The sequence below is a fragment of the Carcharhinus amblyrhynchos genome, chromosome 6 (genome assembly GCF_965287045.1).
Source record: "Carcharhinus amblyrhynchos chromosome 6, sCarAmb.v2.hapA, whole genome shotgun sequence".
NCBI lineage: Eukaryota > Metazoa > Chordata > Chondrichthyes > Carcharhiniformes > Carcharhinidae > Carcharhinus > Carcharhinus amblyrhynchos.
In genome coordinates this window covers 25,961,745-26,538,460 of record NC_137329.1, presented here as the reverse complement: position 1 = coordinate 26,538,460, position 576,716 = coordinate 25,961,745, and the positions used below count along the sequence as shown (strand labels likewise).

The following is a 576,716-nucleotide window of genomic DNA, read 5'->3' as shown; positions in this document are numbered from 1 at the left end:
AGACAGAAGGCCACATTTGTAGGGTGATTAAAGATAGGCTTATGGGATACTCGCTTTTCTCAATCGCATAGATTACAAAAGCAGGGAAGTGGAGTTTTATAGAACTTGAGAGGCCACAGCTAGAGTACTGTGTGCAGTTTTGGTCGCCACATTATAGGAAGGATGTGATTGCACTGGAGAGGGTGCAGAGGAGGCGATGGACTAATGCCAGAATTTTAATCCAGAAACTCAGCTAATGTTCCACGAAGCTGGGTTCAAATCCCGGTTACTAATGTCCTTTAGGGAAGGAAATCTGTCGTCCTGTACATAAAAAGCAAGACAAATCCAACCTGGCCAATTACCACCCAATCAGCCTACTCTCGATCATCAGTAAAGTGATGGGAGTGGAATCGACAGTGTTATCAAACATCACCTGCTCAGCAATAACCTGCTTAGTGACGCCCAGTTTGGGTTTCGCCAGGGTCACTCAGCTCCTGACCTCATTACAGCCTTGGTTAAATATAAACAAAAGAGCTGAATTTCAGAGGTGAGGTGAGAGTGACAGCCCTTAACATCAGGGCCACATTCGACTGAGTGTGGCATCAAGGAGCCCTAGCAAATCTGGAATCAATGGGTATCAGGGGACAAACTCTCCGCTTGTTGGAGTCATACCTGGTACATAGGAAGATAGCTGTGGTTGTAGAGGTTCAGTCATCTCAGCTCCAGGACATCCCTGCAGGAGTCCCTCAGGTTAGTGTCCTAAGCCCAACAATCTTCAGCTGCTTCATCAATGACCTTCCCTCTGTCATAAGATCAGAAGTGGGGATGTTCGCCGATGATTGCACAATGTTCAGCACCATTTGCGATTCCTCAGATACTGAAGCAGTCCATGTTCAAATACAAACAAGATCTGGACAATATCCAGGTTTGGGCTGACAAGTGGCAAGTAACATTCGTGCCACACAAATACCAGGCAATGACCATCAACAATAAGAGACACTCAAACCACTGCCCATTGACATTCAATGGTGTAATCATCATTGAATCCCCCACTGTCAACATCCATGGGGTTACCATTGACCAGAAACTCAGTTGGACTCACCACATAAACTCAGTGACTACAAGAGCAGGTCAGAAGTTAGGAATGCTGTGGCGAGTAACTCACCTCCTGATTCCCCAAAGTCTATCCACCATCTACAAGGCACAAGTCAGGAGAGTGATGGAATACTCCCTACTTGCCTGGATGGGTACAGTTCCAAGAACACTCAAGAAGCTTGACACCATCCAAGACAAAGCAGCCCACTTGACTGGCACCACATCTACAAACATTCAATTCCTCCACCACTGTTGCTCAGTAGCAGCAGTGTGTACTATCTACAAGATGCACTGCAGCAATTCACCAGAGATTCTTAGACAGTACCTTCCAAACCCACAACCATTTCCATCTAGAAGGATATGGGCAGCAGATAAATGGGAACACCATCACCTGCAATTTCCCCTCCAAGCCACTCCCCATACTGAATTGGAAATATATTGCCGTTCTTTCGCAGTCACTGGGTCAAAATGGAATTCTGTCCCTAATGCCATTGTGAATCAACCCACAAAACATGGACTGCAGCGATTCAAGAAGGCAATTAGGGATGGGCAAACCAGTGATGCCCATGTCCCATGAATGAATTTAAAAAATTTTGAATTCAATAAAAACAATCTGGAATTAATTATCCACTGATGTCCATGAAACGGTTGTCGATTGTTGGAAAATCCCATCTGGTTCACAAATGACCTTTAGGGAAGGAAATCTGCCATCCTTACCTGGCCTGGTCTACATATACACCAAAACCACAGCAATGTGGTTGACTCTCAACTGCCCCCACAAGTGTGACTAGGATTGGGCAATAAATGTTGGCCAGCCAGCGATGCCCATGTCCCATGAATGAATAAGAAAAAGAAAAGATTCATCAGGATGCTGCCTGAGATAGAACATAGAACATAGAACATTACAGCGCAGAACAGGCCCTTCGGCCCACGATGTTGCGCCGACCAGTTAAAAAACAATGACCCTCTAATCTAAACCAATCCCTTTTCGTCCATAAACCTATCCACGGATCTCTTAAACGCCCCCAAACTAGGCGCATTTACAACTGCAGCAGGCAGGGCATTCCAATGGAGTGCCGATATATTTGATGGAACACTTAAGTTATGAAGAGAGGTTGGGTAGGCTTGGGTTGTTTTTGTTGGGGCAGAGAAGATTGAGGAGTGACCTGATCGAGGTGTACAAGATTATGAGAGACATGGGCAGAGTAGATGAGGAGCAGCTGTTCCCCTTAGCTGAAGGGTCTGTCACGAAGGGACACAAGGTCACAGTGAGTGGCAGGAGGTTTAGGTAGGAAGGAAAAATGTTTTTATCCAGAGGGTGGTGACGGTCTGGAATGTGCTGCCTGGGAAAGAATATTGTGCAAAAATGTATCAAATTGCAGCCAGGAATTGACTTTACAAACCAGTCCTGTTTAAAATTCAGCACCTTTGCGTTTGATAACAAACTGGATGAATTCTACAGCCAATATGGAGGCGTTGAGCACAACCTGAGAGGGACAGAATGATCTAAAAAATTCTAACACTCTCAATAGCCTTTCATACTTCAAACTGAATACAAATGTAATCTATCAAAAGCCTCTTGGCTCTCTAAGGCCCATCACTGCCTCTGGCTGTCTTTTACCTTAAGGTTTAGTTGCTGTGTGCTGTCCATTCTCTGAAGTGATGCCATGAATGCCTCAGTTTGGACAGTCAGTTGATCGACCTTGAAGAACAACAGCACAAAAGATATCAGTCACCTGGGAACATGACCACACAACTTTTTCATTGAGAGTTGTCTGGGTCCAGAACACTCTACCTGCAAAGGTAATGGAAGCTGATTTCATAAATGACTTTAAAAGGGAACTAGACAGATATTTGAGGAACAGGAACTTGCTGGTTATGGATAAAACATATGAATGTGGGACTTTAAGGTACAGGCAGTGTAGTCAGTTATAGTCATAGAGGTTTACAGCATGGAAACAGGCGCTTTGGTCTAATTTGTCCACGCTGCCCTTTTTTTTAAACCACTAAGCTAGTCCCAATTGCCCGCTTTTGGCCCATATCCCTCTATACCCATCTTACCCATGTAACTGTCTAAACGCTTTTTAAAAGACTAAATTGTACCCGTCTCTACTATTATCTCTGGCAGTTTGTTGCAGATACTCACCACCCTCTCAGTGAAAAAATTGCCCCTCTAGGTCCTTTTGTATCTCTCGCCTCTCATCCTAAACCTACACCCTCTAGTTTTAGACTCCCCGACCTTTGGGAAAAAATGTTGACTATCTAATTGATCTATGCTCCCCTCTAACTGATTTCTGCATTTCTCATCTAGTCATGATGTGGAGACCTGTTGGACTTTAACCTGGTGTTGTGAGACTTCTTACTGTGTTTCTCGTCCAGTGACATAGAACTTGAGTTCAAACTGCACCAGGACAGTGTGAGAAATCAAATTCCTTTGCAGAAAGAAATCTGTATAATAATCTGTATAATAATATGCTTCACTGGGTCACAATCTCACTTCCAGGTCAGAAGGTTGTGGACTCATTCCACATCTTTTGAGATTTGAGTGCAAGATCTGGACCAATGCTTCTGGTACAGTACAGTAGTGTGAGAGGGCTAGTACTACTGTGTCAGAGGGGCAGTTTGAGGGGGCACTGAGTTGTCAGAGGACCAGCACATTTTAAAAATTAATTTTGCAGGATGTGGGTAACGCTGGCTAGACCAGCGTTTATTGCCCATCCCTAATTGCTCTTTAGAAGATAGTAGTCAGCTACCTTCTTGAACCGCTGCAGTCTCTGAAGTGGAGGCACACCCACAATGCTGTTAGGAAGGGGATTCAAGGATTTTGGTCCAGTCACCAGTGAAGGAGTGGCGATATATTTTACAGTCATTAAGGTGAGTGACATGGAGTGGAAGGTCTAAGTGGTGGCGTTTCCAGGTATCTGCTATTCTTGTCCTTCTAGGTGGTAGTGGTCGTGGCTTAGGATGGTGCTGCCTGAGCAGCTTTGGTGAGTTCCTGGAGTGCATTTGTAGATGATACACACAGCTGCAACTGTTCATCAGTGGTGAAGAGATTTAATGTTAGTGGAATGGATCGCGATCGGTCAGGCTGCTTTGTCTTGGATGATGTCAAGTTTATTGAGTGTTGTTGAAGTTGCATCCATCCAGGCAAGTGGAGATATTCCAGTACACTCTTGACTTGTGCCTTGTAGGTATGGACAGTCTTTGGGAAGTCAGGAGGTGAGTTACTCGCCACAGGATTTCTAAACTTTGACTGCTCCTGTGGACACAATATTAATAGGGTTAGTCCCATTCAGTTTTTGGTCAATGGTAAGCCCAAGATGTTGATAGTGGGAGATTCGGAGATGGTAAAGTCACTGAATGTCAAGTGGCAATGCTTAGATCCTCTCTTGTTGAAGATGGCCATTGCCTGGTACTTGTGTGGCGTGAATGTTACTTCCCACTTGTCAGCCCAAGCCTGTGTAGATCTTGTTGCATTTGGACATGGATGCTTTGGTATCTGAGAAATCAAGAGTGATACTAATGTTGTGCAGTCATCTGCCAACATCCCTAGTTCTGACCTTATGATGGAACGAAGGTTGTTGATGAAGCAGCTGAAGATGGTTGGGCCTAGGACATTTCCCTGAGGGACTCCTGCAGTGATGTCCTGGAGCTGAGATGATTGACCCTCCACAACCACAACCATCTTTCTCTGTGCCAGGTATGACTCCAACCTGCAGAGAGTCTCCCCCCCCAGTTCCTATTGACTGCGGTTTTGCTCGGGTTCCTTGTTGTCACACTGAGTCAAAAGCTGCCTTGATATCAAGGGTTAGAAACTCTCATCTTACCCTCGGTACTGAGAGAGTGCTGCCCTGTCAGAGGAACAGTGCTGTGACATTGCTGCACTGTCAGGGAGAGTACTGAGGGAACACTGCACTGTCGGAGAAGTACTATGAGATCACTGCACTGTCGGGGACAGTACTGTAATATCACTGCACTGTCGGGGACAGTACTGTAATATCGCTGCACTGTCAGGGAGAGTACTGAGGGAACACTGCACTGTCGGGGGAAGTACTGTGATATCACTGCACTGTCGGGGACAGTACTGTAATATCGCTGCACTGTCGGGGACAGTACTGTAATATCGCTGCACTGTCAGGGACAGTACTGTAATATCGCTGCACTGTCAGCGAGAGTACTGAGGGAACACTGCACTGTCGGGGGGAGTACTGTGAGATCACTGCACTGACGGGGACAGTACTGAGGAAGCATTGCACTGAAGGAGTGCTGCACTGGCATTGTACCACTTTGTCTGCACTAGCTCTCCAGGTGAGCATCATGACTTAGTGCCATTCCCCTGCCTTTTTCCAGTACCCCTGCACATTGTTTCAATCCAAGTAATCATCTAATGCCCTCTCGAATGCGTCGATTGAGCCTGCCTCCATCAAACTTCCAGGCGTTGCATTCCAGATCCGAACTGCTTATTAAGTGAAAACTATTTTTTTCACATCACGTTCGCTTCTTTTACAAATCATTTTAAATCTGTACCCTCTCATTCTTGATCTTCTTATGTACAGGAACAGTTTCTCGTTATCTACTCTGTCCAGCCCCCTTGTGATTTTGAACATCTCTCCCAAGTTTCCTCTTAGCCTTCTTCTCTCCCAAGGAGAACAGTCCCAATCTCTCCAATGTATCCTCAGAATTCATCCATGGAACCATACTCGTAAATCTCTTCTGCACTTTCTCCAATGCATTCACATCCTTCCTGTAGTGTGGCGTCCAGAACCATACACAATACTCTAGCTGAGGTCTAACTAGTATCGTTTGTAAGTTCAATGTAATCTCTTTGTTCGTGTGCTCTCTGTCCCTGTTAATGAAGCCCAGACGCCTACATGTTCTGTTTTAGGTCGAGTGAGGGATAAATATTAGCCCAGGACACCAGGGGAGCACTCAGTTCTTCAAAACAGTAATGTGGTAAAGTTATGCCACTTAGCAAGGACAGCCAGAACCTCAGAGAGTGTCTCAACTGAAAGAGTAAACTTCTAAATCCTCAACTCTTGCTTTCGAAAAGGGCATGTTTCAAGTTCAAATATGTATTTTTTCTACTAACACCTTTAGCACGTTGTTAAATGTCATAGATTGAATATATCTTTTCTTTCCTGTACCTTACTTCCTGGACTCTCAATTTTTGGGCAATCTTCTTTGGTCAACTGTTTCCATTCTGACTTGCTATATCAACAACAAAAACAAAAAATGCTGGAAAATCTCAGCAGGCCTGGCAGCATCTGTAGAGAGAGAATACAGCCTACGTTTTGTGTCTGTATGACCCTTCATCAGAGCTAAGAGCAAAGAAGAGATTATTATCATGAGGGTAGGGGTTGGGGAATTGTAATTGGACAAAGGGAATGTAAATGGTGATGGTAAAGGCTGAGAAAGATGCTAACAGCGTCCATTAAGAGATTCAAATGTGTGAGTGGCAGAACAAAGGTACAGGTTGTCAGAGGACACACTGAGGAATGCCCTGAAAGGGGGGAGTGGGGTGGAGGTGTGTTAGGGGCAAGATGGAGGGCGAGAAAGGAGAAGTGGAAAAATGGAAGTGAGAATGATGGATGATAAAAGTGGATGAATTAGATGAATGGGACTGAATTGCTCTATGTCAAATGTCACAGTGTAGTTGCAGGCCTTGGCCATAGTGGGGGTTGTCTAGAGCAATTTGCTTATATCTCTCTCCCCTAATTCTGCTATCATACACACATACACATGTAAAATCTATAAAAATAAGCTTGTATCTGCCTTGTGCCTTACCATTTCATCTACGGTGCTCTGGAGCAATACGCTATGCTTCTTGGCCTTTATCTGACTGAATATTTCCTGGAAAAGATCCCCCTGGTCCTTGTGGGGCATCAGTCCACACACTGGATCAGGCAGTCCCTCTGTCTCCTCCATCTGTTGGAATATCAGGTAATGGCAATCTCATTCAGCAAGGTCAGAGGAATAGAAGCTGGTCTTCAATACATCCACGTACATTCCGTCTTTCTACTAGATAGTGACTAATCTGTAGCTCAACTCTAGTCACAATCCATTACTGTAACTACCTGACAGCTCTGAAACCTGGTTTTTCTTCCTATTCTCCCTCTGACATCAATGAACGTGGGAAGAGGAGAGGGAGGTTCAGTCCTACATCCAGCTGGATCATAGTTGATGTCTATTTTAACTCCCTCTCCAAGCCTTGGTTTTGTAACCCTTAATAAATAAATACAACAAAAATTGATCAATCACAGTTGTGATTGAGTTTTTTAATTGACTCTGAGCCTCAACAGCTTTTTGGGGCTGGAAATTCCAGATTGTATGATGAAATGCATTCCTGTATCATCCTTAAACGGCACTGAGAACTGAGTTAGATCAGCGCCGGGCACTGAGTTAGACCAGCTTTGGGCACTGAGTTAGATCAGTAATGGGCAAGGGATTAGATCAGTAATGGGACTGGATTAGGTGGCATGGTGGCAGTGGTTAGCACTATTGCCTCACAGCTCCAGGGAACCAAGTTCAATTCCAACCTTGGGTGGGTGAAGTTTGCACATTCTCACTGTGTCTGCATGGGTTTCCTCTGGGTGCTCCAGTTTCCTCCCACAGTCCAAAGATGTGCGTGTTAGGTTGAATGGCCATTCTAAATTGTCCATTTGTGTCAGGGAGATAAGCAGGGTAAATATGAGGGGTTACGGGTATAGAGCCTGGGTGGAATTGTTGTTGGTGCAGGCTTGATGGGTCTCCTCCTGCACTGTAGGGATTCTATGATTCTGTTCTAGGCCAGCACCAGGTGCTGAGCCAGACTCACATCAGGCTATGAGCTATACAGACACCAGGTGATGTATTTTATCCTCTCAAGTACTTCCATGATGTTACTTTTAAGTCAACTGGAATCATAAATATTTGCTGAAAGTTACAATTGTAAATCAGTACTTCTGGATTGGTTTCGCCCCTTACATAAGGACATTAAGGAGGATTAAGCATAAATTCCACACAGCAAAAGTCTGTCAAGGCCAGATCACAAAGCAGTGAAAGATTTACCTTCTGACTGTCTTGTATTTCCACCTGAAGTGAGGTTTGAGACTGGAGGGTGCAGACCAGGGGAAGCGCCGAAGAGGATTTTACAAGACCGATTTTACCACTGTTCCCAAAAACAAAGACAAACAGAAGCATCATTATGTCTCTAAATGAAATCTAATGTGCGTAAGGCAAATGGAAGTAATGTGGATAGATTTTTCTTTTCATTCATTCTCTGGATGTCAGAGTTGCTGGCAATGCTGGGATTTGTCATCCCACCCTGGTAACCCTTACAAAGTGATGGTGGGACCTTCACAATAAAGGAACTTGCTGAGACACTTCAGAGAGCCCATAAGATTCAAGCGCAAGTGTGATACTGGAGTCTGATAAAGGCCAAACCTGGTAAAGACTGAATAGCATTGAAGGCATTGACGATAATTCTACCTATGCAAAGAATAAAGAACAAAAAAACTACAGCACAGGAACAGGCCCTTCGGCCCTCCAAGCCTGTGCTGATCATGATGCCCTAACTTCTGCTCTTACTCGATCCGTATCCCTCTATTCCCTCCTTATTCATGTACCCATCTAGATGCCTCTTAAATATTGTCAATGTGTCTGCTTCCGCCACCTCCCCTGGCAGCGTGTCCCGGGCACCCACCACATTCTGCGTGAAAAACTTCCCCCGCACATCTCCCTTAAACTTTCCCCCTCTTACCTTGAACCTGTGCCCCCTTGTAATTGACACTTCCACCCTGGGAAAAAGCCTCTGACTATCCACCCTGTCCATGCCTCTTATAATTTTGTAGACCTCTATTGGGTCTCCCCTAAGGCTCCGTCTTTCCAGTGAAAATAATCCTAGTTTATTCAACTTATCCTCATAATATCCAGGTGAACCTTCTTTGCACTCTCTCCAAAGCTTCCATGTCCTTCTGGTTGTGTGGTGACCAGAACTGCACATAATACTCCAAATGCAGCCGAGCCAAGGTTTTATATAGTTGCAACACGGAGGAAGTTTAGCAATTAAGTTCTACTGGAGACCTTAAGACACCAAACCTGGGAAGGTGATATTATTGCCCCTGTGGTTTAGTCGCCCAAGGCCACAGTCAAACTCTGGTCCAAAGCGCTATGAGATTCAGTGATGGAGCTTGGCACACCGGGTTAGCTCAATAAAAAAAATCAGCCAGCATAAATCAGTTTCCTACAGAAACAAGCTTGCCCTGCATTTCTATAGCGCCTTTCACCTCAGAATGTCCCAAAGTGCTTAAAAGCCAGTGAAGCAATTTTGAAGTGAGGTCATTGTTGTAATTTAGGAAACATAGCAGTCAATCTGTGCACAGAAAGATCCCACAAATGGTAACGTGATATGACATAGTGTTTAGCGATGTTGCCTCACAGCACCTGGTGCTAGGTTCGATTGTGGCCTTGGGTGACTGTCTGTGCGGAGCTTGCATGTTCTCCCTGTGTCTGCATGGGTTTCTTCTGGGTGCTCTGGTTTTCTACCGCAGTCCAAAGAAAGAACCACAGAAAAGTTACAGCACAGAAGGAGGCCAATTAGCCTGTCTTGTCCATGCCAGCCTGAGGACACAGTAAGAAGTCTCACAACACCAGGTTAAAGCCCAGCAGGTTTATTTGTAACAAACACCACTAGCTTTTGGAACCAGCTGTTCCTTTGTCAAGTGGGTGGGAGTTCTGATCACAAACAGGACATACAAAGACACAAACTCCATTTACATGAATAATAATTGGAATGTGAGTCTTTACAGCTAATTAAGTCTTAAATGTACAGACAGTGTGAGTGGAGAGAGCATTAAGTACAGGTTAAAAAGATGTGTATTGTTTCCAGACAGGTATCCTGAGGATGCCCAGGTATTCTTTCTAATCCCACCTTCTGCACATGGCCCTATAGCTTAAAACACTTAAGGTGGAGATCCAGGTACTTTTGAAAGAGATTAGGTCTCTGCCTCCGCCACCAACTGAGGCAGCGACTTCCAGAAACCCATTGCCCTCTGCATAAAAAGTTCTTCCTCATGTCCCCTCTACACCTTCTGCCACTTATCTTAAACCTATGTCTCTTTGTTCTAGAATTCTTCGCCAAGGAAAACAATTTTATCCTGTCCACTCTATCTCTTACCCTCATAATTTTGTACACCTCAAACAAGTCATCCCTTGGCCTTTTTTGTTCCAAGGAAAATTATCCCAACCTAACCAACCGCTCCTCATTGCTACACTCTTCTAGCCCTGGCAACATTCTTGTAAACCTCCTCTGCACTCTCTCCAGAGCAATTATGTCCTTCCTGTAATGTGGTGACCAGAAATGCACACAATACACCAGTTGTGGCTTCACCAGTGCTTCGTACAATTCCAACATTATATCCTTATTTTCATATCCCATACCTCTGCCAATGAAGGACAGCATTCCATATGCCTTCTTCACAATGTTATCTACATGAACTGCTGCCTTTAGGGTCCTGTGTACTTGTACACCAAAATCTCTCACTTCATCGACACATCTCAGTATATTCCCATTTATTGTGCATTCCCTATAAGTGCTTGACCTCCCTAAATACATGACCTCACATCTCTCTGCGTTAAAATCCATCTGGCACTTCACTACCCATTCCACCAACCCATCGATGTCAGTTTGGAACTTATAATTATCTTCTACACTATGCATTACTCCACCAATCTTTAGGTTATCTGCATATTTCCCAATCATACCCCCATGTTCACGTCCCATTATGTAACTGTGTAGGTTAGGTGGTTAAATTGCCCTTAATGTCCAAAGCTGTGTAGGTTAGGTAGATTAGCCATGGTAAATGCATGAGGGTACAGGGATAGGACAGGGGGTGCGCCTGAGTAAGATGTTCTTTAGGAGAGTAATGAAGACCTGATGGGCCAAATGACCTCCTTTTGCACTGTAGGGACTCTATGGTGATCTTGAGCATGTCATTTGTTTCACTGATGTCCGTTGAGGGATAAATATTGGCTGCAGGACACTGGGGGAGAAGACAGAATCATAGAATGCTTAGTCATCTGCTGTTTCTCAAAATAGTGCTCATGGGAACTTTTACATCTAACTGAGAGAGCAGTTACAGCCTTGTTTTACTGCCTCATCCAGAAGACAGCATCTTTGGCAATGAGGCACTTAATTAGCACTGCCCCCTGACGGTACAACATTCCCTCAGTATTGCCCCTCTGACAGTGCAGTGCTCCCTCAATACTGACACCATGGCAGTGCAGCACTCCCCCAGCACTGACCCTCTCTCAGCACAGTGCTCCCTCAGTACTGCCCCTCTGACAGTGCAGCGCTCCCTCAGTACTGACCCTCTGACAGTGCAGCACTCCCTCAGTACTGTCCCTCTGACAGTGCAGCACTCCCTCAGTTACTGTCCCTCTGACAGTGCAGCACTCCCTCAGTACTGACTGTCCGACAATGCAGCACTCCCTCAGTACTGTCCCTCTGACAGTGTGGCACTCCCTCAGTACTGTCCCTCTGACAGTGCAGCGCTCCCTCAGTACTGTCCCCCTGACAGTGCAGCACTGCCTCAGTACTGACTGTCTGACAATGCAGCACTCCCTCAGTACTGACCCTCTGACAGAGCAGCACTCCCTCAGTACTGATCCTCTCACAGTGCAGCACTCCGTCAGTACTGTCCCTCTGACAGTGCAGCGCTCCCTCAGTACTGACCCTCTGACAATGTAGCACTCCCTCAGTGCTGCTCCTCCTGCTTCTCTGACAGTGCAGTGCTCCCTCAGTAATCCTGCAATCCCAGGACTTTCAATCCAATCTTTGTTTCACAGTTTGTATTCTTTTAAAGATTTCATCAGATTTGAGCATCATTGAAAGGTCACCATTGGTTGCCCATCCCTAACTGCACTCAGGAAGATGATGATGAGACCCCTGGAGCCTCGGCAGTCCATGTAGTGTAGGTAGATCCACAGCACTGCTATGGAGAGATGTCCAGGATTGTTTCCAGCAACAGGGAAGGAATGGTGGTATATGGTCCTCACAATAAGTGGCTGTGGCAGAAGATTAAATCTAGACTGGGCTTTGGGTTCAAAGTGTATTCTTTCAGACACTTCCTCAGTGCTACTAGCTACCAAGAAGCTCTCCACCCAAAATGTTCCCGCTACCTCTATTTATAGGACAATCAATGTCACATTTTCAACTGGCAAACTAGCAATCCCCTTTACAAGATAAATGCCACGCACTAGAACATTAACAATTTGGTTGCAGTTCAGGATAATTTATTATTTGTAGATAGTATTGCTGTCACTGTATGCCAGTGGTGAGGGGAGCAAAAGTTTAAGGTGATAAATGGGGTGCAGACCAAGCGGATTGCCTTGGTCTGGTTTCTTCAATGTTTTTATAATCTATGAAAAACATGTTGTAGAATGCTGTTGTTTTGGACTCTCAGCTTCTCAAAGAAGAGTAGGGGACTCATCACTGGAATCCTGGTCATTATTTATCCCTCAAACAAAATCACAAGGACAGATCATCCATTTGGTGTCACATTGCTATTGGTGGGAGCTTGCTACGCCTACAAATTGGCTGCCATGTTTCCTACGTTGCAGTTGTGTCTCCATTTTGGGCAGCACAGTGGCATAGTGGGTTAGCATTGCTGCCTCACAGCATCAGGGACCTGGGTTCGATTCTAGCCTCGGGTCACTGTCTGTGTGGAGTTTTCACATTCTCCCCATGTCTGCGTGGGTTTCCTCCAGGTGCTCCAGTTTCCTCCCACAGTCCAAAGATGTGCTGGTTCGGTTGGTTGGCCATGCTGAAGTGACCCTAGTGTCAGAGGGATTAGCAGGGTAAATATATAGGGTTAGTGCAGACTCAATGGGCCGAATGGCCTCCTTCTGCAATGTAGGGATTCTATGATCATAGAATTATCAATCATATCATAGAACCCTACAGTGCAGAAAGAGGCCCTTCGGCCCACTGAGTCTGCACTGACCACAATCCACCCAGGCCCTATCCCCACTGAGTCTGCACTGACCACAATCCACCCAGGCCCTATCCCCATATCCCTACATATTTTACCCGCTAATCCCTCTAACCTATTATCTCAGGACACTAAGGGGCAATTTTAGGGGAAATGATGATGCTATTCTATTCTATGATGATTTCAAATGTACTTCGTTGGTTGTAAAGCACTTCTGTACCTGAGGCTATGGAAGTGCCGCATAAATATAAGTCTTTCTTTTCCACAATCATGCCAAACTCTGTGGCCATCAAAATGCTTATCTCCTGCAATCACACTCACCCAAAGAAATCTTGGCAAATCTTCTCCTGTGAGGCTTTTAATTCAGCACGCATTCCCTGAGGAAGAAAATAGCTTTTAAATGCGTCACTATTTACCCGGAGGATTTTTGCAGGCTGATAATGTCCAACAATGGAGATGTATCAATAAAGCATTGGGCCTTAATGAGTGAGAAAGCCTGTGAAATATCCCAATTGTGACAGGCTCATTCCAGTCACACTCACAAATTAAACTCTCCTGTCCTGAGTGTGTATTCTGGAAGGGAAGAGAAATAAACCTGTAAATTTTAAAATTCTCAGTTTTGTGTTCAAATATCCTCCTGACCTCATCTTCTCCTTTCCTCTGTAACCACCTTCAGTGCTGCAACCCTCTGAGGTCGCTACATTCCTCCAATTCTGACTTTCTGAACACCCCCAATTTTAATCACTTAATCATTTCACTTTAGGGGCGGCATAGCAGCACAGTGGTTAGCACTGCTGCCTCACAGCTCCAGAAACTTGGGTTCGATTCCCGGCTTGGGTCATCACAGTCTGCGTGGAGTTTGCACGTTCTCCCCGTATCTGCATGGGTTTCCTCTAGGTGCTCCGGTTCCCTCCCACAGTCCATAGATGTGCAGGTTAGGTGCATTGACCATGCTGAATTGCCCCTTCATGTCCCAGGACGTGTAGGTTAGAGGGATTAGCAGGGTGGATATATGGGGAAAGGGCCTCGGTGGGATTGTTGTCAGTGCAGACTTGATGGGCCTAATGGCCTCCTTCTGCACTGTAGGGATCCTATGATTCTATTCTATGATCAGTGGTGGCTGTATCTTCAGCTGCCTGGGCCCTAAATTCTGGAATTCCGTCCCTAAACGTCTCCACCTCTATTTCCTCCTTTTGACATTCCTTCAACCCTACCTCTTTAACCAAGCATTTGGTCCCCTGCCTTAATATCGGCTTATGTGGCTCAGTGCAACATTTCGTCTAATAATACTCTTGTGAAGCACCTTGCAATGTTTTATTACATTCAAGGTGCTATATAAATCCAAGGCGTTGTTGCTATAATGCCACCTGAGATCTATTAATTTCCCATAGATGCTCTAACGCTGAGTCGCCCTAATCTTGTCAAACCTCCCAGCTCTTAATGACGACAAATCCCACAGTCAAATATCTGGAGCGATGCTCCTGTCACGTGTGGCTCAATTAATCCCTCGGTGAGCAGGATAAACTAAATGGCAGAGACAGAAGCTATAAGGTCAAATTTATTGCTGCGCAATGAGCGGGATTTTATGGCCGCACTCATCCCGAAATCCTAAAATCCTGCCCGAGGTCAACAGACCTTTCCATACTCTATCCCTCACCCACTCCGATTCCCATGGTAGGTGGGACAGCAAAATTCCAATCAAATTGTTTCTGGATAATTGCTTCTTTATCAGATTAAGGTGAATGCCATAAGAAGCAGAGGGAAATGATAAGAAATGCAATGAATGGTCATGATCTGGAAGGCACTGCCTGAAAGGTTGACAGAAACGATTCATTTTTAAAGGAAATTGGATTTTTAAAATATTTGCCAGTGGGTCATCGCTGGCTAGGCCAACATTTATTGCCCATCTCTATTGGCACCTGACTAGGTGGTGGTGAACTAGCTTCTTGAACCACTGCAGTGTACCCAGTGTTGGTACATCCACACTGCAGAGGGGAAGTTGCAGGATTTTGACCCAGTGATGAAGAAGGAATGGTGATATAGTTTGAACTCAGGATACCACATGTTTTGAAGGGGAACTTGGTGATGATGGTGTTTCTGTGCATCTTCCGCCCTTGTCCTTCATTCTGGAGGTTTGCAAGTTGCTGTCGAAGGAGCCTTGGTGGGTTGCTACTGTGTATTTGGTTTGTTGTGTAGAGGAGTAAAGTTTAAGTTGGTGAATGGGATCAAGCAGGTTGCTTTAACCTGGATGCTTTGGAGCTTGTTGAATGTTGTTGGAGCTGCGCCCATCCTGGTGAGAGATATGCCACCACATTAACTTGTGCCTTGTAGATTGTGCACAGTCTTTGGGGAGTCAGGAGGTGAGTTACTTGCTGCAGAATTCTCAGCCTCCGACCTGCTCTTATGGGCACTATATCATATAGATAGTCCAGTTAATTTTCTGATCAGCGATTGATGATGTTTTGGCCCAGGACATTGCTCTGAAAAACTCTTGCAGCAAAAAACCCCATTGAGGCAAATGGTATGCTTCTGGGCTGTCGCTTTTATATAATCTTAGATGATAAGTTTTTCTTCACAGTCTCGGAACCTTCCACTCTGTTTAGGCTATCAAACACTGAAGCTTTTCATCAAATAACCCACCCCAGTCTAATCCCTTTCTCCAATTCACTCCCTGAGTCCTTTCTAACCCACCCATTCTAATCCCATTGTCCCCTTCCTAATTATCCCTCTTCTTTGTATAACTCTCTGCTGCTCTCCTTCTCTCTCACTCTATTTATTCTCACTTCTTATCTGTTTTTCTGTTTTTTCCCTTGGCTGTGTCTCTCTCTCTCTCTGTCACTCTCTTAATCACTGTCAGTGTATAAAGAAAGCCAAAGCGCTGAAATAATCGAAAGAAATTTGAAGATATAATTCCTGGTTATTTTCAAACAGTAAAATTCCATAAGGCTTGTTGGATGAAAGAATCCGCCAAATTCTTTCTTCCCTGGGTTTATAAGTTGATGCTGTAAATCACACTGAAACCTTGCAGCACCTCCTGTACGAGTGGTTTTCCCAGTAAAAACGGCCTGCAGAAGGTAGAATCTTCACCCCTCTCCCCTCAACCCCCAACCCCCACCCCCACAGACACAAAACCCATCGAGAAACCGCACAGCCTACCTCAATCATTTTCCAGTTCTCTTCATTGGCCATCTTCAGCTCTTCAATCAAAGCTGTTTCCTGGAATATTGTTAAAAGAGTAAACGCATCCATGGAGGGTTTGAATGATGAAGGCTACAAAACAAAAAATCTCCAAAGCATGGATAATACAGCAGAGGAGGAGGAGACCAGTCGGCCCATCACTGTCTGTGCTAGCCCTTCAACCATCCAGTCAAATCCCATTTCTCTGCTCTTTCCCTGAGGTCTTTTACATTCTCTCTTTTCAGGTCCTTATCCAACCCCTTTTAAATATTATTATTGTCTCTGTCTCAGGGGCGGCATGGTGGCACAGTGGTTAGCACTGCTGCCTCACAGTTCCAGGGACTCGGGTTTGATTCCTGGCTTGGGTCACTGTCTGTGTGGAGTTTGTACATTCTCCCTGTGTCTGCATGGGTTTCCTCCAGGTGCTCCGGTTTCCTCCCACAATCTGAAAGATGTGCTGGTTAGGTGGATTGGCCATGTTAAATTTTCCCTCAGTGTACCCAAACAGGCACCGGAGTGTGGCGACCAGGGTATATTTACAGTAACTTCATTGCAGTGTTAATGTAACCTACTTGTGACTAATAAATAAACTTTAATTTTTTTATAGCCCCCCCCCATGATAAAACATTCTGCAGTTGAATTTCCGCTGATTATATCAATGCAACCCAAATTGGGTAAAGCAGCGCAGATTTTAAGTTTAAGTGAGTTATATCCAAAACCACTCAAGTCAATACATTTTCTCAATATGATGTTTCTCAATGAATATGGATTCAGTTGACTCCAATCAGGCAAAGCTCCTAAAACTGCGCTGTCCCCCCATCCCCGCCTTGTAGGTCCGCAGTGCAAAATTCCACCAATTGCTTTGGTTTGACAAGGCTCTTAAAATTGCACTCCTTTTCCTAAAGGTACATTTTGAAAGCTTTCTCACATCAAAAAGCATTTCATTTCTGGAGAAACTGACCACCGAAACTATTAAATGGCTCAGTATAATTTTTTGAAAGTCATTATCGCTGAAGGAAAGGGATAGGTTGTGAAGCTTAAGCATTAGCTCTGAGCTTTGCAAGCATGGGTTGGTTGAGTATGGTCAGTACTCTGCTTAGCGTGGGCATTCGTGGTAGTTATTAGGGTGAGACCTACGTACCTGGCATCATATCAGCACTGACGTTCATGTACCACATTGCTCATTTGTGTGGTAGGCAGAGCTCTAGATGTGATTCTGCAATTGGGCAGCATTTACTGAATGATACTGAGTGTGCTAAATATTACATTATCAATCAATTTCAGATTGTCAGTTCAACTCACAATGTAGCTCACTTATTCTTGCTAGAAGCTAGATGTATTCATATGCAGGGACCTATCATTCACAGACCAAAAGAATCACTGGAATTGTACCGCCCCATCCACCATGCAATCGGAGTGGGCACGGGGCGGACAACAGAAATGTCAGTTGACCTCGGGCAGGAATTTCCGGTCTCACTCAAGCAACGCCATAAAATCCCAGCCTATATATCCAAATATCGCATCTATTTCATGTAAACAAATATGGGATAATACATGGTGAATTTGCTATGGTGATGTCTTGACCAGTCAGAACGTACTTGTCAACATCTTTTCTTATCCCTTTGAAATTTGGCATTCTTGCAACTGTTCTGATGAGTCTAAGACAAAAAGTTTCAACAATATGTCTTTTTTCAAGATTCAAGGTCAGTACAACCAAGCAACTAAAATCATAGTGATCAAGGCATTTTCAGCTGCATTCATAGAACTGCATTAGGCTACTGATCTTACTATACATTAAGGGAATGTTTAAATGGAAAAAGGAATAATTGCACTCTGGATCTTTTGCACCCTCCTCCCTTACAGGATAAGGTTAAGTTTAAGTTTATTTTATTTGTGTCACAAGTAGGCTTACATTAACACTGCAATGAAGTTACTGTGAAAATCCCCTAGTCGCCACACTTCGATGTTTGGTCGAGTGCACGGAGGGAGAATTTAGCATGGCCAATGAACCTAATAAGCGCGTCTTTCGGAGTGTGGGAGGAAACCGGAGCACCCGGAGGAAATCCACGCAGACACGGGGAGAACGTGCAGACTTCGTACAGACAGTCAAATCAAACCAAATCAAATCAAATACAGTGACCCAAACCGGGAATTGAACCGTGGTCCCTGGCACCGTTAGGTAGTAGTGTTAACCATTGTGTGTGTGAATATCCTCCTCAATGCCTTTGCTTAGAATGTTATACTTCAAATTGAGCTGGAACCTCCCTATCTTAACCCCATTGATACATGATGATACAAAGATATGTAGAGGAACAGGTAGTGTTGAGGAAGTGGGGAGGCTGCAGAATGACTTGGACAGGCTAGGAGAGTGGGCAAAGAAGTGGCAGATGAAGTACAATGTGGGAAAGTGTGAGGTTATGCACTTTGGTAGGAAGGGGCGTGGACTATTTTCAAAGTGGGGAAAGATTTCGTAAGTATAGAGGGACTTGGGAGTCCTGGTTCAGGACTCAATGGGCCAAATAGCCTAATTTTGCTCCTATATCTTATGGTCTTATGCTTTTTTCCTGTTTTCCCACTGTCTGTCTTCCTCACTAACAGGTATATATCCTCTTGTGTTGCCCTCATATTTTGCCGCATCTCCTTACTTAGCATGAGCTAAATGCATGTACAGGTCACATGTTGCCAGCCACAATGGAATACAACTCACATCCATTCTCTTGGCATTATTGAATGTTAAAGAGAATTTATTCCATTTCTGATTCGCTGATTTAAGAACATAAGAACATAAGAAATAGGAGCAGGAGTAGGCCATCTGGCCCTTCAAGCCTGCCCCGCCATTCAATAAGATCATGGCTGATCTGTCGTGGCTCAGTTCCACTTTCCTGTCCTCTCCCCATAACCCTTAATCCCCTTGCTTATCAAAAACCCATCAACCCGTGTCTTAAAAATATTTAGCGAGGCAGCCACCACCACTTCAACGGGCAGAGAATTCCAGAGATTCACCACCCTTTGAGTGAAGAAGTTCCTCCTCAACTCCGTTCTAAACCTCCCCCCCTTTATCTTGAGGCTGTGCCCCCTAGTCCTACTGTCCTTTCTGAGCGGGAAGAGTCTCTCCACCTCTATCCTATCCATCCCATTCATCATCTTATATGTCTCAATGAGATCGCCCCTCATTCTTCTAAACTCTAACGAGTACAAGCCTAGTTTATTCAGCCTCTCCTCATAGCTCAACCCCCTCAACTCCGGCATCAGCCTAGTAAACCTCCTCTGCACTCCCTCCAAGGCCAAAATATCCTTGCGTAAGTGCAGCGCCCAAAACTGCACACAGTACTCCAGCTGCGGCCTCACCAATGCCCTATACAGCTGCAGCAAGACCTCCCTACTTTTATATTCAATCCCCCTCGCTATGAAGGCCAGCATCCCATTAGCCTTCCTGACCACCTGCTGCACCTGCAGGCTGGGTTTTTGCGACTCATGCACAAGGACCCCGAGGTCCCTCTGCACCGTCGCCTGCTGCAGTTTTTCGCCACGTAAGTAACAGTCCTTCCTACCATTATTCCTACCAAAGTGGACCACCTCGCACTTGCCAACATTAAATTCCATTTGCCAGTTCCTGGCCCATTCGCCCAGCCTATCTAGATCCTTCTGCAGACTCTCCACACCCTCGCGCAATTTGCTGTTCCACCAATCTTGGTGTCATCAGCAAATTTCGACACCATACACTCGGTTTGCAATGAACTCTAAAAAAAACAAACCATTGAGTTCATACCTCAAAAATTAAAGCATCTTTAGAAATCAGCTGGTTTTGAGCCTCGTGAATCTGCTTCTGAAAAATTAAAACACACAAATCCAACAGTTGTGTTAATTGCACAAAATATTTAGGTTACACAGAGCAGTTTAATTATTCCTGGGTAGAATGGAGATAACTGGGTAGTTGTACTGTCAGTGACTTCCTGGAAATGCATGGCTGTAAGTGACTGGGATTGATTTCATGGAATCTCTACAGTGCAGAAGGAGGCCATTCAGCCCATCAAGTCTGCACTGACCATGATTCCACCCAGGCCCTAAGCCCATAATCCTACGCATTTACCCTCTAATTCCTTGATACTAAGGGAGAGTTTAGCATGGCCAATCCACCAAACCTGCACATATTTGGACTGTGGGAGGAAACTGGAGTACCCGAAGGAAACCCACGCAAACACAGGGAGAATGTGCGATCACCCAAGGGCAGAATTGAACCCAGGTCTCTGGTGCTGTGAGGCAGCAGTGCTAACCACTGTGTCACCACGTCACAGAGAATTTGTGCTATTCAACCATCCTTGACTCTCTACATTTTGAAATAATCCTGCTTTTATTGGGAAACTTCACTGCAGTTTTGAATGTGAGTTCTGTGTGTTTTAATGCAAATAAACACAATTTAAATAGAGTCTATGGACTGTTAGCTGAAAATCATACCCCTGTTCCCAGCTGTCAGCCTTAAATAAATAAAAAGATTTATGTTCACCTTACCTGATGAAGGAGCAGTGCTCCGAAAGCTAGTGGCTTTTGCTACTAAATAAACCTGTTGGACTTTAACCCAGTGTTGTGAGACTTCCTACTGTGTTTACCCCAGTCTAACGCTGGCACCTCCACATCCTGGATATTATACAGCCAGAGATTCGTACAAAACCAGTTAATGCACTACAATTCCACCCCCCTCCCCACCACCCTCCCTGTCTTCCCACCGCCCCCGCACCACCCCCTCCCCCCCACCACCACCCCCCAGTCTCCCCAGTTCTCTAAGGGGGTCATTAAGAGTTTATTTTAAACCTAATAACATGTTCACAAAAATAGCCACTTGAGCAACTTAAGGTGAAGATGCTAATTGTCGGTTTGTGGTTACACAGAGGTAAGTTTGGGGTTTGTGTTTTATTTCCAAAATCCAGTTTTTCCTTTATTTTTCAGAGCTTGAAGGACATACGAAGCAGATGCCTTCTCCAACATAAATATCTGTAAAAACTCCCAAGCCAATAATTTTCAGACGCCAGAAGCTGCCGGCGCTGAGAGAGCTTTGTAAACACAACGTGTGAGTGAGATTGTCCTGGTCTTCCTCTTGGGTTTCTGACACTTCATTCAAACAAGGTGGAGATAAAAGGAAAAAATATAAACACTGAAATGAAAAGCTGACAAGACAGATATTCACGCCAGCCAGGTCAACAGTTGAAACAGAGGCCTGACTTTTATTCTCCCCTTCAGTTAGGGTGGGGGAATTGCACGGACAGTATGCTCTCCAGGATCCACCCTGCCCCAGATGGGATGTGATTTTACAGTCAAAACAGGCAGGGCCGTGGAGGGGGTAGCACGGAGCCCACCCTTGTCTCTATTAAGGCCACTTAAGAAACATAAGAAATAGGAGCAGGAGTAGGCCATCCAGCCCCTCGAGCCTGCCCCGCCATTCAATAAGATCATGGCTGATTTAATAGTGGGTTCAGTTCCACTTACCCACCCACTCCCCATAACCCTTAATTCTCTTATTGGTTAAAAATCTATCTATCTGTGACTTAAACACATTTAATGAGGGAGCCTCTACAGCTTCATTGAGCAGAGAATTCCAAAGATTCACTATCCTCTGGGAGAAGTAGTTCCTCCTGAACTCTGTTCTAAATTGACTCCCCCCATATTTTGAGGCTATGCCCCCTTCCCCACTTAAGGACTTTTCCTCACTCAACTCCATTTTCAGGCTGGTGGGTGCAAAATGAGGGTGGCAAATAGAGAAAGTTCTCATCCGTGATCTGGGGTGAGAAGAGGTGGGACATCACCATTGGAAGCCACCCTCTGACTGGGGGTGTCCTCCCCACATGAGATCTCCAGACTCACCCTGCCCTCTCCTACCCCTCCAAACCCCGCCACAGCCCTTGACCTATCCCGTGACACTGATATTGCCCCACCTCTCAACCACCTAGGGATTCCCCTATTGTACTCTCTTTGGGACCCCTGCCACTCACCTTGACCCCAGCTGTCTGCATTTTGTCCCAGGTATGGGACTGCAGTACCTCTTCTGGCCACACAGTGCTGTGTCTGGATGGCCTGGAGAGCTGTCAGCCAATCTGATTGGCTGGCAGGTCTCCAAACCAGGACTTCCTTCCAGGTGATGATGGCCAATCAACACTCATTGGAGCGTAAAATTGCAGCAGGCCTGTGGGAGTAGGTGGTGATGTTCTCCCCACGGACTCTGGCCCCTGGCACCCTGAAAATTCAGGCCTGAAGGATTTTAGCCAGTCAGTGGGTATCCCCCTGTCTGAGTCAAAAGCTTGTGGGTTTGAGTCCTATCTGCTGAATTTTAAGCACATGATGCAATCCAACACACCCAGTGCAACACAGGGACAAAAATCATTTTTTTCAAAGTCTCTGCTTGAGATTTCCAAGTGCAACATTTCAGGTTTTGGGGTGGTTTATAGTATTCAGAACCATAGAATCCCTACCTTGCAAAAAGAGGCCATTCAACCCATCAAGTCAGCACTATTCTCCAAACAGCTACTTACCCAGGCCCTCGCCCCACCGTATCCCCATAACCCCATGCATCGCGCATGGCTAGTCTACTTAACCTTCTTTGAAGTGTGGGAGGAAACCGGAGCATCCAGAGGAAAACCACACAGACAGAATGAGAATGTGCAAACTCCCCACAGAAAATGACCCAAGGCCGTAATTATACATTGAGAATTTATTAACTTGTTCAGTCTCACAGGTCTCCTCCCACATACCCATTACCCCAGCCATCCTCTATTTGTATAGGCTCAAAGATAATACCCGTTACCTGTTTCCCTTAACCTGAACAATGTGATTGATATGACATTAACAGTATATTTATATATGGGGTGCTGGGATTCCACATTGGGATTCTCAGCCTGTATGTTCTGCTCAGTTCTCTGGAATGAGGTTGGGCTCTGTGAGATTCTGACTCAGAGCTACAGCTAACTCTGTAAATATTGTTAGTACATCCACTTGGTTTGATTTTGTTAAGTTGGCCCACTCATTGCAAGCAGTCAAACACAGATCAGGAAGAATAAATCGTCATATGGCATTGATTCTAAATGCTGCGGATCCAAATGCTGCACGTCAAACGGCTAATGTCTCGTCGCAGTTAATCGGTGCATCAAAATTAATATTCACTTACAATCAGGTCAGCGTTTTCAGTTAATAATTCATCTATTTGATATTTCAGCTGCCGTTTGTCCTTCTCAATCTTTTCATTCTGCAGAGCAAACAAAATGCTGTTTAAAACATTGAAGATTCGCTCTCCAATTAAGTTTCCCACCAGTGAGAACTGGCGGGGAACTAAATCCAGTTTTATTGGAGTATATAAATGGCGTAAAGCTGGGGAGTTTCACCTCCCCCACAACTCTGAGCTCAATAGATGCTACTCTTTCCATCTTGGGGACCTCACACAACTTCACTCACATCGAGTGCCCTCATCTGGTTTCGTCAGACCTGGGATCAGAAGATGCGCCAAGACTGGACACGGGAGGCAGGCTAAGTGGGCTACAGGTGGGAAGAGCATCTGATGAAGAGTTAAAGAGCAATGTCTCCATTTATAGTCATTTAAGAAGAGGAGGAATATCCGTCTCTGATCCTCGGGGGTGTCCTTCACTTTGAATGTACCATGTCTAGATGGAAGCCAGACAAAGGGCTTGGTACTGCCCTGCTGGCTTTGCGGTGGAGAGAAACATGTAAAGGATATGCTCACAAAATCTATCACCTCAATTCATCCACAGATCCACTGAGGCACCAATAACCATAAACCTATCGAGTCCCTGTAGTGCAGAAAAAGGTCATTCGGCCCATCGAGTCTACTCTGAAAGAGCATCCCATCCCAGGCCTCCCCGTGCATTTACCATGGCTAATCCCCCTACCCTAGTTTGGACACAAAGGGGAAATTTCACATGGCTAATCCACCTAACCTGCACATCGTTGGACAGCGGGAGAAAACCAGAGCACCGGAAGGGAACCACTCTCAACTGCTCTCGGGCAACTCGGAAAGGGCAATAAATGCTGGCTAACCAGTGACACCCATGTCCCACGAATGAACAAAATAAACATAGAAAGGATGTTTCCACCCCTGAGAATCATATGTAGGCCAGACCAGGTAAGGATGGCAGATTTCCTTCCCTAAAGGACATTAGTGGACCAGATCGATTTTTCGCACAATCGACAATGGTTTCACGGCCATCAGTAGATTCTTAATTCCAGATACTTTTTTTTAAAAATCAAATTCAAATTCCACCATCTGCCGTGGCAGGATTCGAACCCAGGTCCCCAGGACATTAACTGAGTTTCTGAATTAATAGTCTAGCAATAATACCACTAGATCATCATCTGCCCAATCCAAACACTTCCATAAATTTAAAGACCTCTATCTGGACCCCCTTTTTGTCTTGTCTTTTCCAGAGAAAAGAGCATAGCCTGTACAATCTTTCCTGCTAGTTGTAACCATTATTCTGGTATAATTCTTGTAAATTTTTGTCTCACACCTCCTCCAGAACCTCTACATCCTTTTGGTCTGAGAGCAGTTCACAGTACTCTAAGTGTGGCCTAGCCAAGATACCACACAAGTTTAACATAACTTCCCTGCTTTTCAATTCTATCCTCAAAAAGAATCAAGGAGAAAGTTCCAGTGAGTCTGAAATAAAAAGCAGCCTTTGCATAACTACACCAACTTGAGTGTTTACAGGATCAATTCTCAATAGTTTTCACCGTAGATGATATGAGTCATGCCACCATAGCAAAGAGATTCGCTAGCGTCTCCAGCAATGACTGGATAGGTCTGACAAAACCAGGTGAGGGCACGTTCATACAGATGACCAAGGAAGAAGAAATGTTGGAGAAAGATGGTGTCAGTGACTAACACAAAGACTGCAGACAGGTCAAGAAGATAAGGGAGGAAATTGGATAATTACATTCAATTCATGTATGGGTACAATTTGTGACTTTGGTTGGAGGTGTTCCTGTTCTGTGGCAAGATAGATGCTTCTTCCCTGAATGATTCCAATTCACTGGCGACTATCACAATGTTCAGTTGCACCTATAACATCCTCCAGCCTGACAAACCCCTGTGATTTCAGCTCTCCCCCAATTCTAACCATTTCCACAACCCCAATTTGAATTGCCCTATCATAGGTGGCCATGCCTTCAGCTGTCTGAGCCCTAACCGAAGTAAATTCCTCCCCAAACTTTTCCATGTCTCTATCTCTCTCCTCTATTTTAATATGCTCCTTAAAACTTACCTTTTAACAAAATCCTTCTTAATCAACTGTCTTAATATCTCATGAGACTCTGTGTCAAATTTTGTTTGACGATTGTTTCTGTGAAGGGTCTTAGGATTTTTTTATTACATTAAAGACGATATATAGATGCAAACTGTTGTTGTTGTATAGCCGTGTGGCCACCAGCCAAATGTTCACAAAGCATGATGGGAATAGTTGCCAATCTTACACAAGCAAGGACTGTGAGACCAGCTGTAATTGCAAAATCAGCCTATTGAGTAAGCAGTGCGTGACAAGATGTACCCGACATAAGAGTTGTTGTGGCTGTGTAGATTGCCTGACAAGATACCAGATTTGTCCAGATTTTGCAACCAGTGCTTGGAAATCTTGTGACACCCCAGGTCACGAGAGGCAGCACAGTGGTCAGCATTGCTGCCTCACAGTGCCAGGGACCCAGGTTTGATTCCTGTCTTGGGTCACTGTCTGTGTGGAGTCTACTCGTTTGACCCATGTCTGCGTGGGTTTCCTCTGGGTTCTCCCATTTCCTCCCACAGTCTGAAAGACGTGGCTGGTTAGGTGCAATGGCCATGCCAAACTTTCCCTCAGTGCATCTAAACAGGCGCTGGAGTGTGGTGACTAGGGGATTTTCACAGTAACTTCATTGTAATGTTAATGTAAGACTACTTGTGACTAATAAACTTTTAACTTTGGATATAGGTGGCTAAGAACATTCTCGATGCTAAAGGAAACTGGATAGAAAGGGAGAAGTTAGGAGCGACAGCAACAAAACTTGCAGTTCCAATCATCGCAATGACTGCACTGAGTCTGGAACTCAGAGAAGAAGAGCCATCAAAGAGAGACTGACCTCATCACCTTGCAGTGAGCAATATGAGCAGTTCAGTATTTATAATCAGTACTCTAACAAGCGAAATAAAGAGCATTTCAGTGTGTACAGTGTTTATCTAATGTTTTAAATATTAATAAAGAATAAGCTGTAGAAATAGCTCATGCAAGTGTCTCTTGTGCGCTACGTCAGTTGGCTACCTAGATTGAGGGTCAACAATTGTAACTTGGAGCTCCACAAACGTATCTGCTTGGAGTGATGACAGAAAATAAGGATGAAAGAGGCAATTCTCCAATCCCGCTGTGCTGATTTTTAGCGCAGTGGGCCGGGAGATCTAAGCAGTGCCCGATTAGCACAATCCCCGCCCGGCGTTCCACCCCAATAACGTCTCCCGGCATCAGACTTCTGGTGCTGTCAACTCCATGCCGGAAATAGGTGCGGAGCTAAATAATTTATGCAGCAGTTAACTTTAATGTGATTTCAATGTATTATGTGTGCCTGAGACTGAAGTCTCTGGGCCTGCTAGCATCTACTACCCCCACCCCACCCCAGCCAGGAGTGGTTCAGTCCAGCGGGGATTCTATAACTCCCCATTTTCGGGGAGTTGGTGGCCTGACCCCACTAGAGTGAAGGCGGGGGGGAGGGGGCAGTCAGGGCCCCCCAGAGAGTTGGGCCCCGGGGTGGTGCCCCCTGGGCATTGGCATGTTGGCAGTCCCAGCCTGTGCCCCCTGGCACTGCCCAAGGGGCAAAGTGCCAATGCCCAGGGGGGCACCTTTGCACTGCCCATCAAGCATGGGGCAGTGCCAAGGGAGCAGGGCCTGAAGGGTGGGGCCTGATGGGGAATGATCAGTCAGGGTGGGGGTGGGGGGGGGGTCCCATTGCATTTGGGCTGAGTGACAGAAAGTGAGGGGCCAGCGATGGGGGCAAGCCATGGGTGTGGGGGGAGGGGGGCAGCCAGTTGGGCGGATCGGGGTTACAGGGAGTGGGTCAGCATTGCGGGGGGGGGGGGGGTGGTCGAGGTTGGCCCGGACATGTCCGGGAGACCAGCGATCGGACCTTGGGGGTGGGGGGGGCACATGGCCAGTGATGCGGGGGTTGCGGGGCTGGCCAGCGATCGGGAGGCCAGCAGGCATGCGTCGATCTCAGTGCTGACAGATCGGTGCACATGCAGTGCCCACTCAGCACAGTGCTGCGGCCTCTCCAGTGGGAATAGGGCCTGCCTATTTCACCATGATTCACGTTGAGGCACTCTGCAGTGCACAGAGTGTAGGAGAATTTTTTTTAAACTCCCACTGAAAGAAGCTGATTTATTCCAATTTTTATGCGAATTGTTTTGGGAGACTAATCTGTCTCTGATTCTCCCCCACAGAGCTGACTGCTCCCCAATCCCATGCACTGAGGCACAGACTGCTGTGCTGCACAATACTAGCACGTTGGCCAAATGTTTAACAGTGCCTGCCCTACTTCCCCCAGCATCCCCCAGACCCTTAGTCACACACCACCCCTGTCATGCAGCCACACCTCCCCAGGCCTGTAGACTCGAACCCATTGCCCCACACGCTTGTGTTGCCAACCCTTATCGCTACGTAAGCCGAAGTGGAATTGCGCATCCAGGGAACAGGTTGAATATTTTTTGATAATCCGAACACCAGTTGATGGTGAATTATTGTGATAACATTGGACTGCTTTTATAGCCCCCCGTCGCCACACAGAAACCGCACCTACCTTTTCAAATAGTGCCCACAGCTGTGTGACAAGTGCTTCGTTCTCCTTCTTCTGCACAAAAACAGATCAAGTTTCGGTTACAGTACAAAGCAAATCAACTTTTAATAATCCTCAGATAGTGAAGCAGTCCATGTTCACACGCAACAAGACCTGGACTGGGCTGATAAAGTGACAGGTAACGTACATGCCACACTTATACCAGGTAATTCCAACTAATATGTAACGGGATTACCGTCACCAAATCACCCAAATCCTGACGTTATCATTGACCAGGAATTTAACTGGACCAGCCATATAAATACTGTAGCTACAGTAGTAGGTCAGAGGCTGCCCAGAATAGGTTGGACCATGTTCTTATTTCCCCATTGTACTGGTGTTCCATTTTAAACTATACAAGAACAGTTCATACCAGTATTCTTATTTCCCCGTTTTCTTAGAAGTTTATTAGCCACAAGTAAGGCTTACATTAACACTGCAATGAAGTTACTGTGAAAATCCCCATTCGCCACACATTTGGGAGGAAACCCAAACAGACACAGGGAGAACGTGCAAACTCCTCAGTGACTCAAGCTGGGGATCGAACCTGTGTTCCTGGCGCCGTGAGGCAGCAATGCTAACTGATTTTCCATTTTAAAGCGTCCAAGAGCATACTAGTATTCTTATTTCTCCATTTTAGTGTTTTTTTCCCCCTGGGTGGGAATTCTGTGGTGATCCTTCCCAGAGCCTGTCCACCATCAACAAGGCACAAGTTGGGAGTGTGGTGGAATATTCCCCACTTGTCTGGGTAAGTGTTGCTATAACATCATTCTGAATGATATAGCTGTTTGATCGGAACTCCATCCCCCACATTAAACACTCAATCCCTCCACGACAGACACACAGAACTGTGTACCCGTACAAAGATGCGCTCAGCAACTCACCAAGCCTCTTTCAACAGCACTTTGCACACTCGTCAACTCTCCACTGAGAAGTCAAGGACAGCAAATGCATTGGAACACCACTGCCTGCAAGTTTCCTTCCAAGCTGCATACCATCCTGACTCAGAACTGCAATCGGCATTCTTTCACTGTCGCTATGTTAAAATCCTGGAACTCTCGTCTGAACACACTGTGAGTGTACCTACGCCACATGAGCTGCATCAGTTCGCAGAAGGTGGCTCACCACCACATTTTCCAGGGCAATTAGGAATGTGCAACAAATGTTGCCCTTGGAATGCCCACCTCCCGAAAATTAAATAAAATCATCATACAATACATTAAGCCAATAAAATAATTTTCTCCAGTACCCAAAGATGCTAGTCATATTCAAAATGTAAAGAGTATTCCCATCCACCTTTTAATTATTCAACCTACTTGTTGAAAATCAAACCTTTAAAAAGGATACAACTTTAGTTAACAGTGCGGGACAGATAAACCATTAGCTGATAAACCATAAACCATGTGCTGCACATTGGTTAACAAATGGAACGTAAGACCATAAAATATAGGAGCAGAATTAGGCCATTCGCCCCATCGAATCTGCTCTGCCATTCATTCATGGCTGATAAGTTTCTTCACCCCCATTCTCCCACCTTTTCCCCAAATCTCTGTCTAAAATGCACTCAATGTCCTAGCCTCCACAGCCTTCTGTGACAATGATTTCCATAGATTCACCACCCTCTGGCTGAGAAAATGCCTCCTCATCTCAGTTCTAATGGGTCATCCCTTTGCTCTGAGGCTGTGCTCTCAGACTCTAGTTTCTCCTACTAATGGAATCATCTTCCCCACATCCACTCTGTCCAGGCCTTTCAGTATTCTGTAAATTTCAATGAGATCCCCCTCCTCTTGCTTCTAAACTCCATCAAGTACAGGCGCAGACAGTACAGATAAAAGCAAATTACTGCAGATGCTGGAATCTGAAACCAAAAGAAAAAAGGTTGGAAAATCTCAGCAGAGAAAAGAGCTGACGTTTCGAGTCCAGATGACCCTTTGTCAAGGCCCCAGTACAGACTTAGTCATATAGTGAGCGATATGAAGATCTTCACTTATATGGAAACTGAAGGAGATGCAGGGGAGATTTAAAAGACATTCTCAAAATTATGTGGATTTTGATAGAATAAATAAGGATAAAAGGTGGATATATAAATCAGAAGACACAGATTTAGGATGGGAAATAAAATATAATGTATAAGCAGAAGAAAGCCATATGACCTTTCCAGACGGCTCCACTGTCCATTCCGACCATGACTGCTCTTTGATCACAGCTCTACTTTTCTTCCAATCCCATTTTCCTCAGTGCCCTAAAGTGTATTGATGTCCATCATGAATGATTGAGCATCCACAGATCTCTGTCTGCAGTCAAGAATTTCAAACAATCTCAACTCTCTGAATGAAGAATTGTTTTGCTGTGTTTGTCAAAAGGAAAGATGAGGAGATGGTTTTCACACAGTGGCTGTTACGAGACAGAATCTATTTAAATTGTGTTTATTTGCATTAAAACACGCGGAACTCACATTCAAAACTGCAGCAAAGTTTCCCAATAAAAGCAGGATTATTTCAAAATGTAGAGAGTCAAGGATGGTTGAATAATACAAATTCTCTGCAGCACGGTGGCACAGTGGTTAGCACTGCTGCCTCACAGTGCCAGGGACCCGGGTTCGATTCCTGGTTTGGATAACTGTCTGTATGGAGTTTGCACATTCTCCCTGTGTCTGTTTCAGTTCCCTCCGTGTGCTCTAGTTTCCTCGCTCATTCTGAAAAATGTGCTGGTTAGGGTGCTTTGACCCCCAACAGGTGCTGGAGTGTGGCAACTAGGAGAATTTCACAGTAACTTCATTGCAGTAAGCCTTACTTGTGACTGATAAATCAATATTACATCACATTGATTTTTTTTAAACTGGCAGTTTCTGTCGATTTATGATCAGTTTGTTATGCTGTGATCCAAAAGTTATATTTGTCTTTTGCCTACCAGTTCTTTGCAAAGTGTCTGCAGCTGACAAACTTTCTCCTGTGCATCCCTTCCTGCATTCCTTGCTTCATCCAAATCTTCCACCATGGTTTTTACACTGCGAAGTGTCCTTTGAGAACTGGGAGAACACAACACACAACTTGACTGTTACACTTCGAAAAGAAAACTGAAATAATTTCCTTTAGGTTTTGACACTGTACTTCCATCCCGCATTAAGATCAAAGGCTTCAAGTGTAATGTTGCAATAATTTCAATTTGCTATGAAGCCACAGCAACTTCAAATCAAAGCTGGGTGCATACATTGGGGCTGAGTGCACAGCCAGGCAGACTGGAAACAACCCACAGTGAAATTGACATCTCCTGTCTGTCAGAGGATTCAATGGGTTCTGCTCTCACCTGCAGCTTCTGACAGGGAGAAAGGAAAATGCTGCAATGATTTAAAATCCTGCCAGGTGACCAGGAGGACAAGGAGATTAGCATGACCAGGCCTCTTCAGAATTTCCATAACTAAGAGGCTGTGTTATGGCTGATGGTTCTTTGAGTTCATCCCATCTCTCATATGTGAGCCATGGATTAGATGGAGTACCAGAATATAGGTTTGTTCAGTTCTGTGCACCATACCTCAGGAAGGGTGTGTAATTCCTTGGAGTGGATGCAGCTCAAATTCACCACAGTGATGCCAGGAGTAAGAGACAACTTGGCTGTTACACTTCGAAAAAAAAACTCAAATAATTTCCTTTAGGTTTTGACACTGTACTTCCATCCCACGTTAAGATCAAAGGCTTCAAGTGTAATGTTGCAATAATTTCAATTTGCTATGAAGCCACAGCAACTTCAAATCAAAGCTAGGTGCATACATTGGGGCTGAGTGCACATCTATGCAGACTGGAAACAACCCACAGTGAAATTGACATCTCCTGTCTGTCAGAGGATTCAATGGGTTCTGCTCTCACCCGCAGAAGGTCTAATTGAGATGTCTAAAATGATCAAAGGACTTGATGGGGAAATTGGGGGGAAAAGAAACTATTATTTGGGTGGAAGAGTCCAGAATGAGGGGGCAAGACTTTAAAATTAGAGTTAGGTCAATCAGGGGTGATGCCAAGAAGCACTTCTTCACACAAATGGTAGTGGCTATCTGGAACTACCTCCCCCAAAAAGTTGTTGACACTGGTGGGAGTCAAGTGGAAATGTTGAAAGTGAGATTGATGAGATTTTATTGGGAATGGGGCAGGAGATTTGGGATGCGCATGCCCCGAGACCAGAAAATCTTGCCTGAAGTCAATGGACATTTAAATGATCTGCCAAAATTTCCGAGTCAAACCACATACTAGATTCTGTCTACGTTGTGGTTAGGATTAATGGGGTACTGGAGGTGCAGTTGACCATGAAGGAAAATCAAAGTAAACACAGGTTTACTTTGTGGCTGATAGAAATTCCTTGATGTAACAGCTAAATCTTTTACGAGGCTTGTTACAGATCAAAGGCTTCAAGAGCAATGGAGAAGATTGCAATGATTTCAGTTTGCTATGGAGCCACAACAATTTCAAGGTGGGTGTATACATTGGGGCTGAGTGCTCAGCTAGGCAGGCGACCCCCAGTGAAATTGACATCTCCTCTCTGTCAGGTGATTCAAAGGGGTCTGCTCTCACCTGCAGCTTCTGACAGGGAGAAAGGGAAATGCTGCAATGTTTTAAGATCCTGCCAGGTGACCAAGAGGGCATGGAGATTAAAGTGACCAGGCCGCTTCAGAATTTGCACAGCTAACAGATACGAACGCAGGGACTGATCACAGAGCTATCTGAAATCACCATGCCAGGGGTCATCTTCAGTTCTATCAGGGCTAGAAAGGGCAGTCCAGTCACAACAGCCCCATCCTGGTGGAGAGTGGTGAGGATAAACCTCGTGTCTGCATGGTGTGGGAGAGGAGAATGCTTTTTGCTGAAGGGTTGGCAGTGCTTCCTCAACCCTTAACACACCAGGGTCCTTGCTTGTGAGGACATGTACCAAAGGCTGCCCACTACAAATACAGTTGGGGAGGAGGGTGAACAGCCAGATCCATTTAATTCAAGTTTCAAGCCCACTAATTGTATTTAAATGTGTAAATTTGACTATTAATAGGCTTCCTGCCTGCTTGATCTGAGAGTCGTGCCAGTGTTGGCACTCGGCACAAAACCCACTTTCTCACTGGAATGTACATTTGCTGAGAAACCTCCTTAAATGAAGCCATTATATCACTATATCCCTTAACCCAGTTTCCAAATTCAGTTTAGTCAGCTCAGTCTTCATATCATTATAATTGCATTTATTTATGCTTGAAACACTAGTCTTTGACCCATTCTGTTCTCCCTCAAACTGCATGTGAAGTTCTATCACATTATGATCACTGCCTTTACAATGAGGTAAGTAATTGATGCTGTCTCATTGCAAATTACTAGGTCTAAAATAGCCTGCTCTCTGGTTGGCACTAGTATGTGCTGCTCTGAGAAACTGCCCTGAAAACGCTATGGTTGGAATGTTACCAAGGTTCATGCCACTGAGATTTTCCCATCCTGCTGCAGTGAACGGAGATTTGGCTGGGCGCCAAATTCTCTGACCTCGCTGCAGCAGGAGCATGGCATGAACAGCTGGCAATGTCGTGCCCGATTAACTCATCTTCCAAGTTACTTTTGCCAATCCAATTCACCTGACATCGTCCATGATGATCGCTCTACCTTTCTCACAAGCCCCCTTTATTTCTTTCTGTGTACAACATCCTACAATGCAGTTACTATCCAGGAACCTATGAAGTACACCCATAAGGGACTTCTCACCTATGTTCCTTCATATTAACAGGGCTACCACACTACCTCTTCCTCACTTCCCACACTTCCAAAGTGTCATGTTGCAGAGCCATTGCCATGTCTCTGCAGCCATCAATAGATCATTACCACATTGCTGTTTGTAGCAATTTGCTGTTTCCTACTTTGCAACAGTGACCACACTTCAAAGGTATTTAATTGGCTGTAAAGTGCTTTGAGACGCCCTGACATTGCAATATGGGCTATAGAAGTGCAAGATCTTCCTTTCTTAATTTCAAACAGATTCCTTTCAACTTCAGGATGGAAACACTTTCCTTGACGTACCTCGTCAATTGGTCTTTCAGCTTTGAGAGTTCCTTCGTCAGCTGCAAGTTTGTCTCGTCCGATATCTCCATGGCTTTCTGGAGGCTGGCATTTTGCTCCCGCAACTTCTGGTTTGCATATTTCAGATCTGCAACATCGCTGATCAGTTCATTGGTTTCTCTTCGGAAAATGTAGGGAAATATATGAAGAGTTAAAGCACAAGCAAATGATCTGAGATAGTATTCAAGGTTACTTAGAGGAAATTACTTCAATTCCAAAACACAGCAAGTTATCATGAAAGCAAATTCAATTGTAACGTTCAAAAAGCAATTCACTAAATGCATTTTAAAAAATGTCTACTGTGGTCAATCAAGGACTAGACAAATAGTGGAGTCATTCTGTCACTTCTCACGTGATCATAATAATATATCTAATGATCTCACATTCTCCAGCTCTCTGCAGTGGAGAATTCCATTGATTTAACGGCACTCTGAGTGAAGAAATTCTTCCTCATTTGCCTCTTAAATGCCTCTTATTCATAAACTTTGTCCACCTAGTTCTAGATTCCCCCACCAGTGGAAACCTCCCCTCAACATCTACCCTGTCAGTAAGATTGCTTCTCATTCTTCTAAAGTCCAATGAATACAAGTCCAACTTTCCCTCATAAGGCAAACCCTTCATCCCAGGAAGCAATCTAGTGACTTGTCTTCTTCCTTCCCAGAAAAGGGGTAATATATTTGTGGTTTTCCAATCAGTTGGGATCTTTCCAGGATCGAGGAAATTTGGAAGATTAGGACTAATGCATCCACGATCTAAGCAGCTACTTCTTTTAAGATTCTAGGATGCAGGCCGTTAGGCCAGGGGCCGGCCAACTTTGGTTCCATTATTTTTCCTAGTTTTTTTTTCCTCTAGTGATCATTATCATTTTAAGATACTCTTTCCCTTTTGCCACTTGATTTTCAGGTGCTTTTTATTAAGCATGGTGTCAACGGAGGTTAGCACTGCTGCCTTACAGGGTTCGATTCCCGGCTCAGGTCACCGTCCGTGCGGAGTCTGCATGTTCTCCCCATGTCTGCTTGGCTTTCATCCCACAGTCCAAAAGATGTGCTGGTTGGGTGCATTGATCATGCTAAATTCTCCTTCTCTGTACCCAAACAGGCATCGGAGTGGGGCGACTAGGGGATTTTCACAGTAACTTCATTGGAGTTTTAATGTAAGCCTACTTGTGACACCAATAAATAAACTTTAAACTTAAACTTATGTCTTTGGCACACTTTCTTTTTCAATTTGATGCCATCCTTATGTTCCTTAGTCTGTCAACAGTTAAAAATGAGTCGCCACATCCTCAGGACAAATAGAAAATAAATGCCAACATTGTCGTATATCCCAAGAGTGGAAAAATAAAATTTACAAAACGACCTTGTGTTGCGTTTGAACATTTTTCAACATGTGTTTTTTTTTTGCTTGCAATGCACATGAACCTAATTATAATCACAAAAACCACATTTTCATGCAAGAATTTGGATAGGTATGGGGGAAGCAATTTTTCTGATCATAGAATCCCTCCAGTACAGAAGAAGACCATTCAGCTCATTGAGTCTCCACCGACCACAATCCCACCCAGGATATACCCCACATTTTTACCCTGTTAATCCCGCCAACACTAGGGGCAATTTAGCATGGCCAATCAACCTAACCAACACATCTTTCAGTCTGTGGGAGGAAACCAGAGCACCGGGAGGAAACCCACGCAAAGGGAGAACGTGCAGACTCCACACAGACAGTGACCCGAGGCCGGAATTGAACCTGGGTCCCTGGCACTGTGAGGCAGCAGTGCTAACCATCGTGCGACAGTGCCGCCCTGATCTTGGGCCCAAATGGTCTGAACCATGGAGGTGCAATCAATAATAAAACAATCATGGGGATAGGGGTGTTATCTGGAAAGGAAATTATCCCCAAGATTCACAGCAATGCATGCAGACTAGGACAGACCCGCACCCAGACAAGGAAAAGCTTAACCAACAATTGTGTCTTTGCCACATTCAACTTTGCAGCCATGTGTCAGTGAGGTTAGAATGACGGCCACTCAACTTCCCCCAGTGTCACCGTTGCAAAGAATTATCAGGCTTGATAGGATGTGTGACTCAGTTATAGGCACTCAGTCTGTCCTCCAAAGACCTGAAAAAACACAGACCACCTCTCCCTAACCAAGTGTCTCTCAACTTTTCCAGCTGAGCACAGAATGCCTGAACAAAGGAATCTTCTCAACCATGAGAAGAGCCAAGGGTTTGGGAGAACTGGTGATTCACGTCTCTGCGAGCAGCATCCTACAATGCAAAGTCTGACCCAAAAATCTATTTTCTCACCTGCTGGAAAAGGATCCAGTTCTCTTGGTATAAGTCCGATCACTTTGAAAATATCTGCAAAAAACAGGACAAAGGATCACTTAGTAATCAAGGGAGAAACTGAAAAACGTACGTTCATTTCTCTAGTTCTGTAAAAGGATCATAGAATCATAGAATTCCTACAGTGCAGAAGGCTATTCGGCCCGTCGAATCCGCACTAACTCTCCAACAGATTATTTTATCCAAGCCCTATCCCCATAACCCCATGTATTTACCCCAATAACCTCCCCTAACCTACACATTTTAGAATGCTAGGGAGCAATTTAGCATGGCCAATCCACCTAACCTGCACATCTTTGGACAGTGGGAGAAACCCACGCAGACACGGGGAGAGTCAGATCGAAAACGTTAACTTTATGTCTCTTCACAGAGCCAAGTTGATCCAGCATTTTCTGTTTTTTATTTCGGATTTCCAGCCTCTACAGTATTGTACTATGTAAACCGAATTTGAGAACTATGAGATAACATTAGCAAAAGAGGCTGCGTCAATCTGGAGTAGGTTAGGGAGCTGTGAGTTAAGGGACAATTCAGAGGAATGTAAAATGGTACGGCACAGAAACTGGCACAACACTGACTTACAACACATCAATAACTTGTGCTTCCAGAGCGCCCAGAACACAGAAAAAATGTAGAACTAGGCACTTAACTTAAGGAGCAGAGATGGAAGAAGTGTTAGTAAAAAGCCTGCTCAAAGAGGTTGTTTTAAGGAGTGTCTGAAAGGACAGAGAGAGATGTAGAGAGATAGAGAGACAGGTAGTATTACCAAGTAGATGCCAATGTGAAAAATTGCCCAGTATGTCCTGTCCATATAAAGCAAGACAAATCCAACCCAGCAAATTATTGCCCCATCAGTCTAATTTCAATCATCAGTAAAGCGATGGAAAATTTTATCAATAGTTGCAAGTGGTGTTTACTCAGCAGTAACCCACTCACTGGTGTTCAGTTTGAGTTCTACCAGAGTCACTGAGCTCCTGATCTCATTACAGCCTTTGTTCAAACATGGACAAAAGAGCTGAATTCAAGAGGTGAGGAGAGAGCACCCTTGACATCAAGATAGTACCTGATCAAGTGTGATATCAAGGAATCCTAGCTAAACTGAAATCAGCTGAAGGATGGCACTGTGGCACAGTGGTTAGCATTACTGCCTCACAGCACCAGGGACCTGGGTTCAACTCTGGCCTTCGGTGACTGTCTTGCATTTACACATTCTCCCTGTGTCTGTGTGGGTTTCCTCCAGGTGCTCCGGTTTCTTCCCACAGTCCAAAGATGTGTGAGTTAGGTTGATTGGCCATGATAAATTGCCCCTTAGTGTCAGGGGGATTAGGGCTATAAATATGTGGGGCTACAAGGACCTGCGTGAGATTGTTATTGGTGCAGGCTTGATGGGCCGAATGGTCTCCTCCTGCACTGTAGATTCGATGATTCAATGGGAATCAGGGGGAAAATCTCCACTGGTTCAAGTCATGCCAGCTACAAAGGAAGATGTTTCTGGTTGTGGGAGGTCAATCATCTCAGTTCCGGGATATCGGTGCAGGAACTTTTCTGGGTAGTGTCCTACTCCCAACCAATCTCAGCTGTTTCATCAATGACCTCCCTCCATCACAAGATGAGAAGAGGGGATGTTCATGGATATTTGCACAATATTCAACACCACTTGTGACCCCTAAGATACTGAAGTTTTCCATGTCCAAATGCAGCAAGACCTGAATATTATCCAGGCTTGGATTGCCAAGTGTCAGGTACGATTCAGACCACATAAGTGCCAGGCAGCGACCATCTCCAACAAGAAAGAATCTAACCCCTTTAACATTCAATGACATCACCATCAATTAAACCACTTCTTTCAACATCCTGGGAGTTACCATTGACCATAAACTGAACTACACAAGCCACATAAATACAATTGCTACAAGGGCAGCTCAGAGGCTGAGGATTCTATGGAAAGTAACTCATCCCATGAATCCCCCAAAGTCTCTCCACCATCTACAAAGCACAAGAAAACAGCTCCAGAAACATTCAAGAACTGCAACACCACCCAGGGCTCAGCAACCTGCTTGATTGGCACCCTATCCAACTTCTTTGACATTCATTCCTTCCACCACTAATGCAGAGTGGCAGCAGTGTGTACCATCTGTAAGATGTACTGTAGCAATGTATCAATGCTCCTTCAATAGCACCTTCTAAACTTACAACCCCTACAACCTAGAAGGTCAAGGGCAGTAGATGTATAGGAACACCACCATCTACAAGTTCCCTCCAAGTCACTCACCGTCCTGACTTGGAACTGTAATTGCCAGTTGGCACAGTTGCTGCGTCAGTTGGCACTGTTGCTGCGTTCAGTCCTGAAACTTCCTACAACACAGGGACCGCTGAGGTTCAAGAAGTCAGCTCACCACCACTTTCTCAAACATTTCACTTGCACCTCCTTCAATTTGGTTGACTGTATTCGCTGCTCTCAATGCGGTCTCTTCTACTTTGGGGAGAATAAACACAGGCTGGGTGATCGCTTTGCAGACCACTTTCACTCAGTCTGCAAGCAGGACCCCAACCAACCTCCATGCCATTTGCCATTTCAACACACCATCTTGCTCTCATGACCACATGTCCATCCTTGGCCTGCAGCAACGTCCCAGTGAAGCACAGTGTAAACTGGAGGAAATAGCTCTTCATCTTCTGCCTAAAACCCATCTGTATTTTATGCTCCGATGGAGAGTCACTTGGACTCAAAACGTTAACTCTGTTTCTCTCTCCACAGACGCTGTCAGACCTGCCGGGTTTAATCCAAAATTTTCTGCTTTTATTCCTGCATCCACTGCATTTCGATTTCACAAAATACATCAAGACTAGTTCAGAATATCCGAGGTGTGGCCTGGGATATCCAGATCCGACAACTCCCAATCCAGCTCCGCCAGGATTATGAGGGGGGGACAAAAACAGAAAATGCTGGAGAAACTCTGACAAAGGATCATCCAGACCCAAAACATTAGCCCGATCCTCTCTTCTCAGACGCTGTTAGACCTGCAGAGATTTTCCAGCATTTTCTGCTTCTGTTTCAGATTTCAGCATCGGCAGTAATTTGCCTTTATTTTAACGAGAGGGATTCCAGCAGCTCAAGAAGAAATAAAACAGATCTTTTCCAATTTGCTGCAAGCACATGACTAAAACAACACATGACTAAAATAACATATGACTAAGATAACAGAGCATTCTTGACCGCTTCACACTCAAATACTGATATGTGGAGGCAGTTTATAGAAGTTTCTCCTGATTTTACTTTGAAAACCTGTTGGTGCTTACATTTTAGTGTTGCCTGTTTCTTCCTCTAGTGCCCCTGGCACCACAAGAGAAGTTTCCTCTCCTGTTAAGAAAGAAAAATTATAAGCATTCAAAGAAGACGTTGACCCATAAACTTCAAATTAGTTTAAACAGTTCCTGGAACTTGTCCCAAAAACATTTTAACATGACAGTTCATAAATCACTGAAATTATATCCTTCAAACAGAAACTGGCCGACCAGACTAAGTAAATGCTCCAATCTAAGACCTGGCAGCCCTGCTTCTTCCATGGGTTATCACAAATTAATTACCCTCAGTAAGTTTTATATTTTGCCTCCCCACAAATCTATGCTGGATCGTGAATTCATCCTTCATGGAAAACTTATTTTCACTGATGTAAACAAATCGTTAGAGGTGACAGGATGAGTTGATTTTTTTTTGCATATTATACACACATGCTTTTCCTTTGGGAAGGGTGGAGAATTGGTGGACGAATTCCCAAGCTGATAAGTAGCCCATTGAATCGCATTTTGAAAACTCCTTTAGTGGCCAACAGGTCCTGGTGTTGGACTCCATAGAACCATAGAAAATTACAGCTCAGAAACAGGGCTTTTGGCCCTTCTTGTCTGTGCTGAACCATTTTTTGCCTAGTCCCACTGACCTGCACTTGGACCATATCCCTCCACACCCCTCTCATCCATGAACCGTCCAAGTTTTTCTTAAATGTTAAAAGTGACCCCACGTTTACCACTTTATCCGGCAGCTCATTCCACACTCCCACCACTCTCTGTGTGAAGAATCCCCCCCTAATATTCCCTTTAAACTTTTCTCCTTTCACCCTTAACCCATTGCCTCTGGATTTTTTCTCCCCTAGCCTCAGTGGAAAAAGCCTGCTTGCATGCATTCTATCTATACCCACCAAAATCTTGTACACCTCTATCAAATCTCCCCTCATTCTTCTACGCTCCAGGGAATAAACTCCTAACCTATTCAATCTCTCTCCGTGACTCGGTTCCTCAAGTCCCAGCAACATCCTTGTACTCTTTCAACCTTATTTACATCCTTCCCGTAACTAGGTGACCAAAACTGTATACAATATTCTAAATTCGGCCTCACCAATGCCTTATACAACCTTACCATTACACTCCAACTTTTATACTCAATACTCCGACTTATAAAGGCCAATGTACCAAAAGCACTCTTTACGACCCTATCCACCTGTGATGTCACTTTTAGGGAATTCTGTACCTGCATTCCCAGATCCCTCTGTTCAACTGCACTCTTCAGAGTCCTACCATTTACCCTGTATGTTCTACTTTGGTTTGTCCTTCCAAAGTGCAATAGCTCACACTTGTCTGCGTTAAATTCCATTTGCCATTTTTCAGCCCATTTTTCTAGTTGGTCCAAATCCCTCTGCGAGTTTTGAAAACCTTCCTCACTGCCCACTACACTTCCAATCTTTGTATCATCAGCAAATTTGCTGATCCAATTTACCACATTATCATCCAGATCATTGATATAGATGACAAACGACAATAGACCCAACTCTGATCCCTGCAATACACCACTCGTCACAGGCCTCCACTCAGAGAAGCAATCCTCCACAACCACTCTCTGGTTTCTTCCACTGAGCCAGTGTCTAATCCAATTTACTACCTCCCCATGTGTACCTAGCGACTGAACCTTCCTAACTAACCTCCCATGAGGGACCTTATCAAAGGCCTTGCCGAAATCCAGGTAGACAACATCCACCACCTTCCCTTCATCCACTTTCCTCAAAAAACTCTAATAGATTGGTCAAACATGACCTACCACACACAAAGCCATGTTGACTCTCCATAATAAGTCCCCGTCTATCCAAATATTTGTAGATCCTACCCCTTATCGCACTTTCCAATAACTTGCCCACCACCGACATCAAACTTACCGGCCTATAATTTCCCGGATTTCTTACAACGGAATAACTTTTTAAACAACGGAACGACATGAGCCACCTTCCAATCATCCGGCACCACCCCCACGAATACTGACATTTAAATATGTCTGCCAGGGCCCCTGCAAGTTCAACACTAGCCTCACTCAACCCAAACCCAAAGTTTCTGGTCCAGAGGTAAGGACGCCACTGTGCCACAAAACCTTCCGATAAGGCATATAGAAAAAGATTCTCATCTTGGTTTTCAGTTCCCTCTGTGGCCTCGTCCTTCCCTATCTCTTCAATCTCCTCCAACTCTACAGCCCTCTGTGATCTCTGTACTCCTCCAATACCCCAATACTTGTTAGCATCAATGCTTTGCATTACTCCACCATTAGTGGCCATTCCTTCAGCTGCTTGGGTCTAAACTCTAGAATTTATTACAACAATCCCCGAATATTGACCCCCCCCCCCCCAACAACGTGGCATTCCATTGCTACTGCCCCTCCAACAATGCAGTGCTTCCTCAGTACCTCCCCTCAGACAGTACAACAATCCCTCAGTACCGACACCTACCCCCCCAACAACATGGCACTCCCTTGGTACTGCCCTTCCACCAGTGCAGTGTTCTTTGATGCTGACCTCTGACAATGCAACTCTCCCTCAGCACTGCACTGTGAAATATCATGATGTGGTTGTGCAGGCATTGGACTGGGGTAAACACAGTAAAAAGTCTGACAGCACCAGGTTTTAGTCCAACTGATTTATTTGACAGTAAACTCACAAGCTTTCGAGGGGACTCCCTCTTCGTCAGGTGAATGGAGAGTTCTGGCCTCGGACAGAGCATATAAAGCACAGACAGTTTAGAGATTACTGATTAGAGTGCTCCTTCCACACACATTGTCAGCCACTTTAGAACTTGAACAGCAGGTTAGGTGTAAAGATTCGCATTCTAATCAGTAATCTCTAAACTGTCTGTGCTTTATATGCTCTGTCCGAGGCCAGAACTCTCCATTCACCTGACGAAGAGGGAGTCCCCTCGAAAGCTTGTGAGTTTACTGTCAAAAAAATCGGTTGGACTAAAACCTAGTGTTGTCAGACTTTTTACTGTGAAATATCAGCCAGGGCTATACATTCACATTTTTGAAGCCAGGGCCTCTGACTCGGAGCTAACACTGGAAAAGGTGGGCTTAGTGGATCTAAGTGGTAAAGGATACAATTTAATGAACTGCCAGTTGAGGGGAAAGTTACCAGGTTTTAAAACCGGTGAGGAAAAGAAAAGTTCTACTGACTGCTCCATTTCAATTGGCCAGTGCTAATCGGTACCGGTGAGGAAAAGAAAAGTTCTACTGACTGTTCCATTTCAATTGGCCAGTGCTAATCGGTGCCCAAATGAATTGGTCTACCATATGAACTTACTCTTAGCATTTACCCTTCGAGATTTCAGATAAATCTTCTCTTTACCTTCTTTGAGGAGAGACCCACTTAATCCAAATATGGCGATATCGGAAAAGATTTACTTACGGTCCATCGATTGAATATAAGGATGTTCTCTCATATCCGCAAGTGTTTTGTCATCAGATGTCCTGCAAAACAAGCATCAAAGACTCTGAAAAACACAAAACACAGCCAAATTACATCAGATCGCTACTGATAAACCCAGTGGGAAATGTCCTGTCCCTGTGGTTAGAATGTGAAACTTGCTACTAAAGGGAGTGGTTGAAATGAATAGCAGAGATGCTTTTAAGACGAAGCTGGGTTAGCACAAGTGAGAGCGGAATAGGAGGATTTGCTGATCGCATAAGGGGTGGAAGGAGGCTTGTGTGAAGCATAAATACTGTTGTAGGGATGTTAGTCTGAATAGAACATAAACACAAAATGCTGGAGAAACTCAGCAGGTCTGACAGCATCCGTGGAGAGAGAAGAGTCAATGTTTTGAGCCTAGATGACAATTTGTCAGAGTTTTGTCTGAATGGGCCTGTTTCTCTGCTGTACTTGACTTGATTACCTGGAAAGACTCGCATTCCAACCATTATCTTATAATTGAGTCTGTGTCTATATATGCCGTGTTTGTGAACCCAACTCTCCACTCACTGATGAAGGAGCTGTACTCCGAAACTTGTGATTCCTGTTGGATTTTGTGAGACTTCTCACAGTGTCCACCCCTATCCAACACCAGCATCTCCACATTGTAACTACTTCGTAATAATAAAATCCATATTTACTTTGTCCCGGTTTTGTATCCCTGTGCCCCTTCCAGCCCTGGCCGAGGTGTTAAAAGGATGTGGTAGACAAGATATAGAGTAACCATCCCTCAGGTTGGAGAGGAAGTACAAAAACAAGGTAACATGACATTAGGCCATTCAGGGATGAAGGCAGGCCCCCCATCTTCACACAAAGGTAATGAAAACTTTGAACTCTCTCCCCCCAAAACACTGAGCATGGAGGGAATTTATTTGAGCTTTCATAAATGAGAGGGATGGATTTAAATTGGGTCACAGAAATGTGAAGAAGAATTTTTTTAGGCAGTGGTATTGTCACTGGGCCAGTAATCCAGAGTGCCAGGGCAATGCTGTGGGGACCCAGCTTCAAATCCCATCATGGCAGTTAGTGAAATTTGAATTGAATAAAAATCTGGAGTTAAAAGAGTAAGCCTGACTATGAAACCATTGTTGTAAAACCCCATCTGGTTCATTAATATCCTTTGGGGAAGGAAATCTGTCGTCCATACCAGCTCTGGCCTACATGTGATTCCTGAGCCACAGCAATGTGGTTGATTCTTAAATGCCATCAGGGATGGGTAATAAATGCTGGCTCAGCCAGTGATGCCCGCATCCCATGAATGAATAAAAATAAATGACCAGAAGCTTGCTGCTGATGTGGGTGGTGGAAGCAGACAACACCGAGGACACTTGAAGAAAACAAACTTGCAGAGACACAGGAATAGAATAGGGGAATGTGACAGCCTGGATTGCTTGACAGAGAGCTATCGTGAATTTGATTGGCTGATTGGCCTAATTTCTGCTGCTGTGACTCTATGGTTCTTATATAGGAAACATAGGAGACAAGTCGGGCGCAGCAAGCTCCCGCAAACAGTGGTTATGACTAAATAATCTGCAACTTAAGGAATGCTTGTTGAGGAATAAATATTGGCTAGGACGTTGAGGAGAAGTGTCTGCTCCTCTTCAAAATAGAGCCATTGGATCTTTTACATTCATCTGACAGAACAAATAGGTTCTCAGTTCAACATCTCATCCAAAAGACAGCACCTCCAACAGGACAGCACTTAAATTGTTTGTCTGGATGATGAGTTTTAGTCTATAGAGTGGAATTTGAACTCACAACCTCGTGAATCAGAGGTGACTGTGAGAAACTACTGTGCAGTTAACTAACAAAAAGCAAAGGGTAAGGGTGAATAGGAGTTTTTCTGCTTGCGATCAGTGACTAGTGGTAGGCCTCAGAGACCAATGTTGGGGCCGCAATTGTTTACAATTTACATTTGAAGCTGGGGACCAAGTGCAGTGTGTCAAAGTCCTCAGCTGACAATAAGATGAGCGGTAGAGCAAAGTGGGCAGAACAAAGAACAAAGAAAAGCACAGCACAGGAACAGGCCCTTCAGCCCTCCAAGCCTCTGCCAATCATGATGCCCTAACTAAATTAATAAAAGTATTTCTGCCCTTACTCTGTCCATATCCCTCTATTCCCTTCCTATTCACGTACCCATCCAGAAACCTCTTAAATGTTGCTAATGTGCCTGCCTCTGAGGACACAATGTCTGCAATGGGATATAGATAGCCTAAGTGAGTGGCAAGGGTCTGGCAGATGGAGTACAATGTTGGTAGGTGTGAGTCATCCATTTTGGTAGGAATAACAGCAAAATGGGCTAATATTTAAATGGTAAAAAATTGCAGCATGTTGCTGTGCAGAGGGACCTGGGTGTCCTTGTGCATAAATCACAAAAAAGTTGGTTTGTAGGTGCAGCAGGTATTCAAGAAGGCAAATGGAATTTTGTCCTTGATAGCTAGAGGGATGGAGTTTAAAAACAGTGTGGTTACATTGCAGCTGTATAAGGTGCTGATGAGGTCACACCTGGAATACTGTGTACAGTTTTGGTCTCCTTACTTGAGAAAGGATGTACTAACACTGGGGTGGGTGCAGAAGAGGTTCATTAGATTGATTCCGGAGATGAGATGGTTGGCTTATGAGGACAGAATGAGTAAACTAGTACTATACTCATTAGAATTTAGAAGAATGAGGGGGGAAATCTTACAGAAACATGTAAAATCATGAAGGGAATATAGAAGCAGAGAGGTTGTTTCCACTGGTGGGTGGAACTAGAACTAGGGGACATAGTCTCAAAATAGGCGGGGGGGGGGGGGGGGGGAGCAGATTTAGGACTGAGTTGAGGAGGAATTTTTCACACAAAGGGTTGTGAATTTATGGGATTCCCTGCCCAGTGAAGCAGTTGTGGCTACCTCATTGAATGTTTTTAAGTTAAAATGTTAGATGATTTCAAAACACTTTGAGATTTAAAGCACTAATAAATACTATTAGAATAGAGCGGATTAACTTAGGATAAGAATCACAGACTGCCTTATAGAGTCATAGAGGTTTACAGCATGGAAACAGGCCCTTCGGCCCAACTTGCCCATGCTGCCCTTTTTTTAAAACCCCAAAGCTAGTCCCAATTGCCCGCATTTGGCCCATATCCCTCCATATCCATCTTATTCATGTAACTGTCTAAGTGCTTTCTAAAAGATAAAATTGTACCCAGCTCTACTACTACCTCCGGCAGCTTGTTCCAGACACTCACCACACCCTGTGTGAAAAAATTGCCCCTCTGGACACTTTTGTATCTCTCCCCTCTCACCTTAAACCTATGCCTTCTAGTTTTAGACTCCCCTACTTTTGGGAAAAGATATTGACTATCGAGCTGATCTATGCCCCTCATTCTTTTATAGACCTCTGTAAGATCACCCCTCAGCCTTCTACACTCCAGAGAAAAAAGTCCCAGTCTATGAAGCTGGGCTAGCGCTTAATATAAAAAAGGATAGCAAGAGTTTTTATAAATATATAAAAAGGAAGAGGCTGGCTGGGGTGAATGTTGGTCCTTTAGAGGATGAGAAAGGGGACCTAGTGGTAGGGGATGGGGATATGGCTAAGGTATTGAATAACTTTTTTGTTTCTGTCTTCACGGAGGAGGACGTGAATAATTTGCCGGGTGTTAGCGATGGAAAGGTGGTAGGACTGGAGGGTCTTAATGACATTACTGTTACTAGAGAGGCGGTGCTCGACAGACTGGAGGGGCTGATTGTGGACAAGTCCCCAGGACCGGATGGAATGCATCCGAGGGTTCTGAAAGAAATGGCGGAGGTGATAGTGGATGCCTTGGTGGTTATTTTCTAGACGTCGCTGGATTCCGGGGAAGTGCCGGATGATTGGAAAACAGCTAATGTTACGCCGTTGTTTAAGAAGGGTGCCAGGCAAAAGGCGGGGAATTATAGGCTGGTTAGTTTAACGTCTGTGGTAGGTAAAACGTTAGAATCTGTCATTAAGGAGGAAATTGCGAGGCATCTTGAAGGGAATTGCTTGATAGAGCAGACGCAACACAGTTTCCTTAAAGGGAAGTCGTGTCTGACAAATTTACTGGAGTTCTATGAGGATGTGTCTAGGGCGGTGGATAGAGGAGAGCCAGTGGATGTGGTCTTTCTAGATTTTCAGAAGGCGTTTGACAAGGTACCTCACAAGAGGTTATTGCAAAAGGTCGAGGGACATGGAGTTGGGGGTAGGGTGTTAGCGTGGATAGAGGATTGGTTGTCAAATAGGAGGCAGAGAGTGGGGGTCAACGGGTGCTATTCGGATTGGCGGATGGTGACTAGTGGAGTGCCCCAGGGGTCGGTGCTGGGGCCTCAGCTTTTTACCATTTATATAGATGATCTGGAGGAGGGAACCGAGTGTAGGGTGTCGAAATTTGCTGATGACACCAAGATTGGGGGAACGGCAAATTGTGCGGAGGGTGTGGACAGTCTGCAGAAGGATCTAGATAGGCTGGGCGAATGGGCCAGGAAATGGCAAATGGAATTTAATGTTGGCAAGTGTGAGGTGGTCCACTTTGGTAGGAAGAATGGTAGGAAGGACTATTACTTACGGGGCGAAAAACTGCAGCAGGCGACGGTGCAGAGGGACCTCGGGGTCCTTGTGCATGAGTCGCAAAAACCCAGCTTGCAGGTGCAGCAGGTGGTCAGGAAGGCAAATGGGATGCTGGCCTTCATAGCGAGGGGGATTGAATATAAAAGTAGGGAGGTCTTGCTGCAGCTGTATAGGGCATTGGTGAGGCCGCAGCTGGAGTACTGTGTGCAGTTTTGGGCGCCGCACCTGCGCAAAGATATTTTGGCCTTGGAGGGAGTGCAGAGGAGGTTTACTAGGCTGATACCGGAGTTGAGGGGGTTGAGCTATGAGGAGAGGCTGAATAAACTGGGCTTGTACTCGTTAGAGTTTAGAAGAATGAGGGGAGATCTCATTGAGACGTATAAGATGATGAATGGGATGGATAGGATAGAGGTGGAGAGACTCTTCCCGCTCAAAAAAGACAGTAGGACTAGGGGGCACAGCCTCAAGATAAAAGGGGGGCGGTTTAGAACAGAGTTGAGGAAGAACTTCTTCACTCAAAGGGTGGTGAATCTCTGGAATTCTCTGCCCGTTGAAGTGGTGGAGGCTGCCTCGCTAAATATTTTTAAGACGCGGGTTGATGGGTTTTTGATAGGAGAGGGGATTAAGGGTTATAGGGAGAGGGCGGGAAAGTGGAACTGAGCAGCGACAGATCAGCCATGATCTTATTGAATGGCGGGGCAGGCTCGAAGGGCTGGATGGCCTACTCCTGCTCCTATTTCTTATGTTCTTATGTTCTTATCAATGTCTTGTACAACTTCAACAAGACATCCCAACTCCTGTATTCAATGTTCTGACCGTTGAAACCAAGCATGCTGAATGCCTTCTTCACCACTCTGTCCACTTGTAACTCCACTTTCAAGGAGTTACGAACATGTGCCCCCAGATCTCTTTGCTCTGTAACTCTCCCCAACGCTCTACCATTAACTGAGTAAGTCCTGCCCTGATTCAATCTACCAAAATGCATCACCTCGCATTTATCTGAATTAAACTCCATCTGCCATTCATCAGCCCACTGGCCCAATTGATCAAGTACCTCTTTATTTTATCAAGGTACTGCCTTACACAGAGGTAGTGTCTGCATAGAAACACATATAACCACAGTTAGAGAATTTAAACGTGTATTTTTGAAAGTATTATTAAACAGGCATGCATCTTGGCTAAAGGCACAGCATTATATGGCATCATGGGAAATAGGCCAGTGAAGTGAACCACATTCCTTATAGCAATAAACCCACAGAAGCATAGTTGTTATCAGCATGAATACCATACAGCTCAGTGAATGAGGCATTCCTTGATCAAGGGCAGGCTAGTAATTCCAGACAGCTAATGAATAGACCGAATATGGTAACAGATAAGAAGTTCAGACCAGGTGGCCATAGGAAAGTCAGGCGGAAACTATTAGAACATATTGTTCCCATGATGTCAGATAATATCTGTGATGTCAAGGAATATGACATTTGATAATGGTGACTGGCTTGTACCAATAATAATTGGTCAATTTCTGACTGGGATGAGCCAATGGATGAATAAAATGACTTTTGGAAATTGTATAATTATATTGCTAATGTGATGTAACTTCAGAGAAGAGGTGGAGTGCCTTGCCCTTCTCTCCCAACGTGCATTGATCAATAAAGAAACGTTTTTCACCAGGATATTGTGTCACGAGTCTTCGTATTAGTCAAAGTTAAGCTCAGTACTAAGCCTCTGAAAAAACCCCGGAACAAAGATGGATAGATTTTTGAACAGTAAAGGAATTAAGGGTTACAACGAGTGGGTGGGTAAGCGGAACTGAGTCCATGAAAAGCTCAGCTATGATCTTATTGAATGGTGGAGCAAACTCAAGGAGCCAGATGGCCTACTCTGCTCCTTGTTTTTAAGTTCTTATGGTCTTATGTTCTAAAGGATTCATTGTTTTATCAGATTACCCTTCCTGAGAGCAAGTTGAAATCCATCTTTTCATCGTGGAATGGAAACCTTCACGGTCAATAGCAACATCCCTTCTCTTTGGGTCGAGCATATTGTGCAGTGCATGCAGTCTGCCGTACTTGTAACTTTGTCCTGTCATTTCCTGCAGATATCGAACAATCACTGTTGCAGGAACCTTCCCTATTGGAAAAGATAAAAACCCCAGCCTTCAAGAACAACAATACCATAGGTTATCTTACTGCAGCTCAAAGAACATCAGAGTAACATTCAAGGCCCAGATTTACAAACATGTCTCATTCACTGGGAGTACCATTCGAGAATTTTTGGCAACTTATAAAGTGCAGAACAACTAGAATTATCTTGAAATAAACTCATAAGAATGAGAGAAGGCCTTTCAGCCCCTCGAACCTGTTCTGCCATTCAATTGGATTAAGTCACATCTGTCATAAAAGGATATCTGGCACAATATGAACAATTGTTTAAAAAAATGAAAAGAAGCAACTCTAATTTCTAACTTACCAGTATTTCAGTTCCAGGTAAGCATTGGCCATGGTAAATTCTCCCTCAGTGTACCCGAACAGGCGCCGGAGTGTGGTGACTAGGGGAGTTTCACAATAACTTTATTGCAGTGTTAATGTAAGCCTACTAAAACTTAATACGTTGTCTTACCCAGGCCATCAGAAATGGGGACATTTTTAATTTGGGAAGTTGTCAATATAAATACGGAGGGGTTGTTAGATGCTGAGCAGCTGATTCCCCTTGCTGGAGAGTCCAGGGGCGGGATTTTACAGCCTCACTCGGGCGAGGTTTGTAAAACCCACTCGAGGCCAGCAGAGAATGCTGTTCTGCGGAATTCCAGTAAAATTCCAGCCCAGGAGTCAGGGACAGCCATTTGACACTGAAACAGGGAGACATTTCTTCACTTAGAATTGACTCTGGAATTCTTTACCCTGAAGTGGTGTGGATGCTCAGTCAATGAGTATATTCAATAACAAATGGATCACATTCTGGGCATTAAGGGAATTTAGGAGTATGGGGATAAGATGGGAAGGTAGAGTTGACATACAAGTCCATGATTTTATTGAATGGCAGAGAAGGTTCACGGGCCATATCGCTACTCCTGCTCCTGATGCTTATCTTCTTATGGTCTGATTGGTTCTTTCTTCAACGTTATAGAACTTTTTCAAAATGCCAAGAGGCTTTGATAAGGAACAGGAGTTTGGCTGATAGAGAGAAAGAGACCCAGAGATGGGGGAGAGGTCAGAGGATTAGATGGAGAGGGAGACAGAAGGGAGGAGACATGGTGAGTGGAACATTTTACACAACTGGACCAAAAAAAGTTTTAATGCTTATCGATGATGTACCTGTGCCCTCCGTGTCGCAAACCTTGAAAGTGAAGTTCAGCACATCATCTACAGAACAGATGGCAGCCTCGTCGTAACTTTCTGCCCCTTCTTCTGAAGGTAGGGTTTCAATACTACCTGCTGGAAGTTTTTCACATGTTAAAAAATGAGCTCTACATCTGATTTACTACTTGCATTCAATTATAGCAGGAGGCTTCTTGTCCTACCTGAATACCTAGCAACGCTGTTCAAAATCATCCCATTCAATGAGAGACTTTAAAAAATAAAATAGAAACACAGAATCCTTACAATGCAGAAAGAGGCCATTTGGCCCATCGAGAGTGTACCAACTCTCCAACAGAGCATCTTACACAGGCTCACTACATTATTCCCGTAGCCCCTTGCATTTACCCCACTAATCCCCCCAACCTACTCATCTTATTTATTTATTTAATTAAAATGTTTATTTATTTATTATCACAAGTAGGCTTACATTAACACTGCAATGAAGTTACTGTGAAAATCCCCTAGTCGCCACACTCCAGCACCTGTTCAGGCACACGAAGGGAGAAATTAGCATGGCCAATGCACCTAACCTGCACATCTTTGGACTATGGGACGAAACTGGAGGACCCAGAGGAAACCCACGCAGACACAGGGAAAATGTACAGACTCCACACAGACAGTGACCCAAGCTGGGAATCGAATCCAGGTCCCTAGCGCTATGAGGCAGCAGTGCTAACCACTGTGCCACCATACATCTTAACACACTAAGGAGCAATTTCACATGGTCAATCCATCATGTCTACAATGAGGTCTGGGGAAGATTAGGGGAATGGTATTGTCATGGTTATATCACTGTACTAAAAATAATGGGTAAACACATGAAGGAAAAAGGAATAGAAATGAATAAAATGAGTAGAAAGAATAGGACTAGCAATACCATGCTCTTTTAGCAACAAACCTATCTTCTCTGATTTGTGAATAATAAGTCTCACAACACCAGGTTAAAATCCAACAGGTTTATTTGGAATCAGAAGCTTTCGGAGCACTGCTCCTTCATCAGGTGAGTGCTCGCGGGACAGCAGTCCAAAAGCTCATAATTCCAAATAAACCTATTTGGCTTTAACCTGATGTTGTGTCCACCCCAGTCCAACACCAGAATCTCCACATCTTGTGAATAAGGATATAGGAGCGCTGTAAGTTATATTCCTTGACTGATTATCCAGAGGATGCAAATTCAAATACGACTTTGGCAATTTTGAGAATTTGAATTCAATTTATAAATCTGGAAATTAAAAACCTGGGGCCAGTAAAAGTGACATGAACCATTTGGATTGTAAAAAAATTCCTAATGCTCATTACAGTCCTTTTAGTACTACTGAATAAAGAGATATGCTGTCAAAACTTTACATCTTGTACTCATCAGGACAGATGCAAGGATACCAAATTTCAAAGGGAGCAACAATTAATACTGTTTTAGAAAAGGTACTGCCGGTTAGCAAATCGACTCTGAATGACAGAGAATGCACCAGAGAACTATGGTCCTGCCTGCTTTTGTTTAGCTCAGAAAAGGTGCAATGTCTGGATATGTTCTTACTGCTTGCAGAGAACCAGGCCCCGCATATAAATATATGCAGCTTTGAGCAAGCGTAGATGACTTATGTTGCGAATCTGATAATCGTAAACTGGTTGTTCATGTAATTCTTAGCATGCTTGGGATTGTTCCCAGGATCTCCTTTGAACTAATTAAAGGAGACTCAGTCATTTCTGCAGCACTAAAGTCTCACCTCCCTTGAATCACTTCAGTCAATCTCCTCTGCACCCTCTGCATGGCTTTTCCAGACTGTTCCTGAAATGTGATGGTAAAAAGCTAGACTGAAAATTCTAATCAGTGGTTAGCACCAACAGTGAACTAGTGTTTAACCAGTGGTCAGTTCTAGTGGTTAGCACTGATGCCTCACAACACCAGGGACCTGGGTTCGATTCCCGGCTTGGGTCACTGTCTGTGTGGAGTTTACGTGCTCTCCCCGTATCTCCGTGGGTTTCTTCTGGGTGCTTTGGTTTCTTCCCACATCCAAAGATGTGCGGGTTAGGTGGATTGAAAACGCTAAATTGCCCCTTAGTGTCAGGTGGATTAGCTAAGGTAAATGCATGGAGTTATGGCCTGGGTGGCATTGGAGCTGTTGCAGACTCAATGGGCCGATTGGCTTAATTCGCATTATATGATTCTATTTATTGAAAGGTTTACCATTGCTCTTGTTCTGTATCACTCCATATATAAATCCTAAGATCCTAATATGCTTAATTTCCAATTTTGCCAGCTTATGATAAGAAAATATGGTCATAGAGCCTTGCAACCCTCCTTCTGCCATTCAATAGGAGCATGGCTTATTATCCATCTTAACCCCACTTCACTGCCTATTGGAGATAATCTCATTGTTTCCAGTCTGCTGAGGGTGTTCTAGTGATTCACAACCTTTACCGAAGAAACCCATTCGTCCTCCAAAGACTTCAGAAGCTGAACCCTCCGCAGGTTTATGCCAGCTTGCTGTAACCAAGACACGTTCAGTCATGTAAGTGTCATCATTCACATCCGCAGGTGAGCAAACTGTTCCAGCATCCAATCCAGAGCCTAAATGTGCGGCAGAATTAAAGACCTGGGTCTCCCCATGGTCATTATCAACTGCTTGGCTCCTCTGTAGAGAAGGCAAGTTGAAGTGACACGTTGAACAACAAAAATTGTCGGACTTGATGTTGGAAGTCATTTTATGATCAAGAAACCTGCAAAAAATGAATCAGAAACACAAACATGTCAGCCATAATATATTGAATAGCGGAGGTGATGGCCTCGTAGTATTATCACTAGACTATTAATCCAAAAACTCAGCTAACCTTTGGGGACCTGGGTTCAAATCCCACAATGGCAGATGGTGCAATGTGAATTCACTAAAAAATATCTGCAATTAAGAATCTACTGTTGACCTTGAAACCATTATCAACTGTTGGAAAAACCTATTTGGTTCACTAATGTCCTTTAGGGAAAGAAATCTGCTATCCTTACCTGGTCTGGTCTACACTGTGACTCCAAAGCCACAGCAATATGATTGACTCTTAACTGCCCTCTGAAATGGCCTACCAAGCCACTCAGTACAATGGCAACTCAAGATGGGCAATAATTGCTAGCCCAGCCAATGATGCACATATCCCACAAAAGAATTTTAAAAAGTAGAACAGGATCAAGGGGCCAAATGGCACCCTTCATATATTCAAATGTATATTTATATAACCCTCCAATTCTGTGAGCTTCAATTTTGTTTACTAGCCTTTAATTGGTAATTTGATAGAAATGTTCTAACAAAATATAGACAACATCCACTGATTTCTCCTCATTGACCTTTCCTGTTAATCAAAAACTTCAATTAGATTGGTCAAGCACAAATCAGTGCTGCTTCTCCTTAACTAATTCAATTCTCTCCAAGTGCCTATTGATAATATAACGATTATTGTTTCTGCATCTTAATCACCCACTTATATTAGATCGATTGGCCTCCAGTTACTGTTTGAGGAACATCCTTACACTCTTTCTTGAATGAGGGTATCACATTTGCTACTCTCCGATCCTCTGCCACCTCCTTCCCTTATATCTAGGGAAGATTGGGGTTTGTCCTTTCTCCCCCTGTCGACGTGGGTTTCCTTCGGGTGTGCCGGTTCCCTCCTACATTTCAAAGATTTGTGGATTAGGTCAATTAGCCATGCCAAAGTGTCTGTTGGTGTCAGGCAACTAAAGGGGGAAATATGTGTGGGGGTTGGCCATGGATGGGATTATTGATGATGCAGATTCGATGGGCTGAAAGGTCTCCTTCTGCACCGTAGGGATTCTATGATTCTATTTCAGCAAGCCCTTAGATTATCTCTGCTCCCACTTCCATTAGCAGCCTGTCCTGATCTGGTGACTTTTACGCTGTAAGCATAAAGCACATAAAAGCTAGGGGAAATCTGGATCTCTCACTCCCAAAAAGCTGTCGACTACGGGGACCAAATGAAATTTTAGAATTTGAGAATTTTGTCGTAAAGGAATTATGAAATCAAGGCTGGTAGATTGAGTTAAGATACAAATCAGCTATGATCTATGGAACTGGCTCAAGGGGCCGAATAGCCTCCACCTATTTCTATGGTCTGGATCTGAGAAAGACTGCATTCAATTATATGGTCTGATAATTGAAGATATTTGCCCAGTTTGGGCCACTTTTCACAAAGTAAGTAACATAGAATCTCTGGAATAGATTCAAAGGGTCTCGGTAAAGTTACGCTTAGCTCCTTAGTTACCACAATCAGCTAAGAAAATTGAGGCTTGTTTCTTTCAAAATAGAATCTCTGGAGACCTGGTTAAAGTAATGAAAGCAGGAGCCTCTGTGCGCGTACGGAAATACAAAATTGGCAGGCAGGTAAAGACCAGCGGGTCCATGGAGCCTGTTCCACATGATGATAGCTAGAGCATCCTATCTTGTAACTTAGTATTCTCCTGAGAGAGTAACTGTAAACAGGCAAAATCCCAATGCAAAACAGTGGAACAATACTCTGGAAAATTCCTCTCCAGCCTGGTCAGAGGACACAGTATCTACAAAGACACTGATCGGCCATGTGACAGAGTTCTATACGTTAGACAGAACGAGGGGATAGGCACTTGGCTAACGTAAACAGAGAGCTGTGTTGGATCATTCTGAAGTATTTACAGCAAACAGGCTGGGAGCGATAAAAAAACCCAGAACAGAGGGAACATAGAATCCCTACAGTGCAGAAGGATTCTATGATCACCTTGTGCTCATGATCTACACTGGTTAAGCCATGCTTCAATTTTCAAATATTCATCCTTTCAAATCCCTCTTTGGCCTCACCCTTCCTTCAGCTCCATAATCCTCCAAGGTCTCTATACTCCTCCAATTCTAGACTCCTGGTCATTATTGATTTTAATTGCCCCATCTTCAGCTGCCAAGGCCTAAGCTTCAGAATCCCCTCCCTAAATCTCTCTGCCTCTCTCTTTTCCTTTAACACATTCCTTACAACCTACCTCTTTGACTCAGTTTTTGGTCACCTGCCAAGTTCCAGTTTAAGTGGTTCATTCGCAAATCTTGTTTCATAATGTCCTGGTGAAGCATCTTGAATGTTTTATTATGTTAAAGATATTCTATTAATAAAATTTGTTGTTTGAACTATAGATAACATATCCACACATAAAAAATAAAGATGCACTAATATAGGGCGGTACATGAAACATATGTACTATATTATGTACTTGTATACACAATGCACCCTCACTAGTAATATGCATGTGTATATTTGGATGTGCAATATATCCCTAATGAAGGACCCACACTCCCCAACTTTAGCCTTGTCTTGTCTTTTTTTGGTTTCTATCAGGTATACACATTGGGCAGAATTTTTCTGTCCTGCTTGCCACGGGAATCGTAGCGGGCAGAACACGGAACATGCAAAGGTCCATTGACCTCGAGCAAGAATTTCCAGCCTTGGGGTGTGCGCAACCAGAAGATCCCACCCATTGTCTTTCCAACACCTTATGCTCTGTGTTTGTGTGAACAAAATATTCATTTAAACAAGATACCCACATCTACTGTCGGTCCAGACATATTATTTATACAGAACTTACCTTTTCATAAAGTACACAGGTGAGCAACCTTTTTGCATGAGCTAAATGGAGGAGGGATTGGACATATTTTGTCAACAAGCACCTATAAAACTGTTGAGATAAGCAAAAACATAACAAGAAATATTAAGAGACTTTTACCTTTTAAATACATTCAGGCCACAAGCATCACAGATCCCCTGTAAACAACACCTAACTCCAGCCTACGGAGGCAATATATTTGCTCAAGTCCAAATTATTGATGACATTAATGAAATAGTACACATTACAGTTTTAGCACAAGTCTTTCTTCTCCGGAATATGTAACAGATAGATATTATTAAAAGAAAATAGCTAGGATTGGAGATTGCACTGTGGTTGGCAATGAATGCTGGTGTCACATTGAATGAATCAAACCTCACTTCAAAACCATCTGACAATGACAGCTCCAATCCCTCCTATTTCAGTCAATCCATCTGCGTTAAGGCTATCAAAATAATGGCTTCAAAACGTGGGGATGGAAAGAACCCCCTTGAACCTCCTTTGCCATTCGATTAGAGCACAGCTTATCTGTTAACTTCTTCTACGTGTTTTCTGTCTGTAACCTTAATAGCAACAAAACAAAACCAATAACAGTTTTGTATTTATCAATTGACACCCAAGATCAACAGTTTCTTGGGGCAAAGAATTCCAGATTTCCACTGCTCTTTTGTGAAGAATGCTTAATATCACCCTTGAATAACTTAGCTCCAGTATTCATTGTATGCCCCCCTTGTTCTGAACTCACACCCTCTCTGCCCTGAGGGAAAGTTTTTCTCCCTGGGGGTGATTTTCCAACCTCGCCATGCCTGGCACAGATCACACAGGTCCTGGAAAACAGTGCGCAGGCATAAATATGGGTTCCGTGCCTGGCGCAGAAGGCTTGCAATCATCCCGTTCCCTTTCTACTGATGCAACCGCATCACACCTTTTCTGGATGTGAGGCTGATTTGCATGAGATTGACTGGATTTCAATCTCATTAGTGAGCTTGGAACACAATCGTCTGCCCTCCCAGAATGTTCTCACCTCTCCGGCAGAACGTCACACAGGTGCAAATCCTCACTGGCCGCTTGAAGTGTGATTCGGGCACATCAGTTGAGAGGCGAGCGAGGAGTTGAGTATTACTTTCAGGGTACAAGAGGGTGGGTCAACTGCTGCCGTGGTATGAGTTGGATGGGGGATCCTGTGGGTGTAGAGGTTTAGATGGGCTCAGGCCGGACTCAGGAGTTGCTAGTGAGTTGGGGCTCATGGGGCATACATTCTCCATGACTGCTGAAAGACCTCTGAGGGGTTTCATATGAGATTGAGTTCAAATCCCACTAATGTCGCCCTTGTTGCCCCACCATCTGTCTGCTGAAAAGGCTCTGTGGTTTATATCTGACATTCCATTCCAGGCCAGACCCTTCAGAGAATACCTGCCAAGGGCATCCATTCCCCTTGGCTGAGGAGTCAATCACAAAAGGACATGGTTTTAGGGCACGGGGCAGGAGTTTCAGAGGGGATTTGAGAAACAATTTTTCACTCAGAGGGTGATGGGAATCTGGAATGCGCTGCCCGGGACAGTAGTGGAGGCTGGAAACATTGTAGCCTTTTATAAGTATTTGGATGGGCATTTGAAATACTTAAACATTCAAGGATATGGCACAGTTGCTGGAAAATGGGATCAGTGTGACTTTAGTGGCAGTTAGTGCAGACTTGATGGGTGGAACGGCCTTTCCCGCACCTCTATAGGTATAGTGGGATACGAAACTCCCTGTAGAGATGGGTCACAGACACGAGTTGCGGCTATAGGGTATAATATCCTTGAATCATTATGATCAACTGTGCATATCACCCTATCCCTAGCTACAGTGTCTGCCCTTTTAGTGATTCTACAACTTCTAAATCTGGCACTACATCTGGGTGATCCCCCAGGATGCCCATCAGAGTTGGAGGCAGTCTGGTGAACCTTCTCTGCACCCCTCCAAAGCTAATATATCCTTTCTTAAATAAGGAGACCAAAATTGTACACAGTACTCCAGGTGCGGCCTCACCAGTACTTTGTACAGTTGCAGCAAGACTTCCCTGCTTTTATACTCCATCCCTCTCGCGATAAAGACCAACATTCCATTTGCCTTCTTGATCACCTGCTGCACCTGCAAACTGAGTTTTTGTGATTCATGCACAAGGACCCCCAGGTCCCTCTGTAGCATGTTGTAATTTTTCACCATTTAAATAATAGTCTATTTTACGCGCCCTGTGGCTTTGGATGCCCTTGGCAGGAATCCTCTGGAGGGCTGGGACCTGGGGGACCATGAGGATGAGAATTTTAAATTTGATGCATTGTTGGACTGGGAACTAATATCAGCCAGAGAACACAGGTGCAATAGGTAAATGGGATACTGTGAGTGCCCCAATCTCTCCCAGGAGCTACACAGACTTTGCAGTGAAAAAGCTAGTCATTTAGCCATCTATAAATCAAAAAGTAATGGCAACTTGTAAGAAAGGTATTGCAATAATCGTGGGTGATTTCAATCTTCATAGAGGTTGCACGAATCTAATTGGCAAAGACAGCCTTCAGGATAAATTCATGGATGCTGGAATTTTACCAGCCTGCCTGCCACGGGAACTGGAGTGGGCAAGGGGCAGACAATGGGAAGGTTCATTGACCTCGGGTGGGATTTTACGGTTTCAAGAACATACGACCATAAGAAATAGGAGCAGGAGTAGGCCATCTAGCCCCTTGAGCCTGCTCCACCATTCAATAAGATCATGGCTGCTCCAATAGTGGTTCAGTTCCACTTACCCGCCTGCTCCCCAAAACCCTTAATTCCCTTATTGGTCAAAAATCTACCTATCTGTGACTTAAATACATTCAATGAGGTAGCCTCGACTGCTTCAATGGGCAGTGAATTCCAAAGATTCACTACCCCCTGGGAGAAGAAGTTCCTCCTCAACTCTGTTCTAACTTGACTCCCCCATATTTTGAGGCTGTGCCCCCTAGTTCTTATTTCCATTCGAACTGGAAATAACCTTGCTGTTCCACCCTGTCTAGCCCCTTCATTATCTTATATGTCTCTATAAGATCCCCTCTAATCTCCAATGAATACAGGCCCAGTCTACTCAATCTCTCCTCATAAGCCAACCCCCTCATCTCCGAATCAACCTGGTGAACCTTCTCTGCACCCCTCCAAAGCTAATATATCCTTTCTTAAATAAGGAGACCAAAATTGTACACAGTACTCCAGGTGCGGCCTCACCAGTACTTTGTACAGTTGCAGCAAGACTTCCCTGCTTTTATACTCCATCCCTCTCGCGATAAAGACCAACATTCCATTTGCCTTCTTGATCACCTGCTGCACCTGCAAACTGAGTTTTTGTGATTCATGCACAAGGACCCCCAGGTCCCTCTGTAGCATGTTGTAATTTTTCACCATTTAAATAATAGTCTATTTTACTATTATTCCTTCCAAAGTGGATAATCTCACACTTATCAATGTTATACTCCATCTGCCAGATCATTGCCCACTTACTTAGCCTATCCAAATCTCTCTGCAGATTTTCTGCATTCCGCATTCTGCATCTTTGTGCCATCCGCAAACTTTGTTACCCTACACTCGGTCCCTTCCTCCAGATCGTCTATGTATATGGTAAACAGTTGAGGCCCCAGCACCGATTGCTGCGACACACCACTAGTCACCGACTGCCAACCGGAAAAGCACCCATTTATTCCGACTCTCTGCTTTCTGTTAGATAGCCAGTCCTCAATCCACACTAACACTTTACCCCCAACTCCGTGTACCTTTATCTTATGCGGCAACCTTTTGTGAGGCACCTTATCAAATTCCTTCTGGAAATCTAAATATACCACATCCACCAGTTCCCCTCTATCAACCACACAATGCCTTAAAATTCTACCCAGACTGTTTTTGGGACAGTTTCTTAGAACTATGCATTGTGGAACTACCCAGGAAATAGGCTATTTTAGATCTGGTAATCATAGAATCCGACAGTGCAGTAGGAAGCCATTCGGCCCATCGAGTCTGCACCAACCACCATCCCACCCAGGCCCGTTACCCATAACTCCAAGCATTTACGATAGCTAGTACCCCAAGCACCAAGGAGCAAGTTAACATGACCAATCCATCTTTGGAATGTGGGAGTAAACCGGAGCACCAGGAGGAAACCCATGCAGACACAGGGAGAAAGTGCAAACACCATACAGATAGTGACCCAAGCCGGGAATTGAACTTGGGGTCCCTGTCGCTGTGAGGCAGCAGTGCTAATCACTGTGCCACCATGCTATAATGTGAAATGAGACGGAATGAATTAATGATCCCATCGTAAAGGATCTTCTCAGGACAGGTGATCATAACATGATAGAAATGAGCAATCTTGGTCTAAAGCTAGAGTCTTAAATTTAAATAAGGGCAATTATAAAGACATGAACACAGAATTAGCCTTAAGAAGATTGAATGGTAAGTCAGTCAGGATAGAGATGAACAGCGACAGGCAATTAAGGAGATATTTCATAACTCTGAACAAAGTTATATTTCATTGAGGAAGGAAAGCTCACTGTGGGGAAAATAAATATTTGTGGCTAAGTGAGGAAGTTAAGTCAAATTGAGAGAAAAGATGTAGAATGGTGCAATAATTAGTTGTAGGCTAAAAGATTAGGAAAATTTTAGATTCCAACAAAAATGGGAAAAGAAATAAAGGGAAAAAATAGATTATGGGAGTAACCTAGCAAGAAATAAAATTTAAAATGTATTTAATTAGTGTCACAAATAAACTTACATTAACACTGCAATGAAGTTACTGTGAAAATCCACTAGACACCACACTCCGGCGCTTGTTCGGGTACATTGAGGGAGAGTTAAGCATGGTCAATGCACCTAACCAGCACATCTTTCAAACTGTGGGAGGAAACTGGAGCACCCAGAGGAAACGCACACATATACAGGGAGAACGTGCAAACTCCACACAGACAGTGACCCGAAACTGGAATTGAACCCTGGTCCCTGGCCCTGTGAGGCAGCAGGGCTAACCCACTGTGTCACCCTAATTGAAATTCTGCAGTAAAAAGGATGGAGGAACTTAAAATAATCACTCTCACAAGAGAAAAAGTACCAGACAAGTTAATTAGATTAAAGGCTGATAAAGCCCCTGGACCTGAGGCCAAAATTCTAGGGTCTTCAAGAAATGTCTGCAGAGAAAGGGAATACATTAATTGTAGCCTTCCAAAGATTTTCCGCAATCGACATTATAAAGAGAGGTTATCTTATGATAACCACATTGCAGTTTCTGTGAGTTTACTGTGCTGTGTTTCCTATATGACAACAGTGACTTCACTTCAACTATGCCATCATTAGCCATAAAGTGCTTTTGGAGATGTATGCACAAGCCTTTTTTGCTTTAAAATTCTCCAGTTTCTGGAAAGGTCCGAGCAAATTGATAAACTGCAACTGTAATGCTTCTATTCAAGAGAGGGAGATATAAAGCAGGAAACTATAAGCCAGTTGGCCTACATCTGCTGTTGGGAAAATACTCAAATCCATTATACTGAGGAAGCTCTAGGACATTTAGAAAATCATCCGAGTCTACAGTTTGCCTTTGTTATTGAAAATGGCCATTTCTTGCGTGCATAGTTCATGTTGTGCATTCTAAAGTAGCTGCAGAGAGCCCAATTGCCAACCTTTGTGACTTTCTCCCGTGTGGCAAATGGGATTGTTTTTCTAGTTTGTCTTTTGCCCCTAATTGCTGCCTGTATTTTTTGCTGTATGAAGGAAGCACACAACTACTTGAGATTGCTTCCCATGTAGCTCTTTCTTGTGCATTTGTTTCTCCGTCATTGTTGGATATGTCACATTTCCTGAGGTTTGCTTCAAGGAATCCAATTTAGTATGGCCAATACACCTAACCAGCACGTCTTTCGGATTGTGGGAGGAAACCGGAGCACCTGGATGAAATCCACGCTTAATCACAGCCAACCTACCCAGTGCAATACCAGGTACATTGGACATACATCCGAGAGTTCAGCTGATCGAATCAAACAGCATATTCCTTCATTTCAAAGTATAGACCATATTCAACCAGCCAAAACTTGCAGAGCCTGAAAAAAGTGACTGCTGTTCAATGTGACTTCACAATTGGGCAGCACTTGTTTACCAATCCTGAGTGCACTATTAGTTACACTAACAACCAATTTAAGATAATCAGTTGAATCCATAACATTGATGGAGGTGACATATATTCATACTTAGCGACAGGTTCTATGCAAATAAAAGGAATATATTCAAACCTTGCGTCTTTTTGGAATTAACTGGGAGCTTGGGGGGCCTATGGTTCCTCATTGCTTTCTCCATGGCTACCTTGGTCATTCAGAATCAACTGGCCAAAAATCAGCAGGTGTTTCTCCTGTGTGGCAAATTATTGTGATTGTTTGAAATTTGACATTCTTGCATTTGTTCTGTTGAGCGTAAGATGAAAAGCTTCAGCAACACCTTTCTCTTTTCAGCAATACTGAATTGCTTTGTTCATTCATGGGTTGTGGGCGTCACTGGCTAGACCTGCATTTATTGCCCATCTCTAATTGTCTTTGAGAAAGAGGTGGTGAACTCCCTTCCTGAACCACTGTAGTCCATGTGGTATAGGCAGAGTACTGTAGGAAGGGAATTCTGGGATATTGACCTAGCAATAGTGAACGAATAGCAATACATTTCCAAATGGCTTGGAGGGAAACTTGAATGTCGTGGTTTCCTTCTAGATGGTAGATGTTAGGAGTTTAGAAGTTGCTATCTAAGGAACCCTGATGAGGTCCTGTGGATAGTACACACTGTTATCTATGTGCGTCGGTGGTGAAGGGAGTGAATTTTTGTGGAAGGAATGTCAAGTGAGCTGCTTTGTTCTAGATGGTGTCAAACTTCTTGAGTGTTGTTGGAGCTGCACTCAAGCAGGCAAGGGAAGAGTATTCATCACACTCCTGGCATGTGCCTTGTAAATAGTAGATAGGCTTTGGGGAATCAGGAGGTGACTTACTCACCACATGATTTCTTGCCTCTGACTTGCTTTTGTAGCCATAGTATTTATGTTGCTAATACAGATCAGTTTCTGGTCAATGGTAACCCCAGTATACTGATAGTGGGGGATTCAGTGATGGTAATGCCATTGAATGGCAACGAGCAATGGTTAGATCTCCTTTTGTTGAAGATAATCATTGCCTGGCAATCGTGTGGCGCGAATGTTACTTTTCGCTCGTCAGCTCAAGTTTGGATATTGTCCAGGTCCTGCTGCATTTGGACTTCATAGAATCACAGAACCCTACAGTGCAGAAAGAGGCCCTTTGGCCCATCGAGTCTGCACCGAACACAATCCCACCCAGGCCCTATCCCCATATCCCTACATATTATACCCACTAATCCCTCTAACCTATGCATCCCTGGACACTAAGGGGCAATTTCTTAGCATGGCCAATCAACCTAACCCGCACATCTTTGGACTGTGGGAGGAAACCGGAGTACCCGGAGGAAACCCATGCAGACATGAGGAGAATGTGCACAGACAGCAACATGAGCCGGGAATCAAACCTAGGACCCTGGAGCTGTGAAGCAGCAATGCTAACTACTGTGCTACCATGCCGACTTGAATTGCTTAAGCATCTGAGGAGTCAGGAACTGTGATGAACATTGTGCAGTCGTCACTGACGTTTCTGGCTTTATGATGGAAGGAGGGTCATTGATGAAGCAGCTGAAGACGGTTGGGCCTAGGACACAACCCTGAAGAACTCCTGCAGTGATGGCCTGGAACTGAGATATTTGACCTCCAACAATCGTAGCCATCTTCCATTGTGCCAGTTATGGCTCCAACCAATGGAGATGTTTCCTGCTGATTACAAATGAACAGGTATATGTGTGAATTAGGAACAGGAGGAGCATGTCACTTAGCCCCTCGAGCCTGCACAGCCATTCAGTAAGATCGTGACTGATCAGATTGTAACTTCAACCCCACACTCCTGCCTAATCCCAATAACCTTTCATCCCCTTGTTAATCAAGAAGAATCTATATGGCTCTACTTTACAAATACTCAAAGACTCTTCTTTCACTGCCTTTTGAGGAACAAAGTTCTAGAGACTCACAAACGTTCAAGAGAAAACATTCTTCCTTAATTCTGTCTTAAGTGACCGACCCCTTTTTTTAAACAATGACTCCTGGAGCCAGATTCTCCAAAAAAAAGAATCATCCTCTCCACATCCACTCTGTCAATACCCCTCAGGATCTCAAATGTTTTGATCAATTTGTCTCTTCCACTTCTAAACCCAAATGGTTACAACCTAATCTCACCAACCTTTCTTCTTAAGACAACCTGTCCATTCCTGGTACTAGTCTGGTAAACCTTCTCTGAAATGATCCTAACGCATTTATATTTTTTCTTAAATAAGGAGATCAGTACTGTATACAATATACTAGATGTGATCTCACAAATTCCCTCATACTGTTGAAGCATAACCTCCTTACTTTTGCAATCAACTCGCCTCACAATAAATGATAATACTCAGATAGCTTTAAGAACATAAGAACATAAGAAATAGGAGCAGCAGTAGGCCATCTAGCCCTTCGAGCCTGCCCCGCCATTCAATAAGATCATGGCTGATCTGTCGTGGCTCAGTTCCACATTCCCGCCCTCTCCCCATAACCCTTAATCCCCTCGCTTATCAAAAACCTATCAACCCACGTCTTAAAAATATTTAGCGAGGCAGCCTCCACCACTTCAACGGGCAGAGAATTCCAGAGATTCACCACCCTTTGAGTGAAGAAGTTCCTCCTCAACTCCGTTCTAAACCACCCCCCTTTTATCTTGAGGCTGTGCCCCCTAGTCCTACTGTCCTTTCTGAGCGGGAAGCGTCTCTCCACCTCTATCCTATCCATCCCATTCATCATCTTATACGTCTCAATGAGATCTCCCCTCATTCTTCTAAACTCTAACGAGTACAAGCCTAGTTTATTCAGCCTCTCCTCATAGCTCAACCCCCTCAACTCCGGTATCAGCCTAGTAAACCTCCTCTGCACTCCCTCCAAGGCCAAAATATCCTTGCGTAAGTGCGACGACCAAAACTGAACACAGTACTCCAGCTGCAGCCTCACCAATGTCCTATACAGCTGCAGCAAGACCTCCCTACTTTTATATTCAATCCCCCTCGCTATGAAGGCCAGCATCCCATTCACCTTCCTGACCACCTGCTGCACCTGCAGGCTGGGTTTTTGCGACTCATGCACAAGGACCCCGAGGTCCCTCTGCAACGTCGCCTGCTGCAGTTTTTCGCCACGTAAGTAACAGACCTTCCTACCACTATTCCTACCAAAGTGGACCACCTCGCACTTGCCAACATTAAATTCCATTTGCCATTTCCTGGCCCATTCGCCCAGCCTATCTAGATCCTTCTGCAGACTCTCCACACCCTCCGCACAATTTGCCGTTCCCCCAATCTTGGTGTCATCAGCAAATTTCGACACCATACACTCGGTTCCCTCCTCCGGATCATCTATATAAATGGTAAATAGCTGAGGCCCCAGCACCGACCCCTGGGGCACTCCACTAGTCACCATCCGCCAATCCGAATAGCACCCATTAACCCCCACTCTCTGCCTCCTATTTGACAACCAATCCTCTATCCACGCTAACACCCTCCCCCCAACTCCATGCCCCCCTTACCTTCTGCAATAACCTCTTGTGAGGTACCTTGTCAAACGCCTTCTGAAAATCAAGAAAGACCACATCCACCGGCTCTCCTCTATCCACCGCCTTAGACACATCCTCATAGAACTCCAATAAATTTGTCAGACACGACTTCCCCTTAACGAAACGGTGCTGTGTCTGCTCTATCAAGCAATTCCCCTCAAGATGCCTCGCTATTTCCTCCTTGATGACGGATTCTAACATTTTACCTACAACAGACGTTAAACTAACCGGCCTATAATTCCCTGCCCTTTGCCTGGCACCCTTCTTAAACAACGGCGTAACATTAGCCATTTTCCAATCTTCCGGCACGTCCCCGGAATCCAGCAACGTTTGGAAAATAACCACCAAGGCATCCACTATCACCTCCACCATTTCTTTCAGAACCCTCGGATGCATTCCATCCGGTCCTGGGGACTTGTCCACAATCAGTCCCTCCAGTCTGTCGAGCATCGCCTCTCTGGTAACAGTAATGTCATTGAGACCCTCCAGTCCTACCACCTTTCCATCGCTAACACCCGGCAAATTATTCAGGTCCTCCTCCGTGAAGACCGAAACAAAAAAGTTATTCAAGACCTCAGCCATTTCCCCATCCCGTACCACTAAGTCCCCCCTCTCATCCTCTAAGGGTCCAACGTTCACCCTAGCCAGCCTCTTCCTTTTTATATATTTATAAAAACTCTTGCTATCCTTTTTTATATTAAGTTTCCTAAGTTCTTGCTATCCTGTATTCCAGCTTTTTATGATTCATGCACTGGAACACCCAGATCTCTCTGCACCTTAGAGCTCTGCAATCTCCCATTTAGAGAATAAGCTTATTTTTTCTTCTTCCAGCCAAAATGGACAATGTTACATTTGCCCATATTATACTCCTTTTGCCAGATTTTTAACCATTCATTTAACTTATCTATGTCCCTTTGTAGCCTTCTTATATCCTCTTCACAATTTACTTCATTGCTTTTGTGTTGTCAGCAAATTTAGCAACCATACCTTCAGTCCTTTCATCCAAGTCATTTGTATAAATTGTAAAAAGTTGAGGTCCCAGCACGGATCCTTGTGACTTATGCCACTTATTATATCCTGCCAACTAGATAATGACTCATATATGCCTACGCTGTTTCCTGTTAGCAAATCAATCTTCACTCCAAGCCAATATGTTACTCCCTACATTATGTGATTTTACTTTTCACAATTATCTTTGATGTGACACCTTATCAAATGCCTTCTGGAAATCTAAATACAGTATATCCACACACTCCCCTTTATCCACGGCACAATAATGCCTTCAAAAAACTCCAACAAATTGATTAAACATGATTTTCCTTTCAGTAAACCAGATTGACCGATGGGGGAATCTGAAACTATGGAGCATAATTTTAGAATGGTCGGGGGGCGGGGGGGGTTGCGGAACCAGGAGAATTCACCCATTTATGGAGGCATTGAGGAATTTTGTTCTTATCTCAGAGTTATGGAGGCAGAATCCTTGAATATATTTAAAACTTAAATAGAGAAGGTTTTGGAAATATTTGAGTGTCACGGGTTTGTGGGGTGCAGCCAAGAATGTGGCTTAAGATCAGATTTTATGGACTGCTAGAACAAGCTCTGGGGGTCGAACGGCCAACCCTGTGTGTGTATGTAACTGGGTTTCTGTTTATCTGTGTGTCTGTAACTGGTTACTGTGTGTGTGAGTGTTTTGTGTGTAACTGGGTTGCTCTCTTTCTGTCTGTGTGTGTAAGTAACTGGGTTTCTGTCTATCAGTGTATGTGTGTAACTGTATTGTGCTGTGTGTGTGTAACTGGGTTGCTCTCTGTTTCTCTGTGTTTAACTGGGTTACTCTGTGTGTGTGTGTGTGTGTGTATATCTGCATTGCTCTGTATGTGTGTGTATCTGGGTTGCTGTGTGTGTATCTAGGTTGCTCTGTATGTGTGCGTGTCTGGGTTGCTGTGTGTGTATCTAGGTTGCTGTGTGTGTGTGTGTGTGCCTGGATTCCTGAGAGTGTGTCTGGGTTGCTCTGTGTGTTTTCTGGGCTGCTGTGTGTGTGTGTGTGTATCTGGGTTGCTCTGTGTGTATCTGGGTTGCTCTGTGCGTATCTGGGTTGCTCTGTGCCTGGATTCCTGTGAGTGTGTCTAGGTTGCTGTGTGTGTGTGTGTATCTAGGTTGCTGTGTGTGTGTGTGCCTGGATTCCTGTCAGTGTGTCTGGGTTGCTCTGTGTGTGCGCGCCTGGATTCCTGTGTGTCTGGGTTGCTGTGTGTGTATCTAGGTTGCTCTGTGTCTGTGTGCCTGGATTCCTGTGTGTGTGTCTGGGTCTCTGTGTGTGTATCTGGGTTGCTCTGTGTGTGTGTGTGTGTATCTGGGTTGCTCTGTGTGTGTGTGTATCTGGGTTGCTCTGTGTGTGTGTGTGTGTGTATCTGGGTTGCTCTGTGTGTGTGTGTGTGTATCTGGGTTGCTCTGTGTGTGTGTGTGTGTATCTGGGTTGCTCTGTATGTGTGTATCTAGGTTGCTCTGTGTGTGTGTGCGTGGATTCCTGTGTGTGTCTGAGTTGCTCTGTGTGTTTTCTGGGCTGCTGTGTGTGTGTCTAGGTTGCTCTGTGTCTGTGGGCCTGGATTCCTGTCAGTGTGTCTGAGTTGCTGTGTGTGTGTGGGCCTGGATTCCTGTCAGTGTGTCTGAGTTGCTGTGTGTGTGTCTAGGTTGCTCTGAGTCTGTGGGCCTGGATTCCTGTCAGTGTGTCCGGGTTGCTCTCCCTCCTCCCCGGTTTCCGGTCCATCCCGTTGCCCCGGAAGTGCTCTCCGGGCCTGGCTCCGGGGTCAGCGGGGCCGCCATGTTGTCGCGCGGCTCCATCGAGATCCCGCTCCGGGACACGGATGAGGTGAGACCGGGGACGGGGGGTCCGGGACTGGGAGGCCGGGGAGAGTCTCCCCCTCCGGGGGGAGTGGGGTATCCGCCCGGGCTGGGGGCAGCGTGGCCGCGGGAGTCGGGGAAATAGCCGCGGCCTCCGGCTCGGGCTCAGATCCAGAGCGGCTGCTGGAGTCCTGGAACGGGAGAGGGAGCCCAGCAACCAGGCGCTGTCCGCTCACACTTCACCCGGAGCCCGGCTGTCCGGGGACGGGGAGTTCCCCCAACTTTATACCCCCGCCCTCAGTATGTTAGTTCTCCACCCCCTTTGCTCAGATACACAGAGCGGTGTACCCCCCGCACCCCCGTCGCCTTGGTGTGTGTGTGTCCACTCTTTCTCTCTTCCCCCCGCCCAATCCCCGACCTCGTCCCAATGTCCAGTGGCTACTCAAGTCTTCCTGGGGCTACTATATCCATAAATCTAGATTATGCAGTGGTCATACTGCTGCTTCTGGGATCTTGCTCTGTGCCAGTGGGGTTCTGTTGTGCACTGATTGACTCGGGAATCTGCAGTGTCAGACTGGTCATGGGAACTTGCGATGTGCTGATTGTCCATAGGACCTTGCTCCGTGCTGTTGGGTCTTGCGGTGTGCCGATTGGCGGCAGGGACGAGCGGTGTGCCGATTGGCGGCAGGGACGAGCGGTGTGCCGATTGGCGGCGGGGACGAGCGGTGTGCCGATTGGCGGCGGGGACGTGCGGTGTGCCGATTGGCGGCGGGGACGAGCGGTGTGCCGATTGGCGGCGGGGACGTGCGGTGTGCCGATTGGCGGCGGGGACGTGCGGTGTGCCGATTGGCGGCGGGGACGTGCGGTGTGCCGATTGGCGGCGGGGACGTGCGGTGTGCCGATTGGCGGCGGGGACGTGCGGTGTGCCGATTGGCGGCGGGGACGAGCGGTGTGCCGATTGGCGGCGGGGACGAGCGGTGTGCCGATTGGCGGCGGGGACGAGCGGTGTGCCGATTGGCGGCGGGGACGAGCGGTGTGCCGATTGGCGGCGGGGACGAGCGGTGTGCCGATTGGCGGCGGGGACGAGCGGTGTGCCGATTGGCGGCGGGGACGAGCGGTGTGCCGATTGGCGGCGGGGACGAGCGGTGTGCCGATTGGCGGCGGGGACGAGCGGTGTGCCGATTGGCGGCGGGGACGAGCGGTGTGCCGATTGGCGGCGGGGACGAGCGGTGTGCCGATTGGCGGCGGGGACGAGCGGTGTGCCGATTGGCGGCGGGGACGAGCGGTGTGCCGATTGGCGGCGGGGACGAGCGGTGTGCCGATTAGCGGCGGGGACGAGCGGTGTGCCAATTGGCGGGGACAAGTGGTGTGCCGATTGGCGGCAGCGATGTGTGGTGTGCCAGTTGGCAGCAGGGACATATGGTTTACCGATTGGCAGCAGGGACAAGTGGTATGTCGATGGGGATGTGCGGTGTTGTCGATGGGGATGTGCGGTGTTGCCGATTGGCGGCGGGGATGTGCGGTGTTGCCGATTGGCGGCGGGGATGTGCGGTGTTGCCGATTGGCGGCGGGGATGTGCGGTGTTGCCGATTGGCGGCGGGGATGTGCGGTGTTGCCGATTGGCGGCGGGGATGTGCGGTGTTGCCGATTGGCGGCGGGGATGTGCGGTGTTGCCGATTGGCGGCGGGGATGTGCGGTGTTGCCGATTGGCGGCGGGGATGTGCGGTGTTGCCGATTGGCGGCGGGGATGTGCGGTGTTGCCGATTGGCGGCGGGGATGTGCGGTGTTGCCGATTGGCGGCGACGGGGGCATGCGGTGTTGCCGATTGGCGGCGACAGGGCCGCGCGGTGTTGCTCACCTGGGTTCTGCATGCAGCCTGTGGAATATTTTGTTAACCGTTAACCATTGCTCAAATGCAGGGTTGCCAGGTTCTGCTGGTTTGTATCTGTATTTCGTTTATTTACCTGTATTACTAAAGTGATATACACGTAAAACAAGGGCATTGTGCGGTGTTCTGATTACACACAACATTGACTGTTAGAGCCATATACTCCTTTTGTGTCAGTTGAAGCATAAATATTTATTTCATTTTTGCCATTTGCAGTTGACAGTTCTATTAATATATGAATGATTAAGCATTTTCTGTAATTCGTTATGAATCATTTGACATGTATTAAATATATTCGAGCTTATTCATGGGGCCAAAGTTAGTACACAAGTCTGATTTCAATCTTGCATCCCATTGAGATGATAGAGGACTACCTGTGCAACCCATTCGCTAGCCGAGCGTGACTTAAACTGCTTCAGAAGTTGTTCATGGGCTGTGAAGCACTCTAAGATAGCCTCAGCTTGTGAAAGACGCTAGATAAATGCAAGTGTTTCTCTCTTTTGTTATCTCCACTCTCAATTATTTCATCGTCTTCCTTTCCATAAACCTTCTCTCCATAAACCTGAGGTATCCAAAACTACCACTTGTGTCCAAACACTTTTGCATTATTGTCAGCCTGACCATCTCATAAGACAAGAGAAAGCTACTAACAATGAGGAGATTTCTTGTGGAAAGCTGGAGTGTGCCACTTAGCCTTTTGTACAGCTCAGTAGCCTGGCCTCCTGAGGCTTAATTTTATTTATTTGCTTTAATCCCCGGGTGGGAGGTATAACAAGGATAGAGATTCTAGTTTTTGCTGGTGACAGAGAAAGAGAGAGACGGCAGGAGGGGGCACAACAGAATGCTTCAAGCGAGAAAAAAGTCCTGAGATTTGGGTCTTCTATTTTGAGACTGAGTGAGGCTTAATTTTAGTTAAGAATTGCATCTTTGTTGATAGCCTTGTATGAGTTGGCATGTGTTGACGTGTCACTCTTCTGCTCCCTGTCTGGCAACAGATCATCTCATCCTGGTTTTAAAATCCTTCCAGGGTCTCACTCTACTCCACTATTTGCGGTCAGGCCTTCAGCTAGCTGGGGCCCAAGCTCTGGAATTCCTTGACTACACCTTTCCAGCTATTTTTTTTTAACATGCCCAAACTTTCCTCTTTGGCCAATATTTTGGTCACCTATCCTAACAGCTCTTTATGCGGCTCAGTGTCAAATTTTGTTTACTAATCACTCCTTTGAAGCACCTTGGTAAATTTCACTCTGTTAAAGATGCTATGGAAATGCAGATTATTGTTTGCTGTCACTAATCTAATCTGGCTATTACCCAGTCTTTGAATTGTCAATTTTCTGCTTTGAGTTGCCTCTTTGACAAAGGTACTCTGCAAATGCAAATGGTTGTGAATAAACATACCCACCTGAAACTTTAGCCTTTCTTACAAATATCAGCATTGTAAAATTAGCTCCATTTTCTGTAAGTGTTTCAGATTTTCTCCCTTTTCCTCTATATTAATTAAATAGAGCAAAAACACACTTTTTCTGAAAATCTAGGAATGCAAAGATTGGCCAGTCATTTTATTTAATCAATACCTCTGCTGGCAGAGTTAAGTGATGCTGAGGCGATTTTTTTTAAAAAAAATTCATGGGATGTGGCTGTTGTTGGTAAGGTCAACATTTATTGCCTATCTCTAATTACCCTTAAGGTGGTGGTGAACTGTCTTGAACACAACTGAGTCACATGGTAGGCCATTTTAATGGACCTAGCAAGAGTCCACATTGCTGCTAGACTGGAGCCACATATAGGCCGTGGCGGGTAAGGATGGCAGATTTGTTTCACCTCCGTGAACTGAATGGGTTTTATGTCATCATTACTGGCAGTAAGTAGCCTTTCCTTCTGACATGGTGGGCTTTAAACTCATGCCTCCGGGTCACACAATCCACATCTCTGCATTATTGTTCCAGTAACATAAACAATGTGGCACTATTATCCAAATTGATGGTTTGCTAAAGAATGGAGGATAATCTCAGCTAATCTACATTTCACTGTTTTTTGTTTAGGTCATTGAACTTGACTTTGATCAACTACCAGAGGGAGATGAAGTCATCAGTATCCTCAAACAGGAACACACTCAACTTCACATATGGATGGCCTTGGCGGTTTGTATTCCACTATTTCTTACAGAGATGTAAAGCGGGATGATTATTATAAACACGCAGCAAACATCTGACATCAATTTTGATTTGATTTATTATTGTTACGTGTATTGGTATAAGTGAAAAGTACTGTTTCTTGCAAGCTATATAGACAAAGCATACTGTCCATTGAGTACATAGCAGAGAAGGACAAGAGAGGGTGTAGAATGTAATTGAGATTGAAATAGAACATTGTTAGAGTGCTTAAAAAAAGTTAACAGTTTTAAATACATAGAACAAGAAGGTATGCTGGGGTCAGCTTGCATTAGATAAAGTGGAGGTGCCTGAAAGGCTGGCAGCACTCAGAGTAGAAAAGTCACCTGATCCAGGTGGAATGCCTGTGAGGTGACCAGGGGAATTGCGGAAGCTCTGACCACAAACTTCTTTCGATATGTGATTGGTGCCAGAGGACTGGAAGATTATAAGTGTCTGATATGTGTTTAAAAATGATAAACCTGTTAGTTTTAGGCCAGTGAGCCTTGGTGGTGGGGAAATGTCTAGAAGAACAAATTCATTGTCACTTGGAAGAATATTTGTCAATAAATTACAGCCAAGGTGGATTTGTTAGAGCCAATTCATGTCAGGTTAACTTGATTGAATTCTCTGGTAAAGTAATGGGAGAGTATATGAGGGTTATGTGAATAATGTTGTATTTACTTTCGAAAGGCATTTACTGGAGCACAAAATAATAGATTTGTTTGCGATCAAATAGGCAATGGCAGCATGATTAACAAAATTGGCTAAAGCAGATATCAGAATAATGGTGAATGGTGGTTTTTCAAACTGAAGGGACATACACAATGGCGTTCTCTGAGACCGACTGATCTTTTTGGTTAAACTTTAACTATAAAACTTTATTCACCTGGACTTGGTTATACAGAGCGTAATTTCAAAGTTTGCAGATGACACAAAGCTTGGAAACCTTGTAATCTAAGAGGACATAGGTGAAATGGATCGATACATGACATACATGAAATTTAACATTGCGGAATGTGAAGTGAAGCATTTTAATGGCGAAAATGGGAAAGGCAATATGAACTAAATGGTCCAATTTAATGTGTGCAGGAATCAGGAGACTTGTGGATGTATTTTCACAAATCTTTGAAGATGGCAGGACAGCTGTTAAGAAAGCTTACAGCTTTCTTAGATTTATTATTTGATAAATAAGAGAACAAGGCAAGTTTTACCGTTAAGAAGTGAACCACCTTCTTGAACCATTGTAGTCCATGTGGTACATGTACATACACAGTGCTGTTTGGGAGGTTGTTCCTTTCCCTACACCTTAGCTATGACTGTAACGCTACATTCTGCACCCTTTGCTTTACTTCGCTAAGTATGGTATGCTTTGTCTGTATAGTGCACAAGAAACCATACTTTTCACTGTATACTAATACATGTGCCAATATTCAAAATCAAAGGTTCTAACCTAACGAAATTGATGGAATGATCGTATATTTCCTTGCTAGAATGGTGACTGGCTTGGAATGGAACTTGTAATTGGTGGTGTTCCCATGTGGCTGCTGCCCTTCTCCTTTTGGGTGATGGAGTTCATGGGTTTGAGAAGAATTGTCGGAGGAGCCTTGGCACATTCCTGCAATGCACCTCGCAGCTGCTACTGTGCACTGGTCTTAGAGGGAGTGAACTTTTGAGCTGGTGGATGGTGTGCCAATCAAGCAGACTTGAATGTGGCATCAGGGGGAGAGTGATGGAATGGACAAGTACCCTGTGTGAGAGTACTGGCATGGATTTGTAATGGGTATGTCATTCATGTATGAATAAATTGTTGGAGAAGATGGAAGTCCAAGATAGAGACTTCACCTTACAATTAGAGCTAGATTGTTCAAGAGAGAAGTTCAGATACAATTCTTCATGCAAAGGTTGGTAGAAATGTTGGTGCTAGTTCAATTATTAATTTTAAATCTGAGATCAGTCACTTTTTTCTGCTAGCCAAGGATATTAAGACTTAGGGAGTCAAGTCAGGTGGATGGAGTGAGGATTAGCCTGGACCTCAGTGAATGGCTAAGACTTGAGAAATTGAATGGCCTCTTCCTTTTTTTTAAATTACTACTATAAATCAACAATATTGTAGGAAAATATTCAACAGATATCTACATTATTTTAGTCATTGTCTTTTTAGCAAAGAAACCAAGGTCCAATTTCTTATTGTCCTTGATGTATTGTTTTGAGGCACCATTGGTCAATTTTGGACAACTTTATCTTATTTCGTCTGGTTTAAAACTTGCACTGTGTTTTTGCTGGATGTAATAGCTGTATGCAGATGCTGTTGTCCTGTGTTAGATCGGGGAATATCTATGGATGTTATCATTATGACCTTCCAAAACGCTAGAGATTATTGGTAACAGAAACCAAAACCAAGTTGAATTGGAGGTACTTATAACCCAGTTTCAGGATGCTGAAAATTAATTTTTATTCTCTCAAAATAAAACCTTTCATATCTTAAAGCTCGAATACTTCAAGCAAGGAAAGACAGAAGATTTCGTGAAGCTGCTGGAAGCCGCTCGTATCGATGGAAACCTGGATTACCGAGATCATGAGAAAGACCAGATGACATGTCTGGACACTCTTGCCGCTTACTATGTACAGCAGGCTCGGAAAGAGAAGAACAAAGATGCAAAGAAAGAGCTCATCACGCAGGCCACCTTGCTTTATACCATGGCCGACAAAATCATTATGTACGACCAGGTACGATTACAACAGATGTGAGGGGTGTTATGATGAAGTGCAGCATGCACTGAGATGCAGTATGATGGGATATGGCAAGGTACAGTGTGATATGGTGAGGTGCAATGCTGAGGTACAATATAGAATACAACAATGTCTAAAGACCCTGTGTCCTCTCTCTGAAAATGCCCTACCCCAATTTCCATCCCTTGTCCTTTCCCCATTTAGTCCTTAAATCCCAAGGCTAAAAAAAGCTTTAAAATTTTCAGCTAACCTCTACCCTGCACGTTTGACACTGCTTTAGATTAGTACAGTAACATACTGCCATTGGGCTGTCTATATAAACACTTCATGCTTCCCTTTCAATATCTTGATACCAGCAGTACCAGCTTATTGAAAGCAGTTAAATGTTAGTGTTTAAAATTTCACTGAATGTAAAATCTAAACTATGGTCTTAGCGTTGTGATACCAATCAACTCAATAGTCTTTGCGATGTCTGGTCAACCAAATCCTCCGGCTGACAAAATAGCTGAATATGTTCTGGTCTCAACAAATATCTCGTCTCTTGGACCAAACAGTAGAACCCACAGTTTTCTTCCTGGTCCAGTTTTACCAAAATCAATCTGAACAAAATTGAACCTGCTAGGGACTTTGGAATTACTTGATTAAAAGAAGAACAGGGTACATCTAGTTCACATTCTGCCATCCTTGTCCAATGATAATCAAACTCTAATCAATGAGTCTACAACAGACCCAGTGGTAGAGGGCTTTGGAAACCAGGCATGTTACATTCACCACACATCATGTCTCTAATTATTCGTAGACTGGATCCCAAAATACTTTGCATTTGAATGAGCCAACAATAACTGATTCTCCTCATTTCTCAACAACAATGTCGAGAAACATTTGCAATACTTATTCTGAAAGGCAAGTCCCAATATCTTGTTCAGATAGTCTTTAAAATTATGAAGAGATTCAGTGTAGAAGGTGCTTCCACTTATGGAGGAAACCAGAACCCGGGCCAACAACATAAGATCATGACTCGTAAAAAAAGATAAAGTGGCCATTGACCCAGATGACCGTAGGTAGCTTGTTCCTTTGAGGGGGGGAGCAGACTGCTGATGATTTTGACCTGAGGTTCACCACACCTCAGGTGAGGGGCAAGGTTGAGAAGACAGAGCCTTCATGAATAACCTCAGCCAGTACAGAATTGAACCCATGCTGTTGCCGTCACTTTCCATCACAAACCAGCTGTCCAGCCAATCGACCCTTCATCGCTCGTAAGTACAGTAGGCAGCTCAGGAGAAACTTCTTTACCCTGGGAGAGGTGAGAATGTGGAACTTGCCAGAGTTAGTAATGGTGAATAATATAGACTTGTATAAGGGGAAGCTAGATAAAAACATGAGGAAGAAAGCAATGGAAAGTTACACTGTTGGGATGGGATGAAGTGAAGCATGAACAGTGGTGTGGACATGTTGGGAAGCATAATCTGTCTCTGTGCTGTAAATTCAATGTAGTTAATTTTTTTTCTGCTTGAAAGATATTTTGCCCTGATTTGTTCTCATTGCTTGTCTTCAGAATCACTTGCTGGGAAGAGCCTGCTTTTGTCTGCTGGAGGGGGATAAAATGGACCAAGCTGAGGCACAGTTCAACTTTGTGCTGAATCAGTCACCGAATAACATCCCTGCACTCCTGGGTAAGAACTCCCTTAAAGTGAGGTTTGCAATGGGATCTTGGTTCTGGATGAGAGAAGAGGCAGGTCCTTCTCCCTCCAGAACAAAAAAAAAGTTGGTTATGAGCAGTTAGGTCAGGGGAGTGTCCAAGCTCTTTGTGAATTGCATAAATGGCGTTCGATTGAGCATTGAGGGGCCACCATGTCATGTCTCACTAATTTGCGGTTGTCAAGTGCAGTAATCTTTGCTCAAAGTAAGCTACAAGCAGCACTGAGCTAAATGACCAAGTAATCTGTTTTAGATGTTAAAGGGTTTATACTCATCAGGACATCCCTGCTGTTCTTCAGATAGCGTTGTTGATATTTTACGTTCACTTACAATTAGCTATAATTAGTAAGTGTATAGGTGGTGACCATTAACTGGGGATTCACTGGAGTATAACACATTTGAGAGGATGGATAGATAGGTCTTTGGTTCAGTGAGTAACCTGAAAGACAACACCTCTGACACTGCAGTGCTTATTTAGTGCTGTGTTTGGAATGTGGGCCTTTATTGTACACTCAAACTTTTGGGGTCAGTATCAAACCCACAGCTTTCTGACTCAAGATGAGAATATTATCAGTGGCTATATGTTGGTACTAAGAGATGTTGCAGTTTTGGTTTAGGATTTATCTTCCAATGTAGGAACATTGTTAAATGTGTTTTCTTAAAACTCCCCATGAAACAGAGCAAATTATAAATATTGGGATGTGGATTTTGACTGGCTGGACTGCTATGCTTCAGGTGACTCACAAGCTGCAATTTGAACACCCTCCAAGTTAACATATTGATCTGTTGAGTGACTCTTTCTTTTCCCTCCACAGGCAAAGCTTGTATCTCTTTCAACAAGAAAGATTACAGAGGTGCTTTGGCCTATTACAAGAAAGCCCTTCGGACCAATCCTGGATGCCCAGGTAGGGAGTGGCTCCATGCACCCAGCCGTGGGCTCTTTGAGGTAGACTTGATTAACAACAATGTATCCCCCAACTGGCCACTAAACATGCCAATGAATTTGTCTTTAACGATTGTGAGAGGGTTTAAACTGTGATGCATTAAACAGGTTTGTTTAAACATGAATTGCTTGCAAATAAAACTGTACGATCAAGACTAAATTGGCTTGAAACCACCTCACACCATAAGTAGCATCACACCTATCCCTGGTGACATTTGCTGGCTACCCATTGCTGAGTGCATCAACTTATAATCTGTCACTGACAAGCCCACACCTGTAGACAGGTATGGTGTGGCAATAGTTATGTCATTGGACTAACCTCCGTGAACATGAGTTTAATTCCCACTGTGGCAGTTTGTGAATTTGTATTCAGGGTTCAAATAATCTAAAGATTAGAAATTTTCCAGTGTCCCAAAAGCTGCTATCTCTTTCTTCGTGGTGTGGCTTTCTGGATTAATGTGAGGGAGTCTTCCTTTTGTAAAATAATGACAAATTGTACTTCTATCGTATTACAGCCGAGGCAACTAAAAGCACAGCCAGCAGTGGTGGAGCATTTATAACAGGGAATGCACAAGAGGCCAGAATTAGAGCAGCAAAGAAATCCACGGGATTGGGGTTTGTGTTGTAGGGCTAGAGGAGGTTACAGAGAAAGGGAGGGCGGGGAGCATGGGGTGGTTTAAAAACAAGATCAGAATTAAAAAATTATAATGTTGCTTGAAACAAAGCCATTGTTGGGGTGAGAGGAGAACGGCACTCATTGTGAGTCTGGATATGAGCAGCAGATTTTTGGATGGCCTCAAGTTTACAGGGTGTAGAATGTGGGAGCTCAACCAGATGTGCAATGGAATAACCGAGCTAGCAGATAATGGAAGTGTGGATGAGGGTTTTAGCAGCAGATCAGCTGAGACTGGGACAAAGTCGAATGAGATTCTGGTTATAGAAATAACCAGTCTTGGAGATGGCACAAATATTTGTTCAGAAGCTCATCTCAGGATCAAATGCGGCACCAAATTTGTTTAATCTCAGCCCGTTGCCAGGGAGAGGGAGGGCCTGGATAGTTAGGGAGCAGAGGTTGAAGCAGGAACCAAAAACAATGGCTTCAGTCTTTCCAATATTTATTTGGAGGAATTTCTGGTCATCTGGTACTGGATGTCAGCTAAGTGGTCTGATAATTTAGCAACAGTGGAGGAGTTGAAAGAGGTGGTGGTGAGGTAGAGCTGCATATTTTAGTGCACACGTGAAAACTAAGAATCATAGAAACCCTACAGCACAGAACGAGGCCATTTGACCCATCGAGTCTGCACCGACCACAACCCCGTCCAGGCCCTAACCCCATATCCCTACATATATACCTGCTAATCCTTCTAACCTATGCACCTCAGGACACTAAGGGGCAGTTTTAGCATGGCCAGTCAACCTAACCCGCACATCTTTGGATTGTGGGAGGAAACCGGAGCATCCGGTGGAAACCCATGCAGACACGAGGAGAATGTGCAGACTCCACACAAACAGTGACCTAAGCCAGGAATCAAATCCAGGTCCCTGGAGCTGTGAAGCAGCTGTGTTAACCACTGTGTTACCATGCTGCCCCAAATGCACTAATGTGTGCATTTGGGTGATGTCACCAAAGGGCAGCATGTAGATGAGAAGCAGGTGGAGCCAGGCATGGATAGATCCTTAGGAGCACCAGTTAATGGCATGGGAGCAGTAAAAGAAGCAAGTGATTCTCTGGCTAAGATTAGATAGTTAAATTGACAATCTAAATAACAATATTTAAAAACTATTTCCCCATTTAAGTTAGTTTGACCACACCAGAAGAGCTGCCTTCAGTTCTGGGTACCAAACCACAGGGAAGATATATTGGCCTGGAGGGGCTGCAGCACACAATACCAGAATAATTTTGAAGTTTAAAGAGTTAAATTACAGGGATAGAATGTCTCTTGCATATCTGTGATTGGGGGGTGAATGTAATTGGCACAAAAGTAAAATACTACTGGAAATCAGAATTAAAAGCAGAAAGTGCTGAAAATGAAAAAACAAAGATTTGGTGTAAAGCAAAAGGGATTAGGCAATTAGAGGAACTGAAAAGGGTCTTTAAGAGCTGGAATTGACAACATAACAGTATCTGCTGTCTAAAACAAAGGACCTGAAATTGTTCAATAATGATTGAGTGCATAAATTATAAAATATCTTATTGAAAATGAGGTCCATGATATAATTGAATTGCTGGATCAGGCTTCAGCAGCTAAATAGCCTTCTCTGTCCAGATAGGCGGGATGGTAAATAACCCTCTCAAGACTGTAAGCATTCTCTTTTTATGTGTCCACTTGGATCTGAAGAATAGTCGGTGTGTGTAACCCTTTTCCCAAAGTTTTATTCCTCGGTCTGAAGCAATATTCATTCTCCCTCTTCTTCACCCTGGTCTGCACCATATCTGCCATAGAGGCATGAGGTTTACAGCATGGAAGCAGGCCCTTTGGCCCAACTTGTCCATGCCACCCTTTTTTAAAAACCCCTAAGATAACCTCAATTGCAGCCCATATCACTCTATACCCATCATATCCATGTAACTATCTAAATGCTTTTCAAAGACAAAATTGTACCCACCTACTACCTCTGGCAGCTTGTTCCAGCCACTCACCACCCTCTATGTGAAACAATTGCTCCTCTGGACACTTTTATAACTTTCCCCTCTCACCTTAAACCTATGCCCTCTAGTTTTAGACTCCCCTACCTTAGGGAAAAGATTTTGACTACCTAGCTGATCTGTGCCCCTCATTATCATGCCAACTGAGTTAAGATCAGAAGACCGTATGCTAATACCGTAACAATAGCAACTTCCACCTTTTCCCTCTCCTTTTACAAGCTGTATTTTTACGAGGAGTTGCAACCTTTCTACCTCATGATGTGGCAATACTTGGCACACAAGTCCAGAATGGAGAGTAACTAACTCACAGGGGGAATCATAACCCTATCATGTTCTAAACCAGCACCATTTAATCCAGGGATGTAGTTATAGCTGGCAAGGCCAACATTTACTGCCCATTCCTAATTATCCCTTGGGAAAAGTGGTGGTGAGCCTTCTTGAACCACTGCAGTCCAAGTGGTGAAGATGTCCTATATTTTGTTAGGGTTGGGGGTTTCAGGAGTTTGACCCAGTGATGATGAAGGAACAGAGATAAAATTCCACGTCATGCTGATACGTACTTGGAGGTGGTGGTTTTCTCATACACCTGCTGCCCTTATGCATCTAAGATGGTGGAAGTTGTTGGTTGGAAGGTGCTGTTGAGAAAATCTTGAGTAGATACTGCAGTATTTTTGTGGATGCTGCCAGGTGGAGAAGGGACAAATGTGAAGACTGCAAATACATGCTTACAGCAGAGGCAGCTTGTTTAGTTATTGGGAGGTGGGAATGCATGCTGGCTTTCCACTTACTTCTGCCTCAATTACATGAATTGTCAATAAACACATTGAATCACTGTTTTTGCACACAGAAGGAGGCCATTTGGTCTGTCATGTCTGTGCCAATTCTCTGAAACAGCTTTATCTCTCTCCAGATCCTTCAAAATTTTTATTCTTCAACTGTTTATCCCCTTTTTAGCTGCTTCCAGTATTGTTTCTTCTTATGATGATGAATTTAAATTTATGTGCTCCAGATACCCACTCTAAGACCAGTGGAAATACTTTTTCTAATTTGCTGGATAAAATCCTTCAAATGCCCCACTTCCTACTGGAGAAACCACACAAGCGTTTGATGGATTAACTTTATCAGATTGTGACTCCTGTTCCTTGTCTCCGCAGCTGAGGTGCGACTGGGAATGGGCCACTGCTTTGTGAAGCTGAGTAAACTGGAGAAAGCTCGGCTTGCGTTTGGAAGGGCTCTGGATCTCAACCCTAAATGTGTTGGGGCATTGGTGGGGCTGGCTGTCCTGGAACTGAATAACAAGGAAGTGAGTTACCTGCCTGGGCTTGTAATCTGCTCTGGAGTCAGAACAGGGTTGATATCAAACAGATTCAGCAAATCTCCTGCCAAATGTAGTTGCTTTTAATCACTGAATTTAGAATGGGTGCATCAAGAATTTGCATTTATATAGTGCTTTTAACATAGTGAAATTTCTCAAGGGAGTTGTTATTAGACAAATTTGGAAAGACCAACAGTGTTTAAAGTGTTTCTCCTGGCAACGTAATGCAATTGAGCAGTGATATTCAAAGCTTTCTATGCAGGGCCATCCCAGCAAACGATCTCTCACAGTCCCATGAGAAACCCCAGTCATAACTTCAGAAAGATAGTTGTAGATTTTTCAAGACAAGTAATAATTTTTCATAGGATCATATAGCGCAGGAGGAGACCATTTGGTCAAAAACATCTTGAAAAAGCAATCCAATTACTCCAAAATATCCTTGATCTTTCCACATAATCCTGCAATTTTTTTTCTTTAAGTATTTATCCAATGCTCATTTGAAAGTTACTGAATCTGATTCAAACCACTTTTCAAGGAATATGTGCAGATCATTACTCATTGTGTTAAAGAATTTCTCCTGCTCTTCTCAATTTCTTCTGCCAATTACCTTCAGCTGTAATACTGTCAGTAATGCTGTTGTATGAGTCAGGAAGCTCTAGCTTCAAGTTCCACACCAGGGATTTAAACACTTGATCCAATCCACGTTCAGGATTGAGAGAGTGCTGCGCTCTTGGCTGGCTTCCAGACGATAAGTTAAACCCTAGGCACTGCTGTGGACTCAAAAACTTCCTAAAAACCAGTCGAAAAGGAGCAGGAGTATTCTCTCCAGTCTCCTGATGAATATTTATCCGTCCACTGACATTGCTAAATCAGGTGATATGGTCATTGTTTCAGTGCTGTTAGTGGGATTTTGCTGTACATAATTTGACTGCATTTGCTGCAGTGTAACAGTGACTGAATTTAAGAAGTATTTCATGGTCTGTAGTGATTTTGATTTGATTTATTATTGTCACATGCACTAGCATACTGTGAAAACTATTGTTTCTTACATGCTATACAGATAAAACATACCTTTCAAAAAGAAGGAAACGAGAGAATGCAGAATGTAGTGTTACAGTCATGGCTAGGGTGTAGAGAAAGATCAATTTAATGCAAGGTAAGTCCATTCGAAAGTCTGACAGCAGCAGGGAAGAAGTTGTTCTTGAATCGGTTGGTACATGACCTCAGATTTTTGTATTATTTTCCCAAAGGGAGAAAATGTCTGGGGTGTGTGGGGTCCTTAATTATGCTGGCTGCTTTGTTGAGGCAGTGGGAAGTGTAGACAGTCAGTGGATGAGAGGCTGGTTGCGTGATGATTGAGCTACATTCACAACCTTTTGTAGTTTCTTGTGATCTTGGGCAGAGCAGGAGCCATGCCAAGCTGTGATACAAGCAGAAAGAATGCTTTCTATGGTGCAACTATAAAAGTTGGTGAGAGTCATACCTGACATGCCAAACTTCCTTAGTCTTCTGAGAAAGTAGAGGGCACTGGTGGAATTTCTTAACTATAGTGTTGGCATGGCAGGACCAGGACAGGTTGTTGGTTATCAGGACACTGAAAAACTTGAAGCTCTTGACCCTTTCTACTTTGTCCCCATTGATGTAGACAGGGGAACATTTTCCTTTACACTTCCTGAAGTCGATGACAATCTCCTTCATTTTGTTGCATTGAGGCAAAGATTATTGTTGCTGCACCAGTTCACCAGATTCTCTAACTCATTTCTGTACTCTGTCTCATCATTGTTTGAGATCTGACTCACTACGTTAGTCATCGTCAGCAAATTTGAAAACCAAATTAGAGTGGAATTTGGCCACACAGTCATAGGCGGATAGGGAGTATAGTAGGGGGCTGAGAATGCAGCCTTGTGGGGCACCAATGTTGAGGATTATCGTGGAGGAGGTGTTGTTGCCTATCCTTCCTGATTATAGTCTGTGAGTTAGGAAGTTCAGGGTCCAGTCGCAGAGGGAAGTGCTGAGGCCCAGGTCACAGAGTTTGAAGATGAGTTTTGTGGGAATAATAGTGTTGAAGGCTGAGCTGTAGCCAATAAATAGAAGTCTGACATAGATGTCCTTGTTATCTAGATGTTTCACGGTTGAGTGCAGGGCCATGGAAATGGCACCTGCTGTGGACCTGTTGCGGCAGTAGGTACACTGGTGGATCCAGGTAGTCTGGTAGGCTGAAATTTATTTGTGCCAGGACTAACCTTTCGAAGCACTTTATAACGATGGGTGTCAGAACCACTGGCTGATAGTCATTAAGGCACGTTGCTTGGTTTTTCTTAGGTACTGGCATGACAGTTGTCTTCTTGAAGTAGATGGGGACCTCAGATTGTTGTGCTTTATGACATCCTGAGGTTGCGAAAGTTGCGTCATAAATGCAAGTTTCTTTTCTTTTCACCTTAGTTCCACGTCTGCGGGTTACCAACCCATCTATCAATAAAAACAGTTTCCCCTTTTTTACTGTATTGAAATCATTTGCGGTTTTGTTGTGGGAAAAATAATAGGAAACTGATGGTTCCAGCGACACTGAGGTGTGTTTCTAGAGAGAATGGATTGATAGAGATAAAAGCAAATTACTGCAGATTAAAAGAGAAAATGCTGGAAAATCCCAGCAGGTCTGGTAGCATCTGTAAGGAGAGAATAGAGCTGACGTTTCAAGTCCAGATGGCCCTTTATCAAAGCTCTTTTGGATTGATAGTGATGTTGATTAAATGGGAGGTGAGTTGGCTTACAGCAGCGGGAAAACAGGTTTGGTTTCATTTCCTCTTGCGGTTCCAGAAACTTCATATTCTCTTGTGTCCTTCAGTTGAATTTGCTGGATATCTTGAAAACATAGCTCTCTGTTGGACGGAAACAAGAGATGGCTAAGACTAGATACAGTGATTCATGATTTGTGCAAGTGACGTGGCTCAATTAACTGCATTTGCAATCATTGTGTACTGAATGTTGAATAAACTGAGTTGTAAACTCTTTTTTGTCTCCCAAGGCTGATTCCATCAAAAATGGCGTGCAACTACTCTCAAGAGCTTACACAATTGATCCCAGCAACCCTATGGTGCTAAATCACCTAGCCAATCACTTTTTCTTCAAAAAGGTACAAATACAGACATGGATACGGTGGTATTGTGGTGACATAAACGGATTATTAATCTAAATGCCTGGGTCAGTAATCCATTGAACACGAGTGCAAATCGCACCAATGCAGTTGCTGAGAATTTTAAATCTTTGACAGTGAAGCTATTGGATTATTGACTAACTAATTCAGCTTTGGCCCTTTACAGGAGGAAATCTGCTGTCGTTATCCAGTCTGGGCTTATATTTCTTTCTTGATGGATTTTGGCTACCTCAGTTTGTTGTGTGATAGAACCCTGGAAAATCAGAGCAACATTAGGCCATTCAGCTCTTCGAGCCTGTTCCACCATTCACTATGATTATGACTGACCATCCAACTCAGTAGCCTGATCCTACCTTCTTCAGCCCCCCAAAATGTCTCTTGACTGCTTTCACCCCAAGAGCTATATATCTAACTCCTTCTTGAAAACATATAATGTTTTGACCTCAACTGTTTTCTGTGGTAGCGAATTTCTCGGGCTTACCACTCTGTGAGTGAAGAGATTTCTCCTCATCTCAGTCCTAAAGGACTTACTCCATATCCTTAAACTATGACCCCTGGTTCTGGACGCCTCTACCATCAGTAACATCCTTCCCGTATCTGCCCTGTCTAGTCCTGTTAACATTTTATTAGTTTCTATATGAGATCCCCCTCATTAACTCATGTGAATATAACCCTAACTGATTCAATCTCTCCTCGTACATCAGTCCCGCCATCCAAGGAATCAGTCTGATGAATCTTCCTTGTACTCCCTCTTATGCCTTGGTGTTCTCTCTTTTGTTGAGCGGGACAAGGACTTTAGAGAATTCTTAAGAATTAAAGAGAGAATGCTAAAGATTTTATGCTGTTGGATATTTTGGAGGCATCATTTAAAATAAACTTTTTAAATAAAGATTTTACCTCCTGTTTTCCAGATTAACAGTTCATAGATTTTTTTGTAAATCATCTGTGTCAATAGGTAGGTTTGATCCTGTTTCCCTCTAGGGCTAGGAGTACCTGAGATTTTTGTCTCAAAATCACATGAGTATATTCCATGGAACTCTAGGAGCTACATGGAATCCACATTCCTTCTAATTTACCGATTTATCAAATTGCTGGTGCTAGCAGACCTTTGATTAAGGGCTTAAAGATTGTCTTTTCTAAACCTCCAGGCTCCCCCTTAAATCCAAACACGCAAACAGGAAGAAATAAAGACTAGTGTTTTTACAATTCATGCGTAACTGGATGTATGTAAATATTATAGTACCATAGAGTTCAGTTTTTAAGTTTTCTGATCCTTTTTTAGGATTACAGCAAAGTACAGCACCTGGCTCTTCATGCCTTCCATAACACTGAGGTGGAGGCTATGCAAGCAGAAAGCTGCTATCAACTGGCCAGGTCCTTCCATGTTCAGGTGAGTTAACATAGCCTTTCAATCCAGCTTGTTTTCTGTATCATACTAGTTTACCATAGAGAAATCACCTGCTTCAGACTGAGATATTAACGAACAGGAAAATAGCAACAGTAGCTATGCATCCTTTCAAGCATGTTCCATCACTCATTTAGATCTGTATCTTAACTCCATTTACCTTCCTTAGTTCTGCACCCCTTAATACTCGTTCCCAACAAATCTCTCTGATTGTTATCTCAGGATCAAGAAAAGTTGAAAGAAATTTGGCTTTTATTAACAGAGAAGTTTCAAGGCAGCTCCTTTATAATCTTCCAGTTTGTAAAGGCCATCAATCAAATTGATCAGGCAAATGCTTCACCATGATGCAAGGTTGAAAGATCGGAAGCACAAGTTTAAGAATGAGATAGCTGATGAACATTTTGCATATAAGAGTGCAGAATTTTAGTCAAGTATGCCTGAAGGCTAGTGGAGTTGGCATTATAAACAAGCTCAGTCGACAATTTGGTAACCCTTAGTCCAGAGAGAGAAGGCGAGTAGATTGGGTTAGATTAATAGAGAAATAGAAAACAGAGTAGTTGGACCTAATGGGCTTTTTGAGGTTTGAACAGGTCTTGTGACAATCATGAAAGAAGACTGGGAGGAAAATTGTGATTATTATGCTCTGGTTAAAGAATTAGGTTCAGTGTGTGAGCTGACTGGCTCCTTCTCATAACAGCCTGGATTCCATGAATCATTGGTCAGGTCTCTTCTCCCTTTTCTCTGAACTAAGATAAGGCTCATTTGTCCATACACCATACTTTATAACTAACATAGCAAATGTGGCTTAGTTTCTGTGCATAGATGCACATTCAAAGACTATTTTGCACTGGATTGCTTTGTACCTGGAACATGAGCTAAGCTTAGAATCTTGCCAATGATGGCAGCATAAATATACTTCATCATTTTGTCTCTTCAGGGTGATTATGACCAGGCTTTTCAATACTACTATCAAGCCACTCAGTTTGCTTCTACCACTTTCGTCCTGCCTTTCTTTGGACTTGGGCAGATGTACATTTATCGAGGGGACAAAGAGAATGCAGCACAGTGCTTCGAGAAAGTCCTCAAGGCCTACCCCAACAATTACGAAACTATGAAGATTCTAGGTTCACTCTATGCCACCTCAGATGAGCAGGAAAAGAGAGAAGTTGCAAAGGTACGCACCTTGCCATTGTTAACTTTCACAGCTTATTGTGAACTTGTTTGAGTCTGGAGATGTGTAGGTTAGAGGGATTAGTGGGTAAATATGTAGAGATATTGGGGTAGGGCCTGGGTTGGATTGTGGTCAGTGCAGACTCAATGGGTTGAATGGCCTCTTTCTGTATTGTAGGGTTTCTATGATTTCTGTGATATATTGGCTTACATTAACACTGACATGTTTATGTCACCCCAAAGCTTCAGGGAAAATTGGTGGAAAGGCAAATTGTGCGGAGGGTGGGGAGAGTCTTCAGAAGGATCTAGATAGGCTGGGCGAATGGGCCAGGAAATGGCAAATGGAATTTAATGTTGGCAAGTGCGAGGTGGTCCACTTTGGTAGGAATAATGGTAGGAAGGATTATTACTTAGGCGGAGAAAAACTGCAGCAGGCGACGGTGCAGAGGGACCTCGGGGTCCTTGTGCATGAGTCGCAAAAACCCAGCTTGCAGGTGCAGCAGGTGGTCAGGAAGGCGAATGGGATGCTGGCCTTCATAACAAGGGGGATTGAATATAAAAGTAGGGAGGTCTTGCTGCGGCTGTATAGGGCATTGGTGAGGCCGCAGCTGGAGTACTGTGTGCAGTTTTGGGCGCCGTACTTACGCAAGGATATTTTGGCCTTGGAGGGAGTGCAGAGAAGGTTTACTAGGCTGATGCCGGAGTTGAGGGGGTTGAGCTATGAGGAGAGGCTGAATAGATTAGGCTTGTACTCGTTAGAGTTTAGAAGAATGAGGGGAGATCTCACTGAGACGTATAAGATGATGAATGGGATGGATAGGATAGAGGTGGAGAGGCTCTTCCCGCTCAGAAAGGATAGTAGGACTAGGGGGCACAGCCTCAAGATAAAGGGGGGGTGGTTTAGAACGGAGTTGAGGAGGAACTTCTTCACTCAAAGGGTGGTGAATCTCTGGAATTCTCTGCCCGTTGAAATGGTGGAGGCTGCCTCGCTAAATATTTTTAAGACGCGGGTTGATGGGTTTTTGATGAGAGAAGGGATTAAGGGTTATGGGGAGAGGGCGGGAATGTGGAACTGAGCCACGACAGATCAGCCATGATCTTATTGAATGGCGGGGCAGGCTCGAAGGGCTAGTTGGCCTACTCCTGCTCCTATTTCTTATGTTCTTATGTTCTTAACAGTTGCAAAATTCACCAAATGTTTTTTTCTTCTTTTTAAGGGACACTTGAAGAAAGTAACTGAACAGTATCCAGATGACGTGGAAGCGTGGATTGAACTGGCTCAAATCCTTGAACAATCGGATATTCAGGTATGGAAGCAAAATACTGCGTGTGATTCGAATCTGAAATACCAGAAAACACAGAGACACTCAGCACAACGTGATCTGTGGAGAGAGAAATAAAATTGACGTTTGTCAGAAATGAAAAAAGTGAGAGCTGTAGCAGGTATTAAGGAAGTACAGAGGCTGGCAATGTTGGGGGAGGAAGAAAGAACAAACGGGAAATATTTATGACAAGGTGCAAGCAAGAGAATAAATGAATAATGGGGCAAGGCAAAAATGAGATGGTAATGGAACAAATTCAAAAACAGAAGAGATATCAGTTGGTGTGTAAGCGACAATGGTAGAATCATTACCAACAATTGCTAGTTTAAAAAAAAGTGCAAGCAGTTGTTAGGATCTGAAGTTTCTGGATCAGTGATCAATATCCAGATTCCAGTTATTTGTTTATGGGATGTGGAGCATCTGTGGCTAGACCAGCGTGTATTCGCCATCCTTAATTGCCCTTGAAAAGGTGGTGGTAAACTACCTTCTTGAACCAGTGCAACCCATGTGTAGTTACACCCACAGTGCTGTTACAAAGGGAGTTCAAGGTGGTGCGAGACTTGGAGATCGTTGTCTTCCCATGACATAGTATCAGTGAGATAGACATTATGGGGTGTCAAAGCTTGGTTGAATGGAGAATTGGGTATTAGCAGGATGGGATTTAATGGACTGAATGGCCTTTCCACATCCTAAGCTATCTTATCTTCCTGTATACCCTTGGGCCTTTTGTTGCCACGGCCACATTTAATGATGGGACCTTGTTGAATTCTGTTTACAGGGAGCACTATCAGCTTATGGAACAGCTACACGCATCCTTCAGGAGAAGGTGCAGGCTGATGTTCCTCCTGAAATTCTCAACAATGTTGGGGCACTTCACTTCCGATTGGGAAATTTGGGAGAAGCTAAGGTAATCTTTAGACATTTAACCAAGCAGTTTTCCAGTTTGCTACAGAGCATTTTGATAACTAATCATAATGTATTATATAATTCCACCTTCCTTGCCCCCCCCTTTCTGTGCCCTGCCCCTTTCTTCCTGTCCTCCAATCCCCCTCTACTTGCTCTCCTTTTTCTTCCCTTCCCCCTCTTCATCTCTCCTGTCTCTTCCCTTCTCCCACCACCCCATCTCCTTCTGTTTTTATAGTAGCTGCCATCCACTTCTTACTGTAGACCTTGGCCCCTTCGACCCATTTACCTCGATGCTTTCTATGTTGTAAATAAAATTAATTGCCCTTTTGTGGCAGAAATACTTCCTGGCATCACTCGAACGTGCCAAGGCTGAAGCAGAGCACGATGAGCATTACTACAACGCAATCTCAGTCACCACCTCCTATAACCTGGCCAGGCTCTACGAGGCCCTGTGTGAATACCATGAGGCAGAGATATTATACAAGAATGTTTTAAGAGAACATCCAAATTACGTAGACTGTAAGTAAAACTTGATTTTTCCTGGAATGGGGGGAGGGTAACCCTATGTATTTGGTCAAGGTTAGGGGGTGAATCTCTGGTTTTTAATCCTGGTTGATAGGTTTTGAATCATGTTCATGCAGTGGAGTCTTGTAGAAGATTAGTGTCTATTTAACTGGCATGTTGATTGTGCCCTTGAGATGATGATGAGTGGTTTGAGAAATAAAGGAAGAGAAGGATGACCTCAGGGTGTCCCCAAGTCCTTTACAACCAGTGAAGTCCCCTCGAACCTGTAGTCGCCATTTTAATGGAGCAAACCCAGCATCTAATTTACATCCAGCGAACTGCCACAAATACCAATCAGGTAAATAACCTGATAATCTATTTATAGTGACTTGATGGAGTGAACTCCTTTGCACTTCTTTGGATAGTGTCATGTGATTTCTGTCTTTTGAGTGCCGGAAGATTGGAAAACGGCTAATGTTACGCCGTTGTTTAAGAAGGGTGCCAGGCAAAAGGCGGGGAATTATAGGCCGGTTAGTTTAACGTCTGGTAGGTAAAATGTTAGAATCCGTCATTGAGGAAATTGCGAGGCATCTTGAAGGGAATTGCTTGATAGGGCGGACGCAACACGGTTTCATTAAAGGGAAGTCGTGTCTGACAAATTTACTGGAGTTCTATGAGGATGTGTCTAGGGCAGTGGATAGAGGAGAGCCGGTGGATGTGGTCTTTCTTGATTTTCAGAAGGCGTTTGACAAGGTACCTCACAAGAGGTTATTGCAGAAGGTCAGGGGACATGGAGTTGGGGGTAGGGTGTTAGCGTGGATAGAGGATTGGTTGTCAAATAGGAGGCAGAGAGTGGGGGTCAATGGGTGCTATTCGGATTGGCGGTTGGTGACTAGTGGGGTGCCCCAGGGGTCGGTGCTGGGGCCTCAGCTATTTACCATTTATATAGATGATCTGGAGGAGGGAACCGAGTGCAGGGTGTCGAAATTTGCTGATGACACCAAGATTGGGGGAAAGGCAAATTGTGCAGAGGGTGTGGAGAGTCTGCAGAAGGATCTAGATAGGCTGGGCGAATGGGCCAGGAAATGGCAAATGGAATTTAATGTTGGCAAGTGTGAGGTGGTCCACTTTGGTAGGAAGAATGGTAGGAAGGACTATTACTTATGTGGCGAAAAACTGCAGCAGGCGACGGTGCAGAGGGACCTCAGGGTCCTTGTGCATGAGTCGCAAAAACCCAGCTTGCAGGTGCAGCAGGTGGTCAGGAAGGCGAATGGGATGCTGGCCTTCATAGCGAGGGGGATTGAATATAAAAGTAGGGAGGTCTTGCTGCAGCTGTATAGGGCATTGGTGAGGCCGCAGCTGGAGTACTGTGTGCAGTTTTGGGCGCCGCACCTGCGCAAGGATATTTTGGCCCTGGAGGGAGTGCAGAGGAGGTTTACTAGGCTGATACCGGAGTTGAGGGGATTGAGCTATGAGGAGAGGCTGAATAAACTAGGCTTGTACTCGTTAGAGTTTAGAAGAATGAGGGGAGATCTCATTGAGACGTATAAGATGATGAATGGGATGGATAGGATAGAGGTGGAGAGACTCTTCCCGCTCAAAAAAGACAGTAGGACTAGGGGGCACAGCCTCAAGATAAAGGGGAGGCGGTTTAGAACGGAGTTGAGGAGGAACTTCTTCACTCAAAGGGTGGTGAATCTCTGGAATTCTCTGCCCGTTGAAGTGGTGGAGGCTGCCTCGCTAAATATTTTTAAGAAGCGGGTTGATGGGTTCTTGATAAGAGAGGGGATTAAGGGTTATGGGGAGAGGGCGGGAAAGTGGAACTGAGCCACAACAGATCAGCCATGATCTTATTGAATGGCGGGGCAGGCTCGAAGGGCTAGATGGCCTACTCCTGCTCCTATTTCTTATGTTCTTATGAACTAATAGTCCAGAGGACATGAAATCAGATTCCACCTTCATTTCGGGAATTTCCATTTAAATTTTTTGAAAGGATCCATGGAAGAGGCTGAATAAACTAGGCTTGTACTCGTTAAGAGTTTAGAAGAATGAGGGGAGATCTCATTGAGACATATAAGATGATGAATGGGATGGATAGGATAGAGGTGGAGAGACTCTTCCCGCTCAGAAAGGACAGTAGGACTAGGGGGCACAGCCTCAAGATAAGGGGGGGGGGCACGGTTTAGAACAGAGTTGAGGAAGAACTTCTTCACTCAAAGGGTGGTGAATCTCTGGAATTCTCTGCCCGTTGAAGTGGTGGAGGCTACCTCGCTAAATATTTTTAAGACGCGGGTTGATGGGTTTTTGATAAGAGAGGGGATTAAGGGTTATGGGGAGAGGACGGGAATGTGGAACTGAGCCACGACAGATCAGCCATGATCTTATTGAATGGTGGGGCAGGCTCGAAGGGCTAGATGGCCTACTCCTGCTTCTATTTCTTATGTTCTTAAGTGTCCAAAATCTCATGCTAATTCCCAGATGTGCTTCAGGAAAGGAAACCGCATCCTTACTCACTCTGGGCCTATCCCAGGGTTAATTCTTACCTGCCCCCTGAGTTGTATCCTCAGCAAAACACTCAATTATATCAAACTTGTTGTCAGCAGTTCAATAAGAATCAATTTCTAAAGGTGGCAAGGAATGAGCAATAAACACTGGCTTTGCCAACAACACTCTCATCCAAGAATGAACTTTAAACAGTTTGGTAGAAGCATTGGGTGGGATTTTTCATCCATCTGCCATGTGTTTCACAATGGCAGAGGTGTCTCCCCATTAGCCTGCCGTGGAATCACCTGGTCCTGTTGTTGTCAATGGGGTTTCCCACTAAATGCACCCCTTGCCACTGGGAAACCCACAGTGGCAGTGCACTGTCGGCAGGACTGGGAGATCCCGCTGATGTGAACAGCTGGAAGGTTCTGGCCATTGTTCATCTATGAAATAGAGTTAAGTGTTTAAGGGCTGGTTGAAATGCTCGTGCTTGCGGAAATGCATGTCCCTTGGCTTGCTTGGCATTGTGACTTCCCAAAATTTTAATGAGTTTCTTGGAATTAAGACTTATGTTCCTGAAATAAGAATGGAAACTTAATTTGCAAGTGTCTAGCACAAGTGTTATAAAATCTCTTAAATTCAGTTTAATGGGTTTAGAGAATAGTTTTGTTTTAAAGGGTTGTACAGTGTTGGGTACATATTAATATATACACCTATTGTGGCTGATTGTATTTAGAGTTAAAATGATTCTTCCAAATTCTAGCTTTTTAATATTTGGGCATGTAGGGGTAGCAAAGAGTAGGGATTCTCTTCCCCTTGTAGTTATTCCGCAAGGGTTCCTTTGCAAGTCCAGACTTTATTGGCACGTACATTAAATAGGAAATATTTTATGTCTTTTTCTGTCTCTGAATAAACTCTGCACAGGTTACCTACGGTTGGGCTGCATGGCAAGAGATAAGGGGAATTTTTATGAAGCCTCGGATTGGTTTAAAGAAGCTCTACAAATCAACCAGGTTGGTGCAGGTGAAATTCACAAAGGAATTTGTAGGCACCTCTGCAATTAAACCAAATCTTTTACAACAACAGCAATTTATCTAGCATCTTCAGTGCAAATGACTCGAGCTGCTTCACAAGAACATTACCAAACAAAATATGAGACCACAGCCACAAAAGGAGATATTAAGGCAGCTGACCGAAAGCTTGGTCAAAGAGAGAATTTTTAAGGAGAACCATAAAGAACGAGAGCAAAACAGAGAGGCTTAGGAAGGGAATTCCAGAGCCAGGGCCCAGGCAACTGACGGCATGTTTGCCTGTGGTGGAGCAGTGAAAATCAAGAATATACTAGAAGCCAGAATTGGAGAAGCACAGAGACCTGGAGAAGGTTACAGAGATAGGAATGAACAAGGACTGTGGAAACATTTGAAAACAAGGTCAAGAATTTTAAAACATATTTAATAACCTCACTAACACCACCTACTCCCACAAGTAAAAACACATGCTGGAAATATAGTGGCATCCATTTATCCACTTGACCAAGATTTGCTAGCTGTGGTTCACTTCCAATATTTCCTGTTTTCTTGGGATGTGGGCTGACACCGCTGAGGCAAGATTTATTGCTTATATTCTAAAGAATATTAGGAGTTCACCACATAATGTAATCCCTGAGGAGTATTATGGAACCATTTGGGGTTTTACAGCAACCCACCAAGCCACTTTCTCCCTCCCTAAATCTCTCTGCCTCTCTATCTGCCTTCAAAATCCTCAAAGACCAGATCTTTGACCAAATTCTTTGTCACCTTTTCCAGTTGCACGGGATTACGTAGATAGGATATACAACACAGAAAAGGCCATTTGAACCAATTAATCCATTGCCAGCCTTTATACTGCACTTGAACCTCCCCATCTATCCTCATTTAATTGTATCAGCATTGCCCTCTATCCCACTCACTCTTATGCTTATACAACAACAAAGAAGAACAACCCAGCACGGGAAACAAGCCCTTCGGCCCAACGAGCCCGTGCCACCGCATCACCCTACACCTATTCTACCCTGCATGTCTACGAATGGAACCCCTAACTTAGCCAGATTCAGGGGAGAATAGTGTCAATTTGGTAAAACCAATCAGCCTAAGAGCACATCTTTGGGGTGTGGGAGGAAACCGGAGCGCCCGGAGGAAACCCACGCAACCACAGGGAGAATGCGCAAACTCCCACAGACACAGGCCCAAATCCATGTATCTGCACAGCTAGCAGTGCTAGTCACCGAGCTGTTGTGGCGCCCGTCTACCGGTCCAGGATCAAGCACACACACCGACACGAAGTACTAGGCCTCTCCCGGAACTTCCAAGAGCAGCCCACGCACGACCCACCGTGTGCATGCCCCTCGTTTGACACGAGGTGGACCTCCACCTGCAGAATAAAAAGACAAAAACGTTAATCTTACAAGCCTGCTTTTCCGGTGTCTCCTGAGGTTCTAACCTTATTTAATAGCCCCTACCATAACCCTCCATCCTCGTTACACTCATGTGTCTATCTAACTGAACCTTAAACGAGTCCAACGTTCCTGCCTCCACCACCCTACTCGGTAGCGCGTTCCATACCCCCACAACTCTCTGCGTAAAGAACCTTCCTCTCACTTCCAAATTATACCTCTCCCCCCTCACCCTTAAATCATGACCTCTCGTGTTTGTACCCAGTCTAGGGAGCAGTCTCTCACTATTAACTCTATCTATTCCCTTCAGTATCTTATATACCTTATATATCTTATTTAGCTGTTAAACTGAATCTATATTATTCTCCATATGTCAGTGACTCCATATGGTAGTGATTTCTGTATTCTCATGGGTAGAGTTGCTTTCTTCTGCTTGGTGTCAACTTTTATTTGTTAACATTCCTGTCCTGGGATATTTTATTGGGTTAAAGTGGCAATGTAAATGCAAGCAGTTGCTGTTCTTGGTGCCAACCTATCATTTAATAGATGAATTGAATTCACTGGTGTAGTAGACTATTATAACATTAATCCTATATCAGGGCAGCTAGCCCTCAGCTACTGCACTCAATACTTTTTCTTCAGTTCCATGACTTTAATGGCTTCCTGACCTTGATTTATCCTGTTACTCCCTTACCATGAAGTTTGTACCTTACTAAGTTTATCATGCTGTATTTAAGCCTTGCTTTGAAACTACAGCACATAAGCAAACTGCTCAACCCAACAAGTTCCTACTGGCGTTTTTACATCGTAAGAGCCTCATCTCACCCCATTAGCATATCCTTCTTGCACTTTCTCTCTCTCTCTCATTTACCCAACTTCCCCTTAATTGCATCAATGCTACTCATCTCAACTACTTTGTGTGGTAATAAATCCACATTTCCACCCCTTGCTGTATAAAGAAATACTGAATTAGTTTATGGATTTATCAGTGATGATTTTATATTTATGGCACTTACTTTGGTCTTCCCCACCATAGCATATCTATGTCCATCTTATGAAACCCCTTTCTAAGTTTTTACAATTGTGATAGACAGGGGATGCTGGTAAATATTTCCTCGTACCCCGAGCCTTACCCAGCCCTATATGACTCACGTCAACTCTGGTTTTGTTTACATAAGAACTGGAAGAGGGACTAGACAATTTAGCCCCTTGAGCCTGCTCTGCCATTCAATATGATCATGGCTGATCTAATCTCAGCCTCAACTCCACTCTTCTACCCAGGCACCATAGCCCTTGAACCTTTACTCATTAAAAATCCGTCCACCTCTTCCTTAAATTTACTCAGTGTCCCAGTATCCACTATACTCTGCGGTAATGAAGTCCACAGACTCATGACCCTTTGAGAGAAGTAATTCCTCCTCATCTCTGTTTTAAATATGCCATCTCTTATCATAAAACTATGACCGCTTGTTCTAGATTGCCCTACAAGAGGAAACATCCTCTTCACATCTACTTTGTCAATTCTCCTTATCACCTTTTACATCTCAGTTGGATCTCTCTTCTAAACTGCAGTGAGTATACGTCTATACTGCCCAATCACTTTTTTTGTAAGACAAACCCCTCATCTTTGCAGTCAATCTAGTGAACCTCCCTTGAACCATTTCCAATGCAACTATATCTCTCCTCAAGTAAGGGACCAAAACTATACACAATATTCTATGTGTGGTCTCACTATGTACAGTAGCAGCAACTCTTCACCACCTTTATATTCTATTTCTTTATCAATTAATGTTAAATTTCCTTTCAGACTGATTCTGACAGTCTGACAGTCTTTCAACCAATATCATTCTGTTTTGTTCTAGAAAGCACTTAACCCAGTGCCACGAGTCAGATGTTTAGAAATGGAAGCCATTATTGACTGTACTGTATTGTGGGATACCTGCCATATACTCACCCTATGGTTGGGTCAGGGTTAAATGTTTTGGGCATTCTTCCTTCAGAATCTCCAATATCTGCATACAGTGACCATCTGGAAATTTGCTGCTGTTAAGCAAATGCTTGTTCCAGTTATTGCTTACTTAATTCACAGGCACCACATATAGTCTAGCACACGAACGCATGCATAAACATACCTGTGTACATGTGTGCATACGTGTTCCCACCTGTATACAAATGCTGGACATTGACATGGGTGTGCTCAGGCTAATGCATACTCAGATAGTTCCCAACCTAGGTGGAAGGATTGATCTACATAGTTTTCCATTTCACTGTGGTATGTCCAACAGTTTGAACTGAACTACCTCTATTTGTCTTTCTGACTTCTCCTTAAAGCTAAGACTCCACCCAAAACTCGAGCTGCAGCTATGAAAGGAAAATGTTTAGAGATGACCAGCCATAAACAACTCCCCCAAAATACTCATTTTTAAGGTAACTATTTTTCTTAATGTTGTCCTCAGGATCATCCAGACGCATGGTCGCTGATTGGGAACCTTCACTTGGCTAAGCAGGAATGGGGACCTGGACAAAAGAAGTTTGAACGAATCTTGAAGCAGCCGTCAACTCAGAATGACACCTATTCCATGTTGGCCTTGGGTAATGTTTGGCTTCAGACTTTGCACCAGCCAACCAGAGACAGAGAAAAGGTAAGAAATAATTTCCACTCAGATAGTACCTTTTACAACCTCAGGGTGTCACTATGCATTTTACAGCCAGTGAAATCCTCCTTAATTGAGGCATACAAGATGATCAAAGGATTGGATAGGGTGGACAGTGAGCGCCTTTTACCTCGGATGGTGATGGCTAACACAAGGGGACATAGCTTTAAATTAAGGGGTGGTAATTATAGGACGGATGTCAGAGTTAGGTTCTTTACTCAGAGGGTAGTAAGGTCGTGGAATGCCCTGCCTGCAGCAGTTGTGGACTCGCCAACTTTAAGGGCGTTCAAATGGTCTGTGGGCAGGCATATGGATAACATTGGAATAGTTTAGGTTAGAGGGTCATTGGATTGGTTCCACTGGTTGGCACAACATCGAGGGCCGAAGGGCCTGTACTGCGCTGTAATGTTCTATGTTAACTGTAGTCACTGGTGATGTAGGAATCATGATAGATAATTTTCACTATGACCCCAGAAACTGTACTCGAATGAATAGTTCAGTAAACTATTTTAGATTGCAGGATAAGCATTGACTCTGGAGAAATCTCCCCTACTGTTCTTTGAAATAGTGCCTTGGGATATTTTGCATCCACTTAAGAGGTCAGGTGTAGCCTCGTTTTAGCATTTCATCTGAAAGGTGGCAGCCCCTCCAAAAGCTCCTTCAGCACTAACACTGGAGGAATTGGCCTGGATGATGTGCTTTAGTTTTTGGACCCAGAGCCTCCTGAGCCACAAAGGAAATGGATAACATGGCTCCATCTCTCTGTGAGCATAGATTGTCTAATATATACTAAACAAACGGATATGAGCTTGCACTTTCAGTCTGTCACCCTTTAGATGTCATACACATTCCAAAACTTGTTGGAAATTTGGGGTCCGGGGGGTAGGGGGGGGTGCAGTTTGAAAATATGTGAAGAACAGAGGCTATCAATTGGAAAGAATAAAAAATCTTTAAAGAGCACCAGAGCATGATGTCTCAGGCTCCTAATTGACCTTTCCACATTCAAACCAGGGTTCTGATCTCAGGCATAAATTGCAATCTATCTATGAAGCAATTTGTTCAGTATTCACTTAATATTAGTTAGATTCTGGAGCACACCATTTTAGCAGCAGAATAAAGCATTTTGTGTTGGACAGCATATTGTTTCTGATGTTGTTTGAAAAAAAACTACCCAGCATTTGTTAGCCATTCCATTAAACAACAGGAAAGCTATTTTAAATATGTAAGAAAATTCATAGAACATAGAACCCTACAGTACAGAAAAGAGGCCCTTTGGCCTATCAAGTCTGCACCAAACACAATCCCACCCAGGCCCTACCCCCAAACATTACATACCGGTCAGAATATCTGCACCCTCAGTATTGATCTTATGTAAAAGATAGACAAAACGCACTATTTGATGAGAGTTGTCATGATTGTCAAAGCAATTTACTGGGGTGTGGCCACTTAGCTAGCAACTACTTGCAGCTAAGTTGACTGGTAAGAGCTGTGTGACAATGAGGAACAGAAATAATGAACTAATCTAAAGACTGTGGCAAGCCTGTCTGAAATATGCTACCCCTCTCTTGGACGATCGCTGATTGCTGTGTAGGCACGTGGATTTGGGCCAGTGTCTGTGGGAGTTTGCGCATTCTCCCCGTGCTTGCGTGGGTTTTCTCCGGGTGCTCCGGTTTCCTCCCACACCCCAAAGATGTGCTGTTGGGCTGATTGGCAGGAATAAATTGTCCCTAAATCAGTTTCCCTCAATCTGGATGGCCATAAAACATTAGACAGGGGTCGTGGGTAGAGAGGGGGACTGGTGGTGTTGAGATGGCGGCATGGGCTCGTTGGGCCGAAGGGCCTGTTTCCTGGGCTGATTTTTGTTCTTTTGTTCTTTGACTTCTTACATCCCAATGCTCCTATCAAGCTCCTTGGAATATTTTACCTTAGTAAAGGTACTGTACGCATCAGTCAATGCCTTGTGTTGTGAGGATGTGAGAGTGACTATACTTGACATCATGGCATCATTTGACTGTGTGTGTTACCAAAGAGTCCTGAAGTCAACAAGAATCAAGAGGGGAAATGCTTCATTGGTTAAAGTCATAAAGATGGTTATGATTGTTTCAGCCAGCTGTTTCAGTCTCAAGACATCTCCATAGGAGTTCCCCAGAGTCCTGGTGTTTGCCTTCAGCCGGTTCATCAATGACCTTCCTTCCATCATAAGGTCAGAACTGGGGACGTTTGCTGGTGATTGCGCAATTCAGTACCATTGGCAGCTCCTCAAAAACAAGCAGTCTGTGAATCAAAACCTGAACAGCACTCAGGCTTGGTCTGATAAGTAGCAAGTAACATTCATGCCACACAAGTATCAGGCAATGACTATCTCCAGCAAGACAGAATCTAATCATCCCCCCACCCCCGCCACCTCACTTGACATTCGGTGATGTTACCATCACTAAGTCCTCTATTATCAATATCTGTTGACCTGAAACGGAACTGGACCACCCATATAAATACTATGGCTGCAAAAACAAATCAGAGATGAGGAATTCTGAAGCAAATAACTCACCTCCTGACTTTCCAAAGCCTGTCCACCATCTGCAAAACACAAATCAGGAATACTCTTCACTTGCTTAGATGAGTACAGTTCCAACAACACTCGAAACTCAACAACTAGGACAAAGATTGTCCAGTTGAATCACATTCCACCACCAATTTAAATATTCAATCCCTCCAACACCGACGCACAGTGGCAACAGTGTGTATCACATACAAGATGCACTGCTGTAACACACCAAAGCTCCTTCAACAGGATCTTCCAAACTCTTGACCTTTACGACCTAGAAGGACATGGACAGCAGCAGCATGGGAGCACCACCACCTACAAGTTCCCTTCCAAGTCACCCACCTTCCTGACCTGAAACTTTATTGCTGTTCCTTTACTGTCGCAGGATCTAAATCTCAGAATTCCTTTCAGAACACAGCTGTGGGACGGCCGTAGTTATGGGGGATTTCAATCTGCATATTGATTGGTCGACCCATGTTGGACGCGGGGGGCTCGAGGAAGAGTTCTTGGAATGCTGCCGGGATAGTTTCCTCGAACAGTGTGTGTTGGAGCCGACGAGGGAGCGAGCTATCTTGGATCTGGTGCTATGTAATGAGGCGGGTAGAATTAGGGACCTTGTGGTGAAGGATCCTCTTGGGGAGAGTGATCATTGTATGGTGGAATTTCTGGTGCAGATGGAGGAGGAGAAAGTGGGTTCCCGGACACGCGTCCTCTGTTTGAATAGAGGGGAGTACGGTAGGATGAGAGAAGAATTGGCGAATGTGGACTGGGGGAGCGCGTTGGAGGGAGGGTGTGTTGAGGAGCAGTGGAGGATCTTTAAGGAGATCTTTCTTGGTGCTCAGCGGAAATTTATTCCGATGGTCAAAAAGGATAGTAGGAAGAGAGGTAATAAGCCGTGGATAACGAAGGAGGTGAAGGAAAGTGTTAAATTAAAAGCGGAGGAATTTAGAGTAGCTAAGAGTAGTGGGCGAGAAGAGGATTGGGAGAGGTTTAAATGTCAACAAAGATTGACAAAGAAGTTGATAAAGAAGGGTAGGAGAAACTATGAAGCTGGGCTAGCGCTTAATATAAAAAAGGATAGCAAGAGTTTTTATAAATATATAAAAAGGAAGAGGCTGGCTAGGGTGAATGTTGGTCCTTTAGAGGATGAGAAAGGGGACCTAGTGGTAGGGGATGAGGATATGGCTAAGGTATTGAATAACTTTTTTGTTTCTGTCTTCACGGAGGAGGACGTGAATAATTTGCCGGGTGTTAGCGATGGAAAGGTGATAGGACTGGAGGGTCTTAATGACATTACTGTTACTAGAGAGGCGGTGCTCGACAGACTGGAGGGGCTGATTGTGGACAAGTCCCCAGGACCGGATGGAATGCATCCGAGGGTTCTGAAAGAAATGGCGGAGGTGATAGTGGATGCCTTGGTGGTTATTTTCCAGACGTCGCTGGATTCTGGGGAAGTGCCGGATGATTGGAAAGCGGCTAATGTTACGCCATTGTTTAAGAAGGGTGCCAGGCAAAAGGCGGGGAATTATAGGCCGGTTAGTTTAACGTCTGTGGTAGATAAAATGTTAGAATCTGTCATTAAGGAGGAAATTGCGAGGCATCTTGAAGGGAATTGCTTGATAGAGCAGACGCAGCACGGTTTCATTAAAGGGAAGTTGTGTCTGACAAATTTACTGGAGTTCTATGAGGATGTGTCTAGGGCGGTGGATAGAGGAGAGCCGGTGGATGTGGTCTTTCTAGATTTTCAGAAGGCGTTTGACAAGGTACCTCACAAGAGGTTATTGCAGAAGGTCAGGGGACATGGAGTTGGGGGTAGGGTGTTAGCGTGGATAGAGGATTGGTTGTCAAATAGGAGGCAGAGAGTGGGGGTCAACGGGTGCTATTCGGATTGGCGGATGGTGACTAGTGGAGTGCCCCAGGGGTCGGTGCTGGGGCGTCAGCTTTTTACCATTTATATAGATGATCTGGAGGAGGGAACCGAGTGTAGGGTGTCGAAATTTGCTGATGACACCAAGATTGGTGGAACGGCAAATTGTGCGGAGGGTGTGGAGAGTCTGCAGAAGGATCTAGATAGGCTAGGCGAATGGGCCAGGAAATGGCAAATGGAATTTAATGTTGGCAAGTGTGAGGTGGTCCACTTTGGTAGGAAGAATGGTAGAAAGGACTATTACTTACGGGGCAAAAAACTGCAGCAGGCGACGGTGCAGAGGGACCTTGGGGTCCTTGTGCATGAGTCGCAAAAACCCAGCTTGCAGGTGCAGCAGGTGGTCAGGAAGGCGAATGGGATGCTGGCCTTCATAGCGAGGGGGATTGAATATAAAAGTAGGGAGGTCTTGCTGCAGCTGTATAGGGCATTGGTGAGGCCGCAGCTGGAGTACTGTGTGCAGTTTTGGGCGCCGCACCTGCGCAAAGATATTTTGGCCTTGGAGGGAGTGCAGAGGAGGTTTACTAGGCTGATACCGGAGTTGAGGGGGTTGAGCTATGAGGAGAGGCTGAATAAACTGGGCTTGTACTCGTTAGAGTTTAGAAGAATGAGGGGAGATCTCATTGAGACGTATAAGATGATGAATGGGATGGATAGGATAGAGGTGGAGAGACTCTTCCCGCTCAAAAAAGACAGTAGGACTAGGGGGCACAGCCTCAAGATAAAAGGGGGGCGGTTTAGAACGGAGTTGAGGAGGAACTTCTTCACTCAAAGGGTGGTGAACCTCTGGAATTCTCTGCCCGTTGAAGTGGTGGAGGCTGCCTCGCTAAATATTTTTAAGACGTGGGTTGATGGGTTTTTGATAAGAGAGGGGATTAAGGGTTATGGGGAGAAAGCGGGAAAGTGGAACTGAGCAGCGACAGATCAGCCATGATCTTATTGAATGGCGGGGCAGGCTCGAAGGGCTAGATGGCCTACTCCTGCTCCTATTTCTTATGTTCTTATATTGGCACCAGATGGGCTACAGTAGTTCAAGATAGTGGCTCACCACCTTCTCAGGATCACTTAAGGATGACTAACAAATGCTGGTCTTGCTCACATCCCTTGAAAGAATGAAAAAAAAACAAATGCAGCTGCTAAGTTAGCGGAAAAATAATATGTTGTGTGTGAACATGGCAACAGGTTTTTGTTCAAAACAGCATAATGTCTGATGTGCCATTAGACACACCATGGGGCATTGACTGGTGGGTATAATTTAAAATATTACGTTTAGCTTAAGTCCTTCCAAACATTGTGCAGGTGCAAAGGAACCTAATAGTCATTTTCTGTTGCATTCTTATGATCTGGGCTTAAGTACAACAAATCCCTACTTGACCAGTTGGAACCACGTTCTCGGTGAGATTATTCAGACCACTTCACCAGGGCGATAAGAAAGGCATCCCACTGAAGGATCCAGAATATCCAAAGTCCACGCTGTCTAAGCTGAGAGGCCAGATGAAATGTAGCAAGTGTCAAGTGATGCATGACGATGTCTATAAAGCTTTAAATTCACAGCAGGTCAATTAATTTACTGCCTTAGGGTTCTATATAAATGCAGTTGATGTTGAACTGGAGAGCGAATCTCTTATGCTCTACCAAGTGATATGAAGCATGATGTTTGTTCATACTTTGTCTATTTTTTCACTTAATAGGAGAAACGTCACCAGGACCGAGCACTTGCAATCTACAAACAAGTACTCAGGAATGATCCCAAGAATTTGTATGCTGCTAATGGCATAGGTAGATGCTGCTCATCATTTTAATGGAGCAACAGAGTGGGGAGGGTGGTAACTGTGTATTTCTGCATTCTAATTCGGGTCAATAAAAGGAATAGATGACAACATTATAGTTTAAGACATCTGCAATCTTCCAAAGTTTTCTTGATTCGGTAGCCATTCCCTCACATTGTACCTATCACTCTGCAACTTGAGAAAGGTGACAGAGGGAAACCAGGGAATTAGAGACCAGTTAGCCTAAATATCTCTTGTTGGCTGTTTGTGAGAGACTATAATTAAGGAGAGGGTGACTAAACACCATGAACATTTCAACTGATGAGAGCGAGCCATGATTTGCCAACGGTCACGCCTGACAAACTTGATTAAATTTTTTTGAAGAGGTGACTGAAGTAGTGATCTGGAAAGTGTCTGAATTTATTTATATGAACTTGCGGATAACATTTGATGAGGTTCCTCACTTTTTTACTCTCTCATGAGATATGAACATCGCTGGCCAGGCCAGCATCCCTAAATGCCTTCATAATAGACCATTGGCCAGGGTTGAAACTCATGGAATTGAAGACAAATTATTGACCTGATTAAGAAGTTGGCTGAATGGAAGGTGACAGTAGAGGTAATTTACATGTTTTTAATTAGGAATTGCAAGTGGTGTCCTCTAAGAATTTGTTGGAGCCTGAACTATCACCACATTTATTAATGATTTAGATGATGAGACAAAAAGCCACATATCCAAATTTGCTGATGAAGTAAAAGTAGTCATTTAAACAGTTTAGGTAGATACGTAAAATACAAAGATAATAGATCAAGTAAACGGCAGAAATGGAAAGTGTGTTTCAGTGTAGTCAAAGGGTTAAACAAGGTCCTTTCTAAATGGTGAAAAGGTAGAAACAGCGGAAGTGAAAGGCACTTGAGTGTCCAGGTATGTAGCTTATTCAAATATCCTGAGCAATTGCAAAAAATATTCAAAAAAGTCTAGTGAAAAGCTGACCTTTATATCTCAAGGAAAAGGATACTGGGAGTAAAAGTCACTTGTCATTTATACGAAGCCATGGTTAGGCCACACTTGGAGTATTGTGAACATTTTTGGGCACTACAACAAAAGTTTTTCTTTCTTTCATGGGAAGTGAGGTGTTGCTGGCAAGGCCAGCATTTCTTGCTCATTGTTAAATTGCCCTTGAGAAGGTGGTGGTGAACTGCTGCAGTCCATCTGATGTTGGGACACCCACAGTGATGTCAAAAGAATGTTGCAGGAATTTGATCCGGTGACCATGAAAGTAAGGTGATAGTTCCAAGTTAGAATGGTGTGTGGCTTGGAGGAGAAGCTGGTAGTGTTCCCATACATCTGTTCCTCTTGTTCCTGTAGGTAGTAAAGGGTCCAGGCTTGCATAGTGCTGGGTTGCTGCAGTGAATCTTGAACGGTTTTGCTTTCTTAGCCTTTATTTATAAAACCCCTGATCTCTACATTTTATCAATGGCTTTGTTAACCTGTGAACAGTGATGCAGTGATATGAAAGTGTTCTTAACATCTTGTTTCTTGTTAGGTGCTGTATTGGCGCACAAAGGATATGTCCGTGAAGCTCGTGATGTATTTGCCCAGGTGAGGGAGGCTACAGCAGAAATAAGTGATGTCTGGTTAAACCTGGCACATATCTATGTGGAGCAGAAACAGTACATAAGTGCTGTCCAGATGGTAAGTATCAAACATACATTTTATGTCAACTTTATAACCCTTTAGATATTTTCAGTAGCTATTCCTGTCTCAAGCTCCCTCTCTCTTTTTTATGACCCTCCTTAAAACCTACCTCTAACTAAGCATTTAGCCAAACCCTGCCAATATTTCTTGCTTTGTATCCATCTCAATTTTTGTTTGATTATGCTTCTGTGAAGCTCTTTTATCTATATTAAGGCATTGCAGCAAGTTGATCTTGAGTGACCTGATGGATTTGAGTCACTCCCTTTATACTTAGAATCTGTTAAAAGGCAAACTAAACCTGTCTGTTAAAGAAGTGTTTATAATATTCTGATATGGTTTAATTAAGTTTTCACGGTCATGTTCTGGTGTCAGCATTTACTTCATCCTGCATTAGATGTGCTAACTTCATGTACTAACTGCTGGGAAATGCAATGGGATACTGCACAAATTCACTTCCTATTGGACTCTTAAAGCAAACAGGGAAGGAGAGCATCTTTCAACCCATCAGCCTGTGTGGAATTTGACAGAAAGAAAGAACTCGCGTTCCTGTAGCACTTTTCGTGACACCAAGAAATCCCAAAACACTCACAACCATTGAAGCACTTTTGAAATGTGATGCCTATTGTACTGAGAGATTGGATCCAAGATTCCAGAACAGAAGTGGAGGAGGTTTGTGACAACTAACGCGTGCTTTTGTTTCCACTAGTATGAGAACTGCTTGAAGAAGTTTTACAAACACCAGAGCACAGAGGTACTGCTCTTCTTAGCAAGAGCTTACTTCAAGTGTGGAAAGCTTCAGGATTGCAAACAGACCTTGCTGAAGGTAACTTTTGTTTTAATTTAGAAAAATCTATTTAAAGGGCCAAGGCACTTGGTACATAATGCCCACCATAAAAGTCTACAGTAATGTGGTGGTTTTGGTTCTGTTGTAGACAACAGAGAAGGATATTCAAACACTTCAGTGCATCTGTAGAATTATGTTTTGTAAAGTTTATTTATTAGTCACAAGTAGGCTTGCATTAACACTGCAATGAAGTTGCTGTGAAAATTCCGTAGTCACCACACTCTGACGCCTGTTCAGGTGCACTGAGGGAGAATTTAGCATGGACAATGCATCTAACCAGCACGTCTTTTGGACTGTGGGAGGAAACCAGACCGCCCGGAGGAAACCCATGCAGACACGGGGAGAATGTGCAAACTCCACACAGACAGTGACCCAATCCAGGAATCGAACCTGGGTCCTTGGTGTTATGAGGCAGCAGTGCTAATATGTAATATTTATTGTAGAGAACAATTAGCACTGCAGCTAGTCTGTGCTAGAGTTTGTTTGCCACACAAGCCTCCTCCCACCCAGTCACATAATCGTCTTATTTCTTTCTCCTTCATGTGTTTATCCAACTTCTCCTTAAATGTACCTATACAATTTCTCTCAAGTATTCAATTTGATGGAAAATTCCATGTTCTAACTATTCTAAACTATATGGTCTCTCTAAACACCCTGACATTTTGTTAGCCCTAGCAATTCTGCTGTTTCAACCCAAATTTCATAAGCCTTAATTCACTTCTTAGATTTGTTTTTGAACATCTCTGTTGACGTACCATTTATAGCTTCCTGTGGCAGTGAATTACACTTTTTCACAAGCTTGAGCTCATATGTAGAGAAGGCTGAAGCGCAGGTCCTGACAAGCGCTTTTAGCTAGCCTACATGGCTGCAATGGTTCAAGAGGGCAGCTCACCATCACCCACACAAGGGCAAATGGGATGGTCAATTAATCTTGCTTTGCCATTGCCACTCACACCCCAGGAACAAATTAAAAAAGCCACTTTCATTTCAATCGTGAAGGACATTTCGGTGTATCACTTCCTGGCTCCAAGCCTACGAACCTAGAAACTTGGTAGTAGGTAGCCATTCAGCCCCATGAGCCTGCTCTGTCATCAAGCTCGATTGTGGCTGATCATCTCTCTCAGTGCCATTTTCATGCACTTCCCCATGTCTCTTGACATTATATAGAAATTTATCAATCTCTGTCTTGAACATACTCAATGATTGAACTTCCACAGCCCTACGTGGTAGAAGATTTCAGATATTCCCTACCCTCTGAGTGAAGCAACCCCCATTCTTGGTCCTAAATTGCTTACCCTTTGTTCTAGATCTCCTTGCCAAGAGAAGCATCCTTGCTATCACTTGTCTAGTCTCTTAAGTTTAAAAATTTCAATGAGATCCTTTGGATATCAACATTTCCCAATCTCTCATCATTTCTGTTCCTGCTACCAAAGTGGACAACCTCACACTTACCCATATTATGTTCCATCTTCCACATTTTTGACCACTCACTAATCCTAATCCCCTTGCGGCATCTTTTCATCATCCTCACAACACACCTTCTCACCTTGTTAAGTGTCCCCAGCAAATTTAGAAACATCATATTTGGTTGCCACATCCAAATTATTGATAGACTGTGAATAGCCTAAGTCCTGATCTTTGCAGTACCACAGTTGTCACAACCTGTCAACCTGCAAATGACCCATTTATTCCTAAGCCTTGTCTTCTATCCATTCATCAATGCTCGATTCTGCTATCCCCAAATCCCATTTATTCTAATTTTGTTTACTAACCTCTGTGAGACTTTATTGAAAGCTTTCTGAAAATCCAATTACATTGCATCCATTGTTTCCCCCTTATCGATTACATGCTTAAAAAATTCCCAACATGTTCATCAAACATGATTTCCCTGTCATAGATCCGTGTTGATTTTGCCCAGTCAGATTGTTATTTTCTAAGTGTCCAGTTACCACATTCTTTATGATAGATTCTAGTAATTTTCTTGATGCTGACATCAAACTAACAGGTCTGTCCCCTATTTTCTCTCTCCCTCCTCTCTTAAACAGTGGGTTACATTTGCAACCTTCCTGGAATGGTAGGGACCATTCCAGAATCTATAGAGTTTTTACGATGTCTACATCCACTATCTCCATAGCCATCTCTTTCAGCACTTTGAAATGTATGTCATTGGGTCCCAGGGATTTATCAACTTTCGGTCCCACTAATTTCTCCAGTTTTACGAATGCTAATTTCTTTCACTTCCTCATTTCCACTAATCTTTTGGTTCTCTTATTTCTGGGAGGATGTTTGTATCTTCCTCCATGAAAACAGACATCAAGTAATTATTTAGCTTTTCTGCATTTCCCTATTCTCCATTATAAATTCTCCTGCCTGCAATGGACCTTTATTTGCCTTTGTGATTTTTTTTCCCCTTTTTCATACCTATAGAATCTTTTACTGAGTTTTTATGTTTCTTGCTAATTTACATTCATATTCCATTTCCTTCTCTTTATCATGTCTTGGTCTTCCTTTGCTGAATTCAATGATGCTTCCAATCCTCAGACTTGCTACTTTTTTTCTACAACTTTAATAGCCTCTTCCTTTGATCTAATACAATATTTAACTTCCTTTGTTAGCCAAAGTTAACTAACTTTTCCTGTTGTGTTTTTGTGCCTTAAAGGAATGTATTGCAAACCACGTTATTAATTATTTAAATGCTAGCCATTGCCTGTCTCCCTTTTAATGTATTTCCTAGTCCACTACAGGCAACTTGCGCCTCTTACCTTCATAGTGTCCTTTGCTTCGATCTCAGACCCTAGTTCCAGATAGAACTACCCATCATTTTCAAACTTAATGGAAAATTCTGTCATATTATGGTCACTTTTCCCTAAAAGTTCTTCTACATCAAGACTATTTTACAACAGTTACTTGTCAATTGTGATGGTCAGTTGTAGCACCAATTATCCTACTCTAATCAAGAAGATTGGGATGTCTGTAATCTAAAACTACACCACAGCAATGCTCAATGTGTAATTATATCGAGTTGAAATGCAAGTCTGTGAGATTTGTCTTTATTTAAGGAAGCAGATTGAATCTCCATTTAAGAACAGAAGTTCAGTAAAGAAAGGAATGGTTTGTGTTCACAGGCCAGGCATGCAGCCCCTAATGACACCGTGCTTATGTTTAACATGGCCTTGGTGCTCCAGAGACTAGCCACCTCTGTCCTCCGAGATGAAAAGAGCAATCTGAAGGCAGTGTTGAATGCAGTCAAAGAACTGGAACTTGCCCATCGGTAAGATGCGGTGCTTGAAGTTGAGAGCATGAACTCCAGATGCAGTCCTGTCTTGAGCTATAATCCTGCATCTTCCATCTTTCAGGTATTTCAAGTATCTCAGTAATGCCGGGGATAAAATGAGATTCGATTTGGCTCAAGCTGCTGCAGAGGCCAGGTACGTGCCCAATGGCAGTAGCAACTTACATTGTATTGTTGTTCATTTAAGAACATAAGAAATAGGAGCAGGAGTAGGCCATCTAGCCCTTCGAGCCTGCCCCGCCATTCAGTAAGATCATGGCTGATCTGTCGTGGCTCAGTTCCACATTCCCACCCTCTCCCCATAACCCTTAATCCCCTCGCTTATCAAAAACCCATCAACCCGCATCTTAAAAATATTTAGCGAGGCAGCCTCCACCACCTCAACGGGCAGAGAATTCCGGAGATTCACCACCCTTTGAGTGAAGAAGTTCCTCCCATTTACAAGCTGTTGCCTGATGTTGACAAGGCTGGCATTTACTACCTAATTCTAATTGCCTGTCGGAGGAGCTGATACAAATGAATGAGTTGCTAGCCACTTCAGAGGGCAGTCTCATAGGACTGTAGTCACATATAGGCCTAGACAGGATAAAGGATAGTAAAATGCCTCAAGGCACTTCATTCACAGAGGGTAATAATGAAACTAATCCATGTAACGACATATTGAGCCAGAGGAGTGAAAGCTTTTATTAACTTTTCATTTCCACATGTTTTGTTAAACTGAATACAAAACAAAGCTAAACATTACATTATTAGCAAAGTTAGAAAGGGATTTGGATTTGCACTAGGTTATTAATCCAGACATCTGGATTATAAGTTCAACATCACGGAACTATCATACCCTTTATTTTATATAGCACTTTTAAGGTAATCAAAGGTCCGAAAGCATTTTACAGAAGTGTAATAAAGAGAAGAATTGACATGAAGCCAGATAAAATGTTAGGACAGATCACCATAAGACCAGTCAAATGGGTAGATTTTAAGGTGTGTCATAAAGGAGAAGGGAGAGCAGAGGTTTAGATAGCAAATTCCATAGTTTAAAACCAAGACAGCTGAAGGCAGGTGAAGATTCTGGGAGGTGTGTAAGGGGCCAGAATTGAAGGAGTACAGTGATCTCAGGCCAGAGAGGGCAACAGAGATTGGGAAGGACAAGACAGTAGAGGAACTTGGGGTGGGGGGGTGCAGTTGGAAATTTTAAAATCGAGGCATTGTGTGACTGGAAGCCAGTATAAGTCAGCAAGTACGGGGATGATGGGTAAGTGGAATTTGGTGCAAGTTTTGGATATGGGACGACAGTGGTTAGGGTGAGGTGAAGTTTGAGGAGGGTGTGAGATGGGAGGCCAGTCAAAAGAGCATTGGAGTAGCCAAGTCTGCTGGTGACAAAAGCATGGCTGGGGGTTTCAGCACTGTGCATTTTCTCATCAGCCCTGAGGGTATTTGTATGTGCATGTTTCAGGCAGTGCTCTGATCTGATGAGCCAAGCCCAGTATCACGTGGCCCGTGCACGCAAGCAGGATGAAGAGGATCGCGAGCTACGCTGCAAGCAGGAGCAGCATAAGGAAATGCTGCGGATGCAACTGGTTAAAGAGCAGGTCAGTGGCTTTGTTTGTTTACACGAGGATAGTCCTGGTTTGTGCCCATATGGGGCTGCATTTAAGATTGAAATTTTTTCCTGTTAATTCCTAGATGTCCTACATTGACAATGCTACCAAATTTCCATGTTTAACTTAGGTTTTATCCATTTTATTAGCTGACAGCCATAAGAGCAGTGCTTTCCAAATTTCCCATTTCCACAATATCATAGCTGTATGAGAATGATCCCTGATTTAAGGAACTGTAGTTACTTTGAATTGAATCCATTTAATCTTGGAGAAACAAATCAACCTAATAGAGATGGGTAAAATAATAGAAAGGATGGATATCATTCCAATTGATGGATTATTTCCATTTAACAAACCACGGAGGAGGAGGAAACATGTAAGAATAGAAATGTACTGAATTGGATATTGTTCCCAGATAGTGCAGTAATTCCTCACTTAAGTTGTAGTTGTATTCCTGAAAATCAAAAAATCATAAGTTCCTATAGGAATCAATATTAAAACCAGAGTTAGGTTCCTTCAGACATTTCTCACCCAGAAAATAACAAGGTACAAGGTGAACTCCTGTGCCATATTTGTGCTGCACTGGGCAAATCTAGCTTGTAAAATAAAATACATCACCAAATATAGATCAAGTACAACATATAACACAATAATTTAAGTTATTGTTAAAAAACACAGTATTCATCCCAGTTCAGTAAATTGACCATGTCCCAATGCAGAAGTTGGTTGGGTGCAGGTAGCAGCAAGTCCGAGGACTATCTGCACCAATCAAGTTCTGCCACTAGATGGCGAGTTCAGAAATGAAGCCAGCAGCAGAACCCTGAGGACTGAGTTAGGAAGAGGGCAGGAGTCATCAAGAGAGTGGGGGGAAGAGGGGCTGAGGGAGTGGGTGGAAGTGTTCCGGGAAAAGTTATGTTGGTAGACAAGCCACAGAAGAGAAGTCTGTAGTCAAAGCGAAACCCAAAAGTTAAATGTATATTGATGCTACTTTATTGGCGACATTTAAGTGAAACATAGTTAAGTGAGTTGATGTTAAGCAGGGTCTTGATGCATTGGGTCTCAGCAAAGTATGACCAGCTAGTGAGGTGGGTGCTGACTCTCTGAACACCTACAAGTGGGAGCTGGACTGGCTCTGAACTAAGGCAGAGATCATATCATTACGAAGTTTTAAAGCACAAAGACTGGCCTTTTATCCCACATAGTCCATGCCAGTTTCATGAAAGATAGAGGTTTACAAGATTATGGCAGGCTTGGATAGAATGGAGAGTCAGAATCTTTTTCCTGGGGTTGAAGGGTCAATTCCTCAGAAGCATAGGTGAGAATGAGAGGGGGGAAGTTTAAAAGAGACGTAAGGGGCAAGTTTTTTTACACAGAAGGTGGTGAATGCCTGGAATGCTCTGCCGGAGAAGATGGTGGAAGTAGATTCTATGACAATGTTCAAGAGACATCTGGATAAGTACGTGAATAGGCAGTTCAGTAGCTAAGTTCTTTGAGTGGTCCTTAGATCATGAACGGCACTGTATGGATCATTTCCCCTGGCTGGGGAATCTAGAACATGGGCACTCCGGATAAGAGTTTGTCTATTTCAGACTGAGGTGAAAAGAAATTTCTTCAATCATGAGATTGTGTATCTTTGGAATTCTTTACTCCAGAAGGTTATGGATGCTCATTTGTTGAGTATAGTCAAGACTGAGATCCATAGAATTTTGGTATGTTAGGAAATTAAGAGACGTGGGGAGCTGGCAAGATAGCAGAGTTGAGCTGAAAGATCAGCCATGATCATACTAAATAGTGGAATGACATGATGGGCTGAATGGCCTGTTTCTCCTATTTTTTTGTGTTCTTATGCTCAAAAGGAATCACAAGACTTTGACCAGAAGGGTCCTCTGCCTATGGGCAACCATTATTTCTCAAAGTTCTAGTTCTTCCTCTTTCACCATCAATAATCTACTGTCGACCATGACTCTAAACATGACATCCTTACATGGCCCTGGGACAATTTGCGAAAGGCAGGGACAACCCCCTCTGAGGTCTGAAATGACCCTGCTACCCTATTATAATGTCAAGTAAATCAAAAACAGGCCATTTGGCCCAACAATCCATGCCAGCAATATTGCTCCATCCATGTTTCCTGCCATCCTTCCTCACTCCCTGTCTATCTGTATGTGTTCCTATTCCTTTCTTCCTCACAAAATCACAGAATCATTAAAGCATAGATGGAGACCTTTGGCCCATCATGTCAGTGGTGGCCCTACGGAGGAGCAGTTGAACTGGTCCCCATAACATTATAAATCTTTCCTTTTCAAACAATGATCTAATTCTGTGATGAAAGCCTCAGTTGACCATCTCCACCCCACTGCCAGATCATGCATTCCAGACTAACCAGTCGCTGAATGAAAAAGGTTTTTCATCTGTTGCAGGGGCCTCTTTTGCTCTCTGGTTCTCGATTCTTCCACCAATAGGAGTGGTTTCTCCTTCTGTTCTCTGTAAGAGAATGCTTTGTGAATTTGAATACCCCGAACAAATCTGCAATCTATCCCTGGACTCAATCTTGTGCATCTTTTCCACGTTTTCGCTATTCCCTTCACATCCTTCCTAAAATGTAGTACCTTTAATTGCGTAGAACACTGCAGGTGAGACTGAACCAGTGTTTTATACAGACTTAACGTAACTTCCGTGTTTTTGTGCTCTTTGCCCCTATTAGTAAAGCCCAGGGTGCCATATACTTTATTAACTGCTCTTCTAACTTGTCCTGCTGCCTACAATGATTTATGCATATACACAGTAGGTCCCTCTGCTTTCGTACCCCCTTTAGAATTGTTACCTTTAGTTTATATAGCCTCTCTGCATTCTTCCTACCAAAGTCAATCACTTCACACTTCGCTGTGTTAAATTTAATCTGCTACCTGTCCATCCATTCCACCATCCATGTGCTTTTGAAGTTCTGTACCATTCTCCTCATGGTTCACAATACTGTCAAGTTTCTTATCATCCACAAGTTTTGAAATTGTACCAAGATCTAGGTCATTAATACACATCAAGAAGAGCAGGGAACTCTATTCTAAACCTTCTTTCAGCCTACAAAATTGTTCATCACTATTTGCTTCCAGTCACTCAACCAATTCCCTATCCATATTACTGCTGTCCCTTTTGTTCTGTGAACTTGAACTTTTTTCACAAGACAGTGTGTGGCACTTCATCAAATGAGCATGCACCATGTGCACCACATCAACAGCATTGCCCTATCAACTCTCTGTTACATCATCAGAATACTCAAGCTAGTTAGTTAATAAATCCATGAGGGCTTTCCTTAATTAACCCTTAGTTCTTATGTTACCCAAGTGACTATTGATTTTGTCCCAAACTATCATTTCTAAAAGCTTCCCCACCACCATGGTTAAATGGACTGACTTGTAGTTGATGGCATTATCTTTACACCATTTTTTTTTGAAGAAGGGTGTAACATTTTCAATTCTGCAATCCTCAGGCACCACTCCTGAGCCTAAAGAAAATTGGAAAATTATGGCCCATGCATTTGTAATTTTCACTCTTACTTCCTTCAGCATCCTTGGATGCATCTCAGCTGGTTCTGGTAAAAACAGAAAGCTTGGCCAATACCACCTCCTTTGCAATTTTAAGCCTTTTTCAACATTACCTGGGGAGGCAACATCACCTTCCTTGGTAAAGGCAGATTCAGTGAATTAATTTAACACATCGGCCATGCCCCCTCCCTCCCTGCTTAACTCCCCTTTTTTATCCCTAATTGGCCACACTCTGCTTTTTACCACCCTTTTACTACTTATGTACCCCGGTGGAATACATTCCATAGGATCCCTATGATGCAGAATAATCAACTCTCTGAAAGAGGGTAAAGACAGCAGATTTCCTTCCCTAAAGGACATTAGTGAACCACGTGGGTTTTTACAACAATTGACAATGGTTTTATGGTTGGATTTTTAATTCCAGATTTTTTTATTGAATTCAAATTTTACCATCTGCTGTGGTGAGATTTGAACCCAAGACCCCAAAGCATAACCTTGGAGCTCTAGATTACTAGCCTAGTGATGTTACCACTACATCACCGTCTCCTCCGTTGAGTTATGTAATTGTGCCATTTTTGTTCCTTAGCTCTAATCAAATAGATTGTGTCCTTGACCCCATCTGGGACATCCTCTCTTCAATATTATCCTGAATCAGTATTACGTCCCTGCTTTCCTTTCTTTCCGATCTGAACACCTGGTATTGAGGAATATTTAATATCCAGTCTTGTACTTCTTTGAACCAGGATTCTGTTATTGCCACAGCTTTGTATTCCAGGTAATTTGCATTTGCAACTCGCCAATCTTATTTACCATTCTCCAGCTTCCCCTTAAATGCATCTGATAGTTACCTCAGCCACTCCCAATGGTAGTGAGTTCCACATTCTCATCATTTTCAGGGTAGAGAGATTTCTTCTGATTTCCATATTTGATTTCTTGGTGACTACGTTGTATTGATGGTTTCTGGTTCCATTCTTCCTCACAAGTGGAAACACTATCTCTATGTTTATCAAACCTCCATCATTTTAAAAATCTCTATTATTAAAGATAACTTTAGGATGAGCATACATGACAGTAAATCGTTGATTTCTTTTTCTCAGTGTTTCTGACGCACATTTCACCGATTTCTTTTAGCTGACAAAGTGTGTGTGTGTTTCTCTCTCCCATTAGGAAGACAAAAAACAGAAGGAGTTAAATGAGCAGCGCAAGTTACTGGAGCAACGAAGTCAGTTTTTGGAGAAAACCAGGAATTTATTGGTGTTCAATGAAGAGCTGGAGACTTCGAAGGAGAAGAAGAAGGGAGGTGGAAAGGTGAGAGAAAGGTCTTAACTTTCTTCCACACACATTCATTACAGAAACTCTGCTCAGTCTGTCCGCCTTTACTTCACCTGAGAAATTAGTCCTAACTGGATCCACAAGCCTAGTGATTCCACCTTCCTCGCAGCGGGTTTCTGTGACCATTTCTCATAGTATCTTTGTGACCATAATGTCTTTATTGGCCTTTTTGTTGCCATATTTCTCCAATGCATGTTTGTTTTCTTGCTGGCAGCGTGGGAAGAAAGGAGAGTTTGAAGAGTTTGTTAACGATGATTCTGATGATGAATTGCCTCTGCCCAAGAAGAAGAAGAAGCAGAGAGCAAGTGGCAGTGAACCTGAGGACGGAGATGAAGACACCACTCAAAAGAAAAGGAAGACGAAGAGGAAGCGGTACGTAGGGGCACAAACCCAAGGGTTCACTTCGACAGAAGGCATCAACGCAGCTGGTGGAATTTAGATTCAGTCAGTAAATCTGGACTTATAGAGATATACAATGGAGACTATGAAACCATTGTCGATTGTCATATAATTCCATCTGGTTCACTCATGTCCTTTCAGAAAGGAAGTCAGCTATTCCTACCCGATCTGATCTACATGTGACTCCAGATCCACAGCAATCTGGTTGACCCTTAGTGCCTTCTGCAATGGCCAAGCAAGCTGCGCAGTTCAAGGGCAATTAGGGATGGATGACATGCCAGTGATGCCAATATCCTTGGAGGGAAAACAATGTACAGACTTTGTTTTTTCTGAACTATTTGTATACTCTTTCTCTTTGTGTATAGAGAAAGATCTGTGTAAGTGGCAAAAGGATTAACTGTGAATCGGCTTAGTGGAGGGCAGATATGGAAACATAGGAACAGGAGAAGGCCATTTACGCGCACAAGCCTGTTGCGTCATTCGGTGAGATGAGGGCAGATCTGTGATCTAACTCATTATGGGCCTTTGCTCCATATCCTTTAACACCTCTGGATATCAAAAATCTCTCAATCTCAGTGTCAAAATTTATATTTGATCTGACAGGAAATCTCTCACCTTCTGTGAGGAAATGTTTCCTCATTTCACTTCCAAAAGGTCTGACTCTAATTTTAAAACAATTTTGCCTACCCCTAGACTCCCAATTGGTAGGAATAGCTTCTCCCTACCAATCCTATCTGTTCCCCTTAATAGAATCATAGAGATTTACAGCATGGAAACAGGCCCTTCGGCCCAACTTTCCATGCTGCATTTTTTATTAAACCCCGAAGCTAGTCCCACTTGCAACATTTGGCCCACATCCCTCTATAGCCATCTTACCCATGTAATTAATATTTTGAAAACATTATTAGCTTTCTAAATTCCAGAGACTACAACACTGGTTTCTGCAATTTCTCCTTGGAATTTGAATCTTGGGATCCAGCTATCACTCTCATTGACCTGTGCTGCACTTCCTCCAAGGCAAATATATCTGTCCTGATGTGTGGTGCTCAGAATGGCTTCCTGTATCAGAGTTTTGTCTTGCTGATGTGTGACTTCTACCCCTAATTATTCTAAGCCTCTGTGTATAAAGACCAAAAATCCAACAGCCTATTTAATTGTTTTCTGTACCTGATGTTCTTGATATGAGCTTTTGTGGAAGCTGTGTCAAGATTTGCACAATACATCAGCACAGTGGTCCTGATGGTAATAATCCAGAGAAGACCATTTATGTGCATAAGCCTGTTCTGTCATTCAGTGAGATCAGGGCTGATCTGTGATCTAACTCAATATGGGCCTTTAATATCTTTGGATAACAATCTGGTAAAAGTAAAAAAAAATAGTTTATTAGTGTCACAAGTAGGCTTACATTAACACTGCAATGAAGTTACTGTGAAAATTTCCTAGTCGCCACACTGTGACGCCTGCTTAGGTACTCTGAGGGAGAATTTAGCATAGCCAGTCCACCTAACCAACACGTCTTTCAGACTGTGGGAGGAAACCAGAGGAAATCCACGCAGGCATGGAAAGAACGTGAAAACTCCACACAGTGACTCAGCCTGGGAATTGAACTCAGGTCCCTGGCAATGTGAGGCAGCAGTGCTAACCACTGTGCCGCCATGTCGCCCCATCTGTCAATCTCAGATTTAAAATTTATATTTAATCTGGCATACATTGCCTCAAAAGGATAAAAGTTCAAGTCCTAAATTCTCAATCCCAGTTTGAGAATTTAAATTCAGACCTTGAAATGAAAATCATTGGAAGTAAAAAGCTGATATGATTAAAAGTGATCATGAAGCTGTCGGATAGACGCCTGAAACTTACCTCCTTGAGGTTCTGAGTACATCTGACACAAAATGTTTCAGCATCCCTGAACTGTGGCAATATGATGTGTAAACTAGTCATTTAACGACTGTTTCTTCCCCTTCCTCACCCTGCCCACTCCTTCTGCCTACTTCTGTCCCTCCCTCTCTTGTTTCTCCCTTCCTCTGTTCCCTTTCTTTTTCCCCGCCCTCCTTCACCTACCAATCTCATTCTTCTCCTTCCCTCTCAATCTCCTCCCTTTTGCTGTCTCCTTTTCCCTCCCTCTTATTCTCATGCTTCCCTCTCAATGTCTTCCCTTCTGGTGTCTTGTTCTCCCTCCCTCTCGTTCTTCTCACCACTCTCTTGTCCTCCCTGCTCTCTTATTGTTCCTCCCCGCACCCTTTCTGCCTTTGGATTCCCCCCTTCCTTCTGAACAGACCCCAGAGAACTGCTGAGGATGGCAGTGATGATGAGGAACCTGGCTCAAGAGCTAAGAAACCACGCAGACCAAAAGCAGGAGAGCGCAAGAAGAAAGAGAAGGTTTGTGTCAATCACTTGGAAAGGGTTCATAGAATCATAGTTGTGCTGGTTGAATGAAGGCAGTTTTCAACTTCTGATCCATACTGTTTAATTATGTGTACTTTTTCTTCCTTTGCAGTTGAACATGACCCTGTATATTAGACAAATGTGTTCGGAATGTATCATTTGATGGAATTAAACATCTGCTTGTTCCTCAGATCAAACCCGAAAGGCTCCCACCTTCCATGAAGGGTAAAATCAAATCAAAAGCAATCATTTCATCCAGTGACGATTCCTCTGATGAGGGGGCTCTGAAGATAGCGGAAGGGTAGGTAGCTACGTGTGTGTGTGTGTGTGTGTGTGTGTGTGTGCGCGCACGCGCGCACACATGTGTCTAAGTCTGTTTGTCAGCATTGTTCTTTATGTTTAATGTCAGAACAAATCAAATGCAGTCAATGGAAAAAGGGGATGGAAGTTGGTTTCTCATTTAGAAGGCTGTTGATTTTGAAAATATCGTGAGAAGTTCCTCACAATCTCTCAGCTTTACGTACCATGATGGTGCCATGCCCTCCCCTCAGTGGCTCAGTGCGTTCGTCTGGTGAGCAAGATGCTGGCCTGATTCCTGCTCCCTGTTGCTGGGGATCTCAATGTCTCTGCGTAAGGAGAAAAACTGGAAGAAAGGAGGTCAAGTTTGACTGGTGAGAACGTGGAACTCGCGATCACAGGAAGCAGTTGATAATAGTACAGATGCACTTAGGGGGAAGCTAGATAAACACATGAGAAAATGCTGATAGGGTGAAGTGATGTAGACTAGGAAGAGACTTCTGTGGATCATAAAAACGCATTCATTCATCAGACCTGGTCATTGGTGATGAGATAAATTGCCCAGCCCTAATTGCCCTTGAGAAGGGAGTGATAGCGAGCCTTGGTGAGTTGCTGCACTTAATCTTTTTGGGCCAAATGGCCTGCTCTTGGGCTGTAAATTCTATATTCTCCAATATCCACACAGTCAACTAACAGACAAGACACAAAGAGGACCACATGCCAAGTAAGAGTGAAGAAACTTAGCAAGAAAAGGAAGGAAAAACATTGTTATGAGAACAGGAGAAGTTTAACAATTCAGACCTGAGTTTGCAGATTTATTTAAGAAGTTTTAGTGAATGTTGTACTTGAGATACAGGGTAGTAGCTTCAACAGCCCTGTATCAGCATGAGGCAGGCCAGTACACTAGTGAGAATTTTACTCAAGTTTTCTCATACTTTGAAATGTTATATAAGAGATTGTCTGCATGCTTGGTGCTTTCACTCCAATTCTTCATTCCCAGAGCTGTGGGGGAAAGAGCAGAGGGATGTGGAATTAATTCGATTACTTTTTCAAAGAGCCAGCAGCAAGTGATGGGCCAAATGCCTCATTTTGAGCTGTAAGATTCTACGATTCTAGCCGGTGGCTAACTGGGGTTATAAATATTTTTCTGTGGTCACCTATTTGCTGTGGGACTGGCATGTTGGCACACATCTTAAAGGGCCGTTGCTTGTGTCCAGCCTGGTTCCCTGTGCAGCAAATTGCCAATTGCTTCAATTCAAAACCCAACAATCAGAAGCACTCCAGGCCTCTGGACTTATCCAGACCCTGGAATCTATAGGAAATGAGGCAGAATAGGTTAGAAATAGGTATTCCTAGGTGTTCTGAGGGAGACGATGGCCTTGTGGTATTATAGCTAGACTATTAATCCAGAAACTCAGCAAATGTTCTGGGGACCTGGATTCGAACCCCGCCATGGCAGATGGTGGAATTTGAATTCAATACAAAAAATCTGGAATTAAGAATCTACTGGTGACCATTGTCAATTGTCGGGAAGAACCCTTTAGGGAAGGAAATCTGCTGTCCTTACCTGGTCTGGCCTGCATGTGACTCCAGAACCACAGCAACGTGGTTGACTCTCAGCTGCCCTCCAAGGGCAACCAGGGATGGGTAATAAATGCTGGCCAGCCAGTGACGCCCATGTCCCACAAATGAATGACTCAGTGAAACTAGTATTCCGTCCTTTCGAATGATAAGTGGGATATGAGCAGGCCTATACAAATGGTTAAGAGATAGACCAGTTAAATGATTGGGTGAGGACTTGGCAGATGCAGTATAATGTAGGGAAGTGTGTAATTATCCAGTCTGTAGAAATATTGGAAAAGCAGAATAGGCATAGTAAATGGAGGGATTCAGTGGAACTTTGAGGCCCTTGTACACAAACCACAGAAAGTTAATGTGGATACAGAAACCAATGAGGAAAGCAAATGGTTATTGCTCAAGTGGTTAAGGGGGTTGCAGTATAAGATTAAGGAAGAATTGCTGCAATTCAGAGACCACACCTGGATTCTGCAGACAGTTGTGGTTTTATTTCTCAAGGGAGAATACATTTTCCCAGAGGAAGTACAACATAGGTTTGCTAGACTGATTTCTGGGGTGAGAGGATTGTGCTGTGAGGAGAGTTTGAACACAATGGGCCTATATCCCTGGGTACAAAAGAATCATCTGATTGAAACATATGGAATTATTAGGAGGTTTTGCAGAAGCTGTTTCTCCCCTCCATTGAGTTTAACAAAGGTAGCATTGTGTCAGAATATTAGTCAGACATTTAGGACCGAGATGACTTAGTGGGATGTGATTCTTTGGAATTCTCCGCTCCAGAAAGTTGTGGCTACTCCGCCATTCAGTATATTCACCACTTAGTTCAACAATTGTTTTGGGAATTAAAGGATATTAGGATGGGGTCAGAAAGTGGAATTGTGGTAGGAGAACAGTTTTGATTTTATTAAATGGCAGAGCAAGCTTGAGGCACTGTATGGCATCGTTTCAGCTGCTATTTCATATGTTCTTATCAACCAAGGGGTTTTGGGGCACAGTACGTGTTGCGAGCCATTCACAGGGATCTGAGCATTACCATAACATGGGCCACTGTATAGCCACAGGGCATGGTGTTAACTATTAGCATAATCACTGTGTAACATAACATGGCTGTAGTGTAGCTGCATCATAACAAGAGCGTGGCCACAGCCTGACTGCCACTTCGTTCTTTCCAGAAACGCACAGGGCAGCGGTTCAGATGAGGAAGAATCAGCTGACAAGCACAGGAAGCGGATCGTGTCCGAGAGCGAGTCTGAGGATGGCCGGAACCAGAACAAGTCTGACAGCGAGGTGGGCAGCAGCCCAAGGTCGGGGGCTGCACGTTCAGTCGCTGGCTCGGACAGCGAGCAGTCGGCCAGTGAGCGGCCTCAGTCTGATCGCTCAGATAGGAGCAGGTCTGCTGGCTCATCGTCAGAGGATGAGTCTCGCCCTGCCTCGCGAGCCACGAACAATTCAGAACAGAGATCTTCTGATGGAGGTGGTTCAGGCCAGGCCTCAGCCGCTGAATCAGATCAAGAATCCAGTCATGGAGGTGCTCGTCAAGGATCCGTCTCTCCAGCACAATCGGATGATGATAGTGACTGATACTCACTCACTCCGTTTCCTTCATGCTCGGTTGGCCTCAAAATCCAGACTGAGTTTGGCTGATCTGAGAACTAAAGTCAGTGCTGAAGTTTAGAGAAGAAGTCATTTATTTTATTGGAAACTGTGAAACCTGGCTTTTCATATTTTGACAGAGGATTGTGATATCTACTTGTGAATTTATTTTTGACTCTATGTTTCGTACCAGAGATAGTCCAAGGTTTGATGGCAGTTGGGTGCTGTTAAAAGTGATAAAACGCTTTGGGAGAGTCAGTCAAACTGATGCAGGCTAGACCATGGTTCATGTTCATCAGAAAAGAGCCAATATTTTAGCAGACAGGCACTATAGACATTGATAAATGTGACCTCTGATTTCTTTTTCTGGAAGCTCTTGTAAACCAAGGGATGCTTACAAATATTTGTTAAATAAATGTTTCATTTAAAATGAAAGTTTCCTCTTGAATAATTGGTTTGCTTGTTTGTAGTAAAGAGTTGGTTGGCGTGTGTGGATTGAAGTGTGCGTGACAGGTTTAGGTTCTGTTGTTGAACTAACAATCCCCTCCCCAACTCACCCCGCCCTGCTCCCCCACCAAGTCAGAGGTTTTGGGGGCAATAAGTTGTTAACCCCTATTATATGCACTTGGCCATGAGGGATCAGAGTCATTACAAGTCTTGGTGAATGTACCTTGTATAGTTGAGCAGCTGACTGTCTCAATCAAGCAAAAGGAGACAGAATGACCCACAGAAAGACAGAACTGCAGGCTTTACAGGGTAGAGGATCTTGGGGACAAGATTAGATCATTCAATCTGCCAGCCTGGTCCACCATTCATATCTAATCAGTATATTTCTTAACTCCATGTATCCACCCAGGTACCCTAAATCTTAACATCATTGCCGAACATCTTAAGTTGCGATGCTTTCAGTTGACTCCAAGCCATCCAGAGGCTGTTTTCCCCATCAAATCTTTTTAATGATCTGTCGAGTCTACAACACGGCTCACAATCTCATGGTAAGGAACCAGTTGTTAGCATTGAAATGAGATAAGATTTCTTCACGCAGATGAACTCTCCAGCCCAGAGAGCTGTGGATTTTCTTTTATTTGTTCCTGGGATGTGGCGTCGCTGGCTGGACCAGCATTTATTGCCCGTCCCTGAGGGTATTTTAAGAATCAACCACGTTGCTGTGTGGCCCTGGAGTCACAGGTAGGCCAGACCAGGTAAGGATGGCAGATTTCCTTCCCTGAAGTGAACATTAGTGAACCCAATGGGTTTTTCCGACAATGGCTTCATGGTCATATAACAGATTACTTGGTCCTTATCGCATTGCAGGTTGTGGGAGCTTGCTGTGTGTGTAGTGATTGCATGTTTCCCTATATTATCACAGTGACTACGCTTCAGAAGTATTTCACTGGCTGTACATAAGACGCTTTGGGGATTTCCTGAGATTGCGAAACATGCTACAGAAGAGCAAGTTATTTCCTCTTCTCCATGTTGGTTCTGATGAGATGCTGTCACATCTTCCGAGTGCTTCCAGAATTTTCTGTTTTAATAACCTTTCAACTTGTTTGATGCCAGCTCTGTTTTGTGTATGGGGGAACCTTCCCTCTATCTAGTTGTTCCCCTTCATTCCTCTAAACATTTTGATCAGCCTAAGTTATCTCACCTCTGCTAAAGGTAAGTTCACTTGGGGTAGTCTGCTTATTCCATCGCTCTCTCTTCTAACTCATTAAGTAATGACCTGTCAGGATGGAACTTTATCCCAGGGCATCCTGTTCGTAATAAACAGCTTAAGTTTCAAGCTCATTCCTACTCGCATTTCAAATGACACATGAATCATGTATCAGGGCAGCTAGAGACAGCATCGCATTAGGTTAACCATTCCAGGTCCTTCAGGATGCAACTGGGTGCCTACAAGAATGTGAGACAATCGCCCAGTGCTGGCCTGGCTGTTTTGTCCACGGTGAGGAAGCCCACTCCTGATTTTGGCTCCCCCCAGAAGATGATCTCTGTGAGCAGTGCTACTTTGAACGGTGGATTCCTGCCTTACGCCACAGCCCGGAGAGCGCAGGATCAGTCAATAGCAGGAGACTTCCCAAACAGTTCAGTCTGCTCACAGTCGAGTCTAGTGCAGGGACAGGGGCTGAGAGGTGTCACGCGCCCTGTGAGTGCTCTGTCTCCAGGGGGAGCACTCTCCCGCTTCCGCCAACTGCAGGGGGATCTTGTGCGCAAAAGGAAGGTAAGTCTTTGCTCCCATCTGGGAGGTAAAGAATCCACGTTGGAACATTTCTGCTGGAAAACTGAGGGATCAAGTGTGTTTTTGATAGAACTGAGAATGTCGCAATGAGTTACACAAGTCTCCCAAGATTCTGATGGAATAGAGAACTCACTTCTCTGGTCAGTTAGAAATAGTAATAAGAATTAAATTGTTGCTTGAAAAAGAGGAATACTAAAGGATGCAGGGAATGAGCAGAAGAGCTGGGTGAAAATCTCTAGCATAAATTCAATGGGCCCAATGGCCTGCTTCAGTGCTGACGTATTCAATGATTCTAGACTTTTTCCTGAAACATTTTACAGCCAAAGAAGTTTTTAAAGTGTAGTTGTTGTTTTCATGTGGAAACTTCAGTTGCCAATTTGCACATAACAAGATCCCACAAACAGCAGCACGATCAATTACAAGGTCAGCTGTTTTAGAGGTAAATATTGGCCAAGGTGATTAGGAGAATCCCACTATTCATCTTCCAATATTTGCAATGGGATTTTGTGTATCCACATGATTGGGTAAACGTGAAAGACAGCTTCAACGATACAGTAGTACTTCCCCCAGTGCTGACCCTCTGACAGTGCTGCGCTCCCTCAGTACTGACCCTCTGACAGTGCAGCACTCCTCAGTACTGACCCTGTGACAGTGCAGCGCTCCCTCAGTACTGACCCTCTGACGGTGCAGCGCTCCCTCAGTACTGATCCTCTGACGGTGCAGCGCTCCCTCAGTACTGACCCTCTGACGGTGTAGCGCTCCCTCAGCATTGCTTCTGACAGTGTGGCATTCCCTTAGCACTGACCCTGTGACAGTGCTGCACTCCCTCAGTACTACTCTGGCTTGTCAGCCTAAATGATGTATTCAATTCTCTGGAGTGTTTCCCCAGCCTGGAACAAGATCCCATTTCATCTTTTGGCAGCTATGATTCCTAATCAAGAAAATATTGTACTTTTAAATCTAACAGTGGAGCCCAAATGTTCTCCTCCCAGACGTTTCATTGATCCGACTTGTGTAAATGATCTGAATGGGCAGATTTGTGTTTATTCAGGTGCAATTTGGGATGGAGGAAAATTGAATCCAGTTCAGGGAAACCATGTTCAGAGTTTGAGCCTGAATCCCCAGGGCTTCACAACCTGCTTTGCTCTGGCATTTCATGTGAGTCTGAGCTTAACCCGAAATCTGATTATTCAGAGGAATTTGGGAGTTCTTGTATACAAAGTTAACATGCAGGCGCAGCAAGCAATTAGGAATTGCTTTAGCCTTTATTGCAAAGGAGGTTGGTTAATGAGTAAAAACCTTGCTGAGAATTTATAGGTGAGACCACATTTGGAGTACTATGTACAGGTTTGGTTTCCTTACTTAAAGATGAATATTTTTGCCTTAAAGAGTGTGCAACAAAGACTAGATTGATCTTTGGGGTGTCCCATGATGAGATGTTGGGTAGAAACTCTCTGGAGTTTATTGGAATGAGTGAATATCTCATTGAAACATATGTGGGGTGGCACAGTGCTTAGCACTGCTGCCTCATAGTGTCAGGGACTCAGGTTCAAATCCCAGCTTGGGTCACTGTCTATGTGGTGTTTGCACGTTCTTCCTGTATCTGCGTGGGTTTCCTCCCACAGTCCAAAGATGTGCTGGTTAGGTGGACTGGCCATGCTAAATTGCCCCTTAGTGTCAGGGGGATTAGTAGGGTAAATGTGTGGGGATGGGGCCTGGGTGGGATTGTGGTCAGTGCAAACTTGAGGGGCCAAATGGCCTCCTTCTATACTGTAGGGATTCTATGATCTATGGAAATTTTGGAGGGAGCTTGGTAGGGTAGACACTAAGTTGTTTGCCCTGTCTGGGGAAGCTAAGACATGGGAACACAATTTCAGGATGCGGGGGGTGGGGAAGGGGGTGATCATTTTGGACTGAGATGAGGAGAAAGTTCTTTACTCAAAAGGGCTGTAAATTATTGCACTCCCTCCTTCCACCCAGTCACCGTTCTTCATTCCTCTCAACATCAGTTTACTCCCTTTACACCGCCAGCCCCCACCCCCGCAAAGGTAAGCTTACGCTGCCTGCTTCTCATTCCAATTCCCTCTCCTCTAATTTATTAAGCAGTGTACTGTCAGGATGGAATCTTATCCCAGGGCATCTTGTTGCTAATGAAAGGCTTAATTTTTGAGCTTTTTGCATCTCAAGTGACACATGAATCATGCATCAGGGTTGTTAGAATCAGTGCTTTGCATTGGGTTGAGTTAGTCATTTGTACAATTGCAGATGTCTGGGACAACAGAAATAGATTGTGTGAATTTGCCTGTGCTTGAGAGTCAGCATCAATTGCAGACCCCCTCTCCTCCAGAGAGGTCAGGGTCATTGGTAAGGTCAACATTTACTGCCCATCTCCAGTTACCCTTGGCAACAGTCAACCAAAGTTGGTGAGACGATGACCTGGTGGTATTATCACTAGACTATTAATTCAGAAACTCAGCTAACATTCTGGGGACTTGGGTTGGAATCCCACCAAAGCAGATGGTGGAATTTGAATTCAATAAAAAAAAAAATCAATTCTGGAATTAAAAATCTACTAATGACCATAAAACCATTGTCAATTGTCAGAAAAACCCATCCAGTTCACTAATGTCCTCTAGAGGAAGAAATCTGCTGTCCTTGCCAGATCTGGCTTACATATGATTCCAGAGCCACGGCAATGTGGTTGACTCTCAACTGCCCTCCAAGGGCAAGTAGGGATGGGCAATAAATGCTGGCCAGCCAGCAACAACCATGTCCCACAAAATAATAAAGAAAAAGTGAATTACCAACAGTTTATCTCCTTAACAAATTGTCACAACAATGAGTTTTATCCGATTATTATATATCGGGATGTATCTTTTAATTTTAAACTTTTATATTTCAGGACTATAGCTTCAAATTTAGGATAAATGAAGGGGTCATGTGACCTGTTCTGCAGTCTGCCTGATAGCAAAGTAAACTTGGGTGGTTTGATTGTTAGAGATCAAAGGGGAGGTTAGATTACTTAATTGGGAAGAAGGTACAAGATATTTACACTTGAAAGCAACAGCAGAGGCCTCTGATCATCCAATGAGCAAAATCTTGAGTCTCCTAAAGTTCCCCAAAGCTGGTGAAGCTATTGGATTGTAAACGGGTATGATGCAAACTTCCAAGATGAAAAAGAGTTGCGGTCAAGGGGAGCTAATTAGTATTTCTACCTAGATACACGGCTAATATGTTTCATGTTGCCATGGTGAAGAGGACAGAGGAAGACATTTTTGAGATCAGGCTACAGGATTCCCTATAAATCAATGAACATCAAGGACATCCGGCAGGGGTTATGTGTGGTCACCAGAGGAAAATGCCCCTTTGCTTTTCGAGATGCCACAGCTGAATCCAGCCAAATCCAGGAGGGAGATGATCTCTAATCAAAAAGGTGTATCCTGCGTCATCTACAGGTTCTGGGAGATTTTCTCTGGCATGGCAAAGGGGGAAAGGAGAATCATTGGAACCTGCTTTACTGTTGGTGGTGGATTTTAAAACCAAAACATGAGGCAAGTGCCTGGAGAGGGTCTCGCAACATTACTGCTCAGCAAGTGGGAATACTGGAACCCAGTGGAAGCTGATATCCACTCTGGATTTTCCGATCGTACTCACCCCAAGGCCGGAGTCGACGAATCTTTGGGTGGTCCACCCCCGCTCGCTACGATTCCCATGGGAAGCAGGATGGGAAAATTCCACCCAAGGACTGTAAATCCATGGAAAATTTGGTCACATTTGTTCTTTCCCTCTCCATATCACCCTCTCAAGACCTGATTTTTACGAATTCATCAGGCTGCACCGTGGTTAGCACTGTTGCCTCACAGCTCCAGGCACCTGGATTTGATTCCCGGCTTGGGTCACTGTCTGTGTGGAGTTTGCACGTTCTCCCTGTGTCTGCGTGGGTTTCCTCCGGGTGCTCCGGATTCCCCCCTCAGTCCGAAGATGTGCGGGTTAGGCGCATTGGCCATGCTAAGTTGATCTTCAGTATCCCAGGATGTGTAGGTTAGAGAGATTAGCAGGATAAATGTGTGGGATTGTGGGTTGGGGCCTGGGGTGGGATTGATGTCGGTGCAGATTCAATGGGCCAGATGGCCTCCTTCTGCACTGTAGGGATTCTATGATTTGTCCTCCATCATTCCCCTGGTCAGGATTTTCCAGTTCCTGTTGCAGATGGGCCACAACATTTGACAGACCAGCCGGTGGTCCTTTGACTTTGGGGAGGAATTCCCGGCCTCTCATTGGTTAAGGAGATAGGTTGTTGACCCTGTTGTTCACTGAGTTTCCAGATGTCCTCCTTGCCTCCACCACATGCCTATCTGCTCACATTCCCAGCAAGTTGCATTGTAAATTATAGCCAGGCTGATTGATGGGGGATATGGTTTAGCAGGGCACACAATGAGATGCTCCACGCCTGCCACATTTTGAACTTCGCCATTCATTTTCAGGCAATCCCTCCTCACCCTTTTTTTTGTTTATTCGCTCACAGAATGTGGGCATCATTGGCTGAACCAGCATTCATTGCCCATTCTAATTGCTCTTGAGTTGAGGACATTTAAGAGTCAGCCACATTGATATGGGTCTGGCCTCACATGTAGGCTCCTTTGCTTTTCGAGATGCCACAGCTGAATCCAGCCAAATCCACGAGGGAGATGATCTCTAATCAAAAAGGTGTATCTGGCCTCACATATAGGCCAGACCAGGTAAAGATGGTAGATTTCCTTCTCTAAAGGACATTAGTGAACCAGATGGGTTTTCCGACAATCAGCAGTGGTTTCATGGTTTTTCTAGATTTTCGTTGAATTCAAATTTCACCACCTGCCATGGTGGGACTCGAACCCAAGTCCCCAGACTTCCCTGGCTAGATTACTAGTTCAGTGATATTTCCATTTCATTGCTGTCTCCCCTAACCTTGTACCTTGTTGACTCCTTGTGAACAATGAAGGGCGAGCAATCATGGGTATGTGACTTGAGGGGTTAGTTAAAGGATGAAAATTAATTTCTTGTGGTTCTGCATTTTGAAAAATCTGGCGTTATTGTTGTTGAAGCAATTGTAATTTGTGCATGAACCCGAGAGACTGCAGAGATCCTAATTAAATTTTTGCAATGTGTTCATAAGTGACTGCTTTCTTTCCCAAGCCATGGTTGATGACTGAAAGCTTCTGTAGGAGAAAAACACCATCAGGTTAAACATTACCTGTGAAGGTAAGAAGGACTATTCCCCCAAAATAGAGTGGAAAATCACTTTGCACCTTTCACCGTCAGGAATGTGAGGAACTGAAAAAGACCAACAATTGGTTGACCAAGGAGCTACACGTGGAAAAGGTATTACTCCGATCCGAGAGTGAGCGGACCATGAGAAACCTGAGACTTTTAAATCAGGAGATGCGTGCTACCATCAAAGAGGTACGTAACTGCAGGGATGCCCCTTCCTCCAACCAAGCCTGCCCCATTCTGAGGAACCAAGCTGGGCGAATGGTGGGACAATCTTGAAGGTCTGAATGGCCTCCTATTCCTCCGACAAACTGAGTGAAGATTGCACCCAACTAAAGTTTGAAAGTTTATTTATTAGTGTCACAAGTAGGCTTACATTAACACTCCAATGAAGTTACTGTGAAAATCCCCTAGTCACCGCACTCCGGCACCTGTTCAGGTACACTGAGGGAGAATTTTTTTAAGCATGGCCAACACACCACATCTTTCAGGCTGTGAGAGGAAACCGGAGCACCCAGAGAACATAATAAGAACATTAGAAATAGGAGCAGGAGTAGGCCATCTAGCCCTTCGAGCCTGCCCCGCCATTCAATAAGATCATGGCTGATCTGTCGTGGCTCAGTTCCACATTCCCGCCCTCTCCCCATAACCCTTAATCCCCTCTCTTATCAAAAACCCATCAACCCGCGTCTTAAAAATATTTAGCGAGGCAGCCTCCACCACCTCAACGGGCAGAGAATTCCAGAGATTCACCACCCTTTGAGTGAAGAAGTTCCTCCTCAACTCCGTTCTAAACCGCCCCCCCTTTATCTTGAGGCTGTGCCCTCTAGTCCTACTATCCTTTCTGAGCGGGAAGAGTCTCTCCACCTCTATCCTATCCATCCCATTCATCATCTTATACGTCTCAATGAGATCTCCCCTCATTCTTCTAAACTCTAACGAGTACAAGCCTAATTTATTCAGCCTCTCCTCATAGCTCAACCCCCTCAACTCCGGCATCAGCCTAGTAAACCTCCTCTGCACTGCCTCCAAGGCCAAAATATCCTTGCGTAAGTACGGCGCTCAAAACTGCACACAGTACTCCAGCTGCGGCCTCACCAATGCCCTATACAGCCGCAGCAAGACCTCCCTACTTTTATATTCAACCCCCTCGCTATGAAGGCCAGCATCCCATTCGCCTTCCTGACCACCTGCTGTACCTGCATGCTGGGTTTCTGCGACTCATGCACAAGGACCCCGAGGTCCCTCTGCACCGTCGCCTGCTGCAGTTTTTCGCCACGTAAGTAATAATCCTTCCTACCATTATTCCTACCAAAGTGGACCACCTCACACTTGCCAACATTAAATTCCATTTGCCATTTCCTGGCCCATTCGCCCAGCCTATCTAGATCCTTCTGCAGACTCTCCACACCCTCCGCACAATTTGCCGTTCCACCAATCTTGGTGTCATCAGCAAATTTCGACACCCTGCACTCGGTTCCCTCCTCCAGATCATCTATATAAATGGTAAATAGCTGAGGCCCCAGCACCGACCCCTGGGGCACTCCACTAGTCACCATCCACCAATCCGAATAGCACCTATTGACCCCGGGAAACCCACGCAGACACGGGGACAATGCGCAGACTCCACACAAGTGAGACAGCAGTGCTAACTACTGTGCCACTGTACCAGGAGCATTTTCTAAAGCTCTCCATTATCCTACCACAGTTTAAAGGCAAGGCCAGTAATTTACCCAAACAATGGGTGGGATTTTGCTTGCCTTGCTCAGGTGCATCTCGTAAAATCCTGTCCGAGGTCAATGGAGAATCCTGTTCTGTGAACCCCATCCGCCCCAGTAAAATTCTGGCCAATGTGACTGTGTGGCTCTGTCCGGCACACTAACACCATCACCAGCGCTGTTACCAACTTCCTAAAACACAAAGCACACAAATTGTGTCTCCCCTCTCTGGTTAAAGGGTGGAGATGGTGGTGGGGGAGGAAGAGGATTAAACAAAGGCTGAGCAAGTCTCTGAAATACGTCCTGAAACCTTTCATGTCCCGTGAGGTTGTGTCACTGTTGACTAGGCAAACATGAAGGGCACTTCATGCACAGCAAGATTCCATACACAGTGGCAAGAATAAGTGTCCAATTTCTCTGCAGGTAGTGATGTTGGCTGAGGGTGAATATTGGGAGATCTCTCCTGCTCCTCTCCCGATAGCATCACTGCATCCTGTAGTGACCTCCTGGTGGGCAGACTGGGCTTTATTGTGACAGCTCATTAGGGCACAGTTACTGTTAGCATTGCTGGATGGAGTTAAAATACAGAAAAGCCATCGTCTAACTGAATGGTGGAACAGGTTTGAGGGGCTGAATGGCCTCCTTTCTATCCCTACAACAAATTTGTTATTTTGAGTGAAGGTTCCATTCCCAGTTTGGGTCAGTGTCTGTGTGGAGTTTGCATGCTCTCCCCGTGTCTGCATGGGTTTTCTCTGGGTGCTTCAGTTTCCTCCCACAGACATGCTGGTTAGGTGCAATGGCCATGCTAAATTCTCACTTAGTGTACCCAAACAGGCACCGGAGTGTGGCAGCTAGGGTATTTTCACAGTAACCTCATTACAGGGTTAATGTAAGCCTGCCTGTGACACTAAGAAATAAACCTTAAACTTTTAAATTTTATTTGTTCCATCAATCATGGATTAAATCTTTCTCCACCTTTCTCTCCCTCAATTCCTCTCCCCCTCTCCCCTTTCTCTTTCTTTTCTTCTTCTCCTCTCCTTCTTCTCCCCTTCCCCTCTCCCATTCTTCCCTCCCCTCACTCCTCCCCTTCCTCCCTCTCACCACTCCCGTCATTCCCATTTCTCCCCCTTCTCCTGCTCCATACAGCTGAGGCTGAAGATCTCGGAGGCGGAGGGCAGGGCAGCACTCTCGGAGCGACTGGAGAGGGAAGCTGCCACCAGCCTTGAGGAGGTGGACTGCGCTCGGAAACTGGCCGAATCCCAAGAGAAAGAGGTGAGAGAGGAGAGGAACAAACTGCAGTCTCTGAACATCAGGCTCCAGGAGGAGATTGGACATCTTCAGGATAAGGTAAAGAACAGACCTCAGCAGGGAAAGTGCTTTGGTGCTATTTTTTACTCTAAGTTCCATCCAGGAGTCAGGGCAGACTCTGCCGCCTTCTGCCCCATTCCCCGGTGGCACAGTGGTTAGCACTGCTGCCTCACAGCACCAGGGATCCAGGTTCGATTCCCGGCTTGGGTCACTGTCTGTGTGGAGTCTGCACATTCTCCCCGTGTCTGTATGAGTTTCCTCCAGTTTCCTCCCACAGTCCAAAAGACGTGCTGGTTAGGTGCATTGGCCATGCTAAATTCTCCCTCGGTGTATCTGAACAGGCACCGGAGTGTGGCGACTAGGGGATTTTCACAGTAACTTCATTGCAGGGTTAATGTAAGCTTACTTGTGACACTGATAAATAAATAAACTTAAAAATAATTGGCTAATTCCTTAGCTTTGGACATTTTAAAATTAAGTATGTTTTCTCACCCCCTAGCCCTAACCCTCTCCTTTAGTGCTCTCCCACCTATTCTTCTCCCCCCGCTCTCTGTCTCTGTCTCCTCCCCTTCTCATTTGCCATAGGAATTAGGAGCAGTTCAGCCCTTCGAGCTGATCTCTCCCTCATCTCAAATCCACCTCCCTACCTGTTCCCCATATCCCCTTAACCCTTTTTATCTGGAATATATCTATCTCCTTGAAACCATTCAATGATTCAGACTCCACTGCACTATGGGGCAGTGAGTTTATCAAAATCACCACCCTCAGTAGTTCCTCCTCATCGCAGTTTTAAATCTACCATTTCTCAATCTCTACCTGTGACCTCCTGTTTGAGATTTTCCCCCAAGGGGAAGCATTTGGTCTACATTTACTTTATCAATCCCTTTTAGCATTTTAGGTTCTCTCATCCCTTTTTCTCTCTGTTTCCCTTTCTGCCCCTTGTCTCCCATCTTTTTCTCTTCCCACCTCCCTGTCTCCCATCTCTTCCCTCCTTCTGCCCCTCTTCCTCCACCCCGCTCCTCCTTTCTCCCAACTCTCCAGTCACATTCTCTCTCTCCTCTCCTCTTTCCCTCCCTCTCTCACTCTGTCCTCTGGTTGGAGAGCCTGAAACAAGGATGATCAAGGTTTGCACTGGGAGATGTGGGGAGAGTTTGAAGAAATGAGTATTGTGACAGGAGGGAATGTTTTACCCATGAAAGAGTTCATCAAGCCATAGAGGTTTACAACAGGGAAACAGGCCCTTCAGCCCAATTTGTCCATGCCACCCAGTTTTTACCATTTAGCCAGTCCCAATTGCCTGCGTTTGGCCCATATCCCTCTACACCCATCTTACCCATGTAACTGTCTAAATGCTTTTTAAAAGACAAAATTGTACCTGCATCTACTACTGCCTCAGGTGTTCAAGACACTCACCACCCTCTGAGTGAAAAGATTGCCCCTCTGGACCCTTTTGTATCTCTCCTCTCTCACCTTAAACCTGTGCCCTCTAGTTTTAGACTCCCCTACCTTTGGAAAAAGATGTTGACTACCTACTTTATCTATGCCCCTTGTTATTTTATAGACCTCTATAAGATCATCCCTCAGCCTCCTATGCTCTAGGGAAAAAAGTTCCAGTCTAGCCAGCCTCTCCTTATAATGCAAACCATTAAGTCTGGGTAGTATCCTAGTAAATCTTTTTTGCACTCTTTCTACTTTAATAATATTCTTTCTATAATATGTTGACTAGAACTGTACACAGTGTTCCAAGTGTGGCCTTACTAATGTCTTGTACAACTTCAACTAAACGTCCCAACTCCTGTATTCAATGTTCTGATCATTGAAACACATCCATGCTGAATTCCTTCTTCACCACCCTGTCCACCTATGACTCCACTTTCAAGGAGTTATGAACCTGTACTCCTAGATCTCTTAGTTCTATAACTCTCCCCAATGCTCTACCATTAACTGAGTAGGTCCTGCCCTGATTCGATCAACCAAAATGCATCACCTCATATTTACCTCAATTAAACTCCATCTGCCATTTGTCAGCCCACTGGCCCAATTGATCAAGATCCTGTTACAATCCCAGATAACCTTCTTCACTGTCCACTAGGCCACCAATCTTGGTGTCATCTGCAAACTTACTAACCCACGTCTCCTAAATTGTCATCCAAATCATTAATATAAATGACAAATAACAGTGGACCCAGCATCAATCCCTGAGGCACAACACTGGTCACAGACCTCCAGTCTGAAAAACAGCTCTCTACAACTACCCTCTGTCTTCTGTCGTCAAACCAATTTTGTGTCCAATTGGCTACTTCTACCTTCAAACAGAGATTAGTTCATCTTTTTAGGGAAAATTGGATAGATATTTGAAGCGGAGAAAGATGCCAGCTATGGAGAGAAAGCAGAACAGGGGGAATAGTTTGAGATTGAATCAGGGTTATGGGAGGAAGTGAGGCAATGTGATTAGTTTGGATTTAGTACAGGGCTATGGGAGAGAATGGGAATAGTTTTGGATTGATCCAGGGATCTGGGAGAGAATGAGGCAATAGGATTAGTTTGGAATTGGTACAGGGCAATGGGAAAGAGTGGGAATAGTTTTGGATCGATCCAGGGATCTGGGAGAGAATGAGGCAATAGGATTAGTTTGGAATTGGTACAGGGCAATGGGAGAGAGTGGGAATAGTTTTGGTTCGATCCAGGGATATGGGAGAGAGTGAGGCAATGGGATTAGTTTGGAATTGGTACAGGGCAATGGGAGCAGAGTGGGGCAGTGGGATTAGATTGGAATTGATACAAACTGTGAGAGAGCAGAGCAGTAGGATTAGATTAGGATTGCTTTAGCAAAGGGCTGGCACAAATATAATGGGTCAAGTAGCCTCCTTCTGTGTTTTAAGCCTCTCTGGCTCTATGGCTCTAAGAAGATTAAATAATTTGGTCCGTCCACCCTGCCTGGTTACCATGGCAGCTGTATCTCTTTAATCCTAATCCTCTGCATTTGTTTCATATCCCTTAATCCTCTTCTCACACATCTCTGAGATCTCTGCTCTCCTTCAATTCCAGGCTCTTGAACATCACCAGTATTCATTGTTCAACGATTGATGGCCATGCTTTCAACCGTCTGGAATGTATAGGAATTCTCTCCTTTAATCCCTCCCGGTTCCAATTTCCTTTTCCTTTTTAAGACGCTCCTCAAAATCCATTTTGTTAACCAAGTGTTAATCTCCATCTTTACCTCCGTGTCAATGTTTGTCTGCTAACACTCCTCTGAAACACCATGGGATGTTTTGTTACATTAAAGGCGCTATACAAATTCAAGCTGTTGTTTCACCTCTGATTTTATGAGATTGCAAAGTTCCTCTTTGAATGAAGCGAATTGTTTTCCAAGATTTACATTTAGCTAGTTGAGCTGAAATCTGAGTATCATATTGTGTGTCAGCCGTGGTTCAGTGAGTAGCTTTTGAGTTGAACTCCTGGCTGATATGTGAGCAAGACATTATAGCTTAACACTTCAGTGCAACATGGTTAGCATGTTTGCAGATGACACTAAGATTGGTGGCATGGTGGACAGTGAGGATGGTTATCTCCAATTGCAGCGGGATTTTGATCAATTGGGCCAGTGGGCTGACAAATGGCAGATGGAATTTAATTTAGACAAATGTGAGGTAATGCATTTTGGTAGATTGAACCAGGGCAGGGCTGATTCAGTTAATGGTAGGGCGTTGGGGAGAGTTATAGAACAAAGGGATCTAGGGATACATGTTCATAACTCCTTGAAAGTGGAGTCACAGGTGAACAGAGTGGTGAAGAAGGCATTCAGCATGCTTGGTTTTGTCAGTCAGAACATTGAATACAGGAGTTGGGGTGTCTTGTTGAAGTTGTGCAAAACATTGGTAAGGCCACACTTGGAATACTGTGTGCAATTCTGGTCACCCTATAATAGAAAGGATATTATTAATCTAGAAAGAGCGCAGAAAAGATTTACTAGAATGCTACTGGGACTTGTTGGATTGAGTTGTAAGGAGAGGCTGAATAGACTGGGACTTTTTTCTCTGGAGCGTAGGAGGCTGAGGGGTGATCTCATAGAGGTCTATGAAATAATGAGAGGCATAGACAAGATAGATAGTCAATATCTTTTGCCAAAGGTAGGGGAGTCTAAAGCTAGAGGGCATAGGTTTAAGGTGAGAGGGGAGAGATAAAAAAGTGTCCAGAGGGGCAATTTTTTCACACAGAGAGTGGTGAGTGTCTGCAACAAGTAGAGGCAGGTACAATTTTATCTTTTAAAAAGCATTTAGATAGTTACATGGGTACAATGGGTATAGAGGGATATGGGCCAAATGCGGGCATTTGGGATTAGCTTAGAGGTTTGAAAAAAATAAGGGAGGCATGGACAAGTTAGGCCAAAGGCCCTGTTTCCATGCTGTAAACCTCTATGACTCTATGACACTGAAGGAGTACTGTGCCGTCAGAAATGGGATGAGATATTAAACCGCCTGCCTCTGAGGCAGACGTTAAAGATCCCACAGCCACTGTTTTAAAGCAGAGCAGGGGAGTTAGCCCTGCTGTCCTGGCCAAAATTTACCTCTCAGTCAGCATCACAAACACCGAGTTAGCTGGTCATTGTGGCATTGCTGTTTGTGGAACCTTGCTGTGCAAAAAATAGCTGTTGTGTTTACTACAACAGTGGCTGTAACTCAGAAATGACCCCTACCTCACAAATGTTGAGTGCCAATTCTCAGACACTTCCTCCGACCTCCCCCTGGTCTACAGCCCTACCAGCAAACATCAAGCCATTGTTTCCAGAACCTCACTGACTCATCACCTCTGGAGATCTTCCCTCCACAGTTTCCAACCTCTTAGGCCCCCAACTCCACAGCCCATGTTACCCCCTTCCCAAAATCCACAAACAGGACTGTCCTAGTAAACCCATCATCTCAACCTGTTCCTGCCCCACAAAACTAATCTCCTCCAATCTTGACTCCGTTCTTTCTTCCTTTGTACAGTCCCTGCCCACCTACATTCACAATTCCTCTGATGCGCTACAGTATCAACAATTTCCAGTTTTCTGGCCCTGACTGCCTCACTATGGACACCTTCTAGACCTCCATCCCCCATCAGTAGGGTCTGAGAGCTTTCCACTTCTTCCTAGAGCTGAAGCCTGACAATCTCCATCGGCCATCACTCTCCTACACCTAGCTGCACTTGTTCTGTAACTGAACAATTTCTCCTCTCCTGCAAATAAAAGGTTTGGCTGTGGGTATCTATATGGGCCCCAGTTTGCTTGTCTCTTTGTGGGATAATTGGAACATTTCTTCCAGTTCTAATCAGGCCCTCTTCCACAATTTCTTTCCTGATTTACATTTTTGCATGTATAATTTTAGACTGTAAGACCATTAGATATAGAAGCAGAATTAAGCCATTTGACCCATCGAATCTGCTCCACCATTCAATCACGGCTGACGTGATTCTTATCCCCATTCTCCTGCTTTTCCCAGTAACAGTGGCACAGTGGTTAGCACTGCTGCCTCACAGTGCCAGGGACCCAGGTTCAATTCCGGCCTCGAGTGACTGTCTGCGTGGAGTTTACACATTCTCCCCATGTCTGTGTGGGTTTCCTCTGGGTGTTCCAGTTTCCTCCCACAAAGATGTGCAGGTTAGTGGATTGGCCATGATAAATTGACCTTAACGTCAGGAAGATTTGTAGGGTAACTATGAGGGGTTACAGGAGTAGGGCCTGGGTGGGATTGTGTTTGATGCAGACTCAATGGGCTGAATGGCCTCCTTCTGCACTGTTGGGATTCTATGAACTCTGGATAAAAGCAAATTACTGCGGATGCTGGAACCTGAAACCAAAAGAGAAAACGCTGGAAAATCTCAGCAGGTCTGGCAGCATCTGTAAGGAGAGAAAAGAGCTGCCGTTTCGAGTCAAGATGACCCTCTGTCAAACCTTGCTGCCAGACCTGCTAAGATTTTCCAGCACTTTCTCTTTTGTGAACCCTTGATCTCATTATTGATCAAGAACGTATCTATCTCTGTCTTAAAGACACTCAATGACCTGGCCTCCACAGCCCTCCATGGCAGCGAGTTCCACAGATTCACCACCCTCTGGCTGAAGAAATTCCTCCTCATCTCCGTTTTAAAGGAACCTCCCTTCACTCTGAGGTTGAGCTCTCGAGTTCTAGTCTCTCCCACTAATGGAAGCATCGTCTCCACATCCACTCTATCACAGCTTCTCAATATTCTGTTTTGTTTGTTTTAAACGCCAATCTTTTAAAATATAAGTGGATCCCACATTTTGCCCCTTCAAGCCTGACAGCGAGTTCCTTCAAAACAGACTTCTAAATCCCACAGCCTTCTCTCCTAAGGTGTTTAAAAGTTTATTTATTTCTAAGTTTATTTATTAGTAACAAGTAGCTAACAAGAAGTTACTATGAAATTCGCCTAGCCACATTACGCTGCCTATTCGGGTCAATGCGCCTAACCCGCACATCTTTAGACTGTGGGAGGAAACCGGAGCACCCAGAGGAAACCCACACAGACACAGAGAGAACATGTAGACTCCACACAGGCAGTGACCCAAGCCAGGAATCGAACCCAGGTCTTTGCACTGTGAGGCAGCAGTGAGCTTGTTCTGATGAGTTCCTTTGGAGCTAAATGGAGGTATGTTTGATCCGTAGCTAACAGACGTACAACATCGATTAACACTGACAGAGAGAAATTATTTGGAAAGCGAATCATTGCTGGAACGGAGGACAAGGGAAAACCAGCTGAAGCTGGAAGAAATGAGGAACTTGGAATCTGAGAGAGAGAAAGAGGCACTGAGAAGGAAGGAGCTACTCGAAGAACTTTCACAACTGAAAGAGAGGTGTGGATTTTTCTGTTCCTTCCCATTGTGTGATAACCTGTCCCATCATTACTAGTGATTTCAGGAACCCTCCAGCCCACCCTCGTCTCCCTTCCCCTCTCCTCCCTCTGTACATTCAGTATCTAACATTGCTGCTCCTCCAGGGCCTCATCAGTTCTGAGAGTTGCTTCACTGTTAGTGCCACTTTCTCAACCCCAAAACCCCAACACAACATTTGTGCTCCCCCACCCCACAGGGGCTCCAAACTTCCAACAACGTTTGCTTTAACCCTGAACCCCAGCCAGGAATATACCTGGATCCAACTCTCCGACCTCTCCCGCTCCACATCTTCTCCCCCCACTCATCCTCTCTCTCCACCTTAATCCACTTCTATTCTCAATTCATCCCTTTCCAGACCCTCGAGCACGTAACCAGGGTTTACATTACAGAGCAGCATTAAAGGGGAGCTGCACTGTCAGAGGGTCAGTACTGAGGGAGTGCTGCACAGTCGGAGGGTCAGTACTGAGGGAGTGCTGCACAGTCGGAGGATCAGTACTGAGGGAGTGCTGCACAGTCGGAGGATCAGTACTGAGGGAGCACTGCACTGTCAGAGGGTCAGTACTGAGGGAGTGCTGCACTGTCAGAGGGTCAGTACTGAGGGAGTGCTGCACTGTCAGAGGGTCAGTACTGAGGGAGTGCTGCACTGTCAGAGGGTCAGTGCTGAGGGAACACCGCACTGTCCAGCGGGTCAGTACTGAGGGAGTGCTGCACTGTCAGAGGGTCAGTACTGAGGGAGCACTGCACTGTCAGAAGGTCACTAGTGAGGGAGCGTTGTGCTGTCAGAGGGTCAGTGCTGAGGGAGCACTGCACTGTCAGAGGGTCAGTACTGAGGGAGTACTGCACTGTCAGAGGTTCAGTGCTGAGGGAGCGCTGCACTGTCAGAGGGTCAGTACTGAGGGAGTGCTGCACTGTCAGAGGGTCAGTACTGAGGGAGTGCTGCACTGTCAGAGGTTCATTGTTGAGGGAGTGCTGCACTGTCAGAGGGTCAGTACTGAGGGAGTGCTGCACTGTCAGAGGGTCAGTACTGAGGGAGTGCTGCACTGTCAGAGGGTCAGTACTGAGGGAGTGCTGCACTGTCAGAGGTTCATTGCTGAGGGAGTGCTGCACTGTCAGAGGGTCAGTACTGAGGGAGTGCTGCACTGTCAGAGGGTCAGTACTGAGGGAGTGCTGCACTGTCAGAGGGTCAGTACTGAGGGAGTGCTGCACTGTCAGAGGGTCAGTACTGAGAGAGTGCTGCACTGTCAGAGGTTCATTGTTGAGGGAGTGCTGCACTGTCAGAGGGTCAGTACTGAGGGAGTGCTGCACTGTCAGAGGGTCAGTACTGAGGGAGTGCTGCACTGTCAGAGGGTCAGTATTGAGGGAGCGTTGCACTGTCAGAGGGTCAGTACTGAGGGAGCGCTGCACTGTCAGAGGGTCAGTACTGAGGGAGTACTGCACTGTCAGAGGGTCAGTACTGAGGGAGTGCTGCACTGTCAGAGGTTCATTGTTGAGGGAGTGCTGCACTGTCAGAGGGTCAATACTGAGGGAGTGCTGCACTGTCAGAGGTTCATTGTTGAGGAAGTGCTGCACTGTCAGAGGGTCAGTACCGAGGGAGTGCTGCACTGTCAGAGGGTCAGTACTGAGGGAGTGCTGCACTGTCAGAGGGTCAGTACTGAGGGAGTGCTGCACTGTCAGAGGTTTATTGCTGAGGGAGTGCTGCACTGTTGGAGGGTCAGTGCTGAGGGAGTGCTGCACTGTCAGAGGGTCAGTGCTGAGGGAGTGCTGCACTGTCAGAGGGTCAGTACTGAGGGAGTGCTGCACTGTCAGAGGTTCATTGCTGAGGGAGTGCTGCACTGTCAAAGGGACAGTTTCATCATGGGAAAGGGCAATACTGGGCAACGCTGCACTGTCAGAAGTTCAATATTTCAATCAGATGTTAAAACTCTCAATTGCCTGTCTGTGGAGGCAGGTGTAAATGATCCCATTGCACTACTTTCAAAATAGGGTTAGTGGGAAAGGGTGTGCGATGTGGTGACATTGTGAAAAGTGTTGTGTAAATCCTTTCTTTCTTTAATCTGTGTGCTCTGTCATTGTGCCGGCAGAGAGGCTGTCCTGAGACGAGCAGCCATTGCAGCTGAAGAGGCCTCTGATGAAGCCTCTCAGCTGCAGTGTGAGACGGAGAGATACAGGAGGATGGCCGAGCACCAGAGGGACGAGAAGAGCAGAGAATGCGAGCTGTGGCGTCAGAAGCACGACTTCCTGAGTGACATCCTGAGGAGTCAAGAGGAAGAGAAAGCAAAAAGGAAGAATAAAGCTGTAGGTTTTATCCTGCCCTCCGAGAACTTCTAACAGGGAAACAGGCCATTGGGCCCATCCACTCCATGTTGGTATTTACTCTCCACATCAGCAAATAATCCTAATTATCTTTACCCTGTTCCCAACACCCTCCAACTCCTTTTCCTTCATTCAGCTGTCCAACCTCATCCTGAAGGGGACCTTATTCAAGCATATAAGATCCTGAGGGGGCTTGACAGGGTAGTTGGTGAGATGTTCTCATAGTAGGAGAGTCTTGAACAAGGGGACATAGCTACAAGATAAAGGGCTGGTCATTCAATACTGAGGTGAGTGGAAATGTCTTCTGAATCTCTGCAATTCTCTGCCCCAAATGGTGATGGAGGTTGGATCATTAGAAATATTTAAAGTGGAGGTAGATAAATATTTAATAGATCGGGAATTAGAGGGCAATGGAGAAATGACACAGAAAAGGAGTTGAGGCTGGTACAGATCAGCCATGATTGTACTGAGTGGTGGGGCAGGTTTGAAGGGTCTGGTGACTACTCCTGCTTCTATTTCTTGTGTTGTGAATATTGATACTAGATTCTGCCTCAAACACTAACATTGGAAAGGAATTCCGTATCCTTACATTTCTAGCAGTGAAGGTGGTTCGCCTGACCTCAGTTCTAAATCGCCTCCGATAAGCTAAGAAGCCCCTCGCTCTTGACGTCTCCTGGAAACAGTATGTTTCAACCTTACCTGTTCCATAGAGACACAGACTGGCCCATTGTTCCTCTGTGAATGAGCTATGCAAGCCCTTTACCATCTCACACTCTCCCTTCAGAAAATAAAAATCGGGTCTCGGTAAATGTGATCATGAAGCTGGTGAATTGGTTAGAGAGCCGGTTGTTTCATTAATAATCCCTCAGGGAAGGAAACCTTTTGACCTTACCGGGTCCACACACACACACCCCCCCAAACTCTTGCTGGTTAACTCTTGCTGCCCTCTGAAGCACCCTGACAAGGCAATCTGTTGCGTCAAGTTGTCTGAGTGTTTTAAGGTGGTGGGCAGCTCACCACTACCTTCCCAGGACAATTAGGGATGGGCAATAAATGCTGACAGTGACTTGCACACTCATGAAAGAATCAAATACCATCTTCTCCTAGCGATTCGAGAATGCCGTCAACTGCCTCTTTCTCAGGGCAAGAGTTATAGAGCTTTACAGTCAACTTCTGCCCAATTTGTCCATGCTGCCCATTTTTTTAACCACTAACTAGTCCCAATTGCCTACATTTGGTCTATATCCCTCTATAGCCATCTTACCCATGTAACTGTCTAAATGCTTTTTAAAAGACAAAATTGTGGAGATGAAGAGATTTTATCTTCTGTTAGAAGGGATGTGAGACTTTGGAAAAGCCTGCCTCAGAAGACAGTGGGATCCCTTGTCTATCAAGAATCTATGGTCATCAGTGCTCGATGGGAATATAGAACTCAAAGCAGCCATGATCTTGTTGAATGGCGGAGCATTCAAGAGGCCAAATAGCCTACTCCTGCTCCTAATTTGTATGGTCATATGTTAATGGGCAGCATGGTGGCACAGTAATTAGCACAGCTGCCTCACGGTGCCAGGGATCCAGGTTTGATTTCCAATTTGGGTCACGGTCTGTGTGGAGTTTGCATGTTCTCCTCGTGTCTGCGTGGGTTTCCTCCAGGTGCTCCAGTTTCCTCCCACAGTCTGATAGAAATGCTGGTTAGGTGCATTGGCCATGCTAAATTCTCCCTCAGTGTACCCGAACAGGCGCCGCCGGAGTGTGGCAACTTGGGGATTTTCACAGTAACTTCATTGCAGTGTTAGTGTAAGCCCTACTTGTGGCACTAATAAAGAAACTTTAATTAAATGCCAACTATGCTGATGATGCCCACACCCTGGGAATGAACGGTAACATAAAAAAATGTATTTTTCCTGTCCCCAGTGTCAAGCCAAGTTCCAGACGTACTTCCTGTGCAGGACAGAATGTGACCAGCGACTCAGTGTTGCTAAAACAGACCGGATCCCAAAGAGTTTTGTGGTAAGTGGAAAATTAAATATTTGTAGATCTGTGCATCAAAATTTGGGGGTTTTTTTTGGTTCTCAGCTCAAAATTACATCTGGGGGGCCAGGTGTGGTGTTTGGACACTTCTGCGTTCGTAGAATCACAGAATAGCCCAACAAGAAGGGAGGCCAATCGGCCCATTGAGTCTGCATGGCCTCTTACAAAAAGCAATCCAGCTTGTGAGGAAGTAAAAAAATAGGAGCAGGAGCAGACCATTCAGCCCCTCAAGGTTGCTCTGTTTCAACATGATCATGGCTGACAATTTGCCTCTATTCCATAAGAGAAAATGCTGGAAAATCTCAGCAGGTCTGGCTGCATTTGTAAGGAGAGAAAAGAGCTGATGCCTCCAGTCCAGGTGACCCTTTGTCAAAGCTTTGGATTGTGGGAGGAAACCCAGAGTACCCGGGTCAGGTGGATTGGCAATACTAAATTACCCCTTATTTCAAGGGGACTAGCCAGGGTAAGTATATGGGGTTATAGGCATAGGGCCTGGGTAGGATTGTGGTGGGTGCAGACTCGATGGGCTGATTGGCCTCCTTCTGTATTGTCAGGATTCTATGATCTATGATCAACATTTAGAAGTTTCATCTCTTTTGAAACATGTTCTTCTTTTCTATTCTTACAACAGAAGTGAATAAGCTCAGACTTGCCCACATTACACTCTTATCTTCCATCTTGTTGCCCACTCATTTAACCTGTCTCTATTTCTTCACTGCCTCTTTGTCTCTTCAGAGCGTTCATTCCCACCTAACTTTGTAATCTCAGCAAACTTAGATGTGTCACTGTATGTGTCTTTGTCTAGTTGTTAATATAGCTTTGTAACTGGCTGAGGCCTTGATATTGCGCTTTGTGGTTACTCCACTAGTCACAGTCTGACAATCTGAAAATGCCCTGTTTATCCCTACTCTCTGCTTATAGGAATTAGGAGCAGGAGTAAGCAATTCAGCTCTTCGAGCCTGCTCCACCATTCAGTCAGATCATGGCTGATCACTTCCTGGTCTCAAATCCACCTCCCTACCTGTTCTCTATATCTCTTTAACCTAATTTCTTAAATCAGGAATATATCTATCTCCTTGAAACCATTCAGTGATTCAGACTCCATCGCGCTATGGGGCAGTGAGTTCCACAAATTCCCCACCCTCTGCAAGAAGTTCCTCCTCATCTCAATTTTAAATCTACACCCTCACAATCGATACCTGTGATCTCTTGTTCTAGATTGCCCCACAAGGGGAAATATTTGGTCTACATTTACTTTATCAATTCCTTTTAGTATTTTATATACCTCAATCAGATCCCTCTCAACCTTCTAAACTCCAGTGAGTATAAGCCCAAACTGTTTAATCTCACCCATTAACCAGTCCCCTAGACATGGGTGATATATTACCCACACAACATGACCCATTCTGTGTGGCACCATATCAAATACCTTCAGGAAATCCAGGGATATCACATCCCAATTTAACTATCCAACAGGTTGCATTCTCCAAAACCCAAATAAATTTGAAAACTTGTAAAACCCAGCTCTTTCCACAAAGCCCTAAGGTTTATTTCTCCTTCAGGTATTTATTCAATTCAGTTTGGATGGTTACTATTGAATCTGTATCCGCCACCCTGTCAAGGAGTTTCCCCCCAAACCCAGAACAATTATTGAGTAGAAACTTTTCTAAACTCCTGCCGCCCCCCCTCCCCCGCCCGCAACATGTAGCCCCTGGTTCTTTTATCAATCATCTTAAACTTGTGCCCTCCGCCAGAGGAAGCAGGTTCATGTTATTTATTCTCATAGAATCATAGAATCCCTACAGCGCAGAAGGAGGCGATTTAGCCCATCAGGTCTGCACCAACTCTCCGACAGAGCATCTTTCCCAGGCTCTATCCCTATAACTTCACATATTTACCCTGCATATTTTGGGACACTAAGGGGCAAATTAGCATGGCCAGTCTACCTAACCTGCACATCTTTGGTCTATGGGAGGAAATTGGAGCACCCAGAGGAAACCCCCGCAGACACGGGAGAACATGCAGACTCCACACAGTCATCCAAGTCCCTGGTGCTGTGAGGCAGCAGTGCTAACCACTGTGTCACCCACTGTCAATCTAAACTCTTCATGGTTTTCAACACACTTATTTTATCTCAACCTAGCCTTCTCTAGTGTAAGAACAAGCCCAGCCTCTCCACTGGAGATATGTGTTATGATAATTCCATATCCCCACCTGTTGCTTAAGGGATCAGGAAGGCGGAGACTCATGTGGAGGCCACTGATATTATTGGGTCATCTCATTCATTATATTAAGCAATTTGAGATGTAGCACTGCACTGAGTGCTGCATTTTGATATGATGTTGAATCGAGGCCCCGTCTGCTCCCTCAGGTGAACCACTTGGTGCTTGCTGCAACTCATTGTTACCAATATTTTGTGTGACTATGTTTGTGTTTACGAGTCAGTCAATGATACGGAGCAATGGTATACCTATAAGTTCCATCTGTGGATTATTGCAGGAAGACGAGGCAGCAGACTTTGCTGAAACTGATGACTGGCTTCATATAAATACTGAAAGGTAAGCTTCTGAAATAATGAGGCACTTTTCTTTTGTAATTGGTGCCCATGAGGGTGGGTCGATGGCACAGTGGTTAGCACTGCTGCCTCACAGCGCCAGGGTTCGATTCCGGCTGTAACAGTAAGTCGCAGTAAGTTCATTGCAGTATTAATGTAAACCTACTTGTGACGCTAATAAATAAACTAAATGGCGGACAGGAAGAAGCTGTGGGTTCTGTTGGTGAGTTGCTAATTTTAAAATCTCTGTATGGCACTTCACTGAGATTCCATACATCCATCTAAGTGACACTGCCTGTTGGATGGTGCTGGTGCCCTGTAATCCACTCTCTGTGCTTTTCCTTGTCTCAGAGATTTGATGTCACAAGCACTTCCCTTGTTGGCTTTTTAGCCTCCACTGTTCTCACTCTTAAGTTGATTCAGAACTTCAAGACTCAATTTGATTGACTCTAAACTGCCCTCTGAACAAAGGCAACTGAGGTGGGGCAATAAATGCTGGCCAGTCACCGATGCCTATGTCCCACAACTGAATAAAAAAATAATTTGCCCTTTGTCAAGTAAGTCACCTGCCCCTTTCCTCAGTGTGCGTCGATTCCAACATCTAAGTCTCTCCAAGGTCAGGCAAGTGGATGGGAGTTCTGGGATCGATCATCCATGATTTATGAATGGTGGAAAAGTCTCAAGGGGCTGAATGGCCTCCTTCTGTCCTTCCCCCATCTCCCCAACCCCCTTCACGCTGGCACTTGCATTGTGGTGCCTACACCTGCCAAGAATAATTGGGGAGCTTCCTCCAAACATCAGCAACTTTGGTGTTGGATGGAACTCCAGTGGATTTCAATCTCTGGTTTTATAAACTGAGCTTAAAGTCAATGTAAACATTTTTGTTGTGAACTCCTTTCCACCAGATGTTTCATGTCTCTTACAGAGGGGCGCAGTTTCCCCAAGATTTTAAAATGGCTTCCTTTGGCAGGTTGAGATGTTGCACAGCTTCACCCGGCCATGAGGGACAGGCACAGGTTTACTTCAATGACCTCCCACCCGTTAAGCGCAAGGAAATATTGTCTCCCAGTACAGGCAGGAAGGTTGTCAATTACTTCTGGCTTCCCGCAGACAATGGTGATTAAGGTAAAAAAAAAACTCGACAAGCATCAATTCTAGAGTCGGGACACCATTATTGAACATTGCTGCTGCTCTATGTTTGGGATTGACAGCCAGGCATGGTTTGGTATTCACCTTTCAACCACCATCACACAACAAAAATCTTGCTATTTACTACACTGCTGTTTGTGGAGGCTTAGTGTGCACAGGTTGGCTCTAATGCTAGAATCGTGGATTAATAAAGTGCTGAAGGAGACCATTCGACTCATTGTGCCTGTGCTGGCTCCTTGGAAGAGCCATTCAATTAGTTTCATTCCCCTAGTCATTTCCTACGGCTCGAAGCATTTTTGTAAGTTACTGTAAAATCTGTTTCAAGTTGCACATTCCAAATCACAACTCAATGCATAAAAACATGTTTCTTCATGTTGCGTCTGGTTCTTTTACCCATCACCTTTAATCAGTGTCCTGTGGTTACTGACCCTCCTGCCACCATTCATTGTTTAAAACCGTTCATGAATTTAAGCGCCAATATCAAATCATCCCATAGCCTCTCTGCTCTGAATTTCTCTAATTTCTCCACAATTGAAGCACCTTACTCCTGGAACAATTCTAGTAAATTTCTTCTGCATCTTCCCCAAAGACTTGGCATCCTTCCTAATAAAGTACATCTCCAGAACTGAGCACAAATTTGAGGCCTGGCCAATGTTTTAAAAAATTTAGCATAACTTTGTTGTTTTTGCATTCCATGGGCTGGATTTTCCCTTCCGAAGCAGGTACCTAGAGTCAGGAATTTTCCCGACACACCGGACCCACCGCCATAAAAAATATTCCAAATCACATGATTTCCACTGTGGGGGAGGGAGGGAGGGTTGGGATGTGCTCGGGGAAAGCAGAGCATGGGGGGGGCGACAAGAACCTTAGGCCGCACTTGGAATATAGTGTTCAATTCTGGTCGCCACATCAAAAGGATGTGGAGGTTTTGGAGAGGGTACAGAAAAGATTTACCAGGATGTTGCCTGGTATGGAGGGCATTAGCCACGATGAGAGGTTGGAGAAACTTGGTTTGTTCTCACTGGAATGACGGGGGTTGTGGGGCGACCTGATAGAAGTCTACAAGATTATGAGGAGCATGGAAGAGTGGATAGTCAGAAGGCCTTTCCCAGGATGGAAGAGTCAATTATTAGGGGGCATATGCTTAAGGTGCGAGGGGCAAGGTTTAAAGAAGATGTACGAAGCAAGTTTTTTACACAGAAGGTAGTGGGTGCCTGGAACTCACTACCAGGGGATTTAGTGGAAGCAGATACGATAGTGACTTTTAAGGAGCGTGTTGACAAACACATGAATAGGATGAAAATAGAAGGATATGGATCCTGGGAAGGATAGGGGGTTTTAGTTCAGTCAGGCAGCATGGTCGGTGCAGGCTTGGAGGGCCAAAGGGCCTGTTCCTGTGCTGTAATTTTCTTTGTTCTTTGTAAGGGTGGACAACTGCCAAGGTGGGCTGGTTAGAAGGCCAGGCCTTGGTTATCTGGGACTTTGTCCCAATTATTTTGGAAGCTGTTAGGCCCTCCAACTCCCACCCCTCCACCCAGCCCCATGGCACCTCATAGCTTCCAGCCCAACTCAGTACCAACTCATGCTCCCATGGCCCTTCATTGCCAAATAATTTCCTCCACCCCACTCTGTGGCATCACATACACTCATGCCAACTCACCGAGTATCCATTCAGGAACTACGTAGCCATGAGAAACCAATTAACTTCTAACACTCTCACTCCTACAGTGAAAAAAATCTCCCATTCTAAAAACCTATTCAAAGATTTTATGAAGCACTGACGAAGGGTCATCTCAACTCGAAACGTTCGCTTTATTCTCTCCCCACAGAAGCTATCAGACCTGCTGAGATTTTCCAGCATTTTCTGGTTTTGTGTCAAAGATTTTAAATCTCAAGGGGATTAATATCTTATAAAAACAACCATCTACTCTCTGGTAGTCATTTGAAACAAGGAGAACAAGAATACTTGTAATAAAGTATATCTCATGGCAAGAATCTGGATGTGGTACCTTTTAACATGACGTGGCTGACCAAACTACTCTTCCACTCTTACTGCCTGCCAGACATTTTGGAAGGGCAGCATGGTGGCATAGTGGTTAGCACTGCTGTCTCACAGCACCAGGGACCCAAGTTCAGTTCTGGCTTTGGGTGGGTCATTATCTGTGTGGTGTTTGCACTTTTTCCCCATGTCTATGTGGGTTTCCTCCGGGTGCTCTGGTTTCCTTCCATAGTTGGGTTGTTTGGCTATGCTAAGTAGACCCTAGCATCAGGAGGATCAGCAGGATAAATGTGTGGGCTTATGGGAATAATTCCCGGGTCGGATTGTGATTAATAGACTCAATGGGCTTAATGGCCTCCTTCTGCACTGTAGAGATTCTAAGGATAAGTAGTTTGATAAATCAAACCTGTTGGTCAGTGTTATGAATGCCAAAGTGGGATTGAAACCTAGAGCTTCTGGTTTAGAGGTACAGACATTACCACCGCACCAGAAAACCTCCTCGAGCTGCTCTTCAGACACCACATCAAAAGGGAGAGCCTCCTTTAATAGCCTCTTTAAATTGTCAATCAAACTGTGAACTCAGAACCCTCTTCCGAGATAATTACAGCTTTTGAAATTTGGCCAAATATGACATGATAGCCTTGGGAAAATGGCAACAAAGACTTCTATTGTTGCCATTCTATTGAATCTGCATGACTGGAATAAATGTAGGCAACAGGCATTAATTATTACCCAAACTTAATTGCCTTGAAGCAGGGGTTAGTCACCTTCTTAAACTGCAGTAGTCCTGGTGTAGGTATGCACACAGTACTGCTGGCAATGGGAATTCCAGAATTTTGTCCCAGTGACAAGGAACAGATAAGAGTTCTAGTTTGGAATGGTGTGTGACTTGCAGGTGCTGGTGTTCAAATGCATTTGCTGCCCATGTTTGTCTAGATAATAGAGATTGTTTGAAAAATATTGTCAAAGGAACCTAGGCAAGTCATTGTATTGTATCTTGTATATGGTATACATTATGGCTACGGCACCCTTCTGGTGGAGGAAGTGTGTTCCAGATGGTGGATGGGTTGCCAATAAAGCAGGCTGCTTTGGCTCGAACAGTGTCAAGCATCGAGTGTTGCTGGAGTTACACTGATGCAGGCAAGTGGCATATTCCATTACACTTTAATTTGCATCTTGTATTGGGGAATCAGAAAGTAAAATATTGCAGAATTTTTAGCCTGACCTCCTCCTTTAGACAGTATTTATATGGCTAGTCCAGAATCCTTATAGTTATTGGAACAGCTCAAGTGACATTTCAGCTCATTGGCAGCCTTTGCTGGAATTAATGGATTTCCGATGAAAATCAAGGGAAGTGACTTAATTTCATTCAAACTCTGATATAACAACCATATCACACCAAATCCTGTTTACTCATCATACTGTTCATTGATCTACATTGTTACCAGACTGTTACCAGACAAATTCTCATCCTTGTTTTCCTATCCCTCCATTTAAATTTGTAATCTTTTCCAGCCCCACTGCTTTGCAAGGGAATGGCTATGCTTGCCCCAAAAACCAGAAAATCCCACCCAAGGTCAATAGACCTTTGCATGGTCCACACTGATTCCAGCAACAGGCAAGACAGAAAAATCCTTCCTCCCTCCCTTCTGATCTGCTAGCTCACAAACAGAGCTAGGCATGAGAATTTCTGTAGCACCACTGAGTTAAAATATTGTGCTTTGGAAACTTTCAGAGTTAAATTGGAGATGGGTGCAATAGATTCACCAGAATGAGGCAAGGACTTAAATCATGATGACAGGTCACAAACTAAACATGTTTCCTTGAATGTGATAAAGGGAAAATTGAGCTGCTTAAATGATGGTAAGGTTTCATGAAAGATTTTCTCTTGAGAGATTCCAGAACAAGGGAGCATGACTAAAATTAGAGCTGGATGGCAAGAGGCAATTTCAGAAAGCACTTCTTCACACAAAAGGGTAATAAAAATTTGGATCTCACCTCTAAAACATTGCAGGTGCTTGGGTTCAATTGGAGCTTCAAAGACAGGGATCAATTAGAATTATCTGGTATGAAAAGCATGTAGGGATTTGGTGTAACAGTGGGCAAATGGAGGCATTTTCACCTCAGAATCCAGAGATTATGGATTCAAGTCTCTTTTCTCTCCCCAAATCTTAAGCACATTCTCAGGTTGCCACTTCTCTTCAGTATTGCTTTTCATGTTCCTGTGCACCAAATGAGCATTCATGGTTCATGTCACAATCAACCTGTGCTTTCTAGCTTCCAGGTGAAGATAAATAGCAACGTCCAAAAGGAAAGATGAAATCTCAACTATTTAGTGAACCTTGGAGAAGCGAACACAAGAACTGCAGTAATCCATCAGAAGTTATGCAGTTTAGCTAAGCCACCATGTCAATGTCTGTTGAAGATTGAGGATTAGTTTAAAATGTCAAATTGCATCAACACCATTATACAGAAACAAATGTTAGTTCAAACTGGTCTATGCTTCACATGAACCTCCTCCCATTCTTCACCTTACCCAATAACATCTTTCTACTCCTTTCTCCCCATTTAGCATTCCCTTAAAATGCAGTGATGTCATGCCTTAATCATTGTGATGACAAATTCCACATACCATTACACTAAGAAATTTCTCTTGCATTCTTTCATTACTAGTGTATCTTATTACCAAGTTATCAACTCCCCCACAGTAGCCCAATGTCTCTAAGGACAGGAGTGTTAAACTAGATAAATGGTAAATATTTGATACCAATATTGGCCCTTTAAATCCACAAAACCTAATCACTGTATAGAAGCAGAGGTCAAAGATCAACTGCTACAGAATTTCCTCTGGTCATTTTGAACAGTTGTTACTCTAGAGACTGGTGGAACTGATGAGAAAAACTACTTTTAATTTCCAATACTACAGCAGAGGGCAGGCTATTAGTCATTCTTGATTAGAGCTACCAATCCTATTCCTTTGCTTTATCCACCATAATTTTTAATTTGCCTCTGGAAATTGGATCATTTACTATTACCCTACATGGTGTCAAACTACATTTAAATAAAAATTCACAATTTTGATTAAAGCACTGAGACAGTTGTGTGTCACACATGCAAATCCTTTAAGGTGCAGGGCAAACCAACAAGGTGTGACAAAAGAGGAGTTACTTTAGTTAAGTTGCTGAGATGATTTATAAAAAAACTTACAGAAATATAAACGGACAACTGACACCACATTTCAGGAAATGTGTGAACAGCCTTAGGGTTCAGGGGTAAAAAAGGATGGAGAATTGGAGATTGGAAACACCAGGGCTGTTCTCTCTGGAACAGAGTGCATCAAGGTGATCCAATATCAGGTTTTCAAGGATAAGAAATGCTGATTAACAAGTTTCCTCTGGTGAGTGTAGCAATAATTCAGGGAATAGGTGGGGAAGATTAGAAATTCTTTCCTGTTGTTTGAATCTGGAAGACAGCTTGAAAATGTGTTAAGACATGTCAACTAAAATTTTTCTTCAAAACAGCAAAAAAAAACAGGAATTGGATTTAAGATTTTTTAAAAAATGGTTTGAACCTACAGAGTCACATTCCAAACCTATGGAAGGGAAACAACTCTGGAACGTTGACAAACTCTTGGTTGCTATTGTCTGATGGGTTTTGCATTGATCTCATGGACAAAAAGGAAGCCTCTTACAGTATTCAAAATAATGGGTGACAAAAACCTAATTAAGTGAACACAAATTAACTTGAAAGCTATTAGAATAGCACAAATTAACTTGAATAGAATAGCTCCAGGAGCACTCCTGTGGACTGGCAACTGAGCCAAGTGGAGTTCCTGCCTCCAACTAGTTTGGGCCCAGTGTATTAGTTCTTGAATGTCTCCATTCACCAGTAAACACATTTTGAAAAACTCAACTCTAGGGCTCTATGTTTTTAAATCAGATCAAGACCAAATTAGCATCAGAGTCCAAGAATTGAAACATGACCAATCCATAATCTGTATACAGACATGAAGTCAGGGTATATTTTGGTTTAAATATAATAAAACTAATCTTTGAACATGAAAACCTGAGATTCTTTACAAGAACCAGTTATACAGACCTGGCAAGTGTTAACAAGCAGAAAAATTGCCCTCAATTGAGGGGAGCCATTTGTCCAGTCCTCACCTAGGTTACAATAGCTCAAGAATGGGGAATGTGGTGATGGATTTAAGAGCAGGAATGTGGAACCAAGCCATCAAAAACCAAAAGGTTGATGGGCCAAAAAGTCTCCTATGCACTAGTTCTCCTACCATTAGATCCAGTACTTTGGTAGCCAACTCACTACTAGAACAAGGAACCACAAACGTAGCATCTAGAAGTTACTCAATCAGTAAGTTAAATCTTTAGACAAGTGAATTGCACCAAACCAAAAATGCTCTTTCCAGCCCTGTGCTTCAGGAAAAACAGGAAGCTGCAAGCTTCTCAACTAACTCACATTCCAACTTGCTCAGTTGTTACAAAGAGTTGAAATCTTGGCAAAAATGCTCAGCTTTACAGATCACTAGAGTCTAAAGTGAATCACAGCTCAGCCAGTTTTATTTGTAATGATAAAACCTGAACACTGGGTAGAAGTTTTCTGCTACAAAAAGTGTTAACTGAAAGATGACTGTTACAAGGAATCATTAGATAAGCTATTCAACATAGAAACTGGAGTAACCCATTCAGCCTCAAGGCTGTTCTGCCAATATGCAGAAATAAGTCAAATTTTATCATAAAAACCACCAAGGCTTATTGTAAAGTCTGATGATTCAGATAACAGCACTCATTTGTAGAAAAATATTGACTGCTCAAAAGCCTGGAGTGTCCATAGTCCAAGGGTCACATCTGTGCAGGCTAACATTTAAACCCAAGTACATTTTGCACATTTAGGTTAAACAACTCATTTGGATGTAACATTTAACCAGTTATACAAACTGGTGAACAAATGGCAGAACAGGCTACAGGGGCTGATTGACCAACTCCAATGTACTGAAAATCTGCAACAGGAGCACTCAAAAACCTTAAGACTAACCATGTTGAGTTTATTCTACGGAAAGAGGCAAAGATCCCTCGCCTCATGATTATGTCTCCAATGAAACTGGAGTTCTCTTCACCCATCATTACAGCAAATTAACCTATGTTTGCAGGAAGAATTGAGCACAGGCCTGGTGATAAGGAGTTGTATGATGCAAAGTAGTGTGTTAATGGTTGTGGAAATCAGCCTGCACATAGCACTTCCAATACAGATTGGTCTTACAATACACAGGTGAATCAGTTGAGACAAACTGGCATGGGATTCAAAAGTCAGTGATCAAAACTTCTGGTTAAGTCAGAAATGAAACCAGCCTGGATAACTAAGGAGCCAAAAAATCCACAACAGTGCCCCTTTAAAGATCAAGCTATGAAATTCTTTGCTCTGCCACATTTTAAAACTCCATCTTCAGCCCTTTTTGTCTCTAGATTACATTGATGTCAGACTATAGTGCAATCTAACACTACTTGGTTAAAGTCTGAGGATCCAGGCTTTCAAATTTTTAAAAGAATTTTTTTAATGATCAAGTGATGGCTGTAGATTGCTAGATTGGTTTTTAAAACTGAACCTTGTCAAGGGGATGCCACAGCCTCCCAAGTAGCTATTTACCATGTGGGGAAAAATTTACTACAAGACTTGTGCCCAATTCTCCTCCCCCCTAATAAAAAACTAGGATTTTACCTCTAATTGCCCAAGTTTCAGGCTTGAAGACTTAGCAGGGATTCGCCTTGACTCTGATGTCTGGGCTTCACCCCTTGGGTTCAAAGACAAGCAGGAATCCATTTTAAGTTTCAGGGATTTATTTTTCAATGCCAAGTGAGTTCAAAATAATTGAATTTTAGATGAAAAACCACACGTTCAAAATCATTATTGACCTGACAGTAACTGGTGCATCAGAATGTCACTCTGCTGAGCCTGGGCAGAAAAGCAAGTTGGCAAATTGTGTACAATGCACATTCAGGAATGTGCAACTGTACCAGTTTAGTGTACAAGAATATTGGCAATAACTGTAAAAGCACCAAAGCTATGTGCATTAACCCTATGAAATGCAGTTTATTCAGCATGTTACGAGTCACATAAGCTGCCACGAAGGGCCAATGCACCGACCACCTCCCAGGAAGCACCTGAATTTATAATAGACCAAATTAAGTTTAGAAGCAATATTTAAATTTGCGATCTATGAAAATGATTTAGGTGCACCACAATAGCTGCAATTCTGACTGTTTAAGGGCAAGCAGACAAGCTAGCCCTTTGGTGACCCATTAAAGTCTCCAACTTCAAACAAAACCAACAGGAAAATAAGGCATCAAGTATCACAATGTTTATTATAGATACAAGTTACTTGTACAAAATCAGGGCATGTGAACAAGTAGTGAACACAAATCGATAAATTAAGTAGGCTTCATTTTGTTACTATCACATAAAAGGGGTCCAAAGAAAGATTAGTTCCATTAATCTCACCACTGATGTTCTCCCACCCCACCATCTTAAACAAGCACTTTAATGTCTAGTTTACCTGCACAAAACCAAATTGTGACATGTAAAATGACTTTAAAGACTTGTACATATGCCTGGCTGTAAGATTTAAGCATAGTTAACCCTGGCACACATCTTAAAAACAAAGCCTAATAGTGGAGGTAGAAATTCAGGCAAATTAATGTTACAGCTGCAACCCAGTGATTACAGTTTCCAATTTATTTAAGGTTTTCTTTTAACAATCCAAGGGAGAAAAAAATCAAATATTGCAACGACTCAAGTATTTTGCTGAGCAAAGTGCATTTCTACAGTGTCTTGGTGTTGCTATTCAGTTTGTAAAAATCAACCAATGTAGAACAGCAGCCAACAGCATTGTCTTCATTATAACTACTGCTTGCACTGAGTAAATTTAGGGTTCAGTTATTGCATGCTATTCATAGATCATAAAGTTGCCTAAAAAGGTACTGTAATCTTAAGATTCAATGGTACACTACACTTAAGACGTACACTAAAGGTTATGCAGAAGAAATGAGCCATGAACATGCTCCTGCGCTAAATACTGCAAAAAAGTGGAATGAATCTCTGCAGTGGTTGGGATGAACGCAGTTACATCACAGCAACAGTATATTTGCACTATTAAGGCTTTGGCCGGTTTTCAGTCACCTTCCTCTTCCTCAGATTCCTCCTCCTCTGCAGTTTCCAGCCAGGTTAGCCATTGATTTACCTGCAAGGTCAGATCAGGTTGATTAATAACTCAAAACTGAAATCTTGCAACTTCACTGATTTGACACTGCCACACATTAACATTAGCACCAGGTTCAGTTGACAAACCTCAACTAAGGTCATGGGCTCAGCACAATACCAAGAGCATGACAAAATCTAGTGCACCAGTAGTCTTTGATAAAGGACAGGTCTGGCATCAATTTATGAGTGGGGAGGCGGGGGGAGAAACTGGTCAAACATGTTTACCATTGATTACAAATTGATTAGGCATTGTGGCCAATTATACATGCCTGCAGTATAGCTGCGAAACATCCCAGATAGGCAAATAAATGTGTCACTTCATAACTGAGACACAGCCCAAGCCCTTTATTTGAATAGTTTAATTTTGTGGTCAAGGCTAATTTACCTGGAACCCAAAAGCAAGCTGACAAAAGAGAAACATGCTCTGATGGTTCCATCTTATTTCAGCAGTTTACATGGAATCTATAGATCTCTTCCTATTTACCTGGAATAAAGCTTTGCCTTTTCCTGGGAATTCTTGGCTGATATCTTCTTTCCATGCCAAGAAGGCTTCCTCTTCTATTATTTCCATGTCATAAAAGTTCACAAAAAAGCGCAGTAACATACCTGCAAAAATCAGTTCACATGTAAGCGCATGAATGCAACAAGCAACCTATCTATACAAATTAGCTGACAGCCAAAATAATTTACAACTTTAGCTTCTGCTTCATCATGGAAAATCAAAACATCTTATGAAATTACCAACTCCCACAGCAAAACAATCAGGAAATCTTACCTTTAGGGAAGTTGTGATTGTAGCAGTGCACCTGCAATGCATATAAGGCGCTAACCTGCAGCTCAGTATGGTCATGCAGGAACTTCTGCATTACTGGCTTAAAGGACAGGAGCAGCTGCTTCTCTGGCTCCAACATTTCTTTGGAAGGAACGCTTGTTGGGTCACCAGTTTCAGCAGGGGCCATCTTTGAAATGTGCTGCAGGAAGCTGAAACAGCAAGTTGGGAACAATTAACAGCATTTTTAAACTACCCCAGCAAGTTAACTGTTACTGAGCTTCCATAGAATCTTATGTCATTATGCTCATGAAATTTGTTCCATTTAGTCCCACATCCCAGCCTTCTCATCAAAACCCTGCATATTAGATTTCAGTTGCCGCCCAATATCATACACAGAAATCCCTGGTTGCAGATATCAGAATGATATAGCTTAAGGAACAGTATTTATACAAAATGCGAGCCATTAAGGCTTCATATAAGCTAATAATATGGCTAAGAGGGTCATGGTGGCAGCCTCGCCACAATTTAGGGGGGAAAATCAAAGGACATTTCTAAAGACTGCAATAAACAGGCTAACATTTCAATGCTGTGCTTTCCCACCCCAGAAAACATGGTACTGAACAGCAAGGACTTCTGGTGTCTCAGGACTTCAGTAAAACAAAAATTGGCTGCTCCAATAGCTCAAAATTTACTGTTCTCTCATTTCCCAAATAATCAAAAGGTGGCAGCCAGAACTGACATTTTTCAAGATGAGAATGCTTAAAACTACAAAAAAACTTCATGATCAGTCATTGTTGTGCTTTTATACCTGGTTAAGAGAATATTGACAAATCCTTTATCTGTATGCAATTTGGGAGAAATGTTATCCTTGATCCACTTATAAATGGCTTGAGGGGATGGGTCATTCTTGATCTGTTCTGCCAACTCTTTCTCCAATTTTAGTAGTGGGAACAAGAAACTGAGTCCTTTTCCCTCCAGAATCTCCAACATCCGATCCTTATTTTGGTCAATCTCTAAGAAAAAATGAAAAATAGATTATACTGGACCAGTGCAAGAAACAAAGTTGCAACAGCCAGAAAATACTCTAATCAAAAATAGCAGATTGGGAGTGCCTAACTAATGGTAGCCTCACGGAGCTAACCAACACATTTACAGATGTATATATATTAAAAAACAAGTTACCCAGAAGCTGGATTTTTAAAATGAATCATGCACCTTTTATTTTACACAATTAAAATCTACTTGCCCAAGCTATTCAGCTAGGTGCTGTATAAGGCCGGGCTTGCTTCACTCAAATTTATTTGTGCATTCCAATCACTTCACCACACAACCTAAATAGGCCAAAGCTGCCCACAGCAGCCAATCCAAAATACAGCATGACTGAAGTTGAAGCTGGTTTTGAAAATCTACTGTAAAGTTATAACCTCGACAGACTGGAGGGGCTGATTGTGGACAAGTCCCCAGGACCGGATGGAATGCATCCAAGGGTTCTGAAAGAAATGGCAGAGGTGATAGTGGATGCCTTGGTGGTTATTTTCCAGACGTCGCTGGACTCCGGGGAAGTGCTGGAAGATTGGAAAATGGCTAATGTTACGCCGTTGTTTAAGGGTGCCAGGCAAAAGGCAGGGAATTATAGGCCAGTTAGTTTAACGTCTGTTGTAGGTAAAATGTTAGGATCCGTCATCAAGGAGGAAATAGCGAGGCATCTTGAGGGGAATTGCTTGATAGAGCAGACGCAGCACGGTTTCGTTAAAGGGAAGTCGTGTCTGACAAATTTACTGGAGTTCTATGAGGATGTGTCTAGGGCAGTGGATAGAGGAGAGCCGGTGGATGTGGTCTTTCTTGATTTTCAGAAGGCGTTTGACAAGGTACCTCACAAGAGGTTATTGCAGAAGGTCAGGACACACGGAGTTGGGGGTAGGGTGTTAGCATGGATAGAGGATTGGTTGTCAAATAGGAAGCAGAGAGTGGGGGTCAATGGGTGCTATTCAGATTGGCAGATGGTGACTAGGGGAGTGCCCCAGGGGTCGGTGCTGGGGCCTCAGCTATTTACCATTTATATAGATGATCTGGAGGAGGGAACCGAGTGTATGGTGTTGAAATTTGCTGATGACACCAAGATTGGTGGAACGGCAAATTGCGCAGAGGGTGTGGAGAGTCTACAGAAGGATCTAGATAGGCTGGGCGAATGGGCCAGGAACTGGCAAATGGAATTTAATGTTGGCAAGTGCGAGGTGGTCCACTTTGGTAGGAAGGATTATTACTTACGTGGAGAAAAACTGCAGCAGGCGACGGTGCAGGGGGACCTCGGGGTCCTTGTGCATGAGTCGCAAAAACCCAGCTTGCAGGTGCAGCAGATGGTCAGGAAGGCGAATGGGATGCTGGCCTTCATAGGAGGGGGATTGAATATAAAAGTAGGAAGGTCTTGCTGCGGCTGTATAGGGCATTGGTGAGGCCGCAGCTGGAGTACTGTGTGCAGTTTTGGGCGCCGTACTTACGTAAGGATATTTTGGCCTTGGAGGGAGTGCAGAGGAGGTTTACTAGGCTGATGCCGGAGTTGAGGGGGTTGAGCTATGAGAAGAGGCTGATTAAACTAGGCTTGTACTCGTTAGAGTTTAGAAGAATGAAGGGAGATCTCATTGAGACGTATAAGATGATGAATGGGATGGATAGGATAGAGGTGGAGAGACTCTTCCTGCTCAGAAAGGATAGTAGGACTAGGGGGCACAGCCTCAAGATAAAGGGGGGGGGGGTTTAGAACGGAGTTGAGGAGGAACTTCTTCACTCAAAGGGTGGTGAATCTCTGGAATTCTCTGCCCGTTGAAGTGGTGGAGGCTACCTCGCTAAATATTTTAAAGACGCGGGTTGATGGGTTTTTGATAAGAGAGGGGATTAAAGGTTATGGGGAGAGGGCGGGAATGTGGAACTGAGCCACGACAGACCAGCCATGATCTTATTGAATGGCAGGGCAGGCTCGAAGGGCTAGATGGCCTACTCCTGCTCCTATTTATGTTCTTATGTTCTTCCAGCCAGCTGTTGGAGAATTAATACAAATCAAATCCAATCACTGACTGCAACAGGGACACATTACAGAAGGAGTGGATTGAATTAGCTTCCCAATGACCTCAAAATCATCCCTCATGCAAGTGAGCAAGCACACACCTGGCAGCATCTTCTGCATGTTGACCTTGCTCTGTTGAAAGAGATCAGTCAGCCACTCTCGATCCTTCAATTTGGCAAGCTGCTGTAGACAAAGAAGGAATAAGGGGAAATGGGTTCCATTCTCAAAGGGCTGGGCAAGCTCCAAAAGGGTTACAAGTTCAGAGATGACGGCACGTGCTGCAAACTGGGCCAAGTACGATTTCACCAAAGGTATATCCCCCTCCAGCTTGGGGCACTGCTCCAATACATTCAGGAAAGCCTGCGATCAAAGTTGAGAGTTTATAGCATTTACTGTATGTGACAAGATAAACTATAAACATTACAGATAGCATCTCAATTCCAGCTGTCGAAAAACCAGAATTGTCTAAAATGGACACTACAATACTAGCTAGATAATTTGGCTAGGCACTACATATCAGTCACACTGCTTTCCCCACAATCCTGGCCTCAAAGCAACCCTTGACCCCATCAAGCTAACTGCCCAACCAAAAATATAGCACTAACTGGACTGGTCAAGGAACCCAACATGATCAATTTCAGTAAAATGCAAAATCTTAAGTTTTAACCTGTGCAACGCCATCTGCCTCAAATGATATACCAAGATATGGCTACAACAAAATGGTTGCATGCTTTCAAAATGCCGCAACTTCACTCCTACAGCATTCAAACAAGCAAATGCAATTGGTCTATTGTTGCAGAGAGTGCAGAAAAGCAATGTGAATGCTTCACATCTCATTTTTGATTAAAACTTAAAAAATTAACTTACTTGCATGAAGTTTTCACCCGTAACAAGCCCCTCCTGCCTGAGTGCATTTATCAGAGTACTAGCTTGTTCTTTATCTTCATCAGAGCGATCTAGAGTGCGTACAATCATCTTGCTCAACATTTCTGGCAGAAAAGGCTTTGGTGCCTTCATCTCTTTCACTCCATTGACAGCATCTTTAATGTTAAGATTCGTCAGGTACTCTGTAAGGATAGTTTCCTACAAAAGGAATCACAAATGAGAACACAGATTCAAGCTTCAGCATGGGGAATGGTATGTGACACTCCATTACAAAGTGCAGTCAGATATCCCATAGCAATCTTCCACTTGAGGAAGGCTGAATATTCATAATGCTTTACTACTTTTGGAAAGATACAATACCATGTCACTGTGGTGGCTCTACAAAAGCATTAGTTGCTCATTCAGCATGCCGAAACAAAGTTAGAATGATATTGGGAATATTATTCGAGTCCAGAAATTGTGGTCCACAGCAACATAGCAAGTATTCAAATACCAGCCGGCGACACCCACAATTTTCAGGACTAGTACTTTTCTAGTTCAATGGGCAGATTAAATTTCACTCACAGTCAGTTTCATCAATTCTTCTTTGGAAGGTGCTTTCTTGTTCTTCACAGGCTTCTCCTGAATCAGGGGTGGATTTGTTTTGAGACCTAGTTGAGGGGGCTAAGAGGTAATACATTACTAGTCAGTTGCTTAGAGCTAAAATTCAAAAAGGTATGTATTTTTTAAATTAACTTCTAGTGCCTCTTCTAATCAAGTTAAAAACACTCAACATGCAAGATTTCAATATTTAAAATCAGACCACAAGTAACAAATGGGAGTGTAGATCTCAGCCTGTCAAGTCCTTCTCAATCCAGCAAGATTAACATTAGACCTCAACCCCACTTTGGCCCAATATCACTGTATCCTTTCAACTTCCATGGAGTCAAGTGTGTCTGCAAAAAAAAGCCCTAAAGCATCCCATGATCCACACACCACTGAAGAAACTTAGTACTAAGTGACAAATCCCTTGTTCTAAGACACAGATCCCCAATTCTACACTCTCCAAACATTAGAATGACTCAACCCTTCCAAAACTTGGGTTTCATTCGTAAATGCTACTTATAAGAACATAAGAACATAAGAAATAGGAGCAGGAGTAGGCCATCTGGCCCTTCGACTTATGGTTCTACTCTTCAAGTAGAAGGGTACAACAATGGGAATTTAATTGAAAAGGCCCCTCAGCAAACCATACCTGCCCCAGGGGTGGTGTTTGAGTACGAGGAGGCTGTGCACTTGGTGGGATCATAGTTGGTGTTTGTGGTTGAAGCTTGTGCACTAGATTTTTATTCAGCAAAAATGACTGCGCAGGCCTCAAACTGATCTATAAAGAAAAAGGCAAACTTTAATGTCAATAATCTCTTACAATACACAGTTAGTATGACACGTGAATACAGGTGGTTTAATTGCAGGTCCAAATATCTGATGATATCTGGAAAACAGCTGGTTATTTTGTCAGGTTCAAACTCAAGTGGCTGCCCTCATCTCTCAATTACGCTCACAGGACACTGGCTAGCTACCCATGACAGGTGGAGAAAAAGGGTTGGACAGGGGGTAGGGGGGAGAAAGAAAGAAAATAGGCATGAGGTAGTGGTCAAGATAAATCTAATAGTAGGAATAGCCTGCCAGATTAGTCCTCACAATAACGCGTCATTCCTTAATCATTGGGCACCAAACCATTGAATATGTCCAGATTCAGATTACCTCATCTGCATTGATCTGTCCTTTCTTTATGAACCGAGGAGGCATGCCTTTGGATTGTGTTGGTTGCTGGGATGAGTGTCCCTGGTTTTGTCCATGGTAATGCTGGTTCTGTCCCTGTAATAGAACACTGTCACTTCCTTGTGCCAACACTACCTGCTGCCAGGCTCAGCCTCAACAGGACAAAAACACTCCAACCAGTAGCTGAGCAGGTCCTGGACACCACTCCTTCCAACATCAGTGGTTTTTTTTGTTCATCAGCAACCAAAGCCCAGAAGTTAGGCTTCCAAAGATAGGGGCACCTCAAAACTCAGGAACTCTGGATGTGATTGAAACCGAATATGCAAAACAACACAGAAGGACAGCCTCAAATATGCACTCCACAAGATACAGCTGTCCTACAAACAGTGAAGTCAATTAGTGGCTTACTGCTCATCACCAAGCTGGCCTGCAGAAGTGCATCTCGGTTCAGTCAAGTCTCACTTTTCAGACTCTAAATGGCCCACATCATTTAATGCAATTGCTAATCTTATGCCAGCCTCTTCACAAGCACAATCCCAACTTTATTGCTAGATACCAATTTCAAGAACTTTTAATCATCCCTCAGATGTACCCCTTAACACCTTAGATGGAACAGCAAGTAACACGGAACCCAGAATGAATAAACTCTATTACACATCAGCTGCTTTGATATACTGGAATTTAATATCTAAAAAATTTGGCTGTCAAATCAATGCAATCCACCCATGTTTAAAAAACAGAACAATTAAGACACGCAATCATTTCATTCCTCACCTGATTTGATTTAAGAAAAGACTTGCTTCCCATTTCCCCAAACTGTGACTGAGGTGGTACATGCCCACCATGCCCATTAAAAAGTTGGTTGGAACGATGTCGCCCCATGGTAGGTGAGAATCGGTCTTGTATTACTCCTGGACCAGTACCAATCCCACTACCTTCAAGACAAAATAGATGTAGACTTTTAGAAGAATCATATCTGGTAAAAGTATGACTTTGGTCAACTATGAACTTGACAAATCAGAAACCAATGCGTACCTGGCATTTGTCCAAACATATCAGCAAGCCCCCCAAGTGGGTCTCTGTCAAATTTCCTTCCTGGTGATATAAAAGGTCCCTCCAGAAAGAAGTCATTCCTCATTCCTTGAGCCATAGCTGGCGGAATAAAAACTCCCAAATCCTGCAGACAACACAAGCAAGTTAGTAAATGCAATATTAACATTCATGTCAAGGAGGCTAGGATAAAAGAAAAGCAGGGTTATACTTCTCAGGTTGTATATGGCTCTGCTCAGACCCCATTTGGAGTATTGTAAGCAGTTTTGAGCCCCATATCTAAGGAAGGATGTGCTGACTTCGAAAAGGGTCCAGAGGAGGTTCACAAGAATTATCCCATGGAATGAAGTGGATGTCGTATGAAGAATGGTTGGGTCTGTACTCCATTCAGGAAGATGACGAGAGTCTGGGGGCGGGGGGGCGGGTGGTGCAGTGGATCTTATTGGAACTTACAGGACACTGCAAGGCCTGGATAGAGTAGATGTGTAGAGGATGTTTACACTAGTAGAAAAAAAAAACTAGAACTAGCAGGCACAACCCCAGACTAAAAAGGGACGATCCTTTAAAATGGAGGAATTTCTTCTGCCAGAGGGTGGTGAATCTGTGGATTCTGTGTGCCACAGAAGGCTGTGGAGGCCAGGTCATCAAGTGTCTTTAAGACAGACAGATAGGTTCTTGATTAATAAGGGATCAGGGTTATGGGGAAAAAGGCAGGAGGACGGGATGAGAAAAGTATCAGCCATGATTGGATGGCAGAGAGACTCATTGGGCTGCATGGCCTAATTCTGCTCTACTTCTTTTGGTCTTAAGATAAACATGCAACAATTCCAAGTTTAGAGCCAAGCTTTAGCCCACCTTTACTGCATCTTGACGAATCTGGTTTATCGTCTTTGGTCCATTGTCAATAAAAGCCTTGCGAGGAACCCAGCGGTGCTCACGCAACTCCACAGTATCCTACATAGAGGAAAGGGGTTAGCCTCATGTTCAGATTAGCTTAAAAATGCATAAATTTGGAAAGTAGAAATAAGTTACCTGCAGCAGGAAACGAATCCTAGCTGGCAATTCCTTATTTTGCATTAAGGAACGCATCCGGGCAAAGTACTGATCCATTAGAGACTAGGAAAGGCAAGAAGTATTTTAAACACTTGAATTCAAAGTTGAACAAGTTACATGAAATACTATGTTGACACTGAATACTTCAATACATCAGTATTCAATTGCAGCTGTTTACTCAACATATTTCAAAAACAGGACAGCATTAAAAAGGGCACCAAGTGAAGGTCAGTATTATTCATGACGATTTACATTCTTAAAAGCCAGTCAGCCAGCTATCACCATCAGCTTTAATGAGTACAAATCACAGTAAAGTGTACAGCAACACTTGAAATTTATTAGGTTAATTTCCCTCCCAAAAAATTGGAAGACTTTGAATATTGTATGACCTACATCAGCCCATAATGTGCAACTTCTAAGAATGCAAAATGGCACAAAAACCTTTCCCAAAATGGAATTTGCACCATGGCAATCTGGTTAATTCATACATGGTACTAAAAGGCTTGCACTATTTATTCTTCACCCCAAAAGTGCCACCCCCCCCCCCCCCAAAAAACAACTTTTCACATGGTCACAGAACTGGACGACTAGTAGTCTGGCAACAATGGCTGGGAATAAATTAATCCCAAAACAGATATACATCATGGCATACAACTTTACCTTGGCCTTTTCATGGTCTAGTCTAGGTCCTACTGTCCTCATTATCTGACAGAGGCACTCCAAATCCTCCCCCATATCCTTGAGTTGGATTCTCTTCTTCTTTTCCAAAAGCTAAGAGGAAATGAAAACATATTTCTATCATCCAAGATGCTATATGAAAGCATCTTCATAACAAATTAATTGAAAGCTAAACAGCTGAAGGTGTTTGAGCACTGAAACTGGACAATGTTAACAATTTTATGAAGCACTGAGTTAAATAAATGCTGTGCATGACAAGATACAGGCACAACATCTGGCCGAGTCGATATTTATGGAAAGAGCATAGAGGCAAAATAGACAGCAGCAGAAATGATTCAAAAACTCCACTGAAGGTTAAACAAGGCAATGTGATCCTCACTGTTTGGAATGGTAGAAGTACTAAATTTGAAGTCTGGAAATGGAGATAGAGGCAAATGGAGTTGGACATCAACATATATGCAGAAGCATGTGGTGATGGCAGCTAACATGAAATGGCAGCTGCAAGTTGTATGATAATTAACCAGATAGCAAAGAGGATGTTGATCAAGACATTTCTGGCTGACATCCAATCAAATCTCACTGGCCTTGCCACATCATTCCATGCTTCAGCTAGTACCCCCTTTCACAAGAAAATCATAAGCTACCCTCAATTATCTCCACAGGTCATCCATGTGCAATCTTCAGATTTCAAATCTACTTGCCACATATCCCAGTATTTATTTTTTTAATTCATTATAGGACATGGGTGTTGCTGGCTGAGCCAGCATTTATTGCCCATCCCTACTGAGTGGCCATTTTAGAAGGCAGCTGAGTCAACTACATTGCCGTGGCTTTGGAATCACATACAAGCCAGACCAGGCAAGGACAGCAGATTTCCTTCCCTAAAAAGGCATGAGGGAATCATACAGGTTTTTCCAATCATTGACAATGGTTTCATGGTCATTAGTAGATTTTTAATTCTAGACATTTTCAACTGAATTCAAATTCCACCATCTGGAGCGATGGGATTCAAATCCTGGCCCCCAGAACATTGAGACTATTAATCCAAAACTCAGCTTATACCACTAGGCCATCACCTCTCACCCGTCATTTTGACCCACCTCTGGAAATCAAATTACTGCATTTCTTGAAAATGATTTTTGAACCCTTTGATCATTTTTATTCCAGTGAGATTTTCTCTTCAAGAAGGTCCTTAAAGTGCACATAATTTAAGCTGAGCTCCACAGGAATTAAAAGTACACAGAACAGCTAGTCAACACAAGATCAGTCACTCACTGTTTTGATGCACTTATGAAGGATAGATTCGTGGATAAGATCAAGTTTGCCAAGCTCTCCGATGAATTTGATGTTGCCCAGCATTTTGATCTTGGCAATAGCCCGTTGCTCTTCCTCTTCATTGGAGAGAGGGCCATCATGCTTGTCATAGACTAAGAATTAAAAAAAGACTAATAAGATACTGACACTGGCTTGCACAGAGATACTCAGTATTTTAGATTATACCTACCATCGACATTTCTGGTACGGTTTTCAAATTCATCTTGAAGCTTTGAAATTAAAAGGCGTCTGAATGTCTGAAAATACATCAATAGGTTGCATTTCAATTTAATAGCACAAAGACACCATTAAACCAGTTTCCAATCTCATGCAAGATTTTAAGTGGGCTCTGCTTACCGTACTTTGCTTGTGGTGTTGCAAACCCTCTGGAGTTGGGCCATCAAAATTAGGAGCATCCTCTGCTAGACGCAGACATAACTGAGCATACAGTGAGCTATACTTGGGCTCTTCAAGGGCTTTGTCTACTATCTGAGATTCAAAAGAGACTTTCAGTACTAGGTCACAATGTAATCAAGTCAAATTCTCTTTATCCATCAGCCAATTGAAGCCAACACACTGAGATGGCAATTTATCTAATTTACAGGATCAAGCTAGAAGTATTTCTAGACAGGAAGATCCTACAGCCATTAAGTGCAGAGAGAGAAATGCAAGACAGAAAATTTCCCCAAATTGCAAAATGCAATGACTCCATTCTGACAACAGACTTGATTTCAGAATGGGGAGTGTAGAACTCCTTGACCAGTAGTTGGCGTTTATGGCATAGATGCATTAAATAGAAACTGGGCAATATTTGGTGTAAAGAATGGCAAAGGGAGAACACAAGGACAAGTTGATGAGTGAGATAAAGATGTGGAAAGCATAACACCAGATCAACTTGCTGAGCAAAATGCTATAACACTCAATGCAATTAGTTTCAGAAAACTATTAAAACCAACTCACCAGTAAAATGATCCCTTTTAGGACCAGTTTAGAGTCTACACCCACATTGAGGAGCTCAAGGCATAGCTTGTCAAACTTTTCTGGAGTAAGCTTGTTCAAAATGCTGAAAATAAAAATATTAAATGCAACTATAGTCAATCTTAAATTGATGGAATGTTCAGAGGAACTGTGCATTAACCTAATGCATTTAAATAAATCAGAACACCAACCGACTGGTGAATTACCCACAAAGCAGTGAGAATGGTGAATGATGGGAACATAGCACGGCTGAAAGCACTGCTGTGCCAAAACTGATTCTATATATTAAGCTGATTTTTCTCTGCATCCTAGCAATGACTAACACTATATTCTGCATCATAAAATATAGGGAAGGAATGTTTAGTCCGTTTAGTGCACAAGAAACAATGCTTTTCACGGTATTCCAATACATGGCAAATCAAATTCAAATCAACATTGATTGGTCTGCTCAGCAGTAAAAACTGCAAATCCAGCAGAAAATGTTCTGATTACAGAATTCTGCATGATTGATATGGGAATATTAACAGGCTAATTAGCATCAACTTCCTCAATCCTGCCCCCCGCCCCCCCCACCTAAAACTCCAGTGATACTTTCAAATTGCCACATACTAATTTATAAAACTAGGGCCAGATGAATGTCACCATTCTGTTAAATCTACTTGGGAGACAGCTATCAAGGCCAAGGTGAAATAAACAGTCAACCTTGAAAACTTATTTCCATGGAATAACAGATGCAATTAAACTGCAACTGGCAATTTAAACCACACAAAAACTGATCACCAATTTGGCCACAATTGAGTGAATTGTAAAACAACCCCCTGAAGTCAATTGCAGAGAAAGTACATCAGGTACCTTATGAGCAGATTACCCCAAAAAGTACTGTACAATTGAAGTTTGACATTTACAATAGAAATGTCAGTAAATACCAACTGAACACTCCTTAAACACCATTGCTGTTAGAACTGCACGCAAGTTTAATATTAAACAATAGTTTAACAAAATTTTCAGTGACTAAGGCTTTCAGGAAATTTTAAGGAAAGCAAGGCTACTCTGCAGTTGAAGTTGCATGGTGCTCCAATCTGTATGGAAATAGATTAGACACAGGATGTTAAAATTTGACTCCAGAGTGTAGAGGCATACCACCACAATTACAACAGGATTCATTTGAAGTCTCTGACCAAGTTTATTTCTGTAATTCATGACCATGGGAGAGAGAGAGAGAGAGAGAGAGAGAGAGAGAGAACAACCAATTAAGTGCTAAGGAGCTTGACACCAAGTAAACAGAAGCATTCTAACCCATTTGTAGGCCTTCATAGCAAAACAAATTTAGCAACCAGCCTGAGAACAGACTGTCCGCCCCTCCCTCCTGGTTAGTACACAGACAAGATGACAAAAATCGTAATCTTCGATCCAACAAAATTTTCACCTGGTTACAAATATGGGGTTTCTGAAGAATGCCAACCACAAATCAGGAAATTATCTCACTACTCCAGGTCAGAGGAGTTACACAATTTTAATCTTCATTTTGCAGTTTGTGGTATTTACCTTGCTCCCTACACTACAATAGGGGCTGCATTTTGAAAGCCAATTGATTGCAAAGGGCTTCCAGAGAGATTTATTGTAAAACAATCCTTAACCAAAATGTACTGTATTTTCCCACAACAATGTAATGGCTGCATACGGGGAGTAACGTTCTTTGCTGGAACTATGTCGGGTCCTAATTCTTCATGAGTTTGACTGAACAGCAGAGAAAAAAAAAAATCAAGATTCCACCCCCCCCACTTCACTGAGGAAGTCACTCCCTAATAGCATTGTGTGCCTACATCAGATGGACTGTGCAAACACCATCAAGCATGATTAGTAATTGGCCTGGCCAGCACCACTCATCCCCTGAAGAGAGTTTGCAGGCAGCTAAATCCTACTCAGTGATTTCATACCCAACATAAAAACTGGTCAGAAAAATTGTTTCAGCAGAGGAGACCACTAGTCCATCTTGTCTGCACTGGTTCTCTAAATAGGTATCATAACTGCAATTCTTTTGCCTTTTCCCAAACCACCATCTAATGCCCTCTTGAATGCCCCAATTGAACCCACCTCCACCAACATCCAGACAGTACATTCCAAACCCATACCATTGTGAGAACATTATCACGGATTTTATTGATTCGCACAGAAGCAATGTCCTAGTTCTTGATCAGGAAGTTTCTCCGCATCTACTCTGGCCAGTCCCCTCATGATTCCGAATTGTATTTCTACACCAGTCTCACCAAATCTGTACCCTCATTCTTGAGGAAAGTCTCTTCCCATTTATTATGTAGGTCCCTAGTGACTCTGAACACAAATTTCCTCAGCCTATCCTCATAACTGTTCATTCCTGGAACCATTGTAAACCTCACTCTCTCCAACATGCTCATCTTTCCTGTAGCGTGGCACCCAGAACGGTGCACAATATTCCAGCTGAGCTCTTGTACAAGCCCAACCTCTTTGCTCCAGCACTATGGCCCTATTAATAGGCTACATGCTGTACTAATTGCTCATGACACCTGCAATAATCTATGGACATATACATCCCGATTCCCTCAGGGCCTGCACTCCCTTAGGAATTTTACCCCTTATTTATACTTAATTTTCTTCGTATCAAAATGCATTATACTTCTCCACATTAAACGTAATTTGTCACTTTCCTGCCCAGTTCATCAACTTGCTTACATCCTTTCGAAGTTCTACACTGTCCTCTTTAGTTTGCAATACTTCCAAGGTTTAGTTTCATCTGCAAACATTGAAATTGGTCCCTACACCCTGGATCAATATATACAAAAAGCAAGGGTACCAATATTGATCCCTGGGTAACACCATTACAAATCTTCCTCCAGCCTGAAAAAAACCCACTGTTTCTTATTATTCAGCCAATATTGTACAACATTGCTACTATCCCTTTTATTCCCATCTGTGGGGGGCACTGTATCAAATGCCTTCTGAAAAGTTTTGGCACATCATACCAACAATGTTACTCCATCTTTGTTTTCTAAATGGAAATTGCATTTAGCTGCCAGCATTATTTGCAGAGGGAACAATGTTGGTTCTTCCTAATCAACCTACATGACTTAATTCTATCTCCAAGCTTGCCCACCACTGTTGCCAAACTGAATGGCCTGTAATTGCTGGGGCTGTTCTTAATCTTTGAACAATGGCACATTTGTAACTCTTCAGTCCTCTGGTTCCTCCAAAGTCTCAAGAAGCCTAGAAGATTAGGCACCCCTGCAGTTTTCATTCTCACTTCCTTCAATATCCCTGGATGCATGAACCCATTTGTACAATTATCAATGTTGAACCTGAACCTGAACCCTTCAAGGGAGATATAGTATCTTTTTCTGTCACCATGTCCTGAGTAGTATCTGTCTTGTAAGACAAAGTATTAATTTAATACCACTATGCACCCAGCCTCCAAGCTTAAATTCCTTAAATTGAGCATACTCTATTAATTGTATGGCTAGAAGATTCCCCTTTATGTTGGCTACCAGTCTTTTCTCAATGCCCTCTTCAGTTTAAGTGCCTTTGCATCTCCCCTCTGAACTCCTCTTGGTTCTTATTTTCTACATGGCACTTGTCATAAGCACTTTCGTCCTTAGCGACTTTGGATTGGTTTTCCCTTTCAAAAAGAATACATCTTGACTGCATCCAGACCATGTATTTTGAAGGTAGTTCATTTCGCATCAACTTTTTGTTCCAGTTTGGCCCAGCTCTATTCTTGCTGTACTGAAGTAGAGCAGTTAATTATTTTTCCTCTGGGTTGCCCATTTTCCTATCATCCTAAACATTACAACAATCATTCTCTTAAATGTCCCCCCTACTGACACTTGTTATACTTGACCAATCTCATTTCCAAGAACCAGGTCCAAAAGTGCACCCACTCTTGTTGGACTGAATGCTTGAACACAATCTAAGAACTTCTGCCCCTCTCCACCCTTTACACTACCACTTTAAGTAATTCTCACATTAAAACTAATTGATAATGTTTGCACCCCCATTCCCACTAACTGCCATGTTCACCTGTACCCCCACTGCATGTTCATCTGTAACCCCATTCCCTCAGATTGCATATTTTGGCACTTATTTATAAAAAGTATAGAGAGTACTGCACTGTAGCCAGTTAATTTGTACAAATGAAGGCCTCACAAACAAGGCAGGTGAACAGATAATATGTAGGTGCCATTAGTTGAGGGATAACTGTGGCTAGATAATGACTAGTGATGGAGCATATTCAAGTGGAAAATTAAACCGAGAACTTACAATTTTACGTGATACAAGGATACCAATTTATGCATTTAAAAATCCTTACCTTACCAGGTGGAATGATTACCCAATAGTGACCAATGACCACAAGTGTAATGTCTTACATGATACAAACTTAGGTAAATATTCTACAGCAGCATTTTCCATTTATAAATTGTGCTTTCAATGCTTATACAGTAACCAGCAGTTGGAGCTAAACTTCAAATGGTTGGTACTTTGCATTTTATAATGCTCAAGTTCATATAGTGTTCCAGGAAATGCACGGGTCAGATTTGCAACTTATCAACACAAATTAAACAATGAAAGACTGGATGAAAGCTACATAATGAATCCTGGAAGTCAGCTTTTAAACCACAGATACTCAGTAATAGGAACAGCCTGAGCACAGCAACTGTTGCTCCACACAACCTAATGCAATTAACGTCAGGACTAAGCACTGACAAGGACATCTGGGTTTTGATGGTGAATTAGTGGGAAGCTTTTCCTGCTCTCATCCTCAATTTCCTTTCCTGTTAGGTTAACATCGCAAGCAAGATCTGAGAAAGTTGACTTGGCACACAAAGAAATCCTACTACCCAAGCTTACTTTGCTGTGCTAATTGTGCACATCAGATTGAACTGGACTTGCAATACAAGTAAAAGTCAATTGGATAAAGTGCTTTTTTGCCAAAGGGAAACCTACAAATAATGTACGTCTCCTATCAATTGCCACAATAAAACAGCACAATCTCAAAGCACCCAATTTTGGAATCTAAATAGTTGTTTGATGGAGACAAGGAAAGCATTCTTATCCAAGTTTTAACTCTTGATGACATTTAATTTTGTATTATATAGCAAGCTTATGAACCGGAAAAAACTGATATTCACTGGGTTCAATCTTCCATGAAGTTCAAATTATAAACTTCAATCTTATAAGTCATGGCAGATGTGGACATTAAATGCAAGTAGAAAATTAAAACTCGCTTGCATCTATGGTCATCCATGGAATATACAATAATGAAATCCTGATTCACAAATATGAAAAGGAGCCAGTGACACTCAAAACCTACTTCAATGTAACATTAATTGTTACTTGATCAACCACAAGACAAAAACCACCATGAAATGATCCCAGCTGATTGTAGATAGATGTGCGCTCATCTGGGAGGGGGCAAGAAAAGCCAAGCAATTCAAACAAATAAAAAACCTTGATCTGCAACCGTCATTTAAGTCACACGGTCATTTTCAGGTATTTCTTAATCTCCCTTTCAGACCTATGGCTTTCAAGAGACAATTTAAGGTTATGGACAGTGATGTGCTAACTATTCTTGGCTGCAAATATGCCAAGTATGCTTAGTCATAAATCAAAATATTTTCTATACTTAAGTCCAACAAGAAGAGGATGTACTGAAATCCAGAACTGATGTAAGCTCTTTGCTCAGCAAACACACCATGAATTTACTGAGACAGGTGCCAAGTGTCCTATACAAAAACCCCTTCCCATCCAAAAACCCAAATGGGACCTTCTGAATGCAACAGCAGCAAAGTGACTTTCCGTATGGTACATGCTTTTTGCAGTACCTTGTCTAAACTGGGTTAGCTGGTCACTGATCTGACATTTGTGCTTTAGACAAGCAAAAAGTAGACAGTAAAATAAACTATCATGCTTTTGGTAGCAACAGTGGTCAGATGACTAACCATGGAAAACATATAGCATGAATTGGCACAACAAGATATAGGAACAAGTCACATGGTCACTTCAGCTAGCTCTAACATTCAATAAGATCAAGATTTCAACTTGCCTACCCCACCCATAACCCTCCCCTCATTCCTTGGTCAGTGCTCTTTGGAACATGCAACATCCAAATAGTGACCCATCCCTCAATTCCATTTTAAACTAGACCCTTTGAAACCACCTCCTATTTCTAGATTTTCCACAAGAAGCACTCTGAAGTCCCTTCAAAATTTCAGTAAGACCTCAATTCTTCTGAATAAAGACCCAATATGCTCAAGAAAGACAACCCCTTCACCCCAGAAATCAAGCTTGCGTCAACCTTCCTTGGGCTACTGCCAACGGACATATATTCCTCCTTAAAACAAGACCAACTCTATACTCCAGAATGTCTTTTCATTCTGTTATATTCCACCCCTGCAATAAAACCAACATTCTATTCATCTCAACTCCAATAAATTAGGTAAGGATGACTGATCTTCATTCAGGCATTATAAAACGTGTGTAATCTTCAACCCAAAGATTTTATAGCATAAGAGTGTGACATTATACTTTGAGAGCCAGGATTACTTAATTTCTGTAGGAATAGGAGGCAGTCATTCAGCCCTGAAAAACCAATTCTGTCATTCATATAGATCATAAAATCCCAACAGTACAGCAGGAGTTCATTCAGCCCATCGAGCCTGCACCAACAATCCCATCCTATCCCCGTAACCCCATTTACCCTAATTCCCACCTCCCCCCTCAAAACACTAGGGTGAATTTAGCATGGCCAATCAACATAACCCCTACATCTTTGGACTGTAGGAAGAAACTGGAGCATCTGGAGAAAACCCATGCAGACATAGGGAGAACGTGCAATCTTGGGCAGTAGCCCAAGGAAGGTTGACGCAAGCTTGATTTCTGGGGTGAAGGGATTGTCTTTCTTGAGTGACCTAAACTGGAAATCGAACCCAAGTCTCTGATGCTAAGAGGCAGCACTGCTAACCATGCAGATCATGGTTGATCTGTATTGCAGTCCATCTATTACAAAGGAGAGTTCCAGATTTCCAGTGCCATTTGCCAGGAAGCACTTTTTTCAAACAACCGCATGTGGGGTGTGTTCTAGAGTAGGTATTTACCCCAATTCTTATTGAATGCCACAAGCTTAATTTATGTAACTAGTCCTCAATCTAATTTTTTCCCACTACCTTTCTGGCTCAAACCAAGAAACATTCAATGTATAATTCTAGATTAGAATGCTGTAAAACTTCATTGTCAAAAAAACTTACCCTCTGACTTTCCTGAAGATTCCATCTTGTCTTTCTTTCTCATTCAAGGAGTTGACATCTCGTTTAGTGCTTCAGGAAGAAACCCATCTCTTTACGCTAGGTCCTGGGGTTTCCCCCAGGATCCGGCTGTAGAGAGATAGGAACAAAGTCTATAGCAACGGTTCAACATGACTATTTGACCCATCCCCTCTCATAAACAAGCAGCTCTGGTTAAACAATATCTCAGCAGCAAAAAGTATTAGTGGCCATACAAATACCCAGATTCAATTTCAGGATGGCAACAGGGAAGCATTCTTGTTCTTTGAGATATTCCAGTAGTGAATTGCTAAAAAATCATGCACATACTGGAATGCACACCTTAAAGCAGTAACGTGGACAAATGGAAACAATTGCAGACCAATGGAGGAAGTGTAATAGGCCTGAGTTGGATGGATTGCTCTTTGGAAGAGTCAGCACAGGCAAAATGGGCCAAATGGCCTGCTTCCAGGTCCAGGCAATGATTTTATGTAGTTATTTCTCCTGAAACCAGCCAAACGCAGTGAAGCACTTGAAAAAGTGCAAGAATGCAAAGGAGGGAACTTCAGTGATAACCTGACACCTTAACATTTGGACACAAGGCACACTTACTTTGAAGTAACATGTTATTTTGGTATTTGTACAACCACAGTTAACTATTTAAGCACTTTTGAAACAAACATCCAAGTGCTTCACAAGAACAGCAAGACAAAACTAGACAAAGATTAGGGTGGCAGATCTAAAGCAATATTTTTTGGGGAGTGTTTGAGAACAAAATGTCGAGAGACACAGCACTCAATCTTTGTAAGCTGTAGGAAATGTTACCAAAGGTAGAGCGATCACTGATGGATGTTGAAAAGACTGGAATGCAGGAGTGCAATCGAGGATCATAGGGATGGGAGAATTTCGAAATGGTAAGCCAATGGCATGAAGGGATTTGAAAGTAAGGACAATTCCAAAATTGGGTGTTTTTTTAAAATAGGAGTCATGTAGGTTTAATGTTTATTAACAGGGGGTTTGAGTTTAAGAGCTGTGGGGCTATGCTGCAACTGTACAGGACCTTGGTGAGACCACACTTGGAATATTGTGCACAGATCTGGTCACTTATGGGGGAGGACGCAGAAGCATTGGAGAGAGTGCAGGAGATTTACCAGGATGCTGCCTGGTTTGGAGGGTATGTTTTATGAGGAAAGGTTGAGGGAGCTAGGACTTTTCCCTTTACAGCGGAGGACAATGAGAGGTGGCTTAAAAGGTTTACAAGATGAGGGGGATAGATAGAGTGGATGCTCAGAGACAATTTTCTCAGGTGGATGTAGCTGTTACTAGGGGACATAACATGGTTCACGGTGGGAGATACAGGAGGGATGTCCAAGATAGGTTCTTTACTCAGTGTGGTTGGGGTGTGGAATGGACTGCCTGCTGTGATGGTGGAGTCAGACACTTTAGGAACTTCCAAGTGGTTACTGGATAGGCATATGGAGCACACCAGAATGATAGGAGTGGGATAGCTTGATCTTGGTTTCAGATAAAGCTCAGCACAGCACAACATCATGGGCCAAAGGGCCTGTACTCTGTTTCCGTGTAGGGCAATCATGAAGGTGATGACAGAATACAAGTTAGTCAGTGAGAGCGCAATCGGTAGTGCCCTAACAGCCATGAAAGATGCATTACCAACAGATTTGTATCATTCTGCAAATCCTTCCAATACATCTGATATCAGGTGTTAGAAAAGCAGGAAATTTCATGATCAATTTGGCAGGACAATACCAAAGTACTGCAGTACTTTGCCCAGCAGAATCATGGACCAATCCAACAGAAGCCCCAAAGCTAATGAATTTTGGCTTGGGTTTGGGCACAGCACTGTAATGAAGTGCATGAACATGACAGCACAGGAGGCCATTTGGTCCATCAACTCATTCTTGGAGAAGGTGGAGATGGTAGGGAAGGGGAGTTTTAAAATGGCAGTTTACAGTAACCAAGTTTGCAATATGCAAAGACATTCCTTGCAATAATACCACCTTGGGTGACTGTTGTGTTTACATGCTCCACCTGGGGGCCACAGTCCCCCCTCCCACAGTTCCAAGATATGCAAGTTAGGTGGATGGGTCATGGGAAATGTGTGGTTTCAGGGAGGGGATGGGGGAAGGAATGCTGATAACCTTGGTCAGTTATTCTGTCAGTGAGCTGGGGCAACTTAAAAAGGGCCTGAAAATAGAATTTTAATAGTCCTTCTGGGTGTTTATAGTTACCTGTTGCTGGCAGTCTTGGGATAGTGCTGAGGCGCACCCCTACCTCCTCCTCCGCCCGAAGAAGCACTAGGAAGATGAGAAAATACTTCAACTCAAAAAAACGGCTTCCAACAACCCTTGCACTACCAGTCATGCTCATATCAAATCGACATTAATTAATATCGTGGCACTGAACATTCAATCTAATTCTAATCAATACTTGTCCCTGTCCTCCTTGTTAAAAGGAAAACAAGTAATCATCTTGTCAAAACTGATAAGCTAGTACAACATCGAAAGCTCATATGGCTTTGCTGGGAAGCCTTAAATATCAATTTCAAATCAAGTACTATTACGTACCAAACAGGAGGAATCACAATGTCACAGAATTCTAACTACCCATAAAGAAAGATCAGCCATGAAACAGAACTCTCCACTATCCCATTTTGAACACACTGTAGACAAGAAAAGCTAGCAAAGGAACTCAATAATTCAGATCATGTAAGCATTGTCATTCTGCATACAACCTAGAGATTATTTATGAGTCTGGCAGTCACCATTATCACTGAAGATAGCATGCAATGGTTGAATGAAAACCCAGGCATCTTCTTGCAGTCAATTTAATTTGTGTTTCTTCACAAGACCTACCAAATCTGACAGCTTCACATTCTTACAAAATAATGGTACAGCAAATCAGTTGAATTGGTATAGATACCTGAAACGAGAAGCAACCCCTTCTGCGATCACACTCTCCACTTTGGCGGCTTGACACAACGAAAAACTTCCAAAAGAAGAAGATTTTAAAAAGGGAAGGGTGGGGAAAGAGTTACCTAGGAGAGAAAACAACAAAAAAAAATCACCCTTCTGACCTATTATAGCAGCACAATTTAGGCACAAACAATGAATCATGAGTCAAACTCCACCCACCCCATTGCACAAAAGGGGAAGTATGGCCGCACCAGCCCTAAATGGATAAATGCAGAGAAAATATGGCTCGTCTTTGATATAATGACGCAGGGTAATTAAACCAGGATTATTTCTCAATCTGCAGATGTGGTGGGAGGAGTCAAAACGAGAACAGCAAGGTTTTTTTTTGGGGGGGAGAGAAAGAGATAGAAGATGGAGATTTTTTCGGGGGTGGGGGGGAAAGAGAGCGAATCCAGGAAAGACGGCAGCACAAAGACCAATGTATTAAGACAAAGAAAATCCAAAAGGAGAATACAGGGAAGGCAGCCACCGAGATTTAAACCTCCCCCCCCAAAAAAATCCACAAAGGGGTAAAAGATTACATGACATTTAGAAAAAAGAAATTGGGGGGGGGGGAAGAAGAAGAGGAACAACAAAGCCACGAACCAACGCAAAAGCAGCCACATAAAGAAACGGGGAACGAAGATGGGGGAAATTACAGCAATCAAGGAGGCGAAAACCCTCACAATAGAGGGCCAGCAATGAATCAGAGGAGACAGCCAGCCCAGGGAAATACATGAAGGGCGAGAAGGAAACACCGCCAAATTCGGGGGTAGACGAACCAGGAACCGGCTACTTTAAAAAAAAGGACGGGAGGAAAAAAAATCACCGACCAAACGCTCCCTCAATGGCCACGATCTCGATCCGATGTTCGATCAGCCTCTCATCAGCAAAGCGCACAAATATCCAATGCAGGGAAGGGGAAAAAAAAGCAAACGCTCTTTCCCCCTCCCCCCCCGAAAATAACTACTAACTCGAACTCAACTAAAAATAAAAATCACCAGCAACTCCGTCAAAGAGAGAACGAGAAATAAACTGCTAAAACAGCATCTGAACAACAAGCGTTATTTCATCGAAACCGGGACCAACAACGCCGCTTCCGCCATTTTGTGAGCAATCGAACAAGCAGTGACAAAATGGCGGCGGACCGCTCTCCCCACCGAACACAGCCCCACCTCACCTCACCGTCCGCACCGCCCAGTCACTCCGCGTTCTTTTCAGTGCCTCCCAAAATGAAATAAAAATAAAATGGGTCGGGAGGGAAGGGGAGAAATCATTAAATTTTTTTCCCTTTAAAAATCCGAACCGCATAGATGGCAGGGCGAAACGGCGGGGGGAGCTCAGAGTCGCCGGCACAAAGAGACGGAGCTCCGCCGCCACCGCCAGTTATCCGAATGGATTCTCTTACCCACAATGCAGCTTGACCGTGCAGCCTAACTTTACTTCCGGCTCCGCGCCCTTTTAATTTTCCTATTTTATCTTCTCTCGCCCCGCCCCCCGCCACCACCACCCTCGCGCGCGCGCGCCGCTTGGCCACAACCAAACTTGAATCATGCGTCACGCTGATTGGCAGCCAGCTCTCACCAGTCACGCTGGCCCGTTGTGTGATACCGCCGCCCCGGCGTGGCCAATCAAACAGCAGCGCGAGGGGGGGCGGGGGGGGAGGAGGGCAGGTTTTCCCCTCCCCCCCAAGGCCCGGGAAGGGAGGGGGGTACGCTGGCCGCTGATTGGCCGGAGGCCTCAATGCAGCCGCACTGCGGATTGAGCCAGCCTGGCTCCGCCCCTCTCGTCCCCCCCAATTTCTGCGGCTAGGCTAGCCCCGCCCTCCCTCTCCTCCGCCCGCAGCCTACAGGAAGACGCGCCCCCTTTTTTCCACTCCTCTCATCCTCCTGGAGACCCCGCCCCCTTTTCCGTTCCCGAGCTCTCAGCTTGTCCCGCCCCTCCTCCTCCGCGCAGCTCGCGGCGCGCCCCTCCCCCCCCAGTACAGCGCCGTCTCGCCTCAGGATAGCAACCGTCAATGGAAGCAAAGACACCGTCCCTCAACGACTCCGGTATTCGAATCTCTTTTCCATCATTACCAATTATTATCACTCGGAATTATTATCTCGCTTTTGTATAGAAACGCGAAAGGCCTTGCCCCACGCCGTCCACTTGTAATAAAAGTGCAGAAGGAGGCCATTCAGCCCATCGAGCCTGTACGCAGGTCATATCAGGTCAAAGTCCAACATTATTTGGTAGTAAACGCCACTAGCTTCCGGAGCGCTGCTCCTTCGTCAGGTGAGTTCTGATCATAAACAAGGCACACACAATTTACAGAATACTGATTAGAATGTGAATCTTTATACCTGGTCAGCTAATCAAGTCTTAAAGGTGCAGACAACGTGAGCGGAGATAGCATCAAGCACAGGTTAAAGAGATACATATTGTCTCCAGCCTGGACAGTAAATGAGATGTTGCAAGCCCAGGCAAGTCATGGGGGTTACAGGTAGTGTGACATGAACCCAAGATCCTGATTAAGGCCGTCCTCATGTCTGTGGAACTTGGGTATCGGTTTCTGCTTAGCGACTCTGTGCTGTTATGTGTCATGAAGGCTGCCCTGGAGAACATTTAGCCGAAGATCAAAGACGGAATGCCTGTGACTGCTGAAGTGTTCCCCAACAGGAAGGGAACGCTCTTGCCCGGTGATTGTCAAGCGGTGTTTATTCATCCGGTGTCATAGCATCTGTATGGTCTCCCCAATGTACCATGCCTCGGGACATCCTTTTCTGCAGTGTATCAGGTAGACAACGTTGCAAGAGTACGTGACGTGTACCTGGTAGATGGTGTTCTCACGTGAGATGATGGCATCCGTGTCGAGATCCAGCATGTCTTAAAGAAGTTGCTGTGGCAGGATTGTATGGGTCGTGGTCACCGTTCTCCTGAAGGCTGGGTAGTTCGCTGCGAACAATGGTCTATTTCACGTTGTGCGATTGTTTGAAGGCAAGAAGTGGAGATGTGGGGATGGCCTTGGCAAGATGTTCGTCTTCATCAATGACATGTTGAAAACTCCAGAGAAGATGCCGTAGCTTCTCAGCTCCAGGGAAGTACTGGATGATGAAGGATACTCTGTCCACCATGTCCCTTGTTTGTCTTCTGAGGAAGTCGGTGCGGTTTTTCGCTGTGGTGCGTCAACGCGGGTTGATGGGTTTTTGATAAGCGAGGGGATTAAGGGTTATGGGGAGAGGGCGGGAATGTGGAACTGAGCCACGACAGATCAGCCATGATCTTATTGAATGGCGGGGCAGGCTCGAAGGGCTAGATGGCCTACTCCTGCTCCTATTTCTTATGTAACTGTCGATCAATGAGTCGAGCATCATATCCTGTTCTTATGAGGGCATCTTTCAGCGTCTGGAGGTGTCTGTTGCGATCCTCCTCATCTGAACAGATCCTACGTATACAGAGAGCTTGTCCGTAGTGGATGGCTTCTTTAATGTGTTTGGGGTGGAAGCTGGAGAAGTGGAGCATCGTGAGGTTATTCCTGGGTTTGCGTTACAGTGAGGTGCTGAGGTGACCATCCTTAATGGAGATGCTTGTGTCCAAGAATGCAACCGATTCCGGAGAATAGTCCTGGTGAGTCTGATGGTGAGATGGAACTTGCTGATGTCTTCATGTGGTGGACAATCACTGAAACAACTATGAGTCCAAAGGAAGAAAATGTCATCGAGGTATCTAGTGTATAGCATCAGTTGAAGGTCCTGTGCGGTGAAGAAGTCTTGTTCGAGCCTGTGCATGAAGATGTTGGCATATTGAAATGCGAATTTGGTCCCCACGGCTGTTCCATGTGTCTGGATGAAAAACTGGTTGTTGAAAGTGAAGACATTGTGATCCAGGATGAAGCTGATGAGTTGTAAAATTGCATCTGGAAACTGGCAGTTGTCGGCATTGAGTACTGAAGCAGTTGCAGCAATGCCATCGTCGTGGGGGATTCTGGTGTAGAGTGCCGAGACATCCATTCTGACAAGGAGTGCCTTGGTTCAACTGCTCCATGTGTGCTGAGTTTCTGTAGGAAGTCCGTAGTGTTGCAACAAAAGCTGTGTACAATGGGTTTCAGGATGCCCTCAACGTAGCCGGAGAGGTTCTCGCACAGGGTCCCATTGCCCGATATCGATGGGACGACTGGGTGTGTTTGCCTTGTGCCTTGCCTTTGGGAGGCAGTAGAGATCTCCAACGCGGGGAGTACGTGGGATGAGAGCACAGAGACTGCAGTTGCATTCTTGGACACACGCATCTCCATTAAGGACGGTCACCTCGGCACCTCACTGTACCACAAGCCCACAGATAACCTCACAATGCTCCATTTCTCCAGCTTCCATCCTAAACACGTTAAAGAAGCAATCCCCTACATATTCACGGGATCTGTTCAGATGAGGAGGATCGCAACAGACACCTCCAGACGCTGAAAGATGCCCTCATGAGAACAGGATATGGCGCTTGACTCATCGATCAACAGTTCCGACATGCCACAGCGAAAAATTGCACCAATCTCCTCAGAAGACAAACACGGGACATTGTGGACAGAGCACCCTTCGTCATCCAGTACTCCCTGGAGCAGAGAAGCTACAACATCTTCTCCAAAGTCTTCAACATGTCATTGATGAAGATGAACATCTCGCCAAGGCCGTCCCCACACCCCCACTTCTTGCCTTCAAACAACCGCACAACCTCAAACAGACCATTGCCTGCAGCAAACTACCCAGCCTTCAGGAGAACAGTGACCATAATACCACACAACCCTGCCACAGAAACCTCTTCAAGACATGCCGGATCATCGACACGGATGCCATCATCTCACGTGAGAACACCATTCACCAGGTACACGGCACATACTCTTGCAACTCGGCCAACATTGTCTACCTGATATGCTGTAGGAAAGGGTGTCCCGAGGCGTGGTACATTGGAGAGACCATGCAGACGCTATGACAATGGATGAATGAACACTGTTCGACAATCACCAGGCAAGACTGTTCCCTTCCTATTGACAAACACTTCAGCGGTCACGGGCATTCGGCCTCTGATCTTCAGGTAAGCATTCTCCAAGGCGGCCTTCACGACATACGACAGCGCAGAGGCCACACGTGAGGATGGCCTCAACCGGGATCTTGGCTTCACGTCACACTATCTGTAACTCTTATGACTTGCTTGGGCTTGTAACATTTACTGTCCTATCTGGAGACAATACACATCTCTTTAACCTTTCCTTAATGCTACCTCCACTCACATTGTCTGCACCTTTAAGACTTGATTAGATGTAAAGACTCGCATTCTAACAGTATTCTGTCAACTGTGTGTGCCTTTATATGCCCTGTTTGTGATCAGAACTCCCCATTCACCTGACAAAGGAGCAGCGCTCTGAAAGCTAGTGGCATTTATGACCAAATAAACCTGTTGGACTTTAACCTGGTGTTGTGAGACTTCTTACTGTGTTTACCCAAGTCCAACACCGGCATCTCCACATCCAGGCCCTACCCCCATAGGGACCTCACCCTGAGCGGATGATGATATTGGAATAGTGTAGATTAGATGAACTTTAGATTGGTTTCACAGGTCGGCACAACATCGAGGGCCGAAGGGCCTGTACTGCACTGTAATGTTCTATGTTCTATAACCCCAGTCTGCTAATCCTCCAATACTAAGGGGCAAGTAACATGGTCAAGCTTTGGAGTCATTGAGGTTTACAGCACATGGAAACAGGCCTTTCGGCACAACTTGTTCATGCCACCCAGTTTTTGCCAGTAAGCTAGTCCTAATTGCCTGCATTTGTCCCAAATCCTTCTATACCCATCTTATCAATGTGACATCACATTGGCAACATATGAATTCAGTGAAAATTGAAAGCATAATTATAACCAGGAAACCATTACCAGTTGGAAAAACTCTGGTTCACTAATGTCATTCAGAGAGCATGGGAGGAAACCGGAGCACCTGGAGGCACTTCACACAGATGCGGGGAGTTTTTAAGTTTGTTTATTAGTGTCACAAGTAGGCTCACATTAACACTGCAATGAAGTTACTGTGAAAATCCCCCAGTCGCCACACACCGGCGCCTGTTTGGGTACACTAAGGGAGAATTTAGCATGGCCAGTGCACCTAACCAGCACATCTTGCGGACTATGGGAGAAAACTGGAGCACCCCGAGGAAACCCACGCAGACACAGCCAACGTGTGGACTATGTACAGACAGGGACCCAAGCGAAGAATCAAACCCTGGTCCTTGACATTTTAAGGCAGCAGTGCTAGCCACTGTGCCGCCCAAAAATAATAAAAAAGTAAGCTTTTGTTGAAAGAACAGATTTAATTCGGGGACAAGTCATGGATTTTAACATTCTTACAAGAATATGAGTCACCTAATTTGAGTCCAAGCAAACATGGGACAAATCTGGGTCGGGATACTCCCAAAAACAACTAAGTGTCCCATGGGAGATTTTCCTGCCTGTTTTTTGGACATACCTGAATGAATCTCTGACACTGTTCATCACAGAGCGCCTCGGAGAGATTCACTCCAGTAAGCATGGGGGCGGAGCCTCATCCCTCCAGCAGCAAGGTGCTGAGCAGGCCATTGCCCATGTGCTGATCTGTCAGAGGGGACTCGCGTTCCAACCGTTATCTTGCAATTGAGTTTGTGTCTATATATGACCTGTTTGTGAACTGAACTCTTCATTCACCTGATTAAAAGGCAACGCTCCGAAAACTCATGTTACCAAATAAACCTGTTGGATTTTAACCTGGTGTTGTGAGACTACTTACTTTGCCTACCTCGGTCCAATGTCAGCAACTCCACATCATGGCAACCTGAAAGGAGAAGCTCAGAGACTGGTGTATTCCCCTTGCAGTGAAATAGGCCATCTTGTACCTGAGTGCCACAGATTGTGAGAGAAAGCCATTGGTCTAATATGACTCCATATGAGTAGTCCCTGGACGGACATCCTGGTAGACTGAGTGCCAGAGCAGGCAGAGAGTCCTGCTATTGAAACCTTGGAGGGCATAGTATTATGTGTATCTGAACTAGACAAACTCCCAGAGAGCTTCCTTAGCTTTTGCCTGGAATCAGCATGGAAACTGGTCTTTTGGCCCAACTTGTCCATGGTGCTCAGCTTTTAACCTCTCGGGGACAGTTTGCCCATGTCCATCCCACGATGTGAACGTCCATTGTACAGCTTTGGGACATGGGGCCATTCAGTTTTTGATGCTGGAGGGACACCTAAGTGACAAACCCTACCCCCAGCCTGAGCCCTGCCTAAAGACCAAAGTCCTTTGTGTGGAGCAGTGCGTTTGCACCTCGCCAACGAGTGCACCGAGACTGTGACCTTCTGACAGGCCCTGCTACTGTAGGAATTGTCCCTGAAATACCAGCAGCAGGAATCAGTTTTCTCCTTGGAAGTGATTTGGTTGGCAACAAAGTGTTAACCAGTGAAAGAAAAGAGACCAAAGTCAGCTAGCAGAAATGTGCAAGAGAGCAGAAAGCTGGGAAAGGTCTAGATATACAAAAATGTGAAATAGCACCAATTGACCTTGAGCAAGGCCAAAGCCAGGTCAGTAAAGTTAGGGCTCCCTGAGGACTGTCAGGGGACTAAAAGCTCACACTATATTTTTGTAAAATATACATAGATATTCTCGTAACTAATTTCTAACTTTTTAATAATAGCTGAATTATATAAAATTAGTTTTTAGCCTGTGAAATAACACTCTGGAATTTAATTTGGGACTCTGGACACACATGAAACAATAACTCTTTCCTGTGTTCTTTGCCCTGTAAATCTTTCTTTTCTCTGTCTTTTACAGTATGGGTGCATCGAGGGCTATGTGGTGACTCTTCTCACATTGAGTCTGTGCAAGTAAACTAGCCCTTTGAGTTCACTCTATCATGTGTTTGCTATGTGGCTATTAATAGAAATTGGATCACATCAAACTAAAGACAGAAGCAAATCAAAAACACCTTTCTGTTCATGGACAGGTGGCAAGAGCAGAAATCAGAGCTGTTAAAATTAACCCCACCCTTCCGTCCATAACAGAATATGGAATGTTGCTCAGTCTTCCTTGCCAATTGGTTCTTCAGTTCTTTCAGAGTAGTATTCAATTGATGTTGCTTTGCTTCTTAATTTTCCAAGCAAGAAAATTTGACCCGAGGATTCTTGTGGCATGCAAAGTTCCTTCAATGAGTTTTCCTTTTCTTTGTGAAGCTCAACTATTTTGTCTTGAGTTTTCTTATGATTTAACAGAGTTTGCTCTACTTTGTTCTGCTGTACCTCCATTCTATAGTTCAAGGCAGTCTTAATTTCTTCATGTTGTTAATGGGAATATGTACTTCTTTTGTACGTCAACTTGAAAGACAATCACATGTCTTGCCTTACGAATCTGGTGGAATTCTTTGAGGAGGTGACAAAAACGGTTGACGATGGGAGAGCCGTTGATGTCATCTATATGGATTTCAGTAAGGCGTTTGACAAAGCCCCTCATGGTAGGCTGGTAGAAAAGGTTAAGGCGCATGGGATACGAGGTCAGGTAGCTAGGTGGATTGAGAACTGGCTGGGTAATAGGAGACAGAGGGTAGTAGTGGAGGGGACTTTGTCCGGCTGGAGGCCAGTGACCAGTGGTGTGCCGCAGGGCTCAGTACTGGGACCTCTCCTCTTTGTAGTCTACATAAATGACTTGGAAGAGAGCGTAGGTGGTGTGATCAGCAAGTTTGCTGATGACGCCAAGATGGCAGGGTTGGCGGGTACCGAAGTGGATTGTGAGGTGATACAACAGGATATAGATAGGTTGGTGCAGTGGGCAGATAGGTGGCAGATGGAATTTAATCCTGACAAATGCGAGGTGATGCATTTTGGAAGGAATAATGTAGAGAGGAGCTATGTGATTAAAGGTAGACAAATTAGGAGTATAGAAACACAGCGGGACCTGGGAGTGCAGGTTCACAAATCCATGAAGGTTGCAACACAAGTGGAGAATGTTGTCAGGAAGGCTTATGGAATGTTAGCCTTTATAGGAAGGGGGATAGAGTTTAAAAGCTGCCGTCTAATGCTTCAGTTGTATAGAACGTTGGTTAGACCGCATTTGGAGTACTGCGTCCAGTTCTGGTCACCTTACTACCGGAAGGACGTGGAGGCTCTGGAAAGGGTGCAGAGGAGGTTTACCAGGATGTTGCCTGGCATGGAGGGGCTGGGGTACGAGGAAAGGTTGGAGAAACTGGGACTGTTCTCCTTGGAAAGACGGAGATTGAGGGGGGACATGATAGAGGTATATAAGATACTGAAGGGAATAGACAGGGTCAATAGTGAGAGACTGCTCCCTAGATTGGTAACAAATACAAGAGGACATGATTTAAGGGTGAGGGGGGAGAGATATAATTTGGATATGAGAGGAAGGTTCTTTACGCAGAGAGTTGTGGGGGTATGGAACGTGCTACCGAGTAGGGTGGTGGAGGCGGGAATGTTGGACTCGTTTAAGGTTCAGTTAGATAGGCACATGAGTGAAACGAGGATGGAGGGTTATGGTAGGGGTATTAAATAAGGGTTAGAACCTCGGGAGAGACCGGAAAGGCAGGCTTGTGATTAACGTTTTTGTCTTTTATTCCACAGGTGGAGGTCCACCTCGTTGTCAAACGAGGGGCATGCACACGGTGGGTCGTGCGTGGGCTACTCTTGGAGGTTCCAGGAGTGGCCTAATACTTCGTGTCGGTGTGTGTGCTTGATCCTGGACCGGTAGAAGGGCACTGCAACAGCTCGGTGACTAGCACTGCTAGCTGTGCAGATACATGGATTTGGGCCTGTGTCTGTGGGAGTTTGTGCATTCTCCCTGCGGATGCGTGGGTTTCCTCCGGGCGCTCCGGTTTCCTCCCACACCCCAAAGATGTGCTCTTAGGCTGATTGGTTTTACCAAATTGACACTATTCTCCCCTGAATCTGGCTAAGTCAGGGGTTCTATTCGTAGACACGCAGGGTAGAATAGGTGTAGGGTGATGCGGCAGCGCGGGCTTGTTGGGCCGAAGGGCCTGTTTCCCGTGCTGGGTTGTTCTTTGTTCTTTGTTATGTTCATTTTCTTGGTCAGTTCTTGCTGTCTAACTCTGCCCTTTAGTGCATTGCTTTGTCACTGCTGATAGTTCCAATACATATTTTTTTCTGAAGTAGTATTCAGCATATTTTTTAAATCCTCATGTTTTCCCAGGGGCACATATTGATCAAGAAGTCTTTCAAGGCAGCAAGTTCTTTAAGTACATTTTATGTTTGTTGGTGTACCTGGCCAAGTTTCTGATTGTGTTCTTCCAATTCCCTCTTTGATTTGCCACCAGTAGAATCAGAGTTCTTCTTGTGCTTATTTGGGGGTACATACCAAGACAGAACACAATCCAGATTTTCGGTAATGGCATTCTTCAATACATTCAATCTTTTTGTTTCTTTCAAAGCCTTCTTGTACTGTTGTGGCACCTCAGAAATTTATTTGTTCTGATCCTGAAAAACAAAGTTCACTGAGGATTTTAACTTATCATGCATTTTCAAAGATACATACTCTGCTTGAATGTTGTGTTTCCAATTCAGCTTTGAAATAAACTAATTCCAATCTTATTTCTGTCTTTTCTCTCTATCTCAGCAGCAGAGCTGTGTCCTTGTCCTTCATTGTGTTTCACTGTCAGCCAGGTCTGTCTCTGGCAAAGCCTTAGCTTGTTTCAGTTCAGTAATAATGCTATTCATGGCTTCATTGTCTGCTGTGGATGTGCCGGCGTTGGACTGGGGTAAACACAGTAAAAAGTCTGACAACACCAGGTTTAAGTCCAACCGATTTATTTGATAGTACACTCACTAGCTTTCGGGTTAGTCCCTTCATCAGGTGACTATCAAATAAATTGGTTGGACTTAAACCTGGTGTTGTCAGACTTTTTACTGTGTTCATTGTCTGCTCACAGCTTGGAATGTTCTAAGACTTTCCCTTTACCATCAATCATTGACAGCTGGCTCAGTACTGCCACCTACTGTTGCAGTTTGGGTAATGTGTCAGTCTTTTCAAAAAGGTCACATTTTAAGCCTTCAATCATAGAAACCAAACAGTGCAGAAGGAGGCCATTCGGCCCATCAAGTCTACACTGACAACAATTCTACCTAGGCCCTATCCCCATAACCACACATATTTACCCTGCTAATCCTTCTAACCTATGCATCCTGGGAAACTAAGGGGCAATTTAGCATGACCAATCAACCTAACCTGCACATCTTTGAACTGTGGGAGGAAACAAGACCACCCAGAGAAATCCCATGCAGACATGGGGAGAATGTGCAAACTCCACACAGAGAGTGATCCAAGCTGGTCTCTGGCGCCCTTCTAGTTAGTTCTCAACCTCTTTTTTATAAACTCTTCAGCTTGTGCACTTCATTTTGCTGACATGGCCTGCCATCATTGTGTGGTTTGCTTGAGTATTGTCTGCTTGAGTACTGTCTTTTGCTCTTTTGTTGTTTGACTGGAGGTGCTCTCTCCCTATTTTTAAACGCTGTGTTTTCCAACACTTGAAGATTAAAATACTTGTCAAAGGCTTTTAATATCTCACCAAATGTGGTTGAGGATTCCTCCATATCTCTCCTTATGATTACATTGTAGGCAATTTCACCAGATAAGTACAACAATGTATTAACTTGCACTTGTTTCCTCCCACATCCTCAAAGATGTGCAGGTTAGATTGATAGGCCATGCAAAATTGCTTCTTAGTGCCAGGGGGATTAGCAGGGCAAATGAATGGGATAAATATGGGAATATAGGAGGCCTGGGGGGGTTGTTTTTGGTGCAATCTTGATGTGCCAAGTGGCCTCCTTTTTGCATTGTACGGGATTTTATTTTAACTCATTTTCAGCCAGCTTCCCTACAATACATTAACAGCCAGTCTCCCACACTTCAATGCATCCTCAGCCAGTCTTCCATACTCCAATGCATCCTCAGCCAGTCTCCCACATTCCAATGCATTCTCTGACTGCCTCCCACATTCGACCCTTAAAAGTCATTCAAAATTATGTTGTCAGTGTTTTGACTTGCATCAAGTCCTGTTCATCAAAACTCACTGTTCTTGCTGACCTATATTGGCTCCTGACTAAACAAAAACAAATTCTCATCCTTGTTTTCAACCCCTTTCATGGCCTTACCCCTCCCTATCTCTGTAATCCCTTCCATTGCCTCAGTCCTCCAAGATCTCTACCTTCCTCCTCTTCAGCATCCTTGATTTCAGTAATTCCACAATTAGTGGCTGTGCCTAAAGGACTACAATTTCCTCCCCAAATCTCTCAGCCTCTCTATATTTCACCTTCTTTATGATGTCTCCTAAAATCTATTTCTATGACCAAATACTTGGTCATCTGCCCTAATATCTCCAGTTGTGGTTTGGTGTCAATTTACATTTCATAAAGCCCCAGTGTAGCGCATTGGGCTGTTCAGTTTGTTGTTCTTGCCAGACTAACTTAGAAGTTAGGCTTCCTTTTAACAAGAACTTTTTAATAATGTGTAAATCCATAAACTTCCTTATCCTCACAATAGCTAGCCTTTCTGGTCTATGTCCATAGAAGCCTATATTGAAAGGTCACACGACAACTCAAATGTCCTCACATATATCAGAAAACGTGAAGAGAAAGTATTCATGCAGCAAGTTAAGGTGATAGGTGATGTAAAGTGGGAGCAAATACAATAGTAACTTCTAAAGGGAATAGGTTAAAAACTTGAATGGTCAAATTAAAAACTGCACAGCTCTGGGAAAAGAACAAAGGCATGGGAATAATTGGATAGCATTTCAAAGAGCCAGTAGGCATGATGGACTGAATGGCCTCTTGCTATGAGATCACATGAAAAAGAAGAATGGGAACAGGTCATCCAGTCCATCAATTCCTAACACATGTAGACAGGATACGACTGCATCGACCATTCCCATCTCAATCGCATAGACCATTCCCGCCTCAGTGACACTATCTCCTGGAAGAGTCATATAAAACTGAGATCAAGTTCAGTAAAACTCAGGGAGGTCCCACCCTGATCCTCACCACTGCCTTCCTGCTCCCTCCCCCCTCTCCCGCCCTGCAACTCCTGAATTCTCAAACTACCCACAGCTTTTCCTGTATAACTGGGGGATGTCCTCATCTCTCTGGAACTTGTCCAGCTCTCTCTCAAGGTCTGCAGGGAATCTGCACTCATTACACATTTGGATACTCTGTGCCAGAGAATAATGATTCATTGTGAAAGAAAATACTCCTGAGCATTCCAAATAGTCTATGTATTTAGTACACATTCATCATTCCACAACCCCCCACCCCCCCGCCCCCACCATTTTCCCATCCAGACCCATTGCATCAAACCTAGGACGTTAGACTTCAATCTCTTCATCATTTTAAAAAAGACAATCATGTCAGCATTTCTATAACGGCCTGTCCTTGTAGCCATACCAGTAATAACTTACATTTATATGCCACTTCTAACATAGTAAAATATCTCAAGTCACTTCACAGGAATGTTATACAAAATTTAATACTGAGTTATATAAAAGGAGACATGAGGTAAATTTTCCTACTTGCGAACCACAGGAATCGTCACAGATGGGACAGAAAATTTGATAGGCCATTTAAAGGTCCATTGACCTCGAGCTGGAATTTCTGGACTTGGGAAAACTCTGCCAAAAGCTTTGGCAAAGAAATGGATTTTAAGAAGTGTTAAAGAAGGAGAGGTAGAGATTCCAGAGAGGTTCAGGGAAGAAATCCTGAAGCTTAGGGCCTTGGCAGAGGAGGATCACAAAAAAATCCAACAGGGAATTCTGGCGAACCTTATTTACACTGAAAATGGTTAGAATGTAGATCTCAGCACCCCAGGGAGTGGTTGAGGTGAATTGCAAAGATGTAATGAAGAAGAATCTGGGTAAACACATGAGAGAGAAAGACATAGAAGGATTTGCTAATGGATGTTATGAAGAGAATTGGGAAGAGACTAGTTGGGCTGAATGGTTTGTTTCTGTGTAATTCTATGTAATGAGAATGATATTGTTTGATGTTTAGTGAATCAATGAAGAGAAATAGGGTCTTCATCTTTTCACTGTGGCCTGAGAAACTGAAGTGATCCTAGCAAGATGACCAGCATGTTCTTATCCCAGTCTACATCTCTCTGAGAGAGCAAATATTTCCTTGTAGCTTAATACTAAAATTTATTTATTAGTCACAAGTAAAGCTTACATTAACATTTCAATGAAGTTACTCTGAAATTCCTACTGCAATGAAATACTGGTGTATCAGAATGAAGTGTTATTTTTAATATTAGTTCTCAGAATATAGGCGTCGCTGGTAAAGCCAAAATCTATTGCCCATCTCTAAAGGTAGTTGGTCTTCTTCTTGAATCACTGGTAAAGGTTTTCATACAACTGAGTATCTTGCTGGGCCATTTCAGAAGCAATTAAGAGTCAATCATATTGTCTTTGGAGTCACATTAAGGCCCAGACTGGGTAAGGACAGCAAGTTTCCTTTCCAAAGGACGTTAATGACCCAGTTGGGTTTTAATGATACTCCAACAGCTTTTCATTTTTATATAGATATTTTTACATTGAATTCATAATCTCAAATTGTGCTCAAGGGAGTTAAATTCACATTCTCTGGATTTCTAGTCTGGTAAACCCACTACTCCCTTTCATAACCTATAAGTGGGAAATGTCTAATTGTCTATCTGTTAACAAGCTAATCGTAGAATAGTACAGCATAGGAGGCCATTCAGCCAATCATGTCTGGGCTGGATCTTTGAAAGAACTATCCAGTTAGTAATGTACACCACCTCTTTTCCCATAGTCTTGCAGACTTCATCTGTAATTCAGAACTGTTTCAGAAATGCAGAAAGCAGATGATCAAACATACAAACTTTCAATGTGAACTGATAAAAGGAACAGTACTCCTGTGTGAATTTGTGGCCTCTGGGTAGGTCAAGGCTGGTAGGGTACCATATAGAGTGATAATATTGACTGTCTGTATATGATGAAGAAATAATACAGCAGCTCATCATTTACCTTCAGCAAGCTTATTCTACTTCTCACTCCGCAGAGACACAAACTCCACGTAAGATCCCCCAGCAACTGTTCCAGTTATGTCCATTTAGAATCTTTTGAGGTTGAGCCAATAAACATTTACCTGACTTTAATAAGGTACTTAGCTGAACAATGTAATTGTCACAGCAACATTGATATACAGGGGGTGCTAACTCTCAGACCAGAACTGATTTGAGAATCATTCCAGAGGGGACAAGCAGCTGTGGAGAGGATGATGGGCAACTGTTAACTGGAGAAGAGTGTGCTTTTTCTGGAGCAGTTTAATGGATCATGGTACCATGGTGTTACAAATTGAGTAATTTGTGGCTCAATTACTATTTCTCTTTTATGCTTTTGAGACAGATGTTAGTGGATTCAAGTCCTACTCCAGATTCTAGAGTGCAAAATCTAGACTGACAATCTATATGAGGGAGCACTGCACTGTTGGAGACTCAGTAATGAGGGAGCACTGCACTATTCAAGGATCAGCATAGAGAGAGTACTGCAGTGTTAGAGGGTCAGTACTGAGCGAGTGCTGCACTGTCAGAGGAGCATTACTGAGGGAGTGCTGCACTGTCAGAGAGACAGCACAGAGGGAGCGCTGCACTATCAGAGGGTCAGTAGTGAGGAAGTGCACTGTCAGGATCAGTACTGAGGGAGCGCTGCACTGTCAGAGGGTCAATACTGAGGGAGTGCTGCACTCCAGAGGATCAGTACTGAGGGAGCGCTGCACTATCAGAGGATCAAGTCTGAGGGAGTGCTGCACTGTCAGAGGGTCAGTACTGAGGGTGTGCTGCACTGTCAGAGGTTCAGTACTGAGGGAGTGCTGCACTGTCAGAGGGTCAAGTTGAGGGAGTGCTACACTGTCAGAGGGGCAGTACTAAGGGAGCACCACGTAGGTTGAAGGAGCACTGCATCAATTACTGACAGCCTTGGTGGTGTCGCCAACACTCCAGGGCTGAATTGAAGACTGCAGGAATTGGAGATTAACCTCCAGGACAACTCACGAGATTGGAGCCTTTAAAATAAATTGCTTTCTTTCACCATTTTTGTTTATTAGTTCTAAGAATTGCTGTTCTAATGCTTTGTGGAATTTGTATCAATAATTCTGACCATGAGATGATGCCAAAATGTGTAATGTACATTAAAATAAAAAAATTAAATAACCCATCTGATATCTACTAATCTAATGATCCCTTGTCTCTCTGTCCATCAAGAAGACCAAAGTCATTGTCTTCAATCCCCACCGCAAACTTTATTAATAGCAGACTTCCTGGTTTATCTCTGAGACTAAACCAGACTGTTGACAATCTTGGTGTCATATATGACTCTGAGAGAACTTCTGGCCACATATCCATGCCATCACTAAACCTGCCTGTTTCACTTCCATCCCACCACCTAACCCGGTCTCTGTTCATCTGCTGCTAAAACCCATCATGCTTTTGTTATGTCGAGACTTGACTTCATTTCTGGCTGGATTCCCACATCCCCCATTGCATGATGCAATCCCCACCACCACCCCACCGCACCTGCCACTACCTCCACCGCCCCCCCCCCCCCCTCGCTCGAACCCAGGACCCTGGAACTGTGAAGCAGCAGTGCTAACCACTGTGCTACCGTGCTGCTTCACAGCTCCAGGGTCCTGGGTTCGATTCCCGGCTCGGGTCACTGTCCGTGTGGAGTTTGTACATTCTCCTCGTGTCTGCATGGGTTTCCTCCGGGTACTCCGGTTTCCTCCTACAGTCCAAAGATGTGCAGGTTAGGTTGACTGGCCATGCTAAGAAATTGCCCCTTAGTGTCCAGGGATGCGTAGGTTCGAGGGGATTAGTGGGTATACTATGTAGGAATATGGGGGTAGGGCCTGGGTGGGATTGTGTTCGGTGCAGACTCAATGGGCCGAAGGGCCTCTTTCTGCACTGTAGAATTCTATCTTTCTATATATCTTCTGACCAAAGGTCATCCAAAACTCTATCACCTCCGTGCTCATTGATTTACGTTGACTCCAGATTAAACAATGGCTTGATTTGAAAATTCTCAGCTTTGCTTTTAAATCCTTCCTTGGTCTATCTTTTATTCTTTCCTCTTGCCAAAAGTTGAATGTAATGTTGCACAAGTGGCTCCTACAGCGGCAACATCATGTTTACAACTATACTTCATTGCCAAATCGGGGATGATATTCAATAAATTCCCAATATTTTACACGTCCTCTTTGTCAGGTAAGTGCCCTGGATATGTCACACACTTGTTGGTATCTACCTTCAGAGTCATGACAATAATGAATAAATTTTATTATTGACACAAGTAGGCTTACATTAACAGTGCAATGAAGTTCCTGTGAAAATCCCCTCATCACCATACTCCCACACCTGTTCGAGTTACACTGAGGGAGAATTGAGCATGGCCAATGCACCTAACCAGCACGTCTTTTGGACTGTAGGAAACTGGAGCACCCGGGGCAAACCCACGCAGACTCAGGGAGAACATGCAGACTCCGCACGGACAGCAACCCAGGCCGCGAATTGAACCCAGTTCCTTTGAGCTGCGAAGTGGCAATGCTAATCACTGTGCCACCCCTGGTCCTGTTGCTAAAATCAGCTGTTTCTTCCATTTTTCTACACTTCATACATTTAGAGAAATTATGTTCCTCCCTCCACAGCAGACAAAGATGATGCCACCTCCAGTTTAGTTTGTGAGATGAGGTAAGGTAGCAGGGTATGCCAACTAATGTGCTTTACCAGCTTCTTGAAGACTTAAGGGAGAGTCCAGGACACTGAGGGATGCCAGTGAGCTTTCCCATACAGTGTGTAGCTGGCAATGACTCACGAGTACTAGCGCTGTCCCAAAAATCAACCAAAATCACACAAGGCCTCACACCTCCTGATCTCTGTAATCTCTGTCAGTCGATCCTCTAAATTCTCTGAGCTCCTCCAAATCTGTCCTCTCGAGCAATTTGAATTTTCACTGTTCCACTATTGACGACTATATCTTCAGCTGCCTGAGTCCCAAGCTCTGAAATTTTCTTGCTAAATCTTTCTGGTTCTCTGGTGGGGAGGGGTATAATTCTCCTGTTCCATCCACCATGGGAATCGTAGTGGATGGTGGAGGTGGGGTGGGGTAGGGAGGTGACCCACAGACCACGCAAAGGTTTGTTGAGCCCGGGTGGGATTTTCTGGTTTTAAGTGAGCGCAGCCGGAAATCTTTTATTCCTCCTTTAAAACCTAGCACTTTGACCAAGCTTTTGGCCACTTGCCCTAATATCTCATTATGTGGCTGAGCGCCAAATGTTTTGCTCCTGCAACTTACTTTGTAGGTTTTTCTACATTGCAGGCATTATAAACTGAAAGTTGTTGTCATCTATGTATCTATGAAGGACTGTTTTAAAAAAGGAGAGACAAAGAGAGGTGGGGAGAGCGGCAGGTTGTGAGTGGGGGACAGTGAAGAGGGGGAGGTAGGAATAAGCAGCTGAAGATGTGGACACCTTCGGATGGGGAAAGGCGCAGATTTTGAAAGCAAGGATAAAAATTTTAAATTTAAACCTCTAGTGGTAAGGAAGAGGCAACGTAAATAAATCCAGAAAAGATCAAGTCCTCCATGAGTTTTAGTGGCTTGGAGAACTGGCTGTGTAATGTGACATGTCTGAAAATAATCCTTCATTTATGTTCAATCTAGACTGGTTACCAAGGCTGACTTGATGCTTGAGTGAGACAAATGACCAGATAATGTGTTTTTAGTGAGGTTGATTGAGGAATAAATATCATAAGAACATAAGAACATAAGAAATAGGAGCAGGAGTAGGCCATCTAGCCCTTCGAGCCTGCCCCGCCATTCAATAAGATCATGGCTGATCTGTTGTGGCTCAGTTCCACTTTCCCGCCCTCTCCCCATAACCCTTAATCCCCTCTCTTATCAAGAACCCATCAACCTGCTTCTTAAAAATATTTAGCGAGGCAGCCTCCACCACTTCAACGGGCAGAGAATTCCAGAGATTCACCACCCTTTGAGTGAAGAAGTTCCTCCTCAACTCCGTTCTAAACCACCTCCCCTTTATCTTGAGGCTGTGCCCCCTAGTCCTACTGTCTTTTTTGAGCGGGAAGAGTCTCTCCACCTCTATCCTATCCATCCCATTCATCATCTTATACGTCTCAATGAGAAGAACTCTGATCTTCTCCAAATAGTGTCATGTAATACTTTATACTAACCTGTGGTGCAGACAGGACTTTGGTTTAATGGCCAAGATCCTCTGGCCTCTCCTCAGCACTTTGCACGATGGTGGGAGGCAGCAATGGTGAAACATAGGCCTCTGATTGGCTGGTACCTTTTGGCAGATAGGATTTCCACCCTTGGGGTTTTAAATTCCAGGTAAGGCTTAATGTTGACCAGCTAAGTGTCAGATGGAAACTTAATTCCACCAGGCCTTCCCCGAATGAAGCCTTGAGTTTCCTCTGTCACCAAGACTAAATTCCATCCCCTGTGTGATGGGAGAAATACAGGAACAGGAGTAGGACATCTGGCCCCTCAGATCTCTTCCACTAGTCAATTAAAATGGAAATTTTGCTGGGCTGTGGGGAAAGAGCAGGGTGTGGGGTGATAGAACAAACTGGACAGTTCTTTCACAGGTATGATGGGCCAAATGGCCTCCTCTTGTCCAGTGTGCATCTATGATTCAAAGTGTGAGCACCTCTTCAACACATTATAGAAATTACTGTCTTAAATCACATGCTTTTAAGAAGAAGCACAGGCTTAAGGCTGTGGAATTCTTTAAGACTGCAGAACAATTACCCTTTTGGGTGGCACGGTAGTTAGCACTGTTACCTCACAGTGCTAGGGACCCACGTTCGATTCTGGACTGGCTGTGTAGAGTTTGCACGTTCTCTGGGTGCTCCAGTTTCCTCCCACACTCCAAAGATGTGCAGGTTAGGTGGATTGACCCTACTAAATGTGCGGGGTTATGGTGCGAGGCTGGGGGAACAGGCCTGGGTAAGATATTCTTCCAGAGAGTTGGTGCAGACTCGATTGGTGAATGGCACTGCAGGGGTTCTTCTATAAAATGATTCTTCATGACACAAATGCTTACTAGCCTGAAAAAGTTACAAAATGCCATTACTGCCTCTATTCCTTAATTAGTGATTAAAATGACAATTTCACCTTTTTTTGGCTCGAGTGATAAAGTTTGTCCCATGTAGACAGAATTCTGACTCAGTGATAATGAGACTGAACATCCAATTACCATTCACAAACTATTTCTGACCGGGTGCTGAAACACTGTGCAGATGTGATGGTTAGGATGTTACGGTTAAAGATTGTCTACATAGGGCATTTAACCAGCTTTGAACTAAAGGACAGGTGCAGCGTATTCCCCTTTGTTTAATTAGCCACAGTCTGACAGATGTGTATTAACAAATAGCTGAGTAATATCTGCAAAGAAAGACATTACTGAACACTAATGTTCCACTGAGACAGACATTATGGAAATCAATTGGATTAAGACTGCAAGGAAAATGACCACTAATTACATATTTGCAACAATCATAGTTCATTCAAATGCTCTTTTAGTCTTTAAAAATGTTTCTATGTTTCCATTCTGTTGTTTCATCTCCACATCCTTTTTGGATTTGACTCTTCAGTTAATGCAATATTTGTTGCTCAATTAAGGAAATTCTAAATGTAAGAAATATGAGAATATTAGGAGCAGGAGTAGGCTATTCAGCCCCTCAAAACTGTTCCAGCATTCAATAAAATAATGGCTGATCCATGGCCTAAACCCATATTATTATCTTCATCTCATAACTCTTATACCTTTCAATAATAAAAATCTGGGTCTCTCATTTTAACAATGACCTTGCATCCATTGCAGAAGGGAGTATAAACTATCCACTGCCTGAAGAAGTGTTTTCTAATTTCACTCCTGAAAGTTTGGTTCTATGCTAGGCCTTAGGCCTTTTAACACTCTTATTGTAGTGGTTCTCGAAGATTTTGGTTGAAGGGTCCCTTTTCAAATAGTTTATGATAACCCCCATGGGGTCCATGGAAATCACTGATTTATTTCCCTGTGGGGCTCATTGAGTTCCCCTGGTAATAGGCAGTGGGCTGCCCAACTGGAACTCACTACTTGAGTCTTTTATAAGACAGGCTAAGGACTGGGCCTGCTAAATTATAGCTGCACGCAGGGACTAATGTGTACAATACGGTGGTGTTTTTACTGTGCGTTCTGTAATAAATTATGTTCCTTTCTAGTCAGGCTTCCTGAATCAGTTTCTGGGTGGCACGGTAGCACAGTGGTTAGCACTGCTGCTTCACAGCGCCAGGGACCTGAGTTCAATTCCCGGCTTGGGTAACTGTGTGGAATTGCACATTCTCTTCACGTCTGCATGGGCTTCCTCTGGGTACTCCAGTTTTCTCCCATAGTCCAAAGATGTGCGGGTTAGGTTGATTGACCATGCTAAAATTGCCCCTTAGTGTCCTGAGATGTGTAGGTTAGAGGGATTAGTGGGTAAATATGTAGGGATAAGGGGGTAGGGCCTGGGTGGGATTGTGGTCAGTGCAGATTCAATGGGCCAAATGGCCTCTTTCCACACTGTAGGGTTTCTATGATCCTATGATTCATTACAGAAGGAAGAAAAGTTTCAGACAGCCTTGCCTTTCAACAAACCCAGTAAATTAGTGAAAGGGAGATATTGAAAATGCCGCAGTTTGGGAAACTGGAAACTTATGATGCAAGTGTGGAGAATGGCCCCAGTACACTGAAAGAATGAGATATTTCTTCTGGGCAAACAGGATAGAAGGGGATGACTAGCAAAAAATCATCCTTCCAACTACATGTGGTTCCCTGACTTTCAGCATCATGGAAACTTTAACCTACCCAGCAGCCCCAGGTTCAAAATCTTTTGATACATTCGTAGATATGGTATCGGACCACTATCACCTTAAACCGTCTGTTAAGTTACAATGCTAAACGTTTAATGTGGCAACTTTACTCCATGGGGAACCAGTCACTGAATTCTTGACAAGACTCAGGAAATTGGCAGAACACTGAGTACAGGTCAGCATTTCTGGAAATGTTAAGGAATCGTTTAGTATGTAGAATTAAAAATATTGCAATCCAAAGGAACCAACTCTGGGCCTCAAAAAAATAATAGAACTGGCCCTTTCCCCAAAACAACATGGAAAAAGGGGCCCAGGAGCTTTCGGGGTCCATAGATGGTACCATCCTCAGTCTTGGGTGACTCCTGTACAATATAGTATCAAGTCCCAGGTGGATAATAGTCATGTCTCCCATTTGCTGCTGAGAAAGGGTGGAGTCAGAGGCCATGAGATTCCAGAGTTAGATGGGAACTCTCTCCACAATATGGTGAGGAGTGAGCACATCTGTGCTGCACCTATAGTCATTGGGTCTGCCCTAGATAAGATTACAGAAATGGGCAAACACATTTTGCCCAGGCTGAAGGGCAAAGCCATGTCAGGACAATGCTTTACAAATAAATCAGCCTGAGAATGAGGAATTAATGCAGCTAAATTTTATCGCCACAACCAAAGTGTCACCAATCAAGATTAAACTCCAGGTAAATGGCCATCTCCTAGATATGGGGGTAGATACATGAGCAACTATGTCTGTTACTGGGGAACAAATCTCTACGTGATTGGACATCTTGTATGGAAGCCTGCAAGACACCAAAGGTAGAATCATAGAATCCCTACAGTGAAGAAGAAGGCTAGATTGGACACTTACAATGGGGAACCTGTACATATTGTTGGGACCACTGTAATTCCAGTTACACATGGGCCACAGACAACCTGACTCCCCCTAATAGTGGCGCACAGATCAGGGCCCAGCATTTGTGAAGGAACTGCTTACAGAAAAGTCACCTGGATTGGCAGCAGATGGGCACTGCAATTTATATGAAGTCATTGGGAAGTATCCCAAAGAGCTCCAAGAAGGCCTTGGAAAGACAAGAGGCACAAGGGCCAGTATCTACTTAGACTCAGTAGACTTAAATACTTCAAAGCGCAACCAGTCCCCTATGCTCTACATGTCAAAGTAAAGGCAGAATTGGAATGTCAAGAAGAACATGGCATTATACATCCAGTGCAGTTCACTGAATGGGTTGCGCCAGTAGTCCCAGTTTTAAAACCCGACAATTTGGTCCATCTCTGTGGATTATAAGTTGAAGTCAGCAGAACCTCCTGCCTAGACCCTATGGCATGCACAGAAGACGAGTATGTGAAGCTGGCTGGGAGCCACATATTTTCCAAATTAGACATGAGTCATGCCTACCTACAACTGGAGCTTCAAGCATTATCCAGGAAGTATGTCACAATAAATACTCACAAGGGACTATATTCAGTATATTCAGTTGCCCTTTGGGATGTCTTCAGCTTGCGCCATTTTTCAAAGGGTGATGGAGAACATCCTTCAAGCATGCCCAGCATGGCAGTCTATATGGATGATGTTTTAATCTTAGGAGCTATTACAAAGGAGCATTTGGAGAGTTTGGAAATGGCCTTATGGCTTTGTTCTGATGCTGCTGTCCGATTAAAAAGAGCAAAATGTGTGTTCCAAGTCAATAAGGTAACGTGCCTCGGATACAGAGTTGACAAGGATGGATTACATCCTGTCAAAGAGAATGTGGAGGCATAAAAGGGGCTAAGAAACACAATGGAGCCTTTTGTAGCTTTTATAAATTACTATGGAAAATTCATACTGAACTTGGTGATGCTGCTGTTACTGTTAAAAAAATCAGAAATGGTTGTGGCAAATGACACGAGAGAAAGCCTTTGCAAACATCAAACAACAATTGCTGTCAATAAATATACTAGTCCATTATGACCCAGAGACCATCATTGTAACCTGTGATACCTCTCCCTATGGCAAAGGAGTGGTATTATTGATTGTTGGGACAATGGAATAGAATATCCAATCACATACATATCACGAACCCTGAGGGATGTAGAGAGGAGGTATGACCAGGTCGAAAACAAAGGTTTGGCATGGTGCTTGCAATAAAAAGTTCCATCAGGACATCTTCAGTCAGCATTTCACCATAGTAACTGACCACAAACCTCTGTTTGGCCTCTTCAATGAAGACAAGGTGATTCTTCCCATTGCATGAGCCAAGATCCAATGCTGGGCACTGCCATTAGGTCCCTATGAATACACCTTAGAATATTGTCCAGGGAGAGATATAGCCAATGCGATGCCTTCAGCCATTTGCTGCTACCCACTGTAAGGGTGCGGTGGTATCCACTACTATTCTTGGACATGTGTGTATCTCCTGCAGATGGAGGAAATTACTTCGCAGAAGAGAGACAAAGTGAACCCCTATTTAGGCCTGACCAGTGAACTCACTTGAGTGAGCATTTTCCAGGCGCCCAAACCCCTAGAGTTCTAGACTTTGGAATTATATTCTAGTTCTATAATCCACCAGAATGAAAAGAGAGACAAGTGGGTGACACAAAAGGCCAAATTTTATTCGGGAATGAAATTAACCAGGCCTGTCAACATGCATACATAACCACTTACTATGCTATGGAAGGAAGACAGTATAACAGCACAATGGATATTTTTAGGTTTACACAATTTTATACAATTCCCAACCACCCTTCCTCAACACTTGGCTAATTGGGGATTTCTGGAGACTGTAGATTATACTCACCAATCCTGGCGTCAAAGAAGCAGTGCTGACTTTAATGAAAGGTCAAGGCCGTCTTGCCTTCAAGAGACACGCACCTTGGTTGTGCGGTCAGGTAGGTATAAAAATCTTTGCTGTGCAGCCCAGGCCTTCAGTCTGGGGTTGTATCCAAAAGTGTGGTTTCTTGTTTCCTGGATCTTTGCTGGTAAATACTTGTTGGATTTCTTTCTTTGGTGGTTGAAGAATAATTTCAGAGTCTTTTCAGCTGTTGGAACCAATAAGGAACAAGGCTGCGGCTCAGTCAAAGTTGGTTTGTTCTGCTTGGAATAGAGTCCCTGGCTGTAGTTGTGGAGAAATGTACTACCCATGTGCTTTGGCTAAAAGAGTCACTTGTCCTTTACCTATATCTAATTTTAAAAAGATGCCGCCTTTGACTTTCTGGCAGGCTTCTCCCAACGGTCAGTTGGATTTTGATGAATGGTTGGAGCTGATGAAGTGCGAAATGGTTTTAATGATCCTCAAGAGGTGTTGATTGCTTTCCCATCAAGATGATTTTGCAGGATACAGCCTGGGCCCAAACTTTTTGGATTTCGTAGACAACTTGGAGTCAATAATGTGTATTGTCCATAGATGTTGTAATGATAGCATATTTAACCAGGTCTAGCAGGGCAGCACGATGGGCAGCATGGTGGGCAGCACAGTGGCACAGTGGTTAGCACTGCTGCCTCACAGCACCAGGGACACGGGTTCGATTCCCAGCTTGGGTCACTGTCTGTGTGGGGTTTGCATGTTCTCTCCATGTCTGCATGGGTTTCCTCCCACAATCTGAAAGACGTGCTGGTAAGGTTCATTGACCATGCTAAATTCTCCCTCATGTACCCGAACAGGTGCCAGAATGTGGCGACTAGGGGAATTTCACAGTAACTTCATTGCAATGTTAATGTAAGCCTTACTTGTGACACTAATAAATAAACTTTAAAGCATTTTTGCATAACTAGCTAGCGATAGCTAGTTTTGTCATGACTCATCATCCTTTGTCTGTTCAGGCAAGTCCCAGGTGGATTTGATAAGGCTGTGTATCTCTGAATGTCAATGTCTTGTTTGCTGCCATTTTAAGTCCATGTGTTTTGAAACACAGAATTTTAAGTTTGTCCATATTTCAGCCAGTTTTGTCCATATTCCGCATATTGTGTCCATTGAAAGTTGGATTTACCTCACCTTACATCACCAGCCCACCTTCTCCTCCGAAAATGGATGCAGTTATCATGGCTCTGAAATTCATGGACCCTCTGCCAGAATCAGCCAAGTAAATCCAGGCATCGACCCAAAAGAACCTTACGTCGGCAAAACTACATCACTTCATCCTACTGAGAATTCGAAATCTTATATCTTTTAATATCAGGAGTTGAGTATAGAAGATGACATTGTATGGGGAGACCGGGTAATTGTCCCGCATCCAGGTCAGTGACCGATGCTTCACAAATTGCATAACAGCGACTCTGAGATTTCTAAGATGAAAATGCTCGTAAGGAATTATGTCTGTTGACCTGGCATAGACAGCGATATCGGAAACCTGGTCAAGTTGTGTAACAGCTGCCAAGAAAGCCAGCAGCCTCATTGCACCCTTAGGAATGGTTGGACAGACACTGTGCGAGTACATGCTGACTTCTCAGGGTCATTTATGAGTTCCATGTTTTTAATTCTCATCGCTACCCATTCAAAATGGATCGACGTATGCAGGATGGCCTCTACTGCCTCTTACAATATATAGAGAAACTCCATTAATCTTTTAGTATGTATGGTATATCCAAGATTCTCATGACAGACAATGGGACTCTGTTTACCAGTGGGAAGTTCAGACCTTCAGGAGTACAAACAGTGTAAGGCACATCTGTATGGCATTCTACCATCTGTTCTCAAACAGCCTGGATGAGCATGTAATCCAGGCACTCAAATGTGTCATGAAGAAATGAACCATAAGTTCTCGAGAAACAAAGCTTGTATGTGTGTGTGAATAACTCCAGCAGAGCTATTGATGGGCTATTGATGACTATGCTGGGCCCTAAGCTCTGAAATTCCCTCCTAAGCCTCTCCCATCTCTCCTTTAAGATGAGCATTAACAACTATCTATTGGATAAAGCTATTGCTCAGCACCCCCCAGTAGCTTCTTAACAGGCTCGCTTTCAAACTTTGATCAATAATTGTCCCTGTGAAGTACTTTGGAACAATATATTACAGTGAAGGCGCCATGTAAATGCAAATTGTTGATGAGTAATGGATGGACAGACTCGCAGCAGGTTGTGTAATCGATGTAAGAATGATGCATGGGCAGTTGGCTGCAGGATAGTCAATAACAAAGTGATGGATGGACAGACCCACAAGTCATTTTTCCCCATTAACAGGCCATTCCTTTCACTGTTTGTGGAGCACCTTCCAAATGTCACGCACAGCTGTCTGTATCAAGCTTAAAAGAAAAGATGAATGAAGCAACAGGACCCGTTACACAACCAGCAGGAAATGAAAAACACCAATTATAAAATGAAAATAAATATTCATTTATATGGCTGCCTTGAAGAAATGCAAAAATAAGCAAATCAAGCTGATAAATTGTTTCTAAACAAATCTGTTCACCAGTGTTTATTTGGCCAGTGCACTGCGCAAACTGTTTAAACCTTAAGATTCTTAACTTATATATTAAAAAAATACAGTTTTCACAAAATAACCTTTGCTTCATTTCTTTTGCTATACTATCATGTCTGGGCTTCATATTTACAAGACACCAGGACAACTGATCATTATCATCACCACAACTCTGGAACAAAAAAAGCAATAATCTCCAACCCCATGGTTCAGTGATGTCTCCCTTGTGTGTCTCCTCCAGGCTGTTAAGGAAAGTTTTATTCCCAAGGGGTGGCAGCAGGTCACCCACCCGACTGACCATGGCAGCCTGGGAGGGGTTTGCCCGGGAGGTCAGTGCCTGTGAGGTCCAAAGGAGGACCACCCTGTGGTACAGAGAATGGATCAATGATCTTCCATTCTTCCAGGAGCCTTCTGCTCACTCCAAGCTCGTTTTGTAATTCTGTCACGGGACTTGGGTGTCACTGTCTAGGCCAGTGCCTTGAGAGGGTGGTGGGTGCTGCCTTTCTGAATCATGTGTTGGAGAGGCAGCTGTAGGACTTTAACCCAGCCACAGTGAAAGATCAGACACAGGCTAGAATACTTTCACATCAGGCACACGCACTCGACGTGCTTGCAAGCGTGCATGAAATGAGCTTCTGGCTACAATTGGCCCCAGAATGTGATTGTGTGCTCACTGTCCAGTTAACATGTTGACAACATAAAATGCTGGGAAAGGCTTAGAGATGGTGGGGAGAATGCATAGAGGGTGGACATTGAGAACAGGGCAGTTGCTTCCAGTATGGTGCCTCGGTGGGACAGCTGCCAAGCTGTCTCAGAGAGCTGCTGACCTGTACAAATTAAGTTGTGATGAAAAGAGTGCCAAGAGTGTCTATCAGCACATTCCAACACAAAATACAATGCCCAGATACCTTTCTGAATTTTCAGTCCTGACAGTTCATCCCACCCTGGGTTGAGGTTGGTGCTAAAACGTAAAGGCCATTGGGATGCACACCTGACATCTTCTCATGCAATTTCACATAATTCCAGGTCAGGCAGCAGCCCACCGAGCGACGTAAAATTCTGGCCGTGGGGTGTGGGCAGGAGAGCAACGTGCAGATGCTGCCGTTGCCCAGATAGCTGGCTGAGCTTGCAGGTTTGGAAGGCAATATCAAAGGAGCCTCACTGAGTTATTGCAATGCACCTTGTACATGGTACACACTGCTACAACTCTGCAATACCTCTTTCTGTGGCTCTGCCTCAAAGTTTGCTTGATTTATGCTCCTGTGACAGCCTGGTGATGTTTTACCATGCAAGAGGTGCTATATAAATGCAATTGTTGTTGCAAAAGACACCGAGGGCAGGGGAGGTGTCGACTTGAGCTGCTTTCTAGCTTTAAGTGGGAACACCAGTTTGGATGCACTTTGCCCTTTAACAGATGGCCTGCAGTGGTTATTTTACAGGCCCTGAATTGGATCCTCCAGCATCTCTGCCCAGTCGCTCACTGATTCTGTCCCGGGGCACAAAAATCCATGTTGACCAGTCACTCACCTTGCTACTGCTTGTGGGCTCTTGCTGTGCTTGTCCTGGCCGCTGTGTTTGCCTACATAATTACAACAGCTACACTTCAAATGTAATTCATCAGCCGCAAGACACCCTGATGGAATGTGAACATACAGCCAGTGACAAAACCTTGCCGGATTCACCTCTCCTAATGAAACGATCGAGATGTGGGCTTGCTGGTCCCACTTACCGGCTGTTATTTTTATTTATTCGTGGGACATGAGCATTGCTGGCTTGCCAGCATTCATTGCCCATCCCTAGTTGCGCTTGTTCAGAGGACAGTTGAGGGTCAACCAGATTGCTTTGGTTCTGGAGTCACATGTAGGCCAGCAAGGATGGCAGGTGACCTTCCTTAAAGGAAATTACTGAACCAGATAGGCTTTTTCCAACAATGGTTTCATGGTCATGTGTAGATTGTAAATTCCAGATCTTTCCTAAATTGAATTCAAATTCCACCATCTGCATGTCGGGATTCGAAGCTGGGTCCCCAGAGCATGAGCTGTATTTCTGGATTAATAATCTAGTGATAAAACCACTAGGCCATTATCTCCCCTGGTACTTCAGGAATTCCAGCTGGCCCCAACATTAAGTTGGGTCATTGATCGATATGGATTGGTGGTGGTGAGGATTGGGGGGTGGTGGAGATGAAGGTTTGGGAGCGTCCTGGGCCATCAGTAATCTGTGGCAGTTTCTGTGGAGCCATGTGGGGCCCTACTCCTCAACTGAAATGGAACTAATTTGCTTATCTTTTTGGTTGAGGCTTTGAAATTTTGGAACAATTAGGTTGCATCAAGTTTGATCTATTGGTTCATCAATTTTGACTTGGGACCCTAACCCCCAGGTTAGTTCCTGTTTCTACACAGAGGTGCAACATATTTATATTCCAACATTTTTACTACACTCGTGGCCTAATTTAACCTTTACTTAAAATTTGTTCATAGAATGTGAGTGCTGTAGGCAGGGTTGCAACTATTGCCCATCTCTAATGGCTCTTGAGAAGGTAATGGTGAGTTATCATTATGGTTCAAGATTGCCTTCTTGAACTGCTCCACAGTGCTGTTAGGGAGGGAGTCCTAGGATTTTGACCCAGTGACAGGAAAGGTGATACATTCTCAAGTCAGGATAGAGATGGTGTGTGACCTGGAGGAGAACTTGCACGTGACGGTGTTCTCATGTGTCTGCTGTCCTTGTCCTTCTAGTCGGTAATGGTTGCTCGCTTGGAAAGTGCTGTCCAAGAAGTATACCTCAGAGGAAGATGATGATGAATTCAACCCTTTTCCAGGACTTCCTTTCATAATTTAAATAATTGACTTGAAAATTAGGATATCACCTGATAGAGCAGATTTGAAAGATTCTGCTTCCCTTGTTGAACAGGAGAATGAAGTTGTGTTTTTAAATTTTACTCCATTCTTAAAGCCACTAAGCCAATGTGCAGAGTGGATCAGGTGAACCTTTAATCCATCTCCTTGCTTGCTCCAAACACCAATTCAAATTCAAATTGAATCCAATTCATGGTCCTCACAAGGGAGACAAACAAGATCCGAGCTGAAAGATAAGACAATGCACATGATATTGAGCTTGAACTTAGCCAACAGGCTGTGAGTGGAGTTCATCTGGTACAAACATTGATCCATCATCAATACCACCGAAGGAACATCATGTTGTCATTTATCTCTGCTGCTCATGGGGCCTTGCTGTGCACAGAACCGTTGACACATCAACACAATGCAAATTGATTCGCCAAATGTGAAGTGCTCTAGGACAATTCTAACAGACAAGGATAGATGATTTAGAAATGCAAATGAGTGAGCGACTAATTTACGAAATAATGAATAAACAGTCTCCTGTCGTTACATAATGCCATCTTCACCTCATGGTATGTTGGTGTCTCTCAGATCCCACAGTTAATTTAAATGTAAATCTTACCTTTCTACTGTAATTCTTCGTCTCTTTGATGCTGCTGTCCATGGGGGATTTTTAAGATTCCCAGTTTCCTTGACGTCTATTCCATGAATTAATTAGTTTGTGTGAAACATTTCTTGACATTGGATGCTAAATTTGTCTTGTGCTAATTTTTATTTGTGTCTCGCAGAATTGACATTTCTATAATATCCACTATCTCCTGGAGGTCCACAGCTAGTTACCTCATTCCAGAATGTCCTTACCATTTGGTCCGCTGTTGTTCCATCTTGTGACTCTCAGATCTACATCTGGCATTGAGACTTTCTAAACACCATTTCAGGATAGATCTTAAATGTAACATCAACCTTCAATAGGCAGTATGATCCAATTCACTTAGAATAAGAAATACATGCAGGAACACACACGTATTATACAAGCCCACATACTCTTCATACATGTCAGCACACATATATCCAGGAATCACTCTCACTCAGTAATGTATTTCAAGCTTTTATGGCATAGTGAATTACAATTTCCTGACATAAACAGCTGTTCATTCACTGCAACTCCACTCACATCTCTGCAACAATCCTTCACATGAGCAACAGCCTCTGGAAATTGCCCAAAAGGGAAACACACTCTCCCTTGAGATATTTTCTTAACAGTTCTCAGCTACTGGACTCACAGAGGGTTTGCCCTTGGCATTTCAGGGCAATGTCTATGGCAACAATAGTCTGATGTTTCACATGTTGAGTGAACACAATCAAGTCCCTGATCATATTTTCCAAAAAAGATATCCAAAACCCCACAAGTTTCCACGTAAATGAGGCCGGAGATGTGTTTAACACCCGCGCGGCCAGCGAGTTGACGGATTGCGAGTTTAGTGATTTCCTGGACATTATCTGGGGGCACCTCCTTTACCAAGACCTTTACCAACTTTGCATCGACTGGACAGTGCCCCCAGAGATAAAGCCCTATAATAACTCAAAATCTTCACCCTGATCCCAACTATTTCCTGCATGCAATAAAGTTGCAAATCCTTCTTTCCTGTGACCTCGGAATTGTTGATGTAACAACCGTCCAGAGCTGAAATTTAAGACTGAAATTGGAAACAACATTCATATCTCAGTGGGTCTGCCATGGCATTGTTCATGATCATTTTAACATTTGGGGCCCATCAGCCCTTCATGCCTTTCCTTTATTCATCCATAGTATGTTGACTAGACCAGCATTTATTGCCTATTCCTAATTGCCCTTGAAAAGGTGGCGTTGAGCTGTCATCATGAGTCACTGTGGTCCATGTGGTGTTAGTGCACCCACCTCAGAAGGAAAAAAACAAAATTCTTATTCTGCCCGTTTACTTTTTTACCTTCTGGGACAGTGTTGCTAGGAAGGAATTCCAGGATTTTGATCCAGTGACAGTGAAGGAAATTTGATAAGATGCTGTGGAAGAAGACTTGGAATGTTGTTGCAATGCATCTCGAAGATGGTGTAAACTGTTACCACTGTGCATTGGTGTTAGAGGGAATGGATGTTTAAGGTGGTGGATGAAATGCTGATGTGGTGAACTGCTTTGTCCTGGATGGTGTCAAGCTTCTTCAGTATTGTTGGAGCTGCACCCATCCCAGCAAGAGGAGAATATTCCATCACACTCCTGATCTGTGTCTTGCAGATGGTGGACAGGCTTTATGCAGAATTCCCATGCAGAATTCTGATCTGCCCTTGTAGCCACAGTATTTATACGCCTGAGCTACGAGGAAAGATTGGGCAAATTGGGGCTGTTCTCCTTAGAAAGGCAGAGAATGAGGGGAGATCTATTAGAGGTGTATAAGATTATGAAGGGTATAGATCAAGAGAACGGTGGTAAGCTTTTTCCTAGGTTGGATACAATAATTACGAGGGGCCACGGGCTTAGGGTTGGTGGGGGGCAAGGTATAACTCGGATGTTAGAGGGAGGTTTTTCACACAGAGAGTGGTGGAGGCAGGCATGCTGGGGTTGTTTAAGGCTTACTTAGACAGGCACATGAGCGGACTAGAGATGGAGGGATACAGGAGGCTTTTCCAAATAAAGATCGAGAGCTTTGGGACGTCCCTGGGAATCAATTGATTCCTATGGACCTTCCAAAGTATTTCATGGCTCGCTTGCTTTATTTCTGCACTTCTGGGGATTCTGTAAATGTCTGTCTAAGTTTTGCATGTTTATTGATGACTTTTGTTTTACTTCACAGGTGATTCGGTCCGCCTTGTTGACCAACAAGGGGCATACACGCGATGGGTCATGCAATGGCTGCTCTTGGATGTTGCTTCGAGAATTGCCTAGTGCTTCATGTCGTTAGTGTACACTTAAACAGGACCATCTGACGGGCAACATGACAGCTTAGTGACTATCACTGTTTGCTGTGCAGATACATGGATTTGGGCTGGCATCTGCAGGAGTTTGCACATTCTCCCCATGATTGCGTGGGTTTTCTCTGGGTTCTCCGGTTTCCTCCCACATCCCAAAAAATGTGTTCTTAGGCTGATTGGTGTAACAAATTGTCCCTAAATTAGTCTTCCCTCAATCTTCCCCAATAGGTGTAGACAAAGGTCATGGGTAGAGGAGGACACTCATAATGTTAAAATGGCGGTGGGGGCTCGTTGGACCAAAGGGCCTGTTTCCCATGCTGTGTTCTTTGAACAGTTTCAGGTCAATGGTAGTCCCCAGGATGTTGATAGAGGGGGTTTCACTGATTGTACTGACGATGAGTGTTAAGGGGAGATAGTTGGATTCCCTTTTATTGGAGATAGTCATTGTCTGGCACTTGTGTGACATAGATGTTACTTGCCATTTGTCAGCCCAAGCTTGAATGTGGTCCAGATCTTGCTGCATGTGAATGAGGACTTCTTCAGTATCTGAGGAGTCATGAATAATACTGAACATTGCACAATCACTAGCATACATCCCAAACTTCTGACCTTATGTGTTTATTGATGGCGTATCTGAAAGTGCCTGGGCCTGGGGTGCCACCCTGAGAAATCTATGTAGTGATATTCTGGGGATGAGATGACTGACCTCCAGCAACCAAAGCCATTTCCTGTGTTCTAAGCATGACACCAAGCAGTGGAAAGTTTTCCTCTGATTCCCATTGACTTCAGTTTTGCTGGAGCTCCTTGATGCATCACTTGGTTAAATGCTTCCCTTGACGGCAAGAACAGTCACTCTCACCTCTTAAATTCTGCTCGCTATTTGACGTTTGCCCCAAGTCTGTAATGAGCCCAGGAGCCACGGCAAAACCAAAACTGAGCGTCAGTGAGCAGGTCATTGCCACCAGATAGGACTGTCAGTAACACCTTCCATCACTTTGCTGGCTGATGGGGCAGTAATTGACCAGGTTGGATTTGTGATTTTCATGGACAGGTCATATTTGGACAATTTTCCAAATTGTCGGATTAGTGCCAGTGTTGGTCTCAAATGTCTCTTCATAATTGGAGGGAATTAGTGTTTAGCCTCTCCACTTCTTTGCATTTTCCGGATGTTTTTCAGCCAGCTGTTTTCCTCTCCATTGCAAAACTGTTGGACAAGCGAGACCCACATTGAAGGTTGCAAATGGAATCTTTTTTTGGAGAAATGGGTGGAGGTGCTTAGTCCAGGACCAGAGGGATACAATGTGTGAGAGAGGAACCTGGAGGAGTGATCTTGATTCACAACAAAGCATTTGAGAAGATGTTTTAAAAATCCCACTTAAGTCAGGCCTTCAAATCATCGTACCCTCATTGGATCACTGGAAGAGTTTATTGATAGAGTAAATAAGCAGAAGCTGTTTCCAGTTTGTGAAATGTCATCGATTGCAGCTGTGCCCAACTGTAATTAATTCCGTGGCAGGATCGTCCATAACCAAAGGACACAGATCTGTGTTGGTTGGCAAAAGAATGAGAATAAAGATCAGTACAGTACAGGAACAGGCCCTTCGGCCCTCCAAGCCTGCGCCGATCACATCTTATCTAGACTAACCACTTATATCTTTCTATTCCCCATCTGTTCATGTGTCTATCCAGATAAGTCTTAATGTATTTGCCTCAACCGACCCACATGGCAGTGCATTCCAGGTCCCTACTACCCTCTGTATAAAGAACTTCCTCTGCCCATCTCCATTGAACCTTTTCCCCCTTATCTTGAACTTTTGCCCTTCTGTAATTGTCATTTCTGCTCTGGAAAAAGCTTCCAGCTGTTCACCCTATCCACACCCACCTCATAATTTTATAAACTTCTATCAGGTCACCCCTCAGCCTCCGGCTTTCCAGGGAGAACAATTCCAATTTATTCAATCTCTCCTCATTACTAATATCCTCCCTATACCAAGCAACATCTGGTAAACCTTTTCTATGCTCTCTCCAAAGCCTCCACATTCCTTTAGTAGTGTGGTGGCCAGAATTGGATGCAATATTCCAAATGTGGCCTAACCAATGTTTTACACAACCGTAACATAATTTGCCAACTTTTGTATTCGATGCCCTGTCTGATGAAGGCAGGCATGCCATATGCTTCCCTCACCATCTTTTCCACCTATGCTGCCACTTTTAAGGATCAGTGGACCTGTACTCCCAGATCTCTCTGAGGTGAGATGATGAGAACTTTTATCCTAGCAATGAGCTATTGTGATCTGGAATGCGCTGCCTGAAAGGGTGGTGGAAGCAGCTTCAGTAGTAACTTTGAAAAGAGAATTGAAGAAATATTGGAAAAGGAGAGGAAATTATCGGGTTAAGGGGCAAAAGCCAAGGATCAGAATATTCCTGTCCCGCCAGCCACGGGAATCATAGCGGACGGGACACGGACCATACAAAGGTTTGTTGACCTCAGGTGGGATTTTCAAGCCTTGGGGCGAGTGGGGCCGGAAAATCCTGCCCAGGGGGAGAGGGACTAATTGAAAATAAGCTTTCAAAGAGCTGGCACAGACGCGCTGGGCAGAATGGCCTTCTTGAGTGGCTGTGTGATTTTATGAGTTTAATTGTTTGTTAAAATATTGCACAGAAGTAATTTGAGGTGCAGCAACACTTATGGAGATGAAAGCCAATCGTTTAGATCCCAGTTCAGTGTTGGTCTAAACCTCGGAGAGTTTGTTTAATGAATAAAATTAGAAAGGCTTTTGTGAAATGTCAGATTGCAGCTGCGCCCAACCTGTAATTAATTCCGGAGGCAAGTTAAGTTGAATGTCTCCAAGCAGAGTAGCAAGCTGCAGTTACAAAATAACATCATAAAGGTTCAGAACAGAATTTCCGATGCATTGTACCCAAAACCGAGGCTAAGCGGCATGATTCAGATTAAAACGAAACAAAAGAATTCTTTTCTGTTGTGAATCAGTGGACAAGAGGGACAGAAAACCATTTCTATTTCCTTTCTTCCTCCGCTCGATCATTTTAAAACGACACCAGGGCCATTTTAATATTCGCTGAGAGTGTAAAGTGGGTGATGTAAAGGATTGACTTCTCAATATACAGCTCTGCTGATTATAATTTTGATTGATGTCAGTGGAGGCAAATAACATCCTAATTTCCTACCCTTCCTGCGTTTGCAGTTTGTGCCAGAGATGTAATTGCTATGGACCTACCCTGACACTCATCCATTAACAACAGCCAACGTGACTCACTGATCAACTGCAGCAACATTCAAACATCCCAACAACATCCTTCTCTGACTCTGACACATCTTGTTTCACTGCAGGAATGACAAATCTCACGCCTCAGCTTTAGATCTCATCTGAAAGATGAGGGGCATCATTCTCCTAAGCGTTAACCCCAAAACCAGAAAATCCCACCTAACAGATATTTGCATGTCAAATCCCGTCAACTAAAATTCCTGTGGTGGGTGGGATGGGAAAATTTCCCCCGATAATTCTAAGAATGCATTTCTTCAATGATATCTCTCTGACAGCGCCACACTTTTTTAGTACTGCCCCTCCAACAGTGCAGCACCCACTCCCTCAGAACTGGTCCACCAACAGTGCAGCACTCCCTCAGCACAGCTCCTCTGACAGTGCAGCACCCACCCCCTCAGTATAGCCCCACCAACAGTGCATACTCCCTCAGCACAACTCCTCTGACAGTGCAGCACCCACCCCCTCAGTATAGCCCCACCAACAGTGCAGCACTCCCTCAGCACAGCTCCTCCGACAGTGCAGCACCCACTCCCTCAGTGTAGCCCCACCAACAGTGCAGCACTCCCTCAGCACAGCTCCTCTGACAGTGCAGCACCCATCCCCTCAGTATAGCCCCACCAACAGTGCATATTCCCTCAGCACAGCTCCTCTGACAGTGCAGCACCCACTCCCTCAGTATAGCCCCACCAACAGTGCAGCACTCCCTCAACACAGCTTCGCCTACAGTGCAGCACCCACCCCTCGGTATAGCCCCACCAACAGTGCAGCACTCCCTCAGCACAGCTCCTCCGACAGTGCAGCACCCACCCCTCGGTATAGCCCCACCAACAGTGCAGCACTCCCTCAACACAGCTTCGCCTACAGTGCAGCACCCACCCCTCGGTATAGCCCCACCAACAGTGCAGCACTCCCTCAGCACAGCTCCTCCGACAGTGCAGCACCCACCCCTCAGTATAGCCCCACCAACAGTGCAGCACTCCCTCAGCACAGCTCCTCCAACAGTGCAGCACCCACTCCCTCAGTATAGCCCCACCAACAGTGCATACTCCCTCAACACAGCTTCACCTACAGTGCAGCACCCACCCCTCGGTATAGCCCCACCAACAGTGCAGCACTCCCTCAGCACAGCTCCTCCAACAGTGCAGCACCCACCCCCTCAGTATAGCCCCACCAATAGTGCATACTCCCTCAGCACAGCTCCTCCGACAGTGCAGCACCCATTCCCTTAGTACAGCCCCATCAACAGTGCAGCACTCCCTCAGCACAGCTCCTCCGACAGTGCAGCACCCATTCCCTTAGTACAGCCCCACCAACAATGCAATGTTCCCTCAGTACTGCCCCTCTGACAGTGCAGCACCCACTGCCTCAGAACTGCCCCACCAGCAATGCAGTGCTCCCTGAGCACAGTCCTCTGACAATGCAGCACGCACTTCCATAGACTATCCCTCCAACTGTGCAGTACCCTCCAACAGTACTGTCTCTTCAATAATGCAGTACTCTTTCAGTACTGCCCCTCCAACATAGAACATAGAACAGTACAACACAGTACAGGCCCTTCGGCCCTCGATGTTGTGCCAAGTTTTGTCCAAAACCAAGATCAAGCTATCCCACTCCCTATCATTCTGGTGTGCTCCATGTGCCTATCCAATAACCGCTTGAAAGATCCTAAAGCGTCTGACTCCACTATCACAGCAGGCAGTGCATTCCACACCCCAACCACTCTCTGAGTAAAGAACCTACCTTCGATATCCCTCTTATATCTCCTGATAGCTATGCTCCCAGTAACAACTACATCCCATCCGAGGAAATAGTCTCTGAATGTCCACTCTGTCTGATCACCTTATAAACCTCTATTAAGTTGCCTCTCATCCTCCTCCATTCTAAAGAGAAAAGCCCTAGCTCTCTCAACCTTTCCTCATAACACCTACCCTCCAAACCAGGCAGCATCCTGGCAAATCTCCTCTGCACTCTCTCCAATGCTTCCACATCCTCCTTATAGTGAGGTGACCAGAACTGCACACAATATTCCAAATGTGATCTCACCCAGGTCCTGTACAGTTGCAGCATAACCCCACGGCTCTTAAACTCTAACCCCCTGTTAATAAACAATAACACACTATAGGCCTTCTTCACGGCCTTACCCACTTGAGTGGCAACCTTCAGAGATCTTTGGAAGTGAACCCCAAGATCTCTCTGTTCCTCCATATTCCTCAGAACACTGCGGCTGACGCTGTAATCTGCATTCAAATTTGTCCTACTGAAATGAATCACCTCACACTTATCAGGGTTAAACTCCATCTGCTATTTTTCAGCCCAGCTCTGCATCTTATCAATGTCTCTTTGCAGCCTACAACAGCCCTCCAACTCATCCACTACTCCACCAATCTTGGTGTCATCAGCAAATTTACTGACTCCCCTTCAGCCGCCTCCTCCAAGTCATTGATAAAAATTACAAATAGCAGAGGACCCCCTCTGGTATTTGTACACCGCTGGCAACTGGTCTCCAGTCTGAAAATTTTCCAACCACCATCACCCTCTGTCTTCAATGAGATATGATGTGGAGATGTAATTAAGTAAAGGTTCACAATCTAATCAGTAATCTGTAAACTGTCTGCGCTGTTATATGCTCTGTCTGAGGCCAGTACTCTCCATTCAGCTGACGAAGAGGGAAACCTCGAAAGCTTGTGAGTTTACTATCAAATAAATCGGTTGGACTTAAACCTGGTGTTGTCAGACTTCTTTCAATGAGATAGCCAGTTACTTATCCAATTGGCCAAATTTCCCTCTATCCCACACTTCCTTACTTTCTTCATGAGCCAACCATGGGGAACGTTATCAAGCACCTTACTAAAATCCATGCATACGACATCAACTGCTCTACCTTCATCTACACAGTTAGTTACCTCCTCAAAGAATTCAATCAAATTTGTGAGGCAAGACTTATCCTTCATGAATCCGTGTTGACTATCTTGGATTAAGCTGCAACTTTCCAAATGGTCATAAATCCTATCCCTCAGGACCTTTTCTATTAACTTACCGACCACTGATGTATGACTGACCGGCCTATAATTACCAGGGTCATTCCTGTTTCCTTTCTTGAACAAGGGAACAACATTTGCCACTCTCCAGTCCTCTGACACTATCCCCGTGGACAGTGAGGACCCAAAGATCAAAGCCAAAGGCTCTGCAATCTCCTCCCTTGCCTCCCAAAGAATTCTAGAGTATATCCCATCTGGCCCAAGGGACTTATCAACTTTCAGGTTTTTCAAAATTGCTAATACATCTTCCCTCAGAACATCTATTTCCTCCAGCCTATCAGCCTGTCTCACACTCTTATCCTCAAAAACATGGCTCCTTTCCTCGGTGAACACTGAAGAAAAGTATTCATTCATCGCCTCTCCTATCTCTTCTGTCTCCATGCACAATTTCCCACTACTATCTTTGGGTGGCCCTACCCTCACCCTGGCCATTCTTTTATTTCTCACATAAGAGTAAAAAACTTGGGGTTTTCCTTGATCCAACCTGCCAAGGACATCTCATGCCCCCTTCTGGCTCTCCTAAGCCCTTTTTATTAGTTCATTCCTTGCTATCTTGTAACCCTCAAGCGACCCCAACTGAACCTTGTTTACAACAGTACCATCTTACCTCAGGAAAACCTCTTTGATAGTACAGCCTTCTTCAGTAGGTCACTGACATACTTTGTACTCAGATCTCAGGAATGGGGATGGTATCCATAATGTTCTGATTTGGAGGAGAGGGTGCTACCCTCTGAGCCACTGTTCTTACCATTGAAAACAACCTCTTAGCCATTCAGCCGTGTGGCCTGCTGTCAGCTAAAAGTTTAGACTGGGCCTTGAACCCACGACCTTCTGATTCCAGAATGAGGTTTGATTAATTGGAAAGTTACCTCGAGGCAAGCATGACAACTTGGAAACAGAAGAAACCAGAACAAACTTGCTGACATCAATCCCACCAGATCTTTTGATAGCTTCTGCCATTCAAAGCAATTGGAGGGGTCTGTGGGCAGGAATTAAAGGAGAAATTCTTGGCTTTGAAGCAGTTCAATTTGATTCCGGTCTTATTCTTGCAGCTTGTGGTTTTTAACCAGTCATTTATTGGATGTGATTACTGTTAGAACCTGAGTATGTTGAAAGCTGCTGATTTTCTGTTCTAAAAACCTGGCTTCTGTTTCAAAAGATTTTAATTACAGTGCAATCTGGGATAGATAGAAGACTGATTGAAGCCATTATATTCTTACAGAGCTTACATTGTGGAGAAACTCAATCTCTTTTTGCTGCTTCTCAACCATTAATATGGGTGCAGACACACACAACACAGAATGGTGATAGACAAAGATCAACTGAATAATGGTGCAAACAAGATGTTAAACCAACATGACTCCTTTCTGAAGAAAATAAATAGAAATAGTTTCACTTCAGAGTTGAGCTCTGTATCTCGGACGTGAGAATGCAGAGTAGTGCTACTAAGAGTTCCCTGTAGAGGTTGCTGTGGGACTGATCATAACTGAGTTAGAGCTTAACCAGGGAGTAACAAGGAAATGGGAAACACTCAAAAAATGCGCAGTAACTTCAACTTCTGCAACTGAATTCACCAAATGCCCTGTTCAGGCTTAATAGACTTTCCAACATTGTGAATTCAGATCAAAGGGAGGATGGAAAAGTCAGGTTGTGCATGTGTACTGACTGCCAGCGATGTTCCCGGGGATAGTTGCACTGGTTGTGTGGAGTGGGGGAAACTACATTTTCAATAGAGACTTGAGGAGCTAGTGCTTTTTTTTTGTTTCCCTCCCCCACCCCTGCCCCAGTGGATTGAGAAAGTTAAGGGGTGACCTCCTTTACGATGGGATGAAGCATGTTACCACACTTCCAAAACACTTACAGTCATTGGATGGAATTTAATTGAGTCCATCGGGGTGGGTGTGATGGCGGTGGGAGGGGTAGTGATGAGGGAATCATTCGGGAATACCCACATCAGATTCCTGGCATCAGGCGAACTGTCCCCATTTGAGTTGTGGCAGGAAGGGCCTGACATGGGGATCACACCCGCTGATAGTGCGATGCTAATTAGGCTCATTAATGACTCCAATTATTCCTGATCCCATTGGAATTCTGTGGCACAGCGATTTATTGGGACTCACATGGCTTTCCAATAGTCCATCCAACACTTTCTTGGGTGGCAGCAACCCATCAGGTGCTGTCCATCATTGTCAAGAACTCAGTGCCTGTTCAAGGAAATTGGCATCTAGAAGGGAGGGGTCTGCAGAAAGAGACTCCATTGCCTTTGATTCTGACTCCCTTTCCACTACTCTCTGGCAACCCCCAAGCCACGACTCCCAGGGTTACTGCTAGCAATGGAGAGCTGCTGACCTCTATATTACCCGGACCTCTTCGGGACAGGATTTCTACCCCAATGAGGGTTTGATTGCCACTGAAGGTCCAGTATTGGCCAGTTCAGTGGCTGAGGGAATGTGAATAGCATCCAGGCCTCCTCCACAGAAACAACAGAGAGTTCTCACTGGTTCTCCAACCACAGGAAGCAGAGGACTCCCACCACTCTCCTGGTCTGTGAGTCATTAGAGCACAGAAGGAGACCATTCTATGCATCATGTCCATGCCAGGTCTCTGTACACCAATCCAATCAATCTCATTCCCCCATTCAATCTCCATAAGTCTAAAAATGTAATTCCCTCAAGTGGCCTTCCAATTTCCTTTTAAAATCAATTGTCTTTTCTGTTTCCACTACCCTCATAGACAGTAAGTTCCAGATGGCTACTCACTGCACAACAAATTTCTTCCTGCACTGCTCTTTCCCAAAACATTAAATTTTTACTCCCTCATCCTTGAATCATTAACTAATGGAAAGTCTCTCTTTCTCCACCTTATCGAAACCTGTCATAATCTTGTGCACCTCTATCAAATCTCTCTTCAATCTCCTTTGCTCCAAGCAGAACAACCCAAAAGAGAACTTCTCCAACCCAAACTTGAAGCCAAAATCTCCCAATCCTCAAATCATTCTGGTAAATCTCCACTGCACTTTCTTAAGAAAACTCCTATCTTTCCGAAAGTGTGGTAACCCGATTGAACTTCATTGCTTATAAAGACATTTGGGAGGTCATGAAAGGTGCTATAGAAATGCATTTACTTACTCTCTCTTTTACCAATGAGGCAGCATAAATTTAGGACAATCCCAGAAAAAAAATAAAAAGGTTAAATAAAGATTCTGTTCACAGAGGGTGGAGTAAGCCACAGACCCATTGTTTCAATCAGTCGATAAAATTGTTGTGCTATTATCCGACATACAATTGAGGTAGGCACCTGTTTTGCTCAATTAACCATTATTATTTATTGTTTTTGCTCAGTGATGCATAACTTGTGCATTTTCCCGCCTTACCTTCATCCTTCTGACAGTGTAGCACTCTCTCTGTACTGTCACTCTGATGTTGCAGCACATCATCAGTACTGACGTTCCAACAGCACAGTGCCCCTGCCCCTCAGACAGTGCAATATTCCCTTAGTTCTGCACTCAAAGTGTCAGCCTGGATTACTTGTTTAAGTCTGTGGTATGGGACTTGAACCCACACCTTTCTCGACTCAGAGGCAAGGCTACTACTCCCCACAGCTGACACCTTCATGTTGTAGCAAAGCAAATTCAACACAAATGTTTTTTTCCAACCAGGACAACACACAGGAATTTGATAAAGTCTTTGGAGTGAAAAGCAAGGCCTAGGCTTTGGTTTCAGCCACATAATGGTCAGGATATTCTACTGGTATGTTTCTCCCGTCTTTCATCATGATATTGTTGGAATTTAGCATTTGCCATGCGTACTAGGCAGCCAAAGACTCAAAACCCATGTTTCCTCAAAAGAACATTTCTCTGCAACATGTTGCTATGGTAACTGAAGCTGAAAATTTTTTAACTGAGGTCAGAACGGCTGAAATACATTTTCTGTCAAAAGCAATGCGAAGTAGAGTCTGCGTATTGTCAGTGAATGGCTTTGAACAAGGTCCAAGAAGCCATTCCAGTCAATGGGCAATTATCCAAATTAACTTGAGTCACATTTCTTTCTGATCATTTCCTTTCATTGCCCAAGGGTTGCTGCTGCATCTATTTGGGAAATCATTTCAAACATACTCTTCAAAACATAATGCAATGGGTGAAATTTTACAAGGAGTTTTGCAAGCAAACACTACTGCCTTCTCCATAGAATCTCAGAAGTGTACAGCAGAGGATGAGGCTATTCTGTTCATCATACGAATATTGGCTGTTGCCAGAGCAACATAAAACAAATCTTGCTGTCAGGTTGAGTGGTTTATAAGGCCCTGTTTTTGCCTGACCTCGCTCTTGTAGAGTGGGGTTACATTTGCTACCCTCCAACTGTAGGAGCTGTTACAGAGTCTACAGAATCTTGAAAGATGACCTTTTTATGGACAGCAGAGTGGCACAGTGGTTAGCACTGCTGCCTCACAGTGCCAGGGACCCAGGTTCAATTCTCGTCTCGGATCTCTCTGTAAAGTTTGCATGTTTTCCAAGTGTCTGTGTCGATTTCTTCCAGGTGCCCCGGTTTCCTCCCACAGTCCAAAGATGTGCAGGTTAGGATGATGGGCCGTACTCAATTGCCCCTCAGTGTCGGAGGATTAGCAGGGTAAATACATAGGGTTATGGGAAAAGGGCCTGAGTGAGGTTGTTATCGGTACAGACTCAACAGGCCAAATAACCTCCTTCTGCACTGTAGGGACTCTGCGATGAATCTATGATGATTCTAATGCATCCACTATTTCTAGGGTCAGTTCCTGAAGTACACTAGGAAGTAGATTATGCACTGGTCTCTGCCTTAACTATTCTCTGTGACATTCCATTTTCAAATCCTGCCATGACCTTATATCCTTTCTCTGTCATGGTAACCTCCTCCTGCCCTACAACCCTCCGAGGCCTCTGTGCTCTTTAACTCTGATCTCTTACACATCTCCGATTTTAATTGCTGCACCATTGATGGCAGTGCCTTCAGCTGTCTGGGCCCACAGCTCTGGAATTCCCTCCCTAAAACTCTTCACCTCTGTCTCTCCCTTTGAGATGCTCCTTAAAATCTATCTTTTTCACCAAGTTTTTGGTTGCCTTAATGGCTTACACGGTTCAGTGAGAAACATTGTTTGATAATCTTCTGAAGTGCATCAGGATGATTTACTATGTTTACGGTGCTATATAAATTCAGTTTGTTGTTATTGCTCCAATGACCCTTTCATATCAGGGAATCCCTACAGTGCAGAAAGAGGCCATTTGGCCCATCGAGTCTGCATCGACCACAATCCCACCCAGATCCTACCCCCTTATTCACCTGCTAATTCTTCTAACTTATGCATCTCAGGACACTAAGGGGCAATTTTAGCATGGCCAATCAACCTAACCTGCACATCTTTGGACTGTGGGAGGAAACCAGAGCACCCGGAGGAAACTCATGCAGTCGCGAGGAGAATGTGCAAACTCCACACAGACAGTGACTCAACAGGAATTGAACCCAGGTCCCTGAAGCTGTGAAGCAGCAGTGCTAACCACTGTGCTACCATGTCTCTGTGCGAGGAAATTTCACCTAATCTCACACCCTATCATCACAACTTTAAGTTAATGGCTCACCAACCAGAAGCAATCATTTTTACCTGTTCACTATGTCTAGGTCCTGTTTTGAAAAACCTCTATTAAACCTTTTTTTTATTCTTTCCTACTTCTGTGGAAATAGAATTGCTGAATATGTGAGTATCACTAAGTGAAGAGACTTGATGACAAGAGTGCCTCCCATTCAAAATGGACATGTATGGAGGCTTTGCTCTTTGACCAGAATGATGAGAGCCCTGCATAAGAAACCTTACATGGGCACTTTTCTGCTTGTCTTCCCTACCTTCAAGACTCTACAGCCCACAGTTTTGACAACATGGAAAGACTGACCACGTGATCCTTTGTCAGCCAGGACTATTCACCTACCAGGATGGAGGTTTGGAGTCATGAACCAGCCGTGCCTCTTCATCCCTGTCTCTCACTGGTACAGAGTGAATGGCAGCTCCACACCTTTCTGCGATCTCAACGCTATGACGCCCATGAGCCCCGACAAACCTGAGGCAATGCGGCTTCACCATAGAGAGAGGAGAACACAAGCGAGCATCTTTGACATCCAATTGGCTCATAATTATTAGCTTGCCCCTTTATTCGGCCATTTGTGCTGACCTTAAACTTCCACCGTTCAAAAAGTTCCTCCTCCCACCTCAAGGATTCACATGTCCAGAGCCACTGTGTTGCCTAGAATAGCCTTGAGAAAATGGTGCGCATAACTTTTCAAACTTACTCTACCACAATCCACACTCCCACTTTCACCCACCAGCTTCCCTCACCACCGTGAAGCCACTATATAATAGTGGGTTTATGAGGAATAATGCCATTCCTGCCCCCTCTGTCGGTCTGGAATTTCCTCCCGTTACCTTGAACCCCATCATGATTCACTTCCAAATGCTATTCCCCCCTCAGGGCCAACACCCGTTACCATTCCCCACGGCCAACTTGACACTTCCCCCTCCCATTATCCGAACCACCTTCTGTCCCTCTTCTGTGACCTACCAGGCTCTCATCCTGGCCCTGTCATCCTATCACATCTCACTCCCCCTTTTGACTGTGACTTTTTTCTTCTGTCAGCAGTGCCCTGAGCTCTCCCCCAAGGACCCCACTATGGGCACCATCAACCCTGCCCTTATAAGACACAACCACTTACCTCGACCGGACACCAACCTCCCTCACTTCCCTTGATGCGCTCCCACCCTTCCCCGTGAAGGCCTGCCTCCCCTGTCTCGCCATGGTGCAGCTTGTTGAATAAGGACATGAAATCTCAGAGCACCGCTCTTAAAGATGAGCAAAAACAACATTTACACACCTCACTATAAACTGAAGCTCTCAGACGTACAATCAGGTAAAGACTGTTCGAATAATTTGCTGGGGGGGACAACTTAATTTGAAGGGGGCACGTAATTTTGGTGAGTTAACCTAGCATTAATGAGCATTCATAAGATGCAAAAGAATGAAACCAGATTCGTCTTTAAACTGCTGCCAAAATCAGGAGAAAAAATTCCAAAATTATTTCCTGCCAATGGGAAATTGACTTTTCCATGAGGCTAAATGTACTGTCCCTGCCTGCTACGATTCCTACCAGTGGTGGGAGTGGAAAATTCTCTCTTGTTGTAGTTTCCACTTACCAGAATGTCTGGAGAGGAGTTCAAACTCCAGATTCAGAAAAGGTCAAGGAGGGAGCTTACATTTCTCTGGCACTTTTCATGGCCTTGGAATGATTCAAAGCATATTACAGTCAGTGAAGTACTTTTGAGTGGTAATCACTGTTGTAATATAAGAAATGGACCCCATGCGCCAATTAACACACAATAAGATCCCACAAATAACCTGCCTTTAAGGAACAGTTTTCAGTCAGATTAATATTAGCCAGGATATCATGGGGAACTCCTGTTCTTTCTGCAAAATTTCTGTCCAGCTGAGAGGGAAGACAGGATCTCAAAGCAACTTCTCATCTGAAAGCTGGCACCTCCAACAATGTATAAAAAAATGCTCAGTACGGCCCACCAAGGAGCAAAAAACAATAGTGGGAGCTGCATATAGATCCCCAGCTGCAATGGTGATATCGGGAATCGTGACATGGAGATGTCGGCGTTGGACTGAGGTAAACACAGTAAGAAATCTCACAACAACAGCTCTGAAAGCTTGTGGCTTGTGCGACCAAGTAAACCTGTTGGACTTTAATCTGATGTTGTGAGACTTCTTATGATATTGGGAATGGCATCAGACAGGAAATTAGAGACGCATGCAATAAAGGAACATCTGTAATTGTGGGTGACTAACTTGCATGTATGTTAGGTAAATCAAATTAGTAACAATGTTGTAGAGGAAGAATTCCTGGAGTATGTACGGGATAGTTTTCTGGACTAATACGTTGAGCAATAGACCAGAGAACAGATTATTCTAGACTGGGTATTGTGTAATGAGAAAGGAATAATTGGCAATCTAGTTGTGTGAGGCTCCTTGGGGATGAACGACAATAATATAGAATTCTTCATCATGATGGAGAGTGAAGTAATTGATTCTGAGACCACTTTCCTAAATAAAGGAAACTACGATGGTATGAGGCTCAAGTTTGCTGTGATGGATTGGACAATGCTACTTAAAGGGATAGAGCCATAGAGGTTTACAGCATTGAAACAGGCCCTTCAGCTCAACTTGTCCATGCCATCCTTTTTTTAAACCCCTAGGCTAGTTCCAATTGCCCCACGTTTGGCCCATATCCCTCTATATCTGTCTTACCCATGTAACTGTCTAAATGATTTTTAAAAGACAAAATTGTACCCGCCTCTACTACTACTCCTGGCAGCTTGCTCCAGACACTCACCACCCTCTGTGTGAAAAAATTGCCCCTCCCCTCTCACTTTAAACCTATGCCCTCTAGTTTTAGACTTGCCTACCTTTGGGAAAAGACATTGACTATCTAGCTGATCTATGCCCCTCATTATTTTATAGACCTCTATAAGATCATCCCTCAGCCTTCTATGCTCCAGAGAAGGCTCCCAGTCTATCCAGCCTCTCTTTATAACACAAACCATCAAGTCCTGGTAGCATCCTAGTAAATCTTTTCTGCACTCTTTCTAGTTTAGTAATATCCTTTCTATAACAGTGTGACCAGAACTGTACACAGTATTCAAAATATGGCCTTACCAATGTTTTGTACAACTTCAACAAGATGTCCCAATTCCTGTATTCAATGTTCTGACCAATGAAGCCAAGCATGCTGAATGCCTTCTTCACTACTCTGTCAACCTGTGACTCCACTTTTAAGGAGCTATGAACCTGTACCCCTAGAACTCTTTGTTCTGTAACTCCCCTGACACCCTACATTAATTGAGTAAATCCTGCCTTGGTTCAATCTACCAAAATTCATCACCTTGCATTTATCTAAATTAAACTCCATCTGCTATTTGTCAGCCCACTGGCCCAATTGATCAAGATCTGGTTGCAATCTGAGATAACCTTCTTCACTGCCCACTATGCCACCAATCTTGGTGTCATCTGCAAACTTACTAACGATGCCTCCTATATTCTCATCCAAATCATTAATATAAATGACAAATAACAGTGGGCCCATCACTGATGCCTGAGACACACCGCTGGTCACAGGCCTCCAGTTTGAAAAACAACTCTCTACAACCACCCGCTGGTTCCTGTCACCAAGCCAATTTTGTATCCATATAGCTACCTCCCCCTGGATCCCGTAAGATTTAACCTTATTGAACACCTACCATGCGGTACCTTGTCAAAGGCTTTGCTAAAGTCCATGTACACAACATCAACTGCACTGCCCTCATCTACTTTCATGGTTACCCCTTCAAAAAACTCAATCAAATTTGTGAGACATGATTTTCTACTCACAAAGCCATGCTGACTGTTCATAATCAGTTCTTGAGTCTCTAAATGCCTGTAGATTCTGTATCTCAAAATACCTTCCAACAATTTATCCACCACAGATGTGAGGCTCATAAGAACATAAGAACATAAGAAATAGGAGCAGGAGTAGGCCATCTAGCCCTTCGAGCCTGCCCCGCCATTCAATAAGATCATGGCTGATCTGTTGTGGCTCAGTTCCACTTTCCCGCCCTCTCCCCATAACCCTTAATCCCCTCTCTTATCAAGAACCCATCAACCCGCTTCTTAAAAATATTTAGCGAGGCAGCCTCCACCACTTCAACGGGCAGAGAATTCCAGAGATTCACCACCCTTTGAGTGAAGAAGTTCCTCCTCAACTCCGTTCTAAACCGCCTCCCCTTTATCTTGAGGCTGTGCCCCCTAGTCCTACTGTCTTTTTTGAGCGGGAAGAGTCTCTCCACCTCTATCCTATCCATCCCATTCATCATCTTATACGTCTCAATGAGATCTCCCCTCATTCTTCTAAACTCTAGCGAGTACAAGCCTAGTTTATTCAGCCTCTCCTCATAGCTCAATCACCTCAACTCCGGTATCAGCCTAGTAAACCTCCTCTGCACTCCCTCCAGGGCCAAAATATCCTTGCGCAGGTGCGGCGCCCAAAACTGCACACAGTACTCCAGCTGCGGCCTCACCAATGCCCTATACAGCTGCAGCAAGACCTCCCTACTTTTATATTCAATCCCCCTCGCTATGAAGGCCAGCATCCCATTCGCCTTCCTGACCACCTGCTGTACCTGCAAGCTGGGTTTTTGCGACTCATGCACAAGGACCCCGAGGTCCCTCTGCACCGTCGCCTGCTGCAGTTTTTCGCCACGTAAGTAATAGTCCTTCCTACCATTCCTCCTACCAAAGTGGACCACCTCACACTTGCCAACATTAAATTCCATTTGCCATTTCCTGGCCCATTCGCCCAGCCTATCTAGATCCTTCTGCAGACTCTCCACACCCTCCGCACAATTTGCCTTTCCCCCAATCTTGGTGTCATCAGCAAATTTCGACACCCTGCACTCGGTTCCCTCCTCCAGATCATCTATATAAATGGTAAATAGCTGAGGCCCCAGCACCGACCCCTGGGGCACCCCACTAGTCACCAACCGCCAATCCGAATAGCACCCATTGACCCCCACTCTCTGCCTCCTATTTGACAACCAATCCTCTATCCACGCTAACACCCTACCCCCAACTCCATGTCCCCTGACCTTCTGCAATAACCTCTTGTGAGGTACCTTGTCAAACGCCTTCTGAAAATCCAGAAAGACCACATCCACCGGCTCTCCTCTATCCACTGCCCTAGACACATCCTCATAGAACTCCAGTAAATTTGTCAGACACGACTTCCCTTTAATGAAACCGTGTTGCATCCGCCCTATCAAGCAATTCCCTTCAAGATGGCTCCCTGGCTTATAGTTCCCAGGCTTTTCCCTGCTGCCCATTTTAAACAAAAGCACAGCATTTACCACTCTCCAATCTTCAGCCACCTCACTGTGACTATCAATGATTCAAATATCTCTATTAGGGGACCCATAATTTCCTCCCTTGCCTCCCACAGTGTCCTGGGTTACACTTCATCAGGTCCCAAGGATTTATCTACCTTGATGCACTTTAAGATTTCCAGCACCTCCTTCTCTGTAATATGTACACTCCTCAAGACATCACTATTTATTTCCCCAAGTTCCCTAACATCCATGCTTTTCTCCACAGTAAATACTGATGAGAAATATTCATTTAAGACGTTACCCATCTCTTGTGGATCTGCACATAGATGACTTTGTTGATCCTTATGAGGCCCTACTCTCTCCCTAGTTACTCTTTTTTCCAGAAGCTCTTTAGATTCTCTTTTGCCTTACCTGTCAAAACAATCTCGTGTCCCCTTTTTGCCCTCCTGATTTCTCTCTTAACTCTACTCTTACTATATTTTTCAAGGGATTCACTTGATCCCAGCTGCCTATGCATGTCATGTGCCTCCTTCTTCTTCTTGACCAGGGCCTCAACATCCCGGGTCATCCAGGTTTCCTCTGACGATCACTACCTTTGTTCTGCCATTCACACATTCCAGTCTCTTAATAGACGCTCTTAGTATCTTTCTCCACCTTTATCATCACCATTTACATTCCTTTTGTCCAATTAAAACCCCCTAACCCCTACCCTCATGGCATAAATCATGTCTTATTTTATTCATTTTTAGCTCTGACGAAGGGCATCCTGATTCGAAACGTTGGCTCTGTTCTCTCTGCACAGATGCTGTCAGACCTGCTGAGATTTTCCAGCATCTTCTGTTTTTGTTGTAGATCCTAGCATCTGCAGTATCTGCCTTTACCAACTGAGTACATACTTTGGTTCTGTCTTCACAAAGAACATATTAGAAATGCTGGGGAACACATAAGGAGGAACTGAAGGAAATTGGTATTAGTAGGGAAATGTTGTTGGAGAAATTGAAAGGATTGAAATGCTGATAAATCCGTAGGGCCTGATAATCTACATCCTAGTGTACTTAAGGAAGTGGCTCGAGAAATAGTGGATGCATTGGTGATCATCTTTCAAGATTCTATGGGCTCTGGAACAGATCTTGCAGATTGGAGGGTAGCAAATGTGACCCCACTATTTAAAAAAGGCGGTAGATGAAAATAGGGAATTATAGACCAGTCAGCCTGACATCAGTAGTGGGGAAAATGCTACAGCCCATCAGCAAAGATTTAATAGCAAAGCACTTGGAAAACAGTGGCAGGTTCAGAGTCAGCATAGGTGTACAAACGGAAAATCATGCTTGACGAATCTACTGTAAATTTTCAAAGATGTAACTAGTAGATTTGATGAGGGGGAGCCAGTGGATATGATTTATTTGGAGTTTTAGACGGCTTTTAACCTAGCCCCAGATAAGAGATTAGCATGTAAACTTAAAGTGCATGGGGTTAGGGATAGTGTATTGAGATGGATAGAAAATTGTTCGGCAGAGAGGAAACACAGAGTGGGAATAAACGGGCCTTTTTTCCAAATGGCAGGCAGTGACTAGTGGGATACCATGGAGGTCAGTGCTAGCACCCCAGCTACTGTAACATGTATTATCTCCAAATTTGCAGATGACACAATGCTGGGTGGGAAGGTGAGCTGTGAGGAGGATGCAGAGATGCTTCAGTATGATTTGGGCAAGCTGACAGAGTGGGCAAATGATAAAGGGTCCAGACGAGTCCAGACAACCCTTTGACAAAGAGTCGTCTGGACTCGAAACGTCAGCTCTTTCCTCTCCTTACAGATTCTACCAGACCTGCTGAGATTTTCCAGCATTTTCTCTTTTGGTTTCAGATTCCAGCATCTGCAGTCATTTGCTTTTACTGTTGCAGGGCCTCAGTGAGACCAACCTGGAACATTGTATGCAGTTTTGGTGTCCTTATCTGAGAAGGATATTTTTGCTATAAAGGGAGTACAGCAAAGGTTTACCAAACTGATTCCTGGGATGGCAGGACTGACAGGTGAGGAAAGATTAAATCAGTTAGAATTATATTTTTTGGAGTTTAGAAGAATGATGGGGATTTCATAGAAACTCATAAAACTCTAACCAGGACCAGACTGGGTAATTGCAGGAAGGATGATTCTAATTTTGGGATCCAGAATCAGGGTCATAGTCTAAGGATACAAGATTAACCATTTAGGAGATGAGGAGAAATTTCTTCACCAAGAGTGTGGTGAGCCTGTTGAACTCACTACCACAGAAAGCAGCTGAGGCTAAAATGTATGATTTCAAGAAGGTGTTAGATATAGCTCTTAGAGCTAAAGAGATCAAAGGATATGGGGGAAAGAGGGAACAGGTTTTTGAGTTGGAGGATCAGCCATGATCAAAACGAATCAGGCTCGAAGGGCCAAATGGCCCAATGCTCCTATTTCCTATATTTCTATGTTTTTGACAGTGGAGAACACCGCCCAGAATGGTTACTCTAACACTGCAGCACTCTCTCTGTACTGCCTGTCCACAGTGCAGCACTGTCTCAGTACTGTTCCTCTGACAGTGCAGCACTCCCTCAGTACTGACCCTCGGACAGTGCAGCACTCCCTCAGTACTGACCCTCGGACAGTGCAGTGCTTTCTCAATACTGACCCTCCAACTGCACATCATTCCCTCAGTACTGACCCTCTGGCAGTGCAGCACTCCCTCAGTACTGACCCTCTGGCAGTGCAGCACTCCCTCAGTACTGACCCTTTGACAGTGCAGCACTCCCTCAGCACTGACCCTCTGGCAGTGCAGTACTCCCTCAGCACTGACCCTCTGACAGTGCAGCACTCCCTCAGCACTGACCCTCTGTCAGTGCAGCACTCCTGCAGTACTGACCCTCCCACAGTGCAGTATTCCTTTAGTACTGATGCTCTGACAGTGCAGCACTCCCTCAGTACTGACCCTCTGACAGTGCAGCACTCCCTCAGTACTGACCCTCTGGCAGTGCAGCACTCCCTCAGTACTGACCCTCTAACAGTGCAGCATTCCCTCAGCACTGACCCTCTGACAGTGCAGCACTCCCTCAGTACTGACCCTCTGGCAGTGCAGCACTCCCTCAGTACTGACCCTCTGACAGTGCAGCATTCCCTCAGCACTGACCCTCTGACAGTGCAGCACTCCCTCAGCACTGACCCTCTGTCAGTGCAGCACTCCCGCAGTACCGACCCTCCCACAGTGCAGTATTCCTTTAGTACTGATGCTCTGACAGTGCAGCACTCCCTCAGTACTGACCCTCTGACAGTGCAGCACTCCCTCAGTACTGACCCTCTGACAGTGCAGCATTCCCTCAGCACTGACCCTCTGACAGTGCAGCACTCCCTCAGTACTGACCCTCTGGCAGTGCAGCACTCCCTCAGTACTGACCCTCTGACAGTGCAGCATTCCCTCAGCACTGACCCTCTGACAGTGCAGCACTCCCTCAGTACTGACCCTCTGGCAGTGCAGCACTCCCTCAGTACTGACCCTCTGACAGTGCAGCACTCCCTCAGTACTGACCCTCTGGCAGTGCAGCACTCCCTCAGCACTGACCCTCTGACAGTGCAGCACTCCCTCAGTACTGACCCTCTGTCAGTGCAGCACTCCCGCCGTACTGACCCTCCCACAGTGCAGTATTCCTTTAGTACTGATGCTCTGATAGTGCAGCATTCCCTCAGTACTGACTCTCTGACAGTGCAGCATTCCCTCAGTACTGACCCTCTGACAGTGCTGCGCTCCCTCAGTAGTGACCCTTTGACGGTGCAGCACTCCCTCAGTGGAGCAGATAGGCAAGTGGGGAATAAGTTAAAGGCTCCATACCCATTCCTATTTTTGGTTGCTGCGTATAAATTTCTTAGATTACTTCTATTTCTCCTACTGATTTTTAACAAAAACAATAATTTGTATTTGTATTGTGCCTGTGAAGTAACTAAACCTTCCAATGTTGTCACAGGATGAATTTTCAAACAAATATTGCCACTCAGCTAAAGAAGGAGATATTAGGGCAGATGACCAAAGGTTTGATGAAAGGTTTTAAGGATCATTGTAAAGGTAGGGAAATAGAAGCGGAAAGGCTTAGGGAAAGTATTCCAGTGGTACCTATTACCTCCTTTAAGACGTTCCTTACAACCTATTTCTTTGATCAGGTTCTGGCCACCTGCCCTAATATCTCCTGCTGTGCCTCAGCGTCAAGCTCTGTTTGATTATTCCCTGGACACTTGACACTGTTAAGGGCACTGAACAAATGGATAGACTTCTGTTGTGAGGGGAAGAGCGTGAGAATCTGTAGAATGATGGTAGAGGACAGTGCTGATGTGAGGGGGGTGGGGAGGTGGTAGCAAGCAGGGAGGTTCATCAAATATCCTTAGACGGCACCTTCCAAATCCAGAAAGACAAGGACAACAGATAAATGGGAACACCACCACCTGCAACTTCCCCTTAAAGCCACTCACCGTGCTGACTTGGAAATATATCGCAGTCACTGGGTCAAAATCCTGGATTTCACTCCCTAATGGCATAGTGGGTCAATCCACAGCACGTGGACTGCAGCGTTTCAAAACGGCAGCTCACCACCACCTTCTTAGGGGCAACTAGGGTTGGGCAATAAATGCTGGCCAGCCATCGTACCCATGCCCCACGAATGATAAGAAAAAAGATGGTTGTTGCTGGAGGAAACTGTTGGTGTGGCTGCCAGGATCGTGACTGGCCAATGTTCAGTCCCAGTCACAGTCTCACCAACTTTAGGGGGAATTTTCCAATTTTCTTTTCCAAGTGCTGTCTGAAGTGGGGGGAGCGGAGGGCAGCCCGCCTACTGCCTTCCTGGTTTTCCCCACCGCATCTTAAAATACTTTGTGAAAGAAAATGTAAGGGGTGTGTCCCATGACGTCCATCCTGGAGTGGTAGGCTTTCCACACCAGCAACGCAGGTTTCCGAAAGGTAGGGCGCCCTGATAAATAAAAATTAAAAGAAGGAACAACTATGGAACCCCCCCGCTTCATGAAACTTTCCCGTAGTCCCCTCTCACTCTAGCACAGCTACATCCCCCCAACCTCCCCGTTCCCCAGACAACGAAAGCCCCCCCATCCCCCATCCCCAGCATTACAGACAAGAAACTCCCAACACTTTGGAAGCTCACCCCAGCCTCCCCCACCACCCCCCCCCACCCCACCCCACCCTGGCATTGCCCCTGAAAGCAGAACGTTAGGATACGCTGATACAGTGGGTGGAAGGACTTTTGAGTAGAGCATAAACACCAGCGTGGTCTGGTGGTATTGAATGATATTTGATTGAAATGAATACTGTGTGGTAACTGTAATAACAATAGGTACTAATTCCATCTCATTCTTATGATCCCCAAAATGACACATAGCAATCCCAGTAAACAGCTGTTTTTTTCAGCCACAAGTGTTTACATGGTGGTTTGAAACATGGGAAAGACTTGATTTTGTTCCTTCTACAAGAATGAGTGACAGCACCAACAGGCAGACACCCTCTGGGCACCTCACAAGATCACCTATGAATGAGGAACGCCACTCAACACATCTAAGTCCACCTATCCACAACAACCCTACCCGCCCTGGTGCCGCCTCTAATCATTTCTTACAATGATTTAACACAGAAAGGTAGGGCACCCTGATTAAAAAAAGGAAACACCCACGGAAGCTCCTTTCACGGAATTTTCCCTCCCACCCCTGCACAGATACACCCTCCCCATTCCACAGACAGGGAAAACCACCCACCCAGGGAACTCCCTTCTCTCCCCACATCAACCGCCCCCAGCCCCCTGCCATCACAGACAAAAGACTCCCCCACCTCAGAACTCAATCTCCACGCCCCCCCCCGCCCTCTGCTCAACACTGTCCCCTGACATTGTCCCTGAAAATGACTCTGCGTGGAAAAGAACCTCCTGGCACCAATCTTACATTTGAATCTGTGTTCTATCCCTAAACCTGAATATAAAGCTGCATTCTGGAGAATGGAGCTGCTCACCACCACCTTCTCAGGTCAACTAGGGATGGGCAACAAACGCTGGCCTTGCCTAGCGAGGCCTGCTCACCAAGATTTAATGATAGACAGACATGACAAGAAAAGATGGATTGTAATACAGAGATGTATAAATATTGGGTAACTTTATTTACAATGTCAGTGTAGAACCTTATCTTGGATTATTACTGTAATCATTGAACAAGCTGAATGATCCCACATTCCAACAGTTTAGCTACATTCAATGAGAGTGTTGCCCGCTGAGCGGAGGACTCCGAGGGGATCTTGGGAGCAGCGAAATTCCATTCTTTCCACAAACTTTATCTGTCACTTTTCAACGGATGATATATCATGGTGAGGCCCCCAGAGATTGTCCAGGAGGTGTGAATGTACACTCTTCCATCTCAACCCAGGCTTACTCCCTGCACAACACCCTCTGGTTCTCAATCTGACCATTCAGTTCATGATGTACCCTCCAAACTTTGAGAAGATTGGTTGGAACATTTCCTATTCCAGTGTTCAGTAAGTTATACAGCATCACATTGTTTTTCTGGCGGCCTTCGAAAATCAACAAGTGTACAAAAAATTAAAGTTTAATTATTCGTGTCACAATTAACACTGCAATGAAGTTACTGTGAAAACCCCCTAGTCACCATACTCTGGCGCCTGTTTGGGTACACTGAGAGAGAATTTAGCATGGCTAATGCACCTAACCAGCACGTCTTTTGGACGGTGGGAGGAAACCGGAGCACCCGGAGGAAACCCACACAGACATGGGGAGAACGTGCAAACTCCACTCAGACATTGACCCAAGCTGGCAATTGATCCCGGGTCCCTGATGTTGTTTAACACAAATCAAACGAGCAGAGAATTGAAGGTTTGACACCTACACAGATTTCATTGATAATCAGACTGTAACTCCCCTGGACTGGTACTCACAGACGGATTGCTACTCCACTCCTAGTTACATACCCTGAAATGTAGCTTCATATTTCTCGTCTGACCTTCTGACAAGGCTGGGTGGAAAAGCTGTGGTATAGAGTGTCCCCGAGGCCTGACATTAAGGGGCTGCTGAGTCGCATGCGAGGAACACACACCTTTTTTTGGTGGAAAGCAGGTACCTTTAATGATCCAACCCACTTGAAGAAGGCAGTGTGACGGTAAGTGTACAAGGTAAGTGGGTAGAATTGAGGGTGGATCAGCTCGTAGGGTGATCGGAGTGGTGGGGAGGTGCGGGGGGGGGGCAGTGTGAAATGCTCGGTGTGCATGGGGGTGGAGTGGGTCATTATTGAAAGGGGCAGTGAGGGTGAGGGAGCATTAGGTCGTCAGTGGGATTGGATTGTCAGTGTGTGGGTCAGGTGGTGAGTAAATGTGGTCAGTGGGAGGGATTAGTCTGTGGGGAGGTCTGTGGTGAGTGGACAGCGGTCAGTGGGGTGGGTATTCGGGAGCGTGGTCAGGGGATGAGGTGGTAGTCCAGTGTGGGGAGGGTAGTCAAGGGGAGAAAGGTTGGATGTGTGGTCAGGGGGTTTGGAAAGAAGTGGGGATTGGTGGTGTAGTCAGGCTATCCCTTGGGGGTTCGGTATGGGGGCCTGGGGGTGGGAGGGTATTAGTAAGGGAATGTGGTCAAGGGATCCTTTGAGGGAGTTGGGGGATTGTCGGGACTGTGGTGGGAGGGCAATGGGGGATGTGGGGGCTAGGTGGGGGATCCCGAGAAGGGGATCAGGGTGGTCCAGTACTACAATCACTCAGAGGGTGGAAGTGGTTTGAATTCTTCAATTTGTTTTTGAGTAACTGTTCTGTAAGACAGTGTGGATTTAATTTGGGACTTTGGATGGTTTGCATTGCAGGGCAATTGTCCAGGGGCAGTTTGAAAGTTTGAACTCCCGGGGCAATTACCGCATGAAGCTTAGATGGAGACTTCTGGTGCTGCGGAGTCCTTCAGTGTACCCCTGGGTATGACACCCTGGAGAACAGAGGTTACAAGCCTAGATGTCACTGATTTGATGAATGACTATCCACTCACCCACATTATAGCAGATGTTTTACATCATTACATGTAACAGAACAATCATTATAAATATTCTCCATCTGACGATAGGATATTAATGGAAAAAGATGAGTGCTGTCCTAAGGGGAGGGTGCTAAATTGGGGGAAGGCTAGGTACAGCCGGATTAGGCAGGAGCTTAGGGATACAGACTGGGATAGGCTGTTGGAGGGCAAGTCCACGTTCGGCATGTGGGAGTCTTTCAAGGGAAAACTGAAAAGGTTGCAGGAAAGACATGTGCCGGTTAAGAGGAAGGATGGGAAAGGTAGAATTAGAGAGCTGTGGATTATTAGGGAGATTGAGGACTTGGTCAGGAAGAAACGAGAGGTGTATGTTAGGTCTAAGCAACTGGGAACGGAGAGAGTATTGGAGGAATACAGAGAGTAGGAGGGAGCTCAAACGGGGAGTTAGAAGGGCAAAAAGGGGGCATGAAATGGCTTTGGCAGACAGGATTAAGGTAAATCCGAAGGCATTTTACTCCTAATTCAGGAACAAAAGGGTGGTTAGAGGAAAAATCGGTCCTCTCAGGGACAGAGGAGGGGAACTGTGCTTAGAGTCCGAGGGAATGGGGGAGATCCTGAATGAATACTTTGCGTCGGTATTCACGAAAGAGAGGGACTTGATGTCCGGTACTGTCTTGGAGGGAGCTGTAGACCAGTTGAAGGAACCATCCATTACGAGGGAGGAAGTGTTAGGGCTTTTAGGTAGCATTAAAACTCATAAATCTCCAGGGCCTGATGGCATTTATCTTAGGCTGCTTAGGGAGGCAAGAGATGAAATTGCTGGGCCTCTGACGCAAATCTTTGTCTCTTCTTTGGACACAGGTGAGGTCCCAGAGGACTGGAGGATAGCGAACGTGGTACTGTTGTTTAAAAAGGGTAGGAGGGATAACCCAGGTAACTGTAGGCCGGTGAGTTTGACATCAGTGATAGGGAAGTTGTTGGAGAGGATTCTTAGGGATAGGATGTATCTGCATTTAGAGCGTTGCGATCTGATAAAGGATACGCAGCATGGCTTTGTAAAGGGGAAGTCTTGCCTTATGAATCTGGTAGAATTTTTTGAGGAGGTGACAAAAACGGTCAATGAAGGACGAGCCGTTGATGTCATCTATATGGATTTCAGTAAGGCGTTTGACAAAGTCCCTCATGGTAGGTTGGTTGAAAAGGTTAAGGCTCATGGAACACAAGGATAGGTATCTAGATGGATTGATAACTGGCTTGGTAATAGGAGACAGAGAGTAGTAGTGGAAGGGTCTTTTTCTAGCTGGAGGTCTGTCACTAGTGGTGTGCCACAGGGCTCAGTACTGGGACCTCTTCTATTTGTAATATACATAAATGACTTGGAAGAGGGAATACGTGGTGTGATCAGCAAGTTTGCAGATGACACTAAGATGGCTGGACTGGCAGACACTGAGGAGCAGTGTCAGGCAATACAACAGGATATAGATAGGCTGGTATATTGGGCAGATAAATGGCAGATGGAATTTAATCCTGGTAAATGTGAGGTGATGCATTTTGGGAGAAATAATGTAGGTGGGAGTTATATGATAAAGGGTAGACCTATTATGAGGGACCTGGGGGTGCAAGTGCACAAGTCTTTGAAGGTGGCAGTACAGGCGGAGAAGGTTGTGAAGAAAGCTTATGGTATGTTAGCCTTTATAGGAAGGGGTATAGAGTACAAGAGCTGGAGTCTAATGTTGCAGTTGTTAGGCTGCATTTGGGGTACTGCGTCCAGTTCTGGTCGCCTTACTACCGGAAAGACGTGGAGACCCTGGAGAGAGTGCTGAGGAAGTTTACCAGGATGTTGCCTGGTATGGAAGGACTGGGGTATGAGGAAAGATTGGGCAAATTGGGGCTGTTTTCCCTAGAAAGACGGCAATTGAGGGGAGATCTAATAGAGGTATATAAGATTATGAAGGGTATAGATAGAGTAAACAGTGATAAGCTTTTTCCTAGATTGGAAACAAATATTACGAGGGGCCACGGGCTTAGGGTGAGGGGGGGGGAGGTATAATTCGGATGTTAGAGGGAGGTTTTTTACACAGGGGGTTGTGGGGGTATGAAGTGCTCTGCCAAGTAAGGTGGTAGAGGCAGGCACGCTAGAGTTGTTTAAGAGTTACTTAGATAGGCACATGAGTGGGATGGAGATGGAGGGATATTGGAGACTGTTTTAAATAAGGTTCAGGAGCCTTGGGACGTCTCTGGGAATCAATTGATTCCTATGGACCTTCCAACATATTTTCTGGCTCACTTGTTTTACTTTTGAGCTTCTGGGGATTCCCTTGAATGTTTGTATAAGGATGTGCATGTTATTGATGTTTTTCTCTTTTAATCCACAGGTGCTTCGGTCCACCTTGTTGTCCAACAAGGGGCATACACGCGATGGGTCGTACGAGGGCTGCTCTTGGATGTTTCGAGAGTAGCCTCAAGCTTCACGTCATTAGTGCAAGCTTAAACTGGGTCAGATGCTGGGCAACACGATAGCTCAGTGACCATCACTGTTTGCTGTGCAGATACATGGATTTGGACCAGTGTCTGTGGGAGTTTGCGCATTCTCCCCGTGCTTGCATGGGTTTTCTCCGGTTTCCTCCCACACCCCAAAGATGTGCTCTTAGTCTGATTGGTGTAACAAATTGTCCCTAAATTAGTCTTCCCTCAATGCGGAATGCCATAAGCATAGATAAGGGTCATGGGTGGAGAGGAGACTCATAATGTTAAAATGGCGGCGGGGGCTCGTTGGGCCGAAGGGCCTGTTTCCCGTGCTGTGTTGTTCTTTGTTCCTTGACAAGTGTCTATTTACAAATAGAAAATATTTAGCTACATTGACTCTGGTTTCATCCTTCCCAATGGACAGCTGTCTGTAGATCATGTACAACTCTATTACAGAAAAAAGATTTCTCTTCACCCACACATAAGCCTGAGGGACAAAAGATAATTACAGCAGAACTTTGCAAAACGTGCTACACAGTAGCACAGAAAGAACAAGAAGGGAAGGGTAGAGGGTAGTGGTTCACTGGGGCAATGTCTGCTTTAAGACATTTGAGATGGTCCATCGCTGGCCACTACACTTCTGGAGTAAAAGTTGGAACCCAAACTCATTGTCAGGACTTGCTTGAAGCTCCAGGCACCTCTTTGATTTTCTGTTCTGTATGGAACCACCCTAAGAAACACAAACAAGATGAAAACAGCATTGCCTTGTCATTTAATGGCACAAAATGATTGCTTAAGTATCTGAGATTGGAGGACAGGGTAGGTGATGATTATAGAAAGCTGGTGTCCTGATGCATTAGTAAAATAGCAACAACCTATACCTATATAGTGCCTTTAACATAATGAAACATCTGAATGGCTTCACAGGAGAATTATAAAACTAAGAATGACACCAAGTCATGTAAGGTGACAGTGGGCTGGATTATCACCCTTGAGGCGGGTACAAAAAAAACAACACAGCACAGGAACAGTCTCTTCAACTCACCAAGCCTGCACCGACACAAGATGCCTTTGTAAACTAAAGATCTTTTGCCTCTACTCAGTCCATATCTCTCTATTTCCTGCCTATTCATGTATCTGTCAAACAGGTAGCAGGAGACAGGAAAAGCCTCAGCAAAGAATACATAATGAAGCTTGCCTGAGAGGCTGAAAATCCATTAGCTTGTTGAAACACCTGAGCTCCAAAGAAAACATAGCTTGATTTATAGCTCTGGCTCTCTGATCATTGCTGTCAATGTCATAATGGTTATTTACACAAGGTCAAGTGGTGTCAAGTGCTTGCAGTTTCTGTTATTGATGCTTTAAATGGTTTGGTTGATTGACACTTATATTGGACTATAGCAAAAACTATTTTTTTTAAGAAAATGGAAAACTTTCAATAATTGGATGTTTTTTAAATTTTCTAATTGTCACTAAGTGGTTCATTGCTTCTTGCTAAAGGTCCTGTGGCACAGTGGTAGCATCCCTGCCTCTGGACCAGTAGATCCAGGTTCAAGCCCAACACCAAGACTTGTTGGCCATGGAAGAAGCATTCATAATGGAGTTCAATAGTTTGATCATCAGCTTGGGAATCTTTCCATCACATTCCTACTATTTTTCAAAGGGAAAAAAGTGTGTGAAGATCATTTTAAAAAATCCCTTCTATACCATGTACAGTGAATGGTTCTGGAAGTGACCATGAAGGCTGTCAGAAGAGGCATACCATGGTTTGGGGCATGAAGGCAAGAGAGAATGGGTAGAGGGTTTGGAAGGGGCAAAGTGGGGGATACATATGTTGGCTTGGGGAGCATAAGGAAGACCTTTTGAACTTATCTTTCAAAAGGACCCCACAAGCAGACTATGGTACAAGACACCTCTGAGATCTTGTGAGCCAAAACATTTTGAAAAGCTGACCTAATTCCATGGAACTGTGAATGACTGGGACATGCCGGAGTGTAAGGTGTGGTCTTTTGACCTGAACCAGCCTTACCATTAAAGCTTACTCCTGAAAACTGGAAACTTCGGGGAATGGGGTTTAAATCTCAGAATTGGTTCCTGCCTGCCCAAGTTATCCTGACTCAGTGAAAATCCAGCCCAACAGGTCAATGACGGAATTTTCCAACCAAATGGCTAAGTGTCCAATTCTGACTGAAAGCCGGAACATGGCCAGCCTTTTTCACCAGATCATCCAACACTCTGTCAAAAATAAATCAGGGGGAGGTGTGATTTGCACTGTCACCCTGGCAGGGTAGGGCCTGATAAAGCCGGTGAGGCTGGTTCCACAGAGATCCATCACCGTTTTTAAAGGATCTGTGAAAATAATAAACTCCCTCCCACCTATGCCCACCAAACCACAGCCGTGGAGGGCACCCCCACCAAGCTTCAGAGCAACCCCCACCCCCACTATAAGTATTGGGGGTTCACTCTCTCCCCTTGTCTCCCCATGCAGCCCTCTCCCAACTCCCCCCCCCCAATTGCTTGCTGCCAAAATCACACATAAGAGGTAATCTCCCACCCCACCCTCCACCACCAATTTACCCTGCTAATCCCTCTGACATGAAGGGGTAATTTTGCATGGCCAATATGCCATGCAAACTAACATGCACATCTTTTGAACTGTAGGAGGAAACCAGGGCACGAGGAGGAAACCCACGCAGAGGCACAGAGAATCTGCAAACTCCACATAGACAGTCACTCAAGGCAGGAATCAAACTCGGGCCTCTGGCGCTGTGAGGCAGCAGTGCTAACCACTGTGTCACTGTGTTGCCTTAATTGTTATGCTGATTCATTTGTTATAGAGTTATATTTAAATTGTGTCCAACCTTAAATATTTTGCCTGGAGCAAAAGATCCTATCCTGGCTCTGGTCTGGGAACGTTACAAGCTCACCTGACGAAGGAACAGCGTGTTACAAACGAATGGTCTAGTTGGACCAATGAGTGGCACAGGATTGGAGGGTCTGTTTCCTGTGCTGTATTGTTCTTTGTTCTTCGTGATCTGAAAGCTTGTGGCGTTTACTATCAAATAAACCTGTTGGACTTTAACCTGGTGTTGTGAGACTTCTTACTGTGTTTACCCCTGTCCAACGCTGGCATCTCCACGTCACCCTTACACAATGGCAAATAGGAATAGGCAATAAATGCTAGCCTCTTCAGTGATGCCCATATTGTGTGGAATCACTTATAAAATATACAGTGTTCCTCACAATAAAAGATAGCTTGCCTTGTGACAGAAAGGAGTCAGCAGGGTCAGCTTGTTAGAAACCAGCTATATATCTGCCAGCAGGCCAGAGCAATGAGCATAGAAGCCATTGGGAATCAGGGTGTGCCTGATCTGGACTCACTATGCAGGACACGCCAAACAGGAAACTGTCAGATATGCCTGGTTAAACCTATGAAAGTGATTGGCAACAGAAGCCGTGCAGAGACAGAGGGCTCTGGAAGGTTAAGTGCCAGACTGAGAAACTGAGATGAAATCAAAGTGAATTGCAGATGGATATGGCATAACTTGGCCTGGTCCCGGAAGAAATTAGTGAACCTTCAATATTCTTGCAGGGGAGGTGATAGTGTAGTAATATTGTCATTGGACATCCAGAGACCCAGACGAACCAGGTTTGAATCCCACCACAGCAGATGGCAAAATTTGAATCCAATAAAATCCAATCACAAAAAAAGCCTGGAATGAAAAGCTTAATGACCATAAAACCATTGTTGATTGTTGTAAAAATCCATTTGGTTCACTAGTGCCCTTTAGGGAAGAGAATCTGCCATTATTACCTGGTCTGGCCTACATGTGACTCCAGAACCATTGCAATGTAGTTAATGCCTAAATACCCTCTCAAATGGCCCAACAAGACACTCAGTTCAAGGGTAATTAGGGATTGGCAATAAATGCTGGCCCAGCCGGCACAGCCCACATCCCATGAATGAATAAAAAACAAGATAACTCTTGGAGGTTGCAGAGAAAGATAAAAATAGAACTGAGTTTAAGCCTTTATAAACTAGAATGTTAAGTAAGCAGCACTTACTCCTACTGTTAGCAGGAGATGGATGCAATCGGTAACTGGGACCAGAGTTGGAGCAGGGACCAAAAGCAATTGCCTCACTCTTCTTAATATTTGATTGGAGAACAACTGAAAAAGAGGCCCTTAGGAGCCACGGTCTGGGTTTCCCTCCAGAAGATATAGTTTCTCTCTATCTTTCTATTAAATTTTGTTTTATCAATAACAACATGAATTTATTATAGCAACTTTAATGTAACAAAAGTCACAGGACACTTCACAACACCCATTATCAAGAATTTGGTACAAGAGATTGGTCTTGAGGAGGTAACGATGGAGAAAAAGGAGTGGAGAGGCAGAGGACTTCAGGGAAGAAATTTCAGAGCTTAGGGTCTTGACAGCTGAAGGCTGGTGGAACAGTTCAAATTGGGATGGTTAAGAGAGCAGAATTGTCAGGAGGATGATGGCAGTCACAGAGATCTCTTTGTAAATGCTCATTGTTAATTGAATTAACACGTTAATTCAATTTCCCTCAACTGTCTCAACGCAAAGGAGTATAAACCAATTTGTAAACCTGGCCTCACAGCTGAACCCTTTAATTCCTGATGGCACAGAGCAGGATCATAGTTATGTAACTCTCAGAATAAAGGTCTATATACTGATTTGGGAAGTTAATTGAGCAAAACCTCTGAATATTCATGTACTCCTCACAAATCCTCAATCCCACTCTAGCTAGCTCCAGCACAGATCAGAACGCAGGCAAGCTTCCAAAATGTTCCCGGGCCAAGTGTAGACATAATCTGATTAACTCTATCCTTAATTTGATGTATTCAATTTATTAGCTTAATGGGAAAAGTCAATATTTCATGCAGTATAATATAAGCCTGCATGTTGAGGTCAAAAGTAAAATGCCAAAGTTGATGCAGGAACTTGTTTAAGTAATCGTACATCATCTTGTCTGTTATTCATTATCTGCAGCTACTTAAATTCAGTGATTGACAAAAACAGCAGGCAATCAATCACATCATTCAATGACCAAAAAAGTCAATAGTCTGACCTTTATTATCTTTTCAAGTTGGTATAAATGAGTCTTGGATTGTAATCCACTTGAATTTAGAAGGCTAAAGAGCCTTGTCTTTGCTATAATTTAACACAAAGGAAAATAATCATTTCCTTGTTGGTGGCACAGTGGCACAGTGGTTAGCACTGCTGCCTCACAGCATCAGAGACCTGGATTCAGTTCCAGCCGTGGTTGGCAATGTGGAGTTTGTACATTCTCCCCGTGTCTGCATGGGTTTCCCCTGGATGCCCTGGTTTCTTCTTATATTCCGAAGATGTGCAAGTTAGATGGATAAACCATGCTGAATTGTTCCTTAGATGTATAAGTTATGGGAATTAGTGATGTTATGGGGATAGGGCCCAGGTAAGATGCTGAGTCAGTGCAGACTTGATGGACTGAATGGCCTTCTCTGCACCGTAGTGATTCAATGATACGTCAAGACTGTCTACTTTGACCTCTATAACGTCATCCATCTCAGTCCTTGCTTCAGCTCTCCTGCAGCTGGAATCCTCATCAACATCTTTGTTACCTCTAGACTCGACTACCCCAATGCACTCCTGGCTGATTTGTCACATTCTATCCATGAGGTTAACCAAAATCTTGATGGACATTTCCTAACTCAGTTCACCAAACACCGAAGCCTGTGCTCACTAACTGATGTTGCTACCTGTCCAGCAACAAAACCCTCACTCATTTCAAATCCTTCCTTGGCCTCCCACACCCCTATCTCTGTAAGAACATAAGAAATAGGAGCAGGAGTAGGCCATCTAGCCCAACGAGCCTGCCCCACCATTCAGTAAGATCATGGCTGATCTGAAGTGGATCAGTTCCACTTACCCGCTTGCTCTCCATAACCCTTAATTCCCTTATCGATCAGAAATCTATCTACCCGTGACTTAAACATATTCAACGAGGTAGCCTCCACCACTTCAATGGGCAGAGAATTCCAGAGATTCACTACTCTCTGAGAGAAGAAGTTCCTCCTCAACTCTGTTCTAAACAGACCCCCCCTTATTTTGAGGCTGTGCCCTCTAGTTCTGGTTTCCTTTCTAAGTGGAAAGAATCTCTCTATCTCTACCCTATCTAGCCCCTTCATTATCTTATATGTCTCCATAAGATCACCCCTCAGCCTTCTAAACTCCAGTGAGAATAGGTCCAATTGACTCAATCTCTCCTTATAAGCTAACCCCCTCATCTCCGGTATCAACCTGGTGAACCTTCTCTGTACTCCCTCCAAGGCCAATATACCCTTTCGCAAATAATGGGACCAAAACTGCACACAGTAATCCAGTTGCAGTCTCACCAGTACCCTGTACAGTTGCAGCAAGACCTCCTTGCTTTTATATTCTATCCCCCTCGCTATAAAGGCCAACATTCCATTCGCCTTCTTGATCGCCTGCTGCACCTGCAGACTGGGTTTTTGCAATTCATGCACAAGGACCCCCAGGTCCCTCTGCACAGTAGCATGTTGTAATTTTCCACCATTTAAATAATATTCCATTTTACTATTATTTCTTCCAAAGTGGATAATCTCACATTTGCCAACATTATACTCCATCTGCCAGATCCTCGCCCACTCACTCAGCCTATCCAAATCTCTCTGCAGACTTTCTGCGTCCTCCGCGCAATTCACTTTCCCACTCATCTTCGTGTCATCAGCAAACTTTGTTACCCTACACTCAGCCCCCTCCTCCAGATCGTCTATGTAAATGGTAAACAGTTGAGGCCCCAGCACTGATCCCTGCGGCACACCACTAGTTACCAACTGCCAACGAGAAAAGCATCCATTGATTCCAACTCTCTGCTTCCTGGTAGATAGTTAATCCTCAATCCACGCTAACATTTTACCCCCAACTCCGTGCACCCTAATCTTCTGCAGCAACCTTTTGTGAGGCACCTTATCGAACGCCTTCTGGAAATCTAAAAATGCCACATCTACCGGTTCCCCTCTGTCAACCGCACCAGTCACACCTTCATAAAAATCCAGTAAATTGGTCAAACATGACTTCCCCCTTTGTGAATCCATGCTGCGTCTGCTTGATCGAACCGTTCTTTTCCAGGTGTCCTGCTATTTCTTCCTTAACGATGGATTCCAGCATTTTCCAAACTATGGCTGTTAAGCTAACCGGCCTGTAGTTACCCGCCTTTTGTCTACTTCCTTTTTTAAACAGCGGCGTAAATCAGCCGGCACTTCCCCAGAGTCCAGTGAATTTTGATACATAACTACTAACACATCTGCTATTACTTCTGCCATTTCTTTCAGTATCCTGGGAGGCATTCCATCCGGGCCTGGGGACTTGTCTACCTTCAGTCCCATTAGTCTACCAAGCACTGCCTCTTAAGTAACAGTAATTGTATTAAGGACCTCACCCCCTACCAACCCTCAACTGTAAGACTGCCAACTCTACAACCCTTCAATATCTCTGCTCTCCCGATTCTGGTCTCTTAAGCATCCGCCATTGATGATCATCAATAAGCGGTGAAGTTTGAGATTAAGGTCCAGAAACTTGTGTAGGCTGGTCTTAGGTTCAGTATGAGTGGATGAAGACAGCAAGCTGAGGATCAGGTGTCAATGTTGTTCAAGCCTCATTAAAGAACAGTGGAGGTGGTGCGATGGGGGGATGTGGGGAGGGGGAGAGGGAAGAATGGGAGAGAACAATTGTGAGGGTTACTGCGCTCAGGAGGTCTGTGGCACTGAAAGGAGCTGATATTTGGCTTCATTTATCTTTCTCAGGACGTGAGAGTCGCTGGCTAGGCCAGCCTTTATTGCCCATCATTAATTGCCCTCAAACAGGTGGTAATGAACAGCCCTCTTCAATTGTTGCATTCTAGTGCTGTTAGGGAGGGAGTTCCAGGATTTTGACCCAGCCACAGTGAAAGATCAGTGGTATAGTTCCAAGTCAGGATGGTGGAACTAACACTACAATGAAGTTACTGTGAAAATCCCCTAGTCACCACACTCTGGTGCTTGTTCGGGTGCACTGAGGGAAAATTTAGCATGGCCAATGTACCTAACCTACACGCCTTTTGGACTGTGGGAGGAAACTGTAGCATCCGGAGGAAACCCATGCAGACACGGGGAGAACATGCAGACTCCGCACAGTGACCCAAGCCGGGAATCAAACATGGGCCCCTGGTTCTGTGAAGTAGCAGTGTTAATCACTGTGCCACCCGATGTGTGGGTTAGGTGGATTGGCTATGCTAAATTGCCCCTTAGTGTCCCAAGGTGTGTAGTTTAGAATAATTAACCATGGTAAATGTGTGGGGTTATGAGGATAGGGCAGGGGAGCGGGCCTAGGTAAGCTGCTCTGACAATGTGAGGTGAAGACTTGATGGGCCAAATGGCCTCTGTCTGCACTGTGGGGATTCTATCATCACGGTCCCCTAAAACTGTGCATCTTATACCCATCTGAAGCCCATAGAACAGGAGGAATGCTGTCCAATTTTCTCCCCCAGCATGCCATTTTTACATGTCTCGGGATTTCCTGGCCCCGCTATGGTGGGACCCATAGTGTGGGAATGCAGTGGACCAGCAGTAGGGGAATACAGTGGGACCCACAGTGGGGGGAGTGCAGTAGGACCTGCAGCAAGGGAATGCAGTCAGACCCACAGTAGGGGGAATGCACTGGGATCTGCAGTGAGGGAATGCGGTGGGGCCCGCAGTGGGAGAATGCAAGGGGACCTGCAGTGGGAAAATGCAGTGGGAACCACAGTAGCAGAATACAGTGGGACCTGCAGTGGGGGAATACAGTGGGACCTGCAGTGGGGGAATACAGTGGGACCTGCAGTGGGGGAATACAGTGGGACCTGCAATGGGGGAATACAGTGGGACCTGCAGTGGGGGAATACAGTGGGACCTGCAGTGGGGGAATACAGTGGGACCTGCAGTGGGGGAATACAGTGGGACCTGCAGTGGGGGAATACAGTGGGACCTGCAGTGGGGGAATACAGTGGGACCTGCAGTGGGGGAATACAGTGGGACCTGCAATGGGGGAATACAGTGGGACCTGCAATGGGGGAATACAGTGGGACCTGCAGTGGGGGAATACAGTGGGACCTGCAGTGGGGGAATACAGTGGGACCTGCAGTGGGGGAATACAGTGGGACCTGCAGTGGGGGAATACAGTGGGACCTGCAGTGGGGGAATACAGTGGGACCTGCAGTGGGGGAATACAGTGGGACCTGCAGTGGGGGAATACAGTGGGACCTGCAGTGGGGGAATACAGTGGGACCTGCAGTGGAAGAATGCAGTGGGAACCGCAGTGGGGCCTGCAGTGGGGAATGCAATGAGACCTGCAGTGAGGAAATACAGCGAGACCCGCAGTGGGGGAATGCAGTGGGAATCACAGTGCAGACAATGCAGTGGGAACCGCAGTGGGGGGAATGTGGAGGCAATGCATTAGGCCAGTGAAGCGTCCATTGACTTTCAGCCAAGACCGGATAGATCCCAGTGGTGGGAACGGCAGTGATGCAATTAAAGTGAGGGTTTGAATTGAATGGGAATAAATAGAAATAATTCGACCAGAATCAAGGTGTCTCCCTCAACTACACTCAAATTCAATTTTCACATTGTAAATTTTTAAAGCTGTGCATAAATAAGTCAATTTGCATTCTAACTAATATAAGGCTGGGGGTTGGGGTTGAAGTTTGTTCATCACTGAGAGATCTAAAAGAGACATAAGAACTGAGGAAGTGAGACAAGTAAACAAGTTTAGTTTTCCATCTCTTAGGCAAAGGTCAAGACATAGGCATAAAGAATTTGTGAACAGTCAGTGTTCAAAACTCTGAGGAATTACTTCTGCCGGGCAATCACTGCTCGTGGTGATATCGGAAAGGGGACAGCACAGCACAGTAAGATCCCACAGGTGTGAAAAGATCAATAACCGGATTTATGCATTCCCACACTATGGGTCCCACCGTAGCGGGGCCAGGAAATCCCTGAGTCATGTAAAAATGGCATGCTGGGAGAGAAAATTAGACAGCACTCCTCCTGTTCTATGGGTTTCACATGGGTGTAAGATGCACAATTTTAGGGGACCGTGATGAAGTAGCTTCACAAATTGATCCCTGCTCTGGCACGGATATACCCAAGGCCCAACGGCAACCCACCCACCCTAGTCCATCCCCCGCCTCGATATTGTGCCTCACTGACATGAGACCAGCTGGCGAGCTGTGGATTCCTACTGGATCTCCAGCTCACCTGACAAGGGCATTTCAAATTCAGACTACCCAGTGACTGAAAGAAAAGGGCAGTCGGCATGAGGAGGGGTCAATTGGGAGATGGGAAGAGATTAGGAGAGGGAGGACACAGTGATCAAATGAATGGATGGAATTTTGCCACAGGAGTGGGGCTGCAGTATCCGACCAGTCATTCAATACTCCATTGACTCCAGAGGAAACAGAAGATCCTGCTGATGGGATGGGTTGTAAAATTCCGCCCAGTGTTTGGGAACATGAGTACATATTGTACAGATTGTGCATCCACCATTCCTTAGAGAGCAACTCCTGGAAATATATATGCCAAAACCTTGCTGGCCTTTTTGGTGAGATCTTACAGGCCTGCTGACGGTGCCTATCCACAGGTTTCCCGGTGACGAGGGGTGTATTGAATGGGAAACCCCATTGACGATAGTGGGACCATAAGATCCCATCACCAGAGAGTACATGGCACCAGAGAGCAGCGTGCCATCAGAGAGTGGCATGCCACAGAGAGTGGTGCGCCATCAGAGAGTGGTGCGCCATCAGAGAGTGGTGCGCCATCAGAGAGTGGTGCGCCACCAGAGAGTGGCATGCCACAGAGAGTGGTGCGCCATCAGAGAGTGGTGTGCCATCAGAGAGTGGTGTGCCATCAGAGAGTGGCATGCCACAGAGAGTGGTGCGCCATCAGAGAGTGGTGTGCCATCAGAGAGTGGTGTGCCATCAGAGAGTGGTGTGCCACTAGAGAGCAGCGTGCCACCTCCCTCCATCTAGAAACACACCACAGAAGAGGAGGAAGTTTCCACCCATTGAAATGACCTGAGAGGCAGCAGCTTACAGAGAGGTCCATCTCCCTTGTGGGTCAATCAAATTCCCATGCACAGGATTACAGAATGTAAAGAGGTCATTCAACCTGTCCATGTTGACCCTTCCACTGAGAAAATAGTCCAAAACCTGCCCTGTTTTGAAAACCCTCCAACCCCTTTTCCCTAAACAACCTAACCAATCTAATCTTGAGGAATCATCTTCAAATCATTTTACTGCAAATGAAAATATAATCTTTGTTTTAGTATTATTCCAAAGAAGGAATGCTAAATTGTACAACCATAAATATATTCTGGCACTTTCTGTCAATTGTTTACAATTTGAGTTCCACTGTAATTACACACTCCTGCCAGTGGAGGAGGCTACAGTGCCACTGGAGATATAGTTACACTGTGACCAGTTGACATGGGTCATTTTCCTTATAAATGTTGGCATAGAATCAAAGGGTGGAATTTTCCAGCTTTTAAACTAAAGCTGGGATTTTCCAGGCCTGTTTGATACGTGAGCAAATCCCGTTCTGACCACTAACATCACGAGAAGGCCATAACAGGATTTGCACTGGGGAGGTTGCAGAAAGAAATATTCCCCATACCTCCACCACTGACATAATCAGGTTCATGTCCAAAGAGAGCGTGGACCTGATTTCCATCAATTGAAATATAAATAAATATGCAGAAATGGTTTTACACCATAGCTTAAGGGTTCTCCATATGTCCATCCACTGGCAGGAATCACTACTGGTTTCCAAAAGCAGAAACCAGTCATGATGACCACACTGGGGGCTTGCAGGTGAGTACGGCCCTTGGATGGTGAGAGAAGCAGCTGGGTTGTGTCTCCCTGGCACCCTGACAGTGCCAACCTGGCAGTGTAAGGTTGGCACTGCCAGGGTGCGAAGGGCAGAGCCAAGGATGAGGACTCCAATGAATCCCATTGGGGCCTTCCCATCATGAGGTAGGGGGCGAGGGGTGACAATGGTGGGATGGGTGTGCCTGCATTGCATGGGGGTGTGTGGTGTATGTCTGTATTACTGGGCTGGGAGGGGCTCTGATATCCTGATGCCAGTGATGAGGGCGATGAAGGGAGGGGAGGGGGCTTTTACTTCAACTTGAGATTAGGGTGCTAATTGATGTCTGTGGAGCTGGGCCTGTCAGCATCTTGCCCCTTGCCTTGCCCCTCTGCGGAGTGGGCCTACAATGTGTGTGTCATACTTAGCCCTGTAGCATTGTCTACAAAGCCCCAGGACTGACTTTAATCTCTCATCCTGACTTCTAGGCCCCAGACCAGAGATTAAGACTGTCTTTCCATTAGCTCTCCAATTCCTTCTTTACTGATGACAACACAGTCTCCTCCCCCACCCCCTCCATGAGTGTCTGTGCAACTCATGTGCAAGCCTCTCTCCTCCCAATACCCCCCGCCTTCCCCCCAACACCTCATATTCCAGACTCCGCGTCATACCCTCCCATTCATCCAGTTTGATTTCCATCCACCCACTTCTAAGTCTGCATCCCCATCTTCCGTATCGGGCTCCAGGTTCCCCACCCTCAGTCGCCCCTCTGCCAGCCTTCGTTATTCTACGCCCCCACCAACCCCACTCTAGCCCATTGTCCCTCGTGTCTCCATCTTACTCCCCACCCTTCACCCCCACACTGGTTGCAATGCTGTCTCGCATGCAGCCCTGCCTGAGCGCCACAGAACACACCTTCTACGAGACCGGAGGATGCCAGTGAGCAGACCAACTCCTACACGCCTGCCAGTGTAATGTCCCGCTGGAATTGGTGAGCCCTCGGAAGGCCGCTGTTACAGGTGGGCCTTGTGCTGCACTCGCCTCAAGGTCATGAGCAAAGTGAGGGCCCACAGGTCCATGCCGCTTACTTCCATATGTGACTCAGACTGTGCTGACTTCCTACAGCATCAGACTGGGGGGAGGGGCTACTTCCAGCGAGTAACTTATCGAATGAGCATTCATGGTATGACAGTTCATACAGATGGCGTATCCAACATGACCAGAGTGAAACCCCTCTTGCCATCAGCTCGCTGTGAAAGTGGTGAGCAAAAAATGCCAAATTCTGTCCCGGCTGATGGGATTCGATTTCTGGTCTTTCTCCAAATTTCCCGCTCCCGTCCGCACAAAGTCCACTGTAGGTAGGCAGGGAATATTCCTCCCATAAAAACAGGCTGCACAAAAGGAGGCCTTTTGACTCATCGTGCCTGTGTCAGAAACCTATTAAAGAAATATAAGTATAGGCACTGAGTGTCTAAGTTTTAAAATGGCTGCCCAAGTGGATCTGGGCATTCCATTAAATTAGCCACAGAACTCCAACCTCCTTTCTGTCCAGTGTGCAAGGCCAGAGGAGACTGACAAACTTCTAACTCTTTGTCTTCATTGGAAACTCTGCCACCAGGCAGCATAGTGGCACAATGGTCCTCAGAGCTCCAGGAACCCGGGTTCAATTCCGGCCTTGGGTGACTGACTGTCTGTGTGGAGTTTGCACATTCTCCACGTGCCTGCGTGGGTTTTCTCCAGATGCTCCAGGTTTCTCCCACATTTCAAAAATGTACAGGTCAGGTGGATTGGCCAGGCTAAATTTCCCCTTAGTGACCCAAGATTTACAGGTTAGGGGGATTAGAGAGATATATACATAGGGTTACAGGGATCTGGCCTGGGTAAGATGCTCTGTGGGAGAGTCAGTGTAGACCGGATGGGCAGAATGGCCTCCTTCTGCACTTTAGGGGTTTTGTGAATCTGTGAAATAGATGTGGGGAGTACAAAAGCAAGGAGGTAACACTAAACATTCATAAATCACTGATTGGGCTTGGAGCTGGAACACTGGCCAGAATTTTACTGTCCCACCTGCCATGGGAATAGGAACAGGTGAGAGGTGGACCAAGGAAAAGTCCGTTGACCCTGGTCAAGATGAGCGAGGCTGTAAAATCCTGCATATTGAGTCCAATTGAATGCTTCAGAATTTGGGACAATGCTAAAGTTAGTTAGAGATGGTGTAGAGGGGATTGAGTAGAACAGTATCCTGGAAGAAGAACTTTAGTGTCATGGAGAGACTGGAGAAGCTGGGTCTTTTCTACATAAAGCAGAGGAGGCTATGAAGAGATTAAGTCTTGGTGTTCAAAATCATGAGGGGTTTTAATAGTAAGAAGGAACTGCTTCGGCTGGCAACAAGAGTATTATGATGTGGGTATGCCGGCGTTGGACTGGCGTAAACACAGTAAAAAGTCTGACAACAAGAGTATTAACCAGAGGAAAATAGGTTTAAGGCAAACTGGTAAAAGGACCAGAGGGGAGATGGAGGGGTGGAATATTCCGGCCCTTCTCGCCAGTGGGATCCTCCGATTCCCCCCGATGGCAACCCCATCATGGTTGTGGGTACAGACCATGGAAATCCCCACAGACAATAGCAGGGCTGCAAGTTCCTGCCTCTGGCCAGTGGCACACCACCATCGCCACTGGGAAACATGCCGCAGAGTGCAGGGAAAATGCCGCCCAAGGAGAATTATTTTCCTTAATGCAGCAGGTTGTTATGATCAGGACTGTGCAGTCTGCAAGGTGAGTAGGAAATGATTCACTTGTTGATCATAGATAAATCCTCGAAAGAAACAAAACAAAACTGCAGAGCTAAGGGGAAAGAGTCGGCAGAAATGGGACTAATTGAATAATTCTTTTCAAAGCGGCACAGTGGTTAAATTCCAGCCTCGGGTCTCTATGTGGAGTTTGCACGTCCTCCCCATGTCTGCATGGGTTTCCTCCGAGTGCTCCAGTTTCCTCCCACACTCCAAAGATATGTGGGTTAGATGGATTTACCATGCTAAAATTGCCCCTTACTCTCAGGGGGGCTAGCAGGATAAATACATGGGTGTCAGCAGGAATAAGGCCTGGGTGATAGATAGGTTCTTGATTAATAAGAGGATCAGGGATTATGGGGAAAAGGCAGGAGAATGGGGATGAGAAAAAAAAGTCAGCTATGATCGAATGGTGGAGCAGACTTAATGGGCAAGTGGCCTAATTCTGCTCCTATGTCCTATGGTCTTATGGGTGACTGTGGCCGGTGCAGACTCGATGGGCCAAATAGTCTCTCCTTGCGCTCCCTCAGTCGCGGGAAATAAAACATCTCGGCAGCAGCAGCTGCTCCCTGTGTTTTTGCAATCTTTCTGCTTGCCTGGGATTGCTGAATGAATAATTAAGCAGGCTGCAGCACCGAGAGCTGCAGATTTACAGCTTTGCGCAAACTTACAAATAAAAGAATAATAATTTGATCTGGAAGGAAATAGACGGGAGAGAGCCTGTGTTTATCTCACGCTCACCGCTACCACAGGACGTCCTAGAGAGCCTGGCAGCCAATCAACTGTTTCTGGGAAGCTCTATCAATGTTGTTATTTAAAAGATCCCACAACCAAAGTATCAGGAGATTTATCACATCTGTGAATCGTGGTAGATTATCATTCTTGTAAGCTTGCTACATGTTCCGAGTAATAAAATATGTTTCCACATCCCAGAACTCTTAAAAAGAGAAATAGGGCCAAGGCAACGGCTTGCTTTCTGAATATAAATGACCCCATAAACGAGTGGGTGATGAATACAATTGTTTCTCAGCTATTACTCTTACAGCCTAGCTAGATTTACATCTAACCTTTTCTTATATATATTCTTTTGCTAGGTTTTGTTCATACTATCCTCCTGGTTGTGAGCCTCACTTCAAATTCATCAAACCCACCCACACACACACACTCACATCCCACCTTCATCACAGCAGATGCCAGAGGCTAACAAATGCTCCTGCAAAAGGGGCAAAGATTCCCCTTGGAGAAATCAGGACCGATTTTAACTTCATTGCAGATCTTGGCACAGTGTTTAGCTCTGCCGCCTCACAGCGCCAGGGACCCGCGTTCGAATCCCAGGCTTGGCTCACTGTCTGTGTGCACATTCTCCTTGTGTCTGCATGGGTTTCCTCCGGGTGCTCCAGTTTCCTCCCACAGTCCGAAAGACGTGCTGGTTAGGGTGCATTGACCATGCTAAGTTCTCCCTCAGTGTACCTGAATAGGCGTCGGAGTGTGGCGATTTTCACAGTAACTTCATTGCAGTGTTAATGTAAGCCTTGTGACACTAATAGGTAAGCTTAAACTTAAAATGGATGGGATGATAACAAATTCCAGGCCGCATAAGGGTATGTCAGGGTAGCTGGGGTGAAAAGCTAGGGACAACAGGGTTTATAGAGATTTAGGGTTCCAGGTGCAAAGATCAGTAAAATGTTGTGAACAAGTGCAGAAAATAATCAAAAAAAGCTAAAGGACTAGAATCAAATTGGGGGGATTTTCCCCCTGTTTTTTTCTGGGGGGGGGAACAGCACAGGAGGTGGAGAATCAGGGAGGCCCAGAATGGATTTCCTTCTGGCCAGAGAGAGCATATATATCAGAGGCCAGAACTCTCCATTCGCCTGACGAAGGGACAAACCCCGAAAGCTTGCGAGTTTACTATCAAATAAATCGGTTGGACTTAAACCTGGAGTTGTCAGACTTCTTACTGTATTTACCCCAGTCCACATGGTGAATTAAGCCCAGCCCACAGCCCCTTGTGGCTACAGACTGACTAGTCCTTCCTTTCAGAGACTAAGTGCATGAAATTGGGCATGAAGATGTGCCCAAAAAATGGATCAGGAACTCTCCCATTTTCCTGGACACTTAGGGTCCTATTTTACCATTTTGATTCTAAGAGCTGGGCGGACTTGAAACTGGGAGTGTTTCAGATCTGACTTTTAGACCTATTCTCAGGCGCCCCCATACACACTCTGCCTGAAGAAATATCAGCAACTCTGAACCACGCTGCACAAGCCTGTGGGTGGGGCTTAATGCGCCCAAAACCCCTGCAGCACCGATCAGAGCCTCCAACTACACGTGCAGAGAACAAAAAATGATAGAATGTGGCTCCCAGGCCGGATAACGCTTCCCCCGGCTCCCACAGGCATTGCCCCACTCCCACAACATTACTGACCCCCTTGTCCCCCACCACCTCCGCCACCCAGACTGATCGTAGGTACCTCCCCTCCTCCCCCTCACTGATCGCAGGCAGAGTGACAGCGGACCCCCCCTTCCCCCTCACTGATCACAGACAGAGTGACAGCGGACCCCCCCTTCCCCCTCACTGATCACAGACAGAGTGACAGCGGACCCCCCCTTCCCCCTCATTGATCACAGAGTGACAGCGGACCCCCCCTTCCCCCTCACTGATCACAGGCAGAGTGACAGCGGACCCCCCCTTCCCCCTCACTGATCACAGACAGAGTGACGGCGGACCCCCCCCTTCCCCCTCACTGATCACAGGCAGAGTGACAGCGGACCCCCCCTTCCCCCTCACTGATCACAGACAGAGTGACGGCGGACCCCCCCCTTCCCCCTCACTGATCACACACAGAGTGACAGCGGACCCCCCCTTCCCCCTCACTGATCACAGACAGAGTGACGGCGGACCCCCCCCCTTCCCCCTCACTGATCACAGACAGAGTGACAGCGGACCCCCCCTTCCCCCTCACTGATCACAGACAGAGTGACAGCGGACCCCCCCTTCCCCCTCACTGATCACAGACAGAGTGACAGCGGACCCCCCCCTTCCCCCTCACTGATCACAGAGTGGCAGCGGACCCCCCCCTTCCCCCTCACTGATCACAGAGTGGCAGCGGACCCCCCCCTTCCCCCTCACTGATCACAGAGTGGCAGCGGACCCCCCCCTTCCCCCTCACTGATCACAGACAGAGTGACAGCGGACCCCCCCTTCCCCCTCACTGATCACAGACAGAGTGACAGCGGACCCCCCCTTCCCCCTCACTGATCACAGGCAGAGTGGCAGCGGACCCCCCCCTTCCCCCTCACTGATCACAGACAGAGTGACAGCGGACCCCCCCTTCCCCCTCACTGATCACAGGCAGAGTGACAGCGGACCCCCCCCTTCCCCCTCACTGATCACAGACAGAGTGACAGCGGACCCCCCCCTTCCCCCTCACTGATCACAGACAGAGTGACAGCGGACCCCCCCTTCCCCCTCACTGATCACAGAGTGACAGCGGACCCCCCCTTCCCCCTCACTGATCTCAAACCAAGGACCATTGGAACTCCCCCCCCATCCCAAGCAGCGAGCTGTCGGACGCTTGGCACCTATCTCCTCATTAACTGGGTGCCCAAATCGGATTTCTATGGAACATGTCTGTTTCACGCTGATTCTGGATGGGTGAACACAGTGGTAAAGGGGGAAGTGCCGGTAAGCTTGAGCGTGCAGCCCATTAAGCCAATTTAAATACATGCAAATACATTGAAATGGCCGTCATTTGGGTGCAGACCCAATCACGTCCATTTTTGGACCTTAGTAAACACAAAGAACATAAGAACTAGGAGCAGGAGTAGGCCATCTGGCCCCTCGAGCCTGCTCCGCCATTCAATAAGGTCATGACTGATCTTTTTGTGGACTCAACTCCACTTACCCACCTGCTCACCATAACCCTTAATTCTTTTACTGTTCAAAAATTTATCTATCCTTGCCTTAAAAACATTCAATGAGGTAGCCTCAACTGTTTCACTGGGCAGGGAATTCCACAGATTCATAACCCTTTGTGTGAAGAAGTTCCTCCTCAACTCAGTCTTAAATCTACTTCCCCTTATTTTGAGGCCATGCCCCCTAGTTCTAGTTTCACCCGCCAGTGGAAACAACTTCCCTGCTTCTACCTTATCTATTCTCTTCATTATCTTATATGTCTCTATGAGATCTCACCTCATTCTTTTGAATTCCAGTGAGTATAGCCTCAGTCTACTCAATCTCTCCTCATAAGCCAACCCTCTCAACTCCGGAATCAACCTAGTGAATCTCCTCTGCAACCCCTCCACTGCCAGTATATCCTTTCTCAAATAAGGAGACCAAAACTGTACACAGTAGTCCAGGTGTAGCCTCACCAGCACCTTATACAGCTGCAACATAACTCCATCTCTCTTGCAATGAAGGACAAAATTCCATTTGCCTTCTTAATTACCTACTGCACCTACAAACCAACTCCTTGAGATTCCTGCACAAGGACACCCAGGTCCCTCTGCACAGCAGCGTGCTGCAATTTTTTAGCATTTAAATAATACTCCATTTTGCTGTTATTCCTACCAGGATGGATAACCTCACATTTACCAATATTGTAATCCATCTGCCAGACCCTCGCCCACTCACTTAGATTATCTACATCCCTTTGCAGACTTTCAGCGTCCTCTGCACACTTTGCTCTTCCACCCGTCTTAGTGTCATCTGCAAATTTTGACACACTACACTTGGTCCCCAACTCCAAATTATCTATGTAATCATAAACAATTGCGGTCCGAACACTGATCCCTGAGGCACACCACTAGTCACTGATCGTCAACCAGAAAAACACCCATTTATCCCCACTCTTTGCTTTCTGTCAGTTAACCGATCTTCTATCCATGCTAATACATTACCCGTAACACTGTGCACCTTTATCTTATGTAGCAGCGTTTGGTGCGGCACCGTGTCAAACGCCTTCTGGAAATCCAGATACACCACATCCACAGATTCCCCATTGTCCACTGCACATGTAATGTTCTCAAAGTATTCAAATTAGTCAAACATGACCTGCCTTTCATGAACCCATGCTGCGTCTTACCAATAGGACAATTTATTTCCAGATGTCTCGCTATTTCTTCCTTGATGATAGATTCAAGCATTTTCCCTACTACAGAAGTTAAGCTAACTGGCCTATAGTTACCTGCCTTTTGTCTACCTCCTTTTTTAAACAGTTTGCTGCTTCCCAATCCGCGGGAACCACCCCAGAGTCCAGCCAATTTTGGAAAATTACCACTACTGTATTTGCTATTTCTCCCACTAAAAGGGGAACCAGCGCAGGGGCGGATTGTGCTACTCGCCTCACGCCGGACTCTACCAAGTTTACACGCCCAAAAATGGGCGCAATGCGATGGTAAAATCGGGCCCTTTGAATCAGTTTTATGAAATTCCGCCCTGTGCCTGATTCAGCTCTGTTTGAAGTGTCAGGTACTCTGTGTGAAGATGGGAAGTTGTATTCTGGTAACATACTAAAATGGAAATACAGTTTTGATGGGAATATCAAAGAAAATGATTGATGAAGTCATGGAACAGAGAGAAATTGCTTGTCGTGGATTAGATTTTATCTTCATAACCTTGTTCATCAAGAGACAAGGCCACAGAGGTATCAATCACATCCTTCTCTCCTTATCAAAGTATTTTAGCATCTCAATCTTTTCATTTCCCCTCCAACAACAAGGGAATATTTCTCTTCAAATATTCCCAGCATGATTACAATGTTTATACACTGTATGCTGATCTCTTCAAGGCTCAGATGTATTTGTGATTATTCCCTATCATTGCCCAATTCTCTCACCTCCCAACAACAACAAACAGCATTTAACTAGCAGAGTAAGTCATCCCAAGACATCTCTCAGGAGTATTATCAGAAAACGATTGAGCAAGCAACGTGAGGAGACATTAGGGTATGTAAACCTTGGTTTAAAGGAGCTTTATAAAGAAGGAGAGAGAGAAAGGGGGACAGGTTTGGTGAGAGATTTCCCTATCTTAGCAGGCAGGTAGCTGAATGCACTGCCACCGATAGCAGGATAAAGGGAATGTGGGGTGAACAAGAGACTGTCCTAAAGGTTGAAAGATATGGAACTAGCAAAGGCCTGAGTCTCAGATGCTAAGCAGGCATCCAGCGGTCTAGCCCTGTACTCCAGAGTGCCATTGATCAGGAACATGGACACAGCAGGAGGCCATTCAGCCCCTTGGGTCTATGCCACCATTCAATTAAATCACACAGTCCAGTCCCCACCACTTAACACATATACTTTTAAAATAGCAGAATCTTATATCATCCTGAAAAGGGGAGGTGATGGTGTGGCGTTATTGTTACTGGACTAACAACCCAGAAGACCCAGGGTAATACTCTGGGACATGGTGCAAATCCCACCCTGGCAGATGGTGAAATTTGAACTCAATAAAAATCTAACAATGACCATGAAACCATTGTTGATTGCTGTAAAAACCCATCTGGTTCACGAATATCCTTCAGGGAAGGAAATCTGACATCCTTACCTGGGTTTGACCTACACGTGACTTCAGAGTCACAGCAATGTGGTTGACTTGAATGAAGCTAGCCGGGTGACAGTCAGGAGAGGGGCAGGGAGGAAGCAGTCAGTGCAGGGATCTCCTGTTCCTCTCCAAAATAAGTATGCTGTTTACTGTGGGGGAGGATGACCTTCCAGGGGTAAGCCATGGTGACCAGGTCTCTGGCGCCGAGTCGGGCTCTGTGGCTTAGAAGGAAAAGGGGGAAAATCGGAGAGCAATAGTAGTGGGGGACATCATTGTTAGAGGCACGAACAGGCGGTTCTGTGTGCGTGAACGAGACTCTAGGATGGTAGTCTGCCTCCCTAGTGCTAGGATCCTGGATGTCTCTGAGTGGGTAGAAAGCATCCTAAAAGGGGAGGGTAATCAGACAGATATCATTGCCCGCATTGGTACAAATGACTTAGGCAGAAAGAGCAGGGAGGTCCAGCAAGAACAATTCAGGAAGTTAGGTAGAAGGCTGAAAAAGAGGACCTCCATGGTAGCAATCTCTCGATTGCTCCCCATGCTACGTGCTAGTGAGGCTAGGAACAGGAAGATAGTGCAGCTGAACAAGTGGCTAAAGAACTGGTGCAGGAGGGGGAGTTTCAGATTCATGGATAACTGGAAAGTCTTCCAGAGAGGATGGGACCTGTTAAAGAAGGACAGGTTACACCTGAGCTGGAGGGGCACCGATATCCTTCCTGGGAGGTTTGCTAGTATGGTTCGGGTGGATTTAAACTAACGCGGCGGGGGATAGGAATCAGAACAGGTCAGCAAGTGTAGAGACTGGGGACAAGCTTGGGGCCAAGACAAGGCTACCTAAGAGGAAGGGCAATCTCGGGGAGGAAGAACTCAGTGGACCTTGAGGTCTGGAGTGCATCTGCTTAAAAGCAAGGAGCGTAACAGGCAAGACAGATGAACTTAGAGTCTTAATACATGCGTGGGACTTGAATGTGGTTGCAATGACAGAGACTTGGTTAAAAGGACAGGACTGGCAGCTGAATATTCCTGGATATAAGTGTTTTAGGTGAGAAGCGGAGGGGCTGAAAGATGTTGGGGAGTAGCAATACTGGTTAGGAAGCATATTGCAGCGGTACAGAGGGCGGACAATTTGGAAGGATCCCGTAACGAGACACTGTGGGTAGAGCTCAGAAACAGGAAGGCCACAGTCACTTTGCTGGGGGTATAACTACAGGCCTCCCAACAGCCCACGGGAAGTTGAAGAATGGGTATGTAAGGAGATCCTGGACAGGTGTAGAAAAATAGGGTTGTTGTAGTGGGAGATTTTAATTTCCCTCATATGGACTGGAAATCCCTTAGGGCTGGGGGTCCAGACAGGGAGGAATTTGTAAAATGGGTGCAGGAAAGTTCTTTGCAACAATATGTTGATAGTCCAACTAGAGAGGGAGCTATACTGGACCTAGTACTGGGAAATGAGCCCAGTCAGGTCATCAAAATTTCAGTGGGGGAACATGTGGCGAACAGTGACCACAGTTCTCTAAACTTTTGGATAATCATGGAAAAGGGTGAGTGTTGTCCTATGGGTAGGGTGCTGAATTGGGGGAACGCTAACTACAACCGGATTAGGCAGGATTTGGTGGCTGTTGATTGAGATAGACTGTTCGAGGGTAAATTCACATCTGGCATGTGGGAGTCTTTTAAGGAGCAGTTGATAGGAGTGCAGGACAGGCATGTGCCTGTAAAAAGGAAGGAAAGGAAAGGTAGGATTCGAGAGCCGTGGATAACCAGAGAAATTGTGGGTCTAATCAAAAAGAAAAAAGAGGCATACTTAAGGTCCAGGCAACTAAAAACTGAGGAAGCACTGAAGGAATACAAACCATTTATATAGATGATCTGGAGGAGGGAACCGAGTGCAGGGTGTCGAAATTTGCTGATGACACCAAGATTGGGGGAAAGGCAAATTGTGCGGAGGGTGTGGAGAGTCTGCAGAAGGATCTAGATAGGCTGGGCGAATGGGCCAGGAAATGGCAAATGGAATTTAATGTTGGCAAGTGTGAGGTGGTCCACTTTGGTAGGAAGAATGGTAGGAAGGACTATTACTTATGTGGTGAAAAACTGCAGCAGGCGACGGTGCAGAGGGACCTCGGGGTCCTTGTGCATGAATCGCAAAAACCCAGCTTGCAGGTGCAGCAGGTGGTCAGGAAGGCGAATGGGATGCTGGCCTTCATAGCGAGGGGGATTGAATATAAAAGTAGGGAGGTCTTGCTGCAGCTGTATAGGGCATTGGTGAGGCCGCAGCTGGAGTACTGTGTGCAGTTTTGGGCGCCGCACCTGCGCAAGGATATTTTGGCCCTGGAGGGAGTGCAGAGGAGGTTTACTAGGCTGATACCGGAGTTGAGGGGATTGAGCTATGAGGAGAGGCTGAATAAACTAGGCTTGTACTCGTTAGAGTTTAGAAGAATGAGGGGAGATCTCATTGAGACGTATAAGATGATGAATGGGATGGATAGGATAGAGGTGGAGAGACTCTTCCCGCTCAAAAAAGACAGTAGGACTAGGGGGCACAGCCTCAAGATAAAGGGGAGGCGGTTTAGAACGGAGTTGAGGAGGAACTTCTTCACTCAAAGGGTGGTGAATCTCTGGAATTCTCTGCCCGTTGAAGTGGTGGAGGCTGCCTCGCTAAATATTTTTAAGAAGCGGGTTGATGGGTTCTTGATAAGAGAGGGGATTAAGGGTTATGGGGAGAGAGCGGGAAAGTGGAACTGAGCCACAACAGATCAGCCATGATCTTATTGAATGGCGGGGCAGGCTCGAAGGGCTAGATGGCCTACTCCTGCTCCTATTTCTTATGTTCTTATGTTCTTATGTAGAAAGTAGAAAAGAACTCAAATAGGAGTTAGAAATGCAAAAAGGGGTTACAAAATGACCTTGGCAGATAGGATTAAGGAGAATCCCAAGGATTTTATACATATGTTAGGAACAAGAGGGTTGTCAGAGAAAGAGTCGGACCTCCCAAGAACAAAGGAGGGGAATTATGCTTAGAACCCAAGGAAGTAGGTGAAATCCTAAATGAATACTTTGCATCAGTATTCACAAAGGAGAGGGACACGTTGATTGGTACTGTCTCAGAGGCATGTGTAGACGAGTTAGAACAAATCACAATTACAAGGGAGGAAGTGATAGATATTTTAGGAAGCATTAAGGTAGACAAATCCCCAGGGTCAGATGGCATCTGCCCTAGATTACTAAGGGAGACAAGAGATGAAATTGCTGGGCCTCTAACAGAAATCTTTGTTTCTTCATCGGACACAGGTGAGGTCCCAAAGGATTGGAGGATAGCAAATGTGGTTCTGTTATTTAAGAAGGGTAGCAAGGATAACCCAGGTTTTTATAGGCCAGGGAGCTTAACGTCCATGGTAGGGAAATTGTTGGAGAAGATTCTTAGAGATAGGATGTATACGCATTTGGAACAAAATAGTCTTATTAGTGATAGACAACATGGTTTTGAACGTGGAAGGTCATGCCTCACAAACTTGGTTGAGTTTTTTGAGGAGGTGACAAAAATGATTGACGAGGGAAGGGCTGTAGATGTTGTCTACATGGATTTTAGTAAAACATTTGATAAGGTCCGTCATGGCAGGCTGGTACAAAAGGTTAAATCACACAGGATCAAGGGTGAACTAGCTAGATGGATTCAGAATTGGCTTGGCCATAGAAGACAGAGGGTAGCAGTGGAGGGGTCTTTTTCTGATTGGAGGTCTGTGACTAGTGGTGTTCCGCAGGGCTCTGTACTGGGACTTCTGCTGTTTGTGATATATATAAATGATTTGGAAGAAGATGTAGCTGATCTGATTAGTAAGTTTACGGATGACACAAAGATTGGAGGAGCTGCAGATCATGATGAACATTGTCACAGAGTACAGCAGAGTATAGATAGGCTGGAAAATTGGGCAGAGAAATGGCAGATTGAGTTTAATCCAGATAAATGCGAAGTGATGCATTTTTGTAGATCTACTGTAGGGGGAGCTATACACTAAATGGCAGAACCATCAGGAGTATAGACACACAGAGGGATCTGGGTGTGCAAGTCCACAGATCCTTAAAGGTGGCAACACAGGTGGAAAAGATGGTGAAGAAGGCATATGGCATGCTCGTCTTTATTGAACGGGGCATAGAATATAAAAGTTGGCATATGATGTTGCAGTTATATAGAACGTCGGTTAGGCCACAATTGGAATACTGCATCCAGTTCTGGTCGCCACACTACCAGAAGGACATGGAGGCTTTGAAGAGCTGCAGAAAAGATATACCAGGATGTTGCCAGGTATGAAGGGTCTTAGCTATGAGGTGAGATTGAGTAAACTAGGGTTGTTTGTTCTTCCTGGAAAGATGGAGGTTGAGGGGTGACCTAATAGAAGTTTATAAATTTATGAAGGGCATAGATGGTGTGAACAGTTGGAAGCTTTTTCCCAGGTTGGACATGACAAGCACAAGGGGTCACAAGTTCAAGGTAAGGGGGGGCAAGGTGCAATACAGATATGCGGGGAACGTATTTTACACAGAGGGTGGTGGGGGCCTGAAATGCACTCCCAAGCAAGGTAGTTGAGGCAGACATGCTAGGATCATTTAAGACTTACCTAGATAGCCACATGAACAGTCTGGAAATAGAGGGATACAAATGGATGGCCTAATTAGGAACACATGATTGGTGCAGGCTTGGAGGGCTGAAGGGCCTGTTCCTGTGCTGTATTGTTCTTTGTTCTTTGGCTTTTAAATGCCCTCTGGAAAGGCCTAGCAAGTCATTCAGTTCAAGGGCAATTAGGTATATGCAATAAATGCTGACCCAGTCACCCACATCCCATGAAAGAACTTTTGTAAATGGCCAGTCATTAATCATTGGAATGTTGCTTTATTTAGTTTGGACAAAAATAGAAGATGTGAAGCATAGTGATGGACTTTAAACAAGATTCTCCTGATAGGAGAAGCATAGAGGAACTCTACAAACCACACTCCAGATGAAAAGATACTCCCACCCCATTAACCCATGATTATTCTGGTCCACATCCAATAGCCGCTCAGTCGGTCACTGAATACCAACATGTTGTCCCTAAGAACAAAGATTTGCGTTTCCACACGGCCGCACCTCACACACCTCAGGATATCCCAGAGTACTTTACACTCAATGAGATGCTTGTCAAGTGTTGCCACTGGTGTAACTCAGTAAAGTTCGCAAAGAACTTATTACAATGTCACTAAGATATCCGATGTTACAGCCAAAGCAAACAGACTGTTATGAAATCAGAAATATCACTATCGAAGATTGGTAACAAATATCTTGCCAACTGCTCCTGTGAAAGAATCATACTGTTCACTGCAGTCCTCCCAACTGGTTTCTAAACAAGATTTCTTTTGCAAAAAAATGCAATCTAAACACTATCCACGCATTGGATTTGAAGTTACCCATTGCCAAAAGTAATAAAAGCATGGCTGTGAAATAATCGGTTATGAGCAGGAAAGCACAATGGTCATATTATTGAGAGGAGAGACATTTGCAGGACTACTGGGAGAGAACAGGGATGTGAGATTAATTGGATAGCACCGACAAAGAGCACAATGCCTTGAATGACCTCCAACTGTGCTGGAAGTTTCTATGATTGTAGGAACTCTGTTCCCCTGTTCCCAATATCCATCCCAATCTTCAAAGATTCAATTGACCCCAAGAATCCAGAGCTGGATCCAGAATCCAGCACCATGGGGTGGCACGGTGGCACAGTAGTTAGCACTGCTGCCTCACAGTGCCAGGGACCTGGGTTCAATTCCTGGCTTGGGACATTATCTATGTGTAGAGTTTGCATATTCTCCCCGTGTCTGCGTTTTCTCCAGGTGCTCCAGTTTCCTCCTACAGTCTGAAAGATGTGCTGGTTAGGTGCTTTGACCCAAACAGGCACTGGAATGTGATGACTAGGGGAATTTCACAGTAAATTCATTGCAGTGTTAATGTAAGCCTTACTTGTGACTAATAAATAAACTTTAAAAAATCTTTTTTTGTGGGGGAGAGTTCCAGATTTCCACAACCCTTTACATAAAGAAGCAGATCATCCTGACTTCACTCCAACATTTGCTTGTCTCTAATTTTCTGATTACCGCACACTCCCCCCACTCTTGTTCTAGACTAGAGGTGAAGGGAAGATTCTAATTAGCACTGCAATATAAAATGACTTTATAAAAACTGAACCTTTGGAAGGCTTCTGAATGAGCTGAATATTTCACTTTTATAAGCCTCCAATAAATTGACTTTTCCTGGCCAATTAGCGAATCACCACATTGGCCAAGTTTGCTGTGATGTTGCCATGAAACTATGATTGAGGAGTTGGAGGCATTAGCATCGGGCATGTTCTCGCTGGAATTGATACAACTGCAGTTTCTGGAATTCTAATTGGACTAGAGATAAAACAGAACATAAAGATGACGTTTCACCTTCTGTGGAACAGAAGAACTGGAGGACAGGGCCTGCACCCAAAGGGGATCAATTCAAAACTAATCTGGACCTGGAAACTATTTCCCAGTGAGTGAGGGGTCAATCTATGGAACAGGAGGGAGAAGCTGGAGAGAGAGAGTGCTCATAGAATTTCTACAGTGCAGAAGGAGGTCATTTGGTCCATTGGGTCTGCACCGACCACAGTCCCACCCAGACCCTATCCCCATAACCCCATGCATTTACCCTGCTAATACCCCTGACACTAATGGACAATTTAGCATGGCCAATCCACCTAAGATTAGCCATGATCTTATTAAATGGTGGAGCAGGCTCGAGGAGCCAGATGGCTTATTCCTGCTCCGAGTTCTTATGTAACCCGCGCATCTTTGGACTGTGGGAGGAAACCGGAGCACCCGGAAGAAACCCACACAGACACGGGGAGAATGTCCAATCTCTACACAGACGTTGGCCCAAGCAAGGAATCGAACCCGGATCCCTGGCTATGTGAGACAACAGTGCTAACCACTGTGTCACCGTGATTCACGCCCATGCAAATGAAAGCGATTTCCCCAACCAAAAAAACCCCTGATAAGAAAGGATAATAGGACTAGGGGGCACAGCCTCAAGATAAAGGGGGAGCGGTTTAGAACGGAGTTGAGGAGGAACTTCTTCACTCAAAGGGTGGTGAATCTCTGGAATTCTCTGCCCGTTGAAGTGGTGGAGGCTACCTCGCTAAATATTTTTAAGACGCGGGTTGATGGGTTTTTGATAAGAGAGGGGATTAAGGGTTATGGGGAGAGGGCGGGAATATGGAACTGAGCCACGACAGATCAGCCATGATCTTATTGAATGGCGGGGCAGGCTCGAAGGGCTAGATGGCCTACTCCTGCTCCTATTTCTTATGTTCTTATGTTTGATCAGGGCAAGAGTAGCGAGCGAGAGAGGGAGAGAACATCTTTGTCACCGACCTCCAAGTGTTAGTCAATAAACCGTCACTGAACTTCTTCCAATAAATTGACATAATTCCTTAAATAACGAGTCTATATACAGTGCTTCAGATCTAGTCTCACCAATGCCCCATGTAAGTGAATCATATCCTCCTTACGTTTGTATTCAATTGCTCTCACTATAAATAATAACATTATTTTAGCTTTCCTAATCACATGGTGTACTTGCATACCAGCCTTTTGTGATTCATGCATTAGGACACCCAGATTCTTCTGCATCTCAGAGCTCTGAATTTTAAATCTTTACTTACTTACTTGCCTAGATGCCAAGGTCTCCCATATTCCTCAGGAGTAGCCACCACTCCCAGTGGTGCTGTTGAGATTTCAGATCTGCCAACTCTGTGACTGGGCAGATAGTATGGAGGGCCTGGCTGCCTTCCTTAATTGAATGTCAGGCCCACAGAGGCCAACCTTTTTAAAAATTGATTTGTGGGACATGAGTGTCACTGGCTGGGCCAGCATTTGTTGCCCGCCCCTGGTTGCCCTTGGAGGGCAGTTGAGAGTCAACCACATTGCTGCAGCTCTGGAGTCACATATAGGCCAGACCAGGTAAGGACAGCAGATTTCCTTTTCTAAAGGACATTAGTGAACCAAGTGGATTTTTCCTGCAATCGTTTCATGACCATCAGTAGATTCTTAATTCCAAATTTTATAAATTGAATTTATATTCCATCATTTGCCATGGCAGAATTCAAACCTGGATCCCCAGACATTATATGAGTTTCTGGACTAATAGTCCAATGATAAAACCATTAGGCCATCGCCTCCCCAGGAGGCCACCTGGGATAAAATTGCTGAGGACCCACCGCTGTCATGTGTGGTCTCGAGTTCCACGTTACACCTCACCCAGCTGGCAAAACTTAGCCCATTGGTAGAGGTTGATCACTATGCTGAGCCAATAGCTCCTTTATCATTATATCACACCAATATGGCAACTGTTCAATGAGATGGGCCTTGAACTTTTAGCAGTGCACAATTCCAACTTCCCTGAAAAATGCTAATATGTTCCTTCCGCTACATCTCATGCCTGACTTGCTAAATAGTTTCAGTACATTTCGTGTGCTGATTCTTCAACAATTTTTACCAGCTGCTGTGGAAACCCTGAGGGGAAAATTACAAGCTCCTGATCTCCTCTCGTCAGACACTTCAACATCAGCATTCATCATCCTAAATGGATTTCCCTCCAAAACCATGCAACTGCTCCAAGTATGTCTGTACCAGAGTCAGGTGCACTCACAGAGTAAGGTACAAGAAAGATTTAAATCACACCTCCTTATTTTAACCTCCATGTTAAATAGATTTACGAATGTACATAGAACATAGAACATTACAGCGCAGAACAGGCCCTTCGGCCCACGATGTTGCGCCGACCAGCTTTTTAAAAAAAAACAACACTAACCCACTAATCTAAACCAATCCCATTTCGTCCATAAACCTATCCACAGATCTCTTAAACGCCCCCAAACTAGGCGCATTTACAACTGCAGCTGGCAGGGCATTCCAGTCCCTCACCACCCTCTGGGTAAAGAACCTACCCCTGACATCAGTCCTATAACTACCCCCCCTTAATTTAAAGCCGTGCCCCCTCGTGCTAGCTTTCTCCATCCTAGGAAAAAGGCTATCACTATCCACCCTGTCTAAACCTCTAATCATCTTATATGTTTCAATAAGGTCCCCTCTTAGCCGCCTTCTTTCCAGCGAAAACAACCCCAAATCTCTCAGTCTCTCCTCATAGGATCTCCCCTCCATACCAGGCAACATCCTGGTAAACCTCCTCTGCACCCTCTCCAAAGCCTCTACATCCTTCCTGTAATGTGGGGACCAGAACTGCACACAATACTCCAAGTGCGGCCGCACCAGAGTTGTGTACAGTTGCATCATGACGCTGCGACTCCTAAATTCAATCCCCCTACCAATAAACGCCAAGACACCATATGCCTTCTTAACAACCTTATCTACTTGATTCCCAACTTTCAGGGATCTATGTACACATACACCTAGATCCCTCTGCTCCTCCACACTATTCAAAGTCCTCCCGTTAGCCCTATACTCAACACATCTGTTATTCCTACCGAAATGAATTACCTCACACTTCTCCACATTAAACTCCATCCGCCACCTCGCGGCCCAGCTCTGCAACCTTTCTAAGTCACCCTGCAAACTATGACACCCTTCCTCACAATCTACCACACCTCCGACTTTGGTGTCATCAGCAAACTTACTAATCCACCCAACTATACCCTCATCCAGATCATTAATAAAAATTACAAACAGCAGTGGCCCCAAAACAGATCCCTGAGGCACACCACTCGTAACTGAACTCCATGACGAATATTTACCATCAACCACCACCCTCTGTCTCCTATCTGCTAGCCAATTCCTGATCCAATTACCTAGATCACCCCCAATCCCATACATCTGCATTTTCTGCAGAAGCCTACCATGGTGAACCTTATCAAACGCCTTACTAAAATCCATATACACCACGTCAACTGCCTTACCCCTATCCACCTCTTTGGTCACTTTCTCAAAGAACTCGATAAGGTTAGTAAGGCACGACCTACCCGCTACAAAACCATGCTGACTGTCTCTAATCAATTCATTACTCTCCAAATAACTATAAATCCTATCTCTAATAATCCTTTCCAAAACCTTACCCACCACAGAAGTAAGACTCACCGGTCTATAATTCCCAGGGAAGTCTCTTCTCCCCTTCTTAAACAATGGGACAACATTTGCTGTCCTCCAATCTTCCGGTACTATACCAGAGACCAACGACGACCTGAAGATCAGAGCCAGAGGCTCCGCAATCACCTCTCTTGCCTCCCAGAGAATCCTAGGGTAAATCCCATCCGGACCAGGGGACTTATCTATTTTCAAACCCTCTAAAATATCCAGCACATCCCCCGTATCAACTGCAATACTATCTATTTTACACCCCTGCACCCCAGTGTCCTCCTCAGCTACATTCATGTCCCCTTGCGTGAACACCGAAGATAAATATTGGTTCAACGCCTCTCCAATCTCCTCCGGTTCCACACACAACTTCCCTCTACTGTCTGTAACTGGCCCTAATCTTGCCCTAACCAACCTTCTGTTCTTGACATACCTGTAAAACGCCTTAGGGTTCTCCTTAATCCTATCAGCCAAAGTCATCTCATGTCCTCTTTTAGCCCTTCTTAACTCCCTCTTCAACTCCCTCCTAGCCAATCTAAAACTTTCTAATGCACTACCTGAGCCCTCAAGCCTCATCCGAACATAAGCCTCCTTTTTCTTCCTAACCAACGAAACAACTTTTTTAGTGCACCACGGTTCCCTGGGCCTACCAAATCCCCCTTGCCTGACAGGGATATACCTATCACAGACCCGCAGTAGCTGCTCCTTGAAAAATCTCCACATCTCGGACGTTCCCAGACCCTGTAGTCTCCTAGTCCAACCAATGCTTCCTAATTCTCTCCTAATAGCCTCATAATTACCCTTCCCCCAGCTGAAACTACTGACCCGAGGTTCATGCCTATCCCTTTCCATCACTAAGGTGAACGTAATCGAATTGTGGTCACTATCCCCAAAATGCACACCAACTTCCAAGTCTAGCACCTGGTCTGTAAGTAGAATTCAATTATTTAGAAGGGCAATAAAATCCACTCAGATTTCCAGAGGACCGACATTGTTTTGCTGAACAGTGCAGAATGGGAGGGGGGGAGTGTTAAAATGGGAACAAAGAGGAAAGTCCAGGAGGCAAGGCAAAAATTCAGTTTAAAACATTGTAAATAAAAGGCCAGCCTCAGTAAAAATCTCAGTAAAAGAGTGGCACGGGAGTGGCACTGCTGCCTCACAGCGCCAGGGACCCGGGTTCAATTCCTGGCTTGGGTCACTGTCTGTGTGGAGTTTCTTCCCCTTGTCTGTGTAGTTTCCTCCAGATACTCCGGTTTCCTTCTACAGTCCAAAGATGTGCAGATCAGATGGATTGGCCACACTAAATTGCCGCTTAGTGTCAGGGGGACTAGGTAGGGTAAATACATGGGGTTATGGGGATAAGGCCTGGGGGGGATTGTGGTCGGTGCAGACTTGATAGGCTGAATGGCCTCCTCCTGCACTTAGGATTCTATGATTGGCCATGCTAAATTGCCCCTTAAAGTCCAAAGATGTGTAGGTTAGATGGAATGGCAATGATCAATGTGCAGGTTAGGGTAGTGTATTGGGCTTAGGTAGGGGCTCCTTTGGAGAGTTGGTGCAGATTCGATGGGCCAAATGGCCTCTTCTGCATTGTAGGGATTCTATGATTCAATGAAAAGTGACAATGAAGCTAATATAATTATAATAAACAATAAACTGTCGATTGTCCTAAAACTCTAGGAAAGGAAATCTGTTGGGGTCTATATGTGACTCCACTCCAACAACCCAATGTGACTGACATTCAGCTGACCTCTGGGAGTGCTTTGCAAGACCCACAATTCTCCAAAAAAGCTGTAACTCCCCAAGCAGCTAGGAATGGGCAATAAATGCTGGCATTGCCAGTGATGCCCACATCCTGAAAATAAATAATAAGAAAAATTTTGATGGCTGGTGGGGCATTTTGTTTTTGAAGAAATTCCAGAGAAAATAATGATTGCAGAGGAATCCATGCAATTAGTAAACTGCCTCTCATCCACAGGCCCGTCCCTCCCTGCGTAATGAAATTGGCCTTTCACAGTCACGGAATATGGGCCATGGTGAATCGGTAGCTCATGTTTCATTGGATGGAATTTTCCCATCCCATCCCGCCTGTCACAGGAATCGTAGTGGGCGGGGAGGGAAACATGCAAAGGTCAGTTGACCACGGGTGGGATTTTCCTGTCTTAGGGCGAGAGTAGCCAGAAAATCCCACCCAAGGTGTTTAATCACCTTACTCAACACCTACACCAAATGGACTGAATGAAAATTTTCAAGGGCCCAAGAGATGGAAGGTGCTTTGAACTCAAAACTGGGGTTAATTGTTCCCCTTGGAGCAAAGGAGGTTGAGGGGAGAGATGTACAAGGCCATGAGAGATTTAGATATGGTAGGTAAGGAAAAACTGGCCCCCTGTTATGTGGTGATTTGTGGTGATTGTCCCTTTGGAGGGCTTTGAAGTGGGCCATCTGGTTTGGGGGACTAACCGGGGTGAGAGGGGGTAATCATCCCAAGGGGAATCCTCTCTGAGGCAGAAGACATGTAGGAGATATAAAAGGACTAGGGCAGGTGGGGGTGCTGGGAGTGTGGGGGCTTGCTGAAGGGCAGCCGTGGGCTGCTGGCCTCTGTACAGCTCTTTTTGTTGATAAATACACTTTGTGTTTCTGATGAAGTCTGCAAACGTGCGTCATTACACCTGAGTCGATGATTTAAGTTCCTGGGCAAGTGATGCAGGTAATATGCAAGGAAGACGTTATTGATGCAGAAAGTGGTAATGATCTGGAACTCACTGGCTATGAGGGTAATGGGAGTGGAGATGATTAATGATTTCAAAAGGAAATGGATACCCAAGGCAATTATACTTGTAGAGTTATGGAGGTAGAGTGGGAATGGGACTGATTGGCTTGTTCTACAGAGAGCCAACTCAATGGGCCAAATGGCCTCCTTCAGTGCTGTAATGACTCAATGTCCATGATGTTGTCGGGCCGATTAGGTCTTGCCCAGTGACAGGAGAACTGGTGGGGAATTGCCATCAGTTCCCTGGAGAGGCCCAAGGGAGTGAAGTGCCCTACAGGCACCTTCGAGCCTTTCCTGCGATTGAGGTCCCCATAGCAGATGTCCTGTCCGTGAGAACTGCTGTCCAATCAAAGATCTCATGCCACCAACGCCAGAGAGAGTGGTGGCTGCTGGTGGCACTACACTCACCCAGGGTCCAAGATAGAGGAGGCACCCCACAAACTATGGATCTGCTTTCAAGTGTGAGTGAACGTAGGATGGGGAGGGTGTGAGGGGAAAGAGGGGGGCAGAGGTTGCTGGATTGACGGTCGTGGGAGGGAGGAAAGGGAGTGCAAGGCCTGGGCGGGGTATGGGGAGCCTTTCAAAAGCCACCCCTCTGTTCAATGCTGGATCACTCAGTGTCTCATGGTGAAGGCCACCCACTGGGAGACCACTGTCAAAGCAGATATGTTATGGTGGATAAAGACAAATACTGTGGATATGGGTACAAAAACAGAAAATGCTGGAAAAACTCAGCAGGCCTAATGGCATCTGTGGGGAGTGAACAGAGCCAACATTTCAAGTCAGGAAGCTCCTTCGTCAGAGCAGAGTGGGCCACTTTTCAATAGTGTGGGAGACCTGTGTGATTTCTATTTAATCCTGAAACCACCATTAATTAATCAGTCTAATTGACATCCCGCTGACGGGGGCCCGAAATCCTGGGTCAACCCCTTTTGCACTCTGACTTATTCGAGGGGGGGGATGGTTTTCCCGAAAAGGCACGGGGCCTATTCCACAGTGTACTGGGCCCAGCCACCGAGGCTCCTGCCGTAACAAGCTGCATAACATCCGGCGCTGTGGATCAAAGGTAACATTATAACAGAGCTTGTTTTGTGAGTCTCCTGTGCAAATGTGCTTAGATTGGAAACACAAAATCCCCAAATCCCTTAGCCTTGGGCAGTTGATTTGTAAGGGAATTGGTGTAAAGTTGTCTGAATTCAGTCGGAACCATGAAGCAGTTGATTGAAGTGATGTTGAGAGTGTGTTTTCTTTTACTGCAGGGAGCTTGTTATTACCGCAAGTAATGACTGTTCCATTTTGTATGCATGAACATCAATGATTGGGAAAATAAATTCACAAATGAATCAGAGAAGCAAAACAGAGAAGTGATCCACCTAAGACTAACTGCTTCAGACACTGAACACTGGTAAAAACGTGTCTTCACAGCCCCATTTGATCAGGTTAAAGCTTGTGAACAGCAGCTTGTGAACAGAACAATGAAAGAATATGTGGGAAACTACTGACAAGCAAGGAGATATTAAAGAACAGAATTTGTTCTGAGGACGGAATTTTCCCAGAAGAATTCTAAGGGGCGAACTTACCAGCTTGTCACATTCACCGAGCTACGTGGCAAGTTGGTAAGATCGTGGGAGAGGCAACAAACCGGGTACGCGCCCGGTATCTTGCCTCTCCCGATCTTACCAGCCCTGAATTGCTGGCATAACCCCGGGCTCATTAATAGTTAAATTAAATAATAAATATTTAAATCAGCCTCAGACCATTCATAGAGAAAGAAACTAGAGAGTGTAGAATGTAATGTTACAGTCATAGCTAGTTTGTAGAGAAAGATCAACTTAATGCGAGGCGATTCAGAAGTCTGACGGCAGCAGGGGAGAAGCTGTTCTTGAGTTGGTTGGTCAGCTGACCTCAGGCTTTTGTATCTTTTTCCCAACAGAAGAAGATGGAAGAGAGAATGTCCGAGGTGCATGGGGTCCTTAATTATGCGGGCTGCTTTGCCGAGGCAGCGTGAAGTGCTGACAGTGTCAATGGATGGGAGGCTGGCTTGCGTGATGGATTGGGCTACCTTCACGACCTTTTGTAGTTCTTTGCATTTTTGGACAGAGCAGGAGCCATACCAAGCTGTGATACAACCAGAAAGAATGCTTTCTATGGTGCATCTGTAAAAGTTGGTGAGAGTTGTAGCTGAAATGCCAAATTTCCTTCGTCTTCTGAGAAAGTAGAGGCGTTGGTGGGGCTTTCGTAACTATAGTGTCGGCATGGGGAGAGCCAGTACAAGTTGTTGGCGTTCTGGACACCAAAAACCTGAAGCTCTCGACTCTTTCTACTTTGTCCCTGTTGATGTAGACTGGGGCATGTTCTCCTTTATGCTTAGGTTGGATTACACCTAACCTGATAAAATGGGGCTGTGAAGACACGTCTTTACCAGTGTTCAGTGTCTGAAGCAGTTAGTCTTGGGTGGAGCGCTCATCTTTTTTGCTTCTCTGATTTATTTGTGAATTTATTTTCACAATCATTGACACTCGTGCATATAAAATGGAACAGTGATTATGATCAGTCCACTGGTGTGACGAGTTGGTAAGATTGCCCCCAGAATTTTTCCAGCATTCTCTGTTCCTCTTTCAGAATGCAGCATCCACAGTATTTTGCTTATTGAAAATCTAACAGAGCTTTATCAAAATTATCATTCATTTTTGAGACGGGTTATTATGAAACAGAGAGTGAAGCACTTGCATTTATAAATACCTTTCACATTCCCCCACCCGGGGTGTCCCAAAGTGTTTCATAGACAATGAATTCTTTTTGAAGTGATCATGGAAGTTGATTTTTAAGGCCCTGTGAGTTTAATTAAAATGTGACATTTCCCTGTGTAAAGCTCACACTAATTCCATTCCTAACTCTCACGAGAGAGCTATAACTGGATTTGCGCCATAGAGATCTCAGAACGAGACCTCCCCTCCCACAAGCACTCGCCCGCAACGTAATCAAGTTCACACCCAGCTAGCCTTAAACCTGATTTCCATAAATTTAAATATATTTAAAAAACAGACACCGGCCGTGATGACTGACAGGGTGCTGGGGTGGGGCCAGGCCACAACAAGGGATGGCACCTCTTGGGAACCTTTCTGGGGGCTTCCGTGTGTGTGTGTGTGTGTGTGTGTGTGTGTGTGTGTGTGTGTGTGTGTGTGTGTGTGTGTGTGTGTGTGTGTATGTTTGTGGAGAGGGGAGCATGGGGGAGGGGATTGCAATGGTAAGAAGAGGGGGAACAACTGCATTGCAGGGAGGTGGGTGCCTGCATTGTTGGGGTGGGGGTGGATCGGGGGGGATGCCTACACTCAGGGACGGGTGTATGTATGTATTGTGCAGGGAGGGGGAGGGGCTAATGCCTACAGTGTGGGAGGAGGGATGGGGGAATGTCTACATTCTGGGGAGGGGTATGCATATCTTGTGTGGGAAGGGGGATTACTGCATTGCTGGGAGGGAGGTTCCTGCATCATGGGAGGGGGAATGGGGGGGATGCCTGCACTCTGGGGCGGGGGATGGTTATTCATGTATTGTATGGGGAGGGGGGATGCCTGCATTGTGGGAGGAGGGATGGGGGAATGTCCATACTCTGGGGGGATACGAATATATTGTGTGGGAAGGGGGGATGACTGCATTGCTGGGAGGGAGGTTCCTGCATTATGTGGGGGGGAGAATGGGGGGGATGCCTGCACTCTGGGGCAGGGGAGATGGTTATGCAAGTTTTGTATGGGGAGGGGGGATGCCTGCATTGTGGGTGGACGTAGGGGAGAGGGGTAGTGCCTGCATTGTGGGTGGTGGTGGGAGGAGAGGGGGTTCTGATGCCCCAATGCCAGCAATGATGGGGAGTGGGGGGGGGGGGGGTGCTTTAATTTCAGTTTGAGTTTGGGACATCCTTTAATTGGGAGCTCTGACCTCTGTGGAGCCGACCTTGTCCCTCAGGAGTGACGGTGCAAAACACGCCCCCTGCTTTTATTCATCAAAGTGTCAGGACATCTGGAGAGCAAACCTACCAGTTTATCTGGGGAGAAATACGCTAGGTTTCAGTCCTGACGCTTTGCCAAATTTTTGGGAAAATTCCACCCTAGGTTGGAGGAGGAGTGAACTCACACTGAGTGTGTGCTCACAGTGGGAGTGGGGTTTGAACCCATGACCCTCTGACTGAGTGTCATCACTGAGGCAAGGTCACTGACTGACACCGTGGATTACATAATCTACAATCCATTATGTAAGAACTGGAGAAATGGGAATGGGGGGAAGCCATTAGATCCCTCGATCCTGCTCCACAAATCAACAAGATCATGGCGGATCTACCACAACTCCATCCTCGCACACTATTCCCATATCCCTAAATCCCTTTGGTATCCAACAATCTATTGCTCTCAGTCTTTAATATACTCAAGGTCTGAGCATTCACAGCTCCCTGGGATCGAGAATTCCAAAGAGTCACAACTGTTTGAGATTCTGTTCTTAAAACCACAAACTAACTTTATATTGTCACATTCACTGAGAGCCATGAAGCAATGGCTAACCAAGTCATGAATCTGCCTTCACTCTTCATGCCTTGCTGCTGCTGAGTAATTTGCTCATAGCTCATTAATCTCCATTATTGTGACTGCTCAAGTTTCCATTCACAGTAGTCGCTGACATGTCCTGGCTGTACGGTTAGGGCGAGTGTTGTTTACTGTAATCAGGTCCCAGTGGCTGAGATGCAACAGCTGAAATTAGTCCTGGAATTGCAGCGTGGACACTACATTAGCCCCCTAATGCCAGCTTCCAGCAGACAGTGATTAGCAGGTTCAGCAAGGATGCCATTTTAGGGCAGTCAACACTTGACTCAGAACCGTTTCATGGGAAAATATCATGCTATTAAACTGTCACGGTTTGAAGGTACAGCAGTCACAGAGAAATCCTTCTTCAACAACTTCTCTTTTTATAGCACCTTTAAATGAATAAAGCACCACAAGACATTTCATACAATGACCATTATAGGCCATAATTTGATATGGGGCTACCTTAAGAAGGAATTCTCTCTCTGCATGTCCTTTGAATCAAGGAGGACACTTGTGCATTCCATGCCAAGAGCCTACACAAGATTGTTTAACATGGGAAGGCCGTAACATTGCAACTACCACACAGTTCTGGCCAACTCTCCCACTCTTAGCACCTGCAATAGGCATGCTGGAAATAATTGCACGTTGATGCCATCTGTAGCCATCAAGTTCTGAGGTGTGACTCGAACCGGGAGCTTTTGGCTCAGAGACAGGGCTGCTACTCGCTACTCATAGAGAGCATTATTTCTGGTTGTGTCACAGCTTGGTATGGCTCCTGCTCTGCCCAAGACTGCAAGGAACTACAAAAGGTCATGCATGTAGCCCAATCCATCTCGCAAACCAACCTCCCATCCATTGACTCTGTCTACACTTCCCACTGTTCAGCAAAGCAGCCAGCATAATTAAGGGCCCCATGCACCCCAGACATTCTCTCTTCTGCCTTCTTCTGTCAGAAACAAGGTACAAAAGTCTGAGGTCATGTACCAACCAACTTAAGAACAGCTTAGAACATAGAACATAGAACATAGAACATTACAGCGCAGTACAGGCCCTTCGGCCTTCAATGTTGCGCTGACCAGTGGAACCAATCTAATGACCCTCTAACCTAAACTATTCCAGAGCTTCTTCTCTGCTGCTGTCAGACTTTTGAATGGACTTACCTTGCATTAAGTTGATCTTTCTCTACACCCTAGCTATGACTGTAACAAAATATTCTGCACTCTCTCATTTCCTTCTCTGTAAGCAGTATGCTTTGTCTGTATAGCATGCAAGAAACAATGCTTTTCTCTGTATACTAATACATTTGACCATAATAAATCAAATTAAATCAAATCACTGCTCCACAAGATCTCTGTTAAGGCAAAATTAGGACAGTTGACCAAAAGCTTAGTTAAGGTTTTGAGGAGTGTCTTAAAGGAAGAATGAGAGAGGGAGAGAAAAGGGGAGAGTTTTATGGGAGCTCAGGGCCTCAGGAACGGAAGGCTCTGCCACTAATGGTGGAATGATTAAAATGGGAAATGTTCTTCAACACAAATGCAGTATTGATTATTACCAGCAGTTTAAGGTGGATATTGATGTTAGTGACGATAAAGGGGAACCATTGGGAATCCCAATGTTCACCTTTCTTTGGGAGGCTTGACACCATTTAAGCGCAGTCAGCTTTGGACCCCGCCCCCCAAACTCAAGCCAACAACTCTCCGGCACAGGTAGTGTCACTGGGAACGGTAGCTGCTGCTGGTAACACACTGGGACCTTCAGGCATTATGGCTGAATGCTGGGTGGGGGAGGGTCAAAGGGGAGGGGGTTCACCTGCAAGGTGTGGGGTAGATACCAGGTCCTCAGTCAGGCACTGTGCCTTTGAACAAGGGAGCCACCCTCCCACACCAGGGGCAGCAGAATGGCACAGTGGTTAACAGTGTTGCCTCACAACTCTCGGGGCCCTGGGTTCAATTCCCAGCTCAGCTCACTGCCTGTGTGGAGTTTGCACATTCTCCCCATGTCTGTGTGGGTTTCCTCCAAGCGCTCTGGTTTCCTCCCGCAATCTGGTTAGGTGCAATGTCCATGTTAAAATTCTCCCTCAGTGTAGCCGAACAGGCGCTGAGGCATAGCGACTAGGGGATTTTCACAGTAACTTCATTGCAGTGTTAATGTAAGCCTACTTGTGACACTAATAAATAAATGTTCAAACTTTCAAAATTTAAACTCCCCCTGGATTTGAACAAAAAACACTGGAAACAGTCAGCAGGTCTCCAGCATCTGAAGCAGATTAAAGGTTTCAGGTCCCTATAGTTTGACTGTGAAATGTCAGAGTTTTAACAAGATTGAGAGTACTGAGACAGGGATGGAGGAAACAAAAGGAGATAAGAACAAAAGGCAAAGTCTGTGACAGGGTGGAGTGATGAATTAAACAGCAGATTCATTACCTGCCCCTTCTATACTGGAAAATGGGGAACAAAGTTATGTCCTGTATTAGATATAAGGACAGCTGTACTTCTTTAGTGTGTTTCTGTGACAGGCTTTATTCAACTGATGACAGAGGCATGGCATAGGCAGATGACCATGGCAAAGCAATTGGTTAGCACAGTGTTAGCTGGTATTGGAAGAGTTGGAATCCTTGGAAGTGGATAAGTCGCCAGGGCCAGATGGATTGTTCCCTGGGATATTGAAGGAAAATCCCAGCCCCAGTCTATAACTGAGATATTGGGCAAATTTTAAATTCTCTTAAAACCCATTCACTTGGGACTGGATTTCACGTTGAGGGCCTGCTCCCCCACCCTATTGTAAATGTCGGAGTGAGGCCCCCTCCACTAGGCTGGCTTGCCAAGCTTATATTTTTTGGGGCCGCTGGCCCTTTAATTTGTATGAGACAGGGCGTCTGCCCATCCCCAGGAAGACGTCCTGCCTCATACAAATCCTGCCTCATTGTTGCCCAATCAGAGACCAGCAGCTCCGCACCACAACAGGGTCAGTGGCCACACTGGTATTTCAGAGGTCTGAGAGAAAGAAGAATCTTGCATACTCCAAAACCCAGCCAGGCTTGAGATCTCACTCAAGAGAATGAGGACAATGATATGGAATTCAGGGAGAGAGAGACTGTGAAGTCCTTGAACAAATTGACATTGGGAAGGACAAGGTTTGGAGGTGATGGCAGCCTTAAAAGTGGATAAGTCTTTAGGTCCATATGAATTGTGCCCTAGGCTGATGTGGGAGGCAAGGGAGGAGACTGCAGGGGCTCTGACCTAAATTTTCAATTCCTCTCTGGCCATGGGGAAGTTGCCAGACGGTTGGAGAACAACTAATGTGGTCCCGCTATTTAAGAAGAGTTGTAGAGATAAACCAGTGAGTCTCACGTCAGTGGTAGGGAAACTATTCGAGAAACTTCTGAAGTAGAGCATCTATTTCCACTTGGAAAGATAAAACTTGATCAGGGATAATCAGTATGACTTCATCAGAGGAACGTCATGCTTAACAAATTTGATTGAATTTTTTGAAGAGGTGACCAGCTGTGTAGATGAGAGTAGTTCAGTCGATGTATATGGATTCCAGCAAAGCCTTTGACAAGGTCCTACGTGGAAGAAATTCACATGGGATACAGGGTAATTTGATAAAGTAGATTCAAAATTGGCTCAGTTGAGGGAGACAGAGGGTGAAGACAGAAGGGTGCTTTATGATGGAAGCCCCAGTGTCCAGTGGTGTACCACAGGGGTATCTCTGTTGGGCTGCCTATTATACGTCATTTATATAAATGGCATTGATGACTATGTTGGGAGTAGGATTAGTAAATTTGTGGATGACACAAAAATTGGCCGGGTGGTTAACAGGAAGGCGGAGTGTCTTGGGCTACAAGAAGATATAGACAGAATGGTCAAATGGGCAGATAAGAGGTAGATGGAATTTACTGCTGAGAAGTGTGAGGTGATGTAGTTTGGAAGGAATAATTTGACAAGGAAGTACTCAATGAACGGTAGGACATTAGGAAGTTCTGTGGAAGAAAGAGACCTTGGCGTGTTTGTTCACACATCTCTGAAGACGGAAGGGCATGTTAGTACGGTGGTGAAAAAAGTATATGGGACATTTGCCTTTATCAATCGGGGATAGATTACAAAAGCAGGGAAGTGATGTTGGAGTCGGATAGAACTTTGGTGAGGCCACAGCTAAAGTCCTGTCTGCTGTTCTGGTCACCACATTATCAGAAGGATGTGATTGCACTGGAGGTTGTACAGAGTAATTTCAGTAAAAAGTCTGACAACACCAGGTTTTAGTCAGACTTTTTACTGTGTTTACGCCAGTCCAACGCCGGCATACCCACATCAGAGTAATTTCACCAGGATGCTGCCTGGGATGGAACATTTAAGCTATGAAGTGAAGTTGCGCAAGCTTGGGTTGTTTTCTTTGGAGCAGAGAAGAGGGGCAAGGTGTTATGAGGGACATGGACAGAGTGGGAAAGGAGCAGCTGTTTCCCTTAGTCGAAGGGTCAGTCATGAGGGGACATGGTTTCAAAGTGAGGGGCAGCAGGTTTGGGGGGATGTGAGGAAAACCCTTTTTACCCAGAAGGTGGTGACGGTCTGGAATGCCTTGTGTAGGAGGGTGGTAGAGGCAGATTGCCTCACATCCTTTAAAAAGTATCTGGATGAGCACGTGGTACTCATAACATTCAAGACTTTGGGCCAAGTGCTGGCAGATGGGATTAGGTGGGAGTTCAGGTGTTTATAATGTGTCGGTGTGGACTCGTTGGGCTGAAGGGCTTCTTCTGCACTGCATGGTTCTATGATTCTATCTCACTGGGGCCAAGTTGTTGAATTGCAGCCAGTCAAACCAGAGCAGTGGCTGGATGAGGCCTCATTGCTTAGTTAAGGTGGGCAGCCCACCAAATGCCTCCCCCCACCCCTGCAGTGCATAAGAGCATGACCAAGATGGTCAGGCCAGTGGCAGGTGGGTTAGTGGTGGACATGGTGCCAATGGCATGGTGCCCACCCACCTACCCAGAAGGAAAAAACAATTGGACTAATACTCTTAGTTCCCCATTTTACTGGTGTTCCATTTTAAAGTATACGAAACTAAAGATGTGCATGGATTGGCCAAGCTAAATTGCCTCTTAGAGTCAGGGGACTAGCAGGGTAAATATGTGGGGTTATGGGCTAGGGCCTGAGTGAGATCGTTATTGATGCAGACCAGTGGAGTGAACAGCCTGCTACTGCATTGTAAGGATTCTACGATTCTACAAGACCAGTTCAGACCAATATTCTTATCTCCTGTTTTATCAGTGTTCCATTTTAAAGTCTAAAACATCAGTTCAGACCAGTATTCTCATCTCCCTGTGACTTACAGTCCGCACGTGGCCCATCAAATCCAGTCCTTAAGAGTTAAAATTGGGCCCATTATGCCCGTGTTACATTCACCCAGCCAGACCAACAAACCTTTCAAATGATTCATGAAAATGCAATTTTCCAAACTGTTTATAGATACATATCAAATGGGCCATCTAATTTAATTATCCCTGGTTAAATAATTACAGATTCTCTCTGCTAGCGACAATGAGCCAAGAATTAGAGTTTTCTCTACAGTCTGTGGATAGAATTGTAGAATCCCTACAGTGCAGAAAGAGGCCATTCAGCCCATCAAGTCTGCACCGACCATAATCCCACCTAGACCCTATCTGTACAAGTGTATTTACCCTGCTAGTCCCCCTGACACTAAGTGACAATTTAGCATGGCCAATCCACCTAACCCACACATCTTTGGACTATGGGGAGAAACTGGAGCACCCAGAGGAAACCCACGCAGACACAGGGAGAAGGTGCAAACTCCACACTGATAGTAACCCAAGGCAGGAATCGAACCTGGGTCCCTGGCACTGTGAAGCAGCAGTGCTAACCACTGTGCCACCATGATGCCCAAGGATACAAGGGTAAAAATCTCATACTTTGGGAAATCTGTTAAAAACTGAATTCTCTAAGGATGTTTGTTAGTGGGGGCAGAGGAGCATTCACAAAGCATTAAAACTGAGGGGATGTGGCGTGTTTTTACCTGGTACCAATGCCAATCCCAGGTCAAGAATAATGTGGGTCAAAATCACGCTAAAGCTTCTCTAACATCATCTGAGATATATTAATCCCATCAAAATCCTTCATAATCTTAAAATCTCTGTCAACTTGCTAAGGCTCCTTCGACAACACCTTCAATCTTACATTTCTATCTCCTACAAGGACAAAGGCAGCAGGTACATGGAAACACCACCACCAACTGCAAGTTTCACACAGCATCCTGGCTTGGAATTATATCTCCGTTGCCTCACTGTCATTCCTTGTCTAACAGCACTGTGGGTGTACCTACATCAAATGAAGGCCGCTCACCACCATCTTCTCAAGGGCAATTAGGCATTGGTAATAAATGCTGGCTTTGCCAGAGATACTGACATCCTGGGGAGGAACGAGAAAAATAATTCCAGGTGACTTTTGTTTTTAGCTCCGTCATCAACACATGCTTGGCTCTCTTTGTGACTGAGGTCCTCAGTAAGTGCCGAATTCTGGGAATTATGATCTGCTGTTGGTTGGGATCGAAGGCAGAGGCGATCTGACTTCAATTCATATCGGGGAATTTACAAGTGGACAGAGATGAGAAGTGTTGTTTGTATGTCGGTTGGGGTGCGTGCTGCCTCTGTAAGAGTGTGGGTCAGGTCACCCCTGGGACTAGCAGAGTCAGTCTAGGACTGATTGTGAAGCTGGAGAGACCTGAAATAAACTGTTCCCTTGTTCTACCTCGTGGTCTTTCTGTACATTACAAGACCCAAACATAATAAGAAGCACCTTATGTTAAACCCATATTGAAATCCAGAAGTGAACACAAGGTGGGTTCATACCATCCAATGAAGAAGCAACAAGCTTTCAGCAAAATAATTATGTAATATATGAGCTAGCTGCAATTCAAACTTTTTCTCTCAAATTTTCGACTGGTGTAACTAATTCTGATTGCTCCCAACTTATTACCCAGCCTTTCTTTTCACATCAATTATTACAATTCCCATCCCACAGTTCCTCAACTCAGACTAGCTACTCATTTACTTGAGGTGTGAGTTAATGATGTGCAACTCAGTGGAACTCAGCAGAATTTAACCATTAAAGAAAAACAAAGATTCAGCTCTTCTACACCAATTAATTTGAATGGTACCAGCTCCTGAGCCATCACAACCAAAACACAGAGTGTTCTGCTAAGACAGGCACCAAGAAACCGTTCAAACAGTATGTTAAAATACAAAGGCACAGCTCGATAAATGGTCACTTCAGTAGTTCAGGCATCAAATATCTACTCACATCTATTTCAATAAAACAATTACGCCTCTGAAAAAAATGGTTCGGTGTCTTCATTGACAGGAATTAACTCCATGAGGACAGGGATGGCCACGTATGGGATCTACCCCCATGCACACTGTACTTAATCTCTTCTATCTTCTTCCGTCAGGAAAAAGACACCGAAATCTGAGGTCACATACCAATCGACTCAAGAACAGCTTCTTCCAAGCTGCCATCAGACTTCTGAATGGACCTATCTTGCACTTAATTGATCTTTCGCTACACCCTAACTAGTGATCGGTGGATGCCTCTGTCTACCAGAACACTTCAGCATGCAGTTTGGTTTTAATTGTGATTGCCCTGCCTGAACCAATCCTAATCCCAACTATTGCATTAGTTTATTTACAGGATCAGGGAGAAAGACAGGAGAGTACAATTAATTGGGCAGTTCTACCAAAGAGCCAGCACAAGCACAATGGAATGAATTGGGGAGGTGATTGATGGCCTAGTGCTATTACTGCTAGACTGTTAATCCAGAAACTCAACTAATGGTCTGGGGACCCAGGTTCAAATCCTGCCACAGCAGATGGTGGAATTTGAATTCAATAAAAAATATCTGGAATTAAGAATCTACTGATGACCATGAAACCACTGTTAAAAAAACCCACTTTGTTCACTAATATCCTCTAGGCAAGGAAATCTGCCATCCTTATCTGATCTGGACTATATGTGATTCCAGAGCCACAACAATGTGGTTGATTCTCAACTGCCTTCTGAAATAGCCTAGCCAGCCATTCAGTTCAAGGGCAATGAGAGATGGACAATAAGTGCTGGCCAGTCAGCATTGCCCATGGCCCACAAACGAATAAAAAAAGTCTCCTTCTGTGCTATACTCATCTATGATTCTAGCTGAAATGTAAATGAACTAAAACCCCGGGCTCCAGTCATCAACGTCTAACCATCTCTCCATCACACCAAAATACTCACCTGAGTAAAAAGCCAATAAAGCTTCATCCGCTTGGTTTTGGCATAATTGCATTCAATCAGCCTGGGCTTGTTGTTCACATCTACCAAGCACTTATTATCATCGTCATCGATAATGGGACTCAGTACCCCCACACGGATCTGCTGGTTGCTCATGTAGTAAACATTCTGAAAGAGAAAAATGGAGAAACATCAGTTGCCATGGCTACACTCCCCTCAATACATCTCTGAACACATTGCTTTAATTCATTCTCTTATTGCTGCCTTGGAGTTGGTGATGGTAGACTTCCTTATTGAACTACTGAAAGCAGGTTTGATGCATTAGCCACTTTAAGGGAAAGCCAAGGGGGCAAAGCACCTTTGGTTTGGGACTGAAGTCACATATAGACTGGTTAAGGACGGTGGACTTGTTCCCTGAAGGGGCATTAGTGGACCAGTTGGAGCCAGTGGAAGCAGTCAATTTAAAGAGGAGCCTACATTAACATTTCCCATCTTAACTGATCCTAAAAATAAACCACATTAACAGAGTAAAATAAGCAGGTGGCACAGTGCCCGGGGCTCAGGTTCAAATCTGGCCTTGAGTCATTGTGCGGAGTCTGCATGTTCTCCCGTGTCTGCATGAGCTTCCTCTGGGTGCTCCGGTTTCCTCCCACAGTCCTAAAGATGTGCTGGTTAGGTGCATTGGCCACGCTAAATTCTCCTGCACTGTGCCCAAACAGGCACTGGAGTGTGGCAACTAGGGGATTTTCACAGTAACTTCATTACAATGTTAATTTATGCCTACTTGTGGCACTTATAAAAAAACTTTAAACTTGAAAAAAACAATTCCTCATGGTGTCCATGGGTGATGAGAGGTATTTACTGAATCAGCTGATAGCAGGAAAGAGAGTCATTTTGTCAACTCTGCAAGCAGCTCAGACTGAGGGAGATAATGAAGAGTTTCAAACTTTTCATTTCATTGCAATGTCATGGGTTTTAATTCCTCGGATCACTGCCGGACTGTGAGGGGTGGTACTTCGATCTTCGCCTCTCTGCAGCAGTCCAGTCCCTCGCTTGATGCTGCAAACAATGGTCTTGCTGGAGCTCCAGTGGAGTTTTACAGACGGACAGTGACACACCTTCAGCAGCCTGGCTCCTCTGGGATTCCCTCCCTTAACCTCTCCATCTCTCTACCTCACTTTCCTCCTTTAAGACATTCCTTAAAGCCTGGTCACTTATCCTAATATGTCCTTATGTGTGACTAGACATCAAATTATGTCCAATAATGGCATGTTACTTTGTTAAAGTGACAATTTAACATGGCCAATCCACCTAACTCACACATCTTTGGAGTATGGGATGGCTTTGTTAATGGGCACAGTGGCACAGTGGCTAGCACTGTTGCTTCACAGCGCCAGGATTCCCAGCTTCGTTCACTGTCTGGCTGGAGTTTGCATGTTCTCCCTGTGTCTACATGGGTTTCCTCTGGGTGCTCCGATTTCCTCCCACAGTCTGGTAGAAAAGGTTAAGGCGCATGGGATACGAGGTCAGGTAGCTAGGTGGATTGAGAACTGGCTGGGTAATAGGAGACAGAGGGTAGTAGTGGAGGGGACCTTGTCCGGCTGGAGGCCAGTGACCAGTGGTGTGCCGCAGGGCTCAGTACTGGGACCTCTCCTCTTTGTAGTCTACATAAATGACTTGGAAGAGAGCGTAGGTGGTGTGATCAGCAAGTTTGCTGATGACACCAAGATGGCAGGGTTGGCGGGTACCGAAGTGAATTGTGAGGTGATACAACAGGATATAGATAGGTTGGTGCAGTGGGCAGATAGGTGGCAGATGGAATTTAATCCTGACAAATGCGAGGTGATGCATTTTGGAAGGAATAATGTAGAGAGGAGCTATGAGATTAAAGGTAGACAAATTAGGAGTATAGAAACACAGAGGGACCTGGGAGTGCAGGTTCACAAATCCATGAAGGTTGCAACACAAGTGGAGAATGTTGTCAGGAAGGCTTATGGAATGCTAGCCTTTATAGGAAGGGGGATAGAGTTTAAAAGCTGCCGTCTAATGCTTCAGTTGTATAGAACGTTGGTTAGACCGCATTTGGAGTACTGCGTCCAGTTCTGGTCACCTTACTACCGGAAGGACGTGGAGGCTCTGGAAAGGGTGCAGAGGAGGTTTACCAGGATGTTGCCTGGCATGGAGGGGCTGGGGTACGAGGAAAGGTTGGAGAAACTGGGACTGTTCTCCTTGGAAAGACGGAGATTGAGGGGTGACATGATAGAGGTATATAAGATACTGAAGGGAATAGACAGAGTCAATAGTGAGAGACTGCTCCCTAGATTGGTTACAAATACAAGAGGACATGATTTAAGGGTGAGGGGGGAGAGATATAATTTGGATATGAGAGGAAGGTTCTTTACGCAGAGAGTTGTAGGGGTATGGAACGTGCTACCGAGTAGGGTGGTGGAGGCGGGAACATTGGACTCGTTTAAGGTTCAGTTAGATAGGCACATGAGCGAAACGAGGATGGAGGGTTATGGTAGGGGTTATTAAATAAGGGTTAGAACCTCGGGAGAGACCGGAAAGGCAGGCTTGTGATTAACGTTTTTGTCTTTTATTCCGCAGGTGGAGGTCCACCTCGTTGTCAAACGAGGGGCATGCACACGGTGGGTCGTGCATGGGCTACTCTTGGAGGTTCCAGGAGTGGCCTAGTACTTCGTGTCGGTGTGTGTGCTCGATCCTGGACCGGTAGAAGGGCGCCGCAACAGCTCGGTGACTAGCACTGCTAGCTGTGCAGATACATGGATTTGGGCCTGTGTCTGTGGGAGTTTGTGCATTCTCCCTGTGGATGCGTGGGTTTCCTCCAGGCGCTCCGGTTTCCTCCCACACCCCAAAGATGTGCTCTTAGGCTGATTGGTTTTACCAAATTGACACTATTCTCCCCTGAATCTGGCTAAGTCAGGGGTTCTATTCGTAGACACGCAGGGTAGAATAGGTGTAGGAGGATGCGGCGGCGCGGGCTTGTTGGGCCGAAGGGCCTGTTTCCCGTGCTGGGTTGTTCTTTGTTCTTTGTTCTTTGTAGTCCAAAGATGTGCAGGTTAGGTTATGTTGGCTGTGTTAAATTGCCCCTGAGTATCGGGGAACTAGCTAGGGTAAATGCATGGGGTCGCAGGGATAGGGCTTGGGTGGGATTGTGGTTGGTGCAGACCCAATGGGCTGAAAGGCCTCCTTCTGCACTGTAGGATTCTATGATTCTAAAGGCATTATATAAATATGAAATGCTGTTGTTGAACACAGTCCACGGCATAAGCCACGTGTGACTTGTGGTCATAATCCAGCCCCCACTTCTGAATTTAGATTCAATTTGGTCACATTCGATGTGGTTTGGTGATGGATGAGTTATCCATACCACTGGACCCAGAGAATGGAGGTTTAAAATCCGACCACAACCATCTGAAGAGTTGAATTCAACTATTAAAAATCTGGAGCCAATATAAGTGACAAATGAACTCATGGATTGTCATAAAAACTCAACTCATTCATTAATGTCCCAATAGGGAAGAAAGTCTGCCATCCTTACTTAGGGTGGCATGGTGGTACAGTGGTTACCACTGCTGCCTCACAATGCCAGGGACCCGGATTCAATTCCAGTCTTGGGTGACTGTCATGGAGTTTGTACATTCTCTCTGCGTCCAAGTGGGTTTCCTCCAGGTGCTCCCGTTTCCTCCCACAGCCCAAAGATGTGTTAGATAAGTAGATTGGCCATGCAAAATTGTCCCTTAGTGTCGAAAGATGTGTAAGTTAGGGGGATTAGTGAGGTAAGTGTGTGGAGTTACAGGGATAAGATGGGTGGGTCTGATTAAGATGTTGTGTCAGAGAGTCGGTGAAACCTTGATGGGCAGAATGGCCTCCTTCTGCACTGTAGGGGTTCTATGTTATGTGACTCCAGTGCCATACAGGTGGTTGAATTCTAACTGCCCTCTGAAGACATTCAGTTGTTCGAGGGATGGACATTAAATACCAGTGACCCTAATAACCTGACAATATTAAAAAAACATTTGGCCCATTTATCATTTTGGTTCTTGCAAATTCTGAGTGATTTAGGAGAAAAGTTCAGAAGAAGGAACAAAGCTTTCTTGTTAATGATTACATTGTATTCCCATATAATTAAGTTACTTATTCCCTGCAGGACAAAGATCCCATCAATCTGACTCCTGCTGCTCTCCACGTTTTATCCATTTTTCATTAATTACACCGAACAGGGTTGTCTGGGGAAGATTTTCTTAATGTCGGCAATTGTCAGCATGTGTCATATCTTTTCACAGATATTAAACCATCCAATTGCTGCCAAGCTTTGTTTGATAACGGTTCCAGTGAACAACACTGGGACGTTTTACTGGAGTAAAGATGCTAGGATATAACTCGGAGTTGTTACTTCTGCTGGTGTTGGTTGTGGTTCAAAACCAGAAATATAATGTTCAAAATATCCATTTCATTGTGATGGGGAGGGAGTCACAAGGAGCAGGAGTGGATGGGGAGGTGATAGCCTAGTGGTATTATCGCTAGACTATTAATTCAGAAGCTCAGATAATGTTCTGGTGCCCTGGGTTCAAATCCCAACATGGCAGATGGTGGAATTTGAATTCAATTGAGAAAAAAATCTGGAATCTAAGCATCTGATGACCATTGTCGATTGTCAGAAAAACCCATCTGGTTCACTAATGCCCTTTAGAAAAGGAAATCTGCCATCCTTACCTGACCTGGCCTACATGCGACTCCAGAGCCACAGCAATGTGGCTGACTCCTAACTGCCCTCTGAATAAAGGTAACTAGGGAAGGTCAATAAATGGTGGCCAGCCGGCCAGCAACACCCATGTCCCACAAATGAATAAAAAAAAAATCCCCCCTTCCACAAAGAAAACTTTTGTCACTCACTCCTTCTACCTTACCCTGTCAAAATCCCGTCACCTCCACCCTGATTGCGGGGGATTCTCATGGGAAGCCAGATGAACCAATGAACCTACTTAGCCGCAAGTGGTTACGTAGATTGCACGGTTCCAGGCACCTATCCTCCAACAACAGGTTGGGAGATTGGCAAGGGAAATCTCGGACTTATTCTGGGAAATGCCTCTCCAAGTCTGGAGTGTGATCAAACAATTCATGTTTATTGGAAGCTCAATTCCCTGAGCCCAATGACCCTCCCCATGAGAGTCTTTAATGGAGGCTACAAGAGAGGTCCAGACAGACTCTTGAGCGATGGAAGAGCTGCTAAAGAACTATCTTGCATCAGTCCATTCTCCTTGGATCTTTATGTTCCAGTTGAGGGGTAGCTGCTCAGTGTTGGACAATATTATCAATATCACAATCAATAGCAATGTCTTCCTGGAGAGATCGGTAGAGGACAGGACTGATGCAGCTCCAGGTGCTGGGGTGATTAATCAGACAGGATTCAGTGATGAAGGAAACACCGTCTGCTTCTCACCTAACCAACAATCACACAAAAAAGGCTAAAGTCCACATGTGTGCCACATAAATGTGAGTATTGCCTCACAATGACTAGCAAAGCTGCTGATTAAACACTCATCAAAAAAGTAATTAGGCACAGTTGAATTCGCAACTGGCCACATGTGTCCTGGGATTGGCATTAGGATAGTACGAATCTCGCCTGACAGAGATTTTATACTGCGAGCTCAGACTGTACAGCATTCAGACATTAAATTGGTGCCATCAGGATTCACAGGAATGGTAACTTGTCGCAGATTTTCATTTCACACAACATTCATTAGAGAGCTGAAAATAGTTTGGTGCAAATTAGTCTAAACACGATGTATTTTTCAAAAATAAAAGCATTACTTAATAATACTGCACAGCGCTCGCCAATAAATAATTTACATAATTGAGGTTTCCAGTCCCCTGCATAGACCAATTGTGCGTTTGTTCAATGGTGTGTATGTGTCTGTGTGTGTGTGTGTGTGTGTATGTGTGTGTGTGTGTGTGTGTATGTCTGTGTGACATGGTTGTGTGTGTGTGTGTGTGTGTGTGTATCTCAGTGTGTGTATGTGTATGTGTATGTGTGTGGGGGGTGTGTGTGTATTTATGTGCATATGTGTGAAAGTGTGTGTATGTGTGCCTCAGTGTATGTGTACGTGTGTGTCTGAGTATGTATATGTGTGAGTGTGAATATGAGTTTGCTTGAGTGTGTGTGTGTGAGTATGAGTGTGCCTCAGTGTATGTGTACATGGATGTGTCTGAGTATGTATATGTGTGAGTGTGAATATGAGTCTGCTTGAGTGTGTGTGTGTGTGTGTGAGTATGAGTGTGCCTCAGTGTGTGTGTGAGTATGAGTGTGCCTCAGCGTGTGTGAGTGTGAGTGTGCCTCAGCGTGTGTGAGTATGAGTGTGCCTCGGTATGGGGGAAGGGGGATGGGGGGGTTCTCCCAAAAAAATTCTAAGTATTGAATTTGCATAAAAACTGGAGTAAATCGTGCTGATTCTTTCAGCAGGAGTTTCAAAATAAATCTCCCACAATCCGTACACTGCAGAGTGCACTAGCATGAAAGCATCCAAACATCAGGGCCTATCCCCACTGGAGAAGGCAGCACGTAGCGCTGATTGGACCACTGTGCATGCACCGATATGTCAGCGCTGAGATTGACTCACGCGCAGTGACCCCTGTCTGCCGGTGTCCCGATTCCTGGCCAACCCCACGAACCCTGCATCACCAACTGTGTGACCCCCAACCCCACCACAACCTGATCGCTGGCCTGAGTGTGTGTGTGTGTATGTGGGCATGTGCACGCACATGTGTATGAGTGTGTGAGTATGTGTGTGTGTGTTTTGTGTGTGTGTGTGACTGTGTATGTGTGTGTGTGCCCAAATGTTTCTATGTGTATGTGTGCGTGTGCACACACATGTATGAGTGTGTGTGTGAGTATGTGTGTGTTTGACTCAGCGTGTTTAAGTGTGTATGTGTGTGTGTGCATGCACGTGTGTGTATGAATGCGAGTGTGTGTGACTGTGTGTGTGTCAGTTGCATGTGTGTGTGTGTGTGCGTGCATGTGTGTGTGAGTGTGTGTGTAGATTGTGTGTGTGTGTGTGAGTGTGTGCATGTGAGTCTGTGTGTGTGTGTGTGTGTGAGCGTGAGTGAATGTGTTTGTGTGTGTGTGTGTGTGTGTGTGTGTAGGTGTGTGGGTGGGTGTGTGTGTGTGTGTGTTTGTTTGGGTCTGTGTGTGAGTGTGAGCATGTGTGTTTGTGTGTGTGAGTGTGTGTGTGGTGCAAGTGTATCTGAGTAATAGCCTGAATATTTCAGATGGTGTAGTCCCACTTCCCACCTTCCAAAGAGTCAGCAGGGAACACATCCCTACTGAGTGGGGCTGCCCACACTCGAGTGATTGGCTGCAGGCGAGACTTCAGTCCCTCACTCAGGAGGAACAGCCACCTTAGAGAGCTGCCAGCCAATCAGATTGGAGCTACAGTGGACAGAAGAGGAAATCCTTCAAATGCTGGAGTCTGAATCCCAGGAGTGGGTGGCAAGGTAAATATTGGACGGAGGGGCTAGGGGGGTGAGGGGGACTCTGGACGTGGAGGGTAGGATAGGCCTGGAAGAAGGAAGGTGGGTGATTGGGGTGTAAGGGGAGAGGTTCCAAGAGGAGGGAGGTCCCAGAATTGGGAGGTGGGGGTAGCAAGTGTAAAGGGGGTTTCTGGTGGAGGAACCCTCCACCCCCTTCCTGCCCAAAGCCCAAGCACCTTCATTTTAGAGCTTTCTCCATGATAGGTAAATCCTCCCATCAGTAGGAATCACAGAATCATGAAATCTCGGGATGCAGACAGAGACCATTCAGCCCATCGAGCCTGCACCAACTCTCCAACAGAAAATCCCACCAAGGTCCTTGCCCACAACCCCATGCAATTACCCCACTAATCCCCCTAACCCACACATCTAGGGACACTAAAGGGCAATTTAGCATGGCAAATCCCCTAACCTGTACGTCTCTATACTGTGGGAGGGAGCTGGATTACCTGGGGGAAATCCATACAAATACAGGGAGAACATGCAAACTCCATACAGTCACGTAAGGGTGGAATTGAATCCTGGCACTGTGAGGCAGCAGTGCTAACCACTGGGCCACCTATCCATCCTTGCTGATGAGTTAACCTTCTCGTCATGTTCTCACACTCCATAAATAATAAGCAATATGGAGTAATCCATTTTAAAATCCATCATAAACATGAGTCCAAAGATATGCATGTTAGGTGGATTAGCCATGATAAGTTGCCCCGTAGAGTCCAAAGATATGCAGGTTAGATGGATTAGCCATGGTAAATGCGTGGGGTTACAGGGTAGGGCTGGGGTAGGACTTGGGTTGCTCTTATGAAGAGATGGTGCAAACTTGATGGGCTGAATGATCTCCTTCTGCCCAGTAGGGATGCTATGGGATAAGACCCAAATATTACCACCTCGCTCTCTCATTTTCAGAACAGCCAAGCTTCTGTCTTTGCTTTCAATTTATTTCTTGCCAGACCCTGTTTATCTCATATTCTTTTATTGATTCACCTTCAAATAAAATGTCCCGACTGAATGATTTTTATTCACTCGCTTTCTCTGGGTGTTTGTACCCGTTGACTAAATCTCTCCCGACTCCCAGGAACTGGGCTGAGTGTCAGAATCGTGGCTGCAATGGTTTCATTTAAAATGAAGTATCGCCTTATAAAATGTCTTCCTGCGAAACTGGAATCTCGCAGCACAAAAAGAGGCCATTTGGCCCATCGTGTCTGTGCCGGCTGTTTGAAAGAAGTATCCCATTAGTTCCACTCTTCGCCCTGAAATTATCCTCCGATTCACTCATACAGCACAAACAATGAGATTACAATTCATGCCTTTCCTGGATGCGCAGAGACTTATAACGAGCTTACGAGGGTAACATAAAAACTGACTGTCAAGTTTCTAACAGTATGTGATGATAAAAAGATTGGTGAAAACATATGTAGGTCCCTCACAGTCAGAAACAGGGGAATTTATAATGGGGAACAAAGAAATGGTTGACCAACTAAACACATACTTTGGTTCTGTCTTGACAACGGAAGACACAAAAAACATGTCAGAAATGTTGGGGAACATAGGGTTTAGTGAGAGAGAGGAACTGAAGGAAATTGATATTAGTAAGAAAATAGTGTTGGGAAAATTGAAGGGATTGAAGACCAATAAATCCCTAGGGTCCGATAATCTACATCTTAGAGTACTTAAGAAAGTGGCCCTGGAAATAATGGCTGCATTGGTGGTCACCGCCCAAGAATCTATAGACACTAGAACAGTTCCTAGAGATTGGAGGGTAGCTAATGTGACCCCACTATTTAAAAAGGCAAGTAGAGAGAAAAAAGAGAATTGATGGGTTTTTGATAAGAGAGGGGATTAAGAGTTATGGGGAGAGGGCGGGAATGTGGAACTGAGCCACGACAGATCAGCCATGATCTTATTGAATGGCAGGGCAGGCTCGAAGAGCTAGATGGCCTACTCCTGCTCCTATTTCTTATGTTCTTATGACCAGTCAGCTTGTCATCAGTTGTGGAGCAAATTCGGGTGTTCGTTATAAAAGATTTAATAGCAGAGCGCTTGGTGGCGGAATCGGATGGGAGTCAGCACGGATTTATGAAAAGAAGACCTGACCTATGAAGACAGATTGAGTCGGCTAGAGGTATATTCACTGGAGTTCAGGAACGTGATGGGGGAATTTCATAAAAACTTATAAAATTCTAACAGGACTAGACAGAGTAGATGCAGGGAGGATGTTCCCGATGGTGAAGGAGTCCAGAACCAGGAGTCAAAGACTAAGGATATGGAGTAGACTACTTAGGGCAAAGATGAAGAGAAATCTCTTCACCCAAAGAATGGAAAACCTGTGGAATTCTCTACCACAGAAAGTAGTTGAAACATTGTATGTTTTCAAGAAGGAGTTAGCGATGGCTCTTGGGCTGAAAGGGATGAAAGGATATGGGGACAAGGCAAGACCAGGCTATTGAGTTATGTGATGTTAGTGTATTTTTAAGAGTTTTTTTTAAATTATGTTTTCTTTGGCTCTCAGCTGATGTCATTGCTGCCAAGTTGGCTGGAGAGGTCCTTTTATTACTCCTTAAGTGGCTTAAATGGGGGTTGTTTATTTTTACTTTGGGAATTAGTTTTATGACCCTGCATTGTCAGGAGGATGAATGTTTGCAGGTCAGATGACAGAATCTATCTCATTTTCAGTTCTGAGCTGTAGGTTTCAGTGTTAGAAGGGACACCAAGCTAGAAAGAAGTCTCTCTCTCTCTCTCTCTCTCCCTCGCTCTCTGGTTTTGGAAATTCTGCAGGTTAGCTGAAAGCCTTTCTGCAGTGGAAAATCTGCTGTTGGTGGTTCGACGAGAGAATCTCTCCCTTGTTATGGGATACTGTTCTGACTTCAAACTGTTCTGAGTCTATCCAGAAAACTGTAGAATTCTTCCAAAGGACTCAATTCCAGTATCACGTGAGTCATAGTCTTTGCTGTGTCGAACTTGTCTAAAGGGTTGTTTATGGGATTGGTTTTGACTGGAACATCTCAGATATGTTTGTTGCGGTTAATATATTATCATGGTTGTTTTGTTTTTTTGTTCATAATTCATAAAAGTACTTGCTAATTTTTTTTATACATGTTAACTATATTCTTAAATAAACTTTGTTTGAAAAAAGCTCCCTAATGGATCATTTAAATCATATCTGAAGTGAAACATATCATTCGTATCCTAGCTAAATTCAAGATGCAAAACTTATGATCCAGGCAGGCTCTGTAAAAAGCTTTGGAGATCCTGACCCAAACCATAACAGCAGGAAGATCAGCCATGACCATAATGAATGGCGGAGCAGGCTCGAATGGCCTCCTCCTGTTCCCATTTGCAATGTTTCTATGTAAGATAGTGATATGTGACAGGATGGCGATGATGAGCTGAATTTAAATGTAGAGAAAGCCTCAATGTAGATTCATATACTAAAGCAGGAGAACTCCCTGAAGTGATAACATTCTAAATATTTCAGAATAAGGGGGGGCAAATTGATCCGGGGGTATAATCATATACCTCTACCTTCCATTTACAGCAATATTGTTCACAGGATTTCACTGCAATATGCAATACTGTTCACACAATTTCCTTTGATAAGAGATACGATTGATGTGTGAGACTGTTAACCCGATTTCGCTGTGGTGCATGAGATTGTGAACGCAATTTTCCTTTCGTACACGATACTGTTATCCCGGTTTCTCCGCGATATGCTGAAGATGATTTCTCCATGGTACATGATACTGGAGTTAACACAGTTTCCTTGTGATACTTTAACACAGTTTTCCCACAATACAAGATATGGATCCCAGTTTGACAGCACCATCTCAGTCCTATAAGACATTACAACCTCCCCCTTTCCCTAGACATTCCCCACCGCCCCCTCTCCCCTCCCACCACCTGCCCTGAACACCCCCCCCCCCAACCTTTCCCCGGACATTCTCCCCCCAGTTTCCCAGAAATCTCAACCCCTCTCCTCCACAACTTGCCTGGACATCCCCCCCCCACTTCTCCAGATATTACCCCCCCACCCACCTCCGCCCCGTGCTTCCTCCACCCTGCCCCATTTAAAAATGCCACCCTTGTCCAGTCCAGCCTTGGCACGTACTTTGCTAACGGCCACTCGAGTGAAGTTACGCGCGATCTCCAAGAAGAAGAGTGCAACATCTACTGACTCCAAAGACATGGAAGGGGTGAAGTTCACCGGTTCACGCCATTTGTATGCCATCGTAATACTGAATATCCTAAATTTTCACTGGCAGGGGAGGACACACTTAATTCCAATGAGTCGAGCTTTTAATGGACATTCATGAGATGCTGATGAATGCAGATAGGGTTCCTGGTTTGTTGGGAAGCTGAATCCACCTTTAACCCACCCTGAGAGTTGAGAGAGTTCTCCTTCTGTGCTATAGCTTTTCTATGGTTCTACGGCGGGAAAGCAGTTTCATAGAACCATAGAAAAGCCACAGCACAGAGGAGGCTATTCGGCCCATCTTGTGCGTGCCAAGCAGAGGACGCAGAGGTGATCTTTCTAATCACACCATCCCATACACGGCACTGCAGCTTACAGCACTTAAGATGCAGATTCAGATACAGTTTTTCCTCCACCATCAACTCAGGAAGTGAATTCCAAACATCTACTACCCTCTGTGTAAAAAAGTTCTTCTTCATGTGCCCTCTACACCTTCTGCCACTTATCTTGGGAAACAGATTATTCCCGTCAGGAAACAGATTGTTGCCTCTTGCCAAATGAAGCGGCTCTGCCTGTCCTGATTCCCGCAGGGGTGAGTATTTCTCCCTTAATGCAATTTCCCCATGGTGCATGGGCACTGTTACTGCCACTTCCTTGGTTACGTGATGTTGACATGATCTCGCTGTGGTACTGTTGACAAGATTTTGTTTGATGCACAGCGCTCCATGAAATTATTAAATGGAGTGAGCTTTTTATTTCAATTCACTGTGACCCCACCTCCATTAATCATTAGCCATGGTTGCGGATTCTCATCATTGGGTTTATTGGACTGGAAACAGGTGTGAACAGCTGTAAGAAAATCGCCTCAGGAAGAGTTTGGCTGAAGTCAGAAGAGCTTTTTAACTGGGTCATTTGAAGACAGGAACTCATTAAACTGCCTGGAAATCTCAGTGTAATTAACATGTTATAAATGGCACGCTTGCAACAGATTCCTGTACTGCTGATGATCAGTGAGCACTGCCTGCCTGCCTGAGAGAGTTAGGTGTTTGCAATGAGCGTCAACAGTGAGAGTGTTACAAAGTGAGGTGGAATCATACAATCCCCACTACTTCAGAAGAAGGCCCATTGAGTCTGCACCAACAACAATCTCACCCAGGCGCTAACCCTGGAACCCCACATATTTACCTTGCCAGCCCCCAGGACACTAAGGGGCAATTTACTGTGACCAATTAACCTAATCTACACACCTTTGGACTGTGGGAGCCAACTGGAGGACCCGGAGGAAACCCATACCTGGGCAATTGTGGGCATCTACCCACATTGCTGGGTAGATGTCAGCGTTGTCGCTGTACTGGAACAGCTTGGCAGGGGGCACAGCAAGTTCTGCAGCACCTCTTCAATGCTATTGCTGGAATATTGGAGGGTCCATTGCCTTTGCAGCATACAGTGCCTTCAAGCTGTTTCTTGATATTGTGTGGAGTGAATCGAATTGCCTGAAGACAGACATCTATGATGCTGGGGACCTCCAGAGGAGGCAGAGATGGATCATCCACTTGGCATTTCTGGCTAAAGATTGTTGCAAACACTTCAACGTTATCTTTGACACTGATGTGCTGGGCACCCACATTATTGAGGGTGGTGATATTTGTGGAGGCTGCTCCTCCAGTGAGTTGTTCAATTGTCCACCACCTACCAGGTGCCTGGGCCCCAAGCTCTGAAATTCTGTCCTAAACCTCTTCACCTCACTACCTTGCTTTCGTCCCTTAAGATACTTCTTTCTCAAGGACCAAGCTTTTATCTGTTCTCATATCTCCTTCTTTGGCTTGGTGCCATATTCTGCTTTATAAAGCCTCTGTGAAGCCCTTGGGAGATTTCATCATGTTAAAACGCTGTCTAAATATAGCTGTTGTTTTTTTTTAACCAGAGACGAGTGCATTCAGTGTTGAGGAGAATTTGGAAAAGTTAGATCTGGTCACTTTTTTAAAGTTTATTTATTAGTGTCACAAGTATGCTTACATTAACACTACAATGAAGTTAGTATGAATATCTGCTAGTTGCCACACTCCGGTGCCTGTTCAGGTACACTGAGGGAGAATTTAACATGGCCGATGCACCTAACCAGCAAGTCTTTTGGATTGTGGGAGCACACAGAGGAAATCCATGCAGACACAGGGAGAATGTGCAAACTCCACACCGATAGTGACCCGTGACAGGAATCGAGCCCATGTCCTTGGCACTGTGAGGCAGCAGTGCTGACCACAGTGCTACCACATATGTGTTCATTTGGCAGATATTAGGACATTGTTGATATTAAAAAAATTGACCTTGACGCAGATGAGAGTGATCCATTTTCCGATGAGATGATGAGAATTCTGATATTGTTCAAGCCTGGCCAAAGGGGAGAAGACAGGTACAGACATGGACAAGAGTAAGGAACCCAGACAGAACAGGTGAATAAACCACACACTCAGAAAGTGCTAGGAACCTGACAGGAATAATTGGGTGAGGAGAAAGACGGAAGTGAAGAAAAACAAGAAGAATAAAAGGAGCTGACACAAAGCGAGATAGTGTAGTGAGGGCAGAGAGAAAGAGAGGTAGAGAGAAACGGGGCAGGTGGACACAGGACACAAAAAAATAGTGAAAGTCAGAAATGGGAGAGGGAGAGAGATAGATCTGAATACAAATGAACTTCACAATGCCTTAGAGCAAAGATTGAAAATGATATCCTCAGAACTATAGCTCATTAACATTCAAGAACAGTGATCTTAAATGATTGAAATGCAATTTGCATTTTTCATTAATTTGCATTAATTGAACTGAACAGTGAGTGTGCACTGCATGCTAATTATACCACATTTTCCCAGAGACTTTTTATCAGACCTAATAGATTTTTAATGCTCTTCAATCAATATTGGTATTTGTAACCAATGCAGCCCTCTAGGGAAAGAGAAAGGGAGTGGAACTAATTGGGTAGTTCTCTCAAAGAGGCAGCACAGATATAATGGACCAAATGGCAGTTTTCTGTGTTGTATCATTCTATCATCCTGTGAACTACTGCTCAGATGCCATGGGAAGAAGATAAACTCTCTGACTCATGCTTCCAGCGAACTGCGGCATTCAAAGGGAATTTGGGATACAGGATTGGTGTTAGGTGTTGTCCATCCATTCAACCTGGTTCTGTTGGCTGAGTCCCAGCCGGAGCAAGTGGGCACTATTAGGATGCACAGTGAGCTGAGAAGGCGGACGTGGTCCCAAATTGGTCAACAAAACTGTCACAGATGTGGAGGAGAGTCATTTTGAGTCTGAGAAAGACATAAATATTCCCTTATTAGGGGTTACCAGATGCAGGAGAGGAGCAGGAGTTCAGGCATCTGCGTGTAGAAATCATGAGAACCTCGTGTACAAGTACAAACTGTATTGACTAGGCTTCTGTTCCTTTTTGAGTTGACAAAATTGAAGGGTTTAAAGGTTACTCATTAGTCACAAGTAGGCTTACACTAACACTACAATGAAGTTACTGTGAAAATCCCCACGTTGCGACACTCTGGAACATGTTCAGGTACACTGAGGGAGAATTTAACATGGCCAATGCACCTAACCAGCATATCTTTTGGACTGTGGGAAGAAACCGGAGCACCCAGAGGAAACTCACATAGACATGGGGAGAACATGCAAACTCCACATAGGCAGTGGCCCAAGCTGGGAATCAAACCCAAGTCTCTGGCGCTGTGAGGCATCAGTGCTGTTAGAATGTAATCAATGATAACATTGGGTCTGATGTAGTATGACCCAGTAAACTATGCAACCAATGACAAAATGATGTGGTGATCAGCTGACTTAGTTTAAATAAGAACCTGTTGGGAATTGTTGGGAATTTTGGAATGGCCCAGGGTAAGGCCTCAAGTTTTGGAGTAATGACGTTTCTTTACTGAACCCTTTTCTTTGATTTATCTGTTGGAGTAAGTTTTGGATCATTGTATTGCCTGTAACTGAAGAATACCTTCTGCTGTGTGAACACTAACCACTGTGCCACCCCAAAATGTTTCCGCGCACTTTCGAACTGGGGATCTTTCGTATGCTAGGTGAACACGACAAATGATCAATAGATTAGACAAGGTAGAAAAGTAGAATTGGTGGAAGAGTCTAACGACTGAGAGTTAAGCCATTTAAGGCTGATATTACATGAAGAATAATGGAACTGTGGAACTTTCTCTCTCAACATTCTGCTGAGGCCGGAGCCCAATTAAAAATGTCAAGATTGAGATCAGTGGATTTTTGTTGAAATTGGAGCAAATGAAGGGGCAATGAATTGACGTAAAGATCAGTCATGGTCTGATTGGATGATGAGGTGTGGGGAGTGCGGGAATAAAATGAGGAATAATGCGGAAAGTGGAGGGAGAAGGACCGTCTCCGTTTACGTGCTGCCTCTAGCTGACTTCTTCCTGCTGCTTGGGAAGGGTTGAAATGAAATCAAAGTGAAATCAAACAGGGTAGGTGTGGAGGAGAATTTTTTACTTGTCATGTAGTCCAAAGCAAGGGAGCATCAATATAGATCAGTAATAAATCCAACAGGGAATTCAGAAGAAACCCCTTTCTTCCCAGTCTGAAAGAGGTGCTAGTTAGGGATTAATATAAACAGAGGCTGCTGGAAATGCTCATGGGGGCATGGTGGCACAGTGGTTAGCACTGCTGTCTCACGACACCAGGGACCTGGGTTCGATCTCCCAGCTTGGGTCACTGCCTGTATAGAATTTGCACGTTCTCCCCATGTCTGTGTGGGTTTGCTCTGGTTTCCTCCCACAATCCAAAGATGTGCAGGTTAGGTGAATTGGCCATGCTAAGTTCTCCCTCAGTGCACCCGACCAGGCGCTGGAGTGTGACGACTAGGGGATTTTCACAGTAACTTCATTGCAGTGTTAATGTAAACCTTTTTTTTAATCCAGAGAGAGGTGAGAACTCTGTACCGCAGAGGATAGTTGAAATACAGAGTATAAATTTAAGAAGAATCTAGATGAGGGAGAAAGGAATAGAAGCATATTCTGATGGAATGAGATGATAAAGGGGTGGGTGGAGGCTGGTGTGGATCATAAACACTGACATAGATCAGTGTGGGGCTAAATGGCCTGTTTCTGTGCCATAGATTCAATGTATTTCTATGTCAAGTTCCTTCCTTGCAACAAATGCCTAACAGCCCTCCTTCGAACCACAATAATTTAATGTGACATATTTCGAGAGCATCTCAAATATTGGATTCTGATTCTTGTAAACTGTGAGCCTCGTCGGCTGTGTGAGAGAGAAGCAATGTCAGTTCTCTCTGTTCCGTCTTATCTGTAATGACTGGCTATCTCCGTGGAAACCACCAATCAAAGCGAGGTTGATGACTGCTGCTCAAATTAATTAGCTAAGAGAGCGAGGCCCATGGGATTATTTATCTCTTCGTGTTAGGCCGCTTGTACTGTTCAAAGTGTCGTGCGGACTTAGGCATCACCAGCCTACAAAGTCTGCTCTGTGATACAGAGAATTTTACACCATCTGACACTTTAATTACACACATGATGCTATTACACTGTTCAGATGTTGCCATCGATGAAAGGCCATTTCACATTTAATCACACCGAGTTACAACTGAATTACATATTCACTGTGGACAATAATCAGTCAGAACGTGATAGACAAGGTTTAAGGTCAGTGAGTCTGCTCGATATGAATTGTATTCAGTGAAGCTCTGGGCTGTACAGTTACTGACATTCCAACATGTTGTTGCAGATCGCTGGAAGCTCTCAACTAAAACATTTGACCCGTCACTGTAGCTGTCCCATTACTGCATCTCTTTGCCTTGCGCCACCCACCCATTTTGTCATTTAATCTCTTCCACCTTCCACTCTTATAATAACTCGGCTGTAAAGGAACAGTGCTTTATTGCACAAACTAAAGTAAAGCAAAAACCACAAGCCTGTGGTGAACACAAACAAGTCCCAACCAGGGCAATACATCAATGAACCCACTCAGAGGCCTGCTTTATAAAGGGCTCGGTATACAAGCGCCACCTGGTTAGTTCATTACCAATCTCCAGGGAGCTCATATTCAATGAGTCCCTCAGGGAGGTTAATCAGTGATTCCCCCATGCAAGTCCTAGGGGGGGTTATCACAACTCTCATTTGTTCTTTCCTCCCCCCTCCTCCTTTCCCTGCCTCTTTACCTGCTTGTGTCTCTGACTTCTTCCTGTTCTGATGAAAGGTCTGAAATATTAACTATTTCTCTCTTCAAAGATGCTGTCCGACCTGCTGAGTACTTCCAACATTCCCTGTTCTGATTTAAACACCCACTCATGTTCAAATCAAAGAATCCCTATGGTGTAGAAGGAGGCCATTCCGCCCATCAAATCTGCACAACACCGATCTCACACAGGCAAAATCCCCATAACCCCACGTATTTGCCCTGCTAATCCCTCTACACATTTCATCCTGGGACACTAAGCGACAATTTAGCGTGGCCAATGCACCTAACCCGCACATCTTTGGAGTGTGGGAAGAAACCTGAACATCCGGAGGAAACCCACACAGACACGGGGAGAATGTGCAAACTCCACACAGACAGTGACCCAAGCCAGGAATCAAACCCAGGTCCCTGGTGCTGTGAGACAGCAGTGCTAACCACTGTGCTGCCCAAAATGTTGATGGGTTGGGGACCTATATAAGTCAGGGTATGGACAACAAAACCCTCTGTTGAAAATATGATGAACACAAAGGGTGGGATTTTGGGGCCCTGCTGCATCTCCCATGGCGAGTCCCACCAGTGGGAGGCTATAAAATCCCAGCCAAAGTTACGGCTTAAAATGATCACTTTGGCATAGGAGCTGCCTCACAACATAAGCAGATAAGCACAGAGATTCCAAAATGAGCAGGCATTATAGAGGCACCATTACTGCATCGTTACAACGCTGGGGTGATTCATGTACAGGATTGGAATTCTGATAAACTGAGCAAGTGCCAACATGTCCAGACTTGATGAGCTGACTGGCCTGCTTCTACACTGTAGGGATTCTATGATTCTAACTGTGTAGGTTAAGACTGGAATTACAGGTAGCCGGGTTAGGCAGGGGTGACAGGTTCGGGAATCCAACAACTACAACTTGGTCGTCCTGCTTGATTGAATACATCTCCTGATTGATTGAAATCAAGTTGACAGAAAGGGTGTGAAATATGAAGATTAGCTAACTCCCCTACCTCGCATAGAATCATGATACAGAAGGAGGCCATTAGGCCCATCATGACTCTTCCAGCTCCTTAAAAAGACAGTCAATTCCTCTCACTCCCCACACTTTTCCCCATAGCCTGGCAATGATATCTTTTTCAAGTATTTATCCAATTTTTTTTTTGAAAGTTATGATTCATTCTGTCTCCAATGCCCTTTCAGGCAGCACATTCCAATCACAACTCATCCAATAAATCTGTTTGGCTCCATTTCTCCTCCTAGCTTTTTTTTTGCAATGATGAGGGAGGGAGTCGATAGTTTTTAAAACCTGGATTTACTTTGATATCCAAAGCACTACTATCCTAACCCTGGCTAGCTTTGCATGAAATGTTGGCGCCTCTTCTATTTCTTGTGAAATATATTACCTCCTCCTCCTTTTATTCCCTAACCAACATGTGATGGTCTCACAATATGTTGAATACTACAGGTTTAAACAAATTGGAAATCCATTTCTATGAATGACCTGTAAGAAGGTAACAAAAAGGGGTCGGAGATAAATTTCTGAGGCTTACTTTCCCCAAACATCTGGGATTTTTCGTCCTTGCCTGGAGGTTGTCTTGTCAAAAGTGGGACTTCTAAGTATTTTGATACACAAGGTATCACAGTCTTGTGGACTTTGACTGTTCAGTGTTGTATGCATGTCTGGACTCTCTGGGGACTTCCCCGTTCTGCCCGCCACAGGAATCATAGCAGGCAGGAGGCGGACCATCCAAATGTCCACTGAACCCGGTCAAGATTTTCCAGTTTTGGGGCCAGCTCAGGTGGAAAATCCCGCTCCCAAAATCTTTGTATGCTAATTTGTTCCTATATTCTTATGTACATCCCATAATGACAAGCGGCTCTGTTAAAGGGAAGACTGGTATTGTGGGATTATGTCCCTGTTGCTTACTGCACATACCTGCGATGTCATTCCGTGGCAAATGTACATAATTGGAATATTGTCCGTGTCTGGCCCCTGATCAAGGCACAGATCATTTTTCAGGATATTTTTGAGCTGAAAGACATGTAGAAATAAACATGTTGTATGAGATGATTTCGCCCTGGGATTTATCATATCCAAATTCATTAGGTTCTAACCTCAGCAAACTAAATACATGACCTGCAACCTCATGCCATGAGATTCAAGTGTTGTCACATCAACTCAAGCTTCTCTGGACCTCAAAACTATGGACCATTCTCTCTCTCTCAGTATAATATAGTTCTTCAATAATCTTCCTGCTTTGAAATCAATTTAGGAAGCATTGTATGGAATGCATAGCAAGGAAACAGGCATTCAACCAAATGGTCTGTTGTATTCAACCACAAAAACAGAAATCTCAGCAGGTCTGACAGCATCTGTGGAGAGAGAATAGAGGCAGCCTGGCAGCATAGGTGGAAAAGGTAGTGATGAAAGCATATGGCACGCTTGTCTTCATCAGATGGGGTATCAAGTATAAAAGTTGGCAAATTACGTTACAGTTGTATAAAATGTTGGTTAGGCCACATTTGAAATACTGCATCCAACTCTGGTCACCAAACCACCAGAAGGACATGGAGGTTTTGGAGAGAGTGCAGAAAAGGTGTACCAGGATGTTGCCTGGTACAGAGGACATTAGCTATGCGGAGAGATTAATAAACTGGGAGTGTTCTCCTTGGAAAGACGGAGGCTGAGGGGCAACCTGATAGAAGTTTATAAAATTATGAGGGGCATAGATAAGGTGAACAGTTGGAAGCTTTTCCCAGGGCATAAATGACAATCATAAGGGGGCACAAGTTCAAGGTAATGGGAAAATGTTCTGTGGAGATGGGCCGTGGAAGCATTTTTACACAGAGGGTGGAGGAGGGGGTTGGAATGTACTGCCAAGTGAGGTGGTTGAGACAGAAACATTAGCAACATTTAAGACTTATCTGGATAGACACATGAACAGGCCAGGAATAGAGGGATTGGTGATTGGTTAGATCAGATAACATGATCGGCATTAACTTTGTACTGTTTTTTGTTCTTTATTGAGTTTGGATGACCCTTCATCAGAGCTGAAGACAAGGAAAAACAGACAAGATTTGTATGGTGCAAGGTGTGGGGGTGGTTTGCTGCAACTGATAGGAATGACATTGACTCTGTTCTCCATAGATGCTGTCAGAGCCGCTGAGATCTTCCAGCTATATTTCAGATTCCAGCATCCACAGTATTTTGCTTTTATCAATGGTCTGTTAAATTGTTATGTAAGTGTTAAGCTCAAAGTGCAACCTACACCACGTTTTCATTTTAGCACATCCCAATAATCGGTTCTGATGATGTTGGCCCCACAAAACTGAAAAGAACACCTTCAGGCATCTTGGAAAATAGAACCAGAGCAATCTTTCATGTCCACCTGTGACAGCAGGCAGGGCCTCAGCTTAACACCTGTTTGAAAGGCTGCACCTCCAACAGTGCAGCGTTCCCTCAGTAGCACACTGGGTTCGTTTGTCCCAGATTATGGGTAGACACCTCTAGAGTGAGACTTGAACCCATGACCTTAGAACTAATAGCATCACCCATTGAGTCACAGCCGACACAAGCTTTCGCACGGCACGGAGCACAGTGATTAGCACTGCTGCCACACAGCGCCCGGGACCCAGGTTCGATTCCCAGTTTGGGTCACTGACTGTGTACGGTTTGCACATTCTCCCCATGTCTGCATGGGTTTCCTCCGGGTTTTCTGCTTTCCTCTCACAGTCCAAAGATGTGCAGATTAGGTTGATTGGACATGCTAAATTAAACTGGTATCAGGGGGACGAGCTAGGGTAAATACGTGGGGTTATGGAAATAAAGCCAGGGTGGGATTGTGGTCAGCGCAGACTCGATGGGTTGAATGGCCTCCTCCTGCATTGCAGGGATTCTATGATACCTTAAGTTAAAACCCAAAAGTGATCGGAGGATGCTCTCCCAATGATCCTTACCATGCCATAGGCCACTGTGTCCGTGTACATTCTCATCTCAGGGTACACGTTGTGCAGGTACCACTTAAAGCTCTTGCATTGTAACTGTTGCCTCAGAGCTTTCCTGCTTGAAATGGCTCCAATATCAATTCCTGAATTCTGTGGAGACAAGAAGGAAAAGGACACAATGTTCGAGTCTCAAATCCTCTCAGATAATTACAGCATGAAGATTCATGTGTGAGCTAAACAATCCTTGATGATGGCATTTGCAGAACGCATCAGAAACAATTTACTTCCATGGGCGCCACAAAACATCCTGAGGTAGGAGTACAATCAAAACAAACTTGAACACTAAACTACAAGAGATAGGTGGACGGGTAACCCAAAACTTGGTGAAAATTATAGGTTTAAAGGAGCATCTTAAAGGTGGGGAGAGGTAGGGAGGTGGGACACTTTGGCTGGAGAAACCTGGAGCTTAGGGCCCAGGCAGCCACAGGCGCATCCACCAATGGTGAAAATCGGGGTATGTAGAGAGCCAGAATTAGAGAAAGGCAGATATCCCAGCGGATTGCAGGGCTGGAAGAGACAATGGAATTGCCGGGGGGGGGGGGGTTGGAGAGGAGAAGGCCATGGAGGGCTTTGAAAGCAAGGATGAGAATTTAAAAATCCAAGTGTTGCTTAGCCAGGAAGCAATGTAGCCAACACGTATGAGGGTGGTGGGTGAACAGCATTTGGTACAAGGTCATTAGTCAAATTGTCTCGAGTAACACTTGAAGCCCAGTCCAGCTACAACATCAAGCTGTGAGTTTTGTAACCAGTGACCAGTAGTTGATACGGGCTACTGACTCGAATGATTTGGTGAGCAAGAGCTCATTCATTCACTCAGTAGCTTGAAGGCATCCAGAGCTCTAGTTAAAGGAGGGTTAAGCAAGGTTAAGGTTCCTTCATGTTGAAATTTGCAGAACCCAACTCAAATGTTCTTACAATTATCTGCAATTTTCTCCTCAAAGCGATCTGACCTTCCACCTCTTTCTCCCCCTGTACTATCTAAATCTTTAATCGGAATTAAATTGACCTTTTAACCTCTCTTTGGCTCATTATCCATTTTTCCTCATGTCTTTGTGAGGCTATGTCAGATCTTTTTCTACCTTCAAGACATTGTATAAATGCAGGCTGCCATCGTTAAGGGAAGATGATGGCCGGAATTCTCCAGCCGTTCACATTAGTGAGATTCTCCAGTCCTGCCAGCAACGCATCCCCGTCTACTGATTTCCTGATGGAGCGGGGTGACTTCAGTGGGAATTCCCATTGACAGCCATGGGGCCAGAGAATCCTGCCGCTAGCAAACAACACGCCACCTCCCGCTGGCGGGAAACACGCAGCTGGGAGGCCGGAGAATCTCGTCCTGTTGGAGAGATAATAGCACAGTGGTTAGCACTGCTGCCTCACAGCGCCAGGGACCGGGGTTCGATTCCTGGCTTGTGTCACTGTCTGTGTGGAGTTTGCACATTCTCCTTGTGTCTGCATAGGTTTCCTCCGGATACTCCGATTTTCTCCCACAGTTCAAAGATGTGCGGGATAGGCTGATTGGCCATGCTAAATTGTCCATTAGTGTCAGGGGGATTGGCAGAGTAAATACTTGGGGTTACGGTGGTAGGGCCTGGATGGGACTGTTGTTCGTGCGGGTTTGATGGGCTGAATGGCCTTATTTTGCACTGTAGGAATTGCTAGATAGTAGTACTATTGTCACATGACCTCAAGTTGCTATCTTCCCTTAATGGCAGCCTGCATTTGTACAATGCCTTGAAGGTAGGAAAAGGTCTAACATAGCCTCACAAAGATATGAGGAAAAATGGATAATGAGCCAAAGAGGGGGTAAAAGGTCAATCTAATTCTCGATGAAAGATTTAGATAGTACAAGGGGAGAGAGAGGTAAAACGTCACTAATGTTATAAAAGTGCAGCATATGGGAAAAAACCTGCTGCCCCATGGAAACAAGGAAGGCTTGCATTTACACCACACCCCTCATGACTCAGGTACCAAAGACCATTTGACCAAAACCAATTTTTTTTCAGGGGATGTGGGCACCAATGGCAAGGCGAGTGCTTGTTAACCATTCCTAATTGTCCTAAAATGAGCAGCTTGCTAGGCTATTTTTTTAAGGGCAGTTAAGAGTCAACCACATTGCTTTGAGTTTGCAATCACATATGTAGGCCAGACCAGTAAAGGGTGCCCTTCCCTAAAGGGCATCAGTGAAACAGGTGATGAGGAATAGTGAAACAACAGAACTGCAGTTCCAGTTATCAATACTGAGAGCAGTTTTTTTATTGGGACTTTGCTTTTCATCAATTGAATTCAAATTCCGCCAGTTACCATGGTGGGGTGAGAAACCCCTAGGGCATTAGCCTGGAATACTAGCCCAGTGACAGTATCATCTCATCAGGAAGTCATTTGGAAGTGCAGTCACTGTTGAAATGTGGGAAACATGGCAGTCAATTTGTGAAGGGAAAGCTCCCGCACACACAGCAATGGAATAATGGCCTGCTCACCTGTTTTAGTGATGTTCACTGAGGGACAAAGATTGGCCCAGGACACTGGAGAGAAATTCCCCATCTCCTAGTCCCAAATAGTGTCATGGAATGTTTTACATCAACCTGAGAGCACAAATAGGGCCTTGGTTTAATGTCTTACCCAAGAAAGACACTGTAATACTGCCTCACTACTGCCACTGGGCACATCAGCTGAGATTATGGGTTGGGTTTTACAGGACACCCATGGTCCCAACCACCCACCCTCCAGATAAAAAGTCAGGAAGGAGTCTGCCCAGGACACGGTCAGCGACCCCATCTAACAGCCGACTGGCCATTAATAGGCTGAAGATGGAATTTCTGCCCCTCAAAGACAGGCCAGCAGCTCTCCACTTCTGGCAGCACTACCAGGGGTGTTGGCCATTGTTGGCACTGTACCCGGACCCTGAGGGGCTAATAGGCGCTGTTGTAAGGGTTTGGAGGTCTCACAGGGGGTCAAGTTGACAGGCTCCAAGGAGAGGAGGGGGACCTGGGGTGGGGAGCAACATCTTGGGGAGGGAACCCTCCGATGGGCTCAGGGGTGCATGTTAAGGAGGAACGTCCCCTGCCTGCCAGCCATGCTGGGTAACCTGCCACGCTGGCCACTAGACCTGGGTCTCTCTCTGTGCTGGTTAAGCCCTGGTGGGGTGAGGTCCTTAAGTGGATGTTAATTGCTCGGTGAAAACACTGCCACTGGTAAAACTGTGGTGGGGAGAGGCAATGGAAGGCGGGTATGTGGTGGACAGATCACCCACATCCTGCTGGCAAGGGAGTATAAAATCCAAACGATGCACTCTTCAGATTTCACAGGAACATTACAAGTATTCATTAACAAGGAGAAATTCTGTGGAGGTCCCCCACTGCCCTGGAGCAGAGCCCCCCCACTGCCTTGGAGCAGACCCCTCCCCAGTTGTCCTGGATCAGATCCCCCCAGCTGTCCCAGTTCCTACATGTCTTCTACATGTCTTCACTCTGTCTTCTATCCAAGACAGGACTCCACCCCCTGGGGTGATTACCCACTCTCAGTTCCTATTAGTCAGGTGATCCTCTTCATAGAATAGAATCATAGAATCCCTACAGTCCAGATGGAGGCCATTCGGCCCATTGAGTCTGTACCAACCACAATCCTACCCAGGCCCCATTCCCATAACCCCACACTTTGCTAATCCCCCTGACACTAAGGAGCAATATAGCTTGGCCAATCAATCTAACCCCTGCATCTTAGGACTGTGGAAGGAAACTGAAGCACCCGGGCGAAACCCACTCTTCTGCTGTGTTGCCCTTAAAGTGACAATCACCATAGTTACCACAGCAACCCTATTTGTTCAAGTCACTGAACTAGACTTGAACCTTCCAACTCTGAAGCATGCATGCTGCCCACTGAGCCATGGCCACCCCCTGGGGTAATCCAAATCTGGTCACGGCTTCCAATACTTCAACCAACCATAACGCTCTTCAAATTATTTGTTCATCTCCTGTTATGATTCAGTGAATGGCTGTCCGATGTCTATCTGCTCTCTAACAGCTATTTCATTAATAATTGAAGCTTCTTTGGGTAGAATGAAGAACATACACAAGCAACATTGCAAATAGCTTGTTAGAAGGTGAACAATATGGCCTTCTGAAGCTGTGCAGGCCTCTTCCCTGGCTGATGAAGATCGCTCAAGCCTGGCCTGCCTTTATTAAATGAACCCATGCATGTCACTCAGGAGAAATGAGAGACTTTCCACATTCAAGAAAAACCACTGAAATCAAACTGCAACAATCATCTATACACCTCACTGCCTGGTTGTCACTGGCATTTTGTGGAATCAAGAATAAAAGGGGTATTGAGAGGAGAACCAGCCTCATCTGGGGAGCTTTAACCATAGAGGGTGGGTGAGTTTGAGTCGCGTGGGGTGGTGAGGGGAGGGGGGAGGAGAAGGGGTGTGGGGTGGAGGAATTAAAGGCCTAAAATCCAATTTTTGATGTAAATCCAACTCCAATCCGCCCACTCCCAGATTTAACTGAGGTACAGGAATCACAAACCCCCCAAGAAGACGACAATTAACGGGTGAGATTTTATGGCCTCACTCGGGCGAGACGGGAAATTTCCACCAAGGTCAATAGAGATTTCCATTGTCAGACCCTCGCCCGCTCCAATTCCACGGCCAGCGAGTTGGTAGAGTTCTGGCCTATACCTGACATTCAGACTGTGAGCCTCTTTATTGTTGCATTTTTCCAGCTTTAACTCTGGTTAATCAGGTTTCCTGAACTGCAGGAATCCCAGTAGCCAGATCCAGGTGAGGGATGGGGAAAGCAGGGGGAGAGACCTTTATGTCTATACCCTGGATTCAGCGGGGCCTGTCCGAGGAACCCCAGTGACTGGGCATCTCTTCCCAATAGCACACACACACACACACACACACGCGCGCGCGCGCACACACACACACACACACACACACACACACACACACACACACACACACACACACACACACACACACACACACACACACACACACACACACACACACACACACACACACTGTGGCTGGAAAATTCCACCCGTTCTAACAGCTAAAATCTCCTCTCTGTGTTCAAATTTAGTTTGATTCCACTACAATCAAGTGCCTTGGGACATCTCAGTATATTTACTTTATGTATAAATGTAAGATGCTGTCATTACTCATCAGTGAGAAATGATGGGGAATATTTTGGTGTAGATCTATCCGTCCTGTTCACCAATCTTATATGGAAACGTAGAAAATAGAAGCAGGAAGAGGCCATTCAGCCCTTCCAGCCTTCTCCACCATTCATATGATCATGGCTGATCGTTCAATTCAGTAGCTTAATCCTGCTTTCGCCCCATAACCTTGGATCCCATTAGCCCCAAATGCTATATCTAATTGCCTCTTGGATACATTCAATGTTTTGGCATCAACTACTTCGTTTGGTAATGAATTCCAACACTCTTTGGGTGAAGAAATGTCTCCTCATCCCACAGAGGATGGACCTGATGTGCGAGGGACCAGACTTGGGGGAGGGCAGAGATTTCAGAGAATCGTGGCAGAAACAGGGAGCGGCAAGGCAATGAGGCGATTAAAACAAAGGTCAGAGTTTTAAAATGGGGGCTGGACAGACAGCCAGTGTACGTCAGTGAGCACAGTGGGGGATAGCTGAATGGGATTTACTGTGATTTAAGAAATGGGCAGCAGAGTTTTGGGTGAGCAGGAGTTTCCTGAGGGCACAGGGTTTGTTGACTGTCCAGGATAGTATTTAAACACTGAATTCTAAAGGTCATGGGGAAGATTTCAGCAGCAAACGAGCTGAAGCAGGGATGGAAGAAGCTGGTGAAATTACCTTGGTGATGAATCTTGCAGACAAGGATCAGAGGGTGGAACAGTGGCACAGTGGTTAACACTGCTGTCTCACAGCACCAGGGAGCTGGGTTCAATTCCTGGCTTGGGTCACTGTGCAGAGCCTGCATGTTCTTCCCGTGTCCACGTGCGTTTCCTCCGGGTGCTCTGGTTTCCTCCCACAGTCCGAAAGACGTGCTGGTTAGGTGCATTGGCCATGCTAAATTCTCCCTCAGTGTACCTGAATAGGCACCGGAGTGTGGCGACTAGGGGATTTTCACAAAACGTCTTGCCATAGTGAGCAGATCCATCAGAGGGGGTAATTGGAATAGCTAACGACTTCCTATGGACTCACCTCAATTGGAATGTTCCAGGCCATGTAGACGTGGCTTTTGAACTCGTCCATCCAGACCTCTGCTACCCTCAGTGCGTTTCTGCGGACGTGGGCAGTGAGATCCTCTGTGTAGGGTTTGTGAGCTCTCTCAATATGGGCGAGTCTGGAACAAGGGAGAACCTCCACGCTGCCCCCACATTGCCAGACCTGTGGAGAGACACACCAACCATGAACTTAGGTAACAGAATTAACTATTGTTCCTGTGCACAGTGCTGTAAAAAAGAGTTGCAATGAGGGAGAGGGAAGCATTGGGGCAGAGTTGGAGCCAACTGGACAGATGCTAAAATCTGGGACATGCTGACCCAGAGGCAGGGAAGTTACCACCAAGCGAAAACCTCACGCCGGTATGGAATTCCCCAGCCCTCCATGCCAGTAGGATTCCCCTGCCTGCTGAGTACCAAATGCCCTGTCCTTTCTGGTAGTAGCAACGGGGCATCAATGACCAGTGAATTCTGGCTTATATTTCAATTCAAAGTTCAGTGGTGTAGAGGTAATGTCATCCCCCAAAGCCCAGGCGAATGCTCAGTGGACTGGAGTTCAAATCCCATGATTACAGCTGGTGGGATGAGTGAATAAATCTGGAATAAAAAGCAGGTCTCAGTAATGGTGACCATAAAACTATCAGATGGGTGTAAAGATCCTTCTGGTTCACATTAGGGAAGGAAATCTATCCTCCTTACCTGGTCTGGCCAATACGTGACTCCAAACCCACAGCAATGTGATTGACACTTAATTGCGCCCCCCCACCCCCCGAAATGGCCCATATCAACCAGTTCAAGGCTGATTTAGGATGAGAAATAAATGCTGGCCTTGCCAGTGACATGCCAAGAATGAATGAAAAATAAACTACAATGCCAAATTTATACCATTAGCTTGCTCAGTGCTACCAAGCCCTGGAAAGAACACCGGATGTGGATATGCCGGCGTTGGCCTGGGGTAAAGACAGTAAGAAGTCTGACAACACCAGGTTTAAGTCCAACCGATTTGTTTGACAGTAAACTCACAAGCTTTCGAGGTTCCCCTCTTCGTCAGGTGAATGGAGAGTTCTGGCCTCAGACAGTACACAACTCAGACAGTCGGCCACTTTAAGACTTGAATAGCAGGTTAGGTGTAAAGATTCGCATTCTAATCAGTAATCTGCAAACTGTCTGTGCTTTATATGTACTGTCTGAGTCCAGAACTCTCCATTCACCTGACGAAGAGGGAAACCTCGAAAGCTTGCGAGTCTACTATCAAATAAATCAGTTGGACTTAAACCTGGTGTTGTCAGACTTCTTGCTGTAAGAACACCGGAGGCAGCTGCTTTGGGATCCCCTGTAGCACAACCCACGGTCTCAACACAAGGCTCCCCGCCTGGCTCTGTAAACATGCCATCTCTTACAAATCCCACGTGAGGGCACGACCTCTGAGCTCACTCACGATTTCATGCTGGGACTTTCAAATCTTGCAATGTTGTTTCTTTCCTAAACACAAACACACACGCTTGTGAAACAGGCAGCATGAGCAAGCCAGAGAGAAAAATGCAAGGGAGAAGGAAAAGAGAGAAAATTATTTTAAAAAAAAAACAAGCTTTGTAGGGATGAACGGGAGTTAGTGCTGCCTGAGTGGATGAGAGGGTGTCCTTTCTCAAAGCTCCCGAACACCCAGCCTTCATCGCAGGGTTTGAGTGTCCAAGGGGGGTTGGAGTTTTTAGCAGGGAGTCTCTCATTTACTTTCAGCTCAGGAGATGGGGAGGCCAACAACTGCTGCAGGAGCTCAGTGTACACAATTTGGACTCAGGTAGTGAGCAAGCTGTCTGGCCTACTAATGTTAAAAGTTTATTTATTAGTGTCACAAGTAGACTTACATTAACATTGTAGTGAAGTTATTGTGAAAATCCCCCAGTCGCCACACTCCGGCACCTGCTCGGGTAAACTGAGGTAGAATTTAGCACAGCCAATGCACCTGACCAGCACATCTTTAACTGTGGGAGGAAACTGGAGCACCCAGAGGAAACCCCCCACACATGGAGACGGGGAGAATGTACAAACTCCACATAGACAGTGACCCAAGCCTGGGATTGAACCCAGGTCCCTGAGCTGTGAAGCAACAGTGCTAACTGCTGTGCCACCAAGTACTCAGTATTTCCAGCAGGTTCTGTTTATATTAATTGCTCATTCATTTGATTCTTGTAATCATGGAAAAGCTGTCAGTTTGACTCACTTAAGTCTTCCCCCATGTTGCAATAATGTAAATGCCTTGTACGGTTAGATACCACAGAGAAACAGGGCTGGGATTGTACAGGCCACTGAGGATGTTACATTCAAGTGAACTCTTGTGTGAGAAATGGTGACAAGGAAACTCAGAGTCTTCCAGAAAGTTATATATTTTTAGTAAATTAATACCTCCTTTGTGCCCAGAGCAGGGGCCAGTAATCAGCCTGTCATATCGAGTTGTTAGCAAAGTGCACAAGCACTACGCAGTTACAAAACCTCTGATAAAATAGATACCGCCTGAACTCTAGCAGGACAAGCGCAGCAGATGCCTGGGAACACCACCACCTGTAAGTTCCCCTCCAAGCCACTCACCATCCTGACTTGGAAATATGTCGCCTTTCCTCCACTGTCACTGGGTCAAAATCCTGGAACTTCCTCCCTCACAGCACTGTGAGTGTATCTACAGCACGCAGAATGCAGCGGTTCAAAAGGCAGCTAAGCAGTACGGTTGCACAGTGGTTAGCACGGCTGCCTCACAGTGCTGGGGCACAGGTTTGAATTCCAAGCTTGGGTTGCTTTCCCTGCAGAATCTACATGTTCTCCCCATGTCTGCAAGGGTTTCCTCTGGGTGCTCCCACAGCCCGGAAGATGTGCTGGTTAGGGGCATTGGCTGTGCTAAATTCTTCCTCAGTGTACCCGAACAGGCACTGGAGTGTGGCAACTAGGGGATTTTCACAGTAACTTCATTGCAGTGTTAATGAAAGCCTACTTGTGATACTAATAAATAAACTTAAACATCTCAAGGGATCAGCAATAGATGCTGACCTCCAGTTTGAAAACGATTACTATAGCATTCACCTTGGTCATTCAGAATAATAATTAATATCCAAATATCATTATGATTCGTATGGCTTTTCTAATTTCTCAGTTCCCTATCTCCAACATGCACACACAGCCTAATTATCCTGTTCAACAGAACTGTTGTTCCTAATATGATAAGAAAGCTAATTCAAGCTCCATAAAATGTCATCTTGAAGTGAACTTTCAGGAATGATTCACCTTACTGGTTTAAACATATGTTATCAGAGTGTTCCTGTCACATTTAGCAACCACAATCTAATACTGAGCTCTCGTCACGCAGGAAGATCACATACACCTTGCTGATAATTCATTGAGTCTTACGGCACAAGACAAGGCCATTTGGCCCATTGTGCCAGTGCTAGCTCTTCCAAAGAGCTATCCAGTCAGTCTCAGTCCTCTGCTCTTTCCCCAAAGCCCTGCAAATCTCTTCCCTTCAAGTTTTCCTCTGAGGGGCTCAGGATACTTTCTCTTTCAGATCCAACAGTAATTGGAATTACATTCATTCAACCCAGGAATGCTACATCAACCCAACACACAATTCCTGAGTCTTTCATGAAAGTCCTGTCCAGAAAGAGGAGGGACAGAGACACGGATGTTTAGATAGACAGAGATGATTGGGGGTGAGAGTCAGGGATGGACAGAAAGATCCAAAGACCCAGAGGGAAAGACAGGGAAAGGAAGACAGATGTATACACCTTTAAAGGGGTATTCTCTTTTAAAGAGTTCAGCCACGCCTGTGTGGAATGCTCTCATTCTAATCACTGCTGATCACTCATGGTAGTCCAAACAAGCAATGAACCTCAACTTGATCATCTTTACATGAATTAGACCTTTCAGGCTCAATGAGACTGACATACCCCTTCACCTAAGCAGCAAAATAATACATGTGGAATATAAGGTATGAAGATCTAATATTACCTGGGGCTCTGCTGTAGCTAGGCAGCCCCTTATCCATCCATGGTGGATGCTGTAGGATCTGAGCCAAGGACAGGATCTTATCACTGACTACCAGAAAGATGGGTAAACTGCTGACCCACCCTAATAATGCCTCTGATGTTAAGACATAAATACAGATGTAAATGGTTGTTGCAACCTGCTCCAGCCCCACAACTCTCTGCTATCTCTGTACTTCTCAAACTCATGCCTGTTCAGTATCCTCAATTTTAATCTCTCCAATGCCAGTAGCTATGCCTTCAACAGCTGGGATGCTAGGACTTGGAATTCTGTCCCTGAACACCTCTACTTCCCTCTCTCTCATCCTCTTAAAGATATATGAAAACACACCTCTTTGACAAAGATTTTGGTCATTGGTCCTAATATCTCATTATATGGTTCATTGCCAAGTATTAGTTGATTACACTCCTGAGAAGCATCTTGGGATGTTTTGCTCTGTGTGCTGATTAAATGCAAGTTATGATGTGGAGATGCCGGTGTTGGACAGGGATGGGCACAGTAAGAAGTCTCACAACAACAGGTTAAAGTCCAACAAATTTATTTGGAATCGTAAGCTTCCTTCATAGGTGAGTGGAGGGTTGGGTTTCACAAACATTGCATATGTAGACAACAACTCAATTGCAAGATAATGGTTGGAATGTGAGTCTTTTCAGGTAATCCAGTCTTTACAGGTACAGACAATGCGAGTAGGGAGAGGGTTAATGACAGATCAAAGAGGTGTGTATTGTCTCAAACCAGGACAGTTAGTAGGATTTTGCAAGCCCATGCCAAATGATGAGGATTACATGTAGTGTGACATGAACCCGAGATCCTGGTTGAAGGATCTCTACATTGTCTGTACCTGTAAAGACTTGATTACCTGTAAAGACTTGCACTGCAACCATTACCTTGCAATTGTGTCTCTGCCTACATATGCCGTTTGTGAAACCTACATCTCCACTCACCTGATGAAGGAGCAGCACTCCGAAAGCTTGTGATTCTAAATAAACCCAGTGTTGTGAGACTTCTTACTAAATGCAAGTTGTTGATGTTTTGTGTAACAAATCCGTGAGGGAAAAATGGAAAGACGTCCTTACTCAGAGTGGTTAAAATGTGGAATCTGCTATCTCGGAAATAATTGAGGCATAGAACTGAGATGCTTTCAAATGAAATGAGATGAATGGATGAGAGAAAAGGGAATAGGGAGAGATGCCAGTTCAGAAACATTCCATTTTCAATGTCCTCCCTTGGTTGGGAGATAAGTTATTGTGAATTAAATCAATTTTATATTAAAGTGGCACGATGTATAGTGGAATCCAGACGGAAACTGCAGTCTCTGAGGCCATGGACATTATTTTGTGTTGTGTGAAATCCTCAATAGACAATTAAGAATCATAGCATCCCTACAGTGCAGAAGGCGGCCATTTGGCTTATCAAGCCTGTACCAACCACAATCCCACCCAGGCCCTATCCCCATAACCCCATGCATTTACCCTAGCTAGTCCCTTTGACACTAAGGGGCAATTTAGCATGGCCAATCTGCCTAACCTGCGCATCTTTGGACTGTGGAAGGAAACCTAATCACCTGGAGGAAACCCCTTACAGACATAGGGAGAACGTGCAAACTCCTCACGGACAGTGACCCAAGCTAGGAATCGAACCCGGGTAGCTGGTGCTGTGAGGCAAAAAGTGCAACCACTGTACCACCATGCCGCTCATATATCGCCATTCCTTCACTGTCACTGGGTCAAAACCCTGAATTCCCTTCCGGACAGTGCTGTGGGCTTTCCTGAGACGTGTGAACTGCGGTGGTTCAAGAAAGAACCACCATCTTCTAAAGGGCAGTTAGGGGTGGGCAATAAGTGCCAGTTTAGCCTGTGACACCCACACTCACACACTGAGAATTTTTTATTTAAAAATCGCACGGCAGTCTTCAGAATGTCTTCCTACCGTTTAAACATTAATGACTGCATCAATACTTGGTTGCCATGGTGAGCTGCTACGTGCAGCTCATTCCTGAGAGAAGGAGAGCCTCCTTCATATTCTCATTGATCATTGACCAGACAAAGCTGGATTTCATCTGAAATGATTGATTGGCAGCCCAGCTTCCAGTACACCGCAGAATGAGCATTTGAAAGGATGTGTCCAAAATGTTCCTTCCTTTGAAGACATCTGTTCACTCGGACACTCCAACCATTTAATTTGGAAAATGGGCATAATGGTGGGGAGATACTCTGGCCTTCCCATGCTTGGAGGTGGCGCACCATTGGCCAGCGTTGGCATCTCCTGGCCCCACTGCTATCGATGGCATTTCCCATTGATTCCACCCCAGGCTGTCCAGAAACCTGCAGTAGCAGTGCACTGACGGCGGGACCCCAGAAGATCCCGCCGGTGTGAACAGCCAGAAAGTCCCGGCTGATGTATGAAGGCTAATGGGGAACTCCACTGCATTGAAGACTAGTTAGTCCTTAATAAACTTCCGGCCACATCTTCCGCGGGCTGGCAATCACCATCAGATTGGAACTCCATTCCTCTTTACTCACTTTTGTCAGGGGATGCACACTTTTCCCCCAAACTTCTGACCCAGACATTGGGCCTGGTGGGGATTAGTCAGGGCGGGAGGCTGAGGATGTGGGGTTTAATTGAGCAGTCAGGGTCCAGTGAAGGTAGTCAGGGAGGTAGGATTGGGGATCATCGGGGATGTTGTGGGGCGGTGTCTTGGGAGAGAGTTGGGGTCCTGTAGAGGGGTTCAGTTGTATAATTACCCAGGCATTGGGACTCGTTTCAATCATCCTAAAATTTCCGGAATAACTATTCTGCTAAATAAGTCAAAACCACCCAATGTCTCCAACTTTAAATTGGAGTTTTGGAGAATTCCAGACGTAGGGTCATTGCTCAATGCAAGTTGAAACTTCCCAGGGCAATTTTTGTGCAGTCCTTGCAAATAGACTTCCAAAGGATCCCCAGAAGCATCTTCTGGGCTTTCTCCACTGTATGGCTCTGTGGAGAGTGAGAGTTCTGGCTACCTCCAGTATACAACTCTATGGAGAGTGGGAATTCTGGCTACCTCCAGTATAAGGCTCTGTGGAAAGTGGGAGTTCCGGCTATCTCCAGTATACAACTCTATGGAGAGTGGGAGTTCTGACTACCGCTAGTGTACAGCACGGAGGAGAGTGAGAGTTCTGGCTACCTCTAGTGTAAGGCTCTGTGGAAAGTGGGAGTTCTGGGCCTACACAGGATTATGATTTAAACAAAAGGCCATAAAATTCATTCCTCAGCCTGATTCTGTCAACCCTGAGTTACAGTCAAATTACAAGGAATTGGAAGAGAGAACAAAACTCCTCAAGCCTAATGTGAATTTTAACTTCTGTTAATGCTGAAAATGATTCACACGTCATCACCAGACCCCTCCTCTTAACATTTCACCTTGTGTCTTTGGCCTGCATCCTAAAGTAAAACAGCACCTCATACTCCACCTGAGATTTTCCTGAAGTTTTGGAGGATATGCTGAAGGAGAACATTCAAAAATAAATGTTCATCAGGAAAGATGATAACTCACTTGGACTTCTGTGAGCATTGCTCGAGCACCTTAAGCCTGTGTAAGACAGTAATCATCTGAGAACAATGTAGAGATTACTTTTTATTAATTAGAAGCAGACATTTGGACCCAAAACAAGTACTTTTTCTGAGTGATAATGTTTATTAAAATGTATCTAACAGGCAGCCATCAGTCCTCTAAACACAGCCTCAGCAATGTAGTAAAACCTCGCAAGGTGTGTTACCAGGGCAATTATCAAACAAAATTTAGCACTGAGATGTACAAGGAGATATCAGGACACGTGGCAAGGTAGACTTAAAGAGCATCTTAAAGAGTGAGAGAGATGTCAAGAGGTGGAGACAGTTAAGGAGGATATTCCAGAATTTTGGACCCAGACAGCTGAAGTAAGTAGTCTCACAACAGCAGGACAGCTGAAGGCAGCATGGTGGCACAGTGGTTAGCACTGCTGCCTTACAGCGCCAGGGACCCAGGTTCGATTCAGAGCTTGGGTCACTGTCTGTGCAGAGTCGACATATTCTCCCTGTGTCTGCGTAGATTTCCTCCCACAGTCCAAAAGATGTGTTGGTTAGTGCATTGGCCATGCTAAATTCTCTGTCAGTGTACCCGAGCAGACGCCGGAGTGTGGCGGTTAGGGGATTTTCACGGTAACTTCATTGCATGTTAATGTAAGCCTACTTATGACACTAATAAATAAACTTAAAAAAACGGATAGAAGGATCAAAATCAGCAATGCTCAAGTGACCAAAATTGGAGGCGGGGTGGGAGATTGGCCAGGAGAGCGGTGGAATATCTTAGTTTTGATGTAAAATAGGAATAGATGGGTAAATAAGACACATTCAGTTGAAATTTCAACATGTGATATGGCAAACTCTTCCGAATATTGCATATTGTCACTGCTCACTCCAACAACTTTATGAATAAAGCATCAGCCAAACATTTCAGTAAAGAGAATAGAACATTTTGTTTGGAGATGTAACTCAGAAAGTTCAGAGCTGGAGGGTGGAAAGTCCCTTGACAGGAAATGAAACAGAGCAGGATGCAGAGGAAGCAGATTCTGGACAGCTGAACCTCGGACATCTGACATTCAATAATGCAGCAGCTATCAAAATCATTTCAACCAAATCTCAGTATATGTGCAGTGGATCCTCAACAGCCTTGGATATCGTACACTTTTAAAAAACCTAGTTCACAGAATCCCTGCTGTGCAGAAGAAGGCCATTCAGCCCATCGAGCCTGCACTGACAACAATCCCACCCAGTCCCTATCCCATGTATCCTAAGCCCACGTATTTACCCTATTAATTCCCCTAACCTACACATCTTGGGACACTAAGGGGCAATTTAGCATGATCAATCAATCTAACCTGCACATCTTTTGGACTGTGGCAGGAAACTGGAGCACCCGGAGGAAACCCAAACAGATACGAGAAGAATGTGCTGACTCCGCACAGACAGTGACCTGAGGCCGGAATTGAACTCAAGTCCCTGGCACTGTGAGGCAGCAGTGCTAACCGCTGTGCTGCCGTGCTGCCCCTTCAGTTGGAATCTTTTAAAAATGTAACTCTCCTGCCTGATTCCCAAAATCCCTTAATCTATCTCTCTGTGCTCCTTCAAGATCCTTCTGCAAACCTGCCTCTTTCACCAAGCCTTCGGCCGCCTGTCGTCATATCACCCCATCGGGTTTGGTATCGAATTTTGTTTCTACTGGCACTCCTGTGACCGCACTTGGAGACATTTTATTTTGTTAAAGGTGCTTTTTAAATGAAGGCTGTTGCTGTAGTGATTGATTGCTTTGTATTCGATTTGAAGTAGGGAGATTGCCAAACTCTCCAGCAACTGAACATTAATCACCAGGTCACTGCTGTGTGCAAAGATCTTCCAGATAGCCACGTTGTTCACTTATTTTGAATATTGTTTATTAGTTTATTCATGACAGCATGATGGTATAGGGGCGGCACGGTGGTTAGCACTGCTGCCTCACAGCACCAGAGACTCAGGTTCAATTCCAGCCTTGGTCACTTTCCGTGTGGAGCTTGCACATTCTCCCCATGTCTGTGTGGGTTTCCTCCGGGTGCTCTGGTTTCCTCCCACAGTCCAAAGAGTGTGGTTTGGTTAGGTTGATTGGCCGTGGTAAATTGACCCTTAGTGTCGAAGGATGAGCTGGGTAAGTATGTGGGGTTACGAGGATAGGGCCTGTGTGGGCTTTGTTGTTGGTGCAAACCTGATGGGCTGAATGCCTCCTTCTGCCCTGTTGCGATTCCATGATTAGTTGTAGAAATGTAGAAAATAGGAGCAGGAGTAGGCCATTCAGATCTACAAGCCTGCTGCACAATTTAATAAGTTAATGGCTGAATTTCAATCTCAATGCTATTTTCCCACAACCTCCCTGTTGCCCTTGACACATTTAGAGTCTAGGAATCTATTTCCTTATGAAATATATTCAGTTTTCTGGCCTGTGTGGTAGAGAATTCAATAGGTTCACCACCCTCTGAGTGAAAAAATCTTTACTCCACTCTGCCTTAAATGGCATATCCTGTAATCCAAGACCATGATCCCTTGTTCTAGATTCCCAGCCAGAGGAAACAAACATCCCTGCATCCAGTCTGTCCAGCCCTGCCAAAATTTATACTTTTCAATTAGATCCCCTCGTATTCACAAAATAGCATTACAGAATCCCTACAGTGCAGGAGGAGGCCATTCAGCCCATTGAACCTGCACTGACAACAATGCCACCCAGGCCCTATCCCTCTAACCCCACATATTAATCCTGCTATTCCCCCAACACAAAGGGGCAATTTAACAACATAACCCACACATCTTTGGACTGTGGGAAGAAACTGGAGCACCTGGAAGAAACCCACACTCACATGAGAAGAACATGCAACCTCCACACAGTCACCTGAAGCTGGAATTGAACCCAGGTGTCTGGCACTCTGAGGCAGCAGCACCAAACTCCTAAAGCCTAAGTATACAGGTCTTGTCAACCGGATCTCGCCTCATACGGCAATCCTGCCATACCAGGAACCAGTCCGGTGAACATCCACTGCACTGCCTCTGTGGTAAGTATGTGTTTTCTTGGATAAGGAGATGAAAACTGCACACAGTGCTCCATGTGAGGTCTCACTGAGGCCCTGTACAGCAGTAACATGATACCCTTGCTCCTGTTCTCAAGATATTGATATCAGAAAAGGGATGTTTGACTGAGAGTTAAGGAATGTCTAGATGGCTATTGAAGAGTCAGTTCTCTTTAGTTGGCAGAGTGTAGTGATGATTGACATTTCAGGCAATTGTAGGGGTGGGGGAGTAGCAAGATGTCACATAATGAAACCTCCAGGAATATGTTCAACCCCATTTGGAACTCCTGATATCTTTTTGATTTGATCTGATTTGATTTATTATTCTCAAATGTATTGGTATGCAGTGAAAAATATTGATTCTTGCACGGTGTAGACAAAGCATACTGTTCATACAGTAGATAGATAAGGTATAGAGTGCAGAATGCAGTGAGTGTGGAGCAAAGGTGGGTAGATAGGATTGAGATACAGATTATTTATGATCTAATTAAAAAGCAAAACAGGCTTGAGGGGCTGAATAGCCTACTCCTGTACCTATGTAAACCATTAAGACTGAAACATTAGAAATGCTTACACTTTGAAGCTGTGGGATCTTTTGTATGATTTGCTTCAGTTTATGCAAAAGACTTCATTTTAAGATATTTCTGCCTGTGTTTAAAGATGCTAAGCTTTAAGGCTAACTTGACCACATTTTAACATTCAGCTGGGAGTGCTGGGATGAGCTTAGAAATTGACTGCATTCTTTGAAAGCACAATGCAAGCGAGGCTTTTTCATAGCAAAATAAAGTTTTTCATAAACAAAGCCTTCATGGTCACAGCTGCAAATGTTTATGAAAGTTAGAGACACTGTTTGTACCTATTAATTTCATAACATAGATAACCGAAAAGTTATAATGCTCACTATAGCTATATGTGGGCAGTGTAAGGTTGGATCGAGTCTATATCAAGATTAGCTTTTGCTGGTATCTATCTCTCTGTCTTTCTCCCTCTCGCCCTTTCTCTCTCTAAGTAATCCTTATTCATTTCTGTAATGTTAATTTTAAATTATGCTCAATAAAAACAGTTCAACTTTGTATCAGTGCCCTCTACGTCTATTCTGAGGAATGAATGGACCCTACAGCTTCTGGCATCACGAACAGTATTCCACAGAAGCTGAGCTGAACTGACTGCCATTTTCAGTGAGAATCATGGATTTAGGCTTCAGGTTCAATGGGACAGATTGTACCCAAAACTGGAATGAGAGTAACTGGTCTCCAGTTCATCAGGAAAATGCTTCTCTCCTTTCTTGAACAGAGATTTACAACTCTCCTAATTACATATCCAAGGAGCACTAGAATTGAGAGGTTACAACAACCGGGAAATATTGACCAGGCTTTTCTCCAGAATATTTTCGACGAACATTTCTTATGTTCTTAAGACGAAGCGAGATGAGTACATGAGAGAGAAAGAAATAAAAGGACACTTTTGGTGAAATGCAGTGGGAGGATGCTCAGAAGACACGTAAACATTGGCACGGATCAGATGTACTGAGTGATCAGTTAAAAAGACGATGTGATTCTATCTGAAACAAATCCTCACGATAGAATTGGATGCAACACCTGGAGAACAGGTTGTTTAGGCTGACTGAAGGAAGATGAGTTGAATTACCTTCCTCATGTGTAACTATCATGTGAACCGCACTGCGGAAATGAATGGATAATCTATTTGGTTTTTGGCTGGGCTTGACAGATAGCATGAGAAGTGAGATCTGAGCTAGTTTATTGCAAGAAAATTGCTTACTGCCAAGACATGTTGACATTGTCTCCTGGGGAAAAAAAATGATACAGCTGTAAAAAAGTGATGCAAAGATACCTTCCCTGGTTTCCCAGTTTGGATATTAACAGGGGTAGGTTACGTAGAGGTACGAGGGAGGTACTGCGGGGGGTGGGGGGGTGGGTTTTTGTATGGGAAATTTAATTGCATTTCCCCATATGCTATGAGGCAGAAGGTTTGCAACCTGCAGCACAGGAGCCACATAGCATCATAAAATCCCTATAGTGCAGAAAGAGGCCATTTGGCCCATCAAGCCTGCACCAAAAACAATCTCATCTAGGCCCTATCCCTGTAACCCCACGTAATTTCCCTCCTAATCCACCTGACACTAAGGGCAATTTAGCATGGCCAATCCACCTAACCTGCACATCTTTGGACTGTGGGAGGAAACCAGAGCACCTGGAGGAAACCCACACAGACACGGGGAGAATGTGCAAAACTCCACACAGGCAGTCACCCAAGATTAGAATTGAATCTGGCTCCCTGACACCATGAGGCAGCAATGCTAGCCACTGTGCCACTCTGCTGACCTTTAACATCTCATTTGCGACTCCCAACCTTTCCCTATTAGACTGCATTAAAATGAAAAACACCTAAAAACAAACAGCAGCCTCACAACACCAGGTTAAATTCTAACAAGTTTATTTGGAATCATGAGCTTTCGGAGCGCTGCTCCTTCATCAGGTGATTAACTAAGTTAAAAGAAGTAAGAATCATGTTTATATGGGAGAGGGGGGATTGAAGAGGGGGTGGGGGGAGGAGAAAAAGGGGATCATTATGCTTCATTTTATGTTTTCAGGAGAATAACTTAAGCAATATTGTCTGCAAATAAACCTGTTGCGATGGTATAATTGCAGCATGATTGTACATAGTACCTTTGGCTCGAGGACAGGTTTTCTGGTGTCAACCAATATTGTTTCCAATGTGGCTGAGACCATAAATGATCCAGAACGTGCTAATAGAAACCAAAGAATCAATAACTGAAAAATTACCTTAATTCTACGAATCTTAAAGTTTGTTTTGAAGATGACTGGACTGAAGAAGGCTATGTTAAAAAATAAATATCAAAAGGCACAAATTGGGTCTATTTTAATTTAGATTATATTTATTGATACATAAATTCAGTACATGTATTTAGTTTACTACAAATGCAAACTACGCCACCAGAGATTATTGGTAATTCCCCAATCGTTTTTATTCTTTAAAAATACTGCTCAGATTTTAAACAAAGGCTGCTGATTGCAGCAAGGGGATTTTATGACCACGGCAGAGGTTTTTTCATTGAAATCATTGTATTGCTATAATGCAGTCCAGGCCATTCAGCCCATCAGGTCTGCACTAACTGTCTGACTGAGCATCCCACCTAGACACACTATCCATGTAACCCCATGTATTTACTTCACTAATCCCCCTACCTTACACATCTTGGGATACTAAGGGGCAATTTTTCATGACTCAACACTCCTAACCTGCACATTTTTGGACTGTGGGAGGAAACCGGAGCACCCAGAAGAAACCCAGGCAGACACAGGGAGAACCTGCAAGCTCCACCCAGTCAGCTGAGGCCAGAATTGAACTCAAGACCCTGTCACTGTGAGGCAGCAACGCTAACCAGTGTGCCAACGTGCTGCCCAAGCGTCCTTGACAAAGTTCACTGGTGGGTATCTGATAGACTGGCTTGTCTTGCAGCCACATTAGGGAGGGATCAGGAACAGGCTGCGGGAGTAGGTAGGCCTGGACCCAACCCCAGGATTTGAGAGAATGCTGATTGTGAATTGAGGCCCGATCTCTCAGGTCATTGGCTTGGACAAGGTTAAAGGTCGTAGAAGCTGATGGGATGAAGTGGTCTGTGAGTGCCAACATGAAAAGCTTTGGCATTAATTAAGTCCCTCACATCTGTGCTTTTGTGTTTAGTGTAAATTAGGTGTGTGTTATTATTGAAAATCACTTCCTTACCTGGGAGCTGTGTTACTACTTTTGACAATCTCTGCAAGAGATGAAATTTGCTTCTGATATTCGAGAAATATTACTTGCCCCATGCAGTACTGAATTGTTATACCATTCAACCAGGTTTGGAAGGGACATTAAGGGTAGGCTATGATTGTCCTGGAGTCTCCAGAATTGAGGTTTTTTTTGGGAATTATGAACAAAACCCCAGACAACAATCATAAGACATGAATGCATGCATGTACTCATCACAAAATAATTAATCAAAAAATTCTCTCAGTACTGACCCTCTGACAGTGCAGTGCTCCCTCAGTACTGACCCTCCGACAATGCAGCACTCCCTCAGTATTGCACTCCCAACGATGTAACACTGCCTCAGTACTTCCCTTCCCAATGACGCAACACTGCCTCAGTACTTCCCCTCCCATGGTGCACTGCTCCCTCAATGCAGCCCCTCTGACAGTGCAGCACTCCCTCAGTACTGACCCTCTGACAGCGCAGCACTCCCTCAGTACTGACCCTCTGACAGTGCAGCACTCCCTCAGTACTGACCCTCTGACATTGCAGCACTCCCTCAGTACTGACCCTCTAACAGTGCAGCACTCCCTCAGTACTGATCCTTTGACCGTGCAACACTGTCTCAGTCCTGCCCCTCTGACAGTGCAGCACTCCCTCAGTACCTAATCTTTGACAGTGCAGCGCTCCCTCAGTACTGACCCTCTGACAGTGCAGTGCTCCCTCAGTACTGACCCTCTGACAGTGCAGTGTTCCCTCAGCACTGACCCTCTGACCGTGCAACACTCCCTCAGCACTGACCTTCTGACAGTGCAGCACTCCCTCAGCACTGGCCCTCTGATAGCGCAGCACTGAGGAAATGCATTTCAGATTCTAACTACATGCTATGTAAGAAACTTAGTCCTCATGTTGCCTTTGGTCCTTTTGTCATTCAGGTTAAATCAGTGTCCTGATCCTTCCTCAGTGGGAACAGTTTCTCTATTTAGAATCCTCATTATTTGGAAAAACCTGTCAAATTTCCTCTTACCCTTATCTCCTCCAAGACGGACATCCCCACTTTCTCTAATTTACCTGACTAAATCCTTGTCTGTGGATCCATTCTCATAAATATCCTTTCAGTGCCCCCTCTAACGCATTCACATCTTTCCAGAAGTGTGGTGCCCATTATTGGACGCAATACTTCTCTTACGGACAAACTAGTGCCCTATAACGTTTCATCATACTCTCAAACTCTTTTCCTGAGTTTTCCAGGTCCCACCCCTGTCCATAGTGGGACGGGTGAGCACTGGAATCTCCATTCATATCGGCAGAACCAGAAGATGAAGGGTCTGGAAAATTACAACCTCTGTCTCCATGGAGTCCAGGACCCCATTATCCTTATCCACTGCTTTCCTAAGCTGCAGAGAGTAAAGGCAATGTTGGCTGATCAGATACATGCACTTGACAGCTTATCTCTAGTTTGAAGCTGCTGTCCAGCTGCCAATTATAACAGGATTCCGTCCATTCATCAAAGACAGAGAATGGTTGTAAATATTGACAACTGGCCTCTCTCAATAACCACGGTAACCCTTACCATAGCTTCGGAATCAAAGATGAAATTCATTTCCACACACACGCATCGCAACATAACAGAGGTCAGGGGCTGGGCAACCAGCTTTGCTAGACCGAAGTTTTACCGCTCTTCCCCAAACCAAATCCAAGTTTCAAAAACAATTAAAAGAGGAAATGGGGCAGGAAGTTGGCTGGTTGGGTCCGTGTAATAGTTACCCTGAGGCTGAGTTCCACGTTCTCCCCTCCATAGACCTCCATGCCTTCATCCAGCAAGCCAATCTCCTCAAAGTACAGTCTGTCCACCACAAAGCAACCAATCAGAGCAGGACTTCTACAAAACAACAAATGACACAAGGAAATAAAGCAGAGTTAAAACCTTTCCTGCTGGGGATTTTCTGAAATTATAAAACATGTGTGGAGGATTAACCAACTCCCGAATATTTTTTCCTTTTCTGTAGGAGTGAGGGTGACTCCATTAGCAAGTTCAGAAACTCAACACATTCAGTGATTGCAGTGTGCTTGATGTCACAAAATCATCACTTTGTCATCAATTATACAGCCCAGCAGAATAAGTGGCAAGTCAGAGAAAGGCATTTTCAGATAGTACACTGTTGAGATCAGACCCAACTGTCACTATCCAGTCAGTGAAGTAAAGGGTAAGGCTGTGCCCTGAATGGGGTCTATCAGTGAAACTGTGTACACGGAATGAGGCATATCAGTGAGATTGTGTACACTGAACAGGGTATATTAGTGAGACTGTGCACACTGAATGGGATATATCAGTGAGATTGTGTACACTGAACAGGGTAGATCAGTGACATTGTGTACACTGAATGGGATATATCAGTGAGATTGTGTATACTGAACGGGGTATATCAGTAAGATTATGTACACTAAACGCGATATATCAGTGAGATTGTGCACACTGAATAGGGTATATCAGTGAGACTGTGTACACTGAATTGGGTATGTCACCTAAATGGGGGATATTATGCCAGTGTGCACCCTAAATAGGGTATATCAATGAGAAGGTGTACCCTGAATGGGGTACATCACCTGAATGGTGTATATTATGACAGTGTGTACCCTGAATGGGGTATATTAATGAGAGAGTGTACCCTGAATGGGTATATTAGTGCTCTGAATGAGTGCAGCTGTAATTGTCACTAATTCTCCCTGTTTTCTATTTTAATATTGTTTCAGAAATGATCCACAGCTCAGTGTGTGTCAGTTCTGCTGTTAAGTTCATATCGATCTGTTTTCTCATGGGAATCTACTCAGGTTTACTCCAATTCAGACAAAAAAAATGTGGTTTTATTTTCACATGTAACCAGCGAGTGGTAATGTTTCAATTGTCCATACCCTGTTAGTGGTGAACTAGTCATGGAGGGGTGAATTACTCCCCACAGGATTCCTGGCATTTTACCTGCTCCCACTGTGCCCACCGCATCAGGTTGTTCTTGAAGGAAAGGCTGGGAAGATGTGAATGACAAACAAATCCTGTCCGGTGATGACAAGACCGATTGGTGCTTAGTTACCTGATCGGAGCGGTCGCGTTACCCAGGTTCCACCATTCCTTGGGAGGGTTTAAGTAGCGACACCACAGCTCCCAGTCGAAACCCTGGGCGGACAGGGGATACTCTTCAATCTCAAAGTTATCGTATTTGATGTTGTCGAAGGAAGGAGATATGATTCGTGTTCTGTCTTCCTTTATTCTTGAGAGTATTGGCTCAGCCCTTGAACGGTAAAGAGGAAGAGTGAGGGTATCACTGGCAAGAGCAGCCCTGAGAGAGGTGGTGATCATAGAATCATAGAACAAAAGCAAATTTCTGCAGACGCTGGAATCTGAAATCAAAAGAGAAGATGCTGGAAAACCTCAGCAGGTCTGGCAGCATCAGTAAGGAGAGAAAAGAGCTGACATTTCGAGTCCAGATGACTCTTTGCCATAGAATTATAGAATCCCTGCCATGCAGAAGGAGGCCATTCAGCCCATCAAATCTACACTGACAACAATCCCATCCAGGCCCAATCCCCGTAACTCCATATATTTATCCTGCTAATCCCCCAACTCTAAAAGTCAGTTTACCATGGTCAATCCGCCTAACTCGCAAATCTGGGGCCTGGGTTTAATTCCCAGCCTCGGGTCACTGTCTGTGTGGAGTCTGCACATTCTCCCCATGTCAGCATGGGTTTCCCCCGGGTGCTCTGGTTTCCTCCCACACTGCAAAGGCTGGCGGGTTAGGTGCATTGGCCGTGCTAAATTGCCACTTAGTGTCGCACAATGCGTAGGTCAGAGGGATTAGCAGGGTAAATATGTGAGGTTATGGGGATAGGGCCTGGGTGGGATTGTTGTCGGTGCAAACTCGATGAACCGAAAGGCCTCCTTCTGCACTGTAGGGATTCTTTGATTCTATGATCTTTTGGACTGTGGGGGGAAACTGGAGCATCCAGAGGAAATTCACGCAGACACGGGGTGAACGTACAAACTCACACAGTCACCCAGGGCCAGAATTGAACCCGGCTTCCTTGAACTGTGAGGCAGCAGTGCTAACCACTGTGCCACTGCGTATGTGTCCATTTGAACACATTTGTATGTGAACTCCCAGCCACCTGACAAAGGGACAGCCTGTCCCGAAAGCTTGCGGCTTTTGCTACAATTAAACCTGTTTGGACTTTAAGCTGGTGTTGTGGGGTTTCTTTCTGTTTTACCCCAGTCCAACACTGGCATCTCCACCTTATGTGTCCATTTGGCAGAGATTAGTGCATTGTTGGTATGAAAATTTATAAGCAAGGCAGATTTCCGGGGGGGGGGGGGGTGGCGTTACGCTTCGGGTATGGTAATTAAAGCTAAAGAAATCTGAATACGTGGACTGGCATCAGATGAAATTATGCTGAAAGCTGAGTGGCATGGTGGCACAGCGGTTAGCACTGCTGCCTCACAGCGCCAAGGACCCGGGTTCAATTCCTGGCTTCGGGTTACTGTGTGGAATTTGCACGTCCTCCCCATGTCTGAATTATACCCTGATCATAAACCTCACCACCCCCCAGGAAATCTGCCATGCTTGTAAATTTTTATACCAGCAATGCACTAATCTCTGCCAAGTGGACACATAGTCGGTGCCAAAGTGGTTAGCACCACTGCCTCACAGCGCCAGGGACCCAGGTTCGATTCCTGGCTTGGTTGACTCTCTGTATGGAGTCTGCACGTTCTCCCCATGTCTGAGTGAGTTCAGGTTTCCTCCCACACTTCAAAGATGGGCGGGTTAGCTTGATTGGCCATGCTAAATTGACCATTAGTGTCAGGAGGATAAATCTGTGGGGTTACGGGGATTGGGACTGGGTGGGATTGTTGCTGGTGCGGGGCCGAATGACCTCCTTCTGCATTGCAAGGATTCTATGATTCTATATTGTGGTAAAGGCCTAACTGTTTCACTAACAACCTTCAGAGAAAGGAACCTATCATCCATTCCTGCTCTGAGCCTCCATGTGACTCCAATGCCACACCACACAGATGTCACTTAAAGCCCCTCATAGCAGCAAGCGCTGGGTTTTAACAGCAGCCGAACTAGAATCACCAAAATCCCAAGAATACATAGATGGCAAATGTAAAATCAATCTCATCCTGAGGTTGTTAGTGGGAGCTGGCTATGCACAAATTGGGAAGTCTGTTCACTACATTACCACAATGACAAATCTTCAAACATTTTTAGAACCTTGAGTACATAATCAAGTTTGACAATAATTATACAGCACAGCACTCTGGGAGGGTCAGTACTGAGGGAGTGCTGCACTGTCAGAGGGTCAGTACTAAGGGTGTGCTGAATGTCAGAGGGTCAGTACTGAGGGAGTGCTGCACTGTCAGAGGGTCAGTGCTGAGGGAGTACTGCACTGTCAGAGGGTCAGTACTGAGGGAGTGCTGCACTATCAGAGGGTCAGTACTGAGGGAGTGCTGCACTGTCAGAGGGTCAGTACTGAGGGAGTGCTGCACTGTCAGAGGGTCAGTACTGAGGGAGTGCTGCACTGTCAAACTGTCTGTACTGAGGGAGTACTGCACTGTCAGAGGGTCAGTACTGAGGGAGTGCTGCACTGTCAGAGGGTCAGTACTGAGGGAGTACTGCACTGTCAGATGGTCAGTACTGAGGGGTGCTGCACTGTCGGAGGTGCCAGTTTTTTGGATGAGAGTTCTCCCAGTGTCCTAGTCAATATTTGCACCTTAATCAACGTCAATTATATAGATAATTACCACAATGGTGTTCTTGGGATCCTGAAGTGTGCTAATTTGGCAACAGTGACTACACTTCAGAACATAATTCAATCACTCAAAACGCTCCAGAAGGTCCTGAGCTCATGACAGGTGTGGTTTGACACAATGCCATCAGTCTTTGTCTCAGGCGCCGGAGTGTGGCAACTCGGGGATTTTCACAGTAACTTCACTGCTGTGTTAATGTTGTGATACTAACAAATAAACTTTAATTTGGTTTGGATCTTAAGCAAGGTTGAGGAATGAGGAACGGTCCTTCACCAGAAACATTAGCTCCGTTTCTCTCTTCACAGAAGCTGCGTGACCTGCAGGGTTTTTTCTGTTTTGACTTGAGTTTTCTTGCATCCACAGTATTTATTGTCTTTTTAATTAGTTCATCTCTGAGACCAGTTCCATTAGCCAACACTCTGCCTGGCAAAGGGGGTAAGGGGTCCTTCAAATCTGACTTGAAAATCTCCTAAAAATCAAAGGAATTACAAAGTGGTGAATGGGAAGCCCTGTCGACATACAGTACGAGTGCAATGGTGTAACTGAGATGGGCCACCTTCATCTGTTCCCTCAGCTCATGTTAATTCAGCATCCTGCTCCTTGGTAGCAGCGACTGAGTGTGTCGGCAGCTTGCCCGTTGCCTGGTACTCTACGGGCAATCTGACATCCCACCACCACCACTCATACCCGAACAATGCTTGTTTCCAGTCTCCATCAACAACGGACACAATTATTCTGAACTGGTGCTATTTTTAAGCTCCCATTTCACTTTAGAACATTAGAAAAAGAAACAGGATGTGACAGGATTTACTGCGTGTGGAATGTGGGTGAGGAGCCAGGATGGGACGGGAATTGTCAAGTGTGGCAGTAACAAAGGCATGATTGACGGTTTCAGCAGGGGGTGGAGCGGCTCTGTGCCGGGTGTTTAATCCCACGTTGCAAAAGGCTTTTAAAATAGATGGAAAATGTTTGCTGTGAATTCCACAGAGGATAGTGAATGCCTGGAACGCGCTGCCTGGAGAGGTGGTGGGAGCAGGTACGATAACAGCATTTAGAGGGCATCTGTACAAATGCTTGGACAGGATGGGAATGGAAGGATACCAACCCGATAAGGGCATACGGTTTTAGTTTAGGCAGTCATCACCAGGCTTGGAGGGCCGAATGGCCTGTTCTGCGCTGTACGGTTCTTTGTGCTTCAGTGTAACGGAATTGTATGGAGGTGTACGGAGACAAGGGTCCATAAGGTTGAGGCACAGACCAGCCATGAAATATATAAAATCTGAATGGGTATAGGGTAGATGCTAAGAGGATATCTAAAGTTTATGTTTATTTATTAGTGTCACAACTAGGCTTATATTAACACACCAATGAAAGTTACTGTGAAAATCTCCGAGTCACCACACTCCAGCGCCTGTCTGGGTACACTGAGGGAAAATTTAGAATGGCTAATGCACCTAACCAGCATGTCTTTCAGACTGTGAGAGGAAACCGGAGCACCAGAGGAAACTCAAACAGACACCGGGAGAATGTGCAGACTCCACACAGACAGTGACCCAAGCTGTGAATTGAACCCGGGTCCCTGGCACTGCGAGGCAGGGCTGATAGGTGACAAGTAACCTTCGTGTCACACAAATGCCAAGCAGTGACCATGTCCAACAAGAGAGAATGCAATCATCTCCCCTTGACAATGACATTAACATCGCTGAATTCCCTACTATCAACATCCTGAATTTAGCAATGACCAGAAACTGAACTGGATTTACTATATACATACTGGGACTACAAGAGCAGGTCAGAAGCTGGGAAGCTGGCAATGAGTAACTCACCTCCTGACTCCCCAAAGCTTGCCCACCATCCACAGCACAAGTCAGGAGAGTGATAGAATACTCTCCATTTTACTGGAGGAACACTGCTCCAACTACTAGGTAGCTTCAGAAAATCCAGGCCAAATCAACCCTCTTCACTGGCACCCCATCCATCATCTTGACTCCACCCCCGCCGCCCCCCAGCGAGCAGTGACAGTAGCCATATAAAGATACACGCTAAGCTTCCTTCAGCAGCACTTTCCAAATTTCCACCACCTGGAAGAACAAGGTCTGCAGATCCATGGAATAACAATGCTCTGCGCCATCCTGACTTGGAACGACATCGCCTTTCCTTCACTGTCGCTGAGTCAAAATCTTCTGGGCGTGCCTGCAGCATGTGAACTGCATTGGTTCAAGAAGGCAACTCATCGCCACCTCCTCATGTGCAGTTTGGGCTGAGCAACGATCGCTGGCCTTATCAGTGGCAGTCACATTGTGTAAAAGAATAAAAAACAATCCCCCCGACTGCAGTGCCTAGACTAGGGGCACACGGCTGGGGTACATAGGGGATTAACATGGTAAATATGGGGGGTTACGGGAGTGGAGTCTGGATGGAGTTGTTTTTGGTGCAGGCTTGATGGGCCGAATGGCCTCATTCTGCACTGTAAGGATTCTGTTCTATGAAATGGTTGGCCATTTAGGATTGAGAGGAGGTGAGATTTCTTGACTCAAAAGAGTAGTGAATTTTTGGAATTCTCTGTCCTGGAGAACTGAGAATGTTTGGTCATTGGGTATACTCAAAATAACGGACAATGGCTTTTTAGTTACTGAGGAATTGAGGGATATGGCAATAGTGTGACTGAGGTAGAAGATCAGGCACCATCCCATTGAATGGTGGAGAATCTCTTGTTACAGTTATGAGGTTGATAAGACTGTTGTATTTTGGGACTGTGGCCAGGGATTTTTGCTCCTGTTTTCTTTGGACATGTTTGAGGATGAAAGCAGGAAATTCCCGGGAGATGTCCACATAGTGGTTCATGCCGACATAAAAACATGATGTCTCTTCCCTCACCAGTGACATAATACGTTTCCTGACTGTCAGTACCGGGAACATTATTTCCAAACGTTAGCATATCGTTATCAGGCCTCTGCGCCTGAATCATCCCCTCCCCCTTCCCCGTGACAAAGTCCATTCATTTTGACGTAAGGGCAACCCCTGGAATATTAAAGGGGATGGAGTGAGGGGTGAGTGGGATTAGACTGGAGGAATATTAAAGGAGTAGAGAACATAAGAACATAAGAACATAAGAAATAGGAGCAGGACTAGGCCATCTAGCCCTTCGAGCCTGCCCCGCCATTCAATAAGATCATGGCTGATCTGTCGTGGCTCAGTTCCACTTTCCCGCCCTCTCCCCATAACCCTTAATCCCCTCTCTTATCAAAAACCCATCAACCCGCGTCTTAAAAATATTTAGCGAGGCAGCCTCCACCACTTCAACGGGCAGAGAATTCCAGAGATTCACCACCCTTTGAGTGAAGAAGTTCCTCCTCAACTCCGTTCTAAACCGCCCCCCCTTTATCTTGAGTGAGGGGTGAGTGGGGTTAAACTGGGGGGAATATTAAAGGGGACTGAATGAGGGGAGAACGGGATTAGGCTAGGGGAATATTAATGGCTGTGGAGAGAGAGGACATTATTAAAATTAATTTGGGTTAGGCTGAATCATGTGCTAAAACATCAGGACAGACTCAATGGTCTGGATTGCCTGCTTGCTGGAACATTCTCTCCTGGTACGACTTTATAATAACAGGAAGCAGTTACATCCAATGCGGGTTTTCAGTGTGCCTGGATTATTTACTCTTTCAAATGTCACATTCCCATCACACAATCAGAAATGGGGACGCAGCCAGCTTTAGGCTGGGTGGGATCAGTCTGTGAGGATTCTATAGATTCACAGTGTAAAATGATACGTTACCATTGGACACTGAACTCCACGTGTGCATCAAAGAGGGCAACAACAGGAGCCGTCGCTGCCCTCCAGCCACTGACTCGCGATCGGATCAGGCCTTCTTGTTTTGTGTGTCGAATCACCTTTACAAAGCCTGGCTGGCGTGCGTTCACTTCATCAACGTAAGCTTGTAACTTTGCTTTGAGTTCGTCTGCAGGTTGAAGGAATATCAGTCATTAGTAATGTCACACTGGAGTCTTCCAGACCAACCTAAACTACTACTTGCATTTATATAGCACCATAAGCAAAGCCATAGAAGTCATAGAAATCCTACAATGCAGAAGGAAACAATTTGACACCTCGAGCCAACAATCCCACCCAGGCCCTATTCCTAAAACCCCACGTATTTATCCCACAAATCCCTCTAACCTACGCATCCCAGAACAGAAAGGGGCAATTTAGCATGGCCAATGCACCTAACCCGCATTCCTTTGGAGTGTGGGAGGAAACCGGAGCACCCAGAGGAAATCCACGCAACACAGGGAGAACATGCAAACTCCACACACACAGTGACTCAAGCCGGCAATTGAACCCAGGTCCCTGGAGCTGTGAGGCAGCAGTACTAACCACTGTGCCACCGTGCTAGTCCTAGTAAAACATTCTAAAGCCTTCTCAGAAATGGGATCAGTCTAAAATTGCTACTAAATTACATAGGATTATACATCAGTATCATGCATTAATTTATGGGACATGGGCATCGCTGGCTGGCCAGCATTCATTGCCCATCCCTAGCTGCCCTTGTTCAGAGGGCAGTTGAGAGTCAACCACATTGCTGTGACTCTGGAGTCACAAGTAGGCCAGACCCGGTAAGAACGGCAGATTTCTTTCCCTAAAGGACATTAGTGAACCAGATGGGATTTTCTGACACTCGATAATGGCCATCAATAGATTCTTAATTCCAGGTATTTTTTAATTGAATTCAAATTACACCATCTGTCGTGGTGGGATTTGAACCTGGTTCCCCAGAACATTAGCTAAGTTTTTGGATTAATTGTCTACTGATTATACCATTGCATTCCCAGTATAAAGGTAAAATATGGTGGGTGCAGGAGATGAAATGAAACATGTTGTTGGCAACGTTGGCAGCATCTTCCTGCTCAGAAAGGATAGTAGGACTAGGGGGCACAGCCTCAAGATAAAAGGGGGGCGGTTTAGAACGGAGTTGAGGAGGAACTTCTTCACTCAAAGGGTGGTGAATCTCTGGAATTCTCTGCCCGTTGAAGTGGTGGAGGCTGCCTCGCTAAATATTTTTAAGACGCGGGTTGATGGGTTTTTGATAGGAGAGGGGATTAAGGGTTATGGGGAGAGGGCGGGAAAGTGGAACTGAGCAGCGACATATCAGCCATGATCTTATTGAATGGCGGGGCAGGCTCGAAGGGCTGGATGGCCTACTCCTGCTCCTATTTCTTATGTTCTTATGTTCTTATCTACACCATCCTTTCATGAGCTATCATCCCTTTTGACTTGACACTCCATCACAGACCTTTCCTTTTCCTCCTTCCTTTCCCTCCCCTCATTTCCTGCCTCTGCATTTACGTAAAACCTGTTACTTCTCTCATATTTTTCAGTGCTGTTGAAGCTCGTCGATCTGAAATGTTGGGCTGGATTCATCTGCAATTGGGATTTTCCAGTCCCGCTGCAGTGAATGGAGATTTGGCTGAAAACCAAAGCTCTGTTTCCCTCTCCACAGATTCTGGCTGACCTGCAGCATTTTCTGTTTTTATTTAAGGAGATATTAGGACAAGTGACCAAAAACGTGTCCAAAGAGATGGGGGCGATTCTCCCAAAATAATTCAAAGTGCCAAATTTGTGTAAAAACTGGAGTAACCATCACGCTGGTTTCTTTTTCAGCAGGATTTTCAAAATGAATCTCCCACATTATGTGCATTGCAGAGTGCCTCAGCGTGAATCACACAAAAAAATCGGGGAATAGAGCCCCTGAATTGCCCCATGTAGTTTTGAAAGAACATATTAAAAGAGAAGAAAGAGACAGAGAGGTAGAGAGGTTTAGGAAGGGAATTTCACAGTTGAATGCCCAGACATTGAAAGCATGGCCCACTTTTTAGGTGTCCAGATCACCAACAACCTGTCCTGGTCCCCCCGTGCCGACACTATAGTTAAGAAAGCTCATCAATACCTCTACTTTCTCAAAAGACTAAGAAAATTTGGCACGTCAGCTACAACTCTCACCAACTTTTACAGATGCACCATAGAAAACATTCTTTCTGTTGTATCACAGTTTGGTGTGGCTCCTGCTCTGCCCAAGACCGCAAGGAACTACAAAAGGTCATGAATGTAGCCCAATCCATCACGCAAACCATCCATTGATTCTGTCTACACATCCCGGTGCCTCAGCTAAGCAGCCAGCATAATTAAGGACACCATGCACCCCGGACATTCTCTTTTCCACCTTCTTCCTTCGGGAAAAAGATACAAAAGTCTGAGGTCACATACTAACCGACTCATGAACAGCTTCTTCCCTGCTGCTGTCAGAGTTTTGAATGGTCTTACCTTGCATTAAGTTGATGTTTCTCTACACCCTAGCTATGATCGTAACACTACATTTTGCACTCTCTTATTTCCTCCTTTATGAACAGTATGCTTGTCTGTACAACAGTAAACCTTTCAGGACTGACATGAGGAGAAATTTCTTCACTCAGAGGGTGGTGAATGTGTGGAATTCACTACCACAGAAAGTAGTTGAGGCCAAAACATTGTGTGATTTCAAGAAGAAATTAGATATAGCTCTCGGGGCTTGTGATGACTTCAGCCAAGCTGATGAGGTTGGCTTGATAGAGTATGAATTACCTGATGAGTCCTAACTGATGGTTAAATCAGGAAGTCTCATGTTGCCTATTTAAAGCAGGTGTGTCAGACTCCCAGCCTGCATTCAGCAGGGAGCAACTAGAGAGCTGGCTGTGTACAGCTGTATGGTGTAACTAAAGTAACTTGGTGACAGGACTTTCGCCTCCATGGAGTTATTACAGGGCTAGAGGGATCAACGGATATGGGGGGAATGGGGGAATCAGAATATTGAATTTGATCAGCCATGATCAAAATGAATGATGCAGCAGGCTTGAAGGGCCAAATGGCCTCCTCTTGCTTCCGGTTTCTATGTTTAAAGAAGAAAAGAGGTAGGGAAGTAGAAAAGTGTAGAGAGAGAATTCCAGAGCTTAGGACCTGGATGTACATGTCATAAACTTGATTTCTTAAAACCCTCAATAATAGATACATAATGGAGATGATTTTCTGTGCACTCCTGCAACATGTTTTGTGACAATGGAGGCCATTGAATTGTGGCAGCGTTTTCCAGTTCCGCCGCTGATGATGGATTTTCCTGTTATTTGCACCCTCCACCATTGGGGAACCCACAGCGGGCAGGGTGAGGGATGTTCACCATCGACGGGACTGCAAGAGCCCCACCTGCAAGAAAGGCCCAGAAAATATATCAAGTAATTTGAATTGTGTCTCGGATGCAAAGTGAAAAGAAAAGGGTGCAAACAGCAAAAGAGGGGAAAGGGAAGAGATATGTCGGAAAGGCTGGAGTGGGGGAGGGAGGAAAGTACAGATACGGGATGAGCAGTTTGTTCACTACATTCTGATGAATTCTACTGTCAACAGTTTCTATGGTGTGGAATGACTGAGTGATAGGACGAGAGGAAGCAGAGTTAATCAGCTTAAGATATCTTTGTCCTGGCATGCAGCGTGATCCAGTCACCATCTATAAATAACACAAAATGAGTGCTCAGACTGATCAAGTTCAACTCAGTGCTGTTTGTCTCAGGATAGCTCACTGATTATCCAGGAGACAGAGAACTAAGTGAAGTGAATGTTCCTGTACCATCGCCAAGAATGCTTCTGTGTATAGGAGTGAGAGCAATGGACAAATCTCTTCCCTGAACAGCCATCTGTATTAATCCTGTACCTCAGTTAACCACGGATAACTGATAAAGCTGTTACAGTCAATCACAGCAAGTTACCAATTTGTGGGTGGTTTGTGATCTTAACCCTTTTTTGGGGCAATGCCACATTAGGAGTTCTCTCAGATGGATTGCCTTCATCTTGAAATGGAGAAAAACAGGTCCAAAGCACTCTATGGATCGAACGTATTCTCCCAAAAGGAATGGAGCTGAGAGAATTATCCACCGTAAAGCATTTTTAACAGGTTTCAACCAAATTACAATGGTTAACATCTCCATATTCTACTCCCCTACCAAATAGAATACAGTCAGGTTCACAAATCAGCAATACTGAAGGCTATCTGCAACAATATAAATTTTAAACAATATAGATATTTATTAAAATGTAAAGTTTATTTATTAGTGACATGAGTAGGCTTACATTAACAATGCACTAAAATCACTGTGAAAATCCCCTGGTTGTCACACTCTGGCGCCCATTTGAGTACACTGAGGGAGAATTTTGCATGGCAAAATGTGCATCTAACCAGCTTTGGACTGTGGGAGGAAACTGGAGCACCCAGAGGAAATCCACACACAAGGATAACGTGCAGACTCTGCAATGTGACCCAAGTTGGGAATTGAACCCAGGTCCCTGGCGCTGTGAGGCAGCAGTGCTAACTACTGTGCCACCATGCCGTCCCACAGCATGGGGCGAACTGAAGAACTGAATATGAAATTCACAGTGTAATGAAAATAACAATAAAATGTTCCAGGAAAAAAATGAAAAGGAATCTTTTTTGTCGTAGATAAATTTAAATTAAATTTAATTTCAATGCTTGTTTCAGTAGAATATTTTAAGCCTCTCAAAATCAGCTTTTCTTCAATATATTTTACCCAGAAGGTTTTTTATCACACTGAAATCCTTCTCTATCATCATCTTAAAGCATAGTATGTTATTACTATCACTCCTGCCTAGATCAGGTTTATCAAATCTTTTCACTCGGGGACCACATTTGTAGATTTTTCTCACCCAAGGGGCCTCTGAGCAAATCTCAGAAAGATAAAGTTTGACACAACAATAAATCAAATTTCAAAAGAAGTGTGAGTTTGAAGGGAAGCAATTACTGAGCAAAGATACAGAAAGGTCATGGCGATAAATTGTTCAGCTGAAAAACAGTAAGTAATAAATTGACCAGATGTGAGAAGGTCAGTGCATGTTGGTGTAACTGGGTGAGGGTGACTAGATGCAGTGCGTAGTGGGGAGAGTGAGTGAGAAATCAGAGACTGAGCATCAGGCAGACTCATGACCCACACACTCATTCAGTCTCTGGCATTCCTCTCCAGACACTCAGTCACTCCCACCAGCACAGAATCATTCCATCAACAAGCACCTTCAGATAGCCTTGTAATCCCATACACACATTCAAGCAGTCTTGCAGTCCCAACACACAGTCTGCCTGACACTCGCAGGTCCACAGACACACAGAAACTCTGTCTCACACTCCCAGGTGCACACACTCAGTCTGTCTCACACTCCCAGGTGCGCATACACAGTCTGTCTCACTCTCCCAAGTGCACACACACAGTCTGTCTCTCATCACCATGGATACACACACTCTTACTCCCACAATCATCACTGTGCCGATACCTGGCCCTCCCTAATGTTCCCAATACTTGACCCTCTCCAGCCTCGCTAATACTTGGCCCTCCTTGGGCTCATTGATACTTGTCCTCCTCAGACCCACCAAAACATCACTCTCGTGGGCCTGCCGACTTCCCGGGCCCTACAAAACTTTGCCCTCTGTGGCCCACTAAACCTGGCTTCCTGGCCTCCAGCCCTGCCATACCTTCACTTCCCCTGGCTAGGAAGGTTTCAGTCCGCTCTCTTCAATGCCTAGGTTAATTGCTCTTCCACTGAGAGACAGCTTCCCTCCCTCACTTGCTGGTCACTAGCTAGCCTATTGGAAGTGGGAGAGGAATAGACCACTACTTGGAGGAGTAACTCAATGCTGATTTTTTTCCATTGAAACATGACTTTTCGGCAGGAATTTTGGGAACTGAAGCGGGATCATTTCAGGCTCACGGGTCGTACCTGGGATAAGCTTGGCCTTGATACTCCAGTGCTCATTATTCCCGCTGGAATTCTCTGACCTCGCCTGCAGTTGGGATTCTCCCGCGCCGCTGTAGTAAATTGAGATTTGGCCGAGCGCCAAATTCTCTGTTCTCTGGCAGTGGGACGTGTGAGACCGGACAACTCCGGACTCCGTGTTTTACACACCCTTCCCTACATTGTTTGCACTCTTCTTCCTCCATCTCTCATCCACCAATAGGTGTTCTGTAGATTACATCCACAAGTGTGGTTGATCCTTTATTATATTTCCTCTCTATCCTTGTGCATTCTAATTGTATATTGCTGATAGCTTTCTCTCCTGCTTTTATATTAACCATAGTAAATACAGTGAGTCCACTTCTCCATTTTCCCTCTCTTATCTTTCATAAACATGCTACAATACCCTGCAACGTTTAATTCCCAGGCCTGACATTTCTGTAGTCACGTCTCAGTATTCGCTCCTATATTCAGTTCCTCACAATGTATTATTGCCTCCAGCTCCCTTGTTTTATCTCGGACACTGTGCGCGTTGCTGTACAGCCAGTTGAATTCATTTTTAATAGCGGCTCCTCACACTTTATTCTTACACTGCTGTTTCATAACTGTTTACTCCCTAGTTGTTTATGTCATCCTCAGAGACAAGAGGGAGCGAGAGAGAGAGAGAGAGATTGTGGCAGGGAAAGAGAGATTCAGAGAAAGAAAGACAGATTGCAATAGAGACAGAGGGAGAGACACAGAGAGTAACAGAGCAATAGAAAGAGAACCCTGCATAAAGAAAAGTAGAAATAAGAGCAGGAGGAGGCCATTTGGCCCTTCGAGCCCATTCCGCCATTCATTGTGATCATGGTTCATCATCCAACTCAATAGCCTGATCCCACTTTCCAGATCATATCCTTCAATCCCTTTCGCCCCAAGTGCTATATCGAACTCCATGAAAACAATGTTTTGACCTCAACTGCTTTCTGTGGTAAGGAATTTCACAGGCTCGCCACTCTCTGGATGAAAACATTTCTCTTCATCTCAGTCCAAAAAGGTTTGTCCAGTACCTTTGAAATGAGAGGAAAGCATTGCAACTCCAGAAACACTGCAAAATATTGAGAAGGCAGTGTAATTTCACTGAGGGATGTGAAAATGTCATCACATCGTGTGAAACCTGTAAATCAACAAATACAGGAATTCAGTTACTTAGGGGAGTGTCCGATGGGCCTGGGAAATGGGGTTGGCGGGTAGGATTAGGGAAGGGATTGAGAGTTGGGAGAATGGGTTACAGGATGGGGTTGGGAGATGGGATGGGGGGGTTGAGAGTTGGGGGAGTGGGTTACAGGATGGGGTTGGGAGATGGGATTAGGGAGGAGTTGAGGGTTAGGGAGTGCATTGCAGGATGGGGTTGGGAGATGGGATTAGGGAGGGGTTGAGGGTTGGGGGGAGTAGGTTACAGGATGGGTTTGGGAGATGGGATTAGAACATAAGAACATAAGAACATAAGAAATAGGAGCAGGAGTAGGCCATCTAGCCCTTCGAGCCTGCCCCGCCATTCAATAAGATCATGGCTGATCTGTCGTGGCTCAGTTCCACTTTCCCGCCCTCTCCCCATAACCCTTAATCCCCTCTCTTATCAAGAACCCATCAACCTGCTTCTTAAAAATATTTAGCGAGGCAGCCTCCACCACTTCAACGGGCAGAGAATTCCAGAGATTCACCACCCTTTGAGTGAAGAAGTTCCTCCTCAACTCCGTTCTAAACCGCCTCCCCTTTATCTTGAGGCTGTGCCCCCTAGTCCTACTGTCTTTTTTGAGCGGGAAGAGTCTCTCCACCTCTATCCTATCCATCCCATTCATCATCTTATACGTCTCAATGAGATCTCCCCTCATTCTTCTAAACTCTAACGAGTACAAGCCTAGTTTATTCAGCCTCTCCTCATAGCTCAATCCCCTCAACTCCGGTATCAGCCTAGTAAACCTCCTTTGCACTCCCTCCAGGGCCAAAATATCCTTGCGTAAGTACGGCGCCCAAAACTGCACACAGTACTCCAGCTGCGGCCTCACCAATGCCCTATACAGCTGCAGCAAGACCTCCCTACTTTTATATTCAATCCCCCTCGCTATGAAGGCCAGCATCCCATTCGCCTTCCTGACCACCTGCTGCACCTGCAAGCTGGGTTTTTGCGACTCATGCACAAGGACCCCGAGGTCCCTCTGCACCGTCGCCTGCTGCAGTTTTTCGCCACGTAAGTAATAGTCCTTCCTACCATTCTTCCTACCAAAGTGGACCACCTCACACTTGCCAACATTAAATTCCATTTGCCATTTCCTGGCCCATTTGCCCAGCCTATCTAGATCCTTCTGCAGACTCTCCACACCCTCCGCACAATTTGCCTTTCCCCCAATCTTGGTGTCATCAGCAAATTTCGACACCCTGCACTCGGTTCCCTCCTCCAGATCATCTATATAAATGGTAAATAGCTGAGGCCCCAGCACCGACCCCTGGGGCACCCCACTAGTCACCAACCGCCAATCCGAATAGCACCCATTGACCCCCACTCTCTGCCTCCTATTTGACAACCAATCCTCTATCCACGCTAACACCCTACCCCCAACTCCATGTCCCCTGACCTTCTGCAATAACCTCTTGTGAGGTACCTTGTCAAACGCCTTCTGAAAATCCAGAAAGACCACATCCACCGGCTCTCCTCTATCCACTGCCCTAGACACATCCTCATAGAACTCCAGTAAATTTGTCAGACACGACTTCCCTTTAATGAAACCGTGTTGCGTCTGCCCTATCAAGGGAGGGATTGAGAGTTGGGAGAGTGGGTTACAGCATGGGGTTGGGAGACGGGATTAGGGAGGGGTTGAGGGTTAGGGGGTGCATTGTAGGATGGGGTTGGGAGATGGGATTAGGGAGGAGTTGAGGGTTAGGGAGTGCATTGCAGGATGGGGTTGGGAGATGGGATTAGGGAGGGGTTGAGAGTTGGGGGAGTGGGTTACAGGATGGGTTTGGGGGATGGGATTAGGGAAGGGTTGAGGATTCGGGGAGTGCATTGCAGGATGGGGTTGGGGGATGGAGCTTGGGAGCACTTCTGTTTATTAGATTTAGAAACATAGAAGTTGGCAAAGAAAGCCCAGATTATTTTTATATTCATTGATATCCCTTAGTCGAAGCTATCTAGCACTTCTTTATCCTCTGCATCAAATTTCCATTCTCATCAGACACCATTAAGGACTCCCGTTTTGTAAACATCCTTAGCACCACTGCCTCACAGTGCCAGGGACCTGAGTTCGATTCCTGGCTTGGGTCACTGTCAGTGTGGAGTCTGCGCATTCTCCTAGTATCTGCGTGGATTTCCTCCGGGTACTCTGGTTTCCTCCCACAGTCCGAAAGACATGTGGTTAAGTGCATCAGCTGTGCTAAATTCTCCCTCGGTTTACCGGAACAGATGCTGGAATATGGTGACTAGGGGATTTTCACCATAACTTCATTGCAGTGTTAATGTAAGCCGACTTATGAAACTAATAAATAAACTTTAAGAAACTTTATTTCTGAGTGGACTGTTCTGAATCTATATTAGTCATCAGATGACTTTCCAGGAATCCTCAAATTTTGGAAATGTCCCAGAGGACTGGAAAACTGCCAAATTGAGGGGGGAGGGGGCGCAGAAAAACAAGTAACTATAGGCCATTTAGCTCAACTTGGTCATTTTGAAAACATTAGACTCCATTATAAAAGATGTAACAGCAGATCATTTAAAAATACATAATGTGATCAAACAAGAGTCAGTATGGCTTCATGAAGGAGAGATCATGTCTGACAAATTTATTAGAACTATCAGATGGATAAAGGGGAACTAGTAGATTTCTGGATTTCCAAAATGTGTTCAATAAGATATCATAATACTACACAACAGGCTACTTAATAAGATAAGAGGGGGAGGGGGAATGTGGATAGAGGATTAGCTAACTGATGGAATAAGGGGCTTGCACAGAAACAAATCTGTTGTCAGTGCAGCACTCCCTCTGAACTGACCTGACAGTGCAGCACTCCCTCAGTACTGACCCTCTGACAGTGCAGCACTCCCTCTGAACTGACCTGACAGTGCAGCACTCCCTCAGTACTGACCCTCCGACAGTGCAGCACTCCCTCAGTACTGACCCTCTGACAGTGCAGCACTCCCTCAGTACTGACACTCTGACAGTGCAGCACTCTCTCAGTACTGACACTCTGACAGTGCAGCACTCTCTCAGTACTGACCCTCTGACAGTGCAGCACTCCCTCAGTACTGACCCTCTGACAGTGCAGCGCTCCCTCAGTACTGACACTCTGACAGTGCAGCACTCTCTCAGTACTGACCCTCTGACAGTGCAGCACTCCCTCAGTACTGACCCTCTGACAGTGCAGCACTCCCTCAGTACTGACCCTCTGACAGTGCAGCGCTCCCTCAGTACTGACACTCTGACAGTGCAGCACTCTCTCAGTACTGACCCTCTGACAGTGCAGCACTCCCTCAGTACTGACCCTCTGACAGTGCAGCACTCCCCTTCAAGAGCTCATACCTCTTCAGTTTTAAAATAGACAGCTTAGATAATGCTTGTTCGAGTCGAACATGAAGCGATGTGTTTCTGACCCAGAGGTGAGTTTGGTACTGACTGAGCCATGGTTGACACCTGAGGATAAGTGTTACATAATGCAAGGTTTTTTTCACAGTTTAACACATTAAGCTGTTATGTGCTAACAGTGATTTGCTGCCTATCATTATGTCGGGTGTTGCTGTTGCTGAGCACGTAAAGAAATGGCAAATGCAAATGTTGCAATCGCTTGCTATATAATAATGTGTTCAGTCTTCCAGCAATCAACTACTTTGTTTATTATTCATGTTAACCGAGCAAATGGACAGAAATCGCTCCAACAAATTATATAACCACCACTTCAGTCATTGATGTTCAAAACAAGTTATTTATCGAAAGGCTATTGCTGGATACTATCACTACAGACAATAGACCATAGTCTGATTCCAGTTGGTTCACTGAGTTTCGAACAATCCAAGGAATTCACCACCATCTGACATCAGAATATACCATGTAATAGGACGGTGGTGTTGAACAAATCAATACGGTGATCAAGGACAGTCTGCTGTTGCTCTTCATTTGGTCGTTTATTGTTTTTCATTGCCCTCCTTCTGGGTTCTTTCTGTGCCCTCTGCCTAGATTCTTCATCGCCTCCCCTGGGGGCTTGCGTTGCCTCTTCCTTGGGATCTTCATTGCTTCTGAACCTTTTTTGAGAGTTGCCTTCTATCTGGCATCTTCTCCAACTTTTCTGCTTATTGCTGTTTGTTTCTTCCTTTCGTTATTACATTAAATGTTTTACCACTTTAAGTGCATTTCTGCTTTAAGATTGTCATCTTTTTTCCCTGAGCTGCCAGCAGCAGCTGCTGGTTTTCTATTTTTCCTGCGTGTTGGGAGTTTTGGCGCAGACTTGTTGCTCCTCCTTTGAACCTTTTTTGAAACTTTTAAAACCCTCGCTTTGGTTTACCAATGTAAAGCTCTCTCGGTGAACTCTGCAACTTTTTATCTCTGGCTATTTGGAGAGTCTGTTCTTCTTTTCCTTTTAACGTATCGTCCTTCGTCAACAGCACTGGTGGATCCAGCGCTTGCGAGGTCCAAGGGGCCATTTTATAAACCTTTAAACTGTATTTTTAAACCGGTTTAGGTCCCCTCTTATAAAACAATAGAATGTCGCTGTGTGCAGACCCTCAGCCCCCATCCTGCAGGCTGTGCAGTGACCACAAGTCCGGCAATCTCAGCCTCTTCATTTTCCCACGCTTCTGGAGACCTCACTGCAGCTCCTTGGGGCTTTTTCCTTCAATCACTTAAAAACATTGCTCTTCTTTTGCCTTTTCTAAAAACAACTTTCTGTTTCTTTTAACTTAAGTTCCATTTTTTCTGAAACACAAAATCACAGTTCCTGCTTCTCTGGGTTATTTCATATTCATTTGCTTTCTATTTATTTCTAAACTGGGCAGCACGGTGGCACAGTGGTTGGCACCGCTGCCTCACAGCGCCAGGGATCCGGGTTCAATTCCCGGCTTGGGTCACTGTCTGTGTGGTATTTGCACATTCTCCCCATGTCTGCATGGGTTTCCTCTGGGTTCTCCGGTCTCCTCCACACTCCAAAGATGTGCCTTGTATCTTGCCCCTTAGTGTCAACGGGACTAGCTTGGGTAAATGCAAGGGGTTGTGAGTGGGATTGTGGTTGGTGCAAACTCGATGGGCTGAATGGCCTCCATCTGCACTGTAGGATTCTATGATTCTAACTCCAGATAATACTGGCCAATTTAGCTTGCTCAGAGTCTGCCCCTGGAGGTCTGGCAATATTCCAACATCTCACTGGGTCTATCACGGGGTGGCATGGTGGCACAGTGGTTAGCAATGCTGCCTCATGGCTCCAGGGACCTGGCTTCGATTCCAGCACCTGGTCTGTGTGGAGCTTGTATGTTGTCTGCATGGGTTTGCTCCAGGTTCTCCGGTTTCCTGTCCTCTATTACTCCTGACTCTTAGGGGCTCCTGTTGACCTTATCTGGATACCTCTGGCTCTGCCCGCCATCATGCTTAACCTACTAACATCTGGTGGATAGTAGCCCTCCCTGAGCAGTTCACCTTTCTCCCTCTGCCTTCCCCCTCCCTTCGTAGGGCTGCCATGCCCCACCCTCCCTCTTTCAGTCACAATACCTCGATGCTTTCTTTCCAATAAAGCTCCCCATTAAAGAAAAGCTCCCACTCAGTGTAAACCCAACAGGGAGACGAGCGTGCCTTGTCCGTGCCACCTTTAACCAGTCTGAAGGCACATGTTTCTCATTTGCTGCAATCACAATTGCAAAAGGTATTGTCTAATCTAGCAACGTAAGTATTGTAACAAGCACACATGACAACCTAATCCTTTAAAAATAGTTCCTCACTTCTTGATTTGATTTGATTCGACTTATTATTGTTGCATGTGTTGGTATACAGTGAAAAATATTGTTTCTTGCGCACTATACAGACAGAACAGTCGAGAGCACAGTGCCACAGTGGTTAGCACTGCTGCCTCGCAACATTCAATTCGCACCAACAACAATCCCACCCAACCCCTATCCCAGCAACCCTAGGTATTAACCCTGCTAATCCCCCTAACCTATGCATCTTTGGACATCATGGGGCAACTTAGCATAACCAATCAACCTAACCTACACATCTCTGGGAGGAAACCAGAGCACCTGGAGGAAACCCTCGCAGACACAGGGAGAATGTGCAAGCTGCGCACAAACAGTGACCCGAGGTGTTAACCTGTTGCTGTGAGACTTCAAGCTGGTGCCACCAGGGACCGCCATTTCCTCAGTTACATTTGAATAGACTATATTTCGGTTCCAGAACGTGGGTGGGACGGGGCGGCGAGTTGAATGAATCAGCCATGCTTCTATTTTTGCTTTAGCCTGGCCCTCGGGGCTGCCTCGGCCTTTTGTTCCGGCGACTGGAATAGGGCTGCATTGGATCGAGTAACTGTGGGAACTGAGAGTGGGGTTCCGGAATTTTCCACAGGCAGACACAAAGCTGAAGGAAAGAAAGCCGCCCAAAGTTTTAGCTTCTTGACAACAACTGGTAAATCCCAACAGGAATAATAATCAAAGCAGATACCAGCCTGAGTGAGATCCCGGCCTCTCACATGGTAATTAATCAAAGGCCCAACCCAGTTATCACAGCAAAATGAAACACCTTGATTAGTGTGTACTGTGCAGAAAGTGAAGAACTTTATATTACTGGGAAAGAATGAGTTACCAGAACAGGGACAATCCATTCAGCTCATCAGAAATTCCCCATTTTTCCTAGATGTGGCAGTTCTCCTTAACATTTGTAAACACAACTTCACTCTTTTTCTCTGTAGTCCATCGAAGGATAAGTGCCTTTTAAACACTGATAGTTCCTGTGATTTAGAACTATAGTGTTGCTCCTTCACTGTCGCTGGGTCAAAATCCTGGAACTCCCACCCCTACAGCGCTGTGGGTGTACCTACAGTGCGGGTGGCCTGGTGGCACAGTGGTTAGAGCTGCTGCCTCACAGCGCCAGGGTCCCAGGTTCAATTCCGGCCTCGGGTCACTGTCTGTGTGGAGTTTGCACATTCTCTGCGTGGGTTTCCTCCGGGTGCTCTGGTTTCCTCCCACAATCCAAGCTTGATTGGCCATGGTAAATTGCCCTTTAGTGTCAGAGGGGTTAGCAGGGTAAATGCATGGGAATGGGGCCTTGGTGGGATTGTGCTCAGCACAGACACGATGGGCTGAGTGGCCTCCTTCTATACTGTAGGGATTCAATGATTCTACACCACCGCCAGAATTCTACTGCCATGTGAGATGTTCAATAGTTCAGAGCAAATATTCAAAGAAAAAGCTTCATTTTCTCACTGGATTTGGCAAAAAGCTGGGAAAGTTAGTCAAAGTTTACAGAGATTTTAAAGAGTTGCAGCAGTGACACTCCTGAATCTATCTGCTAATTTCAGTAGAAAACATCGCACACACAATCCAGATAAATGGACACATGAGTGTATATTTATTAAGCATCACTGACCTTCAGGGCACGATCTTACCACCTGTTCACACCACGCTCCTGCTGCATTGAGGTCAGAGAATTTGGCAGCCGGCCAAATCTCCATTCACTGTGGCGGGAATGGAAAATCCCGCTGGCCTGATTCCGGACTCAGTGTCCAAGGAGAGAAAGCAGCGGCAATGATCCAAATCACCACCACATTGCATTGCTCACAGAATGGGCTGCGGGGTAGAGGGTGTAACTGGAAGGGGGGGGAGATTGTTGCTTGGTGATGGTGTCTTTCGTAGGTTGGGTTTTTTATTCTTTCTGCTATGAGTACTGATGGCTGGAGAGGATTCTGGGGCTGGGAAGGTGGGTGAGGTAAAGGCCATTGTATCTTTTAAAGGAAAATCGAATAAGGATTCGAATGTGAAGGAAGATACAGGACCATTGGGGCGATTCGGGGGGAGGAATGAGCATAATGGAATTGATTTAGCCAAAAGCCAGCACAAAGCCAATGGGCTAAATGTCCTCCTTCTTCTCTGTAAACTTTAATGTATATTCAGGCTTGAAGCAAGACCAGATTATCCACTTCAACAAGTTCATTGGGAGAATGGGGAACCTGATGCTTTGGATTTTAATTTTTATTAAAATTAATTTATTCAGCGATGTGAGCAATGCTGACAAGGCCGGCATTTTATTGCCCATCCCAAAGTACCCTTCAGAAGGTGCTGGTGAACCGCCATCTTGAACCGCTGCAGTACATGTGGGGCAGGATTTTACAGCCTACTTGAGTGAGACCAGAAACTCCGCCCGAGATCAACAGACATTTTTGTTATCTGCCCCTCACCTGCTCCAATTCCGTGCTGAGCATGGCAGTAGAACTCTGGCGGCGGTGTAGAATCATTGAATCCCTACAGTACAGAAGGAGGCCACTCGGCCCATCACGTCTGTGCTGAGCACAATCCCACCAAGGCCCCATTCCCATGCATTTACCCTGCTAACCCTGCATTGCTCTTTATCTGCTCACCATTCACCGTATCACATACACACACGCATGAGCTCACACGGATACAGACGCACACAGACACAAATGCGCATACACTTATGCATATGCAAAATCTTACGCGCTAACTACATGAACAAACACACACACCTGCAGTTGCACAATCTACATGTAATGTACATTGTGAATGTATTCAAGAGGTGGCTGGATATAGCACTTGGGGGCGAATGGGATCAATGGTTATGAGGAGAAAGCAGGATCAGGTGATTGAGTTGGACGATCAGCCATGATCGTAATGAATGGTGGAGCAGGCTCGAAGGGCCAAATGGCCTCCTCCTGTTCCTATCTTATATGTTTCTATGTACGCCAGCATGCATATTACACATGTATGTGCATGCACACGTAAACACAATACATGGATAATGTTCCTGACCTTATAAGACAAAGCAATTACTGTGTGTAATCATGAGAGATCTGTGAGTATTTATAGAAAAGTACAGGGCAATAAATCAGCATTGTAAATTACCGGAGGGAGACTTTGAAATAAACAGAGTAGGTTCGAGAGGAATGCGAATGGGTTTGTTGAGAGAACGGAGCAGTTAAAAGGAAAGATTAGGAACTTGGTTAAGCGGGCCTAATGGGCTCTTGCTGTGCAATATAAAAGCCACCTTCTGAAGAGTCCATGACACATCCCAGTCACATGTCATCACCAACACGCTCACCGTTGTTGCTGTGGTCATCGACCAGCACGATCTCCTTCAGCAGGTGAGCTGGAGTTTTGGAGATTACCGAGTGCATGGAACGCAGAACGACAGAAGGAGCTTCATTCACAAAAATAAACACCACGCTGACTTGAGGGAGGTTTGCTGGGTAGGTGATATTTCTGCACCTAGAGCAACAACAATCAGAAGTAGAAATTAGTCAGGTTGAATACATTCCAAAATCTTCTCTCTTTAGCCTTACTGAGCTCTGCTTCTGAATTCAAATAACAAGCAGTGACTATATTATTCTAATATTCCGACCCCTATATGGCTTGTAGTGTTGCTCATAACCACTCCCATCATAACTGGTGGGGCATCCAGGACACGGGCGGGGGGGGGGAGGGATGAGAACAGATCCAAAGGATCGTTTATTGCTGCATCTCCTGTCCCATAAAACCAGTGACCCCCTCGGTCCTGTCTGCTTATGCTGCCTTTTGGAACAGGCAGTGATGGCACTGCCAATCTAAGCTGGTATCTTCAGGAAACAGGCTTGCCAAAGGCTTCCAAATTTCACCAGATCGCCACAACACCATGGCAGAACCGCGCATAGTCTGGTGTTTTCCAATAAGGCACGATGCCACAAGATGTCAAATAAACCCCACGGATGACACAGTGGCACAGTGATTCACAGCGCCAGGAACACGCGTTCAATTCCAGCCTTGGGTCACTGTCTGTGTGGAGTTTGCACGTTCTCCCAGTGTCTGCGTGGGTTTCCTCCAGGTGCTTCGGTTTCCTTCCACACTCCAAAGATGTGCGGATTAGGTGGATTGGCCATGCTAAATTGACTGTTAGTATCAGGGGGATTAACAGGGTAAATACATGGGATTATGGGGATGGGGCCTGTATTGGATTGTCGTCAGTGCAGACTCAATGGGCTGAATGGCCTCCTTCTGCACTGTGGGGATTATCTATGATTCTATGAAGAGTAGGACAAGGGAAGGTGAGGAGAGCTCAGAGAGGGTGGCAGAATGACCATTATAAGAGCGAAACTCACAGAAGATTTATAGCGACAAATGAATGTTCCAGCAATTCATCCCAGTTTTCTCAGTTGTAGGTATTACTGAGTGACAGAAGCTTGTGGTCTTTTTTTTGCCTCTCCACACACTGTCCCCACCTCTCCATTGCTAATATATTTCCTCTACTCAAATTTCCTCACACTGCAGCCTGGATTTCCACAGAGTCAGAAGGACTTCAGAGCCATTTAAAACTGGCGGGCAGGACCCAAGTGTTTGCACCTCTATTCCTGATGCCCTCTCAATTCTGTTTGTGTGGGTATGGGTGTGGGTAGTGAGCTTGCACCTCTGCATTTCTGAGCAGGCCAGCTCTGCTGAGGTGGGTAGCTATCTCCTAACCCGCTTGCCATTTTCGTGGCGTCAAGGCAACTTCTCCATTCCTCATGGTTCATGGTTCTCCCCCTGTCTGCGTGGGTTTCCTCCGCACGCTCCAGTTTCCTCCCACAGTCTAAAGATGTGCGGGTTAGGCTCATTACCAATGCTAAATTGCCCTTTAGTATCAGGAAGACTAGCGGGGTAAATTATGTGAGTACGGGGATAGAAGTTGAGTGGAATTGTAGTCGGTACAGACTTGATGGGCTGAATGGCCTCCTCCTGCGCTATAAAGGGTGGTGAGTGTCTGGAGCAAGCTGTCAGAGGTAGTAGTAGGGGCAGGCACAATTTTGTCTTTTAAAAAGCATTCCGACAGTTACATGGCTGTAGAGGGATATGGGCCAAACGTGGGCAATTGGGATTGGACTAATGATTTAAAAAAAGGGGCAGCATGGACAAGTTGGGCCAAAGGGCCTGTTTCCATGTTGTAAACCTCCATGACTCTATAGATCTCACAGCAGTCCTGAAACCCAGCATCCAAACGTAACTTTGTCTCCTGGTCAGGACAGCTGTAGACTGTGGATTCCCCGTTCCAGAATGGGTGAATGGAAACTGCCCCATGCCCAGGGTTAAAATTGCCCCAGGGACGTCCTGACTGAAAGAGTGCAGCCTGCGGCCCCAGAAATCCTCGAGCAAATATTCAGCTTTTTACAAAGCATCCACATCGAGGGGAATTTGTTCTTTTGTAGTTCCAAATCAATATGGTCCCTTGATAAGTGCACTAATTAGCGGCAGAGCTGCAGTGATGAATATTGGCCTGTGTGTCAGTGTTGATTTTGCGGAGATGCTAACTGCTGCATCTGGATGGGGTCCTGAGCTGTAATCCTTCCCTTCCTGGAATTGAGCTCTCTTGGTTTTCAAGTACACAGATTGTTTCTTTCATTCAAAGCAATGCTTGGAGAACGAGCCTGCATCAAAGCATTTTGCTGGTTTAATTAAAAGGGCTGCGTTGCCAAGGGTTTCTCGCCAACGAGCCAGAAAGCTCTCTCGATGGCATTTCAGAAAGCAAATGATCCCGAAGTCGCCATGGAGACTCCAGAAATACACAAGAGATCAAGACTTGCATTTCTCTAGCGCCTTTTATGACCACGGGACACCTCACAGGGCTCTGCAGCTAGTGAAGTCCCTTGCAAGTGCAGTCATTACAATGTATGAAACAATGTGCGCACAGCAAGATCCCACAAATCACAATGGGAGAATAACGAGATAATCTCTGTTTACTAATCCTGGTTGAGGGATAAATATTGGCCTGGAGAATACCTAAATCGGAAATCAATAGAACTCTCCTGCTCTTTGGATCTATTAAACTAATGTACAGAACCTTTAACATCCCCATGAGTGGGAAGGCAGGGCCTCGGTTCAAGAAAGCAACTGAGGGAAAACATCTCAGACGGTGTAGCACCCTTTCAGCGCAGAATGGATTGAGCACTGGCATCCATGTGGCAAGGCAGGAAGTCACGAGTTTTTGCTGACCACCAACAAACAACTGCTATGGGCACCCACCATGCTCCTAATGTTGGGCGAGGGGAATGGGAACTTAGTGGTTATCTTACTGGACTAGCTAACCAGAGGCTTTAAGTAAAGATCCAGATACCTGAAAAAAAATCAAAGAAATGGCAGCTGAAGAATTTAAATTCAAATAACTAAATCAATTGGAAATAAAAAAATTAGTAGCCATAATGACAATGTGTTTTCGGGAGAGAAATCTGCCATCTTTACCTGGTCTGGCCAATATGTGACTACAGACCCACGGCAATGTGGTTAACTCTTAAATGGCCTAGCATGACACTCAACTATGTTCAACAAACTGGCTCACCCCCATGTTCTGAAGAGCAATTAAGATGGGAAATAAGTGCTGACCTTGCCGGTGACATCCACATTTGCAGATGAATAAAAAATAAATAGGGCAGAACCGCTATAGCGCAGAAGGAGAACATTTGGTTCACAAGTCTGTACTGGCCAATTCCTACCCCCATAATGTCATGTATTTGCCCTGACACTATGGGGCAATTTAGCATAACTAATCAACCTAACTTGCACATCTTTGGAGTGGGGAAGGAAACCCACACAGACACGGGGAGAACACGCAAACTCCAAACAAACAGGAATCGAAACCAGACCTCTGGAGCTGTGAAGCAGCAGTGCTAACCACTGCGCCACCATAGCACCAAATTTATTCCAAGGTAAAGTTTTCCAAGTAGGAAAAGTACAATCCACATACTCATAAATCACGTCTCCTTTGAAATAAAGGTGAATAATAAGCCCAGAGTGACAGTAGCAAACACAACCAATTAACCTTCCAACAATCCAATCTACATTTAGGTTACTTCCAGAATTAAATATTCCAAACGCTGAAGCCGCAAGTTTGTTGGAAATAATTGAAATAAAATGAATGCTGTGCCTATTTACTTAGGTCCCGTTTCTCTGTGTTCGAGTCATTAGTAATTCGTGCAAACTATGAAAAACAAACAAGAGATTCGCTTTAAAAACCAACACCAAAGATTATTCCGGTGACCTTGCAAATGGGTTATGTGAATCCCATCTGAGTCCACAATCTCCCTTGTACTAGATGTATGTGGATGCCTTTTATAGCTGGATGATTCATCACATTAGTAATTATTATTGCCATAACAACAGAGGATCCATATCGACCTCTCTCAGTATCTTAGTCCTCACTGTCCTCGCTGTCTTTAGAAGGGATGGAAAATTTACATTCTTGTGGATAATTCACACAGCTAATTTTTTACAAATTCTTTGGAAGTTGAAGTTTACTTACTAATTTCACATGTACGCTCACATTAACACTGCATTGAAGTTACTGAAAATCCCCCAGTCGCCACACTCGGGCACCTGTTCGGGTACACTGAGAGAGAATTGAGCATGGCCAATGCACCTAACCAGCATGTCTCTCGGATTGTGAGAGGAAACCAGAGCACCTGGAGGAAACCCATGCAGAAGGTGCAGACCCCGCACAGGCAGTGACCAAGCTGGAAATCAGAGAATCAGAGAATCATACAGTGCAAAGGAGGCCATCTGGCCCATTGAGTTCTCCACTGATCAAAATCCCTCCCAAGCCATATCCCCTTTTACCCTAGATTGTCCCCCTGACACTACGGGACAATTTAGCATAGCCCTTCAGACTATGGGAGGAAATCAGAGCACTCGGAGAAAACCCACGCAGAAGGACATGCAACTCCATACAGACAGCGATCCAAGCCAGGAATCAAACCTGGGTCCCTGGTTTTATGAGGCAGCAGTGCTAACCACTGTGACACTGATGAGATGGGAATGTCGCTAACAAGCCAGCATCATGGACCATCTCTAGTTGCCCTTGAGAAGGCGGTGCCTCTTCAATCACCTTTTCCCCCATCATCTGTTCCCCTGTCACCTGCTTCGCAATCACCTGCTCCCCCGTCATCTGCTCCCCCGTCATCTGCTCCCCCGTCACCTGTTCCCCGTCACCTGCTCCCCCGTCATCTGTTCCCCCATCACCTGTTCCCCCATCACCTGCTCCCCCATCACCTGTTCCCCAATCACCTGCTCCCCCATCACCTGTTCCCCAATCACCTGCTCCCCAATCACCTGTTCCCCAATCACCTGCTCCCCATCACCTGTTCCCTAATCACCTGCTTCCCATCACCTGTTCCCCAATCACCTGCTCCCCCATCACCTGTTCCCTAATCACCTGCTTCCCATCACCTGTTCCCCAATCACCTGCTCCCCCGTCACCTGTTCCCCATCACCTGTTCCCCAATCACCTGTTCCCCATCACCTGTTCCCCGTCACCTGCTCCCCCATCACCTGTTCCCCATCACCTGTTCCCCAATCACCTGTTCCCCATCACCTGTTCCCCAATCACCTGATCCCCATCACCTGTTCCCCCATCACCTGTTCCCCAATCACCTGTTCCCCCGTCACCTGTTCCCCATCACCTGTTCCCCCATCACCTGTTCCCCAATCACCTGTTCCCCATCACCTGTTCCCCGTCACCTGCTTCCCATCACCTGTTCCCTAATCACCTGTTCCCCCATCACCTGCTCCCCCATCACCTGTTCCCCAATCACCTGCTCCCCCATCACCTGTTCCCCAATCACCTGCTCCCCAATCACCTGTTCCCCAATCACCTGCTCTCCATCACCTGTTCCCTAATCACCTGCTCCCCCATCACCTATTCCCTAATCACCTGCTTCCCATCACCTGTTCCCCGTCACCTGCTCCCCCATCACCTGTTCCCCATCACCTGTTCCCCAATCACCTGTTCCCCATCACCTGTTCCCCAATCACCTGTTCCCCATCACCTGTTCCCCATCACCTGTTCCCCAATCACCTGTTCCCCCGTCACCTGTTCCCCATCACCTGTTCCCCCATCACCTGTTCCCCAATCACCTGTTCCCCATCACCTGTTCCCCAATCACCTGTTCCCCATCACCTGTTCCCCCGTCACCTGTTCCCCATCACCTGTTCACCATCACCTGTTCCCCCGTCACCTGTTCCCCAGTCACCTGTTCCCCAATCACCTGTTCCCCATCACCTGTTCCCCAATCACCTGTTCCCCGTCACCTGTTCCCCCGTCACCTGTTCCCCCGTCACCTGTTCCCCCGTCACCTGTTCCCCCGCCACCTGTTCCCCCGTCACCTGTTCCCCCGTCACCTGTTCCCCCGTCACCTGTTCCCCATCACCTGTTCACCAATCACCTGTTCCCCAATCACCTGTTCCCCCGTCACCTGTTCCCCCGTCACCTGTTCCCCATCACCTGTTCACCAATCACCTGTTCCCCAATCACCTGTTCCCCCGTCACCTGTTCCCCAATCACCTGTTCCCCATCTCCTGTTCACCAATCACCTGTTCCCCCGTCACCTGTTCCCCAATCACCTGTTCCCCATCTCCTGTTCACCAATCACCTGTTCCCCATCACCTGTTCCCCAATCACCTGTTCCCCCGTCACCTGTTCCCCCGTCACCTGTTCCCCATCACCTGTTCCCCCGTCACCTGTTCCCCATCACCTGTTCACCAATCACCTGTTCCCCAATCACCTGTTCCCCCGTCACCTGTTCCCCCGTCACCTGTTCCCCATCACCTGTTCACCAATCACCTGTTCCCCAATCACCTGTTCCCCCGTCACCTGTTCCCCAATCACCTGTTCCCCATCTCCTGTTCACCAATCACCTGTTCCCCCGTCACCTGTTCCCCAATCACCTGTTCCCCATCTCCTGTTCACCAATCACCTGTTCCCCATCACCTGTTCCCCCGTCACCTGTTCCCCCGTCACCTGTTCCCCCGTCACCTGTTCCCCATCACCTGTTCCCCATCACCTGTTCCCCCGTCACCTGTTCCCCCGTCACCTGTTCCCCATCACCTGTTCCCCAATCACCTGTTCCCCATCACCTGTTCCCCAATCACCTGTTCCCCAATCACCTGTTCCCCCGTCACCTGTTCCCCAATCACCTGTTCCCCATCACCTGTTCCCACGTCACCTGTTCCCCTGTCACCTGTTCCCCCGTCACCTGTTCCCCATCACCTGTTCCCCATCACCTGTTCCCCCGTCACCTGTTCCCCAGTCACCTGTTCCCCCGTCACCTGTTCCCCCGTCACCGGTTCCCCCGTCACCTGTTCCCCAACACCTGTTCCCCCGTCACCTGTTCCCCATCACCTGTTCCCCCGTCACCTGTTCCCCATCACCTGTTCCCCCGTCACCTGTTCCCCCGTCACCTGTTCCCCGCCACCTGTTCCCCCGTCACCTGTTCCCCCGTCACCTGTTCCCCCGTCACCTGATCCCCCGTCACCTGTTCCCCCGTCACCTGTTCCCCCGTCACCTGTTCCCCATCACCTGTTCCCCATCACCTGTTCCCCCGTCACCTGTTCCCCCGTCACCTGTTCCCCCGTCACCTGCTCCCCCGTCACCTGTTCCCCATCACCTGTTCCCCCGTCACCTGTTCCCCCGTCACCTGTTCCCCCGTCACCTGTTCCCCCGTCACCTGTTCCCCATCACCTGTTCCCCATCACCTGTTCCCCCGTCACCTGTTCCCCGTCACCTGTTCCCCATCACCTGTTCCCCATCACCTGTTCCCCCATCATCTGCTCCCCATCATCTGCTCCCCAATCACCCGCTCCTCCGCCCCCTGCTCCCCATCATCTGCTCTCCCATTACCTGCTCCCCAATCACCTGTTCCCCATCACCTGTTCCCCTGTCACCTGTTCCCCCGTCACCTGTTCCCCATCACCTGTTCCCCCATCACCTGTTCCCCATCACCTGTTCCCCCGTCACCTGTTCCTCCGTCACCTGTTCCCCATCACCTGTTCCCCATCACCTGTTCCCCCGTCACCTGTTCCCCATCACCTGTTCCCCCATCACCTGTTCCCCATCACCTGTTCCCCCGTCACCTGTTCCCCCGTCACCTGCTCCCCCGTCACCTGTTCCCCCGTCACCTGTTCCCCCGTCACCTGTTCCCCCGTCACCTGTTCCCCCGTCACCTGTTCCCCATCACCTGTTCCCCATCACCTGTTCCCCCATCACCTGTTCCCCATCACCTGTTCCCCATCACGTGTTCCCCCATCACCTGTTCCCCATCACCTGTTCCCCATCACCTGCTCCCCATCACCTGTTCCCCCATCACCTGCTCCCCATCATCTGCTCCCCAATCACCCGCTCCTCCGCCCCCTGCTCCCCATCATCTGCTCTCCCATTACCTGCTCCCCAATCACCTGTTCCCCATCACCTGTTCCCCTGTCACCTGTTCCCCCGTCACCTGTTCCCCATCACCTGTTCCCCCATCACCTGTTCCCCATCACCTGTTCCCCCATCACCTGTTCCCCATCACCTGTTCCCCATCACCTGTTCCTCCGTCACCTGTTCCCCATCACCTGTTCCCCCGTCACCTGTTCCCCCGTCACCTGCTCCCCCGTCACCTGTTCCCCCGTCACCTGTTCCCCCGTCACCTGTTCCCCATCACCTGTTCCCCATCACCTGCTCCCCCATCACCTGCTCCCCCATCACCTGTTCCCCATCACCTGTTCCCCCGTCACCTGTTCCCCCGTCACCTGTTCCCCCGTCACCTGCTCCCCCGTCACCTGTTCCCCCGTCACCTGTTCCCCCGTCACCTGTTCCCCCGTCACCTGTTCCCCATCACCTGTTCCCCCATCACCTGCTCCCCATCACCTGTTCCCCGTCACCTGCTCCCCGTCACCTGCTCCCCGTCACCTGCTCCCCGTCACCTGTTCCCCGTCACCTGTTCCCCGTCACCTGCTCCCCGTCACCTGGTCCCCATCACCTGTTCCCCATCACCTGTTCCCCATCACCTGTTCCCCATCACCTGCTCCCCATCACCTGTTCCCCATCACCTGTTCCCCATCACCTGCTCCCAATCACCTGTTCCCCATCACCTGTTCCCCCATCACCTGCTCCCCATCACCTGCTCCCCATCACCTGTTCCCCATCACCTGCTCCCCATCACCTGTTCCCCATCACCTGCTCCCCATCACCTGTTCCCCATCACCTGTTCCCCATCACCTGCTCCCCATCACCTGTTCCCCAATCACCTGTTCCCCATCACCTGTTCCCCATCACCTGTTCCCCCATCACCTGTTCCCCATCACCTGCTCCCCATCACCTGTTCCCCATCACCTGTTCCCCATCACCTGTTCCCCATCACCTGCTCCCCATCACCTGTTCCCCATCACCTGTTCCCCATCACCTGTTCCCCCATCACCTGTTCCCCATCACCTGCTCCCCATCACCTGTTCCCCATCACCTGTTCCCCATCACCTGCTCCCCATCACCTGTTCCCCATCACCTGCTCCCCGTCACCTGTTCCCCCGTCACCTGTTCCCCCGTCACCTGTTCCCCATCACCTGTTCCCCCATCACCTGCTCCCCTTCATCTGCTCCCCAATCACCTGCTCCTCCGCCCCCTGCTCCCCATCATCTGCTCTCCCATTACCTGCTCCCTCATCACCTGTTCCCCAATCATCTGCTCTCCCATCACCTGCTCCCTCATCACCTGCAAGACTATTAGACATAGGAGCAGAATTAGGCCACTCGGCCCATCGAGTCTGCTCCGCCATTCAATCATGGCTGATATTTTTCTCATCCCCATTCTCCTGCCTTTTCCCCATAACCCCTGATCCCCTTATTAATCAATCACCTGCTCCCCAATCAATTGCTCTGCCCCCTTTCTCTTCCACCCTCCTCCACTAGCTCGTCTCCCACTACTCCCTCATTTCTTGCCCCCCATTTCCTGCTCCTATCTCTCCTACACCTCCCCCTGTTCTTCTCTCCTGCCCATCCCCCCCCATACCATTCCACCTGTTCCGCAGCAACAAGTCAGTGAACAGCAGGGTGATGCACGTTCTACATCTGCTGCTTTTGCTGATCACCTTGGTTCTCATCTGAGATCCAAACTCAGGCAACAGAATCCGCTCTTATCCTGAAGTTTATACAACGAATCTCCAAGTGTAAAAAATGACCTATAAACTGCACAAAGAAACACTGGAGCAAACAAACTGAGCAAACCCTCCTGCACTGGCAAACTGAGTAAGTACTGGCACCTTTGGCTAGGAGTATGTTAGCTCTCTCCATATCCGCCCTGAGCGGTACGGTGGCACAGCAGTTAGCACTGCTGCCTCACAGTGCCAGAGACACTGTTCAATTCCCAACTTGGGTCACTGTCTGTGTGGAGTTTACACATTCTCCCTGTGTCTGCATGGGTTTCCTCCGGGTACTCCGGTTTCCTACCAAGACCCAAAAGGTTAGGCGCATTGACCGTGCTAAATTCTCCCCCATTATACCCAAACAGGTGCCAGAGTGTGGACACTAGGGGATTTTCACAGGAACTTCATTGCAGTGTAAGCCTACTTGTGACACTAATAAATAAACTTTACAGATGTTTGTGTCAATCAAAACTAGATTGACGTCACTGAAGACTTCTCCTTTGTGAGCAGTTCCATTAACATCCAGGGAGCGTCCGACAAAAAGCTTGATATTGGAATCGGTCAAACATCATCAGTTTTCAACCAACTGCAAGAGATCTGGAAGTTAAAAGCTTTCCATGAAAGCAAAGCTTAGGTTTGGCAATGCCAATGTGCTCTCTAATATGATTGTGAAACCTGGACGCTGTAAAGCTGCCAAGGAAGGAAATTGGATGCCTTTCATAGCGGATATCTTTGAAGGATTGGAGGTATACACTGGTGGGATATTATACCCACCACTGAAGAGAGAAAGCACTTAGAACAGCCTCCCATTACATCGATCACTTGCCAAAGATGATTTGAACCAGCTTGGCCATGTCATCCGGGCTTGTGGTGGGTGGGGGGGTGGTGTGTAGTGTGGGGGCACATGGAGGGCAGCAAGAGACTGTGGTCTGCCTGTTGGATCAAACAGTAGGTTCCCATTGGATGCAGAAGAAGAGGGCAAGCCAAGAGGAACTGACTATCAGTAGGGATCTCCGGCTGCTCAATAAGGACTGAATCAATGCAATGGTTGTGGACAGAGAATGGAGTGCTTTGTCTGACTCCTGCCTCTAGACACAGGAGTTACTAACATCTAAGTAAGTCCCGTGTCAGTTTCACTGCTGAGTTTCAGGAAGCTCAGGAAACCCGTGGATCTGACAAAACAGTGGACCCGATTTTACCATCAAGTTGTGCCCGTTTTCGGGCACGGAAACTTGGTAAAGTCGGGCATGAGGCAAGTAGCGCGATCAACGCCCGCCTCCACGGTGGTTCCCCCTTTACCAAGGCCCAAAAATGACATGCATTTAAATTGACTTAGTGGGCTGCACACCCAACCTTACTGGCACCACGTTCACCCATCCAGATTCAGCACGAAATAGACATGTTCCACAAAAGTCCGATTGGCCACTCCAGTCAGTGAGGAGGTAAGTGCCGAGCTTCGGTGGGGCAGGTGGGGGGGGCGGTGAGCCCAATGGCTCTCTGCTCGAGATCAGTAAGGGGGGTGCGATTGGGTGGGGGTTGGGGAAGAGGGGTCCGACTCTGCCTGAAATCAGTGGCAGGGAAGAGGAGTCTGCTGCCACTCTATCTGCGATCAGTGAGGGAGGAGGGGGGGTCTGCTGCCACTCTGCCTAAGATCGGTGGGGGAGAAGGTTGGAGGGGCCTGCAATCGGTCTGGGTGGTGGGGAGTGGGGGGTATAAAGGGGGTCAATAATGTTGGGGGGGGGGGCAATGTCTGTGGGCAAAGGGGAGGCATTATCCAAACCGGGAGCGATGTGGCGGGGGAGCTGCATTCTATCATGTTTATTTCTGCGCGTGTGCGATTGGAGACACCAATCGGAGCTGCAGGGTTTCGGGCGCGTTGAGCCCCGCCCACAGGCTTGTGCCACGCAATTTAAAATTGCTGATATTTTTGCAGGCAGAGTGCGTATGGGGGCACCTGAGAACCATCTAAAAGTCGGATCTGAAACACCAGTTTCAAGTCCGCCCAGCACTTAGAATCAAAATGTAAAATAGGGCCCAGTGAGTCAATGTTGAGCAAATATTGCCAAAATGGAAATTGTTAACTTACTTCTCCCGAGAAAGTTGGGCCTGGGCTTTCCGTTTGCCATGGCCCATTACTGCCACCATCCAATCAAATGGCAGCACCTCAGGCTGTATTGTTCCATTGGGTCAGAGGTTTGGAGGATTTGAGAATATCACTCGACAATCACCAGGCAAGACTGTGGTCTTCCTGTTGGCGAACACTTCTGCGATCATGGGCATTTGGCCTCTGATCTTCGGGTAAGCGTTCTCCAAGGTGGCCTTCACGACACACGACAGCACAGAGTCACTGAGCTGAGACTGATAGCCAAGTTCCACACACATGAGGACAGCCTCAACTGGGATCTTGGGTTCATGTCACACTATCTCTAAGGCCCCTCCTACTTGCCTGGGCTTGCTAAATCTCACTAACTGCCCTGTCTGGAGACAATACACATCTTTTTAACCTATGCTTAACCCTCTCTCCACTCACATTGTCTGTACCTTTAAGGCTCGATTACCTGTAAAGACTCGCATTCCAATCATTACTTTATAAATTGAGTTTGTATCTTTATATATCCTGTTTGTGAACAGAACTCCCACTCATTTAACGAAGAGGCAGCTAGTGGATTTTGCTACCAAATAAACCTGTTGAACTTTAACCTGGTGTTGTGAGACTTCTTACTGGACTTGAGAAGGACCAGGGACAATGGAGAGTATGACAAGTTGTTTCATCTGATCCGCAGTGCACAGTGCTTAGCACTGTTACCTCACAGCGCCAGGGAGCTAGGTTTGATTCCCAGCTCAGGTCACTGACTGTGTGGAGTTTGCATGTTCTCCCCCGTGTCTGCATGGGTTTCCTCCGGGTGCTCCGATTTCCTCCCGCATTCCAAAGATGTGCAGGTTAGTTGATTGGTCATGCTAAATTGCCCCTTAGTGTCAGAGGGACTAATTAGGGTAAATGCACAAGGTTATGGGAATAGGGCCTCGGTGGGATTGTGATAGGTGCGGACTTTATGGGCCAAACTGCCTCCTTCTGCACTGAAGGATTCTATAATTCAATGAAAACAGTAGAAGCAGAGGACAAGGCCTGCGAATAAAGGGGATAATTTCCAAATCCAATTTGTAGGAACAAGATTTCAGTGATTTTGCGAGGGTTCAGTATATGGAGCAAGATCCCTAGGGAGACAGGAAGTTTTCAGCCATATGCAGATGAGAGCTGTTTCTCTCAGACAATGACACAATCTATGAATAATTTGAGACACGTGATGGGATCTTCCAGTTGTACCAGCTGATGGACTTTTGGCTGGCTCGCCTCATCCACCACAATGGGATCTGCCGCACATTCCAGGGTGGGGAAATCCTGGCTGTGATGCATGGTGGATGTCACTGGCTTGGGAAGGGCAGATGATTTTTGCACCTTTGGTCCCCAAAGTTGTCCACCAACAGAGCGGGGAGAGGTTTCCTGACCTCACATCTGGGTCTATTGTAGACTCAGGGCTAGACAGGGTAGATGCAGGGAGAATGTTCTCGATGGTAGGTATGTCCAGAACCAAAGGACACAGTCTGAGGATTTGGGGTAGACCATTTAGGAGGAGATGAGGAGATATTTCTTCACCCAAAGAGTCATAAGCTAAGGAATTCGTTACCACAGGAAGTAGTTGATGACAAAACATTGAATATGTTCAAGAGGTGGCTGGATATAGCACTTGGGGCGAATGGAATCAAAGGTTATGGGGAGAAAGCAGGGTCAGGCTATTGAGTTGGACGATCAACTATGATGAATGGTGAAGCAGCTGGAAGGGCCAAATGGCCTTCCCCTTCTCCTATGTTCTACGTTTCTACGGTTCCTTTTGGATTGGTCATTCCCTACAGAGGTTCTGCTGGTTTCCCACCAGGTGATTAAGTGAAGCCCATCCGGCCAAGAATTTCAGGATCGTGGTTTTCTCGCCCACCTCCTGGAAATAAGGGAATACTGAAGCAGCATTCTGCGTACGACGTACCCATCGGGCCTGAGATCCGGAATGGATCTGTCCAACGATAGCTGGTCACTGAGGTAGCTGTTGTAGCCATAATACTGGAACTTCTTTAAGGCAACTCTACGATTTTCAGGAGTAAGGTCACGGCCCCAGTGAGTGAAGAGGGAGGAATCAGGGAAGACATCAGCAGCCACATTCTCCTCTCGTTTCTGTGGAACCTCTGGGGGTGAGAGAAAGATAAAACATCACATTTATATAGCGCCTTTCATGTACTCAGGATATCCCAAAGCATTTGCAACTATGACCTGTAGTCACTGCTGTCCTGTAGAAAAGCTGATGGGAAAAAAATAGGCTGTACATTAGGAATCAAATAGCGTGAAAAGATTAGTGAGGCAGATGAACAAGTCATAGTTTCACAGCAACTTGAGAAATGCATTTATTTTGATCACACAAGGGTAAATTAATGTTTTCAAGCTGAAACATAGAATCATAGAATCCCTACAGTACAGAAAGAGTCATTTAGCTCATTGAGCCTGTCCTAACAACAATCCCACCCAGGCCCCATTCCTGTAACCCCATGTATTTACCCCGTTAGTGCCCCTGAGACTAAGGGGCAATTTAGCATGGCCAATCAACCTAACCCGCACATCCTTTTTTTTAAAGTTTATTTCTTAGTGTCACAAGTAGGCTTACGTTAGCATCGCAATGATGTTATTGTGAAAATCCCAAGGTCGCCACACTCCGGCACCTGTTTTGCTACACTGAAGGAGAATTTAGCATGGCCAATGCACCTAACCAGCACGTCTTTTGGTCTGTGGGAGGAAACTGGAGCACCCGGAGGAAACCCATACAGACACGGGGAGAACGTGCAAACTCCACACTGACAGTGACCCAAGGCCGGAATTGAACCCAGATTCCTGGTGCTGTGAAGCAGCAGTGCTAACCACTGTGCCATCCCATCACTGACTGCAGCTTGGGAATTTAAGCACTGGGGTTTTAGAGCTGAGAAAGATTCTGTGGGATTCCCGCTCTGTGGTTCCAGGTGGTGCAAATGTGCCCCAAGCTTTGTTATTTGTTCAATGGCACACTAAAACTTCTCATGGCACCATTGTCCTGAGGTGACAGGATAGTGGGATTTAGGGGGGTTATTGAGGCTGTTGGACGGTGGGGTTGGGGGGGTTATTGAGGCTGTGCCTAGCCACAATCTTCCTGCATTTTGGTGTGATCAGGCTCAATGGACTAGCTGCCCATCAATTCATGTGGATGAATTAGAGAAAACAGAAAGACTGGCACTTCGACAGCACCTTCCACAATCCTCCCTCAATCTCTCCACCTCTTTACTCTCTCTCTCCTCCTTTACGATGCTCCTTAGAACCCACCTCTCTGACCAAGCCACCTGCCCAAATATTGCATGATGTGCCTCTATAATATTCCTCTGAAATATCTTGGGGAGGCAGTGGTGTAGTGGTATTATCACTAGACTACAATCTAGAGACCCAGGGTACTGGGGACTCAGGTTCAAATCCCATAGCAGATGGTGAAATTTCAATTCAGTAAAAATCTGGAATTAAGAGTCTAACAATGTCCTTTATCATAGAATCATAGAGTCCTACAGTGCAGAAGGAGGCCATTCAGCCCATCGAATCTGCACTGATCACAATCCCACCCAAGCCATAATCCCATGAATTTACCCTAGCTAGCCCCCCCGCAACACTAAGGGGCAATTTAGCACGGCCAATCCACATAACCTGCACATCTTTGGATTGTGGATTTGGTCGATTGTTATAAAAACCCATCTGACATGGTAAGGACGGCAGATTTCCTTCCCTAAAGGTCCAAATGTCCTTTAAGGAAGGAAATTTGCCGTCTTCACCTTGTCTGGCCTACATGTGAGTCCAGGGCCATAGCAATGTGGTTGAATCTCAACTACTCTCCAAGGGCAACAAAGGATGGACAATAAATGCTGGCCAGCCAGCAATGCCCACGTCCCATAAATGACTAAAAATGTAAGGGCTGTAATCTCACACTGAAATCAGAACCACAAACTTCTAAATTCTGCCCCTTAGACAAGTAGTTTGCCGCCAACACAGTTTAAAGTCTTAAAACCAACATCTCCTCAGATGTTGCTTGCACTAGTGTTAACAACTGGATATTGATAACACAAAGCAAGTCAGGGTCAAGTTGAGCAATGATCCAGCGCCGATGGCAGCCTCCTCAATTAACACAGTATATGTCTGTGTGATCCCATCTCAGCTCAATGGGTTACATTGTGCGATCGACCTGAAGGAACGTGAATGCATTTAACATGAGCTGCACTCCCAACACCGCACTCAAGACAAATCCTTTTCACAAAAATGACAAGTTAAAGATCTGGGACTGTCGTTACTGAAAACGCAGGGGAAGGCGGGCAGTCGTGCATGCAGGTCTTGCGATGGTGTGCAGCAGGGTGGAAAACAAAATCAGACATAATCTTAACTGGAGCCTAAAGAATGGTAAGGCATGGAGCCATGGTCTGTCTGTCCAATTCGTCTCCTTTGCTGTGAACCCAAGGCAGTGGAAAAAAACAGAAACTTGTTGAGAAAGGGCAAGAAAGGATAATGGCACAGGTAAAAGAGAGACAGAAAGGAAATGATACAAAAGTCTGAGATCACATACCAACCAACTCAAGAACAGCTTCATCCCAGCTGTAAGCAGACTTTTAAATGGACATACCTCACACTAAGTTGATTTTTCTCTACACCTTAGCTATGACTGTAACATTATATTCTGCACCCTCTCCTTTCCTTCTTCCTTGAACGGTATGTTTTGTATAGCACAAGAAACAATACTTTTCACTGTATCCCATACATTTGACAATAATAAATCAAACCAAGGCAAATCAAAATGATGGTTGGATTTTTATGATATCTGCATTTATTGAAATAGGTTTTAAATTTCCAGATTTTTTACAAACTGATATCGAGTATTAGAAAGAGAGGGGATTTAAACTCACATTCTTCTAGATTATTCTCCCAAGCCTCTGAATTAGATTGGGCGGCACAGTGGTTAGCATTGCTACCTCACAGCGCCAGGGACCCGGGTTTGATTCCTGGCTTGGGTCACTGTCTGTGTGGAGTCTGCACATTCTCCCCGTGTCTGTGTGGGTTTTCTCTGGGTGCCCTGGTTTCCTCCCACAGAGCAAAAATGTGCAGGTTAGGTGGAATTCTCCTTCAGTGTATCTGAACAGGCACCAGAGTGTGGCAACTAGGGGATTTTCACAGTAACTTCATTGCAGTGAGCATGTAAGCCTACTTGTGACTAATAAATAAGCTTTTAAAAATGTGGTAAACTAACCACTTCATCATTGTACAGAAGCCAATCTCCACTCTTTGTACCTACATTGAAAACAACTTGATTCTCTTACCCTGTGCCCAAGCAATAACACTCTCAACACCTTCAAATTATCCGTAGCCTCACAAGACTTTCATTTACATTTAAATAGCACCTTTCACAATCTCTGGAAGTCCCGAGGCACTTTAGAGTCAATGCAGAACTTCTGAAGGAAACAGCCAATTTACACACATCAAGCTCTCATAAACAGCAATGTGATAATGAGCAGACAATCTATATTTTAATGATGTTGATTAAGATATAAAAATTGATCCCACAACCAAGGAGAATTCCCCATACTACTCAGGTTGGTGGTCACCAGGGAGCGCAGCAAGAGCTAAGATTTAATGTTTCATCCAAAAGACAGCTCCTCCAACAGTATAGAACATACACAGTACTGACCCTCTGACAATGCAGCGCTCCCTCACTACTCACTCTCTGACAGTGCAGCACTCCCTCAGTACTGACCCTCTGACAGTGCAGCGCTCCCTCAGTACTGACCCTCTGACAGTGCAGCACTCCCTCAGTACTGACCCTCTGACAGTGCAGCGCTCCCTCAGTACTGACCCTCTGACAGTGCAGCACTCCCTCAGTACTGACCCTCTGACAGTGCAGCACTCCCTCAGTACTGACCCTCTGACAGTGCAGCACTCCCTCAGTACTGACCCTCTGACAGTGCAGCACTCCCTCAGTACTGACCCTTTGCCCGTGTACTGCTCCATCAGTACTTTACCTCCGAGCATCCAGTGCTCCCTCAGTTCTTGCCTTCTGGCATTAGCACTCCCTCAGTATTGCACTGGAAGCGTCAAGTAGATTTTTGTGTAGATTATTCATGACAGAACAAGAAGTGGAGCACAAAACATACTTGCAGTTTAACACTAAAGCGTGTGAAGGAGAATGTAGGATTAGGAGCGGCATCTTCAAGAATGAACATGCAGATGTTTTCATCGCCAACTCTGCCAATGAGACTTAAGGATAATTACATACACATCAGGATCGCAGTGGTACTTGTATCCTAATGTGAGGCAACATCTGTTTTCATCTAAAGCCTGTACACAGTTGTAACTAAAATTGTTCTGTTTCCAGCTGTTCATAGAAATAACACAGTGAAGAATCCAGCTGTTATAGAGTTGGTTACATAGTAGTAATAATGTAATCCTGATGCTGAGACTAATGCTTTGGAAACATGAGTTCGAATCCCACCCTCACAGCTGGGGAATTTAAATTGAATTACTTGATAAATCTGGAATAAAATGCGACATTCAACCACTTCTATAGCATGCTTAATGTAATAAAACATCATAAGGAAATTCACAGAGGCATTAGAAAACAACGTATGTCATTGAGCCACACATATCGTCAGCTGCTCCATCAATAATCTTACCACCGTTATAAGGTCAGAGGTGGGGATATTCAATGATGACTGCACGATGTTCAGTACCATTCACAACTCCTAAGAAACAATCCACATCTAAATGCAACAAGACCTGGGCAACATTCAGACTCAGTTTGACAAGATGAGAAGCAACATTTTCACCACACAACTGCCAGGCAATGACCGTCTCCCCTTGACAAACAATGGCATTAAAGTTGCTGAATCCCCCACTATCAACATTCTGGCAATTATTATTGACCAGAAACTGAATTGGACTAGCCACATAAATATTGTGGCTACAAGGTTGCAGAAAGTAACTCACCTCCTGACTCCCCAAAGCCTGTCCACAATCTACAAGGCACAAGTCAGGAATGTGATGGAATACCCTCCAATTGCCTGGATGAGTGCAGTCCAATAATACTCAAGAAGCTCAACACCATCCAGGACAAAACGGTCTAATTGTTTGCAAAGCCTTCACTACCTTTAACATTCACTCTCTCCACCACTAACTTACAGCGGCAGCAGTATATACTGTCTACAACATGCACTGCAACAACTTACTGTAGACCACACTTTCCAAACCCATGACTTCTACCAACTGGGGGACAAGGGAAGCAGACATATAGGAATACCGCCACCTAGAAGTTCCTCTCCAAGTCACATACCAACATGACTTGGAAATATAGCACTAGCCCTTCACTGTCTGGAACTCCCCAGCCTAAGAGCACTGTGGGTGTACCTACATCTCAGGGACTGCAGCAGTTCAAGAAGCTACTTCACCATCATCTTCACTAGGACAATTAGGGATGGGCAATAAATGCTGGTCTAGACAGCAATACCCACATTCTGCAAAAAAAAACATAAAATTAAGTCAGAAGACCAAGGTCAAAGAGGTGAATTTGAAGAAGTGTCTTAAAGGAGGAAACAAGGTGGAGACAAAGAGTTTGGGTGATGGGGTTTTTTTTGGGTGCTAGGCTACTGAAGGCACAATCACCAATGGTGGAGCAATTATAATTGGGAATGCCCAGGAGGCTAGAGTTAGGGGAGCATGGATATTACACAGGGTTGTGGGATTGGAGGAGATGACAGGGATTGGGATAAAAGGTAAGGTCATAGATGGACTTGAACAAAATGGATGAAAATTTTTAAAAATCAAGATGTTGCTTGACCAGAAACTGATGCATGTCAGAAAATGCAAGGGTAATGAGGAAATGGGACTTGCTGTGAGTTAGACACAGGCAGCAGAGTTTTGTATTACCTCAGGTTTACAGTGGGTAGAATGTGGGAGATGGCAGGAGTATGTTGGAATAGTCAAATTGAGAGTTAATGAAGACGTGCATGAGGGTTTTGGTTTAAAGTTTATTTGTTAGTGTCACAAGTAGGCTTACATTAAAACTGCAATGAAGTTACTGAGAAACTCTTTAATTGCCACACTCCAGTGCCTGTTTAACTACCATGAGGGAGAATTTAGCATGGTCAATGCACCTAACCAGCACGTCATTCAGACTGTGGAAGGAAACTGGAGCACCCCTGGAGGGGGATGTATAAACTCCGCACAGACAGTGACCCAAGCCGAGAATTGAACCGGGGTCCCTGGTACTCTGAGGTAGCAGTACTGACCACTGTGCCACTGTGTGCATGAGGGTTTTGGCAGCAAATGAGCAAAATTGAGGGATGCTACAGGATGGAAAAGGTGGTCTTTGTTTTTATAGAATCATAGAAACCGTAAGTGCAGATACATTCCTGTTTGACATGGACTTTCACTCAATACTTTATATTTTCTTTCAAAAGCACAAAGACTACAAAAAGATGGCATCTCAAGAATCAGCTGACTTCTTTGGTGGATTGAAACACTCCCCTGTCTCCAGTGGGAACGAAAGGAACTTTCTGGATTGATGCTGGGCTTTTCCTGAAGCTAATTCAAAAAGATAATTTCAAATTGAATGGATTATCCAGATACAAAACTCCAACTGTCCCAAAGTCTCAAGGTGTGAAAATCATCATACGACAGGTATAATCGACGCAGCCACTCACCTTACATAAAAAAAGGTCTATGGACTTGTAACAGGTCACATGGTGTGAGGCAACCATGTTTGCTGCCAACCTCTAAAACAGCAAGAAGTTGTTCTGGCAACTGGAATTCTGAGACAGCCATCAAACAAGTTTTATATCAACTATGCAGCTAAAGTAATAAACAGCTATATCTTGAAAGTGGAAGAAGGACTCTTCCCACTCTGGTTCAACTTTGAGTTCACCTCAGAACCTACCTCCTGGCAATTTGACTACAAGAGGCTTTGCAGCTTACAACAAATCCTCTGCTCTACAAAACCTCCACTTCAACCAAAACATCAATTCATCTAAGAAACTACAGGCCTGCAATGGAAGAGACTGACACCATCATAGATTGTAATTGTATTTCTTTTCCTCGTCTTTGTGTGAGTGACGGTATGTGTGATTCGAGTGAGTGAGACATGCGTTTTTAAACCTCGGGAGCAAGTATGTGATAATAATTAACCTTCCTTATTTTAAAATTCAGTTTGCTGCTGCAATTATTTAAATTAGGACAATCGCCCTGAGGGTAAGACAACACACACTCTTCATATAAAGAACACACTGATCATGGGCAATAAGAAAGACAAATTGGGTACTGCAGTTCGGATCAAATACATTGCAAATGAGTCACATCTGACTTTGGGTGTTTGCGTGGATAGAGGACTGGTTGTCAAATAGGAGGCAGAGAGTGGGGGTCAATGGGTGCTATTCGGATTGGCGGTTGGTGACTAGTGGAGTGCCCCAGGGGTCGGTGCTGGGGCCTCAGCTATTTACTATATATATAGATGATCTGGAGGAGGGAACCGAGTGTATGGTGTCGAAATTTGCTGATGACACCAAGATTGGTGGAACGGCAAATTGTGTGGAGGGTGTGGAGAGTCTGCAGAAGGATCTAGATAGGCTGGGCGAATGGGCCAGGAAATGACAAATGGAATTTAATGTTGGCAAGTGCGAGGTGGTCCACTTTGGTAGGAATAATGGTAGGAAGGATTATTACTTACGTGGCGAAAAGCTGCAGCAGGCGACGGTGCAGAGGGACCTCGGGGTCCTTGTGCATGAGTCGCAAAAACCCAGCTTGCAGGTGCAGCAGGTGGTCAGGAAGGCGAATGGGATGCTGGCCTTCATAGCGAGGGGGATTGAATATAAAAGAAGGGAGGTCTTGCTGCGGCTATATAGGGCATTGGTGAGGCCGCAGCTGGAGTACTGTGTGCAGTTTTGGGCGCCGTACTTACGCAAGGATATTTTGGCCTTGGAGGGAGTGCAGAGGAGGTTTACTAGGCTGATGCCGGAGTTGAGGGGATTGAGCTATGAGGAGAGGCTGAATAAACTAGGCTTGTACTCGTTAGAGTTTAGAAGAATGAGGGGAGATCTCATTGAGACGTATAAGATGATGAATGGGATGGATAGGATAGAGGTGGAGAGACTCTTCCCGCTCAGAAAGGACAGTAGGACTAGGGGGCACAGCCTCAAGATAAAGGGGGCGCGGTTTAGAACGGAGTTGAGGAGGAACTTCTTCACTCAAAGGGTGGTGAATCTCTGGAATTCTCTGCCTGTTGAAGTGGTGGAGGCTACCTCGCTAAATATTTTTAAGACGCGGGTTGATGGGTTTTTGATAAGCGAGGGGATTAACGGTTATGGGGAGAGGGCGGGAAAGTGGAACTGAGCCACGACAGATCAGCCATGATCTTATTGAATGGCGGGGCAGGCTCGAAGGGCTAGATGGCCTACTCCTGCTCCTATTTCTTATGTTCTTATTATGTAAAGCAATTCGAAATGAAAAGGAAAAGAAATATAAATCCAAAATGTTGAAATAAGTAACTAAGGGGATTAAGATGGTAAACTTTGTGAATACCAATAGTAGACAATAAGATAACTATTTTCAATGTGAAAGTAAGACTTAACTTGGCAAAAATTAATACCCCAATCATAAAACAGCTAAAAGCCATAACTAAGCAGTTAGAATCTGCTACCACTGTAGGCAGCACGGTGTCGCAGTGATTAGCACTGCTGCCTCACAGCGCCAAGGACCCAGGATCGATTCCAGCCTTGGATGACTGTCTATGTGGAGTTTACACATTTTCCCCCTACCTACATGGGTTTCTTCCGGGTGCTCCGGTTTCCTCCCACACTTCCAAAGATGTACAGGTGTGGTGGATTGGCCATGGTAAATTGCCTCTAATTGTCAGGGGGATTAGTAGGGTGAAAATATAAGGATAAGGCCTGGATAAGGTTGTTGTTGGTATAGGCTCAATGGCCAATGGCCTCCTGCACTGTAGGGGTTCTATCATTCTAACCTAATAAAGCATAAAGACCTAAGGACTAACAATGCTGTTCAGGAATCTCGGCCTCACTCCAGATTCAGAAGAGATAGAAGATATAGAATCTGACCCAGACCAGAATTTACCTAGAAGAGAGAAGGCTAGAGTTAGAGTTGCAGGCAAGAGAGAGGGGAAAATTCTGGCAAGTATAGAAGGAAAGCAAGACAAGAGATGAGAGCTTTCCAATGAGATAGAGAGTTGTAGGCTCAGAAAAATTGACAGTTGAGACAGATTGCAACAGTTGGAAAGAACCAGAATTTGCCCAATGGTTATTTAAATGCCCAGGGATAAATTTTGATTTCCTAAAATATTCCCTATTCATGGCAGTCTGAGGATTTGGGATGGACTATCTAGGATGGAGGTGAGGAGACATTTACAAAAAACAAAGAGAACAAAGAAAATTACAGCTCAGGAACAGGCTCTTCGGCCTTCCAAGCCTGCACCGACCATACTGCCCGACTTAACTAAAATCCCCTGCCTTCCGGGGACCAAAAGAACACCCAAAGAGTGGTGAGCCTGTGGAATTCACTACCACAGGAAGTAGTTGATGCCAAAACGTTGAATGTATTCAAGAGGTGGCTGGATATAGCACTTGGGATGAGTGGGATTAAAGGTTATGGGGAGAAAGCAGGATTAGGCAATTGAGTTGAATGTTCAGCCATGATTATAATGAATGGCGGAGCAGGCCCAAAGGGCCAAAAGGCCTCCTCCTGTTCCTATCTTCTATGTTCTACGTTTCTATTACCAAATTTGAAGAGGAGAACATGGAAACATTCCTCACAGCCTCTGAAAAACTGGCAGCTCAATTGCCATGGTCAACTGAGTTTGGACACATCAGGTCAACTAGTCAGAAAAGCCCTGGTGATTTTGATTTGATTTGATTTACTATTGTCATGTGTATTGGGATACAGTGAAAGGTATTGTTTCTTATGCACTATACAAGCAAAGCATCCCATCTATAGCGTACAGAGGAGAAAAGGAAAGGAGAGGGTGCAGAGTATGGTGTTGCATTACAGATAGGGTATAGAGAAAGATCAGCTTAATATAAGATTGATCATTCAAAAGTCTGATGGCAGGAGGGAAGAAACTGTTCTTGAATCAGGTGGTATGTGACCTCAGACTTTTGTATCATTTTCCTGATGGAAGAAGGCAGAAGAGAGTATGAGCAGGGTGCTTGGGGTCCTTGATTATGCTGGCTGCTTTTCCGAGGCAGCAGGAAGTGTAGACAGACTCAGTGGATGGGAGGCTGGTTTGCATGATGGCCTGGGCTTCCTTCACAACCCTTTGCAACTCCTTGCGGTCTTTGTCAGAGCAGGAGCCATACCAAGCCGTGATGCAACCAGAAAGGATGTTCTCTATGGTGCCTCTGTGAAAATTGGGGTGTTTTATTCCACACTGCCTGCTGATAGCTCTGCCAATTATGGTCATACAAGGGCTGCTATTCTGAGTGCTGATGAACTCGTACTGGAGAGACATCACCCACAATTCTGGAACCCCTGTGATGAAACTACACAGACCTGCACTGAATTCGAGAGAATTAAACAGCCAGCATTCAAGAGAATTAAACAGGATCCGAGCTTTAAAAATTGACCACACTTGCAAAGAGTTAAGAGAAATAGTGATGCTCGAGGAGTTTCAAAACTGTCTCCCAGACAGCCTCCAAAATAGCCTTGAGGAAAAAGGGGCTCCCAATGTCACTGTCATAGTTATTACGGCTGATGGCAATGATTTAACCTCAAAAACTAAACAAATTTTGATCTATTAACCCCCTACCAACAACGGAGAGACAGAAAGGAGGGAGATGTAACAGAAATAGACTCCAGATGGCCTTTATAAATTGGAGTATCAAGTATAAAAGTTGGAGTGTTATGGTAAGGTTATATAAAGCATTGGTGAGGCCGAATTTAGAGTTTTCGTCACCTAGTTACAGGAAGGATGTAAATAAGATTGAAAGAGTGCAGAGAAGGTTCACGAGGATGTTGCCGGGAATTGAGAAGCTGAGTTACAGATCAAGATTGAATAGGTTAGGACTTTATTCCCTGGAGCGTAGAAGAATGAGGGGAGATTTGATAGAGGCATACAAGATTTTGATGGGTATAGATAGAATGAATGCAAGCAGGCTTTTTCCACTGAGGCTAGGGGAGAAAAAAAACCAGAGGGCATGGGTTAAGGGTGAAAGGAGAAAAGTTTAAAGGGAATATTGGGGGGGTGGGGGCTTCTTCACAAAGAGGGTGGTGGGAGTGTGGAATGAGCTGCCGGATAAAGTGATAAATGCGGGGTCACTTTTAATATTTAAGAAAACCTTGGATAGGTGCATGGATGAGAGGGGTGTGGAGGGATATGGTCCAAGTGCAGGTCAGTGGGACTAGGCAAAAAATGGTTTGGCACAGACAAGAAGGGCCAAAAGCCCTGTTTCTGAGCTGTAATTTTCTATGGTTCTATGAAAGGAGAATAGCAAAAACAAAAGGAGGGAAGTAGACCAGCTGGATCACACCCTGCTTGCTTCCTGAGAAGCCCAAACCTGGGCACATAAAACAAAATGGTTGGTTTATCAAGAAAACAACAGGGGAGCTTTGATCAAAACTCTGACTGTGGCCTCGAAAGTACCAATCCCAGACTCAAATAACCAGAGGGTTGGACACAATCCCTACCAAAGCCTCTTATACAAAGGAACAATATTATTTTACAGGCAACCCCACAAAATAATATTTATAACAAGCTTCAAAGCAGAATCCAGCCTTGTGAAACCTGATCCCTTTCTCGGGGCAACATAAAAAATAACAATTAGAAGCAGGAGTAGGCCATTCGGCCCATCAAGCCTGCTCCGCCATTCATTTTGATCGTGGCTGATCTCCTCTTTCCCCCTCCCACCCCTATCCCTTGATCCCTATAGTCCCTTGAGCTATATCTAATTACTCCTTGAAAACAGACAATGTGAAATCGACTAACATGGATTTTGAGTTTTCCCCAACTGCTCACTGTATCGAAAATCACATGTCAATTAGAACTACAATTCTGGAAACCTTGTGCACTGATGTTAATACACATTCACCAGTTAATGAGGAGATTGCATGAAAATGGGAATGCAACAGGTAGAGGGCACAGTAACAGTACTGGAATACTGCATGTGACTGTCTGAGGCTGGGTGGAGAGTGAATGTATACATTTTTCTTTTGCTTTCCTAAGAAGCCATGAAAAGAAAATGTCATCACAGACTCATTTATATTTTTCTGTGTAGCATATCAAGTTTCACTATATTATGGACTCCAGTCAATACTTTATATATATTGTAAAAACACAAAAAGATGGTTGCCTGAGGATAACCTCATTTCTTTTGTCGATTGAAATACTTCCCTGTCTCCAGAGAGAACAAAAGGAATTTTCCAGGTTGATCTGGACTCATTGGCTTTTCCTAAAGCTGTTTCAAAAGAGCAATTTCAAACTGAATGGGTCTTTCAGACACAAAGATGCTATCTGTCCCAAATGTTCATGGTGTGAAAGTCATTACATAGCATGTATAATCCACCCAGCCACCCACCTTACTTAGCAAAGGGCTTTTGACTTGTAACAGGTCACATGGTGAGATAACCCAGTTTGTTGGCTGCTTTTGGAACAGCGAGGAGCTGTTCTAGAAACAGAAATTCGTCAGACAGCCATTGGATCAGCCATGCACCAATTAAGCAGCCAAGGTAATAAGCAACTATATCTTGAAAGTGGGAGAAGGGACCCTTCCCAACTTGTTCTAACTTCAAGTCCACCTGCGAACTTACACCCTAGAGAGTTGATGACAAGAGGCTTTGCAGCTTATGAAAAATCCTCTGCTTTACAAAACTTTCATTTCAACCAAAGAATCAACTCATCTAAGAAACTACAGGCCTACAACAAAAGTGCCTGAGACAATTGTAACTTGAAATTTTATTTATTTCCCTCACTTGTATTTAACCTTTGTGCGAATAATAGTGTGGGTAAGTTGAGTGAATGAGACATTGCATTTTTAAATCTCTGGGACAAGTGTGTGGTAATAAATAACCTTCTTTATTTTGAAAGTCATGGAGCTTCCTGCTGGAATTATTTAAGTTGGGACAATCACTCTGATGACAAGGAAACACACTCCTCATTGTACAAAGCACACTGATCACAGACAGTAAGATAGCCCATAAAATCTGTCTGCGGCTTTGTCGCAACATAAGGATAAGGCCAGAAGCTCACCACAGGATCAGATCTGACTCCAAGGTTGCATACAGACTGGTTTAATCATGGACTGTCACCAGGATGAGGGACGGAGTCAATTGTTAGGGAATGGAGTTTGGAGCAGCAACTGGAAACAATGGCCAGAATCTTACCACCGTTCATGACGGAGTTGTCCCATCCTTTCACAGTGAATAGAGATTTGGCTGGCTGCCAAATTCTCCAACTTCGCTGCAGTGGGAGCATGACGTGAACAGCAGGTAAGATCACGCCCTAGGGTTATATTTTCCCCAATATTTAACGGGGGGAATTTCTGTTCATCCAGTACTGGATGTCAGGTAAGCAATCTGACAATTTAGCAACAGTAGCAAGTTTGAGAGAGATGGTGGTGAGATAGAACTGGATGTTATTGACTTGCATGAGAAAACCCTTGGAGGATGGACCCTTGCGTGAGGGGGAGGTCGCCAGAGGTAACAGTTTGGCAACAGGAAGAGAAGCCTTGGCCGCGATTCGATAAATACAAAGTGGAACCAGGTGAGTGCAGTCTCACCGAGTTTGGTGACAGTGGAGGGAATTTGGAGGAGGAAGGTGGTGTGATCAAAGATGTTAAAGGCTGCAAGCAGGTCAGGAAGGATGAGGAGAACTAGGAATTTTCATTTCTACAGTCACATTGGATGTCATCTATGACTTTGATGGATAGTGTGGCAGTGGCGGAAACTTAATTGGAGGGATTCAAATATGGAGGGAGAGGTGGTGGCCTAGTGGTATTTATTGCTAGACTATCAATCCGGAAACTCAGCTAATTTTCTGGGGTCCTGCCATGGCAGGTGATGGAATTTGAATTCAATAAAAAATATCTGGAATTAAGAATCTACTGATGTCTGTGAAACCATTGTCGATTGTCAGAAAAGCCATCTGGTTCATTAACTTCCTTTAAGGAAGGAAATCTGCCGTCCTTACCCAATCTGGTCCATATGTGACTCCAGAGCCACGGCAATGTGATTGACTCTCAACTGCCCTCCAAGGGCAACTGGGAAGGGCAATAAATGTTGGCCATCTAGTTGTGCCCATGTCCCACGTATGAATAAAGAAGTTGCGGGAAAGATGAGATTGAACTTGGATGTTGACAACACATTCAAAGACATCGGAGAAGATAGAGAGGTTGGTGATAGAATGGAAGTTTGCAAGGATGGCAGGGGTTAAAACTTGAGCTTTGGAGGAGGGTGGTAATGGTAGATTTAAGGGAGTGGGGACAACAACACTTGAAAAGAGAGAGCTCTTTACAGTATCAGTTCACTCAGGGGCCAGGAAGGGACGCTAGGTGATTGGCAGTTTAGTGGGACTAAGAATGGGAGGAAACCGGAGCTCCCAGAGGAAACCCATGCAGACACGGGGAGAACATGCAGTCTCCGCACAGACAGTGAGGCAAGGCTACAATCAAATCCAGGTCCCTGGCGCTGTGAGGCAGCAGTGCCAACCACCCTGCCACTGCAGCTCATAACAATTCACTGTGAGAAAAAGAAATGCTGCTCATCTCCCCTCTGCTTCATTTGTAGATCAACTCAAATCAGCGTCCTCTGGTTCCCAACCCTCCTGTCAGTGGAAACAACTCCCCATCCACTCCCATCAAAACTCTTCATGATTTTAATTTTTGGTTTTGTTTTTAAGTCACCTTGTGAGCTGTCACTAACAATAATGATCTCGGCTGGCATGTGACTGGGACTGGACAAGATGTCCTGATTGTATTTCACATCAAACATCTCCAGCAGGTGTAGCAGAGAATATATTTAGGGGAAGAGAGACAGACCACACACACACACACACACACACACACACACACACACACACACACACACACACACACACACACACACACACACACACACACACACACACACACACACACACACAGAATCAAGAGTGTTTTATAAACAACAGCGGGGATGCAGAAAGAAAATAAATCAAATCGGTTCCACAAACGAGTAACGAAGGAGATCTTTCTATAGATCCGCTTCCCTTTTGAAGGGGTTCTTATTATTTATTGCATGGTTGTTGAACTGATTTGAATGAACAGTGCTTCCAATTGGCTTTCAGATATCTCTATAAATCTCCAGCTGCTGTGGAACTAGTGCATCTGCTGCGGTTTCTTGTCTATTTAATGTCTCGTTCCTGCTCATTCATTCATCATCTGGTTTTCCGGGCAGTATTCTGCTCTCCATAAAACAACCCAACAACCAGCTGCCAGTGTGGAGGATAATATGGAGATGCCAGTGTTGGACTGGGGTGGACAAGACAAGAGGTCACAACACACCAGGTTATAGTCCAACAGGTTTATTTGGAATCATAAGCTTTCAGGGCACTGCTCCTTCATCAGGTGAAATCAGGCTAGTTTCTCTCACACTCTGTGCACTGCAGAGATCACTAGCGTTTCTCACTCCAGGAATCAGTGCGCAGTGGGCCCTGTGTTCCGGATTCCCGATTGCTGCCGGCTCGATCGCTGGTCAGCCCCGCGACCCCTGCATCGCTGGCTGTCTCATCTCCCATGGCCCAATTGCCAGCCTCCTGAGCAGGCCCTGGCCAGCCTCCATCCCCATTTCCCGCACCACCACCCCCCGCAGCCCCAATCTCCAGACCCACCGCCACTCCCCCGATCTTGCGCTCCCCCCCCGACTCATGGTGCTGACTCCCTCCTGCAGCCTGACCCACCCGCCCCCCCCACCCACCCACCCCAAGCAGGCTGCTCCTCACTCCAGTGGCCAGTCCCGATCATTGGCCTCCCTCCCTCCCCCACCCCAACACTGGCTGTAGAGTGGCAGTGGGACCCCTTCACCCCCACCAATCAATCCCAGAATCCCCACTCCAAAGGGGTGGGGCCTAATGGGGGGGTCCCCATTAGGCCCCACCCACTTGGCATTGCCCTATGCCTGGTGGGCAGTGCCAATGTGCCCTCAGGCATTGCCACTTTGCCTCTTGGGCAGTGCCAGTGGGCCCGGGCTGGTACTCCCAAGATGGCAATGACCAGGAGGTACCAAACCCCCCCCCCCACCACCCTAACCCCTTGGAGGGGCCTGATTGCCCCCCACTTGACTCCAGCAGGGTCAGCCACCAGCTCCCTATAATGGGGAGCTAAAGTAAACCTTCAAAGATTCCCTACAGTACAGAAAGAGGCCATTTGACTCATCGAGTCTGCACCGACCACAATCCCACCCAGGCCTTAACCCCATATCCCTACATATTTTATCCACTAATCCCTCTAACCAACGCATCTCAGGACATTAAGGGGCAATTTGAGCATGGTGAATTAACCTAACCCACACACCTTTGGACTGAGGGAGGAAACCAGAGCACCTGGAGAAAACCCACACAGACACGAGGAGAATGTGCAAACTCCACACAGACAGTGATCCAAGCCAGGAATCGAACCCAGGTCCCTGGAGCTGCGAAGCAGTAGTGCTAACCACTGTGCTACCGTGCCACCCTAAACCTTGCTGGAATAAATACTTCTGGTGAGGGGATAGTGGGCCTGGAGACTTCAGTCCTGAGCCCACTAATTAATAAAGAATTCATTGTTATGTACTGTGTATAGTGAGTGAATGCACATGGAAGCACCATAGTTTGGTATGGGGTGGCATGAGGTGTCATTGGGGTAGGATGGGGTATCAGAAGGTGGCATGGATGGGGCATGATGGTGTATGAGTAGTGTGGATCAAACTCCCAAAACACCAAGACAGTCCTTTAAAAACATGTCCCCGCACCCTACAACCCCCATGGATGTCTCTGAACTCTTTCCCAGGACAGCTGGACCAACTGCAGCCAACTAGCCCCCCCCACCCTTGCCACTTCCCCCCCAACTCCTTACCCCACTTCCTCCCCACACCTCAGAAATTTACTAAAAATCCCACTGTCTTTCCTGGCATCTTCTCCTGAGGCAAGCAGACCGAGCCAGAAATCTTCCCAACTCCAGCTACCTACCTAAGGGATGAAATTCCAGAGTGGGATTAGACTTGGTGGATGGGAAGTGAGCAGGAAAATTCAATCAACCAATCAAAATGAGGAATAGAGTTTTATAAGAGTGGAATTCTCAGCAGTTGATGCGATATTATATATATATAAAGCAGGATTGATAAAGTCTGTTGGGAAAACAGTCATTAGAGCTTCCTTTTAACCAGCCAAGTATAACCTTGTATCCCCTGCTCTTGTTAAATAATCTCTTTTATGCTCTTGGCATCTAGACAAACCTGCCACAGGAGACACAAGTGATTCATTCAAACAGGTTGATCTCATTTGAGCTCTCACCTACACTGAAAACTTGCTCACATGTCAAAGAAGAAACAGGGATGTTGGAACAAAGTGATGTAGTGTTCTCCTGTGAGTCCATCAGCCACAACACTGAGGTATCCAAAATCCTCCATCAGCTTCACAAGTCCAGCAGGATTCGAGAAAGAACCATTGAATGAGAGAAAAATCACAGTGTGGAAGGAGGCCATTCAGTCCATTGTGTCTGAGCAATCAAGAGAAAAACTAGCCCCTCATTTTAGTCCCACTTTGCAGCACTTGGTCGTAGCCTGGCAGGTTACAGCACTTCAGATGTAGATTCAGATACCTCTTAAATTAGTTAAGTTTTACAGTCTCAAACAGGCAGCAAATATCAGATGCCCACCACCCTCTAATCCTTCTACCAATCATCTTAAATTAATGCCCCTCGATAACTGGGGAGACAAGTCTTTCCTATCTATTTTGTTTAGCTCCTCATAATGTTTAACCCCTCAATTAGGTCACCCCTTTAGCCTCCACAATTCTAAGGAAAACAACCCTAGCTTAACCAATCTCATAGAATCTACAGTGCAGAAGGAGGCCATTTGACCCATCGAGACTGCACCGACAACAATCCCACCCAAGTCCCATCCCCATAACCCCATATATTTACAGTCCTAATCCCCCTGACACTAAGGGTGGGAGGAAACCGGAGGCACCCAAAGGAAACAAACGCAGACACGGGGAGAATGTGCAAACTCCACATAGACGGTCACCCGAAGCCAGAATTGAACCTGAGTCCCTGGCACTGTGAGGCACATTTCTTGGATGTTCACTGATTCACTGAAAGGATATGGGCATCACTGTAAAGTCTGACAATTATTGTTCATCCATCGGTGCCCTGATCACTAAGTGGCCTGCCTTGGCCACTTAGTCAGCCATTATTGTGTGGGATTAGACTCACATATAGACCCAGATTAGGTAAGGACAGCAGTGAGTTGCTCTCAGAGGTAAACTAGAAAGTCACTCAGTGCTACCAAACTGCTGCAAAAAGTGCATACCCACCAACAGCTTCTCCGGGCTGGTAATAAATTCAGGCGGGGTGGCACGGTGGCAGAGTGGTTAGCACTGCTGTCTCACAGCATCAGAGTTCGATTCCAACCTTGAGTGACTATCTGTGTGGAGTTTGCACATTCTCCCCATGTCTGCGTGGGCCTCCTCTGGGTGCTCCGGTTTCCTTCCACACTCCAAAGATGCACAGATTAAGTGGATTGGTCATGCTAAATTGCCGCTTAATGTCCAAGGAGGCGTAGATTAGTGGGGTGTGTGTGTGTGTGATTTATGGGAATGGGCCTGGATGGGATGCTCTTTCGGAGAGTCAGTGCAGGCCCAATGGACTGAATGGCTTCCTTTTTCACTGTAGGGATTCTATGATTCTAACAGACAGCTACAGTCACACATTTTGTAACAAAACCGTATCTGAATTTTACATTCTCTGAGCTCAGGATTACAAAATGACCAAAGGCACTGAACAGTCACTGATAAAACTATGGACAAAGTAACGAAGGGATAAAGAAAATGTCAACAAAAAGTCACCCATTATTGCTAACAGATTTATACTAATCAGCGTGGGGTCATGATTGAGACAGTCTAAGATCACATTCCATGGTCAAATCAGTCACACCAACTCTCCCAGTTTAGCACCCAACTCCTGTGCACGGAGTGTCTTGAACCCGGGGTGACAGGGTCAGAAAAGAGCAGACAGCCATTTAGGACTGGGATAGGAAAGTTTCTTTGGAATCTCAACCATTGAGAGCTCAGTCATTGAGTGTATTCTAAGTGAAGTTTATTTATTTACCACAAGCAAGCTTACATTAACATTGTAATGAAGTTGCTGTGAAAATCCCCTAGTCACCATACTCCAGCACCTGTTTGGGTACACTGAGGGAGAATTTAGCCTGGCCATTTCGCCTAACCAGCAGATCTTTGGACTGTGGGAGGAAACCAGTGCACCCAGAAGAAACCTATGCAGACACGGGGAGAACGTGCAGACGCCATACAGACAGCGACCCGAGCCAGGAATCAAACTCAGGTCCCTGGTGTTGTGAGGCAACAGTGCTAACCACTGAGCCACTGTGCCGAGATTGATAAATTTTTGGTATTAAGGGATAGATGGATAGGTGATGCTGAGCTAGAAGATCAGCCTTGATCTTACTGTATGGTGCAGCACAGCCTCGAGCATTTGAATGGCCTTTTCCTGTTCCTATTTCATGCATTCTTTGTGATCAACGTAGTCCACCATCCAACCTATCCAGCTCAGTACCCAAGCACAGCCTCTTCAGTATCTTTGCTGGCAATGGGAGCTTGATTGACTCTGTAGCACAAAGTCCAATGCACAAAGTCCAAAATCACAGACAAAAGCCCAGCCCTTTCCATAGCCTTCCGTCCATTGACACTGTCTACACTTCCCACTGCCTCAGAAGAGCAGCCAGCATAATCAAGGACCCCATGCACCCCGGACATTCTCTCTTCCACCTTCTTTCATTGGGAAAAAGGATACAAAAGTTTGAGGTCACGTACCAACTGGCTCAAGAACAGCTTCTTCCCTGCTGCCATCAGACTTTTGAATGGACCTAGCTTATATTTAGTTGATCATTCGCTACACCCTAGATATGAGTGTAACACTACATTCTGCACTCTCTCCTTTCCTTCTCTATAAACGGTTTGTTTTGTCTGTATAGCATGCAAGAAACAATACTTTTCACTACACACTAATACATGTGACAATAATAAATCAAATCAAATCAAAGTTTCCTACAAACACTAACTGTAAAACAGTTGCCTTGAGCTGTTTTTACGATCCCTATTACGGAACCTATTACGGAATCATAGAAGCTTGCACCGCAGAAAGAGGTCATTCGGCCCAACGTGTCTGTGCTGGCTATTTGAAACAAGCTATCAAATGAGTCCCACTCCCCCGACTCTTCCTCCAGTCAAGGTTTTATCCAATTTCCTTCTGAAAGTTATTCTTGGCTCTGTTTCCTCCATCCTTTGGGGCAGCACATTCCTGATTTCTCCGTTTTCAAGATCCACTTTATTTGCTAACTGGAGTGTGGCGACAAATGGAAGGTAATTACAAATTAGCATGCAGTTTGATCCCGGCTTGAAAAGCAGAACATGGAGAGTTGGCACGGCTTCTGCTGCAGACGCCGCACTCACAGGACACATGGGGACACATAACAATCTCTGCTTTCATACTGAAAGACGGTTCCAACTGCAAGACAATCGGGGCTTTTAACAAGGAATGAAACTGGCCTTTTGGTGTTGGCACCAAACCTGCATCTCATTGGTTTTCAAGATGCGGAATAAAACGCACCTTGACTGCCACAGCAAGCCCACATGTAATCGCCATTTCACCTAAAGAAGATGACCATTTAACCTTTGCCAGTGCTTCCCCAATATCTGAGCTAGCTACTCCATCCCATGTAACCCAATATCTTCTTCAAATGTTTGTAGGAACATAGGAATTGGAGGCCATTCAGCCCCTCCAACCTGTTCTGTAATTCAATTATAATCGTGTACTTTAACTCCATTTTTTTCAGTTTTGGAACCCTTAATACCCTTCCCTAACAGATATCCACTCAGAAAGAAATAGAGTTAACTTGTCAACTCTGTCACCTTTCTGTCATAGGTACACTGCTGGAACTTAACTAACTTAAAGAATCCTACAGTGCAGAAGGAGGCCATTTGGCCCATCGAATCTGCACCACCCACAAGCCCTATCCCCATAACAGCACACATTTAGCCCAGCTCATCCCCCTGATACTAAAAGGCACTTTAATATGGCCAATCAACCTAACCCATACATCTTGGGAGTGTGGGAGGAAACCAGAGAATCCAGAGGAAACCCACGCAGACACAGGGAGAATGTGCAAACTCCACACAGGTAGTTACCCAAGCCGGGAATCGAACCCGGGTCCCTGGCGCTGTGAGGCAGCAGTGCTAACCACTGTTCCACTGTTCCACCATTCATTGTGACTGAAAATTTAACGTGGTCCCTCTCTGCACAAGCTACCCGACAATGTCAGTATTTCCAGCATTTTCGGTTTTTCCTTCCTATTTCCAGCTCCTGCAGTATTTTGTATTGGCAGAAAATCTACTAATGTCAGTCTTGACATTTTCAATTGTCCTTCAGCTTTACTTGTCAAAATATATTTGTTATGTCTTTGCACAGAGATATTTGCTTGGCCAGTTTTGAATTGTCTTAGCTTATGACACAATTGGCCATTTTCAAATTTCCCCACAACATGCAGACCATGGAAAGAAACATTTACCCTGGGATGGGTAATTCAAGTGGCGTAGGTACACCCACAGGGCCATTGGGAATGCAGATGGGAGTGGAAGCCTCACCCATAGCCAGTTAATGCCCTGCAGAGGGTTAAATAGCTGTGGGATAAGTGGCAGTGGATGGTTACATTCCCTGTCAATTCTTTCGGTGGTGGGGTTGGAAATGGTGCCATTGGAAATTCCTGCCCGGTGAGAGATGGCACCAGATTATGAAGATTAAATAGTTAATGCTGTGTACACTTCCAGTCAGTGTTTGATAAAATACTACGGTGGCACAGTGGTTAGCACTGTTGCCTCAAAGCACCAGGGACACGGGTTCATTTTCCAGCTTGGGTCACTGTCTGTACAGAGTCTGCACATTCTCCCCATGTCTGGGTTGGTTTTCTTCTGGGTCTGAAAGACGTGCTGGTTAGGTGCATTGGCCGTGCTAAATTCTCCCTCAGTATACCCGAACAGGTGCAGGAGTGTGGCAGCTAGGGGATTTTCACAGTGACTTTATTGCACTGTTAATGTAAGCCTACTTGTAACACTAATAAATAAGCTTCAAACGTAATAGACTTGTGAGTAATATTGAAGCCCATGAGATTAAAAGAACCATGGTGGTGTGATAACAAAATTGCTGCAGAAACAGAAAGTAGAGATTAGTGGAGAACAGTTGCTTTTATCAGATTGGAGACAAGTATGGTTCAGGAGCCAAAGTTGGCAACACTGCTATTTTTGATTATAATTTTTGATTATAGATCCTGTATAATGTGCAAAGGGCATTATTTTCCAATCTGCAGATGACAAAACTCAGAAATGTAGTCAACAATGAAGTAACAGAATTCAAAGGTAAATTGGGCAAACGTGTAGCAGATGAAGCAATTTACCTAAAGAAGTACAAAGTGATGCCTTTTGGGGGTGGGGGGAAAGTGAGGAGACACAATATAAACTAAACAATACAATTTTAAAGCATAAAATTTATCAGCTTCTCCTGGTCTGCTTTCCATTGAAAATTATATACCAGGTTTGACAGTAACGAGGTTTGAGTACATTGCCCATTTTGTCTGTTCTCGTTGTAGATGTTGAATGCTTATAGGTCATAGAAACCCCACAGTGCAGAAGGAGGCCATTCAGTCCATCGAGTATATACTGACAACAATCCCATCCTGTCCCTACAACTCCACACATTTACCAACTAATCCCTCTAACCTACACATCCCGGGACACTAAGGGGCAATTTAGCATAGCCAATACACCTAACCCGCACATCTTTGGACTGTGGGAGGAAACTGGAGCAACCAGAGGAAACCCACGCAGACATGGGGAGAACATGCAAACCCCACACAGACAGTGACCCAAGCCCAGAATCGAATCTGGGTCCCTGATGTTGTGAGGCACCCGTGCTAATGACTGTGCCACCGTGCCTCCCTAAAGCTTCTTTGAAGTTTCTCCTCTTTCCAATTATCTTTATTTCTGCTTTGCTCGATATTCTCTCCCTTTGATCTCTGAAGCACCAGCTCTCAGCCGATGAGAAAGTCAAGTCAAATGGGATTTCTCTGCTGGGTACATCACATCATGTTAATGGGGCTTCTGCTACTTGGTGTATCACATCAAGTTAAGCAGGCATTCTGCAATATCTGTCAGATTTACAGGAGAGGATCAGCCTTGAACACATTTCCAATTGGAAGATTAATTAGAGTGGGAGCAGTCACAAAGTTAGAAAGTTATGGGAATGGCAGCATAGTGATTATTTGAACTAGTGCCGGTATTTCTGCATTACAGCAATGACCATATTTCAAATGTTACTCACTGCTTATAATATGCTTGCGATATTGTGAAAGGTTCTTTATAAATGAAAATCTGTCTAAAATTGGATACATAAGAATAAGTGGCTTGTGGTCTTTCTCCTGATTGACTCATTCTGCAGATCCAACACAGATTTCAAAGGAAAAACTGCAGCCAAGAAATCTCTGACACTAATTGGACTCATCACTATGTGCGCAATCCTGCTGCAGAGATTAATCAGCTCTGCACCTAGGAAGCAGCCTGTAACCCAAGTGAGCCAAGTCCTAATGCTGCAAAACTGACCGTGCCGGGCCACTGCTTAGCTGAAAACAGCTCCAAGCAGCTGACCGGAATTGAGCTTGGTTATTTTGTGGTTTGTTCTCCCAAGGGTTAACCATCTCCTTCACACTGTGGTTTCATGTCAAATTGCAGCCAGCTGGAAGAGGGACTCTAACGGCTGACCATTCACAGGGAGGTAACAAATGGGGTCAGGGCACACATGTTACACAGGAATTAGGAGCAGAAATCGGCAATTCAGCCCTTCGAGTCTGTTCCGCCATTCAATCAGATCATGGCTGATCTCTTCCTGGTCTCAAATCCACCTCCCCACCTGTTCCCCATGTCTCTTTAACCCATTTTTTAAATCAGAAATATATCTATCTCCCTCTCAAAGTCATTTAAAGATTCATACTCCATTGTGCTGTGGGGCAGTGAGTTCCATAAATTCACCCCCCACAGCACCCCCCCCCCCCCCGCCCCCCCCCCCCCCGGCGAGAAGTAGTTCCTCCTCATCTCAGTTTTAAATCTACTGCTTCTTAAAGTTTATTTATCAGTGTCACAACTCGGCTTACATTAACACTGCAATGACGTTACTGTTAAAATCCCCACGTTGCCACACTCCGGCGCCTGTTCGGGTACACCGAGGGAGAATTCAGCGTGGTCAATGCACCGAACCAGCACATTATTCGGACTGTGGGAGGAAATCGGAGCACCCAGAGGAAACCCATACAGACATGGGAGAACGTGCAGACTCCATACAGACAGTGACCCAATCTGGAAATTGAATTCGGGTCCCTGGCGCTGTGAGGCAGCAGTTCTAACCTCAGGCACCTGTAACCTCTTGTTCTAAATTGTGCCACAAGGGGAAACACTTGGTTCAAGTTTACTTTATCAATCCCTTTTATATTGGGGGTATGGTTGAGGTGGAGGGAATCATTGAATCATAGAATCCTACAGTGCAGAAGGAGGCCACTCGATCCATCGATTCTGCACCAACTGCAATCCCACCCAAGTGCTAACCCCATAACCCCATGCATTTACCCTAGCTAGTCCCCCTGACGTTAAGGGGCAATTTGGCATGGTCAATCCACCTAACCCGTACATCTTTGGACTGTGGGAGGAAACCGGGGCATCCGAAGGAAACCCACGCAGACATAGGGAGAACTTGCAAACTCCACACTGACAGTGACCCGATCCGGGAATCGAACCCAGAGAGAGGAGGGAGGAAAATCTCTGATTCTTGAAACAGGGGTAGCCACATATCATTTACTGTTCCACTCTGGCTAAACCAAAATCCAACTAAAATCCTGGGCTTTCTGTAAAAATCCAAGCCCTGAATCTTATTAAATGCCCAGCAGATGGGTCCATTATAAACCTAGCAATTCAAAATCTTACTACTTAATAATATCAAGGAACTAGAAAAAAAAAGACTTGAACTTCCTGAGCACCATATTTCAGGACATTCCAAAGCACTTTCCAACCAATCCAACGCTTTTGAAGAGTAGTCACTATTTTAATGTGTTAGCCAATTCATGCACAGTAAGCTCCCACATACAACAATACAATCACATCCAGATAACCTGTGTTTTAGTGATTATGATTGAGGGATAAATGTTGGCTCTTCATCAAAATAAAGCCCGGTGGAATGTCTTACTTTGGCCTTAGAAAGCAGATGGTTCCTCGGTTTAATGCCGCCTTCAAAATATAGCCTCTCTGATGGTTGCCAAAGTTAGACCAAGTCTGGATACAGATGCACAATCGTTCCTGCCACATTTCAGCTTGGCAGCAGGAATTACTGTGTTTTTTTTACTTCCATCTGACAGGGCAGAAGTGGCCTCAGTTTAACATCTCAACTGATGTTAACAGAAATCAGTTCCAACCGTTCCCAGTGGTGCAATTTAATGGGTCATTTACAGGTTACTGACTTTGAAAGAATCAATAAGTCAAAATCAGTGGGCTAGGAAGAACAGGCTTTTATTTATTGCCGTATAACATATTTCCGACACATTCCAAGGTGCTCCGTGACAAAATGATTTTTGAAGGTTAGTGACGTCAGGAAGTCCATTTGGACAAAGCACAAGGTCACGCAGGCTGCAATGAGAGGAATGATCTGTTGATATATTAGGGAAGCAGCAGACTGTGCTACAGGATCATCAATACCTATTCCTTCAACCGCCAAAACATCTTGTGTGAAAGACTGCAGACCTGACAGTGCAGTCCTCCCTCAGTACTGACCCTCTGACAGTGCAGCGCTCCCTCAGTACTGCCATTCTGTTAGTGCAGCACTCCCTCAGTACTGCCATTCTGATAGTCCAGTGCTCTCTCAGTACTGCCACTCTGACTGCATAGCACGCCCTTAGTGCTGCCTCTCTGACAGTGCAGCACGCTCTCAGTACTGCCTCTTCGACAGTGTGGCGTAGCCTCAGTACTGGTTGTCCTCTCCAATACAATACTCCCTCAGTACTGCCCCAGTACTGAAACACTGACTTTGCAGCGCTCCCTCAGTCTTGCCCCGAACTTTGCAATGCTCCCACAGCCTCACCCCCCGACTTTGCAGCACTCTCCCTAATGTACTGAGAATGTCTCACTGGATTTTGCACATAGGAGCAGCTGTTAACCCATGACCCTCTGTCTTTGGGAGCAGTGTGTTAACTGCACATCCAAATGTACACTTCCAAGACAGCTGTGTCTTGACAAGTTATCAAGATAAGTCAGGGAACTACAGGCCAGTGAGTCTCACATCAGTGGGAGGGAAACTATTGGAGAGAATCTATCTCCACTTGGAGAGGCAAGACTTGATCAGGGATAGTCAGCATGGCTGTGTCAGAGGGAGGTCATGCCTAACAAATTTGATTGAATTTATTGAGGAGGTGATGAGGGTCATACAGTCGATGTAGTTTATCTGGATTTCAGCAAAGTCTTTGACAAAGTCCCAAATGGGAGGCTATAAAGAAGACAAATGCACATGGAATACAGGGTAAATTGATAAGGTGGATTCAAAAATGGCTCAGTTGTAGGTGATGACAGGAGGCTGCTTTAGTGACTGGAAACCAGTATCCAGTAGCGTACCACAAGGATCTGTGTTGGGTTCCCCTATTATTAGTCTTTTATATAAACAACATAATGACTATGTGGGGGTAAGATTAGTGAGTTTGCAGATTACACAAAGATTGGCCGGGTGGTTAACAATGAGGTTGAGTGTCTTGGGCTACAGGAAGATATAGACAGGATGGTGAAATGTGCAGATAACAGGCAGAATAACCATGAATTTACTTGGAAACATTATTGCTGCCAGTTATAATGGACACTAACTAACCTTGCTATATTTGGAAGCAGCTTCAATGGCCTTTTTTTCGAAGGTAATTTTCCCATGTATGGCAGAGTAACTGTGCACTCTGTCTTTGAACTGTCCATTACCATGTACCCAGTATTTTACAATCTCTCTCATTTAGCAACACTGGCTGTTGGGTGAAAGTTTTGTCACAATAAACATGCTTCATCCAAGCTGCACATTAGCTGTCCTTCAGTTTGGCCCCAGTCTGCAGACCGGTGGAGTTAAAACTTAAAGAAACTGGTCGTACTGTCGCAGTGATGTTGTTTTCATTAGGCACTATACAGTCAGAGAGCCATCTGTCATTTACAATCAAGGCGTCACATCAGTGGCTATTGCTGGATACTCCAAACTGATGCCATGTTTATTATAGTCATGTGATGAATAAAAATCTCTGTGAACATGTTTCAGATTGAAACCCAACAATTCTTTTTCACATATTTGGATAATTAAGCCAATTGCGCTCAAAGAATGGGCTAGTTGGTCCATTAAGCATCAGTTCTGAGCATTCACTTGTGAACGGAGAGCAATGCCCTTAATTGGGAAGTGAGTATTCAGTCAATTCATTGCAGAGGCTGACAAAGTTTCGACAAAAGGGAGAACGTTCAATAAGATTGGGTCATAAAATCATTAACTGGTTCAGCACCTTTCACAACCTGAACTGGAGGTCTGTCCAGTGAGGATATTCCTGCAATGAAGGTAGATTAAAATATTCAATTCTTGAGCAATGGCCATTTGTCCCTTGGCACTTGGGAAACTAAGAATCTTAAAACATTGGAACAGAGGGAGAATGGCCTAAAAACAGATCATTATCACATTGTTGTTGGAAAGATCTTGCTGTGTACAAATTGGCTGCCATATTTCCTACATTATAACATTATAGAATCCCTGACAGGTCTCCTTCTGCACTGACAAGTATACGCCGATTCTCTGACAGAGCATCTTATCTTGACACTATCCCCGTAACCCCACATATCCCCCTCACACATCCAAGGCAATTCAGCATGGTCAATCAACCTAACCTGCACATATTTGGAGTGTGGGAAGAAACCGGAGCATCTGAAGGAAACCCACTCAGACACGGGGAGAATGTGCAAACTCCACACAGTCACCCTGGACCAAAATTGAACCTGAGTCCCGGATGCCGTGAGGCAGCAGTGCTAACCACTGTGCCACTGTGCCGCCCCCATTACTGCGATTCAGGAAAGGCCTTCATTGGCTATAATGCACCCTGGGACATTCTGCGGTTGTAAATGCGTGTTCTTTCTTCCCTTTGCTGGTTATTGATTACCATTTATTGATTGGCAATGAGATTAATACCTTAAAAATGACGAAGGGACAGAAAGTCCACAGCAGGGACAGGTGGATGGGGAATTCATTTTCATTTTAAAAGGGCAGGTGGATAAATATTTGAAAGAGAAAGTATTTTTGAAAAAGACTGTGGGCAGAGGACAGGGAATGCAAATTAAATGGGTATCTCTCTCAGAGAATGACACAGGCACCATGGGCTCAATGGTCTCGTTCTGTGCTCCGAAATTCACTGATTTTAAAACTGCACCAGCATGGTATAAATAAGAAAACTTTTATGGGGAAAATAGAGCCTTTTAAAAACAATCTTACAAAATTGATTGAATCATTCTGGTAACCAGTAACAAGTGGAAAAATGTCAACTACACATTGAACCTAATTGCAACGCTGTCAGGAATTAATTAAACAATCACTTGGTTAAATGGAGCAACTGTGAGCTCTATTAAGAAGATTAGATCAATGTTAAAGGCAGCCAGTGGATATCAAATAGTGAGAGCTTTGAGGAAACAGATGACTTGGTTATAATTGATTATTGATTGTGCAAGGTTCTGTTTGCAGAACCCCATTCCCCAAGAAATAAGGATATTTGTCATTTACATAATGCACATTTCTCTTAGTGCTTTCCATCATAAACTAGAAATCTACATTAGGTACAGTTCAAAATTTACAAAACGGAGAAACAGCACAAGGCACTTCTGCCACTTTGTCCAAAGAGAGGTTATGGAGAAAAGGCCAACTCTATTTACAGGAGTTCACATTTGGAAATGAATGGGCATCTGCACTGTCTGTTCTATTTCTGGGTGTCTCTCAGAAGTCTCTGTTTATCTACCTGTAAATGTCCTTACTGAAATACACCTGCAATCAGAATCTAGTTAAATGTCAAAGCCTACTATACATGGTCTATAAATCACATGTAATGGGCATTAATTTCCTGTGCCCCAGTACAGTCACAAAAACAGCTGGTGAGGAAAATGGAAATAACTCACTGAATGGGAAAGACTTGCATTTCTGTAGCACCTTTCACAATCTGAACATGCCCCAAACGGCATGAGAGCCACGGGGTATTTTGCTGCCCTTTACCTTCAATGCTCTGATCTCCATTAAAAACATTATTCTCTCTCACACCCCCAATGTAGCACTCATCCTCATTCCCTTAAGACATAAACTAAAATGGATATAGTGGACAAATGACCATTTTAGCCATTCGTCAGCAGATCTGGATGGACCATATACTGTACCATTGGGTTCTGCTCTTGTTGGCTAAATGTTCCATCCTTCCTGATGTTGTGTTTTATGCCTTGGAGATATTCAGAGATGATGCACCAGTTTCTATATCTGCAGGAATTTTATTCAATATATTAAAATCATAGAATCCTACAGTGCAGAAAGAGGCCCTTCAGCCCATCGAGTCTGCACTGACCACAATCCCACCCAGGCCCTACCTATATCCCTACACATTTACCCACAAATCCCTCTAACCCACGCATCCCAGGACACTAAGGGGCAATTTTGGCATGGCCAATCAACCTACCCCGCACATCTTTGGACTGTGGGAGGAAGCCGGAGCACCCGGAGAAAACCCACGCAGATACGAGGAGAATGTGCAAACTCCTCACAGACAGTGACCCGAGCAGGAAATCGAACCCAGGTCCCTGGAGCTGTGAAGCAGCAGTGCTAACCACTGTGCTACCGTGCCATCCATGATGTCTGCTCTCATGCTTCCAGCTACTGGCCAATGGTTTAGTTTCTCTTTCTCAGTCACCACATTCAGGTTCAATGAGACAACAGAGAACATATAGCCCTGGCATCATTTCTCTTCAGAAGACTGTCTTCTTAAACTGCTATTCTCCTCCATTCTCATCTCAAACAATAATAAGACAGTCCAATCAGCTTCCCTCTCGTTCATCTTGTCCTTGAGACCACCTTCTGCTCTTTCAAACCTATTTCCAGCTTCACTTCCTGACTCCCATGTTAGTTGACATTGTTAATGTTTTTGTCGCTGCAGGTAATGTCCCCATCTTCTTTACTTCTTTTACGGAGAAATGTGAAACTTCGCTATCCTTGCAAACTACTATTCTATCTCCAACTTGCATTTCCTCACCCAAAGTATAAGAATATATTGTGACCTCCCACAGCTTTCAAGCTGAGTGCTCTCACCTGGTTCCGTTCTTACCTATCTGAGCCCCAGCTAGAGAATTACTTGCCATGGTGCCTCTCCCTGCTCCCACATTGTTTCCTCTACAGTCCTGGTTCCACTCTCACCTCATCTCTGGAATTCAGTTTGCTTGTCCATGTTTGAACCGAGGCTGTAATGAGGCCAGGAGCTGAGTGACCGTGGCGAAACCCAAACTGGATGCCACTGAGCATGTTATTGCTGAGTAAGTGCAGCTTGATAGCACTGTTGGTGACCCCTTTACTGATGATTGAGAGTAGACCGATGGGGCGGTAATTGGCCAGGTTGGATTTGTCCTGCTTTTTGTGTATATGACATACACGGGCAATTTTCCCCACGCTGTAATTGGACTGGAAGAGCTTCAGGGATGGGCAATAAATGCTGGCCAGTGAAATCCACATCCCATGAATGAATAATTTTAAAAAATGAAAAACTACCGGGAGTAGTTGAGACAAATAACACAGATACATTTAAGGTGAATCTAAGTAAACACATGAAGGAAAAAGAAATGAAAGGATGGGGGAAGATGAAGAGGGGTTGGAGGAGGCCAGCATGCACAAGTTGGGCTGAATGGCCTGTTTCTGTGCTGTGGCCTTTTGTAACTCTATCAAAACCGTAAAGATTTTAGACATTTCTACCAAATCTCCCCTGAGCCTTCTCCATTTCAAGGAAAACAATCCTACATGGGTAGCACAGTGGTTAGCACTACTGCCTCACAACGCCAGGGATCTGGGTTCAAATCCTGGTTTGGGTCGCTCTCTGTGTGTAGTTTGCACATTCTCCCCATATCTGCGTGGGTTTCCTCTGGTTTCCTCCCACAGTCCAAAGATATGCAGGTTAGGGTGATTGGCCATGGTAAATTGCCCTTGAGTGTAACGGCATTAGTAGGGTAAATAAGTAGGGTTATGGGGACAGGGCCTAGGTGGGATTGTGGTTGGTGCAGATTCGATGGGCTAAATGGCCTCTGTTTGCACAGTAGGGATTCTATTGTTCCATATTCCCTATATAAGTCATTCCCCCCTTTTGTGCACCATAATGGATTCTGATTCTACAGTCTTCAGGAGCAGCACAATCTCACAGCCCTTTGTGCAAAGAATATGGTTTCTGGTTTCTCAAGAGGAGACGATGGTAGAAATCTCCCACGGGCACCGCGGCTTCAACACAGGAGGCTTGGTGCGCTTTCAATATACATGCAGCAGATGTTCAGAGGCAACGTGGCAAAAAGAATCTACTTAATTCATCCACTTTTCAGGGATGTTTCTGGTATGCAAATCAACAGCTTAAAAGCCCTGGGTTGGATGGGTTATAACTGGTCCAACACTGTGCTCATTCCGCTCTTTACAGGGAGGCAGAGTTCCCAGTCATTGAGGAAGTGCCAAGTGAGACTGAGAGAGAAGGGCTTGTCCTCGAGAATGAGTCTCTCTTCCAATCTAGTAATACTTAACCAGGGCAAGAAACACACTAAGGCACTGTCTCATTACATAAAGAGCTTTAACATGTTAAAGAGCAACCTACTTAAAGAGGATAAAAGCACCATTTAAAGCAAGTTTGGATGGAGGTTTTCATTTACTCAGGGGTGTTGAAAGATAAAGAAAGGCAGAGCCAATCTTTTGGCCAATCATCATCAATGACCTTCTTATCAACAGTTACCCATTGGCACTGCTGCAACTGAACAGTTGCTGGGCCTCTAGCTGATTGGTGCCTCTTGGACCAGAGCAAGTCGCTTCAGGGGAGCCAGAGCTCTGACTTTGGGCGAGGATAGTTGTCTGAGCCGTGTAAAACAGAGTCGGAGCTTCCAGGGTAGTTCCAGGATAGCTGTCTGAGCCATGTAAAACAGAGTCGGAGCTTCCAGGGCCATTGGAATTGGACTCGTCCCCAATTCCAGCTGGTGGACAAGGTCACAACCTCCTTATTACATCCGGGCCTCTCTCGCACTCTCTCTCAGAGGCTGCCTAACCTACTGAGTATATCCAGTATCTCCTAATTTTAGGATGAACTATATCAAGACTACATGATATTTACAGCCCTGAAATAGGCCATTCGGCCCAACTGGTCCATGCTGGTGTTCGTGCATCACTGAACCTTCTCGAATCCTCTTCATCCTCTTCAACATAACCTTCTATTCCTTTCTCCCTCCTGTGTTTATTCAGCTCTCCCTAATAACCCCTGCCAGAAGGTTCAGGGAGAATTACTGATTGATCTCCCTGTGGGGCTCACTGGTAACAGGCAGTGGTCTGCCCAGCTGGAACTCACCATCTTAGCTTTTTATAAGACAGGCTCAGGACTGGGCCTGCTGAGCTGTAGTCACAGACAGGGACTAGGGTGTGTACATGGTAATGGTTTTACTTTGCATTCTGTAATAAACTATGCTTCTTTCCAGTTGGGCTCTCTGAGTCATTGCACCCATAAATGCATCTGATGATATTTGTCTCAAATACTCCCTACAGTGACAAAGTCCACATTCTCACCACTTTCTGGGTAAAAAAATTTCTTCTGGAATCCCTACTGGATTTATTAGTGATTATTTAAGATGAATGACCCATAGTTCTGGTCTCTCCCACAGGTGGAACATCTTCTCTACATTCACCGTGTTAGGTCTTTTTTAATTGTAAAGACCTTGATCCAATCATCCCTCAATCTTCTCTTTACTTGAGAAGTCCAATGAATTTTTCTTGATAGCTGTAACCTCTCAGTTCTTATATGATCTCTAATTCTTTTTTGCACTGCCTAACAAAATCTCAGCCTTAAATAAACTCAGAAACCCAGTCATCTGGGGTAGAGAATTCCACACACCAACTGACCCTATGGGAAGTAAAAATTCTCTTCATTCCTGTCTCAAAAGGGAGACCTCTTATTTTCAGACAGTGTCTCCTACTGAAAGTCTCCCCCGCAACAGGAAACGTCCTCTGAGTATCCACTCGATCAAGTCCCCTCAGGAACTTGCATGTTTCAACGAGATCACCTCTCATTCTTCTAAACTCCAATGGGTATCCTCCCAACCTTTCCAACCTTTCTTCATTAGTCTTTTAACACAGGAATGTTTCCACTCTCTGAATCACCTTACTTCAGCAGTCAGGACTCCAAGATTGGCCTCAGTGTTCCTGGAACGATCTGGGTTTGGAGCGTGGCTACACAAATACCAAAATCAACTCCAGCATCGCAGGGGCGGCATGGTGGCACAGTGGTTAGCACTGCTGCCTCACAGGGACCCCATGTTCAATTCTGGCCTTAGGTAATTGTGTGGAGTTTGCATATTCTCCCTGTGTCTGCATGGGTTTCTTCTGGGTGATCCGATTTCCTCCCACACTCCAAAGATATACAGGTTAGATTGATTGGCCATGCTCAAATGCCCCTTAGTGTCAGGGAGATTAGCAGGGTAAATATGTGGTGTTACAGGGAGAGGGCCTGGATGGGATTGCTGTTGGTGCAGGCTTGAGAGGCTGAATAGCCTCCTTCTGCACTGTAGGGATTCTATGATTCCTGGTTCTACCCCCACTGCTCTGTGTACACAATTCAGGTGAGAAAAGATTTGACTGGACTGTGATGTTACCCTGAGTCTATTAACCTCCTGGAACTCAACATCTAAGGTTCAGACATGGAAGAATGTCCACTTGGCTGAGTTATTGGAAAATCACTGAATTCAGTGAAAACGTACTCAGCATCATCAGGGACTGGCAAAAAGTGACAGTGACTGTCTGCTGAGAATTTGGGGTGGCACAGTGGCGTTGTGGTTAGCATGGCTGCCTGACAGCAGCAGGGACCTGGATTCGATTCCCAGCTTGGGTCACTGTCTATGCAGAGTTTGTACATTGGGTCACTGTTTTTGCTTGGATTTCCTCTGGGTGCCCTGGTTTCTTCCCACACTCCAAAGATGTGCAGGTTAGGTGGATTGGCCATGCTCAATTGCCCCTTAGTGTCAGGGGGACTAGTTAGGGTAAATGCCTGTGGATATGGGGATACAGCCTGGGTGGAATTGTAGTCAGTGCAGGTATCGAATTCCAGTGGCGTCCTTACAAACACGCGAGTTCAGCCCCAGCGAGAGAATTGTGTCCAATTCTGAGCACCACATTATCGAAAGGATGTCAAGGCCTTGGGAAGAGCACAGAGGAGATTCACTGGAACAGCACCAAGCACACAGGACCTCAGTTCTACAGATAAACCAGAGAGATTGAGAGCAGAACAAGTGATAGAAGCCTTCAGAATTCTGCTGGGTTGTGATGGAGCAGAGAGGGAAAAACTGTTCCCACCAGCAACAAGATCAGTAAACAGACGACATTGATTCAAGGGAATCGGCAGAAAACCCAGGGGGAAAAGATAAGGAGATTTTTTTTAAACTCAGAAATGTAGAAGTAGATTCAATAGTAATTTTCAAAAGAGAATTAGACAAACACTTCAAGGTAAAAATTGCAGGCTATGGGAGGGTTGGATATGGATATGGCAAACAGGTAGGGAGGTGGATTTGAGATCAGGAAGAGACCAGCCATGATCTGATTGAGTGATGGAGCAAAGTGAAAGGGTTGAATTGCGTACTTCTGCACCTAATTCCTATGTTCCCAAAAAGCATGAATGTGATTAACTGGATAGTACTTTCAAAGAGCTGGCACAGAACAGGATGGACTGAATGGCCTCCTTGGTGCAATGTGATATTATGCAAAGGTCTGGCTTGAAAGTTCCAGTAACTGAGCTTGTCGGTTTCTCGGACGTAACAAGGGAGATCACATGGGTACCAGCTCCAAAGACATGCAATTTGACTTCAAAACACCAAACTGACCCTCAGAGTTGGAAACCACTGATGGCTGTCACTGGAGGAACATCGGAACTCATTCATAGTGAACAATACCTTGGCGGTGAAGGGAGGGAGACAGTATTTCATTCAGCTGGGCTATCTCATCCCAGCTCTTAGCACGTTAAAATCTACAGCAAACAAATAACAATCAGAACTGATCACAGCCAACTGTGACAACCCATTAACATATTAAAAACTCCTGCATGTTACATGTGACCCTCATGCTCCTGGTCCCCACTCTCCTGCTCGCAGCAACCCCCACCACCACCCCCCCCACACCCCTAGCACTCCTGTTCACCCCCCACACTCCATCAGAGATGCAAAATAATCCTGAAAACAGCCGGTCATTTTATGCTTGATTCTCCTGCTCGTAAAGCAGGAATTTACAATTAGTTCCACTCACTTTCCGAGAGGTTTTGAGCAGCCAAGATAATTGATTTGGGCACAAAATACCGAGGCGGCCTTAAAGAGCAGGAGCAGATTAAATAGAGTTCCAGTTCATCTACTGAAACATCGTAACCAGGCTCCAGATCAGCCGAGAATAATCTATTAGAAACCAGCACAAAGGCACGGTGGCTTTGTGCACTGACCCTTCACCTCTGGGGCCTTAGTTAGCATCCAGTCCAGTGAAATTTAAATCTCTTCCATCTGCTCACGGTAAAGGATAGATTTGAGCACGAACCGGGGACAGCCAGAGACCCACATCACATTTACAAGCTATCCAGAAGGTTTGCCAAGTCAGAGCCATTTGCTTCATATTCATAGGGTGGCACGGTGGCGCAGCGGTTAACACTGCTGTCTCACAGCGCCAGGAACCCGGATTCGATTCCTGACTGGGGTCACTCTCTGTGTGGAGTTTGCATGTTCTCCCTGTGTCTGCGTGGGTTTCCTCCGGGTGCTCCGGTTTCCTCCCACAGTCTGAAAGGTGCATTGGCCCACACAGGCGCCGGAGTGTGGCGACTAGGGGAATTTCAAAGTAACTTCATTGCAGTGCTAATGCAAGCCTTATCTGTGACACTAATAAATGAACTTTATATTAAACTCTTCAAACTATTAGTTGATTTGTAGTATCAATCAAGTAGGAAGTGGGAATCGCGAAAAGTGAAGGCTGGGATTTTCCGAGCCTTTTCGACACATCTCATTGCAGCTACTAACTCTCACGAGAGGACCCGAACGTGATTTGCACCAGGGACATCTCAGAATTTGATCTTACCAGCCGCCCCCTTCACCCATCCTCCCGGCGACATAATCAGGTTCACATCCAGCGAGGGCAGCAATCATTTCCATCAGTTTAAATAAATTAACAGCATAATACCGTAACTTCCGAGGACATCAGCTGTCTTCAACGGCATGAAGTAAAGCCGGAGGGTGGGTTAAGTTTAAAGTTTTAGCTTATTTGTTAGTTTTACAAGTCAGCTTATATTAACACTGCAACGAAGTTACTGTGAGAATCCCCTAGTCACTACACTCCGGCACCTGTTTGGGTACACTGAGGGAGAATTTAGCATGGCCAATACACCTAACCAGCATGTCTTTCAGACTGTGGGAGGAAACCGGAGCACCCGGAGAAAACCCACATAGACATGGGGAGAATGCACAAACTCCACACAGACAGTGGCCCAAGTTGGAATTGAACCTGGGTCTGTGAGGCAGCAGTGCTAACCACTGTGCCACTGTGCCACTCTAGATAGGTTAAGGATGGTGGGTATCCTTCCCGAAAGAACATGAGTGAGATGAGCCAGATGGGCTTTTATGACAAGGTAGTAGCCAGTCCTTTAAAAGAGGTATCCAATTAACCCTGGTCTCCCGCTCTTTCCCCATTGTCCAACAAGCCACTGCACAAATAACTGCTTCCTCATCCACTATCTGGCTCTTTTTTCAATTACCTTAAATCTGTATTCTGAGATTGCCCACCCTCCTATCAGTGGAAACAGTTTCTCCTTATCTACCCCGTCAATATCCTGCATGCTTTTTGAATCAAGCCTGCAAATGGCACAGCCAGCAGTATAACTTAGGTCTGCCAATAGCTTTCTGCCTCACTGCAGTCACAGCATACAAGCAGCAGTAGCAAATTAGCTGTGCTTTATGGGGGACTAAGTGGATGTGAGGCTAGTAAAGTACGTTCTCGTGGGAATACTTAACATTCCAGCCTGCATAAAGCTGGAATTAGGTAGAGGATTGGAGAAAGCAACAGAGCATGCCCAAGTGCAGTTCTCGGTCCAGAATCTCAAAATACATTGGAAAGGTCATTCCCACAGAGTTTGGCCCCTTGTCCTTTTAGTTAATCCCAAATTAGAAGTTCCTAAATTGCCAATCTCATGTCAGCTCCCATTTTGCCTTCCATTAGGATGGTTTAGCTCTGTTGGCTGGATCGCATTTTAGTGATACGGCGTGTTGCCAACAGCATAGGTTCAAATCCTGAGGTGAATACGCCTTCTCAACCTTGCCCCTCAACAGAAGCATGGTGATCCTCAGGCTAAATCACCACCACCAACCTATGGGACTTGGGTGACTGTCAATGTTCTAAAATTGTCTAGAGATGATTGATAAAATATGCACTGTATTTAATTCCCCCTGTTCATTTTGCAAACATTGACTCTCAACACAACCCAACATGGTTTGAGAAATGGGGCTGAACTTTTTGTTCCAGAGACTAAGTCCAGCGGTGGAAACAAAAGTGGGAGTGACTTTGACCGAGCACATGAGATCTTGTGCTGTTCAGCTCATTAATTATGCAGCCACGAGGAGGTCAAATCTTGTGGCGGGATGGGCAGGAAGTGTCCCATCATCTCAGGCTCCAACATCCGGGTGCCATATGTGAATGGCTCCCAGACAGGTATCCACACCTCCACTCTGCTCTTTAACTCCTCCTTCAGTCCTGGCTGAGTCCCACTTCTTCCCCTGTTGCCGAGCTTGGCACACCACATGCTACGGGGAGCAGATATCTCTCAGTGACAGTGTGAAATGAATGCGAAAGCGGAGTCTGCTGACCTCAAAGTCCAGGAAGATGTCCACCTCACCCAGTGCACAGTTGTGAAGCAGAAGGTTCTAAATTCCTGCTGGCAGTGTGCTAAATTTGGAAGGGTGAAGAATCCAATGTTTTGGGCTTTTACTGAGGATTCATGAGGTACAGATGTGGCTCATGAGATAGATCAGCAGGACACCAATCTGCCTTTAACCACAATGAACTGCTGCACAGCGCCAGGAACCTGGGTTCGATTCCGGGCTTGGGTCACTCTGAGTGGAGTTTGCACATTCTCCCCATGTCTGTGTGGGCTTCCTCCAGGTGCTCCGATTTCCCCCCGCATTCTGAAAGATGTGCAGGTTAGATGGATTGACCCGGGCAGGCGCCGAACTATGGCGACTAGGGGAATTTCACAGTAATTTCATTGCAGTGTTAATGTAAGCCTTACTTTTGACTACTAAATAAACTTTAACTTTGAAAATCAAGAGCCAAACCAGTTTCTCAATGTCGAGAAACTAATTTTTGTTCGCCTGCAGTTGGCATGAATGGAAAATGACACCCATGATGTTTGGTGAGTGGAGGAAGAGGTGGGATTCTCCTGACCTCATGTTGATCTGTTGTCTTCAAATTTATTGGAGAAAGAGCAGACTTTAGGTACATAGATTGATTGGAGAAGCTGGCAAGAACTGACTCAAGAACAGCTGTCAGACTTGTGAGTAGGCTTACCTCACACTAAGTTGATCTTTCTCTACACCTAGCTATGACTATAACACTACATTCTGCACTCTCTTGTTTCCTTCTCTATGTTTTGTCTGTACAGCGCGCAAGAAACAATACTTTTCATCGTATGTTAATATATGTGACAATAAATCAAATCAAATAAATGAAAATCAAATCAAAAGATCTGGAACAAACTGCCCAAGAGTGTGGTGGAGGCAGATTCAATCATGAGTTTTAAAAAGGAATTGGATCATTATCTGAAGAGAAAGGATTTGCAGGATTGCAGGTAAAGATTGGGGCAGTCAAATTAGCTGAGTTGCTCTCAGAGAGCTGGCACAAACACTACAGGTCAAAAGTCCTCCATCTGCACTGTAACCATTCTGTGATTCTATGAACTATTTTGGCCCCTAGCTCCTGCCCTGCCATTTGATTAGGCCAGGACTGATCTCAACCTCCTATACCTTCTTCTTCTCATTATCTCTCAACAACTCTTCAAATGAAACTGTCAATCTGAGTGTGACCACTCCAACTACCTCCAGAATTGTTACCAGAATGAGTGAGGGACTAAAAGGACATTGCGATTTCTTCGTGGAGAAATTCCTAGCATTCATTCTTTCAGTCAAAGCAGGTCAAGGCAGTTGATCTTAGAATCCCTACAGTGCAGGAGGCCATTCGGCCCATTGAGTCTACACCAACCACAATCCCATCCAGATCCTATTCCCGTAACCCTACATATTTACCCTGCTAATCCCCCTGACACTAAAGGTCAATTTAGCATGGCCAATCAACCTAACCTGTACACCTTTGGACTGTGGGAGGAAACTGGAGCACCCGGTTCCGCAATCGATCCATTATACTCATTAATCATAGCTAATGCACATTTTCATCATGATTTACTGACTTAATTATCAAAAGATCTCACATTTACTTACATTTGCAAATCTAAACATACAGAGGACACACTCTGTTCAATAATTTATATTCCTCAGGCAACTGCTCCAGTAAATCAGGGACATCTATTAATCATCTTGATGTAAGGTTCGATTGGATTAGCTAACTAATTATACATCAGCTGGGGCCCAAGTACAGATCAATGCCACTTTGAGTATGAATTACTGAAATTTCTATTTTTACCCCAAGCTGCTTCAACCTACCCATGCTTTTGAACTGAAAGCTCTTTCACTCCTCTCCCTGGACTGAGCTTTACAAAGAAAATTGCAACTCTAGAGATCATCTGGCACCGTGGCACAGTGGTTAGCACTGCTACCTCACTGCTACAGGGAACATGGGTTCAGTTCAAGCCTCGGGTGACTGTCTGTGTGGAGTTTGCACGTTCTCCCCATGTCTGTGTGGGTTTCCTCTGGGTGCTCAGGTTTCCTTCCACACTCCAAAAGATGTATGGGTTAGGTTGATTGGCCATGCTCAACTAACCTTAGTGTCACGCAGGATAAATGTGTAAAGTTATGGGAATAGAAGCTGGGTGGGATTGTGGTTAGTAGAGATTCGATGGGCCGAATGGCCTCCTTCCGTACTGCAGGGATTCTATGGTTTTAAGTGGCACAAACTAGGCATTAACTTTGGTTCACCAGAACAGTGGAAACTCAGGCCATTAACAATTTTTTTGCAATTGTTATATTGCTCCTTTCAGTATTCCATATTGTGGTCTTCCAGTTTATTTAATGATGCAAGCCATTGCAAATCATAAAATCGCAGCACTGTTACGGTGCAGAAGGAGGCCATTTGGCCCATTGTATCTGCACCAGCTCTCCAAACGAGCATTATGGTTTAGTGCTACTGCTGTGCCCTTTCCCCATATCCCTGTACATTGTTTCTTTTCAGATAATTATCTAATGCCCTCCTAAATGCCTCAAACAAACCTGCCTCCCCCACACTTCCAGGCAGTGTATCCCAGATGCCAACAACTCGCTGTGTGAAAAAGTTTATCTCAAACCACATTTGTGCCTTCTCACTCTTGATCCTTGATCCCAGCCTCTCCAATCTATCTTCATAACTGGAGTTTCTCATCCCTGGAACAATTCTTGTAAACCTCTTGCGCACTCTCTCTAATGTATCTTTTCTATAGTATGGCACCCACAACTGTGCACAATATTTCAGCCAAGGTCTAACTAGTGTCTACTAAAAGTTCAGCATAATCTCCATGCTATTGTCTTGTATTCCATGCCCCTGGTTATAAAGTCCAGAGTACTGTATGCTTTATTAACTGATCTTTCTATTCGTCCTGTTCCCTTTAATGATCTATGCACATATAAACCCAGGTCCCCCTGCTCCTACACCCCTTTAAGAAATTTACCCCTTATTTTATATTGGGCGGGATTCTTTGACCTCAAGACTTGCCTCAAGACCAGAAAGTCTCGCCTGAGCTCAACAGATCTTTAAGTGGTCCACCAAATGTAGAGAAGAGCAGGGTCTTCCAACTTTTTGATAAAAAACATAGATATAATTCATTCTTTGTCCTCTAGCTTCTTAAAGGTTATGTTGCATGGAGGCACCCAAGGGCACCAATGCTTCTCACTGACAACAAAGCCCTATGTTGTTCTATCATTCCACTCTGTTGCTCAGGAGTCATTTGATCTTTCTATCCTGCTGTTAAAATAGAGTCCAATTAAACCCTGTTGTATGAAATAATAACACTGAATGATATAATATATCTTCCGCCGGTCTTAGAGAGTGGAAAAGATCTTGTGTAATAGTTTATCAGGGTCGTAAGTATTGAATCTTTCCCCCAAATACATTGAAATAAAAAGGATTCTTAAGTGGAATGACAGGGTAAGTGTTGAGAGGAAGTTTTGCCTCATGGGAGAGTCCAGGACCAGAGGACACAGTCTCAGAATAAAAGAGTACCAATGTAAAAATGAGACAAGGAGGAATTTCTTCTGTCAAGAGTGCTGAGTCATTGGAACTCCTCACCATACAGAGCTGTGGGGGCAGGGTCCTTGTGTAGATTTAAGGCTGAGATAGATAGATTTTCTGATTAGCAAGGTGATCACGGGGAAAGGGCGGGAAAGTGGATGTGAGGGATGTCATCAGATCAGCCATGATCCAATTGAGAGGCGGAGCAGGCTCGAGGGGCAGAATGGCCAACACCCATTTCTATTTATTATGGTCTTAAATATAAAATTAGCTGTCACCGTGTCCAATTGGTGCAAACTGAACATATTAACGAGGGTTGAAGCAGTCACCAAAATCAGTGTTATCATCTGCAGTGTGGGATGTTTCACTGTCAAATTAGCAATGTTGCACAATGCAGTTAAAGTAAAATTTGTACTCTCTGTTTCATTTACTTTGATGGGATCAACTATAGTGTGCACACAAAGTAACACTGCATCATATCATTACTGCTCTTAATGTCAGTCACCCATGCTGCATATGTATCAAATGATGTTTGTAGCTTTATCCCAACAATGGGCACTTTCCTGTCATTGTTTGGTGAATTGATTGGTGAATCTTGAAAGGCAAAAAAAAATATGCATGCTTGAGGGGGGAGGGTTAAAGTATGGGGGAGGATTAAGGGGACTGAAAACAAGAAAAGGCATTGCTTTTTCTCCCTGGCCCTGCCTGTACCTCCTCCCTTCCACTCTCTTCATACTGCCAATGTTTCCAGCTTTTCACCATTTAGGGAGTACACTACCGTATCCTTTTTACATTCAAAAGGACCGACTTCACATTTCTTACATTGAAATTCACTTACCACAGTTTTGCCCATTTGCTTAATATAGGGATATCTCTGTGATACTATGGGTGGCACAGTGGTTTGTACTGCTGCCTCATGGTGCCAGGGACCTGGCTTCGATTCCATCGCTGGGTGTCTGTGTGGAGTTTGCACGTTCTCCCCGTGTCTGCATGGGTTTCCTCCAGGTGCTCCAGTTTCCTCCCGCAGTCCAAAGATGTGCAGGTTAGATGGATTGAGCATGCTAAATTGTCCCTCAGTTTGTTTGTGAGTGTAAGTGTGTGCCCTCTGATGGACTGGTGTCCTGTTCCAGGTGTATTCTGCCTAGTGCCCTGTTTGTTGGGATAAGTTTTGACCCCCTGCGACCCTGAATTGGAGCAAGTGTTTAAGTAAAGTTTATTAGAATTTATTTATTAGCCACAAGTAGGCTGACATTAATACTGCAATGAAGTAACAGTGAAACTCCCTTAATTGCCACACTCTTGTGCCTGTTCAGGTACACTGAGGGAGAATTTAGCGTGGCCAATGCACCTAACCAATCTTTTAGACCATGGGAAAAAACCAGAACACCCGGAGGAAACCCATGCAGACACGGGGAGAACATGCAGTCTACGCACAGGTAGTGACCCAAGCCAGGAATCGAACCCAGGTCCCTGGCGCTGTGAGGCAGCAGTGCTAACCACTGTGCCACCATAGTGAAGTGTAATGTTTTATCTTCACGCTGTTTGTGTTTGTGTCGTTGGTAAATTTCAATATGCAGCTTTTTATTTATTCATCTTGGTTATTAATAAACCTGGTGAACAATTAAGGCACCAACACAGATCCTGACAGGAAACCACTAGTCACTTCCTCCCAAACAGAGAACCTGCCCAATCTCCTGCTGTGGATGTGCCAGCGTTGGACTGGCGTAAACACAGTAAAAAGACTGACAACACCAGGTTTTTGTCCAACCGATTTATTTGATAGTAAACTCACAAGCTTTCGAGGGGACTGCCTCTTCGTCAGGTGAATGGAGAGTTCTGGCCTCGGACAGAGCATATAAAGCACAGACAGTTTAGAGGTTACTGATTAGAATGCGAATCCTTACACCTAACCTGCACATTGTAACTTACACATTGTCGGCCACTTTAAGACTTGAACAGCAGGTTAGGTGTAAAGATTCGTATTCTAATCAGTAATCTCTAAACTGTCTGTGCTTTATATGCTCTGTCCGAGGCCAGAACTCTCCATTCACCTGACGAAGAGGCAGTCCCCTCGAAAGCTTGTGAGTTTACTATCAAATAAATCGGTTGGACTAAAACCTGGTGTTGTCAGACTTTTTACTGTGAATCTCCTGCTGCTCAGGCCACTCCTGAATTCTTCAATTCCATGAGCTTTGACTGCAGCTAACAGCCTCTTATCAGGGACTTTATCAAACGCCTTCTGGGAATCAATATCAAATAATACCCATTCTCCTTTCCACTCCTTTAGTAGCCTCTTCAAAGAAAAATCCATCAGGTTCGTCTGGCATAACCACTCTTTACAAATCAATCTCTCTCATCAGCTGAAAACGTTCATGGTGTTTAGTTACCCCATCCTTAATTACCCACTTAGGCAATGACCCAGCAACTGATAATACGCTAACTGATCCATCATTCCCTGGGCTCCCTCCCTCACCTTTCTCACACAGCAGAATCAAATGCGTGACTTTTGAATGTGAGGGCACAGAACCCGCACCACAAACTTTGAGATTACGGTGAGGTATTTGCACTGTTCTCACTACTACCATTAAAATTAAAATCCTGTGATGGAAAGCTCTGCTTCAGGGGATTTGTCACATTTTCGGGTCATTATTTTCTTCACTCCTGTTATTTTTTAAAATAATTCGTGGGGCGTGGGTGTCGCTGGCTGGCCAGCATTGGTTGCCCATTCCTCGTTGCCCTAGAGAAGGCGGTGGTGAGCTGCCTTCTTGAATCGCTGCAGTCCACGTGCTGCGGGCTGACCCACAATGTCGTTAGGGGGAGAATTCCAGGATTTTGACCCAGCGACTGCGACCATCAGGACTTGGAGGGGACCTTGCAGGTGGTGGAGTTCCCATGTATCTGCTGCCCTTGTCCTTTTAGATGGAAGTGGTCGTGGGTTTGGAAGGTGCTGTTTAAGGATCTTTGGTGAATTGTTGCAGTGCATCTTGTAGCAACACATTGCTGCTACTGAAGATCGACGGTGGAGGGAGCGGATGTTTGAGGATGTGAGCTGCTTTGTCCTGGATGGTTTTGTTAAACTTCGTAATTTTTTTTGGAATCACTGTTGGCTTCCGTGTTATCCAGCACATCCACTGCAAATATTGATATCTACCATTTCCTTATTTTCGTTGGCAGTTTCACCATTATCAGAATTTGGTGGGCCCACATTGTCTCTTTTCCCTAACATCATTGTAAAAGTTTGGTGGTTAAACGCTTAACTTGCTGGAGACAGCGGATTGCAGAAGCAATGATCCTGTAATTTATTCTTTCAGCACCTGACTGCACGAGCGCATTAAGCAACAATGATATGGGTAAGGCAGAATTGTCCGTCCATTCCCACCAATGGAGTCTTCCAGTCCCCCTAATGGTGACAAACCCTCCTCCCCGGCCCTTCACTGCAGCTTCCCCAGTGTTGAAGGGCGCAAACAACGGGAAATCCCATTGACAGCTACGGGACAGGAAGATCCCCCTGCCAGCCAATGGTGGCTACCTCCACAAAACACACCATGGGAGTGCGGTGCAAAAAAATCCCACCCTCTGTATAGAGATATGGGGAGGGATTCTCTGGTCCTGTCTGCGGTAGGGCCTGTTGCGAGCGAGCATGGAAAATTTGACATTCCAGCCAAAACTTCATTTGTTTTCAGTGGCACCGGAAAAGCCCAGCTGCAATTGGGAACAGAAGATTCCGGCCATAGAAATAGAGGGAAAGATAGATAGAGCAGGCTCAGATCGTAGTGGTGGCACCAGGGCTTTCCCATCAGTGGTGTCCAGTGTTAACCTCTGGGTTAGTGGGAGGGTTAGGGGCGGCACAATGGCACAGTGGTTAGCACTGCTGCCTCACAGTGCCGGGGACCCGGGTTCGATTCCTGGCTCGGGTCACTGTCTGAGTGGAGTTTGCACATTCTCCCTGCATCTGCGTGGGTTTCCTCCGGGTGCTCCAGTTCCCTCCCACAGTCCAAAGATGTGTGGGTTAGGTGGATTGGCCAAACTAAATTGGCCCTTAGTGTCAGGGGGACTAGTAGGGTAAATGCATGGGGCTGTGGGGATGGGGCCTGGGAGGGATTGTGTTGATGCACAATCGATGGGCCAAATGGCCTCTTTCTACACTGCAGGGATTCTATTTCATTTACAAGCGGGCAAGGTGTAAGTGGGCCATCGTGGATTCATCTCCAATACCTGTTGTAATGTATGTTGGGGCTTGTCTCTTTAAGAGAACAGTTTGGTTGACTGGGGACTTGAGGTCCAACTGGAGTCCTGCTTCCCTAGTTAGTCTTGTGCTGGCTATGCTAATGGATAGATGTATTAATAAACATTTCCTGTAGATTACTTCCACTAACCTTGTGGTCTTATATCGGACCTCATCCATAATACCTGACAGCCTCAGGAAGGCAAAAAAAAATTCATGTGGCTCCTTGTACCACCCCTGACAGGAGATATAAAAACAAAGAAATACAGTGAGAAAAACCCAGCAGGTCAGGCAGCATCTGTGGAGAGAAACAATCAATGCCTCAGCTCAAGGAGCTTCACTGAGAACTGCAGAAAGGTAAAAACCTAAGAGTTTTTAAATGCGGAGCAGACAGGAAGAATAAGGAGAAGGTTTCTGATAGGGTAGAGGGTATCTGAGCTTGGGTAGCAAAATATTTCCTCATCGAAGAGCCAAAGAGAATGGATAAAGAAATAAAGGTTGTATCAAAAGGAAGCGTGAATTGCTGCAATAAAAACCATAAAAATTTAACAAGCACTTCACAATTGAACAATTAATTAAACGTTTCATCAAAGGCAGCATGGTGGCACAGCAGTTAGCACTGCTGCCTCACAGCACCGGGGACCTAGGTTCGATTCTCAGCTTGGGTCATTGTCTGTGTGGAGTTTGCACATTCTCCCCGTGTCTGCGTGGGTTTCCTCCAGGTGCTACGGTTTCCTCCCACAGTCCAAAGATGTGTGGGTTCGGTTGATTGGCTGTGCTAAATTAACCCGAGTGTCAGGGGGATTAGCAGGGTAAATTTGAGGGGTTATCGAAATAGGGCCTGGGTGGGGTTATAGTTGGTGTAGTCTCAATGGGCCAAATGGCCTTTTTCTGCACTGTAGAGATTTTCTGATTCTATGAAGCAGCGATAAAGAATGAAACAAGATGAAGACTGAGCCAGCAACATAAAAAAAAGAAGAAAGCCTATAAACAAGATAGCAGCAGGCGTTATGATCTAAAGTTATTACACACAATGTCAAATCTGGAAGACTGCAGAATGCTGAGTCAGAAGATAAGGGTATAATTACAGTTTGACATTTACATAGGCATTTTTTATAATGGACATAGGAATTTATAACGGAAATAAAAAGAATAAGAACAGAACGCATCGCTTTGAATTCAGGAAAGATTAAACAAGCTCCAGCTCTTCTCCTTAAAAAGGGAAAGGTGCGAGGTAACCAGATGGAGATTTTTTAAATTATGAAGGTGTTTGATAGGGAGGTGTGCGCAAGGTATTTTCACTTGAAGGGATTTCAGAACCAGAGGCCTTAAATATAACACAGTCATTATTAAACACAAGAGGGAATTTGAACAGGTTGACTACGTGGATATATCATAGAAGCCCTACAGTGCAGAAAGAGGCCCTTCGGCCCATCAAGTCTGCACTGACCACAAACCCACCCAGGCTCTACCCCCATATCCCTACATGTTTACCTGCTAATCCCTTTAAGCTACACATCTCAGGACACTAAGGGGCAATTTTTTAGCATGACCAATCAACCTAACCCGCACATCCTTGAATTGTGGGAGGAAACTGGAGCACCCGGAGGAAAACCACGCAAACAGGAGAATGTGCAAACTCCACACAGACAGTAACCCAAGCCAGGAATCGAACTCAGGTGCCTGGAGCTGTGAAGCAGCAGTGCTAACCACTGTGCTACCTTGCCACCCCAACCATTGTGCTACCATGCTGCCCATGAAAATGCAGTATAAATGTTATCCACTTGGGCAGTAATAATAGGAAGGCAGATTATTTTTTGAATGGGTGTAAATTGAGAGAGTTGGATACTCAGCCAGGCCTTGGAATCCTGGTGCATCAGTCTCTGAAAGTAAGCGCACAGCTACAGCAAGCAGTAAAGAAGGCAAATGGTATGTTGGCCTTCATAGCAAGTGGATTTGAGTATAGGAACAGGGATGTTTTACTGCAATTGCATAGGGCGTTGGTGAGCCTACACCTGGAGTATTGTGTGCAGTTTCGGTGTCCTTATCTGAGGAAGGATGGCCTTGCTTTAGACGGAATATTACGGAGGGTTATCAGGCTGATTCCTGGAATGGCAGGTCTGTCATATGAGGAGAGACTAAGTCTGTTAGGATTATATACACTGGAGTTTAGGAGAGTGAAAGGGGATCTCGTAGAAACTTATAAAATTCTAACAGGGTTAGACAGGGTAGATTCAGAAAGAATGTTCTCGATGGTGGAGGAATCCAGAACTAGGAGTTTGAGTATAAGGAGTAAACCTTTTAGGACAGAGGTGAGAAGAAATTTTTCACCCAGAGTGTGGTGAATGTGTGGGATTCACTATCACAGAAAGTAGTTGAGGCCAAACATTGTGTGATTTCAAGAAGGAGTTAGATATAGCTCTTGGGACTAAAGGGATCAAGGAATATCAGGATCAGGATATTGAATTTGATGATCAGCCATGATCAAAATGAATGGTGGAGCAGGCTCAAAGGGACAAATGGCCTACTCCTGCTTCTAGTTTCCATGTTCCTTTCTTATCCATTTACAGATGTGGATGATGCCAGCATTCATGGCCCATCTCTAATTGCATTGAGAAGGTCACATAATTACAATCTATGTGGTATGGGTACACTGTTACGGAGGGAATTTCAAGGGTTTGATCTAGCAACAGTGAAGGAAAATTGATGTAATTGCAAGTGCTTGGAAGGGAACTTCAGGTGGTGGCGTTCCCATGTGTCTAATGGCCTTGTCCTTCTAGGTGGTATTAGTCATGAGAAGTGCTGCCCAAGGAGCCTTGGTGAGTTCCTGCAGTGCACCTTGTGGATGATATACGTGGCTGCCATTGTGTCGGTGGTGAAGGGATTGAAAGTTTGTGGCAGGGGTAGCAGTCAAGCGGATTGCTTTGTCTCGGGTGGTGTTGAGCTTCTTGAGTGTTGTTGGAACCGCACCCATCCAGGCAAGTGAAGAGTATTCCATCACACTCCTGACTTGTGCCTTGTAGGTGGGAGAACAAGCTCTGGGGAGTCAGGTGGTGAGTTACTCATTGCAGTATTCCTAACCTCTGACCTGCTCTTTTAGCCACAGTATTCAAGAGAAACACAGGGAGTGGTTGAGTATAGATTCATTTAAGAATTCAAGTAAACAAATGAGGAAGAAAGGAACAGAAGGCTACATCGATAGGGTGAGATATGGAGGAGGTTTGTATGAAGCTGAATGGCCTGCAGCTATGCTTTGAATTCTCTGTGACTGTGTCTGGCTCACATAACACAGAAAGCAACAGCCTGTGAAATGCTTTTGAGTGTGAAGTCTCAACTGTTGCATTGGCCCACCAATCCCCAGTAAAATTAATATTCGCTCTGACTAAACCATGAAAGGTTCATCTTTAAAACTAAGAAAATAAAAGATAAGGCTTCAGAAAAGTGAAAAAACTCTTTTATATTCTGCAACATTTCAGAGACACCTGGGAAGAAGTGGCCAGAATTTTCCCGATACTGTGGAGACAGGGAACTTCTGAAATGAAAGCATTGGGCTGGCCCCCTGACGCTTTCCCACCACTTCCCCACACCTTGCCTGTGCGGGGGGAGAGGGCCGTGCAACAGCAATACATCCCCGTGGCAGTGGGTGTGCGGATGAGCCAAGTACTGAGGTACTTAGCAATCATTTCCTGAGCAGAGTGTAAGCTGGCTGGCGCAGGACGAGCTCCCCTCCTGTATCGCCAGTACGTGGAAGGAGTTGGTTGTGCAGTGGGAGATGGAGGCTGTCACTGATGGAGAATTGTCACTGACGGCCGCAGGAAGTGACAAGACTGCTGCATCACCATCTCACTGAGTGTAACATCTGTGGGAATGAAAGTCTCCAATTGCCGTGAGCCTCAGGTTGTCTCAGCCACTCCCTGTGATGCTGATGGTGTCTTTCCTGCCTCTGATGTTCTACGGTGCAGTGATTAGCACTGCTGCCTCACAGCACCAGGAACCTGGGTCCAATTCTAGCCTCGGGTCACTGTCAGTGTGGAGTTTACACATTCTCCCTGGGTCTGCATAGGTTTCCGCTGGGTGCTCCGGTTTCCTCCCACAGTCCAAAGACAGAATCATAAAATCCTACAGTGCAGAAGGAGGTCATTCAGCCCATTGAGTCTGCACTATCCCCATAATCTCATGCATTTACCCTAGCTAATCCCCCTGACACTAAGGGGCAATCTATCATAACCAATCCACCTAACCCGCACATCTTTGGACTGTGGGGGGAAACCGGAGCACCCACAGGAAACCCACGCAGACACGGGGAGAAAGTGCAAACTCCACACAGACAGTGACCCGAGCCACAAATCGATCCTGGGTCCCTGGTGCTGTGAGGCAGCAGTGCTAACCACTGCGCCAACGTACCACCCCAATGTACAGGGCAGGTTAAGATGTGCAAGTTTAAGAAGGATTATTACTTGCTTGGAGAAAAACTGCAGCAGGCGACGGTGCAGAGGGACCTCGGGGTCCTTGTGCATGAGTTGCAAAAACCCAGCTTGCAGGTGCAGCAGGTGGTCAGGAAGGCGAATGGGATGCTGGCCTTCATAGCGAGGGGGATTGAATATAAAAGTAGGGAGGTCTTGCTGCAGCTGTATAGGGCATTGGTGAGGCCGCAGCTGGAGTACTGTGTGCAGTTTTGGGCGCCGTACTTACGCAAGGATATTTTGGCCTTGAGAGGGAGTGCAGAGGAGGTTTACTAGGATGATGCCGGAGTTGAGGGGGTTGAGCTATGAGGAGAGGCTGAATAAATTAGGCTTGTACTCGTTAGAGTTTAGAAGAATGAGGGGAGATCTCACTGAGACGTATAAGATGATGAATGGGATGGATAGGATAGAGGTGGAGAGGCTCTTCCCGCTCAGAAAGGATAGTAGGACTAGGGGGCACAGTCTCAAGATAAAGGGGGGGGCGGTTTAGAACGGAGTTGGGGAGGAACTTCTTCACTCAAAGGGTGGTGAATCTCTGGAATTCTCTGTCCGTTGAAGTGGTGGAGGCTACCTCGCTAAATATTTTTAAGACGCAGGTTGATGGGTTTTTGATAAGAAAGGGGATTAAGGGTTACGGGGAGAGGGCGGGAATGTGGAACTGAGCCACGACAGATCAGCCATGATCTTATTGAATGGCGGGGCAGGCTCGAAGGGCTAGATGGCCTACTCCTGCTCCTATTTCTTATGTTCTTATGTTCTTATGTAAGAGGATTGGCCATGCTAAAATTGCCCCTTAGTGTCAGGAGGATTAGCAGGGTAAATATATGGGGTTATGGGGATAGGGCCTGGGTAAGATCATTGTTGGTGCTGACTCAATGGGCCGAATGGCCTCCTTTAGCACTGTAAGGATTCTATGCTCTCCACAACACACTCACCAATCGCACAGTGAAGGCTGTCAATCTCCACTGCAATAGGGCTGCACTTCCAATGAGCTCCAGCCCCTGGACCCCACCTGCCATGACAGCCTGTTAACTTGCTGCCTCCTGTAAAATTAAGCTGGTAGGAACTGCCAAAAAACATGGGTTCCACACCCAGAGATGGTCTCCCTCCCTGCTCTGGGGGTAAATTCAGCCCTGGAAGAGCCGGTTCCCACTGGGTACATTCAGTTCTTTAAATCCACCATCACCAGCCCTCCTTTTGTGTGTCTTTGGTTTAATGCACTGCAGAGTCACAAAGTCCTTTACAATCAATCAACAGTTTTCCCAAATGCCTCTACAGTGACGAACTTGTCAGGAGAGTGCTTCTGTTTCAAGATTCTACCACAGTGCGGATAAATCAAACTGGTGCTTTCATAAAAGCGGGAGACCATTCAAACCCTCAGGCCTGGTCCCACGTTCAGTTAGAGCATAGGCCACTGGTACTTACACTCCGTTTCCCACTTTTACTCTGTATCCCTTTGAAAAAAAGTACTGATGGTCCAATGGCAGCAGCAGTCCCGCTTTATATACTCTGTATGATTTAACTCACTGGATGAACTCACTGATGGGCTGTGGTAATCTTCACAGAGTCTGGAGTGAAATTTAACTGCCCCCAGCCCCTCCTCTTACTCCCAACTGCACCCCCACGCCCAAACTCCCCACCCGCCACCTTTAAGACCACCTCTAATTAGGAGAAATAGTCTGAATGTGATCCAGTCAAGTAAAGATAGCTCCTTGTAAAGCAATAAAGAGAAGGCCTTGTGGCGTAGTGGGTTGTGTCCTTGCCTCTGAGTCAGAAGCTCTGAGTTCAAGTCCCACCCCAGGACTTCCAGACCAAGGAAGGTGTGTCTTTTAACATGGCCAAAAAGGTTGAGTGTCGACTTGATAATCCATCCAAACACCTCGATAGCTGGCGGTAAGAGCAAGAGATTCCTGATCAGCCATGCTTGATGTGGGGTGGTGCCCCTCAAGCTACTCGAATCATAGAATCCCTACAATGCAGAAGGAGGCCATTCGACCCATTGAGTCTGCCCCTACCACAATCCCACCCAGGCCGGATTCCCGTAACCCCACATGTCATAAAATCATAGAATCCCTACAGTGCAGGAAGACTCTATTTGGCCCATTGAGTCTGCACCAACCACAATCCCACCCAGGCCCCATCACCGTAACTCCACATAGCATAAAATCACAGAATCCTACAGTGCAGAAAGAGGCTATTCAGCCCCTCAAGTCTGCATGGACAGACCAATCCTAGTCAGGCTCCATCCCCGTAACCTCACATATTTACCCACTAACCCCTCTAACCTAGGCATCCCGGGACATTAGTTTAACATGAATCCTGATCCCTGACGCTGTCAGGCAATAATGTTAACCATCATGCCACCATGCCGTCCATAGCCTGCCAGCCCCCTGACACTAAGGTCAATTTAGCATGACCAATCAATCTAACCCATACATCTTCAGACTGTGGGAAGAAATCGGAGCACCCGGAGGAAACCCACGCAGACACGGGGAGAATGTGCAAACTCCATACAGACTAGTGACCTGTTCTGGGAATAAGTAACTATGGAATGGACAGGAGTCTGTATTAGGTACAGAAAGAGAATTGGAATGGAAAGCAACAAGATGAAGCAGAGGCAACTACAACAGATTTCCAATGGCTCACTTTCTGGTTTCTGCTTCCAGTAACATTGCTCCAGCCATCAAAAAAAAGGTGACATTTGAGTGTGACACCACAGGACAGACAAACAGATACAATAATATTGCCCTCCAAACAAAAACCACCTTCACTGTAATCATTCTGGTCTCTGGTTAGAAGGAAGAGTAGAGTCTCTCAGAGCGGCAGTGGCTCATTAGTGCAAAGTACATTCCAGATTGTAAATGATTGCGTTTGGGAGACAAGTGCACAGACTGCGGCAACTCAGATCAAAGACTTTCCTAGCCTGAACTCGATTAAAACATTCAAAGCACATCAGCCACCAGTTTCAAGGCCAGCTCTGTCGGCTTTTATCCTGAAAGTTAATGTATCTATCAATCCAATGGGCAATGGAGGATTCAAAAATGTTTAAGAATCACAGAATGCAGCACACAGGGAGGACCCATTCGGCCCATGCTCTCCATTCCGTCTCTCTGCAAGAACGACTCAGCTACTCCCACTCTCCTGCCTTTTCTCTGCAATTTATTTTTCACTTCTTAAAGTTTGTTTATTAGTTACAAGTAAGGCTTACATTAACACTGCAATAAGTTACTGTGAAATTCTCCTATTCGCCACCCTTCCTGTTTGGGTCAATGCACCTAACCAGCACTGTGAGGAGGAAACTGGAGCACCTGGAGGAAACCCACACAGACATGGGGAGAATGTGCAAACTCCACACAGCCAGTGACCCAAGCTGGGAATCGAACCCAGGTTCCTGGCGTTGCGAGGCAGCAGTGCTAACCGCTGTGCCACCCACAGATGTGTGGGGTACAATATGTCCAAAAAGGATTAATATTGATAGGCAATAACCCTATCTGAGTTGTCACTGTCTATAGCAGCAGGAGACACACTGTGTACACTTAGCCATGAATAAATAGACCGGACAATACTATGGCCTTTGCTTCACCCCAGAGGTGAGTGAGCTGCTGCGGGAGGATTACACTGCTCATCTTTCACACGAGCTGCGATTAAATACCAAGATGGCTAATTTCTTTTGAGCCCTGAGCCTTCATCCCTGCGACTTGAATATCCTCTTGTCCGCCACTCTAATACATAAAGTCAGATTAACGACAGCTGCAGATTAGCAGGCTTTGAAGTAGAAAAATTATTTAGCGCCCTGACAGTTCGGGGCTGAAACCTGAGAAAGCACAGCATGCAGTAAATCTTTCAATATTCGCTTCGTGGTGAATGCTAAAGGAGCAGTGCTGAGTCTGGACTTGTTTACCAGACTGGGTAAACAGGAGCTGTGTTCTTGGGATATTGGCATCGCTGGCAAGACCAGCATTTATCACCAACCCTGCCTTGAGAAGGGATCAGTGGGATTTCTTCTGGGAATATGGTGGAAATCCGGGAGTATCTTCCCAAAGAAAAGCTGCCAATCTTAAAGATCAGTTGGAAAATTCAAAATTAAGACTGATAAGATTTTTGTTTGGACAGCGATTGTGAAGCCAAAGTGCTGATGACTATCTACTGTGACCACCCCCCCCCCCCCCCCACCCTGCCTCCCACCCCGATTACAGAATTGTTACAGCTCAGAAAAAGGCCATTTGGCCCACCTTGTCTGTACTGGCTCTCTGAGGCAACAATTCATTAGCGCCATTCTCCAACATTCTCCTCTAACCCTGCACATTCTTCCCTCTCAACCTGCCTCCACCACACTCTCTGACAATACAGTCCTGCTCTTGATTAGTGACTGGATGAAAAAGGTTTGCTCATATCAAATACGCTTCTCTCACTAATTAATATAAATCTGTACTCCCTCCTTCCCAATGCTTTCGGAAGTGTGAGCAGTTTCTCCCTATCTACTCCATACAGACACAAAAAGCAGATCAAATCCAATCTGACCAATTACCACCCATCAGTCTGCCTCAAACATTAGCAGACTGATCGAAGGTGTTGTCAACTGTTTACTATTAAACAATACCTCCACAGCAATAACTTGCTCTTAGACGCTCAGTTTGGGTTATGCCAGTGTCACTCAGCTACTAACCTCATTACAGGTTTAGTCCAACCCACGAACAAAAGAACTGAACTCAAGAGTGAGAGTGACTGCCCTGACATTGAGGCAGCATTTAACCAAGAATGATGTCAAGGAGCCCTCTCAAACTTGAAGCCAATTGGAATCGGGGAGAACTCTCAACTGGTTGGAGTCGTATCTAACACAAAATAAAATGCTGGTTGAAGATCAATCATCCCATCTCCAGGACATCTCTGCAGGAGTCTCACAGGGTAGTGTCCTTGGCGCAAACATCTTCCGCTGCTTCAACAATAACTTTCTCTTCATCATGAGGTCAGAAGTGGAGATATTCACTGATGATGGCACAATGTTCAGTACCATTTGCAACTCCTCAGGCACTGAAGCAGTCTGTGTCAAAATGCAGCAAGGCCCAGACAATATCCAAGTTTGGGTTGACAAGCGGTAAGTAACATGCATGCCACACAATTACCAGGCAATGACCAACCCCAACAAGAGAGAGAATCTAAGCGTCTCCCCTTGATATTCAACATTATTATCATCAATAAATCCTCTTCCAGCAACATCCTGGGGAGGTCACCATTAACCAGAAATTCAACCATATAAATCCTGTGACTACGAGAACAGATCAGAAGCTAGAAATTCTGCTGCGGATAACTCACCTCCTGAGTCCCTAAAGCATGTCCACCATCATCAGTAAAGGGTGTGATGGAATACTCTCCGCTTGCCTGGATGAGTGCAGCTCCAACAACATTCAAGAGGCTTGACACCATCCAGAACTAAGCAGCCCGCTTGATTGACAATCCATCTACCAACTTAAACACTCACTCACTCCACCACTGACACAGTGGCAGCAATATGTACCATCTGTAAGATGTACTGCAGTAACACACCTAAACTCCTCAGACAGCACCTTGTGTCCTCTAGAAACACAAGGGCAACAGGCACATGGGAACACCACCAACTGCAAGTTCCCCACCAAGCCACACACTCTCTGACTTGAAAATATATCTCCATTCATTCACTGGGCAGGATTTTACCAGCATGTCCGCCTGAGATTCGTATGATCCCGCCTGAGGCCATTGGAGAATGCCGTGCTCCGAGCCTCGCCTGCCCCAGGAATCGGAGCAGGCGGGCCAGTAAAATTCCAGCCACTGCCTTTTGATTAAAATCCTGGCGTTCCCTTTCCAACACCACTTTGGGTGTACCAGCACCTCAGAGGCTGCATTGGCTCAATATGGTGACTTGCCACCACCTTCTCAAGGGCAATTAATGGACAATAAATACTGAGTTTGCCAGTGGTGTCCAGATTTCATGAAAGAATAAAAAAAGGACTTGACACATCGATCAGCCATTATGTAATTAAATGGTACAATGGATGTATGAGGCAAGTTTTTTACACGATGATTGGCGAATGTCTGGAATGCACTGCCTGTGAAAGTTTTGGGAGCAGGTACAATAATGGCATTTAAGGGGCAACTAGACAAATACATGAATAGCTTGGGAATGGAAGGATATGGACTCTGTAAGTGCATATGGTTTTAGTTTAGGCAGGCATCATGAACGGTGCAAACTTGGAGGGCTGAAGGGCTTGATCCTGTGTTGTACTGTTCTTTGTAACAGATTTGAGGGACTGAATGGCCTCCTGCTGTTTCTATGGCCCTAAGTTATATCCTTCAACATCATTCTTCGCCATTCACAATGTGGCCAAACGGGCATTTAAAATGGTGATTTGTAAAGCATTCTGGGACAATTGGGCAAGAACTAAACCAACAGGCTGCAGCCTAATAGACAGAGACAAACAGGCTGCAATCCTGACGAGTGAGTACACAGGGTATGGGTCACCTCCAGAACAAAAGAGACTTCCTGGTCAAACTGGGTTGTTTACCAGACATAAAGGCACTGTAACCCCTTATTTAGGAGCGAGCTGTGTGTCCTACGTGTCCCCAGTATCTACAGACATTGCCATTGGGGACACACCCAGAGATTGGTGTGGCAGCACCCAATTGTACTTTATCGATCAGGGTGATCAAGTCCTGATCGATTGGCTAGCAATGGCCAAATGGTGCGCGAAACCCAACGGGACACAAAGGGTGCTGCACAACCAAGAATCTCTCTCTCTCTGTCTGACCCCATGGACAAGTTACAACACCGGTGACCATCGCCAGCGTGGACCAGCACGAGGGGAGCCACCACACCCGAGAAGGAAGGAAGTCCAGAGCCAGAGTGCCAGGCCAGACCAAAGGACTAGACTACGCAGAGGATGACCGAAACCAAATGCACAGATAAAGGCCTGCTTGGGTACTTGCCTGTCACACAAAGTTAAGTCAAGGTCTTGTACTGGACTTGAACTCCAGTATTTTCTGTAAGATTAAGTTATTGTTGGTTGGATGGGTGATTATTGATTGTGTGTCTTAAATAAATATTGATTGACCTAACCAGACGTCTACTCGCAGTTATTTGTCCACCGTATAAGGGTTAAAACAGACTGTGCAGCAGGCACAACAACAAACTCTATTGCTTCACTCATATCACAGTGCACTCTCTACAATGGAATGGGTGCTCAAATCAATCTTTTGCAAAATAGTACGAAAACACACTGGGACTTCAGTTGATTGATATGATTCTAGTGCTGGGAAGGTGTATGTGGCAAGGTTCCACCAACACTGATGGTGCATCATCTCTGTACCAGTTCCAGACCTTCAAAATAAGACAAAGTCCACACAAACATAGGCACACTTGACATTCCACAGCATTACATCACCGAATCCCCCACCAGCAAAGCCAGTCTGTTTAATAAGCTGGTGAACATTGGCCGGTTTCTGCTAAAACAAGCTGAAACCAAAAGTTCCCAACAGTATACAAAGTGGGATTAAGCAAACAGACATGGGTTTAGCCTTTCCTGTTATTGCAGTAAGCTGGCGGTTGGCACAGCTCCAGACTTGTGTAGAACCCACACAGCCATTACGAGTCTCTGTGCTTTGTGTTTGGTATTATATAAAAGCCGGACTTGATATTGCGGCAGAAGCAACAGATTTCACGCAGGATTTATAGCTCATTCCATCTGACAGCTCCAAGCTCCACAATAATCTCCTTGCACCCTTCTCCATCTTAATGTCATCAGCATTTCCTGCTACTCCTTCCTCGGTAATAATTTACCTCGATAAGGCATTTACAACATATTAAAACAAACCAATGGCACAGGAGCCAGCATCAAACACAATTTAATACCAAACCACATTTGGCAATATTAGGACATGTTTTGAGTCTTAGAATCCCTACAGTGCAGAAGGAGGCCATTGGGCCCATCGAGCCAGCAATGACAACAATCCCACCTAAGCCCTATCCCCCTCACCCCACGAATTTACCCTAATCTCCCTGACACTAAGAGGCAATTCAGCATGGCCAATCAACCCACACATCTTTGGACTGTGGGAGGAAACTGGAGCACCCGGAGGAAACCCATGCAGACATGGGGAGAACGTGCAAACTCCACAGGCAGTCACCCGAGGCCAGAATCGAACCCGGGTCCCTGGCGCTGTGAGGCAGCAGTTCTAACCACTGTGCCACCATGCCACCCCTTTGGTTTGAAATGATTTGATTTACTATTATCACGTGTATTGGGGTACAGTGAAAGTATAGTTTCGTGTGTGCTATACAGAGAAACCGTACCATTCATAGAATACATAAGGGAGAAGGAAAGGAGAGGGTGCAGATATAGTGTCACAGTCATGATAAAAGACTTGGTGACAGGCTTAGAGGAGCCTCTTGAGTTCTACAGGGCCCCGAGCGTTAGGGAGCCTGCCCGCCTTCTCTGATTGTTCCTTAAGCCGGCTGGCTGGCCTTTAATTAGCAGGAATATTGAAAAGTGCTTTGGGTGCCCCACTCGCCCCTGACTCAGAATCCAACTCATGTTGTCGCAGTGAAACCAGCACTGGACACAGCCTACCTCACCACACATGGGGTCCCAACAGATGGCAAGTTATTTCACGACTTTCAACAGGGAAAAGTCATTGATAAGGCATTGGTAGTGACTTGATCCCATAATACCAGGCAGGACTAAAGACCTGCAGGTTTCACACATGCGCTATATCAACTCCTTCTGCAGAATATAATTCATTAGAATGCATGGGTAAATGATTCCCACATCTGGTACTAAAATGCAAATTTTTTAAAAAAGTACAAGTTTCTCACTCGACCACGTAATGGCTGCCCGTAAAAAACAACTGGAAATAGGAGCTGGTGTACGTTCGTTGAATTCGGAAAAGCACATGAACTAAGTTCAGCTCACTGCTCCCAGCTAGCGCCTACTGAAGCAACAACAACTCACATTTGTATGGTGCCCTCAGCGTAATGACATACCCCAAGGTGCTTCACTGGAGCGTTCTCAAGCAACATTTGTCACAGAGGCACATGAGGGTAGGTGGTGAAAAGCCATGTCAAATTTGAAGGAGGGAGAGGTCAGGGGGGAAATTGGAGGGCCTTCATCCCAGGCAGCTGAAGACAGAGCCACAGATGGTGGAGAGATGGAACCTGGAAAAGAATTAGAGAACCACAGAGATCTCGGAGGGTTGTAGAGCTGGGAGGGTGTACAGTGATAGGGAAGGGCAAGGTCATGGAGGGATTTGAAGACAAGGAAGAATGCTTGAACACTCTTCACATAAACACACTTGACATTTCATGGCATTACCATTGCTGAATCCCCTGCTATCAACATCCTGGGGGTTACCATTGACCAGAAATTGAATTGGACTGACCATAAAACATCTGTGTCTACCAAAGCAAGTCAGAGACTAGGAATCTTACAGTGAGTAGCTCACTGCCTGACTCCCCAAAGCCTGTCCACCAGCTACAAGAAACAAATCAGAAATGTGGTGGATTACTCTCCACTTGCCTGGATGATGGCAGCTCCAATAACACTCAAAAAGCTTGTTGACACCATCCAGGACAAAGCAGCCCACTTGATTGGCAGCAAATCCACAAGCATTTACACCGTCCACCTCTGATGCTCAGTAGCAGCAGTGTGAATCATCTACAAGGTGTACTGCAGAAAATCATTAAGGCTTCTATAACAGCACCTCCCAAACCTACAACCATTCCCATCTAGAAGGGCATGAGCAGTAAATACATAGGAATAGCACCACTTGTAAGTTCCCCTCCAAGCCACTTACCATCCCAACTTGGAAATATATCATTGTTCCTTCATTGGGTCAAAATCCTGGAACTCCCTCCCTAACACCGCAGGGACTGCAGCCGTTCAGGAAGTGAGCTCACCACCATCTGCTCAAGGGCAATTAGGGATGGGCAACAAATGCCAGTGACATCCACATTCAATGAATAAATAAAAAAACCTTGCACACATACACACTGACATACCAGTACTCACATACACAAACTGACACATAGAGCACTAGTTATTTCTACATCATATATACAGCACACAATGTTCACAGCATGACAGAGAAGTCCAGAGTTACTGTATTCCATCATCACTAACAAAACTGATGGCCAAAGGAAATCAACTGAAAATTGACACAGCTGCACGATAGGAATTTGGATGTTTAGTTTGCAAATGTGAAAATTGACATGTGAGACTATGGTTGGAGTTTTTTGGCTCTGCCTAAAGGCAATGCGCTCCTGGCTGGCCTACTGCAACCCCACGGCGAATGGAGCCGAAAATCCCAGCCAATATTTACTTCTATAACTTTCGCTCTCAGATCTCACCATGGTGTTGGTGTAGGGACATTCCGACGTTTGTGTGAGTACATGGTGATGGTGGTGTGAGTACATGTTGGTAACGGTGTGAGAACTTGTTGGTGTTGGTGTGAGAACATGGTGATGATGGTGTGAGTACATGGTGGTGTTGGTGTGAGTACATGGTGATGATGGTGTGAGTACATGGTGGTGTTGGTGTGAGTACATGGTGGTGTTGGTGTGAGTACATGGTGATGATGGTGTGAGTACATGGTGGTGTTGGTGTGAGAACATGGTGATGATGGTGTGAATACATGGTGGTGTTGGTGTGAGAACATGGTGATGATGGTGTGAGTACATGGTGGTGTTGGTGTGAGTACATGGTGGTGTTGGTGTGAGTACATGGTGGTGTTGGTGTGAGTACATGGTGGTGTTGGTGTGAGTACCTGGTGGTGTTGGTGTGAGTACATGGTGGTGATGGTGTGAGTACATGGTGATGATGGTGTGAGTACATGATGGTGGTGGTGTGAGTGCATGGTGGTCGTGGTGTGAGTACATAAGAACATAAGAACATAAGAAATAGGAGCAGGAGTAGGCCATCTAGCCCTTCGAGCCTGCCCCACCATTCAATAAGATCATGGCTGATCTGTCGTGGCTCAGTTCCACATTCCCACCCTCTCCCCATAACCCTTAATCCCCTCTCTTATCAAAAACCCATCAACCCGCGTCTTAAATATATTTAGCGAGGCAGCCTCCACCACCTCAACGGGCAGAGAATTCCAGAAATTCACCACCCTTTGAGTGAAGAAGTTCCTCCTCAACTCCGTTCTAAACCGCTCCCCCCCCCTTTATCTTGAGGCTGTGCCCCCTAGTCCTACTATCCTTTCTGAGCGGGAAGAGTCTCTCCACCTCTATCCTATCCATCCCATTCATCATCTTATACGTCTCAATGAGATCTCCCCTCATTCTTCTAAACTCTAATGAGTACAAGCCTAATTTATTCAGCCTCTCCTCATAGCTCAACCCCCTCAACTCCGGCATCAGCCTAGTAAACCTCCTCTGCGGTGTGAGTACATGGTGGTGGTGGTGTGAGTATGTGGTGATGTTGGTGTGGGGACATCCTGGTGTTGGTGTGAGGACATGGTGAGTCTGGTGCACTCTATGAATGACAGCCTCAAAGGATTATTGCTGAATCCTGGTGCTGCTTTCTTTTTCCTTGGAACCATCTGAATTTTGGTGGTTCTGGGCTGCAGAGAGTTATGTGAGCATTCGACTGACAATTGCGACCAATGTTATAAATGGCACCAGGACCTTTGGCCCACTTTGTTATGGCAAGATGGATGACTATTGATTGCCTCACCATCTGATTCAGAGAGCTACTCGCCGATGTATTATTAATGAGATTCCAAGCGCAAGATCGGGTGCAACTTCCCAACGCACCAATCTGCAGGAAACTCACTTCTAATCCAGCCCAATTCACACTTATGCTGAAATTTTCTGGCTATTCACGCTGGCAGGATTCTCTGATCAGACTGCAGTGAACAGAGATTTGACTAAGTGCCGAATCCTCCATTCGGAGTTACAGTGGAGCGAGAACGGCAGGAAGGAAGAGACCATCCCAAGTGACCATAACCAAGAAAGGCAGAATGTGAGCTGTATAACCCTCTTGACTTCTGAACACTCCGCTGACAATTGATGGGATACAATGCAGAGTTTCAAACACCCAAACCCATGGAAACAGCCAGCTGCACATTAGCTAACACTGCAGGCGCCACATTGTTTAATGCCAAATAAGGGTAAAAGTGAGAATTCGTCTTTATGGAGCAATATCTCAAAATCTTGCTCATAATGTGTCAGGGACCCAAAAGCAGCAATTCCATCAATTCCATTCACATTCCAACACAAATTGCACAGGGAAGGCTGGGACACAAATAAAACTCGACTCTAATGCTGCCCCTAAACTTCTTTCTGATCAATTATATACAGTACTACCAGTTTTAAATCTTAAAACAGCATGTCATAATTTATGTCAGTACAAGATTGTAGCTTAACCCATCTACAGAACTTGTTCAAACCATGGATTTGCACAGGTGGCACAGTGGTTAGCACGGCTGGCTCACAGTGCCAGGGACCTGGGTTCAATTTCAACCTTGGCTAACTGTCTGTGCAAAGTCTCCCCATGTCTGCATGGGTTCCGTCCAGGTCCTCCAGTTTCATAGAATCCCTACACTGCAGAAGGAGGTCATTGGAGCCGTCATGTCTGCACCAACCACAATCCCACCCAGGCCCTATTCCCGTAACCCCTGACACTAAGAGTCAATTTAGCATGACCAATCAACCTAACCTGCACATCTTTGGACTGTGGGAAGAAACCAAAGCACCCGGAAGAAACACACGCAGACACACGGAGAAAGCGCAAGCTACGCACAGACAGCGACCCAAGGCCAGAAGTGAACCGAGATCACTGGCGCTGTGAGGCAGCAACACTAACCACTATGCCACTATGCCACCCACAGTCCGAAGATGTGCCAGTTAGATTGATTGGCCATGTTAAATTGCCCCTTAGTGTTAGGGGGATTAGCAGGGTAAATACATGGAGTTACAGGGATAGGGCCTGGGTGGGATTGTTGTCAGTGCAGGCTCGGGCCAAATGGCCTCCTTCTGCACTGTAGGGGTTCTATGATTCTAGGTATCAGATAGGAAGGAGAGTGTAAAAGTGAATTCATGGAAACTTGTGACAATAACTTGGATTTATATTGAACCTTTAATATACAGGGCACTGGTGAGGCCGCAGCTGGAGTACTGTGTGCAGTTTTGGTCGTCGCACTTACGCAAGGATATTTTGGCCTTGGAGGGAGTGCAGAGGAGGTTTACTAGGCTGATACCGGAGTTGAGGGGGTTGAGCTATGAGGAGAGGCTGAATAAACTAGGCTTGTACTCGTTAGAGTTTAGAAGAATGAGGGGAGATCTCATTGAGACATATAAGATGTTGAATGGGATGGATAGGATAGAGGTGGAGAGGCTCTTCCCACTCAGAAAGGACAGTAGGACTAGGGGGCACAGCCTCAAGATAAAGGGGAGGCGGTTTAGAACAGAGTTGAGGAGGAACTTCTTCACTCAAAGGGTGGTGAATCTCTGGAATTCTCTGCCCGTTGAAGTGGTGGAGGCTGCCTCGCCAGATATATTTAAGAAGCGGGTTGATGGGTTTTTGATAAGAGAGGGGATTAAGGGTTATGGGGAGAGGGCGGGAAAGTGGAACTGAGCCACAACAGATCAGCCATGATCTTATTGAATGGCGGGGCAGGCTCGAAGGGCTAGATGGCCTACTCCTGCTCCTATTTCTTATGTTCTTATGTGGAGTTAAACAGGCCATTCAGCCCAACTGGTTTCTGCCAAAATGTCCCAAGATCCTTCACAGAAGTGTAATAAGGTAAATTAGAACATTAAACCACGCAAAGAGATATTAGGACACAAAAATGGTCAAAAAGGTAGGTTTTAAGGAGTGTCTGAAAGGAAGAGAGGATGTTAGAGAGGTGAAGAGGTTTAGGGAAGGAATTCCAGAATACGGGACTTGGCAGCATGGATGCCAATAGTGCAACAACTAAAATTGGGAATGCTCAGGAGGCCAAAATTGGAGAAATGCAGAGATCTCGGAGAGTTATGAGGCTTCGGGGGGGGCTTATGAGTCTCTGTGACAAAACAGCATCAAGTCAGAGCGATGCGCAAGAAGGGGTACATGGTGGCAAGGAGTGAAGGTGGGCTATTGAAGCTCTTCCACAAGACCATATAAGACATAGGAGCAGAATTAGGCCACTCGGCCCATCGAGTCTGCTCCACCATTCAATCATGGCTGATAATTTTCTCATCCCCATTCTCCTGCCTTTTCCCCATAACCCTTGACCCCCTTATTAATCAAGAACCTATGTTTCTCTGTCTTAAAGACACTCAATGACCTGGCCTCCACAGCCTTTTGCGGCAAAGAGTTCCACAGATTCACCACTCTGACTGAAGAAATTCCTCCTCATCTCTGTTTTAAAGGATCATCGCTTTAGCCTGAGGTTGTGCCCTCTGGTTCTAGCTTTTCCTACTAGTGGAAACATCCTCTCCATGTCCACGCTACCCAGGCTTCGCAGTATCCTGTAAGTTTCAATAAGATGCCCCCTCATCCTTCTAAACTCCAATGAGTACAGACCCAGAGTCCTCAATTGTTCCTCATGCGACAAGCTCTTCATTCCAGGGATCTTTCTTGTGAACCTCCTCTGGACCTTTTCCAAGGCCAGCGTACTTCCTGAGATGCAGGGCTCCAAACTGTCACAATACCCCAGATGGGGTCTGACCAGAACCTTATACAGCCTCAGAAGTACATCCTTGCTCTTATATTCCAGCCCTCTCAACTTCAGGGTGGCATGGTGGCACAGTGGTTAGCACAGCTGCCTCACAGTGCCAGGGACCCACATTTGATTCCCGGCTTGAATCACTGTCTGTGTTTGCATGTTCTCCCCATGTCTGCGTGGGTTTCCTTTGGGTGCTCTGGTTTCCTCCCACAGTCTGAAAGATGTGCTGGTTAGGTACATTGATCCAAACAGGCGCTGGAGTGTAACAACTGGGGGAATTTCACAGTAACTTCGATGCAGTGTTAATGTAAGCCCTACTTCTGAAAAATAAATAATTTTTTAACTTGAGTGCTAACATTGCATTTACCTTTCTAACTACTGACTGAACCTTAAGAGAATCTTGAACAATGACTCCCAAGTCCCTTTGTGCTTCTGATTTCTTATGCATTTCCCCATTTAGAAAATAGTCTATGCCTCCATTCCTCCTTTCAAAGTGCATAACCTCACACTTTTCCACATTGTATCCCATCTGCCACTTTTTTGCCCTCTCTCCTAACCTGTCCATGTCCTTCTGCAGCCTGCCTGCTTCCTCAATACACAAGTACACGATTCCGTTTCCACAGTCCACACATTTTCTGCATAAATATGATTACCTTTCTTTGAACAAATAACACAAGCAGCAAGCGGTCCCCGAGAGTGACTAAGCTTTCAAGATTAACGAGACAGTATTTGAACATCACTTTTCCAAAAGGTAAATTAACTATTTTATTCACTTTTCTTTGACGATTCCTTGCCTCAGGTTTCATTGATGTTGACAACTTACTCTGAAATATCTCTCAGTGTGACTCCTCCGCTCTGTGAATCACCCTGTGACATTCTAACTCTCTCACTTGGTTGCAACTCAGTGATGTGTTCCAGCTGGTGTAGTTAAAAACTGTCAGCTTTCTCGGAATTCTCGCTAGCTCTTCACCTCTCCATAGTGAATCAAGGGCAACAAATGAATAACCTTTACTAATAAATACACCAACACAAGCCTTCTACATGCAGTGTCCAGCAGATTGGTACCATGTGGCACGGTGGCACAGTGGTTAGCACTGCTGCCTTGCAGTGCCAGGGACCCAGGTTCAATTCCAGCCTTGGGTCACTGTGTGGATTTTGCACGTTCTCTTCACGTCTGCGTGCGTTTCCTCCGGGTGCTCCGGTTTCCTCCCACGGTCCAAAGATGTGTGGGTTAGGTGGGTTGGCCATGCTCAATTGTCCCATGATGTGTAGGTTAGGGGGATTAGCAAGGCAAATACATGGTGTCCTTGTGGTAAGACTGTGGTTGAGTCCGTGCAGACTTGATGGGCCCAATAGTGTCCTTCTGCACTGTAGACAATCATTCTAGAATCATAGAATCTCTACAGTGCAGAAGGAGGCCATTCAGCCCATCCAGTCTGCATCGACAACAATCCCACCTAGGCCCTATCCACGTATCCGCACATATTTACCCTGCTAATCCCTCTAACATACACATCCTGGGGCACTAAGGGTCAATTTAACATACCCACGCACCTAATCATTTGAACTGTGGGAGGAAACCAGAGCACCTGGAGGAAACCCACACAGACACAGAGAGATTGTGCAGATTCTGCACAGTAACCCAAGCCGGGAATCAAACTCAGATCCCTGGAGCTGCGAGGCAGCAGTGCCACCATGCCACCCTGATGAACTACATCCACGCAAGGCTGATCAGTCTCCAGCATTCACAGTGGTTCCAGGTCAGAATATGCAGAGGTCCAAAGGTACCTGCAGTGTGTTTTATATGGTTCAATGTGTCAGATTAGTGCATGAACAAATCACATAAATAATGACCCTTTCGCGCTTATTTGCATTACAGTTCAAGCTGTCCATTATTCTCTGGACATTTCACACACTTGAATGGTCACACTGAAACTCAGAGATAACATTTTCTCCATCATACTTCTGTATCCATAGCAATTCCCTCATAACTGACTTAAATTTAAGTAAAGTCTTGCAATAGTTAATTATATCCATGCGACTACCTCATTATGCTGAGACCTTCTGTCCTTGGAGAAAAGTATCTGTCACTTTCAGGCCTCTCTCTCAATCCCTCACTCTCTCTTGTTTACATATTCACCATGTCTCCCAAAGCAATTAACGCATAGAGGCACAGAATTGTTACAGTGCAGGAGGAGGCCATTTGGCCCATCACCCTAGCCAAGCCACTGTTTCACTATTACCCCTGAAGCCCACATAAGCTTCAAATGGGGTTTCTGAAACCAACCAAGGGCAGGCCCTGGAGTGGAGTGAATCCTAGTAAATGGAGTGTTGCTGTACATTGCAGAAGGTCGAGGGACATGGAGTTGGGGGTAGGGTGTTAGCGTGGATAGAGGATTGGTTGTCAAATAGGAGGCAGAGAGTGGGGGTCAACGGGTGCTATTCGGATTGGCGGATGGTGACTAGTGGGGTGCCCCAGGGGTCGGTGCTGGGGCCTCAGCTATTTACCATTTATATAGATGATCTGGAGGAGGGAACCGAGTGTAGGGTGTCAAAATTTGCTGATGACACCAAGATTGGGGGAACGGCAAATTGTGCGGAGGGTGTGGAGAGTCTGCAGAAGGATCTAGATAGGCTGGGCGAATGGGCCAGGAAATGGCAAATGGAATTTAATGTTGGCAAGTGTGAGGTGGTCCACTTTGGTAGGAATAATGGTAGGAAGGACTATTACTTACGGGGCGAAAAACTGCAGCAGGCGACGGTGCAGAGGGACCTCGGGGTCCTTGTGCATGAGTCGCAAAAACCCAGCTTGCAGGTGCAGCAGGTGGTCAGGAAGGCGAATGGGATGCTGGCCTTCATAGCGAGGGGGATTGAATATAAAAATAGGGAGGTCTTGCTGCAGCTGTATAGGGCATTGGTGAGGCTGCAGCTGGAGTACTGTGTGCAGTTTTGGGCGCCGCACCTGCGCAAAGATATTTTGGCCTTGGAGGGAGTGCAGAGGAGGTTTACTAGGCTGATACCGGAGTTGAGGGGGTTGAGCTATGAGGAGAGGCTGAATAAACTGGGCTTGTACTCGTTAGAGTTTAGAAGAATGAGGGGAGATCTCATTGAGACGTATAAGATGATGAATGGGATGGATAGGATAGAGGTGGAGAGACTCTTCCCGCTCAAAAAAGACAGTAGGACTAGGGGGCACAGCCTCAAGATAAAAGGGGGGGCGGTTTAGAACGGAGTTGAGGAGGAACTTCTTCACTCAAAGGGTGGTGAATCTCTGGAATTCTCTGCCCGTTGAAGTGGTGGAGGCTGCCTCGCTAAATATTTTTAAGACGCGGGTTGATGGGTTTTTGATAAGAGAGGGGATTAAGGGTTATGGGGAGAAAGCGGGAAAGTGGAACTGAGCAGCGACAGATCAGCCATGATCTTATTGAATGGCGGGGCAGGCTCGAAGGGCTAGATGGCCTACTCCTGCTCCTATTTCTTATGTTCTTATGTTCTTATTTGAAGGCTTCCAGGTATTCGGGGGCAAGGATTTTAACGAGATCCAGCCACTTCAAAGGATTTTACGGAATACAGAGAATAATAAAATAATTACCAGAAAAGTGCCCTAAACCACCATCCCCAGAGTGATTTCCATGTTTGCCAGGGCAACAAGGAGAAGTCCGGTCACAAGAGCCCCATCTCAGGGGGAGATCCCTGAGGTCTGTCCCTTCCCGCCAGCCTGATCACCCCCAGCACCCAGGTCCCTTGAGAGATCCCCCTTTGCAACCTATTAAAGGCAGAGGAGCCCATGGGCACAGTTGGAGGTAGTACTCACCTCCTTGGTCCCTTCTCCCTCGGAGTCCATGGCACCTGGCCCCCACTGTCAGGGCCATGAGAATCGGCACCCATGGAACTTCCAGCAGGGAGTAACGGGAGCATATTGACAGGCTGGAACATCAGGCCTCAAAGCCGGCAAAAATATTATAATACATTGAAATTAGTTCCGATCAGACTCTCGTTCTCTCTGATCTCGCCAGGCACCATGGGCCGAGGGACTTGCAATGGGCATCAATTCGAATTACGTCCTCTCGCCCAATTCACCGGCTGGGGTTAGCATCCCTGAAGAATCAACCCCAGGAACAGCACTGTACCTCCCAGGCTCCAGCAGCAAAGTGTAAAAGGAGCACAGGGAAGAAGGCAAACCCCTATTACGTATATCCCTATGGACTAAAAGGCATAAAGAATCACAAGGTGGCTTGAATACCGCAACACTGGGAGTTGTTATATTGAAGGTGTGAACTCATTAACATTCAGCTCTGAGACTACCCCAGACAGGGTCCCACACTGGACAGAGCTAATAGCCCAGCGATCACTTGACCCATGCTCTTAAATGGGTTCTTCCACCTTCTTCCATTGGGAAAATTTATAAAAATGTAAAGTCATGCACCAATTGACTCAAGAATAACTTCTTCCCTGCTGCCATCAGACTTTTGAATGGACCTATCTTGCACTAAGTTGATCTTACTCTATACCCTAACTATGACTGAAACACTACATTCTGCACTCCCTCCTTCTCTATGAACAGTATGCTTTGTCTGTAAAGCACACAAGAAACAATACTTTTCACTGTATGCTAATAGATGTGACAATAATAAATCAAATCAGATCAAGTCTGCACCTAAACCCCAACATACTATACACACATAGATCACAGTCCCCTTTTTACAGCTCTAGCTGCCATTAAGCAGATGTGTTCAAAGGGACCATTGAAAGGGAGAAGATAAGTGAATGGGATGTGGGAATGGGAGTTCAGATATCGGTGTAAAATGGACAGAACCATCCAAAGTTAGTGATATAAATTGCTTTGTCGGATGGTTCTCAGCCCGGTGCAATTGTCCAGAGGGAGTTAGCATTTCTGGACAATTGCCAGGTAAGCCCTTAATAAGAACTTCCAAGAAGGGCTCTCCACTCTTGGTGGACTCACAAGTAAGGTGAAGGAATATAATCCTGACACCAGATCAGCCACTGTACCTTGCACCGTAAAGCCCTTGTGGCCAATACAATGGCATTGAAGTTAATGCAGTGTTGGAACAAACAGGGGAAATTGTGAGTTATCATGTGAAGTCACATCCTCTGAAATCATGCTTGTTTACTATTTTGTGTGAAGAGATGGGAGCTGAGTACTAGCATTTACTCATGTACACCTGAGTGCAATGGCTATCTCGGGGAAAGATCTTTGTGTTTCTGAACTCTGTAACACACTGAAAGAGTTTTTGGTTCTGCATGAATTGCCACACAAGGATTTAACATGTGATGATTCTCAGTGTGCTGAGCTTGTATATCTTTCAGATATGTTCAGCCATCAGAATGAGCTGAATGTTAAAATGCAGGAGAAAAAAGAAACTAAAACATTCTGACTGCAAGAAATAAACATTAATCAGATCAAAACTGGCCCTTTGGCAAGTAAAAGTGACAGTGGGTCGATTGAGATGTTCAGGCTGGCATCAGCAATCCTGTTGCAAAACCAAACTCAACCCCATCTCCACACATCTTAAAACACTGTAAGAGAAGTTTAAATGCTTCTTCCCTTCCACTGGAATGGAAAACATTGAGTGGGAACATGATCCACTTTCTCTTTGAACATTAAAGCCATTGTCATTAAAAGAACTTGTGCAAGGATATTTTGGCCTTGGAGGGAGTGCAGAGGAGGTTCACTAGGCTGATACCGGAGATGAGGGGGTTGGACTATGAAGAGAGACTGAATAGACTGGGTCTGTACTCGTTGGAGTTTAGAAGGATGAGGGGGGATCTTATAGAGACGTATAAGATAATGAAAGGGATGGATAGGGTAGAGGTAGAGAGATTCTTCCCGCTCAGAAAGGACAGCAGGACTAGAGGGCACAGCCTCAAGATAAGGGGGGCGCAGTTTAGAACGGAGTTGAGGGGGACCTTCTTCACTCAAAGGGTGGTGAATCTCCGGAATTCTCTGCCCATTGAAGTGGTGGAGGCTACCTCGCTAAATATATTTAAGTCATGGGTAGATAGGTTTTTGACAGACAAGGGAATTAAGGGTTATGGGGAGAAAGCAGGAAAGTGGAACTGATCCACTTCAGATCAGCCATGATCTTATTGAATGGCGGGGCAGGCTCGAAGGGCTAGATGGCCTACTCCTGCTCCTATTTCTTAAAACAAGAGGAATTCTCAGAGCTCTGGATGGATTGTACACTGAAACTGAAGTTTACAGAGATGCTTCTGGGCACGTTTTGGTTGCTCTGGGACACATCATTTATCCGGATGATGTGTTTATCATCCAAATAAACACATGGATGATAAAGGAATAAAAGGATATGGTGATGGATTTGATTTGATTTATCATTGTCACATGTATTGGGATACAGTGAGACGTATTGTTTCTTGCACGCTATACAAAGCATACCATTCATAGAGTACATAGGGGAGAAGGGAAGGAGAGGATGCAGAATGTAGTGTTACAGTTATAGTTAGGGTGTAGAGAAAATCAACTTAATGTCCATCTATTTCTGATCGCACTGTGGCAATACTCTTACCATTTCCCATAACCTCCCTATTTGAATTGTCATTCTCAATACTTGGAGGAGGACTTCCTCAAATGAACTTGAAGCTTCAACGCAATAAGTAGGCTGGTAGAAAAGGTTAAGGCTCATGGGATACAGGGACAGGTATCTAGATGGATTGAAAACTGGCTAGGCAACAGGAGACAGGCAGCAGTAGTGGAAGAGTCCTTTTCTAGCTGGAGGTCTGCCACCAGTGGTGTGCCACAGGGCTCAGTACTGGGACCTCTTCTATTCGTAATATATATAAATGACCTGGAAGAGGGCGTACGTGGTGTGATCAGCTAGTTTGTAGATGACACAAAAATGGCAGGATTGGCGGATAGTGAGGAGGATTGTCAGGTGACACAGCAGGATATAGATAGGCTGGTATATTGGGCAGATAAATGGCAGATGGAATTTAATCCTGATAAATGCGAGGTGATGCATTTTGGAAGGAATAATGTAGGGAGGAATTACACGATAAAGAGTAGACCTATTAAGAGCATCGGAATGCAGAGGGACCTGGGAGTGCAAGTGCACAAGTCTTTGAAGGTGGCAACTCAGGTGGAGAAGGTTGCGAAGAAAGCTTACGGTACGCTAGCCTTTATAGGAAGGGGTATAGAGTATAAGAGCTGGCGTCTAATGCTACAGTTGTACAGAACATTGGTTAGACCGCATTTGGAGTACTGCGTCCAGTTCTGGTCACCCTACAACCGGAAGGACGTGGAGACCCTGGAGAGAGTGCAGAGGAGGTTTACCAGGATGCTGCCTGGTATGGAAGGACTGGGTTATGAGGAAAGGTTGGGTAAACTGGGGCTCTTTTCCTTAGAAAGATGGAGATTAAGGGGGGATCTGATAGAGGTGTATAAAATAATGAAGGGTATAGATAGAGTAAACAGCGGCAGGCTTTTTCCTAGATTGGAGACAAATATCACGAGGGGCCACGAGCTTAGGGTGAGGGGGGAGAGGTATAATTTGGATGCTAGAGGGAGGTTTTTCACACAGAGGGTCATGGGGGTATGGAATGCACTACCAAGTAAGGTGTTGGAGGCAGGCACGCTGGACTTGTTTAAGGTTTACTTAGATAGGCACATGAGCGGAACAGGGATGGAGGGTTATAGGAGACGGTTTTAAATAAGGGTCAGGGCCTTGGGACGTTCCTGGAAATCTAATGCTACATGTGTTGATGTTTTGTCTCTTTTACTCCGCAGGTGTGTCGGTCCACCTTGTTGTCTAACGAGGGGCATGCACACGGTGGGTCGTGCGTGGGCTGCTCTTGGATGTTTCGGGAGTGGCCTAGTACTTCACATCATTTGTGTATGCTTAAAACTGGACCAGCAGATGGGCACCACAACAGCTCAGTGACTATCACTGCTAGCTGTGCAGATACATGGATTTGGGCCAGTGTCTGTGGGAGTTTGCGCATTCTCCCTGTGGTTGCGTGGGTTTCCTCCGCGTGCTCCGGTTTCCTCCCACACCCCAAAGATGTGCTCTTAGGCTGACTGGTGTAACAAACTGTCCCTAAATTATTCTCCTCTGAATCTGGTTCCCAATAGGGGTACCATAAGCATAGACACGGGTCAAGGGAAGTGTAGGAAAAATACATTGTTAAGATGGCAGCGCAGGCTCGTTGGGCCGAAGGGCCTGTTTCCCATGCTGGGTTGTTCTTTGTTCTTAATAACAACATCTGCTATGGCCCCGACTGCACAGAGTAAAGTGCTGACCTGATCCCTCTTGTTCCTCTGATGTAAATGTGAATTTGTTTGTTATCTGGAAATTCACTTCTTCCAATTGTCCCAGTATTGAGCATTCAGCATTTTGGAATGGTTCTGGGAGTGTCAATTAGACTCCACACTTATCCTGCGTGTGGATCTGTTGCTGCTTCAGAATTTTGTCTGCTTGATGGTGATCTGCACTCACTGCTGGGCTGTGTGTGTGTGTCTGCTTGCATCCACAGTATCCGAGCTGCTCCATTCTCATATGAGCCTTCAATCTTTTTCCTTCATATTGTTTTTCTAAGGATTTGTAAATTCTGGGGGTTAGTTTTCATTCCTCCTGGTTCCTTAGATGAGAATGTGTACAGCTTGTAAAGTGATGGACTCAGTACATCACAGACTCAAGAGTAGAATAACTCGACTAGTAACTCTGAGGATCCAGTTTGACCATTGCTGTTTTATTATCCAACCCAAAGTCAGATTAAGGGAGACAAGCAGTGTGAAACAGTTTACATTTTTTTGTATATTTTACAAGAAGTATTTGCCATCTCTACATTGTGCCAGTCGATTCCTGATCTGTTGAACGGTGAAAATTTCTAGCCGCTTGTTCTGAACTGAACAATTTCTTTAATTTACAGACATGCAAGCTTCCCACTACTCAAACAGCATGGGGACAATTCTCCCATCCTGCTGAGCTAATTTTCTGGTGCAGTGTGCTAGAAGAATCATGCAGGCGGCGATTCATGGGGTTTGGAAATTAGCGGCGAGGCAGGGCTAGCATTTAAATGATCATTTAAATATCATGTAAATGTTATTAGCGGGCCTGGAACTGAATTCTCTGGGCCTGCTCACCTCTCTCACCCTACCAAAGCGGTTCACTCTAGCGGGATTTACAGTAGCTCTGCAGCAGTTGTGAACTGGCCAACTTTAAGGGCATTCAAATGGTCAGTGGATAGGCATATGGATAATATTGGAATAGTTTAGGTTAGAGGGTCATTAGATTGGTTCCACTGGTCGGCGCAACATCGAGGGCCGAAGGGCCTGTACTGCGCTGTAATGTTCTATATTCTACTTTCAGGGAGCTAGCGAACTGACCCCACTAGAATGAAGGAGGGGGCAATCAGGGGGTAGGGTGGCGGGGGGGTTACTGCCCTCTTGGCATGGGCACCTTGGCAGTGCCAGCATGTGCCCCCAGCGCTGCCCATGGGGCAAAATACCAATGCACAGGTCCTGTCCCCTGGTGGCGTCTGGAGGTTCTAGCATGTGAACTCCCACCGACAAAGCCAGTGTGAATTACTCCAGTTTTCCCGCAAATTCAGCACAGAGTTTTTTTGGAAGAATTCCGCCCCAAATTTATCACTTTTCTTTCTCACAGTTTGGGTGCCTCCTTTTCTATCACATGACTGTTTAATTCCAATTCTTCCAAGAAGGGAGGAAACTGGAAGAATAACTGAGAGGTTCTACTGGAGAGGCTGAACACGCTGGGACTTTTTAACAAGTAGAAGATCGAGGGATTTGATAGAATAAATGGAAAGAAGACTTTATCAAGCACTTTCCAAGTCCTTGCCTACCTCTGGTGGGAGGCAGGGACTTGGGAACCATAACAATAAGATCATGGTTAAGGTATTTAAGGGAAAGCCAGATAAACAAATGGATGATAAAGGAATAGAAGGATATGGTGATGGATTTGACTTGATTTATTATTGTCACATGTATTGGGATACAGTGACACATATTGTTTATTGCACGCTGTACAAAGCATACTATTCATCGAGTACATAGGGGAGAAGGGAAGGAGAGGGTGCAGAATGTAGTGTTACAGTCACAGTTAGGGTGCGTAGAAAGATTGACTTAATGTAAGTCCACTCAAAAGTCTGATGGCAGCTGGGAAGAAGCTGTTCTTGAGATGGCTGGTATGTGACCTCAGACTTTTGTATCTTTTTCCTGACGGAAGACAGAATGTCCGGGGTGCGTGGGATCCTTGATTATGCTGGCTGCTTTTCCAAGGCAGTGGGAAACGTAGACGGAATCAATGGATGGGAGCAGTGCCGGATTTAGGCATAAGCTAAACAAGCTACAGCGCACGGCCTCACAATCCGCAGGGGCCTCACAAAATTTCAGAATTTTTTTTGAGGTGTTTTAAAATTACACGTGTGTAGTTTTAAAATGGCAAAATGATAAATGCATTGATCAGTAAATGCATTCATTTGAAAATAATTTGTATTTTTTCACTTTAAATACTTTGCTATTAAATAATTAAAAGACATAATTATGTTTTCAATTTTTTCGTGGCGACCCAAGGTCCTGTTTTGGTACACACCTTTGCGGGACCTTTTAGTGTTAATTTTTAACAAGGGGCCTCCAAGCTTTATATAGCTCAGGGCCTCACCAAGTCTATATCCAGCACTGGATGGGAGGCTGGTTTGCATAATTTACTGGGCTACATTCACGGCCTTTTTCAGGCAGTCTTGGTCAGAGCAGGGGCCATACCGAGCTGTGATACACCCGGAAAGGATGCTTTCTCTGGTGTATCTGTAAAAGTTGGTGAGAGTCGTAGCGGACATGTCAAATTTCCTGAGCCTTATAAGGAATTGGAGGCGTGCTGAGCTTTCCTAACTATTGTGTCGGCGTGCAGGGACCAGGACAGGTTGTTGGTGATAGGGTGAGATGAAGGGGGAGGTGGGAAGAGCTTCATGTGGAGTATCAAGAAAGGCATAGGCCTGATGGGCCAAATAGCCTGTTTTTGTGCTGTTGAATTTTAAGTCATGTATTCTATGTTGCAGAAAATCTTTCACAATCAGATAGAAAAATCCATTCGCAACCCTCCCAATGTGTGGAGCTGACTGTGTTGAATGTCATCTAACAATGTCATTTAAAGCCACGTAGTATTTGCCAAACTATATTCTTCTGATAAAACCTCAGCATAGATATACAGCCTGAATGAAGTTCAGTGTTACAGCTGATGGAGCAGAGAGAGTGGCAGTGTTTGAGATGAGATGCTGCCTTGAGTAACATACACCTCCATTTAAATGGATGTGAACCCTGGGGCAACTGTGAATGGTCTTGGATTACATTCCTCTCCAAAAGAAAGTTCTGTTTCTATGTGCAGCATTCCACTGAGCAGCACAGAACAGAATACTCCGTCCTGGCCAATATTTATCCCGCGACTAATATTACGGAAAATCAATTTAGCTGGCCAGTCATCACGTTGCTGTTTGTGGGATCTTGCTGTGCCTAATTGGCCGCCATGTTTGCTATTATATAGATTTAAAGTCATTGGCAGAAAAGATCCAGATGGGGATGAGGGGGAATGTTTTCACACAGAAAGCTGTGCAGGTAAAAACATAACATAAAAACAGGAGCCAGAGCGGGCCATTCAGCCCCTCGAGCCTGCTTCACCATCGAATACAGAATTACAGACAGAGCAGGAATGTAGGGATAAACAAGGCAGTACTGAGGGAGCGCTGCACTGTCAGAGAGTCAGTACTGAGGGAGCGCTGCACTGTCAGAGAGTCAGTACTGAGGGAGGGCTGCACTGTCAGAGGGTCAGTACTGAGGGAGCGCTGCACTGTCAGAGAGTCAGTACTGAGGGAGTGCTGCACTGTCAGAGGGTCAGTACTGAAGGAGTGCTGCACTGTCAGAGGGTCAGTACTGAGGGAGAGCTGCACTGTCAGAGAGTCAGTACTGAGGGAGAGCTGCACTGTCAGAGGGACAGTACTGAGGGAGTGCTGCACTGTCAGAGGGTCAGTACTGAGGGAGTGCTGCACTGTCAGAAGGTCAGTACTGAGGGAGTTCTGCACTGTCAGAGGGTCAGTACTGAGGGAGTGCTGCACTGTCAGAAGGTCAGTACTGAGGGAGTGCTGCACTGTCAGAGGGTCAGTACTGAGGGAGCGCTGCACTGTCAGAGGGTCGGTACTGAGGGAGCGCTGCACTGTCAGAGGGTCAGTACTGAGGGAGTGCTGCACTGTCAGGGGATCAGTACTGAGGGAGTGCTGCACTGTCAGAGGGTCAGTACTGAGGGAGCGCTGCACTGTCAGAGGGACAGTACTGAGGGAGTGCTGCGCTGTCAGAGGGTCAGTACTGAGGGAGTGCTGCACTCTCAGAGATGCTTATTTTCTGGCAAGATTTTAAAAGACGACCCAATGAGCCCTCTCAGTTGAGAATGACATTGCTGTGATTTTGGAAGAACAGAGCAGTTCTCCTCACAGTTCTACTCACTGTTTCCCCCTCGATGTTCCTCCCTCGATCACCAGCAGCAGGTTTTATTAAATTGCTGTTTGTGAAACTGCGCAGTGTACTGATTGGCTGCCATGGCTCCTACAATTACAATAGTGGAAGCTGCCTCAGGATAGGTCCTTTGCTCATTCCTCCATACCTCACAGCTTTGCCTAATCCTCCTCAGGTGCTCCTAAGAGTCCTCCCATAACTCCAAAGGACTAGGGGAAGAATGAAGAGGTGACTTCCCATTGCCTTCCTCACGTGTGCTGAAAGGAAACACAAGTCCCTTTCCGGAAGGATCCCTGTCTGCCTATAGGTAGCTGGTGTCTCCGATGGTCCTACCTCTTCCTCTATCACCACCGATAGCCCTCTGGTTCAGCCACTGGCAAGAGCTCATAAAACCTGAGCATCACATCCTCCCCTGGTCTGGGATGACTCGCTAATCGATTCCCCTACAATAAGCAGTCCAGTAACAAAAGGTTCCCTTTACTGGAATTGCCACTGAGTCTGATAGTGGGATTGAGTTGCATGGGAACATTCTCCCACTCTCGGAGTCACACAAGGTAAACTGAATGGAGAATGAAAGCTAAATCTCAGGTGTACATCAGATCATAATTCAATATTTACACGCCTAAGATCAGGTTTCTGCAGCTCCACTGAGTAACCGAAAGTGACAGTGATTCTAGAAACCCAGAGAGGTCAGCCCAGTATAGAGTAAGATGCTTGCATTTATATAGCACCTTTCACCACCTTGGAATGTCCCAAATCAACCAATGAAGTATATTAGTGAAGTACTTTTGAAGTGCAGTCACTGTTGCAATGTAGGAACCATGGCAGCCAATTGGTGCAAAGCAAGATCCCACAAACAGCTATGTGATAATGATCTGTGATGTTGATAAAGGAATAAATATAGACCATGACAATGAGAAGAACTCCCCTCTTCTTTTTTGAAACTGTGCCATGGGAGACTTTAATCCACCTGAGAGGGCAGAATGGGACCTCAGTTTAATATCTCACCCGCAAACCTCCTACAGTCATGCATTCCCTCTGTAATGCCCTCCAACGGTGTAGAACTCCATCAATACAGTCCCTCTGACAGTGCAACACCCTCCCAGTACTGAGTCTCTGACAGTGCAGCATCCTCCCAGTACTGACCCTCTGACAGTGCAGCATCCTCCGAGTACTGACCATTTGACAGTGCAGCATCCCCTCAGTACTGACCCTCTGACAGTGCAGCGTTCCCTCAGTATTGACCCTCTGACAGTGCAGCGTTCCCTCAGTATTGACCCTCTGACAGTGCAACATTCCCTCAGTACTGACCCTCTGACAGTGCAACATTCCCTCAGTACTGACCCTCTGACAGTGCAGCATTCCCTCAGTATTGACCCTCTGACAGTGCAGCATTCCCTCAGTACTGACCCTCTGACAGTGCAGCATTCCCTCAGTATTGACCCTCTGACAGTGCAGCATTCCCTCAGTACTGACCCTCTGACAGTGCAGCATTCCCTCAGTACTGACCCTCTGACAGTGCAGCACTCCCTCAGTACTGACCCTCTGACAGTGCAGCGCTCCCTCAGTACTGACCCTCTGACAGTGCAGCACTCCCTCAGTACTGCCTCTCCAATAATGCAGAATTCCCAAAGCGCTGTCTCTCTGACAATGCAGCACTTCTTCAATACAGCTCCTCTAACAATGCAGATCTCCCTTAGTACTGTATCTCTCAGCGCAGAACATCCTCAGTACAGTTCTTCTGACAGTGTACAGTTTCCTGAATACACACCTTCCAACAGTGCAGCGATGCCTCAGCACTGACCCACTGACCTTGCAACACTCTCTCAGCACTGACCCTCTGACAGCGCAGCACCAGAGCATCAGGGACCCGGGCTCAATTCCCATGGGTTTCCTCTCGGTGCTCCGGTTTCCTCCCACAGTGGGGATGGCAGAGGGGTGGGGGGGTGCAGTTTTAAGGGTTCTATACAAAGGCCAGTTGTTATGGTTGATAGCTGTTTACAGTGAAACAGACAAACTCCTTTGACAGCAGTGAAATCTGCTGTGTCCTGGCATCCCTGTTTGCTTCAGTTCCTAAGATGTAAGTAAACATTGGTGGGTAGGAGATCACTAACCGTGAGGCAGAGAGGATTGTGAACATCGGTGGTTTTGGTTTATTTATTACTGTCACGAGTAGGCTTACATTCCAATGCTTGGAACTCGCTGCCAGGGGAGGTAGTGGAAACAGATACGATAGTGACGTTCAAGGGACATCTTGACAAATACATGAATAGGATGGGAACGGAGGGTTTCAGTCCCCAGAAAAGTGGGGAGTTTTAACTTAGACATGCAGCATGGTCAGTGCAGGCTTGGAGGGCCAAAGGGCCTGTTCCTGTGCTGTAATTTTCTTTGTTCTTTATTAGCATTGCAGTGAACTTACTGTGAAAATCTCCAGGTCACCGCACTCTGGTACCACTTCAGGTACTGCGAGGGAATTTAGCATGGCCAATGCACCTAACCAGCACATCCTTCGGACTGTGGGAGGAAACCGGAGCACCCGCAGGAAAACACACAGGCACAATGTGTAGATTCTGCACAGACAGTGACTCCAGACTGGAATTGAACCAGAGCTGTGAGGCAGCAGTGTTAACCACTGTACCACCATGCCACCCATTAGGGGATTAGCGGTTAGGAGGTCACTAAGCCTAAGACAGAGAAGATTAAATACAGCTTGTCAGCTATGCACTCCTGACACTGGGAGATGTGTTCTGTGAGAGAATTGGGAGGGTTCTCAATGTTATTGGCCTCAATTCCTTGGCCCAACTCCCCCAGAAATCGCAGGGTAGGATCAGTCCTGTAAAGCGTGTTTTATTACACTTGTCACTCTCATTACTTGTAGTGAGTCGGGAGATATGCTAAAAGCATAGGCTCTTCATCTTTAATATTGTTGGCTGTCAGTCTAGAAGCAGCGATAAAAGCAGAATCGCTGGAATATCTGCACCACGCACTGCCCCAGGCTTCAATATTGATGAGGGAAAGAAAGCATTCCTACTATCGCTACTGACATACTGCTGTGCCCAATCACACTACATCCTCAAAGATTGTTCCAGATTTATGGAAATCAGATTACCCTCATTGAGGGAATTGTTATCAGGAGAGAGAAAATAAGAGCGAGGTATGTGTCCAAGCGAAGAAGACAGAGAAACGAAAATGCATAACATACACAGGGGACAGACAGAGTCAGATCGATAGGTGCGGGGAGGCGGGGGAAAGATATTGATGGAGAGAGATACCCACACAGGATGGATCAGGGACAGAGACTGAGTGGGGGAGAGATATCAAAAGAGAGACACATGAGAGACTGGGGGAGGGGGGAGGCCGGGCAGACTCCACAACTTAATTGTCAATTCCCTTTCACTGCTAACTTGTATTTGACTATTTTTACTGTTGAAATGAATTGTGTTGTTGTGTACCTTCCATTGCTGCGACCTCAGCCTCTTGGCCAGGTTCTTATTGTAAATGAGAATCGATTTTTAACTGACACACCTGAATAAATAAATGTTAAATAAAAGCAAATAAATGATTTGATCTGGTTTATTATTGTCACACGTATTGCAAAAGTGTTATTTCTTAGGTGCTGTACAGACAAAACATACCGTTCATAGAGTACATTGGGGCGAAGGAAAGGACAGTCATAGGGTGTGGAGAAAAATCAGCTTAATCTAAGGTAGGTCCATTCAAAAGTCTGATGGCAGCAGGGAAGAATCTGTTCTTGAGTTGGTTGGTGCGTGACCTCAGACTTTTGTATCTATTTCCCGATGGAAGAAGGTGGAAGAGAGAACGTCCGAGGTGCTTGCATGAACGCGTATGAAGACAGAAACAGGGGAAATCACAAAGACTTATATAGAGAAAGAAACATACACACACAACTCAGACATTGAAAAGCAGAGAGAGGACAGGTCTGATTTGTATGTGGCTGTTGTGTTTCCTGTATGAAAGGTCATGCTATATTTAGAAGGAGTAACAACCTGTTCAAAGAAATTTTTCCCCATGTTTTACGAATAGATGCTGCAGTTACTTTTCAATTAGGTACAATGACAATTTCTAACCTCTCTCACCATCTTAGGGAGGCAGAGTTTACCAATCTGTTAACTAAAAGGTCACTGCCTATAGATTACTGATTTGACCACAGGACAAAATCAAAGGTGTGCTGACTCTTTTCTGTTTCTTCATCAATTATTCAATTGAAAAACTCAGAAAACGACATGGGCATTCGATGTTTAAAATTTACTGACTTTGAATGGAAAGGTTTTCATTTGAAATTAACGCTGTTTTAAATGGCTTATGTCAGTAGGTAAAAGTGAGGATTGGGTGTGAAGGGAATAAAAATCAGGGCAGGGAAAGAAACACTCTTAATAGGAAATGTTTATTTCCATTTACCCTGCTGAGAGTGATTCTATTCCACAATGAAATATGTTAATATTGATCACATTGGAAATCAGGACTGTTACCAACTCCAGTTGGCTGATTCCATGAGATTTGATGACCTGACATCTGATCACAAGGTTTTGAGAACTGTTACCACTTCATCTCAAGTTTGGGGTCCAGACAAGATTCCTTTTGGGGTTTCCTGTTACTCTGACATAGTCATCCATAAAAACCATACTTGTTTATTTATATACTTCTCAGTACTCTTCTCCAGGAGGCAATCCCTTAGTCACACCAAGTTGAATCATAGTTGCATCAGTTTCAGCAGCTCCTGATGTTAACCCATTACTCTACATCATTCTCAACTTCTTATCTATCGTGGCACACCTGCTAATCCTCCAACTGAGTTGCCCCCAAGCCCCTTTATATAATGTCAAGCCACCATTTAATCCAATTTTCATTTGTTTAAGAAGTTTATAACGAAAGCTTTATCACCCTTTGCAGGTCAAATACCATATTTTTTTCCTGAAAATGTACTCAATTTACAAGTATTTCCCATTAAAGATTTCAATTGTCAGTTTATTTTTAAATCTGCATTTCTCTATGCGAAAGTTGATAAATGCAGTAAATCATGGGAGCAGCACTTTCCTGACAGTGTCAGTGTGACTCCTGGGCCTGTCTCTGTCAGCAAGTCTCTTCACCCAGGCAGGAACTGATGACGGGACAGCCCGCAGCTCTTGTTCCACTGATAGGTGCTCCCTCCTTGTGTCTTTTACAGAATCCAATGTCAAGAATGCAAACTCATACAGGGAGGTTGTAGGAAACGGTAAGAGTACTGCTATAGTGCGATCTGAAATAGATGGACTTCCTTGTCCAAGGGCAACCAAAGTGTGTCCAGAAGCATCTCCGTACACTTCAGTTTCAGTGTCTGATCCATCCAAAGCTCTGAAAATCCATCTTGTTCCTTTAGTCACAGGGAGATGAATCATCATCTTTTTGATGATTCAAGAGAACGTGGATGACGTACCAAATCAAAGTTTTCCGTTCCAGTGGAGGGAAAGAAGCATTCAAACTTCTAAGGTAATGTTTTAAGCTGTGTGGAGATGAGATTGAGTTTGGTTTTTGCCAGCAGGATTGGCTGATGCCAGCCTGAACATCTCAATCGACCCACTTGCCACTTTTTCCTGCCAATCGGCCAGTTTTGATCTGTTTATTGTTTATCCCTTGCAGTCAGAATGTTCTCATTCTCCCCTGCATTCTGACATTCAGCTCGTTCAGATGGCTGGATATATCTGAAAGATATACAAGCTCAGCACACCGAGAATCATCACGTATTAAATCTTTGTGTGGCCAAAATCTCGTTCAGTGTGTTACGGAGCTCATAAAGATGAGAGTAACTTTCCCTGAGAAAGACATCACCCTTCTGTGTGCACGAGTAAACACTGAGAGCCAACACCTATTTCTTCACACAAAATATTAAATAAATGCAATTTCAGAAGATGTAGCTTCACATCATTCACAATTTCCCTTGTTTAGGCTAACACTGCGTTAACACAGATGGCATTGTACTGGCAGTAAGGGCTTTACGATGCAGGATACAGTGGCTGACCTGGATGTTAGAATTCTGTTCTTTGACCTTACTCATAAATCCTTTGGCTTCTCCCATCCTGGAAGCTGCTTTATCAGTGCAGATGCTATTGCGCTTGGTCCAGTTCAGATTATTTTCCTCCAGATAAGCAGTTAGGATACAACAGATGGGATCGCATGACCAGGTAATTCTTTGCAAAAGTAGAAATTCTTTTTGATAAAATTCCCCCAACACTGGCTGTAATTAAAGCCTGTTTCTCCTTAGCTTAATTGGTTCCCCTTTCTTACCTCTGTCTTCGTCCCTTACTGGGAACCTTGATGTTTCACTTCTCCTTGTCTTCTCCTCAGTTTTGTCAACCTCTCCCTCACATCTCCCAAGGTTTTTGTGCACTTTTTATGCATTTACTTACTGGGGGCATCTTAGCTCTGGGGTCAGCACCTCCAAGTCCTCAGGAACCTGGGATGTCCTGTGCATGTGTGATCCTTTCCAGGCTGGTGCCTGCGCAGGGAGCCCTAGATTCACCGGAACATGGAGATGCTGATTACAGAGCTAAGGTTAGACTTCAGGTTTTTTTTACATTAATTTGTAATGATTTAGAATCTTATATGACAGCACACTTGCGAGGCACACTGTATCCTGCACTCTGAAACCCTTGATGCCAAAACAATGCCATCTAAGTTCACTGCAGTTTTCAATCAGACAGGGACATTTAAGGACATAACATAAGAACATAAGAAGTAGGAGCAGGAGTAGGCCATCTAGCCCTTCGAGCCTGCCCCGCCATTCAATAAGATCATGGCTGATCTGAAGTGGCTCAGTTCCACTTTCCCGCTTTCTCCCCATAACCCTTAATTCCCTTGCCTACCAAAAAACTATCTACCCGTGACTTAAATATAGCGAGGTAGCCTCCACCACTTCAGAGAATTCCAGAGATTCACCACCCTTTGAGTGAAGAAGTTCCTCCTCAACTCTGTTCTAAACTGCTCCCCCCTCATCTTGAGGCTGTGCCCTCTAATCCTGCTGTCCTTTCTGAGCTGGAAGAATCTCTCTACCTCTACCCTATCCATCCCCTTCATTATCTTATACGTCTCTATAAGATCCCCCCTCATTCTTATAAACTCCAACGAGTACAGACCCAGTCTATTTAGTCTCTCTTCATAGTCCAACCCCCTCATCTCCGGTATCAGCCTAGTGAACCTCCTCTGCACTCCCTCCAAGGCCAAAATATCCTTGCGCAAGTGCAGCGACCAAAACTGCATACAGTACTCCAGCTGCGGCCTCACCAGTGCCCTGTACAGTTGCAGCAAGACCTCCCTGCTTTTATATTCTATCCCCCTCGCTATAAAGGCCAACATTCCATTTGCCTTCTTGATCACCTGCTGCACCTGCAGACTGGGTTTTTGCGACTCATGCACAAGAATCCCCAGGTCCCTCTGCACCGTAGCATGCTGCAGCTTTTCGCCTTTTAAATAGTAATCCCTCCTACTATTATTCCTGCCAAAGTGGATAACCTCACACATTGTACTCCATCTGCCAGGTCCTCGCCCACTCGCCCAGCCTATCTAGATCCCTCTGTAGACTTTCCTCACCCTCCGCACAATATGTTTTTCCACTCATCTTTGTATCATCAGCAAATTTCGACACCCTACACTCAGCCCCCTCCTCCAGATCATCTATATAAATGGTAAATAGCTGAGGCCCCAGCACTGATCCCTGCAGCACTCCACTAGTTACCAACCGCCAATCAGAATAGCACCCATTGATACCAACTCTCTGCCTCCTATTAGACAGCCAATCCTCTATCCACGCTAACACCTTACCCCCAACTCCATGCCCCCTAACCTTCAGAAGCAACCTTTTGTGTGGCACCTTCTCAAATGCCTTCTGAAAATCAAGAAACACCTCATCCACCGGTTCCCCTCTGTCTACTGCACTAGTCACATCCTCATAGAATTCCAATAAATTTGTCAAACACGACTTCCCCTTAACAAATCCGCGCTGCGTCTGCTCTATCAAACAATTCTTCTCTAGGTGCCTCGCTATTTCTTCTTTGATGACGGATTCCAGCATTTTTCAACAACAGACGTTAAACTAACCAGCCTATAATTCCCTGCATTTTGCCTGCTACCCTTTTTAAACAGCGGCGTAACATAGCCATTTTCCAATCTTCTGGCACTTCCCCGGAATCCAGCGAAGTTTGGTAAATAATCACTAAGGCTTCTACTATCACCTCTGCCATTTCCTTCAGAACCCTGGGATGCATTCCATCCGGTCCTGGGGACTTGTCCACCATCAGTCCCGCTAGTCGATCAAGCACTACCTCTCTAGTAATCTCATTCAGGCCCTCAACTCCTACCATCCTTCTATCTTTAATATCCGGCAAACTATTCGCGTCCTCCTCCGTGAAGACTGAGGCAAAAAACTTAATTAAGGCCTCAGCCATTTCCTCATCTCCCACCACTAAATCCCCTTCTCATCCTCTAAGGGTCCAACATTCACTCTAGCCAGCCTCCTCCTCTTTATATATTTGTAAAAACTCTTACTATCCTTTTTTATATTTAGTGCTAGTTTAGCTTCATAGTCTATCCTTCCTTTCTTTATCAACTTCTTAGTCATTCTTTGTTGATTTTTAAACCTCTCCCAATCTTCTACTCGCCCACTACTTTTAGCTACTCTAAACGCATCAGCTTTTAATTTAATACTCTCCTTTATTTTCTTCGATAACCACGGCTGATTATCCCTTCTCCTACGTTCCTTCTTTACCATTGGAATATATTTCTGCTGAGCACCGAAAAAGATCTCCTTAAAGATCCTCCACTGTTCCTCAGCAGACCTACCGACCAATCTGTGCCCCATTTGTGAATGGTGTGAAGTTACATCCTCCAAAATTGCCAATGAAAGCAAAATACAGCAGATGCTGGAAATCTGGAATAAAAAGAGAAAAAGCCGGATGGACCCAGCAGGCTTGTCAGCAGGTGGCAAGAGAAAGTGCATTTTGTTTACTATTTTGTGTGAAGAGGCAGGAGCTGAGTACCAGCTTGTACACACGTACACAGAAGTGCAATGGCTGTCTCGGGGAAAGGTCCCCTCATGTTTATGAGCACTGTAATGCACTGACAGAGGTTTTGGCTCTGCATGGTTTGCCACACAAGGATTTAATTTGTGATAATTCCTGCTGTGCTAAGCTTGCATATCTTTCCGATATATCCAGGCATCTGAATAAGCTGAATGTTAAAACACAGGGGAAAAAAATTGGAACATTCTGACTGCAAGAGATAAACATTAATCAGATCAAAGCTGGCAGGAGAAAGTGGCAAGTGATAGACATTCCACAACCAACGGATCAGACCTAAGCTCTGCCGTCCTGCCACATCCAGTCATGAGTGGTGGTGGACAATTAAACAACTACTGGAGGAGGAGGCTCCACAAATATCTCCATCCTCAGTGGTGGAGGATCCCAGCACATAAGTGCAAAATACAGCTGAAGCATTCGCAGAAACCTTCAGGCAGAAGTGATGAATGGATGATCCATCTCGGCCTTCTGCAGTGGCCCCCACCATCTCAGATGCAGTCTCCAACCAATTTGATTCACTCCAAGTGATATCAAGAAATGGTTAGATGCACTTGATAATGCAAAGGGAATGGCAACATTCCAGCCATAGTACTGAAGACTTGGGGTTCCCCTTGCCAAGCTCTTCCAGTACAGTTACAACACTGGCAACTACCCAACAATGTGGAATATCGCCCAGGTTATGTCCTGTGCACAAAATGCAGAACAAATTCAACCCAGCCAATACGATCCCATCATTCTAGTCTCAAATATTAAAAAAGTGATGGAAGGAGTCACCGACGGCGCTATCAGGCAGCACCTGCTCAGCAATAACCTGCTCAGTGACGCCCAGTTTGGGTTTCGCCAGAGTCACTCATTTCTGACCTCATTATGGCCTTGCTTCAAACATGGATAAAAGAGCTGAATTCCAGAAGTGAGGTGAGAGTGGCAGCCTTTGACATCAAGGCCACATTCGACCAAGTGTGGTATCAAGGAGCCCTAGCGAAATTGGAATCAATGGGTACCGGGGGCAAACATAAGAACATAAGAAATAGGAGCAGGAGTAGGCCATCTAGCCCTTCGAGCCTGCCCCGCCATTCAATAAGATCATGGCTGATCTGAAGTGGATCAGTTCCACTTTCCCGCTTTCTCCCCATAACCCTTAATTCCCTTGCCTACCAAAAACCTATCTACCCGTGACTTAAATATATTTAGCGAGGTAGCCTCCACCACTTCAATGGGCAGAGAATTCCAGAGATTCACCACCCTTTGAGTGAAGAAGTTCCTCCTCAACTCCGTTCTAAACTGCCCCCCCCCCTCCTTATCTAGTGAGCCCTCTAGTCCTGCTGTCCTTTCTGAGCGGGAAGAATCTCTCTACCTCTACCCTATCCATCCCTTTCATTATCTTATACGTCTCTATAAGATCCCCCCTCATCCTTCTAAACTCCAACAAGTACAGACCCAGTCTATTTAGTCTCTCTTCATAGTCCAAACACTTCGCTGGTTGGAGTTATACCTGGCACAGAGGAAGATGGTTGTGGTTGTGGAGGGTCAGTCACTTCAGTTCCAGGACATCTCTGCAGGAGTCCCTCAGGGTAGTGTCCTAGGCCCAACAATCCAGCTGCTTCTTCAATGACCTTCCCTCCGTCATTAGTTTAGAAGTGGGGATGCTCACAGATGACTGCACAATGTTCAGCACTATTCACAACTCCTCATATACTGAAGCAGCCCATGTTCAAATGCAACAAGATCTGGATAACATCCAGGCTTGGGCTGACAAGTGGCAAGTAACATTCGCGCCACACAAATATCAGGCAATGACCATCACCAATAAGAGACACTCTAGCCACTGTCCCCTGACATTTAATGGTGTAACCATCAATGAATCCCCCACTGTCAACATCCTTGGGGTTACCATTGACCAGAAACTCAATTGTTCTCACCACATAAACACAGTAACGATAAGAGCATGTCAGGGGCTAGGAACACAGTGGTGAGTAACTCACATCCTGACTCCCCAAAGCCTGTCCACCATCTACAAGGCACAAGTCAGGTGTGTAATGGAATACTCCCCACTTGCCTGGATGGGTGCAGCTCCAAGAACACTCAAGAAGCTTGACACATCCAGGACAAAGCAGCCTCTTGATTAGCACCACATCCACAAACATCCACTCCCACGTTCAGTAGCAGCAACATCTACAAGATGCACCCCCCCGCCCCACCGCTTCCGGGTCACGCTGCTCAGTGAAAGATGCACCGAGGTCTGCCCGAAACTTGTTGGTCTTCCAGTGCAATGAGTTTTCCCAACTGCGTGTTGCAGACTGGCACATTCCAAAGCCCAGGACTATGCGCTGAAGGATGCACTAAAGCTTGGGGCAGCCACAGCAGAGGCGTAATGGGAGAAGGTCGTTGTCTATTACCTTTCAGCCATTGTGAACATAGTGAGCCTTCTTTTCTGCCCTTACCAATATGGCGGGCAGTGCAAGTACAATAACGGTATTGTTAGTCAATCCACAGCACGTGGACTGCAGCAATTCAAGGAGGCAGGTCACCACCACCTTCTCAAGGGCAATTAGGAATGGGCAATAAATGCTGGCACCATCCAGGACAAAGCAGTCTGCCTGATTGGCACCACATCTACAAACACCCATTCCCTCACCATTGACACTCAGTAGCAGCAGTGTGTACTTTATACAAAATGCATTGTAGCAATTCACCAAAAATCCTTAGACAGCACCTGCCAAACCCACACTCACTTCCAACTAGAAGGACAAGGGCAGCAGATACATGGGGACACCAAAACCTGCAAATCCCCTTCCAAGCAACTCACCGTCCTGACTTGGAAATATAGCACCGTTACTTCGCAGTCACTGGTTCAAAATCCTGGAATTCCCTCCCTAACGGTATTGTTAGTCAATCCACAGCATGTGGACTGCAGCAATTCAAGGAGGCAGGTCACCACCACCTTCTCAAGGGCAATTAGGGATGGGCAATAAACGCTGGCCAGCCAGCGACGCTCATGTCCCACAACTGAATAAAAGAAAAAGTGGGTTGAGTGAGATGTTCAGGCTGGCATCAGCACAACCTATTGGCAAAAACAAGCTCAACACATCTCCACTCATCTTAACACACTACAATAGAAGTTTGAATGCTATTTGCCCTCCACTGGAATGGAAGACTTTGCCTGAGTACGTGATCCATTTTCTCTTGAATTATCAAAGACATTGTGATTAAAAGAACATGATGAATTCTCAGAGCTTTGGATGGATCAGACACTGAAACTGAAGTATACAGAGATATTTCTGGACACGCTTTGGTTGCTCTGGGATAAGAATGTCCAACTATTCCATCAGTTTTATCAGTTAAGACTTGCATTCTAACCATTATCCGGTAATTGAGTTTGTGTCTATATTTGTCCTGTTTGTTAATCAAACTCTTTGCTTACCTGATGAAGGAGCAGCACTCCGAAAGCTTGTGCTACCAAATAAACCTGTTGGGCTTTAACCTGGTGTTGTGAGACTGCTTACTGCATCTATTTCAGATTCAGGGAGCACCTGCCCGTAGAACAAGAGCTGCGGGCTGTCCCGTCATCAGTTCCTCCCCGGGTGAAGGGACTCTGCTGACAGAGACAGGCCCAGGAATCACACTGACACTGTCAGGAAGATTTCTCAACTTTCACATCGAGAAATACAGGCTTTAAAAAATCTGACAACAATTGAAACCTTTAATGGGAAATACTTGTCAATTGTGTTCATTTTCAATAAGAAAATGTGTGCAAATGGCGATAAAGCGTTCATGATAAACATCTGAAACTAATGAACATTTAATTGAAAGATAACTTGACGTGTTTTTTGGAGGTTTTAGAGATAAAAGGCATTTGCCGGAGGGCAGCTCAGTTGGAGTGTCTCTGAATAAGGTGCACCGCAACAGATCAAACGCCGGGAACCAGTGCTCCAGGCACATCTTTGGTTTCTTTTCTTGCCCCTATCACTATTCCCTTTGATCCTGAAACTCTTCATTCAAATCATTCAATCTCTGCTGACGTTCACTCTACCACAGACCTTCCTGTTGTCCTTGTCTCACCGAGCCCCTCACTCAAAACCTATTACATCCCTAACTTTGCCCATTTTTGGTTAGGATTTTATCTCCAAAACACACGTCAAGCCACCATTTAATGCAATTTTCATTAGTTTAGGGAGTTTATAAGGGAAGCCTCATCATCATTTACACATCAAACACCATATTTTTACTGAAATATTTTAAACAATAGATTAATATGTATTTGTACACAGGAGCCCACCATTCATTGTAAAACACTAAACTAATTGTGTACTTGGCAACCTGGTGACATAAAACGTAAACTGGTGCTGACGAGGGTTGCACACATGCATTGTGCTCAGAAACACCATTGCCTGTTTTATCCCCCCAGTTGGGAGCAGCTCAAGGTGAGGAGGTAAAAGAAGTGAGCACTGGGCTAATGATTAGGAAAAACTGCATTGCTAAAACCAAGAAAGACTATTTTCCTGCTACGATTCAAAGTAAAAGATCCACTGACTTTATCATAGAATCATAACATTCCAGCAATGCAGAAGGAGGACATTTGGTCCATCAAACCTGCATCAACAACAATCCCTCCCAGGTCCTATCCCCATAACTATCCCGCTAGTCCCCCTATTACCAAGGGGCAATCCACCTAACCTGCACCTCTCTGGGCTGTGGGAGGAAGATGGAGCACCCAGAGGAAACCCACACAGACAAGGGGAGAACGTGCAAACTCCACACAATCACCCGAGGCCGGGATTGAACTCAGGTCTCTGGTGCTATGAGGCAGCAGTGCTAACCACTGTGCTGCCCATTTAAATCCTAGCTGATTTTTTTAAAAAATGAAACTGTTCCATAAATTGATGAGAATATATACAGGGAGTTTTAGCTCGTATGAAATGAGCTTTTGCATTGGTCTTGACAGAGGCCTTGATGTGCTTTCCTCTCTTATACGCCCTTTGAACCCCTCGAACCGCATCACTGCTTTACACCAAGATCTCCCAGAATACATCCTGCCAGACTTGGCGACCCTGATTCTGATGAAAGGTCACAGACGGGGACGGAAATTTCCCACCCTGCCCGCTGCGGGAATCGTAGCTGGTGGGACAGAAACTTCAGCAGGCCATTTAAAGTTCCGTTGACCTCAGGCAGGAATTTTTGGTCTTGGGATGCACGCGAGCTCCATTCCAACTCATGATGTTGGGATGGAAAATCCCGTCCATTAACTCTGTTTCTCCACAGATGCTGCTATAACCTGCTGGGCTTTTCCAGAATTCTCTATTTTCGTTTTCTCGGGCCTATGGCTGCTGCTAGATTTCCAATATCTGTTGCATCCTGCTTTACATTTAGTATTTCTAATGGGTGTTCCGTTTCAATTTGTGAAGGAAAGGTCTTATATTCTACCCTCATTCTGGATGGGCAGGGGGTTTTACTGGTGAAAATGGATGTTAAGGATTGAGTTTATAAGATTTATTTATGATCTGGGACTTGGGAGGGCGTGTCGAAGGGAAACTATCAAATAGTGCCAGATGGGCTGAATGCTTTCTTGAATCAGTCTGCCTAAATGAAGTATCTGTGCACTGATTCCAGAATGACATGTGGAAATGTATGTCCAATGTTGTCAGAAATATGTTTGTTATGACTTCATGTATAATGAAGGACATCAAAGGATTAAGTGAAAGTTGGATACGTCTAAACCATCTGGTTCAGTTGAGTCCTATGGGGAATGAGTAAGGGAATAAATGATGTATTAGAATGTGGGAATTCAACAAATAGAGCATTGTACTGGACCTCTGGCAAATAGCAAAAGGAGAAAAAGTTTGACACTAAAAACTGCGAGGGCTGTGGTGGGACATAATTATTGATCAATTAATCTAATAACAGGATTGAAGATATGGGGGCAAATTTTACCGTCCCGCCCGCTATGGGAATCGGATGGCCAACGGGCAGAACATGGAATGGTCCATGGAGCTCTGGGCAGGATTTTCTGATTTCCAGGTGAGCAACACTGAAAAATCCCACACATCATGTACTGAAGCATAAGGGACTCCTGGATGACTCGTAGGCGGAATTTTGCAATCCCACGCAGCATCGTAGCGGGCGAGCGGTGGACCGTTGATCCAGTTTTGGGATGAGCATGGCCAGAAAATCCCGCCCACAGAGTTTGCCCAGGGATTACTTGGGTTTACCAGAACAGGAAAGATGTGCATGTTAGGTTGATTGGCCAGGCTAAATTGCACCCTAGCGTCCAAAGTTGTGTTGGTTTGGGGGGATTGGCGAGGTAAATACATGAGGTTACATGGAAAGTGTCTGGTAGGACACTCCATTGGAGAGTTGGTGCAGACTTAGATGGGCCGATTGGCCTACTTCTGCACTGTAAGGATTTCTATGACAGTCTCAGGTTTGACTCTGGCTGCGTACTCTGTTGGCTGATCAGTCCAATAGTGGTGAAGAGGTCACCGAAATTAATTTCAGTTTCTGAGAGTAAGCCAAGATAGGGTTCAGTCATACAACCGAGGTTCCTACATCTGGTCGCTCAACAGTAACCCTTGCTGAAGGCAAGCAGGTGTGTGGACATGCAACACATTGTGTCTTCAGGGATTGGCCTTCCTCATGGGAACAAATGGCCCAAAGATGCTCAAATGTCGAATTTCTCACCAGCACCATCCTCCAATCAAAAAGCTGGGCTTCACCAGTAACCTGGCAGGCTACCCAATGTCCATGGGCCCCAGACCACCTTCCACCCACCCCACCACACCATCCCCCCTCAACAAACAGTACACAGTAGCACCATAGAGGTTTACAGCATGGAAACAGGCCCTTCGGCCCAACTTGTCCATGCCACTCTTTTTTTTTAATCCCCTAAACTAGTCCCAATTGTCCGCATTTGGCCCATATCCCTCTATACCCATCTTATCCATGTAACTGTCTAACTGCTTTTCAAAAAAACAAAATTGTACCTGCCTCTACTACTACCTCTGGCAGCTTGTTCCAGACACTCACCACCCTCTGTGTGAAAAGAATGCCCGTCTGGACACTTTTGTATCTCTTCCCTCTCACCCTTAACTTATGCCCTCTAGTTTTAAACTCCCCTACCTTTGGGAAAAGATATTCACTATCTAGCTGATCTGTGCCCCTCATTATTTTATAGACCTCTATAAGATCACCCCTCAGCTTCCTACACTCCAGAGAAAAAAGTCACAGTTTATGCAGCCTCTTCTTATAACTCAAACCATCAAGTCCTGGTAGCATCCTAGTAAGTCTTTTCTGCACTCTTTCAAGTTCAATAGTATCCTTTCTACAATGGGGGTGACCAAAACTGTACACAGTATTCCAAGTGAGGACTTACCAATGTCTTGTACAACTTCAACAGTATCCATGGGCCTGGATCCTGCAGTGGTAACATGCCCTTGGCATCCCTAGACATCTCCCACCCATTCTCCCTAGATACCCCAGATCTCCTCCTCTGCCTCTTTCTCCCATCTGCTATCCCACATCCATTGGTCACTGGCCCCTCCCCAGGAGTACCCAGTTCAACGGAACCCATAATTCCACAGCAACAGAACAGGGCCATTTAGGCCTTCAATCTTGCTTCACTATTCAATGAGATCATGGTGGATCTCCATTTGCCTGCCTTCTCCCTCTATCCAATAATGCCGTTGGTAAATAAAACTGTCAATGCCAGCTTGAGATTCAACAATTAATCTCCTTAATGTGATTGATTTGATTTATTATCGCATTTATTAGTATTCTTTCTTGTGCACTATACAAAGCATGCCGTTCATAGAGAAGGAAACAAGGCAGTGCAGCGTGTAGTGTTACAGCCATAGCTGGGGTGGAGAGAAAGATCAGTGTTAGAGAGTTTAAAAGAGTTAGAATGAAGTTTTAGAAGCATAGGACGAGAGTAAAATAATTAGAAGGTATGCTGGGCACAGCTTGCAAGAAGACGCCTCCCTCTGGCGAAACCCAGATCATCACTGCCACCACCCCACCCCATCACACACCCCACCACCCCACCCTCCCCGCAACCCATTCCCAGTACCCACAGTTTATAGGCTGCAGAGCGTAGCTGTAACCACTGGATCTCTCTCTGAAGGTAGCTATATAAAATCCAGTGAATGAAATATATAATCGAACCTGGACTAAGGCGACTTTTGCTGCTTTTTCACTCTATGTGCTTTTTACAAATGCAATGGTGCATCAAATTATTCTTTAAAAATTCATTCAGAAGATTGTGGCAGCTCTGGAAAGGCCAGAATTTATTGCCTGTCCCTAATTGTCCTTGAGAAGGGGATATGGAGCCCCCTTCTTGAACCACTGCAGTCTGTAATGAAGATATTTCCACAGTGCTGTTTGGGATGGAGTTTGACCCAGCCATGATGAAAAGAAGGCAATGTGCTTGATCAAGGTTTTCAACAGGGTAAGGGGAAGAGATAGAGTAGACAGGGAGAAATGATATCCGCTGGTTGGGAAGTCTAGGACTCGGGGACATTGTCTAAAAATGACAGCTAAACTATTTAGGAACGAAATTAGGAAACAGTTCCAGAGACAAAGTGTGGCAGACATTTGGAACTCTCTTCTACAAATGATAATTGACTAATTGTTAAATTTAAATCTGAGCTAATAGATTTTCATTAGCCAAAGATATTAAAGGATATGGGACAGACATAAATAGTTGAAATTAATGGGTAAAACAGCCAAGTTCTCACACTAGTGGTCCCTGCTGCTTTAGGAATTAGAATAGTGGGACAAGGAGTGTGCGCTCCTCCACAGCCCACTCAGACCTGCCACAGCTTCTGGATTTGAGTGTAAGGGGGTTCTCAAAGTTGCAATTAATTTGCAGCCCACAATGACGGTAAACCTCATGCATTTGCCCCAATTATTAAATGAGTCAGTAGGGTTTCATACCATCAATGCTGCCTGCGTAAGATCATAGAATCATATGCTGGAATTATATCGCCTTGCCTGCCACGGAATTGGAGCGGGCAAGGGATGGACAACGGAAATGTCCTTTGATCTTGGGCGGGAATTCACATTTTCACTCCAGCGAGGCTGTAAAATTCCGCCCATAGAATCACTGCAGAAAGAAGCCATTCAGTCCATTGAGCCTGCTGTGACAATAATCCCACCCAGGCCCTATCCCTGTCACCCCACATATTTACCCTGCTAATCCTCCTTAATATTAAGTGGGAGGAGAGGCCTTCCCAACATCAGTGTCCTCTCATGAGCAGACATCATAAGCACTGAGGTTGCCATCATTGACAATGACCTTTGTTGGGTTGGTCAGGTGGTTTGGATATCAGATACCTGGCCCCGGAAGCAGATCTTTGAATAAGTGATACCTAATAACACCCCTTTCCTGTCACTGGGTCAAAATCTTGGAACCCCCTTCCTAACAGCGCTGTGGATGTACCTACAGCAGTTCAAGAAGGCGGCTCACAATTACCTTCTTGAGGATAATTAGAGATGGACAATAAACACTGGTCTTGCCAGCAATGTCCTCATCCCACAAATGAATGACAGAAGGTTCCAGGGTTTCAACTCCATGTCTGGCGGACAGGTGGGGGTTGGTTTATATCTCAGGCAGTCTAACCCCAACTCATTCATTCTGGTCTCTATTCTGCGTCAAAGCTTACGCTGACTTGCTGCTCAATGGCCGTTACATATCCAAACACGCTAACGTCATGGTACAGACATCCACCCAGATAGGGCAACATCAGTAGGGTTATGGAAATGTATCCCAGGGCTTTAGCTTTACAGCAGCTGTTAGTTAATTTAGGTGGGGTAGAAGGGGCACAGGGATTGGAATGACTGTGGGGGGAGGGGGGGTGCGGGGTGGGGGTGCAATGCGATATGGTTCACAACAGCAGAAGCTTGTTGCCAAACAGTGATTCCTGGTCACTCAATGCCTAAAATTCCCCTCCCTGTGTTCATGGCCTCACCCCCTCCCTCCAAGCCAACCCCCTCTTCCCCAAACTCTTGTGCTTACTCGTAACTGCTGCCCAGAGCTCACAAAGGGATTGAAATGCAGCGATTGAAATTTTATTTTGGATGTATTGAGGAACTGGGAGGCAACGTGCAGTGAAGTAACAGATGGATCTTGCAAAGAGTGTTGCTCATTCACAGCACAAACTGTGCAAGTACTCTGTATGTGACGGCATTAATAGGTAGCAGCTGGGCGGTGGTGGTTACCAGTAGTTAAGAAAATTAGTCTTGCCTCGTGCTCTGTTGTTTCAGTAGAACACCGTGGAGTCCTAACTGGCTGGTTAACGAGGAAACCTATAATTTGAATTTAATAGGAATAAAAATAATAAAACAACAAATAATTCCTAGGGTATGCAGCAGAGTAAGCACCAAAATCAAACTCTGGGTTGGCCAACCTCAGAAAGACAGTGCCCAGTTCACACTGTGGGAGGCAACTATTCACTGAGACCCACCGCAATTAAAACACAGGAAGTGACCATTCAGCCCAGTCAGTTGAGGGGGTTGAGCTATGAGGAGAGGCTGAATAAACTGGGCTTGTACTCGTTAGAGTTTAGAAGAATGAGGGGAGATCTCATTGAGACGTATAAGATGATGAATGGGATGGATAGGATAGAGGTGGAGAGACTCTTCCCGCTCAAAAAAGACAGTAGGACTAGGGGGCACAGCCTCAAGATAAAAGGGGGGCGTTGTAGAACGGAGTTGAGGAGGAACTTCTTCACTCAAAGGGTGGTGAATCTCTGGAATTCTCTGCCCGTTGAAGTGGTGGAGGCTGCCTCGCTAAATATTTTTAAGACGCGGGTTGATGGGTTTTTGATAAGAGAGGGGATTAAGGGTTATGGGGAGAGGGCGGGAATGTGGAACTGAGCAGCGACAGATCAGCCATGATCTTATTGAATGGCGGGGCAGGCTCAAAGGGCTAGATGGCCTACTCCTGCTCCTATTTCTTATGTTCTTATGTTCTTATGTTCTTATGTTCAGTCTGTGTACTAGCACGCAGAAAATTAAGTACTATTTGGGCCATGGATTCTTACAGGTCATTTAGAAAAGCTATCCGGTTTGTCCCCCTAATCTTTCACCATACTGCACTGCAAATGTTTCCCACTGCTGCCTCACAGCACCGGGGAGACGGGTTCGATGCCTGGCTTGGGTCACTGTCTGTACGAAGCCTGCACATTCTCTCCTATCTTCATGCGTTTCCCCTGGGTGCTCCAGTTTCCTCCCACAGTCCAAAGGACATACGGTATATTGGCAATACTAAGTTCTCCCTCAGTGTACCCGATCAGGTGCTGGAGTGTGGCGACAATGGGATTTTCACAGTAATTTCATTGCAGTGTTAATGTAAGCCTACTTGTGGCACTGATAAATAAATTTAAATTTAAAGCTTTCAAGTAAGGGAGGCGATGGCCTAGTGGTTTTATTGCTGGACTTTTAATCCAGAAACACAGCCTATGTTCTGAGGAACCTGGTTCGAATCCCGCCATGGCAGATGGTGAAATTTGAATTCAATTTTTAAAAATCTGGAATTAGGAATCGACTGATGACCATGAAACCATTGTTGATAGTCGGAAAAAGCCATCTGGTTCACTGATGTCCTTCAGGGAAGGAAATCTGCCGTCTTTACCTGATCTGGCCTACATGTGACTCCAGAGCCACAGCAATGTGGTTGACTCTCAACGTCCCTCCAAGGGCAACTAGGGAGGGTAATAGATACTGACCAGCCAGCGATGCCCATGTCCCATGAATGAAGAGAAGTATTCAGACCTCTTTTGAACATTATTCTTGAATCGACCTCTAGCAGTCTTTTGGATCACAAAGAAAATTATCTCGTTATTTTACCTTGAATCTGGTCAATCCAGTTACTGAGCCTCTTGCAATCTGAAACAGTTTCTGTCCACTTAAAGAACAAATAACAAAGAAAAGTACAGCACAGGAACAGGCCCTTTGGCCCTCCAAGCCTATGCCGATCATGATGCCCTAACTAAGCCAAAAACAAACCTTCTGTCCTTACTCGGTCCATATCCCTCTATCCCCCCGTATTCATGTACCCATCCAGGTGCCTCTAAAATGTTGCTAATGTGCCTGCTTCCAACACCTCGTTGGGCAGCACATTCCAGACACCCACCACTTCCTGCGTGAAAAGCTTCCCCCGCACACTCCCTTAAACTTTTCTCCCCTCACCTTGAACCTGTGCCTCCTTGTAATTCTATCAGAGCCCCTTATAATATTTTCTTAAATCTCCTCTTACCCTCTTTGCTTTAAGGAGAACAACCCCATACATTTCTTTCTTTCTGCTATGCACCAATTATTCCATATGCTTGCTCATTTTGGTGTGGTCAGTGGTGGAGATGTGGCAGAGGGGCTAGATGGTGAGTTTGAGATGGATAGGGATGAGTAAAACTACTGCTTGTGGAGAGAGGGGTGTTGGATGGTGTCTGTACTTAGGCAGATCAAGAAACACCTAAGATCCTACCAAAAGTTGTCAAACTGTCAGTTCCGTACAATAAGCTACCGAGTTCCTGGCTCCAGAATCCCCTGCCTATTAAATAGGAAAGGCAGTGCATATGTGTGAGCTTTCTCAATCAATTGCTCACTCCTGCACCGTACTTTCATTATCTGGAGCTTTTGCAGAATGTAAGACAGAGAGGAATCTCAGACGGAAAATAAACTAAATCATACAGGCCACACAAGCAAAATAAAATCAACCACTCCCACCCAACTTGATAAGATAGTGTATTCAGCAAATACACAGGGGCAACCCTTCGTTCAAAGAGGAGTGAAGAAGAACAGCACCAAGAGTATGTACAAACAAGGTGCCAATATGGGAAATCTACAATGTTAAACAGCTATTCCAGTACAGATATAACAGTGGCATCTACCTGACAATGATGAATGTGGAAATTTTTGCTGATGATTACACAATGTTTAGCAGCATTCATGACTCCTTAAATACTGAAGCAGTCCGTGTCCACATGCAGCAAGATCTGCACAATATTCAAGCTTGGGCTGATGCGTGCAAGTAATATTTGTGCCAGGCAACGACCATCGCCAACAAAGGAAATTCTAACTATCTCCCCATGACATTCAATACCATTGCTGAAGCTCTCACCATCAACATCCTGGGGATTATGATTGACAAGAGGCTTAACTGGACATGCCACATTAACATTATGGCTATGAGAACAAGTCAAATGCTGGGAATTCTATGGCAAATGATCCAAATCCTTTTCACCATCTACAAGACACAAGTCAGGAGTTTGATATTCTCCATTTACCTGGATGAGTGCAGTTTGAACAACAGCAGCAACCCATTCATCGCCTGAAAGATCCTATGTATGCTTAGCCCTGTTTGCTTCAGTCTATGCAAAGATTTAATTTTAAGACATTTCTGCCTACGCAACTAACTCTGCTAACTCGACTACATGTAGAATCAGAAGGCTAAAGGTTAGCGAAAATTGACTGCATTCCTGAAGGGTACACAATGCAGGCAAAAAAAGTTTTTCAGAGCAGCAGCTGCAAGGATTGTTTTTCTAAATTGGAGATAGGCTGCAGAAAATATTTCCAATATATTGAAATATAGTTTGACTTTTAGTGTGTGTTGGTTCAGTTTTGTTTTGAAGGTCCAGTTCCATGCATTCAAGTTCAGTACAGGGGCTGGCAAGTAAAGGCCAGTCTCCAAGTTCACTTTTCTTTCTCTTTTCGCTTCTTTCATGATAGTAATTCTTTTAAGTTCTGTTCTATAAAGAAAAACATTTTAAAACTCATATCAGTGCTGTCTCCTCATCTGTTCAAAGGAATGAATGGATCCAACTTCACCTTAAACATTCACTCCCTGCATTACCAGCACATAGCAAATTGGCAAGACTCCTTCAGAAGCACTTTCCAAACCCAGTTAAGCTACCAGCTAGAAGGACCTTGCAGCAGACATATGGAAATAGCACAATCAACAAGTTCCCCTCCAGGTTACTCACCAGGGAAGCGATGGCCTAGTTGTATTGTCACTAGATATTAATCCAGAAACTCAGCAAATGTTCTGGAGACCTGGGTTTGAATCCTGCCATGGCAAACAGTGGAATATGAATTCAATAAAATAAAATTTAATTAAGAATCTACTGATGACCATGAAACAATTGTTGATTGTTGAAAAAACCTATCTAGTTCACTAATGTCCTTTAGAGAAGGAAATCTGCCATCATTACTTGATCTAGCCTCCATGTGACTCCAGAACAACAGAAATCTGGTTGATTATCAATTACCCTTGGGCAACTAGGGTGGGCAATAAATGCTGGGCAGTCAGCAATGCCCATGTCCTGCAAATGAATAAAAAGAAACATTCTGACTTGGAACCAGATCGCTGTTACTTCACTGTTGCTGTATCAAAAAGCTGGAACTCCCTCTCCCACAGTGGAAGGACCACCACACAACTACAGTGCTGCAGCTCACCACCATCTTCTCCAGAGGACTTGAAAACAAGGCAACAAGTATAGCCTCTGCCAGCCACGCCCACTTTCCATTAATGAATAAGAAGTATTTTAACATGGAAGTGGTTGTATTCATAACTCCTTAGCAAGTTAGAATGAAATGAAAAGTAAAGAACTGGATAAAAAAGAAACTGATAGGGATTCAGCCGCATTGAATTAGCCTAGTAACAGGGTGAAACAGATATTTTGTTAAGTAAAGTGGAGACTCACAGTTTGGGACTGAAATCATAGCCACACACGGTTGAAAAGCAGAACTCTCGCAGAAGAATCAAAATGTGTGGAGATAGAAAGCGGAATAAAACTGTCTGTGTCAGACCCAACCTAGGTTCTACTCTAAACCAGAAGAAAGGTCTCAGAAGAAAGCCAGAAGTCCTACATGGTAATTATTTGCTAGATTTGTCTGATTGTGTTAAAACCTATGGGATGTTGTTTTGGGAAAGGCTTATTCTAAGAGTTTAAGAAAGTAGATAGATTTGGATTGGGGGATAAAGAAATATACAGTCCAGGTAACCATTATCATAGTCAATTATAAATGTTGTTCTTTACTGGTACCTTTCTTGCTGTGTTTCAAAGTTGAACAAACATTTTGTTATTTGAATGGCTTACAACAAGACTGACACCTTTCTGCACCAGGTTTCGTCTCTTTTCTCTCATTTTTCCCAGTTTGCAAAAGTAAATAGTTAAGAACTGGCATTCAAAGTTTCCTGACAGGGATTTGGAATGCCCTCACATTGAACATCAGCAGGGTTCATAACAAAGTTAGATCTGCAAACGAGCAAACTGTTTAGCTCTATCACACGGCGCTTTTTTTGTGTTGGTTCAAACTCAATGGGCTGAAGGGCCTCTTCTGCACTGTATGATTCGATGCCCTTTAATAATAAATCTTTATTTTGAGATCCGGTATGTAAGTAATTTGAGACTTGATATGTGGTGAGTCTACTGAACCTTGGGAGGAACAGGTGACTTTATAGCAAAGCACTCCACCACTGGGGATTTTCCTCGCCTCACGCCTGCCTACGTTGTAGGCTGTTTTTTTAAAAAAAATCATTCGTGGGACATGGGTGTCGCTGGCTGGCCAGCATTTATTGCCCATCCCTAGTTGCCTGAGGGCAGCTGAGAGTCAACCACGTTGCTGTGGCTCTGGAGTCACATGCAAGCCAGGCCAGGTTAGGATGGCCAATTTCCTTCCCTAAAGGATATTAATGAACCAGATGGACTTTTCTGACAACTAACAATGGTTTCATGGTCATCAGTAGCTTCTAAATTCCAAATATTATTTATTGATTTCAGATTCCACCATCTGCTGTGGCGGGATTCGAACCTGTGTCCCTAGAGCATTCGTTGAGTCTCTGGATTAATAATCTAGTGATAATCCCACTAGCCTACTGTTGGGATTGATCGCTGTGATTGGTCAGTAACTCCATTGTTGGCTCAGGTGACTACCAGGTTAGTGAACCATATGGAACTGGGTCCTTTAGTGTCCATGCACGCTACACTTACCACATCCCAAAACATTATTTTCCAGAAGAAATTAATCTTACCACCAGCAGATGAATTTTACACACAGCTGAAATTAGAATATTTCCTGTGACTATTTCATCTTTTAAGGGTGTGGCGTGAGGAGGAGGTGGTTGATAATATTCTGTGACTTATTACAGTGCAAAGGTTCAGAATACAAAGAACAAAGAACAAAGAACAACCCAGCACGGGAAACAGGCCCTTCGGCCCAACGAGCCTGCGCCGCCGCATCACCCTACACCTACCCTGCCCTGTGTGTATGTGAGTGGAACCCCTAATGTAGCCAGATTCAGGGGAGAATAGTGTCAATTTGGTACACCAATCAGCCTAAGAGCACATCTTTGGGGTGTGGGAGGAAACCGGAGCGCCCGGAGGAAACCCACTCTACCACAGGGAGAATGCGCAAACTCCCACAGACACAGGCCCAAATCCATGTATCTGCACAGCTAGCAGTGATAGTCACTGAGCTGTTGCGATGCCCGTCTGCTGATCCAGGATTAAGGCACACACAATGACACGAAGTACTAGGCCACTCCCGGAACCTCCAAGAGCAGCCCACGCACGACCCACCGTGTGCATGCCCCTCGTTTGACAACAAGGTGGACCAACACCTGTGGAATAAAAAGACAAAAACGTTGACATGTAATACTACATTTCCAGTGTCGTCCCGAGGCTCTGACCCTATTTAATACCCTCTACTATAACCCTCCATCCTTGTTTCACTCATGTGTCTATCTAAGTAAACCTTAAACAAGTCCAACGTGCCTGCCTCCACCACCCTACTCGGTAGCGCGTTCCATACCCCCACGACCCTCTGCGTGAAAAACCTTCCTCTCATATCCAAATTATACTTCTCCCCCCTCACCCTTAGATTGTGACCTCTCGTAATTGTCCCCAATCTAGGGAAAAGCCTACCACTGTTGACTCTATCTATTCCCTTCAGTATTTTATACACCTCTATCAGATCCCCCCTTAATCTCCGTCTTTCTAAGGAGAAGAGCCCCAGTTTCTCCAACCTTTCCTCGTAACTCAATACACAGTCAAACAGGAAGCCGTGTGTGTGCCAAGTGCAGGGAATTATTTCCTCACTGTAATATAACCAGCTAATAGTGAAAGTACATGTTAAATCAAAGTGTATTCGCCAGGGTTAATGAAAACATCAAGTAATCAATTTCTCAACTTTTGGCCTTTAACTGGAAGTGATAAAGTGCCTTTAGTTCCAGCACTAAAGACAACCTTCACGTATATTCTGAGCTTTTAGGGGGTCAGTGTAAAGTCACAGTAAGTATCCACTAATTAGTCATTTATTGCTTTTAGATTTTTCTCTCCCCACCCCCCAACCCCCCCACCCCCCACCCCCCCACTCCCCCCACCCCCCACCCCCACCTCTCCCCCACCCCCCCAACCCCCCCACACCCCCAACACCCCCCCACACCCTCCACCCCCCACCCCCACCTCTCCCCCACCCCCCCACCCCCCACAACCCCCCCACCCCCAACACCCCCCCCACACCCCCCATCCCCAACCCCCCCCCCCCCCACCCCACAGCCCCCAACCCCCCCCACACCCCCCCACCTCCACAGGAGCAATTCCTCCTGATCTACAATCCTGCCGGACTGTGCCTGTTGGAGTCATTGCTGGTTGTACAATTCTGATCACAATTTTCGTCACCATTTTCTGTGCAACTGATGGAAGACTAATTGTTCTTTTGAAAAAAAAATTAGATTTATCAACTTCTGTTAACCAAAGGTATTCAAGGATATGGCAAAAAGGTAAACGCCTGAAACAAACAGGAGCATGGTATATTTATGCTAATATAGCTCCTAGTTCACCTGTGGCAACCCAGCACCAAGTCAGAGGGATACTTTTTTATATTTATTTGTGGAACATGGACGTCGCTGGCTGGCCAGCATTTATTGCCCATCCCTAGCTGTCCTTGACAAGGTGTTGGTGAGCCCCCTTCTTGGATCGCTGCAGTCCACATGCTGTGGGGTTGATCCACAATGCCGTTAGGGAGGGAATTCCAGGATGTTGACCCAGCGACTGTGAATGAACGGTGATATATTTTCAAGTCAGGACCATGAGTGGCTTGGAGGGGAACTTGCAGGTGGTGGTGTTCCCATGTATCTGTTGCCCTTATCCTTCTAGATGGAAGTGGTTGTGAGTTTGGGAGGTGCTGGCTAAATACTGCAGTGCATCTTGTAGATAGTACACACTGCTGCGACTGAGCATCGGTGGTGGAGGGAGTGGATGTTTGTAGAAGTGGTGCCAATCAAACGGGCTGTTTAGCCCTGGATAGAGCCAAGCTCCTTGAGTGTTGTCAGAGCTGCACCCATCCAGACAAGTGGAGTGCATTCCATTACACTCCTGGCTTGTGCCTTGTAAATGATGGACAGGCTTTGGGGAGTCAAGAGGTGAGTTACTCACTGTAGTATTCCTAGTCTCTGACCTGCTCTTATAGCCATTGTGTTTATGAGTTTCTGGTCAAACGTAACCCCAAGGATGTCGACACTGTAAAAGCAATGATAGCAAGAACCTGCTCAGACACCAAGGAGGTAGGACTGCTCCTTCTCTGAGCCCAGAATAGGTAGAGGCACCCACCACCCCACTCCACAGTCCCCTTCCCCAGCACCCTGCCCCCCACCATACCCAGCCTGGTCACCAAATTCCACTAGCCACACCCCACCTCCACTTCACATGCCCCCAAACCCTTTCCAGCCCTCACTACCTGGTAACATTCTCCTATGATTCTGTGTGTGCCCAAGATCTAGGTAAGCAATAACAAGACCCAAACATTTGTAACGATACACCTTTTCTTGTAAACTAGTTCCCCGGCTTCGTCACCTTTTCAAAAGCAGAGCAAAACTAACTCTTCCCAAATTGAACTGTGAGGGAAGGGTTAACCAAACCGTCCTGAAGTGGACTACATTGCATTGCTATTGATTTATCTTCTGATGGAAATAATGTTAACCTATTGCTTTTGCCTGTTAAGCTGGATAGTATAAATCACTTTGTAAGTATCGCTGACTGCTGAGGCTGGGCTGATCCCACACTAATTACGTAGAGCTTAATTTCAATTCATTCAAAACCCACTCACCTACGCATTCACCATTACCTAAATTATGTCTTGTGCGGTTGTATGGCACTTGCAGCACGCAAACAGGTCATTTGGCGTTTCTGCTCCGTGTGAGCTTCCTCCCACTCTACTTCATCTCATCCTCTGAGCATATCCTTCTAATCCTTTCCCCCTCGTGTCTTTATCCAACTTCCCCTTACAATCTTCTATACAATTCACCTCAACCACTCCCCATGGTCACGAATTCCACATCCTCTGGATAAACTACAGCACCTGCGGAGGAACACTTGCAGGGATACGGGGAAAGGTCTGAGAAGTGGGGCTAGCTAAATTGTTCTTATCCGGAGGCTTTGGGAACCATTAGGCCAAAATCACCTGTTCCCCCGAAACACATGACGTTCACTACATCTCTTGTCTCAGATTACTTACAGGCTGTGTCATAGAATGTTAGTTTCTGAATGCAATCTTGCTAATGTGCAGTCAGATATTTGAGGTATTAGATTCTGTTCCTCCTGCAGTACACAAGTAAATGCGACTGATGTTGTGTTTGCTGCCTGCTCGCTCTGTCTCCTCCAGGGCTGAGAATGGTGCATGAGCAGCATTCTGTATTACCTCAACACAAGCCTCGGTGCAACACAATGAGAAGCATTGTACACACACCATCATTAGAAATAACAACCAAACAAACACAAATTGCTGGGGCATCACTGATGGAGTCTCAGCATCCAACGGGCAGTGCTGGGAACTGACAGAAATAAAACAAACGTGTGATCGCGTGACACAGGAACCTGTTATCAGCAAGGCCACAGTAATTGTTGCTCTTTTGTTCTCCAGCCTCTATAATTAAACCTCGAGATGCATTAGGTTTGAACTTTAACCAACAATATTTCGTTCAGTGCTCATTCAATTCAAACCAGTCTCTAAGGTTCCCATTAACCTTAGTGTCTTGTTAATGGGCTTCGGTTCACAGGCGAGAATTAGAAAGCATTCCAGTGGGAATTAATAGCCTTCAGTGTGTGCCAGAAACCTAACTCAAAATCTTTACAGTCTTAAAACTATAGCAGACTTTGTTAGTCAGAGGCACAATGGCTTTTGTATTAAAAAGTTTAAAGTTTATTTATTAGCCACAAGTAAGGCTTACACTAACACTGCAATAAAGTTACTTGAAATTCCCACACTCAGGTGCCTGTTCACCTAACCAACACGTCTTTCAGACTGTGGGTGGAAACCATAGCACCTGGAGGAAACCCATGCAGACATGGGGAGAACACACAGACTCCACCCAGACAGTGACCCAAGCCAGGAATCGAACCCGGGTCTCCGGCGCTGTGAGGCAGCAGTGCTAACCTCATTCTTACCTTATTCAAACTTATTCAACCACGTTCTGTAAACTCACGGCTCATCGCTCACTTTATCATTACCACCAAACCAGGGGATCAACTCTGGTTCTATGAGGAGTGTAGGGCAGCAAGCCAACAGCAACTATAACGAGAAAAGGTGCAAATCTAACGCTCATGAATAAATACATGCTAAACTGCGGAAGCAGCATGCTGGAGCTAAGCGTTCCAGCAACTAATAGATCAGATTAAAACTCTGCAGTTTGGCACACTCATTCGTGTAAGGTCATGGACAATTAAACAACTAGCCGGAGGAAGCTCCACAAAAATCCCCATTCTCAGTGATGGGGAAACTCAGCATACCATTGCAAGAGATAAGGCTGAAGCATTTGCAAACATCCAGAAATGCCAAGTCGATGATATGTCTCACCTTCCTCCTGAGATCCCCAGCATCACAGATGTCAACCTTCGGCTACTTTGATTCACTCCATGTGATATCAAGTAATGTCTATGGACTCTGACAACCTTCCAGCTCTAGCACTGTGCTCCAGGACTAGCCAAGCCCCTCAGCAAGCTATTCCAGTAAAGTAACTGGAGGCATGGTGGTATTGTTACTGGGCTAGTAATCCAGAGACTGGATGTTCTCCAAATGTTCTCTTAACAATTAACTGTAAGCTCATTTAGAAGGATATTTTAACTTTCTGTTAAAAGACTGACAACTAGCAATGGTCAATGTTCTGCCAATAAGAGTGAAAGAACCTGTTAATGCCTCCAAGGTGATCAATTTCAAACAGTCCTGTCAGCATGTCCAATATCTTCCTTGGAGAATATTTTAATATTCTATGCTTTAATATATTAAATTATTCCTTACATTATGGGTCCTAGGAGCAGGAGGTGACAGGTTTTAAAAAGGCTCCAGCATTAATGACTCCAGAAAATGGTCAAAATTTATCTATAGAGATTGGAATGAGTTTGCCATCTTCTGCTCACTGTAGTCTCAGTAACTGTGATCAATGTCTCCCCTGCATTGACACCAGTAAAGCAGACATGTAGGACCCAATCTTAAGAAAAGAAGAAGTGGAAGTAGAGTAGACCATTTGGCCCCACAAGCCTGCTCCACCATTCAATGATCATGCCAGATCTTCCACCTCAGCTTCACATATCCGCTCATTCCACATATCCCTGGATGCCGAGACCAGGTATTTGTCTATCTCAGCCTTTAACATTGTCAACACTGCCAAATCCACAACCCTCTTGAATGGGGAATTCCAATTAAACCCTAAGTGAATGGGTTTTGAACGAGTTAACCTAGTTCTTGAATTGGGCAGGTAGAGAAATCCTTCCAATAATGCTGGGCTGGATAAGGTCATTCTTTTATAAGCTCACATCTTATTTATCTGGGGTCGTCGGGGGGAGACGGCTGTCTCTAATGACCATGTAACAAAATGGATTTGAGGATTACGGGAGAGTAGCTACAAGGCCCAGCATGTCCACAGTCCTTTGTATTTGCTGACAGAGCTGTTGCTTTCTAGAAATGATGTGGAGATGCCGGCATTGGACTGGGATAAGCACAGTAAGAAGTCTCACAACACCAGGTTAAAGCCCAACAGGTTTATTTGGTAGCACAAGCCATTATGGCTTGTGCTATCATGGCTTGTGCTATCAAATAAACATGTTAGACTTTAACCTGGTGTTGTGAGACTTCTAACTATGCTTTCTAGAAAGCCAAACAAGTGTGCTATAACTATCACCGAACTCCAATAGAGGGTTTCACACAGTCACTTTTCTGCAGGAGGATTGAGGGCAGGTTTTGGGATTGACATTACCAATCTGGGACTGAAATGTACATGCAATTAAAGAGGAGTCACAGGCAGGCAGAGCGAGCAGTGTTGTTTAAATATTACAGAAGTCAGAGTTTCAGTGCCCTCTCGTCATGTTCTCTCTCTGTCACCTTTCACTTCTTTGTCATTGATTGACAATAATAGGAATTATAGTGGGCAGCAAGACATCGCCTTTGGCTGGGCTGACCTAGTGGATACTGAGAGAGTCTAGATAGAGGCCATAAAGTCTGTGCTCATTCTAAAACTGCCAATGGAAATGGCAAGACAGATCCACCAGACAAGAAGTTTGCCATGGCCCTGGAACTATGAAGCACACTCACAGCCCTGCCAAGGTCAGATAAATAACATACAGAGTGAAATAACATGCAGAGTGAAACATGCCCTGTCTTACAGACGCACAGGATGATGGCCCTTGCATTAAATCAGTCCAAGCAGCCATTAAAAGTCACAGTTCAGTGCCCAAAAGTCAATATTTACCATAAGACCATAAGATATAGGAGCAGAATTAGGTCATTCGGCCCATTGAGTCTGTTCTGCCATTCAATCATGGCTGATAAGTTTCTGAACCTCAATTTCCTGCTTTTTCCCCGTAACCTTTCATCCCCTTACCAATCAAAAACCTGTCTATCTCTGTCTTAAATACACTCAATGTCATAAGAACGTAAGAAATAGAAGCAGGAGTAGGCCATCTAGCCCTTCGAGCCTGCCCCGCCATTCAATAAGATCATGGCTGATCTGAAGTGGATCAGTTCCACTTTCCCGCTTTCTCCCCATAACCCTTAATTCCCCTGTCTGTCAAAAACCCATCTACCCATGACTTAAATATATTTAGCGAGGTAGCCTCCATCACTTCAACGGGCAGAGAATTCCAGAGATTCAACCCCCCCTTTGAGTGAAGAAGTTCCTCCTCAACTCCGATCTAAACTGCTCCCCCTTATCTTGAGGCTGTGCCCTCTAGTCCTGTTATCCTTTCTAAGTGGAAAGAATCTCTCTACCTCTACCCTATCCATCCCTTTCATTATCTTATACGTCTCTATAAGATCCCCCCTCATCCTTCTAAACTCCAACGAGTACAGACCCAGTCTATTTAGTCTCTCTTCATAGTCCAACCCCCTCATTTCCGATATCAGCCTAGTGAACCTCCTCTGCACTCCCTCCAAGGCCAAAATATCCTTGTGCAAGTGCGACGACCAAAACTGCACACAGTACTCCAGCTGCGGCCTCACCAGTGCCCTGTACAGTTGCAGCAAGACCTCCCTGCTTTTATATTCTATTCCCCCTCGCTATAAAGGCCAGCATTCCATTCGCCTTCTTGATCACCTGCTGCACCTGCAGATTGGGTTTTTGCGACACATGCATTAAGGGTTATGGGGAGAGGGCGGGAATGTGGAACTGAGCCACGACAGATCAGCCATGATCTTATTGAATGGCGGGGCAGGCTCGAAGGGCTAGATGGCCTACTCCTGCTCCTATTTCTTATGTTCTTATGTTCTTAAGTATCCTGATGCTTTGTTCATTTTATATTAATTGTGGAGTTACCAGTTGAATGGAACATTACAGAATGCTTACAATACTCCAATTAAATAAAGCTCCAAAGCTTTTTGCTAAGGAACAAGGAAATCTGTTTTATGTCAAGCATTCTAAACAAAGATCAAATCTCCAAACCTGCTTTTCTCTATTCAATGCTGCCCGATCCTCTCATATTTTCAACTCCATTTTCTTCAGGTGCCCAAAAACATTTCTCCACATAACCTCTTGTTTGCAGAATCCAATGTTTCATTTGATAAGCCATTATTTAAAAGCCACATTATATGAGTAAGTCACTCAGTGGACATTGTGGAACACAGAACTTCTCCACACAATTAAGATGCCTCACCATTTCAGGAAATATTTTTTCCATTCCTAATTTGGCTATGTTATATTTCAGATGGTGCTTCGCCATCATCAGAATGGGTGGACTATGTATTGTCGAGGACACTACTACAATGTTCACATTACAGTGATATCACCAGAATCAGGGTTGACTGTAATATAGTGTGATAAAGTCGACATTCTGTATATTCATAACAGCTGGACCCCACACTGCACATCAATGAACTACTCTATCCCAGTGCCTTTTCATTTTGCTATTTCTTCTGTATTAAAAGGCTGTTAGGAAAAAAGGTAATTTGAAGGGGTTTATATTTGCATGGGTAAACATTAGAATTGAGGTATAATCTTAAATGCGTTTAATTTAACATTTGTCCTGGCCTCCTCCACAGCATTCTGTGACAATGTATTCCACAGATTCACCACCCTCTGGCTGAAGAAATTCCTCCGCATCTCAATTCTAAAGGACCATCCCTTTACGCTGAGGATCCTGGTCTCTCCTAGTAATGGAAGCATCTTCCCCATGTTCACTCTATCCAGGCTTTTCAGAACCTAGTAAGTTTCAATGAGATCCTCCCCCATCTTTCTAAACTCCTTTGAATACAAACCCAGAGTCCCCAAACGCTCCTCTTACATCAAGCTTTTCATTCCCAAGATCGTTCTCGTGAACCTACAATACACGGTGACATGATTTTCCAGTTAGCCCCACAGTCACTTCCAAATGAGGTGGCACGTTGCAACCCAAAGCTCCAGTGGTACCAGGCTGATTGCATGGTCCAATACTTAATGTGAGAGATGTGATGGTTTTGGATCAGAGCTTGAATGCCAATGTTAATTATCGCCTGGCTTGTGCTCGATATGTCCACTGTCCTGGAGTTAAAATATGACCTAAAATATGACCTATGTTCTGGCAGCCATGGCCCATGGGGAAATATGCAGATTGCAGCCAGACAGGATGCAGAAGGATAACAAGGACATTTTGGTTATAATTGACTCAATGAGTTGGAGCCCTCTTTATAAGGCACCCGTTGCTACAGAACTGTAACAGTGCATATTCAGCACATTTTCCCTCCCTGGGGACTGTCAAAACAGCACGGAGGTCAATCAATTCCCTGGTCATGGTCACAGGAGACATAATAAACACAGGGCCCTTAACACCACCTCTATTTATTCCCAGGACAAGGCTGCCAATACATCTCGGCAGTGTGTCAATATTTACAGTGGGTCCCTGGAAATATATCAGCGGTCCCTCGGAATATGTCAGTAATTACAAGCAGTTTCCAGGAGTGTGTTAGTGTTTACAGACAGTCCCTGGGACTGTGTCAGTATTAGAGTGGTGGGGGGCCTGGGAGTGTATCAGTATTTAGAGCTGGGGGGGGGATGCTGGGAGTGTGTCAGTATTTAGAGTGGGAGGGGGCTGGGAGTGTGTCAGTATTTAGAGTGGGAGGGGGCTGGGAGTGTGTCAGTATTTAGAGTGGGAGGGGGCTGGGAGTGTATCAGTATTTAGAGTGGGAGGGGGCTGTGAGTGTATCAGTATTTAGAGTGGGAGGGGTGCTGGGAGTGTGTCAGTATTTAGAGTGGGAGGGGGCTGGGAGTGTGTCAGTATTTAGAGTGGGAGGGGGCTGGGAGTGTGTCAGTATTTAGAGTGGGAGGGGGCTGGGAGTGTATCAGTATTTAGAGTGGGAGGGGGCTGGGAGTGTATCAGTATTTAGAGTGGGAGGGGTGCTGGGAGTGTGTCAGTATTTAGAGTGGGAGGGGGCTGGGGGTGTATCAGTATTTAGAGTGGGAGGGGGCTGGGAGTGTATCAGTATTTAGAGTGGGAGGGGGCTGGGGGTGTATCAGTATTTAGAGTGGGAGGGGGCTGTGAGTGTGTCAGTATTTAGAGTGGGAGGGGGCTGGGAGTGTGTCAGTATTTAGAGTAGGAGGGGGCTGTGAGTGTATCAGTATTTAGAGTGGGGGGGATGCTGGGAGTGTGTCAGTATTTAGAGTGGGCTGTGTGTGTGGGAGGGGGCTGGGGGTGTATCAGTATTTAGAGTGGGAGGGGGCTGTGAGTGTGTCAGTATTTAGAGTGGGAGGGGGCTGGGAGTGTGTCAGTATTTAGAGTAGGAGGGGGCTGTGAGTGTGTCAGTATTTAGAGTGGGGGGTACTGGGAGTGTGTCAGTATTTAGAGTGGGAGGGGGCTGGGAGTGTGTCAGTATTTAGAGTGGGAGGGGGCTGGGAGTGTGTCAGTATTTAGAGTGGGGGGGATGCTGGGAGTGTGTCAGTATTTAGAGTGGGAGGGGGCTGGGAGTGTGTCAGTATTTAGAGTGGGGGGGATGCTGGGAGTGTGTCAGTATTTAGAGTGGGAGGGGGCTGGGAGTGTGTCAGTATTTAGAGTGGGGGGGATGCTGGGAGTGTATCAGTATTTAGAGTGGGGGGGATGCTGGGAGTGTGTCAGTATTTAGAGTGGGAGGGGGCTGGGAGTGTGTCAGTATTTAGAGTGGGAGGGGGCTGGGAGTGTGTCAGTATTTAGAGTGGGAGGGGGCTGGGAGTGTGTCAGTATTTAGAGTGGGAGGGGGCTGGGAGTGTGTCAGTATTTAGAGTGGGAGGGGTGCTGGGAGTGTGTTAGTATTTAGAGTGGGAGGGGGCTGGGAGTGTATCAGTATTTAGAGTGGGAGGGGGCTGGGAGTGTGTCAGTATTTAGAGTGGGGGGGATGCTGGGAGTGTGTCAGTATTTAGAGTGGGAGGGGGCTGGGAGTGTGTCAGTATTTAGAGTGGGAGGGGGCTGGGAGTGTGTCAGTATTTAGAGTGGGAGGGGGCTGGGAGTGTGTCAGTATTTAGAGTGGGAGGGGTGCTGGGAGTGTGTCAGTATTTAGAGTGGGCTGTGTGTGTGGGAGGGGGCTGGGGGTGTATCAGTATTTAGAGTGGGAGGGGGCTGTGAGTGTGTCAGTATTTAGAGTGGGAGGGGGCTGGGAGTGTGTCAGTATTTAGAGTAGGAGGGGGCTGTGAGTGTGTCAGTATTTAGAGTGGGGGGTACTGGGAGTGTGTCAGTATTTAGAGTGGGAGGGGGCTGGGAGTGTGTCAGTATTTAGAGTGGGAGGGGGCTGGGAGTGTATCAGTATTTAGAGTGGGAGGGTGCTGGGAGTGTGTCAGTATTTAGAGTGGGAGGGGGCTGGGAGTGTGTCAGTATTTAGAGTGGGGGGGATGCTGGGAGTGTGTCAGTATTTAGAGTGGGAGGGGGCTGGGAGTGTGTCAGTATTTTAGAGTGGGGGGGATGCTGGGAGTGTGTCAGTATTTAGAGTGGGGGGGGTGCTGGGAGTGTGTCAGTATTTAGAGTGGGGGGGGTGCTGGGAGTGTGTCAGTATTTAGAGTGGGAGGGGGCTGGGAGTGTGTCAGTATTTAGAGTGGGGGGATGCTGGGAGTGTGTCAGTATTTAGAGTGGGGGGGATGCTGGGAGTGTGTCAGTATTTAGAGTGGGAGGGGGCTGGGAGTGTGTCAGTATTTAGAGTGGGAGGGGGCTGGGAGTGTGTCAGTATTTAGAGTGGGGGGGATGCTGGGAGTGTGTCAGTATTTAGAGTGGGGGGGATGCTGGGAGTGTATCAGTATTTAGAGTGGGAGGGGGCTGGGAGTGTGTTAGTATTTAGAGTGGGAGGGGGCTGGGAGTGTGTCAGTATTTAGAGTGGGAGGGTGCTGGGAGTGTGTCAGTATTTAGAGTGGGAGGGGGCTGGGAGTGTGTCAGTATTTAGAGTGGGAGGGGGCTGGGGGTGTATCAGTATTTAGAGTGGGGGGGATGCTGGGAGTGTGTCAGTATTTAGAGTGGGAGGGGGCTGGGAGTGTGTCAGTATTTAGAGTGGGAGGGGGCTGGGAGTGTGTCAGTATTTAGAGTGGGGGGGGGCTGGGAGTGTGTCAGTATTTAGAGTGGGAGGGGGCTGGGAGTGTGTCAGTATTTAGAGTGGGAGGGGGCTGGGAGTGTGTCAGTATTTAGAGTGGGAGGGGGCTGGGAGTGTGTCAGTATTTAGAGTGGGAGGGTGCTGGGAGTGTGTCAGTATTTAGAGTGGGAGGGGGCTGTGAGTGTATCAGTATTTAGAGTGGGAGGGGGCTGGGAGTGTATCAGTATTTAGAGTGGGAGGGGGCTGGGAGTGTATCAGTATTTAGAGTGGGAGGGGGCTGGGAGTGTGTCAGTATTTAGAGTGGGAGGGGGCTGGGAGTGTGTCAGTATTTAGAGTGGGGGGGGGCAACTGGGAATGTGTCAGTATTTAGAGTGGGCTGTGTGTGTGGGTGTGGGTGGGGGCGGGGGTGGGGGTGGGGGTGCTGGGAGTGTGTCAGTATTTACTGGCAGTCCCCAGCAATGAGACAGTATTTAGAGGCAGTATTCAGGAGTGTGTGAGTATTTATAAATGGGCCTAGTGTGACAAGTACAGGGGAGCCCAAGGTCGCGTCATTAGTCTCTCTCAAAGAAATGCTTTAAAATGCATCTGATGTTGCTGTTTTAGTTGGTGTAGATGTGTCGCAGGCTTGGGATTGTTGAGACAGTTATGTTGATAGGGTGGGAAATGGTTTGTACAGAGCATAAACGACTGTATGGACCAGTTGGGCTGAATAACCTCTGCCTGTGGTGCAAGCGCCTTTGTAATTCTACTACTTTAAGTTGTGAATCAGTGCACAGTCAGGGATCAGAAGCCCAGGGATCTGCTCCGTTGCAGCAGTATGATAAATTGCACTTACTCCATGACCGTGTCAAGCTATTAGGAAGCAGGTCAGGGCCAGCAAAGGGGCTATTCAGAAGCAGGGGAACCGAGACTCTAGAAATCAACTGCTTCCTGTAGCAGGAGGTAAAATAACCTGAGCTCCAGTTTAAACATTTTTCTCAATCTGATTGGCTGGGTGTGTTTCACACTCCTGCTTCCTATTCTGAATCCCCTTACCAAACATACCTTCATATGTTTTATGATCATCCTGAAAACTCAATTCTTGACAGCTGCTGCCTTTCACTATGTGAGCAAGTGTTTCCCAAGGCAGCGTGGAACTATTTGCACCTGGAATATGTCAATTTGCCAGGAGTGAAAGGTTAATCTTCGGCACACTGCCCTAACACCTAGGAAAATAATCCCAGGGATTTAATCTTGCATGTGGTTTTAATCATTTGAATGCTTTTGTTTATCAGTTAGAAAAATATTGGAGATTGGGAAACAATGGCTGTTTTAGCAAGAGGTTGCAGGTGGAGGGGCAGCATGGTGGCACAGTGGTTAGCACTGCTGCCTCATAGCGCCAGAGTCCCAGGTTCAATTCCAGCCCTGAGTCACTGTCTGTAAGGAGTTTGCACATTCTCTCCATGTCTGCATGGGTTTCCTCTGGGCACTCCCGTTTCCTCCCACAGTCCAAAGACATGCGGGTTAGATGGATTGGCTATGCTATATTGACCCTAGTGTCAGGGGGATTAGCAGGGTAAATGCATGGGGTTACAGGAATAGGGCCTGGATGGAATTGTGGCCAGTACAGACTTGATGGGTCGAATGGCCTCCTTCTATCTTGGACGGATTCTATGAATGTTAACTAATGGAGCATGGCCCACAAAGCTACATCTCAGGCACAATCACAGCAGGAGGCTTCTGGCTTCATTGTCCGAATACTGGAAAAAGATAGAATTCTAATCATAGGATTCCCACAGTGCAGAAGGAGACCATTGAGTCTCTACTGACAATAATCCCACCCAGGCCCGATCCCTGTAACCCCACTTATTTACGCTGCCCTTTGTCCTGACACAGAGGGGCAATTTAGCATGGTCAATCCATCTAACCTGCACATCTTTGGACTGTGGGAGGAAATGGGAGCACCCAGAGGAAACCCACGCAGGCACAGGGAGAATGTGCACATGCCACACAGACAGTGACCCAAGGTGGAATTGAACCCAGGTTCCTAGCGCTTGTGAGGCAGCGTTGCTAATCTCTGTGCCACTGTGCTGTATCGTTTTGGCTTCACGCAACTGCTTATTACAATAAGGAAAACACGGATCCATATTCAAATGGATGGAAAATTAAGGGAAGCTATTGGCAAATAAAAAGACTGGCACAGGGCAGAGAGATACGGAAATACTATTGTGAATCAAGGAATCACCTTCAGACAGAATACACATGATGGTGATAGTCTGAAATCTAAAGGATTGGGAAATGACCAAGAAAAATTTCAGATGTGACTTCAGAATAGTAACGGTTGGAAGTTGCACAGTGGTTAGCACTGCTGCCTCATGGCACAGTGGCACAGTGGTTAGCACTGCTGCCTCATGGCACAGTGGCACAGTGGTTAGCACTGCTGCTTCACAGCGCCAGGTACCCGGTTTCAATTCCTGGCTTGAGTCACTGTCTGTGTGGATTCTGCACATTCTCCCTGTGTCTGCGTGGGTTTCCTCCAGGTGCTCCAGTTTCCTTCCACAGTCAAAAGATGTGCAGGTTAGGTGAACTGACCATGCTAAATTCTCCCTCAGTGTGCCCAAACAGGCGCCACAGTGTGGCAACTAGGTGTTTGTAACTTCATTGCAGTGTGAATGCAAGCTTACTTCTGACTAATAAATAAACTTTAACTTTCACAGCACCAGGAACTGTCTGTGTGGAGTTTGCCCGTTCTCCCCATGTCTGTGTGGGTTTCTTCTGGGTGCTCCGGTTTCCTCCCACACTCCAAAGATGGGCTAGATAGGTGGATTGGACATGCTACTTTGCCCCTTAGTGTCGCAAGATGTGTAGGTTAGGTGGATTAGCTATGGTAAGTATGTGGTGTTATGGGGATAGGGCAGGGGAGTGGTCTGGATAAAATACTCTAATAGACAGTGGCTGCAGACTCGATGGGCCAAATGGCCTCCTTTTGCACTATAGGGATTCTATGAAGTATTTGGGGCAAATTTCTGCTTCTTCATTAGTATTGGGGTCACCCATATTGTTTACTAGGTATCCCTTTTGTCTTTGATTCTGAAAGTTGTGGGTTCAAGTGGCACTCCCAAGACTTAAGCACATACATGAGGACTGCCATCTTAGTAGGGCGTGCCTGATTTAGCTCAGAATATTGACAGAAAACGGATATTAGTCTGTGACACTGACACAGCTAAAGCAGTAGCCGAATCCAGGTTGACATTCCTGGTGCAGTACTGAGGGAGTGCTGAACTGTTGGAGGCACCAACTTTTGGATGATGGTTAAAATAAAAGACTCCACGATCCCGATCCAGGAACAGGGGAGTTTCTCTGCTTTTCTTGCCAAAGTTTATATCTTGGTCATCTGTTTCACCTTAAAACAGATGATTTGATTGGTCATGTCAGTTTCTGGGACATTGCTGCTGCAACTCCTTCCATTGCAGTGAATTCATACAATCCCTACAGTGCAAGAGGAGGCCATTCAGCCCATCAAATCTGCATCAACAACAAATCACTTAGGCCCTATTCCCATATATCCACCCTGCTAATCCCCCTGATATTAAGGGGTAATTTAACATGGCCAGTCAGCCTAATCTGCACATCTTTGGAGCATGGGAGGAAACCAGAGCACCCAGACGAAACCCACACGGAGACAAGGAGAACATGCAAACTCCACACAATGACCCAAGGCTGGAATTGAACCCAGGTCCCTAGTGCTGTGAGGCAGCAGTGCTAACCACTGTGCCACCCAGACCTAACTTCAAAAGATATTATATTACTGCGAGATAAAGAATCATAGAATCAACAGCACGGAGACAGGCCCTTCAACCCAAACTGGTCCATGCTGACCAAAATGCCCATCTAAACTAACCCCATTTGCCTGCATTTGGCCCATATCCCTCTAAACCTTTCCCCTCCATGTGTCTGTCCAAATTCCTTTTAAATGTTATAAATATCTGGAGGTTGTGAAAGGCACTTTATCAATGCAAGTCTCTTTTCTGTTTAGTGCATCTTAAATTGGCAAGTAATGCAGGAAAGTTCTGCTCACAACATCCTATTACTGTGTCCTCATGGTGCTTTCAGCTTAATCCCAGCTGGCAGCCCTCAGACAGGCAGGCATCATTGCTGCAACTGAACAAACACTCCAAATGGTCTGCTAATAATTGGCTGCTTTTAGTCTCAGAGCCTCGAGAAAAATCCATCAATGGATATCCAAACAATGCAAGAGAATAATGACAAGGTGCTTAATCCCATCAGGTGGCCATCTAGTGTTCAGAGAACAGTGTGCAAGGACTGTGGCACTGAACTTTGCCATTTATATTCAGCGTAAAGTTTGCATTTTTACACTCTACTGATGTACAGCTGCTCCCATTTAAAGAAGAAATAATTAGGTTTCACAAGGCTGCGCAGTCAGAGGTGCTCAGTCTGAGGTCACGGTTCAAGCATAGGCTGAGAGCAAGGATCAACAGATATTGCACTGGTCTGCGCCAGTCACAATGCTGCAGCATCTTACCCAGAAATACCAACTGCTGGCACTGGGCTGGAGGAAAAAATATGATCAGGAGAGTCCTACATGTCCAAGATTCCCCAGCTTGGTGAAAACATCATGCAAAGGGTTGAAGGGTGAGAATCCAGCTTATGTTGAGATATATCTTGGTGTTCGCTCATTCATTCCTGTCACTCAGCATTGCACAAAGTTTAAGTTGTGAAGATGGTGCTGATATTTCCTATGTGCAGTTTTATCTGCATTGCCTGAGGTAAATATGTTGCTCAAATTCCTGATGCCAAGGTTCTGGATGTGTGAAAGTTGTAGATGCTGAGATGCGTTCATAGAATCATAGAATCCCTACAGTGCAGAAGGAGCTTATCAAGTCTGCACAAACCACAATCCCACCCAGGCTCAATCCCCGTAACCCCATGCACTTAACCCCAGCTAGTCCCCCAGACACTAAGGGGCAATTTAACATGGCCAATCCACCCAGCCCACACATCTTTGGATTGTGGGAGGAAACCAGAGCACCCGGAGATAACCCACACAGACACAAATGTGCAAACTCCACACAAACCCGAGCCAGGAATTGAACCTGGGTCCCTGGCACTGTGCGGCAGCAGTGCAACTGCTGTGCCACCATGCTGCCCAGAACTGTTACCCAGAACTGAACACGGTTACTCCTGATGGGACCTGACCAAGACCCTGTACAACTGAAGCAACACTTTGTGTTCCAACCCCCTTCAGATAAGGGCCACCATTCCTGTAGCTTTTTTCATTACTTACTGTAACTGTGAACTAACTTTTAGTGATGGTGCATCTTGACACCCAAATTTGTTTGCACCGCTGCAGGTCCTAGTCACTCATCACTGAGAGTGTATTCAGAGAAGCTGCATTGACTGAATACATCAACACTTCAGAAACAATTCCCCAGCTTACTTTTTACTCCAAAGCAAAACGGATAAGAGAGCAGCAGCAGGTTAAGCCTCTGTGATAACCCCCACAAGGTCCATGGAGAAATCACTAATTGATCTCCCTGTGGCGCTTGTTGAGGTTATCATGGCTACCATCCCTTCAACCGAGAGATAGACAGCAGGCTGCGCCTCCATCCCATCTCAATTACCAACATCAAGCTAAACAGTCTCTGACAATGTGGATTACTTCAAAGTAATAATTGAACAAAACGTCCAGGAAAGTAGGTGATTTGTTAGAGGCACTCAAAATCATACTGGGGAAATGAGGAGAAACTTGCAAAAAAGTTACCCATTAAGTCACAGCTGATAGCTACAGCACTCATACAGAGTTCATCCACTGCACTAGTTGTAGTGTGAATTGCGTAAATTAAAAGAAAACACATGCATCTGTGAAAGCTGGTTTTTCAAAACACCAACCTTGGTTTGGAAGTCTGATTAGGGAAGTTGTATGTGTGCAATATCCTTTGGAGAGTTTGAAGACTGACATTCTACCATTATCATTTTTCTGAAGTAATAATATTGTTGGGCTGTGCGGTGAAAAGATCTACTAACCTGTTGCCATAATCCAATATAGTTTGCTCTGGCCTCAGTATCTGAGTTTTCTGAAAAATTAACTGTAAACTTGCAAACTTTGCCACCAATCAGCAACTCAATGATCATGAGCTCAAATGGGGAGTTTAATTAGATCTTAAAGTGACTGGAGATTTTAAACACAGTTACATCTTAGCACCAGAATAATCAGAGAATCATCACAGAATCCATGGCACGATGGGACAGTCGTTAGCGCTGCTGCCTCACAATGCCAAGAAGCGGAGTTCGATTCCTAACTTGGCTCATTGTCTGTGTGGAGTTTGCACATTCTCTCCGTGTCTGCGTGGGTTTCCTCCGGGTGCTCCGGTTTCCTTCCATATTCCAAAGGTGTGCAGGTTAGGTGTATTGGCTATACTAAATTCTCCTTCGGTGTTACCCAAACATGCGCCAGAATGTGGCAACCAGGGGATTTTCACAGTAACTTCACTGCAGTGTGAATGTAAGCCTATTTGTGACTAATAAATAAATTTAACTTAACTTGCAGTGCAGCGTAAGGTCATTGGGCCCATCAAGTCTGCACTGACAACAATCCCACTCAGGCCCTATCCCCATCACCCCATGTATTTACCCTGCTAATCTCTTTGACACTAAGGGGCAATCTAACATTGGCCAATCCACCTAACCCGATATCTTTGAACAAATGCACTGAATGCTGGCTGATCATAGAATCCTAGAACCTTATAATACAGAAGGAGACCATTCATCTAATCATGCCTCTGTACTATCTCTTTGAGGGTGCTATCCAATTAGTTCTGTATCATATTTTCTCCATCACCCTGTAAACTAGCTTTCTTTGAGTACATGACCAATTTGTCTTCTATCACACATTCAGCTAGTTCACGTCAAATCACAACCATCCTCTTTATGAACTTTTTTTCTCCTTTGCTCTTTAGTTCTTTAACCAAGTATTTTAAGTCTTTGGATGTTACAATTCTGAGCCTCTCACAACAATTTTAATGAAATTCGTAGAAATCAGTTTCCGTGAGTCTACAATGAACTGAAACATGCACCTTGTTGCCTTATCCAAAATAATTGCCACCGACTCAACAGGACTAAGCCCCTGATTCCTTAAGCAATATAATGTGCAACAGAACTAATGGTGAGACTTTGGTTACAGAAAATGCAACAAAACCACCATACAAGCCCACCATGGTTTGCTGTATAATACAAGAAGTCTTTAATTTCTAAACCCAATAGCTAGATGATAAATATGATAAGCAGGAAAACACTGCGCATTATCAATAGTTCAAATATTTAACAATGAAAAATTCATTTGACCCACAAGAGATTGTTAAATCTTATTGCCTTTACACAGTCAAATAGCCTGCAATGATAGTCTCTGAAAGACTTCCCTGATTTTTCTTTCTCGGTGAGGTGATAACCTTATCTGCTTTAAACAGTGCAGAGAGCATGGTGACACAGTGGTTAGCACTACTGCCTCACCGTGCCAGGGTCCCGGGTTCGCTTCCCAGCTTGGGTCATTGTCTGCAGAGTCTGCGCATTTTCCCCATGTCTCTAGTTTTCTCCCACATTCTGAAAGATGTACATACATTGGCCATGCTAAATTCTCAGTGTACTAGGGGATGGCCACTAGGGGATTTTCACAGTAACCTCACTGTAGTATTAATGTAAGCCTACTTGTGACACTAATAAATAAAGGTAAAGATTATCAATTCCATAAACTGTACCAGGAGCCAAAAACCAGAACGTGAAAATCTGAACCATGGTTGAATGTCTATCATCCATTATTCTGTTAAGTTGCCATTACTTTCCCTAAAATCATATAAAAACAAACACAAAGCTTCCCCTCTTTGACTCAAGATTTATTTCGGTTCCCAGGTCAACATGAGATATTGTATCACCCAATTTACTCGTAGGAGCAAAAAAAAATGCCTTATTTAAAGAAACATTGTTGGGGTACAAGGGCCCATTTAAGCACAGATGCACACAAAAGTGAACATACACTTGCCGGCAAAGTCACACGTGTAATCTTGTACACATACAAGCACTTGCACACACCAAATATAGGTTTCCCTGGAGAGCACATAATGACTGCCTTCCATATCTCGTGGGTACTGCGGGGACTGGGGTGTTTGATTTGATTTATTATTGTACATGTATTAGTATATAGTGAAAAGTATTGTTTCTCTGTATTTCTCTGTGTTTTATCAAGCCTCTTCAACAACATTTTGCTTTGATGTTTTAAGTTTCCTTTGAGATTCCGTTTGCTTTGATGCGTTAAGGAGCTTTTTTTTATACATAAAATGTGTCCCCCAGGCATGTTGATTTAATGTATAGGATTAACAAAAAGCAGCACCGGATGTAGGTAGCAGGGTAACTCCTGGTTCCCTCTGAACGATGTAACCGCGCTGAAAACTGTGCTGTGAGCCTGAAATCTCCAAGGCTGCATTAAGGCAGGAAGCCTGCGGGCAGTATTGGTGCAGAGCTGATCCCGCGCTGCATTCCAAACATTTGAACTGTTCCCGCATTATCCTTTCAGACTGTTTAAAGGTCAGTCAAGGACCGTCTGCTCACATTCCTTAGGGACACGTTGAACAAAAAAAAATAACGTTCCATCTTTAGCAAATAGTTACACTGGTAAGTCAAGGTAATTGACGCAGGAGTGCTAATTCGCGCCAAACACTCAATAATTTTATGATTTGTCATTTTCAGTTCGCAACTTTAAATGATAAGTAACCCAGGATAATAAATCTTCAGCGCCTGAGGGAGATCAGGAAAGTTCATCTTATTTATTTTTTGGGCTGCAGGGCTGTTGATAAATAATGCTTTGTAAAACATTGCTACTGTTGGCATTTCGTCACCTTAACATAATAATCAAACGCGATCACATAGGGAGTAGAAACTGCCCACACTCCCACCCAAATATTGAACTTCAAGCCTTTCTCGAGATGATAATGCCATTTGTAAAGTGTTATTACGCAGAAGTTACAGAAAGACCATTTTGAACGGTTGGTGTGGATACAGGAATTGTTGGGAGACCTGAGCTTGGGCGCTAAGGCTTCTGACTAAGCACTGTCACATTCGAAGTGTGTGCCTCACAGAAGCAACAGACTGCTGAGATGGGGGTCTTGGGCCTGTGTAAATCAGTGCGCCTGGGGAATAACACACTCAGCGCCGGGTTCCAGCATCTCCATGTCTTCCAGAACAATTCCTCCCCACACCCCGGGGCTCAGGATCTGACAGTGCATTCAACTATAGCACACACAAATCCAGCAGGCAAACACACACATGGGTGTGCATTTTACCATTCAATTCAATCCTTTCACTGAGAGAGACAGAGAGAGGAACTCGAGCTGGTTTCTGCACCCTTTTCTTTCTTGTTCTAACCTGTCTGTGGTGCGGGGCAGCTGTAACATCTTTGCCCTATTGGAAAGCAGACAGTAATCGCGAGTGTAATCTGTACCGTCTCTGGCGAGCAACGTCTCCAACAATATTTAAGCAGCAGTGTAAAGTGGGTTCCACTGCAGGTAAGTGAGATGTAGCCATTCTAATCATGATTGAAGCTGCTTTATGCAGCACTCGAAGGCTAATCTATCATTTAGAGAGGGTTGCTGGGAGCTCTAAATTCTCTTCATTAGCCTTACACCCTACTCAGTGTTTATCAGCGATGGGGAAATGATCCAGCACAAATTAATTTTACATACATTCCAAAGGTTTTCAAAACACCACAGAGAATAGACATCATCCCACGTATTAAAGATTGCTGCATCGATAATATCCATTCTGACTTACACCTAGGGGATTACAGCTGTCTATATATAACCTGCTTAGCTATTCTCCCCTTGTATTGATGTCTTTAACCGCGATGCAAAATGTGCTGAGCTGCAGCTAATGAAGGTAGCGATGAATAAGTCCCATGGGCTTTGCCGGGTTTGAATAAAGGGTTTACTTAAAGCGGCTTCCCTCACAGATTCTCCGTCTTCTTTCTTAATCCCTCACAGCACCTTGCAGTATTTTGGGGTGTGGGAGGTGGGGGGGAGGGAAGGGGGAACAATACAAGGCGTACAGCTACATCAAGCATAAAACCACCCACAAAGAAAGGAGACCATTCGGCCCATCATGTCTATGCTGCTGTTAATGTTCTATGCTGGTGCAGGAAGGTACGATAGGGAGGTTTATAGGGTTTTAAATAAGCACATGAATATGCAAAAAATAGGGGGATATGGAACAAGGGCAGGCAGAGGGATTAGCTTAATTTGGTGTCACGTTCAGCACAACATTGTGGGCCGAAGGGCCTGTCCCTGTGCTGTACTCTCCTATGAAAGCAGAAACTAATTAATTCCACTTCCTGGCATCTTTCCCCATATTGCCCGGCGCAGTATTTATTCAATTCCATTTTGAAAGTTATTATTGAATTTCCCTTTCAAGGAAGCACGTTTCAGGTCACCCAGAGAACAAATCATTTCATCAAGTGATATCTGGTCCTTCTGCCAATCACTGTAAATCAATGTACCAACCCTCCTGCCGCTGGAAACTCTTTGTTTATTCAACTGTCTCAAATTGAAAAAAAATGCAACACATCGGTCTGAAAAGTTCCTGAACCGGAATCCCTGCTGTCCACAACTCAACTGTTCACAGGAATACTGGGAGAGGAGCAGAATCAGGATCCAGAAAAATCACAAACAATCGGCTAGATTCACATGGTTGGAAATAATGTATTACTCATTCAGTAGATGTGAATATCACAGGCAAGGCCACTGTTTATTGCCTATTCCTAGTTGCCCCTGAGAAGATGGGCGAATCCTCTGGAATTATTAACAGTTTGGTACAACCAAGCGTCTTCATAGAATCCCTACAGTGTAGAAGGAGGCCATTCAGCCCATCAAGTCTTCTCCGACCACAATCCCAACCAGGCCCTATTCCCGTAACCCCTCATATTTAACCTGCTAATCCCCCTGACACGAGGATCAATTTAGTTTGGCCAATCAACCTCACCTGCACATCGTTGGATTGTGGGAGGAAACTGGAGCACCTGAAGGAAGCCCACACAGACATGGGGACAATGTGCAAACTCCACACAGATAGTGACCTGAGACCGGAATTGAACCTGGATCCTTGGCACTGTGAGGCAGCAGTGCTAACCACTGTGCCACCGTGCTGACCAAGTCTTGTTTCATGGTCACTTTTCTTGATAAACAAATCATAGAATCATAGAACCCTACAGTGCAGAAAGAGGCCCTTCGGCCCATCGAGTCTGCACCGAACACAATTCCACCCAGACCCTACCCCCGTATCCCTACATATTTTACCCATTAATCCCTCTTACCTACACATCTCAGGACATTAAGGGGCAATTTTAGCATGGCCAATCAACCTAACCCGCACATCTTTGGACTGTGGGAGGAAACCGGAGTACCCGGATGAAACCAAATTGTTTTCATTTCCAGACTTTATTTTGAAAGTTGAATATCATGATGGGGTGATCTGAACTCACTTCTTGTGGATTACTAGTCCAGTAAACATGATCACTACATTACTATAATCCCAAAGAGTGCTTGCATGAGGTGCTGGGGCAGTACCCCCCATCAGCAACCCCAGCCAACCCTGCCACTTCCCCAATTCCTGGAGGACTGGAGCCCTACATGAGTCATTAGGAGGGAGAGAGGAGTATATGGTGTAGAGAAGAATAATTAAAGGCCTTTCTGATGAATTTCTGATAAATAAGGAGACCAATACTGTACGCAGTACTCCTGATGTGATCTCACCAATGTCATGTATAACTACTTTTGTAATTTACTTTGTAACTCTCCTTTCAATAAATGTTAACATTCTATTAGCTTCCCTAATTAATTTCCATACCTGCATAATAGCCTTTTGCAACTCATGTGCTCAGATGCCCAGATTCCTCTGCACTCCAGAGCTCTGCACTCTCTCACCAGTTAGACATTTTTGTACTTTATTATTCTTCCTGCCAAATGAGATAATTTCACATTTGCCTACATTATACTCCACTGGCTAGGTCTTTGCCCACTCACATAACCCATTTACACCCCATTGTAGCCTCTTTATTCCTCGTCATAATCTATTTTCCAACCTATCTTTGTGTCATCGGCAAATACAGCAAACATACCTTCAATTCCTTCATCCAACTCATTGATACAAATTGTAAAAGATTGAGGCCCCAACACTGATCCCTATGGCACACCACTCATCACATCCTGCCAACCAAAAAAAGACCCATTTATGCCAAGTCCAATTCCTATTAACTAGCCATTCTTCAATCCATGCCAATATGTTACCCCCTACACCATGATCTTTTTTTCGCAGTAGCTTTTAATGTGGCACCTTATCAAATACCTTCTGGAAATCTAAATACAGTACATCCAGTGGTTCCCCTTTATCCATAGCACTTTGATTCCTTCAAAGAATTCCAACAAATTGGTTAAACAGGATTTCCCAATCAATAGGTCACGTTGATTCTGCCTGGTTGCTTTGATTTTTTTTCTACGTACCCTACCAGAACATACTTAATAACACCTTCTAATATTTTCCCGATGACATACGTTAGGCTCAGTAAGAAGTCTCACAACACCAGGTTAAAGTCCAGGCTAACAGGACTGTACTTTCCTTCTTTTTTGAATAGAAGGAGTTACATTCACTATCATCCTTGACATCATCCAGGACAAAGCAGCCCACTTCATTGGCACCTCGTCCTCAAACATCCACTCCTTCCACCACTGATGCACAGTACCCACAGTGTCTACTATCTACAAGATGTAGCGATTCACCAAAGATCCTTAGTCAGCACCTTCCAAACCCACAACCACTTCCATCTAGAAGGACAAGGGCAACAGATACATGGGAACACCACCAGCTGCAAGTTCCCCATCAAGCCACTCACCATCCTGACTTGGAAATATATCACCGTTCATTCACAGAAGCTGGATCAAAAACCTGGAATTCCCTCCCTCACAGCATTGTGGATCATCCCACAGCACGTGGATTGCAGCGACTCAAGAAGGCAGCTCACCACCACCTTCTGAAGGGCAACTAGGAATGGGCAATAAATGCTGGCCAGCCAGCAATACCCATGTCCCATGAATGAATTTTTAAAAATCCAGCCTAATGGAACCTTCCTGAATCTAGGGAATTTTGGAAAATTAAAATCAATGGATCAACCATCCTACTATCTACTTCTTTTAAGACCCTAGGATGATATTCATCCAGACCTAGGGAGCCTGCAGACCCAACAATTTGCTCAATACCACTTCTCCGGTGATTGTAATTGTCTTGCGTTCCTGCCTCCCTCCCATTTCCTAATTAACAGCTAATTCTCAGTTAAAATTTGTATCCTCTATAGTGATGACTGATGCAAAATAGCTGTTTAATTCATCTGTCACATCCATGCCCTCTATTATTAATTCTTCAGATTCACTTCCCATGGGACCAATACTTGCTTTGTTAACTCTTCTCAATTTTAAGTAGCTATAGAAACTCTTACTATCTGTCTTCCATTTCTATCTAGCTTTCTCTTGTGCTCTAACTTTTTCTGACTTCTCAATCTTTTAGTCATTCTTTGTTGTTCTTTATGTTCTGTTCAATCTTCAGACTTCTTGCCCAAATTTGTGCAATTATATGCTTTTCCTTTAATTTTGATACTGTGTTTAGTTTTTCTTAATTAGTCACGATTGGTGAATCTGCTCCTTGAAATCTTCCTTTCTCATCAGCATGTATCTATTCTGAGTATTCTGAAACACCCTTTAAAATGTCTATTACTGCATCTCTATTGAGCTAATCCTCAACCTCATTTCCCAGTTCACTTTAGCTAGTTCTGCTTTCATGCCCTCTTAATTGCCCCTATTTCAGTTTAAAATACCAGTCTTGAACCTACTCTTCTCTCCCTCAAACTTAATGTACAATTCGATCATATTATGATCGTTGCCACCTTGGGGCACATTCATTATAAGATCACTAATTAATCCTGGCTCATTGCATAAGTCTGAAATAAAAAAATTTTGTTGGAAATACTCAGCAGACCTGGCAGCATTTGTAGAGAGCGAGATGGGGGGGTATTTTATGGAGTCTGCGAGAACAGGAAACATGGCAGATGGGGTGACTGAATTAGGCTGGAGTCGCAATTTAATTTTGCAACAGCAGATTGAGATGCAGAAATATGTGGCATATTGGTGGCGTGTCAAACCTCATTCCTTCTTTCACAATAAGGAAATGTCCTGAACTCCCCTATAACCATGATATCTGCCAAGCATATGTGCCCATACATTTCTGACTAAATTAGATTACACAATGAAGACAACTTAGGATGTGATAAGTAGAAATAGTCAAAAGCTTCAAGTTTTTAGGTGTCCAGATCACCAACAACTGTCCTGGTCCCCCCATGCTGACACTATAGTTACAAAAGCCCAACAACAATTCTACTTTCTCAGAAGACTAAAGAAATTTGGCATGTCAGCTACGACTCTCACCAACTTTTACAGATGCACGACAGAAAGCATTCTTACTGCTTGAATCACAGCTTGGTATGGCTCCCTCTGCCCAAGACCACAAGAAACTACAAAAGGTCATGAATATAGCCCAATCCATCATGCAAACCAGCTTCGCATCCATTGACTCTATCTACACTTCCTGCTGCTGCGGCAAAGCAGCCAGCATAATTAAGGACCCCACGCACCCCAAACATTCTCTCTTCCACCTTCTTCCATCAGGAAAAAGATACAAAAGAACGAGGCCATGTACCAACCGACTCAAGAACAGTTTCTTCCCTGCTGCTGTTAGACCTTTGAATGGACCTATCTCGCATTAAGTTGATCTTTCTCTACACCTTAACTATGACTGTAACACTACATTCTGCAGTCTCTCATTTCCTTCTTTATGAATGGTATGCTTTGTCTGCATAGCACACAAGAAACAATACTTTTCACTGTATACCAATACATGTGACAATAATAAATCAAATATTGATAAGTGAAACCTAAATTTGAAACAGCTTTGCCAACTTTGTGTTCTCAATAAACTTTACATTAATTACAATGGAGTTGTGTCTCTGATGAAGAGATTCCCTGTTTGACCAGCAGGCTCTATAATAATTCACCTGTACTTGCTGCATTATCAGCTAATGGTGGTTTCACCACTACGAAGCTTCTTTCACAGCGTGATCGCATATGTCTCCCATACATTTTAAATTTGAATTGTAATCATGTGGGGACCAGCAATACGCTGAGAGCAGAAATGGTAAGCAGTTTTGCATCGCCATTAGTAACAGTGGTAGCGTAATGGTATTTTCACTGGACAAGTAATCCAGAGATCCAGGGTAATGCTCTGGGGATCTGAGTTTGAATCCCATCATTTGAATTTGAATTCAAAGAAAAAAAATCTGGAATTAATAATTCTATAGAGGGTTATAGGTAAGCCTAGTAGGTAGGGATATGTTCAGCGCAACTTGTGGGCCGAAGGGCCTGTTTGTGCTGTAGATTTTCTATGTTCTATGTTCTAAGATGCACATCTTAACTATGTACATAAAATCATTGATGATTTGTCATAAAAACCCATCTGCTTCACTAATGCCCTTTAGGGATGGAAATCTCTCATTTCTGATCGACATGTGACTCCAGATCCATAGCAATTTAGTTGACTCTTAACTGCTCTCTGAAATAGTCTAACAAGTCACTCAGTTCAAGAGCAATCAGGCAGGGATGGATAATAAATGCTGGCCCAGCCAGCAATGCCCATGGATGAATAAAAAAATGTGTGCCACAGTTAAAATTCTGTCCACAGAGTTCTATTTCTCTCTTTCTCCACAGATGCTGCCAAACCTGCTGAGTATTTCCAGCATTTTCTGTTTCAATAAAGCACAGTTTCAATCTGCTCCCAACTATAGAAGAACAAGTGAATCCCCAGTTAATGCCTACCATCTGCATACAATTAAATACAATTAACATGCAATTAACAAGGCACTGATACAAGATTGTAAGACAGTTTGAACAATGGCCAATAGACAGGGGAAACCTCTCCACACAGAGAGGTGGGAGGCTGTGGGATTCACTTCCTGCCTTAATGATGGAGGCAGAAAATATGGGCCAAATTTTCACAGTGTTATGTCCTGGTAGATTGTGAACTTCAGACTGACTTTTATAATTTTGTAAAATGGCCACAAAAAATATCCACCAGAGGATCAAGGGCATCATGGTGACACAGTGGCTAGCACTGCTGCCTCACAGTGCCATGGTCCCAGGTTCAATTCCAGCCTCGGACACTGTTTGTGTGGAGTTTGCACTTTCTCCCCGTTTCTGCGTGGGTTTCCTCCAAGTGCTCTGGTTTCCTCCAACAGTCCAAAGGGTTAGATTGATTGGCCATGCTAAATTAACCCTAATGTCAAGGGGATTAGCAGGGTAAATACATGGAGTTATGGGAATATGGCTTGGATGGGATTGTAGTAGGCACAGACTCAATGGGCTGAACTGCCTCCTTCTATCCTGTAGAGATTCCATGATTCTATGATCAGCTAGCTTCACTCTGTGGATTCCCTCTGTCTCAAGAAGGAACAAAAAGAACCTTCCAGATTAATGCCAACTCAATAATTTCCCTGAAACTAATTCAATAGGGTGTTATCAATTGACTTCCAAATACAGAGTTACTGACTGTCTCAAATTCTCAAGATGTAAATTCCTCAGCATGGGATGGATATTTGATCTAACCACCTACCTTATTTGGAAAAGGACTTTGACTTATGCAAGTCATACAGTGAAACAGCCATACTTTTTGTTTGCTATTTTAAAAAACCAGAAGTTGTTCTGCTGACAAAAGCCATCCAAACAGCCAAGATAATAAATCTCAATACCTTGAAAGCGGGATGACTGTTCCACCAGCAGCAAACCACCACCCCCCCCCCCCCGACCCCCCCACCAACTGGTTCCACCGCACCTTCACCTGAGATCCAACTTCCTAAAAGGTTTACTGCAAGAAGTCTCGCAGCTTACTTTTTTTTACAAGACTGTCGCATCAAAGCATCAACTTCATCTAAGAAACTACGGGACTGCTATGAAAGAGACTATGATAATTCTAAGTCATAACTGTATTGATTTACCTACATTGTGTGTACACAAGTGTGTCTGTGAGGTGGCTGACTGAGTCAATGTGTTTTAAATTGCAGGGCACATGTGCAATGATGAATAAATACTTTTACTTTTAAACTCACTAAAATCTTGCTGCTGGAAATGAATTAATTGGGATTCTCACTCTGAGAGGAAGAAAACACAAGCATATTGAATATGACAGGCAGTGAAAGAAAACACATATATTTTGTCCATGACAATGGAATTGGGAAGATTCTGACAACCTTTAAAAATGATGTGCAGATGTCACTTCAGGGATTTCCAACTCCATTCCAGATGCCCACAATTATGCCTGCTACCCATTCCCACTGGTCCCTTATATTGTCCAAGACAACTTATGGCACTAAGAATAGCATAGAACAAATAATAAAGAAAATTGCAGCATAATTTGGCCCTTCAAGCCTGCACTGACCATGCTGCCCAACTGAACTAAAACCCTTAACCTTCCGGGGACCATATTCTCTTCCTATTCATGTATTTGTCAAGATGCCCCTTAAAAGTTACTATCTTCTTTGCTTCCATTATCTCCCCCTGGCAGCGAGTTCCAGGCACCCAAGATTCTCTGATAAAAAAACCTGCCTTGTACATCTCCTTTAAATCTTGCCCCTCGCACCTTAAACCTATGTTCCCTAGTAATTGACTCTTCCACTCTGGGAAAAAGCTTCTGAGTATCCACTCTGTCCATGCCCCTCACAATTTTATAGAATTCTATGAAGTCTTCCCTCAACTTCCATCATTCCAGTGAGAACAAACCAGCTTTTTCCAAACTCTCCTTTTAGCTATTGCCCTCCATACTAGGCAACATCCTGGTAAATCTTTTCTGTACCCTTCCCAAAACCTCCACATCCTTCTTGAAGTGTAGCATTCAGAATTGAATACTATATTCAAAGTGCAGCCTGACTAAGGTTCTATAAAGCTGCAACATGACTTGTCAATTTTTAAACTCAATGCCCCGGCCGATGAAGGCCAGCGTGCCATATTGTACAATTACATAAGATAAAGAGGTGTCAAGTGCTTATAGTCTCTGCTCTTGATACTTTAAAGATCTGAATGACTGATACTTTTATAAGGCTGTCGTAAAATATGTTTTTTTTAAGGAAAAGTACAAATTAATTTCTTTTTTAATGAATGACTTGGAGATATGCCTTCTTAACTACCTGCGTTGCCACTTTCAGTGACCTGTGTACCTGTACACCCAGATCCCTCTGCCTATTAATACTCTTAAGAGTTCTGCCATTTACTGTATAGCATGTATGAAAAAGCTTTTTAAAAAGTCATTCATTTGTAATTTTCCTTAAAAAAACACATTTTACAACAGCCTTATAAACATGTCAATCATTCAGACCTTTAAAGTATCAATAGCACAGAATATAAGCACTTGACACCTCTCTATCCTGTGTAACTAAACATTGTACAATTAACAAAATAACTCTCAGAGAAAGAACTGCCATTAAGCAATGTTTTCCTTAGAGCATAACTGTTCTAGCAGACTAATAGATATCCGGGCTGTCAGCACAGAAGACATAATGAGGGTTTGATATTAAATAAAGCAACTAGGGTGAAGCCTCGGAGCTCTTCTTAAGCAACCCTTATCAGCACTCAGCAGCCTCCGTGGCTGTCCCCGGACAGTTTCCAAGGACAGAGCTTCTGTCATCACCCCGCTCCCCCTGAACAAAAACCCCACCTTGGCAGGTACTTCCTCCTGTGGCAGCTGCACTGAATCGGTTTCCACTTCCCGCTGTCCGCCATTAGGATGGAAATCCAGCCTTATATTAAAATTCAGGATTAGAGTGGAGATATGGATAGAGGAAATTAGCTGAATGAATGTGGGAATGGGGTGTTGGGGGGGGGATCTGATGGGTAAACTTTACTAGAGCTATTTACTGATATGGAGAGGCAAGGAACATCATGGATTGGTTGGACTAGAATGGCCTGCTTTCCTGTTACAACATCTTTGTATTTCTATTCAAGGATGGCTCTTATTGATAAAATTACACAATGTTGTTCAAGAAGCAGGGGCAAGGAAATCTCCCAGTGCCCTTAGCCAAAAGAGACAGCTAGATTTCTTTAGCCTTTTGTCTTTGGCTCCCTAGGACTTTGTAGATGTGCATGGAGATGCCTGTGAGAGAGAGGATAAAACCCATGAGAAATTCTGAGTACAACTCAGTGAGTATCCTCATCAGACAGTGAAACAGCTGTAGTCCCACTCCAAAGACTTGAGCATAAAATCCAGGCTGACATTCTGGTGCAATACTGCTACAGTATGGTCAAAGGTGCCATTTTTGAGGTGAGACATTGTGAATTTGTCCGCCTTGATGTTCAGAGGAACTTGGGTATTCTTGTACATGGATCAGTTAAGTTAGTATTGGTAAAGCAAGCAATTAAGACAAATGGCATGTTGGCCTTTACTGCAAAGGGATTGGAATAGAAGAATGGAGAAATATTGCTACAATTGCCAGGACTTTGTTGAGATCACACATCAAGCGCTGTCCAAAGTTCGTGGCTTCCACACTGAAAGATGGAACCAGTTCCTGAGGCCATACAGCCTAGTTCAGCTCCTATTTCTTGCACATGGAGCCAAGTCTGACAGCAACAACAATTGATTAAAAGCCTTGTATCAGCCAACATTGCATACCCTTCAGCAAGAGCGGTCTGCAGCTTCTAAACCTCTGTGGCTTCTTCCAGTCTACACTAAGGCTCTCAATAACCAGCCTGTGAGATAAATGTTTGGGATAAATAATATATAGTGAGACTCTTTTGGATCTGCTTAAGTAACAGCACTAATAATTCTCTGCTACACCATAAAAGGATTTTCGACTAATACGTTCATCTCCTCCAGTTAAATCGATATTGTGATCAGCTTTCAAACTCCAAGCCCATTTACTCGGATACTGTTTATTATTTATCTGACCAGTGCACTCAAAAAGATGTAGTATCTAACCCTGCTTATGAAGATTGGCTTTGTGGTTGATTCTATCCCCTGGGGTTCTATCCCCTTCCATCCTGCGTCGATTCAGACAACCTCATTTGGAATTCTCCCTCAGCTACAATCACACTTTCTGCCCTGGGCGATATTCACAGGATCAGTCACTCATGATCAAATCTCAGCCTGTGACCAGAAGAAGACCATAAGAAATAGGAACAGGAGTAGGCTGTTCGGCCCCTCAAGCCTGCTCCACCATTCAATAAGATCATGGCTGATCCGGCCTAAATCGGATTGAATCAATTTCACATGAAAAGAAAAAGAGTGACTTATAACTCTCGCCTCACATGAGGGACTGGTGTTTTGTCTGTTTGAAGTCAACGTTTGATAAATAACCACCCCGTGTCCACTCCCCATCCCCACACCACCACCCCACCCCCACCTCCTCCGCCCGCCCCCCCCACCTGCCTTGAAGGAGGGGAGCAAAGAGGATCAATAAACTGCTTAATCTTTCCGCAAAACAGCCAGGAGTTACCGAAAGGCTGGTAGGTAGAAACAAACTCACATATTTCACTTACCTGTTGACTGGGCGATGTAAAACTGGGAACCTAGGGCAATAGAGGGGTAGACTGATGGGGCAATAGAGGGAAAACCTGTTGGGACATTAGAGGAACAGACTGATGGGGCATTAGGGGACAGACTGATGGGGGCATGAGAGGATCAAACTGATGGGGCATTAGAGGATCAAACTGATGGGACATTAGAGGATCAAACTGATGGGGCATTAGAGGATCAAACTGATGGGGCATTAGAGGATCAAACTGATGGGGCATTAGAGGATCAAACTGATGGGGCATTAGAGAGGCAGACTGATGGGGCATTAAGGGACAGACTGATGGGGCATTAGGGAGGCAGACCGATGGGGCAATAGAGGGACAGCCTGATGGGGCATTAGAGGAACAGACTGACAGGGCATTAGGGGACAGAATGATGGGGCATTAGGGGGACAGATGTTTGGGACATTGCAGGGCAGACTGATGGGGCGTTAGGGGGGGCAGGTGGATTGGATATTAGGGGGTCAGAATAATGGGGCATCGGGGGATTTGGAGGGCAGATAGGACAGCAGGACAGATAGTGGAGCATTAACCTAGCCCATGATTAAGCTCACAACATGTGTCTTTAAGGGCTGACCAGGGCCCCTTATGTAAACCACAGAATGTTAAAAAACTGAATCAAGATCAGAGTTATTGTGACATTTAGACTAAACACAGGGGTAGGTGCAGCGAGGGTTCTGCAGGTCCCAGACTCTGGCGGAGAGGGTGAGGGGGATGTAGTCGAACCTTACCTTGCAAGTGTTGGTTTACAACGTTCTCCAGCCGGTCTAACCTCTCCCTCAGCCTCACGTTCTCCTTCTTGTCCTCCTCCAGTTTGAGTTCAGGTAAAGGCGGCTGCACTTTGATGTAGCCGCTGCCCTGGTAGTTGGTAACCCAGCCGATATAGATGAGGCAGAGGAGATTGCTGACTCCGCTCAGGATCACACAAGTGGAGACGAAAGTTTTAGTTTTCCTGCCACAGTAACCCATGGCTTGCAGCAGTGTGGGAGTGCGGGGCTGGCCCCCTCCTCTCTCCTGGAAATTCTCAGGTCAGCGAGGGCAGTTCCCAATCAGCTGGAAAGTGCCGGGGGGACATCACTCCGGCTCCGGCTCCCACTCCTGCTGCCAATTCGAATCAACACAACTCCTTAACAGCGGCTCTCCCTGGGTGGGAAGGGGAGTTTGTGGAGGTGGTGGGGGGTGGGGGATGGGGGGGGGGGGAGGAGGGGGAAGGGAGTGGGTATAAATTTACACAGTCTCTACCTCCCTCCCTCCCCCCGAGACTCCCTCATCCAGTCAATCCGGAGCTGATCCGGATCAGTCCAGCTCCAGGACGCAGCAGTGTTTCCCCAGGACCCTCAGCTGGGCTTTCAGACAGGCTTCCCTCTGCTCCACACCCAGGGGAAGGGGGCTGCTACAGGATCCCGGGGGCTGGGGGTCTCGCTTGCAAGGGAGCCCCCCCAGGCTGCCGGCAGCCCCCGCACCGGGAGGGAGGAGGGGAAAGGGGTTGAATCTGCGGCGGCCCCCGGGAGCAGAGACTGAGTGCCCGGCTCACTGAGTGACTGGCACCGTCTCCCGCTCTCTCCAGCTTCCACCTGCCTGTTCAACTGGCTCCATCTGCGGGCTGACTGGGCCATTTACCCGGGGTACAGAGCCCCTGTCTCACCCTCAGCACATCCACGCTGCAACACGCAGGGGTAGAGAGTGAAGGTCTCAGTGTGATGGGAGTGAGGGTCTCAGTGTGATGGGAGTGAGGGTCTCAGTGTGATGGGAGTGAGGGTCTCAGTGTGATGGGAGTGAGGGTCTCAGTGTGATGGGAGTGAGGGTCTCAGTGTGATGGGAGTGAGGGTCTCAGTGTGATGGGAGTGAGGGTCTCAGTGTGATGGGAGTGAGGGTCTCAGTGATGGGAGTGAGGATCTCAGTGATGGGAGTGAGGGTCTCAGTGTGATGGGAGTGAGGGTCTCAGTGTGATGGGAGTGAGGGTCTCAGTGATGGGAATGAGGGTCTCAGTGTGATGGGAGTGAGGGTCTCAGTGATGGGAGTGAGGGTCTCAGTGTGATGGGAGTGAGGGTCTCACTGTGATGGGAGTGAGGGTCTCAGTGCAATGGGAGTGAGGGTCTCAGTGTGATGGGAGTGAGGGTCTCAGTGTGATGGGAGTGAGGGTCTCAGTGTGATGGGAGTGAGGGTCTCAGTGTGATGGGAGTGAGGGTCTCAGTGTGATGGGAGTGAGGGTCTCAGTGATGGGAGTGAGGATCTCAGTGATGGGAGTGAGGGTCTCAGTGATGGGAATGAGGGTCTCAGTGTGATGGGAGTGAGGGTCTCAGTGTGATGGGAGTGAGGGTCTCACTGTGATGGGAGTGAGGGTCTCAGTGTGATGGGAGTGAGGGTCTCAGTGCAATGGGAGTGAGGGTCTCAGTGTGATGGGAGTGAGGGTCTCAGTGTGATGGGAGTGAGGGTCTCAGTGCAATGGGAGTGAGGGTCTCAGTGTGATGGGAGTGAGGGTCTCAGTGATGGGAGTGAGGGTCTCAGTGATGGGAGTGAGGGTCTCAGTGTGATGGGAGTGAGGGTCTCAGTGTGATGGGAGTGAGGGTCTCAGTGATGGGAGTGAGGGTCTCAGAGTGATGGGAGTGAGGGTCTCAGTGTGATGGGAGTGAGGGTCTCAGTGTGATGGGAGTGAGGGTCTCAGTGTGATGGGAGTGAAGGTCTCAGTGATGGGAGTGAGGGTCTCAGTGTGATGGGAGTGAAGGTCTCAGAGTGATGGGAGTGAGGGTCTCAGTGATGAGAGTGAGGGTCTCAGTGATGGGAGTGAGGGTCTCAGTGTGATGGGAGTGAGGGGCTCAGTGATGGGAGTGAGGGTCTCAGTGTGATGGGAGTGAGGGGCTCAGTGTGATGGGAGTGAGGGTCTCAGTGATGGGAGTGAGGGTCTCAGTGATGAGAGTGAGGGTCTCAGTGATGGGAATGAGGGTCTCAGTGTGATGGGAGTGAGGGTCTCAGTGATGGGAGTGAGGGTCTCAGTGATGAGAGTGAGGGTCTCAGTGTGATGGGAGTGAGGGTCTCAGTGTGATGGGAGTGAGGGTCTCAGTGATGAGAGTGAGGGTCTCAGTGATGGGAGTGAGGGTCTCAGTGTGATGGGAGTGAGGATCTCAGTAATGGGAGTGAGGGTCTCAGTGATGGGAGTGAGGGTCTCAGTGATGAGAGTGAGGGTCTCAGTGATGGGAGTGAGGGTCTCAGTGATGGGAATGAGGGTCTCAGTGATGGGAGTGAGGGTCTCAGAGTGATGGGAGTGAGGATCTCAGTGATGGGACTGAGGGTCTCAGTGATGGGAGTGAGGGTCTCAGTAATGGGAGTGAGGGTCTCAGTGATGAGAGTGAGGGTCTCAGTGATGGGAGTGAGGGTCTCAGTGATGAGAGTGAGGGTCTCAGTGATGGGAGTGAGGGTCTCAGTGATGAGAGTGAGGGTCTCAGTGATGGGAGTGAGGGTCTCAGTGATGGGAGTGAGGGTCTCAGAGTAATGGGGATGAAGGTCAAGTGAAAGGTAGGGCTGGATTTTTACTTGCTGTGTCCATAAGTCCATGGAGATTATGAGGCCACATTGCACAAGCAAAGAAAAGTGTTTAACAGAGAGGACGATAAAATTTTGATTTGATTTATTGTTGTCACATCTACTGGGATATAGTAAAAATTTTTGTTTCTTGTATGCCATTCAGACAAAACATACCGTTCATAGAATACATAGCAGAGAAGGAAATGATAGGGAGCAGAATGTGCTGTTGCAGTTACAGGTTGGGTGAGGAGAAAGTTCAACTCAGTATATGACAGGACCATTCAAATGTCTGGTGACAGCAGTGAAGGGCTGTTCTTGAATCAGTTGGTACATTTTCATGCTTTTGTACCTTTTTCCCAATGAGAAAAGGTGGAATAGAGTATATCTGAGGTGCCTGGAGTATTTGATGGAGTCAGTGCATGGGAGGCTGTTTTGTATGATGGACTGGGTTCACAATCCTTTGCAGTTTTTTGCAGCCTTCGTCAGAGCAGGAGCCATAACAAGCTGTGATACAACCAGAAAGAATGCTTTCTATGGTGCATCTGTAAATACTGGTTAGAATCAAAGTGGACATGTTGAATTTCCTTAGCCTTCTGAGAAAGTAGAGACATTGGTGTGCTTTCTTAACTATAACGTCGGCGTGAGGGACCAGGACAGATTCTTGGTGATCTGAACACCTAGAAAATGGAAACTCTCGATCATTTCCACTTTAACACAGTTAATGTAGGCAGGGACATTTCCTCCACTACCTTTCCTGAAGTCGATGACTACCTCCTTTATTTTATTGAGGGAGAGATTATACCCCCGCCAGTTGGTCCACACAGGGTCTGAGTGCTCATCCAGGTACCCTATCTTGGCCAGTCCCTTTCTGTGGGTTAACTTTCAAGAAGGCTGATCTAATGTCTGTGATGGTGAGTTTGGATATCGGTTTGACAGAGGCAGGTGATGTCCTCTCAGCTCTTGCTGAAAACGAGTATAGAATGCATTGAGTTCATTGGCGAGGGATGCATCACTGTCGGCGATTCTACACATCTTCACCTTGTAACCTTATATAACGTAGACCTTGCCACAATCGATGGATGTTCGTGTGGCTAGCCTGGGACTCTAGCTTAGTGCTGTACTGTCTCTTGGCATCATTGGTCCTCCATAGATCGTATCTAGCTTTCTTGTATAGGTTGAGGTCACCCGACCTGAATGCCTCAGACCTAGGTTTCAGTAGGCAGTGAATGTCCCTGTTCATCCAGTTTTCTGGGTGGGAAACACTCGGATTAGCTTCTTTGGCACACAGTCTTCTACACATTTACTAATGAAGTCTTTTACTATAGTGGCATAACTCATTTAGGTTGGTTGCTGAGTTCTTGAATATGGACCAGTCCACTGACTCGAAGCAGTTCTGCAGAAGATCATCCATTGCCTCAGACCAACATGCACGACTTTCTTTATCGGATTCTCCCATTTCAGTTTCTGCTTATAAGCCAGGAGCAGGAGCACAAGCTTGTGGTCTGATTTGTCACATTACAGATGAGGAATCCAGTGGTCAGCATGTTTGATGTTTGTGTAGCAGTGGTCAAGGATATTGGGCCTTTAGTGAGGCAGGAGACAAGTTGATGGTATCTTGGTAGGACGCTCTTGAGCTTGGCCTAGTTGAAGTCACTGGCCATGATAATTTCAGGATATTTCATCTCAATGCTATTTGTAGGGGTGTATATTTCATCAAGGCAGTCTTTGATTTGACTTATTATTGTCACATGTATTAGTATACAGTGAAAAATATTGTTTTTTGTGCACTACACAGACAAAGCATACCGTACATAGGGAAAGAAAGGAGAGGGTGCAAAATGTAGTGTTACAGTCAAAGCTAGGGTGCAGAGAAAGATCAACTTACTGCAAGGTAGGTCCATTCAAAAGTCTGATGGCAGCAGAGAAGAAACTGTTCTTGAATCGGTTGGTGCATGATCTCAGACTTTTGTACCTTATTCCTAATGAAAGAAGATGGAAGAGAGTATATCGGGGTGCATGGAGTCCTTGATTATGCTGGCTGCTTTTCAGAGGCATTGGGAAGTGTAGACAGTGTCAATGGGTAGGAGGCTGGTTTGAGTGATGGATTGGGCTACATTCACGACCCTTTGTAGTTTCTTGCGGTCTTGAGCAGAGCAGGAACCATACCAAGCTGTGATATAACCAGAAAGGATACTTTCCATGATGCATCTGCAGAAGTTGGTGAACGTCATAGCTGACATGCCAAATTTCCTTAGTCTTGTGAGAAAGTAGAGGCATTGATAGGCTTTCTTATCTATAATGTCTGCATGGAGGGACCAGGATAGATTGTTGGCGATCTTCACATCCACATGAGGTGGGATGTAAACTACTGTCAGATAAAGACGTGAACTCCTATGGCAGGTAGTAAGGGTAACATTTCAGCAACAGATATTCTAGGTCTGGGGAGCAGAAACTCGACAGTGTTGCTACATCTGAGCACTGAGAGGTGTTGATTATATAGAATATGAAATAGAAATAAATGATATAGAATATTATATAAAATAGAAATAGATGATATGGAATATTAAATAGAAATATTAAACCTTTTGTATTTACATATATATAATGAGGTCCAATGAAAAATTAAAAATCGAACTGAATATATATCTTGTAATAAGCCTACTTGTATTATGAAATACCACGCTCTGAATGAGTCTATATAATCTGCAGTAACACAAGAGTAATTAGCACTTACTGAATGAAAGCAACCTGCACAAAACCTCAAATATTGTTTTCATGATTTTTTTTACAGCAAAGTTACTGATGGTATCGTCAAAGAATAAATTAGAAAGTTTATCATCTTCTATGCACCTAATGCTAAGTACAGACGGCTTGTATCTTAGTGTTGATGTCTGTTGTTCATTCTTGATGTTTTGCAGCCATGAAAATGACCTTTTTTTGAGCAGTTTGTGACCCTTTGATTCAAAAGGAGCTGCAATACCGTTTCAACATTCAGGAAAGACAACTGAGCTTTAACTTGGATCATGACTTCACACAGATTCAAATGGCATAAACTTGATTAAATTTAGCATTGAGTTCTATCAAACCAAGGAAATTCCCATTGTGTGGCAAGACAAACTTTTCACTGCCTCCCCTAAAAGCTAGTCCACTCTCTGCTACCGTGCACATAACTGTGATAACATGTTCAAGGACATGCCTCTACACTCTTGCTCCTTTTCCATCTGTTCCTTCAGATGTGAATCCATGGTTAATGCACATGCCTCGTCAGATAAGTAAGCCACCTTTTGTTCTGATCCTTAAGAGTTCACATGAGTCCCAGCAGGCTTTTCAAAACTCATTGAACCCATCGCAGGCCAGTGCTGTGGATGATGTTGGGAAGAGTTTGCACACTAAACCGTAAATACAACTGGTTGGTGGAGGGTATACCAGTCGCTCTCAGTAGTAATTTTCACCACGAACTCTCATTGAATGAAATAAACACTTTGAACAAAATCAAATTGGGTTTATGAATGACCCCTTCAATTTCTGAAGGGAGGCATCCCAAAGTTGACGCCCGATCTGAGGGACCTTTCTGTGTCCAGAAAGGAATATCATCCTCAGCCAAGGCACCACTGAAACTAAGACCCTGGTGTATTTATGTCGTCCAGCTGGGATTTCATGCTGTGTGACATTCGCAGGCGAGGGAATCACATTCACATCTGTTTCATCTATTTTAATTGAAGAGCTAGATGCTTGTGGTTGTTGTGGGCCCAGCTGACACTCTTGAGGATGAGCTCCCTCCTTATTCACAATGAAACAACTGTCAACTTTCGGTGATTCTTTCATCCATCCTTCAAGCTGCTGCTTTTTTCTCTTCTAGCAATCCACTCTCCAAAATTATTTTCATTTTTACTAGGCCCTGTCCCTATAATAGAGACAAGTAGACCCCAGACAAATTCTTTGAACTCAATTCTTCACGATTACAAGCAAAGTAGGAATTTAATGAATTCTGTAGGTATATTAATCTATATATACTATATATATTATATATAGATGTCAAGATCCTCAGAATAACTGTGCTGCTGAGCAAAATGTTCTGAAGGCATTCATACCATGGAGTATAACAAGATCTGTGCGTTTACCACATTTCATTAGTTTTCTGAAATTCTTATGAGGGAAGACATTTTAAAATAAAAGCATTTCTTTTATTAATTCATGGGACATGGGCGTCACTGTCTGGCCAGCATTTATTGCCCCTCCTTAAATACAGTTATATTTATGGCTGATTTGGAAAAATTATATGAGACACTTCTATTTAATGATCAGAGGTGGATCATCTGACAGTCAGATACAAATTATAGTTCACTCTGAGCAGACTTATAAACTTAAAACATCAAATAATTGTGTAGCAGTGACAAGTATATTCTGTCACATCAGAACCAAAATGTCTGTTTTTGAAAGTTTTTTTCCCCAGTTTCCTTTATTTTGAAACCGCTTGTGTACAACCTGAAACTTAGTCTTTATTTTTGATATTTAGACACACCACATAATGTGAGACCCAAAACTCTGGCTTATTTAGCTTAGACATAACTCCCGCACTGGTGATGGGAGGGAGGGTCTCAGTGAAGGGAGTGGGGTTCACAGAATGATTGGAGTGAGGGTCTCAGTGATGGAAGTGAGGGTCTCAGAGTGAGGGGAGTGAGGGTCTCAGAGTGAGGGGAGTGAGGGTCTCAGAATGATTGGAGTGAGGTTCTCAGTGATGGGAGTGAAGGTCTCAGTGTGATAAGAGTGAGGGTCTCAGAGTGATGGGAGTGAGGGTCTCAGTGATGGGAGTGAGGGTCTCAGTGATGGGAGTGAAGGTCTCAGTGTGATAAGAGTGAGGGTCTCAGTGTGATAAGAGTGAGGGTCTCAGAGTGATGGGAGTGAGGGTCTCAGTGATGGGAGTGAGGATCTCAGTGATGGGAGTGGGGGTCTCAGTGTGATGGGAGTGAGGGTCTCAGTGATGGGAGTGAGGGTCTCAGTGTGATGAGAGTGAGGGTCTCAGTGTGGTGGGAGTGAGGGTCTCAGAGATGGGAGTGCGGGTCTTAGAGTGATGAAAGTGAGGATCTCAGTGATGGGAGTGAGGGTCTCAGTGATGGGAGTGAGGGTCTCAGAGTGATGGGAGTGAGGGTCTCAGTGTGATGGGAATGAGGGTTTCAGTGTGATGGGAGTGAGAGCCTCAGTGAGATGGGGGTGAGAACCTCAGTGAGATGGGAGTAAGGGTCTCAGTGTACTAGAACATAGAACATTATAGCGCGCTACAGGCCCTTCGGCCCTCGATGTTGCGCCGACCTGTGAAACCAATCTAAAGCTCATCTAACCTACACTATTCCAATATCATCCATATGTTTATCCAATGACCATTTAAATGCCCTTAATGTTGGCGAGTCCACTACTGTTACAGGCAGGGCATTCCACGCCCTTACTACTCTCTGAGTAAAGAACCTACCTCTGACATCTGTCCTATATCTATCACCCCTCAATTTAAAGTTGTATCCCCTCATGCTAGCCATCTCCATCTGTCCACTCTATCTAATCCTCTGATCATCTTATATGCCTCTATTAAGTCACCTCTTAACCTTCTTCTCTCTAATGAAAATAGCCTCAAGTCCCTTAGCCTTTCCTCATAAGACCTTCCACCATACCAGGCAACTTCCTGGTAAATCTCCTCTGCACCCTTTCCAATGCTTCCACAGCCTTCCTGTAATGCAGCAACCAGAACTGTACGCCATACTCCAAGTCTGGCCCCACCAGAGTTTTATACAGCTGCAACATGACCTTATGGCTCTGAAACTCAATCCCTTTACCAATAAAAGCTAACACCCCATACGCCTTCTTAACAACCTTATCAACCTGGGTGCCAACTTTCAGGGATCTGTGCACATGGACACCGAGGTCTCTCTGCTCATCCACACTACCAAGTATCTTACCATTAGCCCAGTACTCTGTATTCCTATTACTTCTTCCTAGTGAATCACGTCACACTTTTCTGCATTAAACTCCATTTGCCACCTCTCAGCCCAGCTCTGCAGCTTATCTATGTCCCTCTGTAACCTGCAACATCCTTCCGCACTGTCCACAACTCCACTGACTTTAGTGTCAAAGAACAACCCAGCACGGGAAACAGGCCCTTCGGCCCAACAAGCCCGCGCCGCCGCATCACCCTACACCTATTCTACCCTGCGTATCTACAAATAGAACCTTTACTAACCCATTCTTCTATGCTCTCATCCAGGTCATTTATAAAAATGACAAACAGCAGTGGCCCCAAAACAGATCCTTGTGGTACACCACTAGTAACTGAACTCCAGGGTGAATGTTTCCCATCAACCACCACCCTCTGTCTTCTTACAGAGAGTGAGGGTCTCAGTGATGGGAGTGAGGGTCTCGGTGATGGGGATGAAGGTCTAGAGTGATGGGAGTGAGGATCTCAGAGTGATTGGAGTGAGGGTCTCAGAGTGATGGGAATGAGGGTCTCAGTGATGGGAGTGAGGGTCTCAGTAATGGGAGTGAGGGTCTCAGAGTGATGAGAGTGAGGGTCTCAGTGTGATGAGAATGAGGGTCTCAGTGATGGGAGTGAGGGTCTCAGTAATGGGAGTGAGGGTCTCAGAGTGATGGGATTGAGGGTCTCAGTGATGGGAGTGAGGGTCTCAGTGTGATGGGAGTGAGGATCTAAGAGTGATGGGAGTGAGGATCTCAGTGATGGGAGTGAGGGTCTCAGAGTGATGGGAGTGAGGGTCTCAGTGTGATGGGAGTGAGGGTCTCAGTGTGATGGAAATGAGTGTCTCAGTGATGGGACTGAGTGTCTCAGTGATGGGAGTGAGGGTCTCAGTGATAGGAGTGAGGGTCTCAGTGGTGGGAGTGAGGATCTCAAATTATATAAACTGGAAATTAAATACTGCAGAATTGAGCTAAAATGAGGAAGGTGCTCACATCTCCTCTGTGTATATTGTCCAGTTTATAAGTTATTTTTGCTCTGAGTCAGAGTTCAAATTCTGTTTGAAATGTTGTGATCCATCTTACGCCATGCAGGAGACCAGAATATTTCCAGAGCTCAGCCTTCAAGTGTTACAGGCCCACAGTTTATTCTTCACAAATTAACTCTATTACTAAGTCAGTTCAACATGAATAGGGATGTATATTATCAATGATCACCAGCAACTTCCAGATCCCAATAATTGATCTGTGATCTTTTTGCTTTTGTATTCACTGCAGCAAAATGTCTGACAAATATCTCCACATTGCCACACTAGCAATGTTGCCTTTCTACAGACTCTGGCCTCATTCTAAGTGTACGATAATTGATTTGAGGATAAGTCATCAGCCATAGTCCATAAAGGGACTTAGGTATCTGTCTACATTAGAGAAAGACAATTGGTTATATTCTGATTGAAGGGCAGCACTCCACAAGCTTAGGACAAGTGTTCATGAACTAGCACAGGCAGTACACGCAATGAATCCATGCCACTAGCATCACTCTGTGTCACACTCTAGCAAACCGAGCTAATGGAGCCCCAAAATGTAATCAGATTGACAACAACTTCTATTTATATAGCACCTATAACATAATGAAACATCCCAAGGTGTTTCACTGGAACATCATAAAACAATGTTTGATACCAGGACTCATAAGGAAATCATAGGTTAGATAATCAAAAGCTTGGCCAAAGATGAAGGTTCAAACAGGTGTCTTAAAGAAGGCAGGAGGTCTTGTGAAGTAGTGGGATGTGTCCCTAACTCTGAGCCAGAAGCTCTAGGTTCAAGTTCCACTCCGGGACTTGATGGCCAAGGAAGATGTATTCATAGTGTGATCAAACTGGTTGAGTGTCAACCCTCAAATCCTTCTGACATGCCAATGGCTGCCAGTAAGAACAGGAGTGACTCCTGGCCAGCCATGTTTGATGTGGAATGGCACCCCTCAAGCTATAAGCCCCTGGTAACAGATTAGCAACTTGTCCTGGGAATATTTAGCTTTAGAAACAGACAAAAGTCTGCCTTAGTGCACCACTGGTTGTGGGAAGAGAATTGGAATTAAAGGAAGCAAGGGAGGTAGAGAGGCGGAGAGGTGTAGAGAGGGAATTCCAGAGTTTGGGATCTAGACAACTGAAGGTATGGCCACCAATGGTGGAGTAATAGTGAGTGGGAATGAACAAGAGGCCACAACTGGAGGAGTGCAGGTATCTTGGAGGGTTGTGGTGTTGGAGGAGATCACAAAGGGAGGCGAAAGCTATAGAAGGATTGGGAAACAAGGATGAGAATTTTTAAATCAAGACCTTGTTGACACGGAGCCAATGTCAGCCAGAAAGCAGAGAGATGATCGGGGAATGGGGCCTGCTGGGTTAGAACACAAGCAACAGAGCTTTGGATGGCCTAAAGTTTACAGATGGTGAAAAAAGGTTTAAAAACACAATTTAGTCATGAGAACTCACAATAAACTAGTACAGAAAAGATTATTGTGACTCACTATCTACATAGCTAATAGAGGATTATAATTCCATGACCTTCCTCTTAGCAGCGAATTCTCATGAGAGATGTGTATTAAAGTAAAACAGATTTGCATTTCTCATCTATCAAGACTTCTGGTCCCAAAGCACTTTACAGCCAAGGATGTAATTTGGAGAATAGTCACTGTTATCATGTAGGAACTGAGCAATAGATTGGCACACAGAAATATCCCAAAAGTATCACTGAGATATTGGGTTTGCATTCTCACCTTTGAGTCAAGAAAATGGGGATTCAAATCTTATTCTCCAGATTAGAAAATATAATCCTTGCGAAAACTTCCACCTTGCTGTGGAACTGTCTCCTCTGTCTGGACCACCTTATAATCCTTGCTTACAATGAAAGGTGTCTTACACGATTACTTACCTTTTAACTGCTCATGGCTGCAAGGCCAGTGCAATTCTGTTTCCCTGTTTAACAGGTTAGGAACATCACAGGAAGTGAATCGGTTGCATTCTTAAATAGTTGAGGAACCTTTAAATATTAAATTGTATTTTGTAAGGATCCAACTGTGATTATGCATGGTTCAATTAAAAATAGAAAATCAGAAAAAATGAGGAGCACCATGTTGTCATCGATGCATTATTGAGGGAATGCTGCGCTGTCAGAGGGGCAGTACTGAGGGAGTGCTGCATTGTCAGAGGGTCAGTACCGAGGGAGTGCTGCACTGTCAGAGGGGCAGTACTGAGGGAGTGCTGCACTGTCAGAGGGTCAGTACTGAGGGAGTGCTGCACTGTCAGAGGGTCAGTACCGAGGGAGTGCTGCACTGTCAGAGGGACAGTACTGAGGGAGTGCTGCACTGTCAGAGGGTCAGTACTGAGGGAGTGCTGCACTGTCAGAGGGTCAGTACTGAGGGAGTGCTGCACTGTCAGAGGGTCAGTACTGAGGGAGTGCTGCACTGTCAGAGGGGCAGTACTGAGGGAGCGCTGCACAGTCAGAGGGTCAGTACTGAGGGAGTGCTGGACTGTCAGAAGGGCAGTGCTGGGCAAGTGATGGACTGTCGGAGGGATTGTACTGAGGGAGAGCTGCATTGTCGAGGTGCAGTCCTGAGGGAGCTCTGCACTGTTGGAGGCAGAGTACTGAGAGAGTTCCGTACTGCCAGAGGAGCAGTACTGAGGGAGCTCCTCACTGGCAGAGGACCAATGCTGACACACTGCTGCACTGTAGGAGGGGGCAGTAATGAGGGAGTGCTGCACTGTCAGAGAGTCAGTACTGAGGGAACATTGCACTGTCAGAGGGGAACTAAGTACTGCTGGAGTGCTGCACTGTTGGAGGGGCAGTACTGAAGGAGAACTGCACTGTCAGAAGGGCACTAAATACTGCTGGGGTGCTGCACTGTCGGAAGGGCAGTACTTAGGGAGAGCTGCACTGTCAGAGCGGCAGTACTGAGGGAGAGCTGCACTGTCAGATGTGCAGTCCTGAGGGCACACTGCACTGTCACAGGGGCAGTATTGAGGCAGCAAAGCAATGATGAGGGAATGCTGCATTGTTGGACTGACTCAGAGGGCCAATACTGAGGAACGTTAAGCATATAAAGGCAAATGTGAATAGCAGGATATGTTATGGAGAAATGAGGAACATGTTCTTGTGGATCATAGACGTGGGGCATGGATCAGTTGGACTATTTCTGTGTTGTAATACATTCACATTTTATTTTTATTTTTCTATAATACATTCCTACATCAATATTTATAATGAAGGTCAGATGTAATTTCCACCCAGTCATTGCTGCAAGGCCTCAACTGTGTGTTCAGCTGTAATTACAGTGCGACAGTTTACATGGAAAGCTCTATTTATAAACGTGAAACTGGGAAGTTCATATTATAGATATTAGACATTCTTTTGTTGTTTAGGTTGGGCTTCCTGTTGCTTATTAGTCATAGACCGTCATGAACAATCTTGAATTCGGTTGGCTGAAAGCCATTAAAATAATAAAGTCAGCATCATTTCATTTTCTTCTCATTTTCTATTTTTAATTGAACCATGCATAGTCACAGTTGGATCCTTACAAAATGCAATTTAATATTTACAGGTTCCTAAACTATTTAAGAATGCATCCGATTCACTTCCTGTTAAACCGGGAAACAGAAGTGCACTGAATGAACACCACTCGACAATCACCAGGCAAGACTGTTCCTGTTGGGGAACACTTCAGCAGTCACGGGCATTCTGATCTTCGGGTAAGCGTTCTCCAAGGTGGCCTTCACGACACACGACGGCGCAGAGTCGCTGAGCAGAAACTGATAGCCAAGTCCAAACACATGAGAACAGCCTCAACCGGGATCTTGGGTTCATGCCACACTATCTGTAACCCCCAAGACTTGCCTGGACTTGCAAAATCTCACTAACTGTCCTGTCTGGAAACAATACACATCCTTTTAATCTTTGCTTAGAGCTCTCTGCATTCACATTGTCTGTACCTTTAAGAATTGATTTGCTGTAAAGACTCACATTCCAGTCATTATTCATGTAAATTGAGTTTGTGTCTTTGTGCCCTGTTTGTGATCAGAACTCCCACCCACTTGACGAAGGAACTACGTGTTCCGAAAGCTTGGGGCGTTTGCTACAAATAAATTTGTTGGACTTTAAGCTGGTGTTGTGAGATTTCTTTCTGTTGCAGCCACTAGCAGTTAAGTAATTGTGTAAGACACCTTTCATTGTAAGGAAGGATTATGAGGTAGTCCAGTCAGAGGAGACAATTCCACAGCAAGGTGGAAGTTTTCTGATCTTCCTCTCTATCAATCACGCTCTACAGAAAGTAACAGCATTAGGCTGTGATTGAAATCACAGAATCTCTGTATACTTAAAAGACTAGACAAGTCAGATACATGTATTGGCTCCTGTCCTGCAGTGCCATCTACTGTTCCTGTTAACTTTCACACTCTTAATCAGGCAGAGCATTGAGAGAGGCATGTTTGAGGTCAGACCGCTCCCCAGTGAACTGATCGGTAATACACACCCACCTATGCAAGATTGGATTTTTTCCCTCTCCCCTACCTTACACATAAGCTGGAATTTTACTGTCTTGTCCACCCCAGAATTGGGGCGAGCAAGGCTCGCGGAACGGCATTCACCATTGGCCATGGGCGAGCGGTGTAATAAAATTCCAGCAATGGTTCCATTCACCAGTCTCTGCCAACTCCCCTGGCTCACCATTCTCCAATATATTCTTCAAAGAATCCCTACAGAGCAGAAGAGGCCATTTGGCCCATCAATCTGCACCAACACTCTAACAGACTATCTTACTTAGGCCCTCTTCCCTGCCCTATTCGCTTAACACCATTCATTTCCCACAGCTTATCTACCTAACCTATACATCTTGGGACATTAATGGGCGATTTAGCATTCTTGTATTCAATAGTGAGGACATTACAAAAACAGTTCATTGACTGGAAAGTGGATTGGGTTATCGCCAGGTCATGAAGGGTAGAAATGAAAGTCCTACTTTAAAAAATTGATTTTGGAGTCTTTCTCCACACATCCCTTCATGGCCAAGTCCCTCCCAACATAGAATTTTACAGCAAAGACCATCTGATTGAATCCCTGGACTGTGCTTGCAGGGCTAGAAGGGAAGAGATGACAAAGAATCTGGGCTTCTCCTGCTCAAATGGAGAAATGTTGGTGAGCCCTATGCCCTCTCAGAGCTAGTTTTACACCAGTCCAACGCCGGCATACCCACATCATGACTCTCAGAGCTGCTCAGTGACCATTAATGCCAAGTTGCCCATCTGTCAATGCCAATCAGATAGCAAGCCATCTCCTTCACCTAGGAAAGAAACTGGTGAAAAAGCAAATCCAGAGCAAGCGAAGATCTTTCTAGAAGCAGCACAACTCGGGGTCTGAACACTTCGCTAACCTGGAGTTGGACAAAACTGGACAAATCAAACAAATCAAACTATGACAACATCCTCTCCAAGATCCTAAACCACCTTGGCTCCCAGTTGGCCCAATTCTTGAAAGCGTCATATCTGAGGGAGACGGACAAAACCCTGGTGTCTCTGAAGTCATCGGCCTCCCAAAGACCCAAAATTGCCATCAACCTATTGACCAATATCAGTATGTTTCAAGATAGAACATCTCATCCTAGAGTCAATCAAGCCATCCTGCATGATGGCACAGTGGTTAGCACTGCTGCCTCATACCACCAGGGACCTGGGTTTGATTCCCAGCTTGGGTCAACGGAGTTTGCACATTCTCCCTGTGTCTGCGTGGGTTCCCTCCGGGTGCTCAGATTTCCTCTAACAGTCCAAAAGTGTGCAGGTTAGGTGGAGTGGCCATGGTAAATTGCCCCTTAGAGTCCCAAGCTATGTAGGTTAGGTGAATTGGCCATGGTAAATGTGTGGAGTTACAAGGATAGGACAGGGGAGAGAGTCAGGGTATGATACTCTGTCAGAAAGTCAGTGCAGACACGATGGGCTGAATGAACTCCCTCTGCGCTGTAGGGATTGTATGAATCTGAATACGGTCTAAGCAGGCTTCTGACAAGGAAAGAGCAAATGTGATCAAGTCCTGGCATTAATCTCTTTAATTGACAATGGCTTTTAAACAGGAGCAATTTTCCTCGGCATCACTGCAGTGCACGATACAGTCTGGCATATTGACACATTCATCAGAGTATCAAATTTTCTCCTTCCTTGAACTGCGACTCTAGGACATTCAGTTCAGGGTGCATATGAGTGACAGGACCAGTACCTCCAGGAAATAGATGAATGGGATACCGCAGAGATCTGTCTTAGACCCAATCCTGTTCAGTGTATAAATCAACAACCTCCCAACCCAGTCCCAGAGTTTATCTATGCAGGTGAAATCTGCTGTGGCGTACAGGCTCACATGGCCCTTTCCTGGAAGGCACATGAAATGGCAAAATTGCAAAGCTGGCTGAATACTGCAAGACGTGGGCCAGAATTTCACGCTTTCCACCAGTGGGATTTTAAGTGGGGTTGAGTGTGAAATTGAAGGAACAGGATTCGCTCTGGGTTCCCATCTGTCTCGACCACATGGTGATTTTACACTGGGGTGGGCAAAGCATCGGGCAGCAATCCCATTCTTTCCATTTTGGATGGGCCCTTGCCTCACCTGAGGCCCTTACATGGCCAATTATTCATTACTTAAGGGCTGTCTCCGACCCAATCTCAATTTTTAAGCTGGGAAAATTGATCTTGCATGGGGGAAGCCTGAACATCAACAGCCTTACACGCCTTTCAAGTTTTTTTTAAAGTTTATTTATTAGTCACAGGTAAGGCTTACATTAATATTGCAATGAAATTACTGTGAAATTCCCCTAGTTGCTTGTTCAGGTCAATGCGCCTAACCAGAGGAAACCCATACAGACACAGGGAAAATGTGCAAATTCCACACAGTGACCCAAGTTGGGAATCGAACCAGGGTCCCCGGCACTGCGAGGCAGCAATGCTAACCACTGCACCACCCCTCGGATGGCAAATGGTGGGGGTGGACCAAAGATGACTCCATCAGAAGCCCCCTTCTGAAGTTGGGAACTGCACCTTAACTATGACTGATGGTCTCCAGACCTCCTTCATCCCCAGCCTCTCCCCCAAAGACTCTGACATTTACTTCCTTACCATCCCTGCCCTAAGTTCCTAGAATTTAGCTGGCCTCCAGCAGCCAGTCATGGTCTCAGGCACCCTCATGCACTTATTCTTCCATCCACTGCAATTCTTGGTGCTGCAGGAACTGGAGAGCTGGCAGTCAATCAGATTGGCTAGCAACTCTCTAAGGTGGGACTTCCAGCTGATTGAGAGGTAGAAGTCCTACTTGCAGGCAGTTAACACTTATTCAAGTGTGAAATGGCTGCAGGGCACTCAGAGTGGTGGGGATGTGTCCACACTACTCTTCAGATGGCAGGAGACAAGACCCTACCATATGAAAAGTTCAGACAATGTGTGCCTGAAACCAAGCAGTTAAAACAGTCGCTATCACATTCCATCTTTACAATGTGAAGAGAGAACTGAACATCACCCTGGATCTCAGGGATTGCAGCTTCTGCCCACGCTACTTATCTAAGCATTGCCCCTAGAGAGAAATCTCACACACAGACAGCACCTCATCAAGACTGGAGGGAAAATTAGAAGCCACGACAACTTTCTTTTGAATTGATTTATTACTGTCACATGTATTAACATACTGTGAAAATTATTGTTTCTTGCGTGTTATAAAGCATACCGTTCATAGAGAAGGAAATGGAGAGAGTGAAGAATGTAGTTTACAGTCACAGTTAGGGTGTAGAGAAAGATCAGCTTAATATGAGGTAGGTCCATTCAAAAATCTGATGGCAGCATCTGATTCAAATCTGATTCAAGCTGTTCTTGAGTCGGTTGGTATGTGACCTCAGACTTTTGTATCTTTTTCCTTACGGAAGAAGGTGGAAGAGAGAATGTCCAAGGTGTGCGGGATCCTTAATTTGCCGAGGCAGCGGGAAGTGTAAACAGAGTCAGTGGATGGGAAGCTGGTTTGCATGATGGATTGGACTACATTCACAACCTTCCTTGGGCAGAGCAGGAGCCATACCAAGCTGTGATACAACCAGGAAGAATGCTTTCTGTGATGCATCTGTAAAAGTTTCTCAGTAAACTGGTGGGTACCTCATGTGAATCACAGGCTAAGACCCTAAGGACCTCTTCTCTTGCCATCAGGTACTCTTGTGGAATACTACACACCAATATGCTATCAATGTGTCCACACCAACCCTATCAATATGCAACTCAGTCAACAATGTGCTTCATCAAAGGTACTCTTCGCCATTCTCACCTCCTCTGGCTCCCATTCCCAGTCAACATTCCTCCCCCCCACAGGGTGTGGTGGGGTTATTGTGACAGGCAAGCTCCTGAAGAAGATCGACCCCAACCCAAGCCTGCCCTTTTTCAATGCCCTCCTCAAACCACCGGCAGTATACTTCCCCTACATATGGTTAAACCCACTACACCAAGTAACAGCTGAGGACCTATGGCAGAAGAAAACATTCTCCATACCCTACTGTGTCCATCCGACTTTGGTCTTCCACAGTTTGGATCCTTTTAAACTGTTTCTGGACTGTGCAGCCACCCAACATCAAAGAATAAAATTTTGACGGGGCCTGGACAGACTGGATCCAGGGGTGATGTTTCCCCTGACTAAGGAGTCTAGAACAAGGTGTCACAGTATCAGGATAATAGTTAGGCCAGGAGAAATGTTCTCACTCAGAGAATGGCGAACCTCTAGCACAGAAGCCTGCAGAGGCCAAGTCACTGAATCTATTTAAGAAAGAAACAGATAGAATTCCAGACACTAAAGGTATTGAGGTGTGTGCGGAGAGAGCGGCAGTATGGCCTTGACAGAGACAGCCATGATCACACTGAAGAGCAGAGGAAGTTCAATGGGCTGAATGGCCTGCTCCTGCACCTCAGCGCAGTCACAAAGACTGTCCAAGCTGCAGCTCTGGCACAGTCCAAGCAAAGACTCATATCGTTGATGAGTGCTTGCTTAATAAACTTGAAAATGGGCTAAAAAGAACTCCATCAGGCTGACAAAACTTTTTCTTGGCTCTGTGAATATACACATTCTAAATAAATAAAATAACAGCAAAGAAAGAGGCCATTTGGCCCTTCAAACCTGTGTGCTGGCTCCTTGAAGATGCTATCCAGTTAGACCCACTTGCCCTGCTATTTTCCCAATAGCTTTTCAATTTTACCTCCTTCACGTATCTTCCCAAGTCCCTTTTGAAAATTATTCTTGAATCTGGTTGCATTACCCTTTCACACAGAACCTTCTGGATTACAATAGCTTCTTTATATTTAAGTAGCTACATGATTGCTTTAACAGCCAGTCACATGACTTGATGGTGATATCATTAAGGTGTTTCATGGACTGCTGTTTTAGTTGCAGTTCCTGCTCTTTGCAGAGAACATCTCTTTCAATAAACCTGTTGTGTGTTACTTTGAATCAACATATGCAAGCTATGTATTTTTCTATTTGTTTAAAGCCCACAATCCCTAACATTACAATAAACCACTGTGTAAAATAGTAATCTCCTCCTTGGGCTCTTTTGCCAATTAAAAGAGTAATTAATCACACAAGTTTAAAAAATCACATAAGCTGCTATGAGAGAAACCAGAAGTCTTTATTAAAGTCGGCCCAGGTAACTTTCAAGGCCTTTAATCTGAGAAATTTCATTAAACCTGGACATGGGAGGGGTGATTGGGATCCACAAACTCAGACATACACTGGGACAAGCAAGGATAGCTTGTAGCAATAATGAATTAGGTCAGTTAATATGATTAAACCTTTCCGTTGATTGGATATTCTAATTAAGCAAGCGCGTGATGGTAGTAATTAGTTTTTGTACCTTATGCATGATGTAACCTTAATCAATAGTTGTTAGCGGATAGAGGTAACTCCTATATCTTGATTGGTATATGTAAAATTACTTATATTCCTGAATTCTGTACTCTGGCTATCCACTAGCTGGTTTCCTAGAGCCCTATAGTTATAGAATAAAACATTGTTTGTGAAGCAATAAATAAATGAACAGGCCAAACAACAAAGAAAGCCTCACAACACCAATTACCTTAGACGTTGGCTGGTCATAGAGTTATGAAGCCTCAACATGTCCTCAGGATGAATACCAGGTGATTTAGACTAAGGCTCCGAGCTAATGTCTGGTGATGAAGCCAGTAGCCCCCTATCCTGATTAAATCCTTACTTTTCTAGTGATTATTTCCCTTTTAGAGGAACGTACAGATTCTGCTCCAGCAGTGCTTTGTGCCACATTTTAACCTTCCCCTACACAAAGGGGCTGCCTGAATTTTGACTTTTTGTTTACCCAAATGGATTGATAAATAAGCTGCCATTAAGGTGTTCCTATCTGTCACCATCTTTGACAGGCAGCTGGCAGCGAGGCACCCACCTGCCTTGTACCCCACAATACCCTATACCCGACAAAAATCTATCAATCTCAGTTTTGATGGGCTAGCCACAGATCAGCAGCATTCTTGGGGAAGGAGAGTGCTAAATTCTCCCACTACCCTTTCTGTGAAGAAGGGCTTTCTGACATCACTGTTGAGAGGGGGAAAAAAATCGGAAAATGCAGGTCAAGCAGTGTATGTGGAGAGAGTAAAACAGTTTGCGTTTCTGGCTGAGGTTCGAATCATGAGAATTATCCCCAATTTTCATCACTCCACCACTGGTGGCGTGCCTTCAGCTGCCTGCGAATTCAACTCTGCAATTCTCTCCCTAAACATCTATGCCTCTCGCACTCTCATTCCTTTTTTAAGGCACTCCTTAAAGCTTATCTCTTTTGACTATCAATGTGTGTGTCTGTGGCTTGGTGTCATACTTTGATTGCTCAGACTCCTGCATAGCAGGGATATGTTTGACTATTCGAAAGGCGCTATATAAATGCAAACCTCTGCTATTGTAGAAATAATTTTTAAAGAACACACAGTGAGAACATTCGACAAGTATGAGTTACAGGCTCTGCTTTCCTTGAAGAGCTGTTACTGCATTGATTTCTAAGTTGTTGGCACCACCATATGGTGAGTTAGCGTTATTAGTCTGACACATTTGTGCATGAAAGTTAACATTCCAAACTATGGTGCATTCATAGAATCACAGAATTCCTACAATGCAGAAGGAAGCCATTTGGTCCATTGCGCCTTCACCGACAACAATCCCACCTATCACCTTAACCCTTCTAATCCCTCTGACATTAAGCGGAAATTTAATATGGCCAATCCACCTAATCTGCACGACTTTGGAGTGTGGGAGGAAACCGGAGCACTCAGAGGAAACCCACGCAGACATGGGGAGGATGTGCAAACTCCACACAGAAGGTGACCCAAGCTGGGAATCAAACCTGAGTCCATTGGGTTATTCCATTCAGAGCGATTCCTCTGATCTTGGGAAGGTGATGCTACGTTCTATCTATTCCCTATTTTAGGAACGTATGAAATCGACAGGCAGAAGCAGACCAGCTAGCTCATCAAGTCTGTCCCACAACATGATGGCTGAAAACTGATGATGGCGGAGATCTCCTGGCCTGCCTCTCCCAACAACACACCCCCTCCCCCCAGTAATCATATAATTCCTTGGAACAGGCAATAAACAAAGGAAAGCCCCTGGGCCAAGAGGGAAAATTTGAAAAATTTTTCTCCCATTCTTTCAGAACTAAATCCATATCACACGGACAAAATGTTCCTTATCTGTGATTGGATGCTTGCCGCAGTCAGGAATCAGATGTGCTGCCTCTTGAACCTGTATAGAGAGTCAGCGACAGTCATCAACACATTCCAGAGACTTATTACTCTCTGGGAAAAGATTAATCACCCAATATCCAGCCTATTTCTGCTCTGGCATAGTGAGTAGTAGCTACGTGCACATTTCAGGAGACAATTTGAATATTACAGCAGACCCCATTACTCATCTGCCCAGCTTTCATCTCCCATAGCCACACTGGGCCCTTTCAAATGGGTTCAAACCCGTGATAGCTACCACCTCGAGAAACAAGAGCAGCCGGCACATGGAAACATCGTCACTTGCAAGTTCCACTCCTCCTCACTCACCATCCTGTCTTAGAAATAAAGTTTATTCATCAATGTCATAAGTAGGCTTGCATTAACGCTGCAATGGAGTTACTGTGAAAATCCCCTAGTCACCCACACTTGGCACCTGTTCAGCTACACTAAGGGAGAATTTAGCATGGCCAAAGCACCTGACCAGCACATCTTTCAGATTCTGAGAGTAAACCAGAGCACCCAGAGGAAACCCATGCAGACACGGGGAGAAGGTGCAAACTCCACACAGACAGTGACCCAAGATGGGAATCAAAGCCAGATCCCTGGCGCTGTGAGGCAGCAGTGCTAACCACTGTGCCACCAAGCCATCCCTACCTATATTGCCATTCCTTTACTGTCACAGGGTCAAAACCCTGGAATGCACTCCCTAACAGCACTGTGGGTGTACGTACAGCTCATGGAACGCAGCTGTTCAAGAAGACAGCTCATCACCATCTTCTCAAGGGTGATTAGGGGTGGGTAATAAATACTGGTCTAGCAAGAGATGCCCGCATCCCAGGAGTGAATAAAAATAAATGAGTGGGAATATAGAATCCCTACAGCGCAAAAAGAGGCCATTTGGTCCATGGAGTCTGCACCGACCACAATCTCACCCAGACTCTATCTCCATGACCCCAGCTAGACCCCCTGACTCTAAGGGGCAGTTTAGCACGTCCGATCCATCTAACCTGCACATCTTCGGACTATGGGAGGAAACCGGGGTACCCGGAGGAAACCCAGGCAAACACAGGGATAATGTACAAACTCCACACAGATAGTGACCCAAGCCGGGAATCGAACCCAGCTCCCTGGCACTTGAGGCAGCAGTGCTAACCACTTTTCCTGGTTCTGGTGTCGATTTCTGGAGCTATTTATTTAGCACAAATAGTAAACCCACACGTACCTAATTCCTTTTTAAAGAATGGATTACACTCAAAATACCCTGACTACCCAGTTAGAGAAAGAAGGGGAAAGTAATCTACCACATGGGGTCAGAATGTATCCACAGGATAAAGCAGCTTGATAATGTCCTGTTGGAAGTATTCCCTCAGTACTGATCCTCTGACAGTGCAGCACTCTCTCAATACTGACCCTCCAACAGTGCAGCGCTCCCTCAATACTGACCCTCCGAGAGTGCAGCACTCCCTCAGTACTGACCCTCTGACAGTGCAGTGCTCCCTCAGTACTGGCCCTCTGACAGTGCAGCACTCCCTCAGTACTGACCCTCCAACAGTGCAGCGCTCCCTCAGTACTGACCCTCCGAGAGTGCAGGACTCCCTCAGTACTGACCCTCCAAGAGTGCAGCACTCCCTCAGTACTGTCCCTCTGACAGTGCAGCACTCCCTCAGTACTATGAGTACTGAATCTCTGGCTATGAGTGTCAGCCTGGATTATGTGCCAAATCTCAATAGTTGGGACTCAAAATGATCATAATAGCTTGACTGCACCACTCCCACGCATCTCATCCAGAGTCTCCAGCTGTTTGAGATGATCTTCCAGCCTGCACTTGTTCAATCTGCTCCCACTCACTGTCTGCAGCTGCTCCCTCTGGCTGCCAGCTGCTAGGGCAAAGGCATGTCAGGACAGCTGAATCCATTTTAAATAAATTACACACTCAGTTGTCCCATAGCAGTATCATACACAAGAGAATCTGACCTGGAACTGAGCAAATATAACAGCTCAAAAACCAGCGGCAGTTCAGCAGCTAGCTCTCTCACTTTGATGTAGCACTTGTGGAACATAAGAATAAGAGGAGGCCATTCAGCCCTTTGAGCTTGTTCCACCATTTACTGAGATCATGGCTGGACCTCTATATACCTGCCTTAGTCCCTCAAAATCGTTGGTTAACAAAAATCTGTCAACTGTCAATTTAAAATCAGCAACAGATCCAGAATCAATTGCTATTGCAGAAGAGAACGTCAAACTTCTTCGATCTTTTGCATGTAGAACTATTTCTTAATTTCACTCCCAAGAGTTCTGGCTCTAACTGAGAAATCTTACCCCTCATCCTGGATGTCAGTAAAATCATCAACTACACGCTGTAACAATCACATTGTTCGGCTATTGCCATATTAACAACAGCTGATATTTATTGGCTCAACCTCCTGAGTAAAAATAGTGACAGCTGGAGCAGTTCCTGGAAGGATTTTATATGGAGATGGTGCCCTTGATTTTGCCAACTCACCCATGGGTGGAGCGAGCTTGTAAAATCGTGCGAGAGCCAAGAAATCAGGATCAGGTCCAATTTCTCAGCTCTTGCGATCTTAACGGCACCTAATTCCCGGCGCAGTCAGTCACTCGCCTATTTCCGGCGAGAGGCTGAATAAAGTATTTGAAGATATATAAATAGTGATTTGCATGTGTTCAGCGAACCCGGTGTCAACCGTCCAGGCATACTTGTCTTTATGGCCTCGCCGGGAGGAATGTTGCCCTTGCTGGTAGAACTGGAGACCATTGAGATCCCCCACCAGCAGCCCCTCCACCGCCCCCCCCCACTCCCGGGGAGGCCCAAGGCAAGGGAACGCACCTTGGCACCTTAGCACTGCCCACCAGGTGTGGGGGCAGACGGGGCGTGGCCTGGAGGCGTTGTCATCAATGAGGGTGGGGCCTGGATGGGTGGGGCCTGGAGGGGACAGGGCCAGGCTGGGGAGGTAGGGAGCCCGCTGCACAGTCTGCAGCTGTGATCGGTGGGGGGAGGGAGGGAAGGGGGTCTGCTGCCATTCTACCTGTGATCAGTACAGGGAGAGGGGGAGGGGAGCCTATTGCTGTTCTGCCTGTGATCAGTGGGGGAGCAGGCAAATTCAGTCTGGGTGGTGGATGGGGTGGCAGAAATATATTGCCAGGAGGTGAGGGCGTTGTAATCGGCCTCACGCCCTTGCAATTGTGGGAGGGGATGAAGCTGGGGCTGGGTTGAGGCCAGCTGTAGCAGCAGAGGTCTGACAACTCTGTCTCTCTGAGGCCTTTGCTTTTGGAATTGCGCATGTACAGCCACAGAGGACTGCACATGCACAATAGCTCCCTCTGTTGCCTGATCAGGCTGGCAGGCAAATTAAGCCCCAGCCATTGCCTCTAGCAGCTAGAAACAGTTCATTTTTCAAGCACTATGTGCATAAGATTGAAAGCAAAACCTCACCCAAAAAACACAGATCTGCAACTCTCTCATTTTCACGCTAGCAGGACCCTTTTATTCTCATATCATTCCGCCCTGTATGTCTGTAGAGTGTGAAATAGAACAAACTTGCTGAAGGTAAAAGACACGCTGCTGTAGTATTTATCCATCATGCACTAACAGTTAGTATTAATATTAGGCAACCCAACCCGTGGAAATAATTTCTTTTTCTAGCTGTTCCTTTTAATATCCTGAACACTTTGATCACATCATCCCTTGACCTTCAAACTTCCAAGGAAATCAAGCCTAGTTTTGTAAAACCCACCTCTTTGGCCAGGTTTTTGGGCATCCACCATGTTATGTCCTTATGTGGCGTGGTGTCATGCTCTGTTTTATAATGCTCTTATAAAGTATCTTGTGATGTTTTATTATGCTAAAAGCGTGCTTTATGAATTGTTGTAATTTTTGGACTCTTTGCTCATAACTTGAACCCAGGAATCATCCTGTAAAACCCAGAATTGCTCACTGTACATGGATTCAAGTTTCACACCAAAGACCGAGGCTAGGATTCTCTGACCTTGTCTGTGGCTGGGATTCTCTGGTCCCCATGCTGTGAATGGAGATTTGATGAGTGTCAAATTCTCCGGTTTCACTGGCAGTGGTTGTGGGGTGTATGACATTGGACAATTCTAAAGCTCGTTTCACAACCTCGGGACATCCCAAAGCATTTTACAACCAGTGAAGTAGCCTCGAAGTGTAGTTACTGCTGGGGTTTAAGAAGCACAAGTTGCCAACAGCAAGATCCCACAACTGTAATGTAACACTGACCAGATAATCCCTTTGGTTTTTGGATCTTTTACATTCCCCCCCCCCCCGAGAGAGCTGTTAAACATTTCATTGAAAAGACGGTACCACTGACAGTGCAGCCCTCTCACAGTATGTGCTCAAGTCTCTGGAATAGGATTGGAACGCGAAATCTTCCAGCTGAGGAGCACTGTGTCATTGCTGGTACCATGATACTAAATGAGTCAGTGACTGTTAAGCAAGTGAATGCACTGTTTTGCTGGATGAGGGTATGAATGGATACAGAACCAAGAAAGAGTTGAGGTGCAGATCAGTCATGATCTGACTGAATCATAAAATAAGCTTGAGGGGTTGAATGGTCTTCTCCTGTTCCTGTGTTCCTTCCTGATAGTCATTCAACTTGCCTTCTTGTTTCCAGAATGTTCTGTTATTTCTAAGCATGGAATGTCATTAGAGTGATTCAGGATGGGTAGTCGCACCAACAAAGGTTGGGTTCTGTCAGAGGGGGAGGTTTCTCATTTTATAATGATTCTATTCATGCTGCCTGCATTAAGCGCAATGACAGAGCTGAAGCTTGATGTTTTTTGGATGCATTTTTTAGTGTGTGGAGAGGGGGTGAGGGGCTGGTTAAAAGAAAGGGAGATGAAGAGTCACCCTGTCACTTTAAAACAGAATTAAACATCAGGACAGATGTGCAAGAGGGATGAACGAATCCCTTCAAAACTGAATTAAAATGAATGTTGGCAGAAGGAGGCTGCCCCTTTAAGACTGATTGAAAATACTGGACAAAGCTGCGGAACAAAAATAACCTTGGTCATTTAAATTTGAGTTAAAGAGACATGATCCCGCCCTATTAACAAGATTGTGGATTTATATAGCACCTTTAGCATAATGAAAGAGAGACTCTTGCTTGGCCAACCTCATCAATTTTTTTGAGGAGCTAACAGAGAGAGTTGGCAGTTGTCGGTACAGGCTCAATGGGCCGAATGCACTGTAGGGATTCTATAATTGTACGAGTAGACAGAGGGAATGCACAGCACCTTAGGAATGCCTGACAAGCCATACTGGATTTTTTTTGAAGAGGTGACTAGACTAAGGGGAACATCTTTGGATGTTGTTTATATGGACTTTTAGAAGACCTTTGATAAAGTCCCACATAAGAGACTGTTAACTAAGGTAGAAGCCTTTGGAACTGAGGGCAAATTACTGACATAGCTGGGAATTTGGTTGAGTGGCAGGCGACAGAAAGTAGGGATAATGGGTAGGTACTCAAATTGATGGGATGTGGTATCCCACAAGGATCTGTGTTGGGGTTTCAATTGTTCACATTATTTATAAATGACTCGGTTAATGGAGACTTGGAGAATATCATACATTTAAATTTTCTGATGACAAAAGGTAGGTGGCATTATGAACATTGTAGCTGAAAGCATAAAATTACAAAGGGATATTGATAAACTGGGTGAATGGGCAAAACTGTGGCAGATAAATTTTAATCTAAGCAAGTGCAAGGTTATTCCTTTTGGACTGAAAAAATGATAGATCAGGGTATTTTCCAGATGGTATGAAGTTAAATACAGTGGATATTCAATGGGGTTGAGGAAACAGGTGCATAGCTCATTAAGATGCCACATACAGATGCAGAAAATAATCAAAAAGGCTAATGAAATGCTGGCCTTTACATCTAGAGGACTGGAGTATGAGGACACAGAGGTTATGTTGCAGATTTACAAACCTCTGATTAAATCCCACTTGGAGCACTGTGAGTTGATCTGGCCACAGCACCTTAGGAATGATATATTGGCCTTGGAGGGAGTACAACATAGGTTTACAAGAATAATGCCTGGACTTCAGGAGTTAGGTTATGAGGAACTACTGTTTTCTCTAGAATTTAAAATTGTTAAAGGATAATCTGATCAAAGTCTTTAAGATATTAATAGAAAAGTCAAGGTAGATAAAGATAAATTATTTGCACTGTTTGGAGATTTTAGAACCAGTGAGCATTGTCTAAGAACTAGGGCCAGACGGTTCAGGGGAAATGTTAGGAAGCATTTCCAAATCTCTGCCACAAAGGGTAGTAAAGGTTTGGAATTCTCTTTCACAAATAGCCGTTGATGCTAGATTAATTGCTATCTTTAAATCTGAGATAGATTTTTTTGTTAAGCAAAGATATTAAGGCATATGGGCCCAAGGCAGGTAAATGGAGTTAGACCACTGATAGCCATGATATCATTGAATGGTGGAACAGGTTCAATGGGCTGAAAGGTCTACTACAGTTCTTATGTTCCTACATTCCTAATCTGGGGTTCAAAATCCTTTCATAATAGCGCAATGAATAAGGTCAGAGCATGTACAATCAGTGGCCGAGTTGCAGAATGTCCAGTGACCTGGCTTTGAGACAAGAAAACAGAGGGCGGGAGTAAAGGGTAGTAATTCAAAGTGGCAGAAAGTGAGATGCAGGCTCCCACAAGGAGCAGCGCTAGGACCACTATTGCACTCACAATTTATGTTTAAGGAATCAAAAATACTATTTGTACATTTGCAGATGACACCAAATTGCAGAAGGGGGTGTGAAGTCATTTCTGAGGGGGATTGCAATGGCTGACAGGAAAATATTAATTAAGCTCGCAGAATGGGCATCTCACTGGTAAATGAATTTCATCATAGATATATGTGAGGTATTACATTTTGGCAAGAAAAATGAGAAAGACTGCAGAGTACTTCAAAAATGAGAATTGAAATGGGATTGAAGAGCAAGTGGATCTGGGAACAAAGTACAAATTCACTAATTACCAAAAGGATCAACACAGGTAAACGTGGCCATGAAGGAAGAAGAGTCAAGCACTGGGGTTTATTCCTAATTGGCTGCAGTTGAAACGTAGACAAGTTATGCTTAACCCATATCAAACATTGGTAAGTACTGTGTCTGGTTCAGGTTGGCATTATATGAAAAAGCAGCACACGGGATTCCACTACCCACCCGTCCCCTCCCCCACCCCACTCCACATGGCGTGTTTTCCAGTGGCAGAGGTGGCTTGCCTTTGGCCGCTGGCAAAATCTTCCAATCGTGCCAATATCTATGGCATTTTGTATGTCTTTCTGCCCCATTGTCAGGAAACTTGCCACTGGGCAACCCACGGTGGAACCAGAAGATCCAGCCAGCTGGAAGGAGCGGAGATTCTGCCCATGATTAATAAGGATGATAGTGGAAATGCAGGATATACATCGCAGGAGAGAATGAACAGGCTGGCTCTCTTTTCTCTTGAGAAGTGGAGACTGAGGTTTGGCCTCGCATAGGTAAAAGTTAAAGTTTATTTATTAGTCGCTAGTGAGGCTTACATTTACACTGCAGTGAAATTACTGTGAAATTCTCCTAGCCACTACATTGTGGTGCCTGTTTGGGCCAAGGCACCCAACAAGGTGCAGGCCTTTCAGACTCTGGGAGGAAACGCACACAGCCATGTGCAAATTCCACACGGACAGTGACCCGAGACTGGAATTGAATTTGGATCCCTCGCGATGCGAAGGAACAGTGCTGACCACTGTGCCACCGTGCTGCCTATGTGCCACTGTGCCATCCATGGACTGATTGCTGGGCTGAATGACCTGATTCTATCATTTATATCCTATGTAAAAATGTCTTAAAATTCCTCTTGGGGCATAAATCAGACAAATTTTGGCATTGAACCACACAAGAAGAAATATAAGGACTTGTACTCGTATATAGCAGCTTCATAAGCACAGGACATCCCAAAGCATGTTACAGCTTGTGAAGTATTTTTGAAATGTAATGTCTGTTGTGATGTAGGATTCGCAGCAGCTAATTTGTACATAGCTAAATCCCACAAACATCAATGTGATGACAACCAGCTAACCTGGTTGAGGGATAAATATTAATGAGGACACTGGGGAGAACTCCATCATTCTTCCTGAAAATAGAGCCACTGGGATTTTTACATCCACCTGAGAGAGCAGACAGAGCCTCGGTTGGGTATCTCTTCCAAAAGGCGGCACCTCTGACAGTGCAGCATTCCCTCAGTACTGCACTGGATGTTAGTCTAGGTTGTTGCACTCAAGTCTTAGAATGTGAGTTGAACCCACAGCTTTATGACTGGAGAGGTATGAGTGGTTCCCCTGGAGCCAGGGTTGGTACACAGCTTATTAAAGCAAATGACCAGATTGGTCAAAGAGATAGATGTCAAAGACCATCTTAAAGAAGGAGAGAGTGGCACAGTTTAAAGCTTATCTATTAGTGTCACAAGTAGGCTTACATTAACACTGCAGTGAAATTACTGTGAAAATCCCATAGTCGCCACACCCTAGCATCTTTCATGTACACTGAGGGAGAATTAAGATGGCCAATGAGCCTAATCAGCACATCTTTCAGACTGTGGGGGGAATCTGGAACACCCGGAGGAGAGGCCAATGGAGAGGATTCCAGAGCTTCAGCTCCTGGCCGCTGAAGGCAGAGCTGCCAATGGTGACATGAATAAAATTGAAGATGCTCAGTGGGGCAGAATTGAAGAAGTGCTGAGATCTCAGAAAGTTCAGAGCTGGAGGAGATTAGGGAGATGAGGAAACAATGGAAAGATTGGAAAACAAAGATGAGAATTGTAAATTTGCAATGTTGACTGTGAATCATTGTAGGTCAGTGAGCATAAGGTGCTTAGGTAAGAGGCAAGCTGAGGCAGGGGCAGAGATGCTAATGAGCTTGGCATGGGAGGCTAATCCTGAAGTCAAATGTGGCACTGAGTTTGGGAACAACCTGGTTCAGAGAGTGGCCAGGAAGGGGGATGGAGTCAGAGAACAGAGTTGTGACAGGGATTGAAGACAATTCCACTACTGTGTTGGAGGAAGTATCTGCTCACCCACTACTGGATAGGATGGCAAGTCAGATGCTGTTGAGAAAGCACCCTGCGTTCTGCACCCTCTCCTTTCCTTCTCTATGAATAGTATGCAAGAAACAATACATTGTATACAAACACGTGACAATAATAAATCAAATCAAGAAAGGTGGTGGGAAGGAGGGAGAGCTGCCTGTTGTCAGACTCAAGGTTTTCTCCAGCTTGGCATCTAATGGCATTTTCTATTAGTTAGGCTTGCCCTTATACATTTAAGTCCTGTGTGGCAAGTTGAAGGTCGTCAGTGACCCTGAGGTACCTGTGCCTTTAAGTGGGCGGGGCTGGTGCTCTGTCCCGGATGTGGAAGCGGAAGTGGTGAGGCGGGAGCCTGGGATCGGGATGATTCGGGTTGTTTGTGGGACTGGGGTCCGGGCAGTGAGCTGGCGGCGACTGCTGCATTCTAGCCGGCTCCGACTGGCCGGGAAGCAGGGCACTGGAGGCAGGGAGGCCGCTCTGGACCCCAGCCTCCTCCCGTACCTGGTGTGTCCCCTATCCCGGAAACAGCTCAGGTTCGTCCTCGGGGGGGAAGGTCAGAGACTGGGGGAGGGGCCGGGGGAGGGGGTATCTGGGAGGAGGGGTAGAAATCTGGGGCAGTACAGATTGTGGCGGTGGGAGAGGGAGAGCAGGTTGCTGCAAATAACTACATTGCTATTGAAAAGAGCCTGAATGACCTTTTGTGTACTAGAATATTAGGACTGGGGGAAAGGGGGGGGGGGGAACGGGCAGAGGGTCAATGATAGTGATTGGGGACTGAGGGGTTTAATGAAGGGCTTTGTTGGGTATGGGGTTTGAACTGCTCCGAGGGTCTCAATGCAGTGTTTGGAAAATGGGGGAGAAATGACACAGACGGTCATTGAGTGAATCTCGGGGTGGGCACTGTGAGGATGGTGGATAAATCTCAACACTCTTAAGAATTAGGAGAAAGATCCAATCAGCTCTTTGTGTTTCTGGAACTGTATATTATTTCTGATGTTCAGGGTGAACGTGAAACATTCTTTGCAGAGATAGAAACAATTTGCATTTATATAGTGCCTTTCATGCCTTCCAGATATCGCAGGTGCTTTAAAACAAATTAAGTATTACTGCAAGGTAGCCACAGTTGGAATGTTGAGAACATAGCAACCAAATTCTGCAGTGCAAGTTCCCACAAAAGGAATTGTGAGAATGATCAGAAAATCTGTTTTTAGTGATGTAAACAGCTACTGTAAATATTGGCCAGAGAGGACTCTCCTGTCTTTCTCTAGGCTTCTTTCACACCACCCTCGTCCTTTGAACTGAATCCTCTGCTCGGCAAGATCCAAAGCCGGGCAGGATTTGCTCCTGTCTGACAGGAGCTGAGCGTGGGTCTGTGGTGTAGGCCTTCAGTCCGGCTTGGTGCGGCCTGCTGCACTCTCGCATCGGAATTGACGGGCTATGTGTTTGTCTGACTTCAGGGATTTGTGCCAGTGGTCTGGGTTGATGCACCCAATGTAGGACTGAGGGAGCGCTCCCACATTCCTGCATTGGATGTGTCGGCCTAGATTGTTGGCGCGGGTCCCTGGAGTCGGACAAGCATGGCTTGTTGGTTCTGACGTGGGAGTGTCGTGGTTGGCATCGGGCTGAGCTGAGGGCCCACATCGGAGACTTGTGCTCAGCTCTTGTTTGACATGAGGAAGTTTTGTTTGGCTTTGGATCTTGTTGAGCGGAGGCTTCAGCTCAAAGGATGAGAGATGTGGGAAGGAAAATGTCTCTCCTTGCCTGCTGACAGTATTGTCAGAAAGCAGATAGTGTAGACAGAGGCCAGAAAGGCTTCTGGTTTTATCGCCCTCTCTGCTGAGCTTAGCTAAGCACACAGAAATGTTATACAATTGAGATTGGTGTCCTCGGGTCAGGCAAAATTCTGATCCTGATCCTCAAGAGTGTGCAATACCTTGATTGAGATGTCTCCATTCAGTCTTTGCTTTCAAGGCGCACACAAATTTAGGAAAGGCAGTGGCGCAGTAGTCACTGGACTAGTAATCCAGAAACCCGGGGCTCTGGCGATCTGCGTTCAAGTCCCATCATGTAGATAGTGAAATTAGAATAACCAAAAAAAAACTGGAATTAAAAGTGTAAAGATAACCATGAAATCAATTTTGTCGTTTTAAAAAAACCATCTAGTGCACTAATGTCCTTGGGGAAGAAAATCTGTCATCTTAACCTGGTCTGGCTTACATGTGCTTCCAGGCCCACAGAAATGAGGTTGACTCCTAAATAGTCTCTGAAAATAGCCTAGCAATCCACTCAGTTCAAGGGAATTAGAGAAGGGCTGCGTGAAATATCTAAACCCAAGTGCTCGCCATGAAACTCTGACCCGTTCAGGGAAGAATGGAAATACACATCAAATCGATCAGCATCTGAAACAGTGGATGGGTTAGTTACAGCCAATGAGCTGATCAACCTTTCCAACATCTTTATGTACGAAAAGTGGATGGGACTAACAAAATTGGTTTATTGAAAATAATTATTCCCCCGTTATTTTCTTTTGTCTGTGTCAAGTGTTTGTGGACTACACTAGAGAATCTCTGTGGTGCAGGAGGAGGCCATTCAGCCCATCCAGTCTGCACCAACATCCTACCATTACCACCCCCTGTTTATTTTACCATGGCTAATCCACCTAACCTACGCATTTTTGGAGCGTGGAAGGAAACTGGAGCACCCAGAAGAAACCCACACAGACACAGGGAGAACATGCAAACTCCACACAGACAATCACCCAAGTCCGAAATTAAACCCAGGACCCTAGTGCTGTGAGGCAGCAGTACTAGCCACTGTGCACAGTCAAAAGTTCTGTTTTTTTGGCTGAGACATTAAACCGCAGTCCCCTCAAATGGACATAACCCCCAGAGCTGCTGTTTTGAAGAGGAGCGGGGCAGTTCTCTCTAACGTCCTTGCAATATTTAACCCTCAACCAACATCACTTTAAAAATTGCACATAATCTGCTCATTATCTTGTGGCACCTTGAGGTTGCTTGGGCTTGTGAAAACCACTGTGTAAATGCAAATCTGCTCTCCTTTTTAAAGTTTAAAATATCTTGAGAATTGTTGGCTGGTCACTTCAAAGTGTACTGTTGATCTGTGTTCATTTTCAGATCTTCATAATTTTCAGTCCAGTTTAAGGGGCAGAGTTCAGTTCATTCCAAAGAAGCCCCCATTATTTAAAAACTCTGCATCTGTCACCTCCGTAGGTACGAGGAATCCTCCAATCAGCTGATCAATGATGAGTTGGGAATAGCCTATCCTGTCATCGATGGAATTCCCAATATGATCCCTCAGGATGCGAAGTTAATTCGGAAGAGGGAAGACAGCCCTAAGGAAGAAGAAAGCCAGCAGCAGTGAAGGGGTCCCACAGCTATTTCTGATGGAAGCTGTGGAGGGGAGGATCTGGGAGATAGTGATTTAGTTTTTGTTCAGGAAGGCGGTTTATTTAACTAACCCATATGGCCATGACTATCCACCTGTCAACTCTCACTGTGCTGGTGCCCCTGCTCTCTTTGACTGGGTTGCTGTACTCAGCTGCGTTTGAAGAGGACTTTCCGCAGGGCTGTACCAGTATGGCCAGCTTGTGTTTCTACAGCCTGCTACTTCCCATCACCATCCCAGTGTACGTATTCTTTCACTTGTGGAACTGGGTGGGGATTAAACTTTTCAGGCATAACTAGTTTGTGATATTGTTAATGTCCTGATAGCATCAGCCTCTTGAGTGAAGTTTTGTTTTAGTAACCAGTTTTTTTTCCATTAGCTTTGAAGCGGTTTGCACCTGTGTGCGTATTTTCAATGGGAATCTTTATGATGTGGGAGTGAGGGACATTGATGACGCTTTAATTAACTCATTCCTTCAACACTGAGTGTTGGAGATTCACCTTGGCCTCATCACGTGTTACACTCCCCGCCCAATAGTCAATTCCATTGACTTCACTGACAGTGTTTGTTGTGCGGGGAGTGTAACAGGCAGTCGAGTTCACACCGTCCAATATAGATTTCTATCTCGAAGTAACGTGTTAATCAAGGTCACTTCAAACTCTTGTCTCCACAATGTCAGGCGTGACTTAGCCATGGAAATTTATTATCAACAGTGGTCTTATCTTGGGGCTTCTGACCTTGCAAGCAGCAAGTGTTGTGAAACGGTTGTGTATTTGGTTTTACCGGGTCTACTTTGACTCGTAATTTGCTCTGTGCAATTACTAGCCATCGATGGCTCAATGGGTAGCACAGTCACCTGAGTCAGATGGCTGTAGGTTCAAGTCCCATAATGTTAGCTAACACTTCAGCGCTGTACTGAGGAAATTGCTGCATTGTCAGAAGTGCTGTTTTTCGGGCTCTGTCTGCCCCCCTGAGGGCAGATGTAAATATCCCATGGCAGTGTTTGGAACAGAAGCAAGGGGAATTCTCCCCGCGTGCCCTTGCCAATGTTTATTCCTTGATCAACATGGTTAACAGACAGATTATCTGGTCATTGTCACGTTGCTGTTTGTGGGATCTTGCTGTGCACACATCACCTGTCACATTTCCAACTTTATAACAAAAAGTACTTCATTAATTATAATGTACTTCGGGATGTCCTGGAATACCTTACCAGTGCAAGTCTTTACTGGCTTCCAACCAAAGGGAGCAAGATGTAACAAGAGTAGGTACTGGGACAGATAACAAAATCTTTCCTGTTTTTTAAAAATGTTGATTAAAAGCTTTGTTAAAGCCGAGCAATAAGCCTTCATTATAACTAATTGTTATGTTACTCAAAAGGAGCAATTCCTTATCCCCTGTATTTGTTGAAAGCAGATAATTGATCCTGTTTCATGCAGTTTGATTTATTTTAAATAAAAGTGAGTTTGAAGCAGATGTCTCTTGTCTCCAGTGCCAGATTGTGAGTAAGGTTCGATATCTTTACACTTTTCCCAATGAAGGTAGAGGGAAGCTGACAAGAGATTGCAGGTTCTACTTAGGTGTAAAATGTGCCTGATGTGGAAAGAATGATGTGAGATCTAGAGTCATAGAAGTTTACAGCATGGTGGCCCAACTTGTCCATGCTGCCCTTTCTTTTAAAAAACCCCTAAGCTAGTCCCAATTGCCTGCATTTGGCCCATATCCCTCTATACCTATCTTACGCATGTAACTGTCTAAACACTTTTTAAAAGACAAAATTGTACTCGTCTCTACCACTACCTGTGGCAGCTTGTTCCAGACACTCACCACCCTGTGTGAGAAAAAATTGCCCCTCTGGACACTTTTGTATCTCTCCCCTCTCCCTTAAACCTATGCCCTCTAGTTTTAGACTCCCCTAACTTTGGGAAATGATATTGACTATCTAGCTGATCTATGCCTCTTATTTTATGCACCTCTAAAAGATCACCCCTTAGCCTTCTGCGCTCCAGAGGGAAAAGTCCCAGTCTATCCAGCCTCTCCTTATAACTGAAACCATCACGTCCCGTTAGCACCCTAGTAAATCTCTTCTGTACTTTCTAGTTTAATATATTTTCTGTAATAGGGTGACCAGAACTGTACACAGTATTCCAAGTGTGGCCTTACCAATGTCTTGTATAATTTCAACAAGGTATCCCAAGGGTGTTGGAGGCCGGTTTGATCGAGGTATTCAAAGGGGAATTGGATTGATTTCTGAAAAGAAAGGGCAAAGTTCTGGGGATAAAGGCAGGGGGAATGGGCTTGTTTAGAATGTTCTTTCAGCAAGCCAGTGCAGACTCAGTCGGTTGAATGGCCTTTATCTGCACTGTAAAGCTTCTGTGAATCTGTTTGATGATATTTTTATAAAAATAAGATTTTTGAGGTAAATTCCAGGGATTGAGGATTATACAGGACAACACAGAACAGACCATTCAATTCAACCAACGTATGTTTATGCTCCACTTGACCTCCTCCCATGTTTCCTCATCCAAATCTTTCATTGTAACCCTCTCTTCCCATCTCCCTCTTATGCTTACTTAGCTTCCTCTTAACTGCACCTATAGAATTCAGTTCTTCTAATGTCTCTGATTGCAAATTAGAAATCATAGAAACCATACAGTACAGAAAGAGGCCATTCGGCCCATCAAGTCTGCACTGACCAGAATCCTACCCAGCCCTACCCCGATATCCCTACATATTTACCACACATGTTTGGACTGTGGGAGGAAACCGGAGCATCCAGAGGAAACCCACGCAGCCACGAGGAGAATGTGCAAACTCCACACTGACAGTGCCAGGTCCCTGGAGCTGTGAAGCAGCAGTGTTAACCACTGTGCCACCACGCCGTCCACTCACCAGTTTGGGGGAGAAAGGATTTCACAAAAAAACTTATCAGACTTCAAGGTGACTATCCCATATTTACTGCTACTAGCAATGCTCTTCCCCACAAAAGGGATCATTATCAAAATCTTTCAATAATTTTAAATACCCCTATTAGGTCACCCAGAGATGCTGGGGTTTTCCTGAGAGAAAAGGTTGATTCACTAGAGATATTCAAAATCATGAAGGATCTGACAGAATTGATAGAAAGAAGTTGTTCCCATTGGTAGAAGGGTACAGAACTGGAGGTCACGGATTTGAGGTGATCCACAAAATAACCAAAGGCAACTTGAGGAAAAAGCTATTTTTACAGTGGGTAGTTAGAATCTCGAATGCACTGCCTCAGAGTGTGGTGAATCCAAATTCAATTGTGACTTTCAAAAGAACATCGGATAAGCACCTGAAGAGAAAACAAGTTGCAGGGCTATGGGGAAAGGACAGGGGAGTGGGAATAACATAATTGCTTTCATAGAGTGAGAAGTCCCAAAACACCAGGTTAAAGTTTGGAATCATGAGCTTTCAGAGTGCTGCTCCTTCTTCAGGTGAGTCCACATCATGGTTCTAATGGAGAACAGCCAGGAACACAATGGCCTATATAATCTTCTTCTGTATTATAACCATTCTCCAATTTCAATGCTCCAGAGACATGAGTTCAAATCCCACCAGACCAGCTGGAATTTAAATTCAGTTAATGAATTAAACCTAGAATCAAGTGCTAGTCTTAGTAATGGTAACCACGAAACTACTGGATTGTCAAAAGAAACACAACTAATTTCCTTTAGGGAAGGAAACCTGGTTGACTTTTAACTGCCCTAGGAAATGGCTTAGCAAGCCATTCAGTTGCGCTGAAGAAGGTGGGAGCTATCATCTTCTGAAGGGCAATTAGGGATGGGTAATAAATGCTGGCCTTGCCAGCAATGCCCATATTCTGTGAATGAATTAAAATGAATTTTAAACAATGCTCATAGAAATAGCCTGGGGAATTTTGCTAATAAAATACTTCATCACACTTCTGTTCTAAACATATTTTTATCTTTAAGCCAGTAAGGTAATAGCCTGATAAATGGGAATTTAATTATTTTTTTGAATTAATTAACCTGCTCTTCTTTGACATTGATTTAATACTTTAAATCTACAATACTTGCATTGCTTCTTATCTGCAAATGGGAAAAAAAGCCCTGATCAGATCCAATTAGCTGGAGAAGGAGGTGAATAATCAACCAAGTGGCTGTCTTGTGTTTTAACCCAAATAATCCGGGATATAGGTGTGATATTCAACTTTTAACCTGCTGTCTTGTCTCTTTAAAGGTCACAGCTGGAGTATTCCCTCAGAGTAAGCCCAGGTAATTGCAGATCCCTGTAAACAGCTGAGGACAATTAGAGAGCAATTGTAACTATCTATACATTCCAGGCTTCAGGTCAGAAGAACTTAAATTGAAAAAATAATTGCTTTCCATCAGTAATAAAAATGCATTATGTGGAGCATGGCACTTGCCACAAGACGTACATTTTATAAATATTGTGGCACTTTTACCCTGTACATTTGGAGGTTTTAGATGCTACATAAATACAAGTTTGTAAGTTTACAAGGTACTGATCACACTTCACCAGCTGCGATGAGAGAGCATGTCGGTGTCCGACAAAAGGCTCCCAAAATAAGTGCTTTATTCCCAGCTCTGCAATGGCAAGCAATCACTAGGACACAGGAAATGCTACAAGGGCACTCTGAAAGCCTCCCTAAATAAGTGCAACATCCCCATTGACATGTGGGAATTGCTTGCCTTGGAACGCACAAACTGGAGAAGCATCCACAGGGGCACCACCATCTCAAGCATCTCTGGGTGCACAGTGGCCAGGTGTAAAGAGCAGAAAGAGAGGGCAGAATCCAGAGCATTGCACCCACCTACCTCAAATACCATCTGCCAAACCTGTGGCAGAATCTGTGCCTCCATCATAGAACCCACTTTCCTGGAATGGAAGCAAGTTATCCTCTACCCTGAGGGAATGCTGAAGAAGAAATACAAGTTGTTGCTACATCCAAGATATCGGAAGAGGCTGAAGTAGCTGGGGCTATTTTCTTTAGAAGCAGGGAAGGCTGCGTTGGTGACCTGATAGAGACAATTAAAATTATCAAAGTGATTCGGTGGTGGAGAAAGAAAAAAAAGATTTGAACTAGAGGGAGAGCAGACTAGGGACCATAAATACAAGATAGTCACTCATAAATCCAATAAGCAATTCAGCAGAAACATCTTTACCTAGACAATCACTACCAGAAAGAGAAGAGGTGAAGTAAATAGGACAGATACATTTAAGGGAAAGCGAGATAAACATAGAATCATCATAGAATCATACAGTGCAAAGGAGGCCATTCAGCCCATCAAATCTGCACCGACCACAATCCCACCCAGGCCCCACCCCCATAACCCCATGCACCCACCCTCACTAATCCCCCTAACACTGAGGGGCAACTTAGCATGGCAAATCCACCCAACCTACACGCCTTTGGACTATGGGAGGAAACCCACACACAGAATGTGCAAACTTCACACAGACAGTGACCCAAGCCGGGAACTGAACCTGGGTCCTTGGCGCTGTGAGGCAGCAGTGCTAACCGCTGTGCCACTGCGCTGGAGCAGGAAAGTTTGATACGATGAGATGAAGTTTACGTGGAACATAAACACCAGTTTATACCAACTGATCCGAATGTATTATAAATTCCATGTAATATTATTAAATGTGCAATACATATTGTCGAAAACATACCATTTTAATATCAGTTCTGCATTGGCCTTTTTTTAATTCAAAGCTCTGCATTCAACTTATACAGCCTTAATAAATTGAAATGATCAGAATATAATACATCTAAGACTATAGTATGTAATCACTTCCCAGATGTTAATAGTGCCAAGGGTCTGCCCATCAACAGGTAGAAATCTGCCTAGTGACAGCGATAATGAACATTCAAAAGGTATGATGAGATGTGATTTTCTCAGTAACAAGATTGGCAGGCATCTAGACAGAATCAGGTGTAAATTGCCCTATCAGTAGAAACAGCTTACCCAGATGACTGAGTGATCAGTGGAGGTGTAAAAATGCTAATTTCTAGAGTCAAGAAATTTGAGAGATGCAGACAGCCAAATCCACAGAATGAAATATTAAAAAGGTTAAGTGATATAACTGCCAGCACCTTCACAGAGAAGCAGGCTACTTAAAGCTGTTTCTACTGATAGGGCAATTTACACCTGATTCTGTCTAGATGCCTGCCAATCTTGTTACTGAGAAAATCACATCTCATCATACCTTTTGAATGTTCATTATCGCTGTCACTAGGCGGCGGTGCTCGACAGACTGGAGGGACTGATTGTGGACAAGTCCCCAGGACCGGATGGAATGCATCCGAGGGTTCTGAAAGAAATGGCGGAGGTGATAGTGGATGCTTTGGTGGTTATTTTCCAAACGTTGCTGGATTCCGGGGAAGTGCCGGAAGATTGGAAAATGGTTAATGTTACGCCATTGTTTAAGAAGGATGCCAGGCAAAAGGCAGGGAATTATAGGCCGGTTAGTTTAACGTCTGTTGTAGGTAAAATGTTAGAATCCGTCATCAAGGAAGAAATAGCGAGGCATCTTGAGGGGAATTGCTTGATAGAGCAGACGCAGCACGGTTTCGTTAAGGGGAAGTCGTGTCTGACAAATTTTTTGGAGTTCTATGAGGATGTGTCTAGGGCAGTGGATAGAGGAGAGCCGGTGGATGTGGTCTTTCTTGATTTTCAGAAGGCGTTTGACAAGGTACCTCACAAGAGGTTATTGCAGAAGGTAAGGGGGCATGGAGTTGGGGGTAGGGTGTTAGTATGGATAGAGGATTGGTTGTCAAATAGGAGGCAGAGAGTGGGGGTTAATGGGTGCTATTTGGATTGGCGGTTGGTGACTAGTGGAGTGCCCCAGGGGTCGGTGCTGGAGCCTCAGCTATTTACCATTTATATAGATGATCTGGAGGAGGGAACCGAGTGTATGGTGTCGAAATTTGCTGATGACACCAAGATTGGTGGAACGGCAAATTGCGTGGAGGGTGTGGAGAGTCTGCAGAAGGATCTAGATAGGCTGGGCGAATGGGCCAGGAACTGGCAAATGGAATTTAATGTTGGCAAGTGCGAGGTGGTCCACTTTGGTAGGAATAATGGTAGGAAGGATTATTACTTACGTGGTGAAAAACTGCAGCAGGCGACGGTGCAGGGGGACCTCGGGGTCCTTGTGCATGAGTCGCAAAAACCCAGCCTGCAGGTGCAGCAGGTGGTCAGGAAGGCTAATGGGATGCGGGCCTTCATCGCGAGGGGGATTGAATATAAAAGTAGGGAGGTCTTGCTGCAGCTGTATAGGGCATTGGTGAGGCCGCAGCTGGAGTACTGTGTGCAGTTTTGGCCGCCGCACTTACGCAAGGATATTTTGGCCTTGGAGGGAGTGCAGAGGAGGTTTACTAGGCTGATACCGGAGTTGAGGGGGTTGAGCTATGAGGAAAGGCTGAATAAACTGGGCTTGTACTCGTTAGAGTTTAGAAGAATGAGGGGAGATCTCATTGAGACGTATAAGATGATGAATGGGATGGATAGGATAGAGGTGGAGAGACTCTTCTCGCTCAGAAAGGACAGTAGGACTAGGGGGCACAGCCTCAAGATAAAGGGGGGGCGGTTTAGAACGGAGTTGAGGAGGAACTTCTTCACTCAAAGGGTGGTGAATCTCTGGAATTCTCTGCCTGTTGAAGTGGTGGAGGCTGCCTCGCTAAATATTTTTAAGACGCGGGTTGATGGGTTTTTGATAAGCAAGGGGATTAAGGGTTATGGGGAGAGGGCGGGAATGTGGAACTGAGCCACGACAGATCAGCCATGATCTTATTGAATAGCGGGGCAGGCTCGAAGGGCTAGATGGCCTACTCCTGCTCCGATTTCTTATGTTCTTATGAGAGACTAGTTTTCATCTAACTGCCAGACAGACCAAAATCTTTACTGAGGCCTGTTCCATCTAACAGTCAGAGCCACAAGAGGCTGCAGATATTCTCCTCTACAAGGCATGGTTTCATACCTTCATTGAACCAACGAGGTTTCTCAAACCTGGTCAGCTAATCAGTATTGTGGAAACAATGAGCTGGATTTGATTTACAGTGTTACAAGATTAGATGTTGTTTGGGAAAAGGATGTCTCATTGAGTTCACGGAGCATGGGTATAGTTTGGATTGAGAGGTAATCTCAGAGAAATAGTTGTGTTTAATCATTCATATACTTACATGTCATAGTATGTTATAGTCTTTCTTGTCATTCATTTTTCTTTTACTTCAATAAATACTCTCTATTAATTGTTCACACAAAGACTGGGCTGATTTCTGATTGGGTTGTATGTTGCCCCTCACATTAATCTAAACAAATATACACCTCTACAAACCAATGTTTCAAGTTGGGACACTCTCACATATAACGTCAACAGGATTTGTAACAGTAATGAATATATATCATCTTATTTTAGGCAAGTTAAAACATTTTGAAAAAGCTATCTATTTCAAAAAAACTGGTAAGTTAAAAGTTAAATCTAACTGTGGAATATAAAAACTTACATTATAGACAATGATACTGCAAAATCTGCACAAGTTATCAAAATATTCTAAAGTATAGGGGAGGGCTTTGTTTGTCAATATTTACAGCAAAGGCTTGGCAATAGTTACCTGGCACACACCAAAAGTACAGCCGAATATCTTTAAGGTGGAGAGAAAAACACTTAAACAAAAAGAGAAATGTAAATGGATGCTGGATAAATGATCAACAGCATGTTATTAAAACAAAACCAATGAATGATGAGAGGAAATGAGAGAGAAAGAACAGACAGCAAATCAAGCAAGGGTCAAGGGACTGCTACCAAACCTAAGTGAACCTATATACTTTGCAATCCAGAAGAATAAGAAGTGATCTCATGAGAAAGTATCAAACTTTCAGAGAGTTTGATGGGGTTGATGCTGACAGGTTGTTTCTCCAAGTAGGACAGCCTAAAACCAGGTAGCATTTTCTTAGGATGAGGGATTGATCATTTCAGATGCACCGAATAACAATTTCTTTATTTTGAGGCCTGTGAATCTTTGAAAACTTTGGTGAAGTGGAGCAGGCTTAAGGTGCCATATTGTCTCTTCCTGCTGCTATTCTTTTGTTAAAGACCCTTTGGAGGATCACAGTGATATAAATTGGCTCACAAGACAAGATGAAGGAATTTCTACAACGATCTAATTGACTTTGTGTCATCTTGTTGATTGATGAATTGTAAGTTTGACATTGCCAGGGTAGTTTACAGATATTTTTCAGCAGTTAGAGAATGTTTTGCCATATGCAGTTATGTGACAATCTTAAAAGATGTGACACTACAGTTTGAGATGGAGATGCTTTTTAACTGATAGCCAATCAGCTGGATGAAAAATAGATTGTTTCATGCAACTCACATTTCTGGATATAATTTCAAATCATTTCTTTACTCCATTGCTGTTGTTTTGATTTATTGTTTGAAAATGTACATCTTCTAGCTTTATGCACATGGAATTATGTTCTCACTGGAAAGCCAGAAGGTTGTGCGTTCAAGTCACACTCCTGAGAGCTCCTTGACAGAGCTGCTTTGATTAAAAAGAAATAAAAACCAAGTTCAATGTATCAAAAAGTGCTACACAAAAACTTAGAAATTACAAAAGGCATCACTTTGACCTCATCCATCTGCATAACAAAGAAGACAAAGACACGCATTTATATAACACCTTTCACAGTCTCAGAATGTCCCAAAGTACATTGCAAGTGCATTCACCATTGCAACGTAGGAAGTAAAATAGCCAATTTAGCTACAGCAAGCTCTCACAAACTGCACTGATAAATGAACAGGTAATCTGTTTTAGTGATATAGACTGAGGTATGAATTTCAGCCCAGAATACCAGGTAGAACCCCACTGCACTTTGTTGAAATCATGTTTTCATGCCCATTTAGAGGGCAAGCAGGGCCTTGGTTTTAATGTATATTTTAAAGACAGCACTTGCAACATTGCAGCTCTCCCTCAGCAAGTGTCAGTCTGGATTTTGCGCTCAAGTCCCTGGCATGGGGCTTGATGCCATGACTTTCTGACTCAGAGGGGAGAATGCTATCCAGTGAGCACCACCTCCTATCATGCAACTCCTCACTTGAAAACAAAAGTCCAAAGATGTGAGATTAGGTGGATTGGCCATGATCGCTGTGCAGGGTTACGGGATGAGGGTGGGGGAATTGGGCCTAGATAGGGCGCTGTTTAGGAGGGTTGGTGCAGACTCAGTGGGATGAATGGTCTCTTCTACACTGAAGGGATTCTATGATGATTCTATGAAAATACAACCAACACATTTAATTTTCACTAAACTTTAACAATGAACATCAGCTGACTACTGTACAATTGGAATATCATGTGAGCTCTCTAGGAACATCTGAAAATAATAAAAGAGAGAAAAAAAACATCTGAACAATATGTGGATCTAACTGTCCATGTCAGAAATCACTATATCACATTGATCCACCAATGGCTAACAATCACTACAATATCAAGAACACTTTCAAAAACAGCAAGAAAGAAAAGTGGAACATTCAAATCAATGTGAAGCATTTAACTGTGGAAATCCCATACTCTCTGTAAAAAACGTAAACAAACTTCAAAAAATTAATTAAAGGCTGTTACTTCAGTTGATTGTAAGATGATGGAGCCTCATCGTTGCAGTTAATTTCACATGAATGTGTTTATCAGGCTTCTAATATCCTGTGAAGTGTAAATTGAAACGCTACTGAGTTTTATGTCTGTCAGATTAGTGACCGAGACGTGTTGGCACCATGGAAAGACGCTTGGTGTCAGCTCAGGACTAATAATCCAGGAAGCGAAGCCACAAATGTGAGACTGAAAATATAAGCACCAAATCCCCCAGCACTGTGGGTGATCCGACAAGATGTGGAGTGCAGCAATTCAAGAAGGCAGCTCAGCACCACCTTCTCAAGGACAATTAGGGATGTACAATAAACGTTGGGCTCGCCAGCAATGTCCACATGCCATGAACAAATGAAAAGGTGTCAAGATCTGCAGAGCCTGATTCTGCCTATATGAATTCAAAGAAGTAAAAGGATCTTTCAGACTCTTTGCGACAAAGCAGATCACATATTTGTCAAACATTCATGACCCTGTGGACTCTGACAATGAACAATCACGTTGTTTTTCAGTTCTCTTGTCTCTTCTTTTCTTCAGCAGTGGCATCTTAGGGTCTTTGGGTTTGTCCTGCCTTTTGACCTTAAAGAAATAAGACTCGTTTAGAATTGTCTGCACAAATTTCCCATCATCATATCTTCTGTTATGTTTCTTCCCATCTGAATGTGCAGATAGTGGCAGTAGTTGGCAAGCATTCTGACCTCGTGGGGGAGAGAGAAGCAGGGTAGTGCGTTGACAAGATGGAGTGTTACTACTATCTTGGGCACATGAAGAGTTAGGTATGTCTTGAAAATGAGTGTTGTAATTGGCTCTTACTCTGGTAGGAAGACTAAGGTCAACTGGCTCTTCGGAGCACTGCTTTCTTTTCAACTTTTGGCAGAAGCGGAGAGATGTAGCAAATGCTGGTGAGCTGAAAAAGTCAGATGTTTGTGTTCCTTTCTCAGAAGATCTGCTTTTGGGTGACTTTAATCCCGAGTGGCATAAATCAGTCGTGTCTATGAGAAGTGGTGAACTAAATTGTAAGTGCCTTGCATCCGGGGATCTCAGCTGCTCGTTGCAAACTTCATCCACTCTTTCCTCCACTGAGTAACTGTTAGATTGTGCAAAGGACAGGAATTTCTTTTGTGTAATAAAGAGGTCTTGGCTACTGCCATAGTCCTCACTGAATTCAGGACTTGTTTTCATCAGCTGTTCATCTTTGCTGGTCTTGAGACAAGAAAGTCCCCCATTTCCATAGACTTCAGTTGGATAGCTATGAGGGGATGTTAAGCACCTAAGATGTCTGAACAATGATGCATCAAATGATGCCTTCGGTCCAGAACTGTTAGCACAGGATTGACGAAAGGGATTAAGCGAGTCACAGTGAAGACTGTCCTTTCTCAAAGTGTCCTGGGGTGTCATCTCTGTGCACGAAGCTTCTTCCCAATTTGTCGCTTCACCCTGCTGTGTTTTGTTTTCATCTGCTGGACGGCAAAGATTTTCCTGAGAAGTTGGGAGGCACAAGTACTTGTAGACCATCTTACTTTTAAGCCGGAGTTTGTTGACTGCTTGAAGAGTTTTGTCTTCCCGCCTCTGTTCCTTGTGTTTTGTTTTTATAAGATTTTCATCACAAACTTTGACTGAAGAACTGTCCCTTAGAAGGAACTTTTTCCTTTTCGCTTTAGCTGAGGGAATGGTCACAGGTAGAGGCTGGGGAGTCCATTGCTCCCAAAGCTTCTCTGACTTTTGCAGTTCTTCCCTTTGGCTGCATTTCTCTTTATTTTTAGACTTTTTATTCTTTTTGTTCTTCTTGTGCTTCTTCTTTGGTGAGCTTTCTCTGGTGCATTCAGTGACCTCCTCAATTGAAAGATTCATGATCCTCTCGCTAGGTTCATTCTTTTCATTGGGAGGTGTAATTTGAACCTGCTTTGAGTTTTTGCTTCTTTTGTAATGATTGGATTTTGTGTTCTTCGTGTTGCTTTGATCCAGGACAAGCTCCTCAGATTCCAAAGGTTTTACACATTTGGATACCTTATATCCAATTTCTTCCAAAGACTCAAAATTTGGGTTCTGTGAGAGAAATCAAAGAGCATGGTTTCAAATATTGCTTTGTTGCATAGATAGGAGTTAGCAAATCATAGTTAATAATTACATATATCTTCAACCCTACACCATATGCATATACACATATAATTCCACAATGCCTCAACTCTCCTGTTTTAATCCAGGCCAGATTTTTATCCTTTGTGACAGCTATATTCCAGAAACTACTGTTGATGGACTTGCCCTTACATGATTTCCATCTGTAAATAGCATGTCCTTTGGAGCAACGGGAATCACCAATGGTAACATTTAGCATTCCATATTTAACTCAGTATGTGCAGACTCCAGAAGCTACTGACAGCGTCATAGGGTAATGAAAACACTGGCAGTTTTATTGTTGTTGCAAACCACAAAATCCAGACCATTTTCTTTTTAAAATTGTTTGATATTTCACATTACAGATTCCAATTTTCTAATTTATTTTTTCATGGGATGTGGATGTTCCTGGCATTTCTTGTCCATCTTTAACTGCCCTTGAACTGAGTGGCTTGCCAGGCCATTTCAGAGGGCAGTTAACAGTCACCACATTGAGGTGGTTCTGGACTCACGTGTAAACCAAGCCAGATAAGGATGGCAGATTTCTTTCCCTGATGGACATTAGTGAACCAGATGGATTTTACTATAATTGACAACAAGTTTTCAGTTCCAGATTTTTAATAATTGAATTGAAATTCCACCAGCTGCCACGGTGGCATGGATTTGATCCCAAGTCCCAGAGTATAAACCTGGGTCTCTGGAATATTAGTCCAATGACATTCCCACCACACCACCATCTGTTCTCTGCTAATGGCTGCAGGTTCTCATGTTCAGCATCAACCTGATGCAGGGCAATGATTATCAGTCACTGATGTATATTTCTAACCATTCAAGAAAAAAAACAAGCACAGCTCACCAAATCTTCCTCAGCTTCCTCTTTGATCCACGATAAAGATGTCACAAGGGAAGAGCAGCTAGCTTTGTCCTTTTTCTTCAGTTGCTTTGGATTCATATTACTGGAAAATTAATAAAGACAATTCTTTCTGGACTTTCATGACCACAGAAAATTCCAAAATATTTTAATGACAATCATAGAATCCCTATAGTGCAGAGGAGTCCATGTGGCCCATCGAGTCTGCACTGACGACAGTACCACCCAAGCCCTATCCCTGTAACCCCACATATTTATCCTGCTAATCCTCCCGACACTAAGGGGCAATTTAGCATGGCCAATCAACCTAACCTGCTCATCTTTGGGGTATGGGAGGAAAACAGAGCACCCGAAGGAAACACATGCAGACATGGGGAGAACATGCAAACTCCACAGAGACAGTGACCCAAGGCTGGGATTGAACCCAGATCCCTGGCACTGTGCCACCTATAAACAATGAAGTACTGTTTGAAGCACGACACTGCTGTGATGTAGGAAACGTAGCAGTAAATTTGTACACAGCAAACTTCCTCAAATAGCAAAATGGAAATAAGATCATCTGTTTTAGCCTGCTTGATTGGCACTCCATTCCCAAACATTCCCTCCCTCAACCACCCACACACAGTAACAGCAGAGTGTACCATCTGCTGGGTGCACAGAAAGACACTCCAAGGGTCCTTTCCAAACTGTACGACTGATATGGAAACACCGCCACCTGGAAGTTCCCCTCCATGCCATTCACCATCCTGACTTGGAAATATAAGACTTTTCCTGCACCGTCACTGGGACAAAATCCTTGAACCCCCTCCTTAATGGCACTGGGGGTGTACCTGCACCACGTGGACTGCAGTGGTTCAACGTCATCACCACCTTCTCAAGGGGAATTAAGGGCAGCATGGTGGCACAGTGGTTAGCACTGCTGCGTCACAGCACCAGGGACTCGGGTTTGATTGTGGCCTTGTGGTCTGTGTGGAGTTTGCAAATTCTCCCTGTATCTGCATGGGTTTCCTCTGGGTTCTCCAGTTTCCTCCCTCAGTCCAAAGATGTGTTGGTTAGGTGGATTGGCCACGTTGAATTGCCTCTTAGTGTCCAAAGATGTCTAGGTTAGATATATTAACCACGGCAAGTGTGCAGGTTTATGATGATAGGACTGGGGATGGGCCTGGCTAAGATGGTCTTTCAGAAAGTTGGTGCAGACACGATGGCCTCTTACTGCACTGTAAGGATTTTATGGTTCTACTACCAATAATGACTGATGAGTAGTTCTGATCAGGAATGCATTGTTAAGGCAGTGGAAACAGATTTATTAATAACTTTCAAAGGGAGTTGGATAAATACTTGAAGAGAGAAATTTGCCAGGTTGTCGGAAAAGAGCAAGGGGGTGTAAGACTAATTGGATAGCATTCAAAGAGCTGATACAAACATGAAGGGTTGGGTGACCTCCTACTACACTGTAGATAATAAGATAATGTACAATTTAGTGGGTTGGGCTTGTACTCATTTGAGTTTACAAGAGTGAGAGGCAACATTATTGAGGCATATCGGATTCTCAGGGGGCTTGATGTGATAGATGCTGAGAGGCTGTTTTCCCCTGTGGGGCAGACTAGGACCAGAAAGTATAATCCTAGAGTAAGGGATCACCTTTTTAAGACAGAGGTTAGAAGGAATTTCTTCTCTCAGAGAGTGGTAATTGGTGGAATTCTTTACCACATAGCGTTGGAGAGGCTGGGGCATTATGTTCAAACCTAAGATAGACAGATTTTTAATCAGTAATGGAATCAAGGGTTAGGCAGGAAAGTAGAGTTGAAGATTATTAAATCAAATCAGTCATGATCTCATTGAATGGTGAGAAGACTCAATGGACCAAATGGCCTACTTTTGCTCCTACATCTTAGGATCTATATAACATGTCAAGGCTCTTGAGAGAGGCATAAGGAAAACCAACTCTGAACCAAAGGAAGTGTGGTTAGTTGGGATGACCAAATACTTGGTCAGAGGTGAAATTTATGGAAGATTTTGATTTGATCTGATTTATTATTGTCACATGTATTAACGTACAGTAAAAAGTATTGTTTCTTGCACACTATACAGACAAAACGTACTGTTCATACAGAAGGAAATGAGAAAGTGCAGAATGTAGTGTTACAGACATAGCTAGGGTGTAAAGATAGATCAACTTAATGCAAGGTAAGTCCATTCAAAAGTCTGACAGGAACAGGGAAGAAGCTGTCCTTGAGTCGGTTGGTACGTGACCTCAAACTTCTGCATCTTTTTCCCGAAGGAAGAAGGTGGAAGAGAGAATGTCCAGGGTGTGTGGGGTCCTTAATTATGCTGGCTGCTTTGCCGAGGCAGCAGGAAGTGTAGACAGAGTCAATGGATGGGAGGCTGGTTTGCGTGATGGATTGGGCTACATTCACGACCTTTTGTAGTTCCTTGCAGTTTTGGGCAGAGCAGGAGCCATACCAAGCTATGATACAACCAGAAAGAATGTTTTCTATGGTGCATCTGTAAAAGTTTGTGAGAGTCGTAGCTGACATGCCAAATTTCCTTCGTCTTCTGAGAAAGTAGAGGTGTTGATGGGCTTTCTTAACTATAGTGTCAGCATGGGGGGACCAGGACAGGTTATTAGTGATCTGGACACCAAAAAACTAGAAGATCTCAACCCTTTCTACTTTGTTCCCATTGATGTAGACAGGGGCATATTCTCCTTTGTGCTTCCTGAAGTCAATGCCAATTTCCTTCATTTTGTTGACACTGAGGGAAAGATTATTGTTGCTGCATCAGTTCACAGGATTCTCTATCTTATTCCTGTACTCTGTCTCATCATTATTTGAGATCCAACCCACTACGATGATGTCATCAGCAAACTTGAAAATCAAATTGGAGAGGAATTTGGCCGCAGAGTCATAGGTGTATAAGGACTGTAGTAGGGGGCTGAGAACACAGCCTTGTGGGGCACTGGTGTTGGGGATGTTCATGGAGGAGGTGTTGTTGCCTATCCTTACTGATTGTGTTCTTTAAGTTAGAAAGTTCGGGATCTAGTCGCAGAGGGAAGTGCCGAGGCCTAAGCCATGGAGTTTGGAGATGAGTTTTGTGGGAATAATAGTGTTGAAGGCTGAGCTGAAGTCAATAAATAAGAGTCTGACATAGGTGTATTTGTCATCCAGGTGTTCCAGCGTTGAGTGCAGGACCATGGAAATGGCATCTGCTGTTTACCCTTTTGCAGCAGTAGGCAACCTGTAGTGGATCCAAGTAGTCTGGGATGCGAGAATTGACTCACGCCAAGACTAGCCTTTCGAAGCACTTCATAATGATGAATATCAGAGCCATTAAAGTGCGCTCCTTGGCTTTTCTTAGGTACGGGGATGATGGCCACCTTCTTGAAGCAGACAGGGACCTCAGACTGTCGTGAAGAGAGATTGAAGATGAATACCTCTGCCAGCTGATCCACACAGGATCTGAGTGCACATCTGGTACCCCATCTGGGCACATCTTTGAATTGTGGTAGGAAACTGGAGCACCTGAAGAAAACCCACACTAACACGAGGAGAATGTGCAAACTCCACACAGTAACCCAAGGTCAGAATTGAATCTGGGTCCTGGCGCGGTGAAGCAGCAATGCTGACCACTGTGCTGCAGTGCAAGTCTTGATTGCTGCAATGTTTTCTTGACTGGTCTTTTATCCTTTACTCCCCAGAAGCTTCAGCTCATCCAGAACTCTGCTTTTTCTGTGCTAAGCCATGTCATTTCCACTACCTAGGGACTCTCCATCTGGAATTTCCTCTCCCAACTTCTATCTCCCTCTTCTCCCTTAAGATCAATATTTTAAGGCCAGTATTTAAAAACTCTGCAACCCGCCTGAATGAGTACGCCACTACCGTAACTGACTTCATTAGTAGAAGACTGTGCAAAAGAAGCAAACCCATGTGTTTCCCAACCAGAAAGCAGCTCTAACATCTGCAATGGTGACCCCAGATATAGGTTCATCCAGGGCTTCCAGGGTGAAGGGCATGCCCTCACCCTGTTGCTCAAAACGGGTGTAGAATGCATTGAGCTCATCAGGGAGGGGTGTGTTGGAGCTGGAGATTTTACATGCCTTCATCTTGTAGCCTGTTATGTCTTGCAGACCTTGCCATAGTCAACTGGGATAGGTGTGGCTAGCCTGGGACTCTAGCTTGGTCTGGTATCATCTTTTGGCATCATTCAAGGATCTCCTTAGATCATATCTGACTTTCTTATACAGGTCAGTGTCGCCTGACTTGAACGCCTCAGACCTGGACTTCAGCAAGCAGTGGATATCCCTGTTTACCCATGGTTTCTGGTTGGGAAACACATGGGTTTGCTTCTTTTGCACAGTCTTCTACTAATGAAGTCAGTTACGGTAGTGGCGTACTCATTCAGGTGGGTTGCAGAGTTTTTAAATACTGGCCTTAAAATATTGATCTTAAGGGAGAAGAGGGAGATAGAAGTTGGGAGAGGAAATTCCAGATGGAGAGTCCCTAGGTAGTGGAAATGACATGGCTTAGCACAGAAAAAGCAGAGTTCTGGATGAGCTGAAGCTTCTGGGGAGTAAAGGATAAAAGACCAGTCAGGAAAACATTGCAGCAATCAAGACTTGCGCTGCAGCACAGTGGTCAGCATTGCTGCTTCATCGCGCCAGGACCCAGATTCAATTCTGACCTTGGGTTACTGTGTGGAGTTTGCACATTCTCCTCGTGTTAGTGTGGGTTTTCTTCAGGTGCTCCAGTTTCCTACCACAATTCAAAGATATGCGGGTTAGGTTGATCGGCCATGCTAAATTGACCTTAGTGTTAGGCTTAGAAAGGTAAATATGTGGGGTTACGAGAATAGGGCCTGGGTGGGATTGTGGTCGGTGCAGACTCGATGGGCCAAATGGCCTCCTTCTGCACTGTAGGGATTCTATGATTTCTTTGGGCATGTGTGGCATCACAAGATTTTGTCTGAGCCTGAACTGACAAATGCAAAAATGAGGATTTGATCAGGCTGATGTGCAGAAGCAGGTGATGATCTCTCCGGGGAAATAAATGTCTTTGTGCTGAGGGGAACATCGGGTCAGAAGTTCAGCCCAGGGTCAAAGCAGTCATTGAGATTATGAACTGTCTGATTCAGCCTGAGACAGCACCCTGAAGAGGTGGACTGCTGCCTTTGGCAAAATTTAGTTAACGGAAATTACGGCTCATCAAAGAGTGGATGTCAAACAAACAGTTTCACAAAAAGGCAAGTCAGAGTGCGAGAGAGAGAGAGGAAGTGAGCTAGTGGAGAGATAGAATTAAGTTTCATCAGTGCTTTTCTTAATGATTTGGCAAGGCCAGCATTTAATGTCCATCCCTAAATGACCAACTGAGGGGCTTGGTGAGCCACTTGAGAGGGCAGTCAAGAGTCAACATCTCTCAGTGTGGATTTGGGTCACATATAGATACAGACTGAGTAAAGATGGCAGGCGTTCTTCCCTAAAGGATTTCAGTTAATCTCATGAGTTTTTCTGACAATCCAACAGCTTCATGGTCACTTTTGTCGATTCCAACATTTTAATTAAACTGAATTCACACTGTAATGGTGATATTTGAACTCACATTTTAACCATATTATCAATCCAAGTCTCTGGATTACTAGTCCTACAACTAACCACTACACTACTGTGTTTAGAGAGGTCAACACAGCAAAATATTGGAAGCGGAGGGGACTAAAGGTTTATGTTCCCGAAGCAGTGATACTGCAGTCTGTGAGCTAAAGAAAATGTGTGGCACATGTGATTCTGTTAGGGTTTGGAATGCATTGCTTCATTGTTAGGCAAGTTCAACTGAAGCATTCAAAGGGGTATTAGATTGTTATCTATCATGGAAGAATTTGCAGGGTTACAGAAGGAATGGGAGGGAGGGGGGGTGCAGAATGTTACTAGTTGCTCATTTGGAGAATCAACCTAGACATGCTAGATTAAGTGGCCTCCTTCTGCACTATAACAATTCAATGAGTCTGTGGAGCGAAAACTGGGGAGATAATTGCCAAAAAAGATGGACAAAAAAAACCAAACCATCATACCCAAATTATGTCATTCTAAAACCTATCTGGTGTATGTGTGTGAGTGCATGTGCACAAGGGGAGGGGAGAACCTATCCTCTTCGTCTCACCACATCAGCATAATTTTCCGTTCCTTTCTCTTTCACATGTTCATATAGCTCCTTTTAAATGCCATCAAAGCTATTCATCTCAACCACTCCTCATAGCTCCACATTGTCACCATGTTCTGGGTAAAGATGATTCCTCAGAATTTTCTATTGGGTTTTTTTTTGTTTCGGCACCCATAAACAAGTGGAAACCCTATCAAACTGTTTCATAATTTTAAAGACATAATTTTAAAATCAGGTCACCCGCCCCCCCCCCCCCCCCCCGCTTTCTCTTTCCTGAAAGTTATAACCCCTCAGTTCTGATATTAAGTCAAGCAAATCTTATGCACATCTTTCTATAATGCGTCTTTTTAATATGGATACCTGAATTTTTCAGTGTTCCAAATGTGGGTTAATCAAGGTTCCGTGCAAGCTTAATGTACGTTCTCGACTTTTCAATTCTCTCTCTCCAGAGATAAACTCTAGTGCTTGGCTTGATATTTTTATGTCCTTATAAACCTGTATTTTTTTACCTGATCTGTGAATCAGCACACTTCCTTTACTTCTCTACCCCATTTAGACATTTTTTTCCTGAGGAGATGGTGCCTTATTTTTTCCAAAAAGTACTATCTATTTTGAAGTTTATTTGCCGATTACACATCCATTCTGCCAGTTTGTCTTCTTGCCCCAGTCCTCCTCTATTAACTATACCGCCATAATTGTGTGCGGTCTGTTCACTTTGCAACTATACTTAATTGTCAAATCACTTGTGTAAATTGTGAACGAGCAGTCCCAGCACTAGTATCTATTGAACACTACTTCCCACCTGTTGCTGCCATCATGTTTGTCATCTAATCAGCATGTTTAAAATGATAACGGAGTTAGATAAGGGACAGAAAAAATATTTCCTCTGGCGGAAGCGTCTAGAACATGAGGGCGGAATTTTCAAATTAGAAGCGGCCATTTGGGAGTGCTGTCAGGGTGTATTTCTTCACACAAAGGGGAGTAGAAGTCTGGAACTCTGTCACGTTCAGAAATTGTCAATGCTGGGGTCAATTTTAAATTTCAAAGCTGGGATTGATAGATTGTTGTTAGGACTAGCCAGGTGGACTGATGAAGTTAGGATACAGATCATTCATGATTTCACTGAACGACAGAATGAACTTGAAGGGCTGAATGACCTCCTCCTGTTCCGTGTTTTCAGGCGTTGGAAAAGAGCAGCAACACATAAAAAACTAGCAGTTCAAAGATGTATGTATATATTTAATGGGTACCAACTCCTGCATTAAAACTGTCGTGTTTAAACCCGGAATGAGATGCAACGTTAAGAAACTATCCCAGCCTGGCAACCCTGTTAATGTGGTTAAAGTATTAATTTGCAACATCTGAAAGAAATTGTGAAATAGTTCAGGTGAAGAGCAGAGCTGCTGGGCCCCGACCTTAGAGCATGCGGTTAGACACAGGAACTTTACAAGTCAAAGTGGTTAATATGTTATATTAAACAAGAGAAAATAGCTTTTCACCGCTACAATTTATCCTACTTGCTGCCACTGTAGTTGATACCGGCTCCAAATCTGGGAGCCGCGGGTTACTGTATCCAATCCCGCAAGAGACAAAGTAATTGTGAGAATTCCCGCCAAAACCACCCCCCCCAGGCCCTAGCCATCGGGCATGCGCACACCCACAGCCCCCCACTGTGCATGCTTATGGGAGTAGACCCGGAGGAGTGTCAACTAAACTGTCGCCGTTACTGTGGACACTGCGATGGTGCAAGTTGTTGTTGCAGGGGTCAGTGTATAGGCACCAGCTGTTGTTGTAGGGGGCAGTCTATAGGTGCAAGTTGTTGTTTTAGGCAGCAATCCATAGGTGCAAGTTGTTGTTGTAGGGTTAAGTCTATAGGCGAAAGTTGTTGTTGTAGGGGTCAGTCTGTGGGCGAAAGTTGTTGTAGGGGTCAGTCTGTAGATGCAAGTTGTTGTTATAGGGAGCAGTCTATAGGTGCAAGTTGTTGTTGTAGGGGTCTGTCTATAGGTGCAAGTTGTTGTTGCAGAGGGCAGTCTGTAGGCGAAAGTTGTTGTTGCAGGGGCAGCTTATAGGCGAAAGTTGTTGTTGTTGCAGGGGCAGTCTGAAGGCGAAAGTTGTTGCTGTTGCAGGGACAATCTATAGGCGAAAGTTGTTATAACTCGGCACGATCTATAAGTGCAATAGCTGCCATTACTGGGGACCCCACCAGCACAAGTTGTTGTTATTGTGAACATGCAATAGGTGCAAATTTACAACTAGAGACACAATATAGGTGCAACTTATTGCTGTTACTGGGCACATAAAGGTCAGTGGTTCCAGCCATTGTGCAGTGGCACACTGGAATGCTGTGAAAAAAGATTTGAAATGATTAAAATAAAACTAACCTTTGTCTTCCAAGCCTTGACAAACCTCAGGCCTCCTGTGCGTATTGTGGCTGGAAAAGAGCCGCACGTGTGGTTTTGATTTTTTACGTTGATCAGGCCCATGCATGTTACCAATGGGACTTGGAGCTTAAGACAAAGGACCCAATGTGCCTGCACAAACGCAAAAACTCAAAAAGAGTGCAAAAACCCTGGGAGAAGCGAAAGAGACAGATTGGTCAAAAAATATGGAAGAGCAGACAGGGGAAATTTAAAAAGGTGCGAAACAACAGGAAAAAAATCAATTTAAGAAACAGCCTCTAATTAAAGAGTGTGCTACAAGGAACAGACCTTAAGTGAAATGGGCTCGGGAGAAAGTAGACTGTAAATCGCTCGAAAAAAGTAATTTGTTAGAGTGCAGTTCAGAGAAAATAGGTGTGCCTCAAAAATTTTTTACAGTATAGAGATGTTCCATGATGTATAAAAGATCAGCAACCACTGCATTTTTAAGGCAAGGATAAATAAATTTTTGAAAGTCAAGGAATTAAGGGTTATGGTGAGCGAGCAGGTAAGTGGAGCTGAATCCATGCAAAGATCAGCCATGATCTTATTGAATGGCGGAGCAGGTCTTGAGGGGCCAGATGACCTACTCCTGCTCCGAGTTCTTACGTTCATAGGTGCAAGATGTTGTTACCACGCTCTTTTCATTGCAGCCACATGTTCCTTGCACTCCAGTGTTGGGCATGGAAGGATGCCTTAACCTCTGTCTCGCAAGGTAATAGAGCTTGGCTAGAAGAAGACAAGTAAAGGGCAAATGTATATTTTGTTTTAGGTACATCCTTGTAAGACTAATATTTAAAAGCTAGATAAATGTATGAGGGAGAAAGGAATGGAAGGGTCAGATGGTGAGGAGTGGGAGGGGGTTCACATGGAACATTAACACGTTGACCAATTAGGCCAATGGCATGTATTTTGTTTTTTTTTAAACTCACATTTATGTAGCCTTTAAGATAGAGAAATGTCTAATGTGCAAGATTACATTCAGACAGGAAAACTGACGCAGAGCAAAAGAAAGAGCTACTGAGGCCAAAAATCTCAAAGGAATAGTATTTAACAAGAATCACAATAGAGGAAAGAGAGGTGGAGAGGTTTTGATTTTTAAAAAAGTTTGTTCTTAGGTATATGGGTGTCACCGATGAGGCCAGCAATTGTTGCCTGTACTTAATAGCCTTTGAGAATGTGGTGATGAGCTGCCTTCTTGAACCATTGCAGTTCAACTGGTGTGGCTATGCCCACTGTTAGGGAAGGAGTTCCAGTAATTTTACCCAACAACAAGGAAGAAACGACAATGTGGTTCCAAGTCAGGATGGTGAGTGACTTGGAAGAGAACTTGCAGGTGGTGATGCTTCCATGCATCTGCTGCCCTTGTCCTCTGGTGTTAGAGGTCATATGTTTGGAAAGTGCTGTTGATGGAGTCTAGCCAAGTTGCTGCAGTGCATCTTGTAAATTGTGCACACGCCTGCCATTACGCTCCAATAGTAAAGGGAGTAAATGCTTAAGGTGGTGGATGGAGTGTCCATAACCAGCCTTGGATGTTGCTGAGCTTCTTGAGTATTGTTGGAGCTGCGCTTATCCCGGAAGTGGAGGGTATTTCTTCACGCTCCTGACTTGTGCATTGCAGATGGTGGACAGGCTTTGGAGAGGCAGAAACTGAGAGTTAATTAGCAGAGAATTCCCGGCTTCTGACGTTGTATTTATATGGCTGGCCAAGTTAAGCTTCTAGTCCAAATTAACACCCCCCCCCCCCCCGGATGTTGATGGTGGGGGATTCAGTGATGGTTGTTCTGTTGAATGTCAAGGGGGAATTGTGAGATTCATTCTGGTTGGGGATGGTCATTGACTGACACTTGTGTGGTGTAAATATTTCTTGCCACTTATAGGTCCAGGCCTGACTGAAACACGGAAAGCTTCATTATTAGAGCAGTTAGAAGTGATGCTGAAGATTGTGAAAACACTAGCAAGCATCCCTACTTCTGATCTTAATTTGGAGAGAAGGTCGTCGATGAAGCATCTGATGATGATTGAGCCTAGAACACTACCCTGTGGAACTCCTACAGCAATTATCTGGGGGAGAGATGATTGGTCTCCCAACAACCATTTTAATTTTTGCTTTGGTATAACTCCATCCAGTGGAAAGTTGTCTCTGATTAACTTCAGTTTTGCTGGAGCTCACCAGTGCTGCACTCAGTCAAATGCTACCTTGATATCAAGGGTAGCTACATTCACCTCACCTTTGGAATGTAGCTCCTTTGTCCATGTTAGGCTCAAGGCTGAGATGAATCTGGAGTTGAGTGGCCCTGACAGAACTCAAACTGAGCATCAGTCCGCAGGTTATTGCAGGTATGTGCCTCTTGATAGCACTGTTGAGGTACACAGTAGAGATTCAGGGAGGGAATTCAGAGCTTGGGGACTAGATGAAGGAAAAGCCACTAATGGTGGAATAAAAGAGCTGGTGGGTGCATAAAAGATCAGAATTTTAGCAGCGCATAGACTTTGGAGGTTTATACAGGCGGATAAGGTTTTCAAAAGTCAACTATAAAGGATTCTTGAACAATTTCTTAATGAAGATACCCACTGTTTTGATTGCTTTTGGACCTCTGCCAGTTCCCTTTACTTTTAACGCCAGATTTAATTGAGGGAAATTATCCCAAGGTGCAAATTAAGTTAATCCTGAGGCAGTCTGCACATTTCTTTCTAATTACTCATTAACAAGCAACTCAAACATAAGTAACTTCAATGTGGGCAATTTATATTAATAATGATTGATGAGTGTTTGAGATATTAGTATTAACATAATCATTACTAACCAACAAAACACATTTATCATAAATGATGCTTAATAGCACAAAGGACATTCACCTTCCATCTTATCCAAATTATTATCTCCTACCTGTCTGTCTCTGCCTCTCTTCATGTAGTGTCCTCAGTTGCTAAACTGAGGGTTGTTAAACATGGCTCTGTCAGCATTCATAGAAGCAGGGCCCATGAGTTAACCTCCTCTTGCACAGGGACTGAACCCTTGTTGTCAGTGTTATTAAGTATCTCTCTCAACACCAACCAAACCAACCAGCTCGTCTTCTGCAGCTTAACTAATTAAATTTTAGCCTACAAGTACAATACTGTCTATATGAATTGTGTTTCTTACCTTTTTGCAGTTTAGTTCTCCCTATGTCTCTCCCAGCTATAAGCCTGTCACTATTTTTGCACTAACATGAGGGACCAACTTTGAATGAATATTCGGAAAATGATCAGAATCTTCTGTTGCCTTGAAACTCTCTCACAAACCTCTTTTATCTTGATACATCTCTCTCTATGTTTGAAACCCTCCCTAAAGCCTATTTAAATGTCAGTGTGGTTCAATTGGTTGGAGCCTTAAATCAGAATGTTGGTGGATTAAAAGGCTCACTTCAGGGATTGATCAGTAATTTCAGTGCTGTAGACAGGGAGTGCTGCATTGTTGGCAATGCCATTTTATGGATGATTCACTAAACATGTGGATGACAAGATCTTGTGGTGATATTTGAAGAAGAACAAGGGAGTTTTCCCACTGTGCTGGTCAACATCCCACCTTCAACTAACACAGGAATAACAAGAACTTGAATGAATTACATAATTATCAGAGACTTGGCTCAAGGCAGGGCAGGGCTGGATGTTAAATATTCCTGGGTACAAGGTGTTCAGAAAATATAGGAAAGGAAGGAAAGTGGGAACAGTGGCAGTATTGGTAATGGAGAGCTTTACAATGCTGCAGAAAGAGGTTATCCCAGTGGATTCAAGTTCAGAATCAGTTTGGCTTTTCTTTGTTTAGTCTGTAGACCATCAGCTAGTGAGAAGGTTGTAGAAGAGCACAGAACTTAGAGACAGGTGAAAACATTATAGAGCAGTTGTACTGGGGGATTTTAATGATTTGAATGTAAACTGGGACAGTAGTATTGTAAAAGGCAGAGAGGGGTAAAGAATTCCTGGATTTGTGCTCAGGAAAATTTTCTACAGCAGCTTGCGTCCATTCCAACGAGAAAGGATGCACCTGGTTCTTGGAAATATGGTGGAGCAAGTAGAACAAATGTCAGTGGGTGAACATTTAAGAGACTGTGATCATTGTATCGTAATGTTTAGGATGATGATAGAAAAGGATAATAGGCAAATGGAATTTAATGTTGGCAAGTGCGAGGTAGTCCACTTTGGTAGGAATAATGGTAGGAAGGATTATTACTTACGTGGCGAAAAACTGCAGCAGGCGACGGTGCAGAGGGACCTCGGGGTCCTTGTGCATGAGTCGCAAAAACCCAGCCTGCAGGTGCAGCAGGTGGTCAGGAAGGCGAATGGGATGCTGGCCTTCATAGCGAGGGGGATTGAATATAAAAGTAGGGAGGTCTTGCTGCGGCTGTATAGGGCATTGGTGAGGCCGCAGCTGGGGTACTGTGTGCAGTTTTGGGTGCCGTACTTACGCAAGGATATTTTAGCCTTGGAGGGAGTGCAGAGGAGGTTTACTAGGCTGATGCCGGAGTTGAAGGGGTTGAGCTATGAGGAGAGGCTGAATAAACTAGGCTTGTACTCGTTAGAGTTTAGAAGAATGAGGGGAGATCTCACTGAGACATATAAAATGATGAATGGGATGGATAGGATAGAGGTGGAGAGACTCTTCCCGCTCAGAAAGGACAGTAGGACTAGGGGGCACAGCCTCAAGATAAAGGGGGGGCGGTTTAGAACGGAGTTGAGGAAGAGCTTCTTCACTCAAAGGGTGGTGAATCTCTGGAATTCTCTGCCTGTTGAAGTGGTGGAGGCTACCTCGCTAAATATTTTTAAGACGCGGGTTGATGGGTTTTTGATAAGTGAGGGGATTAAGGGTTATGGGGAGAGGGCGGGAATGTGGAACTGAGCCACGACAGATCAGCCATGATCTTATTGAATGGCGGGGCAGGCTCGAAGGGCGAGATGGCCTACTCCTGCTCCTATTTCTTATGTTATGTTCTTATGTTTATGTTCTTATTCAGAGTGAAAATAATTAACTGGGAGGAGAGCCAACTTCAGTGGGGCAAAAATGGAACTTGGCAGTTAGACTAAAATGAAAGGCTGGTAGAAACAACTGGTTGAATAATGGGCTACCTTCAAAACAGAAATAGTACAGACACAGTCAAGGTAGATTCCCTCAAAAGGGAAAGACAGGGCAAACAAATTCAGAGCTCCCTGGATGAAAAAGGGGATAGAAATCACTGGGTTTCCTCCAGGTGCTCCAATTTCCTGCCACATTCTGAAAAACATGCTGTTTAGGTGCATTGACCCGAACAGGTGCCTAGGTGTGGTGACTAAGGGAATTTCACAGTAATTTCATTGCAGTGTTAATGTAAGCCTTACTTCTGCCTAATAAACTTTACTTTAAAATATAAGGGAAAAAGGTGCTTATGGCAAATGTCAGGTAGAAAATCAACCCAGAGGAATACAGAAGGTTCAGAAGGGAGCTGAATTAGAGACGCTAATTATGAGAAAAGACTGGCCAAGAGGAAGTGAAATTCCAATGTGTTCTACATAAATTGTAAAAGTGTACTAAAAGGAGGAGTAGGGCAGATTAGGAACCTAAAGGGGAATATGCACATGAGGCTATGGGCATGGCTGGGGTATTAAATGAATACTTGCATCCATCTTTACCAAGGAGGGAGATGCTACCTTGACATAGTGATACATGAGGAAACTCTGTCTCTAGAACTGTTCAAAATTGATGAGGAGGAAATGTCAAATAGACTGTCAGATCAAGGACAAGTAGGGATAGGCAACAGATGCTGGCCTTGCCAAGGACATCCACATCCCATGAAAGAATAAAAGAAAAATCCGCAGTACAATGAAATCTGGGTACCCTTCAAATAAATCACAAAAGGTTAATATGCAAGTACAGCAACTAACTAGGAAGACAAATTGAACATTGGCCTTTGTTAAAAATAGAGAAGTCTTGCTACAACTGCACAGGGCATTGGTGAGACCTCACCTGGAGTACTGCATGGAGTTTTGCTTGTGTTACTTAAGAAGGATATACTTGCATTAGAAGTTCAGGAAAGGTTCACTAAGCTGATTCCTGAGATGAAGGGATTATCTTATGAGGAAAGTTGAACATGTTAGGCCTGTAACCATTTGGGTTTAGCAGAATGAGAGATTGCCTCATTGAAATTCTAAGAATCTGTGGGGGCTTGACAGGTTCAATGTTGGGAGAATGTTTCCTCATTTGATCATGAGCAGCTTATTTGTTGTGGATAAATAGTGGCCAGGAAAAAGAAGATCTCCCCTGATGTCCTTCCAATATGTCTGTGGAATCTGTGGGGATCTCAGTTTAACACCTCATCCTAAAATGGCACTTCTGTATTGCTCCTCTAACAGTGTAGTTCTCCCTCAGTACTGCACCACCAACAATGCAACTTCCTCAGTGCAGCCCCTCTGACAGTGCAGCATTCACTCAGCATTGTTGGAGTATCTTGTTGGAGGCACAGTCTGTGGCATTTTTGGTGCAGTATGGAGGGAGCAGTGCACTGTTCAAGAGACAGTACTGGGGAGCGCTGCACTATCACAGGAAGAATACTGAGGGAGTGTATTGTCAATGGTCAGTATTAAGAGAAAGCTGTACTATCAGAGGAGCATTACTGAGAAAGGATCAGACTATTGGAGAGGGAATACTGGTAAGAATAATGCCGTGTTAAAGGGGCAGTATTGAAGGAGTGCGGCATTGTCAAACAGCACTGAGGCAGAGGCAGAGGCTGAGAACAAAATGTGAAGTTGTCCACTTTGGTAGAAAGTAAAACTATTATTTGAATGGGCAGGAATAGTAAAATTGGGAGCAGATGTTAGTCTAGTGATAATGTCACTGGACTAGTGGGCTAGGCTAATGCTCTGAGGACATGAGTTCAATTCCTGCCACAAATGTAAATGCAATTAAAAGCTGAATATAAAATTGGCCTAAGTTTTGATGACCTAAAGATCTTACAAAGGTCTATAAAATAATGAGGGACACAGATCAGTTAGAGAGTGAATATATTTTCCCAAAGATAGGAGAATCTAAAAATAGAAGGCATAGGTTTAAGACGTGAGGGGAGAGATACAAAAGGGTCCAGAGGTGCAATTTTTTCACACACAGAGTGGTGAGTGTCTGGAACAAGCTGCTGGAGGTGGTAGTAGACGCGGGTACAATCTTGTCTTTTAAAAACTGTCTTTTAGACAGTTACATGTGTAAGATGGGTATAGAGAGATATGGGCCAAACACAGATGAAGCACAGTTGGAAGAGCAATGTTGTTGAGTAATTGATGCTGTACTGTTGGAGGGACAGTACTGTTGTTGCAGGAGCAATACTGAGAGAGTGCTAGAGGTTTAACTATGGAAACCTCTGCCCTTTCAGATGAGTAAAAATTGATAGTTCAAATCAGATGAAGAGCAATGGAGTTTTCCCTATTATACAGTATAACATTTATCCCTAAGGTTCCCTAGATTTATTTTTACAACAATTGATAATAATTTCATGGTCATGGAGCCATGGAGGTTTATAGCATGGAAACAGGCCCTTTGGCTCAACTTGTCCATGCCCCCTTTTTTTAAAAATCCTAAGCTAGTCCCACTTGCCTGTGTTTGGCCCATATCCCTCTATACACATCTTACACATGTAACTGTCTAAAAGACAGTTTCTAAAAGACAAAATTGTACCCGCCTCTACTACCACCTCCAGCAGCTTTTCCAGACACTCACCACTCTCTGTGTGAAAAAATTGCCCCTCTGGACTCTTTTGTATCTCTCCCCTCGTGTCTTAAACCTATGCCTTCTAGTTTTAGACTCTCCTATCTTTGGGAAAATATATTCACTATCTAACTGATCTGTGTTAACATAGAACACTACAGCACAAACAGGCCCTTCGGCCCACAAGTTGCACTGATCACATCAATACCTACCAAGCCATAGAACTATCTGTAACTCCCAATGCCATTAGATCCCATATACTCATCCAGAAGTCTATTAAAATACCCCAGCGAGTTTGCCTCTACCACCACTGATGGCAGCCGATTCCACTCACTCACCACCCTCTGAGTGAAAAACTTACCCCTAACATCTCCTCGTATTTGCTTCCCAGCAAATAATGTTCCTCATTATTTTATAGACCTTTGTAAGATCTTTTGGTCATCAAACCTTAGGCCAATTTTATATTCAGCTTTTAACTGAATTTACATTTGTGGCAGGATTTGAACTCATGTCCTCAGAGCATTAGCCTAGCCCACTAGTCCAGTGACATTATCACTACAGTGCCATCTTCTACCAATTTTACCATCTCTGCCTATTCAAATAATAGTTTTACTTTCTACCAAAGTGGACAACTTCATATTTTCCCACATTGTACTCTTTCTGCCATATCTATGTCTACTTGTGTAACCTATCCATATCATTTTGCAGACTATTGGTATCTACCTCACAATTTGCTTTCTTATCTATTTTTGTATCATCAGGAAATTTGGCTACTACACAGTTGGTCCCTTCATCCAAGTCATTAATATTGATTTTAAATATTTGGACAAAAGAAACAAGTTGATGGAAGAGAATTACAGAGTTGCGGATAAGAGAGATGAGGGAAGAGGCTTTGAAGATTCCTAGAGCTGTAGCTGGAGGAGGGGGATTTGCAGAACTGGCAGTCAGCCAATGCAAAATCAACCAAACAATATGAAATAAGCATATGCTTGCTACTTACACAAACTATCCTTTGATAAATGTGTTGGAAAGATCAAAGAAAATGCTACAGATCAGACACTGCTTACAGGCTCAGCTGAAAGAGACACCAATTCACCACATCACATGATGCTGTGCCTGAATTTCACATGTAAATCAATTTTTCAAAACAAGAGTTTATGAATTTTGAAATTCATAAAGGAGGTGAAAAAATAAACAACAAAACTGAGCAACCCTAAGGAAATCACAACGTGTGAAGCAGCTTTAAATGTGATTGTCGGAAGATCTGGAGGCTTTTAGGCGATTTTCCAGAGCAAGGGATCAGAGATCCAGACTACAATGAGTTAGTATTACAGTAGGTCAGCTGATCAGAGAGAACCAGTAGACATTTGTAAAGGGCTCGTCGTGCCTGATGAGTTTGACAACTTTTTAAAGAGGTGACTAGTCAACAGAGGAATGTCTCTTGGATGTTGTTTGTATGATTTGCCAGAAGGTGTTTGATAAAGTCCTTCACAATTTAGCTGTTTGCTAAAGTTGAGGCTCATGGAATTGGGAAAATTATTGATTTGATTGGAAAATTGGCTGAGTGGCAGGTGACATTGTGTAGGGATAATAGGCAGATACACTAATTCAGAGGACATGACTAGTGACTAATTCACAGGCCATGATAGGGGATAGAAGTCATGTTTTGTACCTGGTTAGACCTCATCTGGACACTGAGCAGTTCTAAGCACTACATCTTAGGATGTATTGGCTTTTGAAGATATGCAACCAGATTGATACCCTGACTCCAAGGGTTCAATTACAAGTAGAGATTGCAGAAACTAGAGCTATAATACCTGGAATTTAGAAAGTTAAGGGGTTGAAGATTTCAAGATATTAAGGGGAACTAATAGGGCAGATGGAGAGAAACTATTTCCCCTAGTTAGGTATCTAAAACTTGGAGATATGGCTGGGATTTTCGAGCCCTTCCCACCAGCGGGATCTTCTGGTCCTGCTGAAGGCGACCCACCAGAGGGGTTCCCTGGTGGTGCGGCTGGCAAGCAACACAGATGGTCATTGACTTTGGCGGGACTGGAAGATCCCACCACCGGCCAATGGCAAGCTGTCTTTGTTGCTGGAAAATCCCAGCCATAGTTTAAAAATTAGACCTAAACCTTGCAAGAGTGAAATTGGGAAACAGTTCTACAAACAAAGGATGGTTTAAATTTGGAACTTGCTTCTGCAAATGGCAATTAGTGCCAGACCGACTGTTAATTTTAAATTTGAGATTTGTAAGATTTTTGTTATCCAAAGGTATTGCAAGATATGTGGCAAAGGCAGGTATATTGAGTTAGGTCACAAATCAGCAATGATTTCATTGAATGGTGGAATAGGCTTGAGGGGCTAAATGGCCTAATCTTGTTCCTATGTACAGTGAAAACAGGGGTACAAATGTATCAGAACTACAGTGGTACATGCATTTATATAGCCATTTTAACATAGTGAAACATCACAAGATGCTTCACAGCAGCATGACCTATTTTACTCATAATATAAACAGAAAATGCTGGATGGTTAGCACTGATGCCTCAGAGCACCAGGGACCAGGCTGGGTCACTGTCTGTGTGTACTCTGCATGTTCTCCCCGTATCTGCGTGCGTTTCCTCTGGATGCTCTGGTTTCCTCCCACAGCCCGAAAGGCCATGCTAAATTCTTCCTCAATGCACCCGAACAGTTGCCAGAGTGTGGCAATTAGAGATTTTCACAATAACTTCATTGCAATGTTAATGTAAGCTGACGTGTGACACTAACAAATAATACACCTTAGAAACTCAGCAGGTCTGACAGTATCTGTGGAGAGGAAGTGATGGAGTTAATATTTCAAGTCCATATGACTTCTACAGAACTGTCCGTCGTGTTGGTTGAGGGATAAATACTGACTAGGTCACTGGGGAGAACTCTCAATTTAATATCTCATTTGGTAGAGAATAGGTGATTAAAAGCTTAGTCAAAAAGTCAGGTTTTAATGTCTATCTTAGGGGAGAGAGAGGAAAAGAAGTTTAGGGAGGAAATTGTAGAGCTTGGGGCATGCCAACTAAAAACATGGCCCCCATTGGTAGTGCATTTAAAATTGAGGTGCACAAGGGCCAGAATTGGAGGAATCTAGAGATCTTGGAGGGCTGTGCAGCTGGAGGGGGTTACAGAGGTAGAAAGGAATGAGGCCCTAGAGGGATTTGAAAACAAAATGAGAATTTTCAAATCGAGAATTGTTAGGCCCGGAACTAATATAGCTGAACGAGCATAGGCAAAGAGGACTTTGGTGTGAATAAGGACACTAGCACCAGACATGTGGGTGATCTCAAACTTACGTAGGGTGAAAGCTGGGACTCTGGGTGGAGAGGATTGAAGTAGTCAAATCCAGAATTAACTAAAGCATGTTTGAAACTTTCAGCAGCAAATCAGCTGAGGCAGGAGTGAAGTTGAACATTGTTATGTAGATGGAAATAAATGGTCTTACTGATAAGCACAGAAATTAGTTTGCAAGCTCATCTCCAGGATCAAGGTTACAGCACAGTGGTTAGCACTGCGGCCTCACAGCACCAAGGACCCGGGATCGATTTCCAGCTTGGGTCAATGTCTGTGAGGAGTTTGCACATTCTCCCCATGTCTGCATGGGTTTCCTCTGGGTGCTCTGGTTTCCTTCCAGTCTGAAAGAGGTGCTGGCTAGATGAATTGGCTATGCTAAATTCTCCCTCAGTGTACCTGAACAGGTGCCAGAGTGTGGCCACTAGTGGATTTTCACAGTGACTTCATTGCAGAGTTAATGTAAGCCTACTTGTGACACTAATAATTAAATTTTGAAACTTGAATGGTATATATTTCAATCTCAGAGAGACGATAGCCAGCTAGGGGGATGTATCATAGACTGTACAATGTAGAAAGAGGCCCTTTAGCCCATCAAGTCTGCACAGACCACAATCCCACCCAGGCCCTACCCTCATATCCCTACATATTTTACCCACTAATCCACACATCTCAGGACTATTAAGGTGCAATTTTAGCATGACCAATCAACCTAACTCACACATCTTTGGACTGTGGGAGGAAACCAGAGTACCCAGAGGAAACCCATGCAGACACGAGGAGAATGTGCAATCTACACAGTGACCCGAGCCGGGAATCGAACTCAGGTCCCCAGAACTGTGAAGCAGCAGTGCTAACCACTGTGCTACCGTGCCGTCCCAATGTAGTTTGTGACAGGGAGTTAAGACAGCATTTTCACAGTAACTTCATTGCAGTGTTAATGTAAGCCTACTGGTGACACTAATGAATAAACTTTAAAACACAGCAGCTTAAGTACACCCCCAAGGATGGGAAATTTTCTGCTCACCCAGCACTAGAGGACATATGAGCATGCGCGGGTCCCGGCTGCGGAGTAGGCGGGGCTTGCGTAAATGGGCGTGGTGTTGGTAGCGTGATGATGTCACGCGGCAGAGGCAGCGCGCTGGGCCCCCTGTCCGCCATTTTGGTTGTTGCCCGGGAGCCCGGGACCGGCTGGCAGAGTGTGTGAGTGAGTGAGGGCCGTGCTACCTCTGACTGTGCACCGGGGGGAGGGCACCCGGTGCATTCTCACTTGTCTTCTTATATTTTCGGCTTCCTCTTTTATTTTTAAATTCCCCACCGGAGCTGCCAGTCCGATTCCCGCAATGTTGTGCCCACCCTGAGAGGCCCGGCTCGGCTCCCCCCTTCCCCGATCTCTTTACCCCCCTCATCACCTCTTTCCCCCCCCCCCACCTTCGCCCCACCGAGAGATGGTGCCCAATGAGGAGAACCAACTGCTACCCACAGAGGTGAGTGAGGCCTCTGACAGCTGTGTCGGGGATGGGGGGGGGAGGGGACTTTTTTTACTTGTCTTAAAGGTGCTATATGAATGCTGTCGTGTTGTTTGGTGGGCGAGTGGAAGGATTCTAAACTCACTATTGTCTCCTCTAAAATACCAACTCGTGGGTGTTGGAACGGGGTGCAATCTGCTCCGCCTCCCGATTTCGATGGGCCTGTGTTACTCTCTCTAGATTTAAGGGGGGGGGGGGGGGAGAGACTACGCTGCTGCCCCTTCATTTAAGGGGGACAATGTTGCCGTCCCCCTGGATTTTGTGGTTGGGTGTCTCACCTGTTCCCTCTGGACTTAAGGGAGGGAGGCGAGAGATCTGCACTGCTCCCCTAGATTTGGGGGTGTGGGGAATCACTGTTGTTTCCCCCTGCATTTTTGAGGGGTTTTTGCTGCTTCTACGTTTGAGGGGTTGGTTTATGCTGACTCTTTTCTTGGGTGTAGGGCCTTTTGCTTCCATCCTCCAGATGTGGGTGGTGGATAGTGCTGCTCCACCAACCACCCCCACCATGTAGAGGGACTCTATTCAGCTCCACACCTTTGTGGGTAAGTGGAGCCACTGTTTATGGGGAGGGGTGGGGAATGTCTACATTGCTCATCTGGCAAATAGATGGGTGTCATGCTACTCCCATTGAGGACATGGACCAAGTAGCTCCCCTGTACTGATCTGGTCAGGGTGGTGGGGACTCTACTGTTCACTCCAGATGAGGGTCAGGGCCTAAGTGGCTCTCCTGAAATTAAGGGGTTGCTGCGATACACCTGTAGGGTATAGAGTAGGGCTATGTTGCTGCTCCTGGGTTTTGACAGTGATGGGGGCTGCTTTGTTCTCCATGAGAATGGGTGAACTATTACTTCCGGATGTTGTGGCATTACAGGATGGTGACTGTGCTACTGGGTAGAATGGTAACATTGCTCTGTTTTGGTGTTGGGGTGAGTGGTAGCCAGGGACTGTTCTATTCCTGTAGGTATGAGGACGATCATTGCACTGAGGTAAACACTTACAAACCGGAGTCCCATTCTCTAAATGTCTCTCTGTTCATACATTATATATTTAGATAGATATTTAAAAAATAGCCAAAGAACCCTGAATATGAAGTTGATTGATTGCAACGAGCCGTGTGATTGGCAGGCCTCTAACTTTGCACTTTTTTTCTGGGGTGCCGCGGAGCACAGGTGCTCTTGACATGTGGCGGAGCCCTTGTGTCAGA

The 576,716-nt window shown here is 45.0% G+C and overlaps 7 protein-coding genes and 1 non-coding gene across 11 annotated transcripts in view; 5 read left to right on the top strand and 3 right to left on the bottom strand.

Moving 5' to 3' along the window:
- Positions 1-69,257: 69,257 nt before the first annotated feature.
- ctr9 (CTR9 component of Paf1/RNA polymerase II complex) lies at positions 69,258-123,971 on the top strand. Its single transcript, XM_080190081.1, has 25 exons — positions 69,258-69,368; positions 73,271-73,369; positions 75,869-76,108; positions 77,667-77,784; positions 78,625-78,714; positions 82,554-82,702; positions 85,740-85,847; positions 87,151-87,258; positions 88,211-88,447; positions 89,661-89,750; positions 90,544-90,672; positions 91,007-91,190; positions 94,584-94,672; positions 98,547-98,732; positions 104,905-104,992; positions 106,530-106,678; positions 107,388-107,504; positions 110,651-110,796; positions 110,882-110,953; positions 112,271-112,406; positions 117,125-117,265; positions 117,504-117,661; positions 119,965-120,067; positions 120,265-120,374; positions 123,121-123,971. Exons 1-25 carry the CDS (start codon positions 69,321-69,323, stop codon positions 123,527-123,529), a joined length of 3,504 nt encoding a protein of 1,167 aa, XP_080046207.1. The 5' UTR covers positions 69,258-69,320; the 3' UTR covers positions 123,530-123,971.
- A 1,449-nt stretch (positions 123,972-125,420) lies between these two features.
- On the top strand, positions 125,421-154,145 carry LOC145343660 (uncharacterized). Its single transcript, XM_080189827.1, has 8 exons — positions 125,421-125,762; positions 131,082-131,222; positions 133,895-134,095; positions 140,719-140,906; positions 143,027-143,240; positions 145,173-145,268; positions 147,789-147,847; positions 153,269-154,145. The coding sequence occupies exons 1-8, from the start codon at positions 125,421-125,423 to the stop codon at positions 153,309-153,311; spliced, it is 1,284 nt and encodes a 427-aa protein (XP_080045953.1). The 3' UTR covers positions 153,312-154,145.
- Positions 154,146-157,346: 3,201 nt separating this feature from the next.
- Positions 157,347-181,031, bottom strand: eif4g2b (eukaryotic translation initiation factor 4, gamma 2b). Its single transcript, XM_080190080.1, has 21 exons — positions 180,907-181,031; positions 180,042-180,156; positions 179,351-179,416; positions 177,087-177,155; positions 169,795-169,897; positions 169,192-169,323; positions 169,025-169,091; positions 168,796-168,947; positions 167,503-167,613; positions 166,822-166,905; positions 166,645-166,743; positions 165,775-165,916; positions 165,514-165,674; positions 164,213-164,341; positions 163,543-163,641; positions 162,961-163,176; positions 162,195-162,453; positions 159,841-160,045; positions 159,036-159,241; positions 158,745-158,866; positions 157,347-158,240 (listed from the first exon to the last, which is right to left on the bottom strand). The coding sequence occupies exons 8-21, from the start codon at positions 168,877-168,879 to the stop codon at positions 158,172-158,174; spliced, it is 1,986 nt and encodes a 661-aa protein (XP_080046206.1). The 5' UTR covers positions 168,880-168,947; positions 169,025-169,091; positions 169,192-169,323; positions 169,795-169,897; positions 177,087-177,155; positions 179,351-179,416; positions 180,042-180,156; positions 180,907-181,031; the 3' UTR covers positions 157,347-158,171.
- Positions 164,493-164,689, bottom strand: LOC145344638 (small nucleolar RNA SNORD97). The gene has a single exon (XR_013886934.1). It is a non-coding gene; the product is annotated as a small nucleolar RNA SNORD97 (small nucleolar RNA).
- A 60,055-nt stretch (positions 181,032-241,086) lies between the features above and the next one.
- Positions 241,087-507,105, bottom strand: galnt18b (UDP-N-acetyl-alpha-D-galactosamine:polypeptide N-acetylgalactosaminyltransferase 18b). 2 transcript variants are annotated; one of them, XM_080190078.1, is made up of 11 exons: positions 506,699-507,105; positions 370,281-370,476; positions 356,391-356,557; positions 340,072-340,255; positions 333,583-333,780; positions 332,261-332,375; positions 316,060-316,245; positions 309,821-309,958; positions 307,800-307,895; positions 287,911-288,075; positions 241,087-241,653 (listed from the first exon to the last, which is right to left on the bottom strand). In XM_080190078.1, exons 1-11 carry the CDS (start codon positions 506,934-506,936, stop codon positions 241,504-241,506), a joined length of 1,833 nt encoding a protein of 610 aa, XP_080046204.1. In that variant the 5' UTR covers positions 506,937-507,105; the 3' UTR covers positions 241,087-241,503. The 2 variants fall into 2 exon arrangements, with proteins under 2 accessions (XP_080046204.1, XP_080046205.1); XM_080190079.1 differs by lacking the exons at positions 241,087-241,653; positions 287,911-288,075 and adding an exon at positions 302,882-302,949.
- A 30,573-nt stretch (positions 507,106-537,678) lies between these two features.
- Positions 537,679-540,730, top strand: pyurf (PIGY upstream open reading frame). Its single transcript, XM_080190074.1, has 2 exons — positions 537,679-537,879; positions 540,577-540,730. The coding sequence occupies exons 1-2, from the start codon at positions 537,710-537,712 to the stop codon at positions 540,725-540,727; spliced, it is 321 nt and encodes a 106-aa protein (XP_080046200.1). The 5' UTR covers positions 537,679-537,709; the 3' UTR covers positions 540,728-540,730.
- A 98-nt stretch (positions 540,731-540,828) lies between these two features.
- LOC145343763 (phosphatidylinositol N-acetylglucosaminyltransferase subunit Y-like) lies at positions 540,829-542,225 on the top strand. The gene has a single exon (XM_080190077.1). It carries the CDS (start codon positions 540,829-540,831, stop codon positions 541,048-541,050), a length of 222 nt encoding a protein of 73 aa, XP_080046203.1. The 3' UTR covers positions 541,051-542,225.
- A 32,920-nt stretch (positions 542,226-575,145) lies between these two features.
- usp47 (ubiquitin specific peptidase 47) overlaps positions 575,146-576,716 on the top strand; it is a 166,673-nt gene continuing 165,102 nt past the window's right edge. For all 3 annotated transcript variants that reach the window (XM_080190073.1, XM_080190071.1, XM_080190069.1), the window contains exon 1: positions 575,146-575,470. In XM_080190073.1, coding sequence (XP_080046199.1) covers positions 575,432-575,470 — 39 coding nt within the window. In that variant the 5' untranslated portion in view covers positions 575,146-575,431. The remainder of the gene's footprint in view (positions 575,471-576,716) is intronic.

Coding starts and splice junctions, on each gene's coding strand:
- galnt18b (XM_080190078.1), bottom strand. CDS start 506,936: ATGGGTTACTGTGGCAGGAAAACTAAAACTTTCGTCTCCACTTGTGTG. Junction 333,781..340,071: donor GTGGAGTTCAGTGTCCAATG/GTAACGTATCAT, acceptor TTACCGTTCAAG/GGCTGAGCCAATACTCTCAA. Junction 241,654..287,910: donor TTTATTGGCTTTTTACTCAG/GTGAGTATTTTG, acceptor TGTGTTTCTTAG/GGTGGTTCCATACAGAACAG.
- pyurf (XM_080190074.1), top strand. CDS start 537,710: ATGATTCGGGTTGTTTGTGGGACTGGGGTCCGGGCAGTGAGCTGGCGG. Junction 537,880..540,576: donor CTATCCCGGAAACAGCTCAG/GTTCGTCCTCGG, acceptor TCACCTCCGTAG/GTACGAGGAATCCTCCAATC.
- LOC145343763 (XM_080190077.1), top strand. CDS start 540,829: ATGGCCATGACTATCCACCTGTCAACTCTCACTGTGCTGGTGCCCCTG.
- eif4g2b (XM_080190080.1), bottom strand. CDS start 168,879: ATGCTGGGCAACATCAAATTCATCGGAGAGCTTGGCAAACTTGATCTT. Junction 165,917..166,644: donor TTCGTCAAGATGCAGTAAAG/GTGGGCTAAAGC, acceptor TGTTGTCTGCAG/GATTTGGGAGTTTTTATTCC. Junction 162,454..162,960: donor CGGGTGAAAACTTCATGCAA/GTAAGTTAATTT, acceptor CTTTGATCGCAG/GCTTTCCTGAATGTATTGGA.
- ctr9 (XM_080190081.1), top strand. CDS start 69,321: ATGTTGTCGCGCGGCTCCATCGAGATCCCGCTCCGGGACACGGATGAG. Junction 69,369..73,270: donor CGCTCCGGGACACGGATGAG/GTGAGACCGGGG, acceptor TTTTTTGTTTAG/GTCATTGAACTTGACTTTGA. Junction 87,259..88,210: donor CCAGGTCCTTCCATGTTCAG/GTGAGTTAACAT, acceptor TTGTCTCTTCAG/GGTGATTATGACCAGGCTTT.
- LOC145343660 (XM_080189827.1), top strand. CDS start 125,421: ATGCAACTGGGTGCCTACAAGAATGTGAGACAATCGCCCAGTGCTGGC. Junction 134,096..140,718: donor TTGGACATCTTCAGGATAAG/GTAAAGAACAGA, acceptor TTTGATCCGTAG/CTAACAGACGTACAACATCG. Junction 145,269..147,788: donor GGATCCCAAAGAGTTTTGTG/GTAAGTGGAAAA, acceptor GGATTATTGCAG/GAAGACGAGGCAGCAGACTT.